The sequence below is a fragment of the Pteropus medius genome, unplaced genomic scaffold, assembly GCF_902729225.1.
Source record: "Pteropus medius unplaced genomic scaffold, Ma_sr-lr_union100, whole genome shotgun sequence".
NCBI classification, from domain to species: Eukaryota; Metazoa; Chordata; class Mammalia; order Chiroptera; family Pteropodidae; genus Pteropus; species Pteropus medius.
In genome coordinates, this window is record NW_024347791.1 from 10485474 (window position 1) to 11062189 (window position 576716).

General features: G+C 36.3%; 5 protein-coding genes, 2 long non-coding RNA genes, 1 other non-coding gene and 3 pseudogenes across 18 annotated transcripts in view; 8 read left to right on the top strand and 3 right to left on the bottom strand.

The window, feature by feature from the left end:
- Positions 1-111350, top strand: part of ANKS1B (ankyrin repeat and sterile alpha motif domain containing 1B) — a 678567-nt gene extending 567217 nt beyond the window's left edge. Inside the window, exons 17-18 of the mRNA XM_039878010.1 lie at positions 9706-9858; positions 111236-111350. Coding sequence (XP_039733944.1) covers positions 9706-9858; positions 111236-111322 — 240 coding nt within the window. The 3' untranslated portion in view covers positions 111323-111350. The remainder of the gene's footprint in view (positions 1-9705; positions 9859-111235) is intronic.
- Positions 111351-158594: 47244 nt separating this feature from the next.
- Positions 158595-165385, bottom strand: LOC120614988 (uncharacterized). The gene is made up of 3 exons (XR_005656170.1): positions 165318-165385; positions 163944-163991; positions 158595-159376 (listed from the first exon to the last, which is right to left on the bottom strand). It is a non-coding gene; the product is annotated as an uncharacterized LOC120614988 (long non-coding RNA).
- LOC120615317 (small nucleolar RNA SNORA70) lies at positions 164109-164244 on the top strand. The gene has a single exon (XR_005656231.1). It is a non-coding gene; the product is annotated as a small nucleolar RNA SNORA70 (small nucleolar RNA).
- A 4177-nt stretch (positions 165386-169562) lies between the features above and the next one.
- LOC120614985 (UBAP1-MVB12-associated (UMA)-domain containing protein 1-like) lies at positions 169563-354432 on the bottom strand. 6 transcript variants are annotated; one of them, XM_039878016.1, is made up of 5 exons: positions 354090-354432; positions 332637-332733; positions 325327-325407; positions 224271-224344; positions 169563-170402 (listed from the first exon to the last, which is right to left on the bottom strand). In XM_039878016.1, exons 1-5 carry the CDS (start codon positions 354207-354209, stop codon positions 170145-170147), a joined length of 630 nt encoding a protein of 209 aa, XP_039733950.1. In that variant the 5' UTR covers positions 354210-354432; the 3' UTR covers positions 169563-170144. The 6 variants fall into 6 exon arrangements, with proteins under 6 accessions (XP_039733950.1, XP_039733954.1, XP_039733951.1 ...); XM_039878020.1 differs by lacking the exon at positions 354090-354432 and adding an exon at positions 353336-353455; XM_039878017.1 differs by lacking the exon at positions 354090-354432 and adding an exon at positions 353284-353452 and having other exon boundaries at positions 332637-332747.
- LOC120614987 (uncharacterized) lies at positions 195550-288083 on the top strand. Its single transcript, XR_005656169.1, has 4 exons — positions 195550-195720; positions 251873-252074; positions 254654-254778; positions 287706-288083. It is a non-coding gene; the product is annotated as an uncharacterized LOC120614987 (long non-coding RNA).
- LOC120615250 (uncharacterized) lies at positions 251028-251133 on the top strand (annotated as a pseudogene).
- RPA3 (replication protein A3) lies at positions 353515-356476 on the top strand. 2 transcript variants are annotated; one of them, XM_039878023.1, is made up of 5 exons: positions 353515-353788; positions 354871-354945; positions 355491-355599; positions 355705-355750; positions 356134-356476. In XM_039878023.1, exons 1-5 carry the CDS (start codon positions 353690-353692, stop codon positions 356150-356152), a joined length of 348 nt encoding a protein of 115 aa, XP_039733957.1. In that variant the 5' UTR covers positions 353515-353689; the 3' UTR covers positions 356153-356476. The 2 variants fall into 2 exon arrangements, with proteins under 2 accessions (XP_039733957.1, XP_039733956.1); XM_039878022.1 differs by lacking the exon at positions 355705-355750 and having other exon boundaries at positions 353544-353788.
- Positions 356477-374469: 17993 nt separating this feature from the next.
- Positions 374470-409200, bottom strand: MIOS (meiosis regulator for oocyte development). 4 transcript variants are annotated; one of them, XM_039878012.1, is made up of 12 exons: positions 408977-409198; positions 405045-405158; positions 402463-403804; positions 402046-402144; positions 394801-395055; positions 392489-392658; positions 389862-389927; positions 388832-388990; positions 384880-385032; positions 383500-383704; positions 378386-378515; positions 374470-376625 (listed from the first exon to the last, which is right to left on the bottom strand). In XM_039878012.1, the coding sequence occupies exons 3-12, from the start codon at positions 403754-403756 to the stop codon at positions 376529-376531; spliced, it is 2628 nt and encodes an 875-aa protein (XP_039733946.1). In that variant the 5' UTR covers positions 403757-403804; positions 405045-405158; positions 408977-409198; the 3' UTR covers positions 374470-376528. The 4 variants fall into 4 exon arrangements, with proteins under 4 accessions (XP_039733946.1, XP_039733945.1, XP_039733947.1 ...); XM_039878011.1 differs by lacking the exon at positions 405045-405158; XM_039878013.1 differs by lacking the exons at positions 405045-405158; positions 408977-409198 and adding an exon at positions 404450-404540.
- Positions 409201-432460: 23260 nt separating this feature from the next.
- COL28A1 (collagen type XXVIII alpha 1 chain) lies at positions 432461-562895 on the top strand. 2 transcript variants are annotated; one of them, XM_039878025.1, is made up of 36 exons: positions 432461-432585; positions 435369-435528; positions 436432-436988; positions 441724-441744; positions 443294-443350; positions 444953-445006; positions 446864-446905; positions 450686-450712; positions 454611-454655; positions 457136-457180; positions 457623-457676; positions 471084-471152; positions 472266-472334; positions 477473-477541; positions 480017-480085; positions 483132-483200; positions 487054-487122; positions 488010-488078; positions 490775-490846; positions 491567-491635; positions 494177-494248; positions 497206-497274; positions 497690-497758; positions 501432-501500; positions 501705-501773; positions 509593-509661; positions 511574-511642; positions 538346-538414; positions 538958-539038; positions 539130-539165; positions 545013-545049; positions 546659-547213; positions 548649-548806; positions 559407-559608; positions 560946-561122; positions 562210-562895. In XM_039878025.1, exons 2-35 carry the CDS (start codon positions 435405-435407, stop codon positions 561116-561118), a joined length of 3447 nt encoding a protein of 1148 aa, XP_039733959.1. In that variant the 5' UTR covers positions 432461-432585; positions 435369-435404; the 3' UTR covers positions 561119-561122; positions 562210-562895. The 2 variants fall into 2 exon arrangements, with proteins under 2 accessions (XP_039733959.1, XP_039733960.1); XM_039878026.1 differs by having other exon boundaries at positions 560946-561118.
- LOC120615288 (uncharacterized) lies at positions 440918-441035 on the top strand (annotated as a pseudogene).
- LOC120615177 (uncharacterized) lies at positions 555639-555757 on the top strand (annotated as a pseudogene).
- Positions 562896-576716: the final 13821 nt, after the last annotated feature.

Here is a 576716-nt window from a genome sequence, read left to right on the forward strand (position 1 = left end):
TTGGACTTGACAGAACACTGTCTGCTAGCACTGCTTGTCCTGGTTTATTTTCAGGGCTGCTGTTAGTCCGAGTCTTGGGTAGCAGCAGGACAGAGCAGAAAAGGCTAGAACAAGGAGCAGGAATAGAGGGAGATGCCCGACAATATCAGCTATCTTTATACAAAAGTCACATCAAGGAGTCTGAGAATACAAAGTACATCCAGGTGGGGAAAGAGAAGCCACAGTCCATTGCAGCTTTATAGGCAAGTTTAAGTAGCTGAGCCTGGTGCATTAGGGCTGTAGTACATGTTTACATAAATGATGGGTTTTCGTGTTTGTATCCAGAGCGTGGCATGCCACACGGATGGCTGCTCTTGCCCACATGAAGACCTTCAGCAGGTCACATACAAGGATTCAGCTCTCACCAAGTCCAAGCCAGGTAGCTTTTGGCCCTTTATGACTGTTTTAACAGAAAGATTATTAACACCAAAATTGGCTTCGACTATGCCTTTTGTGCTATACTATCCAAGAAAGGCAAGCAAGATCCCTAAAGCAAAAGACAAGCCCTCCACCCCACCCCAATCTTATTGCATTCTCAGACTCTTATTCCTTTATATCTTTGACTTTCCTCAAGCCCAGGTCCTCATTTCTCACCTCTTTCCATGGCTTTTCCATGTGCTTTCTAAAACCTTCCTCTTCCTCCTTCTCTTGTCACATGAACTCAAAAGAATAGTTTGGAGTGCACCTGCTACCACCCCATCTCTAATTCACACCTCAACCCAGCGTAGCCTACCCTTTCAACTCTTCTCAGTCAGGTCCCAGTGACCAATTTGCCAGATCTGTGAACACTTCTCCTGCCTTGTCTTATGAGACCTCTCTGCAGCATTCCTTCACCGCTGACCACACCCTCCTTGAAACTCTATTTCCTCCTCTTCTCATCTTGATCATTCTTTCTTTGTCCTCCTGGATGTAATTCTTATCTTTTGCTTATTCGCTGAAAGTGTTAGTTCATCCTCAGGCCTCTTTCTTCTCACTCTATATAATTATCCTCTACAGCCTCATTCATGATTTCAGTTCCCACTTGTGATAAAATAAGATTTAAAAATAGCTAAGATTTATCGAGTGCTTCTGTGTGCCAAGTACTGTGCTGAACTCTGCTTGAATCATTTCACTGAATACCTATGACAACACTCAGAAGTAAATATCCTTTTTATCTCTCACATTACTAATCAGAAAATAGATGCTATTATCAAGACAAGAAATAATGTGTTAGGATGGGGAGAAAAAGGAACTCTCATTTGCTGTTGATGAGATTGTAAATAGATGCAGCCACTATATAAAACAGTATTAAAATTCTTCAAAACAAAATAAGAATAGAATTGCCAAATTATCCTGCTACTCCACTTCTGGGTGTTTATCTGAAGAATACAAAAACACTAATTTGAAAATATACACACCTATGTTTATAGTAGCATTATTTTACAATAGCCAAGATATAAAAACAACCTAAGTGTCCATCTACAGATGAATGGATAAAGAAGATGCCACACACACACACACACACACACACACACTGGAATATTACTCAACCATAAAAAGGATGAATGAAACCTTGCCACTTACGACAACATGGGTAGACCTTAAGGGTATCATGCTAAGTGAAATAAGTTAGAGAAAGACAAATATCATATGATTTCATTCTTGTGGAATTTTAAAAGATGAATGAAGAAAACAAAAAACAAACTTAGAGATGCAGACAACAGATTGGTGGTTACCAGAATGGAAGAGGGCGGGGGGAGGGCAAAATGGGTAAAGCAGGTCAATTATATGGTGACAGATGGAAGCTAGACTTCGGTGATGAGCATGCTACAGTGTATACAGAGGTTGAATTATGTCGCACACCTGAAACTTATATAATGTTATAAACCAATTAATCTCAATTAAAAAAAAAAAGAATAGAGCATTTATTTCTCCCATATAACAGCCCTGAAGTGAGCCATCTGCGTTTATAAGTTGGATCTGCTCTATGCAACTCTAGAAGGATCCAGGACTTTCCAATCGTGCCGTCCTCCTCTAAGTATTGCTACTCAAAGCATGGTCAGCACCATGGCTCCCTGGCAGGCTAGTGGTTAGGATTCAGGCTCTCAAAGTATGGTCAGCAGACTGACAGCGTTTGCATTGCCAGGAAACGTGTTAGAACCATAGGATCTCACATCCTTCCTCCAACCTATTTATCTGCATGTTAACAAGATTCCCCACATGATTTTTATGCACATAAAGATTTGAGAATTATTTCCCAAACTCCAGGGTATTGTTTTGCCTGTGTAGTCAAAGCTGGGCTGCAGGCACTTATGTTCCACCTCATGGAAACACAAAAAAAGCAACTCTAGAGCAAGGCATCAGTTTTTTAGGTTGAAGGTAACCTGAATGTGACATGGAACACTTTCATTAGCATCCCATGGGCTCCAATGTACTCTCATGGCAGCAACCAGAAGACAAACTGGAGTATCTTGTCTCTAGTTGGGCAGACACGAGCCCAGTTGAAGCCCCATGGCTGTGGAAGAGGAGAGGACAGTTTTGGTGGATGAGAAGGGGGCTCTGTCTCAATTTTGTAATACTTTTCAAATATAAATACATCTATCTAATTCTTTAGTGACTTTTAGGGTTCTTTATTCTCTTGGTCTAATTACCATGCCAATATCGCAACGCTGGTTTAATAACTTATTGTGTTGAAAGCTATTTTTTAGTTAATCCCAAAGCTATTATAGTGTAATATCATTTTTCCCTCTTTTATTATTTCCTTTACCTATTTTTAGTGGCTTCCTCTTACCATACCTTTCATCTTATAGCTCCTTTATTTTAAAAGGTATCGTCCTTGTCTAAATGGACAAAACCATTTTTTAGGCAGAGAGGAAGAATGACAGACAATACATATATGTCCATACATATATGACAAACTCAGAATATTTCAAGTAAAACTGAGAAATTAAGGGAAAATTATTTGGCGATCACGTACTCTTACAAAAGTCTTCTAAATTAGTGGTTTTCATAAAGCAGAGAAAGCCTTTCTTCCTCTTCCTACCTGTGTAAAACACTTAAATTAATGGGGTACTCTGGTTGAAGTAGGTTAGGCAGTCTCAGAGCCTAAGCTGTTCAGCTTCCCAAAACTGGCCCCCTTAAAACTCCAGGACTCCACAGAGCACTGTCCTGGGGTCAGTGATCACTTCCTGCTGTATCTCCCTGATGTAAACAGTATACTGGCTCTGAGGCCAGGTTTGCTTTAAGAGGCTCCAGGAGGAGAGCCAATGCATACTTGGGCAGAATAACAAAACACCAAGAGCAACAAGGAAGGTGTTTGGTAAAATATATCAGGATATCTAAATTTTCCCAAGACCAAAGCTTCCTTTGCTACTATCTTTGATTTCTGTTCCAGCTTAGATTTTCTCCAAACCGTGGGATTTAACTAATTGAATCAGATTGCCTTATTGTGAACTTGTTATGAAAGCCTACTGCCTGCCCACCACTCTACCTATTAGATCATAGGCTGTGCCTGACGCCCATTCATGCTCAGCAGTAATGCTGGCCTGGCAGGCCCACGGAGCTGCCTCTGTCTAGCCTTGTCCTGCCAGATGTTCTTGCTGGAAAAAATCTCTGTCTAGCCCTCTCCTACCAGATGTTCCTGCTGGAAAAAGATTTCATCACTGCTAATTTGAGAAAGCAGTCACAGTATTCCCTGTGGATGTTGCTGAAGACTCGTGAGAAAAGTATGGATGCCATCTGACCTTTAGCCTAAATGCCCTATCTTATAATATTTTTTATAGTTTTGTCTCTCTGGGGGAGAGGGCTTATTTTGCATTTACTTTATTAATAAATCTGACATTAATTTGATATTAACTTATAAAGTATAAAATTGTAGGATTTAGGAATTATAAAGGAACTCTGAAATCATGGTCCAACATTCTCATTTTATAGGAAAAAACACTGAAGCTTAGGGAGGTGAAATATCTTGTCCATAATTACACAGCTAGTTAATAGCAGAGTCAAGACAGCTGAGCACTGGAAACAGCCCAGTGCATTTGGTAATGCAGCCTACTATCTAGAATTTGTTCGTAATATGTAATAGTTTTACATAGTTGTAAACATTAGTATTAGGCCATAAAAATAGCCCTCATTTTCAAAATATGTATTACAAAACACAAATCTCTCCCCTACAAATGGGTGCTGTGCTACTAAAATTTTCTCGCTTTCTTTGTATGTTCATTAAATTACTTAATTCAATAAACGTTTAACAAATGCCTGCCATGTATGAGATGCTCTGCTACAAAGATGCTAAGAGACTACAAAGATACTAAGACCCTGTTTCTTCACCAAGGGGCTCACAGTCTAATGAAGAAAACCAATACTCACATCTCTAATGATAGAAAGCAGACTTTCATAATGCTATAATTGTATTACAGAAATCTAGTGGAAGGTATGATTAATTGTGACTTAGGAGTAAAGCCAGCGTTGGAGAAGGCTTCACAAAAGAGGGACTGTTTAAATAGGACCTTTCAAAAATGGGTAGAATTTTAACAATAGAACAGAGGGAACAGCAATCCTGGCACAGAGAATGGCATGAGCAAAGGTGTGGGGGTATACAAGATATACAATGAATTATGCTCCAATAATTATACTCAACTGAGATAAAGAATTAGTTTAGGATTAGTAAGGATGCAGTATATAGATGTTTACTAGATGGCAGTTATATAGCTTGAGAAGGATGTTAATGTTAACTCAGCTTAGCATCTCTAGTCTTTCTCGGTCTCATGGAGATGTATTTGCCAATGGACTCATAAATTGAAGAGTTTGGATTATTTTATGTCACCTTGGCTGAAACACTATATGTCGCTGCAAAGGTATTCTTTGATATGAAATTAGCAATTAAATCAATAGACTAGTAAAGCAGATTACTCTCCATGATGTGGGTGGGCCTCATCTGATCAGTTGAAGGCCTTAAAAGAAAAAAGGGAATTCTGCTACCAGACTGCCTGCAGACTTGAGCTGCAACATCAATTCTTCCCTGTGTCTCCAGCCTGCCAGCCTGTCCTGCAGATTTCAGACTTGCCAGACCCCAAAATTATGTGAGCAAATTGCTTAAAATAAATCTAGATAGGTAGACAGACATACAGACAGAGAGATAGATAAGTAGATAGATAGATGATAGATAGATAAATAGATAGATGATAGAAATATAGATAACATAGGTGTATGTGTATGTATGCATATCTCATTAGTTCCGTTTCTTTGGAGAACCTTGACTAATACAAAGACAAAAGATTTCAAAATGTAAAGTAACTCTATTAGTCATTTTTTCTCTATATGTCAGAATTTCAGTGATTCACAGCAAGAAAATATATCTATTTCTTTTTCTTACTCATGGGTCTATGGGTCAGCTGTAGTTCAGCTAATTTAGTCCAGATGCCTGATCTTCATTAAGCTAGGGTAGACTCCAAGCTTTGGGTTACATTTAGGTTTGCCCAGAAGTATTCATCTTTCTCCTAGGACTAGAGTTATGTGACTACTCAGCACTTCTTATTCATGTGGTCGAGCATTAGAACATGAAAGAATAAAAAGATCTTAGGAGCACAGAGGCCTTATCTAGAGACTGCCACACTGATGCTTCCAGTTATTCCATTGGCCAAGTAGGTACATGGCCAACATCAATGGGATGGAGAAGTTACTTCAGCCACCAGTGGGATACAATGTAGATACCTTGGCAAAGGCCATAGCTCTTATACAGAAAGAGAGCAAAGAATTGGGAACAATAACTCAGTCAACCTGAGGGACCTTGTTAGATATATTTCTGAAAAACAAGTGTCAACTGGGAGGAGGAGGAGTATAAAGAAGTAAGCAGACATAAACTCTTTCTGAAACAAGATGGAAAAGGAAAAGAACAAAAGAAAGAGGAAAGGAGAGGAGAGGAAAGAAGAGTTTTGATTAGAAGTTGAAAGGATTAGCAGCCAAAGGACTCAACATTAATTCAAAATAAACATAGACCTAATTTAGGGCAGTAGGGAGGGGACAGAACTAAGAATTATTGAAGACCTATTATATTCAGAGCACTGTGCTAGGCAATTTACATACCCTATATGATGTAATCCTTAAAACAACACTTGGGGTGGATACTATTGTCAGAACTGAATTGAAAGACGTTTTGGAAATTACCCTTATGAGACTTGTTGGCCTAATCCAATATGCTTGTAAAACAGAAAGAGGAAAGTAAGGTGACTCCTAAGCATCCACTGGGCAGTTGGTGTGATGGTTCCCCATTAACTGAGATGAGGAATACCGAGGGAGGGCCAGTTTGTGAGCTGAAGGAGATACATTTTTTTTTTACTTGTGTTGGTGATAGCTAGAGGACATCTACGTAAGATAGCCTACAAGTGGTTGGAAATTTGTATCTTAGGGCTCAAGAAGGGAAGCCAGTCCTGGAGAAACACTCCAGAAATAAAGACAAAAGCATTCCAAGCACAGAAAAATTTTATTAGCAAAGATATGAATGTGTCCTGTGCAGTTCATATTGATGAAACAGCTAGCAATTCCATATACTGTTTTGACATACACATGTGCCTAATCATATGTATCAGGCTGCGCATAGCAGAGTAGTGGGAGATTAGGTTGAAAAGATAAGCTTGTACCTGATTGCAATTGTCCTAGAATACTAGAATAGGACGTTTGGGCTTTTATCAAGAAAGGGCCACTAGCCACTATAGGTTTTTGTGCAAAGGTTGACTTAAGAGCCTGGCTTTTTAGAATACTGATGAAGCAGCAAGATAGACACCGGACCAAAGGTAGAAGGCCAAGTGGAAGGCTACTGTATTAGTTTTTGTAAATGCTAACAAGAACCTAAACAGGGTAGTGGCAGTAAGATGGGAGAATTGGTTTGAAAGAAACTATCGTGCAGATGGGAGAATTGGTTTGAAAGAAACTATTGTGCAGCACAGTAACCATTCTGCACATCATTAAATACGGATCAAGCTAATTTTGTAACTTCACATGGCTCTAATGGTTTCTTCTCTTCAGGTATGCAGAGCCTTTATAATTTACCGGTTATCTGTTTGCATAATTTTTAATTAAGAGTTATAATTTCCCTGAAGGAGAGACTGTAACTGTTTTTTGTCCTCTGCTATTTCTGCAACATTCATCAGAATAGATACTGACTAAATAAATACTTATAGAATGAGAGGGTGGATGCATGCTGCTCCTGATCACATCACGGTAACATTTCCAGGTTCTCTTCGCTCTTCCTTTCTCCCCTGCTCCTGTCTCTCACAATCCCAGCAAATATTCCCCTCCCTCTCACTTCTTTAAAGATGGCCTGGGAGGGGGTAATTTGCCTCAAGGAGTAACCAGATTACTGAGCAGCCTGCATTCAGTGAGATACTGATGTGATTTTTTTTCTTGTCTTGCTTTCAACCAAATTTAATTGATCCTCTCTTTTTTGATCCTAATAATTTTTGATGTTATCGCAATCATATCCAGTAACTTTCCAAGTCATGTAAAATATTGAAAGTTCAGTGCCAATCTATTTAAGCCTCTAGTTTTATTTTCCTTGTCTTCTCCCACAACCTTAAGTTTAGGCTTCCCCCAAGGGAATGTCACCTCTCTCTTTTCTGATTCTAAATTCCCTGGTGTGGGGGGCAAGGAGGATCAAGGGGAAGGCAAACATTTTAATAATTAGGTTTGCTTTTCAGAGCTCTGCCGGGTGTTCCCACCACTGCTATTTGGCTAACACAGACCATCAGCAACCTTGGAGTGGCAGGTGGCCACTGATTGCTTTCTCAAAAGAGTGATGTATCACTTAGGGTGACCCATGGGAACCCCACTGTATAGTTCTCTGGTATAAGACCCCTAACTCTGCCCTAATTGGATTCCTCAGGACTCCCTAGAGCTGCCCTCAGTATCCAATGCTGGGGAGGCCAGTTTCTCGAATGGCTAACAGCACAACTTCCCTGCCAGGCTGTTCATTTTGACACATTGAGTCCTCCTTCCTTCTTTCCCTTTCTCCAGTTATTTCTTTATGTCTACTGGGACAGCCAGGGAGTTTCTGGGGGCAGAGGTGATTGTTCAAGTTAGTAGAATTGGTTCCGCCAGCCCTTAATAAGTCCCGGAGAATGTACTTAGCCCAATACATATTTTTGTAATTCTCTATAGACTATGAAAGTACTTAGTACCTTTGAGCCTCTACTTTGGGTCCTAGTCTCCAATTTTACACATACGTAACATCTGGTTATTTGGGAATGCCATTAAACTTCATTTTGCGAACCCTGAATTGTCATTTACAGTCGTAGGTACTGTGTGATAAACACCGAGTTAAGTGTTACCTGAAGAAACATTTAATGAGCAGCTAAAATGGGTTAGTCAATGTAAAAGTGAAATACAAAAGTCTGATGCAGTTCAGACTCTAGAGCAAATAATGAATCACACTGTAACTTTAAAATAGAGAACATTTAAACCTCAAAATGGAAAATAGATTGGGGAGTGAAACAATGGGAAAGAGGAAAGGAGAAAAAGTAGCTTAAAAATAAAGGACTACGGAGAATCTTAAAAATGGAAACACTGCATAGTGAAAGAAAGTCTAACATGTTTAAGATTAAAATCTGAATCCCTGATGCCCAGACTAATCTCTTCTCTGCTTACGAATCAGAATCATATAGATTTCCATTAATATTTATCTCCTTGAATCTGAAGGAAGAGGAAAATCTATTTTGTATCATTGCCAGTTTTGCTGCTCGCATCATGAATTTCCCTGAAGGATCACATCAGGTTCATGAGGTGCCAGCTTTCCTTAATAACTAAAGTATTAAATATATAGCGTGGCATGCAAAGCAGCACCCGTCTTAAAAGTGAGTTACTTCAAAATACAAGAATCGCAAATTCAACTAAAACTTCAAATAAAAGGTAAAGGACTGGAATAGTCCATATAAAATTTCAAACCCAGAAGTTTCTCTTGCTTAAATTACTTTCACACTCTAATTTAAACTCAGAAACATTATGTTGCTGTCACACTTCTTTGTTCTCCTAAAGTTAAAAAAAATATCTGTATATAGCTGACAAAAAATAAGAACCTGTCTGCCAGCAAGTTCTCTATTCATATCCAACATACTGTAGAGTCGATGTAGAACACATGGTCTTTAACCACTAAAAAGCCTTTCTTTACTGGCTTAACACAGCAGTATGTTTCTCCAGCATGTTTGCACTACCCCCCAGTACATGTCTTACATAAGCGTGAATTTCCTTGGTTGTTTAAGTCAAGTCATGCAGTATTTTCACATGCTTTGATGTTGTGCATATGAGAATTATCATCTACATTTTTGAGAACTGCAATTCCTTGTGCCTTCGGCATTGAATTTAATACTGCTTGACTGACATCGTTTTAATTTCCATCCAACAGAAATGCCAATAATGTCTATGCCAGAAATTTGACATATTTAGTTCTCTCCAATATGGAATGGATTGAGCAGCTAAAATGGAAAATTTGGGGTCCGTTTTTGAAAATTAATTCAGCATAAAAATCATCAATGATTTAGAATTGTGCATGAAGTATTTTGGTTTTCCTTATTTCCTTATCCAGAAAGATCTGTTTGCTTCGTATCAGATGAATTTCTAAATTGCAAGATGCAGTCAGTTGTTAGAACACAAAGTAAACAGTTTAAATTAATCCCGATGCGATTTCCTTAATTACAGATGAGACCCATTGGCCACGATGGTTATCATCCCACCTCTGTCGCTGAGTGGCTGGATTCCATTGAACTAGGTGACTACACGAAAGCCTTTCTAATTAATGGCTACACATCGATGGACCTGTTGAAAAAAATCTGGGAGGTTGAACTTATTAATGTAAGTTGGTCTCTTAAAGACATTTTAGCCTTTTAACCCTTGATAAATGAAATTCTTATGGTAGATGGGTAATCTTTTCTTTCTTTGTAAATATCTGGACATCCAACGTTTTACAGAGATGCCTTCGGTTTTAAATATACAGCTCTCCTGGTTCCAGTCAAGCTCCACTGTCTTTTGAAATTTTGATGTGAAGGGAACTAAAAGGGCTCTCAGGGTGTTTTGCGTTATCTAAGAAAACCTTCCAAGCATTTCTGAGTTTTCCATTTTAGGAAATATTGTCAGTTCAGGATGTGGACATGATAACAAATAGGCTCCCATGTTGATCTTTGTTCATATTCATTGTTAAAGATGAAAGTTATAATTTTTAGTTGTCTATCTCTATCACGTTTCCTTGTGTCTATTGCTTAATTGCATGTACAAACCCTATACTTAAAGAGACTGCCTTTGTTCTTATTATATCGGTTGCCGTAATATTGAAATTTTAGTTTCCACAGCTTATATCATCTAATCTTAAATTGTCTCTGTTTCATTCACATAGTTGGCATAGATTTTCTATAAAAACTGGCCAATGTATGTTGCCAAGTGTTTAAGTCCAAAGAGATCAACTAGATTGCATAAATATTTTTATTAATGTTACCTTTCTTATTTCATTTCTACTGCTATTTTATTTATAATGGCATAAAGGAATAGATGAAAAGACAATATATAATGATCATGTCTTTGCATTGTATTTGGCATCATGACCATTTCTTTTCAAAAGTGAGAAATCATTTAATCTTTTAGAGAATTTCTTAGATTTAGCTTCTATATTACAATAACTAAAAAAGTATTCATAAACTGAAAGATAAAGCAAATAAATTACTGCTAGTTCAAAAGTGCTCTGTTCTACTCTTTATGCCACTTTGTCTCCAAAAGTCGAGTCATACGTAATGCATGTCATTAATTATTTTAAGTGATGGTCATTAGTGGTAACTAATTATTCTTTGCTTTTAAATATCTGTTTTAAAAATAATTTCTAGAACATCTCATAAAAACTGTTCTTTAATCTAAAAATCACTTTAAATGGACAATTTCTTGGCTCTCCTAATTTGCCATCATCGACTCTTAACTTTCTGTGCTCGTCCCCTCACAAAAGCTATCGTTTTAGGAGAAACTTGCCGTCTTACTAAAAGCCTCTGATTAATTTTGTTCTTAGTCTGTATGACCATGGAAATAGCTGAAACTGTATTTCTTTTTGGTCGTATCAAGCAGATTTCAGTTCTCTGAGAACTTGACACTCATCTTATGGCTACTCTTGGCCATCGGTTAAAGGAGTACCTTCCATAAGTCAAACAAGCATGCTTCCAATTAAGTTGCATTCTAGTCAATGACATAACTTGACAAACATCTCTATGTAACATCTTCTGAATAATATCGCTCCCCATTGAAGAACAAATAGGAAAGATAGCACAAGAGTCACTCAGCTAACTGGTATTAGCAGCAATCTCTCATTGAAAAGAATCAATTCCAAATAGAACTCTGTTATAAAATGTCTGAAGCAAGTATCATTGAAGCAAGATCATATTCTCTCAAAATCCAAATGCTGGGACTAGTGTTTTGGATCCACACTTTTCTCAGTGCTGTGGACACCAACAGCCTAGAAGTTTATGTTCAGTCACTGTGGCCAGGCCATGTGGACAGCTACAATGACTACAAAGTCAGTGGTGCCCGGTTTCCTGCCAGGGTTCTGTGACTTATCCATCACCACCCAAAGGGCCAACCAGCCTTGAGCTGGGACAGAAGTATAGCTTTTTCCACCCATACTGGCTCTTTAAGGGTTTTCCCTTTAGCCATATTTGCTGTAATACAATCTGACTTCAATCTGGAGAACAGAGGTGGCTGTCACAAGCATTGTTATCAGACTTGAAAAACACAGTCACTATGTTTTAGACCTTGAGGCCAGATTCCTCTGTCCTGAAGTATAACATCTGCATCTAACACCAGCATGTTCCCTGTTTTGTTTTATATTATTGTTCTTAAACTGGTAGAACTTAAAGTTTCTTGTGACATCTTTATAGGCAAGTTCACTCTCTTGATGAGGAGGCTTTGCAAGTCATTTAACTCAGTAGATGTATTTATTATAAACAAAACCAATCTGTTTTTGTTTGGAAATCAAAGAACAAAGTGTTTGTGTCTATTAGAGCTGCTCTGAGCATAGTTCATTCGATAGTTTAGGGTTGTTGGGTTTTAAAAGGAGAGAAAGGCACAAATATGTGTGCCTTGTGGCTTATAAAGCTTTTGACTGGTCTCAAATTCAAGACTTTTATTTATCCCAACTAATGAGGACTATATCTAAATATAAGATAACATCTTGTATAACATATGGGCCCAGTAATTATATATTAGGTATCATAACTTCTTGTTTTCTAGCCTAAAGAGAATGTACAGTCACCTTGAGTTAGATCAAACCTTATTAGGGAAATTCACATCCTGAATCTTTGTAATGACTGGATAGTTTTAAGGAAACCAAATGTCTTCAATGACTTGTTTTATGTAAAGTGAAGAGAGAAGTTCAAGTGTAGGCTGTCTTTGATACAGAGGTCTGCTACTGGTGGGAAAGAGACTGGAAAATGAGGAGTCTGACTGCTGATATGATTATAGATAACTTCAGCATCATTAAATGTATTGATTAAGCCTCCACTTTCACATGTTATTATGCTTAATATTGGACAAATGATAATGCAGTCTAGTGAACACAATAAGTTTATTCGAAGTATTTTCATGATGAAATAAAAACTATATAACGTTGTAACTTAAAAAGTAACAAATATATTTGAAATTTTAAACTTTAAAAAAGTCTCCAAAGACCTTTTCTTCATAGAGATATTACCAAGAAATACCAACTAATGTTGGTATTGCCTTAGAAAAATAAGGTTATTTGAATAACCTAATAAAGCTTTTGGTCACAAAGCTACACAAGTGAAGGGGTGAGGGAGAGTAGTGGAAATCTCATATCTTAATATCAGCATCGTCAGCAGGGAAAATAAAGCATAGAGAAACTTTTAAGACAAAGGTATTGCCTATTTTACAGGCCTGTATGTGTCCAGACTTAGAGACTGATGTATATGCCAATAATTATTCCCTTTATTCCCTAACCTATGCTTTATATTTAGAAGCTGATGTTTTATCAATATCTCTGTTTTGTTTCTCTGTCTGCCACTACCTTTAATAGCATCATTAACAGCACTTTTGAACTGATATTTTGCTGTTAAAAATATAGATATGTTGGGAGAGATTGTCAGGCAAATTATTCCCTCTGCCGATGCTAGCTAGATGAAACTCTAGCTTGAATTATAGCCCTATACAAAGGCTTGGCAAGAGAATTAAAGACCAGTTAGCAGTGCATAAGTACCTGAATGTTTTTAAATCAGATTTTTTAGGCCTTGCATATGATAGCATCAGGTCTACACAACAGTTCATACTACATGAAAATTTTAGACAAAAGAGTTGTATATTCTCTGCATAAAATATGTATGGATAATTATTAAATTATCCATTTCTAGACAAAGAAGGTATTATACTTATGAAAAACAATGTTAATTTATTTTACCACTGTGTACCTACTAAGGGGATTTTGGTAAGACAAAATAAATTTGATCTCTGTCCAATTTATTTATGAATCTCGATGTAGAACATATTATTAATTTCTTCCCAGTGTATTTACCAAGGAAATAATTCTAGCTCAGGTTTATGATATTCTACAGTATTGATAATGATAAACATAGCCATTGAGTGAACAAAATGAAATTCAGGCTTCAGTGCATTCTTAAAACTCTGCTAACAAGTACAAGACTAGCTTTAAAAAATCTATCTGCAATGGTTGGTTGTGTTTTAAATATCCTTAGGTAGAAACAAATAAAATAACCACGAGTGTGATTTCCATGTGTCCCATGAAAATCATTTGGACTTATTTTGCAACTGTAAATTGATTAGCAAACCATTTGCTTCTTGCCTGATAGCTGCTAAAACTGTACTTGCATTACTCTTTTATTTAGGACTGTCAAATTTCTTTTATTTTCCTCTTGCAATGTTGTTGATTTAATTTCTACCTTTCCAAGGGAAATGTTGTGATAATCTAATCACTTGGAGATGTACCGAGAAATTTTCAAAGGAAACATTCTAATTTTGTGTTAAATCTGTAATAGCGTGACTTTATTTGCCTCAAATGCTAAAGAGACATTGGCCTCTCAGTATCAAATTTAGATTTATTATTTGCTTTGATGTTTTTATTTCATGATCAGCATTATAAACTCACACTCCTATCTCCTCTGCCCTCATTGCTATAATGGCAATTAAATTCACTTCCTAAAAGTCTTTTTTTGCATTGTTTATATGATTGTGTGAATGTGCATGCGTGTGTGTACGTATTGGATAAAGGCAAATGGGAACTTGTCCTCCCAATCAGCAAATCCACAAATTGCAAGGGAAGAGTGGGGAGGATGAATGTTATAATTCCATCTGCAAACCAATTATTTCCACACCACGGAAGCTACATCAGTCAACACTTCAAATGTTAAAAATTTTAATCAAAACCAAAGGCTTTAACTAAATAACTGGATATGAGTATTCAAGTGTAAAGCGAACTTCATAAATTACCTTTGGATTTAAGCATTTCATCGATACCCACATACATTCAGTGCAGCTAACTCTTCAGAAATCTGCAGGACAGCTAGACGCAGTGTCTGAGCTTCAGATTTTCTCAGGCGCATACTTGGCCTATGTTTTAGAAAAGACACGCCCTTTTTCCCTTCCTCATATGACATGGACAATCTTCTCCCAAGTAAATACTCACCTTCCAGTGATTTTTAGCCCTTTCACATATGGCCTGGAGGTTGGTGATTAATGAGAGCTGGCATTATTGATTCCACGACCTTTCGGCAAATTTTGCATATCTGCACCTATGATGTGGCTCTCAACCTTGGAGCCTTGACCTAAACTGAGAAAGAATTATACCACAATAAAATGTACTTAAACACTAAATCTTCACTGGAAAGAATATAGCTTTTCATTGCATTTAAAGTGAATTTGTACCCCTGTTGTGCCTCAGTGTCAGCATTGTGGAATAGTCACTATTAACATGTTGATATTGCAATTAGTAAAACATACGCACACAAAATGAAAGTAAACAAAGCATTTGGCCTAAAGAGAGAGAGACAGTCTTAATCACTCAGCAACAAGTGAAGAACTGAAACCCTCTGAATATAGCCATTTATGTGCAAAAAGGAAAATCATGTTCTGATTATCTAGAAATGTCTACCTTAAAAACATTATTTTAGTGGGCATCTATTTTTCCCTATACAGATTCCATTCACTCTTCTGCTGATTAATATTAAAACATTCAAATTTCCTCCAGAGAAGCCACTTCCACCTCTCCCCCATTCCATGCCTGAACATCTGAACTAGATCTAAGCCAAACTCAGCATTCCAGCCTTTTCACCCATCCCCACAGTTACAAAGTATTCCTCATCAGGATCATTATTCATTCTCCATGATTTGGGGGTCCAGTGCAAAGTGAAAATATGGGGCCCTTTGTTCAACAATTAGTACAGATTTTCAGTTAATGACATCAGAACATTAAAACCAAACACAGGACTATGTGCAACTGCATAGCTCACACATCCAAGAAGCCATCCCTGCTCTTCATGCCTTTGTGTATATCCATACTTCCTTCTATCCGAAAAATCTTCCTTTAACATTTTACAGTGTGGGGCTACTGGTAAAAAGACTGTATTTTGCCTTTATTTTTGAAAATATTTTTGCTGGGTATAGAATTCTAAAATAGCATTCTTTGTAGATGATGGTCGTCTTCTGCATTATTTCTGACAATAAATCTGCTGTTATCTTTTCTTTTTTGTTGTCGTTTTTTGTTAGTGTTGTTATTCCTCTGCATAACATATCTTTTTTTTTCCCTCTGGCAACATTTACAGTGTTCTCTTTATCACTGCTTTTGAGGAATTTGATTATGATGTGCCTTTGATGTTGTTTTCTTCGTGTTTCTTGTGTGTGAAGTTTTTTGAGCTTCATAGATGTAAGGTTTATAGTTTTCATCAACTTTGGAAAATTTCTGGTCATTATTTCTCTTTTTATGAGGGGGGGGATGTTCCATGAAATAGGTATATATTTTCTCTTCAACTTTTCAAAACTTTTATATAGAATGATAATATACATTAAAAACTCCATATATAAGTATGCAGATAGTGAATTTTCACAAAAAGAGGCACACTTATGTAACTACCACCCAGAACAAGACATAGAAAATTACCAGCTCCTTTATAGCTCCTTCCAGTCATTAGTCTTCCAATGCCCCCCATGGTAGCTACCATCCTTATGTCTAATAGCAGAGCTTAGTTTGCTTATTGTTGTATGGCATGTTCTTGAATGTAGCTTCTTTAATTTTTCATTGCATTGCATACAGCTGTAGGTCTGCTCATTCTTTCCCGTTGCTGTGTAATATCCTCAACTTCTTTTTAGAGTTTTATTGAGATATAACTCACATATCATAAAATTCACCCACTTATAATGTACAATTCAAACATTTTTAGTATATTCACAGTTATATAATCATCACCAAAATCATTTTTGTTGTAGTCAAAAGTATATAACATAAAATTTGCCATGCTAACCATTTTTAAGTGTCCAGTAATAGTAGTGTTAACAATATGCACATTATTGTGCAACAGATCTCTAGATATTTTTCATCTTACAAAACTAAAACTCTATATCCATTGAGCAATAACTCCCCTTTACCCGACTCCCCCCAGGCCCTGGCAGCCACCATCTACTTTCTGTTTCTAAAACCTTGACTATAGTTCAGTTGTAGTTTTCATCTCTAGCTGTCAGACTGGAGTCCTTTTTCTATTTTCCATGTCTCTATCTAATATGCTCAATCTTTTTCTCTATGATTTCTTGAACATATGGAATGCAGTTATAACAACTGTTTAATGCCCTTGCCTTCTAACATTTGTGTCAGTTTGGGGTCAGTTTTGATTGATTGATTTTTCTCCTCATTGTTCTTGGCATGCCTGGTGATTTTTATCGCATGCCAGACATGAATTTTACCTTGTTGGGTGCTAGATATTTTTTATTCCTATATATTTTCTTGAGCTTTGTTCTGGGATACAGAGAAGCTCCTTGGACACTCTTTGATCTTTTCATTTCTTGCTTTTAAGATTTGTTAGGCTATCATTTAGTCTATGGCTAATATTTCTACACGACTAAGGCAAGATGCTTCTGAGCATTCTAACAATGCTCTGTGACTTTCCAAGCTTTCCAATTTGAATAGTCTAAACTATTACCAACCCTGTTTGAATTCTGAGTACCATTCCCACTAATCTTTTGAGCTATTTTTTTTTAAATCTGGCCTCAAATAGTTTCCCCATATGCATGTGTTAATCGGCACTCTGTCCTCTCTAGTACACTGTCCAGAAAACTCTAGCTACTTTAGTCTCCCTAGACCCTCACCTCCATCTTCTCAATTCAGAGAGTCTTCCAGGCTTCCTGGGTTCCTCCTCCCTGCACAGGACCTGGAATTCTTTCAAGGTGATTAACTAGGGCAATTATAGGACTCACTTCATTTGTTTCTCATCTCTCAAGGATCAGTGTCCTTCCTTGCCTCATGTCCAAGGTCTTGAAAACCAGAGTTTCATATATTTTATCTAGATTTTTTTGTTGTGTCAGGTGGCGGGGTAAATCCAATCTCTGTTACTCTATCTTGACCAGAAGCCCAAGTCCATGCTTCTTATATTAACCCTTGTAGGCTAGGGCCCCACACCTAAACAATTGAATAAAAATCTTTGGTGGTGGCATCTGAATATTGGGAATTTTTTAAAAGCTCCTCTGGTAATTTTAGTGTGCATCCCGAGTTTTAAAAAATGCTGCTGTAATCAGTGGGGATCCATTAAAGGATTTTAACCAGGGGAATGACATAATCAGAAACAGTAGGCAGGGGCCAGAAGCCGACACACTTAAGAAGGAAGCGCTGACTGTGAGGGAAGAAGCAGCTGAGTCAGCCGATGTGCTACACAGCTATTTCTAGTCATGAATGTATTAGGTGTGACAGCAATAAAACCTGTATGCCTCCTTAGAACCTAAGGGTAGCCCCGAATTGGAAGTTAATATATATCGAGTTAATTTTCATCATTTTAACCCCACATATAAAGAAGAAGGTAAATTACAGTCAGTATTCAAAGGAAGGCAAGGATAGGTATAATACATTTCAGAAATGCTTTTCAATGGTGGCTACAATTGTTTGTTTGAACCTTGAAAGGTTAAGCCTTGGTTATGTGAAAAACTGACTTCCTGTTTATAAAATAAAGAGCAGAACATATGGTGTGTATCGGGCTTCGTACGCACCATCTCTTATTTCATTTTTATCTTGGAATCAGGTCACTTGATTTTGAATCTGATATCTGCCACTCAGTGTGTGACCTTTAAAAAGTCACCAACTCTGGGCCACAGTTTCTTATTTGTAAATAAAGAATAATAATATCTACCCTGCTGGTTTCATAGGTTTCCTGTGAGACTCAAAATCACATGAGAGCTTTTTTTATTGTCTATCCCTCTCTTTCCTCCTATTTTATTTTTCTGTTGCCTTTTTCTTTTTTTCCAGCTCTTCCCCAGATCCCTCTCCAAGAGTTAGAGGGGGAGCTAGCCAGCTCCCTTGGAGCATGCTTTCACAACTCAGCTGCCATTTGCTTCTCCCTCTCAGCACTCACCCTGATTAGAACACAGCCCTGATTATTGTGCAAACTCCAGCTTCTGCAAGTCACTGTCCCCATTCCCAACTTCCACCCGCTTTCTTTTATCTCGGCCTCTCGGCCTCCCAATTTGCCCAACAGGCATCAGCTTTCCTACCAGCTCTGTCAAAACCCTCACTGCCTAGTGCTGCTCAGAACCCTTCCACTCCCAGAGTGGGTGGATGTGAGAGGGAACGACTCTCAGCTTTGTGAAGAATATTCAAGATAAAGCTGCAGAGGGTCTCTCCACCACTCCTTTTTCTGACTATACTTGGATACAGAATTGCTAGTGTCTTTTCTCCCAACTACATAGCATTGACCTTTGACTCTCAGTCACCCAGTTCTTCCTATTCTTGAAGCAAAAACCAGAGCAGAGTGGTAACTCAGCAGTTACAGATATACTCATTCTCAATGTATCATCCATAAACTTAAACTTTTCTAGACTCTGTTCTAAAGGTTCAGCTTGATCTATAAGAGTGGGAATTTCAACAGCTTCTTGAAGTAGCCCAATATTTCTTTTTCATTGAAACCATTCCTTTTAAATATATAGTATCGTTAATTATAATAAAGTTAGTTAATTTTTTATTCTGTATTTTGCTCAGATTTCTAATATGGCATGAGGACTTTTGTTTCTTTAAGAACTGTTTCCTGGAGATATTTAGTGCAGAGCCTGTTGCTAAGGGAATCCATTTATGTTGCAGTTAAATAGATAAATGCAGTCAACTGACTCTGCTTCTAGGAGCTTTGAGGAGGTAAAATTCTAGTGGATTACTCTATAACGTAAAAATAAAAAGGAAAAGTTATCCATAAAATGTAAATACACTTTTCATGCTATTCTGATGGAGAAATGTTTCAGGTCTTCCTTGGGATAAGATCTGACATCATACTGAAAAGATGAGCCTCTACCTTCTTAGATGAAATGAAAGACAGAGTTCTTTTTATTAGAAAAAAAAAAACTATTAAGAATTTTGAAGCCTGACGTATGAGCTGCCATGGAAGAGGCTGTAATAAATAAAGACTCAGTAAATCATAAAAGTTAACATCATCACCAAAATGAGTATATAAGATTAATGTTAGAATCAGCCCATTATGAAAATAATTCAAAGCTGGAGAAGAGAGAGATCAAGTAGGTGATTTTGTATTTAGGATTTATATCTGCTTGAAAGATGTTTAAGGTTGATTTAGAGTTTAAGTTTACTACTTTATTAAAGAGATGTAGTATCTTAAATATCTGCAGTCTCAAACTATTCTGAACTCAAGAAAGGAGCTATTACCTGGAACCTCAGAAAGCACGGAAATTCTTTACTGTATAGACCTTATGCCTGGCACCCTGCCGCCACCTGGTGGCGATATACCTAAAGTACAAGACAAGTGACAATCATAAAACAATTTCTTAAACGCAGAAAACTAACTTCAAAATAGAAATTATTCCATGCCAGTTTCATATCGGTTCCTATTTTTAATATTAAAATGTGAGTTAGGGGAATTTTATTTTTGTAGACACCAGTCAAGCACCAAATTCCAACACCATGTACCTAAAACTGTTTAACAAAATGGGAAAAACTCTACTGTGCATTCTAGCAATTTAGATTAATTTGAAATCAATGCTCTTTTAAATATATATAAATATGGAACACGGGGTCTTTTTCTAATTAGGGAGTGAAGATGGGCAGGAGAAGGTGGAATGGAAGGACAAGTCGAATAAATAGTAAGCATTGACAGTAAAAGCTCAGAAGCTCTAAAGCAGCCTTCCAGGGTTTGACTCCCAACTCAATTATAGTTTTACCACCTTGGATGAGTCACTTAACCCTCTCTAAGCTTCCATTTCCTTGCCTCTAAATTTTGGATTAAATAAAATGATCTACTAAAGCCTTTTGTACAATGGTTTGCAAACAGAAGGCACTCAATTTTTTCTCTAATGGAAACAAAAAAGAGGGGCAGTTTCCAAGTTCCCGAGATTTATGGGAAGCGTTATCAGTTATCCAACGGCCTCAGCCATGCTGTGCCACAAACTGTCTGAAAATGCAGTGGCTTAAAGCAATAAGTATTTGTTTAGCTCATGAGTCTGTGGGTCAGTAATCTAGGCTGGGTTTGGTTGGAAATTTCTTCTGATCTCAGTTGGCTCCCTCACATCTGGCAGTTGGCTCTCGTCTGTTGTGATGGGAGAGTCAACTGATCTGATCTAGGATGGTCTCACCTGAGACCGCTGGGGTAGCTTGCCTGTGCTCCATGTGTCCCGTCCTCTAACACACTCTCCCGGGTATATCCTGTGGTGAAAAGAGGAGTGAAAATGTGCAATCACTTTCCCAAGCCTCTGCTTGCCTCCTATCTGCTAACTATTGCCCAAAGGAAGAAACTACATGACCAACTCAGAATCAAGGTGAGAGGGGAGGACATATTTCACCTCTTGATAGGAGGAGCTGAAAATTCACGTATAAATGGCTTGGATGCAGGTCAGGATGAAGAATTCAGGCCGTTAGCACAATCGATCCACCACAAAAGAGAAGTATTTATTAGAAAAAAAAGAAGAGAAAATTTTAGAATTTAAATGGTCTTATTGTTTCTAAGCTTCCAATCAGTATATGTGAAATCAAAACCATTTCAGAAAATCTAAAATGATTCGTGGTGCTAAAGTTGGGGGGGATGGGGAGTGGGGAGAAAAAAAGACTATCATAGGGTGCCATACTAGAGGGCTTAAATGTATGAAAAATTTGGGAACAAGAACCCCCAACCAACATTCAACAACTGGAAAACTTAGATAATAACTGAGATGATAAACATACTGCACGATAATGGACTTGCTAGATCTATAAAAAGCTAAAAAATTGTCCAATTAATTAACCATCAAACTAAATTATTTTAGAAAATAAAACATTACAGTATGTGTCTAATAGAGAATCGTTTTCATGCCTCGTTCAAATATTTGCTGCACACCCACTCTTTGTTCAGAGTGGGTATGCAGCAATTTTTTTTTTTCTAACGTAAATGTGGTTCTTTGGATTAGTTGACTCGTCTAGCAGGCACAGGGAATAATAGTAATAATCACAGTAATAGAAGTTTGAGTATCTCCTTCTCCATATTCCCCTTCATTAACTGTCAATCTTGCTCAAGATTTTGTCCTCAGATCTACTTTCCCCAATGCTATACTCTTAGACAACATCACCTCTGGAAAGACTTCAGCTGGCACCTTGAAGTAGATGGCTGCCAAGTACACGTGTAGGCCTTCATTCCTGAGGTCTAAGCACTCAGTTCTTACAACACTTCAAGTTTATTAATCACATTCTGGCTCTCCATGAAGAAGATACGCTATGAAGTCATGAAACTGTGACTGCTGGTGCTAGACTGGCAGGATTTACATCCTGGCTCAGCCTTTGTTATGATTGGTAACTGTCGTGAGTTCCATCAGGGCTTAGACAAAAGCATGCGCACGCACCTTCCTATATACAGAGAGCAAGACAGGCAGAGAGAGAGAGAGAGAGAGAGAACAGAGAGGTGGCTCTTTTACCACCTCCTGAATGCCAAAAATTAAATATCGACTACCCTTCAGAAAATGCCCATGCCCAGCCTACTTCATGCATTAATCCTTGGGGGCCCAGAGATGCAGGATGAGATAGAATGGTTCAAAGTAAGAAGGCCCCAGATCATCTTCCTTCCCCCACAATCCCCCCCAAACACAAAATAGTTAAACAGATCACCCTTCACACACACATTTCCTAGAGACTGGCTGCAGCAGAGAAGAGCAAGTTACAATGCAAATGCCACCTGAGAGAACTAAATCTATTAGTCATTCTCACTTACTGTGAAATGTGATCAGATAATTCAACTTCACCAAGAAAGTGCAGTGTTTAGGGCTTTAAATATAGAGAAGCGGGGAGGGGGTTTAGAACAAATTTACAGAGCAGCACCAGAGGGAAAGCAGACTTGGCTGGCAGAGCGGAAAAGCTGAACTTGGAGTGAGATGAGCCAAATTCAAGTTCTGGTTCCTAAGTGGACAAGATACTTAACCTTTATAGCAGCCCTTACATTTATTTTGGTTCATCCTTATCACCCCCACCCTTGCGAGACACAAAACTGCTTGAGGACCTAACCTCGAGGCTCAGCTGTATATTCACCCCCAATGCCCTTCACAAAGCAGGTTTTTGAAAATATTCACTGACTGAATTGCTGCCAGGAGAAGAGTGGGCGGGGGTGGGGGAGGGAATGATGCAGAGGAGCCACGGGAGGCGAGGTTGTCAGAGACAAATTTCACCTACTTGACAGTTGAGGATCTAGAAGAGGCAACCATTTGTGTGACCCACACTCCAATCCAGTGCCACCTTTGGGTGCTGCCCTCAGCTGGGGATGCCGGGCATGTTAGGTAAAGATGCTTAAGTTGAAAGGCAGATCATACTATGTAAGTTTTTGTAGGGCTTCAATGTGTCTAAAATGTGTATAACTGGGAATCTTACCTATGAAGAAGTACATGCAGTGGAGGAAGCCAGTGTAGCTGTAATAGCATGAGCAGGGGAAAGGCAGGTGGAAAATGAAGTCAGAGATAGCCACGGACAAGGTGGTGTGGGTCATGGAGAAGGATCAAATTATATTCCAAGTACTGGTAGAAGCCATGAGAGGTGTTTTGAGTAAGAGAGTGTGACATTGTCTGATTTACATTTTGAAGATTCACTTCCACTGCTATGGAAATAAAGGTGGGGGGAGGGGTGACAGGCATGGGGAAGGTGAAAATCTAGCTGGCAGACTCTCCCAGTAGTCAAGGCAAGAGATAATGGTGCCTCATACTAAAGTAATAGGGTAAAGAAGAGGAATCAGAATACGCAATGAAGACAGAGCTGATAAATTAGATATTGGTTGTAAGAGAAATGAGAAGAGTTGAGGATAAGTCAAAGGCCTGAGTTATTTCTTGAGATTGGGAATATTTGGGAGGAAAGTTTTGGGGAGAAATCAAGAGTTCTGTTGAACATGGTAAGTTTGAACTACCTATCACAAATATCTGGAAGCAATTTGTGTGTGTGTGTGTGTGTGTGTGTGTAAAACATTTCAGCTTCTTTTTGCATTTGAAATGAATATATATGATCTATGCCTGAAAAAAAACAAAGTGTGGCCAAAAGCATTTTTGCACTCTGAGCCCTATGTGAAGCTACACTTTTATGCAGAAGCTTTTTCTCTTTAGAACCTGATATTACAGCAGACACTCGGTCTGAGGTTTGGGGCCGAGAGGTGTACCCTTTTTCCATCAGAACACACCAGGCAGCATGTCCTCAGCTATTGACCTGCTATTTGTCAAGGAACTCGACTAAATCTTTAAGACAGTATCCTTGAGTAGAAATAGGAGAAAGACTATGAACACTAAAATAAAAATCAATACAAGCGGCACACACAGTGATTGACAACCTGCCCACAGCAGGTCTGTGAATTATTTCATAGCTTTCCAGCTGACTCTTTTCCCAGGCTGCCTTTTCACACTGATCTGAGAGCTCCTTGAAAGAAAAAAAACCTCAGGGCCTTTTGTCCTGACTTTTCAAAATCAGACATTAAAATGCAGTGACCTTCTTAAATTAACTTTTAAATATATGCCTTAGCAAAAATATCTTATTTTTCATTAAGACCATTTATTTCGCAATCATCTGCCTGTGCTTCGTGTTTATCTAAATACTTTGATGCCTTTGCCTAAATTCAGTTCACTAGCTAAGGGTATCAAGTTGCCCTAAGAATATTTTGTCCCATCTACCATAGGTGCAAGACACAATAGTGAGTTATAAGTTTTCAAGTGGACAGATCTTCGGTAATGTGTAAATGGGCCTGCATGAGACCCTGCGAATGTAATGGAATAAATGGGATCTAGTATTTGCATAGCCTTAGTCATCAAAGACAAAAACATCTGCTCTGTTCTACTGTATTTCATGGAATCTAAAATGCCATCTATTATAAGATGCACCATTATTTTCTGCATCCTTAAGAAAGAAAAAAAATGCAGCAAATTAAACTATGACATAGTGCTTTATGATGATTCTGTCCAAAACATAAACCCGACACAACAGACTCACAAGCTTTGACATTCCTTTCATTTAGAGGGCTTTGTCAATTTCTCCTGACTTTCTTGAGTTCCCTGGCATGTAATATGTAAATTTTTTCGTGTAGTATAGTAGCAAAGCATAATGTGACTTCATTTATTTATGGATATCTTCCTTTCTTCAGTCCCTTAAGGCACATGGTTACTGCTTTTAAAGAAAATACATAATAGCAGTCTCTTTTAAAATGAAGATGTTTGCTTCAAAAATATCAAGTTGCCCTCTTTTTTCTCTACTTATACCTAAGTACCAAGTAACTGTTTATATTAATACCAAAATATAGTGTAATCTTTTTAAACACAATTTAAGTGCTAGTTAAACTTACCTCGTGTGGTAGCAACATTACCTGTGAGCTTAATTGGCAATGTGAACAGCGATGACCAAATGTACATGCACAGGTGATGACAGTCATGTCACAGCAATTGTGAGGCACCACTGATTGTAAGATGCGTGACTAGTTCACAGATGGTAAAATGAAGGTAAAGGGTGTGTCTCGAAATCATTGAAATACAGTATAAGCAAGGTATTCTGGAAAGAGAGAATAAAAAGGAGTTTAGTTCTTGAATTAATATTTGCCTTTTGCTTAGGAAAAAAAAAAACTCCCATTCTTTTGCATTTCCACAGATATGAGATGATATTGTACTCAAATACCGAAAGAGACCTCAAATTCTGTCGCGAAGTGGCAGTGTGGATGAAGTCATTTCGGGAATCTGACTGTTTTGGTCGTGGTAGTTGTCAGGGGTTGACATCACTGACTTGTACTGCTGCAGTCCCTTATGTATCTCCGCTTTAAAATCGCTGCGCACGTCGTGAAGCTATCAAAACCACCCCCAGGGAATGGAGGTTCAGGCCCCACGTGACCGGAATACTCGCAGCAAGGCAACTGCAAAGCCGGCGTGGCACATCATTATAGCTGGAAGGGCAGAATTGCTGCGGTCAGTGTTGACAAGCTGTCTGTATCAGGACGGCCCTGAGCAGCTTACCCAGAGGGACCGCGGTCCTTTTCAGACCAGAACAGAGTGACCTGCAACCTGACCTTTCCAGAAGCCCAACCATTTGCTCATTATCAAATCCAGTGCCTTTTCCACTTCTTCCTGACATGCCCTTGCTCTGATTCCAGACTGGACATTGTCTGATTCTTTACAAACTCCAAATGTGTTCCAGCCTTAGGGCTATTGACATTGCTGTTCCCTCCGCCTGGATCACTGTATGCACATCTTTACCCTTCTCTTACTCATTATCTTAGCCCATATGTCACCTCCGGGGATCAAGTCCTTCTCTGACCCTCCCAAACTAAAGTAGTATTTTCTCCATCCTCCATCAGTTTCCATCATAATACCTGGAATGTATGTATGTATTTTTGTTTGCTTGTTGTTTGTTTATTTGTTTTTATAGCCCTGAAATATCCTCATTTATCTGTCTTCTGGTCAGTTTCCATCACTAGAACATAAGCTCACCTCTGTATCCCCAACTCCTGGAACACATAGTAGATGCTCAGTAAACATTTGATCAATGTCGAAGGAATAAACACAAATAGATTTTTATCTCACCAGTAGTTTTTTAAATATTTGGCTTAGTTCTTGTTCTCTTTCGGTTCTCTCCTTCTTGTCTTTCATTGACAAGATCTCACATTTATTTGACTTTATGACTCCCTAGATTACAGTGTTTGCTTCTCTTTTCCTAAAAGCTGACCCACAGATGCAGATTCTCGATCTATTCTGGTCTCTGCCCTGATCCTTTTTGTGTGCAGGGACTTCCTCTCTTCCTCTTTCTGCTTTGTGATGGCAGAGCTCTGGTGGCCTGTTACTGAAGCATCAGTGAATGTCTAAATGAGCAGCAGCAGAAGCAGTGTCTAGGGTGAGCTCTCACAAAGCAGCTGCTAATGGACAGATCCTGTCCCCAACCCCCACCATCATTCCCTTTCATACTTGCCAGTGTCAACTCAGCACCCAAGGTTCTTCCCAAATAACTGGAGGCTGGAAGAATTTCCAGTTTCCAGCACCTCAGCGGGGCGTACACAACTTTACTGCTAAACCGTTTTCTTCTAACAGGAACCACTACTAGTACTGATATTTTTAAAAACTTATCTCAATTTCACTCTGTGGAAGGGGGATCTAAGATATGTTAAAAGCTTTTGACTTGTAAAAGTTACAGGGATGATAGCCAAGCATAGGAGTCTTTTTTCGCTCTGATTATTACTAGCAATGTGTGTGTTTGAGCACGCAGAGAAGATAAAGCAATAATGATACAAATTACTTTTTAAATTAATTTTAGTTTTGCTCAGTTACCAGGAGGTAAATTCTCTACAGACATTTGGCTCTACCATCCTGGAGTATAAATGGCACATTATACTTGATATATTATCCACTGAGACTACTCAACTGCAGATCTTCACATAAGAAGTATGTCTAATATGGTCATGTATTTCCCACAAAGACTTACCCATTAGGAAGTATATAATGATTACTTGACTGAATAAGTGAATAGTATTGAAGAAGGCAATCATCAATAAAAATTTAGGTCAGTTTTTGATCTTCCCTATGCATAAAAATCACTTCAGGGACTTTTAAAAAGTATGGATTCCCAGGCTCAGGCCTAGACACTTGTATTCAACTGGTTGAAGTGAGGCCTAGTCTTACATTTTCTTAAAGGTCCCCTAGTGATTAGAATGTATAAGCAGGATTAAAAACAATTGATCTGGGTAGGAAGTAATTGATACCCTAAAAAATAATAATAATAATCCAGTGGAAGATTGTGGTTAATAAATCACAAGAAATGTTTTGTCTGGGATATTAAACCTTTTACTGTAAACATTTTACTGCATGAGTTACTTACCTATCTTAAGTCATCTATTTTACTTTAATATGAGAAATAAAGAATGGAATAGAATAAGAAAAATAACTTTGAACTTAAAATATGAAATCCAACACATATTTCAAGGAGCAGCCTTGAATCCTGATCCAATACAAGATTTAAATCATAAACATTTCTTCACTCAGGTTAAATAAATTCAAAGTTAAGCAGATTCAACAAAGAAAAATAAGACAAATGAAATGATATTTTAAGATAATTGTAGTGGGTCGAATGGTGGCATCCCCAAAACATACATCCACTTGACCTGGGAATATGACCTTATTTGAAAAAAGAGTCTTTGTGAATGTAGATAAGTCTTAAGATAAGTCTCAAGATCATCCTGGATTATCTGCATGGGCCCTTACAAGTGTTTTTCTAATAAGAAGCAAAGGTACAGACTAAAGAAAAGATATAGAGGAGAAGACCATGTGAAGACGAGGCGGAGATTAGAGTTACGCTGCCACCAGCCAAGAGACCACCTGGCGCCCCCAGAAGCTGGAGGAAGGAAAGAAGGATTCTCTCCTAGAGCCTGCCGAGGGAGCACAGCCCTGCCGACACTTTGATTTCAGACTTCTGGTCTCCAAAATTTCTGTCGGAAGCCGCCCAGCTTGTGGAAATTTGTATGGCAACCTAAAGAAAAGAATACCATAATATTCTTGAAATAGTAGCTATGGTATCTGATTTAAGTGTTCCAACCCAGAATTTGTTACAGGAACCACAAGTTGTAGTAGAACATCTGCTAAAGAGAGGCCATCCTCAGCCGACTGTAAATCATGATCCCCGTGGCGGGTGGCACGCAGCCTCTTCCCCTCCACCACATTGCTAGATTGAGGTAGAAATATGGGCTTTAAGGGAATTGGAGCCAGATGCAGAAAAAGTGCTCGTCTGACTGTGGACAGAATGAAAAATATTTAGGATTAAAGTTAGTAAGGAGTAACTGTTTCAGCCTTTGAACAATATCACAGGTAATCGAACTCTGTTTCATTGTTAAGGCAATGTTCTTATTTGTGGACTGAATCAGTGCAGATTGCTTTCAGCTTCGAGTAACTGACCAATAATGGTTTAAAGAAGACTGACATGTATTATGCCGGTCAGTGAGAGGCCCGGAAGTGGCACCTGCTAGTAGAGTCACTTAGAACCAAGGCCATTCTGTCTTTTTGCTTTGCTTTCTTTAGGATGATGGGCTTTTGTCCTCATGCCTTCATGTTTTTCACCTTATGATGGCAAAATGGCGACAGCAGTCCCAGGCAACACACCTGCATGCATGGGTGGAGGAAGGGGAAAGGGAACAATGACCGAGATATGTATTCTTTTCATCAGGAATTCAAAAGCTTTTTCAGAAACTTTTCAGCAGACTCATTTATACCGCAATGGCCAGACTGTGTGTATGTCAGTGCCCAACTTCAAGGAGATTGAGAAATGTGTCGTGGCTCTTTCCAGCCACCGTAGGGAAAGCAGGCCAGGGAGAAGAAACTGGAGTGAATTTTGCAACAGCTGGTAACGTCTGCCACAGAGCTATAGAAGCCCTTTTAGAAAACAGCGGGTCCTCTGGGAAGGCCTCATACTATTTATTAATAATGTGCGGTTGAATGAAAACTTCGCAAACCCTGCATTCCCGGGTACATGATATAGTACTAAAGAAGAAAGTAACAATTTTCTTTGATCGATTTGATTTGGGATTTTTCTAGAAGGTATAGACTGATTTCCAAACTTTTTCTATAACCCCATCACACTTAAAGTGATTCAGATCTTTTCTCCACATGGAGACCATTGGGCATTTTAGATTAACAACGCCAGAAAAAGAGTAAAATTTTGAAATTCTCTTTGAAAGTCAAAACAGAAAATTAATTAAAAAAGTAAAGAAAGAATACTTTAACCTGCGACCGATTTTGTTTCACCTTTGCTCTACTGATTTCGTTCCCTTCTTGGCCCTTCTTATGCACATGTGGGTGATCTAGGGTAGAGAGATACAGAAAGAGGCAAGCCAGAAAGTTGAGAGAAATGTTTATCTTCATTACGTGGTGACCTCAAAGTAACTCTTCTTTGAGTATGTATAACTGCAAGTCACCACACAAAGTTGGTGGAGGGGAGGGGGTCTGACTAGTTCAGTTCAGTAGTCATTCACCATCTACCTACTGTGTGCCAAGCGCTGTCCTGGGTGCTGGAGAGACTGGTGAGTAAGTCTCAGGTCGTGCCTTTGAAGTACTTACATTCTAGTGGGGAGGCGAAAAAGTAAACAATTACCATACAGTGTGGTATGGCAAGTGCCATGTTCGAGGTTTGCATAGGGACATGTATAGCAGAGACCTTAAAACAAGCCAAGGGCTGTGCATGGAATCAGGAATGTCTTCCTGGAGGAGGTGCACAGTACAAAGAAGGCGAAAGAATTTTGCTTTTTGGGGAGGAAGCTGCAGCTGGATTGGATGCTGAGATAGGAATTCAACTCTCCCAAGAGGACAGGAGAGGGAAAGGAGCTGGGGGAAGGTGCCAGAGCAGATAGAGGAGAAAGGGAAGACAGCGGACTGTTGGCCCCACGCACAACTACAAGGACCCAGAAATGGAACATCGGAAGCAGGATGTGCGGAAGTACCAACCGCTCCCACCATCACCATGGCCAAAGCAGCACGAGGCAACACAAGGCTCCAGCAGCCTCTTCCAGCCAGCCTTTGCCCACAGCCGGGGAGCTGAGGAGGCTGCCTGTGTGGTGACTGCAACCATAGACCATAGTGGTGCTCTTTGCAGTGGACCCAAGCTGGCAACCACAGTCATCACACCTCACAAAACAGAGGTGAGCCAAGAATTATGAGATCCAGGAGAAAAGCTCTCCTTTTGCATCTGAGGGAAGAAAATGTAAAGACTGAAAACAACTTACAGTTAATTCCCTGAATGTTTCCCGAGGCCGTGTCTAGAATAAATTCCCGTTTATACTTGACAAAGCCTGCGTGTATCTCAGATGGCTGTTTCTTCGTAATAGTCTAGTGAGATGGATATTATCACTTACATTTTACTACAGAGGAAGGGGAGGTGCAGGCGGCAGTGAGGAACCCATGCACATTTACACATTTAAACATGGGAGAGCCAGAACTCAGTCCCAGGTCTACCTGAATCCAAGGTCTCTTTCCATAGAGACACCAGCGTCCCTATAGTTAATCTTATTTTCAACTTAACTACATCGTATTTAAAGCTGCCTTCTCCCAGAACTTCGGTTAGATAGAAGCGTAACTCACACTTCTGGGTTTCCTGCCAAAGCCTCAAAGAGTATCCTTCTTATGCATTGCTAGGTTTCTGTTGGAAAGCCTTCCTCTGCTTGTGTTTTGGTCATCTACCTGCTGTAGACAATAACTGCCTTCCCCACCCCTTACCCTGACATGTACGTCACTGGACATTGTGCTACTGAAGGAGGGCATGAGAGAAAAGAAACTGGGTTCTCATGCACAGGCAGTTTACCTTCCAACCTACACAGGCTACCTTGTAAAGCTGCCACCTGGCACCAGTCCTGGCAACTCCCTCTGCATGATCACCAGCCCCCTCTTCTCCTTGGGGATCAAGTGGGTGGTAATGTCCTTCCTCAGTGCAAATAAAGTCAAGTACTGTATTTAATATACAGCCTGTGGCTCAAGATGGCAGCAAATAGAAAGAAAGGGTTGTTTTATGGGCTATTTCCCATGTCAACAACGGATCACTGTCTTGTGCAGTCTATACCTTGCTGGAGAAATGGGGATTTTCTTTTCCAATTCTTAGATAATCCCACCTTAGATGAGAAACAGCATGAATCAGTACATGGCCGCCTACTTTTATGTCATTTTTAATATATTTTAGTTAAGCCAGCAAAATGCTTAATTTCTTTTTTATTAAAAAATAATTATGCATATTTGCAAGTAAATTTGATTTATTAAACACAAGCAATAACTATAACTCCCACTTTGGATTTTCTCTGATTTTTTTTATTTTTTTCTGTCTGCTGCATGAAAATTTTTATTTTAATGAACTCGGTTGCAATCACCAGCACCCACAGTTCCTTTTAAAAATAAAATGCCACTTAACGTGTGTTAAAGGAATTATAAAAATCCCATGGGTACCTCTTCTAATTGTTCTTTCTTTAAAAATCAGTTGACATTTATATTGAAAAAAAGTATATAACGCACAGGAGTTAATGTCCTGACCATGAAAAGGGAGCCGTTTACCTCCTTCTGCGCTGCCTCGCACAATAAGCAATTTGGAGAATATAGGTAACTTTTTGCACATTTTTCAAATTCTGCTTTCCTTTTGTATGGGTATGGTTATTGCCTTCCTTGTCCTACAATCCTTTTTATTGGAGTAAAATAACCTCCATAGGTGACCATTTTGTGAAATTCAAGAAGGAAATAATGCAGTAGGAGAGGGCTTATTTATAATATCCAACTTAACGACAAATTCTTCTCTCTAACCTTTGGTCTCATCGTCTTCCTGTCATCTAGAGCCATAAACAGAATAACGCCCAGAGGATGTCTTAAGACTTGTATAACAGAAGCTAAATGGAAATAAATGTATAATACATACTTACATTTAAAAAACACACTGTCCTTTGAATCTATAACAGTTGTTATAAATGATGCTTCCCAAATATGTTTATTCCCTAAAGCAACACCTTGTTCTTCCCAGTGAGCAAAAACAATGCTTGAATTGTTAGTCATCCATGACCTTTGTCATTTCAAACAGTAGAAAATGAAATTCAGTCTAGAGAGTTAATGTTCAGCTTTCACAATTGAGGGAGGAATGGAAAAGTACGAGGACATAAATAACAATAATAAATTTTTACCAAACTTCTATTATGTACAAATTGCTCTTCTAATTGCTTTACATATATTAGTCATTTTTTAATTATTTAAGTAATCTACTTAGATAAGTATAGAAAATGACATTGGACACAGGGCTAAATCATTTTTTAAAATTTTTAATAAATATCAAGTCTAGATTTGTCTTTGTTGCTTCTGCAAAGAAGATTAACAATTTATCCTTGATTATTTTGCAAAATATTTGTGAAGTCAACAAATCATTTGTTGTATGCATATTCTAGAACAGCTATAGCAATAATTATAGCAATTCACAATTTCGAAGCACCTTGGAGATTATACAGTAAATTATGTCTTATGTAATCATATGCATTTCTAACAATACACTTTCAAGAAGACAAGATGAGTATTAATATTCTGCTTTGCATATGGAGAAACTGTGACTTAGAGAAGTGAAATAAATTGCCCAAAGCCGCTACAAGAAGTCCACACCAAGCCTGTCTGGTTCCACATTTCTGTGCTTTGCATCCTGTAGAAGTGAATCATAGTTCTTTGGCATAAATTTTCTATCTGTGTAGTTGAAAACTTCTTTGATCTAGTAGAATATTTTGCTTTGTTGAATAAAGCGGTCTAGTGTGCTGGACAGAGCCCTGGACCTTCAGCCCCCTGAGCAACGTAAAACCATTTAGCAAGTTCTTTGACCTTACTAGTTTGCTCATCTAGGAAATGAAGGGTCTTATTCTCCCTAAGAGTGAATAAGACTGCCCAAGTTTTTATCCAGTGACAGGGAAAAACTAGACCTGCTGAAAAAATTTAAAGTAATAGTTGGGGAGAAAAGTTGCCTTGTAATTACAACCATGAATCACACCTGTTAAATGTCCTGGTTTTATATCCATACACATGAGTCAACCACCTAATAAGAAGTAGAGTAAAACAAAATTAAATAATTTTTATTTATAATTGACGGAATAGTTGTACTTCAAGGTCATTGCTCTGTGGCACTATCTTTGTCTAGTCTTGTAAGTGCAGGAGTTTGGAATGTATGGAAACTCACTTCAAATCCTACTTAAAAACAGGCTTGATAATAAATTTTGGTATGAACTCTCTCAATGATTTCACCTCTTTTAAAATATGGTGACAGAAGGAGATTTGACTTGGAGTGGTGAGCACACAATGCAGTATACAGATGATATATTATTGAATTGTACACATCAAAGCTATGTAATTTTATTAACCAATGTCATCCCAATAGATTTAATTTAAAAAAAAATATTCAGTTCTGTAACCCAGTTCATCTTTCCCTTCCCTCAGTGCCAATTAATTGAGAGTTCTGATTAAGTGGGATTGAGTAATTGAGGTTTGACTATATTAGTGGTTCTTAACTCTGGCTATACATTAGAATCTCAATGCCAGGCTGCCCCCCAGAACAATTCAATCAAAATCTCTAGGGTAAGAGCTAGGCATTAATATTTTTTAATGTTCTCCTGGTGATACCAATGTACAGCCAAGATTGAGAACCAGAGCTAATTTTTTATTAACCAGAGAAGCATTAGTATAAAATTAGCTCCTTGTTTTCCTTCGAAGGTGTATGCTACCCTATGAAAATATTTAATGATTATCAAAATAAAAGTCATCGAAGACAATGAGATAAGCTTTGCAATCGTCATACTCAACTTAGATGAAAGTGAAAAATAATTCTATTCTATTCAGTGTTTATAGTACCAGTATTTCTGGTAGTGAAGGGAATCCATGGACATAGAATATAGTAACAGTTTAGTACTCAAAATAAATTATTACTTCAATAAAAAATATTGTATGCACTCAGCCATAAAAAAATGAAACCTTACCATTTGCAACTATATGGATAAACCTAGAAGGTATTATGCTGAGTGAAATAATGTTGAACATAATGAATTAGCAATTATGCTTCTGGTCAAGATGTTTTTTACTGTGCAATGAAGTAAAATACCAAAAGAAATCAATCATTATGTGGGAAATATGTCTTCAACATGTTTCTCATAATAAGACCCATGGAAAATTATATAGAAATGTACCTATTAAACATTTGAAGTACCTTTTGATTCTATTTTTAAATATGCAAATTGTTTTGATTATTTGATGTAATAAAAAAAAAAGCATGCTCAGGAGAGTCAAAACTGAACATGTAAATGACTCTTCAAGATATCTATGATTAAAGCCAAATGAAAAAAAAAAACCCAGATACACAAAGACCCAAACTTACAAATTTCTAAATTAGAGAGCAGTTATTCACGTTACAAAAAGGACTTTCTGCTTTACAAAAGGATTCGGCCTAGCATTTCTTTAACTACAAGCCAGATAGCTGTTTTACAACACACATTCTCCTAGATGCTCTAAATACACTGTAAGATCCTAGCTATTTTAAGGAGTCCTCTCATGAATCTTTTCATTATGCAAATCCGTGCCTCTAATTGATCTGTTTTGTAGATTGGTAAATTTTTTCCAGTAAAATCTGAATTTGCTTAAAGCATCCTGTACTATAGAAAAGGTCTGCATTTAACTTCTTGGTTGCAAAAACAATGGATTTCCCTGTCAGGTGATATAGCAGAGTAGTTAACCTGAAAAGGTCTATCAACCACGATTTGTATAATTTGCTTAAGAAACTCACCTGTTCACTTGAGAAGGAAAAATAACAGTATAGCTATATCAGGGGAGCCTGATAACAGTATAGCTATATCAGGTATCAGTACAGAATTTTCTCAAGGATCCTTCATAACAAATGCCCAGAAAAGTAATATATTGGCTATGGTTTTCTGGTGCATATAAGATCACCCTTCCTGAAAATGAAGATTTAATTGCCTTGAGGCCATTCATAAAATTTTACTTGAGAAATTTATTAAAGTAAACTGGTTGATAAGTAACAAATCTTCAATCGTGTAAAGCCTTGTGACCTCTTCACTCAGTAACTTTAAGATTTTTAATCTCGAGAACTACTAAAGAAGGTAGTCAGTGTCCCCTACAAATTTGAAGCTGTTTTCTTAAACTCCTACCTATCCACCCCCAATATCTAGCACAGTTCTTAGGACATGGAAAATGCTTAATAACTGTATAATAAACAGATTTTAACAATTAAGAAGTTATTATTTGTATGTACTCAGAATTAGGAAAGTAAAATTTCCTTGCCCAAATTCTCTAGTGGAATATGTCTGAGAACCCAGGAAAAATGACTGCGTTATTGTTAGGATTAGGGTTTGGGTGACCCCCACTTTACTTATCATAAACCCCAGGATGGCTATTTTGAACTGTTGAAAATTATCACTTTCCTTCACCTTTTCTGAGCCAGTATGTGCTTTTTTAGTTTGTTTGCACACTCGTTCGCTCCAGAAATAAAGCCTCCTGGTTTGAAGCTAAACAAAATTGTCCCCAAAGAATTCATTAAGGTAAACCAGCTGGAGAGGAAGAGAAAGGCCTCTGTAGGGCACTTTCTGGCAGGCCTGGTCCACTTGCTTCTAGGAACTGATGCTATCCTGCTACGTTACTGGGTCTCAACATTCTGAAGTGAGTTCTTAAATTACAGATGAATTTGTGCAAGAGATAGCTTCTAGGTGGTTATCTTTTTTACAGATTGATAAATATCATAGTATAATTCATGTAGATATAATCAGTGGTTCAAAAATACAACCAAATTGCAGGAAAATAAAATTAATTGAAATTAAGAAAAGATTAGAATAAAAACTTTGAAATCATTTTTGAGTTGCATCATAATCATATGATAGGCAATAACTAATAGAAATTGCAAATTTTTTGAAATAAACAGTTCTATTTACATTTTCATTAACAAAAATAGAATTCTGTCTTTCGGAGGAGTTCTCCATGGCTGGGAGGATATTACTTTCTGGGTCAAGATACTTCTAGGAGATAAAAGAAACATCGAATTAAAAATGTAAAGTCTTAGAAGCTGGAGTACTGAAACTATAACATCATGCAGAGTCCAGTCTGCCAAACAAGAACATTCCTGGAATGGAGCAGGGAAAAGAGCATGGAATCTGGCTTTACTATTTACCAGCTTTGTGTCCGCACACATTTCCAGTGCGTTTTGCTCTAATAGAAATCGTACACTATTATTGCTCTTGAGACTGTGCCTAATAAAGATTTCTGGTTTTAATTTAACCAGTAATTCTTTTGCATAGATGACTCAACTCTTAAGCAAAAAAAGAGTATTTAATTCTTTAAGAATCAAGGAGGGGTTAATTATATAACGATGGAATAATATGGAGGAGGAAATTTTGACTGGAAATTTTCCAACATCCTTCAATTCTCTTCACTTATTTCAAGTTCTCCTTAGCTTCCCCCAACTTTCCAGAGGCCAGGCCCACCCTGCTCCATGGCGTGACAGAGTTCTGCAGGACTAGGAGCCAGGGAAAGAAATCCTTAACCCCCGACCACAGGAGATACTGGGCTGGAGAACTACATGAAGTAAAAAGTATGTCCCCCTCTCCAAAACAGAGTTTCAATAGTTAAGGGAGAGTCATAGTTGGATGCTAAATCTGGGAAGGACCATAACTGAGGAAGTTAGTGGAATGTAGAACCAAGAGTTGAGAATCAGTTCCTCGTGCTGACCCATTCATGTGAACTGCAGCCTCTTTCCTATGTCCAGTCACTTCTCTCTGCTTGCTCATCCTTACCGAGATTGTAGTATTTGCAATCGATTCTACTGGGGCATTGCATTCAAAACTTTTATGTTGTTAAGTAGGGGGGTGGTAAAATATCCCCATATCTTTCTTTCTTAGTTCTTATAGCTGGTCTAACAAATAAACTAACACAAGACAGATGAACAGGAGAAAAAGTTTAATTTATACATAAAGAGAAGTAGACCTAAAGAAATAACCAAAGCAGGCAGCTTTTATACTTTTTAGTCGACAAAGCCATGAATTTGTGAAGAACTGACAAGACAAAGAAGTTTGAGCTTGGAGTACTAAATTAGTAAAGCAGTAGCAAGGTTTGTTTCTACAGGCTTCTCAGTCCTGAATTTCATCTCTGGTGCTAAGGGTGTCTCTCTACCTCCTGGTAGAGGGAGGGTACCTTTGACATGGGAGATTTATTTCTGGCTTTCTAGGGGATAAAGGAGGGTCAGCGTGTCCTTTTGCACTAGCTGTTTCTCAAGTAACTTTTAATTCAAAATAATCCATATACCACTTTGGCACATTTGGGGGCAGGCTGCCCTGGGCCCCCAGCAAGGTCCAGATAAGAAAAGAAGAATATTTAGATTTACTTCAATTTTTCCTTTACTTCCGAATTATCTAGATACCTATACCAAGTAAGGAGGTAACTGCAGTCTGAAGCGGCTAAACAAGTTGCATCGGATTATTTATTTTTCGTGGTGGCCTGAAGTCAGCACAGTAACTCCTCCTTCAGGAATGAACATTCGCATCAATCTTCGCCACATTTTTCACCTTTTTCTTAGGGCTCTGTCCTCGCCAGACATCATCTGTGATCGCACTAACAATATCCCCCTATCCAGGCAAGCTCCAGCACTCTGTGTAATACCTAGAGTCCACAGTGGCATAAATATTTTCTGCCACCATCTTTCCTGAAGCTAACTTTCATCTTCAACCCTGTCACCCTGAGCCTGAGAGCACAGGTGTGTTTCTGCTAGGGGCTCTTTCACTGGCAGTCTCTTCCTTCTTTGGTGATGAACATGGAGCGAGCTTGTCCTGCCTTCATTCCATATTCTCTCACATGAAATCTTGCAGAAATTCATTGATGTTTCTGGCATGTGAACAACACCCTACCCTAGTTTCTGTAATTTTTTTTTCCTTCTTTATATTTGGAGCATTTCGATAGCAATTTTTAGGAGGCTGATGTGAGTTTAGCATGTCTACTCAAATTATATTCTTGGACCAGTAATCAAACATTCAGAACCAGAAAGCTCAGATCCAAATGAAAGCAGGTTGAGCTCAAAGTGTGAGAAAGTCCCAGTGGCTGACTACAATGTTAGCCTGGTTGTAGGAGGCTTCCCAGGAGTGGGAAAATACAGTCCAAGACTGGAGCAGGTAGAAACACCACCAGAATTCTCAGGAAACCAACATTGTTTCCTATCTGCTAATATTCCAAATTCCTCTGCCTGTTAAAGCTCTCTTATTGACATTAAGATAATACTAATTTTTTATTCCTAAATTTTACTTTATATGAGTGTTGTGTGTAAAAAAGAAGGAAGGAAGTAGGAAACATCTTGACGCTTTCTTATCCTGAAGCTTTAATCAAAGTTTATTATTACAATAGAATGTAAAGAACTTTTTTTTTTTTTAAATCTGAGAACTGGTGCCTACGGAGCAAAGCTGGGCAAAAGGGATGGTAAGTATCTCACATTACAAACATAGCACCTACCAGATACCTTCTTCAGAGCTAACTAAGAAGTAGAAAAACTCGACCTACTATATCAATGCCCCTCTTGCTGCCTCTCAACTCACATGCCAGTAAGGAACCCACCAGGCAGGAAAATGCGGCCAATAGAGGTACAGCTGATAAGGAGGCTGCAGTAGCTGAGTGGGGATGAACGCATTTCAATCAGAGCCATATCTCTCATGTGAAGGACCCCAAAGAACCCACACGTGTCCCTGAGAGAGCTGACACCTGGATGTTACAGGTGTGACTGCAGAGAAGCAGCAAAAGCAATGGAAAATGCAAAGACTTCTTAACTCAATTCATCCTCTCTCCCAACCTCCAAAATACGAGGAACTGGGTCTTGCAGGAGGAGGAAGGAGGTAGTCTAGAACCAAAGCAGCCTGGTACCACACTCCAAAGTGAAAGGGTTGCCCCTACGCACCCCCACATCAGGCCCCTGAGTCACAAGTCCAGCTATCAGTAGAGCAGTGGGGAATTTTTAACTGGATATCAGGTTATAGTAGCAAACTGGACTGGACAGAACTTTCAATGACTGTAAGCGCCTTCCCAAGATGTCAATAAAAGTCGGCCATCTAGGAGAGATGGGAGATTTGACATAATAGAGTTAGGACCAGTGACTAGCAAGAAAAATGTACTTCTAGCTTGCAACTTACCATGGTCAGACTTTTCAATATACAGGTTATATAAGTGTAAAAAAATCTGCTGCCATCGTCATGAAAAGTCTAACGGACCTAGCTAGTATTCGCTTGAATCCTCATATCTGTTTCCATAGAGACATCACTTCTGCCTACGTATTTTCTAACTCACCAGGTCTATGGTTCTCAGGTACTGTGGTACCAGATTAAACAATACAATTCTTTCATAACTAATTCCTGATCATCGTCCTTTAAAAACGGCCGGTGGGTAGGTAGGCAGCTCCAGCTCCAACATTGTATCCCTAAGGTGACTATATATTAAAGAATGGGGCTTATTTGGAGAAAAACAAAAACAGTGGAGCAAAAGCAAGAGAAATCTCTAATGTATTTTTATGCTTTATAATATTACTTCAGTATTTCAGATTTTAATTGCAGAACCTGTCAGGTTCATGTAGTTTTCGGCAAAGTGATTGAGAAATGGCATAGCTTAATCACTAAGAATTTATGTGGCCTCTGGACTTTGCTTGCCTGATTGATGAACAGTTAAAGGTGAGTGATTTTAACTCAGCACCTCAGTTTCTTTGAATAAATAATGAAGGCAAGAGTAATGTTTATACTAAATGACAGAGGAGTAAGCAAAATGGAACACTTTAAATGTTTAGAACAGTCCCTGGCACATGAGAACACAATATTAGCTTTATTGTATTAACTAATATCATTTTCATCATGATTATCAAAATCTACAGGTGAATCTCAAAGTATATTTGAGATTTTTAGCCTCCACTCATTTCTGAGATTTCAGAGGCAGTTTGAAGTTGGGCCTACATATGGAAGGAGTTGCAACAAAAGAGAAGAGACCTCTTTCTGATCATGAGTCCCTGAACTATTAAATAGGACTGTTGCCCTTTAACTTACTTTGCCCTTGGCATTGCACACAGTGCAGCCCACATACAGATGGGCCCCAGATAAATGTTTACAGGAGTTGGGGGAAGAGGGAGTGAACCTCTTGGACATGCCCACCTGTGGGGCTCTACTCTTATTCTAATACGAAATCAAGTCTGAGTTAATTTACCCTGAGCAGTATTGTGGTTAGCTATGAATTCTTCATGGGTAGGGACTGTATCACTTTGGCTAGTGTCAGGCACTCAATAAATATGTGTGGAATGAATGAACCAGTTCGTTTCTCAAAATGCTGGTGCTGTAGGATGGAGTGAGGACACAAGGCTTCAGCTGGCTTCATCTTAAGCCAAGTTAAGGGGATAAAGCTATGGTCAAAGCACCATGAGTTTGAAGATTTGTGCTCTGTCTTTCTCCCACAGCCCCCATGTAGTCTTGTCTTAATGTGTTTCTGAATTGTAATATGACACAAGCTACAAAGTCTGACCTAGAAGACTACATGACCCATGCCACAACTACGGGGCTTTGTTTGGCTGCGGTAGAAGAGATGCTAATTTCTATTTATTCGGGCATTAAAAGAAGACTTTCAGCATCATTGTTCATCCCAGCTATCTGTTTATTCCCATGAAGAGTTACTATTCCAAACCCTTCAGCTGTACTGAATGGGCTCACTGCTCAGAATGCCATCAGCATATGTTTTGTGTCACATGTGCTTTGAGTGGTGTGGTGTATGTATGCGTGCGCATCCCATAAGTATTAAAGTTTTGTTTTATGAGTCTCAACTTTATAGAGCCCAAGGGCAAATGTGCATCCCTAAACAGGAATGCAAGTCCATTCACTATTCGAAAGGGATCTTGTTTTCTATTTATTAACCACATTCAAAAATTCACACAAAATTTAAGCCAAAGTAATCCAGAGGAAGAAGTTAAATTGAGGAAAGAGGACAAGACAGAAAAAAGAGCTAGATTTGCGGCATTCGTGTTAAATTGTGATGCAAATAATGTTCAGAAACATGGCCAGCAAAGTTAATCCTTCCTGTGGAGGCTTCCACTTTATAATCCCATCACTAAGCCTTTTATACGTTTCAAATTCCCATTGCTTTCTGCACATGTTTTTAGGAAGGATTACAAATGCACTGAGCAGGCTCAGGTGAAGCAGATGCAAAGGAACTGTACGTGTGGGGTGATTGTGACGTGATAGCCCGGCTATCACACTGGGCCAAGACAGGAAAGCGATGCTCTTATAAATGCTCTCCAGTCCCAGGGCCTGGGCACAGAGTGGAGCAGTCACAGCCTCCGTCTAGCATTCACTTCCTGTTTATGAACAGCTGGGTCGGTGGGAAACCTCGGCGATACACGCCGAGTAGGCGGCATCCGCTGTTTGTCTACAGGGTCTCCTTTTCATTTTCTCATTTGTGACAGTAAGAGGCTCTTGATGACAACGGAATATTTTACTCTGTGGGAAATCTGTTCCTTTTGCTTCTGCTTCTGCCCCCACTGGATGTTCTTATCTGCTCTTTGTGAGGAGGGCATAGGCAATTATAGAGCAATACATCTTCACCCACATAATTTCAGGCAAATATTGTAAAAGGCATGCAGATGGCACTGGGGAAAAAAAAAACCTTCTGTTGCTTCTATCTCTTTAGTTTAAAAGAAGAGATAGCAATTTCTTTTTTAGTAAATAACCTAACAGTTCATTCATTTATTCATTGAGCCAACAAATGTTTATTCAGTGTCTACTTGATGCTGGTCTGCGTGGGCTATACATTTATACTTAGCACCAACACACCAACCATCCACCATAGGAGATTTTTCATGGCCCATCTCAGCCCACACAGCATCCACCTGGCTTCTCTTTAGCCTCCCTTCATTTCCCTCCTCATTCTCATCTCTCTCCTTTTTCTCATTTTTCTCAAGAGGAAGAACTGAATCATCCTATTGCTACTGAATTCAAGCCATATTCTTTGGGTCTGAACTTCTACCCTACTCATTCACTCATTCAGTCAACATTTATTGAGAGCCTATCATCGAAATAGTAATACAAACAACACTTTTCTTTTATATAGTGCTTACTTTGTCCTCTTTATATATACTATCTCATTTAATATTTATGACCATCCTATAAGGAAGATATTGCTATAAGCCCCATCTTCAAATGAAGATGTTGAAACAGTAACTTGCTCAAAGTCACACAACTGTTATAATGGGCATGATTTTCTCCAAAAGTAACAGAAAGCCCAACTTACAGTGACTGAAACAAATAGACATTTCTCTCATATAACAATAAACTGGGAGTTTATTTGTTCCTAGTGTTTGTTCCAGGGCTCAACAATGTCAGAGCTAGCCAGCATCTCTGAGAACCGCCTGACTTTTTCCTTCACAAGCATACAATGGCTGCCCTGTATCCAGGCATTATGTCCACATTTATGTTAAGAAGAAAGAGTAATGTCATTTGCTTTTGTCCCTTTCAGCAGGAAGTCAAAGCCTTCCCAGAATCCCTTGCCACTTTCTACTCACCTCTCATTGACCATGTCTGTATCATATGGCCACTCCTAGCAGCAAGAGAGACTAGGGCAGTGAAATTCAAGTGTTTTTTTGTTTTTTATTTTTATTTTATTTATTTATTTATTTATTTATTTATTTATTTATTTATTTATTTATCAAGGTTGTATAATGGAAGGCAGAAGGCAAAGGGGATCTTGGATGTTTGTTAGGTCATCCAGTTGGCAGTTTATATGCCATGGGTATTAAGGGGTCGAAGCAGCTTGGGAACCTAGGAGGTCTGTGCTCCAGAGCATGCAGCTTTAATCATCAGGCTCTCCTGCACAACGCTGGTGCTGGTTACTCCGTGGTGAGTAAAAGAGACAAGGTCCTGCCTACATGGATCCATGAAACAAAGAAGCACACAGATGAATTTATAATTGCAAGTTCCTAGAAGTACTGAGATAGAATAACAGGCTTTTCAAAGGATTAAGAACAGCTAACGACCTCTTATTGTTATTTTCATTGACCCTGAGAAGTCCAGGAACCTGTCGTGGGAAATGAAACTCTTTATATACAAGCTCTTCACCTTGACTTGTCTAAAGTCCTATACTCTATACTCCATTTTATTATTATGTGCATCATCTTTTTCTGCCTTGCCAATTTTTTCTTCATTTTCTGCTCTCCTCTCCGTTCCTCTTTCTTTTCACTTCTTCTACTCATATATTTCTTAGCATTTTACTGGATACCCCTACAAGAAGAGGAATTGAGCTTTATTCCTGTGAACTGAAATTTTTCTTATCCTATCTTCTAAAGAGTTAGGAAGAGATCATCACTCTAATAAAAATCACAGTGTCCACCTAACCTCCTTCACACTGTAGGAGGAAGAGAACCAAATGGGTATTTTTAGGACACTGGAAAAGCAACAGTTTCAGCCACTGCAAATTTCTTCTGATGGCTGCCAGCCCCAGCCATGCAGCCTTGGGATAGCCCAGCCCAGCCACATGTTCTTCACAGGTGGTACCTGGCTGAAAAGCACCGACCTTATAGCCGGAAGCCTACCTTCTGCTAAGCAGTTAAACTACCCTCTCACAGGTTAGAATAGTATCAAATTTTCCACTCCCCTTAGATCTCGGTGTTTTTTTTTTCTTTTGATACATAATAAATCATGATACTTAATTAACCTTTGACTCAGCATTACTAAAATTTGGCATTTTATAACCTTTTGCACTTCATCAAAGCATCTCTTCCCAGAGTTTTTGTTATTTCTCTGACCCATCATCCCAAACTCCAGTATAATATATGAAACATCTGTCACCACCACCACCAAGTAGAGACCCAGCTGGCTCAGTCATGAGATACAGAATGGCCAGGGCACACTGTAGCCATATGAGCTACTTCGCTCCAAAAACAAAATTGATTATAAACTCCAGTTTGTGTAACCACAGATTTATATAAAAGTCAAGCTGCTAGCGTGATCACTTGGCTGTGCGCTGTAAAGGTCTCTATCCTTGCTTACCAAAAGGATGACTCTGCCATGAATGCAGATGAATTTCTGCAGTTTACCTTGCTCGGTGACTTTCACAGAAAATTTAAAGCGCCATCTATCTCCGTCTATCTCAGCAGCCAAATGTTTAACTCTGTGCTTCTAAATGCAGCAGTGTGCTAGTTGGTGAGTGTTTGGTAGGTAGGGACTTCTCTTTAAATATTCAGGGACAGCTTTGTCTGCTAAAGATTAACAATTACTATTTCTGTTATAAGCCACAAAGAGATCATAACCAGTCATTTCATTTTAGGGCTTCTCTTAGCTATTACAATGTAGCGACACTAAAGCATAAAGATTATGCAGTAACTGAAAATTCCACTAGGTGGTTCTGGTGTTCTTCTAACCAGAAGCAAGTCCATGCTAAAGCTCTTACTCCATCCACCACTTTATATTTCAAAGGGAAAGAGATATATAAAAGTGAAAATGTTTTGTTGTTATTCAATATTTGTTCGAGACTACAGGTGAATAGATTAGGTTTTGTAGTGGTTGATTAGAGACTAAACTTCTCTAGAATGTTAAGGATTTTAGGGGGGAAGGGGGTCTCTTTTTTACACAGACACATGGAGACTACATTTTAATCTTTAACCTTATTTTTATGGTTAATAAAAAGTATTAATTTATGTACTGGTGCTCTGATGACATATCTACCACCATTTACTCACCATTCATTTGGCAGTCTCTCAAATTAAGACGCAAGCTTCCAAAGAATGGAATATATTGTCATGTATACACCTTTCTTTCAACTCGAAACAATACGATTCTCATTTTTAACATTCTTAGTGCTTGTTTTCATTATTATTTTCAGTAACCTTATCTAAGCATGATCCAGGTGTAAAGTTGCTCTTAGAATCCTTATTAGAAGATCTTCTCTTATGTTTTAGAATATAATAGTGTATAAACTAAGTTTTAAAATATGCTTAAATCATCCTGTCTCCAAAAATCATCTCAAATTCTTAATCCTCTGTCATTTCCCTTTCACTCCTCCAGTTCCAGTGTCTTTCTAGTTTATGGTTATGATTATCGTGAAATGTCAGATGTCCTCTCCCAAAGCAGCCTGGGTAAATTCCCACGATACCAGACTCTAGGCTGAAGTCCCAAAAGGAGAGATGACAGCTGTTTATTTCCTGTCACACTAGAAAAGTGGCACAAGGACAGGCTGCACGTAAAACACCAGACAAATACACATTTGACCTTGAGAAAGTTCCAAACCGGAAGAACGGCCAAGGAGCTATGCAGGAACGTTATCAGAGGAAGTTAAAATAATAGATATTTTTCATTTTAAAAGAAAAATGTGGCCAAGCCTCAAATGAATGAAAACTCCAAAAACTTTGATATGAACCTTTTAACAAGAGAAGTTAGGAAAATTTAAATATCAAAAGATTGAACAAGAATGTAATTGTCTGAGATAGTAGAGAAAATAAACACTGGCATATTCTAAATGTTTGTTGGTTACTTACTATGCCACTTAAATGTTTTCAAGCTGTGTCTAGCAGGAAAATTGTAATTCTTAAAATCTGGTCTTATTTTCAATGGCAAGTAATAATTTTTGTTTCAATTAATTCAAACAATGCAGAAATGTATGAATATGAAGTGAAAGAATCTTCTTGCCATTTTCTTACGCCCTTCTCTGTGTCCAATGCCAGTCCCTAGAGAAAGAGGTAACTTCTCTTAAAAAGTAGTTTAGTATATATATATAGCCTTCTAATAATTTTAAATGTCTATTAACATATAATGAATGATATGTGGTACATTTTTGATATAGTGGTTATATGTTGGGGTACATTTTTAGCATGTTTCTGGTATTTTTATTTTTAAAAAACAATGGAGATATACTATGTATATTGTTCTAGTCCTTGCACTTACACGATTAATTTTTTTAACCAGTGTGCCATTATTGTGTTAATTTTCTCTAATATACATTCCTTTTAAAAATTTTTCACTTAAAAAAGCTGTACATAATTAATGTTATACAACGTGATGAGTTTGAGGATAATTCTATACCCATGAAACTATCACCAGAATCTATGCCATAAACTTGGGCACCATATTTAAAAGTTTCTTCACACTTTCTTATTTACTATTTATTTTTATTATTATTATTATTATTATTATTCTGTGATAAGAACACATCATATAAGATCTACCCTCTTACCAAAAATTTAAGTATAAAATAGAATATTGTTAACTACAGGCCTATGCTGTACAATAGAACTCTAGGACTTACTCATCTGTACAACTGAAACTTGGTACCCTTTTGCTAAACCTCTTGCTTGCCTCTCGCCCAACCCTTTGGCAACCACCATTCCACTCTGCTGCTTATGAGTTTGACTATTTTAAACTCATCATATATGTGATACGCAGTATTTGTTCTTTTGTGTCTGGCTTATTTCCCTTAGCATAATATCCTACAGGTTTATCTGTATTGTTGCAAATAGCAGGATTACTTTCCTTTTTAAGGCTGAATAATATTCACTGTGTGTATATACATTTTCTTTCTCTGTTTCTCTGTGGTTGAACATTGAGGTTGCTTCCATGTCTTGGCTATTGTGAATAATACTGCAATGAACATGGAAGTAAAGATATCTCTTTGAGATTCTAATTTTAATTCCTTTGGATATATACCCAGGAGTAGGATTCCTGGATCATGTAATAATTCTATTTTTAATTTTTTGAGGAATCTCATGCTTTTTTATGGCTGCACCAATTTACAGTCTCACCAGCAGTGTGCAAGTGTTCTCTTTTCTCCACATCGTCAGCAACATTTATTATCTTTGGGGTTTTTTTAATAAAAGCCATCCTGAAAGATGTGAGGTAATATTTCATTGTGGTTTTGATTTGCATTTACCTGATGATCAGCGGTATTGATCACCTTTTTGTATTTTTTTGGCCATCTGCATATCTTCTCTGGAGAAATTACTATTAGTTCTTTTGCCTATTTTTTCATTAGGTTATTTGGTGGTTTTTTGCTACTGAGTTATAGGAGTTCCTTATATATTTTGGACATGAGCTTTTATCAGATATATGGTTTGCTAATTTTTCCCATTCGTGGGTTGCCTCTTCATTTTGTTGATTATTTCCATTGCAGGGCAGAAAGTTTGCAGTTTAATGTAATCCTACTTGCCTATTTTTGCTTTTTGGCACCTGTTCTTTTAGCGTCATATCTAAGAAATTATCGCCAAGATCAATATTATGAAGCTTTTACCCTATATTTTCTTCCAGGAGTTTTACAGTTTCCTATCTTATGTTTAAGTCTTTAATATGTTTTGAGTCTTTTTTGTGTATGGTGTAAGATAAGGGTCCAATTTTATTCTTTTGCATGTGAATATTCAGTTTCTCAACACCATTTATTAAAGAGACAATCTTTTCCCCATTGTGTATTCTTGGCCCCCTGTCGAAGAGCAGTCGATGGTTATTTGCATGGGCTTATTTCTGGGCTCTCTACTCTCTTCCCTTGGTTTGTATTCCTGTTTTATGCCCATACCATACTGTTTTGATTACTGTGGTTTGTATTATATTTTGAAATCAGTAAGTATGAGGTCTTCAGCTTTGTTGTTCTTGTTCCAAATTGTTTTGGCTATTCAGGGTCTTTCATGGTTCCATGTGAATTTTAGGATTATTTTTTTCTATTTCTGTAAAAAAAATGCCATTGATATTTGATAGGAATTGCAATGAATCTATACATTGCTCTGGGTAGTATGGACATTAACAACATTAATTCTTCCAATCCATGAACTCGGGATGTCTTTCTATCTATTTATATCTGCTTTAGTTTTTTTGACCAGTGTTTTATAGTTTTCAGTGTACAGTCTTTCACCTCCTTGGTTAAATTTATTCCTAAGCATTTTATTCATTTTAATCTTTTGTAAATGGTGTTATTTTCTTAATTTCCTTTTTGGATAAGTCATTGCTAATATATAGAAATGCAACTGATTTTTGTATGTTGTTTCATATCCTGCAACTTTATCAGATTTATTTATTAGTGCTAATGGTTTGGGGTTGTGTGCATGCGTGTGTGTGTGTGTGTGTGTGTGTGTGTGGAGTCTTTAAGGTTTTCTACATATAATTATGTCATCTTCAAACACAGATAATTTTACTTACTCTGATCCAATGTGGATGCCTTTTACTTCGTTTTCTTGCCATTGGGATTTGGCATTACTCTAGCTAAGACTTCCAATACTATGTTGAATAGAAGTGACAAGAATGGACATTCTTGCATTGTTCCAGATATTAAAGGAGACGCTTTTAGTTTTTCATCATTGTTCGCTGTGAGCTTTTTATATATGGCTTTTATTATGTTGAGGTAAGTCCCTTTTCTACCTAATTTGTTGAGAGTTTTTATCATGAAAGTGTGTTGAATTTTTTCAAATGCTTTTTCTGCACCTATTGAGACAATCATATGATTTTTATCCTTCATGCCGTGGTATCTCACATTAATTAATTTGTGACTGTTGAACCATTCTTAAAACCTCAAATCTCAAGAATAAATCCCACTTGGTCATGGTGTATGATCCTTTTAATTTGCTGTTGAATTTGGTTTACCAATCTAAAAAAAAAAAATGTATCTATATCCAGCAGAGTTATTGGCCTGTTGTTCTTTTCTTGTGGTATCTTTGTTTGCTTTTGATATCAGGATGATGCTGGCCTCATAAAATGAATTTGAAAGTGGTTCTGCTTCTATTTTTTTAAAGAATTAAAGAAGGATTAGTATTCATCTTTAAATGTTTGATAGAATTTACACACTTAATTTTTAATAAACATCTGTCCAATTGGTAAATCTATAACCTTACTAAAGTTATGACCAAAGTAGCCCAGTCTTAAAGTGGTATAATAGGCAAATAAACAATACATAGCAACCAAACAGTAATTCCAAAATATCTCAGCCTCTTTACTTAAGTTATCAAACACTTCGAAGAGTGTTCCTCATTCACACAGTATTTCTTAACATCCCCTTTCTGAATGAGTCTGAAGAAAACTTGAAGACCTGAGAAGGGGAAGAAAGTAATTTGGCAGACTCTTTAGCGGGTTTAATGAGAAGAGCTAGGAACACTTAGACTCTAATATTTTTGTCCTGCCATATACATCAGATTGGAAATTTTAATCTGTACAGTAAAAGCAAATTCTTTTGTCCTATTATAGCTAGAGACACTCAAAGTTCTTGTATAGCCTCCAATTGACACTCAGAGTTCCTTCATGATGTGACAGTAAACTGTAAATGTTTCTTCCATTTGATCTTGTTTCCTAAAGCCTTCTTACACCTAGAAATCATTCTATAGGATTGAAAAAAAAATCAAGTCCTAATATCTAATTTTTACCTTTAAAAGCTGCTCTTTGTGATAATTTGAAATAACAGTCATAATACTTTTTATATAAAAAGTATTTAATAATTGAAAAATAATATATTTCAATATTTGACCATTTCAAATAACATTCCTATGAATAGGACTAAAATGAATATACTAGACCTCCATTAGGAAGATTAAATATCATTTTGTATATAATTAGCAATGTATTTATTTCACAGGAAAATTAATGAAGTAAAATTAATGTTAATCAGATTTTTAAACAGAGTCAAAAATATTCTATAATTCACAGCTTTATCCGGCACAATATTCATCACTTTGCTTTCAGCACTTAGCCAAAGAAATGACTCCTTAATTACCAAAATATATCATAAGTGAAGAATAAAATTTTTCCTATAGCTTGCTGTTTTCTTGGCATGTTTTGGAAAGCCACTGTGTTCATCTGCTCATAAGGAAACAAAGAACTCATTCAATTAAGTTCCAAGCAGCAAGAAAAACCTATGAGGGGCTAATAAATATTTGAAAAGGTGAGTGCAAAGGAAGAGCCATCAGTAGAGGGTTGTTTCGAGAAAGAAAGCAACTGCAAAGAACCAGCCTTTTCTATTACTCATCAATAACTCCCAAGGGTGATGACAAACAAATCAAAAGACCTCAGAAACGATGTTCCTCGCATGTTTTGAAGATATGAGGAAATGAAATAAACACTTAAAAATAACTTCTTGTGTACAAATAAATTAGGCCTAAGTCCTAAAAACAGGTCAAAGAGAGACATTTCCTCATAGACTTACGAAGATTTTGTAGATGAAGTAGAAACTTCAGAGACTATTCGAGAGAAGGGGGAAAAAAGACAAGAACAAAACAAACGAGGCCCTTGATCATGGAGCTTTCATTCCAGTAAATAGAAACAGACCAAAAGCAGATAAACAAATAGATGAGATAATTTCAGATAGGGATAAGCATTCTGAATAAAATTTAAAAGGCTAGTGGACGATAGTAGGAGTGGAATACTATTTCAGTTTGTGTCATCAAGAAAATTCTAAGGAGAGTAACATTTAATATGAGTTTTTTCTTTTTTAAAAAAAATTTTTCAATTACAGTTGATGTACAATATCATATTAGTTTCAGGCATGCAACATAGTGATTAGACATTTACATAACTTACAAAGTGATCAGTTCTGAATGATAACGAAGGAGCCAGTCTTGCCAAGATTTGGAGGCAGAGCATTTTAGGCAGAGAGCAAAACAAATGTAAAGACCCTGAGATAGGAACAAGCATGACATTTTGGGGAATAGAAAGGTTAATTTGGCTAGAGTGTGAGGGAGAGACGTACAGAGTGGTGGTTAGGAGCCAGATCATATAGGTAGGTCTTGTCCATCAGTTTAAGACCATCTGTCTTATAACTTACCCCTGGCCCATACTCCGCAACTTCTGTGGCCTGATTTGATTATGTCATCTTTTTCTCACTTCATATGCACTATCTTCTGTTGTTATCTCTTTACATATATATATTCTATTTTCCCAACAAAATTATAAGTTTTCTAACAGTAATATATGACGTTATCTACAGATCTCACAATGCTTTGTTTATAAGTTTTGTTTATGTGTGTGTATGTGTATATGTGAATATACTCTGTAGATAGTATATACTAGTGGTTTTTAATTTAAGCTCTAGAACCAAACTGCCTAGTATCAAATCCTGGGTTTTATTTCTTACTAGCTATGTTACTTTGGCAGGTTAATTTCCCAGTGATTTGGTCTTCTCGTCAGTAAATGGGAGGACTAACTATACCTGCCTCATAGGCTGATTGTGAGAATTAAATAGGTCGACAGATTGTATAGCATTTAGAACATTTAAAGGTGAAAGATACAATGTCTGAGATGAAAACTATACCAGCAATGAACCAGCAATGAACTATGAACCAGCAATTCAATTTCTATGTGCATAGCCTGACTAAGTCTTGTATATAATGCTCCAAGAACTTGTACAAGAATTTTCATGGCAATATAAAACTGAAATTCCAAGTCTATCAACAGGAAAATAGATATGTTGTGTATATTCATACAAAAGAATTTATAGAGCAATATGAATGAACCTCAGGAACATAATATGAAAAAAAATTACAAAAGAGTATATACAAATGATTCCATTTATATAGTTTCTTACATTTGAAAATATGCAAAATCTAACAATATATATTTAGAGCATATGTTGACAAAACTATCAAGAAAAGCAAAAAGATAATAAAAACAAAACTCAAGAGAGTAGTTACCTCAGAAAGGGAAGGGGATGGGATCAAAAAGGGCACACATCAGAGATAATGTCCTTTTTCTTACATTGGTGGTGCTTTTTCTACTTAAAGGACAGTGGGCAGAGCAGAAAGCATTGGCATCACCTAGGGTTTTGTTAGAAATGCAGAAACAGGCCCACCTCAGGCTACCTCAATTAGAATCTGCATTTTAACAAAATCTCATGTGATTTGTTTCCACATTAAAGTTTGAGAATCACTACTTTTAAATTTACATATATTTTGTAAGAGTTCTTTGTATTTAATGGATATTTAATAAAAACTACTTTATTGATTCATGTTTGATATCACATTCCCATTATCTCAGTGTCTAAATCTTTGAAATATCCAATTTCTTTTTTCTTATAATTACCCCATACAATTCTCTATCAAAAATTAATGCAATAGCACCTGCAACAAATTACTGTACCTAAAGCCCAGTTTAGTTCTCTCCATGAAGGAGCTGTTTAATTAGTGGTTGATAACGGATGATTAACTGGCATTTCATATCAAATGCCCCTTTGGAGTATTCATTTCAATATCAGAAAATTGAAGTAGCCTCTTTTAACAAGAGACAAAGATTATCAAAATCAACTTGCTTAAGTAATATTCCATTTGACATTAACTGGACAAGAGTTTTCTTTAAGAATTGTGATATAGTCATTTACACTCTCATAGTTTCTGTAGGAATTCTTTGGTCTAAGAGTGTTTAAAATAGACTTGGGATAATGCTTTTGGCCATAATGGAGTATTAAGATCTGTGCTTAACCTCCCATTAGAAACTGGACAAAATATATGAAGTAACTATTTTCAGATATTGGACTGCAGGCAGCATAGGATTACAATATCTGAGAGAAGGGAAATAAATAAAGTAATTTCTACAATTCCTCCAGATTTCTGCTTGGGGGCAATTTATGGACTATGTACAAAGGGAAGAGTAACCCAAAAGAGCTTGGCTTCCTTGCCTTCCTTGCTGACTCAGAAGACAGAAATCAGTTTGGGGAGGCTGGGACTAGAAGTTGCAGAGCAGAGATCTAGAAAGTAAAGTGCTGTGTGGAAAAAAAAAGTTCCAAAAATCTGCCTAGTACATGCTGAATAATAGGCCATGCATGAGTAAATTCCATGAGCCAGACAAAATAAAACCAGAGATTTGTAAGAAGAACAATTCCCAGAACTTGTACAGAGTGGGAAGACATTGGATCTCTGAGCAGTCAGTATGATTACCTGGGATATTAAGTAGAGACCCCCAAAGGATCACACCTTAATGGTAGAGACGAGAAGACTACTCTAGACCCACTTTAGCAGAGCTTTAAAGGGATTTAGAATAATTAAACTGACTAACAAACAATTTAGCTGCCTGCCAAGATAAAAATCAACATTTTTAAGGAAGTCAAAATTCAGACGAACAACAATGTAGCATTTTTAATCTTCAGCATCCTATCAAAAAACTATTAGACAATCCAAAAGACAAAGAAATGTGAAAATTATCACCAGGATAAAAAAAATCATTTCATAGAGACAGACTCAGAAATGACAGAGATGATGGGACTAGCAGACATAGACATAGAATCACTAGGTACAATACTTAAAAGAAAACATAAACATGAGGACAGAAATAAATGATATATTTAAAAGCCCAAATGAAATTTCTAGAGATGAAAAGATGTAATATCTGACATTTTACTGTATGGAATTAAGAGCAGGTTAGACACTGCAAAAGAAAAAAGTCCATGACCTCGAAGACGTGGCAATAGAATCATCCAGAATGAAATGTATAGAGAAAAGAGTGGTGAAAAAATTAACAGTACCTCAGTGACCTGTGGCATATCAAGCAGACTAACATATGTGTATTTTTTTCCAATTATATATATGTTAAAAAATGAGGATGAGATATTTGACTAAATAATGGCCATCAAATCTTCTAAATTTGATATGAGAACTATAAACCCAGATCCGACAAACCCCAAGCAGGATAAACATACACACAATACATACACACACCCCACACCAAGGCACAGCATAATCAAACCGCTAAAACTCTAAAAGCATCCAGAGGGGGGCAAAAAAAAACACGTTGTATTTAGAGGAATAAAGATTAAATATTCTGCAGGTTTCTTGTCATAAACTATCCAAACCACAAGACAATGGAACAAACACCTTTAAAATTTTGAAAAAAAAAAAAAAAAACCTGTCAATTTAGATGCTATATCAAAGAAATATATCCTTCAAAAATAAGAGTGAGATAAAACTTTTTTAGGCAAACAAAATCTGAGATAATTTATTTCTAGCACACCTACACTTTTAGAAATGTTAAAGGATGTTCTTTTAGAAAGAAAATGATACCAGGCAGATAATCAAATCTACATGAAGAAATGAAAAGTCTTGAAAATGGTGAACAAATGGGTAAATATGAAATACTTTTTCTGATTTTAAAATTTTACTAAAAACATACTTAACTGTTTAAAGCAAAAATAATAACAATGTATCATGAAGTTTAACATACATAGAAGTGAAATGTATGATATTTGAATGAAAAATGAGAGATGGAATCATACTGTCATAAGGGTCATACGTTATGCATTAAGTGGCATTTTATTTGAAGATAGACTGTAAATTAAAAATGCATAAAATTTCAAATGCATAAATCTTAGGCCAAGAACTAAAAATAAATAAACAAAACAAAATAGTATACATAATAAGCTAACAGTGGAAATAAAATGGAATGCTAAAACAATTACTCCATTTATCCAAAATAAAACAGAAACTCAGCGAGAATGGAACAAGAATAGATGAAATAAATAGAAAACAAATAGGAAGATAATCGATTTAAATTCAACTATATCAATAATTACATTAAATAAAATTAAAAGACAAAAATGGCATTAAAAATGTTTAAAAACAGTACCCAACTATACGTTGTCTATTAAAAAGAATCTACATTAAATATAAAGACATAGATACAACAAAACAAAACAAATTGGTCTATACTTTCCCCAGTATGGGAATTTAAGTTCTTTATAGGTATTTGATTTTTCTCCTATATGCTATAATGTGTCCCATTTTGATGAATTCATCAATTATAACTGTATTTTGAATATTATTGAATCTATCTCAATCTCTCAATTATCAGTCACCCAATTCTTTCTTAAGCTACCAATAATGTCTATTGACTATATGTACATAAACCATAAACTGGTATTTGAATTTTAAGGTGATATGAACACTTAATTGCTATACTTAGATTCTCCAATTTCTACTGACCTACAGTATTCATCAAAAATGGTATCTTACTTTCCTCAAAGCATAAGAGATTTTTGTCTTTTTATGGCAGCCATTTTTTGGTATCATATATGACTGTTTCACTAATTATAGGCCAGCCTTTTTTTTAATTTTGATTTCTAAATATGGAATCAGAGTTTGATGATCACATTTTGTAGAGTTTCCTTTAAATATGTGGCATTTAAACACACTGAAAGTGAAGCTTGCATTTTCATGTTTACATATGAATGGATAAATGCCTTCAGTTCTTCACAACTAAATTTAAACTTTTTGGAATCTTTGCCTTTAGAATGTGCTAATCATATACCACAAAATGGCGCTGACTTCTACAGAAAATAACTCAGCCAAGGATACTGCGTTCCGTCTTTGCAGTGAAATGCAAATTTCTCAAAAGATTGAAAAAGATTTTCTTAATCAAATAATTTTAAGTTTTACATTTAGGGCAAAGAAAGCATACTGAAAATATTTTGAGATCCTGGAATTTTCAAATATTAGAACTGATAATTTTCATTCACTTTAAACTTTTGCCTCTCAGAATTTTATTGTTCAACAGTGAATACATACCATGAATAGCCAGTGATGCTGTCTCTTTTGCTTACATTATTTAGTTCCATTGTGTTATCACTAGCTAAAGATGCTCATACATGCTGAAATGCTTCCATCGATCAGTTGAGAAATGTCAATATTTCCATTCAATTTCTTTGTTCATTTCCTTACTATCCAACCTTGTCTTGACTTTGAAGCCATTGTATACCTGACGTGAAAAGATAATTAGCTATTCGTAGTTCTAATAGCTAATTACTTTAAGGCAAAACAAAAAATAAATTTAAAAAGTTTTAAATCTCAACTACAAATAAACAACTTTTCTAATTGAGAACATTTATCAATTCAATCTGCTGTTTATCAAAATGAATGATTTAATACAAGACTTTCCATGCTTTCATTTTGATAATAAATATTTTCCTGAGCATGTGCATCTGTTTGCTAGTAATATTTTGTGGCACTTACATAAAGTACACTCTCCAGTCTTTATTTATCTGAAATGTGTCTGCTGGACCCTGAGGTTTGTTTGTTTGTTTATTTGTTTTAATATAAGACTTTGTCACAGTGGCCTCTCCTCTCCCAACACCTACAGTTTGGTGGGTATATCCAATCAGTATCTTCATAATTAAAGAAAAAAAAGAGCACCTAACCAGGTTCAATTTTAGTCTATTTTATACATGCTTCACTTTGATTCAAAATCTCCTGCCTACACAAGATCCTTAAGTTAAATATCTCTCACCAGAAAGGTTAATCTAGGCACTATCTCTTTGTTGCATCTTCTGAAACCAAATGAAAAAAAAAAAATCAAGGATACTCGAGTAACTATTTTCCCAAGGACCTCCGGAAGTATCTAGACTGGACTCAGCATGCCCACTCTTAGTAACTACACTTCTGGGGCGTCCCTATCTGAATTCACTTCTGCCCAGCCACAACCCCACCCCCCACTCAGGTCCTCCAGTCTGCTGCTTTAGGAATAAGTTCCTCAGCTTGAGTTAAACACCAGTCAATAGTGTAATATATATATATAACATGTCACTAACATGATCTGAATATCAGGTACATGGAGCACATCAAATACATTTCCTTCTTTTTTTTCTTTATAGCTTCAATTATTTTTCACTTCTGGCACACAGAAGTTGGCTAATCTATATCATTTTAAAAGTATCCACCCTTCGTTTATTTGCATAAAAAAGTAATTTCCAACAACATGCTTTGGAAGCTGCTTAAATTACTCAGTATGACCCCAGAGTGAACATGGTTTGGTGGACAAATGAAGATTCCCCATCATTTCATTCTACTTGCCTCAGTTTGCAGACACTAGATAGCCTGGTCCTTCTCTGCACACCCTGCTCTCTGTGTTCCAACCACACTGGCCTTTTTGCTATTCTGCAAATCACATCCAACTCTCCCTCACCACAAGTTCATGTTCACTTTTGCCTCAGTCTGAAATTTTCTTTCTCCAGATAGTCAGTCGTATGGCTGATTTTTTCACTTCATTCAGGTCTCTACTCAAATACTATCTTCTCAGAGAGGCACCCCTGACCACTAAAAACAAAAATTGTACCCCCCATTACTTTCTACCCCTTCATAGTACTTTTCACTATATTATATGTTAGTGTCTGTGTTTATTACCTGTCTCCCCCACTAGAAAGTAAACTCCAAGCGTAGATACTATATTTTATGCAACATTATACCACTGCCTGGCATATAGTAGTCACTCAGAAAGCATTTGGTGAATTGAAAACAGGAAAGAAAGGAGGCAGGAAGGCGAGAAAGCAGGAAGGAACTCAGGGGGAGGGAGAGGGGAAATGATTATCCAGGTTCAGAGTGGAAGGTTATCTTCAGTTCCTATCACAGCTCTGCCAGGGTGACTGTTGGTTTGCACTCCTTGGCTGTCTGATTTACTCTATCTGACATCAGCCTATGAAGCCTGCCTAGACCTCCAGCCCTCATGAATTCTCAGGTGTCTAGTCCCTGTGGAATATACTCTGTGGCTTCTGTGCCATCTTCCCACCATCTCTATAGGGAAACAACTTCATGATTCTCCTAAGGAAAAGTTGGCATTTTTATACCGTGTGTACTAATTCTCCTTTGATTCAGCCACTCCAGAGCTACTACACTAGGCATAGGCCTTGGGAGACAAGGTGAGGATAATGGTAGCTAACAAATATTATTCATTATGGGGCAAGCACTAAACTAAGCACTTGGATCATTTATTCAACCCTATAAAGTACTGTTATCTTCATATTACAGTTGAATAAACTGAGAGCCAGAGAGGTTGGGTAACTTTCCCCAATCATCCAGCCAGATGGTGTCACTCTAAGGCCCATGTTCTTAATGGTTACTCAAACCGATGTAACAAAAACACCACTGAGCTGGGGCTTAAAAACAAAGATGCTTGTCCTTGCTCTGTGACCTTAAACAATTTTCTTTACTTTTCTGCATTAAGAACTCATAGTTAAGGTATACTCTTCTCACCTTTAAAATCAAGAGATGGACTACATAATCTATGAAGGCTCTCCAACTCTGACATTCTATAAGTACCTGCCCCAAGAAAGGTACAGGTGGAAATACCTTAAAAGGTCATTTTTGTGTACATTCCACAGTGCTCACATCACCTGCTGTGGCTCCTATCATCTGGTATGGCAACATGACAGAATGAAAAAGACATGATCTGGGTTCAAATCCCAGCTTTGCCATGTCTCAACTCTGTGACATCGGGTAACTAACTTGACCCCACTGAACATTTTGTTTATTTCTTTGCTTTTTGTTTTGTCTACAAATCTAATACGACTCAACTTACAGGAATTTCCCAAGGATTTAAAGAGATAAAGTACGTAAATATGACTGGTAAATATTAACTACCCAATAAAAGTTCATTTTCCTCTTACTTTTCCTCTATACAAGCATTGGATGTTTTACACAGATGTCCATGTTACCAGACAAAAAAAAATGGATGCCAAGAAATGTTTAGGTCTATGTTAAACTATTATTCGTGACCATACATTTGCTTTATAAAATAAAACAAGAAAATCCAGGTTCCCGCATAATTTTGGAATAGCATTGCACACTCACAGTTTTCACCTGTTCTCCGAAAATACTTAGAATGACCTTAGACTTCATTAGGATCACCAGAGGAGATCATGAGGAGTATATAGGCTTCATTGTAGGAGCAGATGATGCTAAGAGATACCCATATCAAGCTAATACCAGCCTTCCTATTACATAGCATTAAAGGTGTTTCTTGGCAAGTCCAGACTTATCTTTATAATATTGTCTTTAGTACTTGCTTTGATCTTCTTCTGGCTGTGATAGAAAGTGGACTCAGAAACCCGGGGTTTGCATCTCAGCTTTACCACTCAGTAGCTGTGTGCAGTCAGGCAATATTATCAACTTGCTAACTTCTCTGAGCCTCTGTTTCCTTATCTGATAAATGAAGATCATGATACAGTCGACCTTACCATGTTGTTATGAGTCTTAAATGAAATAAGTATGGGCCTGACACAGAGTATCCACTTGATGAACACTGCTTGAATCTGACACAGGAACAAAGATGATATCATTCATTCTCCAGCCCAACTGAATAAACACATCTTAAAACCATAAAAGGTTTTGAGAAAATGTCAAAGTCAATGAATAAGATTATTATTTCAAGGTAAGCAAACCTAATTGTCGGAGCAATGCAATGAAACAGCTCATCCCTGAGTCACGTCTCTGTTCCTAACTACCAGGAAATCACCTGAGAGAGCCAAGCAAGCCTCCTCTTTGTTAAGCTGTGAGACCATTCCTCTTCTGGAAATGAGCAATACCTGGATCTCCTCTGTTCCATGATGGCCCGTTCCTTCACTTTTTGTTCAGGCAGAGGGACAACCATAACTAACATAGGACCATGACACCTGCTGGATCCTAACAGAATAGGAGTTCTGTATATCTAGGCATAAATGTTCCAAGAGTAAATTCTGTTTATAAAGCCTAGAAGACTCACACAGCCCTTCATTTTATTGTTAGGTGAGCCTAGTTCTCCATTCCCTGTCAAAACTATGTCATAAGCTTACCCCAGATTCACTGAAACCCCCTTACTCCATATTTATCCAAACTTACCAAAGTTTATAGCCTCTCTTTCCCAAATTTTGGAGTTGGTTTTGTAGTCACAATGACAAACATATTTTGAATTTGATCATTCCTTCATCAGACAAAGAGGAATTTCTAGGGTGGCTTTTTCTTCTTGGTTATTTGTCTTTTTTGTTGTTGCTTTAACAAATATTTTCTGAGTGTCTACTCTACGCAAAGCACTTCCACATCTACTACCTTGTTTAATTATGGCAAGACAATAGTTGTTAGGAACATGAGCTTTAGAGACAGAAATATTTAGATTCAAGTTCGAGTTCCACTGCTAAGTCTAGAGATTTGTCATATCATCCTCATTTCATGAAAAGAAAAGCAAAGCTAAGAGAAATTTTAGAGTGTAATTAAGGTCACCCAACCGCAAGGGGAAGACTTGAAGTGTCAGCCCAAACCTGCCTGACTAAAGCTTCTGTTTATCATGACTTCTTAATTACTCTCACAGTGCGGAGATTCTTGTCACACACCCTGGTTCTGAAATTTGGTGGCGGGAGCGGGGGAGGTGAAGAGGAGGAGGTGGGTCATGCCTTCCTTTGTAAATATTAAGAAATCTGTGGACTCTCTCTCCATAAACCACATATAATTTCAGGAGTTAACAGATTCTTTGAAACCCAACCTCTGGAGGCCCATGGACTTTAGATTTAAAATGTTGCTACTAAGCTGTGGCAGTTGTCATAGTATGTCCAGAAGTGATGTCTTCTCAGTAATGGTTAACTTTTCAGGAAGCGGTGACATGGCTCATAGAAAGTAATCAATTTGTAGTCATTCTGTATATACTTGTTGAGCATCCACTCTCAGCCAGGCACTGTTAGAGTCACAGAGCATATAGCAGAATGAAACAGATGAAAATATTTGCATCTCCCAGGAGCTTACATCCTAATTGGTGTATTTTTTTATATACTCACTCCCCACCTACAACAGCAGTTCACAAATTTCCTACCTCTTATATTAAAACCTGAATACATCTTTGCCCTACGGTAGTGTAGAGATTCAATTTTTAAAAATCAGTAAAGTTAACCTGAAGGAATTTACCTCAGCATACTAAAGCCTACATATCAAAAGCTCACAGCTAACATCATAGTCAATGGGGAGAAAAATGAAAGCTTTACCTCTAAGATCTGAAACAAGGCGAGATGCCCATTCTTGCCATTTCTATTCAACATAGTACTAGCCAGATCAAGAAAAAGAAATAAAAGGCATCCAAATCAGAAAGGAAGAAGTAAGATTATCTCTGCAGATGACATGATCTTATATGTAGAAAACCTTAAAGAATCGACACACATTAAAAAAAATTAGAACTAATAAATGAATTCAACAAAACCACAGGGTACAAATCAACATATAAAAATCAATTGCATTCCTATACTGAAAACAAGTAATCCAAAAAAGGAAATTAAGAAAACAATCCCATTTATAAAAACAATCCCATTTACATTATTTATTCAAAAAATAAAAATAAGATACGAAAGAATAAACTTAACCAAGAAGGTGACTTATACACTAAAAACTATAAAAACACTGATCAAAGAAATTAAAGCAAATACAAATAAATGGGAAGACATCACATGTTTATGGATTGGAATAATTAGTGTTGTTAAAATGTTTGTAGTACCTAAAATAGTACCTAAAGTCATCTTTTTATAGGGATTCAATGCAATCCCTATAAAAATCCCAATGGCATTTTTTACAGAAATAGAAAAAACAATTCTAAAATTCATATGGAACCACAAATTTGAGCCAAAACAATTTTGAGCCAGAACAAAGTTAAAGGATTCACATGTCCTAATTTCAAAAGATAATACAAAGCTACAGTAATCAAAACAGTATAGTGTGGATATAAAAACAGACAGAATTCAATGGAACAAATAGAGAGCCCAGAAATAAACCCACACAAATATTGTCAACTGATCTTTGGCAAGGATGCCAAGAATGAACAATGGGGAAATGATAGTGTCTTCAATAAATTGTCTTGAGAAACTGGTATCCACATAAAAAAGAATGAATTTGGACTCCTATACCATACACGAAAATCAACTCATGGATTAAAGACTTAAATGTAAGACCTGAAAACATAAAAATTCTAGAACAAAACACAGGGAGAGGTTTCTTGACATTTGTCTTGGCAATGATTTCTTGAATATGACAACAAAAGTAAAAATAAACAAGTGGGATTATATCAAACTAAAAATCTGCACAGCAAAGAAAAAAAATCAACAAAGCAAAACAACCTATGAAATGGAAGAAAATATTTGCAAACTATATATCTGAAAAAGGTTAATATTCAAAATATATAAGGAACTCCCACAACCTAACAGATTAAAAAAAAAATTTTTAAATGAGCTAAGAACTTGAATAGACATTTCTCCAAAGAAGATGTACAGCTAGCCAGCAGATACATGAAAATATGCTTGATATCACTAACTGCCTCGGAAATGCAAATCAAAACTCACATCTGTCAGAATGGCTGTTATTTTTAAAAAAGAAAAGACAAGTGTTGGTGAGAATATGGAGAAATTGGAACCCTTGTATACTATTTTTGGGAATGCAAAATGATGTAGCTGCTATGGAAAACAGCATGGAGGTTCCTCAAAAAATTAAGAATAAAACTATCATATGACCCAGCAATCCTCCTTCTCGATATATATCCAGTCAGGATTTCAAAGAGTTGGTAGCACATCCATGTTCATTGCAGCCCAATTTACAATAGACAAGATGTGGACATAGATAACCTCTATGTCCATCAACAGAAGTTATAGAGAAAATGTAGTATATACGTACAGTGGAATATTATTCAGCCTTAAAAAGAAGACAGTTCTGCCATTTGCAATATCAGAGATGAGCCTGGAGGACATGATGCCAAGTGGAAGAAGCCACACACAAAAGGAAAAAAATATTCCATGATACCACTTATATGATGACTCTAAGATAGTCCAATTTATAGAAGCAAAAAGTAGAACAGTGATTGCCAGAGGCTAAGGGAAGGGAAAACAGGGAGGTTATTAGTCAAAGGGTACAAAGTTTCAGTTATATGAGATCTACTGTCCAGTATAGTGCCTGTAGTTAACAATACTATATTGTATACTTAAGAATTTGCTAAGAAGGTAGATCTTATGTTAAGTATTTTTATTACAAAATAATAATAATAATAAAGAAGGTGGAAGGACACTTAGAGGTGATGGATACATTTATGGCATAGCTGGTGATGGTTTCACAGAAGTACACTTATCTCCAGACTCATCGAATTGTATACACTAAATATGTATAGCTTTTTGTTTGTCAATAATACCTCAGTAAAGTGGTTTAATAGAAAAAAAATTAAGTTGACACACATTTGAAGGGGTGGAAGTTAGTAGTCCATAATTTTGCTTAAGATTGTACTAGAAGTATACTGATGTCATTTATATTTTCATTCATCTAGTCATTGAACAGATATTGACTGAGGGCCTACTATGTGCCAGAAACTCTGCCAGCTCAAAGCAGGCTGATATTGGCATGCCTGAATGGCCCCTTCTGTGAAATAGTCGTTTGTATAAATAAAAGGAAATTTAACAGCATTCTAGAGAATATCGTTAAGTGTGAGAAGAGGTGTCATGGAGAAAAGAAAGACCAGAGTAAAAGCATGAAAATATAACGAACAAATAAACAAACATATATACATACATACGTAAAAGAATTAAAGAAAAATAGAATGAGAAAGAGAGAGAGAGAGAAGGAGGGAGGGAGGAACGAACGAACGAACGAACGAACTTGCATGAAGAAATGAAAAAATGTAAATATGTATTGAAAAGAGTTGTTACTAGTCTTGAAAGCGAAACTCCATTAGAGAAACAGACAGTAATCGAACATAACATTAACTGGATTGAACAGAGTACTGGGATGAATAAATAATACCTGAGAAAGTTTCAGAGGCTGGAATGGGACCGAACAAAAGAAGAGATGTAAAGAGCAGAAGGTCTGAATACCAATTTAAATTGCTAGTTACATGTTTATGTGAATGACTCATTGTTTCTTATTTTCTTTCCCCAAATCTCATATTTTGTAAATCCAGAAAAGCTGGCTATATAGTTAGGTAGAATGAGCCTGGGTCATTGAGTAGCCTCAGTTTGATAACAAGTACACTGAGTAGGATTCCATTTCTCTCTCCGAGCCCAGTGAAGTCTATCTTATAAAGTATTAGAAGCATGTCTCTGAACAATAATTTCCAGAAATGCATTTCACAGCCTTAATTCCAATGAAATTAGTAATTAATTTACAGCCCCAGAAAGTTTACTAAACACTTTCTCTTAAACGTAATTTGTGTTTAAAATAATGCTCCCATGTGGTATTTGTTTTCTCATAAAGCGAACTTAAAAGTAAGCAAAAAAGATATTTCTGTTCCACAGAATCAATTATCTGGGATTTGGTTGAGGTTCTTTACTTATTTATATAATGTGATTCATCAATAGTGGTTCATTTGGTTTATTTTTGTTATTGATTTGTAAAGGCAGTATTTTTGTAGAGAGTATAAGAGGAAAAAGATCATTAAAATAAACAACAAAAAATGTAAAGTATTAAATTTAAAGTACATGCAAAGTATTTGGCCCTTGTTTGATAATTAAACTCAATGTTTCAGCTTAAATTTCATCATGTCCATTTACCAGGAGATGACACCAATAGTCTGTGCAGTTTTCATCCCTCTTGCTTGGCTGTGACACCTGGCCCTCCTCCCAGTCCTGTGCAGATCACTTTAATATTTCAGTTCATCTGGGTAGTCTCTGTCATTTTCTACTTGAGGAAACTAAAGGCCAGAAAAGCTCAGTGACTTCCCTGCATTCCCGTTTAAATCAGCAACAGAGTCAGGTTACAATACAATTCACAGCACAGCCTTCACCATCTGGGCGGCAGCAGTTCAGATTTTCAGCTTTGTTCCAGGTTTATTCACTAGGGCAGGAGAGTGTGGGTGCTGCTGGAGAATGTTCTGGGGGCTGGATGTGACTGTGAGAAAACCAACGCATCATTAGAACGTGTTCTTATGCAGTTCTCATCTCGTACTGAAAACTTAGTACAAGGGACATTATTCAGTTTTATTAACGTATCGGCGCTCTGCCCCACTCCCACTCCCACCACCAAAAAAATAAATAAATAAACAACACACATTGCAAAGCAAAGTTTAGTTTTAATGACTTTCTTTTCTTTTTATTTTTAGGTTATTCTTTCCTGGTCTGGGAAGCCCTTGCCCTCCCCACGCCCCTCTCTCCTAAGTATCAGGGCCAACTGTCCTTCATGGTGGTCACACAGCTTCCCACTGTTAGTCTCCGCATTTTATTTAAAATCATATGACCCAGTCAGAACCAAGAGGTCTTTGATTCCTTCCTAAGAGCTTTGAGAGAGATAAATCCCCTCTCCCTTCTCTAAGACTGTATGAGAATGAGATACGTATATTTTCAATTCTTTTCTATCAGTACAAAAGGGAACCTCGGTGACTTCTAACCTGAGCCATTTCGGCCTAACCGCCTTCCTGATTTTCTTGTCTGACATGACTTATCTAGGACATTGGTTCTCAAATTTGAGTGAGTTTCTTAAAACACAGATTACTGAGTCCCATCCCCAGAGTTTTTTGATTTAGTAGGTTTGAGGTGGGGCCTTGGAATTTGCATTTCTACAAATGCCCTGAGGATACTGGTGTGGAGACTATACTTTAAGAACTACTGACCTAAAGCAAGGGTTTTTACCTCTGGCTACTTCAGAATTATCTGGGGAGCTTTCTTAAAAAGACCAAGGCTAGATTTCAGACCCAGAGACACTCATGGAGTTAGTGTATAGGTAAGAGATGGACAATATCATTTTTTTTGACTCTCCAGGTGATTCTTTCAACTGTGCTCCGAACCCCATGAGACACTGTTAAGTGTCAGGGTCCCATTTTGAATCAGCTTCTCTCCTTGTTGAATGTCTTTGGGATGCAGCTGGAACTGGCACTTCCTATGCCTTCCCCCACAAGCTCTCTGGTTCCACCTCTTGTTTTCCCACAAATATCCTTTGAATAGCTTTTAGTGCCCACCCCGCCTCTAGTCTGTAGATGATAGTTTGGTGATGCCCTACAATGTCTTTCAGATGAGGCCCAGCTACTAACATAGGAAAACAAATCAGCACTCCCAGGCTGGTACGACATTTGCTATTAACCAATCTCCAACCTGGACAGCTGTCCAGGCGTTTTGATAAACAGTACATAACTTAGGTGATCAATTTAGAGTCTTCATTTCAACCCTTGAAAGTGCCTCATGGTTTTTGATTCAACTAATGCAGCTGTTAGGGAATATCACACAGCTCAATAGTTAGATTTTTACAACCAAACAGATTCCCATTTCCTTTTCTCAGGTTCTTTCAAGGATGAGATGAAGTGAAACCTCTTCTAGCACAAGGAATTCTACTCTTTAAACTTCCTTGGCCCAAGGCCTCTAATGTCGCCACTTTAACATTTACTAAATATTATCCTGGGTTTTTTTTTTTCCTTTCCATTTTTGTGTCTCGTAGCTGTGTCACAAGTCTTAGAAAAGTTATCTTACATTCTTATTCTCAGTGGCCTGAAGAAAAAGGAGCGCGGATATTCATTTCATGTGTGTAACCTGAAGGGCAAAACATTATTAGGAAGACAGTAATAATATCCTCATTGTCGCCCGGTCATTGCTGTGTTGTAAATGATGCTCAGACTAGACTCAAAAGCATAGTGAGTCAGAGTCATTTCAACTAACAGATCACATTCGCGACCAATTAAATTCATGGTGGAAAAACGGCCTGCATCTGACTTTTGCTCAACAATAAAAGTAACTGACATTTGCGATATGGTGAGCACAATGTTGGGTGTTTTATATATATTGCCTCAGTTAATTCTCCCAACAGAGAGGATGCATGTATACATGTGTGAATGTATACATGTGTGAATATCCATCTGGTACAAATTAGGAGACTGAAGTTCAGAGAGCAAAACATCTTGCCCAAGGTTAAGAGGTATAGTCAGTATTTGAACCTAAGCAACATTGTAATGGAAGTCCTTGAAGTCAGGATCACTACTGTATTCCCAGCACCTGGAACAATGCCTGTCACTTGGGTACTCAGTAAATATCTTTTGAGTGACAGAATGAATAAATGAATCTGACTCCTGTTATCCAGTAGGTGCTCCTGCCCGAATGACTGTCCTTGGAGCAGATGTCTAAATCTTGGCTAAGGGACTGTGGGAAGAGACACATGCCACCCAGCCTTGACCAGATAAGAGGCAGGATCACCCTATCTTTAGCTTGGCATGTGTCTGAGACACAAACAGAAATCCGTGGCTTGACTTCCTGAACAGAGATGGAGCAGAGGCAGGGAAGAACTTTGCAATCTCGGTAGTAAGTTCAAGTCCTCAGTGTTGAGTTCTGGCTATGTCCATACCCTGGCATTTAATCTGTCTCTTATCCACAACCAGTAAAATCGCTAACCTGCAGTAATAGAGACTGAGAACCATGAAAATGTTTATAACAAGGAAATTTCATACTTCAAATCAATAGGAATCTAATTTAAAGCTTCAGAATCAACACTTCTTTGTTGTCTATTTGCTACATACTATCCCTTCCCATATCATTAAAGGTGCAATTTTTGTTATAGTATAAGCATAGGAGTCACTAAGCCATTATAATTATTAAACAAGGCACTCATAATCATCACCTAATCATAAGTCTTCATAATCAGGATAGTCCTCTTACTCAATGTGATTTTAATTTATAAGGTGGCTCATTGATATGTCTAAATGTTGTGGCAAATTAATAAATAATCAGCTACATGTAGATGTAACTATATTTTAAGTAATAACAGAGTAGGCATCACTAAATAAATTAAACAGTGACTGTGCTAGTTCTATGCAGCGAATTATGTCCTTCATAAATTATTTAAAACATTTATAGCTTACAAATGTAGTCATATGATTTTATAACTCTGATTGACAATCACTGATGAAATATTATTTTTCAATGTTCAGTACAATAGAAAAGGAAAAGATGAATCTGGTTAGAATGTTGAGATGTGTGTATCTGTGTGCACATGTGTGGGCACATACGTGTGATCAAACATGCCAGCAGTTATCATGGAAGGTTAACTCTACTGTACTGATTTGGGGTCTGTGACTTCGTGTTATTTTTTTAAAAGCTCAGCAATGGTAATCAGAATGTTGACTGTCTAATCACGCTAGACATGAGGGAGAAAGTATCAGATGTCCAGTTTTATAGCTTCCTTATAAGCTACAATGCCATGTGCAGCTTATGAGTAAGTTAAAGGAAAGAGAACCAAAAGGTGTTTTCTTTTGGTCTTTTTTCCTAAAACTTTTGGTTTTAGTGCTGTTATGTATTCATAAAATATAGATATTTCCCAGTGGAGCTTTCTAAAATCATCTAAATGTATGCATGTGTGAATATCCATAGAGAGATAAGGAAATGGAGAGACAGAGAGAGAAAAAGAGGAGAAGAGATATAGATAGAGTTTGTGACCAGAATTTCAAGAATTTCTCAGCCTGAGGAGAATGCTCACTAACATGCTGAAACACCCCCTAGGTGCTGGGTACAGACCACTGAGAAAGGTTGTTATTTTTCTTTGTACTCACCCTTATTACCCACTCCTTTCTCCCACCCCTGCCTATTTACGTGTGCTTAATCCCTATGTATTGTGTTCCCCAAGCCATGTACCTCCTCTAGGAACTGCAAACAAGGGCAGATCAGCAAGTATGGGCAGGTGTATAGAAGGCAATCATTCCACCATCTTTCTGGGATGGCTTAAAAGGGAGTCATTAACCCCCATCTTTATCAGTCCCCCACCAAGCTACTTCAAATATATGTATGTTAATCTAAATAAAAATTATGAGCTTGCTATGCAGATTTTAGCTTTAAGACAAGTTCCCCAGCACCCCTACCCTACAATAAGGTCAGCACCTCTAAGGCCCCACCATAAATATTCTGGAGCAGCCATTGTATGTATAATCCAGTGTATTTGAATTCACTCACTCTGTAGCAAGTTAACAATTACCCCATTTGTGAAGTCTAAGGACAAGGGAGAAATCCAGAAAAAGGAGGCTTTTCTACCTCCTGGGATCAAAGAGAAAATCCTATTCCTTAAACTGTAATCTCCTACTATAGAATATAATATTCTGAAATGAACCCAGAATGTATGTAGCTATATCCTTGCTTCTAGAGCTATTAAGTTATTCAATAATACCTTTTGAGGGAGAAAACGTTTTTAAAAGAGAGAAGGTTAAGAAAAGTTCTAATACAAGGATATGACGTGAGCTGAATCTTAAAAAGGTGAGTTGGTGTTCTCTAAACGGCAGTGGGGTGGAGAGAGGGGAAGGCAGTGGTAAATTCAAGACAGAAGGATCAGAGAGCAAAGGCATGGAAATTGAGAAAGTGTGGTTTCGTGAGAGCAGGAACTAAGTCTGCCTCATCCAGCATTGTATCCTCAGAGTTTAGCATAGTGCTTATAACATAAGAAGCACTCCATTTATGTTTAAAATTTAAATAAGTAAATCAATTAACTACAGGTAGTTCAATATGGCTAATGGATGGAAGTGGTGTGTGCATGTGTGTAGAGCAGTAAATCTAAAAGATAAGCAGGGCCAGATCATGATGGTCCATGTAGACCAAGCTCTACCACTGATTTTAAGCAAGTAATATGGACACGATTGCATTTTAGAAAATCATTCTGGGTCCTATGTGAAGAATAGGTTAGAGACTGGGAAACCAAGCAGGAAAAAAATGACATATAATGCAGGTAAAACATGATAAGAATACAATTAAAAAAAAAAGAAATGTAGCATTGAAGATAGAAGGGAGAGATGAATACAAGAGATGGCAAGGAAGTAAGGCTGATAAGATTTGGTGACCAATAGACATAGGGAGGAGGAAATGGAAAGAATGAAGTGTGATTCCCACTTGCTTGTCTGGTGGTGCCCTTCGCCACATTCACAAAGAGGCAGACCAGGTTTGCAAGAAAGAGAATGAGATTCATTTTAGACATGTCGAGGGCCTAAGGGAACATTCAAGGGGAGATGACAAGCAGATGGTCAGATCTCTAGGTCTGGAATTCAGGCAGGACTGGTCTTGATCAGAAAGGTCAAACTTCCAATGCCACTTCCCAAAATGCTTTGCATTATGAGGAAGTAGTTAGAGGAATATGTTGATTTATCTTGGAGGGAGTTGAACACTTAATTAAAAACTTGCTTGTTCATTCTTTCCACAAATATCCAACTGCCTCCTCAAATCTTCACTTGTCTAAGACCTGTCAAACTCAACACGGCTAAAACTAAGTTCCTAATCTTCCTTAAAAAACTTTTCCGCCCAAAGCCTTCCCCCCATCTCATTTGATAACAATTACATCTATCTAATTGCTCAGCCAAAAATCTTGAATGCCTGGGTCCTGAATGCCTCTCGGTCTCTCAGACTCCAAATTTGATTACCAGCAAATGTGCCACTTCTACCCTCAGAATACATCCAGAGTCTGACCACTTTTTCCCTCTTCCGCTGCTGCCTCTCTGAATCAAGCCACCATCATCTCTTGTCTGTATTACTGCAGTGGCCTCCTAATTGGTGTCCTGCCTCCACCCTGTATCCCCCTTCAGGCTTGTCTCGAGATAGCAGCCAGAGAGATCCTATTAAAATGTAGGATCTGATTTGATCTCTCCTATATTCTCCCCCAAGCTCCTTGTATTCCAAACCCAAGAAACTTTTGCTGTTCTCTGTTCGTTCCAAAACATGCCCATCTCGTGGCTTTTGCTCTTGCTGTTCCACTCTCAGGGATGCTGTTCCCCCATGTAGCTACATAATTCACCTCCTTCAGTTTCTTTCATAAATCTCACCTTCTCAAAGGAGGTCTTCTCTGACTCCTTATTTAAAAGTATAGTTCCTCGACACCCCAACACCCTTCCCTAGTGTTTTTTTCTACAGTACATATTGTGATCTAACTATATATTTTACTTTTTGTTTATTGTCGTTTTTGCTCCCCTAAAATGCAAGTTCCATGAAGAGATTTTTGTTTTGACGATTTCTCCCCAGCATATATAATAAATCACACTAGAATAAAATATTCTATTCTATAGATAGAATATCTTAATATTCTATCTTGATCACTCAATGAATACCAGAGAGAAAGGAGGAAGGGAAAGGAAAGGAAAGGGAAGATAAGGCTGAAACTCCATGTGCTGAGCATTATCAATTATGTACGGAATTATAAAATCATGACCCTACCCTTTATGCAAAGTTAAATAATAATACAAGTACGTGCAGGGGTATATAACACTGTTGTACTCTTTGGGCTTTTGTGAATCTAGGCTACTGGAAGAATATAGTGACACTATCTGTTCTCAGATTCCCCTTTGCTTCCTTGATGGACAGCATTTGCCACAATGCAGACATTTCTCGACTAAGCTCAGAAAATCCTCATATGTTTTTCAGACACAAAATGAAATTGTGAAATAACGTGTACCATCGAGCTGCATAAACACCACTTCGTTCTATAGTCATTTACCTTATCATTCCTTTTTTGTTTGATGAACTTGTTAGAGAACACTTTGTAACGTGATTATTGAAACATTTATGGTTGAAAAACTTCTTTTCATTTGAGGCGTTAGGTCATTGTCATTTGAGTGTAATATACTCTTCACCTAAGATTCTTGCATTCCTTCCCTGTTTCTACTTTCAGCTTTTGTATTTCTCATCTTTAGCCCTTAAAAATTAAAATACCGTAGCAATGGAGGGAAAATAATGAAGCAGAGATCTCTGGTTTGGAGAGCCTCTTCAGTCTCCCTGTTATATAGAGTATGGTGGTAAATACACACTGGCTGACAATAGTAAGAAACATCCAGTAGAGCGCTAGGTTTAATCTCTCTAATTCATTCATATAACAAGTTATTGATCCACCTATTTATTAATTCGAATCAACTAACATTTGCTGATCTACATTGTGATGGGTGAGGTGCTATTAATGAAAATGTGACTAAGACACAGTCTCTGCCCTCAAGGAGCTCCCTGTCTAGGTGGTAAGAAAGGCTTACATATAGCTGTAATGCAAGGAGCAAGGTGTTTTAATGAGGGAGAGCCCAAGGAGCTGCAGGAACATGAAGAGATCACCACATAAGAGACTTGTCACTGCTTTCTTTGCCAACTTCAGGTGGAATCAATTGACCTTCTTTTCAATGAAAGAACAACCGAGGCTTGTATTCAATTTCTAGGAGTCTTAGGGATTTTTTCCCTCTTAATAGGAAAATTAAGGGAAAGACACTAAAGTTTATTTACTAAGTGACTACTTTGCCATAAAATTGTTTGAGAGGGATGCAAAAGCAATAGTACAGGCTTCTAAACTTCAAGGATTTTGAAGAATGCTGATAAGTATATAAATCAATGCATGATTAAGTATTATCTAGAGTCTAAGTGGAGTAGACTAGATGCCTCAACTTTCATGAATCATTTCAGGCATCTCACTAAAATGCTGATTTGGATTCAGCAGGTCTGTGGTTTGGCCCTGGATCCTAGTTTTCTAACCAGCTCCCAGGTGGTACCAATGCTGCTGATCATTTGACAACACTCTGAGTGGCAAAGGTATAGATAATGAAGGGCCAAAGAACTTCAGAGATGTGGATTTAAATATTCAGAAAAAGCCACATCAGAAAGATGAGACATGAGTTGGGCTTTGAAGAATGAGAAGTATCTAAAGAGGTTGACTGGAAAAAGAAATAAATAAACTGGAGACCAAACTGAGGCAGTGGAAGATACATTCGGGGAAAGTGAACAGAAGCATTTTCCTGGGGCAAAAATTACTATAGAGAAGCATAGTATGTATTATACAGTATAGATGAAATGATCTATTGGGTCATGTTGTTAGAAATTTGGTATGCCAGGATGAAGATGATAGATTTTATCCAATCAAATGGACACCAGTGGAATTGGGGGTGGGGTGGAGAAATAACATCTTTCCATTTATATTTTAGAAACATTAATCAGGCAAAGTTTATTAATTACAGTGGTAATTTAAAGATGAGGTAACAGATTCCCTAGATTAAAATGCGGTGACAGAAATAGAAAGAAAAGAATGTATGTGAGGTGAAGGGCTGTGAAGAAAGATGCAATTCTTGCCAAAAAGGCTCGAGAGTCTCAAATGGGCATGACAGACATTTTGAAGGAAGGCTTGATAAGACATAATGGATAAACTATGAAGAATGAAGAAGTTAAAGCCGACAATGATTTTAAACTTGAATAATTAGAGTGGTGATGGGAAAATGTTGATCCATAAGGGGGTAAGTTTGGTCAGAGAGCAGATTTAGACATCAGGTATTTAAAGAGATGTCAGAGCCCCAAGTGGAAACTTCTGGCAAACCATAAGAGATGTGAGGTGGAGATCAGGGAAGGGGTCACCACAACAAGATGTTAGAAAAATCAGCGAAGTGGCAAAAATTTAAACCATGAGATGGGGATAGGTCACTGAAGGAGATACTGGAGTGGTCCAGAGGCAGAAGGCTAATGACTAGACTTACAGGCATGTCCTTATTTAGAGAACAAAATAATACAGATGAGCCAGCAATGTCAAAATATACCCATAGAAGATAAATTTTCTGAATAGTCCATTATGCATACTGTTTACAGTAAACCAAACTTTTTGACCCATAGGATTGCCTTTCTTAATTGGCTTTAGCAGTGTATGAACATATTTGTATTTCATTCTTAGCACAGTCAATGCAATGCTTTGCTTTGTCCTCACGAAGCCTGGATTCCAGCCTCAGTATTATCTCTGCCTGTTCTGTGGCCTTGGATGACTCCTTTTACCAAACCTCACCTCAGTATAATCACAGCCAAAAGGCAATAAAATGACTACGCTACTACAAGCCTCACATGTGTTATAAAAAACAAAATCTCATAAATATTTTTTAAAGTATAAATTTTAATGAAGTCATCAGTCTCCTTTTCTAATTCAGCAAGAATAAATGCAATTTATATGCAGTCCTCAAGCTACTGTCCAACTAACTGAGATTACCAAAAGGCAGACAGAATTATTTTTCTAAATTAATATAGCCAAATCTAGGTTTTTAAACATATTCAGCAGATTTCGTTAAGGGCTTGTGGTGTGCTAAGTACTGTGACACAGGCAGCATGCCAGATACAGAGCTAAAATCAACACAGGCCCTGCTATGAAAGGACTTAGAATCTAGCAAGGAAGAAGAGAAACACAAGTCATGAATAATAAAACACGAATCAATATGTAACAAATGCCATAGACCCATACGAACCAAGTGCAACTGACGTGCAGAGAAGGAGAAATTTCTGGCTACGGGATAGACAGGAGGAAGGCCTTGAATGAGGGTAAAACTGTGACAGATGGAGAGGAAAGGGAAGGCATGCTGTGTAGGCCCAGAGGGAAGAGGGCACAGACAGGGCTTGGGCAATGGCAAGGAGCACGGTCAGCTTGGAACATGGAACAATTAGGGGAGCAGCAGGAGACAGTCAGATTGTAAAGGGCACAGATGCCAGGCCAAGAAATCAGGTTTGTTCTGTGGACAGTGGAACACAACAAGGGCAACAAAGGACCCACAGAAGCAAAGTAACACAATCGGAGCTCTACTTCAGATGGGTCAGCAAAGAGGTAGGCTTGAAGGCAGAAATGGAGGCAGTAGAATTTTGGTGATATGGATGAATTTTTTTTTTTTTAATTTGCTCATTAAAAGAGAGGAGAGCAGTATTCTATGAAAAACCGTCACTGGCATATCTTTCCAAAGGAAATTAATTTCAATGGAAACATGGAAGTGTACCCCGCTCTTTTCCAAATCATCCTATTTCATAGTTGAATGCAAAGTTCCAAAATAGAAGAGTGGTGTGCTGTCTGCTGAAGCCAGGAAAACTGGCCGTGGCGGGAAGCAATGTGCCTGCGCCAGTGGGGCGTGGCAGAAAGGAGATGGGTAGAACAGCTGAAGTGATGGCTCTGAATTCCTTGGAGACCATAAGTTCCTTTGAGACTTTTTACATAGCTCATATACATGTGAAATTCTTCATTCAATTTCAGGGGGTTCATTGACCCCCTGAGCTCTACCCATTGAGCCCCAGAGACTCAAATTAAGAACCTCTGAGCTGGACAAAATTAAGAACGCTTCAGAAGTACTATAAGAAGTAGCACATATAAACCCACAATTACAGAAGGCAGGATTACCTACCTCAGATGTTTCCAATGAGAATCCTGACAGAATTACCTGAGGGTTATTCCCAGACTTTCTGGAGACGAGACTCAAAAATAGGAATTTTTAATTAACCGAGGTCATTGTGATAAGAAAGTAGGTTTTGAAACCTCTAAATTAGTTTTTTGGGGACCACAGCTAGACCCCTTGCTAGGCAGATGTGACACTCTGCTGTTACTGAAGATATTAGTCCATGCTTGTTTATACCTTAGCCTTCCAGAATATTATGTTATTCTGTTCCTGATGAAGTAGAAAGAGATCCTTCAATATGTCGTTATGGGGCTGAACTCTTAAGGAGTTACTACTTAAACCTGACCTCAAGGTCTTAATGCATCTTCATTCACTACTCTGACTTCGTCCCTCACTCAACATGGTCGCCATGACCTCTTGAAAGACAAACATTCCCTCCTTCAGCCTTTCACAATCTCAACCTTTCCCACTTTACTTGTAGATATAGTTATTAGTTCCATCATCATCATTATGGCATTTGACTTTTCAGGGCTTGGTCCTAATCCCAGTGTTCTAGAGGCTATCTTTTGAGAATGAGGCATACTGGGGCTCCTACTGGATGTCCTCCTGCAATTCAAGGGGAGACTCATTCAGATAGCACCACAGATCAGAAAATCAGTAGATTTCCTTAACTGACCCTTGTCCTCCATACTATTTCCTGACCTTTATTCTCCTGCCATTTCTCTGTCTCTGGAATTAGCTAAAAGCTAAAGGACAATAGAATAAGGAGGCAGTCATTTCATTCATGCCTCTGATGTCTGGTGTTTCTGGTTATTTCAGGACGAGAACCTATGGTAGAGTCAAGCTCTTACTCACCTACAGGCAACCTAAGGCAGTCTCCTTTTCCACAGAGATGTAGACAGCATCTTTCCTTTTTCAGTTTCTTCCTCCTCTAATACTCTCCACACCCCAACAGCCAAATTGAGCCACTTTGGACCACTGAGGCGCAATACCTCAAAGCATTAAAATCGAAAATCCATGCATTAAGCAAATTCTCTGGCTTCCTACCTCATTTTTGAGGGTTTTTGTTTGTTTGTTTTTGTTTTTTTTTTAACAGTTGCCTAGTCAGGCCTGGTTTGCTGAGAATAAAAGGATGGAGGTGGCTGCACAGACGTAGGAAATGGCAAATAGCATCATCATATGTTCCCGAACACTTTAGATTTCCAAACCACCTTAAAAGTAACTCATGCTCACATCTCCCCCTTTAAAGGTAGTCCATGCTTGCTCACACCTCAGCCTTTCAGAATATTATCTATTATTCTGTTCCTGATGTAGTAGAAAGAGGAAAAAGAGGAAGGATGGGAAGTCACGCAGACCAGATGGTTACTTACCGTGTGTTCTTGGGCCTGTTGCTTAATCTCCCAAGAGCCTCTCTTTTTTCCCCCCTCAAAACATAGGGGAATGTATTTAAAGATAAACAGCAGGAGACCTAACCATTACAACCAGGTAGAAAGACAGAGAGAATAGAGATAATGTCAAATTACAATTGAAGTGCAGGTGGAAATTACAGCAGTAAAAGCAATATCAGCACAAGAGGCTAACAGCAAGTTCTCTGATGTGAGACAAAATGTCATTTCCAAAGGTGTTTAATAATTGTGCTTCTGCCAGAAGATTTGTAATTACAAACATGAATAATCCTCGACATATATCATTTCTAAAGATAGAGGCTGTAATTCTGTTCCAGATGAAGAGCTAAAGAATATTTCACACTGGTTGGTAAGTGACAAGGCAGTAACAACCAGACAATTAGGATGATGCATCAGCAAAATTGGAGTGGAAACATCCCATACACGGATGCTGAATCCATCAACGAGGAAGGGACGCTACCATTACACACAGCTATGAAAGGCTCCTGATAAAGGGAAACCATATTGCACAAAGATGAAGGACAAGGATATTACTGCACAGAGCAGAACAGTCATCACTTCCATCCTACCTGAGTAATGAAGGATAATTTTATTTTTACAAGGCAGCCAAAAAAAAATGTATTTTTAAGTGGAGGAGACGGTTGATGTAAAATATAAATCCTCAATATAGAATTACTGGTTTGCATGTGAAAAAGCGTGATGGAGTTAGCGGAGATTCATCAAGACCTGCTCCAACCACGTGGTCCGCTCACAATGGGGGAGCAGTGGGGTGGATGAGAGGAGGCAAACCCAGTGTCTGTGCCTCACAGTTGACCAAATAAGACAGACAGGCAAACAGGAGGGGGTAGGGGGAAAGATTTGTTCAAGACAGAGAAGCTGGAAAACTGAACATTCTGAAAGCATCTCAATTGATTTTGCCGGTGGTGATGCTCAGAATTCAGTAGCACGTGAGTTTCACGTTAGCCTTGCTCAGGAGCTCTGCGAGTGTCAGTGTGAGCTGCAGAGAAGCTCTGCTCCAGTGTGACCGTCTCACACCATCCCCGCCGATCCTTAGTCAAGCAGTAAATACATTTAGGAATGAATGCAAAACAAATTTGTTATTGATTCTGGTTTCACTCGAGACCAAATATAACAAATGTTCCATATTCTTAGAGTTTGTTGATGGGAGAAAGGTGGCTGGAATGTGGAATGCTGCTGGTTCTGTTCATTTTTATTTGTTAAGTGTGTGATACGGGGCAGCATGGGGACATGTGGGACATGGAATCTGCTGTGTTTTGCCTTCTGCGTAAACCACACAGGAAAGCTTATCACTCCTGATTTCCAGTCAATGATCGTTCTTCCCTGGACTGGCTAGAGTCTATCTCTGTGCCTGTTGAAAAAAAGCAGTGGGGGAAAGGAATGCCTTCTCTAATCAAATTAGAAAGAAAAATAAAATTCCTGAGAGAGGAATGATTAAGAAGAAAAGTTTTAAACACAATTCGTGTGCACAATTTTAGGCAAACGGTGAGGAGATTATAACAGGATCATATCTATTCAGACTGTGAGCGGAACTTCATGGAAATAACTTATGAGCAGTGAGATTCTTACACATAAACTCCCACACGACTGATACTATGGACATCTTAATCTCTTAAATCTATATAACAAAAGCAGAACCCTGACTTTTTTAACTTGAAAATTATTTCACTGTGTGGTTTGATTCTTCAGATAGTTATTCTTTTTTCTTCCTTGTTCAGGGGCCAGGATCGTGGGAGATCAGAATTGGGATGGGAACACAGCTTTCGAAATGACTACTGTATTTTCTAGATTGCATGTATACATAGTTGTAGTAGGCAGAATAATGGCCCCAAAGATGTCTATGTTTTAATCCTCAGAACCTGTGAGCGTGTTAGGTAACATGGCAAAGATAAATTAAGGTTGCTGATGGAATTAAGGTGGCTAAACAGTTGACTTTAAATAAGGAGATTATTTTGGATTATCCTGGCGGGCCCAATGTAATCACAAGGGCCCTTAAAAATGGAAGACACTCTCTGACGAGGGAACAGAGAGATGGCAGCATGAGAGCTCAGCCTGATGTTGGTGGCTTTAAACATGAAAAGATGGCTATGAGCCAAGGAAATTGGGTAGCCTCTAAAGATGGAAAAGGCAAGGAAATGGCTTCCCCAAGAGCCTCCAGAATGGAATGTGCCTTGCTGACACCTTGATCTTGGCCCAGTGAGATCTGTGTCAGACTTCTGATGTACATAACTGTAAGATAATAAATTTGTATCGTTTTAAGTCATTAATTTTGTAGTAATTTGTACAGCCGCCATAGAAAACTAATACAGCTATCATTTTATAAAATCACACGTTGCACATAGAAAGCTACTGAAATAGCCTTGAATTTGGAACATTCTCAGATGCCTAAGGAAACAGATTAAAGGCTGAACAAGATCCAGTCCAATCCGCCTTATCAAACCAGAGCACATTTCAGGAATTGAGCTCCGCTATCTGTTTATGGACACTTCAAGAAATAGCAGTATATTCCCCAGTAATCACAAACCAGAAGACTGCTGAACAGAATGTACAATTGTAAGAATATAAAAGGAAACAAGAATTTGATTTGCTTTTTCATACAGAGGCAGAGTCTTATTTCTATAGTCTCTATTTGCCTGAATTTAAGAAATCTTGGCCCCTTTTTTTTAAGACTATGAAATTTTCTCATTTGAACTCTTCAACGTTTTTAGATGAGGTTTGAGTGTTTCATATTTAAAGATGACAACTGACAAGAATAACTATCTGCTGGGGCGCTTGATGCACAATCGTTCCATCTACATTGAACAAAAATTTATTCAACCCCCGCGATGTTTGCAAACCACTGGGCTAGGCAAGGGAATGCAGTAGAGGGCAAGCTACTTTCTGGCCTTGCTTCGTCAGAGCTTAAAGTCTAGTTGCGAATGCAGACACATACGAAGGTCATTACAGCACAGTGTGAGAAGTGCTGTAACAGAGGAAGGACACTTTGCTGAGGGGCACCTAACCCAGATTTGGCAGAGAGTAGGGGGAAGAAATAGCTAAAGGCAAAGATTTCCAGAGAAAGCAGTCCCTGTCGCACTGCCTTCATCAGGCAGCTGAGTGACATTTGCAAAACTGGGTCTCGTTCTTTTTCTGTCTACAGTCACCCTGCTCCTGACTGTAGAATGGTATGTTGACCATTCAAAAACATCTCGTAAGGAGAAATTCAAAGCATCCTTCAAAATAATGGTACAATATATTTTTTAGATTACCATACAGGTATAGTTAGGGCTTTTTCTTTTTAAACATACGAATCTGCCTCTGTATGAAAAACCAAATCAAATTCTTGTTTCCTTTTATATTCTTACAATTGTACATTCTGTTCAGCAGTCTTCTGGTTTGTGATTACTGGCCAAATAAACTTTTACTACCTTTTCTCTATATATCCTGTCTATCACATTTGGCTAATTCCTAATATAAGAAAAATAATAAAAGTTCATATTTGAAATTTGGAAAATTGTGGAAAATCATAAAGAAAAAGTGTTTCTCAACATAATCCTACTACCCCGAAGGCATCTTTGCACTCAGTTTTTTTTTTTTAACACATACAGTCAATCCTCGCTTTTTACAGATTTCATATTTGCGAATTCAGTGACTTATTAAAACTTAATTGTAACCCCAGAATCAATACTTACAACACTTTCCTGGTCACTAATGGACATGCACATGCAGAGCAGTAAAAAATCTGAGTCACCGAAAGACACATTCCCGCCTCAGGTTGAACACGGCAATGCCTTTGCATTTCAGCTCTCACAGTGCAAACAAATATCCTTTTTTCAACCTACTTAGTGCCACATTTTTTATATTTTTGTGCATTTTTGGTGATTTCATTGTTTAAAATGACTTCCAATTACAGTGCTGAAGTACCATCCAGCATTCCTCGCAAAGGCTGTGACGAGCTTATGGAGAAAATACAAGTGTTAGATAAGCTTCATTCAGACATGAGTTACGGTGCTGTTGGCTGTGCATTCAGTGCTAATGAGTCAACAATGTATATTAAATAAGGAGTCTTTAAATAGAAACACACGTAAAATAAGGTTATATATTTATCAGTTGACAAAAATGTGACCAAAGGCTGTGTTTTCCCTAAGAGCAATGAATCTAAATTCGGTAATAGAGTGTTCCTAGCGATTTTATAGAACATAACTACTGCATATAGTCAGAATCTACTGTATTTTCTTTATGCCAAAAAAGAAAAAAAGAAATCACGCCATATTTTAATTTTTGTACCCTATTTTTTTATTTAACCTTACATTCTAAACATTTTTCAATGTGATTAAATATTTTTAAATGTTTTTGATGATGTAATCAACCAAATAGATCGCTCGATTTATTTTTTTCTTTTTCCTAGATGTTAGGTTATTTCCAAAGATCATTTTTATATATATATTCTTATGTTTTTCATTCATTCATACATTCATTTATTCAACAAGTATTTATCGAGTGCCAACTATATTTCAGGCTTCGTGCTTAAAACTACAAAATTAAACAGGATGAACTCCAATCTCTGACCTCCTGAAGTTTATAATCAACTGAGAGGGACAGATAATACACAAGTATTTGCACAAATGATTTGTTATAATGGTAATAAGTGCTAGTAGGGACACGTAAGGAAACTACAAAAACACATGTGAGAGTGTGACCTTGATGACAAAGGAGTTCCCTGATGAAGTGATATTTTCAGCTGAGCCCTGAAAGAACTCAGGATCAGCACACACTAGACTCCTAAATGAGGGGTAAAGGAAAGGGCTTTTTCTTCTCTCTTACTCTCTTTCTCCTCACCCTCCCCACAGCAGAAGCCAAACTGTGCATCAGTGGGCTGTGTGTGACCACAGAGTCAGGCTCCTATCTGGCTGCCTGTTTACACTCGGTACCACCCTCCGTGCCACCCCCACCACAGAGGGAGCAAAGACAGGAGTAAAGAGGCCATCAGGGTAGGCTAAGGTCTCCTGTCAAGATATGATACAGTAGCTAGCAACCAGCAGACCCCACAGGACTGGCTGGCAGAAGAGAGGGGTCAAGTGTAACTGCAGGCCTGCCCAGGATGGGGCCTGGACTCAACTGGGATTAGGCAAACAGGTGTGCTGCAGCTTCACACTGGCTGGGACCACCACAAACACAACCAAATCCCGCTCCCCCATGCCCTTTCCCCCAACATAGCAGCTGCTCAAAATCATCCATCCTATTCTTTCAAATATCAGATTCAGAGTTCAAATGGCTATTTAGGGATTTCAGTTACAATGTGTGAACAAGTGGGTAATATTCAAGCCAAGAACCAATTAAAAATCTTAGTTGACTTTGTTCAATGCCTTAAGGCCAGCATTACTTTAAGAGGTTAGAGTGTCTATTTTGCCAGGGAATCTTTGAAACTATTTTCTTTGAGGGTATTCCTCCAAGAAATGTGTACACAGAACTCGAGACAATTTGGACATCAAGCTTAATTATTTGGGGGTTATTGGGGAAGTATTAGTCTGAATTATATCAAGCAGAATTTTAAAAGAAATATAATTTATACTTTCTAAATTAACACCAAGACTAACTGCTAATTAGCCACCGCCACTAGAGGTCCCACCTGCCCAGCTTCAATGAACAGATAAGTCTCTTTTGTAATTAGTCCCTGAGTGGTATGATTTGTAATACATGCCACTTAAGTGCTTGGAAATACTTATTCTCATAAAAAGATTAACTTCAGTGATCTTTAGCACATCACAAATTTACTTAACAAATCCTTTCTTAACACAAAAGAAACTTCAGCTGGTTATAGGGTAAATTATTATCAGTTCCAAAGTAGAGATGCTCAAATTACCATGGAGTGTAAACGTTAATTTTTATCCAGAAGGCCTTGATGTCCAGGATGCAAATTAACAATGGCTTATTCACCAGCTATATACCGCGATTCTCTAAAACCTACACTATTGACAACATATGCACCAATTCTAGTAAGGTTTCTCAAAAACATCCTTATAGAAACTTCAAATGACATACACTCTGAGCTAGTATTAGCTGATGCTCACCTGAAATTTTCACCCAGAGATGCAGTTTGAAGCTAATTTGACACCTCACTTAGTTTTCTTACAATCCCAGTGTGAAAAAGAAAAGGAGAAGAAACAAGGTGTAAGTTGCAAAATCAGGATCAGACTTAATAAACTTTTGTCTTTTTATTCTCTGTGTAGTGGAATTGAGATACACTCCTTTCCAGAGAATTTCAGATAGTGCCAGCCCACCCTGACTATAATAGTAATAAAAATAAAAACTCCTTACCGATGTATCATCCTTTGCAGTTCTCAGAGTGCTTTCCTATGAGCTGTCTTGTTAAAACTCAACACAGTTTAATGCCATTAACCCCCATCACCTTCTCGCCAAGGCCTTTTTTATTTTGTTATAATCAGCAAGCACATTTTCACCTTGCCCAACCTTTATGCTCCATGATTGACGACACAAAAAGTTCATCTTCTGCTCTGCCTTTTTCAATATCTTTAGCCATTCCTTTCAAGAAACTGTTCCGGTTTCTGTGACATGATCTATCTTAGTGAATCCATGCTGCAGAGTCTTACATGCTCGCATTTTCATCCAACTGACTCAGTAGTTTAGTCCCAATAAATAACTGCAGTTTGTGTGTTTTCCCACTGAAGATGGATTCTGATCTTACAAAGTGCCCTTCCAAATACTCTTTTACAGCTGCAGTTGTATTTTTAGGGGAAGCATTCACTCTGTCTCAGGTTCACTCAGGCACCGTCCTTGGTCTATCCATAATACTCAGAGCAGTGGTTCTCAGCCGGGGCTGTACATGAAAAGCACCTGGGAGCTTTTAAAAAGCACAGATGCCTGGACCTCATCCCCCACCAACTGAATTGAAATTCTTGTGAGTAGGGCCTGGGCATCGGTATTTTTGTTAACTCCTAGGTGACATGTGTAGTCAGGGCTGAGAACCAGTGCCTACAGGTGTCAATTAGAATTGTTTTACTCATATCGCTTGATCAAGATTTTTAAGAAAGATACTCCGCTGAAATCCATCAGAATTTAAAAATGTTAATTATAATGACTCTTTGCATTTGCCTGGAGATTTTTAAAACTTTATGGTATTACTCTCACAACTCATTGCTATTTGCATAATTAATATTTATGAAACACTTTCAGAAGATAAACTAGGTGTTAGAACAAATAAAGATAAAGAAGATAAGTTCTTTGCCCTTCAACACATACAAACTAGTAAATGAAGTCAAACATACTTCCAGACAAGCTGCAGATCCCACATCTAAAGTCCAATGGGAATCTAAGGCAGAAGTCATCTGGTATACCTGTGACATTCAGGAAAGGAGTCATCCAGGAGGCAACTCCTTTGCTAAGTCTTTAAAGATGAGTAAGGGGTCTTCAAGTGGAAGTTGGGGTGCTTAAAAAGATTTCAGGAATTTCAGGCAGAGGGAATAGTATAAGCAAATACAATGAAGCTATGTAACACTGGCATGTTGGTTAATTAGGCAGAAGGAGAGGCGGGGGGAAGAAATGAGGCTAGAGAGTTCACAGGGGACTTCAATTCTATACCGAAGAATTTGAACTTTATCCTGGAGGCCACTGGGCCTCCAACATTTTTTATCACATACCCTATTAATTAAAAATTTTAACACAACTTCCAACATTTGCTTTGATTGTTTATAATTTATCAAAATGTGATGCTATGTTAATATATTATAAAACATATGCAAAAGATAGCAACTTTTAAAGGACAAGATTAAAAATTACTATAAATGGAAGTTCTGATATTATCCTCTCTCACTCCAACAAATCACCTTGCATATCCCCAGAGTATGTATACCCTACTTGGGGACCACTGCAACGGACATGGAGACGCAGTGAAGGACTTAATCTATACTTCACAGAATCTATGAGGTCAGTAGGGCCAAAGTAGGAAAACTAAGCCCTAGAGGTATGGAGTGACTTGTCAAGGTCATACAGCTAGTTATAGCACAGAAAGGACGGAGACTCACACCAAGATCCAGGCCATGTTCTGCCTGCTACCTCACATCTGCTACCCTGAGCTGTACTCACCATACTTTCCCGTGAAGTTAAGAAGCTTCGGACAAGATATAACTGTGTTCAACTACGTAATTCTTCCTTGTCTTATCAGAATATGAGAGAAATTCTGACAAAGGGACCACAGAACATCACAGGGATGATATTGAATTAGGATCACTGTATTGAAATCTAAGAGAGAAGTCGTTTATCTGAAATGAAGGAGGAATAGGAGGGTCCTAGTTAACAGAGAGCTCACATGTACATGGTAGCACGAACTATCAATTTTTAAAGAAGGCAATATGACATGGTAGATGGAGAGAGCACAGCTTTGGGGTCAGGGAACCTGAGTTTGAGTCCTGACTCTTATGCCACTTAATATACCTGGCATAAACTCAGGCAACTTGCTTAAGCTTACTCACCAGTGAATTGGGCTGGATAATTTCTACACCATAAAACTGATGTGAATACTAAATATTCTCCCAATAGATGTTCTTTTCCCTCCTGTTCCTCAATAAATAGAATATCACAAATTATGCTAATCATCACTAAAATTGGACTGAAGATTAAATTTAATTTCATCCTTTCTGTATCATACAGAAGGTATTTCAGGAACTTCTATTAAATTTTCATTGTAAATTATATGCTTGCTTCTTGTTGGAAAAGTGTTAACAACTCGTTTTTTCTACACATATTAATAACTCTCATTTGTTGAAGGCTTACTTGGTGCCTAGGATTTTATTAGCTAGTATATATACAATATTTCATTTAATTTTCACATCATTTGCAGCAAATATCATTTTCTTTATTTTATAAATGAAGTTAATTGGCAGAGGGCCCATAACTAGAATCCAGTCCTATTTATTATATTAGGTTAAAGGGTTATGAATCTCATTTTATAAACTCTTTCACAGAACACTAGCTTCTTGAGGTATAAGTATTCATTCAGAGACAAAACTGTTTGCCATAGCTGCAACTGAGAAGTTTGAAAAAACACCTTAGTATTATTAAAGATTCTGTGAAGCCCTTCAAAAAGGAAATCAATTTATTTTTCTTTAACCCAAATTTTTCAAATGTATTTGACCATAGAAACCTTTTTGGTTTCCAGAAAGAATTATTAACATCACCCAGGAACAAACATTCACGAATCACTAGTTTGGGAAATGTTTATCTAAAGAAACTATACAACTACTTCCATTTGATGTGTTACTCGGTATTATCAGAAAGCCAAAGACAGATGCAATATTGTTTGTCTAATCATTTGGAAGATTTAATAGCTGTAGAACAGGGAAGATTATATGGCTCTTTTCTATAGCAACAATGTCACACAAATAATCCCTTAGTCTTCAGAGCTTGCCATTCATCAAACATGGTCCCTTTAACAAACATAAAATTTGTTTTGGAAACACAAAACTTAAGGTATTATGGTTCTGAGCATCCTGGAATTATGCCATCCTATTCAGGGTGAGCTTTTTAGAACAGAAGGAATGACTGTACTGCATAGCAAACAACTCACGAGAGAAAACATTTCTTACACAAGTGGCTATGACTAAGGAAATCTTGCTCCTTATAAAAGATTCTCAGTGGTGGAGCTGCCGGGCTGATTGATGAGTGCTGCCTACCAGAGTAGAGAAATTGCAAAGAGATGCTGCACACAAGACCAGGAGGAGTGCACTGTGCTCACCTGCAATTCCCCCAAGACCCCCTGCCTGGGTCCGGAGGCTGTAGGAGAGGAACATGACAACTGAGAGAATGCAGAGAGAGCTGGAAGGGGATTATAGCCATTGAGGTTGGTGCATTTTCCCCACTATTGGACAGAGCTCTGTCAGGCAGCCGCTAAACACCACAACATATAGAGCTTGTTAAAATCAGATGCATGGGTGTGTCCCATCTTAGTAATCCACAGACGGCTTTGAGAATGTATGGTCAAGGGCATCAGTTTCTTTCAGGGGTTGGGATGTGGGGGACGAGGAAAGTGCTTCCTTAGGTTTTTCTTAAGGAAATGGAACTTTCGTTTGGAATACTGTGAGAAGTCAATCAGGAAATAGAGAGGTTAAGCTTGAGGGGGCAAATGCAGTGTTGAAGGGCAGTATTAATTGAGAAAGAAGTTGTGAATGACTTTTCCTTCCTATCACATACAAAAGTGTCTAGGAAATATTTGACGACACAATGACCTGAGCTTAGTCCTTTATTTTTCCCCCAGAGGCAAAAAACATGGTCGTAACAGGATATAAACGTAAAGTTAAAAACAGCAATACTGGGTGTTCTAGCTCAGATTTTTAAGGGTTAACCTATCTTTGAAGTACACAGAGCCACTATCTGATGACAATATAGTAACCCCAAATATAATCCTAATAGAAAAAGGAGCGAGCAGTAGAAATCGTCACTTTGTATTTACCCAGAACCTCAGATTTAGTTATTTTTGCCTCTCCCCTATTCTCATCTAAAGAATTCATTTTCTTTTAATACTAAATAAATTTCCAGATCATAAAAATATGATTTTCTCCCTTTGGCCAATGACCAGAGGGGCTGAAGTTCCTCTAATTTTAAAGTTCTACTTTAGTTATGTTCAAAATAGCCTAAGTTTGAATAATATTGTTGATTGGACTCTAAAGTATAACAGGGGATGTTAAACTTTACAGAGCATTTATCAACAATTCAAGTCACAGTGTCCATGATGGACAGAATCAGGTTGATTTCACTTCCCAGGGTAGGAGAGTAGCCTAACAACTCGATTATCCTCAGGCTATTGCTCCCAGTACCTTAAAAGCCACATCTGAAATGTCCTTTTCTGTTACTGTCATTTTCTGCCAGAGGTACCAGCATGGTAATCTCTGAATTGTTTCACTAGTAAAAAAGAAGAAGAAGAAGAAGGAACAGGAGGAGAAGGAGGAGGAGGAGGAGGAGGAAGAGGGAGGAGGAGGAGGAGGAGGAGGAGGAAGAGGAGGAGGAGGAGGAAGCAGAAGTGGAAGAGGAAGAGGAAAAGGCAAAAACCACAAGCGCCCAATTTTTATTATAGCTTTATTGACATATAATTCACATACCATCAAATTCATTTGTAAGAGGTACAGTTCACTAGTTTTTAGTGTATTCACAGAACTGTGCAACCATCACCATTATTAATTTTAGAACATTATACTGTCCCAAAAAGAAACCCCAAACCCATTAGCAGTCGCTCTTGATTCCTCTTTCTCCCCATCCCCCATACTAGACATTTCTTATAAATAGAATAATAGAATATGTAGTCTTTTTTATTGTTTTTTTTCTTTAGCATAATGTTTTCAAGGTTCATCCAAGTTTATCATGTATAAGTGTTTCATTCTTTTTTATTGACAAATTTTTATTCCACTTGTATAGATATACCACATTTTATTTATTCATTCATCAGTTGATGGACATTTAGTTATTATTACTTTTTGGCTATTATGAATAATGCTGCTAGAAATTTTAATGTACAAATTTTTGTAAAGACATATGTCTTCAGTTCTCTTGGGTATATGCTAAGGAGTACAATTGCTGGATTACATGGTAAATCTAAGTTTAATTTTTTGAAGAACTGCCAAACTATTTTCCAAAGAGACTGCACCATTTTACAATCCCACTATAAATGTACAAGGGTTAGAATTTCTCTACAACTTTGTCAACAGTTGTGATTGTCTGTCTTTTTTATTTTAGTCATCTTAATAGGTGCAAAGTAGTAGTTCATTGTGGTTTTGATTTTTATTTCCCTAATCACTAGTGAATTGAGCATCTTTCATCTTGTGTTTATTAGTCATTTGTATATCTTCTTTGTAGATATACAAATATATTTTACTTATACATTTTTGAATAGAGTCTCTTACCAGATATATGATTTGAAAATATTCTCTCCATTTATGCAAATTTTTCACTTTTTCGATGATGTCCTTTGAAGCTAATGGTTTGATGAAATTTCAATGAAGTCCAATTATGTTTTTCTTTTGTCACTCATGCTTTTGATGTCATATCTAAGAAGTCGCAGCCTAATTCAAGGTCACAAAGATTTATTCCTTTGTTGTTGTTTTTTTAAGAGTTTTATAGTGTTAGCTCTTTCATTTAGGCCTATGATTAATTTTGAATTAATTTTTGTATATTTTATGAAGTCCAATTTTATTCTTTTGAATATGGATATTCAGTTGTCTCAGAACCATTTGTTGAAGAATCTCTTTTTCTCTCAATTAATTGTCTTGGAACCCTTATCAAAAATCAATAGACAAGAGTTTATTTCTGGCTCTCCATTTTATTTTATCAATCTATATTTCTATCTTTATGTCAATACAACACTATAGCTTTGTAGTAAGTTTTGAAACTAGAAAGTGTGAATTCTTCCAACTTTGTTCTTCTTATTCAAGTTTTTTTTTTTTTACTTTTCTTGGTCCTTAGAATTTCCATGTGAATTTTAGAATCAGCTAGTGAATTTCTACAAATAAAAGCAGCTGAGATTTTGGTAGAGATTAAACTGAATCTGTTGATCAGTTTGGGAAGTATTGTCATCTTAACAATATTAAGTCTTCTGATACACGAACATGAGTGGTCTTTCCATTTATTTAGGTCTTCTTTAATTTCTTTCAATAATGTTTTGTAGTTTTCAATGTACAAGTATTTCATTTCTATAAAATTTCAAGAAATTTCAAAAATTTCTTGCCTAATTATTTTGTTCTTCATGATGCTGTTATATAAAAAATTTTTCCTTAACTTCATTTCTGAATTGGTCATTGTAAATATATAGAAATACACTAACCTTTGTATATTTATCTTATGTCAAGCAATCTTGCTGAACTTGTTGATTAGTTCTAATAACTTGTATGTATGTGTATTACTTAGGATTTTCTATCTACAGTATAACATAATTTGCAGAGATTGTTTTACTTTTTCTTTTTTAATGTGGGTGCATTTTATTTCTTTTTCTTGCCTAATTGCCCTGTGTAGAACCTCCAGTACAATGCTAAATAGAAGTGACAAGAGCAGACATCCTTGTCTTGTTTTTGATCTTAGAGATAAAGCATGCAGTCTTTTACCACCAAGTATAATTTTAGCTGTGTAGTTTTTGTATATTGCTGGCCTTTATCTAGTTGAGGAAGTGTCCTTTTTTCCTAGTTTATTGAATAATTTTATCATGAAAGAGTATTGGGCTGTGCCAAATGTTTTTTCTGCATCTATTGAAATAATAATGTGTTTTTGTTCTTTAGTCTATTACTGTAATGTAATACATTACATTACATTGACTGATGTTTGTATGTTAAACAGTGTTGCATTCCTAGGACACATTCTACTTGTTCATAGTGTAGAATTCTCTTAATATGTTGCTGGATTGTTTGCTAGTGTTTTCTTGAGAATTTTTGCATCTATGTAAGAGATACTGGTCTATAATTTTCTTGCAATATCTTTGTCACATTTTGGTATTGGAGTAATAATGGCCTCATAGAAACAGTCTAGAAGTATTTCCTCCACTTCTTTTATTGGAAGAGCTTATGAGGACTAATGTTAATTCTCTTGGAAGAATTGGTAGAATTCATCAGTGAAGCCATTTTGACCAGGGCTTTTCTTTGTGGGTAGTTTATTATTATTATTATTATTATTATTATTATTATTATTACTAATCTAATTTCTATACCTCTTATGTTCATATTTTCCATTTTTCTTGAGTCCATTTCAATAGTTTGTGCCTTTCTAAGAATTTGTTCACTTCGTCTAGATTGTCAACCTTGTTGGTATACAATGTTCATAGAATTTTATTATAATGGTTCTTATTTCTGTAGGGTCTTTCTGTAGGGTCTTTCATTCGTAATTTGATAATTTCGGTCTTCTCTTTTTCTAGGTCAGTCTAGATAAATATGTCAATTTTCCTGATATTTTCAAAGAATGTACTTTTAATTTTGTTGATTTTTCTCTATTGCTTTACTATTCTCCATGTTATTTATTTCTACTTTATTATCTATTATTTCCTTTCTTCTTCTTCTTGCTTTGGGTTCAGTTTGCTCTTCTTTTTCCAGTGTATTAAGGTAGAAGATTAGGATATTGATTTTACATTTTTCTTCTTTTTTGATATAGTCATTTATAGCTATGAATTTCCCTCTAATAACTGTTTTAGCTATATCCTATAAGCTTTCGTATGATGTATCTTCATTTTCATTATCTCTGCTTACACAAAGGTGAGGATTAGGGCCTTCTCAGGTCTTCCCTGGGCATGTACACAGCCCTGCACGTATGCATTTCCTTCTAGATTACCAGGACATATTGGAGCTCTTCAGAGTCCCCTATGGATATATCATTCTCCAGGGTATTTTTCTATACATTTTTGGTCATTTTCTATTTAGCCTTAACTAGTATCACTGCTTCTGACAGCTGCTCTATTAAACAGTTGCTGCTGATTGTTTCAAGAAATTCCCTGTGTGTGTGGTATTTATTATACTAAGTATAATAACAGATTGATGGGAGGAATCAATTCAGTGCAAGAAGTCTGAGAAAGAGATAATATAAGAGCTGAGCATGACTACTGAGCTCTAATTTGCCACAGAGAGAAGGAAAGCAGGCATCCAAGCAAAGAAGGCATCTCTAGAGCTCATAAAATGTTGAGACCTGGTAGTACAGGGTGACTAATGCCCAGGAAGAAGTCATGGCTAGAAAAAGAGCATGAAGTAAGACAATGAGGGACTTTGGCTAAAGGAGGCCTTGGATAAGGAATACCAAAAAGTTTAAACTTTAATTCTTTAAGTAATAAAAATCATAGAAAGTTCTTAAGTAGAGAAATCATTCAATAATTTATTCAACATATTTGTGTTAGGCACTATTCTAGGCATTGGGGATGTAGCAATAAACAAGACAATAGTCCTGACCTCATAGAACTTATATTCTTAGGGGAAGCAATACAATGCAAAAAAATATTAAATATATTATATTGATTTAGGTTGGGATAACTACTATGAATTAAAGTAAAAAAAGGCAATGGAGGATTAGAGAGAGCTCTGGAGCCAGGAGTAGGAAGCAGCTGTGTAGAGGTAGCCAGGGAAGCCATTTCTGAGATGGGGAGAGTTAATTCCGGAAAGACAAGCAAGACATCCAAAGATTTGAGGAGCAGCAAATCCAGGGAGGAGCAATGTAAAGTTTGAATACTCTGAGGCAAGAATGGAATTGGGTGTTTCAAAGAAACACAAGAATGGTTGGGAGTAAAATAAGGGAGAGAATAAGAGATGAGATGTAACAAAGAAGCATGGGTCAGGTATTGGCCTTGAGGACAAAGATAAAAAGTTTTATTTTTATTGTAAGTTAGGGTAAGGAAAGGGTAAGCAGGGATTTAGGCAGGGAAGTGACATGACCTGACTTATGTTTTTAAAAGATCACTGATTGCCCCTGTGAAAATGGACAGTAGAGATACAAGAGTAGAAGAAAGAGAACTAATTTATTTGTGATATTACGGTGGCCTAGATGAGGTGATCTCAGTGGTGCTGGTGAAATGTGCTTGTATTTAAGATATATTTTAAAAGCGAAGCAACAGAACTTGCTGAGGGATTATTAGGAGAAAGAAAAAAGGTGAAGACTGATTTCTGGGTTGTTAGCTTAATCAACCAAGTGAATGGTGGCACCAATAATGGAGAAGGGGGAAAAAGCAGAGGAAAAATCAGGGGTTTGGTCTGGGGCATATTAAATCTGAGATGTCTGTTAGCTCTGTTAGTACAAATGTCAAGTGGGCAGTTGGATATATGAGTCTAGTGCTTAGGAGAGAATTCAGAACTGGGTATAAAAATTTGAAATTCACCAGCTTAGAGAAGGGATTTCATGAGCCACCTTGAGAATGTTCACTATAGTGAAAAAAGTTTGTCATTTACAAATAAAATATCAAGATTAAATTACATTTTAAACATCATTTTTATGTAGCCTGAAAATAGATTTTTATTTCTCCTTTTATATACCAAATCTCACTGTCAGTATTTTCTGCTGCTTCATTATAAACCAGTTAGCTTCATATTGTTACTGTTAGCAGTAATAGCCATTAAATTCCTCCTCAAGGCAAGCAGTAGATACAGAACTGTTTAAGAAATGTTCTCTTTCTGTTCTTATGCTGAAAGCTTATCAGCAGTGAAGTTGTACATTATGCCATTCTGCTATAGTTCATTATTCTTAACAAAGAAAGTGTCGCTTGTATTTAATAGAACCATATTTTGTGTGCTATAGGTCACTTTGGTTTGGAAAATTGTTAAGTAACCTCTTCTTTGAATTCTTGTCCCATCTGGACTTTGAATATTAAATTTTTTGGAATAGGCTCAGCATTTGCATTATCAAATAATGTACTCTGCCTTCCTACTCGTTGAACTATGGAAATTAGTCTGCAATATTATTTGATAATCTGTTTCAAAACACTGTCTCAGTCAGGGGGGATAATTTCCCTATGTGATGAAGGCTATTTAATGAATTGATTAAGAAATGAAAGGAACCAGCTTCAATTATGAATTCCCTTCCAAAAGTCCTGAAAACCTCATTACAGAAGGAAATTCTCTTCCAATACCACTAGACATACTAAGATTTAGCAGAGGGATTGCATGACCTCAGAATAAAACTAACTATACCAATTCCACATTTGTGTCCCTAAGGCAATGCCTTTGGGTTGGTAGTGTATAAGAAAGAACAAGGTAAAATTGGCCTATGGGGAACAAAATATAAAAGAGAGAGACCGGGTCGCTTGAGAGAAGCTATTTGGGTTTCCTGAAGTCAAATTCACCAAAAAAAAAAAAATTTTTGGAGCTAGTATGTATGTTCAAAAGTAAACACAGCCTTTTTGTATAGAAGGGAATAGAACGAGAAAGAGAAATAGTGCCCCATGAGGGAAAAAAAAAATTGTGTTATCTACTTTATTGAGCAGAGAAATAAATGACAATGAAAAAATTCCACTCTTTTTAGACACTGGAAGGTTACTCTTTGGTAATGTGTGGAAAATAGCAACATGGAGGCAACATTGGTGCTTTTAGTCTTGAAATTATGTTGCAGACCTTTCTGTGAAGTTAGGGGCTGCGGGTAATCTCAACACAGCAGTGGTGGCTCCATGCTTTAATGAGAGCACTGCTGCCTTCTTTTCTCCTGTCGTGGGGGAAAAATGGGGGAAAAAAGTAGAGTCTAGGCGTAAGTGCCAGCATCTAAGTCTGGGGCCCACCATGTCCAAGTTTCCACTTGCTTTCTCATGTTTGTGTGTTTCTTGCAGCCCAGGTGGGAATTGAACAAGAAGGCAAAGCATAAAACTATTTTTAATGAATGCAGAAGTTCATGACTTCTTTGGTGTCCCCCAGAGACAGAGAAAAAAAAAAGGAGAAAGGAGGCATTAGAAGAAAATAAATGGCTTTGATAAAAGTAGGGAATGTGAAAAATGAGGAAAGGCTATTACTTAGAGACTGAATGATAACCCTATCAGGCTCTACTTCCTCTTGATGCTGATAGAAAGTCCTGTGTTTCTCCTATTGTCAAAGGTAGGTGTGAGGGTTTTATTTCCCCCATCATATATGGATCAGTGGTTCGGAGCTGTGATGAAGCAATCAGCAACTGCTTTGTCAGTTACTCAAAGAGTGGTTTCTACACATTCTGTCTGCTTTTATAGTGTGCCTACTCTATTCAGGCAAAAAATATGTTTTTGGCATTGGTCTGTGAGTTACAGAACAAAAACTATTTTGTTCTGGGAAACTAAGCCTTTAAAAAATGTTGAATTTATTGATTAAAGTTGTTTTACTTTAGTCAACAGGTAAACCAAAGCCTCCCTTCACATACCAGTAGATCGTATTGTAGTATCAAAGCTCTTCTTGGACTCTGAGGAGCAAAACTCTCAGGGAATCTACTTTTATGTACAATAAGAATCGACATGTTTTTCCAGGAATTTCTAAGAAAATTTTATTTTTACACAAAGTCCACAAATAACTCAGAACTTAAATGTGCATGTAACGTGCATGTTCAGATCTCAAAAGAGTTACATCAATTTAATTCCTTTTCTTAGGCAGTGACATAGTTACACCTACCTGTCCAACAAAGTAATTAGAATCAATGTACAGGAGTGGGAATTTATGTTGTCAAAGGAAAGCCTGCAATGAGCACAAGTTATGAACCAGGGGTCCAAAAATTCTCACTAAAATCTGTATAGATTCCATTATATTCAGAGTGCTACAGCAATAAAAGGTTAAAGTTATAATAAAAAAAAATAAGAGCAAGATATATATTTTTTAAAGTTGCACAAAGATATCTCTTGGGATAGGAAATTATTAAATATTAACATCACAAAATAAAGTTACAGAAAACTCTAAATAATGAAAAATACAGTTCTCAAGCAGAGATGCCGCTGGAGGGTAGATACAGCAGCACTAAGCAATTGCAGAGTAATTCTGAGTGTGTGAAAGAAAAGGACTAATTGAGCCACTGTTTCTTTGTTGATAACATAGAGTAATAAAAATTGCAAGAGCGGATAGCCCTCATATTTGCTTGAGGTTATAGAAGGAAAATATTTTTGCTCTGCAGATATTTCTTTCTTTAAATTCATCATGAAAGGTATAGAAATTTAGCTCAGATCATGGAATTTATTAAAATCTACGGCTTTCAACTCACTGAAAGAAAGGTTTTCATACTAAATGTCAAAAAAAAAATCCTTCAAGTTAATCCTTAAAGTTATCTGTATAAATGAAAATATTCTTCATTTACAATCACTTTCTTCAAATTAATTTCTTCAGTGAACGTGTTCATTAAATAGACTCAACCAAAGCGTACCAAAGCAGACAAATGGGTCACAGCAGGGGGCCACCTAGTAACCAACCCTTCTGAGTAAGCCCCATCCCACCTGCTTCTTGTGTCGGAGGGTAGAAGATGTAGGCAGCTACAGTGGGAGTCAGGTGATGTTCCTTCTATAATGAAAAGGCCCCTAAACATCAAATATTTGCTGTAAAACCTCATTAGAACTCAGCAATAATTGATGGAGTTTATAGAAAACAGACTGAGCTGCTTGATAGAATAGGACAACATTATACTGTGACTATTAAGAGGACTCCCAAAGTGAAAAAACAGTGGCAAAAGCAAAGAGGAAGATCACGGGATGCCTTCAAGAGATGTGAGATGACTCAATACCATAGAAAAATCACTGCAGGCCTCCTCCATTAGGTAACTCTACAGTTATATGAGACTCCGAGTTTGTCGGGGGCAAGAACTATATTATCTCAGGATTTGCGATATATCACATGATATACCACACAATGGCATGTGGTATAAGCTCTGACATTTGGTAAGTACTACCTAAAATTGAAAGAATGGTGGGAAAGAAGAAAGAAAGGAAGAACAGAGGAAGGGAATTTTAAAAAGAAAGAAAGAGAAGACTGAATGAGAGGGGAAAAAAGAAAGAAATCATTTTAACAAGACCCAGTAATTATTTTTTGTCTCTCTGGAATAGCCAAGTATATTATATATATACTGGATCTTGTTTGAAAATTGAAGTTTATATTAACTTGCCGCCATCCAAGCTTCTCCCAGCAGATGAAATTGTTCTATAACTCTTGTAGAATTTAATTTACTTAGCACTTAGTAAAGCAGCAGATTTTCAGGTAGGAGGTAGGCACTGAGATTGACGGCTTGAAGATACGCCTCTAAAAAGAGTTCATTGCAGGTCATCCAACTGTTTCTGGCTGCAAGCAGTTGATGAGGTAAGTGGACCAGGGTTCATTACGTGTTCTGTGTGCTTAGTAGTTCTTGTGGCTTTTTGGAGTAGATACACTCCACGCTCATCATCAAACAACAGCCCCTACAGCTGGCAGAGTTTTCTCCAGAGCTAGAAGCCCAGCCTTTGACACACATCTGAAAATGCTTTCGTCAAATAATCCAATCAGTGTGGTTTTATTCCTCTGTTCTTCAGGATGTGAAACTTGTAAGGAAGCTAAACTAGAATCAGTAGATATAGACATGATGTATCTCACTACGTTTTTCAGTTTGCATCACTACAGCTTTCATTCATCTACCTAGCACTTGGGCCAAATTAGCACATATGTTAAAAGTTATTGTAAGGAGATCACGGACCACAGAGCACCAAATAGGAAGAAACAGACTTAGTATAAGCAAAACTTAGAGGCAAAGAGGATGCTATTAAATCTCTAGCCCTATCCCTGAGAATAGCACCCATCCAGGAAATGTGGATTGCTTTGGATAGTTTAGATAGATTGACTTGAAGGCAAGAGATTGAAGATTACAGAAGTGAGTTTCAATCAGGCTCCACTATGGATTAGCTGTGTTATCTTGAAAGAGTTCCTTGGCTCCCCGAGATTTAGTCACCTCATCCGTGAAATAGTAGTAATAATAGAAATACTCATTTAATAAGTATTAACTGTGCACATATTTAAAAAGCATCTTACTATGTCAACTTTACAAAAATAAGAACTTGGTTTTGGTCTCTGTATATCTTCAGTGCCTAGAACAGTGTCTGGTACACGGAGAGGCCTCAAAAAATATTGTTGAATGATATTAGGAAAAACAGCCTTCCTGGGTTTAAAATCCAGCTCCTCTACCAGCTGTGTGACCTCAGGGCAAGTTATTCTACCTCTCTATACCACAGTTTTCTCATCCATGAAATGGGATGCTGGTAATAGAATCTACTTCATTGGGTTGCGTGAGAATTAAATAAGATACCACATATAAACTATTTAAAAGAGTATCTGACACTATGCTCAAAAATGCCAGTTGTTTTAAAATAATAACTATTATTAATGAAAGATTATATATAAATTATTAGTTATTATTCATTAATAACAGTGTTGTTGTTGTTATCCAGCTACTGGACTAGGTACGGAGGACATAAAGATAAAAAAGACATCTCCACTGTCCTCAATGAATTTGCTTACTGGGGGATCCAGCTAGTGAGCAAAACTGTCAATGATAATACAGATACAATATCAGTGCAACAGCGGGTGATGGAAGTAAACGAGGTGCTTCACAACACAATTTGTGGAATCACTGACTACCCCTTGAGAAACTGGTGATGTGTCCTAGAGTCAGTTTCTAAAACTAAATCCTCCCCACCTACTGGAAAAGGAGCCTGTTTGTGGTCATCAGAAATCATTGTCTGCTAGAATTTCCAGGTGAGTCACAGGAGATGTGTACCAACACTGCTCCCTTTCTCTTCCTTGATTCCACCTCCTGCGATTCTTACTTTATGATATCAGGTAAAGTGTAGAAGACCTGCTTGGCAGGATGCCTTCTTTCTTCTGTAGACCAAGTTCTAAAACAGGGGCTTTCAAACTGTTCTAATGAGCCCGGTGTTCTACAGACATCCCTTGGGCATGACACGCTCTAAGTCACAGGAAAACCAGACTTAGAATGATCTCCAGAACCTATTCTCTGCACTAGCCATAAATGTAAAAATATGCGTATGATTTCTTTGGGGAAAAAAGAGCTTTCCACAGTGTAAGTTAATAATAATTTTTAAAAGTTTATATCCACTGCCTTAGAGATTTTTCTGAAAGAATCTTATTAGAGAGAACAAGATTCCCTGCTCCCAGGAAAGGCAAATGCCTGACAAAAGGAGATTTCAACAGGCTTCTAAACAAGGCATTTTCTCCCCGGCATATTGCCCAGCTTACCGTGGAGAATTGAGCAAGATATTTCTCGTTAATGCAATATTGGAGGAAACATGGTCCAGTGAATAAAATAATCAAATTTAGTGAATGGTGAACTATTACAAGTCCTCTTGAAGTATAGATTCATAATTTTTTTACTTGATTTCAAAGCGGATTGCATATTCCAAAGAGTCAACATAAGTTCACACACACAAGTTGTAGTTATAATTTCATCTATATTAAGGAAAAAAACACGATCAATCCAGAGAGTCTACTCCATTTGTATCGTTTTGCATGTCCAGGCTATTTTTTTTATATATCTTTGAATGTTTGGAAAGTCGTTAAGTAATGAAGGACACCGGGAATTTACCCTCGTCTCTCAACAACAAGCAAAATGCGGTACCAAATCTGGAATACTCCAAAAGCCTATCAAATTTAAATAGTTAGAAACATAGAAATACATTGTATTAATAAAAACTATTTAACAAAAATACTTCCATTACATTTTATTTGATTTACTAATACTTAGGTTAACATTACTATCCCTCAGATTAGTCTGATAATATAAGCATGTACAAGCAAAGAAAAGTTACACGTTGAATGTGTAACATATACTTATTTGACATTTTACATATAGCTGACCCTTTAGTGTGCAGTCGTTTGCTGAATTGATGAATAAATCCTTACTCTAACTCAGCTCTTTCTTGTAGTTGAAGAAAAAGTTTTGGGGAGATTGCCTAAAGTTCCAGTCCCATAAGAGCCAGGACTGAAACTGTCCGCTCAGATGCCTATCCAATACAGCAGAGTCATTGTTATAATAATTATTGTATTGCCAATCTGTTGTGGCTGAGTTGCATCCCCAAAAGTTCCTGCGCTGTAATCCTAACCCCCAGTACCTCGGAATGGGACCTTATTTGGTGACAGCGTCTTAACAGGTGTAATCAAGTTAAAACATGGTGATTGAGCTGGGCCTTACTCCAGTATGACTGGTGTCCTCATAAAAAGGGGACGTTTAGAAACAGACATACACAGAGGGAGACTATCAGGTGAAGATGAAGGCAGAGTCTCACTCATCAAGCCAATTTACCACTTTCTCTGTGAAGAGATCAGGAGGGCAGCAGGGAGGAGCAGTGGGGGGTGTCACCAAGCCCAGAACGCAGCTGCCCTGTCAGGAAAGAGTCCTTTATAGGGAGATTTGAAACACGGTTCGTACCATCTCAGCCTGTATACCATAGACCCACTGCCTGTATATACTCACATCAAAATAATATCACAGCGAACTCCGAGAGCTGCTCTGTTTCTTTCCTTTCTTCATTTTACTTAGAAGGGCAGGGCCCGTGATTTGTTTAATTTGGTAACCCCAGCACCTATTATGATGCCTGGCACTCAATGAGTGTTTCTTGAATGATTGAATTATTATAAGAATAAATGGAAATAATGAGAGTCAAGCACCTACCGTGATGCATGGCATGAAGTTGCTGCTCATTCTCTCCCTCCTCCCCTCCTCATTCTTCCAAATCCCATTCCTCCTTTGTTCATGCAGGATTTGCTCCACTAAGTGGTCCCCAGACAAGAGCTACTCACCAAGCTCAGAGCTGTAAGACATTTATGTTATCATGAGATTCATTAACTGGGGTAAATAACTCTTCACCCTGAATGCTTAGAGTAGTTCAGCTGATAAAAAAAAAAAAAAGCCTCCCAAACTTGTAATCTTACCATTGTATTAATTTGACTGTTGGGTTTTTTTTTTACTCTCTTCTTGCATATTGTGGCTGAGCAGACATAGAAAGGCTAAATCATTGAGCAGCAGACAATGATGTACTGTCCGCTTTCCTTTAACTGAAACTTAGAGTCATTGAGGCTTTGGATTTGCAGGAACACTGGCTCTCTGGAGCATAGAGTGGGATTGGAGGGCCCTGGCATTTATGAGGGTGGTGTAGGGTAGAGATTGAGCCCTTGAGATCTAGACTTCCCAGCTCCAAAGACCCAGTCTTGCCACCTGTTAGCTGTGTGACATTGAGAAGGTTGCTTAACCTCTCTATACATCAGTTTCCCTATCTGTAAAATGGTAACAATAATAGTTGACTCTTAGGGTCGTTGTAAATATTAAGTAAATTAGCATTTGCCAATGCCTGGTATCTAGTAAGAACTTATAAATGTTGGCAGTGATTATTGAGGTCCTGATATGTACAAAGCAGTCCAACAAACATGCTCGCTTAATCTTCGTAACAATACTGAGAGATAGAAGCTGGTGTCTCACTTTGTGATAAACTAAATCAAGAGTCAGAAGTTAAGAGCATCTCTGCTATTCTAGCTCAGTGGGTTTGACCAAGAACCGTGTTCAACTACCATATACTGATAAAGCTTTGCTAGCAGTTGATGGCCTATGCTATCGACATTTTGTTAAATATTTTGAATATCATTCCCAATGGCCCTCATCAATTTTTCATGCCCAATATCACGCTGTAATTCTATTCTGAAAAGAAAACACTGTTTGGCCTGTTTGGTAAGTGTCCAAACGTGTTTGATGCCTTTCAGAATGTTTCTATGAGACTGATGTTCATTTACTTTGTAGCAATTCGAAATTATGTCTTCATCCATGGAGTATGTCGGATAGATTGCTGCCTCCCGGCACCTCCTTTTATTGCCTCTCCTTAAACGTGGCTCTCAGAATGGAGAGCAGCTCTCCACAGATGTAGAAGAGTGCTCAGGAGTCAGCTGATTTAATTGTGATGTTCTTTTGGATCAGCCCACTGAGGTATCTGTATATTCCGCTGTGACATCATCATGACTTATTTTAGCTAATAGTCTACTCTAAACCTTCGAGTGCTCCCTGTGGCTCAGTGGCTCAGCAGTGAATCATTCTTTTTTCCTATATATTATGACTATAACTTTTTTACTTCCTGAATAATGGAAGAGTCATGTACAGGGCTTTCCTCTGAGAGGAGGGCAGAACACTTCGCAAACACACATCAATAATTGCCCAGCCATGACATAACCAGGACATAGAAAGTAGAGGAGGGGTTGTTAAGTAGGAAAGGAGAAAAGATGAGCCCTGAGACATGATGAGAGAGCTCCAGAGACCCTCTTAACCCTCAGCCCAGTATTGCTTGGTGTGTGCCAGACAGACTGAAGTTACATCAAGATGTGGTGACTGAGAGCTAGACTGGGAAGTAGGAAAGCTTAATTTTGGTTTTGCCAGTTCACCCCTGTGTCTTCCTGGCAAGTTACTGGAAAAAATGATTCACTCATTTATTCATCCATACATTTTCTTGAGTCTATTTTTAGTACTATATGAGTTTGCTTGGGCTGCCATAACCAAGTACCACAAACTAGGGAGCTTAAAAATTAGAAATCTATTGTCTCGTTGATCTGGAGGCTAGAAGTCCAAAATCAAGGTGTCAGCAAGATAGGTTCCTTCTGAGGGTTGTGAGGGAAAGATCTGGTTTGTAGATGGCCATCTTCTCTCTGTGTATCTTCACACTGCCTTCCCTCTACGCTCATCTCTCTTTTTATAAGGACATTGGTCATATTGCATTAGCATCTTGCCTTTCTTCAGCTCATCTTAACTAATTACATCTCAAATGACCCTCTTTTCAAATAAGGTCACATTCTGAGGTACTGAGGGTTAGGACTTCAAAATATGAATCTGAGGGTGAGGGGACATGCAGTTCAACCCATAACAATTCCCTACTATGTTCTGAGCACCATTCTATTGCTGAAAATTTAGCAGAGGCCAAGGTAGACAAAAGTGCCTGCTCTCATTGAACTTATATTCTATAGAAAAAGGCAGATAAACAAAATAAGTAAATAAAATGTTCAGTATGGCACGTTAAAGGGTGATAAAATGCTTTAGATAAAAGTAAAGCAGAAAGGAGTTGGGAGAGTGTCAAAAGTTCCTCGTGTAGGGGAGTCGATTTTAAATAAGGTAGGTCTAAGAAAGCCTCAGTGAGAATGCTTGTCGGTGTTGTCATGAAGGGATGAGGAACTAACCCATGGAGACAGCTTGGGGGTGGAGGAAGTTTTCTGTTCTAGGCAGAGGAAATAGAAAATGCAAAGACTTAGAAGTAGAGGCATGCCCAGAGTGTTCAGTGAATAACAGGGAGGCCAGTATGGCTGAAGCAGGTCAATAAGGGGGATAATGGTAGGAAAAGGGGTCAGAGAAATAAAAGTAGTGGTGGGAATAAGGATGGAAGTGGACTATCAAGGACCTTGTAGACCAAATCAAGGACTTTCTTTGGCTTTTACTCTGAAGCAACTGGGGAGACGCTGGAGGATTTGAGTAGAGGAGTCAGTGCTGAGGATTTAGATATGGCATATAACAAAAAGGGAGCAGTGAGAGATGACCCCATGGATTTTGGCCTCAGCAACTAGTAACATGGCTATGCCCTTAACTGACATGGGGAAGACTATCAGGAAAGCTGGGACAGAAATCAGGAGTTTGTTTTTAATTTAAGTTGCGTAGACCAACTAGACAACCAAGTGGGCTGGTGATACACACTGAGAAGTGCTGGCATGTTGACAGTCTATAAGGTCATGAGCCTGTACAAGATCACCAAGGGGATGAGAGCTGATTGGAAAAAGAAGCAGGCAAAGAGCTGCACTTTGGGGCATCCAATATATTTAGAGGTCGAGGGTATGAGGAAGAATCTGCCAAGGAGATAGAGAAGAAGAGGCCAAAGAAGTAAGAGGAAAACCAGCAGATGATGGTTCTAAAAATCAGGGTGGAGGGTTTCAGCTTAGAGTTGTGAACTGGATGTACCAAGGTGGAGGTCACTGGTCACTTTGACACATCAGTAGAGGGTGGAATGAACACCTGATCGGAATAGGTTAATAAGAGAATTGGGTACCGCAAGAACAGACTTGAAGAGTTTGGTTGTCGAAGGGGATACAAATGGTTGGACCGAAATCAGATACTTCATACTCAAATGCCTTAAAGGGTCAGGCAGATGATATAAATGAGTGAAGTTGTATTTCATGATAGGATATGGCGCAGAATGTGGAGAAATAAAGAGTAAACGTCCTGCCTATCGCTGTTGTGATCAAAATATAAACGAATAATAATGTGTCAAAACGTATCTCAAGGCCACCAGTTTATAATGCCTGGACTAAATGATCTCCAAAGGCCCTTCCAGTCTTAAGTTCCACACATCTAAGCTGTGGGGAAAAATTAAGTCCAAGTCATGTAATATTGAGCCCCCGAGCTATAAATAGTCCTGCTTCTTTCGGAACAGGAGCTAAGCATTTGTCGTGATTCTCCTGGGATTTGTGATAGAATCCCTTTTGTTCTTAATCTGCTCATAAAAACTGGAAAACAGAGTTGCAAAATGGAGATGCTCATCCATAGAACAGATATGTATTTATTAGCAACAGCACTCTATGCTGGGCACCGTGTTATTTGAGACTGTCCCTGGATGGGTTAATAGGGGACAGAGAGGTAAACAGACACGTGGCACTGCGCTCTAGTACAGAGAGATATGGTGCGGGTGACGGAGAATGCATCACACCCAGGCTGGGGGAGCAGGATCAAGAGGCTTAAAGAAAAAGGAAAATAATGCTTGGCCAGAATGTTGGAGAATTAATTGGAGTTAGCACAGAAAGAGGGGAGGGTCGTAAACATGACTACAGGCAGTTCGTCTGTGCTCAGGCTGCTATGGCAAGCTCTAGGAATCTCTATACTCAGAGTAGTGGTGAAGAGCAGACACTCTGGAGCCTGATTGCCTTAGTTCATAATTTCAGCTCTGCCACTTACCAGTGACCTTGGATAAATTTCTTAACCTTTCTACCTTTAAGGTTCTTTCTCTCTAAAATGGATAATAGTGATTATAATAGCGCCTACTTAGTAAGGCTCTGGTGAGAATTAAATAGGTTAATCGAGCATTTTGAAGTGGACCTAGTACCAATAAATGCTATGTTTTGCTGGTATCATCAGGGAAAGCTTTCAGGTGGAGCTAACACATGAAGGAAGAGCAGATTTCCTGGCAGAGAACAGGCGGAGGGATGTTAAAAGCCTAGAGAGTCTCATGGGTGAAGGCGCCAAGTCAAGGCATTCTTGGAGGTGCGTCAAAGGGTTCGAGTGAGGAGAGATCAGAATTTATGCCAGAGGTGTTCAGGATTGTGTGCTTTTTTTTTCTTCCTCGGCCAGTGACAAATGACTGAGACAGGAAGAACTTGAGAGCTAGCTCTGAGCAAATCATAGACAGTTTGGGATAGAGGGTGGGTGGGAAATAGGGGAGTTGCTTTTTGGGGGCTATAATCAGAACCAACCTACCTGAGGGCCATAGAATAGACTCGTGACCTCATCTGCTTCATACACACAAGACTAAAGGAAGGATAATGGAGAATTATCACTTGGCATAAATCCAATGGCTCATTGACTGTGGATGAAGTGCGGTCTTCTGTTTAAAAGACTACAATCCTGAAATTAATTGCAGTCAGGGGTAGTGCATTAATTTCTTACGGCAAAAGTAATCCAGCCCATGCCCCTGCTCCTCCTAAGGAACACTCGTTATGTTTTCACTCAGTAAATATTTGGGGAAATATTTGTTGTGCTCATAATCTCAACACAAAGATTTGTTTCTTGGGGCAATGCAGCTTACATTATAGCCAGTGCATCCAAACCTTCTCAGGCCATGTAATCCTTTCTTCAGGTCCCTGAAAACCTCGAATTCATCTGTTTCATTATCTTGACGCTTTGGTTCTAAAATGCAATGACAGCTGTTCCTTGCAAAGGCATAAATCTGTTTTTTAACCTCAGAATCAAGCAGTAAACAGTTTTATAGTAAGTAGCCCAAGGGAACTTTGACTAGGATCTTGTCATTAATATAAAGTTCGTCAGTAAGCTATCACAGTTAAAAGAAAATCTACTGCAGAGTTTTCATCTCCAGATGGTGGTGATGGGGGTGTCATTGAAATCCCGTAGCCCTTCCTCAATTCTCCATATGTTGAGAGAACTCATGCAGACATCTCCATAAATGTTACCTCTGTTTTTTAAGACTTCTGCCAGCATTCTGCCTTACCATTCTCATGATTTTCGGATTTGGCTATTTCGAGGACTAGAATGCTTCTTTGTTATTTCACGTCTCCAGATTATATATTGGCATTGCTCCACTGGAGCTTATTGGATCCATGATAAACGAAACCACACTAAAGTCAGAAATATTGAACAAATTGGCTGTAGAATGCTTCTCTTGTGTCAACGAAGACATTTGGAATGGTGTTGGCTTCCTTGATTGTTGATTCTATTTTACTGTTTGATCATAACATTAAAACTAATTTTAAATGCACTATTTACAACGAGCTTCTACCAATTTATTGAAATCCACTGGATTCTTTCCTCTGCTGATTTACACATTGGTTCATAAGTCTGGTAATTTGCAGTGACACTATTCTGATGTATTACATCTTCTTTGCCTCTTAATTAAAGTACGTTTTCCATTTTTCTTAACTTTCAGCACGTTCTCTCATTTCCCACTGAAGCTAATTCTGTTTCCTCTGCTGTTCTGAGGTCCTGATAGTTGAATGAATTGGAAACACCAGCAAGCTACATCTCTTAATCCTTTGTAATTTGGTTCCATTTCCTCCTTTTATTTGTTATTTATGTCTTAAGTATCATTATTGACAAGAACAAACATTTCTGAATGTTCATTCTGCACTGATGATATTATGCTCACTAAAATGAAGATATATAGAATGGGAAAAATCAGTGTGTGCGTGTATATATGTGTGTATACAAATATATATATATACGTATTTACACTATATGTGTACATCAACGTTCACTTCCTTTGTTTTCTTAGTCTCTCTTGTCTTATTTAAAGTAAACCTACATTTCCTTTTTAGCTTCATTCCTTTTGAATTCTAAACGCTGTGTGTGTGTGTGCGTGCATGTGTGTGTATTGTGTGTGTGTGTGTGTTGTGTGTGTGTGTGTGTGTGTGTTTGGTTTTGCCGATAGAACCTAGTCCAAAAAGCACAGATAGGCACAGAATCTATCAGGAAAAGAGTTAAAAACCTCTACCTTCTTAGCTAACTGTGGCCCACAGGCTGCTAATTAGCTTGATGGATCAGCACCTGGTCTGGTTATGAATGCTCAGAAGCCCATTGGCTGCTGGCAGCTGATTCCAGACTCCCTGAGGTTTGGAGATGTATCAACTTGAGAAGAGAGAGCTGGCACTTGTTTAAAGGGTAGCTGTAGCCAATTATTCATGAGCTCCTTTGGGTTTGACTTGGCTGAAGGAAGAACCATGCTTTTAGACACATTTGAGTCAGCCTTTTCTTGCACAATAGGTTGCATCTATCTGGAACATTTTTCCTTTGTTTGTCATTACAATACAATGACTAATATTGGTACAATCCTACTGTTATCTAAGAGATAACTGAGTTATGTTATTTTTTTTTCCCGATGCTCCTGTTCTTCCTCTACTCGTTTACCAAGAAAACTTTTTATTTTATAGGAATGTTTTTAAAGTCAGTTTGCCTCATGCTTCCTATTTCAGTGGAGTTTTAGAATATATACATAGAATATATGTAATGTTTGGTTTATATGACACTGAAACTCTAGATAGTCTGCTAAATACAGTTCACTGACCAGGGAGGTATCAAGTGTTAGGCACGGATTTGTATCTTTGCTTTGACACTTAGTAGCTGTGTGACCTCAGGCAAGTATCCTAGCCTCTCTGAGCCTCAGTTACCTCATCTGTAAACCTACTGTAAGTTCCTACATTGAAATGATTATACAAAACCATATCAGTTTCCTTCCCTAAGTAGTTACTACTCACATTGATTAGCCCTCAACATTCAAGTGTGCAGAGCCTGGTAGTGGAGCTTGTAGAAAAATATTAACTAAACAGAATATACAGAGCTGCTGTCATACCCCCCCCCCAAAATGGCTGGCCTGAACAAAAAGTGAGATCACTCAGAGAAAACAATCAAAGAATGATGTTATAACCCAGTGTCAGCTCTACACTCATCTTCTGGCATATATATCAATGCATGCTGTCTCTTTTCATTTGTGCCAACATGATACAAACCTCAGTACCTCTTTGAGACTCCCCTCCCCCCATTAATCTAATCACACACAATAGCATTAGGCAGGTACTTTGTCTTTATTGAAGATTTCATGAAGATGGGGAGGCGAAGAGGGGGGTGGTTGCAGCATACCCAACACAAACAATTTGTTTAAAGCTCCATTCAGTATTTTCATTCTTTAAAGGGCATATGGTCACTAGTATTCTCTTTCCCCAACAAAGCCTTTCCCTCAGTGACTCCTCTTTCCTTACCACCTTCTTTCTGGGAATCAAGTAAGCTCTACTCCTTGTCATAAATGCAAAAGTTAAGCAACCTTCTTGAATATGTCCATTGGAGGTGGGTCACTTTTCTCTTCATGCAGCTTATCAAAATATTTCTTCTGAATAAATATCGTGCTAAAGTCATGCAGGTGAATAAAATGTTCTCCATCCCTCTGTACACATAGCATCTTATTTAATTCTCACAATATCTTTGTGAAGTAGGTATATCGTACCAGTTTTACACATGAAGAAACTAAAACTCAGAGAAGTTAGGGAACCACCTCAATGTATAAGCCCTATCTTGTATATTTGTTTTGAGGTCTAAAGAGGATGATGTGTTGTAAGTGTTTGACCTAGTAAAAGTCAGAGAGAAGATAATGGTGGCCTCCACCAGCAGGAGCAGTAATAGCAGATGTAATAGTTGTGACATCTTTGTCTTATCTGGCTTGCATGGCTATCACAATGAATGTCAACAACAGGGCTAGCTACATCATGAAAATGTGGGGCCTGGCCAGGGGCAGAGAAGTCAATCTCTCCTTCCCAAAGCCCCACCACCCCACCAGAGGAGTGACTCCTCCCACGCCACAAAGCAATAACAGTCTCTACACCAGAATGTGCTTTGAGTGAGAGGCTTTTACCCCGTCACTCACCATGTTGCCCACCAAATGCAACATGAATTGCAGCTCAAGGCAGGGATGGCTGTTGCCTCGTCTATGCCCAAAAGCCACAAGGTGGTTGACCCTCCATGCCAAGAGTGCTACCTCCAGGTAAGGGCTTAATAAGGCCAGCCCCTTATCTACCCCTGTCAATGCCACTCAATAGCTACCCTAGGCAAAGGGAAGCAGTTGCTGTAGGATGAGCCAGAGGGAGAGGGTGCAAGCAAGGCCCTGGAGGTAGGAAGCAGATAGCCAAACACTCATCCCAGGAAGGCAGGACCACACATGAGCTGAGGTTTGAAGCTCCAGCACACTCACCATAGTCCCATTGGACTTCACTTACAAAATATAAATTCAAAATTGAAATTATTTAGAATTGCAACATTGTAACTGCAGAACATTAAACCAAATTTGGGGCCCTTCTGAGAGCCAGCCCCTGTGGAGACAGCACTAGTCACTTGTCCATGAAGCCAGCCTTGATCAACAATGAATTTGCAAATTCTTCAAAAACTTTTAACGCTATGTAAATGTGAAGCATTTTTGCTATAATCATGGTAATCACGTGCCCTGGCAACTCTTTTGGGCATTTACTTAGTAACCCTAGATTTGTAGCAAGGAGAATACATTTGTTTTCTTCCCAGGAAGGAAAAATGTTCCCAACTCCTTCAGCAGACAGTGGTCACGCATTCCGAGAGATAGGGCGAAATCAGCATTTTCAGGAAACATCTTTCCCCTTCCCAGAAATCTCCCTTGTAACAGATATGCCAAGGCCAAGACCTCAAGTCCTCCTCAAATCAAAACTGTGGCCCCTCCCTTCTAAGCAGGAAAAGGAACCCCCACCCTGGAACTCCCCACAGCCTCTGCTCCCCCCACCCACCACTTCAGGCCTCCAGGAGCCTGAGGTTCTCTGTCACACACCTTTGATTAACTCAGAATTTGAAAATCAGGGACATTTCAGTGCCTTGGATCACTCCTCTGTCCTACGGGCACTGGGCTGCAGCCCCCAGCTCCTCACACCTTATGCATAAATTTGATTCCACAGATCTGCACAGGCATTTTTCAAATCTATAGGAGCATCTAGTGGTTCAGAATAAAGCTCTTGGTCTACATCATAATTAGAAAAAGCATCTGAGAGAAAGGGGAGAAAATGCAAATTAGAATATTCTCACCCTCTATACCCACGAGGGATCTGTTTAAAGCAAAACTGTGATTTACTAAATGATAGCCTAATGACTTGCAAGAGTTAATGTGGCTTCCCACTTTATTTCTTCCCCAAGAGTCATTTCTGCCCTGGGGATGCACTGGTTCATCCTATCCTCGGTCCTGACAGGGTGTTGAGTGGATTTTTTCAGCATAGACCCCGCTTTAGGGTCCTACAGAAAAAGAGTGGGCCAAAGGTGCTTGAGGGGTGTCCTGCCTCCTCTCCCATCCCCATCCACCAGAAACGCCAGAGCACCTATGCTCCTTTTTTCCTGGGGTCTTTCTCTTGTGAGCCAATGAGGATGACAGTGGGCACTCCCACCAAATGTCAGGCTGGGCACTGCTCTGCACGAGAAATGTTTTAGCGCAAAGCTGTTGTCAGTCACGGTTCTGACGAAGGCCCACTTTATTTTATTTTATTCTATTTTTTTATCTATTTTATTTTTTTATTTTTAAAATTTATTTATTTTTTGTTTTTTTAATTAAAGAAATGACTTTAATTTTTTTCCCCTTCTACTCCCCGCCCCCAGTTGTTGTTTTTTTTTTTTTTTATGGTGACATTGTTATCTACATCCAATAACTTTCAACTGTACATTTTAATAGTAAGGCATATATATATTTACACAGTGTGTTTGCCTCCCATAGTTAAGATTTTCTTTCTGTCACCACATATTTGACCTTACCCCGTCTACCTCCCCCCCTGCATCCCCACCTGCTCCCCTCTGGTAACCACTAATCTATAGTCCATGTCCATGAGTCTCTGTTTGTTTGTCCTGTTCATTTGTTGCTTTTTAGGTTTATATCCCACGTATAAGTGATATCATGTGATTTTCAACTTTTTCCGTCTGCAAAGGGCCACTTTATAGCAGCTTGCCCAATGTAGTAGTCAGAGTCATAAGAAAAATGCATGAGACTTGGAGTTAGAAATTTTGAATTCCAGCCATGGTCTGCTACTCACTAGCTATATGACTTTGAGCAAGTCAGTGAACCTCTCAGGGACTCAATTTCCTCATCTATAAAATAGGAACAATATTAGCAATCCCAACCCCTGCATCATTGTTTTGAGGATTCATTGTGATACTTGTGAGTATATTTTGTCAATTAGGAACTATCTAATAATTTCAGGCATGACTGGATCCAGATCCTCAAAAGCTATCACTGGAATCTCTCAACCTCTCACTCTGTACCTGCTCTCTGCTTCTTCTGCACTGGCTTCCCCCTTGAGCAGACCCTCTCCACAGGCTGGCCCTAGGCAGTGCCAGGCACTGAGCTCAGAACCCTGGCGGTGCTAGTGTCACCAACTCAGAAACATCAGTGAAAAGAAAGCGTCACTTTCCCAATATTTCCAACAGAGTCCTGACCCTGACCCTCTCTGAACAAACCACTGTAACTGAGCAATAGAACCCTCTCACTGGCCAGTGGATCATGTGTCTATGCCATGGTCAGATATTCTAGGATGTTCTAAGATTTCATGGCAGAGGGCTGGGGAGATAGGTCCCTAATGAAACATCAGATTATTGGAAACAAACATAAAGGGACTAGGTGTCGACCAGGAAAAAAATAAAATACAGTGGACATCAACCACACATTCCTATTCTAAAATTCAATTATTCAATCCAAATTTGTTTTTTAATATTGATTATGAAATTCTTTCTTCTTTTGTTCCTCTAGTATATTTCAACACTCTTGATGCGTATTGCTGGAGAATTTGCATAATGATATGTATAATCACCCTCAAATGATGGGCTATCCTGTCCTCCAATCCTGCAGAAAAAAACAAACCTTTTTTATGAGTCTTCAAAACAAAAAGTTACTGTTCACTTCCAGGTGCATGAGCTCTTCCTGACTTACACAGCTGATAAGCACACGAGAAGGGGCTCTGGGAAGGAGCTCTGTTATTTAGTTCAGTTGATAAGATGGAGTGGCTTATTAATGCTAAAGTTTATGAATGAATACTCTGGTTCACTTAATTGTTTGCTTGAATAACTATTGTGCTCCTGGCTTTGTGCTATATTTTTATGTGGGTGCACCCATTCAATCCTTAAAGAACTATTATCCCTATTTTACAGATGCAGAAGCTGAGGTGCAGCAAGGATAAACAACTTGCTCAAGGGCTACGACTAGTAAATGAGAGTCACACCTGCATCCGGGTCTGAGCCCACAGCCTTTTTCTATACATTATACTACCTCCTGGAGGTCTCCAAGTATGAGTGTCTGATATGCTGTAAACCATATTTTTCTGAACCAAAATCAGATCTCATGGTCTGACTCTTTAAAGAGGGCCATCCTGGGAAATCTAGAATGTATAGTCACTTAGTGAAACACATCCAGATCAGGTGACTGGAGCAGTCTCCTCTCGTGGCTAACCTTGAAAGACGCTGCAAATGTTGAGCACAGCTGCTCTGTTGGTTAAAGGTGTTAGAAGGACAGGATACTTAACACCTGTGCTGTGCAGCTAAAATGGATTCTCAGGGGCTGGTTGTAAGCAAAGGCTGCAAGCAAACATCTTAGCTACGGCTCACTGAAGCTGTATGTGGCTCAGGACTTGAATGTCGTTATCATCCAAAAGAAGTCCCTAGGTCTTAATTCAGAAGACTGGGGCATAACATCCCTGGCAGATGGGCCTCCGTGTTTACATTCATTCCCCCTGGATTCCAAGCCTGCTTGCCTTCAGGAAAAAGTGTAAGTCCCTTCTGCTCATTCTGGGTTGTGTTAGCTTGGTAGTTAGATCCATAAATATGCCCATGGTTAATAGACGCTCTATAAGTTGTTTTAAATTTGCTATTCAAATAAAGGGATTTTTTTACAGCAATGATTATATATATATATATATATAATCATGCAATAAAAATAACAAACTCTACAAGAGTTGAAAGTTGGCCTATGCCCTACGTGTCTCTTTAGTGACAAGCAAAGCTTGAGTTTAAGAGAGAACCATACTGTTTCTATGACAGACATACACCAATAGCCACACAAGCCTGTTCACGACTCAGATTTCCTGATGCCTAACTCTTGTGGAACTCCTTGATTCTGTTGCCTCACCATTACACAGACATTCTCTTTCTGACTCGTGTCTAATTCCTTCTATCTACACATACCAACTTTTTTTTTTTTGCAAAATGCAAAGCCCTGCTTTTTACCTATTAAAAGGTAAAATTCCACAATATCAAAATTATAAATCCATATTTATAATGCTCCTATCTCTACAATAGTTAGTTCTGAAATATTTTTCTATTATAAACTTGTTCATGTGGTTCAGAAGATTTATTTGGGGTGGGGTTTCCTGAAACTTTTCTATCCTAGCCAGTGAGTGGGCCATGTATCATCCTGCAGTGTAAAATGGAAAAACTTGGGCGCTGTCCAGAGTTCTGACCTCAAAACTCCATAATTCTATATGTGGTTCTACTTGATGACAGTTCACCCCCAGGCCTTCCAAACTACCAGGAATCAGCTGATGGCAAATCTGTATTTCTTGCCCTCACTTCTCTCCTGAGTTCCAGATTTATATTCTATCTGCTTTCTGCATGCGTCTATTTGGAGTGTAACTAAAATTCAACATGTCCCAAGCTTTTTTTCACTCGTTCAATAAATGTTTACCTAACGCCTATTGGGAGTCAGAAGCTGAACATAAGTAGAGAATTACATAAGCAAGGCCTCTGATCTCATGCAGTCATATGGAGAGATCCATAACTAAACAAGTAACTACCAAAAAAATGAGTTACTCTGAGAGCAAAAGGATTTTGCCTAGGCCAGTCAGTATAGGACAAGGGATGTATAAAAACTTTCCTGGAGTAAGTTACATGTTAGTTGAAATCCATAAGAATAAACTGGAGTTACCTAGAGAAAGATTTCCACAAAGTTAGAGTCCATCCTTTCTATCACTCAGCCCCCAGCTCAATGTTTAACTTCACAGGCATTCAATAAATCTTGGCATAATGAGTAGAAGTATTTTTACATCAATATCTTTTTTTAAATCACTATTATAGGATAAAGGATTATGAGATAGCTATTTCTAGCAAATACACACACATGCACAGACACAAATATACAATTTTAAGCATGTACATTTATAAGATTAATTCTGTTATCAGAGCTTTAATATAAAGTCAAAAAGTTTTCTTTCTCTTTCACTTTCTTATCACTTTTTAATACTATTTATATCTGAGACTACCTCCTTGGACTTTGTTTACTGTTCTGAGATAGTTCCAGCTTCAAATTCTGTTAAGTTCGCAATTATAATCCTAAAGGACAGAGACATCTTCTGTAAGTAGATTTGTGTCATGCCTGCTTTTTAACGATATTTTTAAAGCATTTATTGTCTGCTTAAAAATGTTCAAAACAAACTAAAAGCCGTAAGATATAATAATGTAGAATCTTAAGATAAGCTAACATTAAGACAACAAAGATCTTTTACTTTAATATTCTTAAATATAAAAGTATGTCTTCCTCCAAGAATCTCAAAGCAGTTCTTTTAAGTATAAAATTCTAATTGTCTTAAGACCAACAGTCACAGATAAACTTATATTGCATCGTGGAATTTCATGGTTGATTCATGAAAATGTTCTTCCATGGGTTCAGGTGCTAAATTGATAGAGGTCTGTTGAGAGACGAATGCCTCTCTTTGTGTTTATTGTCTTCCTCACCCAGGAAGCAATTCTCATGCTAGCTTTGCATAAGACCCCTACACAGCTCCAGAAGAAATAATCAACCCTGTTGGCACTTATCCTTTGAAATTCCTGGAAATTTTACTGAAACATTCAATTCCTCCCTGGCTGAGGTCACTAGCACTGAAGGTAAAAGGCGTTTATCTTTATTCTATTTCAGAATTCCCAAGTATTTTTATGAGAGTGTCAGGTATGCCTAGATGCTGTGAATGTAAGAGGTGTTCAAAAAAGGTTTTCAAAAAACATTTTAGCTAACATTTTTGGAGAGCTTATTATGTGCTAGGTATTAGTTAATGCTCTACATAATATATCAGTTAGGGCATAATCAAAGAAACAGAACCAGTAGGAGATATATACTAAGAGATTTACTGCAAGAAACCTGCCTACGTGATTGTGGGGTCTTGGCTGGGCAAGTCTGACATCCACAGGGCAGGCCTGCAGGAAGGGCAAGCTGGAACTCTTAGGCTGGGCTGGAACTGAGGTTCATAGATGGAGGGTTTTTTTTGTTTTTTTTTTTTTTTTGAGGGGGAAGCCTCAGTCCTGCTTGTAAGGTCTTTCAACTGATTGAATCAGATTATCCAGGATAATCTCCCTTAGTTAAGGCCAACTGATTATGAACTTTAATCATATCCACAAAAACCTTCACAGTAACACCTAGATTAGTGTGTGTTTGAGTAACTAAGAACAATAACCTAGTCAGATTGGCACATCAAAAAGACCACCACCCATGGGTAATCTCATTTCCTCCTAGCCACAACTCTATGAAGTAATTTCCATCATTATTGTATTCATTTTACAATTGGAAAGGTGAGGCTCGAAAAAGTTAAGTAACTTTTCATCAAGATCACAAATCTATGAAGTGTAATAGCCATTTCTTGAACCCACAGGTCTTATTCCAAAGTTGGAAGTTTGACTACTGCATAATACTAGCTCCAAGCAAATGAATAAATTATTGTAATTCTGTTTCTCTAAATCTGCATAAAAGGACTGATATTGGTGTTTTATGTATCTCTTTGAAAAGTTACCACAATCTTTAGGCTTTATGAGACTAGAATATTCAACATGGTCTTCTGATAATTTTTTAATGCAAAAAAAGAACACAGGAAATTTATTGAATCCCAAATGTTAGTCCTTTCTGATGTAAAATTGCTGTTCTTAAATAAGCAGTTTATGTTAAAGAGAGTTGCATTCTTGATGACCTATAAATTCAATGAATGTTTACCTTTCATTTGGGGATATAGGGAAGTAGGAAATTGATGCTATAAGAGTTTTTTTCTGAATTTTCTCATTTTTTAAGGAACAATATATTACATAATATAACCAGAGTATTAAAAATAAGATGTAGATACTCCCCCAAGTAAAAGAACATAAGGCTGTATATTATGCATATTTTTAAGTAATGTGAATTAGAATTTGACTGATTTTTTTAGCAAAAAATAAAATTGGCGAAGGAAAAAATAATTCTGATATTGAATATCCTGGAATACCATAGTATCATGGCAAGTGACTGAACAAGTGGCAAGAATCCATGCCTCTAATTCGGGTAAGTAGCTGGGCAAGTGACTTCTCTAGGCATCAATTTCCTTTTCTACAATATAAGAGGGTTTTTAGAAGATGCTCTCTTATATCGCTTATGCTGTTCTAGAACATTAACATACCTAAACTTTCAACTATGAGGAGGGGTTATTTTTGCGCCGAAGACTAAAAAGTCATTCTTCTGTGAACTATTTAATGGTTTTATTCCAGCCAGTAGCAGATCACACTGATTAGACCTTTGTGTTTTAATATGCATGTCTGGAGGTTATCACCAAATTTCATTAGTGCTGCGCTGACGTTAATTTCCAGAACTGTAATATTTCATGTGCAAGCTGATCGTGCTGAATGGAGTACCAGTCACAGCCACCATGGACAGCGACTATACCTCCCCGCCCCTTCAAGGAGTTTTCACTAGCCAAGGACAAATGCTGACAGAGAGTTAGATTTCCATCATTTTCCAGAATTAGTGTAGACACCGAATGACCCATGGACTCCAAATGACTCTGGAATGCATAGGACTCAACACCATACAAAAATGATAACATGGCTCCCTTCCAAAGCACTTGTGGTTCATTCCTAACAAATGACATCTTATTAAAATAACTCAATATTGTTGCCAGAGAACAATATCCAGAAAAGAGTGATGCCCTTCAGCCATTCATATGACTAGGAAACCAAGAGAACACCTATTCGACCTCAAGTCACATGTATTTGCATTGTAGAGTAAGAAATAGAACTAAATGATGTGACTTCAAGACCCGTTCAAAGTTTGGTGATCATAAAAAACAGAACTATCCAAACAAGCACCACTCAAGAAGGCAGGTCATGTCTAGCCCAGTTCTCTTTCTATATATGCAAGACATAAAATCAAAAAGTTTCATGAACTCCTTACGTGAATGAGAAATTGTTTTGATATGCTTAAATGCTCACACTCTGGAGCCTAACAGGCCTGGGTTTATGTTCTAGTCTTGCATCCTGCAAGAAAGGTGACTTCAGGGTATGTCATTAACCTGAACTTCACAAAAGCAGATGACATGAGGGTGCACAAAACAGTGCATATTTAGTGTTTCTTGTTTAGGGAAGCGAATGTTCTTCCATAACTGCTAGTTTCAGATCTCTCTAAGCATTTTTTTTTTTCATCTCAAAAGTGAGGATAATAATAAAACCTACCTCATAGAATTGTGAAGATTAAATGAGATAATTCAGATACCTGACAAGCCATATGTGCTCAGTAAAGTTAGGTACTATACAAGAATTAATTCACATTTCTATTTTAGTGCCTGACTTTTTGCAGTTGATAAAGATCTTTTTTTCTTTGGTTTTAAAACAATAAATGTATAGCAGATCCTCAAATAACATTCTTTCATTATAATGATGATAAGGCCATAGGAATTTAACTGTTATTTGTATCGATTAGCCTATGGTAAAGTCGGTTTTAAGTCCTTTCGCTGCAGTTTCGAGATCCTATCCACAATGTTAAGTGAGGACTTAACGGTGTAATCTTAAAGCTAAGAAAGTGAAATTACTCTGAACAGTGGGTCAGTTATTAATACTCTTTTGAGTCCATCATAATGTTATACATTTCCTTAAATGCTTTTACTTAAAGTACTATGATTCCAACCTAATTTTCACAGACTGTTTGGGTGCTGTTACATTGTTTTCCGATGTTGGTTATCCGCTATGGTTCTTATCCCAGACTAAGTGGGCAACTCACACTTTTGGATGGAATGTTGAAAAACCAAAGAACTGAAGTGTGTGGGTTGCTAGATACGTTCATTCAAATGTTATGGTATTGAGCACTGTATAAGCCACATGTAATTTTTATTTATTTATGGCAAGGAAAAACCATTAGGGTTTAAAGAGAGGAGGGGGAGCCTTGTCGTTTAAGACCAGATTTACTTCATTTAATTGGCATAATGCTGAAGACAACTCTTTGCCAAAGAAAATTTCTACAAGTGTTGGTAGTGGAACAAGGGTAACTTCGGTTGAAACCGAGGGCAGCGGTGAGGGGTGTTTAAACCGTTTCAAAATCTTACTCCAGAGCCTAACCCTGACCCTCCAGGTCTACTGGCTGGGGGCGGGGGGCGATCATCTCCTTCTGAGAACTGGTACGCTAGTCGCTCGAGGTGGTGCCACTAGCCCACACATGCTGAGTGTTGCAGTGGCTTCTCCCGCGTGGAGAACTCGAAGCAGTTGGTCAGCGGGAGGGAACTCGAAGTGGTCTCGGGGCAGAGCAGAACCTGCCTCTTCCCCTCGTCCTCTTCCTCCTCTCCCCAGCGGCGGCGACGGCCGCTGCCACCGCTGCTGCCGCTGCCTCGGTGGTCACTTGGGCGCTTGCGGAGCCGCCTGGCTGCTGCCTCGGTGGCCGCCTCTCGGAGCGCGAAGAGGGGGCGGCGAGGAGCGAGATATCCATAGTAACACAAGATGCACCAGGCGCCGAGCTAGAGCGAGCGCGGGAGGAGGGAGCCCCCGCGCGCCCGCCGCCCGCGGTGCTAGGCGCCCCGCAGCCCCCGCGCGCCGTGCCCGGGCCCGCGTCGCTCTCGCAGTTAGGGTCCGACTGAGTGGTAAGCCCTCCCCGGCAACTGCGCCGACACCTCCCACCCTCCCCGGCCGCCCATCCCCCGGGAAGCAGCCGCAGAACAATAGAGAGCGCCGCCAGCAGCCCCGGAGATGGCGTTCGGGGGAGGACGCGCCGCCGTAGCTGCCGCCGCCGCCGCCCCGGCTGGCGCGCGCCGCGTGGGGCCGAGCGCGTGCGGGGGCGCGCGGCGGGGCGGGGGGCGCGGCGGGGCGGGGGGCGCGCGCGCGGGCCCGGGGAGCTCGCGGGGAGAGCCCAGCGCTCGGCGCAGCGCAGCGCGGCGCGGCCAGGCTCGGCGCCTCTCCCGCCCCTCCGCAGCGCGCTCGCCCTCGCCTCGCCGCTCGCATTCGCTGGGGAGCCCCCCAGAAAGATGCTCAGAGGCGACGGCTAGGGGAGCGCAGGTTCCAGCCACATGTCCGCGACCTCCGGGGCCGGAGCCCGCCAGCCCTCGCGGATCCCGGCTCGCAGCCAGCCCGCGGCCGCTGCCGTCGCTCGTGCCGACCGGCTCGGGTGAGTAGCGGCGTGGCAGCGGGAGGCGCGGGGCACGGCTTTCCCCGCGGTCCACGGCCCCGGCTCGCCGAGATGCGGTTGCGAGAAGTGCTCCTGCAGCCGGGGCAGGGAGGAAAAGAGGAAGCCGAGTCGGAAAATCCGGGGAGGCTGCGGAGACGGTTTGCCGGGGCATTTGTTGCAGCCTAGGCTTTTGGTCTCCACTGTGTGTGGGCTGCTTTTAACGTGGTTTGGCCACTGGTTTTCCCTTTCCTTTCCTCCTTTCGGGGTTGCGAGGAGTTTGAAGCGGTAAAGACTGGATATCTTAACAAATGGCTTGACTTTCATGAGTATATATTTTCCAAAGGTCATTTGTCTTCAGTATCAGAAAGCCACGCCAACCCATGTAATTTCCAGGTGCGCTTTGAATCAGTCACCTTTCAGGAGTAGCAGGAAGGATAGACACTGGAAAGGCTGGTGTTGAGCGTGCCTTCTCTCCCCGTATTTTTTATACATCGGTTAATCGGGGGCGAGGGTGGACATGGACTTTCCAGTGCTGCGCCTTGAGCAGTGATAGAGCAGCAGAGACTGCAATTTGATGCTGCTTTCGCGAAGGTCGGGTCAGCATTTCCATTGAAATTCCTATTTCCGTGGTTGTAACTTGGATGTAATTTTACTCCAGGCTAAAACTTGCCAAAGCCAAATGAGGTCTTGTTTTTGTAAGGATGCTGCCACCACCGCGGGATTTTGCTTGTTTGTTTTGTTTTCCTCCAAGAAAACCAGCTGTCTGCTATCATGAGCCTCTAAAACAAATGGGCAGTTCACGAAGGCTTTGCATTTTCAGAGATCGGCCCGGAAGGCTAGTCCTCACTGCAGTTATCATTGCTCCTCTATGCGCGGCTATGATGGTACTTTTAGAAGACTAAAAATTCAGTCTGGGTGCTGCATATATGCCCGCAACGTGTTGTATGAGTAGATTGGAAGCAATATGAACGTTGGGGTCCTTAACGATTCTTAGGTATTTATTAAATTAGTGTGCTTGCTATATGGACCCTTTCATCTGGAAAGACAGAATTAGAGGAAATAGTGTTGGAAGGGCAACGTCAGGAATGTAAGTACAGCTTAAGACTTTTCTCAACATCGACACAAGTTCCCAAGGAGTCTATAATTCTCCTCTTGGGGAGTCTTTACAATAGGGTAGATTTATGCTGAAGTTGGGAGCCAGTTTGGATCTGGGAGGAAGGGAGGAAAGATTAGAAAACCTCTCAGAGATTCCTTCCAAACCTGTGTTCTTTGTACTCAGCAGATGAGCTTGAGCAAGGAGATGCGGGTAGTGTCTGGGTTATTTGAATCCATAGTGTTGATGGCTCTGTTACAAAATAGGCTATAATAATTGGTATTGACATCATTCCACTGTAAAGTTTTCTTCAAAGTATTCTGTTGTTCTCTCTGTCAGTCCCAGGTAGTGCAGTGATCCCCCTGGACTCAGATGGAGGAGAGAGGAGTATCTGGTACAAATGAGATTAAAACAGATGCCTGCTACCTGGGATAGTTAATGACAGTGTCATACAAAAACATTGTTGCAAAGACTTTTTTTTTTTAACTTCAGAATGCAGAGGAGAAATATCCTTGTTCAGGGATGGGAATTTCGTCCTGCAGTTGCTAATTGCCAAAACTTAATTTTACTGCATTGGAGTTACTTTGCTTGAAGCACTTTGGCACTTTTAGTAGAACCAATATTTTTTCTTAATCAATGACATCAAGCAAAGTAACTCCAATGCAGTAAAATGAAGTATCCCAGGGTAACTAGTTTTTCACAAAACTGTAAGTGTATTTATGTGTCAGCAATTGAAAATGATAATGGCTGAACGGTTATTAACAATGTAAAAATTTGCAAGTTTAACCAAATTTGTATACATGTGTGTTGAATTCTGATACGTTTATTGTCTATTAATTTACTAGATATAGTAGCGTAGTCTGGCATGTTAGGAAATTGCTTTGAATTGCTTTATTTAAAATAGTATTTGTTTAAAGTTACTCTACATATTCTAAATAGGGTGTAAATTAGCAGACAGGACATTGTACAGGAAAGACACTCCCAATAATCTTTTGTGATGTTATTATCCTCTTTTAAATGTTGGCAGATGTTTTCCAGTTTATCAAGTCATTCTCATTTCATCATTCATTGAATAAGCATTTTTGAGCATCATGCATCTTGAAGAAGGTTTATCCTTTTTTTAAATGGAAGGTAGACATGTTCTCTAAATATTACGTTGTAATAAATGCTTTGGCATTGTCAGTGTTTATAGCATTGGCAGAGTCTGTAGAAACACCAGGTATAGTTTACTGACGTCCCTATTTCTGACCAGATGTTAGTGTCAACATATGTCTCAGTAATATCCATCAAACCAGTTAATGTCCCAGGAGAAATGAACAATTGGGAAAATTAATTAGGCGATCTGCTTGATTAAAGTCATTAATAGCTATGAGTAAAATATTTGTATTTTCCATAGACATGTTTGATTTTTACACATTTTGCATTTATAGTGGTAACTAAGACTTGGTTAGCATTTACAGGTAACAATACCAGTAATCAGAGTACAGGGTCTTCCATAGGCCACCAATAATTAACAGAAGTGTGGACAGAATCCACATTTATCAACTGGTTACTTGTTTTTTTCCTTCCATGGACAAAAGCCAGTAACAAAGCGTAAATGTTTGCCATTGAATTTAATAGCAGTGTATATCAATAAGCTTTGGAAATAAATATTGTATGCATATTTCTTTTAGTGAAAGATTATATTAGCTATGATGTCTTTACTCTTGTATTAATATTTGCTTTCTTTAAAATGAATGTTTTCAAAGTGCAGTACTGTCAATATATTTAATAATTTGCTTGAGAAAGAACATTTACATGGGTGCATTTATCTTCCCACGTAACTGTCAATAATGAATTGTTCCAGAAATCTATTTTTATGTAGATGTAATTTTCATGTAAAAATTAACCTTTCTTACAATTCTAGTGTGAGATAAAAACCATTCTTGTTCATCTGATTTTTGCTTTCTCTTCAGGGAATTATGAGATGGTTGTTTTAGAAGTCAAAATATGGTTAAGCTGAGTCATTTTTTTCCTTTAAAAAAATTGTGAGAATATATTAGCTTATTTAGATGAAGACCCAATGTTAATTTTCCTAAAGCATTTTGTTTAGCTAGTATCTCTCGGTTCTGATATTTACAGAGCACAGACTCACTGGTAGTTTTCTCATATGGGAACATGAAGATATGCAGCAAAGATGAAAACAAGACTTGAACTGAAAGAAGCAAAAATGCATGTTCTGATTCGCTCTGTTATTAAATACTTTAAAATGTGCTTTTAGGTAAATCTCAAAACAGCTATTCTATAAATGGCTTTTATAGATACATCTCTTTGGGGTTTGGAATGAATCTAACAAAATCAAAATGACTAACTTCACATGACTAACCACAATGACATTCTCTGGAAGACCAATGACAGCACTGAGATTTTCCTGGACACTCACGTGTACCATGTTTCACCACCTCTGTCACTACAGACAGCCGCCTTTGAAGTGCACGGGAAGGCTTTGTTGGAATCAGTGGGCACCCCCAGCAGAATCTCAGCGCCACTTGGCCCTACGTTTAAATGGTACTCAGTTCCGTAGCTCTAGTATAATTGGTCAGGCTAGGTTTTGTGACCATTTTAAAACCAAAACACTTGGCAAAAGAAAATTATATTTTAAGACAATATGAGCATCCTGTCATTTTAGCATGTTTCAGTTAGAATGTTTTGGTAACCATAAGTTTTATGGTCTGTTTTTGGTTTTAATTAAGGCTTGAGAACAACTTGCACATACATAGATGTAACTGCAACAGGTGGTATGTTTGGTGTTGTGTAACGTTCTTAAAAGTCTCATTTCCCTATGTTTAGAAACCATGACCATGTTGTAGTTATTTTTCTAGAAATATAAAATGTAAGTGTAAAAATACGCTGCTTCTCTTTATCTCCGTGATTCATTTCTCCAGAAAGACTTGCAGACCATATGCAATATCTCTTGGCTCTTAATACATGTTTTTTCTGTCTTAACTGTCAACTTGGTGTAAAAATAATTGGCTCAAATTGTTTTCTTGTAGTATAGCTTTCCCTCCAGAATGAAAGTTCTGACATTGCCTCTTAAATATCTCCCAAGGCTTGGTTTGCACTCCTGATATGAACGATGCTGTTTATTTCACCCTACTGGCAGATTAGTCATAAAAACTCATGCCAAACCAAATTTGGGACAAAGCTTCAAATTAGAAATAGGTAGTCCCTCCCAAGTTTCAACATGATTTATACACTGGTTCTTCCTCCTTTTACCCAGCCAGAGCTACTCCAGTCAGGAATGTAGCTGTCTTGGAAGATGAAATTCCCTGGTAACTAGCAGGAGAAATTTTTTCGCTGTCTGCTTTTGACCACTCATCACTAACTTTCTCTCTCCTCTCATTCACTGCCCTTAGCTCAGGTATCTTTCAAACCACACATCCTCTTTGATCCCTTTCCTTTGTCCCTTCTCTCCTAATTCCTCCAGGAGATCGCTGTGCTCTTTCCGCTATTACAATTTTAATACAAACAATGACCCAAGCCATGACCGATAAGCATTCAGGGTGATACTGGTGATAATATCTATTGTCAAAGGAGCTGAAAGCTATAAATTTAAATTGAGGTTTTATGTAGTTAAAAACAGGACCAGAAAGCTCCACAGCTTTCATGAAAATGCTCTGAAGTCCCTTTCCGAATACCCACAAACATCTCCACCAATATGAAAGATAAATAATAATTGTAATCTGTCCATATTTAAATAAATGAAAATATTTCTTTTTTAATTGTATATTATGCCAATGATAATTCATCATGTTGTTTCTAGTATTTTTGTTGCAGATGTACAGAATTTTAGCCTGTTATGGGTCCAGTAGACTTTTGTGGGCTAACCTTGCTATTTAATTATAAATTTATACTATGGCTTATTTGAAAGAATGTGCATTCCGAATTCCACACAACTGACTCGAAAGACAGCTTTGCAAACACAACTCTTCTTTTTAAGCTGAGAAACAATCTCTGTGTATATTTATTCACTTGAGAAATATGTATTGACTGTCTGCTGTCTTCTAGGCACCATTCTTAGGGCAGGAAATATAAATGTGAAAAAAATAGACAGGGCGCCTGTTTTCTAGAACAGATATTTCGTGAGGGACGAGTGACACAAAACAAGTAAATAAATAAATGGAGATGATAATCTCAGTGTAAGTGTGTGAAGGCCATATAATAGGGAGAAGTGCTTGAGAGTGCTGGAGGGGAAGGATGCTACTTTTAAAAAGTTGTTCAGAGAAAGTGTCCCTGAGAAGGTGCCCCTCAAACAGAGGCCTGAATGGTGAGCAGGAACCAGCCATGCAGAGATGCTGGGGAAAGAGTCCTCCAGCAAAAGGAACACATGTGTAAAAGCCCTCTGGGGAACAAGCACAGTATGTCTGGGCAGCAGAGAACAGTCCCAGCCAGTTTGGATCAGCCTTGCCAGCCATGGCAAAAGGTTTTAATTCTAAAAACAGTGTGGAGCGAATGCAGAATCTAAAGCAGATATGCAATAACTCTGCCTTTGAAAAGAACTCACTGGCCGCTCTGTGAAGACTAGATAATACTAGGACAAGAATGGACACAGAGAGACCATGCAGAAGACTATTAAAGTAATTCATGTGAGAAATGATAGTGATTTGGACTAGGACAGTAGCAGTAAACAAAGAAGAGGTTTGGAAAGAGTCAGAATATCGAATTGCAAAAAACTTTTTGGAAATTCTACAAATATAGGAAAATACAAAGCAGAAAATCACAGTCCTCCCTACCTCTCACCATCCAAAGTGATATCTGTTGACATCTTGGCATTTTTAAGCAAAAATAATCACAGTATTATCTTTGATGTTTTAATATGTGACTGTAATACATAATTCAAGCAATGCATTCAATACGAATATTAAAATTTTTAAATTACCCCAAATCCTACCACCCAGAAATAACTGTCTTTAACATTAGACTAATATCATTTAAGAGGGGCTTTCTATGCATCTATTCAAAGGAGTTGATAATCGATTGCATGAATAGAAATACTTTTATAACAATGGAATCATACTGGTGATGCTATTTTTAAATAAGAAACATTAGAACTTGTTTTCTTATATTAATAGCAGTAAAAATGGAAGTAAGAAAAGCTAAATAATTGTTGAACTTCAAACAAATGTGTCCTCACTACAAAAATTTCCTTAAAGGTCTCCCCTTATGGTTAAGAGAAACGGTTATGACAAACATTAAGAAGTTTGATCATGAGGGGATTGAGATTTTGTGGGAAGATTATACAATTTGGGGCTCCTTTTTAAGAAAATGGCATATATTTTAAAATTTTACAAATTTTACAGAAACATGATCATGTGAATGCTTTTCTGTGACCCCCTCCCAGAGCCTAGGAAAGAGCAACTCACTCATTTAGGTGCAGAGCCTTAAAATTTAAACTTCAGTAACTTTATAGTAAATCTCTCTCACTGTTGGAATCATCATGTTTTTTAAACCACATATTACAATTTTAAGTATATTAATTGATTCCTTGCTATAAAAGATAGTGTTGTCACACTATCTCCCATTTCCTCTCCTCGGCTAATAATTTTAATTAATTAATTTATATTGATCATGTGTATAACACTTCCTATTCTGTAATCATAATTACTAAGTTTCTTTAGTATAAATTTTTCTATTAAAAATAAACTCAGTGATTTTTAGTCCTTTAGAATAGCTTCTCTATTTCTGACTGAGTTCTTTGAGTTATCCCTTAATTACCTGTTTCATTGTCAATTGTTTTTTGTTCTTATTTCAAGAAAGACTCATGGCTACTGCGTCTCTGAGAGTTTGTTTTTTTTTTTTAACATTTGAGGATATCTTCCTGTTACTTTACAATCGAACAATATAATGGCTGAGTATAGTATTCTCGTGTTATGCTTTATTTCCCATATAATTTTGCAGCCATTACTTCATTTTTTTATTATCATTCACTATTACTGTGCAGTCTGAGGCCACTCTTTGCAGGTAATTTGCTTTTTCTGCCTGGATCTCAAACAGTTCTTTCTTATCCTCTTAGCTAAGTAGCATAGCAAGGACATGTCTAGGTGTTGAATGTTCTGTGCCCAAATTTTCTGCAATACAATGTGCTCTATAATTCTGATAATATTGTATCATATCTTTGAAGATACCTTTTATTCCATTTGTACTGTTACCTACTTTGGGGACATCCACTCTCCTTATTTTGGATCATCTTTGTCTCTCTTCCATATCTGTTAGTTTCCTTGTAATTTAATCTTTTTGTCGTATTCTTCTGCATCCAGTAACTATGTCAGTCTTTTCTTCTGTGCCAGTAATTCAGTTTTCACAAGAGTCTGCTCTGTTTCTTGATGTTTCTAATTTATTGGTTGATTCTAAAATGTCTTTGTTCCTTAATCTGTTTCCTTAGGTCCACAATCTCTTTTTTCATCTTATTCAGTCATTTCATTATTTTGCGTTTAAGCTTCAGTTTTTACTGAAGTCATTCTTGTATAGTAGAAAGTCTGTGTGAAGATTTCCTTTTATTTGAATAATGTTATTCTGGATTTAGCTCCTTATGCTGTGACCCTTGCATTTTATATTATTTCCTCTCTTCCTCTTTTCCTTCCTATGTCCTTCCTTCCCTCCTCTCTTTTTCTCTCCTTTTCTCCTTTTTTGCTTCCTTTCATATCTGCCATGCTATTTTTTTTTTTTATCTTGCTAGTGCTTAGACAGCTTTGCCCAGACATGGTGTAACTTCTTAAATCACTTCCCACCTTTTGGGGGACCAGTTTGAGCTGTTTGATTGCCTAAATCTATTAACTTTTCAGCAGTCTGAAGAAATTGCAGAAAGAGGCAGAAATTGTACAGAAGGGTAACTCAAGCTGTACACAGTCTTGGTTAGGTTCCCTGGTCTGTGCTTTCTCAGATTTTGTTGAATATCCTTATTATCAGCATTCATTTCACCAACTTGGGTGGGAAAGGGGGACACACCATTTTTATAATTAACTAAAAAGTTCCGTGTGTACTAGTAGCTACCCTGAAGATAACTTAGGGCATCATGGGTTCCTCATTACAGTGGGCAGGCAGCCCTGGGGCCTTCGTTTCCATGATATTAGTCCTCTGCTCCCTTTCTCCCATCGCTCCTTAGTAGAAAACATAGAAAGAGATATTCACTAAGTATGCTTTTCTCTAAATTTAGGGTTACTAATGAGAATTCTCAGAATTTTGTTGACTCACTTCTCTCAGGGGAAACAGGTTTAAGAACCAAGCAACACTGTGCCTCTTTATCCTGCTCTAGAATCTTCTTTCATTTTCTTTCCTCAGCTGTCAGTTTCGAAGTTTATTTATATTGGTTGATGGTCTTTTTCTTAATTTGTTGCTATTCGATATCGTTTTTAACTAATGTTCACTTTTTTTTTTTTTTTTTTACATTTATTAAGTATTTTTTTGTTAAGTATTTAAAAAGGAAAGTTCTGTGAGGCAGGTAAAATTCGTCTTCTTAAATCAGACTCCTGGATATACTTGGAGATAGAATTTAGACGTTTTGCTGATGAATTAATTTGAAAGGTAAAGAACAGAGAGGAGTTATGGATGACTCTTAAATTTTTGGCCTTAGCAACTGGGTGTATGCTGAACAGATTGGGCTAGTGGTGAGAGAGGGAATCAGGAGTTCTATTTCAAGCATTTTAAGTTTGAGAAACTTGACATCCCATGGAAATGTCAAGCAGGTGGTTAGATCCACCAGTCTGAAACTCACAGGAAAGATGCTGAGCGTATAGGTGGTATCTAAAGCCATGTGCCTGGATGAGATCACCCAGGGAGAGAGAATGTAAACATAGAGAAGTATATAACGAATACATACTAATCGAGATGTATGTATGTATGAACTCTCTAGGCTCAGCATAAACTGTTCTTAACCTAACAAATGTCTGACATCTTTCAATATAAATGTTATCAGGTTAATGGTTTGGTATGAATTATTAAGAAATGTCATCAGGGAAATTTTATATTTCTAGGTCTATGTAGTAACACTAGTAAAGCGTTGCCTTTGGGAAATCATTTGGACTTGCTTTTAGCTATTAAAACATCAATTATATATATTTGAAGATGATAAAGGTTTGATTATAAACAAATATCTGTAAATTTTCATTATGAAGATTTAATTTTTTGTTTTCAAAATGAATATATATACATTTTTATATACTGCATACTTATGCAACTAAATACAGTTCTCGCTTATAGAAGGTGCACGTCATACATTTTAAAGCACTCCTATATTCTGAGGTGATATGCTTAGTGAAAAGAACACTGTTCTGGAAATTAGGAAACAGATTCTAGATCCAACTCTTCCAGTAATAATTACAATAATAAAAAATAATAATATGAAACACATGTAATCCTTTCGGTGCGACAGGCACTGTTCTAAGCACTTTACATATATTTACTTTTTTAAGAAGTTATGTAGTCACACAGCTTCCAGCTACTTAATCTCTCTGGACTTTTTGGCTCCTCATTTGTAAAGGCAGTCTTCCCTCTGGCTCCAAAATTTATCTTAAATTGTACAGTTTTATCAAGAAATGTAAAAACGTTTTAATGATCTTATTAGCAAAAGCAAATGGAAATAGGTCCTTTTATAGTCAAGGGGAAGAGAAACCATTATATAACAAAGGCTAACCAGCATAAGGAGTCAATTATGGAGATTTTGCTCTTCTAGGACTGCATCCCAAACGTATCTTCCCGCGTGCTTTTGCTCCCGCTATTTCAAATCCTGTCCTTTGTTCCAGGTCACATCTGTCACTTTTCCCTTGCAGTCCCTTCAATTAGAAACAACCAACCCTTCTCTGGACTCCCAGGCTTTTGTGCCTTGTATCTGGCTATTTGCATACATTGTTATATTCTCTGTGAGACCCTAAGTTATCTGGGGACAGGGACGGCAACCCTTAGGACCTTGTTCATCACTTTTTAAATTCAGTTGTGTGCATTTTACAGAGTACATATAGCAAATGAAATTCAGGCTTTCCTACACAAAGTGAAATAATGTTACTCAAGCTAAAGGCATAATGTTTTAGAAAAGATCTTTTTAGAAAAGGCCTGGGGATCAAGACTGAGTCCCAGCTCTGCTGATTACCTGCGTGTGTGGGCACTCTCTTAGCTTCAGTTCCTTATCAGTCAGATGGAGATATCGATGTATGTATTCTCTGGGTTACAGAGCTGTGAGCATTGAATGAGACAGTGTATGTGAAGTCCTTGTTAAGAAGAAAACCAGTACAGTCATATAGAATGTTCCCATTCCTCTCAAGCAGGACGCGGGGCACATGGCCAATTACCTTCAACCAATTATCATAAACAATGAGTTTGTGAACTGTTGCCTTCTCCTAAAAACCCACACCCCAGCCCTCAAACAGATAGTTTTCTGTCCTCCTATTGATTTTGAGTAAATGTGATTTATTTAGCACATTTAATGCAGACTACTTCTCAAATCAAAGAAGATGGGTTTGGTCGTAATGTGAGAATGAGTAAAAACCAATGAAAACAACGTGGTGGAATTCACCACCAAATACTTAATTTACAGCTTCACTCTTCCTTAATTACGCTTCTTTATATTAATTTCACGTAATAATTTTAAGGGCCTTTTTGAATGTTGTCTCTGCACAAACACAAGTAAAAGCCTCATATATTATGCCAACCCAGGGGTGCCATGTAAGCAATGGGCCCGGGGTACTGTGAAGACCTTGGCGGTCACAGCTATATCTGCCCCAGAACAGTCTCAGCTCGTTGCAGAGCAGTGCTTATTTCCACATTCATGTGACCATCGTCCTGTGGGCCAGGGCCAGGCAGCCTGCGTTGCGCACCAGGAAGAACTGCTTTCACACGGGGACCTGAAGACTAGCCACATGCTGAATTTTGTAGACTTCAGAAGTCAACGGTGTAATTGTCTCTCCCTGTTGCTCTTACAGAGACATTTCACGCACGGACAGTCCTGGGATCCAGCTTTTTAGCAAAATTGAAACAGAACTTAGATTAGCTGCAAGCCAGACTCCCGCAAATGATATAAATCTAATGCCGTAAGCTGTTATATGAAATGTAAGAAGTAATTGGGATCCCCAACAGTGAACTAATTAGAACAGTTTTATTGCATTTTAAATAAGTAGGCATCGCCCTTTTAATAAATAGAAATCAGTATGTAAGATCTTGCTGGAATTCCTTTGTCTATGAACAATACAAATATAAATTAGTAATGTGTGGTGATTTCTAAAAAAAAAACTCCAGAGTGGTGTTGTATGTGACCAGCTCAAATAATAGATCTAAATATTGACCGTTTTCATTACTGCATGGTATTTTAAAACATAGACCATGGTTGTATCTAAAATACTTTGCAATTGTACCTTAATATATATTTTAGCCTTATTAACATTTTAATGTGGAGTTTTATGAACACGTCTCTACCTAAAAAAATAAGGATTTTTTTTTTTTTTTTTGCAGTATGGCCGTTACTTGCCCAGTTGCTAGGTAACAAGCTAGATCTCTATAGCATTATCTGAACATGCAGCAGATTATTTTTTAGTGACAATTATTTATTTATATCCAATATTTTTAAATGTGCAGTATTGATGATTAGACAAACTGTTGATTTACTTACTGTGTATTTTCAAGAAAGTATGCAGTGATTCACAAAGCTAGATTTGTTCTAATTATTAATATTCACCAAAGAATAATCAGGTTTCTAGCAAAGCAGCAATGGCTAGATTGTTTTTCTTTGATAATCCTTCCAACTGGCTGGTCATAACTAAAAGCGATGCCACACCTTTCCAACTAGTTACACTGCACATCGTTTGGGAAGGCATGTTTTGTTCTTCCATGGTATCCATTCAAATGTTAGGAAGTTTGAATTTTGTGAAAATTGAGATCTCTTTATATCGTTTGTCATTCCTTATACTATAATTCTTCAGGAGATCTTGCGAAGTAGCAGTTGATTTAGAAGATGTTCTTATTTTAAAATACTAACAAAATTTATCATTTCTTTTTTATCTTTTGGTACACAGATGAGAAATCACAGCAGTATATCATCATGTTACATAATCAGCAATGGTGTCTTGTTAGAGATCTTTTAACAAAAGTTACCATTAAAGAAAAAAACTCAATTTAAGTATTAGAACCAGTGAATTTCCAATAATAATCTTTTGGAAGGAAAAAAATCTCTATCCTCTATTTGTGAATTTTGTCCATAATACTTGCCTTTTAATCAAATGGATTCATTTGCTTAAGTGTTTCTTCATATATTCTAGGAACCATGTGAAATTATTTCAATTTCATTTCCCTTTCGTCATTTATATTGGTAAATTTTGATTATTATTAGATGAAATTTATGTATTAAATTAAAAGTCATTTGTCACAGTCTTTTTAAAACAAAAGTCAAAATGATATTTTATACTGTAATGGAAAAAAGGTATTTATTGAACATTGTACTTTTGTGGTAGAATGGCTGTAATTAGTCTATCAACCGTGGGATAATTAGAAATTACGGTACGATTTTCTTTATAGCATAAGAAATATCACAATATGTAATGTTAGTATTCAGGTTAGTCTTAAAATTTTAGTTTATAGGATGGTAACATAAAAAAAATCTTGGAAAATGTTTGTTCGGAAACTATTTTCTTTTTTTTACGACAGCCAAAAGAATGCATTCTGCAGAATTAGAAAACACAGAGACAAAAATGAGTTATTACCTGTCTATTAGGCGAACTCAAGATAACCTTGTCATAACAAGTCAGCATACCGGGAAGCTACTTTATATTGAAAATAGTTTAATATGGAAAATTGCACTTTAATAATACCTGCTAATTAAATGCCTGCATTCAATAAAATACAGTTCTCAATAACCAGAAAGCTATAAAAGCCACCTGGAATAATTGATTATTCTGAATTTCTGTAGTCTTGAATAAACCACAGCAATTCATATATTTTATTGAGTATAGACTGAAGGCCAGAGCAATTTACAAGATAATTTAAGAGTAATTTATCTGACTCTTTACAGTATTCAGTTATCACTGTGGCATTTAAATACCAAAAGTAAAATGGAAATCGCCCTTCTGGCTTTTCTCCATTTTCCATATTCTCAGTGACATACTGGTTTGCTTCATGTTTTAGAAAATATGCTGTTATACAAATCATCATTTATTATAATTTTTAAAAATCTTTTCAGGCAGGAAATCAAAGCAGATGTCTGTTTGCCATATAACAATATCTTTCTCTGCTTATAGAGACATTTACTGCAAGATTTCATTATGTTATCTTTCTCTCTTAGTATTTATTTAAAAAAAACTATTTATACAGAACATTTTAGGAACCTATCCATCTTGTGAAGCTACGTGTACTTGTGAATTCTAGTTTAGATTTATTTATTTTATGTTCTTTTTTCCAATCGGCGTATCGGTACCAAAACCCAGTTCCATGTGACTACTAACCTTCCTTTGTGTCTTGTTTTAGATGCTTGTTATTTAAATGCACTTCCATCATCATATGTGTCTTTTGTGGTGGTTGTTGCTAAGTTGTTTCAAATGATTTTAGAGTAAATCTTTTTTTCTCTCTCTTGATACCTGAGCTATCGCCTCTAGAAAAACTAGGTAATCCTAAATATGAGCTGTTATTGTCTCACTTTTAGGCTCTACTTGCTTTTTAAAAAAAAGGGATGGGGAGGGGTGGCGTTCTGTGGCCATAGAAAATAAAACTCATAGATTAGTCGGTTCTGCATTCCAGGATATGAAGGCTACATTTTGCAAAGCATTGAAGATGGTTCTGTTGTGTAATGTTAACATAGATTTTATACCTTTAATCATTATTTATCACACTGTGCAAAAAAAGAAAAGAGCCAAAGAATCTCAGCATTCAGCCCCCTTTTTGTTTATCTAGGCATTGTGGAAATCTTGGCTGAGGGTGAAAGTAGTATTGAATTGAATAATCATTTCAAAATCAAATGTCATTTCCGATTGAAAAAAAATAGTTCTAATTGCGTGTCAGTATGAAGTTTCCAAGAGAATCATTTGTTCAATATTCAGGGTGCCTGAAAACCTAAATATATTTATCCATACTATGTGAATTAAAGATTATTTTTAAGGATTTAAAGATTATTTTATGGCATTTTTTTCTCGTAAGATCTGCAGACACCATTTAAATAATTTAAAACTAAGATTTATCAGATGCCACAAAAATAGAAAGAAACGGAATTGAAATGGTGGCAGGGATGGGAACAAAAAGTAGGAGAAATACATAAAGTAAAATAAGGACAAGCAAAAAAGGTTAAATTTTTATAACACATCAACAGAGTATTTGGTATGCATTTCTGCATCTCTTCAGAGGAAGAACAAGTTGGAGTTGCTTGTCAGACCTCGAATTGCATCTTAGCTCCACCGCTAATTAGCTGTGTGTGCTTTGGGAAAAACTTCTGGACAGAACCTCTCCAAGCCTTATTTTCCTCATTTGTAAAATTCTGAGGATGTCTACCTTGCACGATTTTTCTGAGTACAAAATTAGACAGGTAGACAGATAGCCCTCTGATGTACAGTAGATGCCGAATAAACACTAGTTGATATTTTTTGAAGATTTCTATGCTGCTTACAGGCATTTTCCTTCATCCTTAGCCTGCAAATGTCAATACATCACCAAAGCTAGGACCACGATGGATATTTTCAAACCACATGGATCTGAAAAATAATAGCCAGGACAAGTACTTAACGCCCCCAAGCCAACCTATAGTGGCTGCCTGTGGCCTCATAGGTTGTCCTGTGCACGGTGCCAGGGACCACCACTCTCACAGACGGCATGAGCAACATGATGCCCAGTTCATTAGATCTGCTTTGTTAATCTCTGCTTTTAAAGAAGCATAAAAATCAAGGCATGAAAAATAATTGTTTTTCTTCTAAGACAATTTAGATTTTGAAAGTCCCTTATATAAAATGGGGAAACAACTTGCTCCCAGATTTACCGGCTCAAGCATCCTCACATGAACTATCCTCTCTCAAGAGGGTGCTCTGGCCAACAGTAGAGTTGATTGAAAAATAAAAAACATTTGTCATTTGTCATATCAATTATGTCATATTCATGCCTTCAATCCGTTTAATTGATTTTGTGTCACCAAAATGATTATATTAACTACTTGTTTCCATAATAGCCTCAGAAACGTTTGCCTCCAGCCATTTTTCTCTTCTTCCTGCTGTCCTGTCATCCACGCTTCTTCCCCACATATTTATCATGTGTTTGTAATGTGCCTCAATCTGTATTAGACATAAACTCTAACAACAGAGATAGGCTCCCTGCCCTCAAAGAGCTGCCTTACTAGTAGGGGAGAGGCAGACAAGTAGAACAGCAATCGTAATAGATTTTGTCATCAACAAAACTCTCTTTGGCTTTTCCAGAGTTTAAACAACGGGGCTTCGTAAGTGTTAAAAAGTAGGACAATATATAGGGCTTCCCAGATTGGGATTTTTTTCCCCTCATCTTTTATGAAATAATTTTTCTTCTTTTTTATACAAGTCATACATCCTCGTTATAAAAAAAAAATTAGAAGAAATAGAGAAGCAAGAAGAATAAAATAATTTGCTGTCCCTCTGCTAAATATTTTAGTATGTATTCTTCCAGATTTATATATACATATACATATATATAATTTTAATTAAAACATTACAGTATATGTATATACTCGAGGCATTTGGAAGTAGAAAATAAAGATTAGGTGACAGATTTGGTTCCTCTAATAGATTGTAAGTGTTTAAAGGTGAGTACTAAATCTCCACACCCTTTGTGTTCCCATGGAGGCGTAGTAAATTTATGTTCAGTAAATATGTATGGAATAACTCATATTGGGGATTGATGGATGGGTCTGTGAATAAATGGCTAGATTGTTTTATTTCTCACTTAAAAATTTAAGATAAAAAGTTTGGTTGCCACACTAGCAAGTATGACATTTGCTAGATTCTTCTCAATAAAGATAAGGATAACTGGACAATTCTTAAAGGAGGCCTTCTGTTCCTAGCTTGAACCCTAACAAGACTGGAAGGCTTCTGTATTTTAAAGAAACAAACAAAACCAAAAATACTCCAAAGTAAAACATAACAACAACAAAACCTTGATTATTAAAAAAGAGGTGACATTTCTTGTTTGTGACTTTATTAATTCACTCATGCACATACAAATTACTGAAGAAGAAGGAAGAAAGCTAATTTATGCTTCCTCTGCCACTAGTTTTCACTTACTGAATATCCAGTCTGTTATACTACCCAAGTGATAGATCAGGAATTATTTCTTCAAGCTGATTCAAAAAAGCTTTGATTAATGTTGTTCTCCTATTATTTCTAGTACTGGAAGGTTAACCTGATAATGTGACAGCAATATGTCTGGAGACACTTCCCGACTCATTAGAAGTTTGGGATAGTAAGAATCAAGATGGCATCTCAGCTCCTTCCTGGGCAGAATTTCCAGTGATACTGCCCCATCTCTTTCCATTATCTCTTCAGTCACAGGAGGGATGGTTGGGCTGTAGGTAGACTGCAATCTAGTGTTCTTGTACGTGCCTATCACTTAACTACATAATGTTTTTATGAGTCACTCAGAACCAAACTGGCCCCATTAGATTGGTTGTGTTGCTATTCTAGTTAATTACATGTCATCTAATTGCATAATTTAGCTACATATACATAGTGACCTGAAGGCCAAATGCTTTTCTTTATTGTACAATTACACTAACTAAACTCACAATGAAATAGAATCCAAATACCTGTTATAAAATACCACTTCTAAAAAGCTGGGTCTTCGCCTTTTAAAATACTTTGATGCATTTGTAAGGAAAGCAATCTAAAAATATCATATGATTTCCACCTGTTCTTTAAAGCCATTAAATGTTATCTTCTGTGATTGCTCTTGTCTTCAATTTACTTAAAAGTTTGCTATCTCCATAGTTTGTGATTACGAATGCCTTTCTGCACATTCTTGATCATCATGGTTCATTCTAATGATGTTTCCTATTGTCGAATGAAACACAAAAGATTAACCACTTTAGCTTTTCAGGCTCTAGGTAAGTGTTCTCTTCCATGTGAATTTGACAAATTCAATTAAACATAATTTATCAAGTTCTTAATCTGGGTGAGTTATTACGCTGGAATCCTAGAATACAAAGATGCATAAAGTCTGCGGTCTAGCGGAGGAACAAACAGGTAAACAGACAATGTTCAGTTACATGGCAGATTACGAGGTGCAGTGTTGGCACCAAGGCGGCATGCTCAGCTCTACTTAGAGAGGACCTAGAAGGCTTCTCAGAGGAGGTGACAGTTGAGATGCATCAGGAGTTCACCAGGAAAACCTGAGTAGAGGATAAGGGGAAAGGGCACCTTCAGTAGAGAAAACAGCGTGAGCCAAGATGCAGCGGCCTGCACCACATGGCGCCTTGTGGGAATCACCAGTAATGTAGTATGGATGTCGTGGGGGAGGAAGAGGAGAGAAAGGAGGCTGTTAGACTTCGGCCTTCCAGCGATGGAGAGGCATTGGAGAGACCTTAAGCAGAGATGTGGTGTGGTTATATTTGTAGGCGAGAAGGGTCACTTTGGTGTAATCCGCATTCTTCGTCCTCTGCTACATTGTTGGCATTTAAAGACCAGCCCCTCCCTCAGTTTTATTAGCATTCCTGTAGGGTTTGATCTAAACTATAGCATTTTCTAGGACAGATGAACTGAAGAAGGCTGAATGAAGGGTCACAGGCCAACAGGTTGCCTACCACAGTTATCCCCTGGCTTGTTATAGCAATGTTTAGGTTGTGTCATCACTATAATCCTTTTGTGGGCCATTTCTACATCTTGTACGCTGCTCACAAAACCAATGAGCTTTTGAACACAATCTCACACTTGCCATGACATTGGCTACAGTCCCTGAGTACGCTGATTGTCTGGGTCCGTTTATTCAGCATATACCTGGGGAAGTGCTATGTGTTCCAGGCTGGCAACAGCGAGGCATGAGACAGCTCCTGCCTTCCACCATTTGCAGACACATAAACAATTCTAGTAGCAAACAATAAATGCTGTAGTAGAGAAACTAAAGGAACAGAAAGGAGGGAAGAGAGGCCAGGAAGGCTTACTGCAAGAGACAGCACCTCCATCTTCTGGAGGAGGAAGCAAAGAGGAGTGGACAGGAATGTCCAAGTGCAAGGCAAACAGACAAACAGAGCTCCTCAGGACAGCTGGTGGTGGAGGAGGAGGAGAGAGGTGGTAAGAGAGGGAGCTAAAGAGATCAGAAGGGCCGGAGCCTCCAGGGGTTGTACACCAGAGGGTTTGGAACAGGGAGAGTTAACATGGTCGGCTTTGCAGAAAGATCATTTTGGGAGGAGAGAGTGGATTGGAGAGGGGCGAGATGGAGACAGAGAAACTGCCTCTGTTTCCCTCTGTTACTGAGCTCTGGCAGTCACGCTGTAACCAGGTGAGCATCTGTGGAATGGAGAGGCACAGGTGGGCCTAAAAGAGAGGCAAGGGGATGAATAAGAGGACGAAGTTGAGGATGAAAAAAGATGGTCCCCAGTCCACAGATGGTACCATTTTCAGTGACACTACTGTGATACAGAGTTAACGGTTCTATCTGGATTTGTATGCCACAGTCCTCCTCAGCTCATTTTTATCTTCTTGTCAAAAAAAGAAAACTCCTTTTATAAGCTTTGTATAGCCCTGCAGATTGTTTCCACCTCTCTTATGTCATTTTTCCTTCAAAACCTGTGAAGACTGTTAGACAAGGGGCAGTCAATTCTCACTTCGTAGATTACAAATCAATCCCACACAAAAGCACCCTGCCGACTTGCAGAGCAGGATTAGAATCCTCGCCCTGTTTCTTCATGCTAGACTGCATTGCCTGCTTTGAAGACACATCATTAGATTATGTAGTCCTAGAAAAATAGGATTTAGTCTCTGGTTTTCAGCAAGTAGTCTTGATGAGCATCTAGAGCTGAATATAAAGTTTTTCTCTGAAGCTTATCTCCTTTAAAGTTGTCTGCTCACAGTGAGGCTATTTTGGAGTCTATTTATAGAGGGCTCACGGTATGCTTTACGTGATATTGATTCACTGAATCACTTAATCCTGTGAGGTGGACGTTAGTGTTACCCCCTTTCTAGATGAGGAAACTAAGGCACTGTCATGGTCAGTAACTTGCCCAAGGTCACCCAGCCCCGGGCAGTGGGGCCCGGCTTTGAACCTAAGCATAAAGTCTTCAGAACTTCTCACTTAGCTCAAGTCTGGGACATAATCATTACTCTTTAAAACCTGCTCAGGAGCATTTGTTTAAGGAAATTTTTTTTTAACTTTGAAAAAAAGATTTCTGAAAGCAGCAAACAGTAGCAAACCCTTCACAGTGGTGCTCAGGATTCTTTTAGAATCGCTCACGACTGCCCTGGAGAAGGTTCATTTATCCAGAAATAGTCGCGGCCGAGCTGGACCTCATTGAGGATCAGATAAAAAGCAAGACAGCCTCTCAGAGAGAGACTGGATGAGTTCTCCCTGTCCCAGAATAGTTCCTTTAAAGTATTTTAATAGTTTTATTGCAAAACTTGAGGATTCAAATTCATAATGGTAAAAATTCAAAGATAAGTAAGAATCAACTCTTCTGCACCTAAAAAAATTACTTTGACCCAAGGTACATAGTGCGCTTTCATTATGACATAGTATAAGTCATTAAAACCTCTATTTTGTATCTGTGTTACAGTTAAAGTTTCTAGCAAAGAGCTTCTCCTAGGCAGTTTTCAGTGTTACTGATTTCTAGTTTCTTTCTCCTTTTATATGTGCATTTTAGCAAATATTTTTCCAAATATACTTACTTCTCTAAATATATAAATGTCTTTGTTAGCTTTCATTTTTCTCTATGTTCAGATGATTTTAACCAATATTCTAGACCCTTTGTTAAGCAAATCTCCATGTTTCCTCCCTGCCACTCTCATTCCTCTGTTTTTACAGAACATTCAAAAGAATATTCTACGTATCCTAAACAGCAGGAGCCATTGCGTCGCCTTTTAGACACCTTCCTCCCGGTGATACTGACTGTAATGTATTGTCACCCTTCATTTATGATCGCTTCAGTCCACGTTGCAGCCATGTGAAGGGAATCGTGTGAGGTGTTCTTCCATACTCTCATAAAATTCGAATAGATCACATGTGCTCCATTCCTCTAACCTAGTAATCTCGTAATTCCATCAGAAAAGCAATCAAGTTTGGCAAGCTTTTTGTTTGTTTGTTTCCTTCATAAAGCTCAGCTTCTTATTACATCTGGGGTTAAAACCCTCTAGGTGTTAACAGATTTTTTTATTACCCTCGCCATATTGCAAACATGCCAAATTATGGTTTCCAGGGTCACTTTCATCGTTTGAAAATCAGGGCTATCTTTTCCTTTTGCTTCATTTCGTAGTGCCTAAATAATCTGGATTCCTCTTGATTCTATGTGTCTTATATCAACTAGATTCATTAGTCATGGAGGACGGGGCAACAGTGAGAGAGGCAAGCAGAGGGCGGTCTCCTTGCCGCCTGTTATCCGAAGCCGTCTCCTCATACCACTTCCACGTCATCCTGACTGACTTCGTCATCTCCTCCTTACCAGCCAGCGTGCCTCTGCTCCATTCCTGGGTTCTGTGATGTAGAACCCTTTTTCCCCCTTACGTGATCCGTTAACATTAGCTCATCTGCTTTGGCTGCCCTTTAGAAGAGAACTCACACATCGTTCATTTTTATCTGCTTGTTCCCCATTCTCTCATGATTCAGTTTATTGGCGAGTAAAGTTATTTTTACCTCCAGGACTATGACTACGTTTTTTTCAACTGCACAAGGAGTATTCTTAGAATCTTTGCTTCTTGAACTTCATGATGAGGGCATAGAACTTCGTGACAAAGGGCCTGGTTCACAACAACTGCCCTGTGATTTTTTTCCCCTCAAGTCTAACCAAGTCTGCACCTGGGTACAGACCTGTTAGGTTGTATTGTTCTGTCCCAAGGCCTTTGCTTCTACCTTTTCCATGATCTCATCCTCAGTGACAGTTGACCCTTGAACCATGCAGGTTTGAAATGCATGGGTCCACATGTATGCAGATTTTTTTCAATTAACTGCAGTTCAGTTGACCCATGCGGTTCAAACCCACGTTGTTCCAGGGTCAACTGGCAGTGGGGAATCAGCATATTGGGCAGAGCGACTTATGCTATATACGGATTTTCAACTGTGCAGGTGGTCAGTGCCCCAACCCTTCATTGTTCAAGAGTCAACTGTATTTTCTTCACTGTTAAAGAACTCATCAATAGGTACTTTCTTTCTATAGATTTTATTACATTTTTTTTTTTTAGCTTTGTATCACTTCATGTTTTTCTCAACAAATACAACTATACTTCCAACTATGTTGGGGACTGAATTATCCCAGGCTTTTTCCAGGAGGAGTGGAAATTTTTCCATTTCATTTATTGATTCATTAAACCAACAGTTACTGAGCACCTCCTAGGTGTCAAATACCTTCTTTTCAAGGCGCTCACAAGAGGGCAAAGGGATCAGCAATGGAAACAATTCTAAAGTGGTTTGGTATGTGTATGTGCTATGACAGAGGTGGATTTGCAAGGTGTAGACCTAACTGTAGGTCTGGGAGAATCAGGAGGAGTGTTCTAGGCAGACAGGGAGGAAATGGAGTTTCATGAGAATGTGTAGTCTTATAAGACAGGCACTCTAAACTTATCCTCATTCTTCCTTCCACATCTGCCCATCCTTGTCTTATTGGCAGGTCAAGGAGAACCCAGAAGTCTGTGGGAAACACAGGCCCAGAAGCTGGCGGGAGAAAATAAGTATTAGATTTGTGTATTAGTTTGCTTGGGTTTCTGTAACAAAATACTACAGACTGCTTGGCTTAAACAACAGAAGTTTCTTTTCTCACAGTTCTGGAGGATCAAGAGCAAAGAGTCAGAACATTTGATTTCTTCTGAGGTTCTCTCCTTGGCTGGCAGATGGCTACCTTTTCACCGTATCCTAACATGGTCATCCATCTGATGTCTGTGTCCTAATCTCCTCTTCTTATAAAGATATTAGTTGTATTGGATTAGGGCCTTCCCTAACAACCCCATTTTAACTAAATTACTCTTTAAAAGCCCTGTCTCCAAATAGAGTCACATTCAGAGGTACTGGGTGTGAGGGATTTACCATAGGAGTTTTGGTGGGGGTGGACACAATTCAGCTTGTAACAACTTGTATTTAGTCTTTGGTAGTGTTTGAACTATTGGCATAACTGGACTTCAGAATCACTTGACTCACCACAAGGACATATGATGAGCTATATTTGCTGAGCAAAGCTATTTAAGTATTTTAAATCTATACTAAATGTTACTATAAATGTCCTAGATTTCCCATGTAGCTCTGTTTAGAATTAAAATATTACAGAAGTCATCCCTCGTTAAATACTAAACTTTGTCCCTAGAGGCTCAGGACATGTGATAGTGTATGAACCCTTTCAATACTGCAGTAGAAGTTACATTTCATTCATTATCATTGATAAAATGATTAGGCTTTAAATTGCTTAATTTCCAGTAATTTACTCTCACTGTAGAGATAAATTAATTTATCTTGATTTAGATGGATCCCTGTATAGAATTTCAATGTAGATAAGAACATATTGAAAAAAAAACAACTCAAAAAATATTAACTGCTTCTTGGATCTCTTTTATGGAAAATATATATGTATATATTTCTTTATTGACTATGAAAGGGTGAAATGTCTGCATTATCAGACATTCATAATTTTTCTAATGTTGCCTTTGATGGTCTGACAGGGAAAGTTTGATGATCAGAAGATATCGATTCTAATTTCAGCTTGGCTGCTTCCTCCTTCGTGATTTTATGAGGCATTCCATTTTCCTTAGCTTTTGTTTCCTCCCTGGTCAAATGCAGATGATTATATTTAAATCGACCTTATTTTATGTTTAATACTCTTTTGCGTTTTTTCAGTGTAGGAATTATGTTCATTAATATGCAAGATCATACTTAGATTTTAAATATCAATTTATTTTTAAATATAAATCATGCTTTACCATGGAAGAAAGAAAACTGTGGCTGATCGTATTTATATGGGCAGAAAGTAATAATGCCTTGCCAAGAGGGAATCGGTTTAGAAAAATCGAAGTTCAAAAGGCGTGTATGATAAAGAAACCTCACAGATCACTTCTATTACGTGAAGAAATGGTTAAAAATTAGACCATTAAAGTCATTCTTAAGGTAAAATGAAAAAGATGTCTTCGAGGCAGATTTTTAAAAGGGAAAAAGACTTGGGCCCAGTACAAAGAGGTGAGAGGAAATTTTGATTAGTTGAGAAAGGAAGAAATGAAATGGTGACAGTTTCTCTGCCCTTTCCCTAAGTCCGAATAATCAAAGGAATGATACAGAGGAGCACTGAGAAAGTCTCCTTTTATAAAATCTCCCATAAGGGACCATTCTTGTTTTTGTCATGCAAAGGCATTTTGTAAGCACCACTGGAGCCTGGCACAGCGTCCAGCATGGTGCAAAGGAGGTTGTGATCCTGGTTCTGCCTCCTGGGTGCTAACACACATGCAGGAGGGTTTGATGGCTATCCAGGCTGTTTGGACGATGACAGTCAAGTGTTTGCATTCGTTATATAATCTTCGTTTAGTAGCAGGAAGCGGAACTCGGTTAGGAGATCACCCCCGCACTTCCAGTTAATTGGGGAAGATTGAATGGATGGGGTAGAATAGCAGGGGCTCAGCCTGTTTACTCATCATCTCACAGCTGGACTTCCAGCTGCCCTACCATCTTCCCCCAGGCAGTCCTGAATTCCGTGGCTTACTTAAATAGGAAAGAAAAAAAAAAAGGAAGAATGGGATGGAAAAGGAGAGGAAAAGGAAATAAAGAACACACACCTCCCAAAATCTCTTCCGTTTGGTTCCTCTCTCACTGGAAATGACTTCTGGGACAACCATCTTTTTGGGTTGTGGGCCTGGATCTGCCCACCCACCACCCCGGCCCATTACTGAGGACAGCTGCCAACAGTCCTCTAGGAAGCTGGTGACCGGCCCAAACTGACATTGTACACTGATCTTGAAAGCAAAGTAATAACCATAGCTAACATTTTTTAGCACTTCTCACGTGCTGGGCCTCTTCTAAGTATTTTAGATGCATTATATCATTGAATCTCCTTAGGAGCTGGGCACATTATTACCCTTGTGTTACAGGTAAAGAAACGAAGGCACAGGCTTTCCCAGTCTCCCTCGAGAGCACTGATGGCCGAGCTAGGGCTGGGGCCCACGCAGTTCCTCTTAGCTGCTATACATGACGTGGAAAAAAAAAAAAAAAGGCAAAGCCCGTGCTGGGGCAAGCTAACTTTCTGTTCTACAGGGTTTTTTTTTTAGCATATTCCATCATGTTCATATGAAGCAGAGGGTTTTATTAACTTCATTTTATAGAAAGGAGTAAGGCTCAAAGGAGATAAATGACAGTGAGTGGCTGAATAACCAGATTATCCGGAAAGTACTAATGGACATGGTTTCTTTTTTGTTTTAAAATCAAATTTCTCACGTACGACAAGAGTTGGCAAAAATATATATATTTGCGTGTGTGTGTGTGTAGTGTGTGTGTGTGTGTGTGTGTGTGTGTGTACCACACACTATTTTGTGCTCTTTGTAGCTCAAAATCAGAATATTGCAAAACTTGAATGGGTTGTTAAACTTATTAATGGGTTAAACTTATTATGGGTTGTTAAACGTATTAATGATAGTCGCCACCATTCTGGGAATGTCTAGAGTTCTGAGATTTTATCTATTTTCATTTTCATCCAAACTGGGAATTAAACACTAAGATGCTCTCAGATGTATCTTTAGGATGTAACTCCACCCAGGATCTCACAGTTCCTTTGTTATTTGGGTTGACGCAAGTCTCGTCCGAACTCAGGAGTCCTTGAGTTCCTCAGGCAAAGACTTCTGCCCAGAATGTTTGGGCTCATGCTCAGCCCTCCTCAGGGAAGATGCACTCCCCATGGATCGAAGGTGGTGCTGGAGGCAGAAGACTTCACCAGGCCGTGGGTCTGTTCACTTCTCCGTAATTATTTGTCGAGCACCAAGCATGTGCCAAGCACAGTGGGAGGCACTATGGATATAATTAACGATGAAGAAAAACATAATAATTCCTGTCCTTGTGGAGCTTACAGCCTGAGTGTCTTTGGGGACACGCCACAAGAGAAGAAGAAGGTACGAGGATTGCGTTGCAAGAGAACGAGCCACTTTGGGCCATAGTGATTGAGGCTCTGGACCTACTGTGGAGTCCAGCACCTGTGACTGTATCTTCACTCCCCACCATAGTGCCCTTGGACACATTTAACATTTCCAGAGCCTTTGTGTATTTCTTCTACAAAACGAGTACACAAACAGTCTCTGAAAGGACTGTTTAGAAAACGAAATGAGAACAGCACATCAAGCTCTAACGGAGTGCCTGAAACACAAGGTATGGAGTAAAGGTTGGTCCTTTGGCACAAAGTCCCCTCGGTCTCAAGCACAGAAAAGAGGCTCAGCGGGTAGGAAAAGGGATAACCAGTAATAAATTGTAATAATAACCACCCCCCAGTTGTTGGGCATTTGTCATTCAGATTAATATCTGAATGCTCTGTGTTCATTTCGAGCCATTAGAGGGGGTTTTATTTGTTTTATTTACTTTTTTTTTTTTTGAGGATATCTTTCCTAACCCGTGCATCCTATAAATGATTTTCGAAACTGTGTGTCTGCAATGTGCAGCATCCATGGATTCTTCCACCTCCAGACAGCTGGATTCGCAGTCTGTAACATGAGGCAAGCCACTCCTGGGACGTTCCAAGCAGCCCACACCTAACACCAGTGTTCCTGTTCTCCCGTTCCAGGCACAGCCCACACTTGGCGCCTGTCCTCCAGCCCCCTCAGGCCCCGGGTACACTCTGCGCTGAATTATAGTTTTATGTCTCTGAGTCTAGGCCCTTTTCCCTCCAGGCTCAGAGCACCCAGAGCTGCTGAAACATTAATCAATGCAGAATGCGTTTTAATTGATGATCTGATACTCCAAAAGAAGAAGACTGTCAGACTGAGAGGTGTTTGGGGAAGATGCTCTGCTAAGAGAGGGTGGACTCTAATGAATAAAACACCTAAGTGGGATCCACAGGCATCTTCTAGCTTAGGGGATGCAGAGAAGGCTTTACTTCCCACAAATGGCAGAAGCATTAAGAAGCAATACTCAGAAAGAAAACTGACTTACAGTCTAGAAGACATAATTTGCTTTAAGAAGTTTATGAAAGGAACGAAGACGACAGCTGCCTTTTTCCTACTGTTAGTTGCTGATTGCATTTGGCTGTATTTCCTTTTGATTCAGCTCTTTCCTGCCTCTATATTACCATTGCAGTTTTATGCCATTTTAGATTTTCTTTTGTTGTCATGTGTGAGAAGTGGATTACTTTCTTCTTGTCTGTGAAACCAAAGAGATTGTTTGGCGATGGTCTCACACTGTGTGGACTAAAAAGTACAGAAGAGATCAGGTGCCGGAATAGTCTGTGCTTGAGATGAGGCTCATTGTAGTGGCTTTAAAGAGGGATCAGGGTAATCCATTTGCATCCTAACCCATGGTGACAGAAGCGGTACAAATCATTATTCCGTTGCTTTAGATGGCTGCCTTATGGTCACAGACTCTGCTTCTGTAAGAAATTCCTTTCTAGAAGGGGTTATATTCAGTTTCTACATTTATTTTTTCTCTATCTTATCCACCTGTATAACCTTCAGCTTTCCATGTGGGGATTATTCATGTATTTATTCATTCAACAGACATTTATGTAGCACCTCTTATGTGTCGAGCCAGGTGTGAGGTGCTGGGATTTAAAATAAGCATCGTCCCTACCTGTGCTTAAAACCTAGTGGGGAGACCAAGAAACAAAAAGACTGTGGAGATACATATGACTTTGCTGTGGTAGATAACGCCGCAGCCTTCGTGGAAGCACAGTGGAGGGTTATTGAACCAGAGAGAGGAAGGTTAGGAGAAACTTTCTGCAGAAAGCAATTTATAAGAAGAGAAGGGAGCTGAGATTGAGCTGTCCAGGCCATGCTTCTTAGCCTGAGGAAGGTTGTAACAAGTGGCAAAGGAGGTTTGGGGGAGGTGTTTCAGGAAGAGGAAGCAGCACCCACCAAGGCTTGTGGGCCAGAGAGAACATGGCATGTTCAGCGAATCTAATGTAGGGTCATGAGGCCAAGTGTAGAGAACAGGGGAGATACGGCGAGGGGTGCTGGAGCAGTGGGCTGGAGCCACGTGGGAGAGGGCTCCGAAGCCCTGCTCAGGACTGCACAGCTTAGTCTGTGGACAGTGGGGAGCCTAAGTTCTAAGCAGGAGACATCTGCGTTTTTGAAAGCTCATTCTAGCCGTAGTGTAGGAAATAGATGGAGGTGGGACAAGATTGGACACAAGAAAACTACCTAGAAAACCAGCGTATTGATGCAGGTGAGAAAGGGCAGGGCCTGGACTGGGGTAGCAGTGAGATGAACAAACTGGGCTTCATCTAAGTTTTATGAATGAAGGAGCATGGCTCTGCTGGAGCCACCTGGCCTCTTTGCCAACCTTGAATGTGCCAGGGGCATTCTTGCCTTGGACCTTTTCATCAGCTGTTCTCTCAGCCTGAAGTTTTGCACCCAGATATCTGTGTGGTTCTCTCTTAATCTCCTCAAATCTTGGCCCTGATGCTACTTTCTCACTGAAGCCTACCCTGACCACTGTGTTTAAAACTGCACCCTACCTCCACACACACATCTAGATTCTTGTCACCCTATTTCCCTGTCATTTATCGACCTAATATCCTCTGTAAATTTAATTATTTTTATGTTTATCGTTTACAGTATTTCTCCCCTGCTAGAATATAAGATCCTTGAACACAGGACCATTTTTGTTTTGTTTTGTTTTGTTTTGTTTTGTTTGTTCACCCTTATATCCCAAGCTCTAGAACAATGCCAAGTACATAGTAGCCACTCAACTAACATTTGTCAAATGCGTAACTGGATGGTTGTTGGAATTGAAGATGAAAGAAAAGGCACGGATGATATACCCACGGATGATCTGGCTTGGGCAAATGAGTGGGTAGAGTAGGTAGAGAGTTCATCAAAATGCGGAAAAGAGAAGAGGAATAGGAAATGGGGAAAGTGATGAGTTCCACTTGAAACCTTTGCCAAGTGGTAAGATCAAACATCTCGAGATAGAAATGGAGGACCTGAGAAGAGCAGGAAGGCTTGGCCAGCGCATAGGGGCTGACTAAAGGCCATGAAAATTGTTGTGAGTGGTCTGAGGGCCTAGCCACAGGAGCCATCATGAATATGCCGTGGCTGGTGGCAGGACTTTTCTCCAGAAGAAAGCCATAAGGCTGGCCACCCAGGGAAGAGCTAGTATTCTGATTCAATCCTAAAGGCTGTCTGCTAGCAGAATTTCCTCTTGCCTGGTGGAGGTCAGTCTTTCGTTCCATTCAGGTCTTCAGCTGATTGGCTGAGAACCACCTGTAAGTGGAGGGTAATCTGCTTTACTAGAAGTTTACCAATTTACAAGTTAATCTCATCCAAAAACACCCTCACAAAAACATGCTGAATAATGTTTGACCACATATCTGGGCACTGACCAGGAATCCAGCTGCCTGGAGGTGGAAGAATCCATGGATGGTGCATTTTGCAAAGACATAGTTTCAAAATCTTTTGCAGGATGCACACATTAGAAAAAGAGTCCTCAAAACACACACACACACACATACACACACACACACACACACACACACACACACTAATGGCTTTAAATGAGCACAGAGCATTATTCAGATATTTTTGGCTGTGTAGACTAGATGTTTCCCAAATTATCTCAAATACTGGTAGCACATCTAATTGTCCCTTGGGGAAAAAAAGAAACTCAAATACATGAAAAGCAGACATTCCCTGGATATCTCTGGGAAGGAAGGAAAAAACCCAAGCAGAGATGACACCTTAAAATTAACCATCACAGGCACCTGTTATAGACCATGTTTCATTGGGGGAACAGTAAGAACAAGATAGTTCTTTTCATCTAGCAACATAGAGTCTAGGGACAAGAAACTGGCTCTTATGCTGCTGAAGTGAGCAACACTGGTGGTATGATGCTCAGCATGCTTCCAGGCCACTCCCAAGAATCTAACCTCATTTTTATGTTTAAGATGAATCTGGTGCAGTGCATGCATGTGTGTGTAATGCAAAATATCGAAAAATATTTACCCAACCCTTCTGTATCATCCACATTACAATTAACTTTCTATCAAAACAACCATGGAAAAAATTCACTAATATTTGTAGACAATTTTCATACCTCCAGAATTTCTCCAGTTACATCTTCAGCATTTTATTTCCTCACTGGCTAATGTACCAGTTTGTTGCTGTTCCATCTAGTTGTCAGTGGTCTGTAATCGATATGAGAAAATAACATTTTTTTGTCACAGCCAAGTTGACACGAAGAGTAACAAATTTTATTTATATATAAAAATGTCCTCTTCCCCTTCTTTCCCTAACGTTGAACCTATAAAACCGACACACTTTATTTAAAGTTTGTTGCCATAATCAGACTAATCAGGGTTCACACCTAACCAGGCACGGAGCATAGAAATACCTCCCTTGGCTCATATTCAGGACCAGTTGGGTTTTGCAGCCTATAATGAACATCAGGGCTCTAATTTGCATAGTGGGTGTCTCCTGTCCATTGCCTGTGGAGAGCCTGTTAGCAGCAGAGGTCACAGAGGCTGGGGTCCCGCAGAGCTTCAGGAAAATCCTGCTCTTTAGTTCTGCTCAGGTGAGAGAGGACAGAACCTCTTTATTATTCATCATTACAATTAATAAACATTTACTAACAGGATGAGGGGGCAAACTCCACTCACCAAGCCCCCCAAAAATGTTGTTATATAGGGCAAGACTGGAATTGCTTGTATCCCTGAAAGTATCTGAAAAAGCATAACTTTATGAAGAGGGTCTTCCAGTCACAGATAAGTCAAGGGCCTAGCGTTGGTGAAAACCCCCAATGACGTGAATGGGTTTTAGACTGCGTGGTATATTGCAAATGTATTGGAGGTCATGTTGAGTGATTTGTTGATTTTCATGTAAGGTCTATATTGGACCTTTAAATGCGACTGTCTGTGGTAGAGATTTATAATTTGCTACTGGGGCCAAAAAAAATTCTTTGGGAATGTATCTCTATCAAAATGCTCACTTTGCACATCACATTTCAGAATTCTAAATGAGTCTTGAATACATATCAATGTGTATAATCCATAAAGCACAATTGTCCTGAACAGTTTTGGGGGCAGAGAGGGAGGGAAGAGGACATATATCATTGATTCATGCTTGAGAGTGAGAGCATGTACATCTGGGTTATATTTTCTTCAATAAACAATTTTTAGACTGCCAGACTTGTTCATATTAATACAGTTCCCCAATATCTAAAAGGCAGTCATTGCCAGGTTACATTATTTGGGCAAAGGATTTTGAGTAAAAATGTCTGTTCAGATTTAATGATGAAAATTCATATTCTCATCCTGTGTTGTGAAGTTGAGTTTCCATTACTCATATGAATAGTAACTACGTACAATTATTTTTCATTTTTTCTAATAATAATAGCTGCCAAGCATATTGAGTACTTATTATGTACTAGTCACTATATATATGCTGTGCATGTATCAGCTCATTTGATTTTCACCCAAACACCCCATTGAGAAGGACTTATTATTATTCCCAATTTGCAGAGGAGAGAACTGGAATGCAGACAAGTTTAAGGAACTCTCCCATGACTGCACCGCCGGGAAGTGGTAGGATGGGGTCAGAACACGGTCTAACCGATCCTAGAGTCTGTGCTCTTATTCTATGTCAAGGTCAAATCATTAGTTTCGCTTTAAGAAAAAGAAACTTTAATGTCAGCATAACCACATCGCAATCTTATTACACTAAGGGATGACTAAAACAATTTAGAATAAAAGAGAACTGACACAAACTCTTAACCTTTAGAAATTGATGTAGCAAATTTGTCTTTCAAAAATCATTAATGAATTTTTAAAAAGAAAATGAGATTTAAAAATATGAACAGCATTTCAAACATGTAGAAACAGGAAGGTAAGATTTTTCTTTAAATCATCTGTCACAAGAGAAAGCTAACCCCAAAATGACAATGTTCCCTTATGTCATTCTTTTTCACCATGTGAATCTCTAAAACTATGATTTGCGGTAGAAAAACAGCATGTCAGAACTTAGAAACCCCAAGAATCTCCTCCAGCTTTTCTATTGACTCTAGGTGACCTTGAACACGTCACCCTCTGAGACTCAGTTTCCACAACCTTAACATCTTTTTCCTCTAGTAATCACCGGCGTTTGTGCCAGCTCTCACATTAGTTTAGAACTTTTACATGCTATCTTAGAATTAAAACTAATTAACTTCTTTTCTAAGGTATTTATTGTGCGCTTTTATTCCTGATTAGATCAAAAACTGGGCAAACGTTTGTTTTAAACATTATTAATTGCTCACATTAACTCCACCATCACAGAGGGTCTTTGGTCATTTGCTCGAGCTGCTGAAATCTATTTTTCCCCAAGAAGGCACTGTCATATCTTCCCACACAGTACAGAGCCATATGGAACTATTAGAACAACAAACAAGGACGATCTATTAAATAAGCAAACTCTTCCCCCTCTTCCTTCTTCTTTCTTTGCTGCTTTTTTTTTTCTTTTTCTGCAGAGACACTAAATCAATTTTTTTTTTCCTATTAGAATGTCCTTCCAGAAAATTGATATGAGGAATGCTAAAATCAAGATAAGAGCCTGATCAATCTATGTTAACAACACCTCCATTCAGAGCTGGAAATTATGAAATAGTAGCATAAACTCTGAAGGAGAAGAAGTCTCAATTTTACCATGAGAGAATTTAGTATGAAAATTTACAGTCCTTCCCACCTAACCTAACCCACAGCGGAGAGGGGGTTGGGAATAGATGAACTGTGAAGCGAGTCTTTCAAATTGCCACAAATCTGTCAATGATCCTTTTATAGACTTAAAAACACTCTGTTCCTATTGTCCCTTCACCTCTAAAAAAATTAAAAAATTAAAAAAAATATATTAAACTCATGTTAATGAAGGGGAAATGAGAGCAATTTTCATTTTAGAGCCTTTAGTGGAAAAGCGGTCTGAGGAAGTCTTTTCAATGCACCATTGACGGTGAGACTCTCTCCCTTCTTTGACAGGCCCACAACATGCTGCTCTTTCTTCCCCCTTCTATTTTTGTGCATATTTTAAGTGAGGGCTGTAGTATGCTTCCCTATATCAAGGTTTAATTAAGACATTAGTATTCATTCAGTAAGCACAAGGCACATTTGTATCTCTAAGGAGTAGAACTAGACAACAAAGGGTCAAACTTACTGAAATAAAAAGTATGGCTTGTTTTCTTAAAATTCAGACATGCCGAGTTCGGCATGTATGTGAAGAGCTGACACAGGACAGCTTCGGAATGCAATGTGAAATTCATGGGCACTTTCAAATTCCTTTGTTCGTAGAATCTATTTCAGTGTCTGTGTTCAGCATCCAGGTGCGAAAGCTGTGTGTATTAGAATATTCAGGACTGTGAAAACTCATAAGTTTTAAATCTTTAAGATTGCAGAAGTTGCATGCATGCATTAACAGAACAGGTTTTTAAAATCACCCTGGAATGAAGGAAAACGTGAGTGGCCTACGGGAGACATATGGTAAGAACTGTTCATTCTATTTGCATTTGTTTTTGGGAGCTGTACTTATGGCAGCTTACAAAATCAATTCAATTTAGCTTCTGTTCCTCTGTGCAATAAATTATTCTCTGTGTAATAAAGAAAATAGGAGCCTAAAATATGAGTGGGAAAATGCTTTTGTCACAAATCAAGATGTCAGTATGTTGACCCAAATATAATAAGCAGGGCTGAAAAGTCTCCCTCCTGAAAAGCCAAAATATTAGGATTTTTTTTCCATTTTGCTTACAAAGATCTTAAGAAAAATAGAATATATAAATGTCAGTTGTTTGGAAGACCACACAAGCCTGTACTTTTACATCTCCTAGGCTGTATTGATTTGAATGTTGTCTCATGCAGTATCAATTTGAATTGAATCAACTAAAATGCATAAAAGAGCATTTATTTTCCCTATTGTTACCAGTGAAAACATTGAATCAACATCCAAATTATACTTTTCTGATAAAATTCTTAATCGAATGAGTCTTTTCTGTTTATTGTCATTCACGGCTTTACTTCTGATTCATTATTAATCACAGCTCATGTGTTCAGTCACTAAACTGTTCCTAATGGCTTATTTGCAGCTCTTAGGTCTCCTTTAATCTCCCCACAGTGAATTACAGTAGAACCCAATTCATTTGTTGACATTATTAAGTAGTTGATTAATACCCAGGTTTTAAATTGTTAGCCTTTTCTTATTTTCATAAAGAACTGAAAAATCAGGATTTCCTGCCCTTGCCAGAAACCAGGGAGAATTTTCAAAATATTTCTCTTTGAAGACTTGGGCTCCGTTACCCTCACATATGTGAGTGTTCGCTTAAAGTCATTTTTGGTAACTTGAGCTCCCATAACTGTCTCTTCTTACTTGTAGGGTTAGAAATCCTGGCATTAAACCCAAAAGCTCTTCTAGAACCCAGCCCTTGTTTTCCTCAGGAACCAGATTAGTTCACAGCAATGAGAATGTCTTCGGCAATGTGTTGTGCCGGACACAACACTCTTTAGCAAATAAAAAAATCCATGAAAATAATCATTTTACTCACTTGCCTGAGAGCCCAGAAAGAGACAATAAGTCTAAGAGCAGTCAGAAGTCTACTTAATAAAATTGGATCATCTATGCTCCTCTCTCATCCCACAGGAAACAGATGGCTCTCAAGGCTCACTTTGCTCAACATTGTGAGACTTGCTAAGGTTGTGTTTAGTTGCGTCTATCAAAGAGCCTAGAGCAGACATCACAGTTTCCAGCAGAGCAAGAGGAATGTTCCATCCCTGTTCCATGGCTCCTTGCTGTCCATGGAGTGAGCGTCCGATCCTCTAGCAAAGCATTAAGATGCAGAGTCTAACCCCAACCTATTCTTCCAGCCCCACCTCTCAAAGGACTGCTCAAAGGACCTTCTCTTCCATCCCACTGACCAGCTTTTCCTCTGAACACATTTGTACATATTCCAGTCTCTCTCTTCTACTCCAAACTATGCTTTTTCGTTGATTCAAGAGCTTTCTTTTTCAGGGCTATGATCTAGTGTTGTCTTCTCAGTGAAATCCTCTCTAATCACCTCATTTGCTTATGGGGAACACTGTAGTGTGGTAGGTCTCAAACCGTGACCTGAAGAACCCAGGAATGAAGGGGTGAGGCATGGGGAGAGGACAGACAATGCATTAAATTATTAAAACTGCCCAAATCTGCCTGTGCACTAGACATTGTCAGGAACCTGAATACAACTAAAAGTATAACTACTGTGACATGGGTAGGCAATATTTTTTAACATTAAGAAGTGAACACATACCCCTCCTCAAAATGAGGATGCACTAGAGTGTATTATACAAAATGTAGCCACAAACTTCTTTCTCAAGCAGTTCATAAACATGCTTTTCCCTTTGAACATTCTTATTGTATGAACCGTTCATTTTACTTTCTCTGCTTTGAAAACATGTATGATGTCCTTAAATATGTTTCTTCAATTAACTTGCAAATACTTTGAGGTCAGAAGCCATGCCTTCATTCGTTTTATGTTTACGGATCCCCATAAATAACTCTTTGAACATTTGTGTTTCTTAACTACTACTATAGCCAACTTCATTCAGTCAGTCAGCAACATTGCCTCTCAGTGCACCAAGAGCATAAAAGTGACTAGGCATTTTCTCTTGGAACTTATGCTGGAGAGTGGGAGGAAACTTTTGCAGGCAATGGATATGTTTGTGGCATAGATTGTGATGGAGGTTTCATGGGTTTATGCTCATCTCTAAATGCTCATCCAGTTGTATACGTTAAATAGAAACAGCATTTTGTATGTCAGTCATACCTCAGTAGAGCGGCTTTTAAAACAAAACTCACGGCCTCTTCCTCTCTAGACATACCCAAGTTTCACCCAGACTCCCCTCTCAGAGAAACGTATGTCCTTCCTTCTCTCCAAAGCTAACCATTCTAACCATTCCCGCCCTCCCTCTCCAAAATCCATCAGTTCTCTTTCTTCTAACCTCAAGGATCCCCACAAAGACGCCCCAACTCCCCACTGCTGAGGTCACTATGCCACAGCAGTATATCACAGAATATCAAGTGTTGTTCTCACCATTCCCCATTCCTAACTTACACCCCTCCTTCTCTGTGAACATCCTATATCTCCTCCAAGACCTAGCTTAAAATATCCCCACCTTCTTGAAAATGTCCTCGGTCCTCTCAGAACTACTTCCTCTTCTGTACACCCATGGAATACTGTCTTCTTTTAATTATTAAACTTATTGGGGTGACATTGGTTAATAAAATTATATAGGTTTCAAGTGTACAATTCAATAATTTGTCATATGTATATTGCATTGTATATTCACCACCCAAAGTTAAATTTCCTTCAGAATTAATCACAGCCAGGCCAGGTAGTTTCTCATGCACATAGATGCTTCCTGATTATATTGGAAACTCGTTGCATGCTGGGATTATGTCTTATGAATCATTTTATCTCCATCTCATGGCTTTCTTACATAGTGGATATTTTAACCAGTGTTTGTGGAGTAATTTTTCTTTCTCCCCTCTCACCAGGTAGGATTTAATCAAAGTAAACACTCCTGTCATATCATGTCATTTGTGTTCTCAAATAAAAACTTAACTTTTCATGACGTTTGATCTTCTAGACATAGACGAAAACATGCTTTTTCTTCTTTCGTCCCTAGCTAGCCGCAGTCCTCCTAGGCTCACAGAGATTATTCAGGATCTACCTGTGGCCTCCCTCCCCTTATCCTTATATTATACAATCCTATCTAACCTCTAGAAGGAAGACACAAATAATAGCACTGCCTACTGTCCTCACAGTCAGATTAAATAATAAAGAATAAGAGAAGGACAACATTTATTAATCCTGCATTAGATACATGCACATGCTCATGTACACACACACATATAAATTATCTCATCTTGTTAACAGATCAATTTGTATACATATAATCAACACATTAAATGCTTTCAATAGATCTATGAAGAAGGTATTATCTCTATTTCACAAATGCAGAAACTGAAGCTGGGAACGATGACTACCTTCTCTGAGGTCCACACTCTAACTATTAGAGCCAGGAATCAAGTTCACGTCTGCTTCACATCAAAGCCAGGGCACTTCGTTACTCATACTCAAAATAGGGAGACTTGATTAACATTAGTGATTGTATGACTTGTATGTGTGACTGTGGTAGATTATTTATAACTACACTGTATACATCATAAAAATATAAAATATTTACTAAACCATGATGGGTTAGTAAATATGTTCTTAACTGCTGATACAATACTGAGTTTAGATTACAGTGACTGAGGATTGCTAAATGTTAGCGAGATATTTAACTACACCTAGATTATTTCTTTATTATTTCTAGTGTATTTCTTTAGCCCTAGCTCTATATGTGACTTTTCAAAATGTGAAGTGCACTTTTATTTTATTATGTGATTTTTAACTAAACAGAATGTCCCTTTATATTTGTACTTATGTGCTACAGTAAAGTTGTTTCATAGGAGAAAATAATAATTGCTCTTTGGCTCAATTAACACCATGCCTATAGGAAGTCCTAAGCAGAATGCACTGGCGTCCACCAGGCAGAATGCACATTGCATGGTGTGTTAAATGATATAAGACGTGGGAATAAAATAAACACTTTAAAAAGCATTTACTATTACATCAACTTAAGAGACACTTACTGAGCATCTCTATTTATGCTACTGAATCTCAAAGGACAGTAGCAGAGATGCGAGAATTCCTTACCATATCCAAGAAACCAAAAGGGATGGATAAATCTAGACAGAGTGTCATCCCAATGTCTAAAGAAACCTATTTCGGATCCCACGGAATTTCACTTTGGGGCTGTATATTTTTCTTCTTCAGTGCAAGTCATCTCTAACCCTACTCTTCCTTAGAATAAAGGAAATAAGGTAGAGAGAGAAAAAAAAATGAACCAGAAATTCCAAAATAAAAGAAACACTTGAACACAATCATGCGAAAGCCAAGAAACCAAAAATTAATGTTTTCCTGTAAAAATAGAGGATGACTAGTTAGGCTCTTAATGAAAGCTGGAGTATGCAAAAGGCCATAAGAAAGATTTATTGCTGGGAGAGCATGAGCCTAGCATTTCATGACTGTTGTGCCTTCAACTTAATAGTCAGACAATTCCATTCTTGCAGTTAAAAATAAAGTTGAAATATAATAAAATTAATTCTACAGGGGATATGAGAAGAGGTCAATTAGGTTGATTTGAAGGAAAATTTCAGGAGAGGTAAATATGCATATTTGGTTACATTTTTGAGATGGTGACTAAAAGCGGTAAGAGTTTAAAGTCAAATAGTTGGGACCAGCAACAATTTCAAGCCAAATGCTGGGAGGATTTGTACCAGCCACATCTAAGCAAGAAGGAATTCTTTAAGGAATCTGTTACAGTGTCAGAGAAGACAAAATGTAATGCTTAGCCATGAACATTTTGTAAGATTATCCTGTGACATATTGGAATTAATAGCAATTCTCTAGGCCAAAATGTAGTCTAGAATATGTGCCTTTCTAGCAAATAAAGTCACTGTTAGTGGTGGTTGCAGAGATTTTAAACTAGTATGGTCAATATAAAAGTGACTGCTTTATTCCATGGCCATTTGCTTTACAGACAGATGAATTCATAAATGTATAATAAACACAGCTATGGATTATTTTTCATACCTCCTTAATGATACTATCTCACATGTATTTTAATAACTTGGGAAAGTGTCAAAAATGTAGAATTCAGAAAGAATTACATATCCGCTCTCTCTCAACACCTATCTATAGCTTTAGTAACTCAAAGAAGAAATCCTAACTAAATCACATTATTTTTAGATAAGAGATTTTTAAAATAGAAAAAAGTTACTTTCAAAAGTCCTCTAGTTTTCAACTTTACCTGATCTATTACAAACAGTAAATATTCTCTAAACACTTTATTATCTAAAATCAATAGACAACTGAATCCTTTACCCAGACAGTTCATACAGACCATCCATGTCAGAAACCCAGGCAACTATGGGCTCCCACTTTCCTAAGGTCATCAGTCAGCATTACATTTTAAGTTGATATGTTTTGGAGAATAACATAACAAATAAGCAGTTGTTAGGTTTTGAGTGCTTACCATGTGTTAAGCACTAAGCAAAGGGTTTTAAATAAATAAGAAAGAGCCCGTGGTCAGTGGATCAAATGTAACCTCTGTGTGGATAGGACCCATACCTAATACTGCCTTGTACGGAATAGACATAAATGAATGAATTGATTTTATCTCCACAGTCTTAGGAGGAAAGAAAGGCAGGTATCCTTCTAACTTGTTAAAAGAAGATATTGATAAATGGATGTTAATTGATTTGCCAAAAGGGGTGGACAGCATCATCTCTAGGGAGGAATATCAGGGAGTCAAGGGCCAGTGTTGCCTTTCTCCTGAGTGGACTTTAGGCATCTTGTCCTTGTGCTTGGCAAGAACCACAGGTGGTTCAGAATATGAACAGTCAACCCTGGCCTACTCTCCTGAGCCAACCATTGACTGAAAAGGAAACTTTTTATATCACTTTGATTTGACCCAGTCCATTCTCCTACTACAATCAGTAAAAATAAATAAATAAATACATGAATAAATAATGCCTTACTAAATATTATTTACAAATACTATTGCCAGTAGTTACCACATACTGGCAATTTGCTATGCACTAGGCTTTCTGCTAAGCAGTAGACATGTAATATCTTCTTTAACTGTTTTCTCAATACTATGAAGTAAACATTATGCCCATTTCAGATAAAAGCAAATAGAGGCTCAGTTAGGTTATATAATTTGTCCAAATCAAGGAATTAGACCTAGATATATTGAACATTATGGCTTTTAAACTTGTTTGCCTCCCTATATTTACATATTATTCTATAATGTAAGTAATCAACTGATAATCCAAAGACACTTTCATACTGTGAGTGTATTTGTAGTGTATTATTTCTTCAAGAAAACATTAGAGAGATGCTGCTGAATAACTGAAGACATGAACAAGAGGGGGAAATTTTACTTGTTGGAAAGGCATACTCCAATGAAATTAATGTGATGATAAAAAGAGACAAATTAAAAAATGTGTGACATTCATGAATAGAGAGACATGGAACTGAAATTACCTGGGAGGACTAGTGACTGAAACAGTAGCTAAAGGGACGCACCTAATGAAAACACCCTAGAGGACTCCTGAGATCCACTCACCATCCACATTCTGGAGGTCCCACATCACCTCATTTTAGGTAATGATATTTCTCACCTTTTCTGAAACATATTCCTTGATCCACCTGGTTCCTTAGGCTATAGCAGTATTTCTCAACTATTTTTCCCTCAAAGAGAAGAAAAATTTAAATCCTACCTGATAGACAAATTAAACACTGAGATCAGAACTGTTGGGCAGGGCTGAGTTTTGGAGGGCCGAAAACCATTTAGTATCTCAGATACTTTTGCTTCCCCAAGGACTGATTTGCCCTGTTGAGAATGCTTGGGTTTATAAGTGCTCATCCCTGCTCCTCCATCATATACCTGGTCTTACTTCTAAACTGCGTGCAAAGTGTTTTAGCTTATAGAATAATTACCATCTTGCCCTGATATAGCTTACAATTTATTTAGAGAGTCAAGACTCACTATACACTTTCTTCAGAAAACAAGTGGAAGAAACAGTCAGAAAATCAGAATGCCACTGGGGTTCTGAGATGGTAGGCGGACTCTAGTCTGAGAGCATGTTCACGAGGGAGCCAAGACCTTAGCTGCACTGAGCAGCGGGTAGAATGTGTATGGGCAGAGCAGACGACTGAATTACATGGTGCTGGAAAGGTGGCAGGGGCTAAGCAGGCAGGAAAGAGGTTGCCTGGATGAGCCCCCATGGGGGATACGGTTCAACGATGAGAGTGGTACCAAAAAGGTACTAAGTAGCTCCTTATTTCCCAGTTAGTCACAAGAGAATACGACTTCATTTCTAGGTGCTGTGGATTCTCATTCTGTTCCACTACTCCCACCCCTGGCCCATATCTCGTTGTGTTTTCATATCTTGTGTTTCATGTCACACACTCTAGGCAAGGTGAATATATATATTAAGTAAAAAATAAACTAGCTTCCAACAAATTTTCTTGAGTTCCTTCAAATAACCACCACATGTCACAACCTCACCCACACCCCCAGTCACCTCTCTACATCATTTCATTTAAATTGGCTCACTTACCTGGCATTTCAGGATGATCCAACCTGTCTTTGGCAGTCAACCTGGTATTGTTACTGCTACCTGCGATTTTATATTCTAGAATGAAAAGTGGTAAGGATAGAGCCTTTATTTTTGTGTTGTATATTTTGTTGAGTGCTGGGTACATTAACAGGCCTAACAAAGCCGGCCCAGGTTAAAGGATATCACCTTTGCTGTCCTCCAGCACAGCAAAAGGAGTAAGCTCAGTGGGCTCCCACCTGTAGGGTAGTGATAGATTGGGAAATGAAGCTCTCTTCAGAGTCTACCATGAAAAGAGAAATAGTGCCTCCAGGGTATCTCCAGGAAACTGGAAAAGCCAGAATGGAAATAACCTACAGGGAGGAGAGAAATGCTTTGCTTAATGAGGGCTTTATTCCTACAATCACTTTCTGATAGGCGTACATTGCCAAGTGTAGAAACTTAAGAGTCACTTAAAATTACTAGGGGGGTAAACCTAAGATGAGCAGAGATTGTTTCAGCAGATCATCTTTCAATTAAGGGGGGAAAACTCCAACAACTATTGACCCTTGATACTCATTTAACACAATGTATAGGAAGGTAATCAAGAATAGGAAGGTAATAAAGCTTAAGAACTTCTTTTCGAGTTTAGTTCTGGAGACTGTTTTTGCTGAAAAGCTTGTCTAATGAAAGATTTTATTAATTCTTGATGTTATAAAGTATTTGCAACTTGTTATTCATACAACAGAAATGCAGAATTTTGTTAACTAATATAACAGGGATTTCTTTTCTTTTCCTTTTTATAGACTAAATAAATATTTTAAGAGATTGGCTACCATTGTTACCCCATTTGTTGAAAATGTTAGAGTATAGCTAGCTGTATCTTTCCATCTACGGGGAACTTTAGAGGTTGCAATAATTAATGTGGTGACCATACTGGCTAGAAATTCAATTGACTAAATTGTACAACATCATAATCCATTACAGAAATTACAAAGTTGAGTTCATGCAGTAAACTGGCAATAAAATGAATGGACCAATTAAAGAATATTTTAGGACCTGCTTTGATGGCAGGAAAAAAAAATCAACGTGATGGTCTTCTTTCCTCAGATAATTATTTTTTCCTCAAAAGTAAAATGAGCTTATCCTTCAAAAACATGGCCCACTACCAAAGAAGTCAATATTTCCAAATCCTTCCGCAAGGTTACGTAAAAACAAAATGCCACAGCCCACTAGAACATCAGGCATTCAGTTTTTATGGTCTATATTTAAATCTATACAAATCCATAATTTTAAAAGAGCCATGTAATTTAAGTAGCATTAATCAATGTTAATTTAATAAAAGGCAGAAGGAAGTTCCCTCTATGTGTACATTAAGGAAAACAAAAAATAAAACTCAAGTCACGATAGATAGATTCATAATCACTTATGTTCCCAAAATTTAATCTAAAGACTTAACAGTCTTAACGGTTATAATAAATACAAATAAATTCATAATCATTTACTTTCCCAAAATTTAATCTAAAGACAATACTGTCTAAAAGGTTATAACAAATACAAAATATTTTTATTAATACCGATACAGCTAACCAAACAAAAGATCCATTTCTACTTTCAAAAAATTTGAGAAGCTAAATTATTTGGGATATAAGCTAAGTTCGGGGGCATTTAGGAAACGTAGCATATTCTAGTGTGAACATCCAGAAGGTTGCCTAAAGGCTCCCAGTACAGACTCAAGGGCAGATTCTAATGTAGATGAGACAAGAACTCTCATTCATTTCCTTGAATCAACGGTGAAGAAATTTTGTCCATTCAACACACTTTTACTGAACTCACACTGTGTGTCAGGCACCATGTTAAGCGTGGATGTTAAGATCCATTCACAGAGTAATGAAGTAAACAAGTAAGGAAACAATTACAACAGTGTGGATCAAGAGCCTTGAAAAAGGAACACATAGGATGCTATAGGAAGGCAGGAGGACATCCCATCCAGCTTAGGAGGAATAAAAGAAGACTTCCCAGAGGAGGTGATACCTGACTCAAACCTTGTAAAAGAATTTAGCCACAGATTGGGTCACGAGATGGCTGGAATGAACGCAGCTTCCGTAATGTACATAATATTTTTGAAAAATGTCTCTTCTTCCATACTAGTGTGTGTTTTGCAAGGACAGGTTCATTTTTTAGCCTATTTTGTGAGCTCCATTCTGCTTCTTTCTGGTGTTTTAGACAAGCTGACTACTAATGACTAATGAGAACAATATGAATGCATTGTTGCTGCATAAGTGTAACGTGGTGTGGTTTTTGCCTTGTCTGTAGTAGTCAGACTGCTTTTAGCGAGGCTCACCAGTGGTTTTACATCTGCACAGTGTTGAAGGCTGGGCTGACTCTGGGGAAGATTGAAATTGCTTCATATTGTTTGTGATCCTAAATTTTATATTCACTATATTCCCTAAAACAAATATCCACAAGAAAAAAAAAATTAAAAAAAAAAAAGAAAAATTAAAAGAAGGGAATTCCGAGTGTATTACAGGCAAAAAGATCAGGATGTAAAAATGGCGAGAGAAAGTGTGGCATGTTCAATAGTGCAGGGCATTGCTCAACAGTACAAGAACACAGAGGACGTGAATAGGAATATCATCAGGTGAGGCAAGAGAGGCAGGTGGGGTCCTCTATTTGCCTTAAGCCACTTCAGTTCTCCAGAGGATACCAGAGAGCTATTGAAGGGGTCAGTGGTTTACTTGCTTTGGCACAGAGGATGGATGAGAAGGGGGCTAAAGTGGATGCAGGGAAATCAGGAGAAATGATAAAGGCCTGGACGGAAGTAGGGGCAGGAGGTATGGAGAAGAGAGTACATATTTAAGAGACAAGCCTTTAAGATATAAAATTAACTAAAGTTCATCATCTATTGAGTATGGAGGTGAGTAAGAATGAAGAATGGATAGACTCAGATTTCCTGCTTGGGTAATACAGGGCTTCAAATGATATGGTCAGGACTTTAAACACAGAGGGGAGGATGGCTGTCAGCAGTACACCAGCAAAAGAGGTGCTGCTTTCTCCTGACATCTAGCATCAGCTGGTGGAGGGATGCTGATTGAACCAGGTCAAGTTATATGTCTGTCCCTGGGGGTGTAGGAATAGTAACAAGTATGCTATTCCCATCAGGACCATATGGAATGAAGAAGGGATTCCCCAAGGAAAAAGAGAGTATAGGACAGGGGATGAGAAAGAGTGTGGAGGAAATAAAATCAACAGCTACCATGATCTGTTACAGAAGCTAAGAGTAAGAGTCAAAAGAAATGTCTGAGAGCTAACTGTGGATATGGAACCTGAGAGACTTCTGAGCTAGAGATCAATTTGGGTTTCAACAGCGGCAGATAGGCATGAATATGATTCTGTAGAGAGAAAAGAGAAATGGAAGAGAAGTGAGCCAAAGATGGAATTCTGGGGAACACCAACATTTTAGGGGGAGAGTAAGGAAAAGAAGTCCCCAACGTCTGCGATGGAATGAGAACCAGAAAAGCATTGTTACAGCAATCAAGGCTGAAGACACTTTCAGGAGAGTGGAAATAATCAATAGTGCTAACTGCCTCAACGAAATAAAGATAAGGCATTTGGCAGGTCGGAGATGGCTCCCGCATGAACCAGTTCAGGGGAGGTTCTAACCAGGGGTGGGAAATCAGATTACAGAAGGCAGAGGAGTGAATAGAAAGTAATAAAAAAAAAAAAGTGATGATACAAATATAGACCACTCTCTCAAGAAGCTTGACTCTAAAGAGAAGGAAAAGGTTTATAGTTGGAGTTGGAGGGGAAAGACGTAAATATGTTCATATGACAAGGGAAGAGAACTGGTCGAGTAGGAAGTGAAAGAGATGGGAGAGTACTACAAGAAAGGTGCACTCCCGCTCCTAGAAAAAAAGTCCGTTTCTAAAGCAGGGTGACTTAAAATACCCAATTGTGCTTGAAAGAAAGCATATGAAAAGGGAAAGCATTTTTCAAGGACAGGTCAGATAGGATTAATAAATTCTGGGACAGGAATATACGCAAACATAACCAAGAACACACAGGGAAACTTGGCAGCCTGATAAAACCTCAAATGAGTGAATCCACAGCACCAAAATACACTGTATTGTCTAGAATCAGTTCTTACTCATCCTGAGGACACACATAGTCATTATGGGCAGAGGAAAACTCAACCTGAAAAACATGGAGAATACCCAAAACAGACCAAAGGCACAATTTGTAGAGGCTTAGTAAACTAAGCATTATTTTCAGCCGCGTAAACACAGCACGATAATTTGGGGAATTTGCTGGGCCCTGAAAAACTACTAAAGTTTTGAAATTCTATTCCTTTGCTTTTGTAAAGTCATTTATAGAGAATTAATGATTTATTTCATTGGTATGTTCATTCGACAAATACCGATTGAGGATTTATTATGTGCTAAGCATAAATGTGATAGGACATCAACAAGAGAGCATAGATTCTTAACAGAAATGGGACAGCGGATGTACTTTGAAAAAGCATATTTGATTTACCTTTTGCCTTGTAATAGGATATACAAAGTAAAACCTGTCAAAAATCTTGGCTGGAGGACTATGGAGAGCAGCATACAGTGAAAAAAACATCGTAGGGCACTTGGGCTTTAAAAGGTGGAGAAACATTGGCCTAAGGATTTAAGCATTTCTCCATAGAAGAGATTCAATAAGAAGATAAAATCTGAAAATTCCTTCCTCTGCCATTAAATTCAATTTCTAATTTCGGCCTATGAGGTGGACACAATAAGGCAAAAGTATATATTTAATTATAGAGATACAGATATATTTTTTTTAAATGCTATTGACTTTTGGCTCTTTGTAGTTCTTACAAGTACCATTCCCATCTCTTAATCATCTTCATTTTTACTGCTGCCCATATCTTTAGGGTTAGAAACCTCAAATACCTACCTGAGGTAGAAACTTCTAGATTCGCTTCACAAACAGGAGCTAAGTCTCCTGCAAGGGGAAGAGGAGAGCTTAGTGTTACTGTTTTAAGCTGAGTTAGCTGATGGTCAAAGCTTGCATAGCATGATAGAAAACTAGATAGTCTGTTCCATGCTCAGAAGGACATACTGATAGCCAATTAAGCCAACCGTGCTCTTTTCCCCATGGAGGCCCAGTGTGCTGTGGCTGCAAAGCAGCAGCATCCTTGGTAGTGTATGCAGGCTGTTGCTTTTATGGGTTACCCTAAGGGACCTTGGAGACAGCCCTTTTTCAGTGGACACTCATGTCTGACCTCATGCTGTCCCTAGTCTAGACTCTAGACAGGTATGTGGGGAGCCTATGGAAAATCCCAGGGCACAGTGGCCAGGGTCCACATTGGCCAAATAATCATGTCCATTGCACTGAGCTGCAGAACAAGGAGCATGATTGAGGTTCTACGCAGGGCCAAGTTCAAGTTCCCTGGCCGCCAAAAGATCTACATCTCTAAGAAGTGGGGCTGCACTAAGTTTAATGCAGATGAGTTTGAAGACATAATAGCTGAAACGCAGCTCATCCCAGATGGCCGTGGGGTCAAATCCATCCCTAATCATGACCCCTGCACTCATGAGAATCTTGGTGCTGACCCCTTCTTATACCCACCAATAAATCCTACTTCCTGTCAAAAAAAAAAATACATATTGATAAATACAAATTCTCCTGAAGATTTAAAACAAGGATGAGGGGGGAGAGAACATATAGGGAGAGAATGAGTATTTAGGCTTTATCTTAGACTAACTGTGTGTTTGCTTTTTAGCATCCGTTTATTTCTTTTTGGTCCTCAGGAGGCCTATTCAAATGAAAATGCAACAGACAGCATGTTAGTATATAGTATACCCTGTAGGTGTAAAAGCTTGGCTTTGTTCATGAACAAAAGCTTCTTTTCTGTTAGCCTCCCAAATGTTCCTTGCCATTGTGCAGAAATACATTAATTTTGAAACAAAATAAATTATGTACTTTTTGGAAAACAAAATTAAAAGAAAAACCATACATGTAAACACACATGTGCACAATGAAACTGACATTACCCTATTCCTTCTTCCACGTGTCTCAGAGTTATAGCCAACACCTGTGGCCACACAAGGGGCAGACTTGGCAGCTGCAGATCCCAGATGTCAGACACTGGATTGTACGTCCCTGGCAGCAGTCCTAAGTGGGAGGTTGTCTCCTTAACTGACCTCTGAAATGGTCTATTGTCTGACTCCCTCTCTGGCCTGGGCTGTAACTAACAAGCTGTCTGTAGGCTGGTTCAGAGTTAGCGTGCTGATGGGTTGTTCTGGATGCAATTATCCTTTGCCTTACCTTTGATTGTAAGGAATTTATTTCCTTTGTAGGGGTGAAAATTGGGACTGGGAACATTCTGGACAAAAAAAAAAAAAAACTATATTCAGGTTACTTCCAAGAACAAAATAAGACGCTTTTTGCTACCCCTTTCCCCGCAACTGAAATTGGATGAGATCAGCTTAGCACACAGTTGAATTTTGGTTAATCAGAAGTACAAAGAAGAGTTTCTGAAAGAATGTTGTTTCCTTACGCTGCTGCTTAAAGGTTGAAAATGAAACCTTTCTTTAGAAACTTAAGGAGCTACAACTTTGTTTTTGCTATTACTAAGAAAAGTCTCATCTATTGTAGTGAACAGCTTTTTGTATCTTGGTTCTTTAAGGAGGAAAATGATTACACTTCAACCTTACCTCTACACTACTTGCTGAAGAATGACATAACATGTAAGGTGCACACATTATAGGAATGAGGCAGGAAAAGGCCAAGAGTCTAAGAGGGCTCTGCTTATAACGCTGTACTCACTCGTAGCCTTCCAGGAAAGGTCTGTTGAGCATACAGTTATAGTCATGGCAAGTTAAGGAGAAATATATCTAATATTTATGGGAAGATGAATTTTGAGGAAATTATAGAATATATTATATCCAACATCAAATAGTATTCATCTGCACCATGTACAATGTTTGAAATTTTCTTTATTAACTTTAATAAAAATGTGAATAGGTCTCTTGGCTACCATTAATTTAGATTTGGAGTCCCAATATAATTTAGTAAATGATAAATAAATAAATTGGAGAGAAGAGCCATCTCTCTCATACAGAAGAATTCCAAGTAATTTATGTGGCTTCAAGGAGGTAGAACTTCATTCTCTACCCCTTGACTGTGGGCTGTGCTTTGTGATTTAATTCCAAAGAGTGGTGTATAAAAAGGGGTTGGGGAGTTACTTTACAGTGGCCAAATCAGACAAATGCCACCTTGGCCAGGTGATAAATGTTAACATCGGCAGTAATGTCATGTTGATAGCATGTTCCCTTGATATGATATGATTTTACCTTTGTAATATTCCTCTCCAAACTCATAACCATAGTCTGATGATTAAATATAGTATATCATACGAGATAGGATCCTGGAGGTGAAAAAAGGTATCAGGGGAAAACTGTGAAATCTGAATGGAATGTGGACTTTAGTCAATAGTAATGTCCCAATGTCAGTTCCTTAGTTGTAGCAAATAGGGGAAACTGGGTAAAAGGTATACAAGAGCTCTGTAACTTTTCTATAAACCTAAAAATATTCTAAAGTTAAGTTTGTTTCAATTAAAAAAAAAGATGGTTAATATATTGCTATACTGATTGTAACAGGGTTCCTATGTACCAATCAATATATCTCTTTAGCTTTTTCCACCCACATCCATCCATCAAACCATATGGCATAAAGAGTCATTTCTACAGTGGTATGATTGGAGTCAGACCTATTCTGAGAGTTTTAGATTTTTCAATAATATTTAGGTCATGCCCTTAGTAATATAACACAAATGCTCAAAAGATAGTGTCCACAACCTATATTCCTCCATGGCTTTGAAAGATATAATATCCTCCAACCACCTATCCAAAACACTTAATTTTCATGTAAATGTTATTAGTGACATGATTAGCAAGACAATCTATTAATTTCTGAAGGTAACATATTCCTTGCTAGATTACTTAGGATAGTGTTCACTTATTGATCGTTATCATGAGCACTAAGGGGGTAAGAGCTGATGCTCTAAATGTTCCAAAACCACTCTTTTAGAACAAGGATGAGACTATTTCTTTGCTACTCCGTCTCCATCCTTAGAATTATGAGAAATCAGTTAGTTCTCTTGGAATTTTAGAAGATATTTCTTTCATGCTGCTTTCAATTTATTATTTTACTCTGAGAAAGAGAAAATCTGTTAGTGTCAATGAATGTTTACTTTAAAAAACTATTGTGGGATGTCTAGAACTATTAACCAGAAACATGCGTTAGCTCTCATTTAATGATAGATACAATTTTAAAAGTTCAGTTAATCAAAATTTAATTAGAATAATAAATTGGACAGAGCTGCCGCTCTAATTCTGTTTTTAGGGAAGGACGGGAATGCCATTTTAAAAGCTGAAAAGAAAATACATGCAACTTCCTGCATATATATTTTAGGGACAAAAATAAGATTCCAGAAAATCATTTGTACATTCTACACCTATAGTACTTTATAATGATAACTTGTATTAAGGAAAAAACCATGCTGCTTAATAATAGGGTGGTGGGGGTGGGAAAAAGTGTTCCCTCTGGATTTCTTAACTAAGGAATTTCAGAAGAGTCAACCAACATATTTTAGGACTATTTTTCATAGATACTTAATACGGAAAAAAATAATGGCACACAGGGATCTACAATAAATGTAAGGTAGCTATTTTTTATATTACCCTTTAAGCAGTTTAGTTAATACATATTTTGCATTTCATGAGACTGTTTTATGTGTGTGGTTAGTGATGAGAATTATAACAGTTCTCGTTCCCAGAACACCTCTGATGTGTCAAGCTTTATACTGCCAGGCATTTGACATGCACCATCTAAAACCTAACGCAACCCCGCAAGGTGCATATAATTACTATTTAACAAGCGGAAGATGAAGGACATCAGAAGTTAGCACACTGAGATTCAAAGTCCCCCAGCTTGTAAGAGAGGGAGCCAGTTCTGCCTCAAAAGCCTGAACTCTTTCCCATCGGAGCATACAGTTTTGTTAGAATTTATATTATTGTTAATACTGTAAAAGTAAACATGTATTTATCACTAATTAGGTGACTTATTCCTTTCTAGGCTTCAGGTTTCTTCTGGGTAAAATGGAGTTAGCTGGTTGATTTCTAATGTTTCTTCCAGGTGTAAATAGTAACACTGATTTTTAAACAAGATAAGAAAAGTAAAATGCTCATTTCACAATATTTTTGTTAAAAATAGGTTATTAACACGAGTACTCATTAAATTTTGTGATGGGCTCTATGTAGAAATGTTCACGTGATTTCTCGCAAAGCTCTCCAGTCCTTAATACTAAGCTGGAACTAGTGAGTGATCTTACCGTTTTCATTGTTATTCCTTAAAGCTTACGTATAAGAGGAAATTTCATACTTTTCACTGTGTTACACAAACTACTTACTTAAATAAAACCATTTTTTTTCTGGATCTGAAATTAATCAAAAGGTCAGTTTATTGTAATTCACATTTATTTAAATATAACAATTTTTGTAGACAAATGAAAATACATATAATCATATTTATAACAGTAGACATAAATATAAATGAAATGTATAAGTATTTAAGGCAAAATTTAACACTTAGATAAATTGATGACATGCTTACATTTAGCTTTAAGGTACATTAACATGGATATTGAAAAGGATGTGCTTTCACAAAAACTGCTACAAAATGTTCACATCTGTGTTAGTAATAAGTCATATTTCCTAGGCTGATGTTTTACCGAAACTATGTAAAGATCTAATTTAATCATTCGTCTCATGTGATAACGTTACTTGTAAATGAAGCATTTTTGTCAATAGAAATGTTCCTTTATCTTTTAAATAATATAGCATTTTTATCAAGACCATGCCACATTTATTAAACAAACATGCATTACACATTAAAGCTTGAATAATTAACGTACCCTTATGCACAGTGTTTAGTTTTGCTATGGCACTCTATCTTTGTGAAAAATATGCTTAAAATTTGGCACAGAATTAATAAAACGTATTGCTACTATTTACAACAAATGTGATTTAAATTTTACATGGCACAGAAAATTATCTATTACAATTTATCTCTTCCTTTTGCAGTTTTTATTGACCAATGGCAGGTCTTTTCTCTTTTAGTTGGAATATATAATGGCTATTCAAGAACTAAAAGTCATATCTAGGTGTTTTGCCTAATTGGAAATGAGTCGATTTCAGTTTTTCTAGCAATAAAACATTTCCATCCGTACTGTGGCCAACAGATTTCTAAGTAAGGATGTTATCAGCAATAATATGTGTCATCAAGACATGTTTTTCTTTAGGAGGCAGAGGTCTAAAGGAAGTGTGGATCTCCTCAAACACTAGTAAGGAGAACAAACGCCAACTGAGGCAGAAGCAGGGACGGTTCTTCGGAAAGCTGGCGAGAGCAGAGTCTGAAGTAACAACAAGGCGGAAAACAAAGGCAGAAACACGGGATCGTTCAAGGTGGGAAGGACTGACACAGGTTTAAGGAAACTGAAATTCATCACTCAAAGAAACAGTATCCAGAACATTCTTGTTATAGCATTCTTATATCAGCAGACTCCCACTGCTTTTTAGGAAAACTTTTCAATTTCCACATCAATGTCTAAATCAACAGTGAAGAAATTAAGCTAACTGCCAAAATTTTTTTTCCTAAATTTATTCATAAACACTTTGGAAGAAGAAGGAATAATATTAATTCAACCTTCCTCCAAACCAGAGAAAAGAATTTTAAGGGCAGACTTCAGACTTGTGGTAACTGAGGCAAATGCCACAGTTCTTCTTCATTGTTCTTTTAAGGGAAATTTGAGGTGTTCTATCTTGAGATCCTGGTTGAAGGAATCTACTCCTTTCATAAAACCCTGACTGCCTAATTTTTATATTATTTGAGAGAAAGGAAGTGATGCTTAAATTCAATTTTTATACGAATATACTTTATTCTAAGAAATAGAGCAATGAGAATAATATTTTCTCTGCTTTATGATCCTTGCTTTTCTGAAGGCCTTTAAACAGGGAAATGGCAAAGAATATCAAACAAGTTAAATAAAGCAGGCAAACTTGTGTTTTAAAGCTGTTAAGGTACAAACAAACATTATGAATCACACAGCACTGAATTTTCAAGAGTAAAATCATACCAAAACCGTGATAAGTTTTCGCTGACATCATAGGTGAGTAAGTGGTCTGGAAGGTCACTGATGGTGCCCTGCACGGCCAGCACGTGCGGGGCCAAGGTGAAGGGTACGTCGCTCAGAAGCTCGGCCATTAACGAGCTGTTTTCCAGAGTCTGGCCTGCCTTATTTTCCGCCTCAGGGCTTGCTACAGTCACACTGGATGAGTTTTCTGTGCCAGTCTAAAAATACATATATATATTTAAATCATTTAGACCTTATGAACTTGGAGGTTTAGTAATGGTGAATGTGGCATGACTATACCAGAATAATTGAGAAACAAGGGAATATACAAATATTTCTAGATTAGAATGCACCTATATACTCTGCTTGAGAAATACCTCCATCTAAAGCTCTAATGGCCTTTAAAATGAATCCTAAACCCCATTCTTATTCAGATTGCCCACCCATGGCACCCTCAAATACAAACTGACATTCTTGCTATTTCTCAAGGACAGATAATGTCTACAAGCCTGTCTCTGCTTTTCCAAACCAGGCTCTACGGAATTATCAAGATTCTCTGTGAAATCTTGTATCAACACAGGCCAAAGGGACTTTGCCCACTTCTGAACAATTATGGGGCAAACTGCCTAGGATGCTATTTGGCATTTCCTATATGTGTCCTTGCTAGTTGCTGCTTCATATGCATGCCTCTTATCCCCGCCTAGACTCTAGCGTCCTTGAGGACAAGCAATCTATCTGACATATCTCTGTATTCTCCACTCTTGATACTTGACGACCTTACCCTAATATGTTACCTCTAATGTGGTACCATGAGCACTGACTGGTTGCCTGACTTTCACTGGAACTGACATGTTATGTAAGTTATTCAAATAAGAATTGATATATCATGTTCAGTTTCTTTATAATTGGCGTATCTTGCATGCAGTAGTTTACCAAAAGGCATGCACTAGGATGTTCAGAGCAGCTCTCTATGCAAGTTCCACAATGGCTGAAACCTAACTAAAAACAGTTTAGGCAAAAACTTACTGCCTAACCCTCACTTGGTCTCATGCAGAATAAAATGCCAGAGTCTTTACAGAGGCCTGCAAGGCCCTTGGGGACCCGGCCCCAGGTATGTCTCTGGCCTTATCCTCAGCCAGTCTGCCTGGCTCCCTCCTTGCTGTTGCTCATGCGCACCCAGCTGCTTCTGCCTCAGTCCTTTGCTTTCCTTTCCTGATGCCCAGGAGGTTCTTCTCCCAAATACACATTGGGCTCCTTCCCTCACCTCTTTCCAAGTGTTGGCCCAAATGTCACCTTCTCAGTGAGGCCTTTTCCTGGCCACCTTATTTAAACTGTATCCTGCCTACCTCACCTCCTCCACCCCAGCACACTCTGTCTCTCTCGCCTGCTTTCCCCCTCTCCATGGTCCTTAGCACCTTGTAATATGTTATATCATTTGTTCTGATTGTCATCTTGTGTTTACTGCTGTATCCCAAATGCCCAGATCAGTGCCTAGTGCTCAATAAATAGTTCTTGACTGGATGAAAGCAGACAAGATTTTTGCCTGCATGGGGTTTACATTATAATGGTCATAAATGCTGGTAAATTCCTTTAAGTCTAGAGGAGGAGGATTTTTCTGTGTAATAAAAAGCGAGTTTTTAAAACTTTTTATGGAAGGGTAAAATACATACAGAAAAGAGCATGTCATAAGTGTACAGCTTGCTAAATTTTAACCAACTTAAACACCTGTACGCAACCGGCACCCAGATCAAGGAACAGAAATGACCAGCCCTTACGGTGCTCTCTTTCAGTCACAATCAACTCCCTGTCCCCACCCCCCATCACCATCCTGACTTCTAACAGCATTTAACCTATTTTTATATTTTAAATGAAGGTAACCATACAGTATGAACTCTTGTTTCTGGCTGCTTTCACTCAACATTATATGTAGGAGATTCAACCATATTGTTGCATATAGGATCAAAAGAACATATTGCTGCAAAAGAGATATATTCAGATTGATGGCCAGGGAAGGAAGCAGGAAGACCAGCTGGGAACGAGAGATGACTGTGATGTGGATCAGGTTGTGATAGTAAAGGTGAGATGAAACACTTGGATTCTGGAGACTTTAAGGAAAAGGCTAACAGGATTTGCGATGGAATGGATGTGGGGTGTGAGAGCCAAGAGTGGGGTCAAGGATGAAGCCAAAGTTTTTGGCCTAAGCAACAGGATAGAGTCTCCATTTACAGGGATGGGAAAGTATTGGGGGAGCAGGGTTGGACAGGAGTATCGAGTCCAGTTCTGCATGTTGCCGGTACCTAACAGACATCCAGTGGAGCTGTCAGTAGGCAGGAGGATCTAATTTGAGTCTGGAGCTGGATGAGATCTGGCGGAGAAAGTCTGCTTGGTGTGTGTTTAAAACAAGGATGAGAGGAAAGAAGGTGAAGGCAAATACGAGCACAGACGAGTTTTTCTAGACAGTGTGCCATAAATGAGAAAAGAGCTATGGGCCAGTAGCTGGAAAGGGATATGGGGTCAACTGAGGTTTCTCTCAATTTGATTTTCTGTTTTCTAAGTTGGCAGAAATAATGGCATTTCATATCCTAACGTGAAGAAGTTCATAAGAAAGGAAAAATCCATGGAGAGTCTGCAGAGGAGAAACTGCTCTCTTCACAGGCATCCCCCAGCACGTAGAACAGGCCCTCAAGAAATACTTGTTTAGTGAATGTCCTCAAATTAATGAAGTTGCCAAACCCATCCCTATCAGGAGTGGTCTTATAACTTTATGTGAAAATGAAACACCAGAGTCCTTTCTTAGGACCACAAATAGAACAAAAGGAACCACACCCTGTTATGACAAAGCTTATTACAAAGGTCCATTATTCAGTGGACAGAACCTGCCTCCTGCAACCTAAATGGGACTTAAATACAAAGTGTCCATGGATCAGCCAAGAGTACACCTGTCAGTGAGTAAATGATGTCGCAATTCCAGCCTCTGTAAAGGGCTTCACCATATGCTGGTTTTTTCAAGATTGAAGCATACAGTAGGGCTTTGGCTCCCATGGAGCAGCCCTGCAGCGTCTAAGAGCACAGGTTCTAGAGCCAGACTACCTGGGTGCAGATCCTAGGTCTCCTGCTTATTAATAAGTGAATGGCCTTGGGCAAGTTATTCAACTTCTCTGTGCCTCAGTTTCCCCAGCTGTATAATGAGGTCAATAATAGTACCTACTTCATAGTATCATTAGGATTAAATAATGTTCATAAATAGAACAGTTCTGAGCTCATGAGCACATAGTTAAGTGAATAAATAAAAACTTAAGGAATGTCAGCTCCCATTTGGTTTTAGATAAAGTCTACGATCCATCCATCTCTTTTGTTTTTGACATTCAGTGTCAAAATATTCTTATCTACCCCTCCCCTCTTGTATTTTTCCTTCTCTTTTAATCTCAGGTGCAAATGTTCCCTAGATCTGTTAGTCTTGTTTTATTCTTGAACTTGCTTCTCTTTCTTCCTTGTGTACAAAATGTTCTCCAGTTTCATTAGCCAAATCATCTCCCTTCTTAAACAAAAGCATTCTTGAAATCTCACCTTCTCCACTAAAGCACTTTGCTTTCTAAACACAAAATGTCTAAGGTTTAACTCTCCAACAGAAATATTTATATCTTTCTTCATGCTTTTATTAATCCTTTTCCCTTTCCTTTACAAATCATGCTTATTTGCCAGAACCTAATTCCTTGAGGACAAGACTATGTCAAACTATATCTAGAATAATAAAGGAATTGAGATGTGGTTTCTTGTTAAAGTTCTCCTCATACAACTGCCATATGACCAGAAGGGGGATTACTTCACCCACCTGGGCCTCAGTTCTCTATTTTGTAAAATGAGTGGTGAGGACAGAAAAAAATGATGATGACAGCAACTTGCATATTTTGAACACTCACTTTGTGCTAGGGTCCACCAAGGCTATTTAAATGTGTCCACTCATTTAAGTCTTAAAATAGCTCTGGGCTGTGTACCATTAGTCCCACGTTAAAAACAAGAGGACGCTAAGGCACAGAAAGGTTCAGAAAGTTGTTCCAGGTTATACAGCTAGTCTGTGGTAAAACTGAGGATCCGACCCAGTTATCTCTGATGAGCTCATACATTCTAAGGCCCTGCATACTTCAGACATGCTTTGGATAGACTGTCTGATGGAATGAACAATGCCTTGAAAATTTAGGAGATGTTATTGGAAAATATAACAGTTACTAATATGGCATTTAGAAGGAAAAAAGACTCTAATATCTTTTACCTTTAGGAAGAAAGGACAGAAACTCATTAAGGTGACAGATCTTAGACTGAAGGAAGATGGAAAAGCAACTGTAATTTAAAAGATGTGTATCCCTGGGAATACACATTTCCCTATCCAGCAGTCTGATAGGGAAACACCACAGTGAAACGAGATTGTCTCTGAGTCAATCACTGTTGAAACGGAGATAGGAGGGCACATAGGAATACACTACAGTATTCTTTCTACCACTATATATGTTTGAAATTTTCCATAATAAAAAGTTTCCAAAAATTAAATTAACTTTTAAAATACCATGGGCAAAGTGTTCCACCAAATGCCTCCTAGAAAGCTCTGCATTTCAGCTGCGCTGCAGGTACTACTCCAGCCTCTATCGCCTAACAGTTGGCTGGAGTGCAGTGTTACAGTCTCCAAGGAAGCTGCCTGGCCTCTTGGCAGCAGGGTGAGCGCCATGATGCAGCTGCTGTTGGCATGCTGAGAGCTGGAAGGGGAGAAATTATAAGGCAAAACAAGAATAAGTCACAAAAGAAATGTGACTCAAAATTCAAGGAGCCCACACCCGCTAACCCTGATCACTAAGTCTCTAGTTTGGCAGCCAGTGGAAGCAGAGGTGGGGGCTGAGGGCTGAAACAGGTGCATAGTCCCCTGCAAAAAGCAGCCCTCTCTCTCAGACACAAAGTCTTTTAGATTTTTCATTTGCATAATGAAATGGATCTTTAAAGAGAAGAATAAGTATGTTAACTACAATAGAGCAAGAAGAAAAGAATCGATTAACCTTATGGTTAATAGCCAAATTTTAAAAAATTACTTCAAATATTACGTTCATAAACATATTCGTGATTTTTGATTAATACTGTTCATAGAAATGCTGCTATGGCAGTGTTCCTGAATATATTATTTCATATAATCTAGCTTTAATACTTCTTTCCCAAATGAGCATTTGTCCTTACATGGTTTAAATATGAGTATACCATGTTAGAATGGCTTTTTTTTAATCGTAGGAAGAAATTTCCTTATCAATTATCGTTACAGCAAACAAAGTTTACAATTAATTAGCTGTTCCATGTTTGTATAAAAGTTATTTCTTGTTCGTCAGTTAACCTGTTAAAAATGGACTGGCCAAGTTTATCTTGTGTTCCTCACGTTCTATTATCTGTGTTCCAAATAATTCAGAGAGGTTTATAGGCACTGTCCCTCCCTTTCTTGCAGAGGGGCTGTGAAGACTCAAGAGCTTCAAGCTGTAAAATCTTCTCAGAGCTTAGGAAAAAATAGGCTCTGAGAACACAAGACACATAACACTTTTCAGTAAAGGCTTAGAGAAATGAAGTCACGTCCCTAGAGCAGCAGCAGGCTAGTGGCGTTGTTGTAGAATTCACTCTTCGCTGTTTGAAAGCAAGGAAGTGCAGGTTTAAGAACAGACAACTGCATTTTTCTTGGCACAAAAGCCTCAATACCCACCCTGAAATCTATGAAGAAGTGCCAACTTTGCAAACCCGCTAACAATTGGGAGACTTCATCTACTTGGCCGTACCCGACTAATGTATGAATATTTTATTATTATGAACATCACCTATATTTGGCATCTTTTACAACCTCTTGCTTTTTTCCTGCAACCTAGGCTTCAGATAAATCGAGATAAAATAGTATCCTATAAAAGCAAAATACTGAAGCATTAAAATTTAGAAACCACCTTTAACCAAAACAGTAACAGAACCTATCAAAAGAACACAAAACCAGGTATAAAATACATCTAATACATTCAATTTACATGCAAAGGAGGAAGCTATATCAGGCATATTTCTAGAACAAGTTATAGTAAGAAGAAATATTAAGCTCTGGCTATCTATGCCTTTAAATTCTGATGTCTATAAATAAAAGACATGTTTCTTTGAACAATAGCTTGAACAGGCAACACTGTCACTTTATCTCCCCAGATAACTATCCATTCAATTCTGACTTCAGCTGGTATCTGCTTGCATTACATCAGCTTCTTGATGGGGGTGATGTGGGGGGCAAATCTGAATCAGAAACATCAGGGGACCAGAGGAGAAAGTGATACAAGCAATGGCACAATTAAGGCAGCATTTAACTTCTTACTTTTTCTAAGAAGCTGGTTGCTAATAAATGTCTGGCTAGCTAATAAAAGCCAGAGGATGGGTCTCTTACACCTACGTAAGTGCTCAGCAGGGGTCTCCTGTCACTTGGGAGAAATTATTTTGAAAAGGTAGATTGTTTCCGATTTTTCTGCAAACTCGCACTGCCCAGAACAGTAGCACCTGCACATGACAACTGGCACCGAACCTGGTCCCCTTGTCTCTCAGATCCTCTAAGCACTCTAGGCTTGATTTTTAAATTGAGGGATAGGCCAAAGAAACAAAGAATAGCCCAGAACCCTTTACCACAGATAGAGTTAATTAGTCGGGAGAAAGCTGAATTCACTGACAACCTAACTGTTCCATGTGATCTGGGCGCCTAGTTCTAGAACGCTATACATTTAAGTAGCAAATAAGAGGCTAGGTTAGAAAGAGATTTTCTTTATTGTCTTTCCTTTCTGATCTCTGACATCGATTAAGTTTAAATTTTGGCCCATAATCTTTTTTCAGTATTTCTTCCCTTCCACCTTCTTGTGCTGCCTGCTTCCCATCTTTCTTTAAAAAAAAAAAAAATTATCTGGCTTCCTCTTTTCAGAACTCCAGCAGAATATATACAAGTGAAGAAGGGGAAGGAAGTTGGCTGTCACTTGCTTCTGTAATCTGTTCCATGCATTCTTGGAAAAGTGGCTTGACTGAAGCCGGAAAATCTGTCTTAGCCAACTAGCACGGGGGAACAGTGGAAAGAGGAAAGAGAAGCATTTTAGGAAAGGAACCAGCAAGAAACAGTGTGTTCGACGTGGGATCCTGTTTATACTCGTTTTGAAAATACAAAAGGCTATTCCAGTGATTTTTTTAAAAAGCATTTAAAAAGTTGGTTTATAGAAATTCATGATCTCTAACTTTAAGCTGACCAGAAATCTCGTATTTTCCCAGTAGGCCTCCCTGCCTCATTTTTCACAGGACATATTTCACCTTTTCTCTTTTCTAGCCCTACATGACACCTTCCACCTCGCTGTCAGCAGGTGAGCTGGCCTCCTACTTAATAGAAAACATGGTAATTAGGTGACGATATCCTCTACCTGCTCCACCAAAAAAAGTACCTGCGTTTGTACCCGTCTGCCATGCTCTTCTCCTGCCACACAGGCAAGTTGCGCTCCTTCCACCCAAAGCTAATCCCTCTGGTGCTCCACATCCATCCTGTCTCCATTCTTCAAGGACATGGCTGCATCAATTAGAAGGCATCTCCTAATTGCTAATCTTTCATATATTCAATTCACCATTTACAGAAAATTCTCAAGTCTGTACCGCCCACAGCCATCACAGCCACTGAACTCCCACATTATCTTTGTACCTTTTTCACAACCAGGAGAGACCACTGTTGACACTGGCTTTCTGCTTCACTCCTCACCCACTGCAATCTGCCTTCTATCTCTGTCCCTCTACTGACAACTGCTTTCTCCAAGGTTACTAGTAATCACTCTTTTACTAAACTCAAAAGATGTTCTGAAGTGCTAATCTTATTTGACCTCTCTGTTGCACTTAAGACTGGTGATTCTGAGTTTTTATTTCTTGGTTTCTGTGCCACTTCTGTTTTTCCTTCTGTCTTTATTCTTTGCTTACTTCTGACATGATGGTATTCTCCAGGGCCTCATTTCTGTTCCTTTATTCTTCTTGGTCTTGAAACATTACCCCGGATGAGCTTATCCATATCCATGGTGCCTACGGCCTTATTCCTTCACTCCCCAAAAGTAAATAAGAATATAGATAAGTGCACGTGTATATGTACACACACAAACACTCACAAATTTCAAACCCGATTTCTATCCAGAGCTCCTAACTCAAATGTTCTATTCTTATTACACATTTTCTTTTGGATAGTCCATAGGAATCTTAAACTTGACATGTTCTAAACGTGGCTCTCATTTCCTTCCCAACTTTACACCCAGCTTAATGTTCTTTTAATATTTTCTGTATTGGTGAAGGGTACCAACATGTTTGTCCAACACACATTATTTTTGACTTCTCTTTCCCTGTCATTTCTGCCAATTAACATTTGTTTAGTGCTTTACACGGTTTTCAAAGTTGTTTCACATAGTTTATTTCATTTGAGCCTCAAAACCCACAAAATTTGATAGGGAAACTATTGTTTCTGCTCTCATCTTCTGAGGCTCAGTTTAGTGACTATCTAAGGCCATACCTCTACTAACTGGCAGAGACTTTGCTGATGTAAAGGCCATCATCAAAGAAAATAATTTTAAAGCTTTATTTATTTATTTATTTATTTTTAAGGGCTTAAGTTTAGCAATTTCTCTATGGAGAAATGTTACCTGGGGTAGAAGATGAAGGTCTAAAATACAGACTGTGCTGGTATAGAAACTGAGTTTAAAGTAACAGTTCAACTGAGCATCTTATTACTAAGTTAAATCTACCAACCTGGATACAATATGTAATAGCTTAGAAAACTGTAGCGTCTGATCATAGCCATATTACATAATGGCTTAAGCTTTTGTATGTGAATTCTTCAAGCTTATTATGTACACCGCAGGTCTGATGAATTTGATATCCCTTATTAGTCACTAGATTCTACTTAACTTCCTATTTATATAGCTTTATTTTAAATATCTATTCAACTTCTTCAGAACGCAACAAGATCATATTTTTTCCAGATAATTTCAAAGGAAAACAATGAAAAATGATCTTGCATATCTCCTCAGTACACTGAATATTAAATTCACTCGAATGATTTTTAGCTTGTAAAACAATAAATTACTTTCAACTGTCTGCATATACAATAAGAAAGGAAATGAAATACTTTCTATTTTTAAAGCTGGTAAGAAAATATAAATATACTCATTTTTATATTTAGATAGATAGTTCTTCTGTGATATTGATTGAATAGAAATAAGTAGCAAAGGATACTAGTAGGAAATACAAAAAGAAAGTAAATCTAAAAATATTTAGTGGTAGGTATATGCTGAGTTTTTTGGCATGTGCTTTGATGCAATGAACATTTGACAAATTCTAACCAAACATTTAGATATTATCATAAAAATAAAAATAATTATGTTAAGGTGGTTGTTTGAAGACAGAAAGCTAATCTGTTTTTGTTGCTCTTAATTTATACTGAAAAGTTTATATTTTGTCATTTTCCACCATTATTCGAAAACATAAACATGTAATTTTTAGTATGTACTTAGAATCGTCATGTTCATAGCCAAAATTCAAAGTCATTTATTTATCAGTAAGATCTTACATTTACCCTGCATATAAATATATTTCTAATCTGAGGAAACAATTAACTCTTTAAGAAATGGGAAAAGATCGGATAAGAAAAGCCTTATTTCCTTTGTAATTTGAATTTAATGTGTGGAAGAATCTACACACTTGGAAACACTATAGTTGGTACATATACAACTGTACATTTTCATATACAAATGAAAGTGAGAGGAAGTGCATCATACCAAATTATAAAGGGAGGCTAATTAAATTCCACTCAGAGGGCATATAAGTAATAGTATTACCCATACTTGCAGCACTTAACCTAGAACTCCAGTAGGAAAACTGTGTTTGGCAAACTGTAGAGGTGAGCAGAAAGCTGTGTCATTTGACCTTGGCTCTCATTTGCAAAAAGGTTGTATTTCAAAATAGAAGATGGGGTTGGAAAAGTAAATACAGCTGTGTTTTCTCCACACCAGAGTGAGAAGGATGGGGCTATTCGGGATGGCAGGGGGCCAAGTCCCTTCTTGGTACACTCTCAGAGCCCAAAGGAGAGTTCTAGTTCATTTATGGCTAACTCAGGATAATTTTTTTTATTGTGGTAAAATATACACAACATAAAATGTCATCATTTTAAGTGTATAATTCAGTGGCATTAAATACATTCACAATGTTGTGCAACTATCACCACTATCCACCTCTAGAACTTTTTCATCATCCTAAGCAGAATCTCTGTGCCCACTGAATGACTCTCCATTCCTCCTTTACCCTACTAGCCCCTGGCAATCTCTATCTATTACACTTTCTATCAGTTTGTCTATTCTTGGTACCTCATATAAATGGAATCATACAATGTTTGTCTTTTAGTGTCTGGCTTACTTAGTATAATGTTTTCAGGGATCATGTATGTTGTATCATGTATCAGAACTTCATTCCTTTTGAAGGCTGAATAATATTCTATTGTATGCATATACCATATTTTGTTTATCCATTCATCTGTTGATAGAAATTTGGGTTGTTTCCACATTTTGGCTATTGTAGGATCATATTTTTAAGCTAGAGTAAAATCATCTAAGTGTAAAATCTAGGAAATAATTCTAAAAGGACTGTCAGGATTCAATGAGTACAGAAATATAGAATATTTGTGGAGAAAAGTTAGCAACAGCCTAAAGTGAAGTAAAAAAACTATGGTTCCAGATTATTTTTAATTATAATTTTTTAAAGGTATAATACATTTGTTTGTACACTTTATAATACATACTTCACATGGCTTTAAAAATCATAATTAAAGTGGGCCTTACCAACTTAATATTTTATGAATTAAAATCTGAGTATAATTGATGGTATTTCAATCCTGTTTGAAACAGCTCCATAATGTCTAAGACCTTCCCACCCCCACTGGAACTCTGCACTATAATTCTTTTGTATGTTATTATAAGGGTACAAGATGTCATTATCTGCATTTATGGAAAGTCTACCCAACAAAATAGAGTGCATAATGCTAAGAAATGATTAAAAATGAAAAGCCACAATCATGTCCAAAAAAATCATGAGGAAAAATTAAAATTCACATATCTTAATAAATGTTTAAAATTTAATTAAAATTTAAAATTTTAATGCCTCAACAGAGTAATAGACTTTATATAAGTGACCTTGGAATTTCTCAAAAAACAAACAAACAAACAAAAACCAGTGTGGTTGAAAAATGCTTTCAGATCAATAAAAAAGTTGATCAATGTATAATCATTGTATATTCCTGTTTCAAGATTCCTAATTTTCTAGGGAGGAAGAAAGTAATCATCAGAATATATACTGTTACTTGCACATCAAGTTGAAAATTAATCTGTAGATTTAGTAGAAAGAGTACTATATCCAAGTCTCAAGGACTCTTGCCTCTACTAAACCATGTGACTTTAAACAAATTGTTTAACCTTTCTGTGTTTCAATTAACACCTCTGTAATATGAGATAATTGGACCAGATGATTCAGCCAAAGTGCCATGATTCTAAGTAGACTTAGATCTCGATTCTTGCACACTAGTAAAATTTCTTAAGGAAATAGCACTGAAATTAATATAAATGATAGCTACCCAAAAAATGTATCAACTGATGGGTAAACATCTTGAGAAGAAACTCGTGACTCAGAAGGATAGTCCCAAGGTTAAGGAAAGGATTCGTTATCGTGGAAGAATACCTAATTTCATACTGCGCTTGATTATGATATGAAACAAACATGTAGGAGCCAAATAAGAAAAATATAGGCAGGTACCAATCTTCTAACAAGTTATGGTCTAAAAATCAATGTTATAATTATTAAGAACTCAGAATGCATTTTCTCAGGTCACTGAGTCCATAAGGGAGATGAAATCCTATATATCTTCAATAAATAGATGTAGGAAAATTATTAGAAGTATTACAATCAGAATAGCAATAAATTAAACATTAAAATTATCTTGAATGTGAGTGCTGGAAAAAAAAAACAAATTTAGTTGTAGGTACTGAATTTTGGTAGAGACTATCAAAAGTATTTCAGACCACTTTTAAGATTGTTGACCTAGGTTTGTTGTGGGGTTATTTTCATTAGAAATCTCTCTAGGAAATTAGGAGAGTTGTGTTCTTCAAGATTTTTTGTTTGATCCCATGAATAGCAAGGTAATAAAGTAGAACTTTCCTGAGATTAGTGGCAAAATTTGATAAAGAGAAGGGGATTAAGAAAGATGTTTATGTCTATGAAAGAAAGCAGTTCATTGGAGGTGGGCATGCCTGGTTATCAGAAGTGTCAGCATAATCCATCTCCTAACTGACTGAAATGGAAGATGGGAAGTGATGGGGAAGAGACTCACACAGTTCCCTTCTGGCCACCAGGTGATTTCACTATGGGTCCTCTAGGTTTTCATGATGGCCAAATCAGGGAACAGAGAGACCTCATGAAAGGTGGGAGAAAGAAGTAGCATCATGTAACTCTCCAGGACCCAGCCGTTTGCATGGTGGTTATTGGTAGTCTGAATAGTAGTTTTCAAAGGTCTGGTATTTCAATAAAGTTTCTAAGTAGTGGATTTTCTAGTACAGAGTTTCCTTTAGCCTTTGGGAAATAATTGCTAGGGCTTCAACTGCCAAAGTGGCCTAAAAGTGAATACTTATAATTTCCAAAAGTGTTCTTAAATGTGTAGAATCTATACTTAAGAATCCAATGTTTTCCCTCCCATGCCTTCTAGCAGGTGAGCCGATACTAAGAATTTTCTAAAGAAACTAATTTATGACCCACTCATGATAGTGGAAAAAAGGGTTTAGATTATGAGCCCTGATATATATAATAATAATTAAATTATATTAGTTATTACTGATTCTAATTTCATTAATTTCATTTAGAATCAGTCTTAAGGTTCTAATAATGTAACTATTTCTATTACCACAGATATCAGTTCACATTTAATGATCACTTATTTTCCAGCCACTGTTCTAAGCTGTTTACTTATGTTATCTCATTTAATTTTTCCTTTATGATGTAGGTACAATTTTCATCTCCATTTAACAGATGGGAGAACTTAGTCTAATGCTGGAATTGCATTCTTAGTCACTATTCTGTACTGCCTCCCAAATCCAACACAGTCTAAGGAAACCTAACTATAAGCCTTTTTAAATGCAGTGTAGTTGTTTCAAAGACCAAATAGCATCTTCTCTTTCAGAAAAGGTTGTAGAATAATTTCCTAATGATATTTTTTCTCTTGAAACAAAACAAGTAAACAAAAACACATGGAATGTGGAAGATAACCAAAATTTTTTTAAAAAATGGAAAAAAATTAAGTGTGTCATTTTTATATCCAGCTGGATATGCTAATCCTATGTGGATCTTAGAAACCCTGAAATTACAGGCTGTTTGGACTATTTTAATCCCTAAAAGCACTGTTGTGATGCCTGAAACATATATTTTTAAAGTAACCTTTTTACCTTAACCAAATATATTCCAGTTAAATTTAAGAATTTAAAGTAACCACATACTGTCCTTTGTTCTATGAAAATGACTTTTTCTAAGACAAGCCTTCTGTGGCCAATTGTCCAGTGACAGGGACTGACTGCATGAAATTGCCCACATTCTGTAGTCCATGGCACTTGGTAAGCAATGGCAAGAAGGTGCTGGGTGTCTGGGACCTGAGCTACAATCTGTTCCTAGGAAACAGAGAAGACACTTTGTTTTTAACAGGCTCAAACACATGATCTGGACCCATTTAACATGATTCTTAAACCAACTATGCTAAGAGATTATATCACAGGCAAGAAAAGAGAATGAGAACATTTCCGGGACACAATATAGTTACAAACTTCTGGGTGGATCCTAAAATGTGAAACCAAAGGGGAAGTACATCATCACTATTTATGCCCAAAGTAGCACAAATAAAAGTGGTGCTTTCATGCTCACAGTGTACAGTTGATTTTTGAAAGACCCATGAGTGTATTTTACTTCCTATTTGTTTAATTGCTTTGAACTAAAACCTAAACAAAAATTGATTAAAGTGATATAGTTCAAAATAGACATTTCATGGTGAATGCTTGAAAAGATAAAAATATCTGGATCATCAACTAGAAAAAGTAAAGCAAATCACAAGTTTAAAAACAATTTTAAAATTCTGAGTATCACTAAGATGAAAACAAAAATATTTTTCACTTGCACAAAAATTTACCCAAGTGATGCTATTCCTTCAGTTCCCTTAATTTTGTTTTTGAAGAGAGACCTGTATGTATGGACAGTATCTATAAAGTATGTGTTTTTTTGTAGCATGAAGTTTGTACTGTCCCCCATTATGGTTTATATGAGTTTAGGAAAAATCAATTTTTGTAATCACATAAATAGAACAAAAGTTATCACATCAATGGAGTAAAAATTAAAAACCACATGGTCATCTCAATAAGCTCAGAAAAAAAAAATGCAATACTCTTTCATGACAAAAATATTCAACAAATTAGGAATTGAAGGGAACTTCTTCAACCTGACAAAGGACATCTATAGAAAACCCAAGCTAACATCATACTTAATGGTGGAAGACTAGATGCTTTCCCCCTAAGAGTAGGAACAAGATAAGGATGCCCACTCTTGCCACTTCTGTTCAACATGTTACCAGAGGATCTATCCAGGGCAATTAGTCAGTCAGTCAATCAACCAATAAAGGAAGGAAGGAAGGAAGAAAGGAAGGAAGGAAGAAAGGAAGGAAGGAAGAAGGAAGGAAGGAAGGAAGGAAGGAAGGAAGGAAGGAAGGAAGGAAGGAAGGAAAGAAGGAAGGAAGGAAGGAAAGAAGGAAGGAAGACAGACAGCATCTGGATTGGAAAAGAAGAAATAAAACTATCTCTATGCACAGATGACATGATTTTGTATACAGAAAAATCTGAGAGATCCACTAAAATACTATTAGAACTAATAAGTTCAGCGAGGTTGCAGGATACAAGATCAAGTTGTATATCTATACACTTGATAAACAATCTAAAAATGAAATTAACAATTCAACTTACAATAGCATCAAAAAGAAAATAGGAACAGATTTAATGCAAGAAGTATAAAACTTATACTCTGAAAGCTACAAAACATTGTTGAGATTAAAGAAAATCTAAATAAATGGAAAAACATCCCACGATCATGAATCAGAAGACAACAGTACTCTTATCTACAAAATCAATGCAATCCATATCAAAATCCCCAACTTTGTGATCTTGGAAGTCACCTTATGTTTCTACACCTTGGTTACTTAATCCTCATATGCCTCAGTTTCCTTATCTGTAACATGGGAATAACTGAACCAACTTAGTAAAATGCGATGAATGAATAACACTAGTAAACCTCCTTAACAATTTCAGAAGCGCAATAAGTACTGAGTAAATGTTCGTTTCCTTGCTGACTATTATTTCCTTGCTAACTATAATGAAGTTTGAAAATGTCAGTTAAGTCTACTATATTCAGTATTATCCTACATTTGTGCATAACGAACAGACTTTATTCTAAGAAATCCCAGTAATATAAAATCTGATCATAGCAGGTAGACTAATAAAAGAATTTTTCATATAGTTTTTCAAAGAACAAGAGAAGTTATTTTATTTCCTTGAAAATTAAAGTAGATTAAATAAAGCTGGTAGTAAAATATGACAGAATTGCCAGAGTATTTGTAGCTTTTTAAAAATAAAATAAAATAAACTTTCCTTCAGAAATACTGATAATTGACTTAATAATTCCAAAAGTAGACTTGACTTTCTAGTTGTCCTTTCCATTAAGTTTGATGACTAAATAATAAAAGATTGAATTATAATTAGCTTCCAAACCCAAGTGGTATGGATCAAGGCAGCATTCCAGTCAAGATTTCACAAATTTTTCCCTTTCCCTTCTTTTAACAATGCTCAGAGAAATAACTTCTTCTAGCAAGCAATTCAGTAACAGTCGGCTTTATTCAACATATCTTCTATTATCATTGTCATTTTTGAGAGCAGAAATGTCATTTGATTCTGCCTTTCTTGGTGGAAGTACTACATTTGTTACTGAGCATTATTTTAACCAAACTGTGAACATTTTAGACACCAGACCAACTGTTGATGTAGGAACTGGAGACTTCCTTCAGTGAAACCACACATTTGTGTAACTTCAACTCAGTTACCAAATTCACTGGAATGCATTAAAAATTGCTAAAAATGAGTCCTTTATTATTTTTCAATTACAGTTGACATTCAATACTTTATATTAGTTTTAGGTGTACAACGTAATGATTTAATATTTGTATATATTGCAAAATTATCCAAAACAGGTCTAGTTAACATCCATCATCACACATAGTTACAAAAAAGTTTTTTTCTTGCAATGGGAACTTTTAAGATCTCGCTTAGCAACTTTCAGAAGTACAATACGGTATTATTAATTATAGTCACCAATCTGTACATCACATCCTCAGGGTTTATTTACTTTATAATGAGAAGTGTGTACCCATGTCTCCCACCCCACACCCCCTCACCTCCTGCAACCACCAATCTGTTCTCTGTATCTATGAGTTTTGTTTTTGGGGGGTTTGTTTGTTTAGATTCCATGAGTAAGTAAGATCATACAGTATTTGTCTTTCTCTGTCTGATTTATTTCACTAGGCACAATGTTCTCAAGGTCCATCCATGTTGCCGCAAATGGCAAGATGTCATTCATTTTTATTGCTGAATAATATATATGTATCACATTTTCTTTATCCATTCATCCACTGATGGACACTTAGGTTGCTTCTATGTCTTGACTACTGTAAATAATGCTGCAGTGAACATGGGGGTACATATATCGGAGTTAGTGTTCTCATTTCCTTTGGACAAATACCCAGAAGTGGAATTGCTCAATCATATGGTAGTTCTATATTTTTACATGTTTTAGGAAACTTCATACTGTTTTCCGTAGTGGCTGCACCAATTTACATCCTCATCAACAGTGTACAAGGGTTCCCTTTTCTCCTCATCTTCACTAACACTTGTTATCTCTTGTCTTTTTGATAATAGCCATTCTAACAGGTATGAGGTGATATCTGATTGTGATTTTGATTTGCATTTCACTGATGATTAGTGGTGTTGAATACCTTTTCATGTACCTATTGCCTACATGTACATCTTCTTTGGAAAAAAATGTCAATTCAGATCTGCTCATTTTTAATTGGATCTTTTTTTTTCTTTGCTCTTGAGTTGTATGAGTTCTTTACACATTTTTGGATATTAACTTCTATCAGATACATGGTTTGCAAATGTCTTCTCCCACTCCATAGGTCAACTTTTCATTTTGTTGATGCTGTGCAGAAGCTTTTTAGTTTGATATAGTCCTACATTTTTATTTTTGCTTTTGTTACCTTTGCTTTTGGTGTCAAATACAAAAAAAAAAAAAAATCGCCAAGACCAATGTCAAGGAGCTTTACCATCTATGTTTTCTTAACGAGCTTTATGGTTTCTGGTCTTATGTTCAAGTCTTTAATCCATTTGGAGTTAATTTTTGTGTATGGTTTAAGATAGTGGTCAAGTTTCATTCTTTGACATATGGCTGCCCAGTTTTCCCAACACCATTTATTAAAGATACTGTCCTTCTCCATTGCATATTCTTGTCTTCTTTATCTTAAATTAATTGACCGTATATGTGTGGGTTTATTTCTAGGCTCTCTCTGTTCCATTCCATTGATCTATGTGTCTGTTTTCATGCCAGTACCATGCAGTTTTGACTAATATAGCTTTGAAATATAGTCTGAAATCAGGGAGCATGTTGCCTGCAGCATTGTTGTTCTTTGTCAAGACTGCTATGGCTATTCAAGGTCTTTTGTGGTTTCATACAAATTTTAGGATTGTTTGATCTATTTCTGTGAAAAATGTTATTGGAATTTTAATAGGGATTACATCGAATCTATAGATTGCTTTGGGCATTATGGAAATTTTAACGATGTTAATTCTTCTAATCCATGAACACAGAATATCTTTCCATTTATTTATGACTTCTTCAATTTCTTTTTTCTTTTTCTTTTTTAATTTTTATTATGGTGACATTGGTTAACGAAATCCAGTAAGTTTCAGGTATACAATTCAACAGTAAGGCATATATATATATATATATATATTGCATTGTGTGTTTACCATGTATAGTTAGATTTCTTTCATCACTGTCTACAGGTTTCAGTGTATAGGTCTTCCACCTCCTTGGTTAAATTTATTGCTAGGTATTTTATTATTTTTTATGCAATTGGAAAAAAATACTATTTGGATGAGCTTTTTAACAGTCTTCTAACTTTATATTTTATTTAATAAATGTGATATTTTATGGATATTATATTTATAATGAGAGTATCTTCAGCTATAAGTGTTGTAAGGATTGTGATATCTTTCAGGTAATAATTAAGAATTTTTATATATCTATGGAAAATAAGATGTCCTAATAACCAGGTGGCAGAGTGATGCTAGGGAAGGAATTAACACCAGAAACAATTATTATATAATGCACTCCGGCTCCTAAAAGAAGACATATTAACAAAACACATTGAAAGTTATTAACAGAAGCAGTTAGACAAGCCACTTTACCACAACCAGGTCCTACATGATAGATGAAATTCAAATCTTGAGCTGCACCACAAGAGAGGAAATAGTAAGACTGTGGCATGGAACTTGTTGAAGGCAAAAATATGGACTATGTGTAATTTGTGCCCTTTTGTCAACCAGCTCCCACTTTGAGATTCAGATGAAGGTTCTGTGTAATCATATCTGCAGGTGACCACATAATGGTTACATGGGAAAGCCATGGCAGCCTCTCATAAAGGGGAAAAGAGAGAGGGAACCAGAGTGGTTACCAAAGCAACCTCAGCCATGCATTTTTATTCAATCAGATGGATGGAGGCTACGAATTTAGGATAAGTATTTCATGAATTACATGAAAATGTTCATTCCTTCACACAGGCAAGCAGGAAAGGAAAAATTTATCATAAACCAAGAATTAGTATCTCACTCGGTTTACTCTTGTTAACCAAACCTCAATTTTAAACTTGTAAAATTTTATGTGTTTGTGTGAGGGATAGACACCCTGCTAGTTTCTGAGGTTGGATGTAGGAAAGTTTTTGGGAGTTACAGAATTGCCATTTCTGGGCCTGTGGCATGTTAGCTGTTCAAGTAATGTCAATTCAGGAAATCGTGGAAATGGGATTGTAACCTAGGTCAGTCTGGCTCCAAAGCCAGAACTTTTTTCCAAATGGAAATGATTTTATCTGAAAATCACAAGATGGTAAGGAATCCCCATTGCAGAAAACACAGAAAGCTTTTTATTCAGTCATCCTTTCTACAGGCTATTGAGGCTTTCCAGCCTACTAGTCCCATATTCGTGAACAAGTTTGAACTCAGTTCGGATATACAGCACAAGCAAATTTTGATAATACTAAATCTCACAACGGTAAGCAGTTTGCTTGATTTCCTTTCATTTTTTCTTCTGTGTGTAAAAACAAGTATAGTATTTCTCATTGCCAATCCATGCAGAGCCCGATTAAAAGAAAGCAATGTACAGAAGTTCTGAGGATCTTTCATTTTAAAATTAGGTTTACCATTCTCACGGAAGAATCTGCCAGTTTTAGCAATCATTTTATTTCTAGAAGCAACCGATGAGCAACTGATTGAGCCAAGAAAAAGGTTCATCTTGGCAGTGAATCTCAAGAATAGACAAGTGTGGGCCCTGACGGGGACACCTGCATGCCAACGCAATTGACCTTTTGTAAACTTTGCAGTCAGGTATTCAACTTTAAAAGCAGGGGACTTAAAATGGTAGCTTGTGTTTTTCCTTCTTAAAGTGACAAGACTTTATTTAATTTCTGTAAGACCGATTCACTATATAGATTTTTTAAACTTTTTTTTTAATTTATTTTTTTATGGTGACATTGGTTAACAAAATCCAATAAGTTTCAGCTATACATTTAAACAGTAAGCCATTTATATATTTACTCTGTGTGTTCACCTCCCATAGTTAGACTTCTTTCTGTAGATTTTTAAATCCGTGCATTCAGACTGCTGTTTAAAGGGCTGGCTGTATGGGATGGGCTACCTTAAAGAGAAGCATATTTAAGAAATGGTGAGATTTTCCACTTGGCAGATGATGGCCCCTGGCAACCCTCTTCACTGTCACAGGACAGAATGTCTGGGTGTTTGTAATTGCCTATATCCCCCACAGACTGAGACCTCTGAGGACATGGATCATGTTTATCTTGTTCATAATTACATCCTATCTCCGAGGTCCCTGAGAACCATGCCTGGCATAGAACAGGTGCTTTGGAAATATTTGATGAATGGGGAAAAAATGAATTATCTCAGGAAATGCTAAAAGAAACAATGGACCTCCAGCAACCACAATTTCTGAAAAATATGTGTTGAGTAAGAATGTACTCTTTATTTTTTCCCGAGGGTAATAATAGCTTTCTTCAGATAATAAACTTTCTTCTCAGTGAAATATTCACACAACAGCAGTCCAAAAACTAAAAAGGCAATTTGATTTGCCTTACGATAGTTTATTCAACACTATCAGGGAAATGCCTACAGGTTTTTAGAAAATATAATACTATTTTTCTTCTAGACCTTAATAAATCATTCTAAATTTTTGATGGATGACAATAAAAAGTTGTAAATCTCCTAAGTTCTTATGCTCATATTGGTAATGCCAGATCAGGTTTTAAACCTGTCCAAGTCTTGGCTATGTTTATCAAAATAAGTTAAGATCCACCTTTTAAATTAGAAATATAGCAATGACAACAACAAGAAATGAACAACAATAACTACAAAAACCATTACATGTAGCAACTTCCAATTTACAAAGTGTTTCCACATCTATAACCTCATTTGCTTTTAAGAACACCCCTGTGAAGAAGGCAGAGAGTTACATTCATCTTACAGAGGCAGAACTGGAACTTACAAAACTGTCACTCAGTGTAATGCCTTTACTAAATGAATAGTTGGGGATTTCAAGTGTGAAATGAGAACAGAAACACAGCTGAAGGTATTTAAAAGATGTTTTATAAAACATAAACTTTAGTTTACTGTCTTTGCTTACCTAACATACCCAACAGAGATACTGCCCAGAAATCACATTCTTTACTGTTGAGTATCATTATCAAGCTTTGTCATCATTATTTTTGTTTTATACAGGGCAAGCAGAAAAGTGTAAGCCTTCCTATATCAGATAACAGGTTTTTAAATTAGCTCTTTAATTTTTTATAATACAAGCTGACAAGAACTATCGTGGAAGACGGAAAGAATCTGGAACAGAACATAAGGGGTTACGTCTCTTTATAGCAAACTAAAATCTGGCTGGATATAAAGAGAGATGTATCTCATTCTTCTTCAAACTAGAATAGAACTAATCTGGGATGTTCCAGATGGGAATATTTCCCAATTCTTTCTTTAGCACTATCTTTTCTAAGATATTTGTCTGCCAGCTTTCCCAGTGACCCAGTGAATCTATATGAAAACATGCTTTTGTATGCAATAACACAAAATTAAGATTATTGATGTTATGTTGATAGTTTATACTAGTGGAGTTCCCTGAATTCTTTAGTGAGACTACATCTTGAGGAGTCATTAAGTACCTACCAGGACACATTAGCTTTAAATGGTACTGTTTATCCTGATTAATAACAGTCTTTCTTTGGGGGGAAGGGGATAAGAGTATAAAAGGTATACACAAAAATCTTTAGAGATCGTCTTCAACTTCCCACCAACAAATCACCAACCTACTTGCAACTTTACCATATATTTCCCCCACCACCCCCATGAAATTGAATGAACTGTTCCAAAGGCCAAGCCATTCATCTGCACACTGCATCACTTCTCCACAACTTTGTTCTTGAAACTATCCCTTCTTTCTCCTCATTATGACTTTTCACTTCTCTACTAGATCACTCCTATTAATGTCCCACATGGTAGAATATTTCTTATTTTTCTAAAAAATATATTTTTTTCAGATATGCCTCCTCCTATTGCTGTACTGTATAGTAAATGCCTCAGAAACATGTCCATCCTTGCTATTTCCTTACCCCGTCCCCACCGTGTATTGGATTTCATTGCTTAAACGATGAGATAATATGTATAAGGCATAAAGAATAAAATACAAACACCTGTATTTCACCACTCATTTTTAAGGAATAGAACATTATTAGGAACTCTGAAGTTTATTCTGTGTCTGCCATCTATTCCTTTCCCTTGTTCACTATGAAGTAAATGCTATTCTTCCCCCACCCCCAGCTTTATTGAATTATAATTGATAAATAACATTGTGTAAGTTTAAAATGTACAACATGATAATTTGGTATACATACATATTGAGAAATGATTACAATAAGGTTACTTCCACCTCGATCACCTCACATAGTGTGTGTATGTTTTGACAATACAGTATTGTCAACTTTAGTCACCATGCTATATGTTAGATTTCCCAGAACTTATTCATCTTCTAACTGGAAGCTTGTACCTTTGGCCAACATCTTCCCATTTACTCCACCCTCTGGCAACCACCAATCTACTCTTTGTTTCCATGAATTAATTTTTTTGTTTTTTAGATTTCACATATAAATGAAGTCATACAGTATTTGTATTTCCTTGTCTGACTTATTTCACTTAGTACAATGCCCTCAAGGTTCCATGTTGTCGCAAATGGCAAGATTTCCTCCTTTTTTATGACTGAGTAATATTCATTCGCACATACACACACACATGTATATAGTGAATAAAGACAACAGAAAACCAATTTTAAATAGGCAAGAACTTAAAAGTATATCCAATCCATTTTTAAATTAATTAAGCAAAGATGTTTAACATGAAAATTAAGAAATTTGGGAAGATAAAACTGTATAAAGATTGATGGTAAGCATTAAAAGCAGTTAAATTTTGAGGTAAATCTGTGTAACTATTGTAGATATGAAACCAGTTTAAGAACAATTATTTAAAACAATTAATTAAATCCAACCCTTAAGATTATATTAATAAAGGCTGTAAGTAAGGAGTATGGAAGGTTATGTATTACAAAAAGGAAAACAAATTATATAATTCTTGGATTTGATAGTTAAGCAAAATTTGGATTACAGAATGTTTTCAGAGAATGTAAAAATAACCATTCATATAAATAAAAACTATAACACCTTCCATATCATTGGAGAAAAAAAAAATAACAAGATATTATCCAAAGGAATAAAAAGAATAAAAATTACTAAAAGGTTAAAAGGTAGCAACAACCCTCCCCTGAAAACCTAAAGTAAGATCATTGATATAAGATCACACAGATTTCCTTCATTACCTAAAAGATTAAAATTTTATCTTAGCATGCTACCTGTCATGCTAGCACACAATTTTAATTTATTTTCTTCATAGCACTTAACACTATTAGAATTATTTTTTGTTGCCCTATTCTCTGCACTAGAATATAAGCTCCATAGGAAAGGACCATGGCTGTCATATTCACGCCTGTGCTCCTTGCTCGGAGTGCAATAAATACGTGTCCTATCAATCAGTTAATGAGTGAATGAGTGAATACTACAAATTACAGATTAAATATAAAAGTCAAACAGAAAGCAGAGGTTACAATAAAAATACATTTCAAAGTAATAGCAAAATAGTTAAAAATATAGAGAGAAGACATTTTTGTTAATTAAGGACAAAATCTATAATGAAATTTAAGTCACAAAACGTGTTAAATTAAATAATTAGGTCAACATATACAAAAGAAAGACACAAATACAGACAGAAAACGATAGAATTACAGTCATTACAGATGATGATTGACTAATATACTTCTAAATAGTCTTTGATTTGGTGGATAAGACATAAATAAGAACAGAGTATTTAAATAATTTACCCTTTTGAATGTATATATGTCTATTTTATATGCATATAAATAATTTTGTAACAAATATTTTCTAAGTAGATATTGTCATTAAACAATCATTACTAAAAAGTATGTACTATATTCCACTGGGAAAAAAGTTTTTGTCAAGCTTTCTTCCCAATAGCTATTAGAAAAATAATTTGTGGAACTGAAATAAAAATTTGGAACAGATAAAAATTTATCTAGATGGAAACATTTTTAAGTCTAAGTGTCTGGAAATCATTTACTAAGACTGGTCTAACATTTTTGTAAATGTCAGATTTACCTAATACCTTCTAAGTCATACACTCAAACAGACAAATAAATTGCAGAAAGATCTCATAAGTCTGAATGAGTGGCCAGAAAAATGGAAGAATGCTTTCTGAAGGTGCTAGTGCAGTACAGTTCTATAACCACTTACTAAATCACTTTTCTGCCAAAAATTGTGTTAAATTTGATTTAAAAATACTGTGTGCATATATGCTATGTCTTAAGAAGTGAATGGGAAAGAATGAAGGTAACATTTATTGAGCAAATATATATTATTCTGATATGTAATTGCATGTAATAATCAGTGCCTGAAAGTATGGCTATTTTCATTCATTCAGCAAATATTTCTTGAGCATCTCCACTAGGCCAGGTATTGTTATAAACACTAGGAAGGACATATAAAAAATTAGGTGAAATATATTGTATAACGTTAAATGGTGATAGGTACCATGAAGGAAAATAAAGCAAAAAGGAGGGATGGAGAGTTGTTGGGGTGGGGAGTCACAATTTTAAATAAAATTAGTCTGAGAAGGCTTGCTTGAGAAGATGAGAACTGAACAAACATTCATAGGAGATGAGGGAAGGGTGTTCCAGGCAGAACAGCCAATGCAGAGGCTCTGAGACAGGAGTATGAACAGCTAGGAGGCAGTGACGGTGGAGCAGCATGAACAACAGAAATGAAAGTAGGAGAAAGGGCTACTGGGAGACCAGCCTGTGTAGGGCTTTGAGGTTTGACATGAACTTGAAAGTGATCTACCTTATGTTTGAAAATAAATCACTATGTCCTTTGTGTAGCTAAGCATAGACAGCTGTGGATGGAAAAGAGGTTCTATGGAAAGTAACCTCACAAGGTGATCTGATCATAAATTCCTAGCAAGGCAGGTCATGGTGGGCAGACATGCCCCAAGCATATAAGTATTTTTAGTCAAAGATTTATCTTTCCCTTAAGCAAGCCCTGTCCATTGCTTCTGTGCACCCATGTTAACAACACACCTTTGAAATGCCTCTTTTCAGACCCCGCAAGGGAAACTACCCTCAAGAGAAGCACATAATCTTGTTAACTATCCTGTACTCCAATCCCTGCCCAGCTTTCTCCCACCTTCATGTGTTCTTCCTTAGGTTCACTCCTTAATTCCAAATGCATAAGAGAAGCTGCAAAATGCTATTCTAGGAAGCGTATTTCTCAGTTGAGATCTTGCTTCTAGGCATATCCTCTGTTTGGCTCAAATAAAAATTTATAAAAATTCTCTACAGGTTTGGAAGTTCTTATGTTGACACCACTAAGCAGCAATGATGGAAGAAGGGAGTTAAGAAACTACTACAGTAATCCAGGTAGGAGATAATGGTTGCTCGGACCCAGGTGGCAGTGAAGGGACAAGAAGTGATGGATTCTAGATGTATCTGAATGTACAGCCAACAGAGTCTGCTGGTGGATTGGTGAGAGATAAGAGGAGTCAGCATAAGGCCAAAGATTCAGCCTAAGTAACTGGATAATAAATTTTCATTATTCGTAGTTTACAGAAAAGTTAACTAAATATTATTCCAAAGCTTACGGTCTTCCCACAATGCCTCATTACTTGAAAAAGGCAACTGAAATTATGTGCATAGAGCCTCTACAAAGATCCAAGAATTTTCTTTTTATAAATGAAGGTTGAGAAGTTATTTTCTTTTAATAATTGGTAATATCTCCCTGAATTATGAGATTTATTGTTCAATGACATGGTAAAGCCTGAAAAGGTAAAAAGTCTGTAAAGAGGATAGGAAATTTATGGATGACAGAATCACATCGGGTTAACTAGGGATGTTAGGGATGCTTGGGTAGATCTCCACATTCTTGAGGGTGATGGCATGATAAATTATACATAGAACCTCCTTGGAAACCAGTGTTTGACAGAATGAGATGGAGAACAGACTTGCCTAAGATTAGATATGAGAATAGTAATTTGCTCTGGCTTCTTCATTTCAAATGTTTCAAATAGAAACTGAAAAAAGTAACCACTGAAGATCTTTTTCAAGCATATACACAGAGCTATGTTTTGGACATTTAGCATACATGTATAGCTTTCAAATTAGTTTTTCATACTATAAAAGTTAATAGGCTCCAAGTATGTGTTTAATTCCTTCAAGCTTTCTGTTGATATTATTCTCTCATTTGCTATGTTAATAAGATGTCCAGCAATATAATTTAGTTTTGTTGTAGAGAGAAAATATAATTCTTTTCCACTATTTTTATTGGAAACATTATAGTAGATATGTAGAATTAATCTTCTATTTATTTCTATTTGTATAAGCATATCATAGTGTGGTAATTCCCAAGAATTAGTTCTCTTTTATCTGTGCCCCCACCGCCCCACCCCCGACATCCCTACTTTAATGAAAGGCACTTCCCTCTTTCTTCCCAGTCATTTGACCCCGCTCCTTCCTATCCTTTACTTCTGTGTCAGGATGGTTCCCAATACCAAGAAATGCTGACTCCATAGTAGACCTCATGTGTATAATAACTCTTTCTCACTCCAGTGCTAACAGTCCAGAGGTGACTGTGGTCTTCATTTTGGCAACCTCTCTGAATGCTTCTCCTTTCCTCTAGTCTGTCCCCACTGCACTTCATATGGCATGCTGGAGCCTGCTTAATTTTAAAGCCTGGATCTGGTCTTATCACTCTGTCAAAACCATATACTGGCTTCATGCTGGAAGCTGAATGAAGTATAAATTTGTCTGCCTACCTTCCAGGCCCCTCCACAATGTGGACCCAAACTGCCGTTCCAGTATTATCTCCTACCACTTTCTTTTCAAGGTCACTACAACTCTAGCAAAACCAATCACTCTTCCCTGAACCTGCCTCCATTTTAGCAGCTTGGGGCCCTTATCACACAAAACGTTCCTCTTGTCTATCAAAAGCCCTATCCTTCAGATCCTATCTTAAATGCAGCTTATGAGAAGCTTCTGCTGATGCCCCTGATCAGCGTGACCACCGCGCCCACTGAACCCCGCCCTCTGCACAGCACTTTGCAGACCTGAGCATCTTTCTTATTTTCATCAGTTTATTCTAAGCTCCTAGAAGGTGACAAGTGTGCTTTGCTCATCTCTCTCAATCTCCATTGCAGGATGGTGCCTAACACAAAGTCGAGTTCAAGGATTATCAGTGCTGAGAAGTGTTCAAGAGTAGACATCTTGAGAGAGGCTGTTTTTAAACTTACATTAAAAGCCATGAACATTCTCCTTTCACTTAATAATAGGATATCAGTGGAGGCTAACAGATATAACAATATCTTCTTGGTCTCTTCAGTGTTCTTTCCTCTCTTCTGTACAAAATTTACATTACAGTGATTAAAAGTCCCCTGTAAAATGGTGTCATGAGGCCATATCTGGGAAGAAAGGATTAGTACTAATCTGTTCCTTATTCACTATTTAGTAAGGAGAATATGAGATGATATGTTTGGATCAGAGACAGAAAGGAAATGAAGTTTTCAAGGGAGAAAAAAACAATTATCAAAAAAAAAAAAAACCCTGTTTCACAAAAATGCAGTCTGTAGAAAATCTTTCAGCTGAATGTCAAGATTAAGAAAAAATCAATAAAACCTTTGAAACCAGAACTATGTGAAAGGCCTTTTAGGCTTGATGGCAAAATACAAAGCTATGGCTTCAAGAAAGTAAAATCTTTCTCCAGTAACCGCAAAAGCAATTCTTCAATATTCAGGAGCCTCCATGGTCCCCAAATCTGTTTAGCACAAATTGCTTATTACACAGATAGGGACAGTCCAGATTCAAAGGGCCAGCGTTTTCAAAAGAACTTTTACTAAGGCTGTAATTAGCTGTTCTGGCAAAAACTGCATACATGTCTAATTGCATACACAATTGGCTAATTGTATCTTCAAAATAAAGGGTAAAGGGTTAATTGTATCCACATCTGGCCATAAAGAAAGAGATTGTCCTTTGAAAATATGACACTACACTTAGGTGAAAATTTGCATTAAACAACCATCCCTATTACTACTAATAATTATTATAATACCACATGCTTACAAATTAATACCTTTCATTGTGATCCTGAAAACATTTCACAAACATTAATTAATCTCACAATACTCCTATGAGGTATGAAAGGCGATTATCTCAACGGTGTCAATGAGGAAATACAGAAAAGTCAGGTAATTGTCAAAAGCCACAGAGGGAATTGAAGTCCCCAGCCCCCTGCTCTACACTGGCCCAGGTCACCAGGGAGGTTCAATGGGGAGTCTGGTTCACATAATCAGCAAAACGAGCCTAAAACAAATGCAGAACTAAGTAATCAAATTTCAGAATAGTGAAAACTGGCCTGTGATTTAGAGACCATTTTGACTTCTTTTATTCAAAAATTGAGCTACGTATAACTTTTTTGTTTCTTGGTTTCATTTTATGATCAATTATTTCAGATAATCAAAAAAAAGTACAGAGAATCATACAATACATCCTCAATGAATGGTACTTTCAAAAATATGTAAAAGGAATAAGTTTCTGCAAGAGATGGATATTTGGAATGTTCTGGCTATAGCATCTGTGAGATGAGGACATGCTGGACATAGAGACATGAGGTGAGGGACTAAAACAAAGTGAAATCAATATTTTACCTTAATTCTAACTGTTGTGAATTTATTTCAAAGTGCTAGTCAGGAGCATCCAATTTTCACTAGCCCAGAATATCAAACTAAATACAAATTTCCTTAGAAGCACATAAGTACCATATCATTAGTATTTGTATAACCTTAATATATTTTTTAAGAATGAGAGAGATATGAGGGTTCATTTTTAACAAAATATACATTTTAAGGACTGATTTACTTTTTATAATTAAAAAATATATTTTCATAGCCACATCAGAAAATGTTTGGGTGATTTGCTCAATCATCAAAACTGATGGTAAATTCTCTATGCAGATACTTATAAAGATGTGGAGATATAAATATGCTTAAATTCAATTCGATTCACTTATCCAGTGAAGATACGTACTGGAAGATACAAAGATGAGCGGACAGTTCCTGTTTTCACAGACATCTGTTCTACACATTTATTTATATTCACTCAAGCCCTCTTATATCTCTTCCTACAAAAGTTTTGAGGTGATAGCCCAGAGAAGAATAAATAATATACTGAAAGTCAGCGACATAGAAAATAGAAACAAAACATGCCGAAGATAAGAATCAGTATAACTGTGTTTCTACACTTCAAAGTTGGCTCAAAGTTATTGGGTGTCCAGAGCAAAAAAAAAAAGAAAGACATGCATGTTACAAAAATACCCCAAAATTTAAAAAAAAAAAAAGGCAGGAAAAAAGAGAGACGCTAGAACATATAATTGAATTTTTTAAAATGATGAATAGAGGTAAAAAATCAATATAGTGTGGGAGTGCCTAAAACGGAGAACTGACTTCCAGTGGGGGAACCTGGGTGAACAGTCACATCCTGCACTGGGCTCAAAGGTCAGAGCTGAACTCCACAATGGCTGCTGCAGAAAGGGCATTCCACACTCAACACACAGCCAGCAAAGAAGAGAGCTCTGCAAGCATGAGTCACGATTGGAAAGTGGAAGTAGATTTAGCAGAGTTCTAGGTGGAATGTAGTCCTAGATGGGCCTGGCCAGAGCTGCAGGCCCACTGGCAAATGCCATGCCTAGCTTTGTACATTTCTGTTAAGTAACAGGTAACACTAGATTTTTTGGGAGGGAGGGGAAGACAAGAATAAAACTTCTTTTCTTTCTTTTGTTCTTTACTTTTTTAAAAAAAGTATAAAACTCTGATACCATGTAAAGAATAGACCGGGAAGGCAAAAATCAAGAGGAAAAAGATCTGTCAGGATCTCTATAAGTCAGAAGAGGGATGATTAGGGTCTGGTCACTGATCCTGGCATAGGAAGAAGTAGAGGACAAAACAAGAGACTCTCTGACAGGACTTAGTGAATAATTAAATGTGAGGAAAAGGATGAGCCACACATGACTGTGAGCCCCTAAATCCTATCTGACCAAGGATATCCAGAAGGCTGATATGTTTTTTTCTGTTTTATTAGGGCTAGTGTCAATAAATTAACATACTTTTTGTCATAAATATTTTTCAACAATGAAAAGTATGTAAAATTGTTTTTAAATTATATCAGAATATGAAATGTATTTTTCTTTAAAAGAAAAGTGAAATGTGCTATGTCAGCCAGACTCATGGTATGAGACTGTGGTTATATTTCGAGCTCAGGTTTCAGCATTTTCCTTTTTCTGTTCATTTACATTTATAAAAAAGAAAATGAGCTTTAATATTTTTCCAGAGATTCATATGATTTGCACTCACTAAGTGTCTTTGTATCCATCTCCCACATGGCCAGGGATAATGCAAAACTATGATCAAAATAGATGCTTAAAAATTACTTGCTGAATGAATAAATTTAAACATTCAAGTCAAATAGAAATCACCTGTTCCCCAAACATGTAGCCAGCTATTGCTGTTGGAGTTAGACTACCTGTTAAACGCAGGTGTGTAAGGGATTGCTGCTGTTCATTAAATGAAAATTTTAAGATTTCATCAGGCAAAATCTATTTCATAAATAATTTACTCTTATCACCAAATCTGTTTTTATGAAAAACTGCTAGCTGCTATACCAATGCCAAGTCCTCATTAGTGCTGATGCTAAGAATTGCTATAGAAAGAACACAAAAACATTTGGGAGATACTGTAATGCACTTATAATGTTTCCTTAGAAAATGACATGACTATATGGTCAACATTATATAATTAGAAATTTTACCCCTAATAATAGTGTTCTACCTTTGTGTTTTGAAGGAAAACCACTGATTTTTATCTATCCTAATTTGAAGAAAACATTATTGTCAGTTACCCTCTTCATCTCATACAAAATAGAGGTCAAACTTTTAGATCTGACATTCAAAGCCTTAGATGATCTGAGCCGACAGACTTCTAGTCATAATTCCCTGTAACCTTCTGGTAAGTGACTCCTGTGGCATGAGCATTTCTACCACAGGTTGTGCAAGTACTAAGGAGGAGGAGGCTGGGGTTCGAGACGGCTTCATGAGCAAGAAAGAAGGCAGGATGGAGGACAAGACAGGTCAGGGGCTATCTCCTTTCTTTTCTAGATCAAAGCCTTTAGTGGAAACTCCTCAGCCCCTGCACGTGCAAGCATGTGTGCGTGCACACAGAGGCGAGCAGGGACGGGGTCTCTGGGGATCGACCTAGCTGCAGTGAACTCAGAGCGAGGGGCTCTGGGAAGTCTGAGGCAGAAGTGTAGCCCCTGAATCTGACTCAGTTAAGTGTTTGGACTGAGTCTAATATATGTGAATTCAAGTTTGAGCCACATGTTAGCTAAGTGACCTGAGCAAGTCATTCTGGGTTTCTGAGTGTCAGTTTTCACAATTCTAAAAAAAAAAAAAAGGGAAGAACTAAATGATATATGCACACACACTGTACTCGGCACAGCACCTAAGCACAGTTGAGGAGCAATTAAGAATAGTGCTATTACAGTGAATGCCAGATCCAGAACACCAGAGCTCTGGGAATCAGTCTCCCAACCTCATTCATTCCTTTAACCAATAGCAACTATTAAAAACCCCTTTGGTTTCTAAAACACTGGGTTGTAAACTCACATGAAGAATTCTGTGAAAATATCCTGAACTTGATAAAAGGTTTTTATAAGTATTTTCCCAAACAAGATGGCAGTGGCAAAGGAACTCTTTTGTTCCACCACTTATTAAACATTATCCAATAACCTGACACATTGAAAAAAAAAGAGAACTCTGAAAGTGGCTTCCTGAAACAAACATTTGCCCCGCAAAAGTCATCTACACTATTTTGGTTAAAAACAGAATCTACAAACAACCTATGAAAGACTGTTAAATATATTTATATAGTTCCAACTTCATATACATATGAATTGGAATTTTTACTGCCAGTTAATATTAACACCAGGAACCAGAATTGTCCTCTTGGATGCAGAACCTCGTCTTTGTCTTAAACAACATGCCATTGAGCCAGATATCCCTTTACCACTGACTGATCACAGAATGCTCCGTTTTCCTCAGTAAAAAAACTTAATTTGATTTGTATTTACTATTCTACTTCATTATGCATTTGAAAATTTTAGTATCCCCATTTTCTTGTTACCTTTTAGTTGGCAAGTTCAGTTGGCTCTACATTTATGATACTGGAGTGAAATTTTCTCTTTAAATATATGTATTAAGTTAAAATGGGTCTGTTTAAAAAATATAAACAATATTTAAAAATACTAAAATATTTTAATAATATTATACATATATTAAATATATTAATATAAATATCCTAAAACAACGGGCAGTACAAGTGGAAGGTGGGGGGACTGCCTCTGCCATTCTTGTTTGTCTGTCCAAATCTACTTATTTCTTACGTTTGTGGAGGGTCTTCTTTGGCCACTGTAGCTATAATGATTACTCTCTGAATTCCAAACTTCTACAGAATTTAGACTATATTATATGATTTAATTTTTACTATATGATTAACACAATCATGTGCTACAATATATCATTATTTAAATTTTCAGGTGTCTTTTTGTCCTGGACTATTAGACTGATAAAACACAATGGCAAAAACGATTCATTCATTTCCTTGAACTGAGCATAGCACTATGCAAACAGTGGGCACACTATATTTTCTGAATAGTCTTATAATTCCTTCTATTTCATGAAAATAATTATATTGTAAAGGAAATTCTATTATTATATTAACTAAAATAAACCAACTTTTAGTTCTGTTTATTTGAGTGATCTCAAAGGCAAAAGATAACAGATTTTTTCCTAATTTGAATTGATGTAAGATTACTAGTTGCATATCAGTGGGCTTTTCCCCCTCCTTTCTTAGTTGTAGATATGTAACGTGGCAATGTGCCTTGCTAACAGCATTTCCCAGCTGTTGCTGTTGCTAGAGCCATAGCTATTGGATGGGGCTTTTGGAAAAGTTATTTAAAGGGGGCTTGCTTTTGCCTCAATTTTTTCCTTCTATGGTTGGAAATGCAGCGGCCGTCTTGTAGTCAACAGGCAACCTGCTATACAGAAGCTACACATTAAAGGTATGGAACAGGAAGGTAGAAGTCTAGGACACTGGTGGTACATATCATGGAGCCATCGTACTAGCCCTCAATTACCTAACTTAGGACATTTCAGAGGAAGAAAAATAAGCCCCTGATCTAAGATTGTCCATTACTAGCAATCAGATGCAATTCCTTATTCGCCCATGTGCATACACATTACAGGCAGCACCTAGACAATACTATTTGAGCGCCAATTAAAAGTTCCCCAGATTTTTCAAAAACACCTTTTCCTTGATATAATAAAGTACATACTTGCTATAAAGTTTATCATGCAACTATCATTCGGAGAATGGTATTAAAAGTATCTGTTAAAATATAAATGTTGTCTGAGAAGTGTTACATTTTAAGCTATCAATATAATTAAATATCTCATTGTGAGTTAATTTATTAATAAACTTCCATGACTGGGTAGGCCCTGAGGGACTGGAACACAAGATAGATAAGTTTTCCTATAGGAAGATGTCAGGCTACTATAATAAGAATCTCTTCCTCCCTCTCCTGCTTCCTGCACCCCACCCTCAAACCTGATTCAATTCCTACCCCAAAGAGGATGATGGGTGGGCAGCCTTAGGGGCAGAAGATACAAAAACTAAAGGAGAGATACAGATCGTAAGGGGAAAAATTGCCAAAGGCAAACTTATGTTTCTTTATTACATAAAGCTGCCCAAGACCACTCTTCTATATGGGAGTACTTTATTTACTCTACAAAAATATTCAATTGTTAACTTATTAGCATTGGTAGATTACCTGTCCAATTGAACACTTTTGTATTCACTAACTGATGAGAAAGGACAAAATTGTGGTAATGAGCAGCTAAAGTGAAGGACCAGGATTGGACGGTTGACCCATTCGGGCACTCAGACACTTCTCAAAGGCTTGTTAAGGCTCTGTGCTAGAAACTAGAGATTTCAAATGATGATGATGATGATGATGATGATGATGTCTTGTCCTCAAACTTGTATTCTTCTAAGGAGACAGACATGCAAATAAACCATTACAATAACACTGTGAAGTATGCTGCATGTGTATATGAAAGCTGACATAGAGAAAAACTCATTCTAAGGAAAGTGAAGGGTGGTCAGGGAAAGCCTCACAGAGCAAATGATGCCTAGACAGCATTTTCAAGGATGAACAGGATTTGCTAGGGAGATAAAAGGGGATATGCATTCCAGAGAGCACAGTGCCCAAAAAGCTGGAGATATGAAGAAGCATGGTATGTTTGAGGCACTACAAATATTTGTTACTGCTATAGCATCAAGTCCTGAAGAAGAAGGAAAAGAAGGGAATTAAAGTAGAGCCCAGATCAGAAATTGCACTGAAAGCCATGATAATCAGCGTGGACTTTATCTGGTAAGTTAGTCACTGACAGTGAGCCACAGGCATGGCAGGTTCACTGCTGGTTGTTGATTTGGAAGGGAGTGAAGTTGGAGGAAGGAATATCACCTCGGAAACCTTAGTAATAATTCAGATGACAAGGGATGAAGATGTGCATGCTGAGTGGTTCTTCTCCAGATCTGTTGTATGGAGGGCAAAGTGAGGGGAGAGGAGAGAGGGAAGGGAAATTAAAATCTTTCACCTGGATGGCAGTGTTCATTTTGGAAGTCATTTTTCACCCACCTGTCCTCCATAGTTACAAAGCACACAGGGAATGCATGTTCTCCCTGCATTCGCTCTTTCAAAGATTTTTTTTATCTGGAATTATACTGCTAGAGATTTCATACTAAATGAACCAAAAATAGAGGTGGGTGAGAAGGAGAATCCCAATTCTGCTATTGGTGGACTCTTAGCTTTCAGAATCAGTATTGCCATTTTATGAGAGCATTTTCTTCTTTTTTAAAATGAGAAGCAGGCAAGATGAAAACAGTGTGCCCCTTCCTATCTTCCCCAAAATTTGTCAGTAGAAGAGAAAACATACTTGAAACACTTTTAGCTTCAAGAATTGTACCTATATTATCATATCTAAGTATGAGGTTGGGGTAGGATGAACAGAAAATAGCATTGTGCAGAAGGGCCACACATAGAATCTACCTGACTCAGGAGTTCTTTGAGCTAATCAGAGAGCTGAGTTATGGTTATTTTTACCAGATTCAATAAAGGGAATTTCTTAAGTCTAAATATGACCCAAATATTGCATGGCACAATTTATACTAAAAAATTACCTGTTCTTTATTTGAAAATTCAATTTTAACTGGGCATCCAGTATTTTTATTTGCACAATCTGGAAGTCCTAATTATAGTAGTACCTTAAGGGAGAAAAGTTAGCTCAATTAATGATCTATTTATCTTATTTGTAGCCATTTTGGTTTCTTTAATACAATAGGAAATGTTTTTCCGACATGTGAAGGAATTATGAAGCACAACAATATAAAAGTGTGAGCATAAATGACTAGTAAGTTATAAAAATTTCCTAACAATTTTGGGAATCTCATCCTTTAAAAATTGTGCCCTGTTTAAAACAGCAGGTGGGGGGGGCATTACTGATTGATAAAACAGTATATTAACACTTCTTTAAGAAAGACTAGATGACAGCCAGAAGAAATGCAATAGTAGAATAATCTAGAATGATAAATTTTATTACTGGGAGTCTCCCTAGAGATCAGCAAACCCAACCCCATCAACAGATGAGGAAACTAAGAACCAGAGAGGCTGACATTCTCTGCTCTACAAATTTTTAGGGCAGAAACATTTGACACCTATATTACTCTGAAAACAATCTGTTACTCACAGTTTATACTATTTCAATAAACAAATTTAATTGCCAAGAAAAGAAATAATGTTCATTGGCATGTGTATTACAACCTCAAAGATAAATATTTCTAAAATGTAAACAGCCCACAAAAATATAGAGGCAAAAAAACTTTCCTAAAGAGATAACTTTTAGAAAAAAAAAATTGTAATGAAGCATACTTTCATGACGAAATGCCAGAAATGACCTCCCTGCCACACACACACACGTTTTGTGTTCAGAGAAATCTTACTATTATGTCCTCAGCTAACTGCCAGAGAAGGCCATAACTGGATTCCAGGGCAAGGTAAAAAGCCTAATTGTCCAAATCTGGGAATCTTGCAGCATTTATACTACAGCATTGTGGGTATTTTTTATGCACTCTAAGTTCACTTTTATTAATCCCAGACCTCTTTCCTCATTAAGGCACAGATATAAATTTGGAAGCTGCTTATAGATACCAAATACCCTGTCTGTTGGTGAGATTCAGACCTCCACCTTGCATGCATATCAGCTAGAGAAAAAGAGCCTTTATTCATCAAATTTAAAAAGTGCTTTCTCATTTCATGCTAATTGTATGGTCCTTTGCATGATATGCACAAGATTGCCAAAGATGAAAGGCATTAAAAAGGAAAACTACCAGTCTCAGAGTTTTTTTGGCACAAGATTATTACTTTTTTAGAGAAAGTAAATGACTAATTCAAGTATTACATTTATCTTCACAGAATAACCTTTACAGGTTTTATTATTATCAAAGTCTATTCAACTGCCTCTCTGCCTAACATAACGTGACTTCATTCTACTAATCTCAGTGCTCCAGAACTTAGGTTGATGTTAAACAGTTCATAAATGAAAGAATTTAAAATACAGATTTTACGATTTTTTTCCACAAAGATCTCACTGGAAAAGAAAGTTTGATTATTAATAAATGCTTGCTTCCTAACTCCAACAACATGCAGGTTCTGCTTTGGCTGATTTCTTATAAAAGCACAATATCAAAGACTCATTTTTGGTTATGAATATTATTATCTAGAATAACAGGTGACAGGATATTATTCAAGGGTTGTAAATAAGATAAGCCATGATAATTAATGAATACTTTAATTTATGGTAAATGGTAATATATGAATTGGGTCTTTGAAAACCTGTGTTATTTAAATTTGTCACTATAAATATAGACTGATTATTAACAACCATGTAAAAGCCATCAGGGAAGAGATGGAAAGCAGAAACAGTGGGTGCAGTTCGTTTATTTGGGCTGCACGACAGTAAAGCAGCACTTTTTCCTTCCACAACTACGCATCGATTGCTATCAGTCAGCTGAATCAAGTCTGGCAATTCCAAAAACAGCTGCTTCAACCTGTAGCCCTTGCAGGGAGCAGAATAATGGGCCTTCCCAGCTTCCAAAAGCATTGACTGGTTAAGAGGTTAAAGGCTGAATCAAACATGCTATTAGTAACTAATATTTACTATACATATTGAGGATTTTTTAATGTATTAGACTGGCATTGTCCAATAAAAGTATAAAGCGAACCACATGTATGATCTGAAATTTTCTAGTAGCCATAGTAAGAAAATTAAAAGAAATAGGTGAAATTAATTTTACTGTTCTTTTTTATAAACCCAATATATCCAGAATACTATCATGGCAACGTGTAATCAACCAAAAATATTGAGATATTGTACAATCTTTTTTTATACCAAGTCTCTGAAACCCAGTATGTACACTTACGGCACATCTGAATTCGGAGTAGTCACATTTCAAGTGCCCAATGGCTACATATGGCGAGTAGCGACCACATTAGACAGTATAGTTAAAATTTCACAAACTAGGGGAAAAAAAGCCCTGTTCTTAATTACTACCTAATGTTTTCCTGTGAGTCAAATCTCAGAACACTGGTGAGATTACTTGTTCTTTGTGTTAATGAACACAGTATAAACACAAAAAGCTATACCACTAAAAACAAAGATTGAATCCTAAGAAGACCATGCTTAATTTTCATTAATAACAAGTGTTTACATATTAAACTACCTACTTTTTTCCCTGCCTACATTTTCATCATGCCACAAATTTCAGGAGTTTTAGTTTTTCTCTGAGGATTTAAATTATAAGTCACATCATCACCCTAGATTCAGTGAAATATTCATATCTTTATTATTTGCTATTTGAATAACATAGTTGTCCCAAAGTAGTAAATTATGTAATTCCTAAATCCAAACTGGTTTATGACTAATTGGTAAGAATCATGGAGTTTCCTCATGAAAAGAGTTCCAAAAACTCAAGAAAAGAGTAACCAAAAAACAAATTATTACCAAAATACACTAAAGTCCATGCTAACAAGCTCCCTGGCACTTATGAAACCACAGAAGACAGCTTCAGGGTGTGCATGCTAAAGTGCAACCCAACAAACCATTTTAAAGAGCTGAAGCAGGGATGATCATTAGATTAGTAGAAAAATAAATGTCAAAGAGGTATCAGTAAAATCCTCATATCTGAATATTCAAAATTTAAAAGATATTTTTAAAAAATGAATGGCAGTTTTCTCCCTCTAGTTTATTGTTAGAAAATTTTAATTTCAATTTTGGATTTTAACTTGACTAGCAATTGCGATGCCCTAAAATTTGCTTGAGTGACGATTACTTCTGATGACAGAGTTATAGCATCCAGTCCTAGAGTTTAGTTACGGTCAACTGTCTTGTATAATCTTGCAATGATGAAGTTTTAGAAGTACAACACAATTTTTTTTAATCACTATTCTTCAACAGAGTAACAGCCCAGAAATTTTCAGACATGGAGAACAATGTTTAACAGACCTTTGCCCAAAATAGGTGATCAAGAAATATTTATTGAAATAAATTAAATGATCCGATAGTTCAAATATGTACTTGGATAAGAAACAGGCTAATCAGGATTTAGTTAGGCAGTGATAAAAATGCAAATGTAAAGTTATTCATCAGTTCTTTCGATGACTAAATAACCTTATACCAGAATCTGAATCCCTTTTTCTTTCAGAGTAAAACTACAACTATTTAAGGTGAAAACACAGAACACTGGTTTTGGTTCTCAAAGCCAATAGGCAGGAAGTAGAGGTATAAAAAAATAAACAAGTAACACCCATGGAGAGTTATCCAACTAAAAATGGTACCCCTCTTCCTGATCTGATTCACTTTTGCACAAGTGTGATTTCTGCAGGTTCTTTGTAAGATATGGTGTACAAGTAATAAAATTCTCTTTCATTGATTTCAGACTTGCAAGTTCACCATGGTACTGGCTGCCTAGGCACCGGTTAACTGAAATGCTTGCATTACTTCCTTCCTTTCTTCCTTCCTTTCTTCATTCTTCCCACAGCTATTCATTTGACATTATGTGTAAGTATTGTTTTTAGGCATTGAGGTTTCAGCAATGTATAAGACAGAGAAAATCCCAGCTTTCAAGTATCCTACATTCCCCAGTAATTACTTGTAACTTGTCAGATATAGCACAACATAAACAACTGTTGAATGTAAACAATACTTGATATATTAAAAATTGGGAAACAAAATTTTAAGAAGTAGCAATAATATTCATGGTTTGAAGAAAATCTCGTATGCTTATCGTTTACTTATTTGTCAATTTAATTTTTGTACAAGAAAATCTTTTAAAGAGGGTAAAACATGTACAAAAAGATACTTAGGAATCACTACTTAAAAATGAGAGAAAAAAACATTTTGAATTATTTAAAAAGCACCATTTAAAATGTGTCTTCAGTCAGGAATGGATGCCAAAACAGTCAATATAAAGGAAGAACATCCAAACCATAACAGTTGAGAGAAGGCACAATACATAATAGAGATAAGAGCCTCTCCAGGATCTAGGAACCAGAATCATCATTGAGTTGGCCTAACGAGAATGGTTAAAGATAACCTGAAAAACTAACAAACTACGGAGAAACCTGGAAGAATAATTCAATTCAGAGAGATGGAGTAATTTTACAAATAATTCAATTCAGAGAGATGGAGTATACTCCCATTAATCCAGCACCGAAAAAATAGGGAACTTGTCCAAAGTTACTGTATTTCAGGGCTAAAGAACTGGACAAATTATTTTGTCTTTGAGCCATTCTAAATGTCCATTCCTGCACACAGCCAACATTAAACATTTATTGAGTGGCTGACACATGCCATATGCAGTGCTAGGCATAGGGTACACAGTGCTTAATCGACCGGGATTTCACTTCACGATGCTCCTGGTCAGAATACAAGCAGCTAGAACACATGAATGTAAAGGTGCCGTGGGAACAGAATTCTAAAGAATGAATAGGTTGGAATTTCCAAGTGAACACCACCAGGGGTAAGGAATAAAGAAAGCTCTTCAGAAAAAAAAGAGAACTGCACATATAAACTCCAGGAGGCAGGAATATGCTCATGGCATAGTAAGAAAATCTGTATGGTGACGCAGAACTGGATGTCTATGCAGTGGGCAGGGCCAGATCACGAAGGGACATGCACATTAGCCAAAAGTTACTGGATTTTACTTATAAGTCGCTGAAGCATCCCTGGTCATCAAGGTACACAACGACATGATCAGATATGTGGAGGAATGGACCGAATGAAAGACGGGAGATCAGTGGGTCATTTCAGAAACTCTGCAGTAGTGTGTGTGAGAGATAGATAATAAGGCCTGAACTACTATAAGTGCAGTGGGGAGGGAGAGAAAAAGACAGATAAATGAGGTAGAAACAGAGTGACTTGATGATCAGCTGGGTTAGAGTAAAGGAAGAGGAAAAGTCAAAGATAATTCTCTGGCTTCTGACTTGAGAAATATCTGTCTCCATGCCAAGTCATTCTATCAGCTTTCAATTTTGGATTCTGGCTCCCCGAGACTGGTCACTGCTGCTTTGCCACATTCCTTTTGTCCTAAAGAAAGTTCCTAGGTGCTAATGATTCTACAGGCAGCAATACAGAGGCAGCTACCACTACCTCTGAGTGGTGGTGATGAGAGGGAAGCGTCACTGGTGCCTCTCCCAGCTTCATCTATACAGCCTTCAGCAAACAACAGCATCAAACCTTTACAGCAGCGGTCCCCAACCTTTTTGGCACCAGGGACCAGTGCTCCTAGGAGAATCTAATGCTTGATGATCTGAGGTAGAGCTGAGGCGGTGATGCTAGCGCTGGGGAGCAGCTGCAAATACAGATGAAGCTTCACTAGCTTGCCTGACCCTCACCTCCTGCTGTGAGGTCCAGTTCCTAACAGGCCATGGACCAGTACCTGTCCGTGCCCTGGGAGTTGGGGATCCCTGCTCTATATGATGCTCAGTTTAATTCTGTGCACAAATAAAGTCAACATATAGTTACTGTGGACCCCACTAGTACAAGGCACTATGGAAAATAAAAGCAAAGTGCAATAGCAGGTTTCCAGCAAGTTATGCAGAAAAGCAATACAGTGCAAAGCAAAGTTTTGTGGTATGTCAGATACAAGTTTGAATTCCAGCTCTATTACTGTTACTGGTTGTGTGGCCTTGGGAAACTGATATTCTTGAGCTTTAGATGTCTCTTCTATAAAATACATAGGTAACATAGCCTATCTTATCTGTAAAAATTAATGAGATAATGTATGCGAAGTTACTACCAGTACCATGCTTAACTTATCATAGATTCAAAATAAGATAATAATAATAAAGTAAATATCCTTTATTTCCCATCCCCCTTTGACTAGTCAAAGAATTCCTACCTAAAAGAGAATCGGGTTATCACCAATGGGTGTTTCTTTCTACTTCCCTCATACCCTTCCATGCTTATTGTTGGAAAATGAAGCAGTTTGCAGTCTATCTAATATTCATCTTCCCTTTCCGCCTTATTTTTGGACCCTGATTTGGCTGGGTATAGCAAAGTACAAAGCTAAAAGATTTCCCATACCCCCTTGCCACTACATGTAACCATGTGACACAACAGGGTCAGTAAAAGTCTGTTAGAGACTTTTTTGGAAAGTATCTAGACACAAACACTTCTATTTTCTCTTTGCTGTCTTCCTCCTTCCAACATCCTAGAAAGTGGATATGATGGATGGAGCTGCAATAGCTATCTGGCAACTATGAGGAAAAGATCAAGACTCATGGGACATCGGCCTTCACATACTTGAGCTCCTAAAACAATGCTTCCACCACCTTTTACCAGACTTCTTATCACCTGAGAAAAATTAAGCCCTAAATTTAAGCTGCTACCTTTCTGGTCTCCCTTACTCTCATCTGAGCATACTCCTAACTAATCTAATCCTTTCATCTGTACTTTGGCATGATTTTCAAGGCATCAACCATAAGTTCATTCCAATTTAAAAAGAAACTGACATTCATAGAGTGTCCAGTATATGTCAGACACTGTGTAATAAATATTACATATTGACTCTAATTCTTAAAGTAACCCAGCAAGGTATGTAGTGCCATTCCCATTTTATAGCAAAAAGATATGAAGATCTAAGAGGCTAAGTACTTTATCAAAAGTACCATACCGGTATACGTGGCTAAGCCAAAATCTGACCTCCAAATATGTCTGATGATCAAGTACATGTTCTGGCAGCTATCCATGCTACTGCACGGGTTCTATGAATTCACTATTGTGAGGAACCAGTACTCACAAGACAGCGTCTCTCTAAATTAGTCACTTTTCCCAGATCCTCACTCTGATATCTACTAAAGTCTAGCTGGTAAACCATCTAAAAAGTATATCTAGAGCATGGGGGCAAAAAAAAAAAAAAGGTGCACAGAAAGAGATCATGAAGTCATTGATATAGCAAGAGGTGAAAGTTACAGAAGCCTGAGGTACACTTCTGCCTGAAAGCAGCTGGACAAAGCTGATCATCTGGAAAGGAGGCTCCTTTCACCTCTGTTCTCCAGTCAACAAGACTGTGAAGAAATCACACTAGACTGGAGATTAGTGTGTGAGCCAGTCTAATGGGAGAGAGTGGTTAAAGTGCCCAATGTCGCACATTCTCACAGCAAAAAAAATCAGGTATAAATTTATCAAATATGATTTTTTTAACCTTTTTCCCATTTAGAAAAAAAAGTGCAGCTCACTGCTAGCGTTAATTTAACATCACACATAGGAATGCTGCGTTTTCTAGGATTTGACATTTTCAGCAATGGAGAATTACTATATTTTGAAAATGGAAATACCACTACTAAAAACAGAATGCTTTAAGTAGAATGACGTCATTTGTTTTCCAAAGACTACTGATATACTAGAGTGATGTGAAAATAATAAAAAAGTGAGCTATTTTGTGGCAAACTTTAGGGGTCAGGTTAGGTCTGTAATCCGCGAATTATCTCTGGGTAAATGCTGCGGCCATAAGTACCATCTGCGAGTATTCTCAGGGCAAACAGGAATGGGTTCAAGAAAGAAGAGAGAAAGAAAATTAAAATTGGGAGTTACATATATCTTTTAAAACCAATTATAATAAAAGGCATACTTTATAGACTTATAGAAGTACTACATAAATATACTTATATGTGTACAAATTTTAACTCCTCTATACGGTGAATGTAAAGCAGCTAAAAAGATGATTCATAATAAATTTAAAAATCATGTACAGGAAAAGCAAATGAACATGAGATAAGAAAATTAAGTATGTAGATACGCATCCTTTAGAGTCCTGAATAATTACTAGAACTGAGCTGTAACTTTGAGTCTGAGTTTCCCTCCTGCCAAAGAAAAATGGAAAAAATGATTTGGAACAAAATTCACAATGGCCATGAGAAAAGGAATATTACCACCGCAGTAGAAACAAAATATTTTCTGTTACTATAAAAGCAATAAGAAATCAGAAGACCTAAGTTAGTCTCCACACAAGAGAAACTATATAATGGAGTAGACAACGTCTTGGTAAAAATTCCCTCATAATAAATGTCATAAAATATGCCACACAACAGTTTCTCACAGAGTTATTCAATCAAGCTGAAAAATAGTTCAGGGAAGGCAATCTGTACAGGAGTAAGGCAATGAGGTACAATTATAAAGCTCTCCGTTGGGCTGGCTCATTCTAGTAATAAATCCCAGAATATCTAGATGAACAAATAGACAGCATGTTCTTCAAATTATTCTCCAACTAAAACCAACTTGAGAAGTAGGATTATGCAACAGTTTACTGACTATTATGTAAATGGTACTTCAGTCCACTATCATTGTGCTTTTAGGTATAGTATATGTCAGTCTTTTCTCTTTCTCCAAGTGTCAAAACAAGGCAGAGCAAATGTAGGTTGCTATTTAAAAAATTATGGCTTTTAGTTTTACATTAGGAGGTTCTAGTACATACATTTTCTATTATATAACTGGTGTTAGAGAAAATTTATGAATTCACACCCATAATGATTTAGCTAATTTAAAAGGCAATGTGTGAAAGGCAAGTTCCTGAGAATAAGACATCCCAAAAGTGGACATTAAACAGTCCTTGAACGGGTAGAAATTAATGTCAATTAATGAACAGGGTAGGAAGAACACAAAAGTTCATGAAAAAAAAATAATAGAAAAACCAAACTGATGCATAGTAATGAATGGGGCTTGCTAGGTGTGGAAAGTAATGTAAAATCTATATAAATTCACCTGACTTTAACTAAGTGTAATTTTTTTCTGTGTACTCATATTGGTGCAGTCTCATGAGCATATTCACAAAAAGAATCCTCAATAAGGTACAAAGTTTTGGAATATTCAGAAAATGCCGATTAGACTACGTACGTACCTGCATGTTACTTTTTCACTGCATAGAGTCAGATGAAATTTATCCTTCCAAAAAAAATCTCCAGTTGTGAAGACAACATATATATGGTTATGCTATAATGCAACCTCTATATCTAGCTGCAGGAAGTTACGACTGTAATATGATCCAAAGGAAGAAAAAATGAGGACCATTTGCTACTAATTAAAAAACAGAGGATTAGAAAAAGATGGTGTGGGAAATAGGGAACAGTTGTTCTCCCAACATGGACCTCTCACCCTGCTGGTTTTGTGGTTTTTAAAACTACAAAAGTGAAAGCTGGAAAAATGACAACAAAATGACTACCAAAACATAAACAGAATATTCCATATGGTTTTTCTAAATAATAATTTCTAAATTGGAGATAGAAAACTAGATTTGTTAAGCAAAAGCTACTATTTCCACATTAGGGTTTCTCCTTCTAAATATATATATTATAAACACACGTACTGAATCGAATGTAGTTCTGTGCAGTGTAGTAAGTAATAAGGTTCCAGTTCTGATTCTAATTGCAATCAATTGCAATGAACCAATTGATGAGGTAGGTCGTTAAAGTTATATAACTTCAACAAACTAAGATTGCTGAAGTTAAGTAAATATCATCATGGTCACTTTAAGCTACCTAGCTTCATCAAGCAGAGCTACAAAGCAGCAGGTTAGCGGGTTTCTGGCAAGGAATAATTGGTGCTGAGCAACAGACTGTGTACATGAGCAAGAAACATTGCATAAAACTCACATTACAGGCTTACTCACACCATATGTGCATTTTGGATGGAAACAGGGTCAGCTCTCATACACCTCACATAGTTGGCCTTACTGGCTAGGATGAATGAACATTATGTTTCAGTGTGGTAGTTAACCCTAATGGAAGCCAGAAAATACCAGAATTATGACCTTTCAATTACAATTTTTTCCAGCAAAACTGAAATTTGGACAAAGATGTAGTGGTAACAAAAACACACAAATCTGAAGTTATAAAAAAGATCTTTACAAATTTTGATAAGCTTTCCTCAAGTTAATTCATCTCACCAGTGTCTTGAGCAATCAACAACCTATACGAATCGGATTGTCAAATATAAAAGTCAAGAATTTATAGATTTAAAGTGGCCAAATTTATCATTTCCTGATAGACTTCATAAGCAAGAGCAAAGATCTTGCTTTACCGGCAAGGACTGTTGGACTATTTATTCCTAACAAGCATGAAAGCTTGATTAATAAATGCCTAAAATCTTCATTATGGGGCAGATTCCCCACTACCCGCCACCCACCTCCATCAAAGCAGTAGAATAAAGATTGGCATTTGGTGGCATTATCCCAATTCACTGTTCAAAGAGGTAAACAGTCAGGACTTCTGGGGAGGACAAGATCTCAGAAACTGCATCTAATCAACCTAGTTCATTGAGAATTGAAGTTGAAGAGAAGCCTAACAACTTGTCCTAGATCAGATACTTGGTAAGCAGAGGAATCCAGCAAAAGTATACTTTCTACTATATTACATAGCCCAGTAATTCAAATGAAAATAAAGTTTGGAGAAATGCACTCTACAAAATTTCCCCCCAAAGTGTCTTGCATAAGAGAATAAACACATCAATGAATTAAATTTACCATTTAAATGACATAAACAGTGCAATAATCCAACTGTGTTCCATTTCCTAGTAAATCAGAAATTTGAAAGGGTTTATATTAAGAGAAAAAACAAAGAAGCTCACACTCATCTGACAAAATTGTATTCTCATAAACTATTATAAAGGGAGAAATTATCTTCAAACTAAGAATCTCAGCATCATTGATATAAAGGAAACAGCAAGATTTTTTAGACAAATACATGTTCAAACCAGTAACCTATAACATTTTTGGGTGGGGGGAATATGACTATATAACTGATATAATGACACTGACAGTCAGGTTGATCAATGAGAAAATCACCTCACTCTTCTCCCTGCTGAAAAGGCCTCGGAGTGAGAGGACGGATGTTTTGACAAATCGTGATCTGATATGGTGCTCTGTGATCAACTAAATAAGGGATCTTTAACCTAAATGAACTAAGGCAGGAAGTACCAACACATCTCCTAAAGATCATCCTCAAGAGATTGCTCCATTGTTGGTACTGCCATACAAAACAGTTCTTCTGTTAAGCAAAAACCTTGAGTGAATACACTGTTTCCTCAGTACCAGCCATACTATCATTTAAAATATAAGATATACTTATTATACACGAAATGGAAAATGAGAACACTGGAAAGAATGATTTAACCCACGTAGCTATCATCCCAATACATGTTTTCATGTACTACGTGATCTGTTTCTGCATAGTTTTTACATAGCAGCAATCATACTGTATATACAATTTTGTACCTCATATTTTTAACAGAAATGATGAAACCAAGAGTTTTTATATTTTATTGAAAACTAACCATAAACTTCATTTATGAAAAGTGAAGAATATTCTACTGAATAGATTGCCATCTTTTTGCACATATCACTTCTGTGGATTTAAAAGATTATTTTCTTAGAATAGAATCCTAAAAGTGGAATTACTGTCAAAGTATATTAACGTCTTTATGGTTCTTGATGCTGATTGCCAAAATGCTTTCCAAAAATGGTTGTACCAATTTAAATTGCCTTCACTATCAATATTCATTATACCTGTATTTGGACTATGATATATTGTGAGAATAACCAGCTTCATAATCATCTTTACAACCCCCAAACTTTAAATTTATAAACTTACCAACCATGTTGTACTAAAATATTCTTAAACTCAAATCCTGGCATTCGGTATTATTGACTAGATAAATGCTAGTCTTGAAACTATTCCTGAAAATCACTCCTTCCAGTCTCTTTTTTCTTGCATCATGCAACCCTAATTCTTTTCTATGCAGAACTCAGTCTTTAATGGGATAATCTTACTCCCCTTTTTAAGGAGAGGTAACCAAACTCTATATCACATGGCATTCACAAGGCTCAAGATATCTTCCTTCATTTTAATGACTATCTGAAATAAAAGCAAAAAGGAAATGAGTCCCTACAGAGTATGAAGACTCCATAGCTCTGTTAAAAGACATGAGAGAAGTACGAAAATACTTTCAAAGAAAAATGAATGTTTCATTAATAGGTGCGTTCCATCTTTTTCAAAAACTCAACTTTTGTTCCCTAAATTATGGAACTATGACTTCCCCATACAACTCAATTTTTTACAAATACACAAATAAAAAATTACAAATACTGTGTACTAGATTGAGAAATGTGCTTGAAATGACCTGAATAAACACACACTCCTAAATCCTTATTTTAATTTCCAGGGATTCTCATATATGCACTTAATTTTAGCAAACATTTTATTGTTGTTGCTACTACCTTAATTACTGCTTTTGCAATTGCGGTCTATTAAATTTCCTAGTATAAATTGGCTGTAAGACTGCTTTAGGTCTTCATTAAGAAATTTATATTAAATATGCAATAAGCTACTTTTGTTAACAGAAGTTGGGGGAATATTAGTGTCACAGTTTATTATTATAAATAATTTTTGTGTCTCCTGTCAGTATAACCACAAGAGTATTTCAATACCACCAGCTGATAATAATCTTTATAAATCCTACTTTGCAGCTATACCATCTGTTAGTTATTATTTTATATGTGGTTCCATATGCATATGTGAATTAGTTGTCACTCAAGACAAATATACAAATGGAACTGTGGTATTGCACTGAGTTTTTTATTGGCTTGTTTTTGTATTTTGCTATCTTAGGCCACCGAACTAAATAAACAAACATATTCCTCAGTCTTGGAGACTAAAAATAAATGCAAATTTAAAAATAATTTTTGTTGTGCAAATAAGAGAAATTTAAGTTCAACAAACACTTAATCTAAAAGTATCTTTTAGATTAAAATTAGATTAAAATTAGTAGTCACCAAAATTGGAAAAAAATTATATTAAAAATCATGCCTCTCAAAATATACCTACAAAACCAAATAAGAATAGGTCCACTAGTAAATTAGTAGCTATTATGGTTCCAGTTTTCACAATACAAAATAGTTCTCACAAATTAAAATTATAAAAGAATGACTAGTTATTTGCTTACTTGTAATGTTTATTCCCTGAAGAGAGGAGTCATAATGGCAAAAACTCAAAACCAGAGCCCCCATCAATCTGTGGGTTTATTCCCCTCAAGCTGTAAGTAACAAGCTCATAGACCAGCGGAAGACACTAAGTAGCTGCAGTGTCATTACAACTCACTACCAAAATTTACCCAGAAAGGTAACAAGATAAAAAGACACAAAAATGAGATGGCTAGTTCTCCAACTAGATAATTAGTTACAAATTACAACTTCTTCCCCAAGTACTGAAGTCTAACGACCTTAATTTTAATAGGCCCAAACATGGGTTTACAGGAGCTTATACTCTACACACCAAAAACATGGTGAATTCTGTTAAAAGTTATCAATGGCCCTTAAAACATAGACTGAGGCACAATTTGAAAGAAACTACATTTGATGACTAAATTAGTTCCATATTTCCTTAGGTTATCCTATTTTAGGTGGTGATACTTTGGCAATACATATAGGGGACACTAGGTAAAAACAGTTCCAACTAATTTAAGTCAGGGGTTCCCAACCGCCAGGCTGCGGAACGGGTCAGTGGCCTGTTAGGAACTGGGCCACACAGCAGGAGATGAGTGACAGGCAAGCGAGCAAAACTTCATCTGTATTTGCAGCCACTCCCCAGCGCTAGCATCACCGCCTCAGCTCCACCTCAGATCATCAGGCATTCTTATGGGAGAACTGATCCCTGGTGCCAAAAAGGTCTAGGACCGCTGATATAAGTCATCATTGAAAGAAAATCCATGGAGGGGGAGTGAAGAAGAGACAAACATACTGAGAAATTATGATTTTCTGGAATGAATGCTGTATTATTTTCAGTTTTACAAAGTAAAAGGTCTCACTGATTACTTAATGAAAATAAATATGCTGCTTTTCGGTCTTTTGTGTAAATGTATTGAAACATCTCATAATCCAACTCTATAAAAATTAAGTAATTTGATGCCCAAACTAGATCTCTTTTTTCAAATTATGTTTCACCCAGATGTTAGAATTTCCATGATGTTGGTGAGAGAGCTGTGCTTGAAAAGGGAACAGTTTTAAAGTATACTTGGGCTATAAAGTGTAAGGAAAAATAATATCACAGATTACTTAACAAAATATTTTAACCGCCATTAAAACTACAGTATAGCACAGACCACATTACATTTATTTTTTAACCCTTAATTATCTGTCATTGGGATTCATGTATGGGAAGTATTTTCATACCTTGATATACTTCTGTATTTCTAAAATATTCTTAATGAAGAATTTAATTTCACAAAATTTCACCTTAATACAAAAATGAATTGTATAAATAGTAAGAAAAAAATTTTCAAAACTCACATAATGCCTGAAATCTTTCTGGGCTCTCCAAAATGATATTTCTTCCTCCACCGAAATCTTGGTTACTTTTTTTTTTTTTTAATTTACAGAGTTTAAGGAACTTATTCTCCTTGATATTATAGTGACTTGTGGAGTTTTCTAATTATCCATAAATAGATTGAGAATTTCTGCTTCTACAAGTGGGAGCCACAGAGTCTTACATATCTCTATATCCTCTCTACCCCATTCCAACAATTCCTTGAAAATAGTAGGCAATCGACATGTTTATCTGAATTCACCCAAAAACCTACTTTATTATACAAAAAGCCACTCACTATTCTTTAGAATAGTGAGTTCCATTTTGGCAACTAAGAGTGTTATTTTTAAGCCTTATGGAACCAATACTAATTTATCCAATATATTCTCATTATAAATAATATTTCAATATTTCTTGTATAGCCATTAAAAATTAAAATAATGAGAATCTTTCCTGCTAAGTACAATAATTACAACTTCTTAATCAGATTTATATCTTTTTTAAAAGAACTAATTGAAATCATTACACTTTTCCTTGCTAATGTTGTAAGAGTGCCAACAATAATGTAAATTAACAGATTTTTTTAATGGGTAATTCCTAAGAAATAGAAAACTTACAGTGGGAAAAAATAACAGTGTGTTTATAGGTGGAAAACAGAATTTAATTAAGAGATTAACTCATAAAACTGTTTGCAGAAAACCAATTATTTATCCATCCAGAAATCATTGACAAGGCATCTCTATCACATTACATGTATGACAGTATGTTAGTGGCAGAGGCTAGAAAACTAATTAAGGTGTATTCTCCACCTTCCAGATAACACAAGTAGTCAGAGGACTTTGAAGTTACCTCTATCTGAGGGCAAAGAGTTCACAAAGGAGCTAACATTTGAACAGGGTTTGGGGTTTAGGCTTTATTCTGCAGATTTCAAGACATTTTGGCCTGAAGTAACAAAACTAGCTCTTCTTTTTTTAGAAAGAGATTTGGAAAAGAAACTGCTTGTCTAATAATAGTCTGGTGAACAGATGAGGACCGAGTTGGGGAATAAGGAACCAGATTTGGAAGTGTTTGAGAGGTAGAATCAATAGGACTTGATAGATTTGATGAAGAGGGTGAGAAGAATTAGTCAAAATGGTAACTTTAGGCCTTTAACTTGGCAGACTGACGATGACCTTAAATGCAATCTAGATTATCAGTTAACATGTATTTACTGAGCACCTTCTATGTACCAGACACTATTCTAGGAACATAAGGTCTGTTTTCATTCTAGTCAGGGGAGGCAGACAGTAAACAAATAAATAATCTGAGATAGTGATAACATGATGGAGAAAGTGAAACAGCGTTATGTGACAGTGACTGGGGGGTGAGGGACATTTTAGCTGAGGTAGTCATGAAAAGTGACACTTGAACTAAGACCTGAATAATAAGGAGGCAGCCACGTGAAGCTGTGGTAAAGAAAAGGAGAGCAAATGCAAAGGCTAAGACTGGAAGGAGATTAACAGGATCAAGGGGCAGAAGGGGAGCTGGGGACATGGAAGGGGTTTGAAGGGTGTGGAGAAAAACTGGAGAGCGCATGGAGCTCCTTGTAGCCCAGTGTCAGGGGCCTATCATTTATTCTGGTTACCTTGGGTAGCCAGCAGATTTTACACCAAAAAGTGATGTGATTTGATTTACATTTCTGTCTGCTGTGTGGAGAATGGATTTACAGGAGAAGAATGGAGGCAGAGGGTCCTGGTGAAAGTGGTGGCTTAGACTTGGGTTCTAACAGTGCTGATATTCTGGGCATAGAGAGAGAGGTGACAGGACTTACCGATGGACTGGATGTGGAGTGTGAGAGGAAGAGAGGAACCAGAGGCACCTCAGGGGTTTTGATTCTGAACGACTATGTGATGGTGATATTCAACAGAGATTGTGGACGGTTAGGCAGAGAGAAGCTGCAGGGTGATGGGGCCAGGAATCAATAGTTCTTCTTTGTTCAAGTAAAGACCAAACTGTCTAGAAACTTCTAAGTGAAACATTCTTAGGCAGTGGATATATTCTAGAGCTCAGGGGGATAGGTCTAGGTAGAAATATACTTTGGGAGTCATCAACATCTATACAGAATTTTAAACCTTGAGGCTGGATCAGACTCATCTTGACTAACTGAGGTAGATAATGGGGTCCGAGGAAGGTGAGGAATAGGCATCAATGTTTTTGTTTTGAGATCTTTAAAGGAGAAGAATAATGAATTCCATTTTAGACATTTAAAGATGAGGTAAATGATTATTTGACTTTTCTGTGGCAAATCATACATAGCCTCTAACAATATTTTATTATTATTCCCTTGTACTGTGATTTAACCCTGTTGTCTCATTTGCAGTCTTCCAATTTCTTTTTTGCTACGTAAGTATGCTCTCTAATAGCAAACACTGACCTCTGAGTGCCCGGAGCTATTCAGATAGAAGACATTTTTCAAATATCTGTTATAGCATGAGTATATTAATCCACTCTTTATGATTAAGAATTGATTGTATAATGGAGAGACTAGAAAGCAGCACGATAATGAGCTAGTCTGAAATATGGGAGGATCATAATCTCAAACACTTCTTAAGAATTAATCTTGGAATTCTATCAATGAATCAACTTTGAAAAATAATCGAGCACTGCAGACATTTTCAGTGAATCACATAACTAAGCAATTAAATTCAAATAATCATTGATGATTTCTAAACCTTCCTGGTGGTTCTTTCCCAAGCTTCAAATACATCATCAACCTTTATTCCCTATCAAAAATGCTACTATGGTCGGCACTCACTAACTGAATACATGAAAGAGATCAAGCTGCTTCAGTATATAGACAGGACGTATTTCTTTGTCCTTGTATGTTTTTTTCACCACTGTATACTCAGTTCCTTACACAGTACCTTGAATACAGTCAGTGCTTAATAAATATTTCTCACATGCATACGTGAAAAACGAACACACAGTTTTATGGACAAGATGACTCTTTTTTTCCTCTATATCAATTTCTTTCTGCATCACTTCTTTAAATAAGTTTTTTTCTTAATTATAAAATATTTGCTCACTGTGAAAAATATGAATATGAAAAATATGAATATAAAAAATAAAAATCTTTCTTAAAATACATATTACTTTCTACTTATAATTCGTGATTGTATTCATTCATTCACTTAACAAATGTTTTTGACTATTCGTGCTAGGCTTTGGGGACGTGGCGATGAACCAAAGTGGCAAGATCCCTGACCCCACTCCAGTTGTATACAGCAATACCCTCATGTGATACAAGTAGAATATATGTAGAGGTGTTTCACTATGTAAAAAGTTTAAAAATTCATGGATATCCCTTGTACCCTAACAATTAACATTTCCCCTAAATTCTAAAAATGATTACTTCAGTGATTAAATAACATTAGTATGTTTCCACCTAGTATACGAAAGTATCTTAATGACATTTTCAAGAGCAAATAGTTTTCCCATGTGGAAAAAAACAAATATCTTAGTCTTTCTACTAAACAATGTCAAGGACAGCATTGTGATGCTGGAAGTGGTAACAGAGTTCTGAATAGATTATTTTCAAAACTTTCTCTATAGGTTCATATATTATCCATTTATTCAAATGGATTATTAAATAATCACTCAAAAAGGTTCAAATGTTTTCATTTGAGTGCTCTACTCCTCTTTTTTTCAACAGAAAGTTTCCATTTCCAGTACAAGGAAAAGCTTAGCTCTTGGAAAGTCACTCTCTGTACTGTCATCCCCTGATTTGGAGCTGGTCATCTGTTTCTTGGTAGCCACATACCTGTCTGCATAGCAAGAATAAAAGTTACTAGTTATCCTCAGAGAAATATATAATCATAGAGACTTGTTCAGTTGCACCCCAAAAGGATTCATCGAGTTTCACTTACCTCCAAAGGCTGGCTGCCTTCTGCTTCTGAAGTTTTACCTCCTGCTGCCATTCTTTGTTCATTTTCTGTATCTCCTAAGAAACAGAAGAAAAAACAAAATAAAACAAAAATAAAAAAACTTTACCATACCATTGAAATCACATTGTCTTCTATTTATCTGAAATACCTTCTGTTATTATGTTTCACATTATAGAATCAACTACTTTGTTACAAAATAAATAAGTTAATATTTTTTAAAAATAAGTTAATTTTTAAGAACAGTAATTTATAGAGATCTCATAAATCATCCAGCCATCTCATATATACAACCTAAACCAGAAATGTATCTTGCTTTATATAGGTTTACTCTGGAATGTAAATCAAGCCATACATCAAATAAGCTAGAAAAACTTACAACTTAAAGGCAAATTATTTCCAAATTAAAAGTATCTATAATATACGTAACTATCCTTCAAATTAGTTTTTTAAAAAGGTTTACTCTGTATGTTTTTGTATCTCTGTGGATCTCCTTCAGAGTAGATATATATGTTTGTATGTAATAATTAACCAAATGTCGAACCATCTTTATAGCAGGAAAGAACAACAAATTAATAAATTAGCCTTCAGTCAATACTTTGATTCCTAAGGCTGATGCCTGGGTAGGTTATGTTACTAAATGAAGTTGGTGACTTAGGCTGGCTCCAGCAATATAGAACATACACAAATAAGTAAGTATAAGTATAATTTAATTTATTAATGACTTATTTTAATTTATTATCATTAATGATCTGTGATTAACACATGGTAATAAACAATTAACCTACTTCTTTAAAACATAATAAGAGGTTAACATAGTAATTTGTAAACTGCTCTTCCCATAAAATTTAAGCTAGCTCAGGAATGTCTACAATAGGTATGATTACAAAATTCATAGATGATGACTTGACTGACACTAAAGGTTAGGAATCTATTAATGTAAGAAAGGTCACAAGTCTTAATCAAGAGATAAAGTATAAAAGTCTTGTCTGAGCTTAACTTTCCAAATGAAACACAAAAGTTTAGTTTACCAATGGCTACTATCGAGAAACAGCCTTGTGATAATTGTAAAGGAAAATTCTGTTAAATTCTAAAATCATGAAGTGAGAATTAAATTGGTAGTTTAGTAAAATAGTTATTTTAAAGTAAATCTGAAAAATGTTTATTCCCATCTATAATCTTTGTTCTCATCTATGTGTAACATAACTGCTGGGCTGGACACAGCACATAATAGGTGTTCAATAAATACTAGCTGAATAAGTTAATGAACTTCTCTTTATAGTTTCCGGCCTATAAAACTATGACAAATACTAAATGGTATGTAATAAAAACTGTATTTGAGCATACAGTAAGTCTCTTTCTTCTAAAACATATTTGTAAAACTTAAAAGGCAAATTTATTAAATATCACTATTATGTATTGTTACTAGTGATCCATAATTATGGCATTATTTATTAAATTTTAAAAACAGTTAAGGATTTTTTTAAAAAATCATACTGAAACAAAACCATTAGGAATTTTTGGGTTATATCTTTAGGATAATAAAGTTAATAACTGTTAAGTGAAAAATTAAATCAACCTACTTTTGTGACCCAGGATGTCACATAACTATTCTGATTTTTTTAAAGTGTTTATTTAAACTGACCATTTATTTGCATATCAAGAAGAGTCTTATTTTCCAAAATCCCCCTTCTCTCTGAATGTTAGGGATAAGATAATCAACTCCTGATTTACAGGAGGTGAAACCAATGTACAAAGAGTTCAGTTTGCTTGGTTATAGGCGGATACCATGGCAGCACGAACAGCCAAGGTACTACAAGTCTCTGTGCAATGAGGTCAAGGTGTGTTTAATAATTCCCATACATGATGTTTATAAGAAAATATGTATCACCTAATATAAAAGGTTTTTTACCTTTTAGATTAAAAAAAAAATCAGGAAAGATTTTTTTACCTTTTAAAATGATTATTGCTCCATCTCATAGCCATACAAACACTATAACTGGCTAAAATCATTCAGCACAAAGTCTGTGCTTCCTTTGCCATTTTCTGATTTCAAGGTGTGTATCTACACAAAACTTTCTGTTTCTCCCTACTGCTTGAATAACCAGAAAGGTTATCAGCCAGTGTTCCTGACATCACACAACACACCTGCCTAGAAGCAATTGTAGAATCACTATTTACTGAAATGCCATGTCTGGTGATAATTCAGATAGGACAGTAACTGATTATAAGGAAAGATGCCATCTGTAAGATTATTCTCTATAAACAACAGAAAAAATAAAAAGCAGGTCACAAAGAAATATAATTTTTGAAGTTTTTTCCTCCTGCTGAAGAATTATTCTGTCATGGTAAAAATTCAGTTATTTTATCCATTTTTAATAACCCACATGAAAGTGAGATACTTTAACAATAAAGATGCACATGATAACTGTGAAAGAAGGTACCTGAGTTTTCAAACATCAGTTAACTCTAATTAATATTCTAGATAGAGTCAAAAATTTAATTTGCAAGTCAGCTGTTTAAAAAGAACAAAAACAACCAACATTTTCACAGTATTTAACATTTCAAAGCTTTTTTTTACACCACATTTGGTTCTTACTATGGCCCAGTAAGACATCCTTCCGATCCCCCCATCTCCCCGTTTACAGGTGAGTGAACCCTAAAGCACAGAGCATTGACATGCCCAGGGTCTCCCAGGCAGAAGGCAGTGTTAGTGAGAGCAGAACCCAGTCTCCCAACATCTCTGAGGATTCTGTGGAATGTTCTGAGATGGGGCCTGAGCTGGATGGAATCAAGTCTCTGAGTTAGGGAACAGGGTTATGAAGAACAGAGCCCAGGGCTCCTGTTCTCTGAAGACAGGATCTTTTTTGTTTGTCCCAGGCCCTGGGCGTCCAGACACTTCTCTCTATTCCTTTTTCCTTCCATAGGCCCCATTCATTATCTTTCGCTTCCCTTTTCACTAATGATACCAAATACTTCTGGCCAGGGCGAGCCTCTTGTCCTTCTTGCCCGGCCCTCAAAGCAAACATACAGTCCCCTTGATACTTTTCCGGAAGTTTGTAAGGCTAGAAATAATTTTATAAAAGGAAAAAGCTCTCTTACATTCCAACCATACAATTTTCGTGGTTTAAATGTAGTTTTTATTTAGATGAGTAAATGATAAAGGTTACCTAGACATGCAAAAGAAGCTCTTTCAGAACTTAAAGGACAAGTGAAATCCAATTATATTTTAGATTAGGGGTTGGCAACTTTTTCTGTTAAAGGGCAACTTTTTCTGTTAAAGGGCTGGATAGTAAATATTTTAGGCTTTGTGGGCCATATGGTCTTGGTCACAAGTTCTTTACTATTGTAGTTGAGAGCCACCACAGACAATATATAAACCGATGAGTATGGCTGTGTTCCAATAAAAATTTATTTACAAAAAACAGGTGTCAGGCTGTAGTTTCCTCACCCCTGTTTTAGAGAATATAGTACTCCACCCCTTCTAAGTTAAAAGGTTAAATTGTGTTTGAATTATACAAGGAGATAAGAAAGGAACATCATTAGCATATCATCATGGTCCCATTCTACTGTGTGAACTGGGTTGAGGGGGAGGAGAAATGGTAGTGAAGAGTGAGCACTAGGGATAAGGGAAGATGGAAAGGAGAGAAATCCCCAGTGATGGAAGGGAAACCCAAATGCCCATCTGGGTCACCCAGAGGAGACCTGTTTTGGGGTGTTGGTGGTAGTGGGTGGGGGCGGGAGAACCCTCATTCATTCGGTCTCCTTAAATGTGGAGGACGCTCTAGTAACATCCACCCCAGGCCTCCCTCACTCCCCAGTCCCTGGGTTGGTGACTTGGAAGGACTTGCCGGCCTGGTTCCTCCTCCTCCCTTTTGTGAGAACGGGAGGACCGCAGAGAACATGTGACTGTTTGCTCTGACCCTCCACACAGACCTCCTCCCCTTGGGCAAGCCTGCCCCACCCAACCCTGCATATGCTGTAACTGGATGGGGCTCAATCTAATTCTGAGATTCAGATTCGGAACCCTAATTGCTCCTTGAGAGAAGCCACATTCTTCAACACCAGCTTTATAGGCAATAAAGATGAAAATTTCGTCTCAATCTGTTTTTTTTTTTTCCCTAAATTGACCAGATTTTATCTGAGAAAGAGAGGTGTTAATATTGGAATGCCCTAGTTGTGAATACAGAAAACTATTCTCTTTCTTTTCTTTCTCTTTTTCTTTTCTTTGATTATGTAGGATTATCTAGAACTCCCTACCCTGAGAATGCAGTCTACAAAACACTAGTTTCGAGGAGTTCACCGGGAAAAAATATTTCTATGGTCAAAAGTATGAGAAAAAAACTGCAGAGCATGTTCCCTTTCCATTGATTTACAATGCACTATTTATTCAGGTTGTCGAATGATCTTTAATTAAAATATTTTCCTTCGTAGTTCTTAACTAGCTGGACTTTCCACTGCAGCACTATTGATGTGACCTATGATGTTATGAGGGTGGCGGCCATCAACATTGCAGCCCACAGACTGAGCAGGATCTCCTTAATGGTTCCAGAGAGTTCTCTGGCTCAAGATCGGTGCCGCATCTGTTGTGCAATGTGGAAAATCTCATCAAAAGTGATATTTCCACTGTGCTCTTTTCTTTTTTTTTGCTTCTTTCTGTCTCTTGATGGTTCTTTGAGGGCTTTGATGATCAGGTCAAAGGCAGAAAGTGCTACCTCTGTCTGGGTCTCTCTGCCCTGAATGGTCAGTTTCACTATAATCCTCAGACCCTTCCAATCACCGGTTGCTTTGGTGATGTCATCACCAACCTTTTTGGAGACAGGCCCAAGGGGCCGATCTTGGGGGCCAAGGCAAAACTGGCACCGATTCCACAGATTCGGGACAACCAAAGAAAGTTGTGCCTTGGCCTCCTTTGAGCCAAAAGCCGAAAGCCCAGTGTACTCTAAAAAATTAAAAGCTCTGTGAAATTCTTTAGTAAAAAAATTTATTTATTTTTTACAACATATTTGACTTTGGAGTCATTTTATTCACCTGATACCTACTAAACACCTTGCAGAGGTCCATGAACATACTATGGAAAATGATGACATAGCATTTCCAAAGTTAAAATTGATTATGAAATACATTATTTTTACCTAACTCTTGAAGACCCTCAACCTTGCCAAATTTGTTACTTAGCTTTTGAACATTCATTTTACACAATACTAACCCACACTTACTTTCCTTTAGATGATTCTTTTCACAACTCCCTGTTCATCCATTCAGTTGCATTTGGGCCAGACTAGCATCATGTGACTGTATTCTACTACATAATTACAATGCCAGAATAGCCGATAATCTACAGAAGAGAGAAGGGTAGCCAGGCACCTTGAAGACAGGAGGAAACCCCAGTGCTCAGAAACATCTCCCCCACAAATTTCACCAATTAGAGATTCATTAGAGTTAATGAGCTACTCTTTTAAAATGCAAATACCCCCTGGGAGAGTTTGCTTATTAGTCATTCACCAGTGAAGGAGTGGGAAGAACAGTGGAATGGCCACTCCATTAACTTTCATTCTTCATTCACGTACTCATTACACCAGGCAGCCTGGCACTGGGGCAAGAGAATGGCTTTGGAATCTGACAGATCTCCACCCAAATCCTTTACCAAATCCATGACCCTATGCAAGTTAGTTAACGTCTCAGAGCCTCGACATCCTCATCTTAAAAATGGGAATAATGATAAATAATAAGGTTGTTATAAAGATTACATGAGAAAATATGTTAAACCCTAATTGTGGAGAAGAAGGGAGGGGAGTTGGAGCAAGATAATAGTTTTGTCTTGGTGTCAACTGCTGTTCTACCTTTGTCACGTAGCTGTGCCGTTATCTTCAGCACAGGACAGGTGCTAGGAGAGGCTCTCACATGTCAACTCATTTAGTGCTCATGGTGGCATTGTGAGGTAGGTTTTATTATGTCCATTTAAGAATGGTGACTTGTTAAAATCCAAGTCTGCTGACAGGGCCAAATCATTACATAATACATGACCTTTCATTACTTATCAAAACTTGAGTTATTTTATCCAACTCAATTTAATACACTTTATATTTAAGTCTCCCCCAGTTCAGTTTAGTTTTCCTTTCTACTTTTCCTAATACTATCTACTTACTCCCTGAGAAAGGAGGAATAGTGCAAAAGCAGAAGTACTAATTGCTGAAGACATGTGCTGCCCAGGATTCTAATGACGACTGTTATAACCCTGCAAAAAAAATTAGCCAGAATAGGAACAGCTACACCACAGAGGGAGGAATGCAATTAGCAAACAAATATAGGAAAGGGTTCAAGCGGACTAGGAATTAAAGAAAAGCAAATTAAAATGGCACCAAGAACATACTAAATTAGCACACCAAAATTATTACACCCAAAATTCACTAAGAATGGCATATAACTAATACAGTGGCATCATTCTGATAATGAGGTGAATACTAGATCAACATTGGACTGTACGGGGAGATAATAAGAAAGATAATTCTACACACGCACTCACTAAGGGCTTATAAAAATAATTATAAATGGTTGTTAAAATATGAGGAAATTTTTAAATTAAGGGTTCAATAGAACAGGTAGCCTATAAGATATTAGTGTGAATCTTAATATGTATTTATATATACCTTTTAGGCATCGTGTTAAATTTTAACTTTATGACTGCTACTAAAATCACAGAGCTAAAAATCTTGCTTGCTACTTTAAAATTGTAGGGTCACACTGAATACTTAAAAGCATTTTACTCAAGGAAGTAAGAATGCCAGCAAATCCAACTGAGGTCAGAACCACTTAAGAGTCCTACCGGCCTGCTCTTAATTAACTTGTCCTGGATTCCACAGATGTCTTTAGGTCTGAGTCGTGTTACTTTGTAGCTATGGGTAATAATTTTCCTGGAAGATCTTAAAGCAATCCAAAAACATCATTTAAGCATTTAACACTATGTTAAACAGTTAAGCTTATGCAATTTTTACTTTTAGGCTCTAAGACTAGACATACAAAAGGCCAAATTCATTTAGTAGATGTACATTTGTACAGTATTGTATCATGCTGTATAAATCTGCCTTCAAAGATTTTTTGTTAATTTTTCTTAAATCAGAGTAAATTTATATACTATGAGAGTAAGTTGGGCTGATGATTCCTAACCCTGGATTCCAAAACGCTACTGAAAGAAATCTTTACAAAGGGCTGCTGTGAGCAGCCCACTGACAACAGGTTCTATAGGCTCTGCTGAAAACAAACAGAACTGGCACAAAAAGGATTTTCAGTGTGCATAGCTTAAAGCCTAAATTTGTAAAGAGAAAAAAAAATAGGTTCACTCTACCAGGGTTATCTGGTATCCTGAAACAAAAATACTGCCTGTTGTGGGTGAAGATGATGGCACTGATCCATCACCAATATACAAACCTAGGTTGGAGATACACTGGCATCAAGTCACTCACACTCATGAGCATTCAGCCTCCCTTCTCAGCAATAGAATAAACTTGTGAAATTACTGGTTGGTGTCAGGAGTTCTGCTCAGTCAGTTTTCAACATAGAAAAATAAGTGACCCTTGAATTAAATGTGTGTTTCAACCAGTTGCACCAGTTGGTCCAACCAGAGATATTAGGTAGGTAAGCCTCTCGATCTTTCATAATTTAGGTCATAGATTGATGAAAGTTGTGACAGAAAAGTGCAAAGAAAATATTTATACAATATAAATATGTGAAATTTCACATATTTATACAATATAAATATGTGAAATTATAGTCCTGAGGACCACAATATACTATGTCATATTTCGAATGTTCATATAAGAAATGGCATTTGGTCCCTTTAAGAACTCAGGTAAGCCTAATCACAGGCCTGAGGGAGGAAGTCCTAACCTCTTCACCGGCCCACTGACTAGAAACAGGCAGACAGCAACAGTGAATCACCAATTACCGTCCTGAGAAAGGACCCCGAAAGGACCTGGATCAAAGTTTAGGGTTGCAAACTCAGGTCTGGCTACCATTCGCTAAATTTATGGAACTTTTAGTTGGGCTACAATACACAGACAAGGTGGATAAGAAAGTGAATCATGGGCTAGCTTGGGATGAATGTGCCCCAGAGGAAAGCAGGGGCTGAAAGCAGCAGAGAGCAGGGGGCCTTCCTCTGCATAAACGGAGGAAAATTCTGAGACTTCTTGCCAGAGGTATAGTGCATCCCACATTTCAGTGTGCATAAGAGTCACTTGGGGGTGCAAATTCCTGAGTCTCGCAAGAGATTCAAACTTGTAAAGTTGGGTGAAGGGCCCAAGAATTTAACATTTTAGCAAGTATTCCAGGAGGTTCTAATGCACGGTTTCATGGACAATACTTTGAGAAACACTGAAGCAGACTGAGATAACTTTACATGGCTAACAGATTATCATCTGCCTAATTTTTGAAATGACTGTCTCCTCCCTCCTTCTCTCCTTCCTTCCTACATTGTTTAAATATTTAGAGAGTACATATCTCTGTGCTAAGGATGGGGCTCAATAAGATAAGTTCCCAAAAGAATAGAAAGCAGGGTCTGAAAGAAATATTTGTACATCCACTTCATAGCAGCAAAAGGAGGAAGTAACCCAAGTGTTCATCAGCAGACGAATGGATAAACAAAAAGTGGTGTATATATACAATGGAATATTATTCAGGCTTAAAAGGAAAGAAACCATGACATATGCTACAACATCGATGAACCTTGAAGACATTATACCAGTAATAAGTCAGTCACAAAAAGACAAATACTACATGATTTCATTTACGAGCTGGACTAGAATAGTCCAGCTGAATAGTCCAGCTGAGCTAGAATAGTCCAGCTCGTAAAGACAGAAAATAGAATGGTGGTCGCCAGCGGCTGCGGGTAGGGGCAAATAGAGTTTTGTTGTTTATTAGGTACAGAGTTTTGAGTTTTCAAGGTGAAAAGAGTTCCGGAGACTGGTTTACAACACTGCGAATGTAATTAACACTACTAAACTGTACACCTCAAAATGCTTAAGGTGATAAAATTTATGTGTATTTTACTACAATTGAATATAAAAAAAATTTAAATAAGATGTGTTATCCTCTATTTAGAACAAGAAAATGGTGGAAGTTAGAGATAAGTCTACTACTGGTTAATACCGTATTTTACAATTTATTTTAGTTTTGTTCTAGTGTGTGTTTACATCAAGATGTTCTAATTAGTCTATCTCAAATTCATAATATTATTTTAATAAATATATGAGGAAAAATCAGGTGAAGGAAATTGTGTTTTCTCTCTCTCTGCTACAGAATTGGTTATGGCTCACTAAAGGGCCTGGCCACCATAAATGGTTTGACCTGCTGCCCAATTACAATGCACAGCAGTAAAAAAGTTAATAACCAATATCAGGAGAATGCACTTTGGCCACTTGGTACTAGTACAATAATGCTGTTTCTGTTGATGTGTTTCTGTAAGCTTATTTGTATTTCCATTATCAGGTAACAACATGGTGTTAGTGACACTGAATAGCAATGTGCTATGCTTTATAAAAATCTCAACTACTAGCTATAAAAATTGAAATTTCTGAATAACTTGAATCAAGAAAGCTAAAATACAAAGTACTGGATAAACAGATAAAGCATAAATGTAGATTACATAAAACTTCAGAGCTAATATGTATATCCTTTAACGATCTAAAGCAAAACACCTGAAGTTCCTCTAAGGAAGAGACATTTTTCAATACCTTTAAGCCTTGATGTCACTAGGATGGGAAGGGGCGCTTGCTGACAATGAAATCCAGGTGTGTGGGGGGAGGGGTTCAAGATCAACAAATTCTGAAGTCTCCACTGCTGGCTTCTGCTTCTTTTCCCCACAGAAATCCCACCAAGTTGGGGGAGTTAAGGGAAGCAGTTTAAGGGAAGGAAAAGGAGAAGAGTAACAGGGTAGGAAGCAGTAGACAAATCAGACTTCGAGACTGGTAGATCCTATTCTAACAACGGGGGGATATTGATCTCAGGAGCTCCAACATAGGTTGATAGCACACCATCAGAAAGGTGTAAAGGCAAAAGCAATTGAAGGAAGAAGTGCGCTGGTGAGAGTGAGCAGGTGGCATGGCTAAAAAGTATGAGAACTGGCTTGATGACAGGGTAGAAGTGATTATGTTATGATGATGAAAACAGTAAGGACCACTCTTTGAAATGTTCCTCAACCTGGACTTCGACCAGCTATCATGTACTTAATCTTCACTTCTCAGCTTCAAACTCACAACCTCAAGGTGCCCCCAAGAGAATCCATTATCCTCTACATTTTTCTCCAAAAAAATTCACACATTTGCAATCATTTAATTATATGCACTCACTTGTTTAAAAGCTGTTGTTCCCACTAGACTGTCAATTCCACCAAGACATGCTTGTTTTATCTGCCAATGTCTCTAACATCTAGAACAGTGACTGGCACTATGTATGTACGTGGTAGGCCCTTATGAAATGGGTATTTTCCGACTGATGCATTACAGCAAACATGGCATTGTCAAGAGAACGGTGGCAGATAGTCTCGGAGAAATAAGTTTCTCATGCAACTAGAGAATACATAAAGGAAGCTAAAGAGGATGCTCTATGATTGGTAAAACAAAACAAAACAAAACAAAACACGTTTATTTACAAACTTAGAACTCAGTGAGAGGTAGAGGCTGAACAAAAGATTTAAAGAGAGATCAATAATTGCAGCTCTAATGTGAAGTTTGGACAGGATTTCTGCAATAAGGACAAGGTAGACCAGCTATGAAACTTGGAAACACTTCTCAGCAGTTTGTCAGGGTAGAAGAAAAAGGACAGAGAGTCGACAGTGACTTTGAAACCAGAGAAGAGATTTTACCAGAGTCTAGGTAGTTACAGTGAGTCTGAGATAACTGCATGAAATGTAAACGGTGCTGAGATTCCAAAGCAATTCTAATATTTTTATCGTATTGTTATTTAATGCTGTATTTATGTTTACTACTGATATGCATTTGACAAATTTAAAAATACCTTCTTTAAAAACATAGTACGTTAGAAATATAGACTAACATATTTGTGATATTTAAAATTCCTCTAAAAACAGTTGTAATGTTCAAAAAAATTGAATTCCTTTTAATTTATAAAGAAAAAATCACTAACTTTAAGATTGGTTAAATAGTAAAACCAATTGTCATTTTAAAGTTATAAAAACTGTATATGGTTTATAAACTTTAAACTTATATTTCTAATTTATTACCACCAAACGCCACAGACTTGCTCAGTTTCATAAATTCGATATTCTTAAAATTAGGATTCATTTATTAAATCCCCACTATATATTTGTATTTTCAGGCCTAAATGATTTCAAATAAATTCAGTAGTCTTCTAGGGACAGGTTCAATGAAATCAGAATTCATTTGGACAGGTGCCTAATTGCAACACATAAAAAAAAACTCCATATATAATGGAGTATTACTCAGAGATAAGAAAAGATGAAAGACTGCCATTTGTGACAACCTAGATGGATCCTGAGATTATCATGCTAAGTGAAACAAGACAGAAAAAGTTGAGAACCATATGATTTCACTCATATGTGAGATATAAAGCTGAAAGCAACAAACAAACAAGATGAACATAAACTCAGACACAGACAACAGTTTGTGGTTCCCAGAGGGAAAGGGTGGGGGTGGAGGTAGATGAGGGTAAAAGTGGCAAAATATATGGTGACAGAAGGAAATTTAACTTCGAGTGGTGAACACATGATGCAATATACATATGACATCTTATTGAATTGTACACTTGAAACCTTTATCATTTTATTAGCCAATGTCAACCGACCTATAGACCATGCATCTACCTACCCATCCCATAGCAGAACAAGTCAGGAAGAAAAGCATAAAGGACATGGTTCCCTGTTAAGCCTGATTCTAAGATTATAGCAAATAGTATGCTTAATAAGAAGCTTCTCAGATTGTGAGACAGTATCTAGACACAGTGAGATAAAAAACTAGAGAACTTTGGTTGGTTTAGGCCCCGAGTTCTCGAAAACAATACATGGACCGATATTCAAATATCAGTAGAAAACAAAAACATTCCACTGTGGTCTGAATGTATCCCCTCAAAATTCCTGTGTTGAAATCCTAACCTCCTATGATGATGGTATTAGGATGTGGGGGCTTTGAGAAGTGATTAGGTCATGAAGGTGGAATCCTCATGAATGGGACTAGCGTCCTTATAAAGAGACCCCACAGAGATCCCTAGCCCCTTCCATGATGTGAGGATGTGGTAAGAAGTCATCAGCTCTGAACTAGGAAGAGGGCCTTCATCAGAAGCGACCATGCGGGGGCCTTGATCTTGGGCTTCCCAGCTTCCAGAACTGTAATCAATAAATTTCTGTTGTTTATAAAGCTACCCATTCCCTGGCTTTTCGTGCTAGCTGCCTGAATGAACTAAGACACATTCCAAAATTAAAAAATTGGGGGCTTATTCATCATTTCTGATTATCCAAATATCTGTTTCCCTCTAAGACTGGTGAGCTAGTCTTTTTATTTCCCAATTTCTATGGACAGAACATTTTTTTGAAGTCAGTTTGCCTGCCTCTCTATCATCTATCTAACATCTATCTAGTCTTTCTTCCTCCTTCTCTCTCTTCCTGAATAACTGAGTCCCAGCAAGAAGGCAATGGCAAGATGTTGGAACCTAAGTGAGGAGAGGACGATGTGGGGGAAGCTGTGGCAGCAATGGACTGGCTCAGGCTACTGAAGTACAAGCAGGGCCTGGATCATCTCATTGTGCCATGAAGTGTTTAAAGAATGAGAAGGACAATTTGAAGGTGCTCCCACTGGTCAAACTGGGACCTTGTAAGCATCGAAATAAATAATTATAGTAACATTATAATCCATTAAAAATATCCACAAATAATAAAATTATTTTTAAAATCCATGCACAGGTATTGATATAAATAAAAAATTAACAGATAAATAAGAGGAGGCGGAAGCTTTTCCTTGCAGTGGAATGCCAAGTGAAGAATTGAGAATGACAGAATTAGAAAATTACTATTTGGCAACTATCATGGTAATAGTTAATTCAGCCAAGAAACACAGTTAGATGCTAGAACTAGTGGGTGGGAGGTTGATAAGGAACAGGATATTACATAGTCTCAAAGCACCATCTCCCAAATACTGATTATAAAGACAGCATGAGTAACTTTAACAAAGCATAGTAACAAAGTCTGTTAGATATGACTTTACGTAAGTGATCATGATAAGCATCTCCAGTAATATAACAAATAGGAATTGTGCACTACCCAGTAGGATGCAGTGGGAACACATCACTTCTGTAACATTCCTAACGAAAATGCATAACCTAAATGTAATTTTGAGGACATGTCAGACAAACCCAAATTGAGGGATATTTAACAAAATAACTGACCTGTAATCTTCCAAAGTATCTAGATACTGAAAGTTAAGGAAACTTTCTCTACAGAAACTAATCTATACATTTAGAGATTACAATAATGTGTAACCAGGCTGGTCCTGTTTTCTTATGTAGTGCTTTTCCTCAAAAGATTTTAAGCAAGTATTTTTTTCTTCCTTTAAAGAAATTGTGACAACTTTGCGAAAGGAATCTCTTTACAACGTTACGAAGAAGGAATAATTTTGCTAATTTAACAGGTGAAGAAAATAATGAAAAAGAGATCTTAAAGTTCCCAGTACCACAAAATGTCTACATGGTAGAGCCAGCATACATACTAAACTCTATCTAGGTTCAGGACCCACATTCTTTCTAATATAAAACAGTTCTCTCTAGACTCTCTCCATGAACAATATCCACCTTCGGAATGGCATATTGTCATGGGCAAATGGGGTCCATTTCTTGTCTTAAATTTCTTCTTTTTTGCCCCCTTTTTGTGAATGTACGGAATTAGAATAGACAGTACAATGTCTATTTCTGGGTTTGTTTCACTTTACCAGAAATACACTAACCATTTTATAACACTGGGCAAAACAAACTGAGTAAGACATGTAACAGGGTGCCTCTTGAAGCAGTTTTGTATTGGTTTTTAAGCATGACATTGGTGTAATTATTTCTGTCTCTGATGTTACATTTCTATTTTCTCTTAAGGAACTGGAACCAGTTTTACATCTTTCTAATAAAAGCACATCACTTTACCTCCATAATTTCCAACAGTTCATTTTTCAAACTAAAAATCTTGTAGTTAAAACGCAGAAGCAAATTTTGATCTTATCTTGACTACTGCCCTCCATCCCTGCTTCCAACCCCATTTTATAAGTGAAATCTGGAACACAGTGTCCTTATTGTTCATTCTCACTCTCACCTCCCAGCCCCAAAGCTTAACAAACACCCACAGACACACACCCTCTAGTATATGCCTTTTTGAAAACATAATTTCTATTCTACATAAGATAGGATTCTTAAGATCTCATACTCCAGCTCTATTGTCATTAAAAAGATAGTGAATTCTTTTTATTTTGACAGGAAATATGTATTTTAATAACACCGGCCTTGGTTTACAGACCACTTAGAGCAAGTTACAACTATCTGTAATTGATCTGACCTAGTTTCATTTTACAAATTAGACAAGACAGTGCAACCAGCTTGCTTTTATAAAGATTAAACAAGACCCTAGTCTCTTCAGCAAAACTACCATCTCAAAACAGTACAGTTCACTTCTAGAACAGACTTGGCCAGTGAATATGTATATCCACACAAGAGATTATGCACCAGACATTCTGCTATTGTCGCTGATACAGGAACAGAGGGTCAATAATGTGGATTAACTAGGATTAAAGTATTATTCTGATTACATTTGTGGCTCAAGATTCTAGGTACTTTAAACATTCTTAAAATTAAACAAAAAAATCTACAATTCAAAATAAATAAAAGAAAAAAAACACATTTAAAAGTTAAGAAAATTATGAGTAAACTAAGAAAAAGCTTAATTTTATTATATATGCAGCAGCATGCATGTACATAACCTAAATATATTTTCTCACCTCTGGTGATACATAAGACAGTATGTGACACAAACATGTGTATCTCACATGTACACATGTAAAGGTTTCAGATAAATAAATGGCATAAGGGATAGAGAATCATGAAAAATATTCAGAACAGAAAAGTATCTGAGAATACAAGAGAAAAAAAACAAAAAACAAAACTGAAAGATTTTCATTTTTCCCTTATTTATTCTTGTTTATTTTCTATTAGTATTTTAAAAGTTTCTTCCCAAACTAGTGTATTCCTAAAATAGAAGATAGAGAAGTAAAATGGAGAATGGCTAAGAAAAGGGAAGCTTAAAAAATGAGTGAATGGAAAAAAATAAGTTTAGAGTGATATAAATGGTAAATATGTGATTTTTTTCCATTGTATGAGTAATTTACTTAATGTAATAACAGGTTATTTTCACATTTTAAAATTATTAATTTTATGTTTAACTCTGTGACTTGCTTCTTTGCTTCTTTATTCAAAATACGAGGCTAGAGAAAATGGTTTAGATTTGACAAACGGTACCTCGATGCATTAAAAAAAAAAAATGGAGTTTTGCAAATGATCAGAATTATACACTTTTAAAATAGTTTTCCAGGTTGCTGTTTTTCCATTTCTTTATTCCAGACATCAATTTCTCCCTTTCTGAATTTAGAAAGTAAATGGTCCAAAGCCCAAACAAAAAAAACTATTAGCTCAGTAAGGAGGATAAATATAAAATTAATATATAAAATTCAATAGCTTTCAAATAACTAGTTATAAAATATAATGGAAAGAAATTATACAATACCAATAGCCACAAATATAAAATATTTGGAAATAATTGTTTTAAACCAGGTGCTGTATGAATAAACCTATAAAATTTTACTGAGGCACATTAAAAATACTTGAATAATTGGAGACTCATTTCTGGATAGAATTATCTACATATAAATATGTCAATTCTTCCCACATAAATGTATAGAAATACCAATAAGGTAATTCCAAATAAATCCCCACTTTTTTTCCCCCTGAATTTGGCAACATATTTTAAAGTTCTAGTAAAAATTTTAAAAGATCAGATAATTTTTGAAAAAGAATGGGGGAGGATGTTCTGCCCTATACACTACTAAATTTTCAAAAATCTAAGTTAATTAAATCTAAGTTAATTAAAAATCTAGTTCATTAAGTTAATGAACTAGAAAGAAAACAGATCAATGACACAAAAACTCAGAAACAGATCCTAGGATATAAAAAAAATATTTAATATATTCAGTACAAGTCAATATAATTTTATTAAATACCTATGTGTCAGGTACTGTGTTAATAGGAACGTAAACTGGTATAATCTTTCTAGAAAGCAATTTGGCAATCTGTATCAAGAAAGAGTTGATATCCTTTTAGCCCGCAAATGCACTTCTAGAATTTCTTCTAAGGAGAGGTCGGAAATTATTTTAAGTATTTACATAAAAATATCCATTACACGGTAATTACTAATAGTGAAAACCTAACAAAAAACAAATTAATAAATTAATACGGTAAATCCATAAATGGAATAATACACAGCCATTAACATTATATGTTCAAAACATTTATAGTCATATAATAGAATATTGTATAACAAAGAGAATAATTAACTATAACTGCACATAACAATATAGGTGAATCTCACAAACATTTTAGTGAAAGAGCAAGACACAAAATGTACACACTATATGATTCTATTTACATACATTCCATACACATATAATAATCTATGTTGTTAAAACTCAGAATACTTTTGGGGAGTTGAGTGAAGTGACTAAAAGGTATGGGTTGGGAGGAGATTCTAGGATTCTGTAATTTCTATTTCTTGATTGGGATGCTAATGACATTTTATGAAAAGTTACTGAAAACGCTTGTACATGTTTCTGTATGTATGCTATTCATCAGTAAAAAGTTTTTCAAAATTAATGACATGGAAAAATGTCCATAATATTAAAGTAGAAAAAAAGTCACTCTACAAAACTGTGCATAAAATATAGTAGAAAGAAAACAGAAAGTTGGGGGTGTAAGTTGGGAGATTGGGGCGAATTAAGGTGAATTAGTAAGAGACAGAAAAAGAGTGCCTGGTATCTTGTAAGAGTAATTTGTTAGAAAAGCTTGGTTTGAAGAAGCAGAGATGGTGGTGGCTTGAGAGTATGTGGAGTAAAGGGGGATGGTTTTACAAAGGAAAAGTTTGAACCTGTTTAAGTTCTGATGGAAGAGTCAGTAGAGAGGGAAAGGTACTGGAAATAATCAGAAAAAGCAATAATGTCCCTTCAGCAGGCTGGTAAATATATACAAAAATAAGCAACTTAGAAAAGGAACAGGATGTTTTTGAATACAATATGTACACAAAGCAGTTCTTTTTCATACAGCTTTGCAAATTAATGTGTCAAGGGACGTGTCCATTTTCCTCTCTGTGAATATCCATTTATAGTCTTGCAGGAGGCCTTCAGATTATCATAGTATCTGGATTGGGTCGTTGTTATAAGAGTTTTAGCCAGAGGATAGCCTCTCACTTTAAAATACTTCAGGCCAAAATAAAGACAAATTCAAGTGAAGAACAGGTCAAGTACAAGGACAGAAAGTCTGGGGTCGAACAGTATTTCTACCACATTCTAGCTGTGTGACTTGAGGCAAGTAATTTAACCTTGCTGTGCCTGAGTGGCCTCATCTAAAATATGATGACGATAATAAAAACTAGATAAGAGGCTTAATAAGATCATTCAAATAAAATGCTTAGCCCAACATGTGGCACAGAGGAAAACCTCAATACTTATAAATTTCTATCATTGCTTTTTTTTTTTTTTGAACTGGGAACAGAGTTTCTAAGATGTCTGCAGATCTAGAAATAACAAAAACCAAAAACATAATAGGTGATAAACACAGTCCTAATACACAGTAAATAATCTAATTAAAGAATATGCTTTCTCTCAGCTTTTTAATTTGAAAAATGTTATGTCTATAGGAAATTTCAAAGAATAGTACAATGAACATTATAGATTATTCGCCCTTCACGTAAGTTCACAAATTGTTAAATTTTGCCATATTTACTTTCTATTCCTCTTTTCTTTCTCTCTCTCTCTCTCTCTCTCCTCTCTCTCTCTCTCTCTCTCACACACACACACACACACACACACACACACACACACAGATGACCAGTGTTGAAGAAGCCAAGACTCCGATTAGTTGGTTCATTCTATAGAAGAACCTACTCCATCTATTTGCCATGTGTATAAAAAGCCAGCCTTTTTCAGAGAACCTGTATATTGTATAAGACATATTATGTAGTAATATTAAAGCTGCGATAATTGCAAGGACGAAAGGAGGAGCAAATAAAAAAGATATATTTTCTTCAATGCTCCCTTGGGAAAGGTAAAGGGTCTCGGAGCTCTATTCTTAGTTCTGTTAATAAGGAGAAAGTAAAGGCTTTCATCAAGAGGCAAAGAAGCCTGATAGACCTGGATGAGGGCTAGAGCTAGACATGTTACTGAATAAAGTTACTAGCAAAGGACTTTGAGAAATATCCCTGTGTGTGCACAGGTATTTCTCCCTTCCCTATACTGAACAAAACATTTAAATGAAGGTTCTCCACTCTCTTTAAGCATCAAGTTATCATGCATATCTGGCGGTAGACCAAAAGGACACAAAATACTTTGTCTCGAGTAACTATATACCTGAAAATGTATTCTGCAGATTTTAGGTTGAACCACATAAAATGTTTTCTAGTTAAAAAGTCAATATTGGCAATTTTGTATGTTCACATATATTTGTTCCAGTGGGAAATGTCACATGTACAAGGATATACACTGCAGTATTGTTTACAAAAGTGGAAGTCTGGAGATAACCTAAATGTCAATAGATAGGGGAGCAGTCGATAAAGTACGGCATGACCACACAATGGAATATTATGCAACTGTCAAAAGAAAACGAATTAAGAAGCTCTCTATGTACCACCTGGGAAATTTCTTGAGATACATCATTAAGTGAAAAATGTATGGTACAAAATATTCAGTAAACTACCTTTTGTGTAAAAGCAGGGAGAAGGGTAAAAAGATATATTTGCATTTCCTTATATATACATAAAGAAATTCTGAGAGGATATACAAGAAATTAATAATAGTTGTATAATTTCAGGGGAGTGTGAACTGTGCAGATGGAAGACAGATGTTGGAGGAAGACTTTTAGTGTATCCCTTTCCATGTGCATGTGAACCAATTGTATATGTTATCTAGTCAGAAAATTTTAAGTAAAAATCTCTGGGAAGAAAAGTTAAGGTATTAAATGTTTAGATGGCGAAACAGAAATTGGAAAACGATTCTTGCTATGTCTTCTATCTACAACAATGCAGTTAAGTTCTAATCATCTCTATGACAGCATACTAATGTTTACATGGTAACCATTAAGATATAAAAAAAATGATGATTTTTTTGGCACGCTATCTTTGTGTTACCTTAGAGAACACAATAATTTATAAAAGGCATTTATTAAAAGAAAATTTGATTTTGAGATATTTATAATATATATATAACATTTATTTATTATATAGTTGCAAAAAATAAAAATTCCTGTGAATATTTTACCTAGTTTTCCCCATGATAACCATCCCCAACCACTAATCTGTTCTCTATCTCTAAAACTTTGCCATTTGAGAATATCATATAAATGGAATATTATATAAAAGGAATCATACTGTATGTAATCTTTTGAAATTAGCTTTTAATAAGCTTTTGCAACCTCAGTGCCCATATTTCATGTTCCCATATGCTCTTTTTAAGTCAGGGTTATTGAGAGATAATTTACATGTTGTAATATTTATCTTTTTCAGTGTGTAGTTATATGAGGTTTTTTTATAGTTTCATGACAGTATAATTAATGCATAACAAACTGCACATTTTCAAGTGTTGGATTTGATCAGTTTTGACATCTGTATACATTTGTGAAAGCATCATCACAATCAACATAATGAATCTATCACCCCAAAAGATTTCCTCCTGTTCCTTTGTAATCCATTTTTCCTAAACCACAATCTCATCCCCAAGCAACCACTTTGCTTTCCATACCCATACCCACAGGGTTGCTTTTCCAGATTTTTTACGTAAAGAGAATCATACAGCATGTAATTTCATTTCTCTTGCGTAAATACATAAGAGAGGAATGGACGGGTCATATAGTAGGTATATGTTTAACTATTTGTAAAAACTGCAAAACTTCCAAAACGGCTGTATTTTACATTCCCGCCAGCAATACATGCAAGTTCCAATTCCTCCATATCCTCACCAACATTTGGATCAGTTTTGATTTTAGCCATTCTAGTGGGTGTAGTAGTATCTCACTGTGGTTTTAATTTACATTTCCTTCATAACTAATGATGTTGACCACATGTGTGTGCTTGCTTGCCATCTATATATATTCTTTGATGAAGTATCTATTCAAATCTTTTGCCCGTTTTTTAAAATGAGGCTGTTTCTTATCACTGAGTCTTGAGAGTTCTTTATATTCTGGATAAAGTCCTTTATCAAATATGTGTTTTGTAAATATTTTCTCTCAATCTGAGGCTTTTTCCATCTTCTTAGCAGTGCTAAAAGGCACTGCTTTTAAAAGAAAGCAGAAAATTTAATTTTGATGAAGTCCAATTTACCGATTTTTTTTCTTTTATTGATCATGATTTTTTCTGTTATATTTAAGAAATCTTCATCCAAGGTCACAAAGATTTTCCCCTACATTTTCATTTATCAGTCTTAAAGACTTAAGTTTTATATTTAGGTCTATTACCCAATTTGAATTAATATTTATATATTATATGAGCCTTGTACAGAATCCTAGGGAACATCTGCTCTTAGGGCCTGAAGCAAAGAGAAAAGCAGTCAGTGAGAGAGTTGGAAGAGAACAAGCAATGTACTGACACACAGAAGCCAAAGAGGGAGATGGCTGCAAATAAAAGAGTTAAAGCTGTCAGAGTCTTTATGAAGCGTTGCATGAGGACCAATGGAAGCAAACAGAGTAATGGTCGCTGGATTTAACAAAATGAGGTCGGTGGTGGTCTTTGAGACATCAGTTTCAAGACAATGACAGACAGAAGCCAGATTGAAGTGGATCAAAAGAAAGCATGGATGGTAAAGAATAAAAGCTTTAAATCACTCTTTTGAAAATTTCGGCAATGAAAATGAAAGAAACACATATGACACTGAACTCAAAGAGTTTCTTGACTAAGGAGAAGGACCAGGTAAACAGAGATTAAAAGAACACAGAAACATATTAGATAATTGATGAAACAAGGTTTGAGATGAGGTAGGATGAGAATTTGTTAAGACCACAGTTTACCTTTTGCAAGGAGACAGAAAGTGAGAAGAAAATTGGATAAAAGCAGAGACGTTTAGAGATGGTGGCTAGGGAAACACAAGGACCTGGCTCAACCTTCCTGGCAAAGTAAGGGAGGCATTGATCTACTGAGATTAAGAAAGGTGCGGTGGGTCTTGAGGAGTATAAAAGGGTTTAAAATTGGTGATGTGAGGGAAGTGGTGGCTTGGGAATTGAATAGAAATAAATAATGGGCTTATCAAGGAGCTCTGACAGCACTCCTAGAGAATGAATATGTTTGTAAATTTTAATATTTCCTATATTCCCTTTCCTTGGCTGCCAAGAGTTCCAAAAAGAAAGACACAATTGGATTGTCGTTCCATAACTACACTGCAGGACTTCGCTACCTACAGCACTTGCGCTCTCTTTTCTAAGACTCACAACCTGTTTGGTATGTAGAACAGGAATTGCAGTTCCACTTTATACATGAAGAAACAGAAGGTGAGAGAATGGCTTTCCCAAAATGCTCTGCTAGCTGGGACTTGAATCCAGATCTTTTGATTCTAATTCCAGTAATTAGTATTTCCAGTAATTTCCTGACTGCATCATGTTGCTCTCTGTCTTCAATGCTCTTCATCGCCATTCTTAAAACCTGGACTTTTGAAAGTTCCTTAATTGCTATTCTACCTTTCCAATCCACCCCACGCTCTCCTCCATTCACATTCCTAAACCCAACTTTGCTCATACTTTGTAGAGGGTAGAGTCTGCAGAAGAGTTTGGGGCACATGAAGGCTCAGTTTGCAAACAGAAAAATGAACTCTCAAGCTGCAGCCATGCTTTGCCATTTAGAATGAATTCATGCCTGATTCTCAGTGTTTTCTTCAGGCTCTGGTGAAGAAAGACACAAGGAATCAGGAGAGAGCAGCCATCACAGAGTGAGGGAAATGACAGTTCGGGTTCTGGAAAACACCCAATGTAGGGCTGCAAGACTGGAACCTGCTAGAGCTCTGGGGCTACCATTCCTGCCCACCCTTCTCCCTCCATCCAGCTTTCCAAATTCCCCTAAGTGAAGTAAAGCCCAAGAGTCTCCCCTAGAAAATCATCAATGTATGATAAATTCTTAGAGCAAACCTAAACCTAGCGCCTTTATTTTGCCTCGGGTGAAAATTTTGGTTTTTAGTGTGTTGGGCAATCAGTATAAAAACTTACAATGAGTGAGTGGTAAGAGTCTTGGTTACTTGTGAATACAACAGTTGTTTTTTTTTTTTTTTTTTAATTCAGCTCCCTCTGACCTTGTAACAGTTATTTTGCTACTGTAGACTGTGATGCAAATTAAGGCATTTCTATTCTTATTTCAAAGTCCACTGCATAAAATAAGTATACGCTTTTCAAAGCAATTGACAGCCTAATGTTCCACATTGAACTACAACAAATCAACACGTCACCAGATTATTTCATTATTATTTGACTAAATCATTTAAAAATTTATCAAAAAAACTGTAATTTTCATGAACTCTCATAGTTTCTGGTCTTAAAAAACAGATACTTCTCCTAATATTGCAAATTATATACAAAGCGAGTCCAAAAAGCAGCCTCATGTTTTTTTTCTACAAAAGATCACTAATTTTTTAAATGCATGAGTTAACGTAAATATAACTGTGAAAGCAGACCTCTCACAAGCTAAATCATCCTACAACCTGTACTTTTTAGTTGGCACTGGTTACAAAAACAATTATTCTGTAGTAGAGCATCTTATATTTCCAAGAACTAAATGATATTGTGAAACAGCAAAATCTAGTAGACCAGAATTAGTGATATTTCTGCTTTTAAGCACTAAAGGAAACAAAGACTAAATTTAAGGTGAACCCCCAACCCCCGCTCCAGCCTTTTTAAAGGGCTGCTTCTGTTATATTTAATCCACTTTCACACAGTTTTTCTTAATTACACTACAGCTGTCTGGTAAGGCACAACTGACCACTTCCATCATGAAAACAAACTGTACCCCACCATCTAAAGTTCTTGATTAAAAAGCGAATGTTTTTGTGAGCCCAGAGAAAACGGTGCAGCTGCTCCATTTCACGAGGCAGGCACCTCTACTCCATTCAGCTGTGAAGAATGGCAATGACTGTAAATTGTTCTTCCCGATCGGTTCCACAATAAAAACAAACCACACTACTCTCAATTTTTCAAAGCCAATTTTTTTAAGCCTCCAGTACACTAGAAACAAGAGTTGTGTTCTTCTGATTCATGGCCTTTGATTTCTACATAAACGTCCCTGTATGCATGTAAAAACAGGTCCCTGCAGGATACTCACAGAGACTGTATATATTAACTTACCAGATGTACCAGAAGATAGAAACGCCATCAGCCTACCTTTTAAAGCAAGATGCTATTTAACAGCTTAAACTGCCTGTGACTAAAGGATGACTGTAAAGAACATACCGTATGTGGAGAGGCAGGCATTAGGTGGTTCATGAGAAAGCTTCAGTGTTCACAAAAACTACAACAAATGGTTTTGAACTTGAGTTTTAATGCTCTTGGTTAAAATCCATACTGTGGAATTAAGGTCAAGTCACACATCTGCATTTGCAACTAAAACACTAGGAATCTGATTAAAAGCTAAAATTATTGTTAAGAAACTTCTAAATGTTCCCAATTTAATCACTAGCTCAAACAACATTTATGGTTTAAATGTGATCTCCAAAGTATATTCTCAAACACTTATTAAAAAATGTTTGATCACATCTCCCCTATATTTATATAAATGTATAATTTACTTATTTACAAACAGAGCACTGTACTAATATCTAATACACATTCTAAAACATATGCAAAAATAAATGGTTCGTTAAGGATGGAATAAAAATAATTTATAAATAGAAGTTTTAAGACTGTCTCTGCACACCTCCAATGGGCCCTGTTGCACAGCTCCTGGGGCACTGCCCACCTCTTCCCCATCTTCCATGGAGACCCTAAATGGACCCTCACCTTGGCCATAGCTAATGTGAGGCCACGGTGGTCTAAGAATTCATTTGAATGAATTCTCTGATTGCTGTAAATTTCTACCCCTGCACCCAAGAAGATATTTTGTGGAAACATAAGGCTATAATCTAGTTTAGAACAGCTTTCAATTCTGACTCACGACTAGAGTGTTGCAATGGAACTTAAATGCGATCAAACGTTATGGAGATAAAAACAAGAAAATATTCAGATTTGTGAACCCCCACTTTGATGGCAAAATTTCTGGCATGAAGCTACCAATGATTCCTCTCTAATACAAATAGCGATCGATATCGCCCACATCAACAAGTAGGTTTCTACTGAAAACAACAATCTGTGGCCGCTGCAGTGATTGCACACACAACTGTGCTGGTCACCAGCCTTTCCATGTGTCTCCTATTGACACTTTATGTTTCCAAACTATCTGATTTACAAACCCATTCTTCCCAGGAACACTAGCAATATGTGATTTCAGGCAATGGAAGTTAACATCAAGTGAAGACTCTTTGTTTCCACTGAGCCCTGTCAATAATGGTACGTGTTAGATATTTATTAAGTCTACACAATTTTGCCAGGTTTGGCTAGAAGCTGGTCATACAAATATCTTCGTCCTCAAGGAGCTAGAAAAAAAAATCTAACAAAAATTATCCTTGCACAGAAACGTCTTTCTTGCCTTCTTTCTCTCTGACCATTTGTTCTCAGTCTCCTTCACAGGTTCTTCATATTCTACCTAGTCTCTTATTCACCTAGGTTACAAGACACACCTCGTTTCATTGCACTTTGCTTTATTGGGTTTCACAGGCTTTGTTTTTTTGTTTTGTTTTGTTTTGTTTTTTACAAACTGAAGGCAAGACCCTCTACCAACGAAAAAATTATGACTGGCTTTATCACAGGACTCGCTTTGTTATGGTGGCGCAGAACCGAACCCACAATATCTCCGTCGTCTGCCTGTATTCTCTTCTCACTCCACCTCTAGGAGAGCTTATCCAGCAGTATAACTCAAGACAGACCAATATGCCTTTGACTACTAAAGTTATTTCTAAAGCACACTTTCTTGAGCTACAGACCACACTTCCCATACTTCCAACTGCTTACTTGATTTCTCCAACTGAACGCCCCAAGAGCACTTCCAAAGTCTGGCCAATTTTCTCTCCTTGACACCTCTCAAAACTTGTCTGCTCCTCTCCATGGCCACCACTTTAACTCGGCACCATCCTCACTGAGCTTTTCCCTCAAATATCTGCCCTCCTTGACTTTCTCTTCCACATCACAGTCAGAGCCATATTTCTAAATACTCTGACCCTTTCCCTTGCTTAAATAAGGAGAAACAGAGGACATCCTGAGGAAAAAGAAAAGTCAAAGAACAGAATCTTAAGGCTACAAGAGATTTGAGAATTTTATAAGCTGAAAGGAAAGAGCCTGTGATAAGGAAGAAAAGAAAGAAAAGGATAAATAGAGCAAGGTCCCACAGCATCGGGCAGTCCAAGGGCCTTGGAGGAGGGTCTGCCTCAGAGGCAGAAAGAAAGGTTATAAGGATGGCTGGGATGGAGGTGAGTCTGGATGTGGAGGGAGGCAAGCTGAGGGAGCATAAGCCAGGTGTTACCTATTTCCTTGGAAAAATGATGAAGGAGATAGATTATTATATCCTTTTAAAGGAGGGGGTCATGACAGTTGAGTTTCTGAGAAAAGATGTTCCAGTTTGGAATAGTCACTATGGTTAATTTAAAAAGCAGCTGATTAGGAGTAAGTCTGAAAAATTAAAAAGAGAGGCAAGTCATCCTGAGTGCTGACCTGAGGCTGGAAATCATAAATCTGTACCTGAGTCAATCAGCACAGCACAGGTTGCAACGGTGGTGGGCAGGAGAAGGGGGAGGAGTATGATTATGGTGCTAACTGGCTTTAAATCACCTACAGCTCTCAACACCCACCTTCATCCATTGAGCTCAGTTTCTCCCAGGCCAGTGCCATTTCATTCCTCTTCCTCTGCTGGAACCTGTGTTCCAACCATAATGAACATGCTATACCATTTCTAGAACCTACCATGCTGTCAGAACTCTGTCTTAGGACATGCTGCTTCCTCTTTATTAATGTGTTTCTCTCTACCCCTCTCTACTTCCCTCCACTATCTATGGAAACAAAAAGGAAGACTCCAAAATAAACTTGATTGGCCAAGGTCAGCAGGCCAGTATGACAATTAGCTGGGTACACAGTGAGCACTCTACAAGCATTTGATTGGTGAAGGGATCATATGATATGTAGGAAAAACCCATCCTATGAGGGAGGCAAGTTCTCTACAGGATGTCAAGAGAAAATAATGGTATCTCCGCCTCCCTGCCACATCACGTGTAATGAACTTATATAGCATTTCTGAGGTCCTTCTTTCCATAAACGATTCATTCTAAAACTTAAAATTCAATACTTAAAGTTCTCTACATTTTTTAAAAAACAGAAGTCTACAGCCATGCTACCCTGAACAAGCCCGATCTCATCTGATCTCGGAAGCTAAGCAGGGTCGGGCCTGGTTAGTACTTGGATGGGAGATCAGGTGCTGTAGGCGTAAAAAAATTAAAAAATAAAAAAAAATAATAAGGGATTGTAAGCTGACAAGGTCTTTGCAATCTTTGAGGTCAACCAAGGGTTGCCTCGCCTAAAAAATAAAAATTTTTTAAAACTTAAATAAATAAATACATAAATATTGAAAGACACTTGTTTTTTTGAGATTTTTGTGTAAGTTAATGCCACTTAAGTCTCCCCGACTAACAGACACACATTTATGGAGTTTTCACTGAGGGTTTCTATATTTACAACTATTTTTCTTAGCATGTAATTCAGAAAGACAAATGAGTTTCTGGGACTCATTTTGACTGGTATGCCCAAATGTGCAAATTACAGGTATGCAGAAGCTACATTTCTGGACAGATGAATGAAAAGGGACACTGGTCTTGGTGTCCCTGCTCCTCCTTTCCTGACTCCAAGTTCAGAAATTCACAACGCACTGGTCTCTTTAGTCACTACCCAGTCTTGCCCCCTCCTTTTAATCATCTCCAGCCAGCACCACAGAGATGAAAAGGTACTAATTAATCACTCACTCATTAATTTAATAAACATTTACTGACTACCTAATACGTTACAGACATTGGGGAAAATAGAAAGACAAATAAAATGAGAAGCTTACAATCGGGGAAGGAGAAAAACATATACAATTATTAAATACAATATAGTAAGTGCTAGAATGTAGGTATGCCTTTACTCAACAAATATCAAACACCTAATATGTATACCTGGCACTGTTTCAGGTGCTGAGGACTTAGCGGTGAAAGAAACAAGAAAAAACAAAGAAAAAGAAAGTTGTCCTCAAGGAGTTTAATAAACAAAGAGCAAATGAGCAAAGAAAATAAAGGCAACACAATGAAGGCAGCAATTCTTCCAGACCAAGCAGAGAGCACAGGCCTTGCCAGAGAATCTGCCATCGGCTGATCCTGGAGGACGAGCACAAAGGTAAGGGCAGGAGAAGAGGATGGTCCAGGAAGCAAACGGCACAGGCCTGTGAGAGAACAGGGTGTGGAGCCAGAATGACAGAAAGACTTGCTCCAGCAAGAATCCCAAAGAGAGGGAAGGCAACCAGAAATACTGCAGTGAGGAATCAGGAAATCCAGCTCCAAACGTGAGGTTGGCAAAATTGTGCTCTTTATGGAAAACGAAAACGGCTTTTCTGTTTCCACTGTTTTCCAGAGGTAAGGAAAAATAAAATTTATATGCAATGAATTTGACTAAATTTTCATTTTATATTTGATAAATTTACCAGGGTGCTAGGTATAAAAAAAAAAAAAAAGAAAAATATTAATTAATCAACAAATAAGCAAGCAAACACAAGGACCAAAACAAACTTCCAGGTTACTATCTGCTGGACTTAAAATGAAAAAAGAAAATCATAATTAAAAAAGCTAGTATGTTGACTTTCATATTCAGAGTACAATGTGTGTGCTACACAAATTGGTATTTACATATCTGAAAGAAAGCAAATTACAACATGAAAAATCAAGAAGACAAATAAGAAAGCATATATTTAAGTATAAGAAGGAATAGAGCATAGAGCCTGGGAGCCAGACTGCCTGGGATGTCACTGCCTCTTGCTAGCATTGTAACTTTGGGCAAGTTATTTAGTCTGAGCTTCTTCCTATGTAATACAGAGGCATAATAATAGTATCTACCTCAAAGAATTATTTTGAGGGTCAGACTAGTAAATACATGTAAAGATCTTTAAACGGTACTTGGCAACTAAGCATAAACTGTTACTGGGGGGTGGCGGATGGGGTGGTTATTGTTTTTATGATCCAGAGCTGAGTACTTACTCTGGAATCTATATGAGCTGCTGCTGATTCCTGGGAAGTTGTTTTTCCTCTTATTAAACTATATGAAAATGCTGCTTTATTAATGAAATAATTCCAGCTACTAATACTCTAGAGTTGAAACCTAAAATCAGCAAGCATGCTTAGCAATGCAAACTGTTTAATCCTACTTTTGGTTTAGAGCTTAATTTCTTGGAATGTTCTCTATTCACAAAAAATAGCAACAGCCATCTCTGAAGCAACACACTCATGCTATCTTTTTAAGGTGACAGGATTTTAAAAGACAGAACTTGAAATAGTTGCCTAAATTTCACCAGACCAGAGGTTCTATGAAAACAGAGTAGGCAAGAATGCTTATAGGATCCACCAGAGTATAAATTCCACTAGACTGTACGTTTCCATGAGGGCGGGGACTTTTGTCGTGTTTACCGATGTATCACCAACATCTAGACCTGTACTGGAACATGGCAGGAGCATATTTTTGAATAAATGAACAATGTGGTTGAAAATGAACTGTCGCGATCCTGAATGATCAATTACACAACTGTAGGAAATTACATCTATATTTAAATGATGAAAAAAAGGAATACTAGGTAAATTTTTAAACAATCACACCTTTGAGTTTTACGTGAAGTGCTGAGTTTACCCTCAACACTAACCAGCTCACAATATACGAGGGGAAAAAATTAAGCACCTCCGAGTCCTTGTAGATTGCCTGAAGAGAGTTGTATGTTTTAACCAAAGCAGCACCTGCACCATTTAGAAGAATAAATTCAACAAGAAATGGTTATGAATCTATAAATTATACACCTTTGGGGGTTCTGTCATTATGTGAGCAACAGCAAGTGTTTTCTGGACTTGCAGCTGGTGCACTATTTCTAAACTGCATGAGGACTTATTTTATTCACGACAAAGTTTGAAACCTGAGACAATATCAATTTATTAATCAGATGAACTTTAATGTTAAACAGCAAAAGTTTTATTTTCTAATATAAATTGTTGGCCTGCAGATATAAGTAACAAATAGTATGTCGTTGAGCTTGCCTGCGATAAGCAATAACTTGTAGTAAAAAATATTTTTAAAAATTGATTGAATTTGGGAGGGAGAGATTACTAGGGCTGAGGGTTACCACCCCTCTTAGCCTCCACTCGCCCACCCCACAAACATATCCTGCCCTTTCTCTGAAAAAAAAAAAAATTTGATTGAATTTAACTACAAATGTACCATGAAAAAGAAAAAAACACAAGTTTTGCTACTTATTGCAAATTTGCTCTTTTATAATCTGATGTCCTGACATAATCACAATTGTATTAAAATTAGAACATTTCTACTTTTGGGTTCTAACTGCCATATTTGTATTCTAACATGCATCTATCCCAAAAAATGACCAGAAGGCTAATTCTGATTTAAATTATTATTCCATATTAAAATAACTTGTAACTGAGAACTGTTCTACCATTTATTTTACATGTGTATGTAATATACGTAACATATATAATACATACATATTATATATACACTACTTTCTCAGTTAAGAATTTAATAAATATTCAGAAAAATATCCCTAAGATAATAAGTGTGAGAAAGATTAAAATTTGGTGTAGGGCATTTTATTTCTAAAACTTAGATGGATAGATGTGCTTAGTAAATGAGCCTGTAAGAATCCTAGGTCTCCTTCCAGCTACCAGCATTCTTTTCTAACAATCGAACTCACACTTCCCCAACAGAATCTACATTAAATTCACATCAACCTTCTTTTGGTTCTACAACTACCCTGTGCTCTGCAGTACTCTTCCATGACGTCGCCCCTAACTTCCATCCTCCTATGGTTCCTGCTCACTCATCTGTTAGGGTAAGTGCCCCTGAGTATACAGCACTTCTTGACTTCCCACTTTATTAACTGTTTAATGATCTGTCTCCCCAACTGATTGAAAGCCATGCGGGCAGTGATTTTATGTGTCTTGCTTATCACACTGAATCCCCAAACCCTAGCACAGTGCCTAGCAGAGGGTCAGAGCTCAATAAATATTCATGAAACATAATTTCTCATTCATTTAACTAAAATTATTGCCCACAACAGAAATGCGAGTTTTGTAAGGCCAAAAACCATGCCTCAACCATAATCCTCAGTACAGGCCTAGCCGAATCCCTGACACAAAGATAACTCAAAAAGTCATTGATACGTCAATAAAAGATATCAATTCAATAACCTAAATGATTCTCAATTTTAAAAGGCAACTTTTAAGGCTTTAACATTATTACAAAAGCTATAAATACTATTAAATTTGCTCAATGCAACTAATTTGTCATATGATTTTAAATAAGAAAGTGTCAAAAATAGAGATTTAATCTAAATTAGAAGTTTTTGTGAGTCGTCAACAGTTTCTGAGATAATGGTATGATTTTATTAAGTATTAGTAGTATTATTCAGCACTGGAATATTATGCAAGAAAACAAAAAGAATATTTTGAAAAAAAGATCTTCAGAGTTTGGCTACTGGAAGGGACAAATACATAAAGAGAAAAGTGGTGAGAGACAGGATATGAATGAGGGGTAAAGGAGTTCGGGCTTTTTGATCAATGAGATGCTTTCCTTGCTAGCATAAGTGGAAAGCTGCGTATTTACTGGATTTGGGAAGAGAAGGCTAGGAAGAGTGCTTCAATAATTTAAGTGTGAGAAGCCAAGACAACATCTGATTTGATGTGTTCTTTAAAAAAATTAATGACAGTAAGAATCAGAACAAAGAAGTGTCATCAGTAGCAGGCAGTAACAGCTCAAGCACAAATAGGTTCAGGGCTGAGACAAGATAGCAGGTATAGACATGGAAGGCGTGTTTTCAAAGGAAACAGAAGGCCAGTTGCAGAGATAGGATGTAAACTAGTCAAAGAAATTCTAGGAGCCAAGATCAAAAAGGTAGAAGGAAAAAGGGCAGGGTACCCTGGCAAAGACATATGAGTGGTCCTAGAGAATAAACTCTGAGCCATAGATTGTAAACAGTGAGGCAGAGTGATCTGACCAGTATAGACAACATTAGAAATATGACCTCATTGTTAAGACAAGCTGCTTCCAATCAATTCTGGCACTGTCACCTACCAGTGAACTCCAAACTTACCTTAAGTGATCCAGTTCCCATCACTTTTTTTTTTCCAGACACTCTTGTGCAACCTGCACAACTGGCCTATATGTTGAGAACTGCCTACAAAAGTGTTCACATTACTCCAAGCTTCCATGGTCTCAGTTAAATCTAAACAAATTTGTCTTCCAACAAATTGTTTATATCCATCATATAACTTCATATTGTTTTGTTACTTAATTAAAGAGAAGATATTTATTTTTAAAGTCTTTTTTAATTAGGTCAGTTCTTCCCTATTTTAAGCATTGTAATTTCTATTTTCCAAATTACTAAAAATATTGATGGCTACTGGTTTGGAATTCCTTACATTGGTAAAAGACAAACATGTTCTTAATACTGTCCACTTGTAAGAGGTTTCTGCTTCCCTTCTTTATTGTAATGAGCTTGCAAGATTACTCCCCAAATGGCAATGGCTCTTTCTGCCTGCCATATCCCATTACAACCTCATACCTACTTTGCTGTCTGATATCACCTTGGCTCCCTTTCAGCATTACTAAGCATTTTCCCCCACTGAATATCGATTTCAGATTTGCTCTTAGATGTATTAGCTTGCATTTCTAAAGCTGAATCTCACTTATTATTTCCTGTGGTACTTCTAAACCTTTTTAGGTATCTTGGTGATACTTCTCTTATTTCACTATCTGAGATGCTTCCCAATTGACTATCATTTGTAAAATTGGTTGACACACTATTCATTTCCAATTTCAGATTTTTAATGAAAATGCAAAGGAAAACTAGGTACTGTGCCTTTACAAAGAAGTTGCATTTCACCTTAGTAAGAAGAATACATTTCTTTAATAAGAGTTGCAAATTATCAGGTTATTAGGTCAGTAAACCCAAATTGTTTACTTATGATACAAAATATATACTCTAAATTGTGTGACTAGCTTTAAACAAAAAATAATTTTTCAGTAGCATTTATTTTTATTTAATGTGTATTCTTGGTTCGATTTCACTCTTTGAGATTGAGTTAATGTCAAGGTACTGATTATTTGAAAAGAAACAAAAGTAACATTTTTGGTTAAACTTCAAATGTTAAATATATTTAAATTTCTAAAAACCCAACGGTCTTTGGCTCTCTAATGACTGTAAGAATGTCATTGGTTTTAACTGAATAAAGGGGACTTAATTAAACAGCAATGATCCATTCAATATTTTAAATAATACCTCATTGTATTTATGACTCATATTTATTCTTTCTTATTATGCCATTTACAACTTTTTCTCCTGTGCTCAAAACATATTTTAAAATATAATTTGGCTAGGGAATTTTAGGATACTTACTTCCTAAATATTGGGCTTACATAACATAAAACTCTTGTCTGAGATCCTTCTTTATTTAATATCACTCTAGTTTTCTCTAGTTTGACAGTGCCAACTTGAAAGCATTTTAAAGATCAAGACTGCTAAAATTAATGTTTTTCAATGCATTTTTGGTTAAATTCCATTAAATCTTAATTATCATAGTATGTTTTAACTCTAGAATCTTTGAAGAAAACGCTTTCTAATCCAACTCAGGTAAATAAAGAGTTAAACATGTGCAGTTTAGGAAAGAAATATGGCAAGTCCATGTATGTGGCACAGTCTTAAAGAGTGATGTTTACACAGGGAATCCTGGCTCTGCCTGCACTATATTATGACCCTTGTCATCACCTGCCCTGGAGCAGTTACATGTGTGTCTACTTGTCCCATTAAGCCAATCTCTTCTGAAAGGCAGAAGCAATCTGAAACCTTGGTATCTTCCGCGAGGCCTCCCACAGTGCTTTGCACAAAGCAGCCACACAATAAATGTTTGAGAAGTTGTTTCAAAAAAGCAAAGTTCTTGGGTTTGCCTTGACACACAAACCCCAAGAGAAATGAAAGCAAAAGTACCTAGGTAAGTTTGGGGGGCAGGGAGGTGGTGGTGGTAAGAATGTTAACATATAACCTCCAATAAAATATTTAAATGTGATCTTTAACTCCTCACTAATGTACTTGAACAAGAGTTGAGATTAAAAAAAGAAAAGAAAAAAAAAAAAGGAACTGTTCATCTTCCCAAATTAGAAGCCAGGGAAGCTTGATTATTTTGTTTGAAAGTATTTTCTGAATTAGACACACCCGTATGACACAGCCAATGTAAATAATTTGTTCTCCTGGTGCTGCCACTGCTAACAATGATGACCAGATCAACAGTACAAGAATTCCCCAGTAAAGAGTGACCCATTGTGAAGAAAACAGATCCTGAAACAAGGAACTGTATTTAGGATAGGTTTCTACTTTCTGAATTCTGGCACACCCTTAGTTTGTAACGCCTATGAGTCATTGTCCCGGTAAACCTGAAACTAATCTTTCAAAGGCGACTTGGTTTAATTCAACAAATATTTATTGTGCACTCACTGTATGCAAAGGCAAAGAATGGAAACCTGAGAAAAAAAGAGCCTGCAAAGGAGACTGAGAAGAAGCAGTGATCAAGGAAGAAGGGAAAGATACAGAAGAGAAGAGTATATGGATGGAACCCAAAAGAGAAGAGAGATTGGTCAACATTCTCAGATGTCACAAGTGGGGAAAGCTGAAACCCTAGAAGGAAAGATAAAATTCTTAGTGAGTAAGCGCAAAGTACTGGGATCAATGAACAAAATTATGAGCATCTTGAATTTTCCATATTTAGAATAATTCTGTTTTGTGAACCTATTCCTTAAGAATAGGTTCCAGTTCTTTTTATGTTTTTACCAACTTCCCTACTACCCAGACATGAAATTTCTTCCATTTCCCTCTGATAACTAATGCAATCAGTTACCAAGTCTTATCACTCACACCCACATGACTACAGTCACAGGCATGGCAGTTCAGGTTGTGTACTGCACAAGAATGCCACATCTACAGGAAGGAGCAGTCACATCATTGATGTGTTTATTTTAACAATTTTCCAGTAGATGGCAGTCAAGAGTCTTATTCTAATTAAATAAATATATTACAATTTTTTAGCAGATAGAACTAAAATGTCTTGAAGAAGAGACATCTTTTTAATGCCCAGAATGTACCGAGTGTGTTAGTAGTGGCCCTACCCTAAACGTTTCCCATTTATTTTCTAGTCCTCATTCGACCTGCAACGACCACAAGTCAGACTCACATAACATCTTGCAATAGCTTCCAAACCGATCCCCTAATTTCTCCACATTTGAGTTCATCCCTCAAATATCTGAAAAATGTCCTAAGAAGAGTTCCACTAGAATAACTTCTCCTTCCAAAAAGTCTTCAGTGGCTCTGTCATCAGTTTCTTCAATCTCATATTCAAGGCCCTTTAAACCACATCTTTACTCTTTCTTTCTAGCCTAGTCTTTCACAACTCCCCAAGAAATGCCCTGAGAATTACTGTCTGCCTGACATATATCCTATTCTTCCCTACTCCGCTATCTTTGCTCACGTCATTTCCTCTGCCCAGAATTCTCTCCAAAACTCAGACTTCCTGATAGAAGTTCTAAATTATATTCAGTAGCATATTTGCAGGCAGGGGGGATGGGGAGGGGTGACTAAATACTGTCTTCAGCAAACATCCAAAAAAAAAAAGTATTCCCCTCTTTGGCTTTGGTTGGCATTCTTGTTATTTACTGATATGTAACAAACTACTCCAAAATTATGATTGAAAATAATGACTATTTTTATTATACCTCAAAAATTTATGGGCCAGAAATCTGGACAGAGCTGAGCGCTTCTTCTGTTCTGTGTAGCAATAATGTTAGAAGTTGTTCTGGTATTGGTATTCAGCTAACAGATGGGCTAGTCTGGAGGGTCCCCATTTCTCTCTCTTGCCAAAAACCTTTAAGGTCTTCATTCCTTAAGGCCCAGCTTAAATTCTCCTTCTTCCAAGAATCTTTTCCAGGTCCTTCAGTCAGGTTTAATCTCTCATTGCTTCAAATTCTCTCGTACTTTTTTCTTCATTATAGTACTTTTCCTACTCATAATCTTACATTGGGTTTTCGTTTATGTAACAAGTGAAAGAGACAGAAAGGCAAAGGGAGCAGCAGAATGCTGTGACCCTATTAATTTTCAATTTAAAGTTTAAAGAGGACACAAAATGTTCAGTGTGATTAGACTGAGTTCTATGTCTGGGCTGATGCCAGATGTCTTGTGTCATTGTGCTTCAAGATGATTTCTAATACTGCATATATTTTTGTTCTTGAAAATGGAACTTTCCCTTGAAAAACTAAAATCCATATCCTATCAGGTGTACTGAAGAGCTACATTAACGGGATTGTGAAATTATACTAAGAAGAAAATCTTGAAATAACCTATATAAAAAGTACAATACTGAGCTAGAAAAGATATAAAAGATGTAGTTAAATTTTATTATTATGATTAAAAAACTGAGACCCACTAAATATGAATGGACTAAAAAGAATTCATTTCCTATATAAAAACAAACAAAACAAAACCAAAGCTACAAAGATCTGTGAAGCGACATATGAATAGAAATGCTGGTGGCGGCACTGTCTATGAGAGACAGACTCTATACGCCCACTACCAGGAGAAAAGATAAGTAAATTATGAAATCTTCATGGAAAAAAATACTATATTACAGTTCAAGTGAAAGAACTAGAGTTACAAATATCAACATGGTCAAATCCAACAAACACATTTAATGATTTAAAAAAAGCAAATAGCAGCAGAAAGTAAAGAAAATGATAGCATTTATGTAAATTTTAAAACAAGCAAAACAATACTATACTTAGTTTGGAATTACACACCATATGTGGTAAAAGTATTAAAAAAAAAAAAAAAGACACAAGAATGAGTGGCTTCCATGAGGGTTAAAGGGATAGTACACAGACCGCTTGCATGGTATCCATCCATGATTTATTTTTAAAGCTAGTAGTAGGCATGTGAGTGCTTGTTGTATTATACTTTATAACTTTTGTAAAGCTTAATTACTGTACAATAAAATTTCAAGATAAAAAAGATTCATAAAAACATCGGTTACGTTTTCGTCTTTTGAGATATTCACTATAAAAATTCAGCACAGAGAGAAATAAAGATTAAGCAGTCTACATGCTGAAGGGCTCAAGACCATTGGGGTAGGCTATGTGAGAAAAAGGAAGCAAAGAAGTCTTTGCTTCTCAAAATAAGATAACAGACAAAAAAAGACCCAATTAAGCAAACACATTTTTTAAATTTTTAAATAAATCACACTTCAAATCTTTCCCTCCACTTTTGCATGTTGATTTTAAGAGGGACTGTACCTTTACCCCACAGCCCCTGCTGGAGGTAGACCGTAAGGAAAAAGGATGCAATACAACACAGACCATGCTGTAGCCCCTGGTATGGCGTCAGAAGCAGAACAAACAGCGTAACAGATTTAGTGAGCACAAACTAGTACCACACATTGATTGATTCAAGCTTTATCTGCGTTCTCTGCATAATCTACACAACGCCCCTAAGAGGCTGGGAATTACTACCATGTTTGTTTCAGAGAGGCTAAAGGATTTGCCAAGGCCACACAGCTAGCAAGTGGTGGAATCAGAATTCTAGCCAGAGCCTGACACTTAATCAGTGTTATTCTGCCTTGCTGTCTATCCAAAATTATAAATACCAAATATCTGTAAATTACCTCATTTATATCTGGCTCCAAAACATGTTTAATTACTTTAAAGCAGCTTTGCTTTGGTAATTTAAGTATTTCTCCTTCTGCAGCACAGCACAAAGAACTTTACAGATCCCTCTCTTACAAAACCACCTGTCCTACGTCCACATGGTTGTCAAGGTTTAAAAACGAATACAAATAATAACAGAAGCAATTCCAAGGGAGAATTTTTCTTTTGTGGGAGAGGATTAGATGAAAACATTATAGAAAATGAAAAAGGAGCACCACCTGGAATAATTTTCTCTTCTCACATCTTGGACACCGCATAGGGTACAACAATGACAAAAATAAAGGATCACGGAGTCCTGAAGTTGAAGAGACCTAAGATCTCGGAAACCAAGATGACACCTTGAATAAATAATTGATTGCTGCTTATGAATAGAGACTCTCCAGACTTTTCTCCTTGTATAACCACTAACGCATTCACATCTCTTAATGAAAGTAGTAACTTATCTCTAAAAGAAAGGCAAAATCCTCTTAATTTAAAAAAAAATGTTAACGCATATTAGTTTGCCACACAACAGGTCAACCAACATGCAAATGTTCTATCAAACTGGTCATTCCTTCCGGGCTGAGCAGGTATCCTGGGCTGTGTCAGTATCCACGAATCTCGGAAAGACTCTCAGTACCATTGAAGCCAGTGGTCCCCAACCCTGGCTGCACAGTAGAGTCACCTGGACACTTTAAGGGACTGCCGCCGAGCAGACTGTAAGTCTAAATGTGACTAGTAAAACAGTAGCGTCCAGAAGAAAACATAAAGGAATATTATCCTGATCTTGGGATAAGCGAAGATTACTTGCATAGGACCCAGAAAGTGCTAACCAACAGAGGAGAAGACTGATCAATTCAACATTAGAATAAAAAATTTATTTATCAAAAGCCACCCTAGCGGAGTGGAGAAGCAATCCACAGTGTGGGAGGTAAGAGTGACCAAAGTATATACCAAAGAACAGTGCAACAGGCTCGAGGCTGCTGTAGCCATCCAGCACCAGACGGGGACAGTTGGTCTGAAGACCAACCCTCCACAAGAAGGGAAAAGTACAAAAGCAAAGATCCTAGGCCATCTTTAGAACCTGAAGCCAGGGTATGCCTACAGTCAGCCCAAGTCATGGACTGTTTGGTTATATAAACCAATAAATGTCCTTTTTCATTTAAGCCAGGGTATGTTGGATTTTCAGTCACTTTCTTCATAAATAGTCTCAAATGACACTCAGTTCAGACCCACTTACACTTTAAATCTCAACTCCAAACACAATGACAAGCTCTCTTTTGGTCAATTCACCAGGCATAAATCTACCACATGTCTTCATTCCTGATTTCATTAAAACCTTAAAAGTCCTGCTAACTCCAAACTGAGGTTGTCACTTGCCAAATCTCACGCATAATAGGCTATCTTTCCATTTCACAATAATCATTCACCCTTTGGAGTCCTACTTCATACTATCCTTAATTTTACAGTTCACTGCTTCTCTGTCTTCACTTCGTAGTCCTTTCTTTCTGCTTAATTCCTCCCTGATTTCTTTAGTCCCCAGCTCCCAGGGCACAACACTCTTATAAACACTACTTATTGAAAGCAACATGGTTTCCTGTTTGTTCATTGGTTCATCCAACACATTCATGCAATGATAAATGTGTGCCAGTCCATGTATTTGTAAGTATCACCCTATTTTGCATCATAATCCTAGTAGCTGTCAATAATTGTATATCCTCCAAAATTTTACATTCTTAAATTTTAAGTGAAAAGAGATCACAGGAGTCTGCCTTATACTGCTAGCACTGCAACACTAATATTACAGACACACTGAGACAATACGTTTTTACTTATCATTGTTTAATTTTTTAAATTGTTTATTTTGCATCACTCCAATTAAAAAAGAGTTCTTAAATTTTTCTGCAAAATTCTTCCTTTGCTTTTAATGCGCTTGGAACCCATTGTGGAATTTCTTTGTCAACACAAAGCTTTTTCCTTAAGACTAGCATAGGCTGGACCATCGTGAGAGGCATGGAAAGAAGGGAGACAGATTTTTCTCCTTTTCGCACAGCTGGTTAAAAAAAAAAGTAACACCAGACGTGAAAAGTAAAATTTAGACTCTAAATTCTAAAATTTAATCTAACAATAAAGAAGCACCGAATTCTTAAGACATAGTATAATTTAGCTATCTGCCATAACACCATTTCCTCCTTGATTAGAAAGGCCTACAACATTTTTTACTTGGCCAACAAGGTTTATTTTACTTCAGTGAGCACCACTGGTATAGAAAAATAGGATTCCTTTGCTTTTTAAAAGGAGCTGGTGGTGGTCAAATAAGTGAGAAACTAAGTAAGAGTTTAAATTTTATAAAAGGCTTTGCTTTATTGATAATATTTCTGAGAGTTTTTAAAAATAATGAAGTAACGATGTTTAATCTCCACATTACAGATTAATAGATGTATACCCCACCCTGCAGTGAGCTGAATAGCAGTGAGGGAACAGACCACATCAGGCCTTTGAAGTACACTGAAGACTTGGGATTTTATTTCTAGATAGATCTAAAGCTATGGGAGGGTTTCGAACACAAAAGTGACATGATCTCACTTATACTTGAAAAAATCACTCTAGCATCAATGTAAAAACAAAGACTACACAAATATTATGCCGCTAATAAGTGAATGAGATAAATACATAAGTTTCTGTGGAAAGATGTATAAAACATGTAGTTAACTTAAAGAGCTAAGATACAAAACAGTGTATGCAGTCTATGATCCTCTTTGTGGAAAAAAGTATATACACACACACATGCACACACACACATGCACACACAAACCAGTGCCATACTTTAGATTTCACAAAATTTACAGCTGAAGAAGTAAATTCACAAAATCAAATTGTTCTAAACCTACTTAAAAGTTTTCCAATTAATCGAGTAATAGTTTTAAATTTAAACTTAAATTCATTTAAATTAAATTTTAATGAAATTAAACAAAATTTAAATGTAGTTAAAAATTGAGGAACTTAGTCACATTCCAGGTGCTCCACTGCCACATGTGCCTAGTGTCTAATTTATTGGACAAAGCAGATCGAAACACCTGTAGAAAATACACATGAAAGGTTAAAACCTGTTTTATTCTGGGGCTTAGAAATGAGGATGGGGGAGGGATCTTCTCACATTATACCTTCTGGAATGTTTATGCCACATAATAAACATTTTTTTCAGATTAAAAACTATTTACAGGCAGGGTGCATGGGGTCTGAAGCTTATACAACTTGTAGAGCCCTTTTAAAGAAGAATATAAAATTACATAAGAAAGTGAAAATGCATTTAGAAGAAAAGCAACCAAAATTTACAAATTTTAAACACTTGAAAATATCACAAACATCACAAAATCCAGAAAAAAATGCCACCCTATTTTTTATTAATCATCTGGCAAACCTCTATACTTTTTTCATAAAATTTTTGACTTCACGTTTCAACGATGACAAGTTTGTAATATAATTTCTCATATATGAAATTGAAGAATAATTTGATGTTTCTTCAATTTTGATATAGAAATAAAATCTCAGGGTATTTCAAATTCTTATGCAGTGACTAATCCCAAATATTCTTTGAATTGAAGATACTTGTTAACTATAAACTGATTACAGTCACATATTATGAAGTTTTATGTTACCTTTCTCCATATCAGTATTTTGTGCTTAAATCAAAAAAGCAAGAACAAAAACCATAACTTTTCCGAATGTATTCATGAAATTCACTCTTCTTCATTAACTAGATTTTTAAACAATCCATCAAGCATATTTACTACTTCTATTCAAAATTTATTTCTTCTTCTCAAATATTACTGCTTTTGGAATAATTTGAATACTTTTACAATATATTTTTTGTCATCACAGTAATTTCTATTTATTTCATCATTCATCTTTATTGCTTTAGCCTTATGTTCCATTATCTGAAATTTCTTAGTTCTTTAATAAAGGTAAAAGTAAAAAAAAAAAGAAGTAACTTCTTATATGCCTAAATTGGGAATCTGTAATTTCTCAGTTTCTTACTGAAATGTTCTCAAAACGTCTTTCAAACTGCAGTTAAAGTTGCATATTCCCAGCTCAACTTCCCTCTAGCCTGCTCAGAAAAACGCCTTTGATCACTCCAAAGCAATCCAACATGTGAGGAAATGTGATGGAAGGAAGGTCAGGGTAGAAAAGAGACAGCAGTCTTAACCAATTGTGGTTGAAATATCTTAAAATTCTTCAAATTTTGCAAAACCATATGGCCATGTGAACAGATGGCTAGACATCCTCTCAGGGCCCGTGGGGGAGGGCGGGGCGGGGAGGGGGAGCTTTGTAAAGAAGGGGCTCTGAAACCTAAATCCCAGCAAATTAGCTCCAGTAAACTTGCCTCTGATTACGGGTAAACAGAGTAATTAGAAGATCCAGCTTAAGCCAAAGGTCCTTAGCTCTATCCCCAAGGAAGCTGGGTGTTTCTCCCCACCTGTCCCTCCACCCCCACGTAGAATATTTAATTTTAGGCTGAAGTATACTTCTAGGAAGTCTTATTAAACTCTAACTTAATTTCCCACATTGCACAGCTAGAATTGCTCAATCTTATTTTTGCCAAAACTGAGATTCGCACAAGGCGAAATCTTAATTAACCAAAAATGTCTAACTGTTTTTCAGAAACTTCTTCAGTTTCAGTTTCACCAATCCATTGTTCTGAGTGACGAGTCCAGACTCCCTCTCTCTAAATCTCTGGAAACATCAGCCTTGTTTTAGCATAACAACTCTACAAGTCTCATTTGCCCCACAAATCCATAAAAAATATCTCTCATTTATAACATAAGAGCTAAAGCATTGATACATGTAGCTGAGGTAGAAACAGTCAACACAGAGCTCAGTACTTCATTAATGGAAGTAATATAACTAGTGGTGCAACACAGGAAACAATAACGATGACATTACATTCACACTGCTCAGCTATATACACAAAGGGAAGCCTGCACAACATCAAACAGATCTATAAAGTAGGAATCTCAACTGGCTTTTCACACAATTAAACCTGTTTTCAGTTTCTCTTTACAAGTCATCTTTTATTTTTAACAAAGAATTCCAAGATCTTATTGGGGGTCATAACTTCTTACTAAATATTTTATTGATACTATTTACTCTCTCCATTTACCCTCTTACACTTGTAAGTCCAACAACAGGTTTCAAACAATCATCTTCGCCAAATTTTGTAAGATCTGAAAATCAGTTAAGAGCACAAACTCTGGAGCCAAATTGACTAGGTTCAAATCCCAGCTCAGCCACTGTAATTTTGAGAAAGTCACTTAACCTCTCTCTGTCTCAGTTATCTTACCTGTAAAATGGGGATAAAATAATATCTACCTCACAGAGATGCTGTAAATACTAAAAGAATTCATATTCAAAAATACTGAGAGCAAACCTGACACATGCTAGGGTTATATATATGTTTGTTAAATACCAGAAAAATATGTATCCATATGTAATATAACTGGGGAGTGGTCAGAGAAGCTGAAGTCAAAATATTCATACTAATGAGTTGTTTTACTATTTTCTGTCATGTAAATTCTCAACTGCTAAAATAGTTAATTTAAATTTAAAAGCATATTTCTGAGTAAATGAACAATTTGTACATCATCAATACCTTACCTATCTCTGATCATGAGGTGGTCAAACAATGACTAGCAGCTAGTGGAGTCTGATGTACGCAAAATGGACTCTAGCTGGGCAGCTTTAGGCATATCATTTAATTTTCTGGAACCTCAACTTCTATATTTGGGCAAATGGATATAATATCATCTGAACTTCTTAAGATATTTGCTAAAATTACAATATATAAAACATACATAAAGAGGTGTTATGTGGCCTGGCATCTAGCTCAATAAGTAGTAGTTATTATTATAGCTGCAATTAACCATTATCATTCAATTCTGTTAATATTCCTCTCTATGTATTATACTATATATTAAAGATCGTTGCCCCTCACTATTCCAGCAGTGTAATTAAGAAAATCTATTTTCTCTATTCACTTTTGTTAAGACTGTCAAACGTAATCAATGTCTGACCTTGTCCTGGACTAAGATTGAATAACACTGGTGAAAGAGATCCTTCATGGATATTTATGAATGCAAATGTGACACACAAGGTCCTTTCATTAGTATTTAACGTTATGAAAGTTTTTAAAGAATTTAGATAAACTATCATAGAAAAGAATGATTCTATCTTAGATGTTTTCTGCATAATAGTTTCAGTTTATACCACCTTTTGTGAGAGCTTCCAAAAAACTTCATATATGCTACTTTACAAATCTTTTCATCATATCTGCATATTAGATCACAGCAAATATCAATGCCCAATTTTATTTTAGAAAAATATGAGACTAAAGATTTATGACTTGCTCTCCTAAACATACCAAGAAGGGAATTCACATAATTTCTCACTATTTCTGGAGGAAGTCTTTGCCACCAGTACTGTGAATGCTATAAAATTAAATATGAGGCTCAAATCACTAAATATTCTATAAGCTATGAAAAAAAAAAAAAAAAATACTTACCTACTCCCATTCCTGGAAAATGCATTAACTAGTATCCCTCAACTATTTTTCCTTGGATTAGGTAGAAAGAGTTCAAACCCCAAGAAGACACATAGCTTTAACTTGGAATGCTGGCTGCTAAGAGTGTGCATTGCTGGAAAGTAATTAAACCATCTTGTATCCTCACTTGAGATTATAAAAACCCAGAAAAGAGTCCGTCAAGGAAAGAATGTCAAAACTCTTTAAATTAATTAGCACATTAAATTTCACTGTATTTATTGTGGAGTTGTTAGGCATTCATTTTAACTTCAAAAAAAAAAAAAGAAAGAAAGAATAGCTGATAAATTGCATTTGCCTTGGTATCCCACATGATTTACCTTGAAATCTATTATAAAATACCAAGTATGGAAAGTTATAGGCTAGAACTTTTAAAAGCACTAGCAAGGGCAATTTTTGAAACAAATTAAAAACAACAAATAGCAAATGTAGAAATCAATGCAATCACATTAATCTAGGTGAGGAGGAGTCCAGGGTGAAAGAAAATCTTGTGTGATGAAATGTCTCTAGCACAGGGAAAAAGGGGGATAAAAAGGGAGTATTAGGAGTGTGGGAAGTCTGGTGCTTCCTAGACTTAGTGATTACCATACCTGATTCCAGGCTGATAGAGCTAAATTCCAAAGCATTACTGTGACAAATATATTCTTTCCCCAAAGGTTTTGCTTCTAAAAATAACAGAAAAGGTTTAATTTATAAATTAAAATGTACTACTAGTCTTAAAAGAGCAACATGACATATAGTATTTAAACAGGCATGAAAAGGTAATATAGTTCACAAAATTTGGTAAATGGGTAAAATCAGCATTATTAGTATATATTAATGTATCACCACAGCACAATATTGATTACTTTGCTCTACATGTAAACCCAAGGCAAAAGTAAGTCCTAGCTCACCTTCCTCTCTCAAAAATGCAGCAGTTCTGACAATCAGAATGATTAATTCATATTCCAATTCTGGAATTGGTCGTCTGGTTCTATAGCTGCAATTGTTTCAAAATGTCATCCTTAGTCTCATGATATTTCTATAAATCTTTATTTTATGACTAGGTACTAGATTTATAATATGTTCTAATCCATGGAATAGAATTTGGTTTAAGGAATTTTTACATCATTTAACTTTATGACCTAAATAAATATATAATAAAACATAAATTAAAATTTTAATTTGATATATAAGATAAAACATCCATAAAACAAAACATATAATGTGTTATTAGATGATTATGCTTTGTTTTCCTATTTTTTTGGCCTAGAAACAGCATATTCACTAATAATTCGATGGCATAGATTTAATTTCTTTGCTTTCTTTCAAAAACACAGGCAAACCTTCTTTTTACATAAGAAAAATTATTTGTTAAATTGGAAGTAATGAAGACTGAGTTTTCCACTATATGGAGAAACAAGACAACTCAGCAAACAACAACTCCCCAGTTCCTGAAACCTTGACCTGGTGGGCTCAGCGCTGGAGATGAAAGGACCAAAAACCTCCAACTATGCTCTGTTTTGAGTTACTACCCCGGCAGACTTTCTGGCAGTTTCAATTGGTTAAAAGGTTTATTACTTCTTGGCAAAAATTATTTCATAATTGCTAAGAATCACAATAATCTAAGGTTTGAAGCTGAGTGGTGCTGTGGAGTAGTGGAAAGAAAATCATCCTCTACTTTACTATCCCGTGACCTTTACCAAGTCACTGGGTATCTCCCAGCCTGCTCTCCTTATCCACACACCAGAATAAAAGCATCTGCCCTGCCATGTTCTGGGAATTTCTGAAAGGCTCAAATAAATTAGCATGCATGAAATGCTCTATAAGACAGATAGTATTCGAGAGAGTGGTATTAATAACAGCAAAATAATAGTGATTATTAATGAAATAAAATAACTATAATTGGGCCTTCTAGGACCATCTGGTTTTAAGAATTTTAAGAATTATAAAAGTAAAAGGGTAAGTAACCTTTCAAGAATGTAACTTAACTTCAAAAAAAATACCACAACCTCTGAGCAAAACAAGGCCAGGGTTGTTCCCTGCCCTGGACCAGACGTGAACATGTCACTCCATAATATGGTCTATTCTCCCATGGCAACTCCAAGACAACAGTAAGATTTATCAACCCCTTTCATCTCTATTTTGAAGAAAAGTCCTCATGGCCTAATGGCTAACGAAGGTATCCCATTACTATTTCTCAATGTGCCCTTGAAGCCCACTTTTCCTTCTTAACAATCAACATCATTTCTAACTAGATATATGAAATAAACATGGCAATAACTTTTGGTTACAATTTACACATATTCATTCTACTTTTTAAAAGGAATATAAACATTTTTAAAAATTCTTTTAAATCTACAGACCTTAATACCTCAAGATAGCAATAGAAAGGGGGAGTCTTTGTGTAAATTACACCAAAATGAGACATTTCCAAGTTTGTGTCTGAAGTTCTTTAAACAACATGGCCTTTTTAGTGAGTTGAGATAAAGGTTTAAAACATTTTAGGGACAGAGCATTTGGTTGGCATTCTGCCACTTTCCACACCAGATCATTTCTGTTGCTGCTATTTGTCTCATATGTTTTCTATTCTCCCTCTAGGGAAGTCAAAGCCTTTTCACTTGCAGGCAAATTTTACTGCAGCTCTGGTAACTACTTTACAAGGTGATAAGCATTCACAAGAGGCTTTCATTAGGTCAGTAGCTGAAGCAAAAACTACATGTACATATTTAGACAACATGTGTGAAATAAAAAACTTTAAACATATGAGAGTTCCAAGTTAGCCTACTAAAACTGCATATCCCATGAAAAATCTGGGGGTAGAAAGAAGAAACATGCTAAATAGCCTAAAATACAACTCAATTTGTATATTTCCTTTGCCTTCAACTCAACATAACAGCTTGTTTAATTAACTATGTCAACTCTTGCATCTGCTAACCCATTGCTATCTGATTTTACCCAGAGTACATTTCCCTCCATCACTTTTCCAAATAATTTTGCAAGGGTAGAACAGAAACCCTTCTTTATTCATGTTTCTTCCATGCAGTTCCATGAGTAGTGTTCCAAAGAATAAGTAAATGGTCTCAACTCTGGTACATGAAAGCTATGAGGGCAACTAAGCATTCAAATATAAGACTATTAGTTAAGACACAACGTCTTAACTAATTGGAGAAATAAAAGATCATCAGTTATCAGAAAGGCACTAGTCATGAGGTGTCTTAAAATAGGCTTTGGTTGCCAGATAAAACTTGGGTAAATGGAGAGAAGAAACAACGTGGGAAATGACAAAAATAAAGACCCAACATGATACACTTCTAGGGCTCAGAGAGACTGAGCAAATAGTTCTGATGAGGGACAGTGGAAAAAGTCACAATGAAATTAGAAACCAGAAAGAAGAAATAATAGACTCTCAAAAAGAAAGTTTTATGAAAGACAACCTGCAGAATGGGAAAAAATATTTATAAACCACATATTTGATAAGAGACTTATATCTAGAATATATAAAGAATACTTACAACTCAATAATAAAAAGATGAATACCCAATTTAAGCACGAGCGAAAGATCTGAATAGACATTTGTCCAATGAAAATATGCAAATGGGTAATACACATAAAAGATGTTCGATGTCATTAGCTATCAGGTAAATGCAAATCAAAACCACAATAGATACCACATTATACCCACTAGGATGACTACAATGAGAAAAACAGTAACAATTAGTACTGGCCAGGATATGGAGAAATTGGAACCTTTGTACACTGCTAGTGGGCCAGCCATTTTGCAAAACAGTCTCATGTCTCCTCAAATGGTTAAATGTATAGTTACTATATAACTCAGGAATACCATTCCTATGTATAAACCCAAAAGAAATGAAAACATCTCTACACAAAAATCAGTACACAAATGTTCATAGAGCAAGATTCCTAATAGCTAAAATGCAGAAATAACCCCAATGTCCATCAACTGATGAACAGATAAATCAAATATGGTATCGCTATATAAAGGAATATTATTCAGCAATAAAAAGGAATGGAGTAATAATACTACATGTTCCAACATGAACAAACCTCAAAAATATAAAAGAAGCCAGTCACAAAAGATCATTTAATGTATGATTTCATTTATATGAAATGTCCAAAATAGGCAAAGAGACAGACAGTTGGAGGAAATGAAGTGACTGCAAAAGTGTACATGGTTTCTTTTTGAGGTGATGAAAAATGTTTTAGAATTGACTGAATAATGTTGTACAACTCTGTATTATGTTAAAAGCCACTGACTGTACACTTTAAGTTATTTAATGTTATGATGTGTGAGCTATATTTCAACAACAATTTTTTGTTGAATTTGGAGACAATATATAAAAAAGAACCAGTCAGAAATGAAGACTACAATAACTGAAGTGAGGAAAACATTAGAGGGAGTCAACAGATTAGATGAAACAGAGGATCGAATCAGTAATTTGGAAGATAAGGTAGCAGAAAACACCCAATCAGAAAGAGCAAGAAAAAATAATCCAAAAAAAAAATGAGGATAGTTTAAGAGGCTTCTGGGACATCAAGTATACCAACATTCACATCATAGGGACAGCAGAAGAGAGAAAGCAAGGAATTTAAAACCTATTTGAAGAAATAATGATGGAAAACTTTACTAATCTAGCGAAGGAAATAGATATACAAGCCTGGGAAGCACAGAGAGTCCCAAAGAAGATGAATCCAAAGAAGCCCAAAGCAAGAAATATAACAAATAAAATGCCAAAGTTTAAATATAAAGAGAGAGTCTTAAAAGCAGCAAGAGAAAATCAGTTAGTTACCTATAAGGGAGTTCCTATAGACTGTCAGCTAATTTCTCAACAAAAACTTTAAGCAGGGACCTACGAGCAAGATTATTCTATCCAGCAAAGCTATTATTTAGAAGACAGATAAAGAGCAAACTCAGACAAAAAAAAAACCCTAAAGGAGTTCATCACCACCAAAACAGTATTACTAGAAATGTTAAAGGGACTTCTTTAAGAAGGAAAAATAAATAAAAAATATGAATAATAAAGTGGCAATAACTACATATCTATCGACAATTAATTTAAATGTAAATGGGTTAGATGCTCCAATCAAAAGACATAAGGTGGCTGAATAGATAAGAAAACAAGACCCTTACATACACTGCCTACAAGAGACTCATTTCAGATCAAAAGACACACACAGACTAAAAGTAAAAGGATGAAAATAGATATTTCATGAAAATGGAAATAAAAAAGAAAGCTGGGGTAGCCATACTTATACCAGACAAAACAGATTTTAAAACAAAGGATAACAAGAAACAAAGAAAGACCCATTAATTCCACTTCTGTGTATTTATCCAAAAAAACCAAAACGTTAATTCAAAAGACATATGCATCCATATGTTCATTGCAGCAATATTTACAATAGCCAAGATATGAAGCAACCTGAGGGTCTATCAATAGATTAATGGATAAAGAAGTGGTCCATATATACAATGAGATATTACTCAGCCATAAAAAGAATGAAATCTTGCCATCTGCAACAACATGGATGGACCTAGAGGGTATTATGTTTTTCTCAGATGGAGAAAAACAAATACCATATGATTTCACTTATATATGAAATCTAAAAAAACAAAATAAATGAAAGAACAAATAGAAACAAATTCATAAATACAGAGAACATTTTGATGGTTGACAAATGGGATGAGGGTTGGAGGGATGGGTGAAAAGAGGGAAGGGATTAAGAAGTACAAATTGGTAGTTATAAAATAGTCATGGGTGTGTAAAGTACAGTACAGGGAATATAGTCAATAATATGGTAGTATCTATGTGTGGTGTCAGATGTATACTGGATTTATTGAGGTGATCACTTTATAAGTGATATAAATGCCAAATCACTATGTCATACACCTGAAATTAATATAATATTGTATGACAACTGTAACCGAAAAATTAAAAATTATTTTAAAAAATTTAACTAAAAATATAGTTTGTTTGGAGTGACGAAAAAGTTTTGGAAATAGACAATGGTGATGGTTTCATATCATTGTCAATGTAATTAGTACCACTAAATTATACGCTTAAAATGCTTAAAATAGAACTTTTTGTTATATATATTTTACCACATTAAAAAATTTAAAAACTAGTGCAGAATGGAAAAAAATATATTAACTTACTTTCCCCAGCTTTAACTTATTAGTAAAATCTTTCTCCAATAGATTCACTTTGTCCAAAATAGGAAAATCCCACATCTAAAAGATTTTAAAAGCCCATACATATATGGGAGGAAAATAATAACATAATTTTAGAAAGTTTATTGAAATAAATCAATCACTATAACAAAAAAATCTGTAAAGGATATCAAAATCAAATGCTATTGAACATTCTGTTTTCAATTTTATAAATTTTAAATATCATATTTGTGGTTCTTTAACTTGCCTTAACACTGTTTTTGACAGATGATGTTTGTTAACTGCTTTGCTATTTCCTGTTGTGAGGAAATTGACTGTAAAAATTCAGGTTTTAACAAATAGCATTCCTACTCTCCTTTGCTAATTATGCTGTGCCTGGATTTTGCGTAACATTTCACAGTACATTTATTCTCCTATTTTGATTTTAGAGCAACTTATTTGTAAGAATGTAAATTTGTACACATTTCATTTTGACTCACCAGACCAAATCTGATTGTGTTTCTTCTAAACCAATTCTAGACAAATATTTACATAGAAACACACATTGATGTGGATAAACTAAAAATAAGAAATTTAAATATATAGCATCTCTTTCAAGTTTCAACATGAGTGTAAACACATATATGTACCGTCCAAGCAAAAACACCCCAGTGCATATTGTGTAAAACCATGTGCTTTACAATAAATATTTTTCTACAAGTCATCTCTACTTTAGCATGATTATATTTCAATGTATAGCGCTTCGATGGTTTCAGCTTAAAGCAAATCCATTATGGCAGAAAGAGGAGTAAATATTCTACCATAACACTATTTTATACAAAATAAAGCACATTAATATCATAAGCCAGAAAAATTTAAATGTCAAACAACAGTAACTTTCTCATCAATCAAACTTCTTTTAGATAAACGAATACAGAATTCCAAATCTCTGATTATTCATATTCTTTTCAACTGACAATCCTGGAAATTCCTTTACCTAAAAATTTTAGTTCTAAGTGTTAGGCTCATGAATTAGCAGAATTGATCCTTCTAAGAAGTTGTGACTTAGAAAAAGAACCTTGGGAAACTAAGCAACAAATACTGACATAAATCATGGTTAATAAAATATAAACATGTAAACAATATCATGTATGATGAAATCTCATTTTCTGTGATAAAAAAGAGATGTACTCTTTAGATAAGAAAAATAATTACTGATCAACATTAGATGCAAAGGCTAGGAGACACCAAAAATTATATTTTTATAAGATTAAAAAAGTAACCATACATTAAGTGTATACTTTGTTAAAAAATATTTTCTTAAACATTTTACATACTTAATTTCATTTAATTGTCACTAAATTTTTGTAGGGTAGGTCTTCATTATGTATGGGCATTTCATACATGCGAAAACTTGAAGATGAAGAGATTCTATAGCCTGTACGAATTTGCAGGAGTAAGTATTAGAGCTGGGATTGATGCCAACTCCATGTTCTTTCCATTATATCATTCTTCCTTCCATTAGCAAACATTCTATCATTTAGCAAGATAATTCAGCGGCATCAGCTACTGCAACTGTAAAAAGGACTCCAGGATACCAGACACATTCCCGAAGTCTGCTTGGTTCAGCTATATTCCCCAGGTAGGAAAGAGAAATAAAATGCTATGCATAGAGATTCCTATTTTTTCAAGTTTTGAGATATACACAATCAAAATTAAGTTAAATGAATGCTTAATATTTATATTTCTTAAAGTTCTTCTCATCCAATCAGCAGAGGCAACTTAATGACAATACATGGAAAATAGGATGCAGGTTTTATAAAAATCATTTATATTTGGATTCTGCATGTTGGATAGTTCCTACTCTGTATGTATTTTATATATGAGTTTGAACACATCTTTTACAGTTGTATGTTAAGAAAATTAATCTAACAAAGAGATCACCCAAGGTCATCTCACTGGTTAACTTCATTTTTAGTTATACTATAGATTGTTTTCTGGATACCAACACATAAAAAGTCAGGAAAAACATATATAATCATAAAAGTAATACATGCTTATTAAACTACACAAGAATGGGTCTAATTCTTACTGAAACACTTCTTTGAGCTTTCATAGTATCCATTCTCCTCAATATTTTCCTCTCAACTCTCTAGCTGTTCTTTCTCAGCCCCTTTTGTGAGCTTCTCCTACTCTACTCAAGCTTTAAATTTTAGAGTTCCCAAGGGTTAGGTCCTGGGTTCTCTTTCTTAGCATTCTCTGCCTAGGTGATGACATCCATTCACAAAGATGTAAATACCATTCTGTATTCTAATAATCCCCAAATTTATACTATAAGCCCAAACCTCTGCTAAAAAGCCTCCACTACTACATAACAGTTACTTTGTCCAAAAACTAAACTCCCAATTCCCTCCCCCCAAATTTGCTCCTTCTCTAGACTTTTGTATCCTCTACCCTGTGGCTATGCCACCAGACACTGAGATTAATTCTAGAGTACCTCCCTGTCCTCACATTTAATCCATCACCAAATTCACATATACATACTAAATGTGTCCACTTCTATCCATTTCTACTGTCACTACCTTAGTACAAGTCACCCATATTTCTCACCCAGACTATTTATTATTGCTTTAGGCTACTTCCTAGCCATTCTACTCTCCAACAACCAATGAGGTCTCTAAATTCATCAAACGAACAAAAAAAACAAAAAACAAAAAAACAGACATTATCATTCTTCTGCTTAAAATTCTTCTAATAATCTCCCCTAGTGCTTTAGAACAAAATTCAAACTACCAGGCCTTGTATGTTCTGACCTGACCATCTATTCCTCTCCATTCCCATCCCATGTTCTTTGCTCCCCTCTCTGTACTTCCACAGTGCTGATCTTGTGCTTCTTCCACTAAGCCAAGTCTTACTGCCTCAGGGCTTTTGCACATGCTGGTTCCCCGACCTGCAACACCTTCCTCCACTTCTTGCCTAGCTAACTCTGATTCACTCTTCAAGTTGTAGTTTCAAATACCACTTCCTTGAGGAGGCCACCCTAAACTGTCCTGCCCCAAAACAAATTAGTTCCATTTTGTAAATTATTTCACACAGCATCCTTTTATTTCTTTCATACCACTCATTACAATTTAGAAGTAAATAAATATGTGTGTATGTATGTATGTAGGTAGGTATGTGCGTATACATGTGTACACATGTATTAAATGCCTGACTCTTCCACTGGGTTGTAAAATTCATGAAGACAAGGACCATGTCTGCCTTGGTCGCCCCTGCATAGTCAAGACTTTACACACTGTCTGGCACGTAATAGGTGCTTTATAAATATTTGCTGAATTAATTATTTAGTGAAAAGTCCCCTTCTCTACCAACATCCCATTCCTAGATCCTAAAAGCAACTACTGGAACAGTGTCCTTTTGGAAAATATGTTTAAAAGGTAAAGAGCTCAAACATTAACATATTTTAGTACATTTTCCCAGTACAAATTTTTACCTTCGAATTAAGTCTAATAAAAAATAGTTTTAGAAACAGAATTAAATAGAAGCGAGACCTAGATAATTAAAATACAGTAAAAACTGTTAAGAATTTCACTGCAAAAAGTAAATGTTACACAGAAAGAGGCCAGTACCATGTAAACCTTTACCATATCCATAAACATTTGCTGAACATCTATTATGTGCCAGTTCCTATGCTACACAACGGTGGAAGCTCACATCAGTAATGGCTTAACAATCATATTTTATCACTATGATAAGTTTTAAGAGACAGGTGGTAAAAAAATATTTCTTCAATAAAACTATAATTATTTTTGGTTAATTTTATTACATCAAAAGTTAAAACATTTTATTTAGGAGTAGAAAAATAACTTTATTTTGTTATTTCACCAAGGTGTTAAATTTTTAATAAGTTGATTTAAAGCCTTATACTTAAGAGTCCCATTGAGCAGGTTTTGCTTAATCTATATCTTATTAATTGTAGTTAACTGAAAAGTCCACAGTTGTTTTTCAGCAAGCCAATGGTTTCAGGTCTACTCAAGTTAATATTGGCTCAGTAAGCACAGAGGACCACAACTGTCATTCTTATTGTGCCTTAATTCATTGCACTAAAATCTGTTTAAAAAAAAAAGAAACAAAAATAAAAACCTATTATTTTTTCTTTGTACATAAAAGAAATTAAAAGTTCTAGAAAGTTCAACACCGGGGGAAACCTCATTAATTGCTATTCCCTGAAATTACTGCTTCATCATGCAAAATAGGGGCTTTAAAAACTAAAGAATGTAATATGTAGTATTACTCAGGCATTCACAGTGGCACTGGGAGATGCTGCCAGACTATTAGCCTAATTAATGTTTCCATCAAATGAACAGAGTGCAAAAAACGGTAAAGCTGAAGGAAGGAAGGAAGGAAGGAAGGAAGGAATAGAATAAAGGAAGGAAGAAGGAAGGAGGAGGGAGGAGGGAGTGGGAGGGAGGAAAGTGGAGGGAGGAGGAGGAGGAAGGAGGGAGGGAGGGTGGGAGAGAGGGAGGTGGAGGGAAGGAAGGAGGGAGGGAAGGAAGGAGGGAGGGAGGGAGGGAGGAATTGGGCTTAAAAGTTAGGGTTTAATGAGGATTTATAGAAACAATGAATTCCTGATTTCAATATTAAGTGAAGAAGACTTTAAGCATATTTCTGCTCTTAAATTCTTGCAGTTAAATGTCAAGACATAAATTAACGCTGGATAAGGGCCAAAGAAACTAAAATGAAAACTATTGATCACTATAGACAGTAAACTATAAAAAGGGTTATGACTCTTCAGAATGGAAAGAGTAATGCAAAAGGCAGATTTTAGGAGTATATAGTATTATGAACTGTTGTGAAAGGTATGTCCTACTTGAACTTGCTTAGCAAATTTCAAAAATCTAGAATTTCATATTTCTACAACAAAGGCACTATCAACTTAAATTTTGAAATTATTTAGGACAAACATTATTTTAAGCTGTAGATAACAAACATCAATTTTATAAGAAATAGTATAAAATTAAATTTATAATAGTTTGAAGAATTTAGGTGATTTTTATGGATTTTATGGACTTAAAAGTAATCCTGTAAATAGATTTGGGTGGGGACAGAGAATGGCTAACTTTTTAAGGCTGTTATTACAAAGCATAGTCATGAATTCTCACAAAACATCCTTTGTGGTAGATACAAAAAAATATAAATTTGGACCAAACAATGGAATTTTTTTTTTGCTTCAGATTAAAAGTTGCTACTGACCAGTTTTCAAATGAAAGTTTTAGCCTACTGCTCAGAATTTCAAATCTGTCTCATGCCTTGAAAGTAGGCACAATTCTAGGATTTCAAGAACTTTTAACAATTATGCTTCTATTTAAGGAAAAAATGGATTCACCATATAGTAATTAGATGTTTTTCCCTCCTTTTTAGTTAAAATTATTGGGGATGACATTGGTTAATAAAATCATATGGGTTTTAAGTGTACAATTCAATACTACATCATAGATATATTGCGTTGTGTGTTCACCACCCGAAGTTAGATTCCCCTCTGTGACCATATATTTGATCCCCTTTATCCCTGTCTACCTATCTCCTCTCTCCCTTCCTTCTGGTAACCACTAACCCACTGTCCATGTCCATGAGACTCTGTATGTCATGTCTGTTTGTTGCTTTCAGTTTTATATCCCACATATAAGTAAAATCATATAGTTCTCAACTTTTTCTGTCAACTTATTTCGCTTAGCGTAATTTCAGGATTCATGTTATCACAAATGGCAATATTTCATCTTTTCTTATGTCTGAGTAATACTCAATGGTATATATGGACCACATCTTCTTTATCCAATCTATCAAAGGGAGCTTCAGTTGTTTCCATGTCTTGGCCACTGTGAATAATGCTGCAATGAACATCAGGGTGCATATATCTTTGAGGATAATGTTTTCAAGTTTTCTGGGTAAACACCCAGAGAGAGACTGCTGGGTCATATGGCAATTCTATCTTAATTTTTTCCCTACTGCTTTCCATAGTGACTGTACCAATTTACATTCCCACCAGTAGCAATCTGGACTTATTTAAGGTGCCTTCCTATTTTTCCCATTGACACAGGAACTGTGAAGCTTACTTATTTCTCTTCAGGCAAGCCCTTCCTGTGCTCCCCTTTGTAGAGACAGATACATAGAATCTGAATGTCCTTATAAGTTTCTCTAACTAATGGCAAGCTGGGTCATTTTTTTTCTACTCTTCACGAATTCATCATCATTCTAAATATTTTTAAAATTCTATAATTTCTCAGAAGATCATGAAATACTCTGATTAGTATAAATTCAGCTTCCAGTTTTTACATATATTTTTCAAGAAATACAAAATGCCTTTGTCCCTAATATAAATATACAGACTTTCTAAAGTTATCACTTGATTGGCTACATCATTAGGAACACCAATCAGCTTTCTAGAGGAAAAAAGATCTTAAAGAATTCAAGTTTTGAAAATATTTGACCATTTTTAAACAGCAAAGCTGCATGAGGTTAAAATCATACCGCACAAGAGTAAATAATCAGTTTTTCCAAAGAAACATTTGTTGAAATACTGATACTTGTTAGAAAGAACTGTTTTACAGTTGACCCTTGAACAACAGTAGGATTAGGTTAGGGGCGCTGACCCCGTGCAGTCAAATGTATATAACTTCTGACTCCCCAAAACTAAACTACTGTTATCCCTTGATATCCCCAAAAGACTGATTCCAAGTCCCCCGTGAAACACAAAATCCATGGATGCTCAAGTCCCTTATATAAAATAGGGTAGAATGTGCATACAGTCAGTCCTCTGTATCCATGGATTCTCAATGCCAAATTGCAGATGCAAAACCCAGGAATATGAAGGGCCAACTATATATTTATTGAAAAAATGTGCATATAGTAGAACTGTGCAGTTCAGACTCATGTTGTTCAAGAGTCAACTGTATTTTGTTGCACACTACATGAAAAGGGCAGGTTCTAGGAATGGGAAAAAAAATGCCAAATTTCACCCAAAGTTACAGCAAGTTACTGACAATATGGTGAATTTTACAGAGACCAGGCAAGGTAAAGACAGTAAGATATAAACTGACTGCGTGACTAAACCTCAAATTACTGCCAATGCTGCAGTTTATTACTAAGTATTTATATGGTCCCATCTGTGAGGTGTCAAATTAAAAATTTGATATTTTAATAAACTATGCCAATTTCCTGATTAAAAAATACATTAACGTAAGCTACTTAAGGAATACTTATGTAACAATTAAGCAAAATCTGAAATACTTTATTTTAATTTTTTTTAATTTTTTTATTATGGTGACATTAGTTAATGAAATCCATTAAGTTTCAGGTGTACGATGTAGCAGTAAGGCATATATATATATATGTTGCATTGTGTGAAATACTTTATTTTAAAAGTTTATAACTAGTTCAGATATTGTGCCTGAATAATGGTGCCAAGAAGTAAAACTAATGTCTTACCATTTTTCCTAAAATTTCTTCCTCTTCTTTCAGGAATCCAAACAGGATTTCATTGCCTATGTGCTTTCTACTTTTTATTTCTTTCTCCCATTATCTATCTCACCTGGCAACTCTATCTTACATGGGAACATTGACCTTAAAGCCAGTGGCTCAACCTACTCCAGCTACCACCTAATTCCAAATGCAGCCATGTCAAAGTAGCTGCACATGGCAGATGTAAAAAAAATGCTGGTACTTTAGTGTCCAGGGTAAAGAGTGCCATTTTTGAACAACATCACCATCCCAGAGAGGATAAAAGGTTGAGGGTTCTGGCCAGTAGAAAATATGAAAGTGGAGAAAAAAAATAAAGAAATGCCTACATGTGTCATTGTTAGCCACAGCCCTTAATGCAAAAAAGGACAAATTATTAGTAAAGCTAAAGCAATAATATTTTCTGATGCATAGCATTTAGTTACATAACCATAAAAAATAGCATATTTGATTACAAGGACAAATAAAGTTCAGTTATATTCATTGCTTGAAGATGTTATACATTCGTACTATTGTGCAATACTTTGATATCAATGCGACAACCTAGTGTCAATTGACCTTGAACAACAGAACATCAAATATCATCAGGTCCTGCTTGAACTAGTGGTTAGCATCAAATACTACCCTGAGGTATCCAACTCAAATAGAGATGATTTAAATTTTATAACTAGATGAATACAGCGACGATATACTTTTTGGCACTACAGGCATAGAGAGAAAAGGTTTCTGTTTTGTTTGTTGCATTTTCAAGTTCTGTGAATCAGATACCATACTAGAAAAATTTCATAAAGCATAGCAAATTCTTCCAATGCCTGAACTAGACTTTGGTCATATGTTAAATATCTTTAAGAAACTGGATTCTTTCGATAGCTAGCTACTCTTTAATATTCTATAGACTCTTTTATCAATTCAAAATCATTATAATCCTAATATGTATCAAAATGACATTTTTCTATTAGCTTGGCTTTAGTATTCATTTTCTCAATTGATAACATGAAAAACTTGATTATGTTGTTGCTTTGTTTTAAGATAGTTTTATTAACACTGCATTTTCCATTATATAATAATGACTATTTATTGAAGACAGTGTACACAAGTACCAGATTAAAACCTTTGACATGTATTATCTCATTTAATCTTTACAACTATCTGATAAATTAGGCATCATTATTCCATTTCATAAATAGGGAAACTGAGACATAAAGATGGTCAAGTGATTTGCCCAAAGCCTAACAGCTAATCAATTCTTTGCAAATCACATTTGAACTTAGGTCTACTGAGCTCCAGAAGCCAAGCCCCTGGCCACTACGATGGGCTGTCTCTCACTGGGTTCTCCTACCTTAATTCACCAGACTACTTGCAGTAAATGACCTGATCCAATTAACCAAAGGAATTACTCAGCCTAGCCCCCTACCAAGTATGAATCACCATTCAGTAAGGAAAACCTACATTAAATCCCAAGGTGAGTTCTTTAACTCAAATCTACAGATACCTATGGAGAGCATGCAAAAGAGATGAGAGGCAAAGCCGAGAAAATAGACTTCATTTCAAAAAGAAAATATTCAGGATTACTTAAAAAGAAGCAAATGTGCCAACCTTATATTATGGTTTTTCCACATTTTATCTTAAAATTTGGCTAATAAAAAAGCATGATACCTGCCCACATTCCACACTCCTTAAGTTACTACATATACAAAGATAATACATCAAGCTTCAAGGACATCAATTCGGCTAGCAAATGCTTATAGCTAAACAAAACCAAAATAATCACTTTCTGATAGATAGAAATATAAGTGCAATTAAAACTTTATTAATCTCAATGTATACATTAAAAAAACAGTACAGTCACTGGTGTGTCACCAAAATAAATAAATAACACTGCCATAAGAAATGAATCAAATAATACTGAGTATTTCCTATAGATTTGTGTTTCACCTATATCGTGGTGGTAATTTGTTTTCACCAGGTTTTTGATCCTACAACATGACATTATTTGCTCTAGAGATTAAATCCATAATGACTAAAACAAAACAAAATCCAAATTTAAGAACTGGTGGTGGGCTTGGACAGAAACCTCAGCCTTCTGCTAGAGAGAAAGAGAAGCTGCTGGTAAGTAGGCATCCATTCTGTCCCCAGCACCAGGCTGCATATTTCACGTTATTGGATCTAAACATCCGAGCAGCCCTACTGAGACCATGTCATCATCCTCCTTGCACAACAGAGGAAACTGAAGCCCAGAGAGGTCAATTAAGTCACCAAAGTCCCAGCTGGCAAGTAGCAGAGCTAAGATTCAGATCCAGATGTCCAACTCACTTAGACAATGGGGTTTTCCTCTAAATGAACATATAATAATCATATATTTTTTGTAAGTTTAACTCCTTTCTCTCTAGAAGACTATAGGATTCTTAAAATGTAACTTTAAAGAAGCTGGTGGTCAGTTGTGCGGTCCCTCACAGAGCGAGGCAGCTACTGTAGCTAGAGAAGCAGCAAGGTCTGTGGGGAATCCAGAGGTTCAGTGACCTCTGGCCACCTTGGTCGGTTTCAGTTTGTTTCCTACCATGAGGGAGTGGAAAGTGGCCAGCTCTGCAGTCGCCCATGGCAGCCAGGCTCCAGCCATCCTGGACCTGGACATACTGGTAGAGAATGACATCTACCTTTTGAATTGTGGAAAAGCTCTATTGACACAGCGAATCCCATCTCAATACACTGAGAAATGAGTCTATTGCTTCATATTTTGCCATCATTCTATATGAAGACATTAACAAAGGATCTTAGAATTCAAAGAGAGAGAGAGAACTCTTTCTTATAGAAAAGAATAAGATTTTTGGAAGAAATATTTATAGGAACTCCATTAAAAAAATGTTTTGTAAAATGAAAACAAGTAAAGAAGGGCTATCATGCACATCAGAAGGCCTACATCAATAAGATAATTTGAAGAGCACACCGGAATAAAATGAATAAAGACAACTGAATCTTTGAAAGGACTGCATGAACTGATGCAATTAAATAAGCAGAGCTCCTCCAACTAAGGGCAGAGGTAAAAACTCAGTAGGTGAAGAGGCATTTAAATCCTCTTTTATCACCTCGTTTTATAAAAGGAGGTGGAAAAATGGAGCTGGGCCCTAAAGATCCATAATTTAGCACAAAAAATGGAACTTAAGAAGAAGAAACGTAGTGATCCCAAAACTGAGATGCAAAAATCTGAAAGGTTCAGTCTCAGGAAGTTTATCTCACCAGCAGACATCTCCAAAGACCAAACTTTTCAAGTCATAATATATAACATTCATACTGGGAACTGAGGTAAGAAGCAACTAATTTATATCTGGGACTTAAGTGCAGCTTGAACTAAGTACTAAGTACACTGAAAACCCCAATTGCAATCAAGGAAGCCTTCACCCCACGAGAATGTTGAAGTCATTGGGAAGAACAGCACAAAAATCCATTTGATGCATCTTACTGCAGTGATCAAAAGATAACTCTCTCTCACCAAACGGAAAAGCTCTTATAATAAATACCACAGCTTCCCCTTTACCAGGAGATACTAAGATTTTATCAAAGAAAGCAATTCTCCAATCATGGCCAAATGAGAGAGCCATTCCTAATGATGGCACTAACTTCCAGGAACATAATTACTATTGCAAAAATTCTGTGGGAGATAATTCATGGGTGTGTCGGAGTTCTCCTAAATATGAGCTAGGCAGCCTTTGGAGAAACTAAGAGTAAAACTTTTGGATCAACATAATTAAAATTGCCTTTACAGGAATTAATATCTGGAGATGAGACAAGGATGTGGGATCCACAGTGTTTCTCCAGGAAATGTGTACAACAAACTGCAAGTGGACTGGGAGTAAAAGTATGCAGAAGTCTTCAGTATGTATACACACATGCACACGTACACAATATATTTGCATATGTTACCTTTAAAAATCACCTTTATGTTATACTCTCGGCATCAAATCTGATACCTTGATGGGATATTGCTAGCTATAATATTTGTGTCCTCGAGAGTAGTATGCTATCAATCACCCAATGTCAACTTTTCTCGTTGACTGACCTTGCAACAATAGTTATTTAAGGCCTGATCACTCTTCATGGACAAATTATTGTCCATTAAATAGTAATTTATTTGATGTGTTCCTGGGAATTTTTTTATGTCATTGGTTTTATGACATCCAAATGTTCCATGATAGTGATAGAAACTACTAAAATAACACCACCCTATCCACAATATATTCATTAAGAACATTTTTAGGAGTACATGTAAAACATTACATATTTACTATACAATTAAAATGGAATGAAAATGCTTTTGAGTATCAGCCTTACATCTTAGATATTTCCTAAACATTGGGAGATTGCAAAGCATTTTTATTTAATGCATTTGGGATTAAAAACATTGCTTTATAAATGAAAAAATTAAGTTAGATGGCATTAACTTGGCTTCGAAGACTAAAACATATATCATAAGGTAGTAATGCAAATTAATGAAAATAATAGATAACTATTTCATTTTAAAGGAGAGAATGGAAAACAAGCAAGATCATAAAAGCCTTTTAGGCCAGGCATTTAGTTTCAGCATGGTGTAATGAAGGGCTTCATTTTACCTATATTCTTCATGATCTTGAATATTTATGATGAAACTTAAAATGCATAGTAACACACATACTTTCTCATAAAGTAGAGAATAATAACTTTAATTTACTTAGGTGAAAGCTGAATAAGAAGAGAAATTTAACTATGGAAAGTAAAAGCACTAAAATATAGTTTAATTAAGTAGAGCAGATAATTTCAAAAGCGTAAGCTTCCTACATTCATGAACTTCTTAAGGGTTATTTAGTTATTGTTCAAAATCTTAAAAATAATAAATATGTTAACTACAACCTCAAGATACAGGAACCAGAGAATTTCTGGAAACGGAGAGAAGATTCGCCACTACATTAGGGTAAATCTAACAGTTTAATTTTGCCTAGCATTCCCGAAATCACATTACTGTGGACTCAGCTCTGAGACTCTATGAGCTGAAAGGCTACAAAACTAGGACAATTATAGAACTGAGATGATCCTGCAAAATGAATGCTCTAATGTAAACTTATAGCCCTACAGTAACTTTATAACAACTTTGATAATAATAATGTGGATCAAAAGTTTTTTTAAAAGGTGGGGAAGAACAGCTCTATACTTTGGAATTAAAGCATACATTGTTAATTCTTAACTATAACAAAAAAAAATGAAAATGGCAATTACAATCCTTTGAAAATGCAAGGAAATTAAAAGTCCATGATTATCTAAAAGAATCAGAAATTATACTCATATTTTCTTCTCTAAAAAGAGATATTCATATTACATATGATAGAAATCTATAATTTTATCAACAAATAGAAATGTCTTGGTGTGTGGTATCCAGAGTCGAGACAGTTCCAAGCTGATACAAATGGAGCATGTTAAGCATATAAAAGGCATAAGCATAAACAACTCGCGTGTTACTAAATATTTAAAGAAAGGTTCAGTGACAGAGTTGAAAAGTTAGGAGGTATTTTAGCAGAATATCTAACTTCAATTGACATGACTGACTAGTAGTAAAAACTGTCTGGGATTAATTCTGCACAATATCTGGCAACCTACCAGCCTGTGTAGGTATAATTACCACATATTGCTAATATTTTCTGTGTACCATCCATTTCTTATGATCATATTAATTTCAAAATATGAGTAATGTCTAACAAGGGAACTACAATTTCAACTTAGGAATATGAAGTTAATATTGGTTTGCTTTGTTTTCTAGGATGACAAATGTCATCGCTGGGTGAAAGACATTCACGCTAAACCAGTAAATAAAATCAACAAAGGAAATGTCATCAGGGAAGCACCAAAATGTTGTTCTCCAGTACAAACCTGTAGCCTAGTGGTACCTTCAACTATACACCAAGACCACTGATGTCTTTCCAAGGTTTAACTTGGCATTCGGCTAGCTACCCAGAGATTCTGAGCTTCTTGCTAGATGAAGGACAAACACACCAACTGGATATGGTGTGCTACTTGATGCTGTTTTAAAAAACAATGCGAGATTACAAGACTCTTTGTCTACAAAAATGCCTGACATTTCTGGCTTAAGACCTTTTGGGTCTAATAAATAACACCATTTCTTATGACAAAAGTTTCTTTCATTGATGGATTTATTAAATAAATAAGTAGTTCATCAGTTTACAGAATGTGTTATTTCACACAATTTAATATGAAAGAACTAGCAGGTGGTACTATTAAGAACCATCAGTAGTAGGAATTGTTTCATAGATGCCCAACTTAATCTATGTCTGGAACACTGCCATCCTTTATATAAAGTTTTTCCATATAACACATTCAAAGCTTTAGTGCCCATCTACTCAGGGTGTTTATGAAATCCTTGTGCAACTTTAAACTTGACCTATCCCACTGAACTATATTTTATGGAACTCTGTTAAAACTGCTGTGTATTCATCCAGACCACATTCTTTAAAGGAACTTAGAGCCAGAATCATGAATGCAATTTATGAAATCACTCAGCAGCAGCTGGAGAATGTTTTCAATGAGGTGGAAAATCAGACTGAAAGTTGGATCACCAAAAAATGGTGATTATGTTGAAGTCTATAAATTTAAATGGCAATGTTAAAGTCTTATTCACACTGATTTAAGTCATTTTAATTTTTTTCTGTCACAAAAGAACAAAGATTAAGGTTTAAAGTTAACATGGAAATTTTAAAAGCACCCAAAATGGCTATACTGACATATATTTCTATCAGAAATTTTATTATTTTTCCCATGTTAGGCTGATAACAACTCATTAGAAAACATTTTACAATATCTTAAAAAGGCTAACATGTATTTTAGAGATCACTGATTCTCCAATTGACTTAAACATATATGTTTTAAATATAACTATTTATAAAGATGCATATTCATAAGAGAAAAATCAGTAGGAGAGAGAAATTGGTTAACATGTTAAAACAGAACGTGGTTAGATACAATGTAGTATCCTGGATTTGCTCCAAGAATAGAAAAAGGACATTAGTGGAAAAACTGGTAAAATACAGATAAAGTCTGTGGTTTAATTAATAGTATTATACTAACACTAATTTCTTAGTTCTGACAAATCTGCCATGGCTGTGTAAGATGTGAAGGAAGAATATAAAAAACAAACTAACAAACAAACAAAAAACCACTCTATAATATCTTTACAATTTTTCTGTAAATCTAAAATTATCCCAAAATAAAAAGTTTATTATTTTTTTAATGTAATGAGACTACTAGTGGTTTCTCTACCCTTTGCTCTTCTCACTGATTGTGACAAATTTTATTCTCCAGAATTAGCCATATCACCTCCCATCACACATGTTCTTTAGCAACATTTCTCCATTCAGAGCTGGTACTTCTCTATATCCTTGAATGTGGGAACATCTTGATGCTACTTTGACCAATGAAACACGGTGGACGCGATGCTGTATCAGCTGAGGGTGTAACTCTTATGTGGCCTGGCAGCTTCTACTTCCTGTTTCTCTGATTGCTGACTCAGAATACGACCACCATTTTATGAGAAACCCAAGCAAACGGAGGGGCTACGTAGAGATATTCTTTTTCACAGCCTTAGCTTGAGCTAGCATGAACTGGCAGTCATGTGAGTAAGATACTCTGAACATCGAGCCCAGTAAAATTTTGTAATGACAACACAAGATTATAACCACACAAAAGATCTCAACCAAGAACTGCCCAGCTAAAGCCAGTTAACTCACAGAAATATGAGATAATAATAAATTATTGTTTTATGCCTGTAAGTTTGTGTCGTTTGTTACACAGCAAAAGATAGGACACCAGTAATCAACGAAAAGGAAGCTACTGGCCAGGTGTATTCATGGAAGTGTTTAAAATAGAAGGTCTGGAAAATAGATCTGAAAAAAATAAAAATATTGTTTCCCCTTTTACTCTACTATTCTGCCTACCTTTTCCCCTTCACAGAATTTACTGACTAAAGCAATTAAGGACAATAAGCAAATTTCTGGAAAAAACACACAACTGGAATTTCATGGGAAAATCAACATTTTTACATTTACCAAGAGTCAAACATGTTGATTCACAAATGCTCAGCCAATAAATATTTTCTTAAAAGAGACATGAATTACTCATTGCATTTGCCTACTAAATAATATTTAAGTGAATCTCAATGGCTAGAGCAAGTTATCCAAGCAGTAGGTATAAGAATATTTCTCTCGAATTGATTATATAACACAAAATAATAATAGCTAATATTTATCTCAGATATTCCTCTTACTTTCTCCATTTTACAGATAAGTAAAATGAAGCTTAGCAACAGTAAGCAGCTTGCCTAAGGTCTCCAGGTCAGTGAGGGTACAAGCCAAGCTTCAAATCCAGTTAGGGTACAAGCCAAGCTCCAAATGCAGTGTGTGTACACAGTTCCACTTCCTTGCACAACGCTTCTCCTGATTACAGGATTTTTCTTTAAGGCTTCTTTCATACATTTTAATAGACCATAAAAAACATTCTGTAACACTAATCAAATTAGCATATTTCAAATTTGGTCTAACATTACATTTCAGAGGAGATTTATATTCTTTAAAAAAATTTTATGAAAAGTCTCTTTTATTGGGGCAGTGCTATAGACTAAATGTTTGTGTCCCTCCCAAATTCCTATGTTAAAACCCTAGACCCTAAAGTGATGGTGTTTGGACATGGGGCCTTGGGAGGTGATAGGATCATAAGTGCAGAGCCCTCATGTATGAGATTACTGCCTTTATAAAAGAGATCCCAGAGAGAGCCCTCACTCCTTCCACCATGTGAGGACACAGCTAGAAGACGATCAGCGGCAAACCAGGAAGTGGGCTCTTGCTAGACACCGAACCTGATAGCACCTTGATCATGAACTTCCTAGCTTCCAGAACCATGAGAAATATATTTTTGTTGTTCATAAGCCACCTAGTTTATGCTAATTTTGTTATAGCGCCCAAATGGACTAAGACATATAAATAAATAGGCAATTTAGCAAAGAATCTTTTGGGTTAATTACAATGAGAACATTATATACCTATGAGTCTTTGACATAATTAATACTTTTTTTTTTCAGGCGAGGTAACCCTTAGTTGACTTCACAGATTGCAAGGACCTTGGCAGCTTACAACTCCTTATTTTTTTATTTTTTACGTCTACAGCACCTGATCTTCCATCCAAGTACTAACCAGGCCCGACCCTGCTTAGCTTCCGTGATCAGAAGGGATTGGGCTAGTTCAGGCTGGCATGGCTGTAGACGACATAATTAATATTCTAAATGTAAAATGACTCTTGATTTTACCTCTAAAAATATCTCTAGAAGCTGTTTTTCCCCTTTCACCTTCAGGGCTGCTACTATGGTCCAGGATGTCATCACTGTTTGTATTCACCATTGCAGATGGCTCCTAAATGTCTTTGTATCTCGAACCTGTTTCCTCTACAGACCATGCCCCAGAATGCTACCATAGTTTTATCCTTAAAACATATATTTGATCACTTTCTTCCACTCAGAAGAAAAAACTTGCAAAGTATTTGAAAACCAAAGTTCAAAAATTTTAGCATAATATGCAAGGCCCCACTCCAGTCCCAGCCATTTTTCAGGCATCACTTCTCAAATACATTCATCAAATATTATTTGCTTTGAAAATGATCGTCTTTCAATATACTGTTTAATATTGCTTAAACTTGGTTTGTTTTATTTCACTGTTTTCTTTTTAAGAGAAAATGTATACTTATCAGGATATGCCTACTTTTTAAGCCTAACCATTCATATCAGCTAGCTCAGATCAGGAGTGGAGGAGGAGAAAGACATCCAGTGTACTTCTGAAGGGGTCAAATATTAAAATGTAGGCAATTTATTTTTTCTCTAAAAAAAGAACGAACTAGGCAAGTATATAGATGAAATTAAAAGTAAGTAGGTCTAAAGACCATCTGCTTAAAGTGAGAGCTAGCAATAAGCTGAAAAAGAAGGGAACATGTCCATCAGCCTCTGCGGGCATGTTAACACAGTGGTTCTCAGCCTTGGCTGCACATTAGAATCACCTGGGGAGTGTCTAAAAGTCCCTGCGAAATACGCTCCAGCCCAATTACATCAGAATCTCTAGGGGTAGAACCAAGGCACTGGTATTTTTTAGAAAACCCCCAGGTGATTTCAGTGTGCAGTCTAAATTGACATCCACTCTGCTGAGACAGAGCTGATAACAAAGGACTGAGGAAGAGAGTTGACAGCTCAGATGACCAGAACGCAACCGTGTATTACAGTGCCCATAAACGTAATTCAGATTTTCTCTAGGAATGCTCAGTAGCCTGGAAGCAGGAGCACAAAAGGGAAAGGTTGGGTTTATCCAGAGTTGTAAACTGGCAGAGATCAAAATAATTGAGAGACATGATCTCACAACACTGCAATGATTAACTACAAACTCCAGACCGGATAAGAAGTCAGGAAGCAGTGAGAGACTGAACAAATAACAGTTGTCAATGAATTAGCTGAACAGGCATGAGTAGTGGCATGAAAGAGACAACTTGATATCTGAGAATACGATTTCTGGGTTGAAGATTTAAAGTTTCAGAGGAGGCACCATTCATATCATCTAGAGCAAGGCCACAGCAGAAAACTGCTAGAGTAGGAAAGGCAAAAAGTCATTGGCAGAGTCTTTGGAGAACAAGGGGTTGAGGTTAGAGTGTTAGCTAGAGCATCATCATGGATTTTAGAATTGCCCAGGCTGACTATTGGAGCTGGGAAGGGGAAAAAGCCACGTCAAAGGGCCCTATGAAGTCTGGGGGCACATTCTCTGCAGCAATTAGAGGATGAAGCTCAGAAGATGGTGTCATTAATGAAGTGGAAAAGAAAAGAACAAAAGTGTCAGGGTGGCAGCAGGAGAATGACATCCCTGATCACAGAAGTCCCAAGTGTGTGAAAAATGAGCAGCATCCATCTGAGAGGGCTGAATCCTCTCGACTAAAGGAAGAAAATAGAAGAGCATCTTTTCAAATCCATATTTGTTCCTTGTCACCCTCACCCATAGCTTAATGCTCATCTATGGCTTCCAAGTCTCTTGAGATAAAGACACTGCCAGGGCCCACATTGTCTAACATGATCTGGGGCTGCCTCATTCCCCAGCCTCATCAAGTTCCACACTCCCTCTTGGCTCTCTGCCCATCAGCCTAAGGGTATTTTTCCAATTCACCAAAATGCTATGTGCGCCCCCACCAAGGGGACAATATGATTCACTGTTCCATCAGTCTGGAACTCTCTTACCTCCCTCCCCTCTCCATTCAGTTAACTCTTATAGATGTTTCCACTCTCAATTTGAATGTTACTTAGGAAAGATTCCTCAAACTTCCACATCTGGTCACCTGCTTTCATATCAATGCTATAATTTTACACTCATTTGGGTGATGACATAATTAATGTCTTTCTCTCCAACTGGACTTTCACTTCCATGAAGCCACAGACCGTATCATTCACAATCGCCACCTATTCCCAATGCCTAGCAAAGTGACTGGCATAGGGTGGGCCCACTATAAATGCTGTTGAATTAATAAATGAATGAATAAATGAACACAGTGAAAACGTTGATGGAATCTTGGTGCTATTTTTAGAGTAGCAAGAAATACTATTTCTTGAGTGCTTCCTATATGCCAGATATGGCTACTCATTTAATCCATGCATCAATCTCTAAGATAGGTTTTATCATCCTAATTTTATAAATAAGGATATTTATAATCAAAGAGATTAAATGACTTGCCTATTGTCTTCTAGCGGAGGAATACCAGAACAAAGATTTTCCCACGTAGAGGTAATTCTATGTAGAAGTATCCACAGGGGTACTTACAGTCAAAGCCAAATTATTCCTCAAAAAAAGCAATTCTAGATGTGCACACATATCTGAACATGTATCAGTGCTATGGGCTTCAAGCTGGAGCTCTTCACCATGACATTTTATTACAATATAATGGAGGTCCCAAGAGTTGGAAACTGGGTCAGTGGAAGAGAATTAAGTTTGGATGGGGAGCTCAGTAAAATCGTGAAGAGGACAATATCCAAAATCCTCATGGGCAGTCATGAAAGGTCGGAGAGAGGAAGCAGTATGAAAAGTTAATTCATTGACTCTGCAGAGACCTTCCCTGAGGTAGAAGGGAATTTTCATTCTAATAGGAGATTATGAAGGTGAGTAGCTCCTACTAATAACAAAAGTCTCTACAATAGCCCTTAGGTCAAAACTCAGACATCACCATTTAGTCCTTAAACAAATACATGAGCTTCTTTTTAAGGAAAAACTAGATTCTACTGGCAGGAACCCCTATGGCTTGTACGCATGCAGAGGTAGAGAGGCTTCATTTGGTAACAGTTCTAAACCAGCTCCTTGACACCGCAAACAAAATTCCGACTTGACCAGAATGGCAGATTCAAAGCATAAAAAAAGGTCAATACGCATACAGAATATGTAAGAAAAGAAACTTCAACATTTTTCTTCTATCTAGTCTTGGTCAAAAATCCAAATAAGAGGAGACATTCACATGCTGTATTAGTTTCCTAGGACTGCCATATAAATATACCACAAACATAGGGATTAAAATAACAGAGCTTTATTCTCTCACAAATCTGGAGGCTAGAAGTCTCAAATAAGGTGTCAGCAAGACCATGCTCTTTCTGAAGTCTCCAGGGAAGGACCCTTTCTTTCTCGCCTCCTCCTAGCTTCTAGTGGTTCTGGCAATACTTGGTGTTCTTTGGCTTGTGGCAGCATCACTCCATTCTCTGCCTGCTTCATCACGTGGCCTTGTCCTCCATGTGTGTGTATTTGTGTCCAAATTTCCATCTTCTTATGAGGACACCAGTCATTGGATGAGGGCACACTCTAAAGAGTATGGCCTCATCTTAACTTGATTATATCTGCAAAGACTCGATATTTCCAAATAAGGTCATATTCACAGGTACTGGGGGTTAAGTCTTAAATATATCTTTTTGGGGGACACAGGTCAACCCATAATACGTGCTAACTACTGATTCCTCCAGGTAGTCTAAATATTACATTTCTATAAATTCAGAATACTGGAAATTAGCATACCTGGACTCAATTCACTTCACTGAAGGCTTTTAGTTCTACAGTAAAATGCCCCTTTTTTATATTAAAAAGTTAAATAAAATATATATGAAAATATATTTGCTTCTTTTTAAAAAATTAATATATTGGCTTCTACAAAATCACAATTGAACACAGTAATTGTGTTTTTTAAGAGAGCCTTTTAATAATTACCATGAGAAAAGTTTATTTTTCCTAATGGCAATAAATTTTTTTTTTAATATAAATTAGGAAGATTAGCAGTCTATATTACAGTAGTATACTTATACTGAATAGTCTATACTATAATACTATAGTAGTCTGGGTTAGTGTTTCTGAAATTTTAGTATGTGTCAATATCATTGGGAGGGCTAAATAGGGAGATGATTAAAATCACAGGTGCCTGGGATCCACTCCAAACCTACAAAACCAGAATTGATGGGGACGAGGCCCCGGCATGTGCTCCTCCAACAAGCATCCAAAATGATTCTGATGTACACTAGGTTTGAGTATCACCAAGTAAGATTCTTTACATCCCTGTTCCCCCTTCATTCTCAGGAGTATATAATTCGCAAGTTCTATTTTAATTGCCTTGTGGCGTTCATGTCCTTTATTGCAAGCTATATCATTTTTTATATTTAAGATTAACAAACAATTTCTAAGCATTCTATTCCTAAACTATACATTCGAAATAATACTTATGACTATATTTTAGGTCCTATCACACTTTTTTTTTCCCAAAGATGGCATACATTCTTAAACAGATGGCTTTATTCATCCTCACCATATCCCTCTCTGCTATACTGGAAGAAAAAACTATTATTTCTTTCAAAGATGAAAAATAAAGGCTCAAGTCCAAGTCAAACTGAGTACTTATTAAACACCTTTAATGTTCAGGACACTGTTCAATATCACCTCATCAGGACAGGTTATATAGCTAGGGAGGTGCATATCTGAATATGGAAAGGTTAGTGTACCACTGAAACACTTCCCAGCCCACTGATCTCCTGTTTGTAAAGAATTAAAAAGTCTGGGCATTTAATTATTTTAATTGATCAGTATAAGTAGGCATAAACAATTCCGAATAAGAGCTCCAAGTTCAAGTTCTTTCTTCTTTCTACATTATTTTTCTCATCTTCAATTAACATGTAAAAATTAAAACCTTCAAAATTTAAGGTTATATGGTACTATAAAGTCCTACAGTCACTAAGGTGAAAAAAAATATACTAGTTGCCATGGCCTTCTATAGTTGAAACTATCCAAAAAAACACATAGTCAGTTTGAAGTCTTTGTGAAACCCCTTGTGAGACTCAACTGTTGACTGTGGTTAGAATACATTCAAGAGTATAATCAGATTGCATCATCACCATCACCTGCTCAGAGGCGAGCTGAAGAAACATGTGCTCCTGGGGCTGAAGCTGGCTTATTGTACTGCACTCTCATGTGGGCTTGCCAGAGAGATTAGTCACCATTTCGCAGCTGGTTTCAAATTCAGTTGCTGCAATACAAGTGCAGATGCAATGGCTTACCCTAATTATACTGCTCCAGTTTAAGCTTTCCATTTGTAGCATACTATATACTGGATCGAATTCAAGACTCTGAAAATTGGTTGCAAATAGTTGAGAATTCAAAATCACACATTTGTGACCCTCCCCTACAGCTTGCTAATCACATTTCATCACTGTATCTTTTGGATCTTCTGAATCCATCCCAAATATGTTTTTTAGCTAAGCTACCACTGAATCTTGTTAACAAAAAGGCAGGAAAGACTGTTCTTAAATATATTTTTTAAATAAAACAAAAGTTATGTCATCTCCAAAGATATATATGTGTAAATATATAATATATATATATAAGATACATATAAATATATATGAGATATATATATTTGAAAATTTCCCATTTTCTCTCTTCCTGGAATTAACATACTAGGAAATTCTAAGGAAAGTTATAATAATCAGCAGTTTCTAAACTTGACTGAAGATCAAAACCACCTGGGAGGCTTTAAAAAAAAATAAAACATAGACTTCTCTAGCTTCACCTTACACTTAATATGTCATAATTGAAAGAAGTTTCTTTTAAAATTAATCTGAAAATTAAAATAAAATAATGCTGGTTCTGCTTCTGACAGTCATAAAGAAAGAAAACAGATTTCTGCCTATCTCAGGCAGTCTTTTTACTGCCTGTTACTGTCCATATTTAATAAATGCCTTGTGTCAAGAATGATATTTATACAAAAAGAGGCGGTAAGTCAGAAGAACTTTTAAAGAAGGAAATAAAATCCTAGCATCATCAGGGCCACAGAGGCTAATCAGAAAAAAAGGTTCCAAGAGGATATTTTTGGATGTGAACAATGAAGAGGAGTAAAATACGTATTTCAAAAGTCTTAATTTTTTAAGCTTCTGTTTCAATTTCTTGGAGGCATAGAGTTTTTCCTTCAAAATAACTTTTCACTAAAATAACTTTAAAGTATGATTTTGAAGGTATACATTTTAAAATTTAGATTATACATTTCTACTCTCATTTCTTAATAGTCATTCACTTCACACAGATGCTGGGAATACTCTGATAAACAACAGACAACCCATGCCTTCATAACACATCATGAATGACATCATGAAAAATTAAAAATATTAAAATAGTTCTATGATTAACATGTAGTATAACAAATTCACATCAGCATATTTCAAAATGCCCCTGGGGATAAAGATAACATTCAAGTTATAGTGAACACATTATTTGGAAAAATCACTCAGTTCTGCAATATTTTTCCTTCCTAAATGAATGATGCCAGTTTTACTTTATTATCTAATCTAAAATTTATAATTTGTTTATTCTACAAAAATATGAAATTAAACATTCTGCTATAGCAAGCTCTTCAGCACTCTGCTCAAATAATGAATCACTGTGTCAATTCTAAAAATTGGATTTTCCTAACATCTAAAAGCTGCACAACTATAACAGATAGATAGTATTTTCAGTTACTCTGCTTAATATTCTAAAATAACTGTTAAACATCAAGTTAATTAATAGGCAACTCTCCAAAAAGGCTTTCATATAACAGAAATGTTAATCTGACAATTATTTATGGCCAGCTATAAACTTAAGCATACATAGCAGTGGTAAGATTTAAGCAAAATCTTGACTGAAATTTCAACCTCACTCTCTCATCCAGACCACAGTTCCTGAACTATACAGTTACAAATTAATTTCTTTGTTATTTAACATTTACTTTATTTGTTTAAAATACAAGTGGTTTTACAGACACTCCATTTTATCGATGCCCTAAAGTGGAAAAAGATAGATGAATGAAATACAGTAGAGGAATTATTTAATAAAAATCCAGTTTAACAGGAAATCATTTATTCAATGAATAACTTACACATTTTAATTTAAAACAAATAAATTATATCCACTTAATAAACTGAATAAACTGAACATATTTAGAAGAAATATAATTTTCCCCGGCATTGTTCCTTACCATATTATAATATTACTGAATGCTAATTCAAGCTGTTATTCAATACAACATAAAACTATTTCTAGGGCATCTGCAACTATGACATGAGTAATTTCTGGCTCTGGGTTGCTCTTATCTACTCCTCCTCTTCATATTTAGATCCATCCTTTTCTGTCACAACCTATATGGTTTCTATATTACCCATAATTTTATTTAAAAAACTGTGACTATTAGCTTACCGTACATTATTCTTACTAATTGACACGTCTTCAATTTGTCTGAGATAATTGAAAATACATATACAACAAGAACAACAAACTATATTCTTTAGTATCTCCTTGTAATTCAAGATATTCTTAACTCAGTTTTTACCAAAGTTTACTAAATGCTTAAGTGGAAATTTTGCTTTATGCTATCATTACACTATTTTTTTTAATGTTTGATGTTATACTGCTATTTCTATGTCATACCTTTTCCCAAATTAAAACTCAAAACTCTTTTTATATCTCCTCTAAACACCCCAAAATCTTCTGACTCAAAGTTCAGAGCAAGAACATCACATTCAATGGTAAAACTCTGGCTTTTAGTTTACTTTCTCTAAGGTCCTCAGAGCAGGGAGCACAGTCGTTTCAGGTAAGTTTATTTTCAAGTGTTCCTATCCTGAAGGTACATATTAATGGGGAAAAATCCTATAAATAATTTAGAGTCCATCTGGTAAAAAACCAGAACATGTATAATGTATATTTTTTCTAAAGTTCTAGGATTTGTGGATTTGCCTATAACAAAAACCTGCAGTTTGTTAGTTCTAGTTGCACAATTGCCTAAGGCAACTGAAATTCCATCTTTTTTTTCTTTATTTTTTTACCTTATTTTCTTACTCTATTGCATCATACTCTGCTTCTCTATGTCATCATTTTGGATAACTGTCTCAACTGTTTCAACTACATGGTATAAGTGACTGTAAAAAAAGTGTCATCAATAAGACAGCATAAGAGATAAAGATAATATCTAGTCTAAGATCTGTCACTGTAACTACACTGTCACTGTAATTATCTCCAGCTGGTGACAAAACAACATTTTGGGCCCAGGCCTTTATCTGCAGTAGAGCCACCTGATTATTGTTCTGAGACTTTCTTACATAAACTCAAAATATAAAATTGTATGTAATCTCCAAAAGTTTTTAAGCAGATGAAAATTTAAAGACAGCTGCAAATCAGTCTGATGCAGATTCTTAGATTTTTTTTTCATAGAAATAATAACTCCTTTTTAATACTCATATATTTTAAATTAAATTGTGCAATCACAGTTAACAAGTATACACATTTATGAGCAAAGAGTTTGACACTTGTGCAGAACACCATTCCTCTGGAGGAGCAGAAGCCTGCCCGCTCACATATGCTGCCAACATTCAGGGCTACATAGAAAAGTTGGAAAATATCGATCAATCTGTAAAACCACTTAAGTAGAGGTCAGTGAAGATGTCCCTTGTACACTTCTGAGAAAAAAATAGGACCCCTCTTTTCCAAAGTAATGGATAAAAGAGGCACGGAAAAGGAAGCAAAGGTATTTGGAGGATATTAAGAAAAGATAAATATTCTCCAAATCTTTGTCAAGGACCAACCCTATACTTTCAATTCTTACTTCAGAGATATACTATCATCATTATATTTTTCTAATAAAGATTTCCAAAGAAATTTGATTGGTGTATATGTAATTGAATAAGAAGTCAATCACGCAAGTTTTACATCTAATTTTTTCTTAGTGAAACAACTCATTTTTCAAATAAAATATACAATAAATGTTTTTCCACCTTGATACTGATAATATTGTATTTTCATTAATAATGAAGTCTGACAGTCTGAACTCTAGTAATCAAAACTAGAATAGCTAATGCTGACCATCCACAAAGCTATAAGCCACAAAGGAGAACCTGAAAATGCTAATATAAACAGGCAAAAATTTTACTTAATTGGATTACTAGGTTTTTTTTAACCAAAAGAAAAAAAAAAAGCTTCATCTAATGTATTATTTCAATGAACCAATAATAAAGATGGAAAGAATTTCAACAACAAAGTTAAGAATTCCTAAATGGAATTTCTAAAAGCAGCAGTTACAAAACAGACATGTTTAACTTGAGTTTTAATGATTCCAAAAGGACTTAAGTAGCCAACTCACAACAGTATAGCCTGTTTCAAAGACAAAATGAAATCAGATATGTCACTGTGCTCTGAAGTCTTTAAAGAACTGAGTAAATATTAAGTATTGCTATTAGTTAATACAAGTTAATTAATTTTAATGACTTTTTAAAGATCTCAAAATTTGTAATTCCAGGATTTTCTGAAATTTTAAACAATTAATGATAACTTTCTGAAAGTAGTTCTAAGTAGTATTTTAATAAATGTGGGTTCAGTAGAATATTGTTTTGTACGATCCTCCATGAAAAAAAAGGAGTTTTAAAGCAATCTGAGAAATGTTGAATACTATAAACTCAAATCGGATATCTTCAAGACACAGTCATATGTTAAAGACTGAAAAGTTCTTGGAAAATATCTTTAATCATTTTGAGCCAAGCATTTTCCAAGTTTAATTTAAACATGATTCACCTTGTTTACCAAATATTAACATCCAAAAAAACCCTAGTAAATGTTAATGCTTCCAATTTAACTCAAATATTACAAAATCTTCTCTTATTCTCTCCTAATATGAAATATTTTAGATCAATTTTGTTTTTTTTTTTTTACCTACTACCTTTTATCTTTTACATGGTATACAACATGCTTTCACAACTAATTGTAGGTAAAACTATTAAGGTACATGGTAAACAAGAAGCAATGAAGTCATCCAGAAAACAATGAAATGAATACAGGAAGAAAATAATGAAGTGTATGAAAGAAGTAAAAATTAAATGTCAAAATTAATAGCATTCATAATAAAACAACAGGTTATTTTTACAAAAACAATAAATATTTGAGATGTCACATGCATGTCAACAGAAAGTTATGAAATTGAGGCAAAACAATACAGAGTTACACTGTCTTGTTTTAAAAAATAATAATGATTCTAAAGAACAAGTGTTGTCGAGGATGTGGAGAAAAGAAAACCCTTATGTATAGTCGGTGGGACTGCAAATTGGTGCAGTCACTATGGAAAATAGTTTGGAGATTACTCAAAAAAATGAAAACAAAATTACCATATGAATCAACAATTCTACTTCTGGGTATTTATCCGAAGAAATCCAAAACACTAATTCGAAAAGACATATACACCCCTACTTTCAGTACAGTGTTATTTATAATAGCCAAGGTATAGAAACAACCTAAGTGCCTATCAATAGATGATTGGATAAAGAAGGTGAGCCACATAAATATAATGGAATATTACTCGGTCAGAAAAAAGAATAAAATCTTACCATTTGCGACAACATGAATGGACCTATAGAGTGTTATGGTAAGTGAAATAACTCAGACCTCCCTTATATGTAGAATCTAAAGAACAAAATAAAGAACTAACAAAACAGACTCATAGATACAGAGAACAAACTGATGGTTGCCAGATGGGAGGTGGGTTGGGGAGCTGGGTGAAAAGGTAAAGGGATTAAGAAGTACAAATTGGTAGCTATAAAATAGTCACGGGGATATAAAATACAACATATGGAATATAGTCAATAATACTGTAAAAACTATGTACAGTTACAGGTGAGTACTAAACTAATCGGAGAATCACTTCATAAATTATTTAAAGGTCTAACCACCATGCTAACATAAAATAATATTGAATGTCAACTATAATTGAAAAATAAAAATTAAAACCCATATACACTCAAATAATAATTTTGATGTTGAGATGAAATTACAAAAGTCTACAAACAGGCTATGGCCAGGGCTCATAAAGTCTGAGCTGATGAAACATAAGTAGCAGATTTGTCTACCACGTTGTTCATACCCTAAAGTACTAAAAGGTAAGTAGGATATAAATAGCTACCAAAATAGAATTTATCCTCCAAAAACTAAAACATTATCCCTCCCTCATAAGATATTCTTAAATTGACATATACTAGGCTCTGAATCAAATCTCAACATATTAAAGAATTTCATTTGGGCCATATTATCTGACCACAGCACATCAAATAAAAATTTTTCACCAAAAAGATAGCCTAACCAAAACATTTCATATATTGTAAATCTTAAAATATGTTTAAATAACTCAGCAAAGTACAAAAACTTAAAAATATGTAACACTGCAAACTGATAGAAATACACAAATCACAAATTAAAACTTGGAAGCTGCTAAAACAGAATCTAGAGGAAAATATAGAGCATTTTTAATAAATATATTAGAATACAAAAAAGCTAAAAATCGATGAGCCTAAGGTAAGGAACCTACCAAAGAAGTTACAATGAGACTAACAAAACAAACCTGAAAGAAAATGAAAAAGAAGAAAATAATTAAGGTAGAAGCAAAAAATAATAATAATAATAAAAGAGGAAATAAAAATGCAGCAGATGGGAACAATAAATCCTAAAGCTGATCTCTGAAAAGACTAAGGGAAAAAGAGCAAAGGAACAAGGAAACAATATTAGGGAGAGGAACAGAGCATAACAGCAAAACCCAGAGATTACAAAGGAAAGAAGATATTACAAACTGACAATATATTTTGAAATTTTCAAAAATGAAGTAATCTCTTAGAAAACTATAATAAATAGACTTATCAATTTGATATGAAGAAGCTAGTCTATAATTATTAATAATGTCACTTAGTAGATTAAAAAGCTACCCAAAAAAAAAGAAACACCAGGCCCGGATAATCTTACAAGTGAATTCCATTAAAATTAAATCTTATGCAAATTTTTCCAACAAAATTTTTAAAAATAAGGCATACTTCCCACTTCATTTAATGAGTCTAATATAACCCTGAAACAAACTTTTCAGAGATAGCACAAGAATGGAAAACTACAAATCTCACTCATAAAAATATGTGGAAAATTCTCAAAGCTAAACGAATATAATATAAGCTAAATGAATATAAGCTAAACGAATACAATAATTTATTTTTAAAGGTATTAAAAATAAAATACACTTCAAGTTTACTTCAGGAATGCAAGGTTGTTTAAACATTAAGGAAGCTATTTTTTCATCACATTAATAGATTAAAGGCTAAAAATTACTTCATTGAGAGATCTAAAAAATGACTTTTAATAACATTAATTGCCCATTATATATTTTAGAAAGTTTTAGCAAATCAGGAGCAATCCAAAGGTATTTACTAGTGAAATATTGCAAACATTATAAGCATTCTCTTCACAATAAAAAATTGAAAAAAGATGCCTCCTTTGACACTCCTATTCAACATACTACAGGTTCTGGATAATGCAGTAAGACAAAAGAAATGAAACTGAAGCTATAAGAATTGCAAAGAAAAAAACAAAACTCATTAGTAACCAGGTTATGATTATCTACTCAGAAAATCCAAAAGACTCTAAAGATGAATTACTAAATGAATAAGCATTATCAAGATGGTTGCTACAAAAATCAACTACATGTTTTTATACTGTCACCAAATAGAAAATGAAATCTTCAAAAAGAAAACATTTACTATAACAACCAAAAAAGACCTCTAAATCTTACAAAACAGGACATGTGACCTTTTTAGAGAAAGTTGAACAATTTTACGAAAATTTATTGAAAGAAATCTAAATAAATGTACAGAAATATCTTTTTGAGAAGATTCAACATTGTAATTATATCAATTCGCCGTAAATTAATCTCTATGTTTAATAAAATTTCAACAAAATTCACATCAGGGTGGATGGGTTTGTTTGATTGATTATTCACTATTATTTATTTTTATTTATCGTGGATAAGATGAACTAACTGTAACATTTATATGAAAAAGCAAAGAGCCAAGGAAGGTCAAGATGCTTTTGAAGAAAAAAATGGTAATATAGTAACTAAGTATTATAGTAAGCTTTATGAAATTGGCTCAGAGAGAGAGAAATAGGCTGATGGAGGAAAATAAAGAACAAAAAAAAAGTGTGTGTGTTGTGTGTGTGTGTTGTGTGTGTGTGTGCATGTATGTGTATGTTCTGTATGTATATGAGAGTAAGCGTGGCAGATAAGTAAGGAAAAAAAATTCATCTAAAATGATGCTGAGAAAACTGGTTAGCCAATATGAAAAAAATTTTTAATTGGATCCCATTACATGTAAATAAAAGTTAACAATACAACTTTAAGAAGATATTACAAGAGAAAATCTGATCTCAAATAAGAGACTTCTAAATATTAAAAAAAAAAGTATGTCATTAAGGAAAGTCTTATACATTTAAAAACAGTGATATTAAAACTCTTCATCAGTAGATACAACTTAAAAAGAGAAAGATAAACCATTAACTGGATTACTGTAAAATGTGACATAACTCACAAAGAATTCATATCTAGACTCCCCTCTTAGAATAAAAAAAAATGATAAACAACATAATAGACCAATGGGAAAAAGAGTTATTTTACTTTAGGAAAAAACACATGACTACTAAACATAAATAAAAATACCCAGTTTCATTATAATCAGAGAAATATCAATTAAAACCATAATGAGATACCATTTATACCCACCGGATTGTTAAAAATTTAAGTCTCACAGCATACATCTTAAGAGGGATGTAGTACAACCAAAAATTTCATATACTTCTGGATAGAAGAGTAAATTAGTTCAAATATTTGGGAAAACAATTTGCCAATATTTACTAAAGTTAACATGTTCATAGCTTGAAATTTATCCTAGAAATAAAATCCAGAGGAAAGCTCACATATGTGGACCAGTAAACAAGCACAAGAACATACATGTCAGCACTGTTTTGTCTTTCAGTTGACCTTTTTATTTTGAGATAGTTGTAGATTCACATGCTGGCATAAGAAATAATACAGAGAGACCCCATGAACCCTCTACCCGGTTTCCCACAATGGCAACATCTTGCAAAACTATAGTACAATATCACAACTAGGAAACTGACATTGATATAGTCAAGGTACAGAACATTTCCATTAATATTAAGATCCCTCATGTTACCCATTTATAGCTACATTCATTTCCTTCTCATCTTCACTCCCTCCTTAACCACTGGCAATCACTAATCTTTCCTCCATTTCTATATTATTTCAAGAATATTATATAAATGGAATCATACAGTATGTTATCTCTAGGGAAAGGCTTAATTCTCTGGAGACTCATCTAGGTTGTTGCATGTATCACTAATTTGTTCCTTTTTATTTGCTGAGTATTATTCTATAGTATTCACCTGTTGAAGACATTTGAGTCGTGCCTAGTTTGGGGCTATTAGGAATAAAAGTACTATATATAGTTCTACACAAGTTTCTATGTGAACATACATCTACAGTTTCTCTGGGATAAATGCCCAGAAGTGCACTTTCTGGTTGTATGGTAATTTTGTGTTTAGTTTTTAAAGAAACTACCAAACTATTTCCAAAGTGATTATATCACTTTACATTCCTACCAAAAATAAGTGATCTCATTCCTCTGCATCCTTGCCAGCATTTGGTGGTATCGCTTTTTTATTTTAGCTAGTTTAATAGGTGTGTAGAGATATCTCACTGTGGTTTTAATGCACATTGGCCTAATGGCTAATGACATTGAACAACTTTCCACATACATATTTCCCACCTGTATATCTTCTTCAGTGAAACGACTTTTCATGTCTTTTGCCTATTTTCTAACTGGCTTGTCTTTTTATTGTTGGGTTTTGAGAATTCTCTATATACTCCAGGTACTAGTCCTTTCACTGATGTGTGGTTTGTAAATACTTTCTTCCACTCTACAGCTTGACTTTCATCCTCTTAGGGTATTTCATAGAGCAAAAGGTTTTAATTTTGATTAAGTTGACTTTGTCAGTTTTTCATTTTATGGATTCTGTTTTTGGTGTCAAGCCTAGGAACTCTGCTTAGAGTTCTAAACCTTTCTAGATTCCAAAACCTTTCAACCATTATAGTTTTATAAAATTATAATAGTTTGACAGTTTTATGTTTCACATATAAGCCCATGGTCAATTTTAATAATTTTTGTATAAGGGTTAGACTTAGATCAAGGTTCACTTTTTATTTTTGCCTATGAATGTCCAAAAATGGCATTGCTTGTAATAGTTAAACAAAACATAAAAACACCCCGACTATTCATCATTAGAACACATATATAAACTGTGATACATTCATACAACAGAATGCCAAATACGAGTGAAAAAATTAAAGGTACATGCAGCGATATCGATGAATCCCAGATATGATAATAAATGATAAAAGTAAATTGCTCAAGACTATTTTATATACATTATAATTATAATTCCATTTATACATGCTTCTAAGATACATAAAACTAGAGATACAAACAAATATGGTAACATTATTTTAAAAAAGAGAATGAGAAACAATTTAGAGAGGGGAATTTACCTCTGAGGTGGGAGTAATGAAGAATGAGATTGGGGAATTTCAAGGTTAATGAAATTCTATTTCATAAATTGGGTGGCAGGTACATGAGTATTACCTATACTGTCATTCTGGATATCTTATTATTAAAAAAATAACTTTAAAAGGTTATTTTAAAAACTGAGGTTGCTTCTTTTACCATGTGAGGATACAGTGAAATGAACCTATGAACCACCTATGAACTTGGTGAAGAGGGCTCTCAACAGACACTGAATCTGTCAGTGCCTTGATCATGGACTTGTCAACTTCCAGAACCGCTGTAATCAACTTCTGTTTATACACTACCCAGTTTATGTTATTTTGTTATAGTAGCCCAAACGGACTAAGACAGCATAAGCAAGAGCTGAAAATAAAATCTGGTAAGATCCGTCACTTTAACCACCTTATATGCAGCTGGTCACAAGACGACATTACAAAATGTAAAACAGGGACAAATCAAACAGATGCTTGTTTGGGACAGACGACTTCTGAAATAACCCTCCTCATCCCACACGCCTCACTTTGTCCTTGCAGACTCAGTGCCTGACTTTTCTTTCAACTCTTATTTCTTAATGGCTCACCTCTCTAGAGTTTCTTCTGTTTTACTTTAGAGCATTCTGTGCTCCTTGGTTGGTGCTGCCTTAAATGATCACCAACATCTGAACTCTCCATCTTATCCTCAGGACTCGCCTTCACAAAAGATGGTGAGATGACAAAGGATGAGTTTTCCTGAATGTCAGTGGTGAGGATCCACAATTGAACTAGTTTCTAATGTTCACTTCTACAAAAATGAGCCTATAATCTCATTTAAATCTAGACTGGAAGTAACTTACTTTGTTATATATTATTTACACAAATATAATTCTGATAAATTAGAGAATGTGGATATAAAAACCAAAAAAATAAGAGTTCATTTCAAACAAAAAGAAATAAAGTTATTTAAGCATGACAAGGAATTTGCAAAGTCTGTAAGAAATTATTATGCAAGCCACCAAAAGAATGGGTATTGAATAGGTAATTAGCATTTCCGATGGTTAGGGCCTTCTTTCTCCTTTCCTCTCTCTCTCTGCATTCCACTCCTTGTCCCTTTCTGTCTCTCTCTCCTATACACACACGCACTATTGCTGGTTAAGAAACTTAAACGAGATCCATACAATATAATTGCCTATATTTGTATATATACAATATACACATGTGTATTTGGAATCTTGTACTGACTTTCTTTTCGAACACATATTAATGGTGAAATAAAGTCCTCTAATATTTATGCCCACTGTATCTGTTGAATCTCTTTATCTCTAGTAACCAGTTGCTCATTTCAGTCAAATCAGCTTAGTATTTACTAATCGTAAAATATAATTTTAAGATGGCCAAAAGAAAGTAGTTAGAAAAATATGTTCTTTTAATGGTAGAATTTGCTTCTATTTTTGAGGTTTACCCTACAAAGGACAAATATATTGAATCATTTTAAAAGGTTCCCTTTCGATGTTTCAAGTTAATAAAGCACTGCTACTTTTGTAAAAGTTAGCATTAATTTCTTAATAGAGCGTTAAACCTGGTACCATTATATCCAAAATGGTAAATGCTGTCTAATAAATAAATGTGTAATTAAATCAGGGTCACTATCACTCAGCTAACTGTTTAATGCAGAAACAATATATAATATATATCTCTACAAAACTAAAGCTGAGCAATCAATAATTTTGTCTTCCTTTGTCTACAAGTAGCTTATTCAACTTTTACTAGTAAATCAAGGGCAAAAGGGAGGGTTGTAAATCACAAAAAAAAGATTCATTTTCTTCTTAATTCCCACTTGAATCTATCTAAAATGTTAAGTTACAGACAGTTAAGGAGAAGCTGTTGTTTTTGAATATGTAATTGCTATTTAGATGATAATGGCATGAATGTCGCAGTAGAACCATGATCCAAATTTGAATAAGGTCTTAATGAAGGAGGCTAAAGAAGAATGACGAGTGAAATAGAACAGTGTCAGCAACAGACCTTAATGAAGCAAATTACTTCAGTACCTTTGTAATTTAGGAGGAGCTACATAAAAAAAAAAAGTGACAACTAAAGGATCAAAAGCAGGACCTTTGAAAACTAAACATGCTTAAAACATGACATCACTGTCTGGGCAACAAGGCATTGTGGAAAACTGCCTCAATGTTTGGGTTTTACAGCTCGCATCACAAAATAACTACATTAAAAGATCTGGCTGGGCAAACCAGTTTCCTTAGAAAGCATCTTTATATTTCAAGTTAATGACATTTCTGAACAAAAAGGAATTAAAATATCCAAGGATATCTTGGCGGATTTTTCAAAAGCACTAGATGTTAACATTAAGAATAGTTTTCAGGCAAAATTAAGCTGAATTCTGAGTCATACAAAACTAAAGAGATCTCTTTTTTTTAAGTTCTAAAATATCAGCTATTCTTTTATTATTTGTTAGATTTATGAAGCATACAATGCATACTATATAATAAGTGATGAAATTACATATTCATATTTTAAAATCAATTTCACTTTTGCAAAATCACACTAAGGCATATGGCATTCCCATTGCCAAATGAAACATACGTTTAACATGTTTAAATGATTTACCAAAGGCAACATTGACGATGGTGTTAGAAATGGAACACAAGGCTTCTGGATACCAAGAAAGCCATTCGAGGCAAGTAAAAAGTGCTGTAGTTACAAATTTAATTTGATACCCATAAGAATATTTTCTCAAGTCTTCTAAGTTACAATTATTGGATGATAAAATTCATTCCATATTAATATTTATAGGCAGGTCAGCGAGCTTACTACTGTAACAGATACAATTTTTGCTGCACAGACTGTATTCGCACAGGGCTAAAGAAACTGATTTTAGCCTATTTGTTCCAACTATTCAAATTTGTGCACAAACAGTAATCCTACTATCCAAAGAATGCTAGTTATGTATTTATAATGAGAAAACAACTCCTCAATACTAAATTAATACGTGTCCTGATACAGTCATGTTACTGTTTCTAAGGACTGACTGAAAATGTTTTGACTTTGAAGATAAGAAGGAGACAAGAATATAAGCCTAGCATTAAGAAAAGATTAGCCATTATATCCCTGGGCTGTTGTTAAGATCTCAGGCACCATTGCAAATGTTTGTACTGTATTGAATTAATTTTAAAATCTAAGTCGAAACAGTCTATCCAAAAATAAGAGAAACAACAGATAGGATGTAGAACATACTGGTTAAGAGCACAGACTCAGACAATCTAGTTTAAAATCCCAGCTCTGGCACTCAGTAACTGTGCAATTTGGGGCAAATTATTCAACTTCCCTCACAATTAGTTTTCCCATCTGTGAGTTGAGGGTAATAGTACTAAGTTCTTAGAGCTATGCAGATTATATATTAGTTATTACCATTGTTATTTTTATTACCTACTACTGTGCGTTCTTGAATGGGTTACTTAAGCTTTGTGTACCTCATTTTCCCCAGCTCTAAAAAATAATACCTAACGTCTTTAGGCATAATTTAAATGAAGTTTTGGAAAGTGCTTCTAAAAAAAAGACCAAAAATATTATTTATATTGTTAGCATTACTATATTATTAGTTTTAATTTTTATTAGAATCCCTGAACCAAGTGCAGTTCTTCTGTTCTGCTATTTCCTGAACTTGTTCCTCTCTTCTCCAGTCATACATACTCTAACCAGCAAACTAGACCAGTGTGATAACATGGTTAGCCTCAATGTCCCCACATCGTCTAGATTGTCCTCAACCCCACACCAATAATTATGCTTTTAGACTTTTTTGACAATCTTATTCTTCTCAAAAGAGAGTTATCCATTTTATTCTGATTCAACATGGATTTCACATATTTTCACTAATCTACTCTTTCTCTTCCCAAAATCGCCCAACAAACACAAATACTACTGAGTATCATCTACTTTATTTTCAACACCCAGATTCTCATAGCTTATTCTAGGTAATAATGATTTCACCTGTTTTTCTCCATGCAAAAATAGCAACAAAGATTTCCAATAATAGGTTATAGATCACATATACATTTGTTTTTAAATGTGTTCGACAGTTTCAGCCTGAATTAAAATTCACTGCTTTATAATGAAAATACTCAAATGATTATCAAAATAATGAATTAGATAAGTATAGTACTTAAGAGTCAGACAGTTATATAAAATATGTGTTAAGCATTCTGTTATAACACAGTGAATACGAACACTGGGTGTAGGTTGCACAGAGCATGGGACCCAATGCAATTATATTTACTTAATCCAACATAGTTATTTTATTATGCTTACGTCATGACTTGACTACCTTCTTAGAACATTTAAAGTTACTTCTCATTCATTTCATTCATTAGAGTATTTCGAAGCACTCAATGTAAAAGGTTATTATGATTAAAACCTGCAAAAATTCTATTTTTATAAGCCAGTTATTTTTCCCAAATACCATTTTAATAATGAAAAAACTAAAACGTAGTGCATCAATTATACAAACTTCCTTACAATCATCTTGGAAGTTCAGTTCATATGTTCATTTCTTATGCTACATAGTTCAGTAAGAGATGATCTAAGTTGAATTCTCTTCTAACCACTGTATAAAAAGCTTTAAAAAACAGACTTGCTTTTGCAACGTGTGAGAATAGGAGCTTCCTTCAATTTAGAATAACAACAATGTAAGAAAGGTCATCAGCAGCGGTGTCATGGCTGCCAAGGAGCATCATGATTGCGAGGTATCATTATTCTTCTGCACATGTACCTGCTTGCTGAGTTACTCAGAATCCCGTTCTGTTCGGATAACAAATATCATTTAGGACTTGCCCCATCTCCCCTGCCTATTTTACGTCTACCTAAATAAAATACATCATTTTTTTTTTTCAATTGATGACCCTTTTGTAGTTAAAAACTAAAAGTTAAACTGACATTCTGGTACAGAAGCAATTCTCTATGGCATCAGTTCTTAACTTTGTGATCTCAAGACCTCTTCCCATTCTCAAAAAATTACTGAGGACCTCAAAGGGCTTTTATTCACATCAGTTATATCTATTATTTTATCATATTAGAATTCAAAACAAATCTTAAATTTATGTATTCATTCATTTAAAATCGTTATATATGTTTATATAGCATGTTTTATGAAAAACAGCTGTATTAAAAAACACAAAAATGTAGTGAACAAAGACGCATTACCTCTTTTGTATTACTTGTATTTTTTGTAAATCTCCCTTAATTTCTGGCTTACACGTAGCCAGCTGGATTTTCCTTTCGGCTTCTACATTTGGGCTGCTGTGATATGTTGTTTGGTTGAAGTATATTAAAGAAAACCCAGGGTCACAGGGATATGGTTGGAAAATGAAAGACTTCATGGACCCCATGAAAGTATCTCTGAGAACTGCTGCTCTAAGGTATGTCTGTTTCATAATGAAAACATCTTACTGGCCAAAGAAGAAAGAAGTGAAAAAACTTCTCAGGGACTCAGCCTTAGCCTCTGAACTGATTAGGACAAACTGCTGGCATCACCTGAGCTTATATTCAGAGGTGATTTAAAACCTGAGTCGGGACCTCTAGGATTCAATACAAGTTAGAAAAAATGTTTTCTAAATTAATAATAAGATATTCTTACCATGTGTGTTGTTATATCCACACAATGGACAAAGTTTCTTTTTCTTATAGTAATAAAACTACTATCAAAATGATACTTTATATTAAAAAGTTTAAAATTCCATAGGTAAAATAAATTTATTCTTTATTCTAAATTTTGATAAAAGATCAGTTTAAACAGCAACCTTAAATAAAAACATAAAAATTCAATAATTCAAAGAACTGACATGATTCCTACTGTGGAAGCCATATTTAAGCACATTTTCGAAATCTTAGCAACAAGAGTTTCAAACATCAAGTAAATTTTAATCACCATTTTAGTGGGCAGCAATAATTATTTCTGGCAAATGAAAAAACTACAGCTGTACTCAATTATATGAAGACCATTCAGTGACAGTTTGGCAAACAAAAGTTTTAAAAGCAGGCAGTAAATTCAGTGGGCACAGTGCTATTAGAAGACTGGCTGGAGGCATTCTCTGTTGAAATTCTGTTGTGGCTGGTCTTACAGCTTCAAAGAACACGTAATAAATTTATATTATAATGGGACTGAAGAATGATATGAGTACAAATCGACTGCTTTCCCCCTGAAGCTAAGACAATGAAGTTGCCCAAGTGGGCTTAGCAACTATTCAATACACAAACTTGTTGGCTTATCTCTCAGCATTTTTTACAAAAAAGAAAACGGGGTACCCATGGTCAGATAAGGTGCAGCTTGACTTATGATCAAATTTTAGTCACAAGAACACATTTCAGAGATTATAATAGAGGTCAGTGGAAAAATAAAATTCGATTTGAAAAAAATCACTTTAAATAATTTATTTAAAAGTACTTGTTATTAAGAAATATTTGCCTTTTATTTTCATCCTTGAGGGCTATTCATTTAGAAATGAAAAAAAGTTAAAAAGTATCAGGAAAAACACAGGGAATAAGGATTTAAATGAGAATGCCTGTTTCAAGTATTACAGAAAAAGAACACCTGAGTTTTATATAGAAGCCATTTGAGTGTGACTGAAACCCAGGTTTCTTGCCTTTCAGAGCAGAATCTCTCTACCTTACTTCATAAATAAAGTGTATTTTAAAAATAAAATTTAATAAAACATATAACATTGAAACCATGCTGAACTATTTCTATCTTTCTCTGAAAGTCAGTTTGGGAAGCATGGGACCCGCCCCCCCCAGGCCCTGAAGGAAAATATCAATTATATTACCAACTTGTGATAGAGCTAGTTAACAGAAATTTAGAGTTTTAAAATGTGAAATAGCCTGCTATTACTGTACTGATATTATCATGTGCCATATTTTTAAAGCTAAACTATGAATAATTTATCCTATAAAATCTAGCTTTCAGTCACAAAAATAATGGAAAATGGAGATGATTAGACATCTACATAGTGATCACTTCTCTACCTTGAGATCCCTTCCATAGAATTCAACAACTATATATGTGACTATATTTCCAAACACCTTTTCTGCCTTAAATTCAACAGGAATTTCAGTTCTACTTTTTATAAATCACGACCCCCCTCTTTATTGGGAAAATTCATAAAAGAAGATAAGAGAGGTCAGAAATAGAAAAGTGAAGTACAGCTGATAGTGAAAAATAGCAGAAATGGTTACAGTTGAAATAGTAGAAAAGATAAAGGGAGACGGCAGGAAGTATTACTCAGGTATTCTCAGAGAGCAAAGGATCAGAGATGTGGGTAAAAGGGCTTATTGTGAAATAAACATCAGAAAAGACCTGCAACTGCAAAATCTGGATATAATGAAAAGGAGCGGATGAACAGATAGAGAGGTAAACACAGGTAGGCACCTACACTTGTTTCATTAATTATCCCAATAATCAGCCTCCTAATCACACTTCTTTAAGACCAGGACTAGGCAGGACCTGTAAGGCAGGAGACAAAGGTCAACTCTGAATCAGAAAAACAGAAAGATGCAGTATATTTAGTTGAAGGGAAAGACTCAGAATATAAATATTTTATAAATATTTTATTTTCAACGCAAATTTACAAGTGTGGGGGCGTGATCTGGGAAAATCTCTAGCAAACAAGGAATGGTAAGTGAACTCAAGCACTACAATTTCCAGTATCACTAATTTAACATGTGTAAAATGTCATGTAGATTATCTTAAGTGTGTTTTATTGTTTTCCTTTAGCAAATGCAAAAATCGTCATACACTTCCAACTCAGGCCCCCAACCTTAGTTTCCTCTTATGGTTTTAAGTTACCAGCCATAATTTCATCTTTACAAGTTTTCAGGGCCCTAACTCCCACAGTTAGTGAGGTAACTACATGGTTCATTCCTTTAAAAGTATATGTATATTAAAAGTATATTAAAAGGATACAATAGGTTCCATTCTACCTCACACATTTTTCTCACTGAAGATACAGACCATGCTTATTAAATGGCTGATATATAACTGATATATTAACCAAACCTCTGTAGAGATCCAAATGGGAATTAAATGATTTTTTTTTTCTTACCATAAAGTTTTGGATTTGGGGTTCTCCCCACCCCCCCAAAAATAGTTACTTAGTAAAGAGAGTATCTCTAAATATTTAAATGGGTTATATAAATGGGTAAAACATCACTATGCTTCATGAGAAGAAAATACTTTATTACTTTTTACTCTCACTTTACTTCAGAACATTTTTGAATATCGTTTTTTGAGTATGATCAGACTACAAATAAACAAAAGACTTATTTCACTTACGTAAATAGTATTATTTATAACCAGAGCTCAGTCTAGAGGTCATCTACTTTCTCTCACTCGACAAATATTTACTGACCACCTAATATTTGTAAGGCATTATATGAGCACTAAGATTACAGAGCCTCACAAGCTGTGGTTCCCCAAAAGTTATGGAATTAAAAAATATATCTGGACTCACTGAATATAGCTTTGGGGCTAAATGTGAAAAGCCTGGAGGAAAGAAGTAATCTTTCTGGTCCTAAACTTAAAACTAAATCTGTTTCCAAGGTGATCTTACGGACTGAAACCTCACATCACGGACCACCCTAGGGATCCTCTCTAAGAGAGTTTCTAAAGTGAAACTTTCCAGTGCTCCTGTTTAGTTCAGCCTGGTGCCACTATTTTTAAACAGTTTAATGATTTTCTATTTTAATGTAAGTAAAATAAAACAAATCTGTACTTCTAATTCACAAATTCTTATAAAAATTTAAGGAAGTAAGGAAACTAGAAATTTAACTTGAGGCTCAAGTTTATGAATGGTGAAAGCATAAACATATTTAACTTTTAAATCGTCTGTGGGGAAAAGAATTTAAGAGACCTAAAAACTCATTCTATTGTCCTAAAAAAATTACCGAAGAAGGAAAAACACAAAGCCATTCTAAGAAAGATCTCGTGTTCCCATAATTGGTGAAGTCAGTGCCCCTAGAGTTGGGGGAACCAATACCCACAGGATTCATCACTTAAATGCTGCAGGAAAAATTAGGGTCTACTCTTTGGCTCCAAATTACTTTGAGATTAGTTCATTTTAAGACAAGATTCTCATTCACCCTACCATTAAAAAATCACTAAGCAAGAGAGTAGTTAATAATAAAGAAGGCTAGAGAAGGAAAGGTGAAAGAGGTCACTAAAAACAGAACTTGAGAAGTTAAAGCTGCACCACCTATAGTAAAACATGGTTACCTGATAGTCAAAAACTTGGATTGAACCACCCAAACAGGATCTCCAAGTATATGATATACCACAGTATAGGAAAAATATTTAGACAGAATCAAGTCAGCAATGATTTAACCTCAAACACTTTTTGTTAAGTTGGGTGAGTCTGGTTCAAGAAATTATCTCTAAGGAAAAGGCAAAAATTCTAAAAACATGGAAGTCGGTCACCTTACAGCCATTTCTCACTCAATCAAAATTTCTGCCAATTTGGTTGAAATTGATAGCAGAGATGAAGGGGGAAATGCACTCACATAATATAAAAAACACTAAAGAAAATGCTCCACAGTTGCTTAAAAATTGAGAAATGTTATATTTTGCAATCTTCTCCAAGAAATTTGACCCATCAAGATCTCACTTCATTAATTTCACACACACACACACACACACACACACATTCACTGTACGAAGCTTATAGCGATTCATAGTAAATAAAATCCCTTCAGAAACAGAGATATGTTTATTCTTAGTGCTTACCAGCACGGTGTGTAACCCATGGGAACTCAATAAGTAATTGAGTAGGCACTCAATAAATATTTACTGAATAAATGATTAACTTACTGGAAATCCATGAATGGTTTATAAGGATTCTATGAGTCTCCTGAACTTACAGGTGAAATATTTGGACCATGGGTATATGGGCAGATCATTATACAGTCCATGTCCAAAAAAGGATAAGCCATATTTTGAGTAATGGATGAATTATTTACTTTTCAGGCAGTCTACTATTAATATTGCTTGTTATTGAGATTTTGATAAAAACTTAACAAAAAGATCCAAGTAATACATTTTCTAGCTAGAACATGAAGTGCAGATATTCTCTATTTCTAATTAAAAGTGGAACAGCCAAATCAGCAGTCAAATGAGCAGAGGGGTCAGTCTGATAAGGAATACACTCCACGTAACTTCTCCAAAGAAAAGGCCATTTAACATCCCCTATGAAGTGGGCTGAAGGAATATCAAAATTGTCCTCCAGAACACTTCTGGTCTCATAAAGCAGAGTCCTTTAAGCAACTGAAGAACTTTGACTTATCTACTCAAAATTGGAAGATGAGTACCCCCAGGAGTACATGCATCATGTGAGGAGATACAAGATGACAAAGGAAAAACACAGCAAATCTCCTAGCATCTAATTTACTGTTTAAAGCTACATAATTTAAAGCATTTTATGTTAAAATAATCACAGCTATATTATGCATTGAGTGAAAAAATCTACAGAGTTTAAGATAATACCAGCCCCAGGGGAAAAAAATTCTAGAAGTGCCAACCCAAAGGTTTTTAGGGGGCGCGTATTCATGCTCTTTCATCACTGCAGTACTTTGGAAGAAAAGTTTGAGTAGAACTGCCACAGAGAGAGGCCATGATACTTTTTCAAATCGTATTATACATTAGCCATTTTTTAGTCTCTAAAAGGTACTCATATGTTTTAAGTAGCTAACTTTAAGGAACACTTAAAGAGGGTCAAATATATGGCGATGGAAGAAGACTACACTCTGAGTGGTGAGCACACAATGGAGTATACAGATGTTGTATTAGAAAGCTGTATACCTGAAATTTATATGATGTTATTTAGCAATGTTACCTAATAAATTTAATTTTTAAAAAATTAAATGGATAAATTATCTGTTTCATAGGTCTTTTAGAGTTAAGCAAATTAAATATTGCAACTTGTCTGGCAAACTTGATGATTATGAATGTTAAAGTGATAAATATTAGGCAGTTCTTTACGAGAAAAATTAGAAGTACTGGACAGTGAGGAATCTGTCCAGAAAAACTATGCAATTAGCATTGTTGTAGAAGATGTTAATCTCTCCCTTCAGTTCAGCAAAGGGTCAGGTACACAGTTCATTGAGAAAATGCATCTGCTCGACGAGATTTTAATGAGTGAAAAAAACAAGCATTTTCAAAAGAAGAGCAAAATAATTTAATTTACCCTCACAGAGAATGATCCAATTTACCACCAGACCACTCCTACTGACTCTGCTCAGAACACATACTGAGACTGAAGTTCTATAGAACCTGGAGCATGGAGAGGGTGTTTACTAAGCTCGCCAAGCTTAGGTCATAGCTGGTTCCATTTCACATAGTCAAATGCCCAGGAAAAATCAATAAATCTGTGACCAGTCTTGTGTTATTCTTAACAGATTTCAGATGGAATGTCTGAAAAGGGCAGTCTTAAAAAAAAAAAAAAAAAAAAGGGAGCGTCTACATCTGAGTCTGGTCTGACATGGAATTATTAAGGGTAAACCAGCTGGCAAGGATCAGTGCCCACTACTCAATGCCCACTTTGAGTAGTTCGAGAGGCAGAAAACCTTTACAGAGTGTTTTATTTAGCTTGAGCTTGTGAGTCATTTGTTCTGTATGAGAGAGAGTTACTGGCAACAAATAAGGAAGAGCCTTGAGATCAATAAATTTTAGGCAGCTGACATCAGTTAATAGCTGGGGAAAAATACGCTTCCCTATGATCAAATAGGATGTGAATTTCCACAATTTTACTTACCAAATTCATACTACAAGTTTTTCTAGTCTCAAATAGAATCATGGCCAATTTCAGTGGCTAAACTCAGGTCTTCTAAAAGTATTTTTTCTAGAAAATAACATTTTAACTAAGACACATCTAATGTAGTTTTCCAAATTATCTTTATCATGATACTCATCAATCAGACCACATTTGTTTTTTGTTTGTTTGTTTTAACCTACATCATTATTCCTATCGGTGTCGGCTCTAAAAGAGTGAGTCTCATGTAAGCACAAGCAGAAAATAAATCATACAGTTGTATAAGGACATAGAGATACAGTAGTGTTTAAAAAAGCCTCATACACATAAAGGTATACAATCCATCCCTTTCACACCCTTGCCTTATTAAATCCAACTACAAGTGCATAAAATATAATGTGAATAATGCTGCTTAATTTATAATCAATATTTATGACCATGTGAGAAGATAGATGTGGAAAAATAAAGAACCTAAAGTGATACCCGACTGGTGTAATTCCCAACATACCTAGACATACAAGATGCTGGGCCTACCCAGAGTGAGAGCTGAAGGTCCTTGCTGAGGTGCACATGCTCAGAAGCAAGGTTTCTTTATTCAAGGCCATAGTGTAAGGGGTCAGAGTCTGTCCGTAGAAGTTCCACTGCCAGAAATTCAATGTGTTACAGCCACTAATGCCAAAGAACATGAAAAGCCTGAGTGTTCTTGCTCTGAAACTAAACATTTAGGAAGTTCTATGCCTCAAAGTAACAAGGAAAGAGCATGGCTGAGAAGCATGTAACAAAAAATTAAAGAATCAGAGTAAAAATTATCTTACTAGGTCTAGAAAAAGATGGAGGGACAAAGTTAGCAGACTTCTCTCCACATCCTTTCTTACCTAACAGAACTTAACCATTATTACAAATCAAATCTTAATGCTGGCTTGAAAATTCTGTCTGAGATAAACTGGTGGGGAAAATGTTGATTGGCAAATAAACAAAACACTGTATACTTACCTGGTGAGGAACAATAGTGCTTTTCTCTACTTGGAAAATAGCTTAATTCCTTCCTCCAAATGTTTAAATATGACAAGAGATAAACTTCCAACTACTTAATAGTGCTCCTCTACAGGTATGGAGAAAAAACAAAGGTTTGGGTTTTTTGGTTTTTGGTGTTTTTTTTTTAATTTCTAGTATATTTGCTACAAGTATATAACAACTAAATTTAAATAAAAACTCAAGTGCCTTCAGCCAACAGATAGTCTGGATTCACTGACAATAATGGGGAAAAAAAGAGAGAGACAGAGAGAGAGAGATCTCATTCCTCAAAAAGAAATACCTTCTTTTCAATAATTGCCATTTAAAAATAATTTGATTTTAACTTTATTAACTAAACAATCAATATAAAAACCCACTATAGAGGAAAATTATTATATATATTCATAGTATGATTAGAGTTTAAAATTTAAACTTAAAATTCCAAGGAAACATCATGCAAAATAATTTAAGAGGAATATAAAATTCACATTCATATTACTAAGAAGCAGACTATAATAAAATAAACAGGGTACATGTTTGTGCAATCCATTAAAAATGATAGTTTACATAAACAAATTTTAAAATACAGTGAAACTTCCCCTTAAAATTGACCTTAATATTTATAGGATGCGTCTTGATACACTGGAAGTTTTGGTTTCATGAAGGTATTTAGGGAATAAAAGGATCGTCAATATCCAGGAAAACATGACTAAGAAACTTAAAGAAGAATTGGTTAACTTTTTTCCCCAAGATATTTCTTCCTCTGAGAATGCTATGGATTATTAAATTAATTGCAAAATGAATAAAAAGTTTAAGATGAGATTTTCCTATATTATACTCTAGCTTTGAATCTATCAAAATAATATAATATTAATTTAAATATTTAAAAGAAACTAACAGTATTTATATTTACCCAATAAATGTTTGGTGAACTGAACTATATACTGAAAACAGGAAGCACAATGCAAATTCAGTAGTAAGAGTAAAATGCACTTCCGCTTTTGGAAGAACTACAGTTCTCATGAGAGAATCAAGGATTCAGGGACATACCTGTCTCCTCAGGACTCCTTTTGACTTTGGAGTTATACATGTACTACATGTTCATTACAGTAAATATAACTAATCAAATTAGGTACATTTAAGTAGTCAAAGGAAGAAAAAAACATTAAGTCACCTGTAATTGTAAGGTCTATAGGTAAAGAAGTGTTTTTCCTTCCAGAAACTTTTAGGCACATAAATCATATAGCAAAAAGGTTCATGCTAAACATACCATCTTATAAACTGTGTTTATGTTTTAATGATAAATTACTAAAAGTGGAATAGATCTAAGGCAAAGGAGATCTACTTCTTTAAAGTTTCTGATACAATTGCCAAGTTTCTTCTAGAAAGATTGCATAAATATAAACTCCACCAGCTGAGGTACAAACTTCTAGTTATAAGTCATGGGGATGTAATGTACAGTATAAGGAATATAGTCAATAATATTGCAATAACTTTGTATGGTGACAGATGGTAATTAAATTTATTGTGGTGATCATTTCATAATATATATAAATATTAAATCATTATGATGTATACCTGAAATTAATAGGATATTGTATGCTAATTATACTTCAATTTAAAAAAAAAACATCCCCACTAGCTGGAGGCAGGCTGGTATGCACAGCACTCCACCCATCTGCAAGCTTTTCCCAGTGTAACCCAGTGTAACTCCTCTCTCTGGGGATGTCTTTTTCCTCTTATTGTTACCACTTGGTCCTCAAGTGTACATTAAAAAAGAAATAAAAATTTCCAAAATCATTGGTACCAGCAAGAATTTTCTATTTCTGCCTATATTGTTTTACCAGTAGGAACTATACCGCCCCAGTTGCCCTCCAACACCACCAGTTCCTGCCCTTCTGGTGATGCGTATGAGGAAGTGCAGAGAACGAAGTACACTGCTTCCTTCACAGAACAGAACCCAAGGTAGAGAGGGGTAACTGTTGACTTCTGTTTTTAAGATGTAACTCTCAACATACTGGACCATGTGCAAAAGATGAGCTGGGTTTTTCTCAGTCTACTGTTCCCCAGATTCTGGCAGTAAGCTATCACCCTGAAGTTTTAGTATGGTTATAAAATTTTCCCTCTGTTTTCATGAGTATTTTAATAAAAGATTAGTCAGGGATGAATTGGGGCTACTAGCCAAATAAAATTTTAACTAAAAAACCTTCAAAGTGACTTTTGTTTGGCAGCTGGTGGACAGATTTCTTGCCCTCTTGAAAAAAAACTCAATGTAACACAAAACACTTTAGTGCCATCGATTTATTCCAACAGAGATTAGAACTGAGGAATCTGTCCATCTCTTTAAATACATAGAACAAAAATATTACTAAAATGTTAAGCTATAAAAACAAACCAAAACTTTAGAAATAAAAATCTAATTTAGTCTCTCATTCACCAGATGAGAACTCTGTGCCCCAGTTAAGTAATCTGATGTGCATAAAATGAGAAAAAAAATAAGCAGAGTTTCTATCCTCTTCGAAATGTACTCTCTTCTCACAGTGAATGTCATGAAGTGCCAAAGTCAAAATACTCTTTGTAGAACATTATGAAATGCCGATTTTTAAATTCTATCAAACTATAATTTTAGACAAAGTTTTATGTTTAGTTATTCTAAGTTTAAATTGCTGTTAATGTTCAATTTATTTTATTTTACAGGTTATAAAACAGACTATAAAACCATGACTGTGACTGCAAATGTTCAAAGAACAAAACAGCCATACAAGTAAATTTGACTGTCTTCCTGCAAGCTATTCCTTTAATAACCATTTACTCTTTTTTCATACATGTTATCTGCCTAATATCTGCTTGTACAATTAATGTTAGCTATCTCTAGAATTTAAAGAAAATTTCAGAAAGAAAAACCTGAAACTCCATCAGCATATTCTTTTCTAAAACTGTGAAAAGGCTACTATTATTCAGTTTTGGCAGTATAACACCTGTGCCCAGTTCGAGGAAGGTACACATGGAACACAACTTGCAAAATACAGTTTGTACCATGCTGAGCTCTACCTGCTTCAAGGTCCTATAATCTTGGAGACCTAAAAAGAGCTGAAAGAAATTGTACTTCTTTAGGGAATGGAAACATTTAAGCATATCTGAACTGAGAATATGAAAATATATTTGGATGCATTAGCTTATTTTCATAATAGATAGAAATCATAATTGAATTTTTGTGGTGGTAAATTTAACCCAACTTTAGCAATAACAAGATGCCCACAGGCTAGAAAGGCATTTATATCTCACTGTGAAAAGAATGCTTTTACTATAATTGGTTCATACTGTAATTTGGTATTTTATATAAAGTAGCTTCTACAGTATATGTACGTTCCTCTCTCTCCTTAGCAAACAAAAGAATTTATATACTTTAATATACAACTCTCAATCAGAAATATTCATATATGAGGCTGTTTAGAATTATCCCTATGATGTCCTTCCAGCCCTAAAAATTACATGCTGCATCACTCCTACCTTGTAATGGCAGAATGTTATGAATCATAGCTCAATTTATAATAAAAACATAAACATTTAACAGTAATATTAATGTAATCTTTATCATTGCCATGAAAAATTCTTCTTTAAAATTTGACATATTGAGCATGATTAACATGCAATTCAAGTAAAAATAATATACAACTGGTTTTAAACTTTAAAAAGGGACTTTAGAACTATAAATTTGGGATGATAAAGGTAAACATAAACATTTTAATTTCCTAAATCCCCATGTTTAAAAAAAGGATTATGATTTCATGTATTGCCTTCAGCATTTTTTTAAAATAGTACATTTCTAAATAAGTAACACATAAAGATATGTGAGTCAAATTGGTGAGCTGCTTTAAGACTATATTATCTTAAGACTGTATTAGGTTTAAGACTATATTAGCACCAGCAGAATTGCTGACAATATAATAGCTGGTCCAGATTAGTATAGGAATTTCTTGCTTAATGCCAATAATCCATTCCTGCAAACTGGACGTGTAGGAAAATGCATCAAGGAGCCTATTTAGCATTACTTTAGATGGGAAAAATTACAATGTGTCATACATCAATATAAACTTACCAATCAATTTCTTAAACATAACTAAAACACAGTAAAACGCCTATGTATAAGTAGCAAACTATTCTGTTAGTATGTTAAGCATATTTCCTGATCACCCAACAATTAATATGGTTGTTCACCACCAGTTGCTTTGTAGCAGTAACATGGCCTCCCTTGGTGTCAGCAATATTCAAGATGTACATTCTTTTCAGTGTCACTAGGCATACGTTTCAAAATGTTTCCATGTGATTCTGACAATCTATTCATTTCATTTGAAATGTAACTCAGGACTATTTCCACACACTATTTTGTTAAAAATTGAGTTTTAGAAGACATAAATATAAACTTTTTCTATATAAACATCAACTGAAGAACTTTATTAAGATGATTGATTGATAGATAGATAGATAGATAGATAGATTGATTGATTTCATAAAGTCTGGACAGTAAAAACGAAAAGGGGCTTTACCAAGAAAAGATTATCCAGAAAGATGTAGTATTACAAGGATATCTGTCAAATATCAGTCTAGACATTTCAGCTGTAACAGAAGCCTATCTGAAAGTAGCTTTAAACTTTAACCAGGGAACTTATTATCAAATAAGAAGTCCAGAGGTTGACAGTTCCTGGGCTAGTAAATATATCAGTCCAACAATATCATCATAGATGAGGTTGCTTCCTCATTTCATTGTGCCACCTTCAACATGTAACCTCTGTCTTGGGCTACCTCCCCCACAGCAAAGATGGCAGCAAGGGATGCAACCTCATCAGGCATTTCATCCAGATAGAAGAGCTGCCGAGAAAAGAGGAAGTTGTCTGTTCAGTATCTGCCTATGAGCCCCTCAGCCAACCTTCCTTCAAGTCCAATTAGTCAGAATTGTCACAGGTACCCATTCCGAAACTAATTGCTGAAAATGTAGGGTGGGCCACCCTGGTTGGCTTAGACAAATCAGAACTGACCTCCCAGGGCTGGGAATAAAGCCAGTCTCTCCTGAAACACAGAGTCATGCAAAGGAGGGTGAATACTTTGAAGTGTGGGAGAAAGGAGAATGAACTCAAGTAGGCAAACCTGCTCTGAACACTTATTTCGGTTTGCATTAATAACTAAAATTAGTATAATTTAAGTCCAGTTGATAGGTGGCATAAGTTAAACAAAGATGTATTTTGACTGGAAAAACACTTTAAAAGAAGACATTACCATGCTTTCTAACCAAATATAAATGATTTAGAACACACTCCCAAACCTGTTAATATGTGGATTGAGGATCTACTTTATTGTGCCGAATATTATGTAAAATACACAGCAGGCGATGCGGCTGTTAGTAGGTTACAATCTAAGTGGCAAGATATAGAAAAATAAAAGTGTAGATAATATTACTAAACAATAATATAGGAGTTGCTACAAAATACCATATTAAGAAGTAAATAAATGATAGGAGAAAGTGTACACTACGAGATTAAAGAGAGAGAGAGATCTAGAGACTGCAGAGACCTACATACAGAATTTCATCTGAGATCTGTAGGCCGAACAGGATATAGACAAAGTAAAACAGGCCAGGCAGTCTGCCCAAGGAAATGCTGGGCTGCTGGGCTGGAAGCAGAAAGCATCCTGGTTAGAACAGTGAAAGGTCCACACCAAGGCAAACCAAAAGCAAACTGTCATTACTAATTCCTAATTACATATTTAATATAACAAGTAAAATATTACAGTTTGGGATCTGTAGGCAAATGATAATGTCCCAGATTCTTCTGAGTCTGCTTACTCTATACAGTCTGTCTCACCACCTGAAAGGTTTTCTTCTCCTACCACATTATGAATAATTATTCCAACAATTTCCAAATATCAGCACACATAAATCTCGCCTGCCTTGCATTTAAAAAAAAAAAAAATGCTGACTCTCAGGCTCTAGCTTCAAAGATTCTGCTTCACTAGGTGTGGATCAGGCCCAGGAATCTGCAGCAACCATAACAAGGAGCAGAGCACCTGAGACAGAGAAGGTAAACTTCGAGAATGTTCACTTATGATTACTACAATAAGAAAAGCCTATATCACACCAATTTAAGGTATTTTTTTCTTCTGACTCAGTTTATTAGATAATGCTATTCTGAGGTAACTCTATTATTATATCATTGTATCATGATATAATAAAGAAAGAAGATGCTTAAATTTTTCATAAATTTATAAAATTTTTCATAATTTTTTCATTTATAGATTAACATGTAAATCCATTAAGAATTCTTCCCTTCATAATGTACTTTGCTTGCACTCAAAGGGGGGAGAAAAAACAGAAGCTGAATAACATAACCACTTAAAAGAATATTGTAATATTATTAAGGTTAACGGAAAAACAAATTTTAGGTCTTCAAATCCTATCTGAATTACCAGTGCAAAGCACAATGCTCACACCATGTACATTATAGATTCTCATCTTCATTATTTTCTCAACAGAAAGTAGTAAGAATAAGCTTTAAGCTAAAATATAAAAGCTACTCACCAAAATTTTTCACTTAAATTGTCTCAGATATGGAAGATATAACATTACAAAAGCCTCTACAGAAATACTAGAGGAAACTCCATTTATGTAATATGGTGTGCATACTTAATTTTTTCCCCTTCTGAAAGAAATAGTAACATAGTAAACCAGTCAATTACCTCCAAATAGCTATACTAAAAATATGACTGCCTGAAGGTTTCAGTTCAAAGGAAAAGTATGTCAGAGTTCCTCTGAGAAGTTTATGGGTGCTAATCTGTCAAATAATTTTACCTAAAGTTCAATCTAGATGTACTAAGGCTAAGACAAAGAGTCATAGGCCACCTGGAATTCGCATTTGTGTAATTAATTTAATCAAATACTTCCCATTGCTCACTGATTTAAACGCACACACACTTACACTGAAGGTTCCAAATATATTACTCTCTGAAATGGATTTCATTTCTTAGAATTTCGAAGCTTTCTGCTCTTTGCCCATTTAACGTTTGAGAGGAAGTGTGTTTAACGTAGGAATTCTGTGGTTTTATTTGTTTTTTGTTTGTTTATGGCTCTACTACATGAGAAGAGAAACTAAACTATTTTTATGAGGTCTTTTTCAAAGTGCCTTAACACATTATTGGATGGTGTACAATTAGAAAATTATAGAGAATGAACTACAGTGGTTCTTAGCCCTACATGCACACTAGAACTCTGAAGAAATAAACAAAAACGAAAACAATGTCTAAGCCAAACCCCAGGCCCATCTAATCAGAATTTTGGGATTAGGCCCCAGCATCAGTAGACAGTTGAAATGGCCCCTATTGCACAGGAGGGTTAGACGCTGGAGTTAGGGAGACAGAACCCTAATTTATATTTGAGTCTGCTTAGTCCGCTGAGCCCCAGTAAGAATGAATGACTTCCCCACAATTAACTGCATGAAACAGAGGGCTCAGTTCTGCCTCTAGGTACAGTTGGTGCCTCTCCCTATCCCATGAAGTTCCCTCTTATTCCTCACATTCAAGGATATAAGGCAGGTGGTACACCCTACGTGGGACAGCCTGGCCTGCACAGGTTAACAGGTGAACCAGATTTAAGAACTAACAAATATGAAAAATCTGTTAAGTCTATCCATTAGACATACAATATCACATTTCTTAATGAGAAAATAAGCAATTGGGAAATAAAGTTAGTTAAAATATCCTAGCTCACTTTCTTTAGAATTGAAAGGTCAAGAATAAAAACACAAAGATTACCAAGTAAATTAATTATCATTGGATTGTTTCTGGATACCACAATACATGGGTAAAGAGATGTTAATAGGGTTTAAGTTGCTTTTTAAATCCTTAAACACTATTTTTTTAAAGATTTGGCATACGTCTGTTGTAAAAACAAGGAGTAAAAATAGGAAGTGCATGCTGAAAATCTGTTTCGTTTTTGTCATTTTTCTAATTAAAGCCTTCAGCCCTAGACATGATTAAAGTGCCTTACCGTCCTTCATTCCTTGGAATGTAAATTTTTATTGTACACAGCTAAATTTCCACTTTTAAATAAAAGAAAAAATATAGGGATCAAGAGATTACCTAAAAAGCTCCATATAAAAATGTGATAGTTTAACTTTAGTGTGTGTACCTGGTTTGAATAATTCCCCGGAAGAGGAATTGAGTAGGAAACAATCTTAAAAATAACTCACTACTTTTCAAAATCTGATTTATCATTTAAACTAGAAAACAGAAAGTGAGTTAAATTACATATTTCAATAGCAATACTTAAAAGATGACATCCAAACTGCTGTGAATTATTAAACTGATTCTAAACTCGATGAGTTTTACAAAATAATTAGCTTAATGGAAACTATGGCTTCTTATGCCCTACTTTGAGAAGCACCTGCATGTTCTGAAAAACACGATGAATTTCAGTTGTACTGTAACCCAATTCCTTTAATCTCTGAAATATTGCTTACCAATTCATCCTGCCTGCTCCAAAGTTATATTCAATATCTGGTCAACAATATTACTGAACACAATAGCAAACTTCATTATTCCTTTTCATTCTATATTCTGTGGGGTTTTGTTGTTGTAGTTGCTGTTATTTTTCCTTCCTTCTGCGATAGCATAATAAACTAATTCATGCCTTTGTCTTAGTTTTGGAAGGAATTATAAACCAACATCTAAGCAACAGACACCCTTTTTCCTAATTTAAAATAACTGTGAGATTGCACACTACAGTAGCAAATTTGTAATCAACTTAAAGATAATGTCTTAAAAGTACAATTAAACATGTCATAACAGAAGAAAACCCTGGTAATTACAAATAGTATCATGCTCATTGGGGTTTTAAACAGGAGTGTAAGACTAAGAAAAATCGCCACCCAGTGATGCAAATGAAAACTACAATTTGTTTTTGAGTAAAATGAGTACCCTGGAGGATTACTTCAACTTCATTACTGAATGAATGAATAGCTATTACCTTCTTATGTGAATAGGAACTGGATACAAGGGAAAGGATGTTTTCTACTAGGCCCTTTTCCCCCTTATTCTTATTCAGCACACTCGACATTTTACAAAGGCTAAAAGCTTTGGAAACCTTAACGAGGAAAAAGTTTTCCATCCAAAAGTGACCAAATTGTGTATGAACAGCCCAGATATTCCTATCATCAACAAAAGTGCCTGGGCTCTGCCTGGACCCTGAATTTCAAGTCAGGAGGTGTTAAGCAACTCGGTAATGCCATCTGATAATTGCGACCTAAAACCTATTTCTGTTAAGCAGGAAGGCTTGCCTAATAAAAAAGGTATTCTCAAGTGGGAAAAAACAGATAATTTATATCTTTAATTAGAAACAGATTATAAAGCCACATAAGATGATAATTTAAAAATTCTGTAGAATACAAATTGATAAGAAGTTGTTGCCATAAACATAATCATGTTTCTAAGTTTTTAGTTAGTCGTATCACAGAGAAGTTAATAAACACACAACACCAATCATATATTTATTTTTCTGCAATGTATTTATTGCACATGAGGACAAAGAAAGTTATGTGGATACATGCTAATCAAAGTACATGCGTGCAAGTATGCAGCTGTGTTGGTAATAGCATTTCATATCTACCATTTGACCTATTTGACATTTTACAAAATATTTTACACAGTATGCTCTGAGATTAAAGTCGATATTATATACGTCAGTACAGAACCATATGGTAAAGAGAGAGAACCATATGATAAAAAGAGCAACTTGGCAGAACAAATCATTTTTTAAAAGAGGTTACCATCCTATTTTTAAAGACATTAACTATATTCCTAATACTCTCTCCTGATTTTTATCAATTTGTAACCGCACCTAGATTTTGCTTATAGATTTTTCTTTCATTCGAGCTGGTTTTGCCTAGATGATGACATTATGACTCACTTGCTCCCCTCCAATCGTACCCCTCTCAGCCTGGCTCTTATCCTTCTACCTTGGTATGCCTACTCCCTTAATCATGAAGCCTTAGGACATAAGGTTCCAGCTAGTATCATCCCTTTCAAGAATAAAGCCTCAGGTCTAAGATCATGAAGACAATAAGTTTAGGTTAAACTAAGGATAACATCTTGGCTTTTGGCATGTATCAGCCGCAAGCCCATTGAGGCAGAACAGCCCCACAAGCCATGAGGCCCAGCCAAAGGACCAGACAGGATGGCGCCATGGCTGATTCCTGAATCAGAGGAACAAAATGACCAATTACCTCATCTCCATCCAATCAGTAGCACCCACGACCCCAACTCCCTTAGTTTCCATGACTAGGGGAAAAATCCCTAATCTGGACTCCTGAGACACCCCGGGGAGCCAGGCCTTTGAGTGATAGCTTGCCTGTGTCTCTGGGACCTATAACTCTCTAAAATAAATCCTTACCTTCTTTGCTGTAAAACCTGTACATATCTGAGTGACAGACACACACAGGCAGATAGATCCCTTTTCCTCTGATAAAAAAGTCGTCAGTTAAGTCTTGAACTGCTGAAGGATTGTTTACTAACTCAACAATATATACCACCTTCCAATCTCAACTTCATTAAGCAAATTATGGTTTTATGCAATATTTTTAAATATTTAAAATACTAAATAGTGAACAGTTTGGGGTAGCCAAAATTAAAGCCAAATTTTATAACCAGTAATATAACAACCGACCCTCTTTTATTAAAAAAACAAACAAACAAACAAAAAACTCAGCACTGTCTCTTTTAAACAGTAAGGAACACATATGAAATTTTTTTAAAGAACTTAAAATGTCACCAATGTCTTAAAATTAAAAATGAGACTATGACATAAAAAGCATGGATAGCTTGGTAGTTCAGAGGGTAGGCCCTGCAGTCAGATTTCCGGGCTAATCCCAGACCTGCTGCGTGAGCTGGAGGAACCTGGACAAGTTAAGTCCTCATCTGTATGTGGAGAATAATACCACCACTTCACTCGCAGGGTTGTTCTAAGCATTTTACACATATTAACTCATTTAATCCCCTCCATAGCCCTATGGGGTTGGTATTGCTATCATGTTCATTTTCTAGATAATGACACCTGGGAGATTACATAATTTGCCCAAAATGGTGAAGGGTGGCAGATAAACCACTTGGAAATATGCTGCTTTGGCATAGGATTATTTTGACCTGATAAAGCCCCCATAGGAAAGATGTCAGGAGGAAAGAAACTTTCTTATCAGCAGAGATGGAGAGTTGAGGCCAAGAGAACTATACAAACAGACCTCGTTAAAATAACTCGTATATTCCATTAGTCTCCCACGTATTTTAGTTACTTTTCCACAGTGACTCTTTATTCGACCTGGTATATAAGCACTTAGGTTTTGCCACTTCTTCTGGTCTTCATTTTTCTATGAGGGCTCCCACGTACATTTAATAATCTGTGTGCTTTTCTCCTGTTAATCTGTCTTATGTCTATTTAATTTTCTGTACACTAAACTCAAATCCTTTAAATGGCTATTTGCTAACAAAAGAATAATGCTGAGAGGGAGGCAACACTGGCAGCTTTCAAGGAACAGAAGTTGGGGTTGACAGAGCCAGTTCTGACCTGGAAGCCAAAGCACAATTCCTGACACGGTAAGAAAGGCCAGACAAGCAGTAGTGTCCACAGCACCCCACTTCATCCTGGTCAGAAGGCTCCCAGAAAAATTGCCAACCCTTGCCAGACTATGCCCCACTATTTTGCCTCAAGTAGAGGAGAACTGGTCAAAGAGAAGACAACTCTGACCACCCTAGCCACTGCCTGTGCCTCAGGCCACAAGAAGAAGATTCAGAAAAACACAAAGCCCTGCCAGAACTTGACTGTGAAAAAGATGAGATGTTTTATGGTAACATTTAGCTATGAGAAAAACTCTATTTTGGTCTCCCAGAGATTAAGGCCAAGAAACAAAAGAGGGCCAGAGAGGTAAAACCCGTGTCCTTTTTGCAAGAGACTATATCCTAAGGAGAAAGGCTGAAGAGGCAGAGACCACCTACCATACTTCTGAAAGTGGGAGGTCAGAGACATAGAGTGAGCCCTGGATCTGAAAGGGCCTAAGCTGAAAATTCGGGATCACCCTTAAATTCTACCTATGCCAGGGGACCCCTACTCTGACGAGGCCAACGTAAAGGAAGAGGTAGGAAACCAGAATCTGGGAAAACACCTAAGAAACATCGCAGGGAGTAAACAACCTGTGAGTTGATGTAAATCCTCTCAAGAAAGAGCCTGAATTTGGTCCAGGGTGGATTTGCCCCACAAGGGGACACTGGGTTCTGGCTCCTCCTTGCCAGACTGAAAATCTCTTCCTCAGGGAAAGAAGAAAATGTCATTTTTCAGAATTCCTCTTATGAAAAGCATAGTATTGGTTTGGAAGAAATATTTTTTAAAACCACTAAAATCTTAATAGCAGTATTAATTTTATAATAGGAAATAAACTGGGCTTAAACATTGAGGAGACATTATTGAACATTATTTAGATTTAAAAGTGTACTTCCTTCAGTAAATATTTATTGAATGCCAAATTTAACTTCAGATGCTAATTTAAGAAGCAAGGTTTGGTGCTATTTATAAAACAGAACTTGAAATTATCAAGGTTTGTTACAATTAAAAAGGTTGACTAGCACATCAGAGAGCAAAACAATGGGATGATTTTATAAACTGAATTTGAAGGACAGAGCCACACCGTTTAAGAAGAGTATGACTTGATGACAATATTCTAAGTGATTGATAAACTTTATTTCTATAGGTTTCATATATATAAATTAATTTAAATAATTTAAAAATCCATCATATAATTTTCAAGTAATTTTTTAAAAGAAAAATAATTTATCTAATTATGATTTTGTTTCTTAAGAAGACTCACCTAAAAGGACAAATCCATCTGCTTCTGTCTCTGGTACTGAGGGCTTTTTCGATTCCGGAGGCTTTCTGAAGAAGTGAAACATTGCTGCTGCTGCAATCTGAAATAGAAACACTATATAATGTCAAATTCAAATGAAACCGTAAAATTCATACTCTTTCTAGTAAAAAGCCAAATATAAAGATTTCACAATAATTACTTTTTAGGAATTCTATTACCAGACTTAAAAACACGAGCCCTCCTCTGTAGGTGTCAGAAGACAAAGCCAAAAATTAGGATGGATGAACTTCCAGTTTAAAATCATGTGTGCCATGAGTCATGCAACCTCTCAATTTCTGAACATGCAGGAAATAACCCAAGAAATCACTACATGTAAAGCTAATATCAACAGATAACACCCGAACCTAGAAGGATCTTGCTGACCATAAATTAGACACTTCATGGAGGAAAGGGGGGAAACCTATCATGCCATAACTAGCATAGCCTCATAAAACTGAGACCGCCTGAAAAAAGAAGGCACCTCAAATGTCCTCTGCAGTTAATTACCTGACTCACTCAGAACTGTATCCATTGTAAAACTGTAGCCAACTTTAAATTCCCATCAGTGCTAATCTTAGTGTTGATGAGATTATTGTGTGCTGCCCCAAACCACACACACACACACACACACACACACACACACTGCAGCGACACACACACACCCCCCTCTTATACCTTCTCCCACCTGTGTACATTCAGGCAAGGCAACAACTCCTAACAAAAAGCTGGGAAGAAGCTGAAGGGAACTTGCCAGGACACACTGCATTCCAAGGACAGTTCCTATAAGCAAAGCAATGTAAGAGACAGCGAAGAAAGGAAAAATCCTGGTAGCAGCAAGTGCTCCACATTTTTGTTTTCAGATATTCCACCCAAACCAGAAAACCAAGCAGGGAGGGTAAGTAAAGATTTTATCTGAGAAAAAGCCTTCTAGAAACTGAACATTGAACTGAGACTTGTGTAGGTCAACCTGCCCTGAGCAGTACGTCCAAGTGGATGATAAAGGAGCCCATATGTTTTGTTCATAGAAAACATATCTGGCAGATTTACTTTTTAAAGGAATGTGAAATGGAGAAGAAAAACACAAGCCACGTGAAAAAGAAAATATTCCAGTAAAGGAAAGGAACAGCCTCTGAAATCCTCAAAGAGCTTAATGGATATAGTGATAGATCCAAAAGAAAAGTCTGAGAATAATCTGGCACCCTTGATAGAGTACAAGAGACATAGCCTCTAAGAAAAACGAAATTAAAAAAGCAAAGGAAAAGATGGAAAGACAATGAGATGAAAAAAATAACTGAATACGATAAAAAGAAACCCATTCAAGAAAGAAATATCAGAAAAGAATTGGTTGGTTTATAAGCAGGAATGTAAGAAAATAGAGTTCAAGTTCAAAGACTAAATGACTGGAAGAGGCAACTAACTTCTTAACCTCAAATAGTTAAAAATAAAACAACGAAGAAGGCCTCTGAAGGAACAAAAGCTGATTAAAACTCAACCTCAGGTAAGGATGAAATCAAGGGAATAGTCACCACACTTAATATTAAAACCTCAGTGCTGATTAATGTGGCGCTCAGTAAATTTTTTCACTTAAAATAAAATGGTTCAGGAAAAAGAGACAAAGCGAGTAGGTCTCCAACTGAAGCGTGGGAAGGGGCACAGGTAGGGGTGAAAAAAATGAGAAATATAGCAAATCTAAAAGTTATTTATATCTAGCCAAAATTGTAGATCTGGCTATTGATACTTGAATCTGACTAGAATTAGGTAAGAAGTCAACAAAATTTTTGACTAGAATTAGGTAAGAAGTCAACAAAATAACTACCAGTTTGGATTAAAAGAGGACTACAAATATTGATATTTGAAACAACCCTACAGACACAAAGCTGCCAGAAAAAAGTGCATAAAAGGCCTGTTGCCAGTGTCCACTTCGATGGTAGCCAAGGAAGTTACTGGAAAAGGAAAGAGTGGAGAGTGGAGCCAATGGGCATGGAGAACAATGGACTGGGCAGCCTCTTCTAGAAAGCAAGATCTGGGCATAATTAATGAACATTCTCCAACCTAAGGTGGGGATCCCCCAAAACGCCTGCTCACTCAGTGGGATTTCAGAATTGCTACCACTCTGTGACTGATATTTATCTCCCATTCCTCCCTTTCTGAATGGGAGTGGTTTTGTCAGTTATCTTTCCCAGTTCCACAAGGATGGGAGGGGACAAAAGGCACAGACTACTGGTCTTTTTAGTTTATGAAGTCTCCAGACCAAGAGGTAAACACATCTGCACCTGATGAAGAGATACTGAGGTTTGAATGTGGTGCTATGGCTGAATGGGGCAATTTGGGTCATTGCCGTTGGGGAGGGCTGAGTCATTTTGCCTCCAGCAGGGAGAAAGAGCTGAGTATTTGGTGATCACAGAATCATGAGGGCTGATCACTGGTTCTGTCTTATGGAGACATATCAGGACTGTAACTGTCTACCATCCTTGAGGGAGGTGTGGCCATGTGGCTTGCTTAGTTCACTGCATCACATGCCATTAGAGTTCTATAAACAAGAAGATTTGTGGACACAGAGAAAGAGAGGCCCTTTAAAAAGTGTCTCCTGTTCTAACATGTAAAGAAAAGCCTTTCAACAGAAGGACTCAGATTTCCAAAACCTTTTCATGTCCAGCCACTAAACAGAAATGGAACAAACATGGAAATCAAAGTGGTTCTGAAATATCATTTTCGAACCCCCAAATTTTAGATATGTTGTCCTGAGAGCCAAACCAAACTTAGCTGTAATGCAAGAATATCTTTTAATGCAAGTATTTTGCACCGAATTTATAACTCAAGTAACTAAGTGAGGCATTTAGGTTTCTCATGACCTGAAACATAAACCTTAAATAATTTACAGCCTGCAGCAGTTTGTTGATAGAATGAATTACTGGCAATATATATTATAGTCCGTCAGTTTAGAACATCACAAAATTCCAGATACATTTAGAACAGGAGGAATAATTTAGGCTCCAAGAGTCAAAAACTTCCAGGCATGGAAGACACAGGTCAGGAATAAGAGAAAGGCAGCAGAGATAGTATGGAAGAACTTGGAATAAGAGCGAGGACAAGTTTACTACAAATATCCACTGGAAACAGCTCTAAATTTGTTACAAAAGTACCAGCCGCCTTGCCTCCCAGCATTCAGCCAACCCCACCACCACCTTAACTCCTTCCTCTACATGGTCCCCCTTGATATGTTTTCCCATGGTGCCAATTTTATAAGTCTCAGGATGCACTTGTATGATCAATCCTGCTGTTGACATTAATGATTCATTCCACTAGGTACCTCAAGTCAGCCTAACCATGGATCTTTATAGTAATTGCTCCATACATGAAAAATCTATGTCCTGAGACACTAAAATCTATAATCAAATTATCATTATCTCATGACATTTTTTTCAGATCACTGAAAAACACACACAAGTGGTAGGAAAATTTATCCTGGCAGGACTGGCAAATACCGTTCTAAGATCTCTGCTCTATGAGCGATTTCTCACAGTGAGAAGTATGGTTAGGTCACCACTCTAGCAGCCAGATTTAGTTATCCTGCCTAAGACTGGAAACCGGGAAGGAAAAGGGAAATGACTACACTGTGTCAGGCACTGTATCAAAATGCTGTATATCCTCTATCTCCAATGATTTATAATCCCCTCCACCAGGCACACATAATTATTCACAATGTGTTAAGTGAAAGAATTAAAGTATAAAGTAGGTTAAGTATTGGTCCAAATTCATAGGGCTAGTAAATAGCAGAGGCAAAATTTTAAACCAAGTCATTTTAGCACCAAAACTACATGCTTTTCTTCAATAAAGCACCAGAGAAAAGGAATCCTTAACACTTATGACATTTGTGTTGGACTTTAATATTTTCCAGTATTAGTTGAAAACATTTGATTGCTTTCATTTTTGTCTTTATCAATCCCTACTTTCCCAAGTCTTGCTCAGCTCTACGTTCGGAAGACATTTATAAATTCTACATCATCTATACTTAAGATCTTCACTCACTTTATATTTAATAAAGATTGATTAAGTGCTTAGGCCAGATAGTGACTGAGCACTGCAAATGCAGCACTTGATTCATAGGTAGGGGGAACAAACTGCAAACACAGTTTACCATTTTCTGAGGCATTCCTTAGCAAAACTAGGGTAATTTAAAAGCCCCACCCCCAAAGTAGAATAGTGCCTACAATAGAGAAATGCCTACAATAGTCCTGCTGCCCCCAGCCTAGCATATGGTAAATTCCAAGCACTCATATTTCTGGTGTATGTGGCCTTGACAGTTGGACTTCTTCTGCTTGAACTTCTCTGGTATATTCCAGTCTTGTTTCCTGATTTAAAATTTTCAGCATTTTTTAAATGGCATACAATGAGCACATTTTACATTTATAAACAGAAAAAAAAATACCAAAATTTATTCTTAAAAATACATTATCAGCTAGCAGAAACGCTCTTGCCTGGCTGAGCTGGGACCCAACCCAGCATACTTCCTAATTTTCAAACATGAGAATCCTTGATACAAAAGAAGAATAAAGAATTCACCTGCCCAAGCCACGAGCCAAAACGAAACACTTGAAATTCACATATCTAATATAGAACATGTATATAAAATATATTTTAAAACTCTTAAAACTCAACAATGAAAAAAATCAATAAAAACTGGGCAAAAGATATGAACAGACATTTCACCAAAGATGATGGTGAAGGCAAAACACACACACACACACACACACACACACACACACACACACACACACAAAAGGATGTTCAACATCATTAGTCAATAGGCAAATGCTAATTAAAATCTAAGTAAGATACTACTACATATCTATTAAAATATTTAAAATTAAAAAGGCTCACCATGCAAAGTCGTGGCAAAAATGTAGAGCAACTGGAACTCTAGTACACGGTGTTAAGTGTGTAACATAGGACAACCACTCTGGATAAGAGTGGCAGTTTCTTTAAAACGTAAAACATACACCTACCATGTGACCCAGACTTTCTCCTTCTAGGTATTTACCGAAGGAAAATGAAAGCACATGTCCATACTTGTACACAAATGTAATACAGCTTTTTTTGTAATAGCCCCAAACTGGAAACAAGCCAAATGTCCAACAACAGATAAATGGATAAACAAACTGTGGCATATCCATAAGACTATTCAGCAAGAAAAAGGAATGAAGTCCTAAAATATGCTGCGACACGCATAAATATCAACAAAATTAGGCTGAGTGAAAAAAGCCAGACTAAAAAGAGTTTATACTTTATGATTCCATTTATACGAACTTCTAGAAAATGCAAACTAATGTACAGTGACAGAAAGCAGATCAGTGGTTGCCTGGGGAATGGGGAGGTGCAAAGAGGGAGGAGAGGAGACAGGGAATACCAAGGAGCTCAAGCGAGCTTGTGGGGATGATGGATGCATTCGTTATCTTGATTGTGGTGATGGTTTCGGGGTATAAACATGTCAAAACTCATCAAATTGAGCACTTTCAATATGTGCGAGTTATTGTATGTTGATAACACCTCAATAAAGCTGTACTTAAAATTCATTAACACAGTATTCTAGATGTTGTATAAGTGTTTTAGTTCACGATTATTCAGAAAATTGTCTCAACTCTTAAACCACTTTGTGTTACAGATACAGTCTTTGTATTAAAAACAAAATGCTTCTTTTCTCTAAGCGTTCACACAAAACTGAAAAATGAAAGGACAGTGCCTTCAGATTTAATGGTATACACAGGCTGCATACAGGAGGATGAGCCTGACTGCTAGGCAGAGCAGATCCCATTGCTCTGAAGGAGAGGAGGGTAGGGAGAATAACAGTTATTTTTTTGTCCTATTCTTCTAAGGCTAACTATTTAAGTAATATTACCCATGACGAAAGGATTAAAGGATTAAGGCAACCTGGTTTTCTAAACTTGATTACCTTCTTTCAATTTCAAAGACTACTAGGTAATGTAAATATATCAAATACACTGAAATTTCTATGTGTGATTGATAAACAGCAGCCACTTAGTTACAGTGATATATATATGTATATATATGTATATATATACACACACACATTTTTTTCTTCATATTTGTGCCCAACTCCAATGAATATGTAAATTTCATACTGCTGAAAAATTAAAATCCTGAACAATGTTTTAATCTTCCTTCTCTTCTAAAGGTAGAGAAAAATTATTGAATGGGCTGAAAATTCAAAATATTAGAATATCCAGTGTGACACACCAGGATTTGTTTAACATTACTATGTACTCTAGGATCTTGAGGAAAGGAGTGTTTCAGAGAGATTAAAATTTTAAATAATATGTTGGAGAGGTTGATTTAAAGTATAGAGTCAAATTAGAAAGCAGCAAAAACGGAGAGGATTAAGATGGGAGAAGTTTGACTGAAAAAGAAGGAATGTATAGAAATATGGACTTTGTGATGTTCAACTCTACAAAATCCTGAGGAAAGAATAAAAGATGACTGAAGTTTCAAGCCTGAGGGACTGAAGAAAGTGATATTATAAATAAGAAAAGGAATGGGAAGCTTATTTCAAGAGAAGAAAAAATAATGAATTCCATTATGGATGAGATAGATGTAGGGAAACAGTGACTGGTCCAGATGGAAATATGTAAAACACGGTTGGAAAAATAAAACTCAGTGCTCCAGTGAAAGGAATAAGTCGGAATTCAGGAACTGTTAGCATTTGAGTAATAGCTGGAATCACGAACGGCAATAGTATTTCAAATAGAAAATACAAAAGTTCAGGGATTGAGATCATTATCTCTAAAGTCTCAAATTATACTATGAAAATACATCCCTTTAAATATCACCAAAATGATGTGTATACTCCCATTTCTTCAAAATTTTCAAAAACATTATACTTGGCTATCACATCAGGACTAAAATTTTAACTCGACTATATTGTTTCACATTTCAAAACTGCAGAAACTGACCTCTGCTGCAGAACCCAAGTATGGTAAATTAGATGCCAGGCAGGTAACTGAGTGAAACCCGCCTAGCCTGAGACAGCAGGGAAGCAGAGTGCAGGCCTTGTCTAAAGGATCCTTTAGGGAAGGAGAGAGATGCCCAGGGAGCCGAGAGGGGGAGCCCTTACCCAAAATAAGGCTTGTGAAGTCTTAATTCTGGAACCAGTGAAAGCGCTTTTGAAGGTGTTGAGCTAGGAAAGCCTGAAATCATATTCTCACTTGCTATGCTCATGGTAAAACAACAAAAACAAAAAATAGAGTGAGGCTGAAGCCATGGTTGGGGCATCTCTCCCCCATGAAGATGATCCCAAAGCATCGAAGAACTTTTGTGAAATGTAGCTCGGAGGTCTAAAGTTGCCTGTGTCAGGTCTCTTCCCTTCAATGTCTGTGTGTAGGATGACATGGGCCTTGGACTCAGAACTGCTGCTGTCACTGTCACCCAATCCTCTCGGAGAACTAATCTTTTAGTTGAAGTACTTGTTTATACTATTTTATCCTTTCTAGTAGTTCTTCTAACTTATTTGCTAATTAAACTAGCAGGCTTCCTGATCATAAAAGTAATTTCTATTTTGTGTGTGTGAGCGAATAAGTTTGTATATTGTTTGTATAAAACTATGGAAAAATACACACCAAGCCTAATAGTTGTTACTGTTACCAGGATTCACAACTGGTTTATATTTATTCATTTTAAAGCTCTTTTGTAGTATTTGCTTTTTTCCTAAGCTAAATATCATATATTTTTACAATAAAAAAAATAAAGATTTTTTAATTAAAAAAAAAAACAGAAGGCACTTTTGGCAGCTCTAACAACTGTCCCATGAAGAATGTGGGCCCAATGTCACTGAGTTTGATTTTTCAAGACAAACTAGAAACCTAACCATTACGTAAAAATCTTTTTCAGATGATAGCAACAAATTCCAAATGTTTAAAAATACTCTGCAGACTGACCAAATCCTCTACAAACTGGATTTGGCTTTCAGGTGGCAAAATTTTAGACCTAGGATAAGAATGTGTTTAATAGCTTAAATCTTATCGGTATAAGGAAAAATTGTGAAAGACTTTGGAATTTAGTGGATATTCTGACTAGCTCACGCATCCGGGTTAGCTCCACCTTTGTCTTTGACTAGGTTATGTCATAACTCCGTAGGAGATAATAAGTGGAAAATTGACAGTGCTGCAATTAATCCTTGTCCACAGAAATGTATCTGGTAGAATGCATTAATTACTGTCCTGGGACAGTGACCAGTTTGGCATCCATTTATAAATTCGACATTCCCTCATTTGACTATAAATAATACTTTGGGTGATACTATGAGTTCTCTTTTGAACCAGTTGTAACATCTTACTAGTTCCTTCCTTAATTCATGAGTAAAGTCTTTGACAGATTTGATATTTGTATGTGATTTTATCCTCTTTTAAAATTTATCCATTAACTTTAGACTACCAATCAGGGTTACTCAAAAGATTCTATTTTTCCATCCCACCTAGGTTTTTTTTCTTGGAAGGTTTGTGATATTGGTGTGATGGGGCAAAGCCTCAGAGACCTGGGAGAATAAGCACGAGGGGACAGGGAAAGGCATTATACTGATGTTGCAGATGAGCTCCACAGAACATATATTTTATTTCCATCTCTCTTAATTTATGCTCAGATGACCCCCTTCCCCGCAAAAGAAAAAAAAGTGCCCGTGAAAAAAATAAACAAAGGACTGAATCTTAGATCTATAACTGTTTTTCAATCTGTAGGTCCCAACTCTTTAGCAGAAGTAAACTCAATTTAGTGGGTCATGACCAGATTTTTTAATAGAATGAAATGGGCGGGAGTAGGGACAGGAAGGGAAGCAAAAGATTATCAGGGAGCATCATATATGACAAGTAATGTTTCATAAACTTTGTTTTTGGATACATGTGCTAGGTCATGATAAACAATATATTTCTTAGTTTGGGTTGCAGGCAAAAAGGTTTCAAAGCCATTAATTGTACTTTGGTGCTCACATACTCCCTAAAATAATTTTGAAATATTATACACCCTCTTGCCCTTTTTAAGCTGATATCTCAAATTTTCCACTAAAATTTATAAAAGGTGTATATCTAACATATTATAAATATATGTTGAAAGAAAACTGTTATATCATTCTTTTACATTTATTCAGTGGAATCTAACCACTATAACATTTTCATATCCACCCTCAACCATTTGAAAAAATATATGAACAAGTTCTTTTCTAACAGTCAGAAATTTTACATCGTTCTTTTTTCTCCTTGAACTCTTACTCTGTTCCATTTCCACTGGTCTGGGGTAGCTCAGAGATGCTCTTACAACACACCAGTGTAGCTTTTCCTACAAACCCAGATGAATACAAAGTGGTGGTGGCATTTTTAAGAGAGCCTGTTCTCTAATTTAACACTCCTAACCCTTCAGTTCTCACCTAACCGGAAAGCAACATAATGCACATGTATAACAGCCATTAAAAATTGAACTTACGTGATTTAATAAAACTCATTTCCCTAAAATGACTATACAGTTGCTTTTAGCAAATTGAGAAATTAAATACATATTATTTCTAGCCAAAACAGAACATCTAAAATGCTTAGAAAGTCAGAAGGTATCCAGCTAAGTTTATGATTATAAAGCATCAGGCAAGGGAGGATTGCGGAAGAGTGCAAAGGAGTTCCCGAGACCTTCGCAGTGTAGATCTCAACAAGGGCCATGCTGAGATTTTTTTTCTTGATTTTACATAGTTAAAAATCCTTTCCTATTTTACTTCATGTGAAATTAAAGGCAGGAAAAGCTTTTCAGAAATAGGACACATAGGATTCAAACATGAAACTCTTAAACACAATATAGGAAATCCTAGGTTAAAGAATATTGGGGGGGGGCGGGGCGTGGTTCTAGTTTATCACCACAACCTGATGAATTTTAACTGCTGGCTTTATGTGCCATGGAAAGTAGCACAGAGGCTTCATTTTATAATCTCAACTGGGAGCTATTCATCACTAGCGTGTAAGATCTAGATTTCCATCATTCAATCGTCTCACTAAGGTAAAAGAGACCTGAGAAAATTTTACTCTCCTCCATTACTCTGTAAATAAATATGACCCACAAAGTCTCTATTAGAATCATCAGGGAAGTTGCGTGTAGTTTTGTTGTTGTTGCTGATGTTGTTGGATTTGGGGATTTTTGTTGGTTTGTTTTCTTTTTAATTAACTACTCTATTACTTTCAGAATCAAGAATGACAGCCTGGCAGTGATAAGAACTGACTTCTTTTTTCCTCTACTGTCCCTTATTCATAAAAAGAAAAACAGAACAGTGTATAGTAAAGTCTCCTCCGATTCTACTAATAGGGGTAGTGGGAATCTCTCATCACATTAGACCCGGTTTCACAGTCTCTTCATTCTTAGCATTTGGGTCCAGGTAATCCTTTGTTGTAACCTACTCCTCTGTGGATGGGTGTGATAACCTAGTATATGATGCACTAGTCAGAAGACACCTTAACTTCAACAGATTTTATTTTAAAAAATTCCTTCTTTTTAATGCAGTACATGTAAAAAAACATAGATTTTTTTTTTCTAAATAGTGTGGGGAGATATGGAAATTTAGAAGATAAAGTTGCTGCTTTCTGGGAGCTTATAAACAAACTGTACTTATAATTTATATCATTTGGGTTTTATTCACTGATCAAAAATTTATAGACTTTCGTGTTATCCTGACTCTTCTGAATTAATGATATAATGATATATTTTTTGTTTTAAAGAAGTTACATAATTCTACATAATTGTTACCCCCCAAAATTTGGTTTTTACGTAATAACACTGAACCTATCAATATAATACTAATTTCTACACTCTACATTCAATGTTGCAACTCTGAAATGAAAAAAAATGACTCCTGACAATTCTAACAAAAAGTGTCTCTTCACATAAAACAAATAAGTAAACACATTTAAATAATGTCCAAAGGGAGAAGGAAGACATCCGGTGTAAGGTCACACCTCTTTACAATTCTCTATAGCACAGGAAAACCTAGAATGAATAAAGAAAAAAATAAAATGTTATTCAGTGTGGGTGTTTAAAATCGCTCTGTTTGCTCACTTAAATTCATTTAACACAACGGGAACCATCACATTCAACTTCCAAAAAGACTCACTTCCAAAACTGCCCACTAAAAATCTGCATCATTGACTTTCAAAACAACCTAACTGCAACATCACAAATTTTTACTTCCTCCCCAAATAAAAACAAACTAAATTTTTTATTCATTTATTCATTTCTTCACTTTTAATTGAGTCAACCAACATGTTGTGAAGGCTAAATACTGGTCAGGCCCAGTGCTAGGCCCTAGAGAAATAGAATCAGACAAGGCACTTTCTCCAATTCGGGGAACAACGCCTCCACCACTGCCACTTGCTGCCTCTAGGCCTGCTTCTCTACCACCTCCCAGTGCTGTGGGCAGAGATCACGGTGATGAGTCCTATACTAAACCAGCACCAGCCATGCAAGTGGCTAACACGTTGCTCACAGTGCAGTCAAAAAGTATTGCTATCTGTCTGAAAACTTGCTTTAGACTCCTGAGTAAACACAAAAGCTGTTTACTTCCTCCCAATTTTTCATAAAAATGCATATAAAAATACACAAGACAAAAACTGGCACTAACTCTGTAAACCATATGCCAAAGTCTGAGTCAACTTTCCATGAACTGTACAATCAATGGAGATAGATCAAAAAGTACAGCTAAGAGTTCATTATTTTATGCTGCCACATGCTGCATCTTCTATCCAAGGAATAAATGAATAAATAAACAAATAAACAAGCAAACTATAATAGGACAGGAAAAGCATTTCATCCATTCCCATTTACTAAACTTAATTCTAAAATACAAGAGCTGTATCTACCAGAAAAAAAAATAGGCTGCCAGATATCCACTTCATGGAAACTCATTCCAAAGTCTGGCAGAATTAGATTCCCTCTCCTGCCCCTCCCACCCCCCCCCCACCTCCCAGGAGATCTTCCACCTCCATTCAGAAACTATAGCTTTTGGCCTGGGCAAGCAACAGGGAGGACTAATGTGAATGGTTTGTAACAGGCCAACAAAGACTTTGTTAAACAGGGTCCTAGACAAAAAAAAATTCCATGAACAGAGCACAATAAGGAGGTCTTCATGTTTGAAGAACTACAAACAGCTCCTCATCTCTAACTCATCCAGAGACCTCAATAGTCTGAGCCACTCAGTCTCAGCCCAGCAGACCCACACATAGGAGTTCTGGTTCGCCAGTGGGAACTGAACAAGCTCAAGAACATGTGCGTCCACGTCTTCCAGGACTAGACATGGAAACAAGAAGTGGGTAAGGTAATCTCACCTGCCCAGTCTCTCCTTTAATAAGAGATCACCAGACTAAGACCAACATAAAGAAAGGAAAACATGGACCCAAAGACAAACAGGAAGAATATCTCTCTGGTGATAATTTTGCACGAAAAATTGTAGAGAAAACATCTTGATAATACTCGAATGATTATAAGAAAACACAATCTCTTACATGCAGGCTTCTGAGCAGAGCTGGAAAACCCAGGTGGATTGAGGATCTCCACTCTCAGACAAGCCCACACACTTCCTTCCTTCTGGGGAAGCACCCTGGGGTTTTCTTCCCCCTTCACTACCTCACTATTCATCATCACTAAGACATCCAACAGATACTTAAGAACAATGTGGTCATGCTAATAGCAGTTATAAGTTACAATTTATTACTTAAGTGCACAGTGTAACAAGGCGCTGTGCTCAGAGCTTTACACGGTCTTAATGCTTACAACAACCATATGAAGCTTTATTATCTCCCATGTTGATGCATAAATTGCAACTGTGAAAAGATAATTTATCCAAAAGTCACTTAAGTGAAAGCATTAGGATTTAATCCAGGCTGTCTATTCCAAAGTCTATGTTCTTCACTCTGTGCCACACTGCCTCAACGTCCAAGCCCGAGTCATCTTCCCGGTCCGTACACGTGTCCCTACTCTATACTCCATCTCAGAAAAAAAGCATGATGGTACAAACAGCCACTAGAGACAATCAAAAGTGATACCTTGATTCTCTCCCTTTCACTTCCAATCCACCAACCACTAAGTCCTACAACTCATGATATCTCATGAAACTTTTGGTTTTTCTCCATTCATACTGCCACTAGTACTTGAGTTCATCTTACCAGAATCTCCAGGATGGATTACTGCAACCGCCTTAGGGTATCTTTGCAACACGGTGGACTCCTAGAAGCCATGTTTGTTCCCAATCCTCCCCAAGTTCCCTTCCACACCATAGCTGTTTGGAAGACATATGGTCAAGTGACTAGAGCTGGCAAATTAGATTCTCCCAAGAGCTGGTCACAAAGCCTGGGACAGCCATATAGATATGAGTAAACAATGAAGTAACAGGTGCTTGGCTGGAGAGAAAATGGTCTTAAAAAAAGACAGAATACAGCTTTGGATTCTGAAGGCTTTCCTGTGCATTCAACCTTACCCAAAATGGTACTAATCAGTTTCCTTATGACTTAGAAATTTAAGCTGGAAGGTAGAAACAACCCAAATGTACATCAATGGAAGAATGGATACATAAAATGTGGTATAATACATACAATGGAGTATTATGTCATGTTAAAAAGGAATGAAATTCTGATGCATGCTACAACATGGAAAAAATCTTTAAGACATAATACTAAGTGAAATAAGCCAGACACAAAGTGAGAAATAGTGTATAATTCTACTTATGAGGTACATAAAGTAGTCAAATTCATAGACTGTTTAATGGATACAGAGGTTCAGTATGACATGGTGACAAAGTTCTGGAGATGAATAATAATGATAGTGGCATAACATAATGAGTGTACCTAACGCCACTGAGCTGTACATTTAAAAATGGTTAAAAAGAGAAATTTTATGTTCTGTATATTTTACCACAATCAAAATAAGGTTTAAGCTGGTTTGAAGTGGTCATGTAACTTGTACCAAAAGCACTTTGATGAGGATATTCCAAGTCATGCTTCATCCAGAACCCAGATGCTTAACCTAAAATGTCAAACTGATCATTTCCCTCCCTATCTAATGCTCTCCTCCAGCATCACTATTAAGCTGCACTCTTTGGTAAGGCAGGAGGAAGATATTCCAAGTTCTGGTCTTTACTTAGCTTTACCCTTAATTCTTGCCACTACCCTACCATACATCTTTGCCAGACCTCATTATCTTCAACAACTAACAAAATCCCCACACTGCTTCTCTAAAGGAGCATCTGTGCTACTATTTTAAATATAAATGTCTTTTTTTATGCATGGATAAGCCAACAAGAGAAGACAAGAATTCCATAGAAGCCAGAAAGGTTAAAAACCTTCAAATCCACAAGGATATATGCAAGTACTAGAGCTAACATTTTCCCTGTGGCCACTGCTGATTTCTAATGGCTAAAAGCCTGTGTTGTAATGATCCATATCCCACAGAGAATAGGACAAAGTCTGGAGCTCTAACATCTTGGTTAGAAGAAAACACAAATTTTCTCTAGAAAAACATACTCTCAGACTAAACGTCAGAGAAATCAACAAAAAAAATTCCAAGAAACATGAATTCAAAATCAAAGCTTACTATACAAATGAAGAAACAAGCTATAATAAGGAATAGTCAGCAAAATCAAAAAACAATACAGATCAGACGCATAAAGACTGGGGATATCAAAACTAGAAAATAAACAGACTTACTTTATATTCTATAACATATGACAAAATAAAGGGAGATCTGAAACTATGACAAAAAATACATCGATAATAACTATTGATTTGTAAAAAAGAACCAAACAGAACTTCTAGAAACAAACTAAAAATAGCATTGAAATTAGACAGAGCAAATAAGTCACAACTGCATAAAGAATTAGTAAACTGGATGACATAAATTATCTAGAATTCAGTACAAAGAATCAAAAACACTGAATTATAAAACAAAAATCAAGAGCACGAGGCCCTTCTTACTTCTCGTTGAAATTCCAGAAGGCGTTAGAGAATAGGAGGTGTTTAGAAAAAATAAACAACCTTCAAAGCCAAAAGCTTTTCTGAAAGATAGGGTTTATTGAGCCATATGCTAGTTGGAAGAGAACCAGGTCCTGGGGCATGCAGTCTAAACCACCAGCAGCCGGGCTAGGTGGAGAAAACAAACATGCCCACCATCCTGGGTTGCAGGGGCTCTTTCATACAATGGGTTTGGGAAAGAAAGATGTTAAGTTGTTTTGAAATAATGCATAGTGGTGATAAAAGAGGTGTGGAAAAGGTGAGGGAGGGAAAGTTCTGGGAGAGATGAATAGTCCATAAGGAAGAAGTATATGATGCTTCTGGATTGGTTGTGTGCAACAATCTGGAAAGTTCCTGCATAAGCAGTATTCTCAGGTGCTTAGTGGTTGGCTATTCCTTCTAGATAAGAACTGAAACAGGTGCCTGGAAGTTGATTCAAAGTTTCAACACACAGTCAGGAACATGAGCAGTCTTTTGGTGGTTTTGGTCCTAGGCTGTTAACTAGTTAATCTTTCTCCTCTCTTCCCAGCACCCTGCAGCCTGCTATGATTTAATTTAGGACATCTAAGAATTTTTCTCTTATCAGAGGCAATATTTGAATAGATAATGGTTGAAAATGTCTTAGTACTGATAAAGATAAGAATTATCAGATTCACAATGTACAACATATTCAACAGCAAACTAAGTAAGAGAAATCCAGTAGAATTACAGAACACTGAGGATCAAGCAGATATAGAGACATGAAAAATTACGACGAACCACAATTTAAAAGAAAAGTAAATATTATAAGAATAAAATAATATCAAAGTAGTTTTGGGAGAAATTAACTATCCATTTAGAATTCTATACTACATAAAGATATAAAAGCTACCTTTTGAGAACAAGGCTGAAATAAACATATTCAGAAAAACACAAACTGATAGAGTTTACTACCAAAGATTCTCACTATAAGAACTTCCACAGAAGGTATCTCAAAAAGAAAGGAAATATTACCAGAAAAAAAAAATGGTTGAGATGTAAAAATAAATAATAAGTAAAGTCAAAAGAAGTGCTAAACACTGCACTTAATGAGCTTGATCCAACAACTGGAAAATACAATTTTTTTCCCAAGCATACATGAAACATTTACAAAAATTGCCCAAAAAACTTGTACTTGATAAGCCTTAAAGCAAGTCTCATATAATTTCAAAGAAGTAGCATCAGGCCATACCATCTGATAATGCAATTATGCTAAAAATCAACCACACAACAAAATAACTTTAATAAGCAAAACTATACACTTGGAAACAAAAACAACCCATGATTCCAAGAATAAATATGTTGGAAATGAGAAAATATTTAGAATGTAATGATGATGACTACCTACTTATGAAAACTGTGGGATATGCCTAAAGCAGATACAGGTAACTATAGACATATCTTGGAGATATTGAGAGTGCAATTCCAGACTACTGGAATAAAGCAAGTATCACAAGAAAGCAAGTAATAATCTTTTTGCTGGTGGAAGGTCTTGCCCTCAGTTTGTAAAAAACACAACACCTACGAAGTGCTATAAAGCCAAGTGCAATAAAACATGGTATGCCCGTAAACCAGACCCAGAATGTTTTACAGGTGATATCTACCAAACAATCAACAAACAGATCATTTCAATTTTACACAGAATCCTAGAGAACAGAGGAACCACTCCACAACTCATATCGTGAGACTAGTATAACCCTGATAATACCAGAATCTGACAAATACTATACAAAAAAGAAAAACCGCACGCCAATCTCATTCATGAACATGGATGCAAAATCCTAAACGAAACAGCAAATCAGATCTGGGAATATATAATAAAAGATAATGTATCACAACTAAGTTGTGTTTCTTCCAAGAATGCAAGTGTGGCTCTATACTGGAAAATATATTAATTTCAATCATCTCAATTAAGAAAAAAACCTATTTGATTAAATTCCATAACCACTCAATTAAAACTCTTCTCAAACTGGGAATAGAAGGGACAGTCCTTCACCTAACAAGTAGAACTGCAAGTTGTGAAGGACTTCCAGGAAGGCTCCTTAAAGGGAGCTGAGTCCCATGAAGGCACACTTTTTTGCCTGCCCACTTCTCCGCTTTCTGAAATGGGGACTAAATGGCTGATGCTCCAGCACCTATTCTGGCCTGTGAGGTGACCTTAAGGATGAAAGAAGATACTGAACATAGAGGAAGAGGAGGAGCAAGACAGAATGAATCTGGGTCTGATTTCTCATGGACTCTACCACACAGTTGCATGCTGAGTTGCCCATCTCTGGATTTCTTTGAAATGTGAAACGAAGTCTGTGTGTATTTACGACATTTTTACTTATGTAGTCAAACCCCATCTTAACTGAAACACCATTTCTATTCAAAATGGTACTGGAAGCTTTAACATGGGCAAAGGCAAGAAAAATAAAATATGTAAACACTGTTAAAAAACAAAACTATAATTATTCACATACGAATAGAAAACCCAAATTAATCTTATAGAAAATTACAAGAAATGAGAGTTTACCAGGACAGCCAGAAAAAAAGTCAAATTCATGTCCATATACCAGCAACAATCAGTTAAAAATCTTTAATTTAAAAAAATACCATTTATAATTAGCAACAAAAACAAGGCACCTAGGAATAAATCTAATCTAAAAGTCAAAACTTTAATGTAGAAAATTATGAATCATTTGGAAAGATTTTAAGAGGACCAGAATAGCTCAAGAATAGTACGAGTGGTTGAGATGTTACCCGAGCAATTGTGATCAAATCCCAACACAGTTTTTCGTGGAATTTGACAAGCTAAATTTTATATGGAGAAGTAAAGAGCCAGGAATAACTATGACATTACCGAAGAACACAGTGAAGTATAAGGACTTGCCCCCAGATATCAAAAGTTATAAGGCCACAGTATTCAACGAAGTGGGTGCTAGAGCAGAGACAGAAAAATGGACTAATGGAACAGAACTGAGAGTCTAAGAACAGACCCACACATATACATTAACTTAAAGTCAGTGGCAAATGATGAAATAATCAATAAATGAGGCTGAGACCATTGCAATAAAAACGAAACAAAGAAATTGGATACCTACCTGACAACATACATAAAAACTCAATTCTAAATGATGGAATATTTTTTAAATATGATAAACAAAACTATTTTAAAAAATTTTAATATAGAGTATCTTTAAGAGTTTGATAAAAAAATTCTTAAATATTTTTTAAATTGACTTTTCAAATATATTAAACTTAAGGGGAAAATATTTAAACTATATTAAAAGTAGCTCTTCCCAATGAAAGAAAAAAAGGAAAGATGAGAAGAAAAAATAGAAAAATAGGTCCCAAACTGAAAAATGCAGCATGACTATCCACACTAATACCAAATGTTCTCAAAAATCAGTAAAAAAAAAAAAACAAAAAATGGTAAACACGAATAGCCAATAAATATTTGAAAAGTTGTTCAACTTTATTAGTAATCACAGAAAGCGAATTAAGACCACAAGAAACTATTTCACATCCATCAGATTAGGGAGAAAAAAACTATTAAGAGTTGCCAAAAACGTGCATCAACTGGAACTCTCCTACACTCCTGATTAGAGAATAAATTGGTACCAGTACTTGGGGGGAAATCTGGTTTTACTAGTAAACTGAAGATGTACATCCTATATTCCAGCAATTCTACTGATACACCTTTGCACATTTGCACCAACAAATAGGTACAAAAATGTCATAGAAGCCCTGTACACAATACAAAAGAACTGCAAAAATCAAAATGTCAGTAACAGGGATATAACATAGTAAAAAGAATGAGCTCCACCTACATGTGTCAACATGGATTAATCTCGAAAACAAAATAAACAAGTCAGAGATATATATGGTATGATTCCATTTATATAAAGGTCAAATTGGCAAAATTGAACAACATACCATTTAGGAATGCCTACATGTGTAATTAAACTATATAGAAAAGCTTAGGATGCTTAACACAAATTTCAAAAGTTTATTTCTGGCTGGTAGGGAAGACTTAATTAAAGAAATACAAACTACTAACAGGTAAAATTCCATTCCTTAAAATGAATGAGAGGGCCACATGGGTTCATTTAATCTCTGTGAAGAGTACTGTATACATATAAACTATATATACTCTTCTCTGTGCACTACATATTATGTAATAAAATTTAGGTGACTCAAAAAATATCCAAAAAGCTGTTTTAAATGATCTTCTTGCTCATCTCCCTGTTTAAAAAAAAAAAAAAATCTGTTGATACATAAAAGTGGTCTTTTAACTGTAATAAAACAATGGTATCAGCATCTGGTACTTTCAGGATTGCTCTCTAAAAAACTGCTATTAAAGATATTCATACATACCCTTCCTTATATAATGTACATCAATTTGTTTACCAAAGCGACACTAAAGTGCAAAATCCTGTACAGGCTTTGCCCAGAAACATAACATAGACTGTATAGACTTGCCCCAATACATCCACTACTTTTTTATACGCCAACTAACATGCACCCTGCATCTGTTAATGAAGTCCTTTAAGACAGCAACATTATAACAAATTTGTTAAATGCTAAGTAAACACTGAGGGAGACTATCATTTAATTATGGTGCATGGATTTCCATCTTAAATTGCCACGTGAAATCTCAAAAGATCTTATTTGCTTAAGGCAGAGGTACCTGAATTTGAACAGTGACAACTAGGTGACTTTAGACAAACTTATTTCAATATAATAATATCCCAATAAAATGTATTTTCCAGTTTCTGCAGCACCACTAGCAGGTATTTTTATGAGCACTCATTCTGGCAGCTAAAACCCCAAACATCAAGAGCCACATGAGCCAGTGACAGATATGAGAACCCTCCCCCCAATTTCCTGAAACAGGTTATCTTCCACAACTCCAGATCTCCCCTCCAGAGTCCTGGGTGCGGAGGACAATGGGAGAAAGATCGCTAGGGAGTTACAAGGAGTCCGTGAATCATATGGACAAAAGTTATTTGGGACCTTGCAAAACATTAAGTTATCTAACTCCCTCATTTTGCAAATGGAGAAATTGTGTCTCAGGGAGAAGCGCACCTGCTCAGGATCTACAGCAATTTAAATTCGTCCCTTATCCTAACCCTGTGGTCCTTTCCCCCACCCAATCTCAAATGCTTCAATGTGTTGCTAACACAAAGGAGGTAATAAAACCCGCATCTCCGCAGTGTGGCCAGATTGTCAGGGCTAGAAAGGGTCGCAAAGGTAATCGGGGAGAGTGACGCAGCTTGAGCAGTAAATAAACCCTATGCCACCGAGCACCAGGAGCCTGACAAAGGCGGTGAAGATCGCTGGCGACCCCACTTCCCGTCTCCATGACAGCGTGTGTCAAAACACACCATCCCTAGATTTCATTCAGTAAGAATCATGCGCTTCCCACGGAGAATCTGGAAGAGGGGGAGGCAGAGAAATGTGAACAGCTGGTGCACAGCACCGGGAAAGCCGCGGCGGGACAGGCACTCTCTCCCGCATCCGTCGGTGGGGAGAAGAGGAAAGAGTAAGGCTGCGGTGCCTCCCGCCAGAAGAGGTACCTGAGCCTGGTGCCGCAGTCCCCCGCCGCATCCGCACTAGAGCCCAACACACCTGCTTCCGGGGTCAAACCGCGGCGGGGAGGCCCGAGACCTAGATAGGGGGCCTCAGGCCCCGCCCAACCCAAGCCCCGCCTCCGCTTTCCACTCCGCAGGAGACCAGAGCAACTTCCGGGACGCCGCGCGTCACTAAGCAGCAGATCCCCACTTCCGGACACATCCCTCCTTTCGCGGTCTCTTTCTCAGACAACGAGATTTCGATCGAGATTTCAGCGCGTTTGATTGGCGGAGCGAAAGCGTGCTGGTCTCCGCCGATTGGTTCCGGGGAAATCCATCGTAGACGTCCGCGGACGGCTCGGTCTCATTTTTACGCTTGTTTGCCGCCAGCTGCATATCTTGCTTCGCAATCATGGTGGACGTAATGGATATGCCCAAGTCCCGCGTCAACGCCAGCATGCTGCCTCAGTTCATCGACCGGCCGGTCTGCTTCGTAGGGAGGCTGGAAAAGGTGCGCGTACTCACCACCCCGGTTCCCCGGTCTGTAGTTGCGGGGACAGACTCCGTGACCTCCAGGGTGGTAGCCTCACGGTGGGTAACGGAAAGTTGAAGGAGGACAGAAAGCCTTAGAGCATCACTGCGCTCCCACTTGCTTTATTTTGCACAAGGGGACTTTGCACACTTTTTAGCTATTGCAGCCCCATTTTGGCGCGGAATAACAATGTTTTCGAATACTCCGTTCTAAGTTCTAGTGTCCCCCGTTCTGTTTGTGTTTCCATAAAAGAAGTTATGAACATGGCCCCCACATTTACCTTCTGATATTTTACATTAGCCATGCTTAACTGGTAGTCTAATTTTGTTTCCTTCTGCCGTTTTCTCGTTGAAGTTACCTCTCGATAAAACATTCCTTGATTGTTCCTCCCAGATTCCATAGCAATCTTTTATCTTGCCCCAGTGCTTGATTGCAGCCCCTTCATTCTACTGGTGAGAAATAGGCCCAAAGCCTCGGAATCAGTGAACCGAGAAAGCTGAGAGAAAACCAGTGTTATATAAAGGCTTAGTAGTTCATTTTGGCCATACATCCTCTTGGTGAAACGGGTGTTTTGTTCCGACTCCACAGGTAGGGAAACTGGATAGGAGTGGATAGGCCACAGCAAGTTACAAAGTTGGCTGCACTCTGCAGCTGTCTGACACTAGAACCGTTCTCTCTTTATTTCATCATGCCCAGTTTTTAAAACATACCTAAGAGGGCTAATGTACTATTTAAATCATGGGTGCCAGTAGATCTCACTTTTAGGTAATATGGACCCCTTTCATTTTTTCTTAGCATAGCGTTGCCAGATTTAGCAAATAAAAATACAAGACATATTTGTACTATTGTTTATCTGAAGTTGAAATTAAACTAGGCGTAGTTTAACCAGATAAAGTAACACAAGATTATAATTTGAACCAAATAAACTGTTCAAAAACAACTGCTTTGTACGCATCTACTACCTTTGAGTCAGTATGCCCATCTTGTGTCAAACATATTTTTACTTAAATGAGATTTTAAGTTTTGTTATGTGAGATTTTTAAATCCTGTTTCTTTTTTAGATTCATCCCAGTGGAAAAATGTTTATCCTTTCAGATGGAGAAGGAAAAAGTGGAACCATTGAGTTGATGGAACCTGTATGTTTAAGTATTAATTCATGTATATTATAGTTAATTCTACATCTTGTTTTGGTTTGTTGCTGATATTTCTGATTCCTGGAGTGGTTGTATAACGGACCAGCTTATAAAACTTCCCTGGTTCTAAAATTGAATTTTTGTCCTCTTACATTTATGTCTCTTAACATGTCTAACAAAGGATTTTTGGGGCTCTGTGATTTTTTATTACATTCCTTAGATACTGGGTTCTTTTCAATGAGTCCTTTTAAACAGATTACTCCTTGTAGAAATTCTAGACATCCTCAGTATCTTTAAATGATTTTGTTTCCAACTTAAACTTTAACTGTATCTTTGGACCTATGCTAAAAATAACAGGACTTGTGACATGCTGACCATAAGTGTTCAAACTTTTTTTTTTTTTAAGTTGCAATTAAATTTCTGCATTGGTAAAGTTTTAAATTACTTTGTTACATGAAATCAAAGATTAGTAGACTATACCAATTTTTCAAGTTAATTATCAACTGAAAATGTGATAGTATGAAGTTAACATTTTTTCTTTGTGTTAGCTTGATGAAGAAATCTCTGGAGTCATGGAAATAGTTGGAAAAGTAACAGCCAAGGCAACCATTATGTGTGCATCTTATGTCCAGTTTAAAGAAGATAACCATCCTTTTGGTAAATAAAGCATTCTAGTTTTATATATTTAGGAGGAAAACAGTTTTATTCTTATCATGTCTTAGGTCTTGAGTCTCAGTCCTGCTATATTTTCGAATTCTATAGAATTTTCTGATCCCAAAGGAAAACGAGAGGACATTTTGGCCTGTTTGTAAGTAGTGCACATATACGTAGGAAACTCAGATTAATTAATATTTGTGGAAAGAGAAATTTTTAAAATAGAACAAAAATGTTCATCTTTTTTGTTTTAATGTCTGGTTTAAAGGCCTCAAATAATGCATAGCACCTGAAACACAACCAGGCAGGAACTGTGCCTGTACAATGGATCGTCTCCTGCACTCCCGTGTCTTTTATTTTTTTTGGAGCCACAGTTAAATAAATATGATCAATGGCTCAATTTTAGAAGATGGATTGTGAAAATAAGTTGACTTCTAAAAGGGAGAGGAAAGAGAAAGAGGTAGATATCTTTCAGATAATAATTGGTGTTACAACTTTCCACTGTAGATTAAATGTTTGCTAAAATGTGTCTTTCAGATCTTGGACTTTACAATGAAGCTGTGAAAATTATCCATGAGTTCCCTCAGTTTTTTCCTTGGGGAGTTGTACAATATGATTGATCCTGATTGTAGACCAACTGCATTGAAGACTGTTAAGGCCCCTGATATTTGAGGGAAAGATTTTGTTATTTAATTTGTTTTCTTTTACCTAACTTTATTAGATATTCCAGTATGCTATTTTTGATGGAATTGGTATGTTGACAGTTCTCACCTGCATCCTCATAAAGAATCACTTCTCTGGCATATGGTCAGAACAGATGCAAGAGCAATAGTCTGAGTTTAGTTTTCTGTTTTAATAAAAGTTTAAATGGTACATATTATTGGTCATTTCATTCTTTTTCGTTTAGTCAGGTATTAAAGCTCAAACTTGGAATTTCATAGCTGTAAGGTCAGAACTTAGACCTAGCAAATTAAACCCCAGGCCAACTGTGTTAAGAATTTACTTGCTACCTCATGAACTACACCATGTTATTTCCTTGACACACTATGAAAAAATGATTTTGATTTATTAAAAGAGCAAACAATCCTTCATCTTCTATAATTTGCGAGTACTATAGTAGAGACTCAGAACCCACGGAATATAAGGAGGTTTGTTATAGGAGTAGGTTTACATAGTTATGGAGGCCAAATGTCCCATGATCTATCACCTACAAGCTGGAGAACTAGGAAAGCTGGTGGAGTAATACAGTTCGAGTCCGAAGGCCTGAGAATCAGGGAGTTGATGATGTAACTCGCAGTCCAAGGTCAAAGACCTGAGAACTGGAGGCCACTGGTATAAATCCCAGAGTACAAAGGCCCAAGAACCAGGAGCTGCAGTGTCTAAGAGCAGGAAAAGATGGACATCCAGCTCAAAAGGAGCAAACCGACCCTTGCTCTGCTGTTTTATTATTTGGGCTCACAAATGGTTGGATGAGGCCCACCTACTTTGGTAAGGGCCATCTTTTTTACTTAGTCTTCTGATTCCAGTGCTAGTCTCTTCCAGCAATACCATCCTGGATACCCAGAAATAATGTTTTACCAATTATTTGAGTGTTCTTTAGCCTGTCAACACATAACCATCACAGTACCTCTTTCCCAAGATTTTAAAACTGAGCACTTACTAGTGCAAAATAAGAGATACCAGATTAATAATGCAGTGAAATCATTTGATTCTTTTTCTTCCTTTCAACTGTCATCTTTAGAATGGAATTCCTGTTTGCTTGCACTTCATACCACCACATAACATTGGGGGTGGACAGGTACTGATGTGGCAGCATAGGAGAGAGAGTAATGCCGAATAACTGGTGACCTATATGGCCAGTCAGGTTTTATAAGTCCATTTAGATCATAAATTATACTGAAAATACTTTTAAATTGATAACATCTTCAATTTTGACTTTCATCCCAAAATATTCTACAAATTACTTACAGAACATGACCATAGCTAATTATGGTAAAATATTTTATTATAGGAAGTAAAGAGAATGTTGGTGAAATTGAGGGACATCAGCCAGTCCTAATAACAGTGTTGTCTTGAATGGAGTTAGTCCTAAATTGTGTTAATTTCTGAAAATTCAGTGCTATTAAATGTTAAAGATGCCCCTGCTTGAAACCTTCCCTGGAACTACTTACTATGTTTAATAAATTGGATTAAATGAATATGGTATTGCACTTTTCATCAAATGATTCCTTTATACTAATGATTTATAGTGCCATATTTCAAGTTCCAGCCTCACTGCACCATTGCCTCTGGATATACCACCAGCAGTTTAGCTCAAACAAGTGTAATTTGAATGAGTATAGCTGCCCTGCCATCTGTTCCCTGATTTTTTTGGTAGTTTTATGGCTTTAGTATATTCACAGTTGTACAACCATTGTCACAATCAATTTTAGTCATCGCCCAAAAAAGAAACCCTGTACCATTTACCTACCTATCATGGCCTAATCCTTCCACCACCCCACCCACTCCCTGGCTCCAAGAAACCACTAAACCACTTTCTATCTCTATAGATTTGCTACTCTGAACATTTCATATAAATAGAACCATATGTGGTCTTTTGTGACTTCGCTTAGCATAAATGTTTCAAGGTTCATCTATGCTGTAGCATGTATCAGGGCTGCTTCCTTTTTTATGGCCAAATATTATTCCACTGTATGGATATAGTACATTTTTCACCTATCATTTGGTGGATATTTGAGTGGCTTCTACCATTTGGCTATTATAAATAATATGAATATTCATGTATAAGTTTTTGTGTACACGTTTTTATTTCTCTTGGGTATATACCTAGGAGTAGAATAGTAAATATATTTAACTTTTTGAAAAACTGCCAAACTTTTTCAAAATGTCTGTACCATTTTACATTCCTAGCAGCAGTATTTAAGGATTCTAATTTCTCCACATTCTCACCAATACTTGTTACCATCTGACTTTTTGATTTTGGCATCAGAATGGGCATGAAGTGATATCTCATTATGGTTTTTATTTGCCCTGTTTCTTTTAAAACTGCCATAAGCCATCCTTATTGCCCAGAAAGCTTGAATCGCAGCAATCCTTTTCACTATTATTGCCACTTATAAGTTCAAGCAACTGTCATCTCTTACTTGAGCTACTGCACCAGCCCTAGCTATAACTGGCCTGCTTGTTTCCAGCTTATTCCTATGACTCAGCCAACATGGTTGCTTTAAACATCAGTTGTAATCATCATACTATAAATTTTAAAAACCAGAGAAGTTTTCTGAGAAGCTTACTGTGTACAAACCTGGCCAATATTACCTTAATGAAGAAATCCGTTAACACCAGTCTATTTATGAGGAAACGAGACAAATCAAAAATGAGGTACATTCTACAAACTGATCAGTACCCCTCAAAACTGTCAAGCTCATGAAAAACAAAGAAACTCCCAGAGCAAAGAAGACAAAGGAGACATGACAACTTGGTATGATGTGGGATCCTGGACTGGCTCCTGGAACAGAATAAGGACATTGATGGAAAATCTGGTGAATGAAGTCTGGAGTAGTTAATAAAACCAATGGTGGTTTCTTAGTTTTAACAAATGTACCATGGTAATGTAAGATAACATAAAGGGAGGCAAAGGGTGAGAGATTATACAAGAACTCTATATTCATAACTTTTCTATAAATCTAAAATTACTCCAAAATGAAAAATGTGTTTTTAAAAAGTTAATCTCCAGAGACTCCTGTCTAGATGAGGTCCATATTTCTAATTAGTAGTTGAGGCCTTTCACAGTCACAACATCCACCTCAGTCCCATGTTCAACTCTCCCCTTGAAGCTACCTTCCAACACTGAGCTGACATTTCCAGAACACACTAGACCCTTTAAGATCTGGGTGCCCTTGAACTTGCTGTTTGCTGCGATTGGAGTGTCTGTTCCTGTGCCCAAAGGAAAACGTTCTCTAAGCTTTCCCTAACTTAGACAAGCAGAGTTCATTACTTTGTGTTCTATTTGTTTTTATACCTCTCATCTCGATAACTTTTTTTTTGTTTTTGTTTTTTTCAAATTTAAAAAACAATAGTCAGAAAATAAAGTTCTTATATGTCTCCCCAGAGACGCTGCTATGGATTGCTAAATAGCTTTCCAGAACTTTATATAGATGAACTGTCCATAGGACCTCAATATACTGTTCGGCAACATGCATTTACCTTTTGATATGTTTTGGCTATGAACTACCCATTGTGCCAAATGTTCCCTAATTTATTTAATCAGTCCTCTAATTAATCTTCCCCACTCAGGAGCAGTCCTTAAATGAAGAACCTGTAGTTTAAAAATCTGTCTTGTTATTTCTCGATGCCTAACATAGTGTAACGTGAGTAAATTAGTCCATCCAGCCTGGTTTGAGAAGCCACAGGCCGACAGGAGAGGTAATGAAGGCGTGAACTGTAACAGGTGAAGTGGCAAAAGGCAGGAGGCAAGGAGTTCAGAATATATTCGACGGGGTTCTGTAGGACACAGTGATGATGCCAGGAGCTAAACAGACTAAGAATCAAGGATGAGTCAAAATGTGAGGAGGCAACAAATTCACTTCAATATAAATTTAAGTAGGTGATGGATCCTTTAGTAAAGATGTCCAGAAGGTGGTGGAATAGTAGGACCAGGTAGAGATTTGAGAGACAACCTGCTTAAAATATTTAGAGATATAACAATCCCTTATCTGCAATTTCAAAATCTAAAATGGTTTGAAATCAAAATGTTTTTTTCCTAAATTTGGGGCAAAACTCATTTGGCAACATCCTGATAATTATGAGGCTACTTATAGTTTTCATCCCACTTACTGTAAATATTCATATGCTTCACTGTAGACATAATAATATGTTTGATTAGAAGATAGTACCTTTCTGGGGAGGGTATTACATAACAAACAGTAGCTATACGCTATGACTGTTCTAAAATCCAAAACTTCTGAATTCTGAAGCACATCTGGCCCCAACAGTTTCAAGTAAGGGATTTTGTTCCTAAATCAAAGGATAACACAGAGTGAGAAAACCACAGAACCAGTGAGAGAACCTGGGGTGAACTACACACTTAGGAAACAGCAGTGAGTGACTGACTGAGTCCGGAGAACCCCAAAGGCATCTGAAGGCCTAGTAAGCACTAAGTAAGTGTTTATTCACTGAAAGACTACCATGAAAGGCAAAGAAGGAGAGGTTCAAAGAGTAATCAATAACGCTGAAAGCTCAAAGGACAACTGAAGATAAAACACTGACATTACTAACATATATCACATATTTCTAAAACAGATTAGGCTACAAAAATGAAAAAGGAAACATCAAAAAAGATGACGACTATAAACACACTCAATAGGAAATATAATTAGGCATTAAATTTAGCTTCATGTGTTCCCGGGAATTAGGAAAAGAAGGAACAATAGGCTACAGAATTTTAATAACCTTAAATTCATTAGGAAAATGGAATTTTTCCTAATATTAAATTCTAAAAGCAATATCACAGAGTCTAATGTGAAGGATGACGAACTACCAAATGGTTCTCTTCGGTAGTAATTTTATAGATGTTCTTTGAACAATCATTTTAATTTTCATCTGACAAAGACAAAATTAAAATAACTCTGGACATATCTCTTCATAGGGTGAGTTAAATGCTTTGAGTGATATACTATTACTATTACTAAATTTATCAAATTTTGAGATGTCGATTTAGTATGTATTGTCACTCAACAAACATTCTGTGTCAAATCCTGGGCAAATTATTAGGGATACATACGAACAAAGTCCCTGTCCTCTAAAATATCAATATATGATAGTTTGGCATAATCTCTAAAGATGTCTTGACTTGGATTTATTTAATATTTAATTGGTCTAAAGTTTCAAAGAAATCTACCATGATTAAGAGAAACCAAATTCTGTAGGTTCTATTTAGTGAAACTTCAATTTGGTTCCCTTATTTAATTCGCAATGGAATTTAATTCTGAGCTGTTGCTGAAAGAAAATTAATAATCCTGGTACCACAGGTTGTTTTTCCTGAAAAGGTGATGCTAAATCTAGAATGCTAATAAAGCATATGTTTTAAGTTAATTTCTAATTGCAGTGTTAGAAATTTGCAAATTTGTTTGAGGTAAGCCACTTATGTTCTTTATGACCCCATATGACCTACAGCATAGGGTTTTGAGATGGCTAATTAAGACCAGAGGTGTAGACTATGAACAGTTTATAGTGTAATATATTCACCTTGACTGCAAGGATTAAATTTGTCATTAGCATGCCATTGTTTTTTCTTTATATATTATAAAATGTCAGAAGCAGGGCACTACGTTCTATAGTATTTCCTCATATATTTTTTTAAAGATTTGGACTGAAATATAGAGGCTTTCATATATGAAAAAATATTTTTCAACATGATTATTTCTGTAGGTAAAGAATTATCTCTGTGGATTCTATATAATGTAGTATTTATGACAACTGAGAAAATTTTCAAAGTTCTCAAAAAACAGTGAGTGTCATAAATTGGAAGAAAGAAAAATATGTGAGCAGTATAATAGTTTAGGGTAATGCCATAGATGACACCGTAATTTAATTAGTCCCCCTTTTTAAAAGTCTATTTTTCACAGGAATTTGAAATATTATCCAAGAAAGTAAGCCAATTATTTTGGCCATTATATTTAATAATAACAGGTTTAAAGTGATTTCATTAAAAGATCTTGGTATCATATCACCCTGAATCTTGAAGATAATGAGCATAGAGATATTTTTCTACCGAATAATTATTAATTAAAGAGATAGATAATTTAATATTATTTTACCTTAGTTTTCACTTAGGAAATAAATATTTAGATCTTAATAATTCAACTCTACTTAATACGCAATGATCATTTAAAGCCAAACTGCATCAAATAAACAGCATAATGCTATAGAAAATCAGAAACAATGCCACATTTTCACTTAAACTTTAAAATTTTCTTTAGCTTTTGAAAAGCTTTAAGTATTATGAAAACATTGAGCTTGATGAGAAAAAAACATTTCTTTTTAAGAGATGCATCTATTCTTTTAAGTGATCAGGATCCCATTGAGTCAATTATTTCTTCCATATGGCTCAAAAATGTTATGCCTTAGTTGATCATGTATTTGACCTTTTATGAGATGCAGACAGTGGATCAGGGGCTGCGTCATTTTGGAAACTCTTCAAAAATGACTAAATGCTTTCCAGATGAACATACTGTGGACCAAGGAGGAGCTAGGAATTAGAAATTATTGCCTCCAAATCAAGGATATTTGTAGACTTCTTTTTCTTTTGGAACCTGTTGACCTAGAGGAATTGACCTGCTCGACAATTTTCTTTACTCTCAGCAGTATGATTAAGTCATGAGAACAACTAAGGATAACATATATTTATTTATTTATACTCCACTTGTTTCAAAAAAAATTTTTAAGACAGCTGTAAAGCCTTCTATCCCGTTCCCTGTTTTCTTATCATAAATTCATACAATGTGACTTTTCCAAATGTAAACTTGAGTCATCAGTGGAGATAGAATGAGACAGTCAATTGATTACTGTCATTTGTCACAGGAAAATTAATCTGCTAAAACTGGCAATAATATCTTGCTTTATTCCTTCTTAAGGAAAACTTTCAAATAACATTTCAAGATGAATAAAACATGTTCTATGTTGCTTTTCTTTCTTTATCTTCTATTTTATAACCTAAACCTATTCGAGGTACAAATTTAAGAACATATTTTAAGCAATAGAGGGAAAATACATTTTTAGTACATCAGAACTCAAAAACTAAACCTAAGATAATGTACACAAAAATAATGCTCCCTGTTTATTCTGTGATTCAAGGTTGATTCTTTCAGTACTTATTTAAAGGAAAAATAGGCCAAAAAAAAAGGCCAAAGAAATATCTGTAAATTTTGTCTACAATAATTGGTAAATGATACCAGTTACATATACATCTATGATTCCCTAATCAAAGCTGGAAAAAATTGTAAGGCACCATATGCCTCCAGGTATGACTCCCTAAACCGTCTGGAATACATGACATTTGGCTTCTACGATCTAGAAAATAGGATCTAGAGATAAGTCATTTGATAAATTACCTCATTGTAAATGAGGTTAGGAAACTGCAGGGATTCAGGGAAATACGACACATAAAGACAGCTATTTGCAACAGAACACTCAGACATTTATCTAAAGTACGTTTCAGAAATGAATGATTTGGATTGATGCATTTGAACTTTAAAATTTTTTATGAGTTAAAATCATTAACTCAATGACATTTAGAAACAGTCATACTGCCTTCTGTGTTCTCAACAGATTCTAAATTCAGCTACATGTGCCTTGTGATCACAAGATCTGGTTACAAATAGCAATAATTGTTGCAAAGCAAATTACATGGTGGTACAGGAAAACATTCCCCCTTCCAGCAGAGGGGGAGGGTAGATTACCTCACTCATACAGACTGCAGGTTATATAATGGAGATTACAGACTTTCAGATGAAACGGAATGTATGCTAAAATAGAAAAACAATTTCATAAAAAATAAAAAGACAGATTGCTTTGTTTAGGGAAAAACTTCTAAAGTACTGATGAGATACTTTAGATACAAATATTTAAGTGTTTATAGGCTATGAAAATTATTACTAAGAAATGAATGTATTCATTTCCATAATATTTATAAAAATGCAGGCATGCAAATAGTTTTATTCATATAGGCCTCGGATGTTATTACAACATATTACAATATACATCACACAATAATATTGTATAAAAACACTGTACATTTATGCAATATTGTATATGATATCTTATATTTACATATTGCTATGTAATTGTAATGGTATACTACAATTATAAACAATAGGTTATAACCCGAAAATGGGTAATTTCTATTTGGCTGGATTTAGTATGCATATGTATTACTGTTAGTTTTAACACATATATTTTACTAAGTAGCCAGAGCATACAAAATTTCAACTACTTCAGTATACATTTTCATATAAATAACCCTTAGGATGTTGCAACACACACAGGTGATTATTGCAACAGAGATTCCAAGAAGTAGGCCAAGGAACCATTTTATTTTGTCTACAGCAGTTTATTCCCTTAACTGTTTCTCAATCTTTTAATAACTTCTTTTGATAAATATTAAAATTTCATGGCGGAAGCTTCCCTGACAGTATTATAAAATGCTTTCCTCCAAGAAACCTGCAACCCCTCGAAGAATCACTGATAATGAGAAGACCTTGAGTGTACTATCAGACTTTTTTAGAATTTCTTGCTTGTCAGCCTATACAGTATTCTGCTAACTCCATGATCGTAGGAATAGGGTGGTGGAAACTCAAAGACATGGATGAGGGGAGAAATAAACCATCTGAACCATGTGAATAAAAGTTCCTATTTAAAAGTTAAATGAAAAAGTCTTCACAATAGAGGTTTGTTCCTGAATAGTTAGCCCTCAAGTAAACAGGGTTTATTTTTCAATAGGATTTGTTCTAACTAAATCAGCCAAGTTCGATCACTCTGGCCTATCTGTAAGTATATGAAGTTATTATCCTCAAAACAGAGAAACAGACATTCTGCGATTCCTGAACACATGACTTAGTTAAAGTGGAAACCATGAGAAACAAGATGAATACGAAGGACCCATGCTAGGTAGCCACAAGATGATAGAGTACAATAGCTAAGGAGCAACATTAGGACAAAAATGATCTCTGAACAAAAAAGTCATCAGAGACTTTTGGCAATACTATTAGTCCTCTTCACCCAGCTGCAATCAGTGTCTCGTGAACTCAGGTGCTACGTGAAGAATATGGTTAAACTTTGAGAGAAAAATGATAGACACTTAAAATTGAAAAAAAAAACCTAGGTATACTGTGTTTCTTCTTTTGAACTAAGTAAATTACATGAAGTAGATTACATCCTCCAAATTACTTAACAGTAATGACAACAGATATCATTTTTGAAGGCTTCTTATGAACTATGTTTGCCCTTTATTTTATTTAACATATCAACCCCTCCTTTCTCAGATGAGAAAAATCAAAGCTGGGAGGTATTACCTAATTTGGCTAAGGCTGCATAGCTACTAGATAATAGTCAAAACCACCTCTATTTGACTTCAAAATGTGATCTCTATTGTTACATATCTTTCATCCTTCGACAAAGGTTTAAACAGCTATTTTAATGTCATCACTGCTGGAATCTTTCCAATTAAAGCAAAACAAAAGATATGGGAGGGTTTTTGTTTTTTCTCTTTGGGGTGAGAGAAATATAGAGGAAGAACATTAAAACCCTGCCGATGGAGAAATGTATCAAAAGTAATTTTGAAATTTAGCAGAAAAGATGAGTAAGGAGAAAATATTTAATTCAGGGCTTTCCAGTATTAGTTTTCTTTTTTTTTTTCCTCAAAGAAAATTAAGATTGAGCATGGAAATGAATAGGAAGCTCTATTCTATAAATAAATAAATAAATAAATACAAACAGTGGATAGTCAAACAAAATCTATGTTTAACCTCACTCGGAATTAAATATATGTAAGTTAAAATAAAAAAATAAGATATTTTAAAGATTTTCACCTACAGAGGGTCATAATTAAAAATTTTATAATGCCTGGTATCGACGATGTTGAGAAAATAGAAAATCTCATCTAGTTTTTAGGAAGATAGTTGGTTCAACGTTCGGAGGTCTATTTGGCAATGGCTATCAAAATGTAAAATACACATTTAGTAGTACCCCCCTTATCCATGGGGAATATGTTTCAAGAACCCCAGTGGATGTCTAAAACCATGGTTAATACTGAGCCCTATATATACTATGTTTTTTTCCTATCCACACAGACCTATGATAAAGTTTAATTTTTAAATTAGGCACAATCAGAGATTAACAATAACTAATAATTAAATAGAACAATTATAACAATATATTGTCATAAGTTATTTGAATGTGCTCTCTCTTATTCTCAAAATTTCTTAATGTACTGTACTCACCCTTCCTCTTGTGATGATGTAAGATGATACAAAGCCTATAAGATGAGATGAAGTGAGGTGAATGATGCAGGCATTGTGACATACATTAGGCTACTATTAACCCTCTGATGATATGTCAGGAGGATTATCTGCTTTGGATGATCCTGTATCATCAAGCCATGAGGATTGATCGTGAGTAACTGAAATCATAGAAAGCAAAACCACAGGTAAGGAGGAGACTACCGTAATTTTTGACTCCACCATTCCATCTCTATAACTTATCTGACAGGTATGCTTACTCACAAGTACCCAAAGATGTACATGCTAAGATGCTCACTGCAGCATTGTTGGTAAAAGCAACAAATGAAAATACCCTAAATTTGTATCAATGGAAGGACATATCAATATAATCACATACCATCCAGTTAACAAACAAACAAAAAAAATAGTAGCTAACAAGGAGAACTCTACAAGTATAATTTTAGGTGAAAATAAAGCAATTTGAAGGAGAATTTATATACTATGATCTTATCCATACAAAGATAGAAAGGCAAAGACTGACAAAGAGATACAGAGATAGAAGCAATGTATATAGAACTTCTCTGAATGAGTATACAAACTTTAAAGCAGTTTCACCTGGGAAGTGAGAGTTAGAATTTTGGGAGGTAGAACATAGAATATAGGGATAATGAAGCAAAGGGCTGAGACATTTATTTCTATTCTATATTTTTTGTAACTTTTTTTCTTTTTACCATGATTCCATCTTATTTTTATAATAAAAACACTAGCTTCAAAAAAAATCGTTGAGCGTTCATATATGTTGTACTAACACCACAAAATTCATCTGGTCTAGTTTATCTTTCTCCGAAACAGAAAAGCACTAGACCTCAGTCAAGAGACCTGAGATCTAATTCCAGCTTTATTACATGGAGTACCTCCCTGAATGATCCTGTAGCTTTCTTCCAGTTCTAACAAGTCATGATTTTAAATATTTCATGAGTCATTTTCCAAATCAGTGGTTAGCTAAAAATGGCAAAAAGGTGAACATTGACCCGTTGGTAGTTGCTGCCTGGAACACTATACTGAAAAGGGTACTGACGGAAAGTGAGCGACTGATACTCATGCAGCTTGTGTCACAGTAAAGAAGGGTGTTGTTGTTCACTCCCATCAGATTAAGCCCACTTTGGCCTACCTTGGTCATCTCATGGTTACAGAAAAGTTATTTGTCAATGGAGAATTTTAACATGTAAAGGAAGTTTGTAATTGGTCCACTTGTTATTGGTCCTCTTGTTCCCGTATGTTTTCTCGTATCACTGCAGTATTTCCTCTTACTAAAACCATATTCTACCCACTTTCCAAAATACAGGTCCTATTTATCTACATCAATCATTGTTAGGTAAAATGTCCTCCACCTAGCAGTCCTCAAAGCAGCCTTTTCTAGCTTCTTAAAATATATACAAACCAGGAAAAGATTAAAATTCACAATACCATCACTAACTACTAGAATCTGGAAGGAACCTTAATCAAATATAAGGCAGAAGCAGCTGGATTGAGAAAAATCTACAATGGCTCCATTTCATTGTACGACAGGTCTCAGCTCTGAAGAAAATGCACATGCTCTTCAATTGTGTGACCAATACAAAGTAGTTCAGGTGGCTGTCTTAATTCAGAGGTAGGTTAAACAGTTGGTCTCATATATTCAGAGAGCAGACAGGAAATGAGAAAATATAAGGGGAATGTAAGAAAACATGTTATGTGCTAGCAGACCAAAGTAGACGAAGAGGGAATTTAAGTGCAGTAATACTGAGAACTTACAGATGAGAATCCCAGGAGCAGAGAGAGAGATACTAAAATAGAAGTTCTAAGTTCCAGTCATTTTCCTTGGGTGTATCACTTTACCAAAACTACAATCTGCCACTTTTTGGTAGACCTATGCAGACCCCATTCTCTACATTTTAGAAATGCAGCCCAAATCACCAAGACATCTAAATGGTGTTCTTGTCTTTCTCACATCTTGCTGAAAAGACAAGTTTCATTTCAATATATCTGGGTATCATTTGTCAATCTAGATCCTTTAACTTCTCTTTTTGGATTAATTTTGGCCTGTCAAAAATGTCTAACACTACCCTTTTTTCTCTAAAGGCAATAATTTGGCAACTTCATTTCCACCATTGCATGCAAGTTGCACAATTTCATAAATTTACATTTCATACAACAGTGATTCACAGAGAATGAGAAGTTTGGAAACCTTAGTAGGTTGTACTTGAAACAAGAACTTCACTTCCATTACTTCCACGTTTCCTTCTTCAATTTAAGATTTTTCTGGTGCTGGCCAAGATTGCAAAAACAACTGTACCAGGTGTGACAGTGACTCAGAAGATATTAATGTGTTATTGTTAAGCCATAACTTCTTTTATTTAAATGCTAATCAATTGTCCTAGCAAACACTCTAGTGGCAGAATCAATTTCAGTAATGATGATGATGGCTGCAATATGATCAAATGAAGTCTCCACCATTTGCTAGAAAAGGAATGGAAATGATAGGCAGCTTATTAATCATTTATCCTAAAGATGAATGTGTTCAGTTGCTGACAGGGGGCTGTAGGTGAATGCTGCCAAAATGAGAAATGTCAATTGTCAGGCCTCATGCATAATAATGGTGGAGCTATTTTTAAGTATCTTTGAAGATTAAAATTGTGCTTTTTCCCTACAGTCCCATCACATATGCTTGGCAATTTTGTTCTGAGAATTCATTTTCACTCTGCTCAGATGTCTATGCTTTAGTAAACATATACCCCACTCAAAGGCTAGCATAAGATATTTGAAAAGTTATTAAGAAATCTATAGCCCACATATTGGGAATGAACTCTAAAAGAAAAAAGAGGCAAACCAGGAAAGTTATTGAAAATGAATAAATTTTAAGCTAATTTTCTCCCATGAGATGTTTTATCAACAAGGATGATACATGTTTTTAATTTCTCAGGTCCCAGAAGAAACATAGTCTATAAATCATATAACATTTTCTGATAGAGATAACAGAATTCAATAAAAGACTTAAAAATTATTTGTTCACCAAGTTAGGTGAACAATGTAACCAAGAGTAGTTGTCCCAAATGACCTCGAAAATCTGCCCCAGCTTAGTTATCCCCCATTTGTTTGATCCTCCAGTGGAAAATAAAGTTTCCTGTATAGAGGAAAAGTCTCTTTTGTAAACTGCAGTGTCTTACTCATTGAAAGAGTTGCACTTACTTTTCCAAAAATAATTTAATGTATTACAGAAATTTATCTATTTTAAAAAATGATAATTTGTCCTTATAGAGTCACAACTGACACTACATTCCACTTTTGAGGAATCGAAAGAAAAGGTTAGATTTAAGGTGAGAAAATGTATTATTTTTGCAAGAGATACTTCTCCCACATTTACCAAGCTGCTGAATATTTTGTTCCATAAACTATATTTTGGTAACTTTTATGTACCATACACACTCATAGTTGTATAAATATTAAGTATACCTGTTTACTGCACATAATACAAACTTCAAATTGATGGGAAAATTTTTTTCCTTGACATAACTACTATATGTAGCACAGGAACGCTGTACCAAATTACTACAAAATAATGTTATCAAATTACTTGCTGTTAAAAAGGATACTTAGTTTTTACCACGTTTGACAATGGCAGCTTCTTAAACTGTCATCAGCAAACTGTGACTGGAATGTGCTAGAAACCTGGATAAGCAAGAATTTTGACATTTGATACTTCAAACTCCATGTATGCTTTCTTGTATACACCCCCCCCAACACACACATAAATTGGAGCTAATATTCTCTAAATAAAAAGATGTAAGACCAAAAATTTACATGAATTTTTACAAAAATGCCTGTTTTAAATTTATGAGACATTAATCCTTTCAAATGTTCTTCCAGACTACCCTGTCTTTATGACTTTATAGTTTAAGAGCCCAACTAATTAGATTCCTATATCTGGATTTCCAGTTATGAAATTATGTTAAGGCACCGTGCTTTTCATAAATTGAATGATGACTGTATCACTGTATTACTATTATTGCTATTTTTGACATTACATAAATTATCATTTTTAGCAAAGCATTTCAAACATTGTGCTATTAACACATTAGTAAATTATGTTCTTGAAAAATGTATGGACTTCTGCTTCCTCAAATTATGTCTAATTAGAACATAATTTCTGAAAGTCCAAAATTAGAAAATTAAATAAAACCAATCTTTTTTTTTTTTTTTTTGGCTCGCAGAGTCAAGATGTTTAAAGGATGTTCTTTCAGTAACTGTAAGTATTAATCTGAATGGCTTTGAGTCTGCTAAAAACTATGCTTATGTCTACCTCTTCCGTTAGACACACAGTTCCTCCAGGGAAACTACGGTGCCATCAATTTTTTGAAGTCATAACCTTTCACAGGGTCTGACCCACTAACATAGGCATGCAGGTGTTAGTGGTCTGTTAGAAGCATGGGCATGTGTGCATGTTCAGAATTCACCGCTTAAACTAAGTAACTCATTATATTATTGTAAATAAATTAAGTGCATTCTAGAGTGCATTGGATAATAACGAACTAAATTTTAGACAAAGAGGACAGGTTTCCTGTCACAGGCCCAGAACCAAAACAGAGAAGTCTGGAAATCTCATGAGGAACATCTAAAAGAGAGAAGTTTGAAATAAAATCATTAATTATATACCACTAACTTCAGGGAAATCAGAATTCTTTTATGGATCCATTACTCAACATGCTTAATGGAGAACAAAATGCACTATTTCCAAAATTAATGAGAGAGATGATTAAGAGTGGACCCCATCTTTTTGTTATTCCTACATATTACCACAGATTATGAAATGTAGAAAAATGCTTTCCAATTAGATCTCAATGCTAACATCCATAATACTTTACATCAAGTTTATTTAACTCACAGAATATTCCCAGTATGTGACTGTTCATTATGGTAATAAGATACCAGTTTGTGGGTAGCTTTTATAAAAGCCAGTGATATGTGTGTGATATGCACATTATAAATTACTGTAGAACCAGAAGATACAGATAAGCAAGAAATGTCACTTAAAATCCCACTGTTGATGACCAGTTAATATTTTCGTAATATTCAAGTATTCCATGCAAGTATATTTATATACTATACATATAATCCTATAATTAGCCTTTCCCTCCATTTATCAATATATCGTGAATCATTTTCTTGCCAATTAAAATGTTATCTGAATAGTTTGTCAGTATTCCATTGCACGTATGCAACAATTTCTTTAGTCTTATTAGTGGACAGTTCCAGGTTTCCAGGTTTTTATTATAAACAATACTGTGACCATTTAAAAGAAATACACATCTTTGTGCACTTATCCAATCCTTCAGAAATATTCCCATTATACTATATCAAAGGGTACGAACCTTTTTAAGGCTTTTGATACATATTGTTCACCTGTCCTCAAGAACATTTGTACTGATTTAAACTCTCATAAATTGTTATCTGAAGATGTTCCTTTCCTATATCCTTGAAAATGTATATTATTCTTTTTAATCTATATAAGCAAGTGAACAGCATCCTATTCTTTTAATCAGCATTACTTCTTTACTGATTTAACATTTATTTATATTTATTGGCCATTTTAACTTATTGTACCTGTATAAGACCTTGATCAATATTATCTATTAGTTGTGTCTTTTCTTTATGGATTTAAGAATTCTCTTTGTGAAGGGTATTAAATTTGTCACGGGTGTTGTACTTTATCAGTTTGCTTACCTTTTAACTGTTTATGGTATTTTTTGCCACATCAAACTTTAAGGACTAGAAAAACAAGCAAGCACTTTCCTCTGCATTGCTATATGCAGAACTGGAGGTAACAAGAAGATCCTTGTTTTTATCCTGTCTATAATGGGAAGGAATCTAGAACTTGTCCACTAGGCATGATGCCAGCTGTTTTAGTAAAATAGGTGGAGAAAAATAAAGAAAAACCATTTCCCTTGCATGTAAAAACTAAATCTCAAAAACAAATTAGGAGTCAATTTTTTAAATTTTATCGAGTGCTTTTTATATCCAAAGAACGATTGACATGGTTTTTCTCTTTTGATACATTAACACTAAATATAATAAACCCTTGTCATAGCGGATTATTCTCTTACTCATAGCCCATAAAGTACTATACAGAAGTATAAAATAGTAATTAAAAGTACAGAGTGGGAAGTCAGACTACTGAAGTCTAAATCTTGGCTCTGCTATTTACTAGTTATGTAATGTAGGACCAGCACTCTAATGTCCCTACACCTTCTAGAGAATAGAAACAGTAATGGTATACTTGCCTCACAAGGTTATGGTGAAGATGAAATAGGATAACATGCATGGTACCTGGCACGTAATAAGAACCAACAGTATTATTCTCATTAATATACTATTAAATTTGATATTCATTTGACTTATGAATGTATCATATATACCTCTAAGTGAAATCAGTTCCTTGTTTTGGCAATCTATGATAATTTGATATCTGGGTTATGTCGGCTTTAAAAAAATATTTGGAAAGCTTTCCTTTTGTCTCTATATTCTGGAATAATTAATATTTTATAAAAATAGTATTTTTATTAACTGCTATTTATAATGAGCAAAGTAACTTATAAAATTTTGAGGCAGGGGAAAAATAAGCAGATGGTGTAATGGAAGGAGTCAGAGTACTAGACAGGAGAGGAGCTGTCCTGCTAGCCCCATCTCTGCCATGGCCACATGGATCTTAAGTACTCAACATGAGGATGCTAAACTAACATGTAACACATCTCTCCCACCTCTCTAATGCTTCTACCTGAGCAGGTGTCAGACATGTACAACTAACTGGTGCCTACTTACTTTAATTACGGCTATTCCAAGGGAGAACAAATCTCACAGTATACTTCCTTTTTTAATTACCACTACCACACCAACATTTTACCTTAAATGAACATCAAGTGTAATAAAATAGCAGAAAAGATTACACAGAGATAATACTGATACTTTCTCCCGTAACGGCCAGGATTTAAGAGTTGACTATAGATATGAAAACCTCAAGTTTTCAGGAGTTATTGGTCAACTGTCCAGATCCACCAAAATTTTAATTTTCATCCCTGGGTTCACTTTCATAACACATTAAACTCTCAGCTGGCTGTTCAGAGGATTTCTTCATATAGCAAAAAGTAGTATGACAAATACAGAATGAACAAAAGTAGCTAAGTTCTATCTCCAAAGAAAATGCCATAATTTATCCAGATATGGGAAAACAAACCCTTGGGAAATTTCTACTCCTTAGACAAATGTAGACCCTTCATTTAAATTATACCATATTCAATTTAAAAATACACAAATAACTGATACAGTTAAGGTAACAATGACTGTTAGTCACTACTTATTATGTGACAGGGATATAGAACTTATTATGTGACAGGGATATAGAACTTCATGTTTATTTCATCACTTAAAACTCCCATCACCTTATAAGGTAGGTATTTCTGCACCTTGCTTTCAACATGAGAAAACTGAAGCTCAAAAAGGTCAAGTCACTTTGCCACAGAATTATCATTTAAATTTCAAAGCACACATTTAATATCGCAGTCAAATGAGTGACTGAAATTAAATTTAGCCATGCAATTAAATGCGGAACTATTTTCTTTCAAACTCTAATACTTACCATGTACAGCACTGACAATGGAAAGCTGCTTTTTGAATAGACAATTTCAAAGAATAACAACCACTTTAAAAAATACATTAAACTGAAAAACAGAGCCTAAAAAAAGTTACTTCTAAGGTTAAGTATCGAATTTGCCATCAAATTAAGTACTAATATTACTTCATTGCATTATTTGTAGAGGAGTCATAGACAATTTCTAGATTAGACATATTGATTTCAACCCAGATTTATTGAATTTTTTAAAAAAATAAAAACACTTTTATTAAACACTTCTACTGAACATGTTTAGGTAAAATACCTTGTTGAGTTAATAAATCCAAACATCAATGACCTAGTAATAAACACAGAAAAATAACTTGAATCTATTTTCATGGTCCATGTACACTGAAATGCAAAACAAACATAATAGACAATTTATATGACTATTTGAGCTTCACAGAAAATATTAGGAAGTTGACACACAGGCATAAACCACCTTAAAAATGTCACCCTATATGATTACAAACAGATTATTTACAGCAAGACTTTAATTATATTTTCAAAAATTATAAATATTTTAGATCTAACTTTATTCTAAATATACATTCAACAATTTTATCTTATTTTACCTAAGGACTTTGAAAATGTATAAGATAGTTTGATATTACTTAGAGCTGATTTTTCATACTTAGGGCATCGTAAATTTGAAAGGAATACTTCAATTGAAGCAATTTTAAAGGTAAAGGTTATGTTGCAGTAAAATGAAATCAGGAAGATTTACTTAAGACTGGAAAAATTCCCCTTAATAGCAATCTTTAAAAAAATTATATATCATTTATATGTGTATATATATTCCAATTTTTTCATTTCAAACAAAGACTATCATCTAGGTGAGATGTTTAGAGTAGATATGCAATGTTTTCCTAGAAAAAGAACCTTTTGTATCAAATCTCAAAGTAAAAACATATTTTAATTCACTTTTTTTCAATATTTAGGTCACATCTCAAACTAACCTAATAGATCTTAGTTTCACCAGGTAAAACTGCTAACGTAAAAGCTCTTAAAATTCTTTATTTTTATTCAAAAACTATGAAATAATTAAGTTTTAGGCTTACTTTTTATTGTATCTATGAATATAATTTCAACTATGAAATTCAGTTCAGTCCTCTGTATAAGTCAGAGGACAGAGAAGCATGCTACAAATCCTCTGTATTTCTCTTTCAACTGCCTACCTGTGAAAAGGAAAAATATAAACATTTAAAATAAAGGTCTTGAATTGGCCTAAATATACTTACTTTTAGAAACTTACATTTAAAGTAAATGTGTCTCCAAAGTGACCCTGTTTTTCCCCAACACCTCCCAGTTTACCTTAGAAAAAACAGGGTATTCCAAAACAGGAGGGAATTTGACAGTAGGACACACTAACATAGCTTATGCTGAATGGCTGGTCCCATATAATCTTGCATAGACTTTATGTACAGTAAAATGCTCCCAGATGATGAGCATAAGATGATGAATAGAGAGAGATATCTCTGAAGACAAATCAGGACATTGAAAAGTAAAAGGTTGAAACTGAAATTTTTATAGCACGTTCCCTTGAAATGATCCATATTTTTCTTTTCAGAAGAGAAACTTTATAAGATATATTCATAATTTTGCCTTTTCTAGGAAGACAATGATGGTGCCAAAAGATTTCTTACATTAAAATAAAGTGTGTAAGGGAAAAGACCCCTTAAAATATATATACATATATATATATATATCAACCATGCCTTGATCAAATTTATTCTTCAATGTAGGGTAGGGGCTTTCCAACTCTAAAAGTAAAAATCCAGAGTTTTAATTTTATCTGAAAGGAATCGAAGCATGGGTGAGCTTAAACTGAATCACTGAATTGGTCATTTTATCCTATTTTAAAGGTGAATAGATAAACTGAAAGATAGCCACTTTCAGCTTGGAAGATACAGATTCAAGGTCTGTTCTTGGCTGTTCCAGAAACTGTACTTGCAGTGTTTATAGGTTCAACAAAACCCTAGAAAGCTCTTCCAAAATGAACGTTTTCAACCTATTGAACAGAATTTGTGCCCATCTCTGATGTTCATTTCAGCAGCATCTGTCTCTGTGAAGCACATCGAAATCACTCAAACATCATATTGCTGATTTGATAGAATGATTTATTTTCCCATTACAGGAAAGTCATGACTGACTTGTTCTGAGGTATGTTTTTGAGCTATGAAGGACATCTATTAGAAAGCTCCACACTTGAAGGTTTCTCTTTGGGTGATAACATTTATGGCTGGACAGTCTCTGCAGGTACCAGATTCCCTGTTGTATCCAACTGCATACATTTACACGTGCATGCAGACACGGGACACTCTGCATGGTCCCTAAAAAATAGGTCAAGTGACAGTTAAAAATATAAATCATACATACATATATATGTACTACATTTATTTATCTGTAGCTTATCTATGTCTATAATGCAATTTTTCAAAATGGTATTTGGAAAAATACAGGAATTAAAACCCCAAAACGAAAAGCATTAAATTAGAAATGACTGCCAAGATGAACCTGGGGAGAAAGTTACTGAAAAACAAATAGCTTTAGTTTCTAAATATATAACAAGATATCTCATTTACAGTTTTAAAGTGACAAGGATGTGCTCAGAGTTTAAATTAAAGCCAATGTGACAAACCGGGTGTAAAAGCTATAGCAATAAGGATTACAGGGCCGCTGGCACTATTCAAAGTAAACAGTAAACATGGTCTTGAGAGTCTCCATTGCACGAGGGGCTTGCTTTCTACATAACAAGTTTATTTAGAAGATAACTGATGCAAGTAGTTTGATATGCACTCTATCATTTAACTTATAGTTCAATTACATATTACATATGATAGGATATTCAGTTAGTTGTAAGAAAGTATAAACATATCCTTTCCCCAAGTAAAGAATGCTATTCAAATACTTAACCCATACATCATATTTAAACTATTTATTATATGTTTTAATTTTATCATTTAAGATTACAGAGGATACCTAATAATGGAAATGTTGACACCACCTTTGTTAACTCAGGTGACGGTAAAGAAGAATTTCATCCTTTGGCTGCATAAACCTGAATTATTTAAAAGGCCATCTGTTTCATCTCCTCTAACTCCAAGCCTATTAAAGAAAAAATGTGCTAACTACCTTTGAAAGGGTCTCATTCCTTTCAAAAATAATTAGTCTAAACTTACTAAGTAATCGGGATATTCATGTATTTAATTGGGATACAGTCAATATGTGTAATTATTCAAACTAAGAATCTGAATCAATAGCAAAGTAAAAAAATTATCTAAAATACAGTAGATAAAAACCAAATTGAAAATGACAATTAACAAGTATGATTTTACCAAATAAAAATTATAATCATTTATCATTAAAATGTAAGGTAAATAGCAAATAGAAATTTAATAATAACAGTGAACCTTTACTGAGAACTTACTATGTGTAGGCACTATTCTAAGCATTTATTATATAAACTCACTTAACAACAGAAAGTTTTCCTTGATGTTTTTTTTTTTGAGAGGGGGAAAGGAGGAGGTAGGAAATGGAAGCCATTGTTAACAAAACCGAATAATAGTAATAATGTGCCAAAACAATACTTTTGTATTTTAGAATACATAAAACATTATTTCCTAGCATATATCTATAAAATGATCACTGATTACAGCATTGCCAATTTGGAAATGTTTAGTCAATTATGGGCCAATAAATTTAATAGTACAATTTTCTGTTTTAATTTCATTCCTTTATTCATTTTGATAAATATTTCCTACTTTATCACAGGCAAATAGAACAAATCAGATGGGAATTTAGTAGGCAGCATTAAACAAATCACCACAAACGGCAATTTTCAAATATAAATTGTAATAGCTTTAATAAAGGAAAAGCATACTTTATTAAGAAAGCATAATGAAAGAAACTAGTTTTGACTGGGATGAAAATAGATAAGACCTCACTAAGTAAGTGATACTTAAACAGAATCTTGAAGACAGGAGCTTCTAGGCAAAGGTTTCAGAGAAGAACATTCTAGGCAGCAGTGACTGCATTAAAAAGAAAAAAAAAAAGTAGACGAAGAAGAAAAAAGAAGGAATGTGCTCATTACCTGAACCAACTAAGCATATGTCCAGCATGCCCACCGTGCCTGCAATTGTGACACCATGTAAACCAGTTGTTAAACTGAGCCAATTTTTTGTCCTTGCTCAAATCTACTTTTTCATCTGATTTGGATCCTCCTATGGGTTAAAGAAAATGATCTTCATTAACTACATCAAAAGAATATTTTAATCAAAGATTCTTAAAAGGTATTTCTAAAATTATGTCAAAATACAAATCATATATTATACTGAAATAGTAATTTTAATTCTAGGATCTAGTTTAGATTTAAAAAAATACCAAATAAAAAGAGTTTCCTTATAGTTTTGATAGCCAATAAAAAATTGAAAAATATAAAGTATCAAACCCACCAAGAAGCTATCTGAATTAACAGCTTTAGAGAAATAATCAGTAGTTTAAAAATCTTCCCACAAAAAGAATACCAAGTCCAGTTTACAAGTGAGTTCTACCGAACATTGAAAGAACAGGTAATTTGCATCTATACAAACTCTTTCAAAGAACAGGAAAAGAGGGGAAATTTCCCAAAGCACTTCATGACGCTGGCATAACTCTGCTAACAAAACCAGACAAAGATAATATGAGGAAGGAAGACTGCAGGCCAATCTCACTCCTGAAGAGACACATAAAAATCCTAGGTAAAACATTAGCAAACAGTATGATTTAGCAATTCTACTTCTAGGTAAACACACTGGAGGAACTTTATACACGCTAAAATAGATATAAGCAGAAATGTTAATAGCAGCATTGTTCATAATAGTAAAAAATCTGGAAACAACCCAAGTGTCCATCAATAGCAGAGTGAAAAAACTGCTATAATCATAAATGGAATAATAGTAATGAAAAATGAATAAACTACAGCTATATTCATCAGCATAACTGAAACTAAAAAAAAAAAAAAAAGATAAAACTCCAATGTTAACCAAAAAAGGCAAATCAAAGGATATATTCCGCATGATTCATTTGTATAGAATTTGAAACAGACAAAACTAAACATGTGATAAAACTATACAGAGATGCTAGAGACTGAATAACACACAATTTAGGACAGTTGTCCTCTGGGGAGGAAGAAAGAGGTGTGACCAGGCAGAAAGAAATGATCAAAGGCACTAGAATAGACAACGTTATCTCAAGCAGGATAGGGGACTCACTGGATGTCTGATTTACTGCAGTACATGAAAATACATTCCTATCTGTGTTATAGGTCATAAATACTGAAGAAAAATGTGTTATTACACATGCACGGTCATACATGTACATCTCGATGCATATATTTACGTAACATTTAGTGCTCAAAAAATGCTCATTCTATTCATTTTGGTCACCTTAACATGTTTTCTTGTTCTAAAACAACAAATGAAATTAAAATATTTTAAGATTGTATATAATTAGAGACAAAAAAGTAAGTAAAAATGTTAAGTTTAATTAAGCAATGTGTACCTATTACGACATGATGTCATGTGCAAAATTTCCCCTGGACCATTGTTGGTCACTCTTTAATAACCCCAGGGATAGTCTTGAACAGTTTTTTAAAATACCCACCTGTAATGATATGAAGGTGGAAAGGATATGTAAGTGGTTCAAGAATTTAAGATGTAAATACACTAAAATTCTTCCTAAAAATTTCATGAAAACAATTAACAATGAAAAAGGGGAAAAAAGTGAAAAGAAAATATATACCTTTTAAAGATAAATTTTTATACTTTTGTGTTAATGATTTTCACTTTGTTTTTGTAAATTCTAATATACACAGAACACAGACTGAATCCAGAAAAGAATAATCCTTCTGTTTCTCTGATGAGAGTTGAAAATATTAAGGTCTACCTTGCTGCTGCATGAAAAACTTTTTATTTTTTAAATTTTTTTAAGAGAAGTAAACGTTTTCTTTCACACACACACAAAAAGCTGGCTATGCTGTGAAAAGGCTTTTTAAAATCAAGTAGCTTTAAATCTTAAAAGATTTATAATGAATTATGAAGATAAATGCTACAGAACAGTTGAGGGAAAGACTTTCATTTAGGCATTTAATAATAACAATAGAAGAGTGAGAAAGAAACCAGTACAATCTAACTTTAAAAATCATACCTAGAAGTTAAGCTCTATAAGGGCAGGGATTTTTGTCTGTTTTGCTCACTATAACATTTCTGGCAATGAGAACATAGGTACTATTTATAAATATAACAAGTAGTTATAAATATTTATAAATATAGTTGACCCCTGAACACAGGGGTTAGGAGCGCCGACCCTTGTGCAGTCTAAAATCCAAGTATAACTTTTTACTCTCCAAATCTTAACTACAAGTCTTCCTCAGTATCCACTGGAGACTGGTTCTAGGACTCCTGTGGATAGTAGGTGCTCAAGTTGCCTATATAAAATGGCACAGAACAATCCACGGATTCCCAACTGCATATAGAAAATGCTGCTTAAATACTATTTTGATCTGTGGTTGGTTGAATTTGCAGATGCGAAACCTGGGGATGCGGAAGACCAACTGTATATTTAATGAAAAAAATCTGAGAATAAGTGAACCCATGCAGATCGAACCATGTTGTTTCAGGGTCAACCATAATTATAAACATCTGTAATCATAAACTCTACTGAAAGTTTCAACAGAGTCCCAATCTTCAAAGCACAATTGAGTGTAAAAATATGCAACTCTGAGGTAAATAAGCTTATGGAAATCCTGGACATTTGGATCATGAAATGTGATAAATGAATGCAATCTCTAATAGCAGGAGGGTTTGTACACCTGAATCTTTAAACTCCCATGAGCCGGCATTTGATTTCTAATGGGTCCTGTTTTATTTTGGAACTCAGATTCTTCTCATTTTACATACCAAAAAAGTATATGTTTATTATTTGTAAGTAGCTCAGAGATGCCTTTAAAGATCATAGTCAGGCTCCCCTATTTTTCTTACACTATTTCCTATTAGTCCACTTCCTATGCCCTTGTCACAATGATGCACATGCTAGTTCCCATACACTCTCTGAGCATACCCACCAATTTACCCTAGTTCATGCTGTTTACTCTTTGTCTATGACCTGGAAAAGCACCCCTAAAATCTTCACATATTTAAATCTATCAAACTTTAAAGGACTAGCTTAAATGGCATTTTCTTTCTGAAGTCTTCTGGATATCCTTCATCTGGAAGTAATGTTTCCTCTTTCAAAATTCCTAACACTTTCTTCACATAATATCCCTTATTAATGTATTTAATAAGGGAGCTAAATGTATTTCAGAATTCAAAATGTGTTGGAATTTTAGAAAAATAATGAGCAAATATCATAAAACACCTCCAGGAAAGTCTGAAGCATCACCCTGTCATCACACATAAGTATTTCTGCAGTGAAACATATGAATATTCACAAATAAATAAGAGAAATAAAAACCTTAATAGTCTCATGTCAATTCTGAACAGGTTTTTGTTTGGTCAAATGAGATTATAAATTTATTTTTTAAAAAGTTTGGATTTTCATATCGTTTTAGAGATTTTGGAATGACAAATAAGGGAGTCTGGACCAGTATTTATTTTCACTGTACACTCTAAGCTCCATGAGAATCTTTGATTCATCCAGTGCATGAGCCTTCTCTTAGTGTATTAAACAAGTACGCAAATATATATTTATATAAAGAAATTATTTCTGAAGCAAATTAGAAAAATATTTCTCAGGCAAATGTTAATATTTGATAAACCTGAGTGTTTGATATATATTAAATTAATAGTCTCCATAACAGAGAGCTTGAGATGTTTTAAGATTTAATTTTCTTCAAATTCTAGAGAATTGTTTTTATCTTTTCTTAACCTATTTCAAAACAGGGAAGAATGAAAAGCTATTATCTAGCAAAAAGGAACAATACTCGGGCCATTAGAGCTTCCTGGGGCTTAGGGTCCAAAAGATGTATAAATTTAACTATTATAATGTATCTCAACTCAGTTCACAAAGAACTTAATTACTAATCTCCTCCTTGTTCTTTCACTGTAGCAGATTTTTATTTTCTATTTATTATTATCGAGGCCATAAAAAAAGTGATCAACATGCAATGTATAAAGTGAAAATCCTTGACTAAAATTTAAATAGAAACACATACATTTGAAAACATTACATATTGCCTTTGTTTAAAAAAAGGCATCTAGACTGAAAAATATGCAGCCAATGATACCAGGAAATCTTTCATAGATGTTAATGAAACAATTAAAAAGGCTACTTACATGAATCAGCTGCAGAAAAGAATTACAAAATTTCATAACTAGAAAGGATCTCCCAGTCCAACATTTTATACAAAAAAGAGCTAAAGTAATGCTCAATGTCACAGACCGAATGTCAGAGCTATTACTAAAACACACATTCTGACAGCGTATCCAGTTCTTTATTCATTATCTACTAAATCAGTATGCCAAATATTCAAAAGTTTTTAATTAAAATTTTTGCCATTTTATCATATTCGAGTTATATAAATAGCTGGAATATTTCCAGCTACTGGGTACATTATATTCAATTATCTACTATTCTCAAAATGTTTTTCTATAAGTTTACTATAAGCAGTAAACAATAATCCTAATATTTCTAATCATTAAAAAATATTTATGTAGAATATATTTACTAGGTAACTGACAAACATAGCAGAAACAGCACTAAAACTTACAAGTAAAGGGATCTGACTTCTAGGTTAATACTTTCTCTATGCATTTCACAGCAGATTTTGAAGTTGAAATAAGAGTAAATGTGAAAGAGCTTTGAGGCTATCAAAGTACTGCATACAAGGTAATTTTTAATAGATGAGGGCACACTAACTTTTAAATATAAAATTCGAGGGAACTCCTCTTAGAAACAGTGACAAGACAATGGTATAATTATAAAATTACTTAACATTTAAGCTCTTCTTTCTATTTTCAAATTGGCCAGAATTTGTGAGACTATCTGAGATATCATGGGTATAGATTTTACTTTTAATGTACAGATTTTATAAACTATAGAGAACTCAGGCCAACAAAGTGGCTCACTCTTAGAAATAATATAAAATCAAGTCTAGTATATCTTTTATTTACAACATTAATTATGTAGAAACAATTCAGCTCAGAAAAGTATACTGTAGAATTGTCATACCGGGACAGCTAGAAACAGGTGTTCCCATATTAATGAGACAAAGTGCACATCGAGGAAGGGGTTTTCGACAGCCAGGGCAACTTGTGACTTTAGATTTTGTTGGTGAGCCACTGACACCATACTGACTAAAACCTCTGCCCTGATGAGGCACAGTTGAACAACTGTAGGAGATAGACTTGCCACAGAAATTGCAACTCACAAACACCTATGGAAAAATAAAAGGAGTTAAAATATAATGCAAACTTTATAAATAAAATAAATAATTCAGTTTGATCCTAACAAATTACTTTAATGTTTAAACTTTATTTTCTATTATCTGCTAAGTTTGACTAGCTCTCATTTTATTTCAACTTAGCAGTTACATTATTTGAGTACTTTTCTGTCACCTTTGTTTAGTTTTATATTCTTCCTAATACCACTGATGTACAACAGATAAACTTAGTAACATTAGATTCCCAACGTTTTAGAGTTCACACTAGACATTAAAAAATTACCCAGTATGAATTCTGACACAAAGTTCTATGTTATAATCTCCTGAACAAAATTTTCTTGTAAAGAAAACACTCATTTTCTAAGATAAAAAGAATAATGTAAATAGTTAAAACATTAAAATAATAGCAATAGAAACTGTTCATTTTGCTTTTATTTTAAACTCCTAGGCTTTTGAACACTTATCATATAGATCAGTAACAAACATTATCATGTTGTGCTATTTTACTAACACTCAAATTGTTTTAATAGAACTAATTTCTCATTCTAAATTAAGAAAATAGCACCATCCAGTGCTCACATTGAGGATATATCTGATATTTAATGTCTGAACTTAGATATACAGTGATCTCATGTCATGTGCTTTATGAGATAATGATGTTTTTTTAAATTAATGTAAAAGAAAAAAACTAAAATTTTCATGTGTAATCACACATATAGATATATATGTATACACTGTTAAAAAAATCCTGCCTTATAGTGCAGAAAATAATACATAAATGGAATTTATAAGATCATATAATAGTTTAGATTCTGAAAGAACTTGGAATATACTGGAAAACTTCAGACAGCCCGAGGGCTGATTTGGATTTGCCTAAAATCCACTAAGCCTGCAGTGTTTTGCTGTGTCTCAGACTAAAGCTCAAGCCACTGAGATGATTACTAGGAAGTGGCAGGATCAACAAAAATAGGAAGATCAAGGACAAAATGCAGTCTGAGATTGATAAAGACATAGATGGGAACTCAATATAAACAAAAGAATGAGCTAATACTAATTTATTAAATTGCACTCTAAATTTATCTCACATAACATGCTGTAAACACTTCTATTTTTGGCTGGACTACTAGGTACATGTTACGATTTTATTCTCTCTAAAATCACATACTTACCTGTGCTAAAGGCTTGGAACTGGGATCCAACTTACTCCTGTGAATATCGAATTCAGCTCGTTTGTGCCAAAACCTCCAGGCATCTAATAAGTTCCTATAATTCTCAATCCAGTACTGAACTCTTTCATCTTTAAGAACATCTAATGGAGAACCCTAAAAAGAAAATATGAGTTATTTCAGTTTTAAAATTTCCTGGATAAACCAGATGATTCTAGGTAACAAGTTAGTATGAGTCACAGAGAAGAAAGAGGCCTCCTTTTTGCCAAAAGCTGGCTCCTAGTGAAGATATAAATAAATAATTAATAGAAACTCCATTAATTTATCTTAAGCTGACCTATACTAATGACAGAAATATGAACTGTATATATCATTATATCTGGCCAGGGAAATATTATTCTCTATTTCTTACTGAAGGTTAAAAACCCAAGAGCAAATAATTCACCTTCCTGGTTAAATGCAGTATAGAATGATGTGAACACTATTTGGCCCAACAATTAAAACCTCTAGGTTCACAAAATTTGTTTACTATCTAATCTGAATGCACATCAAAACTGCTTAATCACGTTTAAAGTAATACTAAGCCTGGTCTTTCATATCTAGAGATGCACTGTAAACCAAGATGCTGTTTTTTGTACATCTATTTATCTGAAAGTTAAACTTGTCTATTGTTTCTCTTGCTCACAGACAAAACATACATTTATCACCTTAAAAAGTGAAAAGAAATAAAACCAAACCAAAAATGTTCCTCCTTCTTATGCCCCTAGGCCATAATGAAAATTTGTTTTCCTTAAATTTACTTTAGATTTCTTCTCATTAAGAAATTTAATTTCTTGCCAGTAAGACTTTCCCTAAATCTGTATTTTCCCTGGCAGCTGTGACATTTCACTTTTCACCTATGCTTGCTTTTAGGTCCTCACAGAATATTTTAGCCCTGTCCAGCATATCTTCCTAAACTTCACATGATGAAGAACGTAGAGAAAGCCTCTACTCCAATGATGCCATGGGCATTAATCTGAAGTACAGTTTTCCCAGTTGTATTTGGTAGCCAGATAGAAAATTTCAAAACTCAGCATGCATCTTACTTATGAAAAAAATAGAAGAAATCTGTAACAGCTAATAAATCAATCTATCTTTAGACATTCCATCAAAATAGAAGCAGCATATCTTTCACCTATTAATTAGGTAGTAATTTCAATTACCAGAGTTAAATTTAGCTAAAAGAACATGTAAAAATTTAGTTGACAACTTCATTTCTTAAAAAAGTAAACATCTACTCTAGTCCTAATTATGACCAACTTAGCGGGAACTAAATATTAAAGTAGAATACAACATCTGGTTTGAAAAGAAAATTCACAGAAAAACAGTAAATCTTCATACTCCCACTCCTGTGTCTTCTGTGACAGTAAAGACAAACTAAGAAAGAATTTGGTCAATTCATATTTAGTAAGTCTCTAGATCTGTCCCAATAAAATCTATTATCAAGCTCTAACAAAATCTGCAGAGAAAACAGTTCAGAGATTAAATCTGACCAAATTAGAAGGGCTTGCGAAACTCCTTAGGCTTACAACAGGTCCATGGTAGCAAAATATAAAACCAAAGTGAACAAGTAATTGAACTTCCAAAAGCATTAACCAAAATTCTTCGGAAAAAAGTAAAAGGATCCAGAGCTCTATAATGTTACTGTTCACAACACGCAGTATTTAATGAAAATCAGTAGACATATAAACAGGTAAATGTAGCTTGAAGTCAAGGAAAAAGGCAGTCAAAAAATAAAAAGAAACCTAAAATAGCCCATATGTTAGAGTTAGCTGACAATGAGTTCAATGCAGCTATTGGACATGTTCAAAGACTTAAAGAGAAAGTGTTTTAATTAGTGAATAGATAGGGATATGAGCTGAAAAATATAAACTATAAAAAAACTGATTCTAGAACTAAAAAGTACAACTAAAATTAAGTATTCTCTGGAAAAATTGACATCAGAAAGCAGGTGACAGGAGAGTCAATGAATAAATCAGTAGAATTCATTCCATTTGAAGAAAAAGGGAAAAAAAGGTGGAAGAAAAATGAACAGTCTCAGATACCAATGGGATAATATCAAATTAATATATATGTAATATAGTCCAAGAAAAGAAATAATGCCTGAACACTTCCCAAATCTGATGAAAAACAATGACTTACAAATCCAAGAAGCTCAGTGAATCACAAGCAGGATAAAAAGAACCACACTAGGTATCAAGGTTAAACTGCTGAAAATCAAAAAGATAATCTTGAAAGCAGCCCGAGGAAAAAAAAGAAAACATGACATAGTGAAAAAAAAATAATAGCTGACTTCTCATCAGAAACAATGGTGACCAGACTGTAAAACTACATCTAAGTGGTGAAAGCAAAACAAGAATAAAATGGACATTTTCAGTTAAAATGAAGCTGAGAGAATATGTCACCAGTAAATCCGTACAAGAAATGCTAAAGAGAAAGACCAAAGAGAAATTATATCAGATAAAATTTGAGTCTATTGGTCTAAACAGTAGCAGGAATAATAAATAAGTAAATAAATATAAAAGCTCATGTTTTCACTCTTCACATAATTTATATAAAAATAACTGTTCAAAGCAAAAATAATAAAATTTGGAATTTATAACATTTGTAGATGTAAAATATATGACAATAGGAAGAGAGTGTACAAATGGAATTTACACTTGTGAAACATGAAATATGAAGCAAAAAGCAGAAAGTGTTAGGTGTGGGGTCTGAAAGAGAAAGGGTGGAGTAGGAAGCATAATGTATCAGGTGTGAAACATGAAGTATGAGGAGGTAAGTATGACTAATGAGTTAAGAATGCATATTGTTAGAACCTGAGCAACTACTTTAAAAAAAGATAATGAAAAGGTGTATAGCTAAAAAGCCAAGAGATGAAATAAAGAATTACTGAAATATTCAATTAGCCCAAAAGAAGGCAGGAAAGAAACAGAAAAAAGGAAGAAAAAAATGGAAAACAAATAACAAGATGGTAGACTTAATTTTGACCATATAAATCGAGAAAATATTCCATTAAAAGCAGCTGAATATGAGATTTTTTAAAAACGAGATCCCATTACATACTTGCCTGCATTTTAAATATATTTTATAAATTTTGTTAAAAGGTTAGCAATCCATTGCACTCTGTAGCCATACATCTACAGTTTAACAGATGTCATCTCATTTCAGTAAGAAAAAAATGATGCATTATGTTTAGATGGCCACCTTTCCTTTTCCATGGACAGTGGCCTGATACTTTAGGGTAAATTTACATTGTGGTTTGTTCATAAAAAAGTAGGGTGGGGGAAAAGGCATTTTACTATGTTTACCCAGCACATGGCATCCTATAATATTGTATAAAAGGATGAGAACAGGAAAGAAGAGACCAAGCATGAAAGGATTTGATTAGCTGGAGGGCTATAGAAAATCTCAGTGAAATGCTCTAAATTTTCACCAAATTTCCAACAACAGTAAACTAAAAGGGAACCTTTGCCAGGAATCTGTTTGTAGCCACTGGACAGTAAAAACAGAGAAGATAGATGAAATGGATACCCAAATCATGTCCACTGATAATAAAAAGGGAAAACGAGAGTTAAGAGAATTGTGGGATAATCTGCCTCTCTCTCCTGCAGAAGGTGCAGTTCTGTCAACTGGAGAAGGTGGAAAGAGTTGTCTCTGCTCCATTTGAGCTTTACATAAAATCAAGACTGACACTTCCCGAAGTGAATGGAAAAACTAGACAACCCAATGTGGGAATCTAAGGGACAGTAAGATGAGGCAGAAGTCCTCTGTAAGTCAAATGATTAGGTTAAAGTTAAATGCCTTCTAAAGATCCAAAACAATCAAAAGAGCATACCCACTCAATGAGAAAAGAAAATACAGAATGTGGTTAAACCTTTTTTTTTTTCTCTTTAAACTGCTGCCATGATGCACTAACCTGTAACATGCAGTAACTTGCTGTTTGGACATCTCCAGTCCTATCGACATAACTCTCCATTAAGTCTACTCCATCTTTAGTAAGTCCAGTAAGTAATATCCCTTCCAAATTTCCAGCCTCTTTCATTTCATTGGTCAACTTTTCGATGTATCTATTTAACTGGAAAATTCAAAGTGATTTTTTCTGAAGCAATCCATTTCACTATACCTTTTGTACTTCAAAACTTCTACATCTAGAATAATTTTATTCTTAATAAAAAACATTTTAAAATAAAAGTCCTTGGAAAAAAAATCTAGATATGTGATCGCTAAGAAGTCTGTGTCTATTATAAATTACAATGCAGCATCCATGATCACTTAAAATATTTTTTTTTAAAAAGGCAAGGCATTAACTATGTTTTGATAATTATTCAATAAAAGAACCATAGAGGGTTTACAATTTTAAATTTAAATTGAACTGTTCTTATGCTGCAAAGTTCTTGCTGTCTATTATAGTAAGACAGAATAGGATCTGAGTTGAAAGGGAACGTCAAGATTATCAAAAATAACCATTTCTTGTAAGGTCTTCCCTGAACTTCATTCCATCCCAAACTCTAGTCGAGATTTCTCTATATTCTCCCAGCACTTTCTCATTACTAGAGTATATAATACATTGTATTACTAGTTGTTTACGTGCATTTGTCTCTCTTCCTCCTCTCTCTGTATTTAGAGCATATGTATTCAGTACCTGTTTATTATATTAGAAAACAAAGGAATGCTGTTATAGCATCTCTAAGGGGTGAGTTTAACATTTTATATACAGACCAATCTCACTCCTAAAAGCAGAAACAAATATTAAGCCAACATTCTTTAAAAAAGTAAATTTAGTTACAATGTACATTTACAATATCTTATCTAATAGAGATGATTTACTTTTTAAAAGAATTTTTATACATATCTCATACATACATATTTCCATGTACAGATTAGTTTCTTAATCCAGTGACAGCAAATGTTAATCACTTCAACTATTGAATTAAATCAGTTCTTACCTGACTATCACTAAGGAATTTACAAGCAAATGCCACTCTGTCACGTACAGCAACTTTGTTTTCATACTGAAAAGAGAAAAAGCAAGGAGTTATTTCTAAGTGCTCTGAGTTTTAAATTTTTGAAGACTAAATATTTTATATATGTAGTATGTAATTTTAGTTTCAAAAGTATTAATGCTATTGTATATACAATGGCAGAGCCATTGATTCCCTAAGATGCCTTTTATAATCTAATTCTCAGGAAGCTCACTGCTAAGGTTACTGTCCTTATGAAGTAAGTTTACTGCTTAAATACTGACCAAATCAGTTTTTAAAAATTCCAGTTCAGTCTTAATACTTAACTCCAATAGGAAATATAAGCAATGATGTACAGTTTATCAAATTTAAGATGCCATGCAATCTTTCCATCATAAAAACTAATTTTGAGGAAACAGGAAATCTTTCTTTGGCTAAGTTAATCAAGTCTAGGAAATCTGTGAACTACTAGATAAGAGTTTGACTATACCAGTACAGAATACATTGTATTCTGAATTTAGAAAGAAAATTAATACATGTTTCTAAATATAAAGTGGTTGGTTTTAAAACATACCCTTATAAATAAATGAACACAATTTCATGACTATAGTAAAATACTATTTGATAGGTGGTTTGTGACAAAATTTTCAGAGGAATTATGATGTATACTTAAATTTGTGTATACTTGTCAATATTGTAAAACACCATTTTGAAAAATATTGTCTATGGCCATGCTACCCTGAACATGCCTGATCTTGTCTGATCTCAGAAGCTAAGCAGGGTCGGGCCCCTGGTTAGTACTTGGATGGGAGGCCACCTAGGAATACCAGGTGTATTCTAGGGGTAAAAAAAAATCTTTTTAAAAAAGATTAAAAAAAATAAAGAAAAATGTTTACTATAAATGTAGAAAGGTACAATTTTGTGATAAATCAAAAATAGTTTAGAAGTAGAAAATTTCTATTTCCACTGAAGTCATTCTATGAAATAGTTTTCCTCCTTTAAACATAAGACTACTTCAGTTGATACCTAACTTAGTGTATTTTTGCAAATATATGTTTCTGCACTAAAGAGTAAACACATTTGATACAAACTGGATTTAACTTTTAGATTCAGTTGCATGTGTTAAAACTTTTGATGTGGAAAGAGTTATAAATATTATCTGTCCCATTTTATAGCTGAGAAAACTAAAATCCCCAAAAGTTAACTGACCAGATAAGGTAACTGTGGCAGAGTAAAAACTCAGGCCTTTATCTTCTGATTTTCCGATTCAGTACTTTACACTATTGAGACTTAACAATTTTTTAAAAGAACAATGTTAATTATAATTATTTACACATAAAGCATAATTAGGTATGCTCTTGAAATAGTTTGGAAACATGAACTTCCTACTCAAGATAAGATATCCCTTACCTAATAACTTGCATTTAGGTATAGAAAAAGAAGAGTATTTATAATAGATCACTTAATTTAAAATACAGAATTTGATATTTAGACAATTCTCTAACTACCAATTTAAAATTAGAGCAATCTATTTCTTTTTCTAGTCTCCATTCTCTAGCATTTCTTGGGAGTATCGTTTTATTTCAAGATAAAGTCTTCTGTTTAACAAAATAGAGTACTAATAGTAAAAATAAAAAGAACCCCGTATACTCTTGGATATTAATTTGAAGTTGTTAGAAAAGTTCAATAGTAATTTATTAAAATTAATGGAAAAATATATGAACTAAGGAATTGCCAAAATGAACACTAACAACATTTATTAAAATTTTCATTAAGATATCTCAATAAAATACATGTTTTTATAAATTCTTAGGAACTGACATTTAAAGTAATTATTTGAGCAATGTATATAAGAAATGTTATGATGGAAAATATAGAAATAACTTTCACGTTAGAAAGCTTTCTCAGTGCTAGAAAGAAGCTCAACAGTGCAAAGAAAGTTGTGGTATTAACATAAAGCTTGAAACAATAACAAAAACTGATAAGGAAATCTCACTTTATTCCTTCTTTCTCAACATTGTGATAAAGAACCTATTTGGTAATTGTAGTCATAGGTTATTAAAGCAGAAGAGAAAAAAATAGCAATAAAAAGACCAAATAATAATAAAAAAATGAAATAGTCCACTGTAAGTAGTGATCACATAATTTATCTTCCAAACTGTTCTAGAACATGTCTGAGAATGACAAATACTAACTCAGACAAGATATATGGTCATCCTGACCATAAGTGATTATGTGCTGATTTACTTAGCAAAAACACATGCACTTTTAAAAATAATATTTCAATATAAAATTTATGCTTATATAGTTGTAGAGTTCTAGAGCCAGTTCTTAAGCTAAAGAATAAAACTGTATTCCTTCTATGTCTGTAAATTATATTACTGAAGTGTTTTAAAAATTAAGTTCGGTTTCCTATCAACTAACTAACTCTACTTCAGAAATCACATTCAAGAAAAGTTGCTCAAAAAATGTTTAAGTCACTTTTTTATTTCAAATAATAGGAAATGCATCCAAACCACAGCAATATTTTACGCAACAGACATTTGAAAATTTTAACAGTTAGATAAAAATGCCCTTAAAAGGAGAGCCTTATGAAACAGAAGTTAGCTTACCAGCACTCCATCATAAGATCCTGTTTCACTTGTCAGAAATGCAAACATGACACACAGATATGGGTTATTTAACTGTAATCGTAGAGTGCTGCACATTTCTCTCCAAAGGGAGTTCTTCTCTTCCGTATAACCTGATAAAGCCATTGCTACCACATTGAGATTCAGATCACCTGCATATTAAAAACAACTGCTTATCAAAGTGATCAAAATCTTAATATCTCCTTCCAGTTCTTAAATAGTAAACACATAAAGATCAGAAGGTGGCTTTTATCCCCAGAAAAATAAGCTCACTAGAATAAGGGTTTTGATTCAAATTGGAAAATTTGGAAAGGACCATAAGCAAAAATTTCCATTTTTATAAAACTTTTGTACATATTGCAAACTCTGTGCAGGACATCTTTTAATTTTCAAGTCCTCATTCCAGGCAGGTTCCTAAATAGTATGTTATTGCTCAAGGCCTAAATGAAGAAAAGTGAAGCCATACAATCAGTATCATGGCCAACTTTTATCAACAAGTTCATTTACGTTGGTTGAGATATTTCAAAGTGTTAATATTATATCTCAGGACTGCAATTTTCAGAATTATTTTGTTTTCCTATTCCTAAATATGTAATACATACCTACGTATCTATGTATCTATGTATCTATCTAGGTATCTAGGTATCTACCTACCTACTTACTTATCTACCTACCATCTATTCTAACTACAAGGAACCAAAAGCCAGTATTTCAGCATTCTTATTACACTTTTAATTTTTCTAGGATAAAATTAACTATCAGAATTACCACAGAATTGTATTTAGACATTCGCAACAAAGCATTTTTTACTAAGTCTTTTAAACATTTGTTCTCAGAAGTTTATGCGGCTGCTGATAAGCTCTAACTTGATAGTCAGCCCTACAGCTGCCTAGTCTTCTAACAAATTTAGCTTTGAAAGAGAACACGACTCACCTTTAACTTTTAAGTATTTTTCTACATTTATTATAGCAGCTTGTTTCCTGATCCTAATCATTTTATTTTCCAAATAAAACAGCATTTCCCACTTTATGTTCTTAATAGCCTTCTTCTTCACTTCTATACACACTTTCCCCAAATTACTCTGTGCTTGTTTTCTCTGCCTACTTTATTAAATCATAAAGTCTCTAATGATTAAAACAAAAAAACAAAGAAATATCTTCCTTGAATCCTGCCTAGAACAATTTATTTCCAAATGGAAAGGAATATTTGACTCAGGAAAATCTTTCCTTCAGTCCTTAGCCAAATTATTAAAATCATTAGAATACTTTTCCCTTATTATTAGTAGGGGCGTTCAAAGCTAACACCAAATATTCCAGGTACACACGACAGGGAAGCATCATGCTCTCAGGTCATAGCAAAATTATAATTAAGAAATGGCTTTAAATATCAATTATTTTTCCATCAGCACATGTCTTCTATTGCAATCTCAAATGGGGAAGACAGCAAAAGGGAAGGAAAAGAGGTCAATCTGGGCAAAATATTAGCTTTTTCGACTTTTAGATTGCAAGTAAATATATTACAGTTAATTTCATGTTTTTCTCAATGGTACAACAGAACTGTAATGGTTTCAAAATGGACCAGCAAATAAGAATTAAGTATTCTAAATACTAGAAATAATTTGCTAGATGTATTAAAAATTGATAGCTATATACATCTTAAGAATTTTCAAGTGAGTATTCCTGATAAGAAAAAAACAATGAATTTCTGGATTAAGACTTATTTCTTTGAGTATTCTCTTGCAAAATGTTAGAGTAAAAACTTTATTACATCTTACTGTTTCTTCCTTTTTAAATATTAAGTGGAAATGATGTTTAAATCATTAGATTCAAGTATAAGCATTTTTGCTGATCAATATCACTTTTTATAAGAATCTATATTAATCTAAATAAAAATGTCATTCAGAGTTTCGTAAAAGTCAACCAATAACCATCCAAAAGATAAAAAATAAAAGTCAAATGTTTGCCATAAAAATGCTTGCAAACTAAAGTAGTCCTAATCTCCAAGAAAATACATTTTAAAAATGTATGTGAACTACCTTTAAAGGAAAAAACTAAAAATGGACACATGAGCATTCCTTATATTATTAAAATGACAACTGACACATTTCCTTTTTTACAACTTAAACCAAAGCATAAACAAAAGGGATGGGCTAGTATTTACTTTTATATAGTACTGTGCTAATTTCTTTTTAAAACCTTACATAAATATATTAATTAGACTTTTGGAAATTATCAGCATCTTTTCTTTAAAGGATTCTATGAATCCTGCAAGTATCTTAGAATATAACCTAATACCTTTCTCTGAAGATGCCCCTTCATTCAGGATTTGGATTGCTCGTCGAATATCCAAGTTGAACAACGCCACGGCAGCAGCTCTTGCCCATTCCCCTTCTTGTACAAGGGAATTCAAAAATGGCCCCACATCTACATCTGTTCCTTTCTTTATCCACCCGCAAAGCTGTAAAGCTAAGATTCTCTCTTCATTTAAATTCTGCATATCAGTTTGCTTATCCAACCCACTCCAATTATGTCTGCTGCTTTCCACCATTCCTAAAACAAGAAACATTTTTTGTATTAATTGCTTTATTATTTTTTTAATATATTTGGAAAATCAGTTTTATAGAGAAATATTTCATCAGATTTTGAATATTCAACTTCCCAGCCACAATTTTATGACAGCAAAAATATTTTACATGTTACCAAGTAGGACACTGTCTTGAATTATCAAAAAGAGCTATTTAGAATAACAGTCAAAGCCTAAGCTGAATCACCGCTTTGGAGAAGCCTCCCTGACCAACAAATCTGAAATAGGGTGCCACTTGCTACTATCTAACTTAATCAGTTTCCTCTATTTTCTTTAGCACAAACATAAGCTCCCATATTTTACTAATTCATTTTTTAGTTTCATCTCTTTTCTACTAGAACATGAGCTCCAAAAGGGCAAGCATCTTGTCTATTTTATTTGAAAGGTATTCCCAGTGCCTGAGATCCAGCAGATGCTCTCTCTCCCTCCCCACCTTTCTGTCTCTATGTATGTATGTATACATATATATCAAAAAATGAGATCATAAATATCAAAGTGCTTTGAAAATTTCAGGTAAGTACTAAAGCTAAAATACAACAGGAATGATTTGAAAATTTTTCCCTTCTTACTGAATCAGATTTTATATTCTCATTCTCTTTTCATAAGGAATCTAAACAATTCTTGTAGCATTATTTAGATTGCAATTGAGGCAGTTTTTCCTAATGACAGGATAATTTCACTTAGGATGATACTTGGTGCCAAATAAAAGTTAAATAAATAAAGACAAAATCAGGACCCTATTTAATTGCAACTCAAATTCTTAAATGTTCTAGAAAGTTTTGCCAGTGAAATTGTCATCATGAAATTACCTGTTACTTTAACAAAAAGGATTTCCAGAATAAACTGAATTAGAAATTAGGCAGAAAGGATAGCCAACATTACAAACATCTTTTATTAGCAGTAATTTAAATCGGTAATTTACGATAATTCTACATTTATATAATTGCATAAAATATAGTAATTATACATTTTAAATAATTAGGTCAATAACAAAAAAGTGTTTTAAGAAATAACTCAACTTGTCTGTAGTAAGGAGAATTGTAAGACGAGCTCCACGATTTCTACCCCACCTCCCTTCCCCGGTAACCACACCCTTGTATAATCCCTGCCCCGTGACTACAAGTGGAATCTGTGACTTCCTTCTAAATAACAGAATATAGTACAAGTGAAAGCATTTTGTGGGTGTTAAGGTTGTTATTCAGTTGATTCTGAGTTAATCAGAGGGAGATTATCCTGTTTTAATCACGTGAATCCTTTAAAAGAGAGTCTGGAGATCATTAAAGAGATTCTCCCCCTGAACTGGAAGTAAAAGCTGCCATGTTGTGAGAGGGTCTGTGAGAAGGCCATGTGGCAAGGAAGTGTCGGCAGCCCCTAGGAGCCAAAGGCAGTTCCTTGGCTGATAGCCAGCAAGGATACCTCAGTCCTACAACCTTAAAGAACCAATTCTGCCAACCTATATGAGCTTGGAAGAGTACTCCAAACTCCAGGAGGAAACAAAGCCTAACCAACACCTTCTTTTAGCCTTGTGAGACCCTGAACAGATGACCTAATTAAGCTAGACACATGGAAATGAGATAACAAACGCAAATTGTAGAAAATAAATATATTGTCCAAAGTTGACTTCAGCAATAGTCTGATCAAAGCTTTAAGGGAAAAACACAAGCAAAAATGAAAAAAATATTAAAAATCAGTTGTCATTTCCAAGTCAAATATATATATTATATATAATGCAAAGCATTATTTCTTAAAATTCACTTAGTCTAAACACTTAGGAACAGGAAAATTAGTACATAGCAAAAGTCTAAATTCTCCATCATACCTAATTCAACTTTTAAATAACTTTTTTCATTATATGGTTGTTAGGTTGTGGCAAAAGTCTACAGCATTTTGGGACATATTTTAAACCAAATATCATTGTTTTATGAAAAAGTTTCAAGATGAGTTATTTGGAAATTTTTGGAAATTTAAAAAAGCGAAATAATTACACTCAAAATTACTTATTTTTAACCTTAGTATTGGAAACTGTTACCAATTCAGTTCAAGGAGTTAGGAGGAGAATGCTGAAAAGAAGTTTTCTTTCTTTAAGAGAACCCCCTGCCCATCAAAATGAGGAAGGATCCTGCTCTAGTTGCAGCCACGAGGGAAATCAGTCCAGACAAGAATCACTTTTAGCTTCTCAAAGTGAAATTTTAAGAACTATGAGAAAATTCTGAATGATAAATGACAATGTTATTCAAACACATTAAAAATTAAACAAAACATAACAAATAACAAATAACAAATTTAAATTGCTTAGCTAAATGTAGTCATTAAATTTCAGGTTGAATAAGCTACAGATATACTATAAAGTATCTATTTTCATATCACCACTATTAATTTTGGATTTAATGCTGATATTAACTAATTAATGGTAAAAATAACAATTTTAAAACAGGTGAACAAAAAGGAGCAATTTATTTTTCAAATGGTTCCTCACAGTTTAATATTTGTTTCTTAGAGTTCTTACTTTATAGAAATTACGTCACGGATTAGAGATCAAATGAATCCAAAGAGTTCATTCCTAGTAGGTAGAAAATTTGGGCTGCTCAGAGACCTTCTTACTGCTTTATAACTATGCTACAGGTAATTAGGTTTAGCAAATAAGCTATGTGATATTATTGTCAGTTTTTAAGTAGTTATATTATGATTTTTAACACGTATGAATTTTTAAAAATCCAGTGAACAAATATGAACAACTTATTACTGAAGGAAATAAATCCGTATGTGAACTTTTTCATATGAATTTTTAAATATATAATTTTAACAATCTCTGAAAAAAATTAAAATCTACGCATGTTATGCAATACTAAAATGACAAAATTGTATCCCCTAAATTTGAGATTGTCCTATATTTAAAAAATAGAATCAACATTTTACTGAGGTTTTGTATGAGAAACAAGTCCACTTAAACATTAAAAAAACATTAAAATTTTTTTTCATATACTATACCAAGCAATAAGACACTATGCTATTTGTAGATATTAATTTGTTGCATTTTTACAACTATATAACAAAGCAGTAAAATTATCCAGTGTTTATAAGAACATTTTGTTGTTAAAAATACTAAATCCTAGCTATTTTGTTCCTTGAAGTAATTCTGAATAGATGAGTTCTCTAGATCAGAGTTTACCATTTAATTATGAAAAATATTTTCATCATGTTAGAAAGCTGACCATAATTTATTATGCAATTTTCTGCCATCTTAAAAGGAAGAGATTGTACCTAGTGACAACTCTGTGAAAACTGCTCTATAAGACATTCCCTCAGAGTATGCATTCGCTACATCCTGGTTGATTTCAACACTTAAGTCAGCCCAATAAACTAGCCTCTTCATTCCTTCGCTTCCTTATCTCCAGCGGTCAGCAGCTCCAAGATTAACCAATCCTTTCATGAACACACTCCAAACTATTCCTCTACCACAAGAACCAATTTCTAACCACAGCCTCAAAGCCTTCCAGAAATCTCACTTCTATATTCTTCCACCTTACAATCTCTTGACCACTCATATTTTTACTCACCAGTCTTCTGTCATTCTCCTCTCTATCCAAGTTGGATACCAAGGACCAACAAATGAATCATTCTCTTGCCAATATCCTTAATTCTCTTGCCCTATTGTTCTTTATTCTTTCCTCTGGTAAAACGACATTGCCCCACAATCTTCCCATGTTTCTCAAGACAACTCTCTCTCATCTTTTCTCTACGCGCTCCCTGCTTTCTCAACAAGCAAACCTATTACATTTTGAAAAGAGAAGCCATCAGGTAGAAAAACCTGTCTCTGGTCACTGAACCTTAAGCAACCTGCATACCTTTCACCTTTTCCTCTAACAAATAAGGAGGTGTACATCCTCCTACCTAAAGCTCTGGATCCCATTCCTTCCCATTCCTAAGAATTTTTCTCTTCATCCCCTTTTCTCTACATCTTCAACCTCTTCCTATGGGGCTCCTTACATTAGCATCTAAACATGCTTAAATCAATTTCATATTAAAAACGAAAACAAAGCAACACAAGAGCCCTCCTTTGACCCCAGCTTCTCTGGCTGCTACTGTTTTACTTTTCATCCTCCTTCGTATAGTTGAATTTCTTGACTTTATTTTAAATGGATGACTTCAATTCAACCTAAATTTTTTACCCACTAGACATCTCCATCTAGCTATCTTAAATTCAACTTACTCCATAATAAACTTTTTCTCTCCCTATTATTATCTAACCAGTATTAATCCGGTTTCCTAAGCTAAATATATGTGCGCTTTCACTTTTCCTTCTCCTCCATCCCCTTTATCCAATTAATCATTAAATTTTGTCCCAATCTCTGATTCATCCATATTTCTCTAGCTTCTCTGCCACTAACCTTAGTAAGAACACCGTATCTGGCTTGATTACTGTGGCTTCTATCTGAGGTCCCTGCTATCAATATTGATCTTCCTTCATTCTCCTCACAAAGAGTGACAGCTCTAAAACACAAATCTAATTCTGTCACTGCTCTTCAAAATCTTTCCTTGGATTCTCTTTGTTATAGGATAAATCTCCCTAAATCCTTACTATGACTTCTAAGTCCTTAGCTATCCACTGCTTACCTTTCCAGTCTTCATTCTTTCTTCACTTTCTCATGTTCTGTTCTAGCAATACTGAGCATGCTATGCTCTCTCTGCTCTGGTTTCACCGCATATGTTGCTCCCTGTCTGGACCTTGTCTTTGCCTTTACCTCCTCTGGGCAGCCTTCCCTAAACTCTACAACCAGACTAGGAATTCTTCTATACATAACTGTCTATTCTTCTTCATGTTATAACTTCCCATTTACCTGTCCATAATCTGAACTAGAATGTAAACTTCCAAGAGAAGGGATGATAGCTATCTTGTTCAGTATCCATGAAGAGACATTATCTATACTGTTGATAGTTATGTCTCCAGTTCCTAAAATGTCTTAGCATATACTGAGCAAGCGATAAATATCTGCTGAATAAGTGAATAAATTTAGTTGTAATAAGTAAAGTAACATAGAGAAAGCAACTAGCATGATGTCTAATACATAGTAAGAACTATATGTATCTATATCTATTATCTATCTCTATCTATCTATCTAATTTGTCACCTAAGTTAAAATATAGCTGTGTGCTCTAATAAATTACTGTGGGCAAGATGGCTCTGAGTGTTGATTTACTATGTGTTGAATTATTAAAGATACGATTAGAGAAAGTATGGCCAAATAAAATATTGAAACCAAGGTTACCATCTTTGACAGTCATTTCTCTACTTATTACTTTTGGATTGTAGAAACAAAAAATATATAAACCAAACCAAACCAAACCAAAAGCTGTAAGTCTAGCAAAGAGGAAATCTTTCAACAGTAGTCTTTTTCAGTTTAGGGGAAGACTACTCATGACTCAAGTCACAATACTGTTTCCCTCTACTGCATCAGAAACTATATATAGATATTACATTTTTCCCCTTGCTTTTCCTCAAGATAGTTTGTTGACTTTTCCCTAAAATAGATCAAAATACAACAACAACAAGCCTCAGAATAATTGAGAATGCAATGTGGTCTGACCTACTATGCAGCTAAAATACTAAAATTTCTATAAACTTGGTGTTTAATTCTTTGCAGCAGTGGTTCTAAAATCATGAACCGTAGTATTCAGGCTCATTTATAGGGCTAATACAGTATATCTTCCCTTTTACTTATATTAATAAAAAACAGAAGTTTCTAATTGAACTCATTCATTATTTATAATAAGTTACTTTTTTGGTAGAGAGCTAATGAGAGAAAATCAAAATGAAACAAGTCAGATAAGTAGTCTAATGCATCTTTGGCAATGTAAACCAAAGTAATGTGAAAGTCCTTCCTTTAAAAAAATTGTAAGTTTAATTAAAATGCTAAACCTATTATTAAAAAATAGCATTTTATTTAGCATTATTTGTATAGTATTCATGCAAGTTGTATTAAAAATCAAGTTGAATTTATAACTTCTCCTACCAGCAGGCTCAAATTTGACTGCCATCAAAAACTATATACTGAATCCTCGGTTGGGGACATAATTAAAACATAAGGTACAATTTAATTCTAATTAAAACAGTAAGAACAATTGTTTAAAGAAGTCAGTGAAAAAAATAAGTTTGGTTCTTTTATCATCTTTACTCTTAAACAGTTTATCAATTTCAGTCCTATATTAATTCGCATTCATTCAATCATCAAGGACTATTCAGGTATGACTCCTTTAGATAAGATCATACTTCAAGTCATAGTTACATGGACCTCGCCATTAGATAGCTAAGTGAAAGCAGGCAGCAAAATAAAAGAGTCTCCTTCAGTTAGAAATCTTTTTATTTAATTTCTATAAAAGCAAAATCCTGTGATAAAATTTGAACTAACAACCAAGATCCTATAAATCATCTAACATAATACATCTTAAAGTGAGTCTTCAAAAAAAATAACATTAAATAAATGAATGAAAGTACAAATCAGCAGTTACAAAATAGTCACGGAGATGTAAGATAGCATAAGGAACATAGTCAATAATATAATAACTATGTATGGTGTCAGATGGGTACTAGATTTATCAGGGCGATCATTTCATTAGTTATATAAATGTCTAATCACTATGCTGCATCCTTGAAATTAATATATAATATTGTATGCCAACTGTAATTAAAAAATTAAAAAATAAAAGGAGGAAAATAAAATAAATAAGTGGATTTAATGTCAATATCACTTCAAAGAACCAAGACTCCCTCCAAATAGGATTTTGGATATAAAAACAATTATGCATTTAAGTCAACAATTCACTAAGTTATCTAATCAGAAACCAAAAGAAAGGGGAGGAGGAATAGTTATGTATATTATCCTGAAATAATTAAATAATGAGAAAAAAATAAGAGTATAAAAATTATAAACATATTGCAGAAAATAAAATTTTCTTACCCAAAGATGATTTTACAATCGATTTAATTCCTGCATAAACCAATGATCCTTTGTTGCCTGGAGATTTCTGATCCATGTCTTCTGTATACTGCTTCATAAGTATTTAAATGCATAGGAAATACTACTGAAGATGCATAATAAAATATTTCAAAGCTAAATTTACTTTTGATTTGAAGCCAATTCATAATAAGCATCAGTGCAAGGTGGTTCTACTTTATTAGAGACATACTTTCTTCCACCTACATGACCTGTAAAGCAGTATTTCAAGTTCAACAGTTTTAAACAGTTTTACTTTGTAATTTTAGTATTATGTAACTTTATATTTGCATATAAAACATTCAGCATATTTACAGACTGATCTTTCAGTAAACATCAATAACATGTGATTCATCTCAAAATATACAACACAAAGGATATAGTGCAGTGTATACCAGAGTGACTTGAGCTGTGGATCTTCATTTCCAGCCAAAATATGGTTTCTCCACACCTGTTCTGTATCAAGTCCATATCTTGATAAAGCCCGAAGGCGCATCTTTGTTGCTATGTCTTTTTCTAAAGAATTATCATTTTCTTCTTCTGCACATTCATACAAATGACGACCACAAGCCCACATTAAAGATGTAATTGGGCTCCAGGCAAGCGATATCCTTTCAAAAACAGTGAAGTCAGACATTGTTCGGTTGGGAGTTACAACTATCATTCGATTTTGACTTGTTGGATGCCAAGCAAAGGAAGCAATGTAATTGTCACAAGGTTGCACACTTCTTTCAATTATTGTGGGTTCAGTTTCATCACCAATAGGAGTGGGTGTGTGCTGCATATCATATAATCTAATAATATTACTGTCTCTTGTTAAAGTGGCAAGCAGACCAGTCCTAGTTGGACACCATGCTACTTTTGTTAAGGGCTTTGGTTGCTCAGTCAAAGTCAAAACTGGCTTCTCAAATTTTCTAAGATCCCATATAGCAACCTGACCTTCATAGAAGGAAGCGACACGATCATGGAAGTATGGGTCTACTGTCACTCCCTGAACAGCTTTTGTATTTACAAACATCTTTTGGCTTGTATTCCGAAGGTCAAATATGGCTAGGTTACGATGCATACCAGCAAGGAGAAGTTTCTGGTCCCTTGGAAGCCAACAAAGAGAGAGACAAGCATCATTCTGTCCTAATTCATAAAGTGGTTTTGTTACTAATAATGTTGTTTCAGTTTCACCTGCTGAAAGCCTCACTTTCTCCATGGGGACTATATCAGGAGTATATTTGCTGCAGATATCCCAAATTAGCACTGAAAAGTCAGCTCTATGTTTATCTAGACCAGCAGCAAGCCAGTTACTATCCAATGGATTCCATGCAAGAGTATTGCATTGTCGTGCATGTTTTGGAACAAATTCTTTTCCTATCAAATCTTTGAACTTTGAGTTATGATCTTGACCAAGACTTGTAAGTACAACCCGACCATTTGCTTGTCCAACTGCTAGGAGACATTCAGGATCATAATTGAGATACCAGGCAACACATTTCATATAGGGTGTATCTGAATTTATTGATAGTAATGTAGCTGCAGAGTCTTCAGATAAATGTAAAGATCCAGCTTTGAGCTCTGAATTCACAGTAGATTCCACATGATAAAGGCTCAGTTCTGAGTCACACACAACAAATCTATCGCCCTGGTGTGGTGCCCACAATATATCAGGTTTGGTACCACTCATGATTACTGATGTGCTCAAAGTGTCCAGTCAGGTCCATTCATTGAATATCTGTTTAAAAATAAAGAGTTTAAAATGTTAACAAAATATAATTCTAAGTTGAATAAACTATTCAGAAAGTTAGGAAATTCTCTATACAGGTACTCTATTTTTCAATATATTTATATTTCTTCTATATGCTATGAATTCAAGACAATATTTATTGATAAAAGAGAAGAAGTTGTTCCCCCAATAAGATGAACTGGTGAGAATCTAAGAACTCCATTCTGGCTTTATTTCCCATGATCAATGATCTTAATTGCACTATTACTAGTACCTCCAATTTAACATCAGGGTTAAAATAACTTCAGTGTGGTGAGTAAATTAATATGTATCATCTCTTTGAAGGGGGTAAAATTTTAAAGTCTTACAAATCATGTTCTAGCACTATCTACTAGAACTTTCTGCAATGATAGAAATTTTCTATATATGTACTGTCCAATATGGTAACTTCTAGCCACAAGTGTGCCACCAAACACTGGAAATATAAATAGTACTAATTTCAAATTTTACTTAACTTTAATATAAGTAGCCACAAATGGCCACCATAACAGACAGTAAAGACTTAAAATACAATGCCTAGTACGACAGAGGTCTCTTTCTTAGCTTTCAACAATAAGTAGTCCTATGGCATTAGAAACACTAGAAGGTACTAACCAGACTTGAGTTCTATTCCTAGCTCTGACATGTATTAGCTACATGCCTTAGAGAAAGCCATTTGTGTTTGGGAGTCCTTTTGTTTTCTCACCTACACAACATAAGAATTGGTTTAGGTTAGTGTTCCTCAAACTTCAGTCATTCATGTACTACCTATGAGGTTATTTTTTTTCTTTAAATTGGCTCATTTTTTAAAACTGAAAACTGATTTTAAGTTCATCATAAAGTCCATGAATCATAGGCATGATATTCTAAGTATATTTTTCCCTAAAATACATTAAAATAAATATAACTATTAAAAATGCTTGTTTTACCTAAAATTGCACACTGTGTGTACCTAAAATACATACATTGCACTTTGTGAAAATGAATTAAGTGATCATTAGAGGCTCTTTCAGTTTTCAATTCTATAAACTTTAAATAAGTATTAAAATGAAATTTTTGAAAAGATTATAATAATTTAAGCACAAACTAAAAAATATCTATGCTAAAAATGGTATTTTATTAATAAAAGCTACTTACAAAAATGTAAACGTTTCTAACCAAATCTGGCTAGAGGTTACAATCTGGATTAAAAATGAGCAAAGATACTTACAATCTTTGTGGCAACTGGTATCTGCGCAACACTGTTGTCATTTCTTAAAGGGTGAAGCTATGGTTCATTCATCTCTCTACCCCCTGTACCAGATGTGAAGCATGGCATGGACTCCTAATAAAGATATACTAAATAAATTCAACTCGATAATACCTGCTTTACTTTTTGATCTTGTAAAAGTTTCCGTCAGGAATTATCAGTCTAGAATTTCAAAAGACATAAAATTTAGATAACTAGGAAAAATCTCTAAGAATTCTTATAATGGCTTTTTCCTTAACAATTCTGAAATCCAAGATCAATCAATTATATTCTTACTAACATCCTCAATTTCTTCACTTCCTTGACATTTTGCGTTTGCCTTCTATAACCCTAGAAAATCCTATTATTTAATGTCTTCTTTCCTCCTCTCCATGAGGCTGCCAAGTCTCATGGCTCTGCAGACTGACTCCATAAGAAATTAAGGTATACAACATGTCTGGCCTGTAGTGCTGGTTCAGCAATTGTTTTCTTCCTATTTCCACTCTGGCCTTTATGAAATTCATCTTTATATACTATTAAAGTGATCTTTCTAAAATGCAAACTTAACCAGGTTATCTAACCCCTGCTTAAACCCTGTAATGGTTTCTAAATGCTTAGTGTAGAGTTCCAAATCTTCAAAATAACCTATAAAACTCTAAATGTTTGGCCTCAGTCTACTGCTCCAGCCTCAAGGCACACCATTCTCCATCTTGCTAATGATGTTCCAGCTACATTATCATTTTCAATTCCTAGAATGTAAACCACCCCCATTATACCTTTGCAAATACTGGTCCCTTTGGTTGCAGCCTTCTTCCTTCCCTTCTTGGCCAAGTTAACATTAAAACCTACTTAAGCCTGACATCAAGCATCCTCGATCCCTCCCCAGTCTACATCAAATTACTTAGATATATACTTTCATTGAACAGTATTCCTTCCCTTTAAATAGGCCTCTCTGTCTCTCCTACTGGATTATAATCTCCGTAAGAGCATGTAAAATCTTTTGCCCTCCATTGTACCTCTAGTACAGCACAGAGCTTGGCCCTCAGTAGATACATAATAATTGTTAAACAAATGCATTTGTCAAATGCTCCCTCCGGTACTTCTCAGTGCTATCTCCAAGTTTTAACAATCTCCTCATGCTTCTACCCATTACCCTGCCTGGTAGAGTCTGGGTCCACCCAAAAGCAAAATGCCCACTGTCATAACTGGTTTCAATGATAGGCACGAGACCACAGTGAGCCACTCTGAGGGTATCATGCTAATACACTTTCATTTACTCTAAGTATTTATTGGGCCTCTTCTATGTTCCAGACTCTGTTCTAAATGCTATGAACACAGTAGTGAACGGGGACAGATAAAGTCCCTGGTTTCTATGGACTGTGTCCCCCGCAAAATTCATGTGCTGAAGCCCGAATCCCCCATTTGCCTATAGTGGAGACAGAGCCTTTAAGGAGGTGATTAAGGTGAAATGAGGTCATAAGGGTAGAGCCCTGATCTAATAAAACTGGTGCCCTTTTAAACAGTGGAAGAGACACCAAAACTCTCTTTCCCACTATGTGAGAACACAGCCAACAGGCAGCTGTTTGCAAGCGAGGAAGAGGGCTCTTTCCACAACTGGACCATGCTTTTATACTGACCTCAGACCTTCAGCCTCCAGAACTCTGAAAAAATTAATTTCTGTTGTTTAAGCCATTGGGTCTACTGTATTTTGTTATGGCGGCACAAGTAGACTAACATAATGGTCTCACAAAGCCTGTATTCTAGTGCTGAAGTTATGTCCAATCTTAAAGATAATTTAAAATTTGAGAAGGAAGAGAGGCACCTCGTGTAATAGGAAGTAGCTAAGAAAACAAAAAGTAACAAGTATTGTCACGTAAGGGTTCATATTAATACCCTCACAAAGAGAGGAAATTTCTTAATTGGAAGATCTGGCCCATCTTCCTATCTCGCTAAAAGATAAATGCTTAAATAAGCATATTTTTAATCTAGGTTTCCATTCAAAACCAGTTTTTACATGAATGATATATGGTAAGAAAATTTAAAGTCACATGAAAAAATTTATCTTAAACAACAAATAGAAAGTGTCACTGTAATTTTAAAACTATTCAATTTACAGGACTCTCAATGGAGAATCATCAGCATTTCTTCTGGTGTTATGCATGTAAAATACTTATATTACCATCTACAAAATCTGATTATAGAAATTCATACAGAATCACAGACCTTGAGAGTTACAGACTAGCAAATCTGTCTCATTTTGCATAGGAGTAAAATGAATACCAGATGTTTTGGTTCTTGTCCAACACTTCCCAACTCCCACCCTAGACTAATGCATAGAGAAAGGACCAGCTACATCATTTGCAGGGCCCAGTCCAAAATGAAAATACATAAACTCTTTGTTCAAAAATTAACAGCAGAGCATTAAACCAAGTGCCAGCCCTTCTAAATGACAGGCCTTGTGTGACTGCCCAAGTTACACACCATAAGCTAGGCTTGAATACAGAGGTGCATCTATAAGTACACTCTTAAGAAATGTACTTCTTTACAATCCAACACACAATACAGATGGATCCTGGCTCATCAACATAGATCAATGGGAATATGGTAGAGAGCAAAAAAAACTGAGCCTGGAGTCAGAAGACCTCTAGCCACTCACTAACAAGTCTCTTAATACTTCAAAACTATAAAATGGGGATAGAAGCTAGCCTGTTTTCTTTCATCTCACTAAGTTATGACAATCAAATGAGTTCTTCGCATCATAGAGCTGTATCGCTACAAATTCCGTAAACATTCCTGAAATTTAATGTTTTAAAATGTTGGAGACACTGAAAAATAAGGGGAGGAAGGAGTGGGATCTGCAACAATTACAGCTTATACTTAGATCCTCACCTTCAAGTTTAACAATTGCTCACTTCCTGTCAATGGTTTCTGAGCAAATGAAAGCCATGTTGATTTGGTTTCTCACCAGACATCTATAACCGCATCGTCCAATAAAAATATAGTGAGCCACATGATGTAAAATTTCTAGTAGCCACATTTAAAAATTAAAAATAGAAGAAATTAAATTTTACAATGTTTTATTTAACCTGAAATATTGTTTTTTCAACATGTAATCAGTGTAAAAATTGAGAACTTTTACTATCTTCGGTACCAGGTCTTGCAAATCTAATGTGTATTTTACACTGACAGCACACCTCAACCCCGTGTAGCTACGGGACTATGAAGATCTATAATACTTAGTGTACAAGGGTCCAATCACCCTTTTACATCTTTTTTTTTGTCTTCTAATTTTCTTACCATGACAATAAAAGGGGCAGTTTCAAGAATTTTCATAAAGACCATCTTCAACGAGATGCATTGTTATCTATATCCAAATTTCCCTTAAAATAAGTTAAACAAAAGGCCTGGAAAGGCAGTCATTTGCTAAGCAATTTAACAATGCTCGTGGCACACATGAGAGGCATTATTCATCCTCTTGTGGAATTTTCATTACTCCTACATGCAGAGAACAGAGCTAACCGAGTGACAGGCCCTTTACAAAGTATTTGATAGAGTACAACAGAAGCGGGCACGTTGCTATTCCGGGTAAACCAGGAAAATGAGGGCGACTCCCACACTCCAGACACCTGGCTGTGCCCCTAGTCCACCGCGAGGACGCAGCTCCGCACAAACCCGCCGCTGCAGCGAGGCCCCAGCGCCTGAGGAGGACCCCGCGCACCCTCGGGCAGCCTGCAGCTCCGAGGCCCGGCGCGGTTATCCCGCATCGCGGACGCGAACCCCGCGCCGGGGCTCCGAGGCGGCCCCCAGGCCCGCTCCCGCCCGCGCCCCTCGAGGTGGCCTCGGCGCTCCTGAGCCCTCGACTCGAGCCTCCCTTTCGGAAGAGCGGAGACGCGGCCCGGGCCGCACTCACCGACCTGAGGAGGCAGCGCGGCCGCCGCACAGCCGCTTCCGGCCTGGTCACCGCCCCCGCCGCCGCGGGAGTCCGGACGCGGGCAAGATGGCGGCCGCGGCGGCGCGGCCAGTAACTTAGGGACACCGGGCCGGGACTCACGACCCCGCTGCCGCGCTTCGTAGCGTGCAGGGGCGCCTCGGCCTTGGCAGGGAAATTCCCCGCCCGCGAGCCCGGAGTCGCACCGCCTCGGGGCGGGGTCACCGCCGGGAGGCCCCGCCCCCGCCCGAGCGCACCGGCTCTCCCGCAGGCCCCGCCTCTCCCGCTGGCCCCGCCCCTGGAGCCCGCCGCGTCTTCCCCCGCGTCTTCCCTCGCGTGCGCGCCCGCGGGCTTCGCGGGGCCGGCTTCTCGTTTACAAGCGGTTCGCACGCTTTAACTTGATCAGTTTAAATTTTCATTAAAAGCTTTCTGTAGGCCATCGACGTAGTAGAAAGTCCAAGATATTTGGTTCACGACTTAATCACTGGTTCCACAAATAAGTCTTGAGCGCCTACTGTGTACCCGGCACCGTACTGGAATGCTGGGGACACGACAGCGAAAGAAAAAAGGCATGGTCCCGGCAGGAAGCAGGCAATTAGAGTGATGCCTCGTTGGGGCTAATGTAGAGCCCCACGTGAGGGGCGCCCCCTTAGTGTTGGGGAGTTCACAGACGTTTTCTTGAGGACCACTAGGATGAGACAGAAGGAGCCTTCTAGGGTGAAGGAAGAGCAAGTGCATAGCAATGGGGAATCAGTGAAGTATGGATAAGTGAGCAGAGGAAGTTGGGAGAGTTTAAGATACTGTATCAGAAAGGCATTTGGAAACCAGGTCAGTGAATTTAGATGGACTTTTTCCTAAAGGCATTGCTGGAGTCATTGAAGGTTTTTAATGGAGCGGGTGGCGTGATCAGCTTTTCAGGAGAAAGAGGGGAGGGATAGGGTATCAGAATGAGAGATGATGGTAACCCAAACTACCAGTTGAGTAGAGAGTGGAGAGGGAGAGAAGTGTGTGGCCTGGGAAATATTTAGAAAGTGGGATAAACAGAGCTTGATGATTGAGTGAGGGAAAAAGAGGATTCTAGATTTCTGGTTCCCATAATTGAGTGAACGGTGCTGCCACAGGTGTTACAAATCTGACAAAGGGACTTTCTTCAGATGTCGGGCAATCTTTGTCTGTTCATGCTTAAAAGTGGATGATGTTGGGCTTGGGGTGATTGACGCAGATGAGCTTAGTCCAGAACTTCAAGGCAGATAGTTTTGGTAAGAGGATGAGTTTGGGAGAATATTGCCTATGGAGGTCTGAGGCTCCTTTTCACTCCTGCCAATGGAGAAGTGGAGGCTGAAAAACTAGCTGTACTGCTGAGGGGAGATACCACAGAATTCATCACTTCAAACACTATCTTGCCAATCTTAATGATTTTGGTCCTGGCTCCAAATCCCCACATGCAACCTCAGATCAATACAAGTCTCTTCCTTATCCACTCCTATCATGCATAGCTGAAGAAAACGTTTCCCCTCACACTCAGGAGATGACTTTGCTTCTTACTCCAGGAAAAAAAAAAAAAATTAGGTTGGAATTCCCACAGCCCCCTACTATTTTCTCTTTTTTTCTCCCAGCATCTTCATTCACACTCATTTTTACATTCTTCTAGCTGACAGAGGACGAGGACCCTATGTGTTTTTCCGCTTTTGGGACCTTTCACCATCAATTTTCTCCTCTTCCATTTGTTTTCAACCTCCCCATTTCTACTGGTTCTTTACCTTAAACATATATTTAAGTCCTCAAAATAGAAGACCATACTCACTTTCTGTAATCTCACATCCTCCTGCCTTCCCCTAAATTCACTCCACTCTGGCTTTCAATCCCAGCACTCCATCAAAACTGCTCATTACTTGCCTAGTCTTCCCCTTTTAAAATATATGCTCTACATCAGCAGTTTTCATTCTGTTATGCCTCCACCCCAAATATTAGCAAGGCACTTGGTGACTCAGAAATGACAATACCTTGGCTTCCCTTTCAGCTAGGTGTGGCTATATAAAAAAGTTGTGACCATGAAATATGAATAGAATTGGACCATATCCCCTAAAAGAAAAGCTGCTTGTCATCCACTTTCTTTACCCCCTTTAAGTCTGGAAAATGGCAAAAAGAAACATGGACTAGAAATGGCCATATATTAAGAAAGGTGAAATTGCCCCATTAGTCTAAGACTCAGCCTAATTCAGAGAACTGAGGTCCCTTCCTTCTATCAACTGCAGACCTTTGGGCCATTACACAAGATAAAATAAACTGTGTTCCTACTCAAATTACTATATGTTTAGACCTGTTTATCATAGTGTCTTAGCCTATTCTCTAAATAATACACAGGAGCTCTGTCTGCTCTATTCTCGATTAATCTCCAGGACCTAAAAGAGAGAATAGTACAGAGCATGTGCTCAATAAAAATTTGTCGAATGAATCCTAAAATAATATCTTTCTCTACTCTCTACTCCCGTCTTGCTAATATCTTTTTCTCTACTTCCTATTCCATCTAAGCTTTTGTGACAGTGTATTCTTCTCATGTTGCTGCCACTTCCTTGCATGCTAAAGCCCTTATGGAAATAAGTGACACTTTTTTCATTCTACTTGGAAATTGATTCCTCCTCCACTAAAGCATATTCCTTGTGAGTAGAACTGAATCATGTCCCTTAAAAGAAAAGCTGTTGCCATCTACTTCCTTTTCTCCCTTCCTGCTGTCTGGAAAATGGCAGATAGCATTTTCCTCATGGGTACTGAACTTTTAGTATAGAACTTCAGATTTCCTATAGTGCATGCAGCATAATATGTATTCAAAAATATTTACTGAGTAGACAAATGCATTGTATTTGTTGAAAGATTAAACTATATCAGAGAATTTAACAGATTGGTCTGAAGTTACACCAGTTGTCTTTATCCAACATGCATTTTGTAATAAATGCCAAAGTTGCTAAAGTTCAGTCTTGGTGTGTTTTTGTTTGTTTTTGTTTTTAACTTAGACACTTGGATTTCTAACAAAATGTCATTCTTTTTAAGTCCCTTCATATATGTTGTGGTGATCCAGAATAATATTTTTTTGTTGCGATTTTGAACCAGTAAAGGATAGCAGTTGAAGAACAGCTAATTTTCTTCCTATTACTGCTACCCTCCACAGCAATCCACTTACTATTGGAACATTCTGTAGAGTCTGTGACTGGTTAATCCCTACTCCCTTTACTTCTACATGCACAAAATGTCTGTACCTGAGAGCAAGTTTTACTCTTAGGCATCAAGAGGAAATTTTGGCCCTGTAAACATGTGACATGGCTTAGGTAATCTTTTTATAAAGTTTGAGGATGAGAAGATCTGAGATATCTTAAAATATTGGTTTTCAAAAGTATTCTAGTATACTTCCAAGTAAATTTTATAAATCGATACACTTATACATTTTTGGGGTTATATCTAACATCATAATAAATTTACATAGCTGCCAAGGATACAATTTTTAATACATTTTTAACATTTAAATTGTAAATAAACTGTGGCATCACACTAAATATATCCAATAAAATTTAAAGACCTTAATGAGATTTTCTCACTATCATTCATTTAAAAAATTTGTGAATAAGCTATTCATTAATGATAGGAAATTCTATATTATTCTATTTTTAATTCTTGAACTTGTATTTCCATTCTATTTTCTCTTACTGGATTATTTGTTTGATAACAAACAATTATATAGCATATACTATGTACCAGGTACTTTATAAGATAGGAACATTTAACATTCTCTCTCAGGTTGAGTGCCCTGAGAACCACATTCCAAGATGAAGATTAAGATATAGGATACTTCTTACAGAATATTCTTGGGTTCAACACCTGTTGAAGGGAGGAGAAAGACGCAAGATTGAGCAAAGGGAGACCCTGAGCTGTGAATCAGTACTGACAAAGAACTCAGGCAATCCACGGGAAACTTTAGAACTGGCCCTTCAAAGATGTCTTAAGATGGGATGAGGAACCCAGGCCTTTATACCACCCCACTGATGTGAATGTGTCATTGATGTGAGTTGTCCCTTGAAAGAAACCATGGCTTTCAGTGAGGCAGTTTCTTCAGGCAAGGCAGACCCCAAAGAGGGCTGACGGCTGAGGGTCATCTGCTGATAACACTCCCAGCAGCTGAAGGAATAAGTCATTCATTACTGAAGGTCAATGTCGGGGAAATACACCATGGAATACACCTCAGCTTCATCACAATTTCATGAGGATGATTTTGTTATTTTTCTCATTTTACAGATGAGAAAACTGATGCACAGAGGGGTTAAATGAATTACCCAAGATACCTCTTAAGTGGTGGAGCTAGAATATTAACCCAGACAATCTGGCTCCAGCATTATGCTTCTAACTACTGGCCCACGCACTGTCAAATGGAACGACTACTTGATCTAATTCTAAGTGCCACTGAAATAATCTTTTAAAACAGAGACTGGCAAACTTTTTCGTGAAGTGCCAGAGAGTAAGTATTTTCAGCTTTGCAGGATATACTGTCTCTATCACAACTACTCAGTTCTGCTGTTGTAGTGCAGAAGCAGCCAGAGAGAGTCCCTATGCCAATGGATGTGGCTCTGTTCCAGAAAAATGTTATCTACAGAAATAGGTGGCAGGTTGGATTAGTTTGCTGACCCCTGTTTTAGATAATGGAAGCACTCATGGGTTATTGTTATAGGAATAAAATAGTACTGAATAGAATAAATGTAATTCCAACTTTAGTTTTTAAAGAGTGAAGGGAATTATGCCCACATTTGAACAGCAGATTTCTCTGTGCGGTAAGTTTAAAATTGATCATTATTTTCTTCATTACGCTTTTTTATATTTTCTGAAATAAAAATATAAAACTTTTTAACGAGGGGGAAAAACCCAATGAATATTATTTAAAAGAGTATAGTTGGAAGCATTAGGATGCTAAATTCCATAATGATACACAGACACATCATAATCCTATACACACAGTATTAAAGCAGAAATAATAAGATTCAAGCTGCATGCTTGGGCAGTCTTAGGATAATAACTGCAACATGGGTAATGCCCACCTCCTGCTCTACTTATTGCTTCTTCACAGGGTTTCTGTTTCATTTGTGGGTAATTTGGTGTTACAGACTGAATGTATGTGCTGCCCCACTTCAAACCGGTACGTTCTAATCCTAACATACAGTATGATATTAGGAAGGGGGGCTTTTGCGTGGTAATTAGGTCATGAGTGGAGCCCTCATGAATGGGGGTAGTGCCCTTATCAAAGGGACCCAGAGAGCTCTCAGTCCTTTTCTGCCATGTTAGGACACAACAAGAAGTCAGCACTCTGAAATCCGGAAAAGGGCCCTCACCAGAATCTGACCATGCTGGCACCCCGATTGCAAACTTCCAGCCACCAGAACGACAAGAAATACATTTCTGTTGTTTTTAAGTCACTTAGTCTATAGTAATTTGTTATAGCAGGCTGAACTGACTAAGCACTAAAGCCACAGCTATCAAAATTACTATCAAATTGGCAGTTAAGCCTAGTGAAACCACAACCATTTCACTGCTGGATAAATCTTATCCTCTTTGGATAAGATTTGAGTAAATCACATTTGGGCTTTTGAAACAGATGATGAGGCTAAATTCTGCTAATCTCTCTCTGCTTCTATAGCCATTGCCCTAGGTTAGGTCTTAATTATTGCTCACTCAGACAGTAGTTTCCCAAGTGGCCTCTTGTTCCCCTGTTCCCACCCTTTTACTCTAAACCATGTCCTCTGCTTGGCTAAACTGGTCTTCCTGAAGCACATGTCAAGTGACCCTCTTATTTAGAATCCTTCATCGGCTCATTCCTTACATACCAACATCCAAACCCCTCAGTCTGGAGTTAAGATGTCAATATTGTAAGCTTTAACAATTGATGAGGAAAAAATATATATTTGCAGTGGATCAAATTAATTTTAGAATTATTTAAACCAAACCAAGCCTAAAGCAGCTATAAAAGCAGGCTTCTCTTGGTAGTAAAATGAGAAAAAGAGTCCCTGAACCAACAACGAAATTTAGACATTTATTTAACTATGAAGATAATGTGTTTAGAACCAGTGTCATTTTGAGGAAAAGACCAGGTCACAGAAAACTCAAAGCATATTTGATTGGACTGAGTCAATAATTTGAACTGTTTCTGATGTAATATACAATGTGTGGCTATAAAACCTTCAAATAGATAATGAACTGGATTCTAATGTTCAAAATCTTGGACCAGCAGCAGCTTATTTGAGAAAACTAAGCCTGATTTTGTAAACTAAGTATGATTGTAACCGAGGAAGAAAGCAGAAGCATGAAAAGAATCAGAATTAAAATCAGGACAGAAAAGATCAGGAAACAAATTTACTAAGTTTTATCCCTTTTGTAACTTTTGTATCAGTTTTATAATCATCGCATTGTTGAGTGTATTTGTCTTTTTTTGAGGAATGTTTAAAGGAATCCACTACTCTAAACTTGAGAAGAGAGATTCAGTTTGGAGCAAACTGTTTATAACAGTCTGAGCATTTGCTAAATTAATATGCCATGTGTGAATGCTCTTCATGATATACAATATCATTTCCTTTGCAGTATAATATGTGTAATATACAATGTTATATCTCATATTAGAAAAGTGCTCCTTCATCAAGATTCTTGTGGCTTGACAACTGTAGAATAACCATGCAAAGTGCCCTCCTGGAAGTGTTTAACACACAACCTGCAGAACTGCAGGCCTTAGCCCTGTGAAATGACACATAATTTATGCAATTAACATCTTAGTGTAGAGTTGCAAAAATTTTTTTTGTATATTTAACATATTTTACAATTTATATTAATTTATTAAAGAATTAAAATTTTGGTTGTTTGTTTTGATTTCAGTTGAATATCACCAATCCATTGAAAGAGCAGGACTCCATAGGATGTATCACAAACATTTTTTTCCTTCCGCTGCCCTTTTATATCTACTTTTGAGGGAAGGATTACCTTGCTATTTTAGTGAAATCATAGGCAAATGTCATCAGTCTTTGAGTCGATCTTTGATATAAAAATTACTTCTTTCACATTTAGTCATAAAAACTATCTCATTCCAATAATTAAATTGTCTATTCCCACATAGTAGTTCAAACTCTGAGCCTGAAGTTTCTCCTCTCCCCAGCTGGGGCTTGCTTCAGGCTGGAAGCCTGCGGTAGGAAAGGGGGCATGCCCAACTTTTCTATTTCCCCACTTTGTGCCCCTCTGCCTTCCCCAAAGTCAAGAAGAGCAGTTTCTCACTCCTGCAGGTAGAAGGGCAGGAATGATCTATTTGACTGGCTATTGCCTTGCTCTGTTTTAGAAGGTTATTCAAGTGATCTCTTTCTCCACTGTGGAGCTCTCATGCATTCTTTGGGTACTCCACTGGGATCTCTTATCCAAAGTCCTCTCAAAGCCAGCAAGTTCTCTTCTCTGGCAGGTGTCAAACACAATGCCCCCTCACACCAGCCTGTTCCTGATAGAGCACCTCCAATGTCTCTCAGTGAGACTGCCTCACTCCTTCCAGAAAAATCCTTTCATTGACTGCTCTAGGCTACTTCTCTCATCCTCCTGTGGCCCACATCTGGTCCATAGGGCATGCTCATGCATCATCTCTCCTAACAAACTCTAGGAGTAAAAGTTTTTCCCTACAGATGAACCTCTCACCTTTTGGCCTTCAGAACAACTAGCTAGCCTGTAGAGTTTTCAGGCCTGCCTCAGACAGCAGTCCACCACGTTCCCTAGCCCCATCTCTGTCCAAGTTGCACAGGCCAAGCTCTCTGTGGAGAATAGCACCCCCAGAGCTCTCCTAGGGGATTAAGAGTGAAACTCCCTGGAAACAAATTTCTCCAAGGAAATCTCTCCCGGACTCTTCAGTTCTAAGTCTTTCATATCCTTCAGGAAGGTTTGGGTCTTCAGCTTACAAAATCTTTTCCAGCTCTGCATAGGTGGTAGCATCTCATTTTGGAATGTTAGACGATTCATCACCTATTGCTCTGTTTTAGTTTATTGGGGCTTTAGCCAAAATTAGAGATGACAAATCCTATTTTTAACATCCCGTTACACAAACAAAAATGCTGTGTGAGGATGGCTAAATCCTGAAATTGTTTGGAGAAATCTAATATAATGATATTATTTTGTGATGATGGATGTTTATACGTTGGGTCTAAAAATAATCTGCTCTCCGGAAGCAGATTAGATTTTATTGATTTTTTTTTTGGGGGGGGAGGGAAGCATCTCTTCAATTGTTTATTTAATGGTTTAAGATTTTAAATTACAATTTTTTATTTGTTTTATTTTTAACATGCCAGCCAAGGAAAAATGCATGTCTGTCATATTTGCTTCTTTATTAGCATGCCCCACAAAAGTGTATTAGTTGCAAATTGAACAGCCTCAAAGACTGAATTTAACTGGAAGAAACTGTTTTAAACAGAAAAACACTTGATTATCTTCTGTGAATAAGTTTAAGTTTTTATTTTTTCTTACCCTATTCTGTTATCAGGAAATGTGTTCCCTAATACATGTAAATTCTACATCTCTGACTGAAGATTTAAACTATATTCTGCTTATATAGAAATAATTCCTTATATTAATGCCTGTAAATTATATTTATTAAGTATATGTCATGTTGCCTAAGAGTTTTTATTTCTTGTAATTTTAATATAATTGTCTGGGAAATAAGATGTCCATTTAATAGCCTAGAAAGACTGCTGATTTACAGCAGCTGCCTTGATATTATTAGATACAAGTAAGCCCTACCCCCAATATTAAATAGAATTGGGTCCAAAAAATAGAAGAGGAAGAAATACTTCCAAACTTATTTTATGAGGCCAGCATTACCCTGATACCAAAACCAGACAAGGACACCACAAGAAAAGAAAATTACAGGCTAATCCCTGTTGATCATAGATGCAAAAATCCTCAACAAAATATTAGCAAATCAAATTCAACAATACATTAAAAGGATTATATGCTATGAGCAAGTGGGATTTATTCCACGGATGCAAGGATGATTCAGCATTCACAATGCAATCAATGTGATACACCACATAAACAAAATGAAGGAAAAAATAATCACATGATCATCTCAATAGGTGCAGAAAAAGCATCTGACAAAATTCAACATCTATTTAAATAAATAGAATTGGGAAACATGGCAAAGTGAGAGATGTCCTCAGATCTCTCCCCTTGAAACAACAATAAGCTGAACATCTAAAACTCAACAAAAAAACCCCACCTAAACTGCACACCAGCACGTCTGAGTGTGGGATCTGTGCATAAGAGCTACCACAGGTCAGAACCCCGGGTGTCGGGCGGTAGACTGGGAGAAATAAAGAAGATGCCTCTCGCAGCCTCTGGAGCTCCCTGCAGGAGGAGAGGAGGGGAGAAGGAGCGGCAAGTTCTCTGAACAGCCCTGTCTGGGAAAGCTGTGAGCTCCCTGTGGCAGCCAGCGGCAGGGCCCGGTCATCAGGGCAGAAGGCAGAAAAGCGGGATGGCAGAAAAACAACAGTTGATTTTTACTGGCCTTGGTTGCAAAACCGAGGCTGAGCTGCAGCTCCTAACCCCCAACTCCGAGGGCCCCTCCCCCGATACCCTCTGAGACCAAACAGCGCGGAGCACCAGGGGAATCTGAGCAAATGCTGCAGAGACTAAAGCTACCTTTCCCAGCCTCTGGAGCTCCCTGCAGGAGGAGGGGGAGGGAAGAAGGTGCAGCAAATTTCCTGAACAGCCCTGCCTGGAAGTGCTGTGAGTTCCACACAGCTGACAGCAGGGCCCAGTCATCAGGGCAGAAAGCAGACTAGCGGGACAGGATTGCAGAGAAACAACAATTGATTTTTACCAGCCATGGTTGCAAAACTGAGGCTGAGCCACAGCTCCCGATTCCCAACCTAGAGGGCACCACCCTCCGTACCCTCCAAGACCAATTACCACAGAGAACCAGGGGAATCTGAGCAAACATTACTGAGACTGTTGCTGACACTGACAGAGACTGAAACTGAGGGTAGCTAGCATGACTAAACATAAGAAAATAAAAAAGGCATTATTAGGCTTTATATAAAGCAGGGATCCAATAGGCTTAGACGCCACATACTGGAAACCAAAAAAAGCACCTTCTTTGCAGCAGGCTGAAGAGAGACCTTCATATAATAAATCCTCTTTCTGGAAAACAGCTAAATACACTTCCATTAATACACAGACAGAGAAATAGTCCATTAAACACCATGAACAATCAAGGTGACAAGCCATGTCAGAAAGAAAGAGAAAAATCTCCTGAAAATAAGCTTACAGATATAGAAATATGTGACGTAAATGATAGAGAATTCAGGATGGTACTTCTGAAAAAACTCAGTGAGTTCCGAAATGAGTCATATCAACAATTTCAGAAACTGAAAAAACAGCCAGATGAGCAGAGCAGGGAGATCGAAATCCTCAAAAAGAACAGAATAGATCTTCTGGGGATTAAAAAAAAAAAAATACACACATTACAAGAGTTGAAAAATGAAACAGCAAGCTTGGGAAACAGAGGCAACCAAATGGAGGAAAGGATCAGTGATATCAAAGACAGAAATCTAGAAATAAATCAGAAGGAGGAGAAACTGAAGAATGAAAAATAATGAAAGAGAAATACAAGAACTAAGTGATAACGTTGGGAAGGGAAACATAAGAATAATGGGCATTCTTGAAGGGGAAGAAAAGGAGCAGGGACTAGGAAGCATTTTCAGACAAATAGTGAACGAGAATTTCCCAAATCTAAGAATGAACTGGAGCTTGGAATTCAAGTAATCAACAGAACACCCAATTATCTCAACCCAAAAAGGCCTTCACCAAGACACATTGTATTAAAGTTATCGAAAAACAACAACAAAGACAGAATTCTCAGGGAAGCCAAGGAAAAGAAGACGGTAACCCATAAAGGAAAACCCATTAGGTTATCATCGGACTTCTCAGCGCAGACCTTACAAGCCAGAAAGGAATGGAATCAAAATTTTAAACTATTAAGTGAAAGGAACTACCAGCCTAGACTAATGTATCGAGCTAACCTCTCTTTTAGATATGAAGGAGAAATTAAGACCTTTCCAGACATACAAAAAGTGAGGGAATTCTCCACTACGAGGCCTGCACTACAGGAAATACTGAAAGGGATCAGCTCACCTAAAACAAAATGACAAAAAAAAAAAATTATACATAATTAGGACTATCAGGAAAATAGAAGCAGAGGATTGCAACCCTTACTAAGAACAGGGCATTATAAGCTTAAATAAAAGATGAGAATTGCTATAGCAAGATACTAATGAATGTTAAGCATACATAGGGACAAATTGAGACAACAATGACTGAAAAGAAGAGGATTCGAAGATCCAAATTCGCAAAGGGGAATGGAGAATAAGGCACACACAGAAGAAAACAGATGACTGTATATATATATAACTATCCTTTTCATATTCCTAATGGTAACCACACACTAAACATTCAGAACTGAAGTATATAACATAAAACAAGAAGAACCAAAGGGAAAACCCACAAAATCCATCCAAAATAAAGAAAACACAAACACAAGGACAAAGAAGCAATGGAAACACCGACCTACTGGAAAGCAAAAGAATAATTCGTTATAAGACCTCATATTTCAATAATCTCCCTAAATGTAAATGGACCGAACTCACCAATAAAAAGGCACGGAGTTGCAGATTAGATCAAAAAACAAAACCCAACTATATGCTGCCTCCAGCAGACACATCTCAGCTCCAAAGACAAATATAGACTCAAAGTGAAAGGGTGGAAAATGATATTTCAAGCAAATGGCATTCAAAGTAGTGGTACTAATATCAGATGAAATAGAATTCAAAATAAAAAAAGTAAAGTAAGATACTGAGAGACACTTCATCATGATAAAAGGAATCATGCACTAAGAAGACAGAACACTTTTTAATGTCTAACTTCCCAATCAGGGAACCCCAAAATATGTAAAGCAATTACTAACAAAACTAAAGGAAGAAACTGACCAAAACACTATCGTAGTAGGGAACCTAAATACCCCACTGTTGGATATGGACAATCATCTAAACAGAAAATCAATAAAGAAATAACATCTTTAAATGACACATTAGACCAACTGGACATAATTGTCACTTATAGAGCCTTCCATCCCATAACAGTTGCTTATACATTCTTCTCTAGTGCACATGGAACATTCTCAAGGATTGACCACATACTGGGACACAGAGATAGCCTCAACAAATATAAGAGGGTTGAAATCATACCAACCATGTTCTCTGATCATAATGCTCTGAAACTGGAGATCAACTGCAAAAAGAAACTGCAGGAAGAACCACAAATATAGAGAGATTAAACAGCATGCTACTGAAGATTAACTGGTTCAGGGAAGAAATAAAAAGAGAGATCAAGAGATACATAGAAACGAATGATAATAATAGTACAACATATCAAAACTTTTGGGACACGGCAAAAGCGGTCATAAGAGGAAAGTTCATATCATTACAGGACTATCTCTAAAAACAAGAATGAGCCCAAATAAACAACATAACGCTCCATCTTAAAAAACTAGAAAAGGAAGAACAAATGAAGCCTAAAGTCAGCAGAAGGAATGATATAATCAAAATTAGAGCAGAAATAAACAAAATTGAAAACAAATAAACAAACAAAAAACAATAGAAAAAGTAAATACGAGCTGGCTCTTTGAGAAGGTTAATAAAATTGACAAACCCATGGCTAGACTCACTAAAGAAAAAAGAGAAAGGACACAAATAAAATCAGGGATGAAAGAGGGAAAATTACGACTGACTTCACAGAAATACAAAGGATCACGTTTAAGGGACTTCTTTAAGATAATGAAGGGGGAAAAGAAGGTAAAAAATATGAATAATAAAATGGCAATAACTGCATACTTACCAATAATTACTTTAAATGTAAATGGATTAAATGCTCCAATCAAAAGACATAGAGTGACTGAATAAAGAAGGAAGAAAGACCTATACATATGCTGCCTATAAGAGACCCACTTTAGATGGAAAGACACACACAGACTAAAATTAAAGAGATGGAAAATATATTCAAGCAAATGGGAATAATGAAAAAAAAGCTGCATGGCAATACTTTCATCAGACAAAATAGGCTTTAAAACAAAGGCTAAAAACAAGAGACAAAGAAGGACATTACATATACAATAGCCAAGATATGGAAGCAACCTAAGTGTCCATCAATAGAGGATTGGACGAAAAAAAAATGTGGTATCTACATACAATGGAATATCACTCAACCATAAAAAAAGAATAAAATCTTACTATTTGAAACAATACAGATGGACATAGAGGGTACTGTGCTAAGTAAAATAAGTCAGAGAAAGACAAATACTACATGATGTCACTTATATGTGACATCTAAAAAACAAAATAAATGAACAAACAAATCAGAAACAAATTCATAGATACAGAGAACAAACTGACAGTTGCAAGATGGAAGTGGGGTTACGGGGAGGGGAGCTGGGTGAAAAGGGTGAAGGGATAAAGAAGTACAAATTGGCAGTTACAAAATAGTCATGGGGATGTTAAGTACAGCCAGTAATATTGAAATAAATATGTATGGTACCACGTGGGTGTTGGGGGATCACTTTGTAAGTTATAGAAATGTCTAACCACTATTCTGTACATCCGAAACTAATATGATATTAAATGTCAACTGTAAGTGAAAAAAAATTTTTTTTAAGGAATTGGATAAGATTACTCATTCTAATAAATGCATTGACTCCATTAGTTTTTTCTTGTGGCTGAAATTAACATTAGTCTTCCTAGCACCTCTTTAAAATTTTAGGTGCCTTGAAAATTATTCCTTTTAACCTGAATTTATCTTTCCATTACATTTATTTCACAAGGTAGAGGTTGAGGAGTAGAGATTATATGAACAATGAAATTAAATGTAGTAACTTTTAACCATGCTCGCAAATACATATACACAGGGAGATGAGAGTTAAGGGTGTTAACTATTTAGGACATTCTTCCTTTGGGTTTGGAATTAATTGAGAAATATACATAGCAGTCAGAGACATGGAGATAAAAATGTCAGTATTATTACCAATAAAACTGAGTGTGGCTTGAACCTGCAACCCCAACCAAGCTTCCTGGCACTTGCATCCATGTCTAGATTTGGGTTTTCTCACCAGAGTCTTTCAGCTGCAAAGGGTGTCACTTACCACCTCCTAGGTACTATACTCTGATTTTGCTTCCTAAGTATTTCTCTGAATTCTTCTCTTCTCTTCATTTCCACTGCAGGTACTTGAGAGCCTTATCTCTCACTGGTCTTTTAGTAAGATTCCTAATAGGTCTCTCAGTTTTCGGACTTGCTTCTCTGCAATCAGTTCTTTACAGTCACCAGAGTTATTTTCCTAAAATGAAAATGTGATCATGTCACTCCTCTGTTTAAAATCGTTCAGTGTCTCCTCAGTGCTTTCAAGATAACGTCTAAACCCTTTAACATAGCATAAAAGAAAACCCTAATCATCCTCCAATGCCCTCACTTCCAACCTCTGTGTCACAGTCTGGGCTGGGTGCCCTCTTTGCAGGTCTCTTTTATAGACATTATCGCACTGTATTGTCATTGCCTTTTAAAAAAAAAAAATTTTTGATTAGTTTCAAGTGTACAGTACATTGGTTAGACATCCATATAGGTCATAAAATGATCCTCCCAATTACTCCCTTCCCTGACCCTCCAACTAGCCAACATATTAATGCTAACTGCATTCCCTATGCCATGCTCCCCATCCCCATGACCATGCATCAGCTACTAATTTGCACTTCTTTAACCCTTCACCCCATTCTCTCAAACCCCAAACCCCCTCCCCTCTGTCCATCACCAAATTATCCACTGTATTTGTGAGTTTGTTTTTGATTAGTTTGTTCTTTTTATTCCTTAGATTCCGCATATAAGTGAAATCATATAGTGTTTATCTTTCTCTGTCTGACTTAAATACCTTCTAGGTCCATCAAAGCAATATCTTTTCCCATCCCCTTCCTTTTAGACTGTGTGTTTCTCTCAATCTGAAGTGAATCTCTTATAGACAATATGTGGGGGTCTTGTTTTCCTTTCCATTCATCCACTCTATCTTTTAGTTGGAACACTTAATTCTTTTCCATTTGAGGTACTTATTGATAGGAGTGTAGTTGTTACCATTCTTGATTCCTGTTTTTGACACATGTTTTTTCTTCTTAAAGAAGTCTCTCCAGCATTTCCTATAATACTGGCTTGGTGGTGATAAATTCCTCTAGTTTATTTTTGTCTGGGAAGCTCTTTATCTGTCCTTTATCATTTAGAGTTGCTTGATAAAGTATCCGTGGTTGTAGATCCTGGATCTTCATAACATCGACTATTTTGTGCCAAGCCCTCTGTTCTGCATAGTTTCTTTTGAGAAATCAGCTGCCAGCCTTATGGGTATTCTCTTGTAGATAACTATCTGCTTTTCTCTTGCAGCTTTTAATATTCTTTCTTTGGCATTTTATGATGTGTCTTGGTGTGGGCCTCTTTGGATCCCTGGTTTTTGGGATTCTCTGAGCTTCCTTGGGTTTTATGTCCATTTCCTTCACCAGGTTAGGGAAGTTTTCCATCATTATTTCTTCAAACAGCTGTTCAACATCTTGTTTTCCTTCAGGTATGCCAATTAGATGGATATTTTGACCCTTAATAGTGTCCCATATGCTCCTTAAATTATTTTTATAGTCTTGGTATCTTATCTCTTGCTATTCTGATTTAGTGTCCTTGGCTTTCTTGTCTTCTAGATAGGGCTTTTGATCCTTTTCTTTATTCACTTTGTTATCCTTTGTTTATTCCATTTAATATACTTTTCATCTCAGATGATGTGTTCTTCATTTGATCTGGTTCCTTTTTATAATTTCCATTTTTATGTTTTTTATCTTTGTTGAAGTTCTCACTGAACTTGTTTATGCTTCCCAAAAGTTCATTGAGTATCTTTATAAGTGTTTTGAACTTTGCATGACTTGACTCCATTATATCTGGATCGCTGTTCTGTTCTCTCATATGGTTTTTGTTTGTCTTCCCGTTTTGGCTGCCTTTGCATGTCTATTTCTGTGTACTAAGCAAAGCTCCTAAATCTCCTGGTCTTATTAATATGGATTTGTAGTAGATGTCCAGTGGCTCAGTCTTGAGAGGCATTCAGCTGCAGGCCAAACTTAGCCCAAGCCTCTGCTCCTCTGGGCCACCTGTTAAGATTCAGCAAGCAATAATCCATAGATGCCGTGCTTATAGTTGCCTCAAAAGGCCACACCAGAAACCAAGGCCAGCTGACTCCAGTGTGAGTCTAGGCACTGTTCAGCAAAGATCACCTGACTCGCTGAGGACACACCTAGATGTGGCTTGGGTAGGGCTGTGAGTTGCGGGAGGTGGGGTTTCAGGGAATCCTCTGGGTGGAGAGGCCTCTGTTTTCCAGTTTGATGACGTCAGGGCTATGGTGGCGCTGCGTCCATGCTCTGGATCAGAGGAGGGCTCAACAAGGAACAATGGATACCGCTGGCACTTTTGTACAGAGCAAGTCTTGCGTCAGGCCTCACTCCAACAATGTCTCCCTATAAGTCCCTGGTGCTTCCTGCGCGCAGCCAAATCGGCACAGAGCGAGCAGGTCCGTCACTGTGAAAATCTGCTCGCAGAAGCGGCCCCTTTAAAAGGAATCTGCCGCTGTCGCAACCTCCGGCTCACTCAGCCTCTCCCGGCAGCCTCGCGCCCTCACCCAGTCCTACCTTCTGACATTGCAAGGTGATTTCTTGGATTTCTCTCTCGTTATATGACTTGTTCATCTAGATCTCAAGAGATTTTTCCTTGCTACTACTCCTTGTTTTGTCACAACTTTGATTTGGTCGCCAGAGGAATGAACAGAGCCTCTACCATCTACATCATTTTTTCCCCTCCTGTCATTGCCTTTTTTTGTTGAATATTTTGTTATGACAATTTTCAAAGATATAGAAAAGTTGACAGAATGATACAGCAAACCCACTACCCACCACCAAGAGTTTGCAATTAACATTTGATATATAATTGACATATTCTATCAAATATCTATCCATCTACCCATCACACTATCCAACTTTCATTTTCTGATGGTTAGTTGCAGACACCAGTATAATTTGCTCCCAAATACTTCAGCATGGTATCATTAACTAGAGTTTGCTATTTGATTATTTTAAACTTTTATTTTTTGGTAAAATTTGCCATTGCCTTTTACTTGCCTATCTCCTCCACCGGGCTAAAGTGACTGGGTCTTATTATTATCTCCCCCTCTCCCCCACCTCGCCACCACCCCATCTCCATGTAGTAGAAACTAAGTTAAAGTTAAAAGAATGCATTTCAGATTTCATCAGATGTTATTTAGTTTCTTGACTCATATATAAAGTAATTTTTTCACCCCTTTGATTCATCTTGTTATTCTCCTACCCTGAACATTTGCAGAAAGCAAATTGCATTTTACCTTTTCAGCATCACAGGCGATTAAGAATTTTAATCTGTTAATGATGGTAGACAAGCTGACTCTCACACTGTGTCTTTCTACAAAGCCCCACAAGGTGGTGCCCAAATATCTTTTATCAAGCAATAGTCCCTTGATACCCTCTGCCAGTCCTCACTAATTTGTGTTAGTTTCTGGCATTTCTGAATTTGGTCAATTAGTAAAATAGAAAATATATACTTAAGTAAATGTTATTTACATTAAATAAAATTATGCATTTGTACTTTCAGAATATATAGTTCTGGATATAAATAATGAATAATGATTATAATAAGTACCTTACATTTGTGTTGAGTTTTATATTGTTTTTCATATCCCCAAATAATAAATATATTAATTCACTTTTTTCACTATAAACTTAAGTCGTTTTAACTATAAACTTTGTCCATGAGTAATTTACTTAGTACAGAATTTAAAAGGATAGAAGAACAAACTATTGTATAGGAGGAACTACATAATTTAGATGTAACTCAAAAAACAGATGACTCTATTACCTTAATTAGGGACAATTTTGTGTAAACCAGAGTTGTAACTGGTTGACATAATGTAGAATAATGAATTATTTAATGTTCTTAAAACACTTTTGTTCCAGAAATTTGATAGTTATTTTAAAACCTTTATTTGTTGAATATTTTTATCAAATCCCAGACTGACCAGAAAGCTCAAATGGGTATTGAAGTTTTAAAACTTGTTTATGATGATGATATCAACATATGCTACTGTCTGTGTTTTGATCAGGTACCAATAACATTCACTACAGATTACTGAAATCAGTGTAACAATACCCAGCTACTCAGGCACACCTTCCCAAACCTGGAGGAGAAAATTCTTCAACTCAGAGTTCTAAGAAGCGGTGCTCATTGCCTTAGATGGCCTAGGCATTAAGATTTATGCAATGCAATATGAGACTCAGTACACGCTGGAATTTAGCTAAAAATAATTTATCCTGAGCCATTTGCCACTAAAGTAAAATCTCCCCCCCCCCAAAACATAAATTGTTGGTCATGGACTAGCCTCTTTTTTCTTTTGCTGTATCACAAACCTGGATGGTGCAAAGGCTTAGAAACTTCCTGGGGTATTTTTGGGTAATGAAAGATGGCCAACTGACACACAAAGATCTGAAATTTATTCCCTCATTGACTCAAGATACAATCTTTGGGTGGGTCACAAAAATTGCCCTCTAGTCGGGCATCTGTGAAATGGAAGAATAAAATAAAAGTGGTCTCTAAGTTTCCCTTCAGTTCTGAGATTTAGTGCTATTATTTGTCTTAAATACAAAAAAAATTGAATACCATCTAGTGGAGAATCAAATAATTCACCTATATATAGTACTATACTTTCTTACACCTAAAAGTAAAATCATGTAAATAATAGAAAATAAGTTACCCATTAAAAATAGAATTTGTCAAAGTTTACCTCTCCCTACTTCCCAATTTTCCTCCTAGACGTGAGTTAAAAATAATATCTTAATGGTTGATTAGTAACCTCAGTAAGAATTAGAACAGATACCATTTACTCATTTTAGAGAAAGAATTGGCCTTTCAGTCTTCTTTTGGTGAAGGTTTTAAGAAAAAAGATGTCAAGCAACCCTGATTTTTTTTTTTATCTTATTTATTATTACACTAAATAAAAGTTGGGGATTTCAAGATCCCATTTCAGTTCCTTTTTAACTTAGGCAGAAAACTTGATTTTTATCTTCAAATGCTTCTTCTTACCCTCATCAATCCTAGTTCTTAATTATCATGGGAACATCTAATTCTTCCAATTATTCTGTGGCTATTGCAGTGATTGTTCAGAAATTTTAGTTGAGACTTGTTTTAAAAGAGTTGGAGAGCTGACTAGCTCATAATAATTGGAATACTTGAATCCGAACTAGTAACAATAAGCTGCACAGGAATTAGTACTCAATATATGTTGTATAAGTTTGTTGAAATCTTTTGGATGTGAATGTGTTACTTCAAGTGGCTTATATTAAGGTTCTCTCAGACTTATTTGAGTGTTAAAACAAATCCAAGTGCATATTTTTGTTACAGAGCTCTGCTTCATAATTTTGTAATAATGTTTTCACATAGAAAAAAAAAAGCTTGAATAGATCTAATCTTTCTCTTTCGGTGGACTGTTGCCTGAAAAAGTTAAGACTGCACTATTCACTGACTAAAAAGAATACTTTTTAAAAAAATCAAACATTCAGATTTATGACAGGACAATACCTATCCACTTTCAGATATTTCTTAGAAAGGAAAATTGCAAAATTTTCCAGAAAGAACTCTGTCATTTTCAACATAAAACAATTTGCTCTTAGTAAAAAATAAATAACACAGAAAGAGAAAAATATCAATATCGAAAGAAAATTTTAGAGAAAGATTTTAATAGTCACGAGATTAATACAATGGGAATTTACGCTGTCACCGTGATCTAAAGCACCATGTGTTTCATATGTGACACAATTATTCAAGCTGGGGACCAAATGACAAATAACGAAGCTAGATATATGAGGGAGTAAACAATACAAAGAAAAAAAAAATCGAGCAGAGGGAATGTGGAAGAGTTAGCCAGAATTTAGTCATGGGAGAGGCCCTGGAGTCACGCTGCTCCAGATTTAAGCGATGCCACGTTTCCTATATTTTATTATCAATGATAATTCTACTTCTTTGTTGTCATTGAATGCTTTTCATCCTTCCCTAAGTTGATAAATAAGGCCAATACCATTTTAGTGTTCCTCTAAATTACTGATAAATGGCATGAGAGAACATCTAAGTCATACTTTAGGAGCCAAGAAGAATAGTGAATCCCAAACACTTCAGAGTTCTGGGACAAATGTTAGAAATTCTACTACACCCAGATTTTATACTGCAAAAAAAGACGGGGGGCCTTTAATGAGAAAATTCTCCAAACTCTGTAAGAAGGTCATTGAATTCTCCCTTCTCAGTTGATAATGTTCTCTTCTACTCTGGATCAGCCATGTAGCAGCAGGGTGAAATTGTGAGATTTTGATCTTAGTCAAGATGTATAATTGTGGTAAAAGTTTGAGCTGCTATGTAACTAGCCTTTTTTTTTTTTTTTGTATTTCTATAACCCCATGCAGGTGAAACATTCCGATATATACAAGTGATCCCAGATTATGATCCATTTTATTTTTTATTTATTTTTTAAAATTTAATTAATCAATTAATTAATTATTTTTAAATAATTTTTTTTACGGTGACATTGGTTAATGAAATCCAAAATGTTTCAGCTGTACATTTTAACAGTAAGGCATATATATATTTACACTGTGTGTTCGCCTCCCATAGTTAGATTTCTATCTGTCACCACATATTTGATCCCCTTTACCCCATCCACCTCCCCCTCCCCCCACCTCCTACCCTCCGGTAACCACTAGTCTATTGTCTGTGTTCATGAGTCTCTGTTTGTTTGTCCTGTTCATTTGTTGCTCTTAGATTTATATCCCACATTTAAGTGATATCATGTGATTTTCAACTTTTTCTGTCTGGCTTATTTCGCTTAGCATGATTATCTCGAGGTCCATCCATGTTCCTCTTATGCACAGATCCCATGCTCAGACATGCTGGTGAGCAGTTTGGGTGTTTTTTGTTGTTGTTGAGCTTTAGATGTTCTGCTTATTGTTGTTTCAAGGGGAGAGATCTGGAGACGTCTCTTACTCTGCCATGTTTCTCTAAACCTCTTGATTTCGATCCCTTTTATATGATCCTAGGGTCCCCAAATACCATCACTACTGAAATGGAGATCTTGGCACTGGTACCAAAACAAATAAAGCCAATGTAGATTCTACTACAGTAGAGTATTAAAATTTAGGGAGAAATATTGAAAAAGATTTGCTATCTAGAAATGCTCTAGAGGAGAGCAATCAGTTGTATCATGCTTCTCAAGTGATCAATGAACACTAAAAAATTGCTTCTAATAATCATTCATTCAACAAATACTTATTGAGTGCTTACTCTTGTCCATCTACAGTAGTAGTAGTAAAAACAGTGTACCATCTTTCTTCTATAAAGCTTTTGCTACAGACCAACTGTTAAAATAGCATGGACACTAAATTGCCTTTTTCTAGTCATCATCATCATCTATGCTCTCTTATTTGGTATGCCCAGTTGCACACTAATTCAAGATCATCTGTTAAGATTAAGATTTCAATCTTCACCATAGCACATAGTTTTTCTAGAGGCAAAGCTAATTGCCTGATATAAATTGATAGGACACAAGATTTTCTTTTGAGTCATCTACCCAATCAACTTAGTCCTGATTGCTATACTTGGGAATGAGGTGTGACAAACCTTGGATTTAGGTTATCCTATTTGGCTTTTGGGGGTGGAGGGGAAATGATGAGCAGGCAGAACTCCAACCCCCTACTAACTTCAATCAGAACAGTTAAAAAGCAAGAGGGTTTTAGTCCATTTCTCCCCTGTTTGCTTCTTAGAGGTATTATTATTCTCCAGGTTAATCTGTCTCAGGAAAAAGAGAGTTGGCTTTCTAAAAAATATCACTTCCGTATCCTATGACACTAATCTCAAAAAAGTGAAAAGTGTGGTTAACATCCACAGAATATTTAAAATATATATGTGGTTGATTCCCAGGAAATTTCATTGTTACTTTTACAATATACCCACTGTTTCTTCTTTCTATTACCAAAGCCCACAAAACTTCCTTAGTTCCTCAAGAACTGCTTTGTTGTGAGGACACAATGAAAACACAGACTTTCACATGGATACTTGATTTAATGATGCAACAGTTGTTATAACTGATGCTCAGAGGGCAGGTAGCCTGAGTTAAGATCCCATTCTGGCATTCTCAAGCATTAGTATGACAGGGGGCAAATGACTGGACTCCTTCCCTCTGCCCCGACATCCTCACCTGCAAAGCATGAATTTTTACAGTATTTATTATAGGTAGGTGGTTGTGCTTTTGGTGGGCTAAATGCGTGTGAAGCATTTAGCACAGTGCCTAGCCTGGTTAAGTGTTCATGAAATAGAAACTATTATTGTCACAATATGTAGATGCATAAATGCTAAAATGTCTTCCTAAGAAAGCTGATTTATAGCAATGATAATGTGGACATTTACATTGCTTTCTCTGGCCATCTTGCTATTCTCTATCTGTGAGGCAGTCCATAGAGAAGACTCCCTGCCTGTTGTCTAGGGGTCAAGTAGCCTCTTGGCAGTATGTTCTGTACTGATAAACACTGACTTAATATGGGCTGTAACCACAAGGTACAAAATAGGAAAAAAGAGAACGGAACCACTATAGTGACCACCTTTCCTGGACAGAGACCTCAGAATATTGACCATTGTAAACCTACCTCTTATATTACTGTTTGAAAGGATCTTGATAAATAATTAAATCCACTGTCGCATTTCACAAGTGGGAAACTGAGGTTCCTATGTTAGAGAGAGAACCAAGGATTAAATTTAGATCACTCTTTTACTTTATATCATATAATCTTTTATTATGAACACTTTCAAAAATCACAGATGTAGAAAGACTAGAATAATGAGTTCTATATATTCATCTTCCAGCTTCAATAATTGTCAACCCATTGCCTCCCTTGAAAAATCAGTTTATCATCTGAATCTGGTGTCATATATACTTCTTCATAGAGTTATTTAGAACCAATATCGAACAGAGTGCATATCCCAGGCAAAGAAATGTAGGACTAAAAAGAGAAAGACATTGCATGAGAAACAATGGCAGACTGTCAACAAATGCCTGAACTGTAGAAAATTTGCTCAAGTTTTTTCTTTTTATAACAGTCTGTAAAACACAGATTGTTCCTAAAGGACACTGTTCCTTTAAAGTACTTTCTGATCCCACCCAGATCTTGCACCCTGGCTAAATGCCTGACCACTCTTTTAACCTAGTCTAGAAAACATGAATAAAAGATTGCAAAAGATCCAAAGCAAAGACAATTTTTGTTTCACACAGAGCAGAACAATATCAGATAGTCAACTCCATCCCCAACAATGGTCTTTGCTGTTGGTGTTTGCTTTACCAGTCTTTAATTCCTGCTTGCCAAACTTTATAAGGTAAGATGTAACTGTTTTGTTTTAATCACTTGAAATAAGATAGGACTAGTGAGGAAACATGGAAGACTAAATGATTTACATACTATGTGAGAAAAGCTTATAAAAAATTGTATACTCTGCTATTACTTTAAATTAATTAGAAAAATATGAATAATTATTAAAATGTAGAAATTTAAAATTTATTTTAAAGTTATTTTTAAATTGATTTTTAACTTATAGTCTACTGCATACTATTACAATGATGCTGATATCCTTTAGGACATCATTTTCTTAATTCGGAATAAGTTTTTATAATTCAGTATTAATTATAGTATACTTTAAAACTTGGCTAGTTTGGCAATTTGAATTAAGTATTTATTCATCATTTTATCTTCAGATAGAAACAAATGAGATGCAAATATTGTGAATAAAATTGGTAAACCTTGCTGTAAGATAATTTTATTAATGAGAACTCATAAAACAGAAAGTCTTTGGAGTTATTGATCCTGATATTTACCCAAAATAAAATTTAAGCAAAAAAAAAAAAGGAAAATTATGGCATTTAATAAAAGATAATCATTGTTTCTGTATTTATAAAATTAAACCAGTAGTAAAAGTAGAGGTTTATATTTATTTCATTTAACTAATGGCATTGCCTCCCTGAAACCTATTTTACTTGTTATGTGATGTCTAAATGAGAGAAAGGTGGACATTATTAAAATACAGGCAAAGTAAAACATGGCAAAAGTGATTAGAAATAGATGGGCCCTTTAAATGCCAAACTAATGAAAAAGAGATTTCAGGAAGGTAGTAAAACTATAAAACTAGAGGAAGAAAAGTAGAAAGTTATAAGGGTGTCCTCTGGTGAATATCAGAAAACAGAAAGGAATACTAAACTTTGGTTTGGGAGAGTTAGATAAAAAATGTCAGAGCAAATAATAATAAAATGTAAGATATTCTGATTACTGCTAATGAATAAGTTATGTTAGTGAATATTGTATATACAAGGATTCGGGTAAGAATTCATGATTATATGCCAAGAAACTACACGAATAGGTGCTTAGTTTTGGAGAAAGATAAGTATTTAAACCCAGCATTTCCAAAACCCAAAATGAGACCTACACATGAGAAGAAAGTGGTTTTCTCCTCATGATCCTGCATAGTTATCACCGTATTTCAGTTTTGGAAGAGTCATCTTGATCATGTAGCCTGTAAAATCTCTCATTTTCAATGAAATTAAATTTTCAATCTCTTATTCATAGAACTTCAAAGAAGTTACTTCTAGTATAGGCTCAACAAAAGGGAAAGTCATATGTAATATCAGGGACATGGTGTTATTCCTTCCTCCTCTCTGAAAATGCAATAGCAGCTGTGTTTTGTAACATCGCCTTATTCACACAATCTTCAGAATTAAACTTGAACATGTTTTGTATTCTCCTCGGTGTTAGCAAGGGGATTACATCCAGAGGAACCTGAATGTCCTCCATATATTCTATTTCCTTAGCACAATTCTTATTTTTTCTTTTAACACACAGCTGTTTTCACATCTTAGCATACCTGGTCTGAAGAGCAGCTGACAAAATTGGTCAATTGTACTTGCACTTGCTAGCAGAGATGCTTAGCTATACTGATACAAAGTCAGCTTAACAAACTTTCAACTAGATGATGCTATTTGAGGAGCAGACTGTGGCGTGGAGCCATCCATTGGTTCATCTCCAACCCAACAGCTTTGCTTCCCTTTGGGGTTTCTCCATCTGGCATGTATGAAAGAAAGCAGTCACCCATCTCATTCCTCGCTGCTTTTGCATATATTTCCACTCTCTACTCAGAGCCTGGAAAAATCATGCCCATGATTTCCCTGTTCTCATTCCCTAAAGGCAAGATGCCAAACAACAACAACAACAACAACAACAACAACAACAACAACAACAAACGTAATCCTGTTTCTAGAACTTCTGAAGTTATAGTTTAAGCAAGCAAGCATTTCCAAACCATGCAGAACATTGGTTCAATTCTTGTTCCGATTCTCAGGTATGCTTGAGCTAGCCACACATTAGTCTTTTCTTACCGAGGAAGCTGTGAATTTAAAAGTCATTTGGTATATAGCTGGGCATATTGAATGATGAAGATGGCTGAAGTTTTGATACAGGATTGGAATTTTCTTTGTTAATCTACCCAGAAAAACATTTTCACAGGGCTATTTAGAAAGTATGCTTCCTGATTTCAAATCCTATTTCTGTCCATTAGTTCTTCTAGCTAACACAAGGACAGTACTGCTTAGCAAATCTATGATTTTTGCTTTCATATAATTTTTTAATGTAATGACTATAATAATCGGTTTATTCTACAAATTAATCATTCTTGAACATATATGCTCCAGAGAAGCAATTGGGTCTTTATATAAACATGTATTTCCAACAAATACATTTGCACCCTTACATCCAGATATAGACCTACTCCACCATCTTGACTGGAAGCTCCCTTCTCATATTCTTTTGATTCATTGGCTATGCAGTTGTGGTCCAGTTGGCAATTCTGGCGGAGGCAGTTTTCAAAATAAAAATAGACTATTTAGATGTAATTCTTTGATTTATAGAAATATTCGCCAATAAATGTTTTATTGTAGTGCCATGGTTTGTTTGGATTAGAAACTTTTAAAATCTCAATGTGGATATTTTTCTATAAATATGAATGAAAACTCTTTTCTTCAGCAACATGCCAGTTTTAAATTCTGCTGCCTTGAAATTAAAAATAGCAAACGCTATATTTTATTAAAGTATTTGTAACTGATTTTTCTATTAAAGGTACTACAGGCAGATGATTTTTCACCATCTACCATAATGTGGAACAGACATTTTGTCTTTTATCTCCTGCTTTTGCCAGCTTTTATGAGTCAAACAATATATGGACAAAGAAAGAAAGGATCAAAGTCCAATTTACTTGCAAGAAAAATTGATCTTCAGGGTAAAAAATATTTTGTTTTTGTTTTTAATGATTAGTTTTTGCCTGTTAAAGCACTATGATGAATTTTTCCAAATAGCATTTGATGTTAATAGCAAACCATATGTGTATGGATATATGTGACATTCTACTTTGATATGATTATGCTAATAATATACATTATCTATTTACAGAGCATACTTATAGAAATATCAGTTTTTAGAGCATTTGCACATTTAGTACCTCATTTAAGCTTCACAGTAACTTTATCAAATAGGCATAACAGAGATTGCCACATTCATATTATAGACGAAGAAATTGAGACCCAGAGAGGTTAAGTGGCACACTCAAGGCAAAAAGCAAATTAACTAGTAAAATACAGACTTAAGATTCAATACTAAATTCTCTGCTTTTAAGTTTCTTTCTCCCTTATTGTTACTATGATGTAATGTGTATAGTCATTTTCTCCCTTCCTTTCAAAAAGTTAAAAAAAAAAACAAAAACAAAAACACAAAACACCAAAACAAGATAGGGTCTTACCAATATGACACAAACCTAATAAATAGGTAGAGTGTCATTTACTTCAAGACAATTTTGCCCAATGTTTGTTGAATTTTTAAACTATGATGCACTCTTTTCCTCTCATTTTAAGCAGATTTTACTTTGGGAAGATGCTCAGAGTATATGGTATTTTGTTTAGTATTGCTTTGGTTTGCATAATTTTACAAGAGGAAAAGAACTTATAGACTTGGAAAGAGGTTTAGTTCTTTACACCTTCAGCCCTGTCTATAAGGTGCCTCTCTTTTTCACTTCTCTCTTCTCTCAGAAACAAACAATACACAATATATCACCTCAAGGCTTTTCTTATACAAAATTGTTTCATGAGTAGAGACAAGTATTTTGCCTAACCAATTTGTTCTATTTCAGACTCTACTTGCTTCATAGATTTTGTCTTCATTGTGGACAGCTCTGAAAGCTCTAAAATTGTTCTCTTCGATAAACAGAAAGATTTTGTGGCTAACTTGAGTGACAAGGTTTTCCAATTGACCCCGATTCACGCCTTGAAATATGACATCAAACTGGCAGCCCTTCAGTTTAGCAGTTCTGTCCAAATCAATCCACCTTTCTCTTCTTGGAAGGATCTACAGACTTTTAAACAGAGGGTCAAGTCTATGAATTTCATCGGGCAAGGTACTTTCTCTTATTATGCCATCTCCAATGCCACGAGGCTACTTAAGAGAGAAGGGCGTAAAGACAGTGTGAAAGTGGCTTTGCTGATGACTGATGGCATTGACCATCCAAAGAACCCAGATGTTCAAAGTATTTCTGAAGATGCCAGAACTTCAGGAATATTATTTATCACCATTGGACTTTCTACTGTAGTCAATGAAGCCAAACTTCGTTTGATATCTGGGGATTCATCCAGTGAACCCATTCTACTGTTGAGTGATCCAGCCCTTGTAGATAAAATTCAGGATCGCCTGGTAGGTATCATTATAATATTGATATCTTGGTTACGAATTCTGTGAGGATAGATACTAGGTCCAAAAGGTTAAAGAAAAACAATCTCCCTTGGAAATGTAAAGAAGAATCTTTCCGAAGTCTCCCTCCACTTCCTTGATCATTTACATTAGATAAACTGAGAAAGTACCAGGCTTATTCTCTAGAAGTGCAGTCCTAACTTTATTGCTAGCCAATGCTGAGGACATGGGAAGAATTAATGTCCGATAATACAACTCAAACTTCTGTTTACACATCCTGGGATCATTGAAACTGCTGACTTGTATTCAATTGGTGGTCAACTTGTGGTCTGCTAAGTTGGTCTTTTCCATTCCACACGTGCAGAAATACTGTTTGACTTCGTCTCACTTATTGCCATATTATACTCAAGCAAAGTTCATAGACTTCCAATTTTTTAAAAATGATCTCCTTGTTTCTTAGGTGTTAACAAGGGCATTCGATGTAAAATAACCTCCGACATGCAGTTTCTCCCATCAGATCAATGAGTCCCACTTGACTGGTCCGATTAACTGTATCAATGCTTTTCTTTCTTGGTTTCTTCGCTGTGTGTGAGTGCCTTTCCTCACTGCTTGGGAAAACAGAAGGCAAAGCAATCAAAACGAAACCCCTTTTCACAATATTTCTCAAAAAGAGAACTAGAGAAAAAGTGTTTGATTTATTAAGTGGTAAAATTGATTTTTTAAAAAAGTAATATTGATTTTCTTCGATTTCTTGAGAAAAGGGCAAGACAAATCTGTCCTTTAGGAACTGAACATTCCATATTGTTGTTTTCTAATTGTTGGGAAAAACCTCAGGCTCCATTTCAGTGTTGTTTTGCCCCTTCTCCCTTTCCTCAATCTTTTCCCCAACATTACTCTTATTATTTTTTTTTACTCAGTTGTTTTCAGCATGAAACACTGAGTTTTTCTTATCTAAATAATAGTTATCATTTCTTAAGTGCTCTCTCTATTATGCATTGTTCTGAACACTTTATATATATTTTATTTTATTAGATGTTTATGACAAGGTTGTGATGTAGGTACTGTTATAATCATTATTCCATAGTTGAAAATTTAAGGCAAGGCAAAGACCCCAAAGTCAGCATGCTTAATCCTGTAAAGTCATGCTGAAAAGGCAAATGGTAGCTTGTGGCGAATGCTCACTCTGAGCATCTCTTTTGCATGAAAGGGAACCATGCAGTGTGCCTGGCTAACTGCCTAGCTCTGCCTAAGGAATCTTCACCATTGAACTTAAAACAGAAGTTTCCAGCATGTGCAGGAGAGAACCCTGGGGTTGTGACTATAACTTTCCTATTACTGACTGTAGAAGATATAAGACAGGCAGCTCCTTGTTTGGCCAGATGTGTAAGCTCAGAAGGTTCATACTCCTGGACACACCCTCACCAAGAGCTCCTGCCCAACTGAGAACACAGGCTTTTGGCAGTAGACTCGAAGCAAGACTGTTTTGTTTGTTTCTGGGGAAACCAAAAAATGACCAAGTGTCCCAATGCTTCTGCTCTTCCTTAGCATCCTGTAATTTCAGCTTGTTTGTTCAGATGGAAGGTCTGTGAATAGCCACTTCTTAGAAGGAGATGCAGCTTACCAAACACTTCCAGAATCCAAAGGGCTTATTAGGGTCTTCAAAGAAAGATATGCCAGTGTTTCAAATTGCCACTGTCTAGGAGGCAAAACTTGACTTTTCATCAGACCTTTGGTAAAATTCCTCATCTAATCTATTTCTATTACATCATTAGTTTAATTTTTTAATTTTTTTATTTTGAAATAATTTTGTACTTGACATTAAAAAATAAGTTAATTAGGTATAATTTTATTCCTTTTTATGACAGAATAGACTTTAGTTGAATTCATGGACATGAGTATGCACCATGAATAGATTTTGCAGGAGCCAAGACAAATCAAGGAATCATTGCACATTCTTTGGCATCTCTAGTGGGAAGTATCATGAAAGAACCCCATGAAAGAACATCTAGCTCTATCCACGTGGCCCCTGCTGTCTACTCTTAAATAATTGTCCCTCCTTGCTGCTTCCTTTGTCCTATTGTCCACAATAGTCTATGACTTTTTTCCTCATAAACTTTGACATATAGACAAAATTCCATCAATGAGTCAGTCCTTTGCATTCCTCTCTTCAAAATTATCCAGAAAACCCACCTATTCTAAGAAAATATCTTGTTGTTCCTCTCAATCTAGGAATATCCTTCCCACGCAGCTTGCTGTGTGCCGTTTTCTGTCACTAGGGCTTATAGACTATAAGTGCCCTTAGGGATGGAGCTTTGTTCATTGTATGAAACAATCTTATCTATTGTGCAGTTTTGGATCCATTTTTTGTTTCCATAGAAATACAAATTTCAACAAAAACAAAATCAAATAAAGTCCAAAAATAATTAGTTGTGTTATGGTTTTAATCCTCATGGCATGTATTTTTAAAGAGAAATATGGCAAAGCAGAAATTGAATTTTCAAAGGAAGAGCTAAAAAAGTGTAAAATTACACATCAGACAGAATAGGAGCTAAATTCATGAGTTTAAAATTGATAAGGATATTGCTTATTATAAAAAGATTGTATAGTGACAAAATTTTGAATTTTTCTTTGTGTCTTTAGTTGTTCTCAAAAATTACAGTTTGACTTGTATTATTAGTTGTTTTATTGTCTCTCTTGAATTCTTTTCAAATTTCTTTTCTTCTCTCCCTCCCAGAGGAAACCAAGCTTCTGGCATGTGTTTTAAATATTTTCATAATTTGGATTATATTGCTTTTTTACTCAATATTTTTGGAAATTTTTCTATGTTGAAACATGTAGATCTAATACATTTACTTTAGCTGCTAAATAGTTTTTAATTTGTTAATCCATTCCATTATCGATGGATATTTTAATCATTTCCAGTGTTCACTATTAAAAATAATGAATGCTGAAATGTACAAGAATTTCCCTAGGGTATGTCTAGAAGGGTTGTCAGCATACCAGGTAGAGAGACAAGGACTTTTCCTGGGCAGCCTAAAGATAAAGCATGCACATCTTTAATTTTCTAGGTACAGCCAAATATTCTGGAGAAGGGTAATGCCATTTTACACTGAGACTGTCAGTATATCCGAGTTCCCATTTCTCCACACGACCTGGTATTTCTTAAAGATACAAGTATCTCATCTGCTTTCAGCCTGGATTTACACTGGCTGTTAACTTAAAAGGGGTGAAAAGGAGTGAAAAGGGGTGAAGGAAGGGGGAAGAGAGGACCACAGGTGAAATCTTAAATTTTGTACATAGGGTCTATGAACAGAGTTTTACAGCTCCCAAGACTATGTGGTCAAATGTTCTCATTTTATATACATGGAAAATGACCTGGAAGGATTATATGACTTGCCCAAAGCAACATGAGTAGTTAATGATGGAAAGAGAATGAAAACTCTGGATGACACTTAATTCCCAGCCTAATTTTCCCTCCCATTAAATTGAGCTACTTAAAGCATTTTGTTACATCTTCCCTCTATGTTATTAGTTTGTATGGAAATAAAGATAAAGTAAAAACAAACCTAAAGAGACATGAAGTCCTCCATAAAGGTACAATTTGACTTAACTTCCTGCTTACATCCTTCATTTTTAATGTCTTGCAACAAATATTCTAGTGCTCTTTATTTTCATTTTCTATTTTGTCATATGTAAGTTACCCCTTCGGATTCAGTCATAAGGTAGTAATTTGACACATAATGTCTACTGTAAGAAACCAATAATTCTATCTATAAACATAGGTTAATTTTTTTCCAGCGTCTGACTTCAGCACATTTGTTAAATAATACCCAGTGAACTGTAGTAAGGTAGCGAGGCCTAGGTGTTGGACAGAAACCAGATTGTGAATTTCTCTAAAATTAGGAATTTAAAGTGGTTTGAAAAATATTCTGGTCTACAGCCATGCCACCCTGAACAAGCACGACCCGTCTGATCTCAGAAGCTAAGCAGGGGCAGGCCTGGTTAGTACTTGGATGGGAGACCGCCTAGAAAGACTAGGTGCTGTAGGCATAAAAAAAATAAAAAATAATGGATTGTAAGCTGACAAGATCCTTGCAGTCTGTGAAGTCAATCACGGGTTGCCTCACCTAAAAGAAAAATATTCTGGCTAATTCATTTCTGTGTGAATAAGAATGAAGTAGCACTGAACTTGGTCAGGTGGCTCAATCCAAGCGTGTGACCTTGGACAAGTCACAGTACTGAGGACTTAAGTTTCCTTATTCTAAAATGAGAGGTTTGAGCCGATTACTTCTAAGGTTCATTACTATTCATGAAGTTATGACCCTAAAATTAATATTTTAATGCCCTCAAACGAATGAAGAGAAAAATACACAATTACGTATTCTGCCTAAGTCTTCGTAAGTAAAAGTAAGACATTTCTCATTCTAATTAAGTTTGTAGCAAAATTATGAAGATTATAGAGCTGATAAAAGAAATAAAAGATAAGCATAGGATGCAAAAGAAAAAAGTTACTAGAAAACAGAATAACTTTTAATGTAGCGCCCTTCATGTCTAGTACTACATGGTTCAGAGAATTTCTTTGTTGGCCGGTAGGCTTTATTGCTTTTACAAGGTTAAAAAGGCTGAATTGCTATTCTTCTTGAAAATTGCATATCCCATAGGGAATAATTAAAACTAATAAGAAGTTGAAAGCAGAACCATGAATTGAGTTAATGTTTCATTCTTTTTTCCCTCCTAGGATACCTTATTTGAAAAGAAGGTAAGTAGCACGTGCCTTGATTACTATGAATTACTCCAAAAGCTAGTGTTATCAAATCAGCATAATTCACATTAGAGGATAAGATGTTACTAAATAAAAATGCCTAACTATTTTTAAAAAGAGCCACTTTATTTCTAGGCAGCCATCTAATTTCTTTTAGGCTACCATATCTACTGCAGGTTGGAGAAAATTTAATGTGATTTCAAAGACTGATTTTAGAAATTAATGATAACTAAATGGCATAACTTCTGCTTACTTTAATATGACTTCCTTTATTCTCAACATGTCTCTAACACCAGCTCCTGGGGGTGGGGTCCTCCACTTTGGGAGGTGTGCCTACTGTTAACCAGGGTTAGGCAGAGTACTTCTGGCTAAAAGACAGAGCTCAGAGTTGCCCCTTACTGCTGCCTGCTGATAGACTTTAAGCTTATTCTTCCTGATGGTTGATTGCAACCAGATCAAGTGGCAAAGGAAGCTGGCCAATATGGGTTGGGTTGGACCATACTTAGTACAACAGATGACCACCAGCTTGCTGAAGACTCCTGTACTGAACATGCATTTCTTTGCACGAAGAATTTGGAACATCTGAACTTAGTTGGATAAATTGTTTATTTAACATCAGAAAATTTACAAGTAGTATTGTGTGAAATAATAGGAGACAACCAAACCTTGTAGAGCACAACATTTCACTGACTTATACATGGTGAGATACACCATTATTTTATGTGGCATTAAGACAGGAAAAAACTCTGCTGATTAAACTATGATACAGTGCCTTCTTATCAATTACAATTTTTCATTTCATATTTATGTAAAGAGTCCTCTTAGATTTACTTGGATATAGATTTTTCAAATCTCATATCGCTTTTGTACATACATATAAAAGGAAATACAAGCAAACTAAATTGGTTATTTCTAAACTTTCTTCACAGAGTCTAAATAAATTCTCTGAAGCACTTTTTTGTCTGAGTCATTGATGTACTTGTTTTTCTATAAAATACCGGCCTCTGTGCCATCAAAAGCACTGGGGCTACGGCATTTCCTAAGAGTGTTCCAGGAGAGTCCCTGGAGATTTCTTCCATTTCATTCTATAAGTTTTGGAGTACATGTACAGAAAATAGTACATGTACTATTTTCACTCTGATTTCAGACATTAAAATAAGGAAAATGTACATCTTAGAGTTGATAAAATATGTTATAATTCAAATTTGTTGAGTAAAGGAGTATTTGATATTTGTGTATTATTGCACTTTGATACACCTTTAGCAACTAGATGTCATATATATATATATACACATATGTATATATATATGATGTGAGGTATATTTAATATTTAATATATAAATATGGCAATATTTAATAATATTTTATTAGCTGGCTCTCACTAGATCTGAGTTTTCCTAGAAGAATTTAATAGAGAAAGTAAAATCTCCATAAATTTACAAGGTAAAATTTCTTCAAGGAAGTATTCCATTCAGTACAGTACTGAATAAAATTTGAAATGCTGTCTTTCACTATGTGTTAATATTGTATTTCATTATTGATTCAGTGTGAACGCAAGATTTGTGAATGTGAGAAGGGAGATCCAGGTGATCCAGGGCCTCCTGTGAGTATATTTCTCCTTTGAACTTACGGTCAACTCAGGAAGTCCTAGCAATGACTGCTCTACTCACACTTGAAAATTTGAAAACTCCAGAGCTATTTTGTGTCCTTGAAAAGCAGTTGTACGCAAATAGCAGCAAAAAAGGAAATGCTCTTTCTTTTATTCCTTAAGGGGAATACATTCTGTCCTTAGAGATAAGCCTGGGATTTCACTGACCTGAACCAAGGGCAAACTTGGTTTAAAAGGATGAAGTTGTTCCCACAAAGGATTTTTCAGCAGCACTTCTTAAGTGACAATTGGGGCCAGAATTTCTCAATGTTGATCCTCAGTGCTTTAGGCAAAGCTTCATTCACTGCACCTAGAAATAAGTGACACAGACCTCTCCTGACGGTAACTGTGTCTTTACATGTATCCAAGAACAACGCCATGTGGCCTTGCGCAGAGGAATCTCTGGGTGAGAAGCCTTGGAAATTAGAGTGAATCCTGTGACATGAAATAACCAAAGGTAAATGGCAGGATTTACTGTGATGATTCAATACTTAATAAAATAATCCAAAAACGAGTGTTTTCTTTATAGGCTGGCCTAAGTCTGGTAGGTGCCATGTCTGTACTGGAGAGGCATATGAAATGACATCATGATGCCGAATCTTTCTCTAACACCAGATCATCAGGAAGCATCCATGCTGCTCATTCAGTATTCTATTTATGCATGTGATTCCAAACCTTAGTGCTCAGAAGCCCAGTAGAGATATTTCACAAAAATGTATGTATAAAAATTTTAAACTAAAGCTTGTGTTTGATTGGTGGGGAGGGAAATGTATACTGTGAACTTCTTAGACTATGGCATATTTTACCTGAGACTTAAGTTCAAAGCCTATATTTTTTCCAATCTTCCTATCAATCAAAGCATTAGAAAATGCGGATGCGTGTTAGTCTTTTTTTCTTCAAAATATAAAGTTAGATACATTACATGATAGTGTGGCAGCCAGTAGAAGCTGACTTTAGCCAAAGCAAAGGTTTAAACTTCCCTTCCTATAAAGTCTTCGTTTATACTTATTATACCAAGGAATTACTGATGGAAGGCTTATTTGTGGCATTCAATTATGTTTTAGAATGAATAGTAAGAAAACTTGCAATCGCTGAGCTAATTTGACAAGTTTAGTCAATCAATACTGTTAGAGGAGATTGTACCATGTTTTAATAAAGATAGCCATAGAACTATGTTATTTAAAATTTATTGGATGCCCCCAAACCAAGTTTTCAGACAAGTGAGCTTTTTGATGGCTTGAGAATAGGAAAATAAAGTACCTTTCTGGAATAGGATTTAAACTCTCTTCGTCTGTCTTTTGAGTTTGTCCCTTGGATATCAAGGAAAGAGAGACTATCTTCTGTTGAGCAAATCTAGACAATCTGCCTATTGAAGGCAGTGCAGCCATCCTGGTGTGTAGTAAAGGAGATAATAGAGTTGACTCTCTGCTTGGTAGGTAAAGATTATTGTACAATCTCCACTCATTCTATGGGATGAAACTGATCAGAAATTATTTTAAGATATAGTAAGCTAATAGAATAGCTGCTTGATATAATCTTTTTTCCCTTTGCTTTCAGGGTACCCATGGAAACCCAGGTATCAAAGGTGAGCGAGGACCGAAAGGAAACTCGGTAAATGAATAAACAGCCTCCCTATAAACTAGTGTATCTTATTTTAGATATGTTTAAAGAATAAAAAATTAAGAAAACAAAGAGCATTGAGTATATGTCAATGCCAAAAACTTGATGATTTCTTTGAAGAATATAGGATATTCACTTCCTACATTATCTATCTGGTTTGTGTTAGCTTGTATTTACAAATTCTGAGTAGGATATGATTGATCATTTTAGTCTAATCTTTTGGAAACCTTGGGACTCAATAAATACAAACTTGTAATTAAATAATGGTGTCCTAAATTAATTAGCACAATGTTTCATGAATTATTAAGACATATTCCATATTAGATTGACATATGCACTTATGTTTTTTTACTGATCCACTGCTTGGATAGCTAACCAACGAAAGTAATAGACAAAACACCAGATTGTCTCTCACTCCCAGACCATCTTCAAGCATTTCCCTAATTCTTTTCTTTGTGTACCCATGAAAAAAATTCTAGATTAATTTTTTTAAATTATGTGTTCAGATTGATGTTGGGATGATGGTTTTCCAAGCTCAAGATTGACTGGAGGAATCACGGGACAGATTAGAAGATATAGCTATTGGAAAATTTGAGGCAAAATTTTGTATAATAAAAAATAATTATAATAAAGAGGAAAACATATAGGGAAATGTTAGCATCAAATACAATGAACATTGGGTTTATTTCTATAGTACATAAAGACTTAATAGAATAGATGAGAAAATATCAAGCTGCTAATGGTCAAAGGATGCAAACAATTTTAAAGAGAGGAAATAAAACTAGTAAATAAAGAAATAGAACAAACATTTAATTTCACGAGAAAATGAATAAAATTTAAATAGAGACAATGAGGTAGCATTTTATACTAATTATTTACATTGTAGTAGAAACTTTGGAGTCTAGAGTAATTGGGTTGTTTTGGTGGGGGCAAGGGAGCAATTTTTTAGTTTTCATAGTTTGCTTTTTTTCTGTATTTCAACTTCAAAAAATTTTATAATAGTTAACAGCAATATTAAAATAGTAATAATTAGTGATAGCTATGTGGTGAAATAGTTTGCTCTTCATTGTAAAAGTAACTTGGCATAAACATTTTGGAAAGCAATTAGGCACTACATAAGAGGCATTCAAATATTTAAAATTTTAACCTAATAATTCATTTCTGAGAATATATTTAGGGAGATAATGAAAAATATAATAAGTTAGATGCATAAAAGTATTTTTGCTAATTGCCCACTTATCAAAGACTGGGAATTTAAAGTTCCTTGGATGGCTTTACCACACACACAAACACACACATACACATACTCCCATACTCATTCACCTTATATGAGTCCAAATTAATGCCACCATGTCTTCTTTTTGTTTTATTAAATACCTGTTATAAATCTATGTTCGCATTTCATTTATTTGGCTTGTAATTTTGTGCCACATAATATATTTTCCTAAGTTTTGCTGAAATCAAGCAATCACTCTTGAGAACATTCTGGAAAACATTCCAAAGCCCCTTGGAGAAAAGCCAGAGTAGCTGGCTCCCAGTGAGTACAATGCTATATGTGAGAACAACGGCCCTGTTGTTAAACTGGGATGCAAGACTCAGCCTAAGCTGTGAATACGTACCTGGATCCTGCAGCCTCTACATCTGGCTTTACTCCAAAGGGCAAAGGCTATCTGAGCTGCTATTTTCTTCCCTAGATTGCATGGTGAAAATGCCAACCGGAAAGGCCAAGGATTTTTTTCCCCTTTGGATTAATTTATTAATCTGGGAATTCTGAATAATATATTTTATTGAGCAATCAGACTCTCTGCAGGGCTGTGGAGTTCTGAGGTTTTTTTTTATTTGTTACAGGGTGATGCTCAAAAAGGGGAACCTGGAGAAAGAGGCCCAGGGGTATGTATACAACTGGAATGCTTTCCTAAGAAAGTAATCTCAGGATGCCAAGATTCTATAATTGATCATTTCTACCCCTGAAGTGCAAGTGCAAAAATGATTTATATCTCTGTGTGCTTGTGATGATTCACACAGGCAATCAGACAGATAGAAACTTAGAAGTGGAAATGTGAAGAGAAAATTACCTGCTCAATGGGAGAGATGCTGGGACAAATAGTCAACCACATGACATTCCCTGATGCCGAATTTGAGCCTGGTGAAAGGCTCAAATGAGAAAAATATTTTATTTCGCTTCTTGCGTTTTTTTTTCCAATAAGGAATAAATTAAAATTCTGGGAGCATAAAATTACATAATCTAAATTATGTTTTTGTGAATCCAATTCTACAGACCAAAAAAAATCATTCTCGTTGATTTATTATCCCTAAAATTAGATGCTATCTGAGGTTTTCTGAGAAATAATTACAGAAAATTTTTTCATTTGCATTTCAAAATGCAAAACTTTTGTATTTTTCTGGGAAATTGCAGGAATGCAGTAAATAGGAGAGAAGTGTACGGTGAATAAAAGAAGGCCGTGTTACACTTCTCCTCTCGGTTTGTCCCTTAGATGAAAACCTAGGATTCAGACTCAGAGGTTTATGAAACTGTTCTCTTGGTGTTTTTAATTGACTTCATAAAACAATCTGATAGAAAGGTTGATAATTTCAATGGAAATTCATTCAGAAATTTATGTTATTCATTCAGGAAACATTGCTTGGGTATCTTCTACATATGAAGCATACTGTTATGTGAAAATAATATTAAGACAAAAAACAAAGCACTTATATTTTTGAAAAGTTTATTATCATATAGGAGAGATACTTAAAATAGCTACAATATGAATCAGAATGTCAAAATATTATAAAAATTGCACGTACAAAGTAATACAGACATTTAGAGATTAGAGCTGTCAGGTAGGTTTTACGGGATGACCATTGAAGAGTTTAGGATTATGATAGGAAAGGACAAAATAGGAAGGTGGAAGGGGACAAGCCTTCCAGATGGAGAGTTCCCTGAGCAGCAACATGAAGAAAGGCGATGTGTTGAGGAGTGGCGAGACTGCATGCCTGAAGAGGCGTATTGTCAGACATGGCTTGAAAGTCAGGGTGGGTACTTTATACCAGCTATAAGGTCTGGGCTTTACTAGGTCATGAGCACCTCCTCCCTGCCCTAAGATTTTAGATGTGGCATATGATCCAAGAGCTGTGTATTTGGAAGATTAATCTGATATGGCTCTAAAAGAGAAATTGAGGCAGGAAGAAGCAAAAGGAAGGAGCACTTAGATGGTTCATTGCTACAGCCTAGATGAGACATAACAAGGACACGGGCTGGAGCTGCTCTGGCCAATATGAAAACCACTAGCCATATATGCTCACTGAGCAGCTAAAACATGGCTAGCTTGCATTGAGGTGTGCTGTAGAAATAAAATATACACCAAATTTTGATGTCTTATTAACAAAAAAAGATGTAAACTATCTCATTGGTAAATTTTCATATTGATTACATGCTAAAATGACAGTATTTTGACCTATTGAGATAAATAAATTATTAAAGATTTTATATGTTCATAGTTGCTTTTTAATATGGCTATTAGGGAATTTAAAATTACATATGTGGCTCACATTTGAGACTCATGTTGTATTGAACAGAATTGGCTATGGTCATGACAAAATAGAAAGGAAGAGACACTGTGAAATGATAAAATGTGGTGACTGCCTCTAACTCATATATTCAGCAAATACTTAATGAGCACTTTCTCTGCATCGGTCCCTATGTTAAGTGCTGGGAATATAGGAGTGAGCAAGACAGATAGGCTCTGTTTCATAAAATGTTCTAGCCAGGAGGCAATAGATAGGCAAACAAATGAATAAGAATTTCAGTCAATGATAAGCATTACGAAAATACAAAACAAGGTCACGAGGGTATTTTAAACAGAAACAGCAGTAGGGACAAAGGCTCTGGGGTGGAGCCTTTGGCAGTCTCAAGAAATGGAAAGAAAGCCAGAACTTGATGAAGAATGTTGGCAGACAAGATTACAGAGATAGGCATGGTCTAGATCACAAAGGTCCTTGTTGGCCAGGGTAAGGAAGGGAGATTTAAAACTAGGTGCAGTGGAAACTATTGGAGAATTTTAATTGCTTGGATTAGAGGAATGTATGGAGCGAGTGGAGAGAAAAGACGACTATAAACTTTCGATCCTGTATAATATGGAATATGATAGTATCATTAACAGAAATAATAAAGTCAGAAATGACTTCGGAAGAGATTGATGACTATGGTTTTAGATATTTTAAATTTGAATATTTAAAAACTAGTAATTAAGATGCCATGAAAGAAAAAAAAGAAATAGAAAGAAAGAAAGAAAACTGATAGCAACCGAATAAATTAACCAGAGATTTTAGAAAGAAAAACAGAGGAAAAAAAGAACAATATACTAAAAAGCTAATACTCCTTTATTTTAGTAAACTATATTGACTCCTTCCTAAATACAATCTTAACTCTTTTAACATAAAGTAATGACAGAATTTTAAATATGGTTGTGTGTTGTAAGGGATGGAAGGCACCTCAAGTTTCCTGAGATTGGAAGTCTAGCTTTCTCAGCACTGCTAACATGAATTGTTTTCATAAAGAACCACAGTTTAACTGTTTATGCTGTGGTCCATACTTTTAAGCACAATACTAAAAATCAAACCATTTATGTGAGTAAATATTTCTAAAAATGGATTAAATTGTAGCTACAATATTTTAGGCTAGTTTTATTTTTATTTTTTATTTCTTAGTGACCACTCATTTGGCAAGAAGTGTTATTTCCTCCCTGAAGTTTTTCTTTTTTTATCTTTTGTAAAAAAGTCACACACAGAACAAAATTTTGTAGTCTGACTCTTATGAAACTGCAAGAATAGCTTGTTTATTCCACTAGTTTCCTGAGCCCACTTAAAATATGTCTTACAATTCTATTTTCATATTTGAAAACTACAGTTGTATGAAAAAGACATGAAATCTTATTTGAAAAAGACTTGCTGTTGCTTACAGTTGGTAAATTTCTGGTCTATTTTATATTCAGCATTGTATTATTTAAAGGGTTTATGGGCATTGACACAATGGAGAGGGCTGTGCAGGATTCTCAAGAGTGACACAGAAGAACAGAATCTCTGGCCCCTTATTTATCATGAGACAAAATATAGTAACTTAAAGGTCACTGGCTTGTTAGAGTTTGATAAAGGAACCATTCATTTCCTTGATATTTATATTCTAGACCAAATTTGAAAGGAGGACTATAATAGATATAAATATTTACAAATATTTTAAAGGTCATTATCTCAGCCCATCCTCAAAGCCAACTTCTCTACCAGTCTCTGTGAAACGTTCTCAATTGTGATAGTTAATAATTTAAAAGTCACTATACAATTTTGAAAGGACCATTATAAGTCTTCACTTCTACAATGAGTTTCAGCATAGTTTCTCCTTCAGCTTGTGGCCAAAGGGAAAGAAATTGGGTTTGAAAAAATATCTGGAACTGAGAATAGAGTGTAATAAAGGGAAAAATAGGTTATTTTCTTTTCCCTAGTAAATACACATTCCCTAAGCACAAAGCAAAGTGAAATAGCTTACGTATATATGGCCTTATTTTCCAAGACTGTACAGTTGTGTTTTTGTTATGTTATAAAAGAAAAACATTAATATTTCCTTCATCTATACCTTCTAATATCATATTTTACTCTTTCTTTTCTTTCTTTAATTAGGGAACTCCTGGGTACAAGGGTGAGAAGGTAAGTTTGTAACAATAAATAGACCAGAATTCCAGAAAGGAAAACAGAAACATAACTGTATTTATGTACTTAATAAAAGTTATTTTCCTTTATTTTTGTGAGTCTAGATTTCTTAATTTCCAAATACACTCTTAACTCTGTTAACATGAAAAAATAATAGGACTTAACATATGGGTGTGTGTTGTAAGAGGTGGAAGGCGCCCTGAGATTACTGATGTTAGTAACTACCCAGCCTCTCTTAGCTCAGCAAACATGAATAGAGAGCCCCATTAACAGCTGTGCAGTACAGATATCCAGACTAAAAGTTTCCATATACAAATAGATGCAGAAATATTGCAATTAGTTTGTTGCTTTGGTCTTAACTTCCTATAAAACCTAGACACTAAACCCTCTCCTGGGGAAAGAGGATTTATCCTGGTTAAGCAGTGAACCACACTGACTTCATTCTGTAGGCATCTGGGTGGAGATTGTAAGGGGCAGTAAATTTGAGAAAGGAAAGTAATGGGTTGGTAGATTATTTGCAAATTACAAGTTTGGAAACTTATCAAAGTAATTCGAAGAAATTAACAGACCGATTTAGAATAAACAAGTTGAACTGGGGCTCAGAGAATCTTTGAGAGTGTTCAATAGTTCATTAATCAATCTATGCCATAGTTCTATTATCAGATTTTCTGTGTGAAATCAGAGCATGTCCCTATCATCCATTCTGTCCTACATGTGGTACAACCTTCAGACCTGGGTAAGAAGCATGCGCTTTAGAGGGTCCTGCTCTGTGTCAACTCTGCCTCCCCTAGGATTTCCAGAGCAAGAGTCCTGTGTGCCCTTGGCCCAGATCATGCTTTGGGTAACCAAGACCCTAGAAGCCCCTGCAACATGGTCTGAGCCTGCTCTGAAGGCATACACAAACCCCTTTCCTGTGCCTGTCTTCTTTCCTGGCCTGAGGGGAAACCAAATGATGCTGTTTGTTAGGGCAGGAGGGGGCCTTGGAGGGAGCTTTGTTGTGCTGCCTGAGGCACCTTCCTGTACATGCACACACACACTCAGAGCTCCTCTTATTGTGGCAAAAGCTGGAGGTGGGAAGCCAAGTGGGGGCTTGGCTCTAGGCTGTGGGCAAGAGACTATACTCCTACATGGACCTCTGAGGAATCCCAAAATTCTTTGATCTTTTAAAATTTTTTTGAAGATATGTCTGTCAAGAAAGGAAGCTAGAACATGATCAGTTCATTAGCTTGATTCATATCTTTCAACTGTTAAGGTACATGGTATGTGGGCCTCTGCTTGTTCTCTTCCCTGGCCCTGCAATATTAGGAGTGAACCTTCATACAGGCAAATAAATATGTTCCCAATCACTGGAAATATTAGGCCTAAAAAAGGAAGCATGTAAGACATGCCATGATTCTGCACTTTGCCATAAGCACCTGGGAAACTTGATGTCTTGGAGTGCCTATTTCATCACCCATGTAAAATCTGATTAATACAGGCCTCCCTAATTTATGGGGTAAAGGGAGAATCAAATGGAATATTGGAGGTGGCAATACATTATAAACTGTTTGCTGTTCTGTAAATGTAAGGCACTATTATGAAGAGATAAGGAATAAACGATAATATAGGAAAGCTGTAAAAAGTATTATAATTGTAAAATTGTCTATATGTACCTGAAAAAAATTATGGAGGCCTTCCTATCCCATCTTGACTTATATATAAAGAGCCAATTAGCAACACCAAGGAGCTATATATAGAGAGATTCACTGGAGAAGTTCCTACTTGGAAAATACAAGCTGTAAGAGCAAAGTGACCCTGAACCATCGACATTCAAACCAGAGTTTCACCAGGAGCAGCAGCATTAGAAGTCAGAGGCTGGGAGCAGAGTTAATCTGTTTGTAGCTTTCTGAAGCACTTGCTATCTGGAACTGTGTAATTGCGGCATTCCATAGGGATTAATGAACCCACCAAAAAAAGGAAACGCCTTTGCAGAGGCAAATAACATGAGTACAGTATTTTCATTGATGAAAATTTGCCTCTCAAACAGACACTGTTCTTCAGGACCCTATAGCTAACAAATCTGTCTGGACAAACGGAATGTGATTTCTGGCCAAAATAATTTCGAGTGTATTTATGGTACTTTTCTGTTTTATATTTTGGTGGTTGACTCATTTTATTCCCATCTTACATTATTAAATTAATTGCTTTCTAATTGATTCTTCAAGAGTGACTTTCCATTTGCATTCAGAAATAAATGTTCGACTTGTTCTAAGTGAAAGCTCAGTTTTTCCTGGATTGGTTTGACTCACAACATGATGTGGAGAGAGAACAGACTGCTTTTGAAGAGAGGCATAGCTGGATCTAAGAATTGCACCTTCCTCTTTCCTGCTCTGATTCTAGCATGCAGCACCCTAGGCAGAAGTGTCAAGTTCATGGCAGTGAGCCATGTTCAACTTTGGGCGGCTAATGAAGAACATGGACATGGGAGTCTAACAGACTCAAGCTAATGGTCATGGGCAGGTTAATCTCTCTGAGTCTCATTTTCCTTATGTATAAATGGAGATATATATATACCTGGCCAGGCTGCTGTGGGGATTAGCAATAATGTAAAGGCTTTGGCACATACTTTACATCTATAGTTGGTGGTTACAATTGTGATTTCCCTTCTTAGAGCAGTGGTCTGCTGGGTGGCTGTCAATCTATAAATCGTTTGTTGCTATTTTGTGATGAGATAGAGCTTGCACCAGAATATATATCCACTATATCACTAAATATACTGTTTAGTTCAACTGACATTTATTTTCACAGCAAGACTTTCTTGATGAAGTAAACGGGGCACTGATGTACATTTTAGTGCAAGTTCCTTATGTTGTTGGGTAATAGTTCTTCAAGTAGGATGTGTTAGAGCAGCATATAGAAAATAAAGTAGCAGCAGAAGTAGAAACTAGTAGTGAGGGCACTGGATTAGAAGTCATGACTAGCACATATATTTAAAACATTTAACCTCTCCAATTGAGTTGCCTTATCATAAAAATATTTTTTTGAGGCTCAGAATATAAAACCACTTTAAAATTCTAACTTTAGTTGTTATTCTAATTGACTTTATTACATTTTAGTTCAATTATTAGAAGTTTTAAAAGTCCGATATAATGGATTGGTATTCAGGATTAGTATAATGGATTAGTAACATTTTTGAATCACACAAATTTTCAGTCTATAAAATTGGGCTAATCATATCTACCTCAGACAGCTAATGTCAGATTAACTGAGATAATGTCTGTAAAATAACATTAATAATAAACTGTGAAACATAATTTAAATGTTAGCTTTTTTCATTAATATTCCAGGAGAGCAGGACAGTGGAGAATGATGATGGAAAATACATAGAAAGCTTGCCACCCTGCGGCAAACATTACTATCTGATCAAAGTTGTTACGCGGGTCTGGAGAATGGTGCCATGGAAACAGTAGGGACCCTGAGTCTGAGTAGAACTGGGTTCGGACCTTGATGGAAGGAAGTTATCTCAAGCTTAAGTTTTCTCAACTATAAAATAAGAATTGTAAAATTGATCTCTTTGGGCTGTAAATTAAATCACATATGCAAAGGACATGTAATATAATGGTAGATGCTCAGTAAGCCTTAGCTTCTTTCCTTTTAATTTTCATCTGTCTCTCAAAAATGTTAAACCTCATTAGGTGGTATCATTGATTTGATTCTGTCAAGTTAAGAATGATTCATTGATAACATTTTTCAGAGTTCAATGTCCAAATAACCCACAAGACTGAGTATAAAACTGAGTATAATCCATCAGAGTGCTTATGTTATAAGATTCTACTGGCAATCTTTAAAAGAAAATCCTAACACTGAATGACAGCAAATGTCCTCTTATTTATTTTATTTATTTATTTTTTTTTAGGGTACACGCGGAGAATGTGGTAAACCAGGAATAAAAGGTGACAAAGTAAGGAACATATTTTAAAAATGCTAACAGCTGTGATCCTTTGGGGCTGACTTTCCTTAAGAGGAAATTCCTGAGATACATTATGTTGATCTCACTGCTGGAGTTGAAGAGTCATTGGCTCAATTTTCACATCGGCAAAACATGAAGCAGAAAACAAAGCCATACCTAACTTTAGTTAATAGTGCCCCCAAACACCTTTCTTATAAAGCATTAAGACTTTGTTTTGTGACACCCTAACCTTTGAAGCCAGGCCTACTGAATGTTATGATGAAAAGGATAATTTAACCAGCAAAGTCAATTCAAGCTCTAATTGGGTCAAAGTAGAATTGTTTTCCAGGTGTGAACACTGAAAACAAGCATTTTCCAAAGTAGAGTGAAGAACTCTGTGAAATTAATTAATGAAATAGTTATAAATAATGTGGCAAAACTAGATAGTGATTTGAAAATTTGAAAATACAGCAAGCCACAGACAATTGCATAGGTATTTACCTTTCATTGAAAAATAAATATGAATAAAATATTTAAACTGGAGACAATATCAAATATGTTAAGGAGTTCTTTAATGGACCGGAAACACATAAAGAGTACATCTGAAACATAATAATAAGGGTCAAAAAAGTACACTATAAAAATAAATGGTTTTCATTATAGTTAAGAACTATTAGCGGCATGCCACTAAGATATCAAACTCTTTCAATACCTGTATTTTAATTACGAAAGAGAGTCAAGGAGAGAAAATGAGGCAGAAAATGAAAGCAGAGAATAAGATAATGACAGTGGCCTATGTAACTGAACTCTTCTGAAAGCTTTTAAACTACTCTATGGTTAAAGGTCAGGTGGATCTGAAATATGTAGGCTTGGTAATTATCTCTGGGCAAAATAAAAAGTGTGATAATGAATGGATTTTTTCCTAGAGGATAATTGATACTGAAAAATGGACTTGGAATTGAAAATAGAGAAAGAACACATAAGAACAGAACAAAAACAAAACAAAAGTTAGACAATAATTGGGAAAACTATTTGAAGTGAAAATGGCTGACAAATAGTTAATGTCATATTTCATTGACGAAGATGCCAACAATTGTTAAATGCCCTATTATATTCTGTGCCAGAAAGAAAGAAAAAAGACTGCCAATTATAAAGATGCAATTGATTGTCAGATATATTCCAGTGTCAGGGATATAAAAATCTGAAAAACGCATGTCTAGAATCAATGAAATATAGTGTCCTTGACATGAAGAGTTCACACAAGTTTGTAAGTAAAACACATAAAGAACATGAAGAAACAAAAAAGGAAATATAAATGACTAATAAATAAAAAATATCCAAATACGCTAGCAATTAGATAAGTGAAACTAAAACATTAAAATATTATTTCACCTATCAATTGAGAAAACACTGAAATAATATATAATACTCAGCGTTGATGTGGATTCTCTATAATATAAAGATATGTTCTCTCTATTCAGGTAGTGACAATGGCAATCTGAATGAATTTCACAGAGGAAAGTTTCACGTTTTCTTCCCACATATGGTGTGAGAGACAAGAGAGAGAGAAAATCTTAAATGTCCTTATTGTCTGTCTCTGCATTAGTCAGCCTCTTCTAGGAACTTATCCTTAGGAATGAGTCAGAGATTGGACAAAGATTTATACACAAAGGTATTCATTATAATATTGTTTAAAATAGTAACCATCAGAAACAATTTAAATGTCCAAGCTAGGGAAATGAGTATATAAATCATGATAGATTCATATTCTTGAAAATTATTCACTTTACTAAGAGTTGTTAATGACATGTTTACAGAAGACCAAATAGGTATGACACAAAACTGGATATGCGCTTTGACCAAATTATTTGAAAACAAATCTATTGGAAATAAAATTGGATTAAAATACGCTATACTTGTGAGGGACGCTCATAGAATAGAGGAAAAGCAGGAAAAAGGTGGAAATCTGAGAAAGAGACTAGATTATATTATACTTTCATAAAAATAAACATTAAAGCATTTCCTAGTTATGGAACATACCAAAATATTTTCTATTAGAAGAGTGTTGAGCATAAACAGTGTTTTGCCAAGTTTCATGTTTTGAAGTTGAGTAAAAGAGTGATCTAGACATTGAGAAAACTCATTAAATTAGTAATTTAACTGACATTATCTTGTTGGAAGAAAACAATATTCCACTAAGTTTATTGCTTTAAAGGAATCCTAAGAAACTTTTACTCTTATCACAATGTCAATAAATAGGCAAAAAATTTACATGTAAAATTGTTTTCATGGAGTTCATTTGCTAAAGGAAAGTTTGACCCCTATGTGGTTAATTAGGATCATTTCCTTAACAATGAATCTGTTGACTTTGACGTTAGGATAACCTGGGAAGACTGGCCATTACTGAGAACATACTCCCTTCTCTTCCACCTATAATCATTGCACTTTGAGACTGATATTTAAAGTGATTTACCATTAATTTTATTCCACAGGGATCTCCAGGACTATATGGACCAAAGGGACCCAGAGGACTTCAGGTAAGGAGAGTAAAACCAAATCTAAGTCTGGAATAGAATCACATAAAGAGCTTTTAAAAATCCTTACGCCCACTTGCAGAGTCACTAGAAGCTCCAACTTTCAGTTATAGACGCCTTAGATATATTTTTTAAAAAGTTGTTCATTTAAAATCTTCCAAAAAAGAGTCCATCCAGTATAGGAATAAGTTTGGAAACACAGGTTTTGAAAACAAACACCTCATTAATAAATGTTTGCTCTCAGCTTAAGTACCATGTCAGAAGCTGCGTATTTGAGACAAGAAATTTTTATTTCATTCCATTTCTCAATCCCACATTACCACAATTTAACTGAACTGTATAGTCTGACTTCTAACTCTAGGATTTCCAGGGACCCTAATGAATAATTCATTCCTGATGGGCCTTTTGTATACAGAACTAATTCCTGGTTTTCATCTTGGAGCAGGGCATTAGTGGACCTCCAGGGGATCCAGGCCCGAAGGGATTTCAAGGCAATAAGGTAATCATATCCTTGGGTTAAAGACAGGCAGAATGCCTTTCCCCAGGTGAGCTATGGTAACAGTATTTTATTTAGGCAGAAGTCAATGGACTCTCTGAAGAAGTATCTTTAGAAATACATAGTAACCTACAGGCCTATACATAGAATCATGTTCATGTACATGCAGAAAGTCAGTGGCATAGCTTTATCATTTATTATATTATTCAAAGGGGCATTATTAAATGTAAACTATTATCAGAATTTTTGCAGTGTTTCTTACTCTGCCCTGTAGTTATTATATGGCTCACTAGAAACTGGTAAGTAGCAAAAAGTAACTCAATTTAAATGACTATTTCGCACATGTACTGCCAACCCAATAATCAGTTTATAAGGGAAGAGAATTTACAACATAACAGCAGAAATCAAGCTTTTCTTTTCTAACAGGGGTACAATCTCAATGATCATTACCATGCTTGTAAAGTCATTCCATGGATAACAAGGCAAGACATAAGGGAGGGGCTGAGTAAGAGCCAAATAGAAACAAAAGATGCTATAAGAAGAATCTTGAAAAGACCTTCTTTAAGGCTTTGTTTTCCAACGAGAGTGGCCATTAATTTGCTAAAAACTAGCCTTTTAATTCCTTTGTAATTCTTCTCAATGCTTAGTAAATTTCACAGATATAGTAAATATCCAGTTGAATTAGTGACTGGAGATCTGTGGAATTTATAGCGGTAATAACAGCAGAAAGTGCTATCCCCAACGGACCCTAGATAAAGCCGATATTTTAAAAGTGCTATTAAATTTAAGTTGTGGGGAGTAGTTGGGCTACTTGAATGTTCTTTTTCTAGAGGAAAGGGAGTGACAAGTATAGTATTTTTAATGAGATAAAGACGATGTGTGATTTCCCAGGACACTTTTAATTGGCAAATTAAAATAGAATGGGCTTCTCAGTGGGAGTGTGCTTAAGCTTCATCTGGAAAAAAGTGTCTTTTGCAGTCCTTGCCTGTGATTAATTTTCTCTGGGGAAAGGAAATGGCTCTTTGAATACTGAGTAGGTTTTACAAATTTGCTTTGTAGGTAAAATACTGCAACAAGAAAAAAAATGTTTTGACAGTTGCGCTTATTTCTAGGGTTCCTTGTATACCTAGGATGATAGTTCTATGTTTGTGGAAAAGAGACTTAAATTCAGGGATCAGGGTTGGAGTTGTTTGAGCCATAAAGAGATATTAAAAATCACACTGGCCAGAAATTTTTATTTCGGAAAATGAGAAACGAAATCTGGAGATGAAATGGCTTGCCCGAGGCAGAGGCAGAGGCAGCCTCATCAGCTCTGGAGGGCATGTGAGGTGCTGGGCTGAAAGCCGGGCATATGGCTTTGGGAGATAGTTGGTGGCAGTCCATAAAAAGATGGCATTAGGTTTTTCTTTTTAAATAAATTTATTTCAACAAAATTTAGCTTTTAATTTCAACAATGCATTAATTCTTAGAAAAAATAATGAGTCAAGTGTTTTTGAGAGGCTCTAATTTTCTGAGAAAATAACACTTCGTGCTTGACTTTCACAACCTCGTAAGAGGAGTCATTGTTCCAAAAGTATTCAAGGACTCTGTCAGCTTTCCAAGGGCCTCTCTTGAGAAAAGATTTCTTAAAGTGTGATAAAAGATACATAACATAAGATTACCACTTCGATGTTAATCACTAAATTCCCTGCCAGGTGAACACACAGAGTTCATTGTCAATTGACAAGATGTCAATTTCTAGAGCATGTTTGAAGCTGTTGGAAGGGAGGGAGGCGGGAATGAGTATCTCTTATTCCCTCTAGTTACATTTCTGGTTTAAAGTCACAAATTTAGTGGTCTTTTAATTCTGACTTGAGACTAGGATTAATTTCTACTTCTTTGGATCTGTCAACCAGAGATGCATATCACATTGATCATTAATTTTTTTCTAAAAAAGGTATACATTTATTAGTGTATTATCTTAAAAGTCAGATTTCAGGGGATGGTTTCATTTTGCATTCCAGAATGTACTTCTAAATCTTAAAGACTTAATACACTTAAAGACTTAATAAAATTTCCTCAATCTGAAAGTAATGTTTTCTGGTGACATTTCTTTTTATCCATTACCATTTTATTACATAATGTTTTTAAGAAATTATTATTGCAATTTGTGTGAAAACAATCTCTAAAATCCAGTAATTTTGTATTTTCTAATGGACACAGGATTATTTTTTTAAAAACTTCTATAATAATAGATAACACATTTCTTATATATATACTATGTACAGATACAGTTCTAAATACTCATTTAAAACAATATCACCTTTCAGGGCACAATCTTTTCTAACTCCATGGTACAGATTAGGCTACTAAGGCACAGAAAGTTTAAGCAATGGCTCCAAGTCTACACAGCTACTGAAGGACAGAGTGAGGTTTCAAACCCAGCTAGTCTGCTTTTAACCACCATGATACATTCATCCCCATAGGATAGTTGCTCAATTTCCTGGATAGCAATCTGAGATAAATGCATTTCTTTTGGACAGTATGGAAATCGCACCTGTCTCTACTTTCAGTGTACTATTGCTGGAAACAACAGTCTGTTGAGAGGTGCATTTCGACTTAGTTATAATGCTCATCTGGAAATGCAGAAAAAGAAGGAAGGGAATTGCATAGGGAAAAAATAAACCAATAGAATGCTTTTTCAAATGTTTTGTTTCTTACAAAAACTTAAAACAGAAACCTTTCGACTTGTAACATTTGGGAAGATTCCCTGAGAGTTTCTAGATGGGGCTTACCTCTGCTTTAAGTTTGTAAATGGTCTCTCTCATGAGCTACAACCCTATTTTGTTGCTCCAGAGGTTGGATTTTCTTCATCAAAGGGTTTGCAGTAAAGGTGGCCAACGAACTAAAGGGAAAAAATAGGATGTGCTAAATCAAGGAAAAATGTGATTCTGGCCCTGTTTCAAAAATCACATGTGTCATTAATATTTTCCATGTGTAAAGTAGCTCCTATTATCTGAATACCCTTGTTGCCTTAGAAACAAAACACGGATGTCCCTCACAATGAAGCCTTGGTTCTCAGAGTACCTCAGCCTCTCTCAGGCATGAGGGGAAGGTGGTGGCATGCGTAAGGAGGACATCCCGCAAATCTCTGAATCAATTAGAATTATGATCAGGCAAGTGCCTAAGAAGCCTTCTCCCTAGTGCTGAAATGAGCATTGTGCTCTTTCTGAGTAAAAACCCTGAGTGCCTAGGAACCCTACTCCAGCTTCTAAAGGCTGCAGTGGTGGTTCAGGTTGCAGTCATAGAATGGGCCCTCTCATAACTGGAAAGAACGGCTCAAGATTGGCAGGCCTTTCAAATCACAGAGGACAAATTACCAAAATTAGATTTGAAGAAATAAACACCGAATGCTGGGTGATTTTCCTCATTTCTTGATGTTTTTCTGAAGTTATTTCTGAAGGATATTGCTTCCTCAAATCTCATGCAAATCTGCTCTTTCCAAGACCCTCTTTGTGCTCCTGGAAGGAGGAACTACTTATTGTGGATTGACCAGAAAACAGCTTGTGACACGTTGAAGTATCTAAAGCTAGAGCTTCAGTGCTAGGGCCAAAGGGCACTAGGAAATAGTCCAGATGCATTTTCCTAAGTTAAAGTACCACACATTAATCCTCAATTTAGAAATATCTTAATATTATATATTAATTTGTCTCAATAAATTGCCTCCCTCCTTCTAACCTCTTCCATTGTTTTACTCTAGGATGTTCACACATTTTCTGCAAGATTTACCACACCCTAAGTGTTTTCTTTTTGTGCTACACTCAAGTGTAGGAAATCCAAAGTCCTTTGGCATATGAGACTTGATCTTACCTTACCTTCAGTTTATCTTCTGAGATGTTAAGAAAATCCATATAGAAATGTCACCAGTCTGGCTCAGTTTAATAAACTGGATATGATTCAAGGTAAATATTCTCCAATGAATCAAACATTCGTCATCCATTGAAAATGAAGAAAGGACCTAGTATTAATGAAAAAAACAGAACTTCTGTTTCAAGAGGAGTAGTGAGAGAAAATTAGGCACTTAGACCACGTCAAAGTTCTGTAACACACACCATCACCATAATTCTTAAACACCCTATTCCTCCTTATCTAACTTTGTCTAACTGCCATTTTTCTCCATCCCTTATTTTGAGGTTCCCAAGCACAGTAGATATTTTTTAAGTTGTCACTATTTTTATGAAGAATTTAAGTAAGAGCTAAATATACAGATCCTAAAATTAAAACTATAAGCCTAGTAAACAACCCTATACAACATCCTGTTTCCTTCAAAATGCTCTATGAAAAGAGATCAATTTTTAAAAGAAGGCTGGCCATCAACCTTTGACATAGCTACTAGGAGTGCATATGCAGATGATTTTCGTAACTGGCAGTGTGCTAATCAAGTTTCATTTTAGCTTTCATATGTTATGCCTTTAAACATTCCTAGCCTTCTCTCAGACATGAACCTCTGGTGGGAGAATTGAATAGAACTCTGTGGGCCCATCACTTAAAAAAAAAGAAAAATCTAAAGCAGAAGATCCAGCAACAATGGGTCAGGAACGCACAATCACATTTAAGAGAGAAAAAAAATTATCATATGCACACTCACACATTTAAGATAAGCAAAATATAAGTATTTGTTGATTGAATGAATAACTGAATGACTGAATGAGTGAAAGGTTTTAAATGAAATGAGTTGTCAACAGTAGCATGCTGCAGACTGGTCAAACAGGTAGGAGCCTAAGAAGTCTCTTAGTTTGTCAATTTTGAGGTTATTGGAAACCTTTGAGAAAGCAGTTTCAATAGAAAGATTAGGGAGATGACACTGGATTGTGGAAGAAATCAGAGCGAAGGGTACAGTAGTTGGGAATTTTTACCATTTTTCTGAGATATTTGGATAATAAAGAGAAACAGGACAGTGTTGACATAACTCATCAAAAGCTTCTTGTGCAGTAAATAATCTAATGTGTTTATAATTTTACTTCTCATAATGGCATGAAGCCTTGGGACTTAATTTTTTTTTAGTTTCATTTTTATAACTTAGAGTCTCATGTTTTTTTTTAATGTTAATATTTTCACTAGAACAGAAAAAATCATTAGCAAAGACTTAATAGTTTAAAAATTACATTTCTATTTTGGTCATTATTTAAATATTTGATTTTACTCAAAGTTAGCTTAGTAACTTTAGCTGGTCAACCTATTAAACATAACTAATACTTCAATTGTGGTTTGAGAGTATTTCAATACCACAGATATGAACAACATGAAGAATTTTAAACTTTCTCCTTATTTCAGTTCTCACACAACTCAAAAACTTAGTAATCTCCTAACATCATGATGTGGCTTTCAACTACCAGAAAAAAAACCATGATTTGTAATAAAATATAATTCTTTATAACTCAGCGAGAAGTAAATCAGGTGAAATATACATAGACGCCAACAATTCCTAGTACAGAATAATTAATCAAACAAATCTTGTTTTTTTTTAGGTTCACAGCTCTCTTAACGGAATGACTATATTTTTGACTTCATATAAAGTATTTTAAGTACAGGGTACTGGAACTCGTTAGCTTTTCCAATTATCCAAAAACAATAATGGACCTTCTGGTTCTGGCAGGCCAACAACTTTGAACAAGGTTGTGACTGCTTTGTGTATAGAGGTGTAACAGGAAAAATTTCTTTACAACTTTAATTATAAATATCTGTTTAATGAAAACTCAGAGCAAACTTGCCAAGCTATGTGAATGTTTTTCCTCTAGAGATGTCAAAGTCTAAATGCTATTTCTGTCCTTGGCTAATTAAAGGGAAAGAATCATTAGTAATCCAGCAATTCTTGTTGTGGAAAGAGCTTTGACCTACACGCACATCTGCCCGCCAGGACTCTAAATGAGCTTATTAACTCACTTGACATGAGACAACTGATAGTGACAACTTGAAGTGGCAGAAAATGTGGGATGTCAGCCAATGGCTTCAAGGTAGATGATTTTCATTCCTAAATCTCTGACACATGTGGTTCTCAGCAGATGGTAATACTTTGTGTGTGTGTGTGTGTGTGTGTGTGTGTGTGTGTGTGTGTGTGCAGGGACCACTAAGGTGAAAACTCTGATGGATCAAGAAACCCAAAATGCTGCCAACATTTCCCACAAAGGTACCGAGTCTAACCCACATGCCCAATCAAGCTGGGCCTAATGTGGAATAGAATTAGTTACTGCAATGTCTTCGGAGGGATGTCAGAATTTTAAAAAATAATTATATCAATGTCCTTAATTCAAGTAAGGTACAACAGCACATTGTAACATGGAAAATTAAGTTTATTCCAAGCTAAGGTAAAATATACATAAGATTTATCATTTTAACTATGTGTAAGTATACAATTTAGCAGTATTAAATATATTCGCGATGTTGTATAATCATCATCACTATCTATACCCATAACTTTTCATCCCCTAATATAAACATTGTACATTTTAAACAACAACTCTCCTCATTTCCTCCTGTCTCCAGTCTCAAGGTAAGTTTTTAAGAAACATATTACACTGTCATATGAACCTATCAGTTTTCTCTTATAAACTGATGTTTTTGTTCTCAGATTTATGGAGAGGGTTCACTTTGAATGTTCTCCAGTAACTTATTTTGTGCTGGAGGCATCCAATGTCCACCAGAGCTGTGATTCTTAAAAGCTCTGATGAGCTGTTGACTAGTCCTTCCTTTTATGGAAAATTACACACAATTTTTTAGATTTTATAATATATGATGAAATATGACTTTCCAATTAGATTGAGCCATGTGAATTGCCATTTTTATAGGTTGACATGGTTGAATATTGTCAATTTCATGTGGTTTAACCTAATAGCATTAAAAAAACGAGTTAAGAGTTACTGATGTTTGGTACAATACAATAATTTTCATTACATTCTTCACCAATTCTTTATTATTATAGAGTTTTTTTTCTTATTTGTAAAAAATAAGTAGGTGGAATGATATTCAAAAATATTGTAAATGGGTATTTGAAATAATGATGGTTCCAAACTAAGTGCAGTTGGTTAACAACTGGTTTATTTGTAGAATTACAGAGTATGATCACAGTATTGTCAATCATAATTTATATTACCTTTACCACTAACTCAGTTACAACACTGATTCAGGCAAACTTTATGTGCCTGAAATGGCATGTGAGTCAGCTTGTATAAGTGTATTTCTTCTTGGCTTATATTTTACTTGAGAGAGTCTTGGTCTTCATATGATGGATCTACAACTATAGGTAGATTGTAACTATCTGACTTTTGTGTTTTTCATCCTATGATAAAGATATGAATTTAGCCTGCAATCACATGATTTCTGAAATACTTAAGAAAAGAACTGAAAAGGCCAAGAGGCTGTTTGCATGGTGATTAAAGGACTGGCTCTAACACCAGACTGCTGGAATTTAAATCCAGCTCTCTATTCTATTAGCTTTGTGACAGGCAAGTTACTTTTCCTCCTCATGCTTCAGTTTCCTCATCTATGTAATAGGTTAAGAATAGTACCTCCCTGTTAAAGTTGTTTTGAGAATTATATGAGTTAACATATGTAAAACATTTAGAATAGCTCCTGTAACAATAAGTGCCATATATATTGGCAATAATTATTAAGCAGTTAAGGATTTTGACAACGATTCTTTTATTAACATAGAACTGATGTGTTTTCTAAAAATAAACCTCTTATTACATAACACTTCCTTTGAAACAAGAGAAATTAGGGGCTAAAAATATAGCTTGATTTAGTAAGTATTTGATAAATATTAGTCCCCCCTTTTCCTTCTTTCAAAAAAAAGACCCTTTCTTGACTTTTCTCCCAAGTCTTGTATATAGTCATCACTTCCCTGGGTTTCAACTAAGAATGTATCTAGGCCATACTTGAATCATTTGGTGCTGACAAAATGTTTATCCATTATTTTCTTTCATTTGAAAACTATGAGAATATTTGTCATAAACTTAAGATATTAAAGTTGATGCTATACCTATCTGGAAAATAATAAATAGAAATTGCTAAAACATCCTAATGTTAAGAAGAGCACAAGATATGATTAAAATGTTCATAATTTTATTATTCAAGAAATGGTAAGGTCCTCAAAAATTTCCTAGAGTCTTGAACAACAATTCATTATTTATTACCTTTGAGAAAGGAAAGATGTTGACTTTGGTCAGATTCAGTGTCTGGAAATAGGAGTGTGGGTTTTCTCTAGATGAACTTTCTATACAGTGTAACCATCTATTGGAATTTTATGACTCAGCTGAAAAAAGAAAAAAAAAAAGATTAATTGTATCTGGGTAAGTTTGTAAGAGAAACTATGTAATAGTACTTGATACCATGCAATTTATATACAGTTGCTCAATTTGTATGAAGTTGCTTTTATATACAGCAAACCAGGTGGACACCAGAGGTGCATTCCCAGACTCCTAACTCCACTAGCTTAGACCAGATTTCCTGTTTTATTCACCTCCAGCAGCTCGCATAGCACCTGATCCCTAGTTGCTGCTCAGTAAATGCTGCTTGGATGGTTGAGTGAATAATATCAATTAGCTGAGCACTGAGAATGCAAAGCTGAGCAAAATCACATAATATCCTTCCCACAGTCTAGGGAGAGACATATTAACAAAATGCAAAGTTGCAATTACAATGAATGCTCAGAAAAAAAGGAAAATGGTGCTATCAGTGTCTCAAGAACAGGGATTTCACCAGACTGGGGAAATGCTTCCTGAAGCCCTACTGTTCAAAATAATATCTGAAGGATAAATAAAGATTGATTAGAAAACTAGGGAGGTAAGAATAGCCTAGATGGATAGAATAGCATGTGCAAAGATTCTGTTGCAGAGGGAACGTGGCAAGTACAAGGAACTGAACAAAGACCAATGCTGGTAGGGTGGTGGGTGAAGAATTAGCTGATGACAGATGGGACTAGAAATGCGACAGGACCATACTGTGTAGGGACTCACAAGCCCTGTAAGGAGCTCTGTCTTTATCCTAAGAGTAAGGGGAAAGGCTTTAAAGAATTTTATTTAGATTAAAATTAAAATTAAAAAATTGTTCTGGCAGCAATGAGGGGGAAAAAATTGGAGTGTGCTAGAATGGATGCATGTGGGGTACTAAGAACTTTGTGGTAGTGTGAGCAGGAGATATTAACTTGGCATAGACTGTAGAGGCATCGTAGAGGATCCGAGGAGTGGATGGATTTAAGAGATATTTAGAAGGCATATTGATAGATGTTGGTGATGCATTGCATATATTGGGCAAGGTGTGAGAGATATCAAGAATAACTCCTAGGTTCTGGCTTGACACATGGAGGGGTTGTGGTGCCCGTCACTGAGATAGAGAATGCTGGAAGATGATCGGTCTGCAGGTGGAAGATTATGAGTTTGTCTTTGAAAATGATGAGTTCCTTTTAAAATTATCTTTTTCCTACATTCTTTTATACTTTTTTCAGCTTCCTTTTCTTTTTCTCAGCCACCGCCTTCCCCAACTTCCCACGAGACGTCTGTGTTTTTCCACTCCCAACCAATTTAAGTGTTGGTACTCTCCATGGTTCTGACCTGAGCCTCCAGCTTCTTTAATCACTCTAAATCTGCGCTGTTCAATGCGATAGCCATATGCAGCTATTGGGCATTTGAAATGTAGCTCATCCAAATTAAGATGTGCCATAAATGTTAAATGCACACAGGATTTCAAAGACATAGCATTAAAAATAATTTTAAAATAAAATTATTAATAAGATTTTTATATCAATTATATGTTGAAATGGTAATATTTTGTATATACTGGGTTAAGTAAAATATATTATTACTTTCTTAATGTGGTTACTAGAAAATTTAAAATTACATATGTGGCTCACTGTATATTTTCAGTGGACAGCACTGCTCCAGACAGTGACCCTATTATCACCTCATTCTTGTCTGTTTGAGCCCACAGAACTGCTTACCATCCCCAGAACATTTCAAATCATTTTATGTCTCATACACTTTCCTTTTCTTGAAGTTTGTTGCTCTTTTTAACTACTAGATTAGATATGATTTCTAGTTCTTTGTTCAGAGCAAATATCTCCACTGCTATAGAAAACTTTCCTGATTCCTTAATTTAGAATTAAACATTTCTGTCTTGGAGTGTTACGTGCTCTGTTAATATCGTTATTACAGCTAATTTACATAGTCGTATTTTGTTTTATATTTGTTTATCTCTCTAGCCAGATTTTGAGTGTCTGAAAAGTGCAGGTGTAGGATGATATATGTCTGTAATTATGTAACCGTGTACTTGGTATCAGGTTGGTGTTCAATGACAGTCTGTGGAAAACAATTGAATCTACACATATTAAACATCCACCATGTGTCTGAGTGGTTATGACTTAGGTGTTTTACAGACAATATCTTGAATCCTCTCAGCAATCCTGTAAGGTAGATATAATTGTCTTCATTTTGCATATGAGGATCTTGCAAAAGCTTAAACTCTTAGTAGATTGTAGAGCTAGGATTCAACTAGAGTGAATGACTCCAGAGCTATATTTTTTTCCCCGTGATTTCATACATGGTAACAAATGGATTAAAAAGTGGAGATTATATTCCTACATCATAAAATGGGAAAAAATAGCTATTTCCTAAGATTGTTAGATTAAATGAGATAATATATATAAAGTGTTCAGGGCAGTATTTGGAAATATTTGGTTTAATTAAACGTTGGCTTCTTGCAATCTTGAGGCCCATAGCATAGAGGTCCTTAATTTTGGAGGAGGACAAATTAAGCTAACCTTTGTGATTTCCCTACACATGCTCACTCACATTCACACTTGTACTGAAGTAGAGAAATAATAAGTAGTATCTGAGCATTCAATGTGCATGCGTGCCTGTGTGATGTGTGTGTGTGTGTGTGTGTGTGTGTGTGTGTGTGTGTGTGTGTATTGATGAGAACTGGGTCAGGAATAATAGCAGAAAAGGAATAAAGTCTGGAGTCTTATGCTGCCTTGGAAAATTCCCAGAAAATCATTCTGAGTAGAGTGCTGACTCTTCTTGTTCTGTCTTACCCAGCTATGGTATTTTACCATCAGGAACACTTTCTTTACCAATGCAGGAATCTTTGTAGGAAAGAGAAAGCAGAAATGTGAAAGGGTAAACATTAATCGTAGGCCAATACTGGTCTGCAGGTCCTATGTTGAGATACTAGTTTCCTGAGAAATAAACTTAAGCAAGTGAAATGTGAAGATATGTTGCTATGGAGCTGTGTTCAGATAAGAGAAAGTGATGCTTCTGTAAGCTTCATATCCCCGTATTTTCCCTGAAAAAGCAATATTAAGAAATCTCTCAGGTGCTACTGGTACTTAACCAAGGCTGAAAGGAGCTCCTGAGCTCAAAATTAAGACATTTAGTTTTCCTCTTGATTCTTCTGGTTTAAACATTTCAAGGTAACGACCAAACCAATGTCCCTGTGTTCTGTCAGAGGAAACTTTCTTAAAACTGTGTGCTCTTTTTAGATCAAATACACAGATAAATACTAAGTAGGGTAGAGTTTCCACTGCTTAAAAAAACTCAAAATGTCCTCCAAATGTATAATATGTACTATATAATATCATCCGTATATCACATACATGTATGTATATATGTGTGTATATATATAACATTTAAAAGTCTTCTGATCCATTTCTACCAAACTACAGATAAAAGGGACAGGGGATGAATAGAATAAGGGAATTTAGGGCCTATTATTATTATTATTATTATTAGTTTAATGGTATATTTACCTCTCAGACTAGTCCTTTGAATTAAGGAGAGCAGTCTTAAACTTCTCTGTATTTACTTCATTACCCTCCACATAGCAAGTACTTGATGTTTATTTGAGTAATGGAAACAGTCACCTACATGCAGTGTAACCCACAAGGATATTCCAACTTGAGTGGAGAGCACAAGAAGTGAAAATATTCACTTCTTTGAAGTGAAAACTTGGACTCTTTAGGAAACTGAATATTCTCCAGCACTTAAACCAAATTTTGAGATTAAGAATACAGCTTCAAATTTAGGGAGAAATTTTACACCTGATTTTATATTGAGAGAAATTTCATGGCCAAGAATATGTAACAAGTAATAATGGCAATATCCTGGCTGCTCCAGAAAATTTAATATTATAGAAAAATAAGCACAATCTTGAATTTTAAAGGGAAAAAATTTAAGTTGATTTACCTGCCAGACTGACTTGTACTCAAAAGGATGAACAGAAAGTACTTTTAAGTTCAATCCACTCAAATACCAAAGCACCATAAACACTCACAATTAAGTGATTTTGAGGTAACCTCCCTGGGACTCAAGTTTCTTACCTGTGAAATGCAGGCATTTGAGTGCAATGCCCTCATTCAGCTCTGTAATGCCTGAAATCTGTGATGGGCCTGCCGCACTGTAGACAGTGTTAATTGAAAATGTTTCTGACTTTCAGTACATCTTGACTAATAGTGACTTACATCATAAGAACTCTTTTTGTTGAGCAAACAGAATATTTGAAGGTAGATAGTCCATGACAGAATCGGCAGCTCAAAGAAATTGTCCAGGAACCAGACTCTTAAATTTTTTCTGCATCATCTTTTTCAACTGTTGGCATTCGTCCAAGAGGTTGTTATCTTATGGCTACAAGATAGTTATCATAGCTCAAAGCAGGAGAGAAGGGGCAGAGGGAAAGATCTCTCTTTTCCTCCAGTAAAGTCTTCATAGCTCATTTGTTAAAACTTGGCCAGAGGACCAACTTAGACTATCAGTGGCAAAGGGAAAAGAGAATCTGGACTTGCAATAGTCCAATTATCATTTGTTCCATACTCCTGAGGGCAAAGAAGAGCTGCCCATGACTTAAATAGATCAGAGTTCTCTAACAGCAGGGAAGGAAACAGGGGAGAGGATGGTCATTGGGTAGAAAACAAAATGTGTCTGCCAGAAGCACTTAATAAAAGTTTGTTGAATGAACACATGAGGGCTGCATTATGACTTTCATGGATCCTAAACACTTTGCCTTTGTGGGCCCCTTACTCCAAAATATGTATATGTATATTTGTCTTTATATCTACTCAGATGTGAAATACAGTTTTTAATATATATGTTATATCTACTCAGATGTGAAATACTGTTTCTATATCTGCTTAGATGTGAAATACTGTTAAATTAAAAAGGAAACATTTTTGTCAACCCTAAATACTGTTGCTGCTACACCTGGTGGATAATTCCATACTAGGTCTATGTTGTTCTTCTAACTGGATTGTAAACACTTGTGTGCAGTGAGAGTGTACTAGTTTCATTGTTTCTCATTAAAGCCTCAACTGCATCCTTATGCATCTAAAAGCTGCTCAACAAATATTACTGAGCTGACCTAACATATCACTGTTTCTTCCTCTAGGGTGAACCAGGTCCTCCTGGTTCTTATGGTCCTCCAGGAGTCCCTGGTATTGGACAGCAAGGTATTAAGGTAAAGATACTTATTTCTTTGACTACTGATGATTATTGAATTTATTGTAGGGGCTAGAAGAGCTGTGATTTGAACTCTGCTCAGCCTTACTCTCATAAATACAAGGAGGCTGCCTGCAGAAGTTACTTACAGTCAGGATGCTTGGACACTGAAGTGCCCTCGTCATGAGCAGTTACTACAAGAATAATAAATATACTTTTTTATTTGGTTGGAAGGAAAAATTTGTTTGTCTCCAAATACCCACCCTCTTGCCAATGTATATCTAGTTCTGCTGAGTTTTCATGAACTTTGAATGTTAACATGTAAAATGTTATTGGGACATGAAACATCTTAACATGTCGACTATCATCTGCTCACATTAAATAAGCCCACAGGGGCAGAAACCAGAAGAACTATGACACTGAAAAGTAAATGCTGACAGAAAGGTTTGTAGGGAATTAGAAAGGACTGGAACACCCAACACCCTGGTGTGCTGTGCATCACACAGGATGTCACAGAGAAGAACTGCTTATTTTAAATGGTTTTCTATGTTGTTGGGACAATAAGACTTTGATGGAGGACTAAAACAGAGCAGTATAAAACAGTGTACTTCGAATGTACTCAAATGTCACCATGGATGACATTTAGACAATGAGCACATTGAGACTTCGGGGAATGTGGAGTTTATATTGGCAGAGTTATTGGAGAAGGGTTCTGAAGGATAGCAAGTGTGAAATAGAACCGAAAGAAGAGGTGAAATGGGTGGGGTGGGGATGAGGAAAGGGCGGCATTCTAGGATGGTGGTGAGGGAAGGAAACAGCGTGAGCGTTGTTCGCTTGGGCATCTCAGTTACCAGAATGAATGACACACAGTTCATCCTGTCAATTACTACACAACAGTTTCTGAAAGCTGAAAGTGCCATATTGCATTCAGACAAGAAGGGATGATGAACATTTTAGGGTAATTGTTTACTTAAATTCAAGCCACTTCTCTTCTAGAATTTTTTTATCTTTATGAATGTGAAAAGTTTGGCTGTTCTGCTATGTATCTTTGTTGAAATCTCCAGAGTATTTTGTTATATCTTTATTCTTCACTTAAAAGCTCAAACTTTCATTCAATTATTTTTTCTCTTAGGGGGAAAGAGGCCAAGAAGGAAGAATAGGGGCTCCAGGACCAATTGGTGTTGGTGAGCCAGGCCAGCCAGTAAGTAGCAAGAAATTCTAATGAAATAAAAAAGGACAAATATAGTTCTTATGTGCTCCTTCTGGTTAAAATAAATGGTTAAATTAATCCATGTTGTATCTTTTTGGACAACAAAAGACAATAAATATGCGAGGGCCAGATTCAAGTGTCATTTTTCATAATACTTTAAAACAGAGACACATACACACAAACGCATGCACGCGCGCACGCGCTCACACACACACACACACACACACACACACACACACACACACACACACACACGGTATGTATAACTGGCTCTCTGTTACTGTAATCTTGTACAAGATTAATCAGCTTGTCCAAGAAGAAAAGAACTCTCATGTGTCAAAATTTCTTAGGAGACAGAAGATCTGGGTTCAAGCCTAATAGCTGTAATTTGTAGTTCATTTTTCTATAACCATGAGAAATTCACTGACAATGAGGACTTTGCTCATTATCTAATTCATGAGTATATTCTAAAGCTAGTATTGATAATGGTAGACAGGTAATACCTGTGTTATTCGCATTTTCTATCTTCTGTAGCTTTGAAGTTTCCTATTATTGGAGAAGGAAAAAAATATTTCTATCAAAAGAGATCTGGAGATAAAATGAATAAAACATAATTCTTGTAGTATAAGAATCTTCTCAACTTTTCAAGTAATCATTCTCCTAGGAAAGAATAGTGACTGACTCACTGGGGTACAAATAAAAATATAGGTAGTCTCCCAATTCGGTTTTGTAGCACATAGTTCCTTATGTATAAATAAAAACAGAAATGTGCTTTCTTGCTGTACTCCGAGAGTGAAATGGGAGCATACTATTTGAGAGTTAGGCTTTTCGCTAATGTCTGGATACACTAATTCAAAAAAGAAAGCATCATATGGAGGGAAGCCACACTAGACTAATTACCTCAAGATCAGTGATTGGATCCCAGATTCCAATAACTAGGTAGTGCTCTTAAAGGTGAACCACTGAGACAGAAGAAAACGAACTCCCTTGCGGACACTGCTGGTTCTTCACTGGAAAGGCTGGAAACTAGAAAACTAAAGGGACGTCATCCAGAAAGACACAAGCCCAGATATATGGCTCTGTGTCTCGGGAGTACAGCAGAGAATTTGGGAAGTTTTTAACGGGAATAAACAAGAATCTTTTCACAGTGCTCTGAATAAGGGGGAATAAAAATGAGCCAGATAACTAACTAACTAACTAACTAACTAACTAACTAACTACCTACCTACCTACCTACCTACCTACCTAACTAACTAAAAAATATAGAGAAGATAAACAAATCTTAACATTTTGCTACACTTGCTTCAGATTTTCTTAAGAGGACATAAAATATTACAAATACAGAAGACATAATCTCTTTCAGAAAATAGAAGAGGAAGAAATACTTTCCAACTTATTTTATGAGGCTAGTTTTTCCAATACCAAAAACAAGACAGTGATGATCCCTGAGAAGAAAACTATAGAACAATATTCCTCATCACTATAGACATAAAACTCCTTAACAAAATATTAGCAAATAGCCATATGTAAAAAGAATTAAACAGCATGACAAATTGGAGTTCATTCCATAAATGCAAGGCTGATTTAATAATTGAAAACCAATCGATGTAATGTGAAAAGAGAAAGATCAGAGTCATATAAAAAAAAATAGAAAAGCATTTAACAAAATTCAAAATCCTCATAAACCCTGATAAAAACTCTCAGAAACTAGAAATAAAGCAGAAATTTCTTCAACTTAAAAAACAAACAAACAAACAAAAAAATGAAAAAACCCTACAGCTAACATTATACTTAATGGTGAAAGATTGGATACTTTCCTTTAAGATCAAAAATAAGACAAGGATTTCTGCTCTCACCAATCATATTTAATGTAGTACTAGAAGTTCTAGCCAGCACAATAAGGCAAGAAAAAGAAATAAAAGGCATAGAGATCAAAAAGAAGAAATAAAGCTTGTCCCTATTTGCAGATGACATAATGGCCTTCATAGAAAATCCCAAGAAATCTATAAAAAGCCTAGAACTAACAGAGTTCAGTAAGGTAATAGGATGCAAGCTCAACATACAATATCTATTTTACTTCTCTGTTCTAGCAACAAATACAGAAACTATAATCTTTAATTCTATGATTACCACTAGTTTTGTACTGGTCTGAAAGATGACTGATTCGTAAAAAATAAATTGGTTCAGGGGCTCAGGGTAATCTGTTTTTTTGTGCAAGGTTATTCAGAGTGCTATTGGTAAAAAATTACATACTGAAGTAGAACTATAATTATTTTGAGGCTAAAAATAAAGTATGTGGCACTGTTTGAATATAATAGACAATTTTTATTTTTAATATATTATCTTTAATACTTGCAATGTACATTAAAACCATTTTATTGATTATTCACACTTTTTAGATTATTAAAGAAAGTAAGATAATGGATACTCATATTTTATCTTGTTAATGTCTCGAATAAAGCATTTCACTGATCGGTCTGTGTTAACTGATAATTAGGTGCCTCAATTATATTTTTTTATTAGAAGTTTTCATTACACACCAAATAAGTATGTTATAGTTGTAATTGGTTCTCATGGCCTTTGTAAAGGACACTGAGTTCTTTACAGAAGCATTTCTGTCTTTAAAAAATGATCTGTTAGTACCATCTTAATAAATTAAAACTATAGTTCATCTAACCCAAGGAGCTGCTCTTTCTCCTCTCTGGTTAACAATCTTCTATCCTGACTGCTCACTCAGAAAACTGGAGAATATACTGATGGTATGGAATATTACTCTGACAGTTTACAGTAACTAAACCTTGGCTCTCTATTTTTTAAAAAATGCCCTTAAGTGATTACTCATGAGCATTAACTCTATTCTCAGCATCTTGGAACACATGGCTCTTACAAGCCTCCATTATTTTCACTTTCACCTTAGCTGATGTGTTCTAGAAATGCAGAGACGGAAAGAAGATTCGGTTTATTCGTGCAATGTGCCTCTTTCCACATTGCTTAATATAAACCATTCACTATATTCTTTGTAAAAACTTCCATAAAAAGATATTTTTAGCAACTGCAGGACTCAAGTAAAATAAGTTTGATAGTGATAACGATATTTATTGAGTGTTTGATATGAAAGAGCTTTAAATCTATCTGACTTTACATTATATTGAGGTTGAGGTAGGTACCATAATTCTGATGAGGATGTTGAGCTTTAGAAAGATTGAAGGTCACACTGCTAATACTATATGGCAGAGCTAGGACTTGAACCTCAGTCCAAATGGCACCCAAATCAACTTTTAATTATTGTGCAAAACTATAAACACCATGAGACAGGGAGCAGGTCTGTCTTTTCTTAGAACATAGCAAAGACATCTATGGCCATATCACCCTGAACACACCCAATCTTGTCTGATCTCGGAAGAACCTAGCAGAAAGCCTTGAACCTACTAGGCATTTGGAACATATTTGTTGAATAAATGCAAAAAAAAAAAAAAAAAAAAAGAATCAGCTTGAAAATGGACTTCTTTGCATTTAATGTAAGTTACATTATTTTTATTTGTCATATCATTGGGGAAGAAGACAATTTGTCAATATTTTTTTTGTTAGAGTGTGTGATGTTTGCTAAGCACTGTCTGTTTAGTCTGCAATCTAGTTTTCATGTTTATGTTTATTTTTCCCCTAGTTAACTGCTCTAACATTAGAGTAAACTGTCATGAAGATTAATGCTTTGATTAAGGTCTCGGACAGTTAAAAGCTAGGTTTCCCATAAACACTGCAATTTAAATTAAATAATAGCTTTAAAAAAAATAAATGTACTAAATTGGCTAGGAATAAATACTAATGAAGATTGCCTTTTAAAATATACAATATCAGGGAAAGGCCAAAAAAGTTAAATACTGAGATATAGTTCTTGTAAACTTTCTTGTAAGCTTCCAGTTGTAATCTGTAATCTCTTTTTTTTTTTTTTCACAGATCCATAATTATGATCTATCACTGATTAGCATAATGCTCCATCCTAGTTCTGCTACCAGGCTTGAGTAGGAAGCATCTCTTAAATTACTCTGGGTTATTGCGCATTGAGCCATCATTCAGAGTGTCTGCAGTCTGCTGGCTTTGGAGCTTCTGAGCAATTCAGCAGATTTCGTTATGTCATAGGTTTACTTCCCTAGCAAGTGAGCCCTAATTGTCTTTTTAGTTTTATTCAAGGAAAAACTCCAGTTTGTTCTTCTAAAATTCTTGTTGTTAGTCCTTTTTCTACTTTTTGGCCTTTTGGCCAAGATACACAAGAGGGAAAATTTGTAGCCTTTTAAAATACCTTGCTGTTATCCTTTATTTTTTTAGTTAGTACATTTCCTGCCACTCCACTTCAAAGCCTGAGACTGCATTGTTTTTTTTTCCTTATGTGAGAAGTTCTCACCTTTCCTAGTGCCTTTCTGAGCAAGTTACATGGACTTCTTAATTTTAATCATTGAGATTGAAAATCATGTTTCCCCTTAATGATTCTATCAAGATTTCTATTTATGCTTAAACTTCCAATGGAGTAAAATAGTGTTTTTTTAAATTCTGTTTAGTTTTCATTTTTTAAATTATTTTTCACTTACAGATGACATACAATATTATATTTCAACTAGTTCTTGAAAGATTTCAAGTTTGAATCCAATTTTATTAAGATACAAATTAAAATACATGTAAACAGAATTCAATGTTTTAAAACAGCTGTGCAGTGATTTCTTCATAGGACTCTCCTCATAATTAAATTACTAAATCACTTTGCATCCTTCTCCAGGGCACACTGTCCCAGAGTTTTACTCTTTCCTCATAGAATTTATTTCTTAATTCGTATTCTGCAGCATCAGTTAATTTCTATTTTTCTCTAATTTGAAGACACCGGAATAGAACATCTTATGCCAAGTGGAATGAACATTTAATACAATGGGAATATTACTCTTCACAACTCTGTGATTCTACTGATCAGTATGCAGCTTAATCAAAAGATTCTTGCTAAATAGGACTATCTCGTTGCCATACCCACGTGAACTAAAATATAACTATTTTCCTTCTTCTCCTTCCCTCTTCTCTCTGCCCTCTACCCTCCTTCCATTCTTCCTTCTCTCCTCCTGCTCCTCATTCTCTCTTATCCTAACCAGGGTCTCCGTGGTCCTGAGGGAGCACCAGGAGAAAGGGGCTTACCTGGAGAAGGATTTCCAGGACCAAAGGTAACAATACCTTCTGTACTAAGAAAAAGTGTTTCATTTTGCATAGTTGTAAATTACAAATTTTTAAAAAATGTGTCCTAGACAATTATCAAAAGTGAAATATTTTCCTATCTTCACTCTATTAAATGAGAGAATATGTAAATTTCCCCTTAACCTGAAACTATAGGAAAATTTGCAATTATAAATAAGTAATTAAAACTTATATTTTATTGCATATGAAATTAGAAAAATCTCTTAAAGTAGTTTGTGGCCATTAAAGCCACGGTGATAGATAGAATCTTTATACCCAGAAGTTAAGTTATTGAGTGTAGCTATGACAAAGCTTTACTCAGATTTATTTTGTGAAACAGAGACAAGAAGTAGTCTTATAAATCAATTTGTAATAGTATTGCCATTAGTATAATAAAAAAGGAAATATGGATGGGAGGAGGGAACTGGAATTACCTTATTACCAAAAGGAGCACAATGTTATGAAAGACCTACCTTTTACTTGGCAATTCAGAATTTAAATGTTTCTATCTCTTCCCACATATAGTTCTTAGAGCTCAAGTTCCTTTAGACCAGGAATTGGCAAACTTTTTCTGTAAATGGCTGGACAGTAAATATTTTAGGCTTTGTAAACCACATGGCATCTTTTGCAACTATTTAACTCTGCTGTTGTAGCATGAAAGCAGCCATAAACAATGTAGTATAAATAAATGAGTGTGGCTGTGTTTCAATAAAGTATTTAAAAAAAAGCAGGCAATGGGCTGGATTTGGCCAATGGGCTATAGATTGCTGATCCCTGGTCTAGGCTGTTACTCAATATCTATGGTACATTTGCCAAAGGCCACACAGGAAATGATTTTCCAAAATACTTTGGTCTGTGTCAGCAAAATTTCAGAGTAAGTAAGGATACGTTTTGGAGTCCTTTGTCCTTTTTTAAAGTCTTTCCCCCAAACACACACACATGCATACACACACTGCCCAGAGAAGTACATGCTCTTTTATAAGTGTCTAAGACCTTCCACTTCAGTCATTTAGTCAGATCACTAAGATATTCTCAGTATGGCCTCACACTCTAAAATTGCCTCTTCTTAGCATCTTCTATCATGATCAATATTCAATGATCTATGAGAAACCTGAATATTAACTAGAGAGAAATTAATTAGGTAAAACAAATAATTCATACCACATTGTGAGTGACTGCTGGGTTGAATTTTAAGAAAGGCCTTTTTAAACAAATTTTAATTTGATGTAATAAATGGAAATAACATGTTCAATAAAGGTGATATTATTAATGCCCTTGACTAACAAAAGTGTCACTATCAGAAGACAGAGGCCAGCAATTTGGCATGACACTTCAGAAAATTTTATAATATACAGTTTCTTGAATTTTTGGACAGGGGGAGGGGGCATAGAGTAAATTTCTATTTATGTGTAGCCCAAAAATATCTGAAAATTTCAAATAGCCAGAAGTATTTCTCTTTTCAATCTGTGGGGTTTTAAGATGAATAAATAAGTGAGAAATGAATAAGTGAAACACTAAGAAGCATATTGCAGGGCATGTCTTAGTGACAGGTTCAACTGTGTGATATAACGCTACACTCCTGTTGATGATAACCCACAGCACAGCATTGCCCTCTATCTCATCAAAGAAAGAACACACTATATTCAGTGTTGTTTTAGGGTCGACTTTATGCAATTATACACTGTGGTAGCGTCAGAATATTTCACTCCCCAACAAGCAGGCCCAAAGGGAGTTTTCTTTTTGTGCTACTTGGGTTTGCTTTGCAATGATGTAGGGCTGACGTGAAGATATCATATAGAGAAGCGAAGGTATATTTTTCTGTTTCCTAGGTTCCTTGAAAATGTCCTTTGATTTTACTCTCCATTCAAATGAATTCATGAAATGAATGCTATTTCTGATCGCTTATATATATTTTTTCATGTAAAAGCACAAATTGTTACGACTTCATTGATATGACATTATGACCAGAGATATTCACGTGGGTCATGTGACTATATCCAAGAATATTTTATGTTAATTCTTTTAAAACTAAATTTTCAGTGAATGTTCATAAATTCTGATATAAAACATTTAATATTCAATCCTAGCAAGTAGTAGTTTGTATACTAATATCAGAGACGAATTTGCATTGTGTGATGGATCCAGTTGCAGTAATGTTAAAGAAATGAAAGATTGATTCAGTCAGTTGTGCTATATGATTGATTAGGTCCCGCATATCCAGATATTTCTGATTATATTGAGAATAGAGCTCTATTTCAACTTAGTGATGCTGCATATGTGTTCTGCTTAGATAAGAGTCCTTCCTGTTTAAGAGTGTTAAGATACAAATCTTGGAGTTACAAATCTTAGAATCAGTAAGAACTACCCATTTGCAGTGAGCAATGAATTTAGTTGCTTTGAATGCTTTGACTGTTTTAAAATCTTGATTTCTATAGTACACTGATATTCCTCCCATATACTTTCAGGGTGAAAAAGGTTCTGAAGGACCAATTGGTCCACAAGGATTACAAGGCCTGTCAATCAAAGGGGACAAGGTACTGCGTATAAAAGATGCCAATAAAATTATTTTTAAGTTTTTCTTTATGGATGTACATTTATGAACCGTATACAACTTGACAGCCATACCACACAGGTGTCCAGTTAATTATAATGCAAGTATATATAAGATATATTATTATGTAGGATGAATTATGATCTAGAAAATCCCATTATGTGTATTTACAGTAATGTCTCATTTATTTGGGTTCTGACTTCCAATAATCTTATCATCAGCCAAGAAGATTTGAAGCTAAACGTTAGCAAAAGAGACCTCTACTTAATAAAAATAGCTGCTAAAAACGTACTGACTTGACTTTATTACAGCAGTATATAGCCATCCATAGGCTTTTGCTAAAAACTATTACCTTAAAATGGGGCTAAAATAAGAAAATTCATTTAAGAAAACTAGTTTTGATGCCCTTCAGCAAGGACCAACAGGAATCAGCCTGTAGTCGAACAAATTTAGGTTTATTGACTCATCGCAGCAAGGGAGACCATATACCATGGGGAACTGATCACAGCTCAGTAAGTAGATAAAAGATTTTTTCTATGATTTGGACTTGTATTAGGTGATTTGGCGAAGTGTCTCAGAAAATACAAATTGGCTCTGGATTGGATGCTATCAGGAAGTGGGGTCATTTTAAGACTGGCTATTTTAATGAATCTTATCTAACAGGTGGGAAAAATGGAGCCAGGCTTATTTGTAACTGGTAAAGAAGTAGCAGTTACTCATTTTAGCCAGTATTGGGGAATGTTTGATCTTTCTTTTAAGGGAGAGGTGTAGACATTGTTTTCTGGTTTTGTCTGAGCTCAGACATGACTATGAGAGATCTTGCTTTTGTCTTGGTTCACTGTACAGAATGGCCATATCTGATACTGGTATTCTGTAAAATTGTTTATGTTCAACACCATGGCCAACTTGCCACTGATTTCTTTTTCACTAGTTCCTTTTTTTTTTATAAATACCTGCGGATTATAACCAGATTATACCCAGATTAGAAGTAGGGATAAGGCCAGTGATAGTAGCTACTGGAGGCCCTAAATACCAGTGAGAAGGGACAACTGCCAGAGGGGAGGGAATATAAGAAATGAAATGTGCAAAATATACAGATGTATCAAGTTGGAGTAATTACATGTCAATTTCAAAGCATATATATATATATATATATATATATGTATATATATGTAGGCGTACACAAATATCATTATTCTAGCATATATGCTAGAATATATATATATGCTAGAATAATGATTGATATGCATGATTATCTTAGGTGTTGTTTTTCAATCTTGAATGACTTATTTCTTTTATTTACTGGTAGCTGTCTCTTCTGGGGACTCTGTATTCAAATAGCAGAGATAGCGGTAAATAGTAAGTTATACCAATTTTAGATGTATTACAATTCTTGGTTCAAATAGCTCAGCTTTGATTGTAACTCCAGTTCCAATGTATTCTAAAAATATGTAATATGCTGTTTCTTCCTTTGGAGCAGTAAAAACTAAGTACAATAGAACTATTGTTTTATGAGTTCAGTAAGATAACTTTTCAAGGTATGATTGACATGACATTTGTGTTTTTACACCTGGAGCCCATGCAAAGAAAATACGTTGAAAGATCAGGACATTATCACATAGTAATTGCAAAGCTTTCATCTGCTAGTCCCTTACCAAATCAATACCGTCTTCCTTTTCCCTTCGTCCTTTGTTGCTTTTTTATTCTTTTATATATTATATAACATTAAATTTAGAGACTTTGGCATCTGTTTCAAGTGATAAGATAAACACCTCTAGGATAAAGGCTTTCAAATATAACTGGTACAAAACAAGGAAGTAGTTTTGATACGGAGATTTAAATGTAAATATCTGCACAAAAGAGGATCTCACTTGTATGCTTATTGAATATTTGCGGCATAGGAGTTATGAGTTGGGTTCTGGAGTCAGAGAGAGAGTGGGCTTGAATTTTGCCTCTGCTATCCAACAGTGTGTAATTGGGGCATTATTTAACCTCATCTGGAAAATGGGGATCCCTACTTTCAGAGGGTTGTTGTGAGGATTGAACGAGTTGAAACATGAAAAGCATTTAGCACAGTGCCTGCTGCATGATAAGCAACCAAGTTCTGTCTAAATCAGAATAATTCAGCTCTGAATTAGAACTTGACTCCATTACATTTTCCTTCCATAATATTTATTTACACTGAGGAGTGATAAAAAGTGGAACACTAAAAAGCATATTCCAGCACATGTCTCAGGGATAGGTTCAACATACTTTTTAATGTCAGATAGAGTGTGATCTAATGATATACTTTTGTTCATAAACATTTATTTAACCCAGGCATTGGCAATCTATGGGACTGGCTGGCTGTTTTGTAAATAAAGTGTTATTAGAACACAGGTACACTTGTTCATTTATGTATTGTCTATAGCTGCTTTTCAAACTGCCAAAGCAGCACTCATCAGTTATGAAAGAGACCTTATCATGCCCTCAAGCATAAAATATTTGTTGAAAGACACAAGGATGAATGAATATTGTTCTTCATACTAATAACGTGCATTGTTTCCCAAATTTATTTCATGAAAAGGAAAGGTAATCTTCTTTAATTTTGTTGCATTTACCTTAGATAATTTCTTAATTTTCAAAATGCATTTTAATAAGATTTGGAGAAAAATGGGATTTAGAAAATTTTAAAACATTTGTCCTCAATTTCTCAAATCCAAGTTTCCTTGTACCCTATGAATTTTACACTTTTAAATATTTCTGTTATGATCCTAACAGGAAGTGTTTGTGTCATATTGGTTCTTGTGAGAAAAATGATCGATAAATATAAGCTGATGCAAATTCTCACCAATTTAGACTAAATAGTAGAAATATCATTCTGACAGATTTGAACTACAAACTATTTAAAAGGAGTGGAGTTGGCTGACCTTGTCGAACCTTTTTACATTGTACAGATAGATTTTATTCCAGCATAATTCCTGATTAGCGAAGTATGAAAAAATTAGATTTTGCTTTATTGTTATATTTCTGGATTATTTTCTATACAGGGGGATTTGGGACCTGTGGGACCTCAAGGACCAATGGGCACTCCTGGAGTTGGGAGTCAAGGGGAACAGGTAATCAGTGCTTTTTACCCCTTGCCCTTTGGTACAACCTTCACTGAAGACCAGTCCTGCAAACACCTGTGAGTGTATTGGATAGTCAAATTGCGATGGAATTCACATCCAAAAGTGAATACAGGGAGGAAGAGTATGGTGTCATGAGATCTGTTTTTTAGAACTTCTAAGACTTAAAAAATAGTGTGTTTCTAGGTGCTATAACTTTCAATATTAAACCCTAATTAACAGTATAAGAGGTTGGGGTAATATTTTCTTTTTTAGTGTCCCTGGGGAGCAATGATTTATTTACTTGATGGTATGTGTGTGTATTTTCCCTCTTACAGCTTTGTGAAAGATTAAACCCCACTCTCTCCCAATGCCTGTAGAGCAACAGTTCTCAACCCCTGTCCATGTACCAGTCTAAAAAAGTAGTAAACTTAAAACAAAGTCCAGAATCAGAGGTAACTACTTAATGGAAGGGGCACCATTCCAGCACAGACGCAAGCCACAAACAGAGTTTATACAGACACTTGGCCCTTCTTGGTCAGAAGAAATAAAAGGTTTCTGATCTTATCTCTACATTCATGGTTGAAACTGCTTCCAAAATTTTCTGACCAGAACTACTGGAAAAGCTGGGCAATCTTGTTAGATCTAAATAATATGAAGATAATATACCAGTACTATCTACAGTTGTTGATCATATACATTTACCTACATAATCTTATTTATCAAGTGAAAAATAAATCCAAATTTATGCTGACTATCCTCCTGCACAGAAAATGGCAAGTCAGTTTGATTAAAATTTGTGATTAAAGTTTGATTATTCCTTTGCCCCGAGAATGAACAGTGCTTCCTTTATCTGGGATAGTGGGAGAAAGGATAAAAAATGAGATAATTTCAAATTTTATTGTTAACATTAACTCTACGTTTATTTCTAACCATCTTTTAAATAATTAGTATATTATTATTGCTGTTAATCCAGGCAACAGCAAAGTTGGAGTTACTCTCCTTCGCTGGTAAAGATCCTAGTGTAACAAGTCAAGAGGATTAAGGTGCAAGAGAAACCAAGATAAATCTGTAAATAAATATTTAGATAATAATTAAGGCTGGATATTTTGACTACCTGAGGATCATGATTCGATGATGTCACCAGGCATTTTCAAGCTTTGTAGTTTATTTGCTGATTCCAGCAGGGCTTACATTCTGGTCCCCGGAGTGGCCGCACAGTACTGTCACATCCTGGGTCTTGTGGTGTTCCTGGTGCTGAGTCACCACTATAAGACTGAAAAAGAGGTTCAAAGAAAGCCAAGTCTTTCCAGATGGCCTGTGAATTCTGGACCTCCCACCTGCAGCTTCTTATTGCCTTTAATACTGGTTCTTGGTGAAGGTTGTCATTTAGCTTAAACAATAACAACAACAACAACAACAACAACAACAACAAAACCCCAAACCTTCTTGACTTGTTTTCTCACCTCCTTCTCTTCTTTACCAAGGGAAAAAATTTTTAAGGTAGACATGCCATATGGAGCTTGTCCTATTGGATAGGAGATTGAATGGAATGTACTATTTGTAAACTACTCTGAACAAGAAGAGAATTTGTTTATCCTTTTAAGACAAATTCTTTAAATTCTACTTAAATTTGCCTTAATTTATACAGTTAATCATTTTTCTTCCTATCTTTAATTTAACATGTTTATCTATTGAATTCCTGTTATTACTACATCTTCCTATTCCTTTTATAGAAATGTTTTCCCACTCATTTGTTTATGAGGAAACTACTGTTTTCATTTTCAGCAACAAGCTTATAATATCCTTCAAGTGGCCTGAAGATTTTCATTAACTAATTGGAAACCTGACCACCTCAAATATTTTATAAAATAGAATATAAATAACCACATACACATGTGTATGCGCATCCCTTTGAAAGTTTTTGTTTCTTACCCCATTTCATGCTACTTGTAGACTACTATAAAAGTTAGGAAGAATTCCTTCTCATAAAGCATCAATATTTTGAACCTTGGCTTCTTTAAATTGTTTAGAGTGCCTCACCTTTATCAACCAAAGAAAGGAGAATATTAGTTTTAATTTAAAAATGAACAAGCAGTTCTATCATCTAGCTAGAGAAAGGACATAACATTTGTAATTTTAAAAATCATGTTTCTGCAACCATTATTTGCACAGTCAAGGCTTGTGGTATGTAAGCAAAATAAAAATCCTAGTTTGTTTTTTTCTTCATCATCTTTTAAATTGTTTTCATTGGAGGAAATTTTTTTTTTTCCTACCATGAAAAGAAATTACCAGCAGACTATAGACTTTTCTTATCACTTTTAGTTAAAAGAGAGTAATAGGGTCACTGTCAGTTGCAAATCACAGTTTTGAGTATCTGGTAAAAACTAGTCAATATATTAATCTTCTTTTTCCATCTTTACTTATCTGGTACAAGCTCCATGGAGAGCCTGTGCTTCATGGGAAGAAATATGCTTCTCATTTCTCCCAGTCTGAGTCAAGGGTGGGAGGAAGAGAGGGGGCATAGAGGTTCTTTCTTGGCTGGTCTATTGTCAGATGTCTTCTGGTCTTGGCAGATGTTTGATGCTGACACTCTTCCTTGTTGGGTTCTTGCACTGGCCCCTCTGTTTGACCCTCCTGGAATATGAATGGAGGACTCTCTTCCTCCAGTTGTTTCTCCCCGTCAGCCTCTGCTTCTCTGGGAGTTTACTCTATACTGACTCTCCTGTTGGATTTCCATTATTCTTCCAGGTCATCTTGGGCAGGATTTGAAAACAGTTCCAGGCCTGCTCTGTCTCACACATAGAGTACATCTGGTCCACAGAAAAAACTCGTGTGGCTTTTGCGCAAACTCTGGATGCACAAACTGATTCCACCCCAACTCTCTCTTGGCTATTACAGTCCATTTTAGTATTCTCAGGAACAAGTCACACACTGGTCCCTATGTCTCCAAAAGAAAAATCAAGGTCTTTAAATGGTTTCATTAAAGTTCTTTTTTTAGAATGGGGTAAAGAGAGAAGCAACTTAAACTACTCTCATTTTATCTAAAGAAAAATTTTTATGAGTACTTTCTCCAAAGAAGAACTTCAAAAATGCTCTCTCCTCTCCTTTTTTATACCCAAAATGCGAGTGATAGTCAAATGTTTGACATTTGTCAGTGTGTTGCCCATTGTTTATCGCTTCTTATAGCCTGGGTCAAACCTTCATTTTATATATATATATATATATATACATATATATATATATATATATATGTATATATATATATATATATATATGTATATATATATGATATAGGGTTGTTTGTGTGTGACTGAGATGTGAAATAGGTTAACAAGATGGAATTTTATTTCCCTTATTTAAAACTCCAAACTGGCTCTATTCTTCAGGGTCATCAGGGATTTAGCCTTCTTCACTCTTGCTAGCTGCTATTCGGAGTGTGCTCTCTTCAGCCACATGGTGCAGGATAACCACCATGTCTTCACTGCAGTCATGGAAAAAGGGTGTAGAGAAGGAAGAGGCATATCTCTTCCGTTATCTTGACCCTGAAATGACCCACATCACTTCCAGTCACATTCCATGGGCCAGAATCCAGTTCACGTGGCAGTATTTGGCTGCAATAGGGACTGGGACACTCGGTCTTTATTCTAGGCAGCCGTGTGGACTAGCTAAAATTTCTCTTACTATGGAAGAAGGGGGGAATGCATTTTATGTTTCTATTAGCAGCCATTGCCATCTCTTTCAACAGATATTAATATGAGTAAGCCATTATGGGATACCAACTAAACTCACTCTACAGAATTTGAAACTACTCTTTATCATAATTGTTTTAACTGTCACTATTTTTTAAAATTTTATTTTAAAGGGAATCCCAGGTCCTATTGGTCTACCTGGTCCTCAAGGACCCCCAGGACAAGGCTCACCTGGTCCTAAGGTAACTTTCTCAGTGAGAAAGGAGTTTAATATATTTACAATCTAATTGCTATTTTCTGACCAGTGGCCAGTGCATTTGGAAGGCAGCGGATAAAATGAACTTAAAAATCAGAGCTCTCTACTTAATGTAAATATTACTGATATTCCTATTGGTTTAGAAAATGTAATATATATTCTTTATGTTCTTAGAAGCTTTCATTTATACAATCTCCATTTATTGTTTTATTACTTTTATTTATGAGACCATGTTCAGTAACTCAGGCAATAGTATCAGTAGAGACTACCTGTGGTCACATCTCTCTCTGGATTGGCTTATTTTCTTTCTTGCCAACACTCCCACAGTAGGGCCAACTATTCAAACATTTAGTTAAAGATAAGGAGTCAGAAGTGGCCCAACAAATAAACATTTTCCATGAACTTAGGAATCAAATTATCTCCTAAATTAGAACTATTATTTATCCCTGGGGGAAAGGCATGGTACCTGTTCTTTAATTAGCTGTCCTTGATATTGCTTCAAAGAATCACTAATCATTGTTAATAAATAAAATACTTCTGAGAGGTCTCACTTTCAACTACACTCTTCAGTGATGCCCACGTAAGAAGCACCTCAAAAGAACACTGTTACTGTCCTGGAGATTTATGATTTGGGGCACATCATCAAAAGCTCATGTTGTTCTCTCTGGTGACAATACTGCTCTAGGTCAGCAGTCATCTTGGCTTCTCGTGTGTCAGTTTTAGTCATTGTGGAATATAACTGCCTATCATATGAAGCTCAGTTTTCTCTTATTTTGTTGATGTAAGAGAGCTATTAAGAGATCAAAGACAGGAATGCATTACTTTTATTTTGCTGCCGTAGTCAATACTCTTCAAATGCTCTTTTCTTACTAGGGAGAAGTAGGCCAGATAGGACCTACAGGCCCTCGAGGACCAGTGGGGCTTGGAGTACAAGGCCCAAAGGTGAGTCGACTATGCTTCTCAGAGCAGTTAGATAATTTACGTAATATTATATAAAGTTTCATTTATATCCAAATGAAATGCAGATCATGCATATGTCAACTAACTGTTACTTTACCAAAGTAAGTTATTCAGAAGAGGGTCTGAGGCTCAGTATAACTCTTATTATTTAAGAACTAAAATTTTGGTTTATTTTAATGACTGCTAATTGTTTTTTTTCTTCATTTACTTATTAGCATCAGAGGTCCTCTTTTGGCATAGAGCGATTCTTGATTCTTTAAGAACATTATTGCCTACCATATTATAAAACAAAGCACCTAGAAGGATTTAAGTAAAGGTTATTTCCCTTCTTTTGTTTTGTGGCTTCCTAAGAAATTCTTTCCCTAAAGCCGAAGTAAGTCCCCTGACTTCTGTTATCCAGTAAATTTATATCTCAGCACACTGTTTGTTTCTCTTCCTGTTACCACTTATCTCAACTTACATTTAATTTGCATGTTTGTTTTGAATTACCATTGACTCTTGAACAAGCAGGGTTTGGGGTACTGACTCCCCTCCCCCATGTATAACTTTTGAATCCTTCAAAACAAGTCATCCTTTGGTGTCTGCAGGGGCCGGAGGTTGGTTCCAGGACCCCTGAAGATACCAAATTATTGGATCTGAAGTCCCTTATATAAAATGGTATAGAACAATGCAGACAGTTGGCCCTCTGCATCTGTGGATTCCCAACTGCAGATGGAATACTGTTTCAATCCCTGGTCAAACTCATGGGTGCTAGACCCAATGATGCAGAGGGCTGACTGTATACCTATTGGAAAAAAATCTGCATATAAGTGGAACTGCGCAGCTCAAACCTGTGTCATTCAAGGGTCAACTGTACTTTTCATCTTACTATACGCTCTGGAACTGCACTGGGTAATGCTGCAGCTACTAGCCACATGTGGTTATTGAATGCCTGAAATGTGGCTAGTATGAACAGATATGCCGCAAGCGTAATACACACACTAGATTACAGTGCTTGGCACACACACAAAAAGTAAAATATATCATTAAGAGATTTTACATTGACTACATATTGAAATAATATTTCAGATATATTAAATAAATTGTTAGAATTATTTTTGTCTGTTTCTTTTAACTTTATAAATATGACTGCTAGAAAAGTTATAATTACATTTATGTCTTACTTTATATTTCTATTGGACAGTGCTGCTCCATTGGGGCGGGGACCTTATTTCTATCCTTTTCTTCTTTATTATTGAATCCTCAGTTTGGGGGACATGCTAAGTGTTAAATAAATGCTGTTGAATAAAAGAATAAATCCTTTTTTAAAAATTTTTAGAACTATTTGTATAAGATAGTAAATATCTGTTCTTCAAAGGTTTAACAATTTATTAAGGCTTGACTGTAAAACCAACTAAGCCTGTGATCATGGAATGAAGGAAAGTGAGAGACTTTCAATTATTGATTCAATTTATTTAATGCCATTTGCTTATTTAGCTTGTCCATTTTTTTCTTATGTCATTTACATAATTTATATTTTCTTGAAGATTATTTGTTTTCCAACATATTTTTTGAAGTGGTCACAAAAATTTTTATGATTTTTTAAAAGTGTTTACTGTGTGTAATTATATCTCTCTTTAATTCCTAATACTGTTTATTTGTACCTTTTTAAATATTAATCATTTCTGCTAGAGATTTATTTTTTTTAAGTATTATCTTTTAATTTTGTTACTCTTCTTACTCTTTGTTTTCAAGTTTATTATTTTTTTGCTCTCATCTTTATCATACCTTTCTACTTATTTTTAGGTTCAACTGTGGTTTTTCCATTTGATCTATTTGAAATGACTTTCAATTATCTTTAAATATTTTTTACTATTAATAAATGCAATAAGAACACTTTTATACTGTTTGAAGGTAGGATATGTTTTCTCTGAACATATGAAAAAACTTAATCATAAATTAACTTGAAAGCAAGTAGAATTATTGAGTATTAGAGCTGGAAGTGATGTTAGGTCCCAAATTTTTTTTATGTCATTTTTATATTAGTTTCTTAGGATTGCTGCAACAAAGTACCACAAACTTTGTAGCTTAATACCATAGGAATTCATTGTCTCACAGTTCTGGAGGCTAGAAATAGAAAATCAAGGTGTGTGCAGGGCTGTGCTTCCTCCAAAACCCATAGGGAAGAATCCTTCCTTGCCTCTTCTTAGCTTCTCATGGTGGCTAATCCTTGGCATTCTTTTGCTCACAGTTACATCACTCTAATCTTTGCCTCTGTTATTGCATGGTGTTCTCTGGATGTGTCTGTCTTCACATGATGTTTTTCTCTTTTTATAAGGACACAGGTCATATTAGATTAGGGCCCACTCTAATGACCTCATCTTAACTTGATCACATCTGAAAAGACCCTATTTCCAAAAAAAGGTCACATTCACAGGTATCAAGTGCTCGGACTTCAACATATCTTTTTGAGAATCACAATTCAACCTATAACAAACAACAATGCAAAACGAAGATCCAGAGAGGTTAAATATCTTGGCCAAGGTCAAATAGTTCAATTTCTGTTAATTACTACTCGAATTTCTCCACTCAGAGGCTTTTCTCAGACAATGTAAAATATATCTAATTGCAAGTACCTCAAAATGGGGGTGCATGATAAACATGAACTTTGGAAAATAAAATCTTTGCTTATCCACTAGGGGGCACCAGGCTCAACAGGGTTTCCAGGACAGCCAGGAGTACCAGGAGAAGATGGGGCTGCAGGGAAGAAGGTAACTATGTTTTTCTTATCACTATTGAACCACACTGATATCTTGGTCCAGTGGGAGATCAAATTAAACCATCCTAGGCAAACTTAGTATTTTAAGGAAAAAACCCCACAACTCTAAATTTCCTTTTTCAATTACTTCAGAGAGAAAAGGCACTAATTCAAAGACTGAGTAGTGTCTCACACCCTCTGCCTTCTCTGGTGTTTTGGCCATGACCTAGTCTCTTTGGGATTCCTAGAAAGCACTTTAATTTAAACTTAAAGAAAAATACTTTTTCCCCCTCTAAAAGGAGAGTCTGTAAATGCATTTGGAAAGTAAGGCCATTATAAAGATTTCCTGAAGCATTTTGAGTTGAAATATTCATTTTTCAACAGCAGTAGTAAAATGCAGCAGATGGAAAGGTTGAAGGTCTTTCTTGTTTTTTAAAATAACAAATCATCAAATATGAATGACACGTCAAAGGAAAGTGAGCTTATTGCTTTGGAAGTTGGCTGAGAAATTGGAGTTTTTCATGATATTTCAGTTGCTCTGAGCTAAATTAGAGTTTGATAATTAATTTATTCAAGTTGGTAAACTTCCAAATTAATTTTGAGAGTAGAGTGAAGGTCTGGTCTGTTTTAGAGGGTCTCAGCAGAGAATCCACTGGCCATAGGCAGGGACAAGGTGGGATTATACGTACTATCTATGAAAGGTAAGCTAAGACACCAATGTCATTTCATCTAGGGAGAAGCAGGGCTTCCAGGAACAAGAGGCCCCGAAGGACCGCCTGGGAAAGGACAACCTGGCCCCAAGGTATGGAACTGACAGTGTTGGAGGTAGCAGACTACCTACATTCTGGCTCTGATACTAAGAAGACAATTTAGGAGAAATTTGACCACTATTCTTCCTATGTCAAATGTGTTTACTTCTGGTTTAAAATTATGGATACTGGCTTGTGAGCTTTTGGAAGGCAGCAAGTATGTATTTTTCATTTTTATTTCCTAACATCTATTATAAGACCCAGGTAATAGGAAGAGTTCAACACATGTTTTTCTCAATAAATAGCCAGGTTGACATTTTAAAAACACATAAGAAGGTAAAAGAAGCCTTGAGATGCATCCTTGAGACTTGAAAATCCATAAATTTTCTCCAAATATTTATGGAATTTCACATAGCAATAAGAAATATCACCTTATTAAGGGGCAGTTTTACTTTCACAACTTGGCATAAATTTGTTTTATACATTTTAGAAATGCTAGTTGAATAATATTTTTATATGTCAAGATGAGAATATCCAAATTCGTCAATGAGACCATTAGTGGCAAAACCTACAGACTCTAAGGTGCCAGATGTTCCTGTAGTTTTTATGTATAGTAATCAATGCCCATATAAAGATTCTGAAGAATTCTATATGAGTAAAGTAAAAAAATCTATATACTTTTAGTATTCTACTTACAATTGTTTTAAAATAGAATTCATAGCTTAAGAAGTCTATGTCTTGAAAAATATTGGCTGAATTGAGTCCTTAACCTTAAATGTAAGAATTTGAAATTTAAATATATTTGTAGAATTTCAAACAAATTTATTTATCGACATACCAGACTATGAGATCCTTTTTGACGGGGGAGGGGAGAGAGAAGACAGAGAATACTTTTTTAACATCATGAAAAATACTTATAGAAATGCTTGCCTTCTTCCTTGTAGTTGGTGGAACAAACTGATCTCTTCACTATGGGGGCAAAAAGAAAAAGAAAGAAAGAAATGTTTGCCTATTAACATTCAGGAAAACTAATGTATTCTAGACTATACTTTTGGAAAGTAGACCCTTGAGTTACTAATGGAAGCTGTAAGAATGAATGATATCTCTGAGAAAGAGAGCCGAAGTTTAAATTTCATATGGTACAGTAGTTGAGGAAAGAACATTCAGAACAGCACAAAGGCAAGCAATAGTTACCATGTTACGGAAACCAAGGAGAAAGGGTTTCAAGAGAAAAGCAGTATGGAGTGTCAGACGCCACCACAGAGCAAGGAGAATATGCATAGAAGAGAGAGCCCACTGGATTTGTGGCTCTGAGGTGATTTGCAGCTTATGGAAGGCTATAGGAGAACAGTGGTAGGAATGTGATGCATAGCCCGGCGTCCTCCTATGGTTCAGTGTTGGCACTTTATTACATTTAGTTGGATTCCTACTGTTGTCTTCTGGGGTGATTTAGTTCAATAAGTTAAATTTAGTAGTTAATAGAAGAAAATAAATAGTTTAGCTTAGATTTTGTTTCTATTGACGAATTATAATGATACAATAAGTGATATTTTGACATTCAACTGTTACTTTTTATTACCTGTGTTATTGCTCTCCATTAGTATGGACCTTGAGGAGTTAATGATATCTCCATAGATCCTACAGGGGGCCACCTCTTCTTCTTAGTGCAGTGTCTGCACTGCTGATGACCTTGGTATAGTCCAATGGTTCTCAGGGTGTGGTCCTTGGACCAGCACCTGTGAATGTGTCAGAAATATGAATTCCTGGGTACCCATGAAGACTTACAAAGTCTGAAACTCTGGATGGAGGGCCCCACAATCTATGGACTAATAAGCACTCCAGGTGATTTCTGATACATGCTCAGGATTGAAAACCGTGGTATAGTTGTTTATGTCATAAATGCTTAAAAAGTCTCAGCTGCAAACCCCAAGGAGTCATTTCTTTGTCAAGCTAGGCACACACTTGGATATGGTGCCTTGTGATTGAGCCCTAGTTTAAGGACAGTTTTGTAATGCTCAGAGGATTTTTGTTGAAAGTAACAAATTCTTTTGAGGGAGCACTGGAGAACAGCCAGTGGGTACTTTCTAGTTCTGCCCCAGCTTAATGCTCACATATCTTTCTACCAATAGCATTATTGGTCTCCTTTGGGAGGAAGAATTAGATGACTCATTGAAGAAGAAATGGGGCTGAATTTGAAAAATGTCTTATTTTATGTTTTAAAACTGAAATAGCAGGAAAGCTAAAAAACAGCATGAAAAAGCATAGATAGATCTCTGTTTTGAAACAGTGACTGTCTCAGAATCATCTGTTTATAGATCAAGGGTGCAAAAAACCCTGTAAATTCGTATAAAGTTCCCAAAGAAAGATATTGAACTTAGATTTTTAAGAATATTAAATAGCATTGAATAATGGTGAAGACTGAGCAATTCTGAAACATCCAATCTGCTTAAGAACAGTGACAAAGCCTGTAGAACTGAGCTGGGCTCGGGGCATGTTGCTTTAAAATTGATATTAGTTAAGAATCTGGCCCTGATATGACTGTTGCAAGATGAAGGAAAGTTTGTTAATACAACTGTATTTTTATATTTTGTCAGGGTGACGAAGGAAAGAAAGGGAGCAAAGGAAATCAAGGACAGAGGGGATTTCCGGGGCCCGAAGGGCCAAAGGTAAGGTTTTAATTTTCTCGTTTCTCCTTTGGGGAGACTGTAATTGTGTCTGGTTTTAACGGAATATTAGATTTCTACTGCAAATTTGATTTCCCATTTATTTCTCAACAAATACAAAACAAAAACCCCCAAATGAAAAATGCTTTAGAAAACATACTATTCTAGACCATCATGAAATGGAATAAAGTAACTGCAAAAAATATGAAATCTTCATTGGAGTATTTGTGTTTCTAAGAGAGAATCTGTATGTCAGTCCTCTCTACTAGCAATCAAATAGTCAGAAGTTGGGATAAAGTTAGGACCAGAGGAGATACCAATTCTCTTTCATCTTGTTTTACTGGACAACAACAACAAAAAAGTCCTAGGCTGAGAGGCAGTGCAGTGATTATAAAAAGCTGGGCTACAGAAGGCAGGAGAGTGGTATTCTCATACTGCTCCACCCTGGAACCTTTTGGGGCCAGTCACTTCAATCGCGGAAAGAAAGTAATAATATATTTATTTCACAGGATCATTGTGAAAGACTAACACAGTTAATAAAATACTTAGCACAGTTCCTGACACATATGAAGTGTTCAATACATGGAGTAATTCAGAGAGGAAAAAAAAATCAATACTGTGAAATGGAAAGTAGGGGATATGTGTCCTGACGGACAGGGTGCTGAGGAAAAAGTTAAGGAGATTGTGAGGCAAGCAATTAGGTACGTGTCCTGACTTAGCAGGAGAGAATATTGAGGTCATTTGGATGTGTCAGGAAACAGAAATTGCAAACCTAAGAGAATTCAGGCCTCTAGGAAGGTGCTAATTGTTAGAAGAAACAAGGAATATGTTCAAGGACCAGACTATTAAAGGACAACTTTAAAAAAGTACTGGCAAGATGAGAGCAGGTTCAAAACAAAGCATCCCCTGTAGACCAGTGATTCATAAAAGTCGGTGTCCCTCAGTGTCCCCCAGGGAGATTTTGTTACAAATCTGTGTTTCTTGGCGCCATGCCCAGAGATCTGAACTTAGTAGGTGAGTAGGTTCCAGGAATCTGATTTTTCAGAATAAGTACCCTCTGCTACAGGTAGTTAAAGGTGCACATGATGAGAAATGTCATTATAGAAGCAATGTGTTGTATTAGTATTAATAACAGTGATTATTCTTTATGTCTTAATCTTATTTAAAGTGAATATTTTTCTATTTTGAAATAAACCTTGTTTTGATGAAGAACTTATATATTTTAAAGCATAATTGCACCTTAATACAAGGTCTTTAAAAAAATTGTATACTTTCTATGTATTTAACTTTGTATTTTATAAATACAGTAATTGTTTTTTTTTTTTTTTTAAAAAGTAGACATCTAGAAGCATAATTTCATTTACCCTGGTCTTAGTGAAAAATTAGCAGCTTAATGTTTTATTTCTTTGTCTTAGGATTAAATAAGGTGGTTATCTTTTGCCAGAATCCCAGTGTGTCATGTGCCATTGCCTTATAGATTTGGAATTAAAGATTGGCACATGCATATGTTGGCATGATCCGGGCCCCAGAAGGGCAATGTGCTCAGCCTGTCAGTCCTATTGGGGATTCAGCAGAATAGGAGGCCTCAGCTGTGAAGATGAACATGGCTCAAGACAGCGGTCATTATCAGTGAATCTGATTTATAGAGTCCCTCCCAAAGGAGGCAGGTGATCAAATGGGCAACTCATGCTATTGAGAATAGTTCATTCTCTAAGGCAAAGGGAGGCAAATTTTTTTTGGTAAAGGTACAGGTAGTAAATATTTAAGGCTTTGTGAGCCAAGAGACAAAATTGAGGATATTATGTAGGCACTTATATAGTGATCATTTTAAAATGTGAAAATCATTTTTAACCAGATGGCTGGTGAGATTTGGCTCACAGATTACAGATTGCTGCACTTAGTCTCCATTAGTCGTTTCCAAATTGTTTGATTATAGATCTCTACCAGTAAAAAAACTTTGACCACACTCCAGTATGTTTGTTTTTTAATTATAATTTTTATTCATAAACAATCATACTAATATGTTTATGTAAAAAAAAAATTGAAAATTTAAAACATGAGAAAATATATACAGAATACTCAAATAGGTCATTTAAAACACCTTGTGGAGTGTGTGCACCCTATTTTAATGATAATTGCTTTACATAGTGTTTTTAGGTGCGGTAATGGTACTCTTATGGGAATCATCAGAGGTACTTCATAAAAATTCATATTCTTGGGCCTAGCCCCTAGATCTATTAAATTAAAGTATCTGGGGCTGAAATCCTACACTCTGTATTTTACCAGATTCATCTGATGATTTCTCCCTAAAACTTGAGAATAATTGGACTAGACTAGGCGAGACAGATATTGCTTGCTGTACCAGATTGAGTCTTTACTAAGACTCAGTATAGAGACACCAAAAAAATTTGAGAAATATTTTTTCTATTCAAACAAAATTTATTTTTACCATAAATTCACTACTTCTAAAAAGGGATATGAGAAAGCTTAAAATGAAGACAGACATACCATGGGACACAAAATAAATAACAAAGGAAAAAGCTGTAAGCTAGAAGAAATATTTATCTACTAAGTATACCCAAAAACTTATGCTGAAGATAATTGTTATAATTGAACAAATATTTTCCTCTGAGCTTCCTGGTATACAACAAAAGAGAAACACCAGACCTGCATCATTTTTTATTAACTAATTAAAGGATGCACAAGAGATAAAAGTTTCCTAATGCAATGGAATTAATTGAATACATTTATTAGAGGCATTGAAATCTTAATTATCAATAACTTTAGAAGTGGTTTAACAAAGATGTTAAAATATTTTCACATTGGTCTGTGGAACAGATAGGCTATAATATTTTAAAATGCTAGAAACACATTTTTTACATTTTTCCTAATATAATTCCTATATATAGTTGGTTTTTTTTTTTTGCATTAAGTATAATGAGTATTTTGTTCTTTTTTAGGGTGATCCTGGGGTTATGGGCCCTTTTGGAATGCCTGGAGCATCAATTCCTGGACCACCTGGGCCAAAGGTATGTGTTCTTGGGACTATTATTTCTCTTACTTGGACATTTGGTGTGTGTGGGGTGGGGGAGTGGGTGATGGCTAGTTAATGATATCAGTGAACTAGAAATTTAGTTTTGCAAGAACCACAAGGTATTATCTAGTTCAACCCTGATACATCACAGTTAAGCAAACTTTTAGACCATACTCTTATTCTCTAAATATTTGAGTCCAGATAGCCACCTATTATTTCAGTGGCCTTTCTCTAAACAGCTTATTAGTCTTTACTGACAGGTTTTATTTGCTTAGGATTTGAAATTCTCGAATATATTAGACTGACAGATTAAGCCCTTTACAAACTAGCTGATCGCTTTTTTGCCTCATGCCATTATGATTTCTCATGCAACCCACTCTAAAACTGTGAACATTATTTGTAATGTACAGGGAGACAGAGGAGGACCTGGGATACCTGGATTTAAAGGAGAACCTGGAATTGCTATTCGAGGACCAAAGGTATGCTTTACTCATGCTCTTTTTATTTATTGTTTCTGTATGCGAGAGAATAAAAGTCAATTTAATGCATAATAAATTGATGATTGAGATGGGTTTACTTGCAGTCTCCACATTGATGAACTTAACTGTAAGAATACACTGTTCCCCTTTTGAAAAATCAAGCCATTAGATATTTTTTCATAAATGTGGGGGATAACTCCTATTAAATTTTTGCTGACTAAACAGTGGTTTGAAAATGCTCTTTTTGTAATGTTTGTGATATTAGAGATTACACGGCCTCTAGCCTTTTCCATTTACGTGTTAATGGCCAATATGTCTCCCTCTCCCTCTCCCTCTGCAAAACATTGTTCAAAATGTTCATGGTCAGAAGCTTTATTGAATCAAATTTCTCTGCTTTGTTATCCATCTTTCAGAGTGATTTTGAGTGAAAATGCAAATAATTATAGGAGACAGCTTTAAGTAGTCATTTCTATTCTCCTTAGCAACATCCAGCATCACAGCAATATTTAACATTCCAAATGTCAACAAGCACATCCCTGTGTATAAAAGCAGGCTGCAGGGCTCCATAATCAACACTGATTAAATTAGTAGCATGTTGTTATATAGCTTTGAAGCTGGCTTTAGTTTTATCAAATCATCTCTTCCAGATAAAAGGGTTCAAGTACCAACCAACATCATCGATTTTCAAATTTCAAAAAAGCAAACTTAGAACCATCTTTGAAATCTAATGCAAAACCTAATATATACTGATATAAATTGGACGGGTTCTTTTTGAAGGTCAAGGGAGGATCCTGACCTCCACTGTTCTTAATCGCTTTAACAGTTGTCCTTGTTAGAGTGGCAATGTACAGTTTTACTAGGGACAGAAGAGGTTCCCAAGATGTGGGATTTTCGAATTGAAAGAGAGAAAAAGTCCCAGGCAAGCCAGAATAAGATAGTCACCTTACTTTCCAGACTTTGAGGCACATGGGAACCCACATTGTATAAAAAAGACTCTATGGGAACCCAAGTTATATAAGACTCAAGGGGAAAATTCCAAATTTCCTAATGCTAAAGCTACAGATATGACCTTGATCGAGAACACTTGGGTCACAATTTTCATACTGTTTGATAACTTCCGTGATCTGTGTATTTCTAGTTCTATGATTTAAGTTACTTCTCTCTACTTATATTATTCTTTACAATATTAATAAAATGCAGGGTTTATAAGCCCTGCCTGTTTTCTACTGATCATTCTTGGACATTGTTAGTGATGGAATTTAAAGTTATTTGCCTCTTCACAACAAGCATTTTTCTAATCTCTTGGCTTCTAAAGATGCTCTTTCTGCCATTCTTCCCCAATTCATTGGTGTTTAAGTGTTTGGAAGGTTAAAGGTCTGAATGAAGTTTTGGCACATTAATTCGGTTTGTGTATTACTTTAGGGAGCTCCCAGATCCCCCTAAAGCTCATTTCAAAATAGCAGATTAAGATTTCTGCCTTAATTTCTGTTGAATGAGACACACACTTCAAAGTGAATCACTCTGCAGGACATTTTCTTGAATCCACTGCAAGAAGGCTGAGTGGAAAAATTCCATCTAAAGATATGTTGTGAGAAATTCAGAAGAAAAATCTGAAAAGGAACACTTCCCTTATCCACATCCCCTGACACTTCCTATTAACATTAGAAGTGACAAGTTAACTGAAATTTATGCAGGAGAAAGGACAAAGATCTCTAGGAAAAATTATAAACTATGAATATTTTTATGCTCCCCCCAGTGTGAGTGCCAGAGAATAAACAGTACCAGCTGCTGATAATTTGTTATAGGCTTGGAACTTATAAATAAAAACTGAAAGTGAATTTTTATTCCAATTTTCTTTTCCTTTCAACTTAACCAGGGAGCAGTTATTACTTTGCTTTGTTGCTGGCCCTCTTCTCATGTAAGCATGGAAAGAAATGGCCATCTTTTTGGGGGGACATATCCCATATGGAACTTTTAGAGCTTTAACCTTGAACATAGTTGGAATAGCATAATAAATTGCTTCTGAGACCAGTTTCCTGTAGTTGGACATATACCTCTCCAGAAGACCTTGATTTTGTTCTCTGTCATACAAATTTATGAGATTATCTTGGATCTTTGTTGATGATAAATAGTACATAAGTTTTTATAAGTGGCTACACGTGTTCTGAAGATGATCATTCTTAAGATTAACCATGTAAAACCAGCCTCTTAGATTTAATAGGAAAAAAACAGTTGTTGCAGTCATGGTTTTCAAAACAAATTTAACTTTCTTATTGCTTAAAGCAGCGGTCCCCAAGATTTTGGCACCAGGGACCGGTGCCTAATGCCTGATGATCTGAGGTGGAGCTGAGGCAGTGATGCTAGCGCTGGGGAGCGGCTGGGGAGCGGCTGTGAAGCTTCGCTTGCTTGCTGCGGCTCACCTCCTGCTGTACGGCCAGTTCCTAACAGGCCACAGACCGGTACTGGTCTGGGCCCGGGTTGGGGAATCCCTTGCTTAAAGGATATGCAGATTCCCCCACCTGCCCCACCATCAATTATCTTTTGTAGGAGTAGAATTAGGAACAGTTTAAGGGAATTGGATTTTGGGCAACATTTTGGCTTGGTATAATGGCAGTTTGATTTCAGCGTTTACTTGCAAATAAGAAAAGTATTGAGAGCCCTACTACTTTTTCCAATCTTGGAAAAAAAAGGTCTGTCTACTAGTAGAGTTTCTTCTTAATGTAAAAAGCCATAAATATTTTAAAACATGAATAGCTCTTTATCAAAATAATCAATGTATATTGACAAGGGCTGTTGTAAGAATTATCACAGTAACAATGGAATGTAGTATAAAAAGTATTTCAAGCTTTAAATATAAGTGTAATAGATATTAAATAAATCTTCTAAACAAGTCTTCCTCATTTTTCCTTTTTCTCTCCATTTTACTTTAGCCAAAATTTTCTTTGATTTCCATTTATAGAGATTACATGTCTCAGAAAATTCTGTTGTTCAAAAGGCGATAATCACCTTTCCCCATTCTTTGTATAGGAGGACTGTAGTTTCTATTAAAAGTTCTTGATGCTTAAGGTTATTACTGTAAAGCAATATTTATAATTTTTTCCTAGGTCTGAACCACAAATTCTGTGTCCTATCCCTTTGTAAATTTTAAAAAAAATTAATCTGTTTTAATTTTTATTTGGGCTTATTTATTCCTCATGTAATTTGGGCCCCACTGAAGAAGACAATAGATAAAATGTATAATTATCTTTACATTTACAATTTCATTATGTTTTCTTTTCTACTCCCTTTCTTACATGAGGCTTATTAAATGCTCTCATTTTTATACTTATCCCTGATTTATGATGCACTAAAATTTGTAATTATAAAAATTAAAATATCAGCAACTAGCCATTTTCTAATTCCTCTTTACTGTGTTCCCTATACAGCACTTCATAATGATTCATATACATTTCCTACATGTATTCCATGCTTCCTACTGAACCCAAATGGATAAGACTTATGATGAGATAACAAGCTGCCAGATGTGGTAGAATTTCCTTCTAAAATTTTTCAAATCATTCCTTTGCACTTATCAAATCCACCTTTAGCATATTGAGTTGATATTATGCTTAAGTTTTTCCAGCTGTTTCATAATTTAGTTTTATGATATCACATGGTATTGGAATTTACCCAGGGTGCTCAAGGCCCTCAGGGACCAGTGGGTGCTCCAGGACTCAAAGGCGATGGCTATCCCGGTGTGGCTGTAAGTGTGGAGATCTTTTTCTCTGTCCTTTCCTTATTCCCTCCCTCCCTTCACTCTTCCTTCCTCCTTTCCCTCCTTCCTTTTATTCCTCCTTTCTTCCTCCAACCCCTTCCTCCCACCCCATCCTCCCCGCTATTTTTAGTTTTTTCATGAACACTATAAACAACAAGGTGGCTCATTCTCTCCCTTATTATGTCATCTCAGGGACCTCGAGGACTACCAGGACCCCCTGGACCAATGGGTTTACGTGGAGTAGGGGACACTGGAGCAAAGGTAAGATTTTAAAGTAGGTAACACAGTAGCTTCTAAAAGGTACCTGTAGGCAAGTGAATTTGGTAAAAGTAAAAATTTTTGTCAGGCATGATAGAATAGTAGAGGCATCTAAAGAATGGACGAAATTATTTATCTTCATCTGTGAGTTTCCTGCGGACCTTGCTCTAACTGAAGCATGTAGATCAACTTTATGGTTTTTTACCTGCTCCCCTTGGGGCAACTTTCGCATTCCTTGCTGCTTTGTCTTCCTGTACAATGATCAGAGTTTGGGTTCCCCATGTAATTTGGGCCCCACTGAGAAGAGCTCTCTTCTCTCCAGCCATACTCTTTCCTAGGTGCTCTCATCCAGCCCCACGGCTTTAACCACTATCCACATGCTGACGGCTTCCAAATTTCTATCTTCCCTCCTCTAAGCTCTGGTATCACCCATTTAGTTTAGCGCACAGCTCCTCTTAGATTTCTCACAGACATCTCTAACTTAACATCCAAAACAGAACATTTGATTTTCACCCCATAAGCCCGTAAATGGCACTACCATGCACCCCATGCTCACGCTATGACCTGAGTCATTCCTAGTCCTTCCCTTCCCTCTCCTCTCTCCATGTCTAGCCCTGTGGTAAATTCTGTCAGTCCTACCTTCAACATATATATTGCCTCTGGCTGCTTTTCTGCTGCTGCTTCCACCTGGGCTTAAAATCTCTATGTGGCCTTTTATTTTCTGAAGAAAGCTTGGACATGCACACACGTACAAACAGAAGCTGGTAAAGAAAGAAAAATATTTGCAAAAGTCTAATTCCCACTTAACTTTGTCCTTCTCGTTTGGTAAAGTGGAGGTGAAACTCTCAAAATACCTAAAGTTGTCAATGGCAGGACAAGCAAAGGACTTAAATGTGTGCAAAATTCTTCTCCTTCCATTTTGACTTAAAATGGCAGAAAATTCTAAAATATGGAAAAGTGTGTGTACGTATGTGTGTGTGTGTAGTTGTAGAGACATTTATAACTGATATGTTTTTCATTTAAACTCTATGTAGTCACCTTAAAATATTGGCCTTAGGGCATTAACTTACAAAACAAATGTGTTTTAAAATAAGGAAACCATTAAGGTTGACGATTAATTTATGGTGGGTTTTTGTGATATTTAGTTAAGGTCACATGTGTTTAGCATATGACACAGACATTTGAATCAAAGCTTCTATGTTTCGAGACATATAAAAAGCGGTCCCTGACATCTTGCACCCTTGTGGTGCTCCCTGGCTTTTTTCCAAGTCAAAGAATTCCATATGACATCAGTGGTCGTGGTACTTCTATACACATTACCTTGAATTTAATCTAAATTTTGATAAAAGCTTCCGAGCAATTTCTAAAATTCTTGTAAGAACTACAACGTCCAAGGAAATAGTAGATATAGTTCTAAAATCCACTTTGGAAATATACTGGGAAGAGGAATGGACAGTTTGGTTTCTTGCTAAGTGAGAAGTGCTTATTCAGTGCTCTGACCCCTGAACCCCAAAACTCCTTGCCCCTTGATGGGGAAGGGAAGCTCAAATATCCTATCTAATACTGCCTGCATTGTTTCAGTGGACCCCTAGAAGCTAGAAGGATGCTTTGTGATTTGGGGACAATCATTATATAAATCTCATCTCCTTTTGAGAAGCTCAAATAACTCTCTGCTCCTGTATTTTCACCCCCAAAGTCTCATGAGGTGTATGTTCCCCCAGGGCTGATTCACTGACACCTCTGAGGTTAAGAGTTCGTTCTTCCCCTCTCAGAAGAGGAACACAGAGAAGGGCTCTCCTGAGGTGTGCATGAGCAGGTACATCCTGACATGCACCTCTTAGCTCCTTCAGCCCCTTTCAGTGGCTAGTTCATCAGAGAAAAAGCCATGGCCTCCCCCAAAGCTTTGGAGCAGTTGAGTTAAGGCAATCCTTGCACAGAGGTGATCAAACCTGGCTTTTGGGGCCCTCAAGGGACCTCTTAACCATTGAGTAGTTGGAATAAGATCTGTGAACAGAAAAAATTTGATATGTTATTACCTAAATATTATATATTATACACTATCTAAACATTTCCAGTATATCGTGACTTTTTTTTTAACAACTCCATTATTTTATAAAGAAATCAAGAACCAGAAACATTGAACAACTTGCCCCTTTATAATATAAACACTTTTGATACTATATTGTGCTTGTGTGTGAGAGGGAGACTATGAGTATGGATGAATGAATGAAAAACTAAATAGATGAATAAATTGGAGCAGAAAGAATGACTTGGCCTGATCTATAGACGCTCAATCTCCCGTGTTGTCCATCTTCTATCTCAACACTGTTTAGTATAGAGTTGGATTGTTTCTCTTTCCATTCTAGCTTTTCCATTGTCAAGACTTAAATTATGTAAACATTAATGAGAAGCATAAACCCAAACCCCAAAGAGTTAAACATTTTTCAAAAGCTTTAAATGTTTAAGTATTGTAAATACATGCTTTATTTGACAAAAGTGGCCCATAGTCATAAATTAAAATGAAGTCTATGTGAAATTCCACTGAGTATCATTATTCTAAAAATGTTCCCAGCATCTGAATTGCCCCTCTGTTCTCGGCAATGGCTCACATATGTGCATACCACCAAAGGCAGCAGCAGAACAGAGGAGCAATTCACACAGAGATGCATTAGGAATTTGTAGATTCCATCAGTGGACATGGAACTCCATTTTGAGCAGTGTCTGAGAAGAAGGGCTGGCCTAGGATACAGATTTAATGATAGTAAAGTTAAGGGTCCATGATTCCAAACTGGAATTGAAGAAAACCGCCTCCCATAATCTGACGGCAAAATTGCTATGGATAGGACAATCAGCTCAAAAACGGGTCTAATTAAAGCCAGAGCCATGTCAAATTTAAGTGCCAGTCAGTTTGACCTCCAGATTTCAGTAAAGGTCACATTCAAACCAGGAAAACTTGACTAGCTGACTTCAAGATTCCTCCCTAATTCAGGTCTCTGCATGATCTCTAAAATCAGCTGTATTCCAGTCTATCTTAATGATTTTCAGTATTGCTTTCATCTCTTCTTGCCATTTTCCTAACTCGGCATTTCTCTCTCCAGGAGTACATACATACCTTTTCTTCAGCCCTGGAGATGCTCACTAAATCCTCTTCACATTCGCCACCCACACCACCATCAACACATTTTTATTTTTAATCATGCAGACTGGAGGAATTTCCCCCAGTGGGAAATTATACTGAATATCAGTACAAGAGAGCTGTCTCTTCTCCCTGTCATTAAGGGCAATATCAAGGTTTCTATTTTCAAGTTTTCTAATTCAGCTAAACAATACTCTCCCTCTCCAATGAGATTCTTGGCACAGGGGAATCATTTGCTCATCTTTGATAAATTAACTTTGAGAAAAGGAAGAAACAACACAAATCTCTCCAAATCCTAAAGCAAGATTTAAAATTATCAGAGACATTGAGATACTGCCGCTTTGGGATGAGTATTAAAGTTTTAGAAGAGAAACGGATTTGAAAAACTGCAAACATTTTAAATATTTTGAAATTTAAATCTGGGAAAATACTCTAAAGAAAACGTTATAGCAATTTGAGTGCTTGTTTTCCAGTGTCCTCCTTATTTCCTCGTACCCCTGATAATTGTGCTGGTAATTGTTACTGTCTCCCTTTTCACATTAAAGGCTGTCAGTGAGACGTGACTGAATGATATGACAATGGCCAGTCAATAATCAATACATGTGGTCAATGTCTGGGTTGTCTGTCCATAAGCTTAGAAGAAGACCTCTAAAATTTCCATTGACATTCCAGCAACACAGGTGAGATAGCCAAGAGCTACTAAACCATCATATATAACGTCATTCATTCCAGAGTTGTGCTATGTTTGTGGTAGCTGGAGCCTCAGTAGTCATATCTTAATTTTTGTTTAAAAGCCAGAAAGAAAGAAATATTAAGCAGCTGCCAATTATTACTTTGTTCTTCTATCTTATTTTAAAACTCAATCATTCCTTGGTTTCATCACTTAGTAGAATCTTCAGTGTACCATTCCTTGAAAAATTCTTAAGAGGCTAATTCTTTTCACAGTAAATTCAATTTGCTTTTTATTGTCCCCAAAGTAAAAAAGCATTGAAATCACTTCTAGAGCAAATGTAACTTGCTTCCACAGTCTTCTCAAAGAGTGACAAGGGCTTAAAAGACACAAACAAAAGGAGAAATAGTGATTACAGCCTTATTAAGGTGTGTGGGGGCGGGGGAGGGAGAGATAGTCTATTGGACTGTTTTATCTCTAAAACCACTCTCTTCTCAAATGTTGTATTTAAATCTTATAGAATATAGAAGTTATAACAAATTGTTTCCTTATCACTACTCCATTTGAGACCTCTGCCACTTATTAGCTGTGTGACCTCAACAGGTCATTTAATCTGCCTGAGACTTAGTCTCATCAGAGATTGATTTGGGATAATAATGCCTACTCTGTCACAGGGTTATTCTGAGAAATTCATGGAATAATGTCTATAAAACATTTTTATGAATTCTAACATACTAAAATATTAGTAGTAGTAGTAGCAACGATAGGATGTATTACTCTGCCAAATCAAATATATTGCAGTATGGATAAAAGTAGAGAACAAGAATTTGTGTAAGCAGGAGATCTGGAATGAGACCAATTAAAATATTGGGGTAAACCACAAAACTGAGGAATGGCAATGGAGAGAGAATGGACAGGGAGGCCTTAGACAGCTGGGTACTTGTGCAGATTGTGTGAGCCTCTTAGGAATCTTGTAATCAGGACGTTTTCTTTCTTCTCCTTGAGAGACTGTGTTTGACTCAGTATAGGAAAAGAATTTTCACAGCCACACAGCCATGTCTTTGCATTAAGTGGCAACTGGAAGGAAGTGTATGGAGAAGTTAGCATCTTTCATCTAGCCCCAGACAACACCAAGATAAGAGATGAACTCTGGAGCCAACCCCTGGTTTGAATTGCTTCTGGCTGCATGGTTTTTGACAAATCATGTAATCTCTCTAGTCTCAATTTTCTTATGTGTAAAATGAAATAAGTTGATGTTAATAGGATCAGATAAGATAATGAATGAAAAGTACCTGTCATATAATAAGCTTAACAAATTATTTATTATTATTAATTACAACAGTTTTAATATGAATCCAAGCAAAGACTTACCAGTGAGAAAAGGAATAAATGTGATAGTGCTTTATCTTTTTTTCTTTTAAAAAGTGAATGTTTCAATAAATGATTACTAGAACCATTGTAAGATTATGTATGTTGTTAAAAGGGTTGAATTAACCATTTTGCAAGGTTATGGTCTTGATAAAACTGTCACGAAATCCTTTGTTAAGTTCACATATACAAGTAACCACAGATAGTCCTAAACTTGGCCACTTCCTATGAAAATAAAAAGAGTGTCTCTTGTTTAGAATCCTTTTTGTGGGCCAAGAGGGAACTGTAGGCAATTTAAACAGTTATTCTTTCTTGTAAGAGTGGAGGTGGGCGGGTGGGGGTAGGGTTTAGGCTATGGTCTTATGAAATTGATGGATATGGTTATAAATGGCAACTACAGAATTTGCTTTCTGGTTTGTTGGCTGTCTCCTAATGCAAGAGCTCCCTCTGCAGGCTCCAATAACCTTCAGCTTATGCATGGGAAGCTAAATCCAGCTACGTGAGTGCCTGTTGAAAAATCTTTTTATTTGTGAATGTTACTCTAGCCACTGACAATAAAACTGAAAATATCATGGTAAATGCACTTCTTAGGTACAACTAGTGCTGCATTGTGGCAGAACCGGTCCTATCAAATGGTGAAGTGAGTCTCGATCAGCATCCTCTTAGACACATTCACCTGATGTTGTGGCCTAGCATGGGCACATGGCCTATGGAACAAAAGAACTGATACATTTTTAAGACTCCACCATAGTAGGAAGACACTATCTCTGTGGATTCGCACAGCTCATTAAGATACTTATATTCCCATCTATTAAAAAATATGGTACATATACACCAAGGAAAAACCCTAGACAAACAATTTCATCTTTTCTTGTCCATGATTTTTGCACTGTTGAAAGCTATAAGCTATTTAGCTCCTCACAGGCCGTGGACAAAACAGGACCTAGGACAAAGAGCTTGAGAAATCCAGGTTCAAAGCCTGGCTCTGGTTCTTCTTTTTCTTTTTAACTTCGTTGAGGCATATTTAATATATCATAGAATTTACCCATTTCAAATGTACAATTCAATGATTTTTAAATAAATTTACCAAGTTGTACACCTAGTCCCATAAATTCGCTTTAGAACATTTTCTTTTCCCCAATAAGATCCTTTCGGCCGATTTACAGTTAATCCTGTCCTGGTTCCTGGCCCCAGGCAACCACTGATTTACTTTTTACTTTCTGTCTCTACAGCTTTGCCTTTTCTGGACTTTTCATATAAATAGACTCAAACGATATGTGGTCTCATATATCTGGCTTCTTTCATTGAAAATAATGTTTTTGGGGTTCATCCACATTGAAACACGTATCTGTAGCTCATTCCTCTCTACTGCTGAATTTACCAAACTTTGTCTATTTACCAGTTGATGGACATTTAGGTTGTTTCTAGTTTGTGGTTATTATGAATAATATTGCTAAGAACATTTGTATGTAAGTCTTTGGGTGGACATATGTTTTCATTTTCCTTGGGTGTGTACCTAGAAGCAAAATTACTAGATCATAGGTAAATTTATGTTGAGCTTTTTAAGAGACTGACTGCCAAACTGTTTTCCAAAGCGGCTACACCAACAACATATGAGGGATCCTATTTCTCCACATCCTGCTAGCCCTGCCTCTTCATATTTGTGCAGCCTTGGGCAAACTTTAGTTTCCTCTTTAGTAAAACAGATGGCGTAGGGAGTCAACATTTACCAAGTGCCTGCTCTATACTAGACCATGTGATAGGAGCATGCACATTCTTTGTCTCACTTCATTGTCTTCCTCATGAAATGTAGGTACTATTTTCTGTGTATCTGATGAATTTACTGAGGTTCAGAGGAGTCAGGTAAATTAGCCGTTATAATATAGGATGGTCGTAAATACCAGATTACATCAAATAACATAAATGAACGTGCCTAGTATACTGTTGGGCAAACAGAAGGTGGCTAATAAAGAGATTTTTATTTCTCTGCTTTTTCACATCATTCACATCTCAACTAGTTCTAACCTCAGGGTCTGACTTACCTTAACCAGGTCCCACTGCATTTTTGGTGATAGTTGCTAGTTATGGAACCATCACACTTTAGAGACTCTGGAAAGCCTTTATAGAATTAGCCTGCAGTCACAGCTGCCCTAGTGGCAGAAGTTTCACGGTGCCCATCCTTAACCCACGCAGTGGTAATCTTTGCTGCATAAAAGAGCAATGAGATCAGGATGGGGTTATATCTTTTTATGGTTGCTTTATATTCTTATTTCTTTTCACAATGGCAGTAATTGTTTTTCCAAATTTCAAAGAAGAAAGTTCTGAAAAAGTATATATTAAGGCTGCCAAGAAGTTAACTGATTTGATTATTTTGAAACAGGACCCTTATCAGTTGGCTTGAAGATTGTATAACCAGCAATAAGAAATGAAAACAAAGGGAGATAATACACCCTTTGTCAAGTTTAGGAAAGTGATCTGGGAGACAAGGGCTCAGTTAATAGTTTAGTCAAATTCAAGGGCTTGGAATTTAAAAATATTTTTAATATGAAAATTTATTTGAAATATTCTTAATAGGAAATTTCGTATGAAATATGCAGCATAAAGTTTTTTTAAAAATCAATAACTTGTCATTCATTGTGTCTTTTCAGGGAGAGCCTGGTGTCAGAGGCCCTCCAGGCCCTTCTGGGCCTCGGGGAATAGGAACCCAGGGGCCAAAGGTGAGTCCTAAGGTCTGTGCTCGTATGAGGGTCACAGGTACCATCAGTGACAACCAAATGAACTTTAATTTCATAGTGTTCATTTTGGTATTGACTTATTTTTTCTTAATTACTAATGAAGTCTTTTCTCATATCATGTGAACTTTCAGTAAATAGAACGTTTACGTTTATAAAGCCATTCTCTTGCCAGTGTCTCCTAAGAAAGTAGGTGCAAAGTGCTCAAAATATTTCTAGGTTCCTTGGAGGCTGTGCCATCGTTAAGAAGCACATCTTTATTTTGGCCAGAGGGACTTCGGGTGGCATTGTAACAGGATGTCAGCTAGTATACTGTTAAGGCCTCAGTGCAAGGGTCTAGATTGTCTCCATGGAAAGCAAGAGAAACTTCCGTTGGCCCCCTTTGCTCTCATTTCTATTTCTCTTCATTTTGCCACCTCCAATTTAGAGATTTTTCATCCTTTTATTCTTTTAATCCAGTGTTCCTCAATGAGGGAGATTTTGTCCTTCTTTCTCCCCCATCAAGGGGACATTTGGCAATGTCTAGAGTCATTTTAGGGTGTCATAGATGGGGATGAAGTGCTATGGGCATCTAGTGAATAGAGGCCAGGGATGTTGCTAAACATCCTACAATGCACAGAGTAGCCTCCCGTAATAAAGAATTATCCTGCTGAAAATGTCAATAGTGCTGAGGTGGAGAATCCCTGTTTTACTTGTTCATTCACTTGATCAACACGTATTTATTTGATTTGTTCAAAAAGTGAGGTAAAGAAGTATCAGGTATGTTCATAGGGAAAACAGGTATCAATGAGCCACTCATCACAAATTCAAATTCAAATAGGTGTGTTCACATCCAAAATGCACAGAAGTGAATTAGAATCCTGTTATCAGAGAAGAAAAGGAAAAGGCTTTATAAATCAACAATTTTACTAAGGATCACAGAATTACTAAGATTCTTTATCTTTTTTTTTCTTGTCCATTAACTCCATTTGAGCAGTGGGCTATTTCTTAACTTTATAGATCACTTTATGTGGATGAAGATAATCCCAAAATGTTAGTAGTTATCGCTGGGTGATGGGAAGATGAGTCTATTTTTTCTTCTTCAGTTTCATCTTTATTTCTGTTTAACTTTTTTTTTTTTCTTTTTGCAATGAGCAGATATTCCTCTTAAAATCAGGAAAAAAAAATAAAGCTTTTTTCTATACTGGAATGAAAAATTCTGACTCATACAGCAATTTATATTAAACCAGTATTTCTTCAAAGCTTGTTCCATCAAATGCTACTTCAGGAACTTCTGGGATAGTTAAACTAATCTCTCTATTGTGAGACTCCTCAGAGGATTTAATATTTTAATACGTGCTAGGGATCTCCAAGGAGAGGCACGTACCATGAGTAGAACATTTTCCAATCTCATTTCACCACAGATGCTTTTCCTAAAGAAATATGGGTTCTACTTATGCTTTAAGGTTGCACTTTTTGCTTCATTTACATATTTTCTTTAAAATTCAACATGACTATATCACCTGAATCTTTAAATGCAACCCTGGTGAATTAGCACATCATACTGAAATGGAGTACCACATTGAAGGCTACATAGAATTGTGTGTGAGTGATTGTCACCCCTTTGGTGTTTTAGGGGTTAGCAGTATGAGAGCTGGAGGAGCCCAAGCAGACAAGACTTATGCCCAGCAGCTCTGCTTTACATCCTTATTTATATTTGGATTATATGTAGGATTTTTGCAAAGGATTCTGGGGCTTAAAGTTTTTGGGAAAACCACCAATTCATATAAAATATGATATTGGCAGTATAGATGAAGGTCCTGATTACACCGAAGTAAGAATGAAGTCAAGAGCAGTAATATGTTGTTTCTCCTTAAATCTTCCTGCACTTGTCTGATTTCTCTCTGTCTTCCAACAGGGTGATATTGGGCAGAAAGGCTTGCCTGGCCCTCCTGGCCCCACTGGCTATGGATTACAAGGAGTTAAAGTAAGTAAATATGATCGTGCTAGTCACCTCTCAGTTCACTGGGGTGATGGAGAAAAGAGGTTGTAGATAATATAAAATATGACCATCACAAAATGGATTTAATGTAAGCTTAGCTGTTAAAATTACATCTAGTATTTAGAGACACCATCTAGGAGTGTGAAAATGATCTAAGTACGTTACTTTCATGAATGCTAAACATTACATAAATTGCTTGGTGAAAATTTAACCATTGCAATGACTTGTGGTGGTGCTGCTGTGGCAGCCTTGGTCTCAGGAAACCCTGGAAACATGATGGACTCACCGCCTTGGGCTGCACGGCAGTGTCCTGTCATTCCTGTGCAGTCACCACGGAGGCCCAGCTGACCCTGCATTGCAGAGAGCTCCAGCTCCCTGAGGGCCCTCAGTGTTTTTTCTCAACCACAAATATCTATTGATTGCATAGATGAAGATGGGATTGTGGCTCTCGGGTCCCAAAGTAGTCTTGATCTTTTGTGGCACAGGTCAGGCGGTTATATGATGCCACCATCTTGTCCTACTATGAGCTTCCAGCACTGACCATTCCCCTAGATATGGACTCTAGGTATGCCAAAAATTTCCCAGTTAAGTCAGGAGGGAGAAGGGATGAGGCTGGATCTTGAGTGATTCCTTGATATGTCAACTAACCCTTGTGAGGCTAGCCCTTATAGAGGGCAGGAGGAATGTAAAGAGAGGAGGATGGGCCATTCAGGTTAAAAAGCCAAGTATGGGGACAGGCAGAAATGGCTTTCTTCCACTCTTCATTTGTACTCAGGAGTCATGCCAGTCTCTCCACCTTTTTCAAGTCAGCTCAAGTCAGTTCAGAGCTTTCTCAGAAGATCAGGAGGTCCTCATAAAAATAAGAGTCCTGGTAGCTCTCCATGACTTTAGGATTCTGAGGTAGATTTGTAGCTTGGGACTATAACTCCTGCTATGTGTAAACTCTTTATTCATTAAAAGAATGAGCTTCCATACCACTGGTTTCCATTCTCTGCTTAGGCCTGAAGGATCTAATCCTGGCCGAGAGAACCCTCCCTGTGGGTGGTGGCAAAGGACCGGTTGACTGATATTTCAGTGTGAAAAAATAGCCTCAGTGACATGCTGGGGAAAGCAGGTAAACACTATCCAGCAGAAATCCCAATGTCTCCGAAGCTGACAAATAGTGATGACTGCAGTGTTTCATGGTCACAGAGCTGACAAATCAACCTCCAAGACATTCGGGGCCTGGAAATCAAGGAAACTCAGTAGAAATGGCCTCTCTCCTCTATCTATATTTTGACCTCAATGGTGTGATGGGAAGAGAATGAGCTTTAGAGCCACTTAGATCTTTGCCTGAATCTTGCTAGCTGTATAAGCTTGGACAAATCATTTATCTTTGTTGAATCTCAGCTTATTCATCTTTAGAATGGAAATATTAAAGCATATTGTACAAGGTGTTGTGAAGATGAAATTGTACAAAGTGCCTAGAACACAGTGGTGGGTACTCAACCAGAGTTTGGGCTGTGGAGTCAATGGATTTGAATCATGGCTTCCTGAGTACTACCTCTCTGTCTCATTTTCCACATCTGATTAATGGGGATAATAATAGTACTATTTCCTAAAGTTGTCAGGAGGAATAAATGTAATTAAATGAGACAGTGTGTATAGTGCATTTAACATAAGGCTCAGTACATGATTACATATGTAGTAAAAGTTTGTAGTTACTCACATTATTCCTTTCTGCTTCCCTTTCCTTTCTGCTAGTCTTTCTTTTATTTTCCAGTATGAAGGCCCGGGATTCTGACATTCATGTAGTTTAATGCTCTAAAACACAAAATATTGGTGCATTAATTAGTATAGGCCTCGCTTCGTTACCCAAAAGACCCCCAAACATGTAATGGCTCAAATGCAATAGAGGTTTCTGTTCACATTGTAGGCTGTTACCAGTTAGTGGGCAATTTTATTTCACATAGAATTTTAGAGAACCTGATCTCTGTTTCATGATTCCTCTATCTGGTGGGCCTCTTTACCATTTACACCCAGCAAGAAGAAAGAAAGAGTGTGGAGCAGGCACACCTGCTTCTTAAAAGTCTTGGCCAAGGGGTGACAGACATCATCTCTGCCATATTTTATTGGCAAGAACTAGTCTTATGGAAAGATAGTCTAGCCATGTGCCTAGGAGGAAGGGAACTGGTGATTTGGTGAAGAGTTGGCATTTATTGCCACACATAATTTAACCTGTTTCTAGGAAAGGTGAAAAATTTTAATTTATTCGTTGTTCTGAAGTATGCTGGTAGTTCTGGAAGAGAACAGAAAACAAGAGTGGTCTCCATGGCAACTTCCAGAATGCCTCATCACTCTCTTGTGGGGCACAGTCACCTGGGCTTACAAGGACTGGGTTCAGCCCTATCATTTCTTTTATCCTATCTTGAAAATAAAATTTTAGAGCCTTGATATATTCATCCTTATTTCAAGCAGCATCAGGAGCACCAGTGGATGATTTAGAAATTGTTTTGAGCAGACAATCTGAGTACTAGATAAAGAGCTGGACAAGGCTTAGGGTTTAGTGGGACCAGGAAAGGAACAAGAAATGTTTATTTCTGTCTATGACAAAGTCAGGGCCAGAGGACGAGGGACCCCTGAAACCCAGTAGGAGAGCTGCTGTTCGAAGGCTGGGAGAGATGGGCATGGCATCAGGGGAGGGAGGCAGAGCTGGCATGAAGAGCTCAATGTCCTGAGCACCCAGCAATGTGGATCATGTGGAGAATAAGGAAAGGTTGGACTCCCTGGGGTTACCTGGCATGCCCACAGCATTTGAGACCAGCAGGGCTTTGGTGGGGGTGGGTCAGGACAGCTTGCAGGGCCTAGGATAAGGACAGCCGGAAAGAAAATGGCTTTTCCAACTAAAATGCTCTAATTAGAACTTCAGGGTAGAACCCTGAAGATTCTTGGTTCAGTGTTTAAGGTTCAGGTCATTTCTTAGGTAGATATTTTGTTTTAGCAGTGTCGAAGTAACTTTGTCCTATAAACTCCTTTACAGCATGGAAAATTGTCCCCCTGAAAGGCCAAATAGAAGTGACTTATTCACTGAAATGAAACTGAACTAAGGGTATAAAGAGCTCCAATTATAAAAAGTCAGGGGTAAGCTTGATATACACTAAGTTGTAAATATCTGCAGAAAGATTATGAGGCATTGATATTAGGAAGTTTTTCTAGTTTCCCAAACTCATAACCATCTGTATGATGTTATTAATATGACAAGGGGAACGACACGCACACATATTTTAATATGATGACTTTCTGGTATTTCGATTTAAAGTTTTCTTTCCCCCTCCTGACTGCAAACAAGCTAACAGCATCAAAAACAGAAAACAAAACCAACCATGGTAACAGTATGATCACTTCATTTATCATGAACACACCTTAGAAATTAAATTGAAACAGTAGGGAATGTAGTTAACAGCATAATATAGATTGTGTATGTGCTTATGCCAGAAACCATCTTTCAATTAACTTCTAATACTTTTCTTGTATTGTAATTTTCAAATTCCCACAATGATTCTTCTACACAGAAAAGAGTTGCCAGAACCATATGGGAGGTTTACACTTTAAAATAGTTCGGAGTTTTGAGATTACACCTGCCAAAATGCCTGTAGCAGGGGAGGGCTGTGGCTAAAACTTAATCCTGGTAATCAAAATCCACAAACCTAGTTTTAGACATTGAAGGTATTCCCATACCTTTATACCCTTTATTATCTGTAAAACCAAATTAACAACAATGATATGGGTTACACACCAAAGCCAAAAGCACTGAGTCCACAGTATTCTTTATACAGGTTGTATAGGTTAGGGACAGTTTGCATTAATTAACTGGGGCTGGCCCTGAGGCCGTTCGTATTTCACACTTACTGGTTCACACTTTCATTTTCCTCCTGGGCCAACTGGCTCTCATTCTTTCTAGCCAGTTAGGAAAAGAGATGGCTTTTTGTTTGTTTTTTAATTTCTGAAGCTGAATCTGAGGCTATGGTAGGATATTTTTCTCTCTCAAGCTCACTAAATTTTCCTTTTTAAATCGCCAATTCCCCAAATCAAAAACGGATTGGAAACTTTAGCCTCTCAATTGGGTGGTTCTTGACTCATCATTACCAGCTTATATTTATTGTCTTTTTACCATGAACAAAGCTCTATACAATGGCTAGTGACCGTCGCAGAAGTTGGCTTGACTTCTAGCATGCTCCTTTCACTGCCAGGAACCTAAAAGGAAAAACTAATGCCTAAATCATTTTTTCCAAAGTAAATATTAGATCCTGCCCCAAGGTTTACTATGGCTTCTCCACTTTCAAAAGAAAAGTCAAAAGGACTAAAGACTTGGTAACAAAGACAATGTCCAACACCATGTACTGATGCTGAATATTAAAAGAATAATAAAAAGATTAAAATTTAAATATCACCAAGTTAGAAAATTATATGAAACATTTCATTTAAGCAGTTATATACTAAAAGTACTCAGTATGCTATAATAGTACAAATTTATAATTATGGTAAGCATGCTGACATTTTAAATTGTTCTGACTTTTTCTCTCCCTACTTCCCTCATGTCTTCTGTCCTTCCTCCCTTCCTGCCTACTACCCACCCAGTTGTATCTATGTAATATATAAAGACATAAATACTATATATTTCTTTTTATTCTTTTGTAACAGATATTGTCTATATAAAACCAAGTTGAGTGAAGGACATAGATAAATTCCTCTTAGATGCTGCCACTGTCTTTATGGTATTTCCCATGAATTTCACTGTTGAAAATTTATAAAAGGTACTTTATCTTTTTCCCATCCATCAATGCTTGGTTAGAAGTAAGTTACTAGTATATATTTTCCCCCTTCTTTCAGCAAGGGAAGAAGTATCTTTACTGTTCAGAGCTTTGAGCTTGAGGAGAGAAGCAGGGCCATAATACATTTTCTAAATTCCACGCATTATCTTATTTAAGGCTCACCAGCTTATGGGGTAGGCTCCAGGAAATTAGGGTATAGAGATGTTAAGTAAGTACCCAGGATCACTCATAGCCAGTTCTCCACACAGCCTCCATGAAGGAATCATGTGTTGGGTAGAAATCAAGTCAGAGTAAATGTCAGATAATCAATTTGAGACTTTCAAAAGGAAATGACACTCAAAATTTTTATTTGCATGTTGAAATTAAAAGTTAGCCCTTTGAGAACTGAGATACATGCAGTGAGGTCTTTTTTCCTGATAATATAAATTCGTTAAAAGAAAAAAGTATGAAAGAGTACTTCTTTTTCCCGAGTGCAGTTCTGTCAGAAGGGAGGGGTTAGACTTGGTGATCTTTTGAAATCAATTGGCAAGCATATGACAAGGAATTGTAGCTGGATCTGGGCTGGCAGGTGTAGCTGCCCTGGGTGAGGCTGTGATAAACACTATTCCCATCACACATTCAAAGGCTTATTGAGTCCTTTCCGGTTTGGCTGGTTGAAGGACATATTCTTTTGTATTGCAAACTTCTCTGACAAGCCAATGAGTAGCTAACTGGTCTGTAATCTAAACTGTTTTTATTGCTTTTACAAATATCTTAAGAACTTTACAATTATTGGCTTTATATTATCAGTATCTATGCTTATCCAGTTGCAGATATGACTTCTCGGTTTAAATATGAGAAGTGAAGGGAAGTGAGGTAAGTTGCCTCTTCCAGGTCACTCCGAGAATCCCTAACAAAGCAAAATTTTTTGGGTATGTATGGCTCAAACTGACAGACCCTGATAAAGATAGCCCCAGAATAATCTTTCTTTCATCCTATGAAAAATTCTTCGAGCATCAATTCTTCAGAAATGCTTCTCACATTATCAGGGTGGGAATCATGGGCCCAACTGGTGTGCACTCTGCTCTAGGAAAAGTCAAACTGAATAAAAAGAGCATGTATTGAAATGGAGAGAAACAGGCAGAAAAATGATCTGCTTCTAAGACAGAGAGGGAATTGAGGGTGGGGGAGTGGAAGAAAAAGAAATAAGAATAGGAAATTGGTTATGATGACTTTTTTAGGTACTATGGTTAGTAGTACTTTGGGCCTTAAAGTCTTCTATTAATTCTGAAATTAATGTATTTACTGTCTTTGGTTAAATTTGATTGGTGGTCTACTTTATCCTTTTACTTCTAGCTTTTTGTATCCTTTTATTTTACACGTTTCCCTTAGACAACATGCATTTCGATTTTTAAAACTCTAGTCTAACAGTGTTTGTCTTTGCCGGGGCATTTAGTTTATTTACATTTACTTTAGTGAACTTTTAAAATTTATCTACCATCCAGTTTGGGGCATTTTGTCTCACTCGTTCTGCTTCTTTTTAAATCTCTGCCTATACTTTTTAAGACTAGTTAATTTTTAACTTGCATTTTCCCCTTTACTAGTTTGGCATTTATACATTATTCTCCTTCTTTTTCCAATATTTACTGTTAAGAATATTCACATTTACTTTATGAAATATGCATATCAATTTTCTGGTTGCTGCAATAACTCAGAACACCCTAATACTATTATTGTTATTTTATATTTTAACTAAATTTTAATGCCTTGATACATTTTTTTAATACGTGCGCTATTTAGATTTAGTCACATATTACTACACTCTTCCTCTTTAATCCATCTTGCATCTAAGACTCGAACTACTCTTCTGCCTGTCTTGGATTCTGCAGAATTTTTTTTTTTTGTGATGATCTACTAGAGTAACCTGTTTTTGTTTGCCTGAAACTGTATTTATTTCTCCTGAATATTTTCTTAAAGGATATTTTTCTGAGCATAGAATTCTAGATACACAGTTTGTCCTCTTGGTGCGTGGAAGATTTTTCTGTCATTTGGCCTCCATTATTGCTCTTGAGAAGTAACCTGCCAGTCTAGCTATTCCTTTTTGTTATTTGCTCTGTGGCTTCTAAGGCTTTCTCTTTTTATTTGGTGTTATGCAGTTTCACTATGATGTATTTAGGTGCAGATTTCATTTTATTTATCCTGTTTAAGATATGTTAGAATTACTGATTCTATGGACTAGTATTTTTTTTAAAATAAATGCTGGGAAATTCTCCGCTTTATCTTTTCAATAAGTAATCTGAAACAATCTGATCCAGTCTTCCCAAGCATCATACCGTCTGTCTTTCTGGAACTGCAATTTGTTACACCTTTTTACTCTTTTCTCCTACATATATATCCTTTCGTATTTTCAATCTTGTCTAAGTTACATTATGGCAGATATTTTTCTTGTCTGTTAGTCTTTCTCACTCAATACAATCTCCTTAGAGAGACCACCCCTAACCACATTATTCCATCTTTACTCAGATCTCAATCATTTTATAATATTGTCCTATTTTATTGTTTTTGTAGAACTATCACCATATGAAAATATTTCTTTGTTTACTTGTTTATTACCTGTCTTCCTGTCAAAAGAGAATCCCTGCTCTCGAAGATTAGGGACTTTGTTTCTTTTCTCCATCTCTAATTTCCTAGCATCTAGCAGAGTGTTTCACATGTGATAGGTACTTAATAAATGTTGGTTTAATGAAAGAACAGAGTACTGAGTAATTGAATGAATATATGGAGGTTATATGGTAGATTATGGTAAAATTCTATCTGTAACCATATTGTCGACCCACAAAATTTTTTGTTCCTATATACTTTAATTCAATAAATAATTATTGAATTCCGTCATTAATGGATATGATAAAAATGATAATTCCCCACACACACAATTCTAGTGTTTTAGGATTAGTGGAAGAACCTTACTCTCACAGGCTGGTCTACTTGGTTTACCTAACAGGTAGAAGCTTATCTGGAAGTGCTGGATTTGGCTTTCTTGAAAATATATTTTTGTGATCAAATGATCTATTACCACAATGAAAGCTATACAAGTAAGCGCATTAATTTGATATAAATAAACCAAAGGGTATTATATCTGATAGTTCTTTTATATGCTCAGTGGATTTTGCTCAGTGATAATCAGAGTGTATATACAATAAATTCTTGATTGATCTGATATAGAACTTACTTTTAAAGACTCATATTAATAGGTAAAAGAACTAAGGGGAAGGAAACATAATCCATCATTACCTGTCACAAGACCAGCCAATCACTATGAAATATTGTTACAAGTTCCATGTCCTTTTCAGTTACTAAATTAGAAATATATGAGAGACCCAGCGCTATCCAGTTGTTAGACAGTCTCAACTTTGTACTTTAACTGGGAAGTTTAAATCTTGGAAATGGACAGATTTTCCTGTGAGTTCATATTTGTAGAGATGACATTTAAAGAGTAGTACTAACACACTCATTATCAATTCCTATTCATTGATGTAAAGACAGTGAGCTTTGATAAGATTTTTTTTGGGGGGGGATGTATACAATTATACCATTAAATATGGTCTCTTAAATTTAAAAAAATAGATTTTTTATCTAATAGAATACTAGTCTTCTAAAAGTCCTCCACTGCCTTCTGTGGGCTTTAAAATAAAATGTGATGAGTCAGTAGTTCTCATTGTGATTATTAAGCCAGTTTTACAAAGAAATAAATCTTTCACAGACCTCAATCTGCCTTCCTCCTTTAATTACCTTACTGTGGTAATTTAATAAACTAAACATTTGCTGTGTTTTCTCGCTACACATATACTTAAAAAACAGTGCACATAGACTCTTTGCCAGGACTGAGATGAGTAATGCTAATATGCCTTTCAAAATAGAATGTTTTTGATTTGCCTATAAGGGAAATAAGTTTATATACAAGTTTTTAAATCAGATCTTCTTTCTGCTCAAAGTTAAAGATACTAACGCCAATATTCAGTCCTGGCTAGTTGTACAAAATTTTATTTTGACAATTCATTCATTAAGTATTTATTGAGCATATGTAAATATGTCAGTCTCTGTTCTAGGTGCTTGGGATGTATCTGAGTAAAAGAGACAAAGATTCCTGTCTTTTATGGAAATTGTATTTTATTGGCAATAAATATAATAAATGAGTTATTCTGTATGTTTGAAGATGAAAACTGCTATGGAAAAAAAAAAAAAAGGAGAGCAGGGTAATGAGGAGGGAGGGTTATGATGAAGTTTTAAGTGGAATGGCCTCATGAGATGCTAACATTTGAGCAGAGACCTTAAGGAAGTAAAGGAGAGAACCTTGTGGGTTTCTGAGGGAACAAGCCGGTAGAGAAAGGAGCTCATGCCAAGGCCATGTAATGGCAGGAGGGTGCATTTGAAGAAGAGCAAAGAGACCTGTGTGGCTGGAGAGGAGGTCAGGGAGGTAACACCAGCGAGGTCAGAGAAGAGCCAGCTCACATATAGTCATATAGGCCCTCGTAAGGACTTTAGCTTTTACAAAGTGTGAAGTTGGGAGCTGTTTTCTTGTTTTTGACCAACAGCTTGATATGGTCTGACTTACTTTTTAAAAGAATAACTGTGACTGTTGGACTGAGAATGGACTGTAGCAGGGCCAGGATTGAACCAAGGAGGCGATTCAGGAATCCAGGAAATCACAAATATCATTTGAAAATCTAAGTTTTAGAATCTAGTTTACATAAATTTAACTCCCTAGAAAGGATTTATATCAAATGGCCTGTGCCTGAAAGCAGAAACGTGTAATAGAGAACATTCTGACAAAATTGATGCCAGATATATATATCTGATTACGAATTTACCAGCTGAATTTTAAGCTCTTGAATCATACCGGACTGTACTTTCTATCTGGACTGTGGCACGAAAATAAAAAAAACACCTAACCCCAGATACAGGTGTCATTAGGCATTCAGAGAGAACAAAGGTAGGATTTTCCTCTCTCCTTTTGCCTTTCTCTCTTTTCCCTTTTTCTCTCCCCTCAGTCAATGATAATTATATGTTGAGACGTTATAGATGAAATTATGTGATTTAGGACATATATATGACAGAAGTACCACTTTTTGTTACCTGATTTCCCTGCCAAACTCTAGAAAAAGAGGTGTCTACCTTCTATTGGCCATTAGAAAACTTTCTGGAATGTACGTCTTAATAAACTAAATCCTCATCCATAGTATAGATGTAGATGTGAATATATTTCCCCAAATCTATTTTATAACTTCAAAAACCTTTATATATTTTTATATCAAGAAAATACATCTAAAGAGTTTTCAACATGTACGCAAAGGGATCAGCTTCAAAAATTAGCGAGACTCCATATGATCTGGGCACCCAATTTCAAGTCTTTTTCAACCCCTCAGCTCTCAAAGATCTAGTCATGATGAAAGTCTTTCTGTTTCCTGTGAAAGCCATGTTCCCTGACCCTGGTGCTTTAGCATATGCTGTTCTTGGAGAAATCCCTTTCACCCCCTACTTCAACAGGCTCACTTTTACTCATATGTCAGGGCTCACGTTAGGTAGCACTTCCTCCAGAAGCCATCCCTGTCTCCCTAAATCTGTGCTCCTTTTGTGTTTATGGCACACTGCATAATAACCCTCATCATAGAACTTATCACATTATATTGTAAGTGCTTGTTCTCTTATATGAACACCAGACTCTGTGAGGTATATGAGATTAGCAGATGTCTTGTTTATTTTTTTGTGTGTGTGTTTTGTTTTTCGTATCCTGTATACCTAACACATGCCCGACTCACTTTAGGTATCCAATAAAAATGAATGATTACTGTCTGTAGCCTCTCTCAATATTAATATCTTGCTTTATATCCAGAGCAATATTAGTCAGCAACTACAATGTGCTAGGCACTGTGCTAAGTGCTGAGAATAGAAATGACCGTGATGGCTAATGTACCTATACATGGAGATTAGATTCTATAGAATGGCAGTCTTTATTCTCTTATATTCATTCAGTTAAAAAAATTAAGAATAAAAACATACGGTAGAGAAGAAAATAAGGACCTATGAATTGGGTCTATTGGTTCTTTATCTTATAAAGGTTAAGATGGCTTTGCTTAATATTTTCACTTGATATTTACTTCACTAACAGTAAAAACTACAAGTCTACATAGTCTGATTCTCTAAACATCTTTATAAGGAAATTTTCTTTCAATCTGAGACATCTGCTACATACCTCTCTCGTATGCCATCTGATTAGCGCAACATGTTTGTTTTGAAAGTATTGGATAAAGAATGGTATATGTCATGGGACTGGGAACCAGTAAGACTTAATCCATATATCACACACCAAAATGAGCCCACTTTTTCTGAGCCTAGAATACACGTGTTTACAATGTACCACTTCTCATTGCAAAAGACATTAATGTCATTGCAACCAGCCTTGACAAGAAGAAGTAAAATGTCCTCAAGTTTAACCCTGGTTACTTTGCTTATAAAATAATGAACTAGAACTAAATCCTAATAATGTCAGCCAATGTAGAAAACAGTTTCCCAGAGTAACCAGTTATATTGATGGTAGATTCTAAAGTATGAGTTAAAAGAACGAAAGACTCAGGGTAATACTTCTCCCATTGGGAGAATCCCTTCTCTACCTGCTTTTGTTTATTTTGTCAAGAACAGTTCCTTATTGGCCATGTTCTTTGTCCATCTTCATTCTGCATTCCTAGCCCCTGACATTCCATGCTTCGTGTTAAAACAAAACAAAACAAAACAAAACAAAATTGGAGTAGAAGCTCAGGCAGTGCATAGGTAAAATTTGGGGCGTTCTTCATAGGGATTGGGGATATGAACCCATGCCTGGCATATTCGAGGAACATCAATGGTAGAATGACTGGAATGTAGTGAGTCATGAGGTGAGAGAAGAAGCTATCAGAGGGCTTTGCACAGAGAGATAACCTGTTGTAAATCATGTTTAAAAGTATAGTTCTGGCAGCATGAGGCAAATAGACTGTGAGGGTAAAGAGACAAAACCTTGAGATAGGAAGATATCGCCAAAGTGCAGGTGTGAGATGGTGGTGGTTTAGCCCAGGGAGGTGATGGTGGAAATGGTAAGAGATGGCTGGATTCTGGAGTAGATGTGGGGTATAAGATAAAAAAAGTTAAGGATGACTATGATTTTTGGTCTGAACAACTAGAAGGATAGAGTTGCCATTTTCTGAAATAGAAGAGACTATAAGAACATGGAGATGGGTAGGTGTGCAAGAAATCAGTTCACATAATCTGAAATTTAGATTTGGACATGTAAAGCTAAACCTCCAGTGGAATTATTAAGTAGGTATTTTGGGATAGAAATCTAGACATCAATCTAGAGATCAATACAGGAGATATAAATTTGATTTAATGATATATAGATAGTATTTAAAGTTTTGAGAGTGGATGAGAACAAATGGGAAGTGAATGTAAATAGAGAAGATAAAAGATCCAAGGACTGGGCCCTGGGCCCTCCTGCATTTGGAGGTTTTTATAATGAAGAAGACATAGCAAAGGAGACTAAGAAGTAGGAGCCAGTGGTGTAGAGAACCAAGAGGAAGTGGTTCCTAGAAGCCAAATGAAGAAGTGTTTCAAGAATGAGGGCATAGTCCACCATTTTCATTGCTGCTGATTGGATGAGAACTGAACATAGATCATTGGCTCTGACAACATGGAAGTCATTGCTGACCTTGAGAAGAGCTGTGTGTACACATAGACACACACACACACACACACACACACAGAAAGAGAGAGGGAGAGAGAATAAAACAGATGGAAAAGTCTTAACAACTGATGAATCTGGGTGAAAAGAATATGGGAAATATTTGTATCAGTATTGTAATTTTCTGTGTTTGAAATTATTTTAAAATAAAAAGTTTTTAAAAAGATAATGGTAAGAAAAGAAGTGAAGACAGAGTATACATGCAACACTTTTGAAAAGGGGAACACAGAAACTGAGTATAGATTGATATGTGAGATTAAGAAGGTTCTTATTTATGATGGAAGATATTATGGTATCCTGTATGCTAATGGAAAAGATCTAGTGAACAAGGAAATACTCATGATGCCAAAGAAAATAGAATTGCTAGAGGCACGTCCTTGATCTTTTGAATTAGAATGGGCTTCTACTAATTCCTCTCCTTTCTAACACAAGAATCTATTCTACAGCATTCTAAAGGGTATCTGACCATCTCGACCTTGCTTAGACAGTCCAGGCAATGGGAACTTTTTTACTTTTTTGGTATGTCTTCTAATGACCTTGCAACAAATTCAAGAAGCTTTGTAACTTTTAAAAATGAAAATAATACATACTTGTATCAAATCCAATTACTTTACAATCAGGCAAAGTTGTGAGAATTTCCCTCTTTCCCCTCAGTCCTTCCCTGTAGAGGTTGCCACTTTTTGCAGCTTGGTGTGTAGCTTCCATAATTTTGACTAGATGTGTAAACATACACCTATATAGTACAACAGCCTTTAAAATCATTCTATACATAATTTCCCCAACTTCTCCACCTCCCATCCAGTTAAAAGAGCATTGAACGGCCCTCCAAATCAATATAAAGATTTACTTTATTTTTAACAGCTAAATAGTAATCCATTACATGGAAGTAAAATAATTTATATATTTCCCTTTCTTAAATGATGCTACGGAGAACATTTTTGTATTTTCCCATACTTGTCCTAGTATTTCCATTTCATTGAGTTTTGAAAGGCTTGTTCTACAGCTATAATTGGTAGAGTTTCCTTCTTTATGTTGAACCGAAATCTGCCTACCTGTGAATTTTTCTGCTGCTGTTAATCCTTTGATGTGGTTTTCTTCTTCTATTTGATCATGATTCTAGGCTTATAAAAATTTGTGAGTGCAATTTTATTGTATAGATATTTGTCTCTTTTACTGTTAAACTTTAACTCAAGTGTTCTCTTGCTTGAAACAAGTATCGTGAATTAAAAACCTGAGTTAACATTGTTAATAACTGAATTTTCTTGAAAAGTATGTTTTTATAGGAGACTGTGACTTTGTAGATCTTCTCACATTATTTCAATCTGTTTCCCGGCCACAGAAATGCCAGTCATATCACTGTGTTCTGTGGTATATCATGACCAACAACTCTTAAATTGTCATTAAACAGTCTAGAAGAGTTTGCAGGGAACATCAAGACAAAATTTCCATATATGAGTAAACTCCGCCCCTCTGCAAGTGGCATTTGAATTGTCAGAAATAGTATCTATCGTATTAATCTAGAAGCAATGAGAAAGGAAAACGGCATATAAATGAATGAGGTTGAGGACTGCCTATTGTACTTTTATTTTTTTATTTTTAAAAAAAATTAATGTAATTTTCTTTATTAAAAATATACTTGATTATATTTATCATTTTCTTTTTTAAACAAATTTATTATTTTCAGATATTGTTTTTATTTTTTATTGTGGTAAGAACACTTACCATATGAGATCTACCCACTTAAAGTTTTGAATGTATAATGCAGTATTGTTAACTATTGGTAGTATATTGTATAGAAGATCTCTAGAACTTATTCACCTTGTGTAATTAAGACTTTATACCCATTGAACAATATCTCCTCACCTCCCCCTCCCAGCCCCTGGCAACTACCATTCTACTCTCTGCTCCTATGAGTTTGACTATTTTAGTTATCTCACGTAAGTACAATCATGCAGTATTCGTCCTTCTGTGACTAGCTTATTTCACGTAGCACTCCTATGATCATTGCAGCACTATTTACAATAGCCAAAATGTAGAAATAGCCTAAATACCCATCAAGGGATGAATGGGTTAAGAAAACATGGTATTTTCACACAATAGAATATAATTCAGCCCCGCCAAAGAAGGAAATGCTGCCATATGCAACAAAATGGATCAGCCTGGAGAACATTATGCTAAGTGAAATAAGCCTGTTATACTTTTACTTAAAGAATTCATAGGACTTTATAAATATTGCTTCTTGAATCCCCGTAGCATATTCAAAAAGAGACACATAGAGAAGCTAATATTGTGAATTCTGGTGAAAGACGTTCTCTGAGAGGGCAATTAGCTATTAGTAGTTTTTGTGCTTTTAATTCTTGGTGGAGAATGACTAGTTTATAGAATGCTACTATCTTTCAGTAGCTCTAATCCTTTTTGACAAGTGATAAAACTGGGAGAACAATACAGAGGCATATACCCTATAATCCACATCTTAAATATAAGAATTTAAAAGCAATATACTTCCAATAAATAAATTAAAAAATAATAAGAAATAAAAGCAGTATACTTCCATTATGGTTTTTTGATGTCTGTGCCAGCAGTATCCCCAGAATTTCTACACGGGAGGGGCAGCATTCTAAGTATCTGGATGGCTGGGGGCCTGATCAAGAAGCATGTTGGCAGAGCAGGCACTCTGCTTGCAGTGAGTTGGAAGTCATCAGTGTGGCTGAAGGATATCATAGGATGAAGGGTGGGGGTGATCACCCCTTGGTCTGATCTTTGGTGCACCTCACCAAATCTACTGACAGGAAATAACTTAGGCCTAAGAGAAGACCTGGCTAGATGTCACTTTGGTATATTCTTTTTGATATAATTAAACATGTAATATATAGTATAAACAATGTCCCCATTTTCCCAGAACCATATGGTAATGATACAAAGTAAACATCATTTTTTTTAGCAGCCATCACACATAAAAGTGTGACAGTTAAACACATTCATTGTGACAGCTGGAAATGCTACTTTCCGCTTATTTATAAAGCTGCCTGCTGTACTTTTCTGTTTATCTTAATAGAAAAGATTCCTGCCATGCATTTCCTCATGGTGTTTCTGAAGTCTACATACACTGAGCCTAGTTAATTCTTATTAGATTCTTCCCTTTGGCTATGTGTCCAAGGATGCATGGCTTATACATTTTGCTATATTTGGAATTTCTAGGTTTTTTTTTTTTCCCCTACATAAAATAACATTTACAGGTTCCAGGCACTAGGACCTGCATATCTTTGGGGGTCAATATTCAGCCTACCCCAGCATTAAATCAGCACAAAGGAGGCTCTGCCTTTCACTGCTTCTGGGTCCATTCTTGTCTGTTAATGAACTGACATATGGAAAAGAAAAGAATAATTGCAAAAGCATACAATATTTTATGGAATCCTTTCATTCATCACACTTACACACAGGGACTGAGTATGTGTTAGGTAGGAGTCCTTGAAGCAGGAGGCTGTTTCCTGATGCTGTGGTAGCGGCCATGGCCACACAGGTCAGCAACTTCCGTGCCCTTGCAGCACGGCCGAAGTGGCTTGTGCAGTCTGAAGAATGCTCTCTAAACTAGTCACGGCAGTTTTCTAACTTGTGGTTAACCCCTTAACTGCTTTGTTCAACTGTCCCTGAGGCCAGCACCACGGTGGCTATTAATAAAGTGGACCTGGATTCAGCTCCAGACTCCAGGCCAGAGGACCTGCCTAAAAACACCTCCTTTAGTTAAAATCTCAGCTGGCACTTTTCCGTACCTCTCTATTTTGTTACCTCTTTTCTACATTGATCCCCAAAAGCTTATCAAAAAATTTTCTCATATTAACCAGAGAAGCACCTAGGTACCCGTGGGGCTTTGTGAGGCTAAATAAGACAGCGTTTAGAGTGCAAGGTTCCTAGACAGCTTCTACCAAAAAGAGAGCCAGCATCCATATCCACTCTCTCTAGCTCCGTATGACATGTAGGGTCCTGAATCGGGTTCCTCGGAAGGTAGAAAGATAAACAAGATGAAGTGTTTCTACTTTGGGAGTTTACAAGTAGGACAGAAAGGATGTGAGCATCCCGACCTGTTATGAGACACACGCTATAAGGAGGTGTGGGTTGATATGGCAGTATTGCTTTTGGCTAGCGAGAGGGCTGAGCGGGGAAGACTCCTTGGATGTGTTTCGTGGCTTAGACTTGCCCGCAAATGCAACAAGGGTATTCAGCAAGCATAGACAAGGTCAGAACACACACACACACAGAATCCCAAGCCTGAAAGAGTGAGAGGTAAACAAAAGAGGGAAGCCAAGAAGAGAAACAGATGTGGCTGAGTAGAATTTGTGTATTTGATAGATTTGGTTCTGAAATGCCGAGCAAGTAAAAAGGTCTAGAAAGCAGATATAAATTAAGCCTGGAGCTTAGAGACTGGTATAAAACTGGGGATTAGAAGATTAGAGGTTACCCCTATAGGGTCACCACTATAGATGTGAACAAGATTGTTAAGGGTAATAAAAAGTGAAGGTAAGAGACAAAGGCAGACGGCTACCTCGAGGGCGCAGATAGTACCAAGAGGGACACAGGAGTTCTAAAAAACCAAACTGACAAGCCACTAGAAACTCGGGAGAAAAACCAGGAGACTGCACTGTGCAGACGGCCAGCAAAGAGAGCATTCTAGTGACCCTTGTTCCCAGCAGCGGCAACTGCCATAAAGCCAACCTCGTCGTTTTGTATTCATCATTTGCAGTGCAAGTACATTCTAATTCCATGCAAGATATTCATGAAATCTGGCAGATTTTACAGAAGGCTATTCAGGCAAAGGGCAGGACAAGTCAATTTATGCAATCGAATCCAGATAGTAAAGCCTCTTGAAGCCATGATACTCTTTGCGCTATGACCTATAAATGTATTTAATTCTAGCATTTATACTAAGAACCATTTTATTATCAGAAAATGAGACTAAATTCTGTGAATTGGATTGAAAATCATAACAGTGAGCACATGTCCACGAAGCAATCAAATAGTCTAGTTAAATGGCTTGACTGTTGCTGAGACTATTTGAAAATATTCATGTGCTACTTATTCAATCAGTTTATCATCTGCTAGTAGATATAAACAGAAAAATAAAAGCAGGGATTAAAAGTTTAAGAAAAATGACTGAGGGGAAATATGCCCAAATTGAGCACATTTGCCTATGACTGTTGTTAGCCGAGCTAGGCCAGTTTGGACATTAACGATCTGTCAGATTCCTTGCGATTCTATCAGTAGCCTCTGAAGATTAAAAGTTGGTAGGACTTACCTGCCTCTTACTAGACAACGTGCTAGTAGGTGGCATGTTAATTAAAGTAAGTTTCAGACAGAATTCTACCCTATGTCTGGCTACTTATTAACAAGTACACACAAAAACAAGGACTGAAAGCTTGGTCCAACTTCCAATTTTCCATTCTTTTTAAGCTCTTTGCATAAAAGAATCACTCTGAGGCAAATACAACAATATTCTCATGATGGGACCAGTTAACCTTTAAGCCAGGACAGGTGAAGGGATTTTTCATTAGGGGAAAAGAATAGGAGATACCTATCCTGAGTGAGTTCTAGAATTAGGGTGCTCTACCAGAAGTGTTTGGCTGGTGAGCTCACCTGGCTCCTATACCCACACAAGGGATGAGGTACCTGTGCAACATTTCTAGCTACCACATGTCTTTAACATTCCTTATTTCCCCAGGGATAAATTGTTTCTATCATCCCTCTGGAGCAAACTCAGTAATATTTGAAGCACACGTCTTTAATGGACCACCGATAATGGTATTTCAAATATTAACTCAGCACCCGTAGAGTATAAATTAAATTAATTTGCACATACATATATTTGCGATATATTTATTTTGTGATATATTTATTAAGGTAAACTACAGGTTGCTTTATTAAATAATAGTCCCTATTAGACAAGGTTAACATATTGACATGGGACATTAAATTAGAAGAATTCATTTCCACAAAGGAAAGGTTCTTAAGAAACTAGAAGCTCTTGATTGATGTTCAGGTTAGAGATGAGGAAACTCGCTGGCTTCTACAGTGTGCTGAGAAAGAACTGAGAGATGAAGAGCAGCAGAGCCTTTGGAGGAACTTGCAGCTTTGTACTTGGAAGGGAGAATTACTGTTCAAAGCATTGCTGTGAAATCAGATACAATTTGACGTGACGTGGAAGACATTGCAAAAGCATCAGTTTTATCATTTATACACTTGTTCCCAGGGTTATTATAGAAATTAGAATGTCTAGCTCTATTATTACCTAGTTCAGGCTTTCACACCTAGGCACACAATAAGAAGTTGCTAATTACAACAGGAGATGGTTATGATCAGAACTTCAGAGAGGAGATAAATGTCAAAATGCCAGAACATATGTTTGTGCTAGGGATTTCTGGGTAGAGGTCTGTGGATAAGCGCCTTCTATCTGTATGTACAAATATATGTACTCCATAGGCCTCTTGGAAAATACTGTTTTCCTTCTAAAGTGAACAAGCTGTGCCTACAAAGAATAAGAAAATAACCCCTTTCAATACTGAGTGATTCCTGGATTCCAGGCCAAATACTGAGGGACTATTAAACGCAGGTCTCTACGACTTGTTAACTCTACCATTTACCTACTAAATCAACATCTTCATACAATACTGGCTTTCTTCTAGTTGGCAGAAGGCCACCTGAATAAACTTTTACTCTCCACTTTGAAAATTTATAATACTCTGGTTCCTAATTAGCAATACTCTAATCACCATCAAAAAGGAAGAAAGGCAAACAAGGAGAGGCAGAGGAAAGAACAATAATTGATTTATTCTAGAATATTTGAGGGGAGGCGCTACAAAATGATTGGATGGGTTTAGACTTTTAATAAGGTTGCTTGATTGCACCCTGCAAACAAAATTTGGTACAAAAGTAAAATACTTCCTCTTTTCATAGCTTCTGCAGCAAGTGCTCTCGACCTAGAATGTTCCAGTTGGCCTATGACTGAAGGTTAGCCAGAGGTTTCCTTTGTTTTCAGCATATAACCAGGCCTCTGCAATTTCTCAGACAAAGCAGCAAATCTTGATGGAGGAGAAGCCTACACTTCTGATTGAGCTGGAAATACTGGGGATACCTTTTATGATTTTGACTTTAGCCCTTTTTCTTTTAGCAAGAAAAGGAAAGTGATCAGGAAGAAAGCAGCTCTGTAATAAAATGAAAAAGGGTGTAAAGATAAAAAATAAAATGATTAAGCATTTTCACTGATGTGAACCTGGCTTTGGGCCAAAAATCCCATTTAGGTATCAGCTGGATTTTTTTCTCTAACCTTCTACATTTTAGTCTGAGGCAATGGGCAAGTGCTAAAATCCTAGAACTTAAAAAAATTTCCCCCAATTGTGGACTTCCTGGTATTGTTTTGTAAATGTGAAATAGGTATCCCTATACACTAAATAATATCTCTATTATTACCTACGACATGATAGAGGAAACTTCAGAGGCATTATCTCGAACAGGAAGGGAAAACGGTAATGAGGGCTCCCTTGCCTGCTGTGCAGCACAAGTGTTTCACTTTATCTATTAGCATTTATATCATCCCTACACAGATAAAGTCACAGCATGCTGAGAGATAACCAATATCAGGCTCATAAACTGGCTGTGTCTAAGTGGGACAATGCTATTGCTGGTTTAAAAGGTTGAACTGAAATTGATGTGAGTGTAAATCCTGGGGCAACAGGTTTCTGGTCACCTTGTAGACTTCCTAAATTCAAAGAGCAGAAGTTTTCTCTAGGTATGGAGAAACCTACAACCGTAACTTTGCTTTAGGTTTCTTGGTGCTCCTTTAGCCTACGGGTTCTCAATCTTTGGGTAAGTAAAGTACTTGGATACTCAGATGCTTCACCTCCTGTAGCTTTGATAGATTATATCTTTTTGCAACCATTCAGTGCATTCATTCATTCATTTAATATATTAATGTTTACCTTTTGAAATAATTTCAGACTTACAAACTAGCTGCAAAGATAATACACAGAATTAATTCCCATACATCCTTTACCCAGATTTCCTAAATGTTAACATTACTGTATTTGCTTTATAAAATTCTGTGTGTGTTAACACACATTATAAGTTTCCTAAAACACTTGAGAGTAAGTTGCAGATACAATATCCCTTTGCCCCTAAATACTTTAGTATTTTTATACAAACAAGCACATCCTCTTATAGAACAGAGTAAAATTATAAACATCAGAAAATTATTAAAGTCCTGTGTCGCTTAATGACAGGGATGTGTTCTGAGAAATGCATTAGGCGATTTCATCATTATGCAAACACCACAGAGTGCACTTATGCAAATCTAGATGGTATAGCCTACTACACACCTAGGCTGTATGGTATAGCTTATTGCTCCTAGGCTATGAGCCTGTACAATCTGTTACTCTACTGAATACTGTAAGCAGTTGTAACACAGTGGCAAGTATCTGTGTATCTAAACATATCTAAACATAGAAAAGGTACAGTCAAAATGCAGTGTAAAGGGTAAAAAATGGTGCACCTGTATAGGGCATTTAGTGTGAATGTGGCTTGCAGAACTGGGAGTTGCTGTGAGTGAGTCAGTGAGTGAGTGGTGAGTGCATGTGAAGGCCTAGGATATTACTGTAACTACTGTAGACTTTATAACACTGTCCCACAGCCCTCTCCCTGCTTCCTTCCAAGAGAGTCAGAAATAGAACACTGAAGTTGTCAGTGCTGCTCAATGAACTGGGATGTGGGCTGGACTGACGGGAAATATCAAGGAGAAACTGGCTGGGTGAGACATAGATCACCATAATAGTGACTGTCAAGAGGGAGTGAAAGGTGGCCTGAGGATAAGTGGGAATAGAAATCAAGATGAGATAAAGGGTCGTAGGGTTTTGTCATGGCCATGTGGTTTTGGTACTGCATGTGGGAGCAGTGGTGAGGTTAAGGAACTTTATGGTATAAAAAAGAAGATGCTTAACATGGAGAGGATGTAGAATGGAGGATCTAAAATTTGACTTTGGAAATTTGTTTTTGGTTCCATTGACCCTATCTGACACAAAGGGCTCTCTCTGGCATTGGACTGATGGAAGAAATAAAACTTATCTATGTTTTACATCATTACAACCCGAAAATATTTCCAAAGTACAGGGACAGGCTGGCTCCATGCTACCACAGAAAGCTTTTACTAGAGTGGTAGTGGCACTTAAGTACTTGTTATGGTAGCTCCTGTGGACCTGTGTCCTTGTATAGGATCTTAGGTCCCCAACAAAGAGTTTACGGTGACATCCACCGAAGACCATCGGGTTAGATCTGGGAGGGCTATAAGTGCCCTCTGAACATGTAGCACTGTGGGGATAGGCTCCTCTGTGCTGACACAAGTCAGTGGCTGGCTAATTGGGAGGCAATCTGCACTCAAAATTAAGGTGCTGTGAGTGAGAGGGAATATATTGGCAAGGCGCACAGATATTGCTCCCATCAGAGAAAAGGAATTCCTCCTGAACCACATATCCTTGTATTTCTTACAGGAAATGCATCTCCATTATAATCTTATAGGATCACCCTGGGGTATGCGGTCTGTCCTTGACCGAGACGCCATGCCACACGTGACTGGCTACTATTTAATCTATAGACCTTATTCGGTTTGCCAAGTGTTCCATTAATTCTTTTTCATTTTTAAAAGAATACTCTTCATTTGTTAGTCAGAAAAAGTCCTCCTTCTAAGTACATACAGTGCTGCGAGTTCCGGCAGACACACAGGAGGCCTCTAGCAGTCTGAGCTGAGCACGGGGTTTCCCGACCCTCCCCAGGCAGGACTGCGTTTCTCAAGGTCTGGGCCCGGGGCACATTCCTGCAGGTTTTAATCCATTCTCCCAGGTGTCTTAAGTTGTCACCTGTGCCCTAAAAGTGACAGTGTTTGCTGCACTTTCGCCAGCAGCTAAAGATTTTTGTTCCATAGCAGGCTTCGTGCCTTTCCCCGGAGGACTGCTGCTGGCCTCCCTAGGCCTGCACCCCCAGGGAACTGCTCCCAGACTTTCCCGTCTCCAGTCTTTCTCTTGAGAACTGGTGAGGTCCCCAGAGGAATACATGTGAGTGGCTGCGCATTTCCCTTGTGCCTGAAGCTTCCACGGGTTCTATCCTCTTACACTAACCACACTCAGACTTTAGCAATTTGTTAAAAATGTTTACTGAATTCTTCTTACCAGCGTGTATAACTGACGTCCCCAGCAGGTGAGTGCAGCCAGTGTCCCATCTCTCCTGGGAGGAGCCTGTGTTTCCTTAGATTTTGAGTTAGTTGGTTGCCCTGCAACCACAGCTCAATGATGGATTCAAGGAAAGTTGTGATTTCATAGATTCGTTAGCATTTTTTGTTGTTGTTTTAAGGACGAAAGCAGCCTTTTCTAGTTTTCTACACTTTAAGAAGCCAAACATCCATTTTATATATATATATATTATATCATCTATGACTTTGACCTTACTGAGAAAACATTTAGAAAGAAAAAACTGTTATTTCAGTAATGAAAAGAAATCTATTAATGATTTTAATATCAGTAATGAAAAAAATCTATTAAAATATTCAAGTACTTGTGCATTCTCCTTAGAAATTTCTCTCCGAGAGAGTAAGCAATCATCTGAAAAATTAAAACGATCATGTCTTTATCAAGACAGATCCAGGAGTGAGATATAGTAGTTAAGAATCTGAGTTTGACATTTGGATTTAATTATACTTTCAGACAGACAAGGTCTTTCCTGCAATTGCTTTTGACCCATGCTGAAATCATTGTCTCTCATTTTCCTGACACTTGTAAGGGGTGGGGGAATCTGATTGGATAGCACACACCTCTACCAAGCTAAGACATGGACTTACTTGCTAAAGGCTTTTAGGCATAGCTGCTCTGAAAGTTACAGAAAGAAAGCCTTCATGTGTCTTGAAAGAAAACTGATGATTAAAAAAAAACAACAAAAAACTTTATTACGGGGAAACCCAGCTGCCTGGAATAGCTACAGTTAACAATTATGTATAAAATGTTTATATTATGAAGTAAAGCAAAATAAATACCTGGACATGGAGCTGATCCTAATATGATAATTGGCTACCCTGAAGTTTTTCCCTCAGGGCACACCAATGAAGCCATAGCAGCTTTTAACTTTGTTAGGAAATTGTGTCATTTCTTAAAGGCAGCTAGTTAATCATAAACATTTACTGGACATTTTCTATATTAGCTGCAATAGGAATCTGAGAGGTTATAAAAGAAATAGTTATTCTGAATAATTGTCAGAAAGGTTTTGAGTTCTTTCTGGACCCGCTTTGTCTAAATATATGATTCTCAGTGATAATTCACAGCACAATTTCAGCTCCTTTCTGCCACACTGTTCTGTCACACTGTTCTGCCCTTTGGGACAAAGCAAACCTTAGATTTCCTTTTAGTGTTCTCCCATGAACCTTTAATCTCCCTTACACTTGGCTAGGAACCCTCTTGACCCCTCAACCAGGAGCCTCATGCATCCCCTTGAAAACCCCAAACTACCTTCTAACCAGGTATATGGTTGAATGAAGATGTCCTCATTCACTTCTACGAAAATAACCTGAGAAATCTAATTTATGCCAAAGTATCATTTACTGATACATCTTTCTTAAAAGGATTTCTTATAATTTTTCTGTTTTTTTTTTTAAATATATTTTTTTAAATTAGAACAGAGAATAGGAAACCCTCAGGCAGCTATCTTCCCACCGTCCTTCACAGCACTCTGTGGGCTGGCCACCTAGTCTATAGGTAGGCAGACCCTTCTAGTCTTTATACTCCAGATGAGTCTGCAGATCGACTCTTAGTACAGCATGTTGTTCAGTAAGAGTAATGAGGCTGGTCTGTGTTAGCCACACATTCCCACCTATTCCTCTTCATCACACCTGTGGCAGCAGTGCAATCTTTGGAAACAGAACAGATTTTTCTCTTCTCATTTCTCCTGCCTGAATCTCCAGCTTGGCATCTCTGTGTTGGTTTACTGGTTTGGGCTTATGTAACTGGCACCAATCCCTATCCAGGGTTATGGAGCTCCCAACACCACCAGGTGTCCTGGTGGGAAAAGACTGTTCTCTCCTGACTCCAAACAGAATAAAGAAGACCAAGGATCCCTGCCTGTCTCCTCTAACCAACTAAGCAACTAAGAGAGGGACATTCCTTTTTGGGAGGCAAGTCTCCTTGGATAAGCCTGGGACATCTACGCACAGCCCTGCTAAATAATCACTGTGGGCCCTCTATGCTATGGCATCCTGCTAGACTCAAGGGTTACCAGGGTGAAGAAGACACTCGGTGAATGTGTTCTCTGCAATCTGACCGTTGTAAGGAACTTGTTCTAAGTCCTCGAGAGCTGAATCGAGGAGGCCAAACTGCATTCCCACACTTGACATTCATTTAGAAACACAACATGGCAGAGTTCCTAAGAGTTCAACCAAGTCGACCCGCTGTGAAGGGCTAGAGATGAGTGCAAGAAGATTGAGCGCTTCACTTCAGCAAGAGAATCTCTACTTGTATTCATTTTATTTTGCACTCTTCTGTATAAGATTTCTTTTAATAAAAGGGCTTTCTCCTAGGGATGTGTGCAAGACACAAAGAGATATAAAAGAGTATTCACTGAAGCATTATTTATAATAGAGAAATACTGAGAACAATCTAGATGTCCATCACTAAGATAATGGATAAATTGTAGTCTAGTTATTTAATGGAATAGTGTACAGCACAGAAAATTGACAAACTAGAACTACGTATATGTTCACGGATAAATTGCAAATAGACAATGCTGAGATTTAAAATACAAATTAGATGCATAAATATCACATATCAAGTTTAAAATATCAAAAATAATATTTCAGAGAGATTTCCTCTCTCCTTTGGGGAATGGGATCGGGTGTATCGGGAGTTTCATGGTATCTGTAATATTTCATTTTTTAATTTGGTGGTATATAGGTGAATGTTTGTCTTTTTCCACATAAATTTTGTGTGTCAAAAATATTTCATTATAACATTTTTAAAATGAGAAGTTTCTGTTGGTTTAAAAAAGCTCTAAAGCCCAAGAACTGGGAAAGGGGGCTCAGGAATACTGATACTCAAAGTTACAGTGGTCTCTAAGCGAGCCTCTGAGGCTGCTTCCATAAGTAACCATCTAAAGTCCATCCTGCCTTCTTATTAAACCTATGGCAAAATGCACATTTTACCCCTACCCTCATCCCTGACTCTTATTTATTTACTTATTTGTTTGTTTGCTTGTTTATTTATTTATTTTTAAATTAAGCATACCAGTAATTCTAGTGGGCACAGTTAGGATACCTTTGAGAAAGATGCTGAAGGTATGTAAATTAGATCCGAGGATCCCATGGTCCTTCAAACCTTTGCCACAGACTCATTGCAAAGTGGTTGAGTATAGGATCCAAACAGCATCAGTACCATGGCTCATTAGTGACTGTTCTTATTTCATAAAAACACTTTAAACCTGCATGGTTTTGGGGGGAGGAGATTTAGGGGGTCAGGAGATAATATTAAGATATGGTGAGGAAAGTTAAAAGTCCTGAAATGAAAACATTTTTATTTTTTTAATTAAGGAGGCACTAAATTTAGATAAATAGATTCATGTTGCTACAAATTATCAGGGATAGAACAGTGTATGGTGAATTATATAAAAACTCCTTGGCATTAATTGGGGAAAGATGCTATTATATGCTCTTTCTCTGCACTATTAAGCTAATACATGCCTTTAACATACCAAAAAGTTTAGAAAAATGTAAAGAAGTTTGTAAAAATTACTATTAATATCATAACTGAAGTAATAGCTGTTTGTTATTTGTGAACTGATTGACATCATGTTCCTAGTTTGAAATCAGCCAAGGTGGAAGTATTTACACCACTGAGAAATAGGCAAATTCCACAAATCAGCTGTCTCGCTTCTACCCTACACTCAGAGGTTAAGTTTTTTCTAACAAAGCATTGAGCTCATCTGACATATATATGTATTTCCCCCATGTTTAGATAATGCTATAATGCAGTTTTGAAACTGCCAGGATATATCTGATTCAAAAAGTATTCTGAGTTATCTTGGAAAATTAACAGGAATATTCCTTTCTTATATTGTGTTTAGGGGGAACCAGGACCTCAAGGCTTTCCAGGGTCAAAGGGTATGACAGGACGTGGCCTCCCAGGCCAGAAGGTAAGTATTTCAGGATTTTAAAAACTGCATAGGTTCAGGATCTCAATAGCTTAGCTTGAACTTGGAAGAGCTCTCATAAGACTTGTCGCTCTTCTCAACTTTCGGAGGAAAAAAATCCATTTGAATGTGAATCCTTTTGCATTTCCTTTCCTAACTTCATACATGCTTACTTTATAAAATCTCATTTTCTTCATTATCAAAAGCCAGCTGATAAGGAATAAATCCTTACAACATAACATGTAGATGATAAAAGATAGCTCAGGCATCAAATTATGCAATAGGTGAACTTCCTGAAGGTAGGGAGCTGGTCCAATGGTATTGAAGGTCTCTTTACTCTGAGATCTCTGGTTCATCATGAATTGGATTATGGTACCTGGGAGGAATGTAAATAAAATTCTCCCAATTTTTTTTTTTTTCCTATCATACATTTGCATCAACAAGAACTACAGGTCTTCCCAGTTTAAGTAAACCAAATTTTAGAATTTTTCTTATTTGGCTTTAAAAATTCCCATTCTAAACTTATCTTTTCACTGTATTATAAAGGGAGAGCATGGAGAACGGGGCGATGTGGGAAAGAAAGGCAATAAAGGGGAAATTGGAGAACCCGGATCTCCAGGAAAACAGGCAAGAAGTGATATTTTAAAAAGCTTACTGTAATTTGATACATTAACTAGTTACAACCTATATTGACTGTGACTCTTCTTCCACTAACCAGGGGTTACAAGGACCAAAAGGAGACCAAGGACTTACAGTGAGTATTGATCCTCAAGGCTAACTGAGGAGTTGTGCTTATGAAATTATTACATTCACGTTTTAGCTTCAGACGTATGAATTCTTTTGATGCAGAGCTCCGGTTGCTGTTTAAATGATAGCAGCGCTACGAGCCCAATGTTTACTTAAACGCAGGGGGAAAGTGAATCTGAATACAAGGGAGAAACAATACCTGGCAGCCTTATCTGGTTTCCTGGTGCAGATGTGTGACTACTCCCTTCTGATCCCTGGTAGAAATGTAACGAGGTGAGATGATTACAGGAAGCCAAAGGACCAAATGCCTTTGTATTTTACATCGTTCTTCACATTTCAGAATGGGATTCCTTTTTTTCCTAACTAGTTCTTTTAGGAAGTGCTCTGAGAACAGCAATTACAAAATTGGGATTATTTTTATGTGCTGATTCACTTATTCAAATATTTCTGAAGCATCTACAGATATTTCCCTTTCCATCTCCCTACACCATTGCGAACAAAAAACCAGCTCTTTAAAGTCTCCTAGGGTGGAAAAGTTCTAGAATTTCTATAGCAAAGTCTAATTCTTCCTTTCTGACTTAAAGGCACTATATCTCCTGGAGTGGAGAATAGGAGCCTTCTCTTTTTTCCCTTTTTGATTTTTTGGAGGGTCGTGGTCTGGGGGTGCTGATCCTAGACACTGCGCTGGGCGACCCCAGGTGTGTGGGGGCTGTACAGGTAGTGGAGGTGAGAGATGAGAGTTAGGCACCTGACAAACAGAACTGCATGTGTTTTTCTATGGCCCATCTGCCTTTTCCTCTTTGTTCTTCTGCACAACTCAGAGACTCCCTCAACCCCCCACCCCACGCAGATGCCTATGGTGGATGAAGCAGCTTCATATGCAGCAATTCCTCTCCCAAAATAGCAGAGGAGAGTGTGTGTAAAATGCCCAGAAGAACATTCCCCATAGGTTTATACCCTCCCTCCTGTTCCAGCATGGGGAGGAGGACTGATTTCCTTCATGTATTCATTTGTTCAGGCTCTGAGATAGGCTCTGGGGTCCTGGAATAATAGAGAATAAGGGAATAAGATGTCTCTGGACTCAAGGAGCTCGCAGCCCAGTAGAGAGAAAGACAAGCAAGGATGTTCACCTGCAGTTTGACAAATGCTAAGATAGAAGTAGATATGTGGGTCCAGAGCCCACAAAATGACATATGGTGATATTGGGTGCAGATAGGTTTTTACCTCTTAAACAGAAGGTTTTTAGCCAAGAGGCAGAGATCTCAGAAATGGAGATGTCATTCTGCTAAACTGGGCTTTCTAGATTCTAGAAAAGGGGACTAGCAGGAGGGAAAGAATTAAGGAAAAGAAAATTTGCATTCAATGAGACTCAGGTACACAAACGGCACCATGTTAGGCTCCTTCACATCAGCATACCCCTGTACTGCAGGGTACCTGGGGGCCTGTGCTTGGGAGGTCCACTCGGGACCTCTAGTCCTTCTCCAGCTGCTCCCCTTGCCCCCCAGTGAGGAGTCCTTGTGGCCTCGGGAAGCAAGGAGCACATGCCCCCTCTATACCACTCTCTGGATACACGGGATCCCATAATTGCCAGCCTAAATGGCCCCTTTTGGGGAGCTGACAGTGCTGGCCTGTGTGCCTGGGCCCACCCAAGGAGTGGCCAGGGGCAGCTGTTTTGGGGGGTTTTGGACAGAGCTTGGAAGTGAGGACTGTGTTCACCACGTGAATGCTGGCCAAGGACCTATGCAATGTAGAACTGGTGGGGATGGGGTGCAATGAGAAGGGGACAGGCTGTGGGCCACAGGCCTCTCTTACCCAAGACCCCACGTTATCCATACGATAGCTCCATGAGGTAGGTAGTATTATCTCCACTTTAGTGAAGACAGAAAGTTTGAGCAATATGCCCAAGGTCACCTCGCTAGCAAGTAGCAGAGCCCTTATAGCCAGAGTCGTCTTGTCTGATGCCAAATTCGGGCTGCTCCCTCATGAAAGCTGTTCTTGGTGGGCTCTTTCCTCCCCCACCCCCATTCTCTCCTGATCAAATATATTTCCAAACAGCTATCAATAGCTGATTTATTCTAGACTAACACATTCCTTTTTTAAGAGGCAAATACCTTTGGTATTTGTGGAAGGCAAGATTCTACATTTGCCAAAGACAGGAAGCTGACAGGGATGATCAATATTTTAATAATTCACACAAAATTGCTTCAACAAAAGACTCTTTCCCTACCTGTCCCTTAAATGTTAGCATTCCTCAGCGTCTGTCCTCAGTCTTTCCTGTCTTCAAACTCTCAGGGAAGGACAGCCATTAAAGGCAGGGAGAATTTATAGTTTGAAAAGGCTAATGAAATATAATAAAGTTGCATGGAGAATTTAAAAAATATTGCTTCTATATTCTAAACATAGGAAAGAACATGTTTAGTAAGTGAGAGGAGGCATACTGGTTAAAAAAAGGTTGATAAGCCCTACTCCATACAATCTCGTCTGCCATCCCTGTTTCAACAGCCTGTACACTGGCATCTCTTAAATCTGACTGCAGCTTGCACTGTTCCCCTGAGCACCAGACCCTATATACCTACTGCCTTCTGGACATCTCCAGCTAGATGTCTCATAGATGCATCAAACTCAGCCGGGCCCAACCCGAACCCAGTGATCTTCATTAACTACCACCCTGCCCCTATTCCATTCTTCCCTGTCTCTGAGAGTGCACATCATCATCTGCCTCCTCCTAGACTCCTTTCTCCTTAGCTTGTCTTCCAATTACTCACCTACCCCCTTCATTCTTCCTCTGAAATATCTCTCCAGGCCAGTCCTTCCGATCCATCACTATCACCACTACTTTCTGGCATTATTTTCCTTGCCTGAACTGTTAAGAAACCTCAAACCCCTCCACTGGCTGCCACGATTGCCTTTCTTAAATAAATGTGTCATCAGATCTCTTTTCTGCTTAAGGCCATGTGTCTTCCCACTGCCCAGGATAAAGCCCACACTCTTCAATGTGACACAAGGAGTTCAACTGTCTTCCACATTTCCTGTCATTCTTTCTGCCACATGCATTTAGACATAAGTTTACTCAAGTACTGTAATGCACTGTGCTTTGTGTGCTTGGTTCCTGCCTGGAATACTCCTTCTTCTCTTCCCCCCACCCCACCCCAGCCCAACCTGGTCAGAGTCTACCTCTCTGGACCACAGCCCCATCCCCACTCTTCCAGCCCTAGAATTCTCTGCAGACCAACATGGTTCCTTGGCTCCAATCCAACAGCACAGCACTTACAAAATTATTTATTTGTCTATGTCTTACTAGACTGTGAATCTTTTGAGGAGTATAAATTTACGCCTTCGTCATTGGCAACAAATAACCAAAGTAGTCATTCAGCAATTTAGTGGAAAGAATAAAACTATACCAGTCGCTTAAAAGCAAAGTATATGAGGAAAAGATTAATGTACATATATGACTACTTAAAGTATTTTAGACATTTTTATCCCCTAAAAGTATATTGAAAATAATTAAAATACAAATTTGATATATAAATTATTCTTACAAGTCAATAAAAGACGAATATTCTAAAAGAGTAATAGACAAAGGACAAAGACTATGCCATGAGAATACGACGTGGAAATGTGTATAAAATAAAATTTAGCCTCATTAATAATCAAATAGTACAATTTAAAAGAATGAGATGTTTTTCTCTATCAGATGGCAAAGATTATAAAATAATAATTACCAGTATTGTATATCAAAAATAAAACAGGCTTTTCTTATATACTGCTGTTAGAGGTATCACTGTTACAACTTTTCTGCAGGGCGGCTTGGCAGGAGTCTTAAAATGGCCATGCATTTCACATCAGTAATCAAGTTTTTCAGAACACTAGTAATATGGGAAATTATCACACTATAATGTTAAGTGAAAAACTATAATCATAAAATGTGGTATATAGTATTTTCTTCAGTTGTAAAACAATTAAACATAAATACATAAATATGTACATTTCTCCTTTCTGGATACGAAAAAGTAAATATATAAATATTTCCCTTTCTAGACACAGTCTAGTTTCAGATCTACTAAATGCCTCTCTAAATGTGAAAAAACATGATGAAGCCTCAAAAAAAGGTACCTGTTGATTCTCTCATTTTATATAATTTTAGGAGTTTTTAAGTAGCCACTTGGAATCACTGGCTTCTACTTATTTGCAATAAAAAATTAAATTAAAATGCTCTGCATATTCCTCATATATGTTTCTGTTAAGTCATGTCACCAGCTATGCCACCTTCATCCCAATTCTTCCATTTATAGGTTTTTGTCTTTAAAACTTTACTTTTGCAACTGTTAAATTTTATCTTCTTAGATTAGGTCCACTGCGCCTTCCTGTTAGATTTTCTGGGCTTCTGTTTCTTTCATCTATTCAGTCGATCATCCCTGTCAGCTTCCCATCTTTGGCAAATGTAGAATCTTGCCTTCCTCATTCTCATCCCAGTTACTTGGAAGCATAGAATTCAGGGCAGAGCATTGGCAGACTTACTTCTAGCATCCAGCTCCTCTTGGATTATCAGCCCTTCCGAAGGGGATGATGGGTGGCAGGACTAGGAAAGAGCATTCAGAACATCACACGCTTTATGAAAGAGCCAGAGTGAGAGTATTTGGAAACTGGAGAGGGGACTTGAGAAATTGGGGAGTGCTGCAGGCATAGAGGAGTGGATACGGCATAGAATGAATTCTCTTTTGGCCCTGGTGCTTGTCTTGGTTGCTCAGTACATCAGGTAACTGAATACGTTCACTGCCCACGCCATTGCGGGTAGTACAGTGGTTTCCCCTTATCCGCAGAGAATATGTTCCAAGACCCCCAGTGGATGCCTGAAACCACAGATAGTACCAGATCCTATATATACTATGTTTTCAACTAACACATACATACCTACGATATAGTTCAATTTATAAATTAGGCACAGTAAGAGATGAAGAAAAAAATAATAAAATACAACAACTATAACAATTTATAAACAATATAAAAGTTATGTAAATGTTGTTGGTCTTTCTCACTCTCTCACAATATATCACAGATAGATTTGCTCTTACTGTAGACCTTAGCAACTTCAGCAAATGATTTTTTTCTTTAACAACTTGAGAACTTTCACCTTTTCACTTTACAGTTTCTCTTTGGCATGTCCCAATCGCCAGCATCACTATTCTTTTGCTTTGGGGCCATAATTAAGTAAAATAAGGGTTACTTGGACACAAACACTGCGATACCACAATGACTAAGTGACCAACGATTGGGGAGCTTGTACAGCGTGGATATATTGGATAAAATGATTCACGTCCCAAGTGGGACCGAGTGAGACATAGAGAGATTTGATCTTGCTACTCAGAATGGCCTGCATTTAAAACATATGGCTTATTTCTGAATTTTTCTGAATTTTTTATATTTTCAAACTGCAGTGGACTGCAGGTAACTGAAACCACGGAAGGTGAAACTGCAGGTGGGCGAGCAGGAGGACACTGTACTTGGCCTGCCAGACCTTGTGCTAAGAGCTCTGTGCACATTACCTTGTTTAATCTGCACCACAGCCTTAAGACACAGATCCTGTTAGGTTACCTTCTGTCCAAGGTCAGACAGCTGACAAATACCGAAGCCACAATTTGAACTCAAAAAGTCTGAGCTATTACATCTCACAACTCAAACATATTTCAGTTGACATATTATGGCCAACTTTTAACCTCTGTGCTATTTATTTTATTTTCTACAGTGGAAGGATTAAAACAAATGACCCAATGCTGATTGTAGTAAGATATATCTTCTATGGCTATAGGGAAAAAAATGGTCCTGTAATTAATACATTTTTCTTTTTTTCCTCCAGAGAGAAGAAATTATCAAACTTATTTTTGAAATATGTGGTAAGATTTGACTATCAAGAAAAAAATCATCACTTTAAAAACCAACCCCGCGATATTCTGTGTTGGTCAGGATAATGTGTTCACCCAGACGATGTATATTATATAGCTCACGAGAAAGTGAAGCTCATTTGAAAAGTCAATGGGAAAATGAAAGGAAGCAGGGAGAGGGGCTGTGGGAATTCTGATTTAAGAAAAGAAAATCTTCCTGGGGTGGTTATGAAGTGTGAAGATGCTGGCCTAGAGTCTGTGGGCAGCCAGGCCTTCCGTGAACACAGCTTGTTCATTTACATTCAGTGACATTTACCTGAGCTTGAGCTTGGGGCAGGGACAACAACAAAGGAAGCAGGACCACAGGGGCCTAAATGGTATCTGAGTCCAGCCTAGCTGGTGGCTATGTGTCTGTGTTTTCCTGAAGCAAGAAATTTTTCTGAATGGAGTCGTCAGCATTATTTCTAGAGTGCGTTCCACTTCAAAGGCAGGAGGACAGTGTCCGGGGGTCGTCTTACTTTACAACTCTATATAAATGCTTCTAGGGCTTAAATACATTAAATTAAAATAGTTACCAAAAAGAGGAAGTAAAGAAAAGAGATGAGACGAATGGCAAGAAATTAATGGAATAATGAAGAAAAGCTTCTGTGTTTAAATTGGACAGAAGGAGGAATATCTTTGTTCTTCCATACAGAGAACCCCAGAACTAGCGTGCCACTCAAAGACTTTAAGAACCAGCCTGGGACTGTGCCTGGTGACAGGCCAGTTTAGACATGGCTTCTGAGTTCTGGAAGCCCAGTAAAAATAGCACCGTTTCCTCATGATTTTTTTGTGGTAGGGTTACTGGGTAACATAAAGATATGGATAAACCAATGGAACCCTGATCATTCTTATTGCCTGATGGTGACTCTGACAACTGCTTTAGAAGTTGTTTATTGACCAGTATTCTCATTATCCTCAAAAGGTTTAACAGTATGAATGGATTGCTGGCCTCATTGATAAGATGGGAGTCGCCTTAGTCAACATCATGGGTGACTGGGGACATAAACTAGAGTAGCCGGGGGTAGCTATTCTTGTGTACATATAAAGGCACTAATCTTTCCACCATCATTAAAAACTTTCATCCCATTACTTTACCCACTGGCCATGCCAATGAACAAATCTCCATTTTCATGTGAGGACATGGTTGAAAGCTAAAATATAAGCTTTCGGATTCAGAGTAAATACAAATTGTGGAATAATAAATTTAGGATAGTGCTTATCTCTTAAGGAGAGGGAAGGGAATATAATCAGGAAGGCATACACAGAGGATGCCAACTCTTAAAAATATTTTAGTTTTTAATCTGAGAAATTGGCACTTAGTGTTTATTATTTTGTCATCTTCAGTGTTTTGGGTTTTTTATGTTTTTTTTTGATAATAAATTACTTTTGAAAAAAAGTCGAGTATAGAAAACAGAAGGGAGACAGTTGTCACCTGTGTTAACAGTCACAGAAAAGGAAAGTAACAACCCAGATCTCAGATTCATCTTTGCCTGCCTCTCCTTTCCCCCCACCAATCTGATACCAATCGGGGATGTTTTTTCATTCCTGCAATGTTTCTATCTCAATATTCATCTTTTAGGTTGTGGGCCCAAATGCAAAGAGACTCCACTAGAGCTGCTGTTTGTGATTGACAGCTCAGAAAGTGTGGGGCTACAGAACTTCCAGATCATCAAAAATTTTGTGAAGACTCTTATTGACCAGGTTGCTCTGGACCTCACCACAGCCCACATAGGCATAATCAACTATAGCCATAAGGTGGAGAAGGTGGCAGATTTGATGCAGTTCTCCAACAAGGATGACATCAAGCTGGCTGTGGACAACATGCAGTATCTGGGGGAAGGCACCTACACAGCCACAGCTCTCCATGCAGCCAACAACATGCTTGAAGCTGCAAGGCCAGGTGTAAAGAAAGTGGCCTTGGTCATCACTGATGGGCAGACAGATAGCCGAGATGAAAAAAATCTAAAAGAGGTGGTGAAGAATGCCACGGACATCAATGTGGAAATATTTGTGATTGGGGTGGTGAAGAAAAACGACCCCAACTTCGAAATGTTCCACAAAGAAATGAATCTAATTGCTACTGACCCAGACAGTGAGCATGTTTATCAATTTGATGACTTCCTTATCCTGCAAGGTAAGACTCAGCTCCAGAGTAAAGGAATTTAAGTTCTTCCAAGTACCACAGCACTGGATTATTCTGAGAAAAATAGAAATCAGGAGGCTAAAGAGGCTTATGCAAACGTTAAATTGTAACATGCAAACTCCAGGAAGTAAAAACATCCAGTTAAGAGAGTACAGTTCCTTGTCTTTATCATCTAGTTAAGAGAGTACAGTTCCTTGTCTTTATTCACTCATAGTAAGTGCTGAGCTAGTCTTGGAGTTAACTAGGGGTATCTATGGTCAAAGGACATGAATGAAAAGAAAGAATAAAATGTGGGGATATTGCTAAGATTAGTTGATGTTCAAAAAGTTACCTATCTAGAATAAGAGATAGTGCAAGCGAGCAGCAAGACAGGAAATAACCATAGAATCAAAATGAATTAAATAGTATATGATACATAAAAAAAAGTTATGATAATCTAAAGTAGGAAAGATATAAGCAACTGGGATTATTCTATACTATTTTCTGTTCTAGTCTCTATTCTCTATTCTTATGAAAACAGATAATGTTCTATTCTGTTTTTATGAAAACATATAATGAGTAAATAGGTTGATGTCAGGAGTTTATCTTAACAACATTTTGAATATTCATCATATAGTCAATGCCAATCTGATGGGTGCCCCTATGCTACTTTACCCTTTCGCATGAACTGGCATTTCCTAATGAGGCATTCTAAGACACTGACTCACCTATGATTGATGTATGGCTAGTATTGCTTTACAATGAGACATGTTACAATTCTTTGGAAACCAATGACTCATTCTGGCAGGGCCCATACCCAGCAAGCTTGTGAAGTAAGTAAAAGTTACGCTTAATGTGTTTGCAGTCTTCAGTTTGGTTTCATTTTTCCTTCTCCACCCACTTAGGAGTGGGGACCCATGTGGCCTGGCAGAGAACCTCCTGGCTCATGCTGCTCCCGACCTTCTCCAAGTACCAGAATGGCTGGCCCTAATGATAGCACGCCACGCCCAGAACCTTCCCACTTTCTAGACAGGTTATATTTTAATAATTGAAGAGCTTTATTCTCTTAACTAAAGGAGTTAGTAATTTGTTCCAGCCAGTGAGTGATATATTTTTGTACTCGCTGGCCTTTTGCTATTCCTAAAATCAGAGGTGAGACTTGCCTTTCCACAGAGTAGTTCACAGTTAATTGATGTTTTAGCTAAGCAAGCAGTTAAGTCATTCATTTGCTTATTTGGGCCCTCATATACTATTAAATTAAATTACACTATTTTAGATGGCCTCTTACAGATGATGTAAAAGCGCTTTAAAACTTAGTTCACCTAGCAGTTGAGTTCAGGTGATGGGAAAGTGTTTATTTCTAAGAAGAGTGCAGATCTCTTTAAAAAGGTTTTGAATAATGTTTCATTACTCCTACTATTTCTCTTTTCTACTTCTCTTTTAAAAGACACCCTGAAGCAAAGATTGTTTAAAAAACATTGTGAGGATTTTGATTCCTATCTTGTTAAAGTTTTGGGTTCTCCAGCACTTCAACCTGGATTTGGGATATCAGGGGAAGAACTCAGCAAATCCACTCTGGAGCCTCAGAAAGAAATTTCTGAGTTGGTAAGTAACTGTCATAATTGCTTAATTTGTGAGCTTAACATTGTGTTTTCTGCCTGTTTTACATCAAAGACCATCTTGCCTTGCACTGACAAGAATCAGCTGATGTATGTGTATTTTTAGGCCCTTGGCTCTAAATATTAGCACTTTGCCTCTAGATTTCTAGTTCTGAAATAGCTCTGGGGCTTGTGAGCATGAATACGAAATTTTAAAATATTCTATATTTTATAAATAATTTATTAAATGTTGCAAGTAATATTTTTATATTATGCCTCTGCCACCACCAACGTCGTCATGTACACTAGAACAGTTAACATCGTGCTATTTGAATCACCCACTTGCCAGCTTTTAGATCCTTTAATACAAGTTACAACTCTCCCTCATCTGTGTACCCACCTCCCACTCTGCAATCTCTCAATTTTCTTCAAAGTGCACACATGCTCAGCTTGCCACTCTCCCACACTCCAAGCCACACTCTTGCTCATTTAGCTTCCACCTCCTATTTCCAGTGTGGGGACTGGGAGGGAGGCTATGCATGCATATTGTGCAAGGTGGATGCTTTGTTTCAAAGCTGCCCAATCACATATGCATGAAAGTAACTTCCTTAGATAAATGTGACTGTCTTCACAGCAAGCTTCTGGATACTGACTCAGTCAATCGGATCACAAACAACTATTACGTTCTTTTAGGTGACAATTGGCGAGCTTCTCATAATTACTGTTGAGTACTGGAGTCTCTTCTCCACCAGGTTATAACTAAATTAGACCTAGATGTAGCTGTACTACACATATAGACATCCTCTAGGAAGCAGGCACACAGCATTCACAACCCTATTCTGTAAGCTCAGTGAAGTCCCTGGCCTGTTCTTTTATAAAGCCGTCATGGATATGAAAGACTCATTATGAGCAAATGCAACAATATTCTAGCTTCGGGATTCAGCTGTCTAGTGGGAATAGTGAGAAACCTCTAGATCAGTAGTTGGACTCGGGACCATTCAGAAATCAGGCCTAGGATGTAATTCCTAAGGGGACAACAGGACTCACTAGATTTTTATACTATGTTCAAAAAAGAACAGAAAGGCCTCTAACGCATTTCTGTTTGAATAAATACTAACCATCTCTGAGACGGGTAGTTTCAATTAGGGCAACAGACTGCCTCTTGATTATAGATCAAAATTAACACACACATTTATACTACATGGTTTATATCAGGATCACCAAACTCTTTCTGAAAAGGGCAAAACAGTAAATCTTTTCGTTTTTGCAGGCCATTTGATCTCTGTTGCAATTACTCAACTCTATCTTTGAAGTACAAAAGCAGCCACAGCCAATACTTAAATGAATGAACATGGCTGTGTTCAGATAAGACTTATTTCCAAAAAGCAGATGAAGACTTGAATTTGACCCACAGTGTTTGCTGACCCAGGTCTTTATGAGAATTTTAAATTAAATTACAGACAATAATGTATTATCTATCTAATATATAGTCTGTCTCTTAAGCACAGAATGTTCCTGGGTTCTTCCTTGCTTGTGTGACATATCACTTTGTTGCCTCCCTAGTCAAGCCATGTCCCTTTCTAAAGACTTTCTAAATAAGAGCAAACTCGGATTTCACCCAGCCAGTGGTACTTAAACTGAGCTCTCTTCTTAATCAATGAATTCCAAAAAATATATTGATTATTTACTACTGTACTAGGTGGTGACTCTTAAGACACAATTCCTGCCCAAGAGAAGTCCATGATCTATCAGGGAATGGATAAGTATAAGAAGAAGTATTAAGAACTTTAGCAGAGCTGTGGATGAAGCATAGGAGATGGAGCAATTAATTTCAGGGCAGAATAATGGGAAGCTTTACAGAGGAGGTGGCATTGAGCTGAGTTTTAAGAATGAGTAGGCTTTTTACAAGGCAAGAATAGGGGGGAACAGTATTTCCAGCAGAAGGAACGTGTGGGCAAAGGGGAACTCCAAAGGGCACAGTATTTCAAATTAGGACAAGTTCAGTCTAACTGGAGCCTAAGGTGTGTGTGGCAGAATGGTAAGAGTTAAAGCTCAAAAAATAACTTGAGGACCAATTATAAATGGCTTCATGTGTCAAGCTAAGGATCTTAAACTTCATTCATAGGCCAGGTAACCAGGAGAAAGCAGAGAAGTTTTTAAAGCAAGGGTGATATGGTCACATTTGGTTCACAGGAAGAATAACCCTGGTTTCTGTGTGAAAGATAAATAGGAGGAGGAGGAAAGGTGGCTGGGATATGGGGAGCAATAGTCCAAGTGAGAGATAATAGCCCCTGAACTAAGCCAGGAGCAGTCAGAATAAAAAGACACATGAACTGGAAAGCCATTTCTGGGGTTCAATGAATAGGATTTAGTAATTGGATGGATTGGAGGTTAGGAAGATGGAGGGGTTTGGGGATGTCAGATGGATTTCTAGCTCAGAGATAGGGCGAATTAAAACACCATCTACTGAGATGGACAATACAGGAGGCAGGATGGTTTTTTTTTTTGGAAGGAAAACAATGAGCTTAGTTTGCACGATGTAAAGTGGAGGTGCCTGAGGGACATCCAAGGCAGTTATGACAGAATGAGGAACCCTATGCCTCGTAACATGACCCAGGAAGGTGGATGGCCATGAAAGGCAAGTGATGCTAATTGATTATGACAAATAAATCATTCTAGTAGCTGGGAAGGGAAAGGCATAGGAAGAGTGCATCCAAAATAGTCTGGATTTGTAACACCAAGAGCTGCATAGAGGGAAACTGAGGATCAGGTAGGTCCCCCTACAATGCCTCTCACCGTGACAGTGGGAGCTTGCAATGAACTTGAGCTTCTTTGATAGCCCCTTTTACCTCTAGACCTTCTCACCCTGGCTCTCTTTGCAGAAACACCAAGGCAAGACTGAATTTTTAAACAATGAATGCTCCTTATAGATATTTATCTGAACAAACATATATGCATGTATCTCTCTGTCATATGTATATATATAATATATACACACATACACATAAATAAAAAACATATGTATATATCTGTGCATGAACAACCACCTGTCTCTAAAAGTATAATGACTATCCAAACATCTATAGTAAAGTGAATCTGTCAAAATCTTTTGATTCTCAGATTGTTCCCAATCCTACCCTAGGCAATACTGTAAAACAAATAAACAATCTCAGAAGTCCTTTTTTTGTGTCTCCGTGCCCTTTCTCTGTTGTCTCTTCTAACACTCTTTGAAACACCTGTCTCTGTCCTTCCTTCTTTCAATCAAAATCTGTTCTTAGGAGAAAATCTGATATCAGCTATTTATATTTTTATGTGAAATCTAAGTCCATGGTTTCTACTTCTAAAAAATGACTTACATTTTAAGCATTTTATCTAATTGAGAATGAACTTGATATGTACTAAACATGTGGGTGTTGAGAAACAAAGAAAGCAGAAGAATTTCCTAGATTCTACTAAATTCATAGCACTTCAGCAATGCCCTGTGCTGTTGCTCATTTAGGCTAGTCTCGGGAAGTTAAACGTGTATGTCCATTCTACTCTGTTCCTCTCCTGAAATCTCAGGATAATTTATACTTTCTTCTGGAATTTATCACATTTTATGTTGTTAATAATTATTTATATACGTACTTTAACTCTCTTAATGGATTTAAATTCCCTGAGGACATGATCTGTGTCTAATTAAACTTTGCGTCCCATTCACACCCTAAAATTGTGCCTTATCTTGCATACAGTAGATGCTCAATAAATACTTATTGACCAAATGAAATATATACTAACTGTTGGACTAAAAAAGAAATCTGAAGATTTTCTTCAGTGAAAGGCATCAATTATACTGTTACGAAAAAAGATTTTATACATTAAAAACTCATTATTATTATTTTTTTTTGAACTAATAATGTTGGCACTTCATGTTACTTTATCCTTTCTGGCTTTGGTCAGTTGGATTAAGATTTCCAAGATATAAATGAGAGTAAACAATAAAATCAACATCATTTAATCAGACTAACTGGTTATAACTAGTAAGCATCCATGAAGCAAATAAGCATATTAATTTCTTGCATGAAGTCACGTTTCATCATTCTAAATGCACTAATAAATAATGTCAACATTAATGAAAGAAATCAAAGACAATACAAATAAATGAAAAGATATATACCATGCTTGTGGATTGCAAGAATATTGTTAAAATATCCATACTACCCAAAACAATCTACAGATTCCATCCAATCCCCATCAAAATAATGATGCCATTTATCACAGAACCAGAACAAAGAAATTTGTATGGAACCACAAAAGAACCTAAATAGCCAAAGCAATCTTGAGAAAGAAGAACAAAGCTGGCAGTTTTATGCTCTCTGATTTTAAACTATATTACAAAGCTATAATAATGAACACAGCATGGTACTGGTCCCACAAAAAGACACATAAATCAATGAAATATAATAGAGAACTCAGAAGTAAACCCATGCATATATAGTCAATCTATGACAAAAGAGACAAGGATATACAATTGGAAAAAGACTTTCTCTTCAATAAGTAAAGTGAATCTGACGAAACCTTTGAGTTCTTAAGATTGATGAGAAAACTGGACAGCTACATGCAAATGAAGGAAACTAGACCACTATCTTATACCATAAAGAAAAATAAATTCGCAATTAATTAAAGACTTGCATGTAAGACATGAAACCATACAATTCCTAGAAAACATAGATAGTAAGCTCTTTGATATAAGCCTTAGCAATATTTTTTGGACCAGCCTCCTCAGGCAGGGGCGACAGCAAAAAAAAAATAAGCAAGTGAGATTACATCAAACTAAAAAGCTTTTGCACAGCAGAGCAACCATCAACAAAATGAAAAGGTAACCTACTGAATGGGAAAAGATATTTGCAAATAATACATACAATAAGGGGTTAATATCTAAAACACATAAAGAATTTATACAACTTAATCTAAAAAACAAATGACCCACTTAAAAAATGGGCAGACGACTTGAACATTTTTCCAAATACATATACAGATGGCCAACAGGCACATGAAAAGATGCTTGACATCACTAATTATCAGGGAAATGCAAATGAAAACCCACAATGAGATATCACCTCACACCTGTCAGAATTATTATTATTAAAAAGACAAAAAATAACAAGATGATAAGGACATGTGGAAAAGGGAACACTCATACACTGTTGGTTGGATTGTAAAATGGTGCAGCCACTATGCAAAATGTATGGAGGTTCCTAAAAAAATTAAACAACCATACAATCCAGCAATTCCACTGCTGGGTATTTATACAAAGAAAACAAAAACACTAATTTGAAGAGATATATGCAACCATATGTTCATTGCAGCATTATTTACAATAGCCAAGATATGGAAACAACATTAGTGTCCATCAATAGATGAATGGATAAAGAAGATGTAATATACATACATATATATATATATATGTATGTGTGTGTGTGTATGTATATATATATATACACACATACACATACACACACACACAGTGGAATATTATTCAGCTGTAAAAAGAACAAAACCTTGACATTTGCAATGACATAGGTGGACTTAGATGGTATTATGCTAAGTGTGATAGGTCAGACAGAGAGATACAAATACCCCATGATTTCACTTATATGTGGAATCTAAAAACAAAAGAAACGCACAAACAGAAACAGACTTATAGATACAGGAAACAAAGTGGTGCTTATCAGAATGGGGAGGAGTTGGTGGGTGGGTGAAATAGGCAAAGGAGATTAAGAAGTACAAAAATCCATAATAAAATTAAAAAGTACAAACTTCTTGTTATAACATAAATAAGTCATGGGAATAAAATGTATACCATAGGGAACCTAGTCAATAATATTTTAATAACTTTGTTTGGTGACTGATGGCAACCAGACTTTTTGTGGGGATCATTTCATGATGTATATAAATTTTGAATCACTATGACGTGTACCTGAAACTAGGTACTAGTGAGATATTTTATGTCAATTACATGCCAATAAAAAACTTTAAAAAAGAATGTCAACGTACAGGGTGTGTATTTACTGGAGCTGGTTTCTGTAACAATATTCTGTTTTTTTCCCCTCCTGAAAGAGTAGAAATGAAATAAGCCCTGTCTACTCTTTCCATAAAGCTTTTTATTTTTGTATTACAGAAAATAAATAAATTATTCCCTGATTGCAAATAACAAATAACTAGCAGCAGAGATTTTCTTCCTCTTTGTAGAAAGAAGGCTGTGAGATTCCGTTGCGGAGTTGCTTCCACAGCAAACCGGTGATGGAGGTAACCAAGCTAGTGTGGGAAGAGTCCCTCCAGGTAGCTCTCGCACCAGGTAGAGACGTGTGGTAGAGGAAAAAGGGGAGCTGTGATTCTCCTCCTTCCTTCTGATATTGTCCTGATGTATATAGTCCAATACGAACCTTAAGTATAGGATGCAGCTCCTCATTTCCATAGAGGAAATATATACTCTGAATGGATGTAAATTATAGAAAACTGACAGAGCAGGCTGACTTTGCTGGCCCACCCCCTCTTTGTACATCCTCTCTTTTAGTGAGACCCCATCTCATTTGCCTCATTTCACCCCTATCATCTTTATCGCACAAGCTGCTCAGAGATCTCTATCTCAGTTTTCACTCTTGCTGCTTCTCCCATCTCTTTCTCTCCTTTGCCCACGAATCTCACTCATTCTTACTCTATCTTGAGATCCATTTAAAGAAGGCCACTTCTGATAATGAGACTTCACTGGCATTTTTTTTTCAAGAGCTGGAGCCCTGGGAATATTCTGACTTCATATTGAAATAAATGTGCCCCTTCACCATAAAACATGAATCTGGGTCTATGGCCATGCCACCCTGAACAAGCCCAATCCTGTCTGATCTCGGAAGCTAAGCAGGGTCGGGCCTGGTTAGTACTTGGATGGGAGACCACCTAGAAAGACCAGATGCTGTAGGCATAAAAATAAAATAAAAAATAAGGGATTGTAAGTTGACAAGGTCCTTGCAATCTGTGAGGTCAACCAAGGGTTGCCTTGCCTAAAAACAAACAAACAATCAAACAAACAAACAAAAATAACATGATCCTGGGCTCTATCTTCAACTCTCATGGGGCAGCTTTAGTCGCCTACCTGTATTCTGAGGCCTATTCCCTTCTGTCTCTTCCAAGACCAGGACCTTGCTTCACTGTTATGCTATTTCCTGCTAACATTTCTGACTCCCGAGTTACAGTCAGCTAATGGGCTTCACTCTTCCAACTAAAAAATTCCCTAACCTTCTTCTAGTTCGCATATCCTTCTTTCTACTATCCTCTTTTTATAATAATATTATTCCACAGGCCAGTCTTTGCTCGCTTGCTCGCTCGCTTGCGCTGTCTCTGTGTCTCTGTCTGTCTGTCTGTCTGTCTGTCTCTCTCTCTCTCTCTCACACACACACACACAAACAGCCTCACTCTCCTTCCCTCTCCCTCCGGCTCTCACTCTCAACTTCCTCACATCCATTCACTTGGGAAACCCTCTGAAGTCAGGCTACTGACTCCAATATGACACTGAAACGCTGTTGGAAAAGTCACCGTCAACCTCCTAATCACCAAATCCTTATTGCTATATTCTTCTTTTTTTCTTTCATATGTAACACCATGCCTCTCCTTTCTTTGATTTTGAGGTTTCTCTCTCTGCTAGTTCTCCTCCCACCCTTCTGAGTATTCCTTCTCAATTGCTTTTGGGGTTTCTCTTTTCTCTCTTTACCCCGTACATATTAAACTCTTAATTTTTCTGAGATCTGTCTTTAGCCTGCTTCTCTTCTTGTTCTATATTCTCTTTTAGAGTTCCAAAGCTAACAACTCCCAAATCTACCTCCTCGACCAGAACCTTCTCCTGGGCCCCAGACTGACATTTTTGATGGTCTGTGCACATCATATTCTGAGTGTCCCCCAGGCATTCAACATGAAGTATGTTCACAATTCTGATCCTCCAGACTTCCTTCCTAGGAGTACATTCCCACTGATAGCCAGGTACCCAACAAGAAACTTGGCATACCTCTGAAGCTCTATTCTTGCTTGATCTTCCACACTCATTGGTACTGTCTTCTTTGGTCTTATCATCCCTCTATCCACTGTAGCAACTCCTTTCTCCTCATCCAAACTTCTACAGTCTTAGATCAGAACCTCATCACTTCTTGCCAATATTAATATGGCTCAAAACTCTGGTCTCATCTCTCTTTTCTATATCCTCGCCAGTTTATCCATTACTTATTTATAGTATAATTTAATTTATTTTTTTACTCATAAAAATAACATCATTGAATTATTCTCTTACATATAATTCCATTTTGGCTGTTTTCTTAAAAATATATCTATAATAACATGGCATATATTTTAACTTGGTGCTAAGCCTCCATGATAGATTATGAAAAATAACATATTTCAATACTTCTATATTTTATCCTAAGGTCCTAGTCAAGTGAAATATAAAATCTTGCTTAACTACTAATTCTTCGCATTGCTATGTGAAGTTGCTGTGCAAGCATCATATATTGCTAATAATGTATTACCCTTAGAATATAAGATGTTCCTATCTTATGAAGGAGGGAAAAAATGCATATTGCAAACTGACCTAGAAGAAATAGCTCAGACCTGAAACCTGAAATCTCATGGAGCCAAAAGATAAAATTATTCTTTTATTAAAAAAAAAAAAAATTCACTGGTTCTAAGAATCTGAGGTATAATGCTCTTGTAGTCAAAATTCCCAGATGTGAGTAAGAAAGAAAACACATGTTAGAGGTAAAGAATAACTTATGAGACCTTATGACTTGAACAGGGTAATGATTTAAAGGCTTGGGTTAATCCTTTAAGAAAACCATGCTGCCCAGTGCACTTCTTCAAAGGAACATTTTTACCTGACAGATAGTATATCTGAAGTGCAGCCTAATGTTCGTTCACTTTATGTTTGATAAACTACTCCACAGGCAACCTTTCCCCCGCCCCCCCTTTTTTTTTGGTTAAAATGAAATATGTATAGGAAAAAAATATATATATTTCTTTCCTGAAACAGGCATTTCTCAGATTTTTGCTACTGGCTTACCAATAATTTTGGAGAAGTTCTTTCATCATATGGAGCTTTAGATTCCCCAATAAAAATGAGATATTGAGAAAGTTTTCCTCTAGCCTTAAAATTCTCTGGTTCTATGATTATAACAAAAGTTCACATTCAAATTGTCATACGTACCCACAGGATCATTCTGAGAGAAAGAAGAATGCCAAGATACCCACAGTTTTACTTCTATTTGTGCCAAAAGTTGTGTTTTGGGGCTAGTGAAAATTCACTACTGTATTTGAATTACGTGCCTTTTATATAGGGCTGATGCCCAGACCAGTCCCAATGGAAATCTTTGTTCTGGTTTACCTGGTAGTACTTTAACTATTGTAAAATGATTACCCTTTCCCCCATTGTGTGTGTGTGTGGTCGAGGGTGGGGTGGGGTGGGGGAAGGCTTGTTGCAGGGAGAGAGTGTGGAGAATAAAAAAGCATAGAGCAGGTTAGATGGCAGAGAACAGCTAATGATGACAGCTGGCTCTGGTCACAGGATGACAGGAACCACAGGTAAGATAGCATCGAAAATACTTTCACCTAGCTCAGAGATTTGCCTACTTAAATAATCAAAAGCAAAGAAACAAACAAACAAAAAGGGGGCCTTACAAGGATAAATGGCCATTCCATGCCAGGACTGAGATGAATGATTGATTCAACTCCATGTAGCTGAGGTCCAAGAAAAAAAAAGAATTGGTCCCATAAAAGATTGACCTTGCTCTTGGTAACAACTGTAGTCAAGCATAATTGACATGACTTTTTTTTTTTTAAAGCAAAACATCTTTTCTTTCTTGTTTCATAACATATAAATTTAGATGACAATTAAAAATTTTAGTTCGCAAACCTTCTTTTGAAATTATAGTCCTTTGTTCCTTAGCTAGCAAACACTTCTTGGAACTTCTTAGAAGCTAAGCATCCTATAGCCCTTGACATTTGCTGGGGTGTGGCTAATAGGATAAGAAGAAAAGTAATTGCTATTGTTCTTATTCTAGCATATTATTGTCCTCTGCTGCCCAAATTCCTGAACTCAAAACTGGTTGAGTTCCATGGTAGATATTTTGGAATATATTGTTAAATTCTCTGGTGTTAGGAAAGGGCCATGAAAAAAAAATGTTCAAAGAAATTAGCGGTTGTTTTCCCGCCTCATACCAGTGACTAGGAAAAGAATGAAGACAAACTCCTTCCAACCTCACATCTTTCATGCTCTGCATGTGGATCTCTCTGGAAGGCCCAGCACAAAAGCATGTGTGTGTGGCAGTGGGAAGTGAGTGTGAGTGTGTGTGTGTGTGTGTGTGTGTACACACAATTACACCTAAAGTGGTGAGAAAATCCATAATTTAGGTATTCAGATATGCATGACATAGAAAGGCATTACTTCCTGAGTTTTTTTCTTTTTTGAGATAATTATTATTAGAGAGTTGAAGAGAAGCAGCAATGTGGAACTTTTCCTTAAATCCTCCTCAAAACAAACTACTTTTTTGACTTGAAATCACTCAAACTAAAATTGTGAATTTTTTGTATAGGTCAGTGTCCTTGGAACCCAGGACAAAGAGAAAGAGCCTCTGGAGCCTACCTCGGCTGGCAGCTTGGCCACCACTCCTTCATCTGAGGCTGCCACCGCCCAGGGGCCATTGCTCAACCCCCCTGAGGATGAGACAGAGGGTCTGAAAACAAGAACTCCAAGTCCCATTTCGAACTTACAGCTAGAAAATTTGGTGCACAAAGGTAAGATATATATGCCAGTCAGCTGCATCTACAATGTGAAGAAGGCACAGAAGAGATGGTCTCTAAAATCTCAGAGAGAACATGTTTTGACTCTAAACAGGGAGGACAAAAGACGCTTTTCACTTTATTATATACAGAATTAGAAAACTGGCTGGCAGTGGAACAAATTTGGCCAATAAAAAATGTTAGTGTCTTAAAGTGTTTATTTTTAATTTGAATGCCTTTAGATTGTGCTTTCATGTTTGCCATAGTCCCTTCCACTCCCTATTGTCTAACATGTGGCCTTTACACATATAAACATTTGAGTTTTTGATCCCTAGAAGAGGAAAAAAAACTAGAATCTAGATTCATCAACATATAATATCTATAGGAATTAATGATTAGATAGTTTCTGAAGAACATGTCAGAGACATCCTTGCCCCAAAGAAGCATAGATTGGTTTGAAAACAAGTTACATGATATACATTATTTAGTTATTGTTTTTAAGAGTAAGAGTAGTGAAAGTCCTCTGCACCTTTCTAATTGGTTTAAGGAGTGTTTAGTTTGTTTTAGGGAGTATATGAATTGAGACATATTCCAAATCTGGGGTAATGATTATGGGAGATGGAGAAAGAAATGAAGCTTTTATAACATATAACATATACACTATCTCATAGAACACAGAAACCAGAAAGCATTTGATATTTTTTTGTGGCTTCTCTCACCTTGGAATCACTTCTTCATGTAGGAAACACCCATCAAAGCACTAAGACATACCATGAAATAAAAAGGGACTTACAAATAGTTTTATTGTCGTAGCTTTTTCTTTGCTTTTTTATAGTAGATGTGTTTCTAAAATCGATTTGTAAACCGACATACGTCATGTTTTTATTATCCTGCAAGAGCTGCTCTATTTAAAATTTTGATATCAGTGGTGCTTTCTATGAACAAACTAGAAAGGAATGTATACAAAAGATCAAATCATCTATATTTCAAATATTAATTTGATTTTAAGTCAAATTCAAAGTAAATTAAGAAGTCCTATTTTTCTCCTGTCACTTCATCTCCACAAGAGTATTAGCCAACAAAGGCTCACAGCATTACACTTTCAAGGAACTATGCATTTTTAATGGAGTTTCATGAAGATTAAAAACTTTCATTTTTAAAGTAATGAATATCTAATGGTGGAGTTTCAGGTGGTAGAAGAAATGTTTTGGGTATTAGGAACCCTTCTTAGAACAATATTTTTTAGTTGGTGTGTTTGTGTGCATGGAAAATAAACTTTACAGAGCTTTTAATTTTCATCTTTTCAGTGAAAGAAAAAGTTATAATAACACATTATCTTTCTGTCAACCTAGATCCTAGATGTTTAGAAGAACTAAAACCTGGAAACTGTAGCGGATATGTGGTTCGATGGTATTATGACCAACAGGTCAACTCCTGTGCCCGCTTTTGGTTCAGTGGCTGTAACGGCTCAGGAAATAGATTCAACAGTGAAAAGGAATGTCAAGAAATCTGCATTCGAGGATAAGTAAGTGAATCAACCTGTAATGAGTCAAATCTACATCTTTATCAACAAGCCTAGAAAGAAACTCTATAATTTCAACATATTCACTGAATACATATTTGATTATATACTGAGTATTTACAATTTATAACATAATCAAGTCCTTACAACCACATTAGGATGTAGGTATTATTAACCATTATCACAGATAAAGAAGCAGAGGCTCTGAGAAGCAAGAATTTATCAATGGTCACCCAAATAAAAAATGGCAGAGCTGGGGTTTGTGACTCAGGGTTGTGCAACCTCAAGACATAGGCTTTAGTATCAACTTCACACCTTGCTATGTGGTTCTGATTCCTATGAATTCCTTTTTTTATGTATTATATTGGATTAAACTCCTTCTCCATTCCTCCCCAGTCCCCTGGTCTCTTCTACCCAGTTCAGTCCCCCAAACCCCTCACCGTAGCTAAAGGTAGATCATAGAAAAGGACTTGGGTTTGGGAATTAGAAGTGATGGGAGTATGCTGGTGCATAGGAGGTAGTGAGATAAGAAAAATATCCCTCCTGGGGGAAACCCAGAAAGAGAGAATGGTTCTGAGAGATGAGAGCGCTGGGATAGAAGTTGGGGTGGTGATAGTGGTTAGGTTTTTGCCTCACTTGCCCTGAAAGTAAGATGCCAAGATGAATTAAAATGATTTAACTCAATCTGATTAACAACTGTCATTACAATTCCTCCAACATGTTTGGTAACAAACCTTTATTGTGTTTAAACTATATATTGAAAACAATAACTGTAGTTTAAATGCAGCTTTTCCCACTCTTCCTTTAAAATATGTAAATATGACTTTGAATTTTAGGGGGATGGAATGAGAAGTCAATCAATAGCCAAGAACTATCTAAAGCCCATGTCTACTCTTGAGTAGATTATTTTAAAGATAGGTCTTTCACTGAAAAATGAGCCACCAAATTGAAATATGACCCAACAGAGTAATAAAGGATTGACTGTCATTTTATAATAACTTTGTGACATCAGTCTGGGAAGATCATCAGTTCTAAGTTGAACTCAGATAGCATTTGTACATGTCATCTTACAACACACTTTCTTCTTCTTTCAGGCCTGTGACCCTCATCCAAGGTCAGTGGTACAAAAAAAGAGCACTCAAGGACAGAGGTGCTGGAAGAACAGCCATCTTAGCAAAAATAATTTCGTACAATTTTGTTTAATTTTTATTATGTAATATTTGATATTACAAAAGAATATATGCAATGTACTTGTAAGTTATAAAACATGATAATATGATGAACCCCAGTAAACGCATCACACAGAAATGAACCAAACAGAACCAATTCTGTTGAAGCTTCCTGTGTGCCCCCTACCATCCTAGACCCCTATTTCCTGCCAAAGGTATCCGTCTTGAATTTTGTGTTTACCATTTCAATTTTCTGTTGGTTTTTATATGTAATTTTACATGTAAAACCACATATATCTCTATGTATCTCAAACCAAACAGTCTTGCTTATTTTAAAACTTTATAAAAATGGTGTCATACTCTAGTCTTTTGCAACTTGCTATTTCCTTCAATATTATAATTAATCCATATGTCTTACCATATATAGTTCTAAAAATATCTAAATATATTCCTAATTTATTATTTAGTTTTTTGAAACTTTAGAAAATTTGTTTCATGATATGTAATTCTTTGAAACTTGGTATGTTCTTACATTATAATTCATACACATTCTTTTACATTCACAGTTGTATAATATTTGTGTGAATATAAATCAACTTATTTAACCACTGTCTTGTCTGTGACCAATTAAATTGTTTCTATTTATTCTTTTTACTCTTCTATCTGCTGTGAATGCTCATGTACAGCTTTGGGTGCATATTCATGAGTGTTTTTCTAAGAGCTAGTCCCAAAAATGGAAAGGCTGGGTTGCAGGATATGTAAACATTCAAAAATAGTATGTCATACCAAATCAAACTTTTTCTCAAAGTGTTTGAACCAATTCTTTATAAACTTTGACTAGTTGTATATAGGAGTTCTTATTTCTTGATATTCTATTGATTCCAAGTATTGTCAGCCTTTTTCATTTTACTAATAGTAGGTATAAAACAGTATCTTGTTTTAATTTGCCATTCTCTGGTGACATTTTGCTATATTTATTTACCATCTGTGCTGCTGCTACTTCTGTGAAATGTTTATAATTGCAGAAGTATTTTCTACTGGATTGTCTTTTCCTTGAATTTCTGGATTTCCTTATATATTCTTAAATCAGATTACTTGTGCGTTATTTGTGTTGCTAATATCCTTGTGGCTTGCCTTTTTTAATTTTACTCTTCTTTTTTTAAATGCACAGAAGTTCTCAATTTTAATGCAGTCAAATTTACTCAAGGTTTTCTTTTATGGCTGACACTTTTTGTTCCTTGTTTATGCTGATGAGCCTTCAGCCACTTTTCTTGGGTGGAAAACTCCTCTGGGTGCTCAGCATACCTCCCTAGGTGCCCATCTTCTCAGCTGGTAATTCCTGATGATTCTATTAGCACTTTGGTAATATCTGTTTTTTCTTCATCTTTTTAGTTGTCCTCAGCATAAAGTGAGTCTGAGCTACATCAATGGCCATTACTATATATTTTGTTGTGGGTTGGAGAGCTTTGGGTATTTTCAAATTTCCTAGAAGCCCAGCAATACATTAAAAAGCATATATTACTCACCATATGGATGTTGCAAAGTAGAAGGACCTTTCAGAGTATCTGGCCTGCTGTTGTGCCAGAAGCGGAGGTACTTATATTCCTTTTTTCAAGCTTTTCATGACTTTGTCCACAAGAAGATTGACATGTAAACATGTTGTAATGTTGACGTGGGTGTTCGTCCCTTTGTCTGAAGCATCCTTCTCTTCCTTCTGTGACTACAAAATCCTAATATTTCAAGAACAACTTGCAGGCCTCCACTCCTCCTTTCTGGTACTTTCTCATCACTTAGGCCATGCCCAACACTGAGGGCCCAAAGCACATGGCTTATGCTCCACTCCACCCTGAGTAGGAACTGCCTTGCACTTAGTGGAGAACATTTGCATTGGTTTCCTTTTTCTGCTCTGACAAATTACCACAAATCTGGCTGCTGAAGCAACGCAAACATATTATCTTACAGCTCTGTAGGTCAGGAGTCTGATGCAGGTCTCACCAGGCTAAAATCCAAGTGTCAGTGGGGTTGTGTTTCTTCTGAAGGATCTAGGGAAGAACCTCTTTCCTTACCTTTTCCACTTCTAGAGGCTGCCCACATTCCTTGGCTCATGGCCCCTTCCTCTATCTTTAAAGCCAGCAACAGCAGGTTGCATTTCTTCCATTGGCCATTGCTCTGATTCTGACTATAGCTGGGGAATGCTCTTGGCTTTCAAGGACTCATATAATTAGACTGGGCCCACCTGGATAACCAAGGGTGACCTCCCCATCTCAAGATCCTTAATCGTAATCACATCTACGAAGTCTCTTTTTTTTCAAGTAAGGAACTATTTACAGGTTCAGGGGATTACGGAATGGACATTGTTGGGACCATTTTTTTGCTCCGGTACTGTATCTGTGTCTTCTGCCTGCTCTCTGAGTTTAGGACCAAAGACATGCCTTATTTATCTGTGTCCCCTAGTTCCTGGAACATAGGAAGAACTCAATAGATTTTTAAAAATATTAGCACTCACTTTTTTTTTTATTACATAAATAATTAACTACTTGGAAAAAGGGAATAAAAAAAGATCAGAAAAAAAATCATACCATTTCAAAAGGAAAATTATAAATAATTAACTACTTGGAAAAAGGGAATAAAAAAAGATCAGAAAAAAATCATACCATTTCAAAAGGAAAATTAAAGTGCTCTGTCAGTGAGTCAAAACTCTCTCATCCAGCTCCACTCTTCCCCCATCACGATTAGCAAAACAAAGGGCAAAGTCAGAGGGAGTGTTGTTTAGCTAGATAAAGGATCAAAAAGGCTGAATTGAACAATCTGAGAATTCTGGAAAAGAGAATGATGATTTATGTTTTCATTTTAAGCTAGTTAAAAGGTCAGTAGAGATGGGGAGAGATACAGGACATTTTGTTTCTCCATTTTCACAGACTGTGTACAAAATGTGCTAGAAACAAGGATGTGTACCTAAAGAAGTCTCCATTTTAAATTAAAACAGTGAGAAATTCTTAGTACTTTATCAAGTACTAATGATGTTCAAGAATTTTAACACTAAAAAAAGTCCATTGAAATGTTAAAATATTTTAGGTGATCATTTCTATCACTTTAATTCAGTTGAAATCTCAGCTTTGCTGACTGCAAGAAATGCTCTAATCAGGTGTTTGAAGAGCACGCTAAATTTATAAAATGACAATTAGGCCTAATTTTAGTCTTAATGTTTATCCTAAACACAACGAAAAGTAAATCAAAGAATTAGAAAAAAATATTTGCAAGTAATATGTAAATATGAAACAAAATTGTTTCATATCTCTAATCAACCAAGAGATCCTATAAATCAAGAATAAAAGAAAAAATTAAAAAATGATAGAGATTGGCAATTCAAAGAAGATGGCCAATAAACATATGAAGAGATGCTCAGCTTCATTAACTGTCAGAAAAATGCATGCTAAGTAGATCTGGGATGAAGCTGAAATATCCACAAGGGATTCTGCTGAGGAATCCTGGCTGAGAACCAGCAAAAAGACCTCTGAATTATGCCAGCCTTAGGAGAGAGTCTTCTATTGACTATTTGATTTGGAATTTTAGGTGTTCAACTATTTATGCCTTTTCTCTGAAAATCTATTGTGAATAGCAATGCAAAGATGGATTAATGCTGTTGAAGTGTCCAAGATTTCTCCCCATTTTTACAATATCTTTTAGTACGTCACTAAAATGAACATGTTTTAGAATGTATGTGTGTATGATCATCAAAACAAGTATAGTCCCAAATCAAATTTCACACACATATTTATGGCATTTCAGGTTTTAACAAAAATATTGAACTGATTTGATTTTTTAATGCATTATTAATCATTTTGTATAAATTAATATCTTTAAAAATTCTTTATTTAAATAAATTCATTTAAAGTCACACCAGACTCTAAGAGTTAGGAATTTTTGAACCCTGCTTTAATCGATTAAGGAAATAAAGGCTCTTAGAATCTCTAAGGATCCTTAGACTTTTCTAACCCTATGTCTCTTCTATTTCTTATATACTTCAGACAAACACCCTGATGACTGGGCATTCTTAGGGTGAACATTTCTGATAGGACAATTATCTCCCAGCAGTTCATTCTTTAGATAACACCAATTTCCACTGCTACAATTTGAGCCAATGTCTCCCAGAGCTTCCACTCTAACAAACTCCTGCTCTGACCTGTGGAGCCTTGAAGAATGATTGTCTTATTTAAGATCGTCGCTATATCCATCCTCTTTTACTCGGGCTGCTTCAACAGCTTCTCCTCCTTCCATGGCTCTTTTACCATCCTATCCTCTAATTCTGAGCATCCCGCAGCATGTGAGGGTGTTCACAGTGGCGAGAGGAGGGGAGTGAAGCAAACCAACATGTCCCTTGCTCTAAATATTATATCCCTATGAAATATGAAAACCTAAGATGACCGCCACATCAACAGAAGACATGGGAAAATTGCCCTCTATCTTGAAAGCAAAAAGAGAGAGATTACAATAGTAGGAATTCTAAATAGTAAATTAGGCTTGTGGATTGCAAAGACAACAAAGACTTCTCTCCCTATTTCTCTCTGAAATTGACTGGAGGATTCAATTTTATTTTTGCCATCTTCAAATTTGCCCTTAAACTCTGCACTCATGGTTTCTTAACATTATATTTAAATACTAACAGAATTCTCCAGTTATTTCCTCCTTAGCATATTAGTTGGTGTTATCTTAAATTTATTATTTGTCTGTTTTGCCCTCTTGCATCATAGTGAGGAGTGCTATAGTTTGCCGGTATCTGAAAATTGTTTTTATTCTCAAATTGATTTTATAATGAATAAATCACTGCTCAGACTTGCTTTCAGCTGTTTAAAACAAAACAGAACAGAACAGAACATGTCCCTCATGGGGGAAAAAAAAAACAACACAGACACACAAAAATACAGCAACCCTTGCCTTTATGTAATTGTCTCATCTCCTGTCTTCCAAGAAATAAATATTGGAATTTATAGACATTTCCTGTGGTGTATTACATTCTTTGTTATTAGACAAATATTGACAAACAGTAAAATTGATTAAAATTGTGCCTCTCCAAATTTTAGAATGTTACTTGATCTTTTCCCAGAGGCCAAGTCTATTAAATTTGCTTTGTACCACTTTACACCTTCACCACAAACCAGCAACCTCTCTGTATTCCATTTCTCTGTAAATGGTACAGTCCCTCAGCCAGTGACCTCGTCTGGCCTCTGAGAAACATCGCAGACTCTTTCCTCTCCCTTGCTCCCTGCATCCAGTTGCTCAGTGCCGCTGGTCCATCTTACGTCTTCCTGTTCCTCTCCACTCTCAGTCTGTCATTGCTTGCAAACTAGCTCCCTTATCCCTCACCTCTGATCTTTATCCGCTCAGTGTTGTGGAGTTATAGTAAATCTGACCTGATCGTTTTCTCCTTCCAAATGCTACAGGGGCTCTCCATCTTGAGATACAGAGCAAACTTAGTAGCATAGTATTCAAGGTCCTTCGGGACCTCACTGCTGCTTACATTTCTAGGTTAGCTCTCTTCAGGTCTATATATGTGTTTTTCAATTCAGTTATCCTCAACCATTGGCTACTTTTGAGAGCACCATTCATTTCCCTTTGGAATTCTCCCTCCCTTCCCTCCCTCTTTGTGCAGGTATATCTGTAGAAGACATTCATAAAGGAAAATTGTAAGGGCAAAGATTACGCACTTTAGATAAGTGTGTCAAAGTGCCATCCTTAAAGACTGTACCAGTTTACATTCCCTCAACTTATGAGCACGCCTTCTTTTTCATTTCCACACTATTGTTGAGTGTTGTCAGTTATTTGTCTTTACTCATCTGATGGTTGAAAACAGAATCTTGATTTAGTTTTAATCTGTATTACTCTCGTTTTTTTTTTCATTTCCTTATACTGTGAAATATTTTATATGTGCAAAACAATGTATGTTTTATATAATTAGATTTTAAAGTCAATTACCACATAAAAACCTGTGTATCTACCACCTAGCTGAAGAAATAGATTATTACCAATATCCCTGAAGCCCACTCTAAGTTTGTCCCCAAACAGACAAAGCCAAAACCAACTTGAAAATAAATGGTCATGGCGATTTGGGGTGCCCAAGAAAATGCTATATGATTTTCTAGAGAGTACTGTTGCCAACAATGTGTTAAGTGAATCCTAAAGTTATTGTGCCCAAAGATGCCCTATGTGGATCCCAGAGGTGCCATATCCAAGGAAATGCTACGAATCCCCAGACATCACTCTTGAATGTAGTACAAAATGAGATAATCTGGGACACCCAATCCAGTACAAACTCCGAACACTGAACAAATAGGCTAAAAGTTCTGTACTAGAACTCTGTGGGAGCCTAACCCAGCCCTGTGGTTCACAGGGATATAGTGTGAAGTTCTAAACAGCACCAGAAACTTTGTCCAGCACAGGAACTTTGAACTTTTTACGTGGTGTTCTGCTTCCCTGCGGCCACTCAGAATGCCAAATGTTAAAACTGGGTGTGGTTGTGGAAGGCATTCATTTGGAACTATGCAAAGAACCCAGAAATGTCCGAGTATTGTTCCAAACCCCAGCTCCCTATGTCCACAGGATATGTACAGAGAATGGCAGAGGAAAGCAAAACTCCACATCATTGTCTATGCTTGAGTCAAGAGCCAGGTTCAGCTCTCTAGCAAGCATGGCTGGACTATGTAGCATCTTTTGGTCTTAGGCTGGTTCATCCCAAACAGTTTCTAACCAAATGCCATCTAGCATCTTACTTCATACTTTGGGAAAGTAAGTAGAGAAATATATTCATTCATTCATTCATTCATTCATTCATTCATATATAAGTTACTTACTGTCTACTATGTGTCAGATGCCATTTCTGCATTTATGAAGCTTATTTCCTAGTGGAGGAAACACAAAAGAGTCAAATACATGTCAAATTGATATTAACTTGAGAAATTCTACTATGTGCTCAGTACCATGAAAAAGGTCAGCTGTGCTAGCAGAGCACATAGTAGAGACAATACAGCCAGAGAGAGAAAGTCTTCAAAGTTATGGAAGATTATAATTGTTCATAATTATTTCTTTATCCTTGCCTTACTCCCTCTAGATAGGGTGTACTTTTCCATACATCTGACTTTGGGCTTGGCTATTGACTTGCTTTGGCCAATGGAATGTGCACAGATGTGAGGTTGTCATGACTGAGCAGAAGCTTTAAATGTGTTTGTGTTCTTTGTGCCTCTTGCTCTGGACCTTCACCAAGAAAATAGCATGGCACCACCTTTGGTTCTGGAATTAAAAGATGGATAGAGTTGAGCCCAGGCAAGCCCAGGTGAACCAAGCCAATCCAGCTGAGCTTAGCAAAACTGGAACCAACTGCAGTTCTCATGTCATGTGAGTGATAAATAAATGTTTCTTTTCATCAGTCGCTTAGATTTGGGGTTGTTTCTTACCACCGTGAAAGATGACAAATACAAAGTCTTACTCTTAGGCTTGCCTTGGCTATATATGGGAGGCTGTAGCCCCTGGCCTGGGTGACATGTGAGAGAAGAGTGAGGCTATAGGAGATGGCTGAGTTTCTTCCCATGTAAAAAAAAGGATCTGATATGGCTACTGTTACAGCTTCTTGGAAGAAGAAAGAGAAAGAGGAACAATGTTGCTTCTAACCAAGATGTAGTAACAGGAACCAGATTTATCCTCCTTCCTGAAAGAACCAAGAACACACCAAATACAGGGAACAACACCTTGCAAAATGCTGTAAATCAGCCGAGGAAGAGCAGCAATCCTCAGTAGGCAGGAAAGAACATGAAGTAAACCCTAAAATTGCTCCAGCCTGCTGATTTCCAGTCTACTGTGCATGGAGGGGGAACTAAGGCAGAACCTGGCAGACTCCCTGGATTGATGCAAAAGAGCTGAGAGTCCAGGAAGACCAAGGCGGCTAGAATTCATAGGATAAGGACAGAGTACTAGAAAGGAGAGAAGTTCACAGAGCAAGAACTTGGGAGATCTATGGAGGGTTCAGCTTGAGTATTCAGCTAAAGGCTGATGAATAAATGCATATAAGGAAACTACTCAAAGATGGAAACCAAAGCAACTGAAAAGATTAGAGGTAGCAGTGCCAGGTGCTAACACTGGGCCAGGAACAATGCTTGTCACACCAGCCGGACTGGATTCACAGAACATTGGGTAGAGTACATATTCTGGGCCACAAAATAAGTGCCAATAAATTTAAAAGAATTCAAATCATAACAAGTATGTTCTCTTTTTCTTTTTTAAATATATCTTTAAAATTTTATTTGAAGCCAACTCTTGGCATTTAAATGAAAAAATTATCAAAATATGTTTATGTTATTCTAGTTGAATACTTGGTATCAAGACAAAATACCTTAAATTTTTGAATTGACTATAACACTGACAATTTTGTCAGTCTTGGCATGGCCTTTTTTTTATATCTTTTGTTAGGAGTTCTGTTCAGATAGTCTTCAGGTGGTTCCTCAGGTTGATTACTCTATAATTTAGTTGTAATTCTGATGGAGTCATGGGAGGAGGTGAGCATGGTATTTACCTGCTCCACCACCTTGATTGGAACTGGGCCCAAGTATGTTCTCTTATCACAATGAAATTAAATAATAGACCAAGAACAAAAATATATTTGAAAAAAATCTCAAATATTTCCAAACTCTATAAAACATTTCTAGATTCAAAGCTCTAAAAAGAAATCAAAGAGGGAATTAAAGGGTTTTGGATTAAATGAAAACAAATACACAATGTGGCAAAATTTGCTACTAAAGCAGTACTTAGGGGGATATTTGTATCGCTAAATGACTATTAGAAAAGAAAGGTCTCGAATCAGTGACTTAAGCATCCATCTTTAAGAAACTAGAAAGGAAGAGAAAATTAATTCTAAATTAAGTAGAAGAAAGGAAATAAGAAAGACCAAAGTAAAAACTAATGAAATAGGAAGGAGAAAACAAGTGGATATATACATATTTCAAAATGTATCAAATTCTAAACTTTAAATAAATGCAGTTTATTATATGTCAATTATACCTCACAAAGAAAAAAAAGCTGTTAAATATTTTCAAAAGTATCTTGTAGGAAAAAGAGACAGAGAAAGACAGAGACAGAGAGAGTGAGTTGACGCATCTTTGGCCTGAGTGCAAGATAGAACTCTACAGAGACTAGTTACCCCTTATGTGCTTGGAATTTTAATATTTTAATATTACGCATTACCCCTGTCTAGAGGTAAATGTACTACTTTGGTGACCTGAATGTGGTCAATCAAATTAGCATCACTTATTCTTAGGAAAAGGTGCAGTGGGTCTGAGAGGAGGGTGGAGATGTTATCCTCTTCTTATACTACTTAACTCACAAATGAGCTGGCATAGTTCCAACAATAACTCCAAGTCCTTCTGAACCCCAGTTTTATTGTCCCCATCTCAGTTAGTGGCATCATCATGTAGCCAATCTTCCAAGCTTACCTTCAGCTCTTACCTTTCTTTCAGATTCTATAAGTCACCAAATCCTACCAACTAGACCACAGAAGTCTCTCTCAAATCTATTCCCTCTTCTACATGCTAATTTACACTATATTTAAATGTCCTCCTTACTTTTATTAGTTGCTGTGCCAATTAATACTTCATAGAATCATCAAAAATGTTTTTTTCTCTAAGATACAAATCAGATTATTTTCAAAGCTTTACTCCCCATTACCTAAGTAATGAGGTCCAACCTTCTCAGCAGGGTTTATAATCCCCTTCGCAATCCAGCTTTCATCCTGTTTCATTATTCCCTCTCCACCTTATGCTCCAGCTATTCTGCTTAATAACTCCAAATGTACTAAGCTGGGTTTGTTGTTGGTATTTTTGCCTTTGTGTCTTCATGCCTGCTGTTTCCTCTATCTCTTTTCTGCATGGCAGACTCCTATGTATTCTATAAGACTTAGCTTAAATATTACATCTTTGATGAAACCTTTCCCAACGTTTCAGGAAAATGGCTCCCTTTTGTCTGGCCCTCAAATAGGACTGCCCTCATGGCATCTACTAATGGCACAAATAAGATGATAATGAATTGTAATCTGGGTCTGAAAACTAATTGTAGCTAATTGTGACTTGAATTCTTGCAGTGGTGTGGGCTGGGAGAAGTCACAGAAGTGCTAGTTCAAAAGGAAATAGCAGGAAGAGAGAGGGGATGCTTAGGTCGAAGTCTGTGGTACCACCTTTCTTGGAGCCACTTAGAGACTAAGAACATTTTTAGAAATACAGCAGTAAAATATGAAGAACAGCCATTTTTTCTTAGAAAAGATATTAGAAGAAGCAGAAGCTATGTTCAAGGCATTTAGAAGCTTGCAATTATTAAGCCCACCCACCCTGGAAAGAAATAATTTGCTTCCTGACAGAGGGCCTTCTGTCATTCCGATGGAGACTATAACCAGGCATTTTAAAAGAGGGCTCATGCACCAGGTACAAGAAGGAGATTGGTCATTTCTTTCACTGGCCAGTGTGGCTAAATGCTAATTAAAAGCCCATGTACATTCTTCTTTGTTAGTGTGGACATTACAATTAATTTTAATAATTATCCATCTCTGTGAGAAAACCAACCAGTATAAGAAGTAGAAGTCAGGAGACAAGTTTCTTAATTCGGCTCTGCCAGAAAATATTTTCAACCGATTTATCTGATGTGTTTGATAAAGAAAAACAATTTTAAATATCTTAAGATAACAAAGATTTTCAACTTAAGTCTTTAGATAATATTTATATTTCCAGTATCAAAAGGCACTGGCAAATAATTCTAAGTGAAGTTTTGGCACAAAGAGGAGAAAAGTTTTTACTTTGATATATTTGTTATCTGTACTTTCTTAGAACTGTTAATTTCAAATTAATGGATATCTCTCTTAAACCTTTTTTCCTAGTACAAATCCTGCCTCTCCTCAGGTCATTTTGTTTTATACAGATCTTAAATGAGCTTCTTAAATAAATGAATTTACCCTAATTTTATTTTGGAAAAAAAAAAAGGCCTCTCTAATTAATTACTGTAAGATATTAGATGATATCATTTAATTTCCTGAACAATCAAATATAAAATAGTCATGGACACGTTAAAAGCCTTGAGTAGTCTGGTACTTTATATATGCTTTCTTTAGTTTCTACTTCCACAATAAAAAATCTTTATTTTATTTCCAATTCAAACAACATTGTATGGCCTTTCACAGGGAGAGTTTTTTTATTGTTTATATTCTCATCATTTTAGAAAGAATGTATCTTTCTAGAAAAGTTCTTTAGTAAATAAACTTTTCTTTTTTAACTTAAAAAAATAACCTATTTAAAATTAGAGACTTTTCTTCCTGATAATAAGCAGGGCTACTTTGGTTGAGCAAATCCTCCTGCTAGAAATAATGAAATAATTGAAAAAAATTAGAAAAAGATTTCTAAAAAGCATCAAACTGCTAATGAGATATGAGATACTGAGGGATAACAAGGCTAAAAATCTAAAGGAAAATGGGAAATTAGATTCATTACGAGAACCTTGGAGCTGGTTTTGCCACACAACACTTGTAATTTCAGAATGTCTTAAACTTTAGCTTTGGTAGCTTCTGAGGATGAAAAGGACAAAATGTAAAGTTCTGGACCGCATGAGATGGGGAATTTAATAGGAAGGAGATAATGACTGCAAAGGGACACGAAGGAGTTTTAAGGGTGATAAAAATATTCTATATTTGAAGATATAGTGGTCATCTCAAATTAGGTGAAAAAAAATTAACTTACAGATCCAAGAAGCTAATGGACCCAAAGCAGGATAAATATAAAGAAAAACACACCTAGTCAAAGCACAGTCAAACTGTTGAAGCCAAAAATCTTAAAAGCAACAAAAGAAAAATGTCACATTATATACAGGGAAGCAAAAATATGATTAACAACTGATTCTAAGCAAAAACAATAGGGGTCAGAAGGCATTGTCACAACAGGTTCAGAGAGCTGAAAGAAAATATCTGTCAATAGAAACAATCCATGAGATTACAAACGTGCCTAATTTCAACAAGCCAAGAAAAATGAAATAGTCTTATATTTTTATATTTAATACATGCAACTTCTTAACCACCTATAACGTGGTTAAATTTGGTAAACAAAATAGCATGGTGATTCTTATGTGGTCATTAAATAATGCACCTTTTTGTTTTTGTTTTAATAGAGATCAAATCACAAAAGTAATAGCAGTTTTATGGAAGTGAGTATATGAGATCTCCCAGGAAGGATTATAAAGTTGGAAGAGTAGAGTCCGAGGACATGTTTCCCAAGTAACAGCAATGTTAGATGATTGGAAATCAATGAGAAACCTACCAAGGATCTCCACAGGGAGAGATCTGGGGGTCAGGAGTGTGGTATCTGAGCACAAAAGCCAAAACAGGAAGTCAGTGTTGCTAAATGATATCAAGAAATTTGATAAGATTTACATCAACTGAGTCTAGTGAATTTAACAGAATGGTCATGGAGATTTTGGCAAAAACACTCTTGGAAGAGTGAATGTTAGGGCCGGAGCTGAGTACAGGAGAGAATGGGAAATAAGGAAGTGAAGAGAGCAAACATAGTGTGGTCTTTCAAGTAGTTAGGGGGGAATTAAGAGGAAAAAGACAAGAGGGGATATAGGTGTATCAGTACAAACAACCCTAAAATTCAGTGTCTTGAAACAACAGCATTTGTTATCACTCATGTAACTATGGATGAATTGGGTGGTTCTGCTGATCTGGGTCTGGCTATGCTCACTAGATTATCTGGGGTCAGCTGAGGGCTGGCTCATCTAGGATGGTCTTACAGTTTTGAAAGTTGGTTTTCTGTTTGCTAGGATGATGAAGATGACTAGACCTGTTTCTCTCATCATCCAGCATGCTCATTCACATGGCGATGGCAGGGTTGGTTCTAAGAGGCAGCAGAGGTCTGCAAGATTTCTTGAGGCCTAGTCATGAATTGGCACATCATTATGCTGCATTCTATTATCTAAAGTGAGTCACAAAGTCAGCTGAGATTCAAGATAAGAGAAAGAGATTTACCTCTTGAGAGGAGAAACTGCAAAGTCTCATTGCAAAGCACACTGGTAAGGGTGAAGAACTGGGACCATTTTTTGCAATTGCTCTGCCACATGACATAGAGCCTGGTTTTTATATTTGTTTTGCTTTTACTGGAACAGTTTTGATTATATTTAAATGATGTTGGAAAGGAGTTATATAGAAGGAGAGGTTAAAGATATGAGAGAGAGGAGATAATTGAAAGAAGAAAGTTCCTGAAGTGGAGGGAGGGCATATGATCTATAGCAAAAGTGGAAGGATTAGCCAGAGACACCAGTTCCATTGCAACATGTGGGAAGAAGGAAAAGATGGGTACAGGCAGAGTAATGTGTTGAGTTAGTGGTAAGAAGGTATGCGAATTGTCGTCTGATGGCACCTTTTCACTAAGAAGGAGGCAAAATAATTTCTCAAGAGAGGAGAGATGGAAAGCTTGCATGTCTATATATGAAAAAGAACATAAGTTAAGAAATAGTAAGTCTAGTTGAGATTTGAGACCATGACTTTAAAGTTTCACCAATTAACATGATGTGACTTTCTTCAACTACATTAAGGTACTGTCAGGGCCTAGGGCAGGCTGCCCCAAATATCCCACAATGGTATATTGATTATATTGAATTAAAGTTACTTGACAAGCAGCCTGTGTAAGAAGGGCATGTTGACCCTCTCTTGTCTTCTTGACTGTAGGAAATAAATCTCCCCTGTGAAAAGTGTCCTCCACCCCATTCCATGAGGGCTGAGAAGACAAACCTATCACTAGAGCTAAGAGGTTAAGGGCTGAAGACCCTATATAAACAAACCTTGTTGTCTCTTAATTAATTCACTACCCAGGCCCAAACTTTGTTTAAATTTCTCACTAATGAATAAAAATTTGCTTAGATTCCTTTCTAATATGCACTAACTTATTTTTGCCCTGTCACTTCTTCACAAATTTATTGTGAGTTTTTATTGGGGGGGGTCTAAAAAAAAGTATAAAACACTGGTTGGTTCATCATTTCTCTGAGCATCAATTATGATTCACCCATGTAAAAATATCAAGTTGTTCTTTTCTCCTATTAACCTAATCTGTGTCAATTTTATTTTAGTCTAGCTGTAAGAACTTAAGAAGGTGAGTGGGCAGTGGGGGATGGGGGTGGGATTTTCTCTTTTCCCTGACAGTGCTTAGGTGCAGGCATGGAAGAGGCAGACTGTTTGAATTCATTCGAGTTCGAGATTTTGCTAGACCAATGAATTAGAAGGACAAGGGAAAAGGATGTGGAAAGAGAGCGGTAGATGGCTCATGAAATATAAAGCAGACTGAGAAAGAAGCAAATATCGAAAGTGATTGTATTAGTTTGCTAGGGCTGTCATAATACTACTACTATCTAGGTGGCTTAAACAA

Excerpts from the sequence above, each read along its gene's own strand:
- RPA3 (XM_039878022.1), top strand. The coding sequence starts at position 353,690 with ATGGTGGACGTAATGGATATGCCCAAGTCCCGCGTCAACGCCAGCATG. Across the intron at positions 353,789-354,870 it reads TCGTAGGGAGGCTGGAAAAG|ATTCATCCCAGTGGAAAAAT; the intron begins GTGCGCGTACTC and ends TTTCTTTTTTAG. Across the intron at positions 355,600-356,133 it reads AGAAGATAACCATCCTTTTG|ATCTTGGACTTTACAATGAA; the intron begins GTAAATAAAGCA and ends TGTGTCTTTCAG.
- COL28A1 (XM_039878025.1), top strand. The coding sequence starts at position 435,405 with ATGTGGAACAGACATTTTGTCTTTTATCTCCTGCTTTTGCCAGCTTTT. Across the intron at positions 494,249-497,205 it reads CGGGGCCCGAAGGGCCAAAG|GGTGATCCTGGGGTTATGGG; the intron begins GTAAGGTTTTAA and ends GTTCTTTTTTAG. Across the intron at positions 497,759-501,431 it reads TTGCTATTCGAGGACCAAAG|GGTGCTCAAGGCCCTCAGGG; the intron begins GTATGCTTTACT and ends GAATTTACCCAG.
- LOC120614985 (XM_039878016.1), bottom strand. The coding sequence starts at position 354,209 with ATGGAATCTGGGAGGAACAATCAAGGAATGTTTTATCGAGAGGTAACT. Across the intron at positions 332,734-354,089 it reads CTAATGTAAAATATCAGAAG|ATTGCAGCAGCAGCAATGTT; the intron begins GTAAATGTGGGG and ends TTTCTATTTCAG. Across the intron at positions 224,345-325,326 it reads GTTCGGCCTACAGATCTCAG|GAGATACAGAAAATGAACAA; the intron begins ATGAAATTCTGT and ends TCTGTTTCTTAG.
- MIOS (XM_039878011.1), bottom strand. The coding sequence starts at position 403,756 with ATGAGTGGTACCAAACCTGATATATTGTGGGCACCACACCAGGGCGAT. Across the intron at positions 388,991-389,861 it reads AATTCCTTAGTGATAGTCAG|TTAAATAGATACATCGAAAA; the intron begins GTAAGAACTGAT and ends TGAATTTTCCAG. Across the intron at positions 385,033-388,831 it reads CAAGTTACTGCATGTTACAG|GGTTCTCCATTAGATGTTCT; the intron begins GTTAGTGCATCA and ends TTTTCTTTTTAG.